The 526,710-nt window shown below is 40.5% G+C and overlaps 2 protein-coding genes and 1 pseudogene across 4 annotated transcripts; 1 reads left to right on the forward strand and 2 right to left on the reverse strand.

The window, feature by feature from the left end:
- Positions 1 to 65,906: 65,906 nt before the first annotated feature.
- On the forward strand, positions 65,907 to 377,262 carry CREB5 (cAMP responsive element binding protein 5; the record flags this gene model as incomplete). 2 transcript variants are annotated; one of them, XM_084230938.1, is made up of 10 exons in its annotated part: positions 65,907 to 65,975; positions 72,175 to 72,268; positions 83,367 to 83,488; positions 146,653 to 146,825; positions 284,906 to 285,032; positions 287,803 to 287,913; positions 363,696 to 364,019; positions 367,860 to 368,087; positions 376,021 to 376,129; positions 377,057 to 377,262. In XM_084230938.1, the coding sequence occupies 10 exons, from the start codon at positions 65,922 to 65,924 to the stop codon at positions 377,218 to 377,220; spliced, it is 1,506 nt and encodes a 501-aa protein (XP_084087064.1). In that variant the 3' UTR covers positions 377,221 to 377,262. The 2 variants fall into 2 exon arrangements, with proteins under 2 accessions (XP_084087064.1, XP_084087063.1); XM_084230937.1 differs by lacking the exons at positions 65,907 to 65,975; positions 72,175 to 72,268; positions 83,367 to 83,488; positions 146,653 to 146,825 and adding an exon at positions 257,331 to 257,377.
- A 59,604-nt stretch (positions 377,263 to 436,866) lies between these two features.
- Positions 436,867 to 437,291, reverse strand: LOC311168442 (nucleoside diphosphate kinase A 1-like; annotated as a pseudogene). The gene has a single exon. The product of its transcript is annotated as a nucleoside diphosphate kinase A 1-like (transcript).
- A 48,947-nt stretch (positions 437,292 to 486,238) lies between these two features.
- On the reverse strand, positions 486,239 to 488,827 carry TRIL (TLR4 interactor with leucine rich repeats; the record flags this gene model as incomplete). The annotated part of the gene is made up of 1 exon (XM_084229573.1): positions 486,239 to 488,827. Exon 1 carries the CDS (start codon positions 488,669 to 488,671, stop codon positions 486,239 to 486,241), a length of 2,433 nt encoding a protein of 810 aa, XP_084085699.1. The 5' UTR covers positions 488,672 to 488,827.
- Positions 488,828 to 526,710: the final 37,883 nt, after the last annotated feature.

Here is a 526,710-nt window from a genome sequence, read left to right on the forward strand (position 1 = left end):
AAAAAAGAGAATAAGGTTTGCTTGTGTCCATTCCCCAGATGGAGAAACAAAATTCAGAGACTTCTTGTTCAAAGCTAGGTGTCTTGACTTTGGTGTTTTAACAGGAGGAGCCAAAATCTGTAGTTCAGGCCAATGCAGAGAGACGAGGGTGTGTGATATGGTTCTCAAGCATAAGATAGTCCAGGGAAGACCAGCGAGGTGCACAGAACTGAATGCCTCTTTTCTGGGAACTTGCTTGGATCTAATGGGTCCTGTGTGTAGAAAGCTATATCATTTACTTTGGGGGGGAAAAAAAACTTGGCACAATTTGAACACTTCTATTTGTGTTGACTTGATTGCCTTCTTTGTGCATGGATATGCTCAATTGAGATCAATGAAAAAAACAGAATCTGGTAGTTTATGTAAGGGAATATAAATCCACACTGTACAGGGACACTGAGCAATGGTGTGGTTGTCTAGAGGGAAAAATTCTGAGAGTTAAAAGTTCTGGCAGCAGGTATTCCCTCCATCCCTGTCTTTCCTCCCTCCTTTTTCTCTCCCTCCATTCATCAATATTTCCTGAGCACCTATTGTCTGCCTGAATCTGGCGCTACTTGATCAAAACAGACACAGTCCCTCTGCTCATAGAACTTACTGGTAGGAGAGATACCAAATAAGTCATTGCAAAAGAGTGCAATGGGAAGTGGGTGAGAGAGAGCATGTCTGAAGACAGAGACCCCAGTGGGGGGAGGGGGGCTCATGTGGTTGTCCAGACAAGAGGTGATGGTGACATGGGCTATGATGGCGCCAGCTTCAAAAGGGGGCAGGGAGATGGCATTATACATTCTAAGGAAAAAGAGAGCCAGGATAAGCCTGACACAATAAAGCAGGGCAGTGATGTCTGGACTGTCCTTTGTAGTGGTGGAAGAGGAGAGGAGTGCTGACCCAGTGTCCTATGGGTTTGTGTCTGAGGCCTTGGAAGAGAACAGAAAATCATGGAGCAAAAAACTCAGAGAGCAACTGTAACTGAAAACTGTAGAGCACTTGTTTGGTTCCAAGTCAGTGCAGTTTTGGTCATTTCTGTCAGAGAGTAGCACCCACAGGGAGCGAGGCCCTTGTCCACTCCCCTATAGGCAGTCAGAGAACCAGCACTCAGGGAGCCCAGGTGTGGCTAGGTGTGTTCATTTCCTAGGGCTACTGTAACAAACTACCACAACTTGGGTGGCTTAAACCACAGATGTCCTGCCTCTCTCACAGTTCTGGAGGCTAATAGTCCAAAGTCAAGAATTCAGAGGATAGGTTCCTTCTGAGGCCTATGAATCTGTTTGAAGTCTCTCTCTTTGGCTTATAGATGGCTGCTTTCTCCTTGTGTCTCTTCATTTTGTCTTCCTTCTGTGTCCAAACTTCCCCTCTCTATAAGGACAACAGTCAGATTAGAGCCCACCCTAAAGCCTCTTTTAAACTTGACTACTTCTACAAAAACTCTGTCTCTAAATAAATCCACATTCTGAGGTCCTGGAGGTGTGGGGAGACACAATCCAAACCATAATAGTAGGTTTGCCCATCAAGAAGGCAGCACCCAAGGCAATATGGGACCTCACAGGAGCTGGCGGATTTGGAGTGAGGTGGATATATTCAGACTTTTTTTTTTTAACGTATGTTAAAAGTAAACTTTTGATGGGTTCCCAGAAAAACTTGGACCAGGTCTTCGGCACTAGGGGCCTTCATATTACTAGGTTTGGATGGACAAAGCCAGCAAAATAAAGATATACTTTAAAATAGGCGCAAACATATTGTGCTAATTAATGGATGAGTTAATGTGGGCATTGACCTTGCTTTGGCCTTGAATTTTTCTCCAGGGTTTGTGAAAGAGCAATGCCTAAAGGACAAGACCAACTTTTAACCTTGAGAACAAAGAATTAAATACAACTGTAGTTTGTCACCCTGCCAGGCTTAACAATCATTGTTTTGATGTGCTAATATTTACTGACAAGCACAAAAGCCACCAGTTCCCATAAACAACACATACCCCCTGAGTTGAACATAGATGTTTCAAGCAGGGGGAAATTCTAATTTTCTAGTTGTTGATAGACATTTTCTGTCTATTTGCTAACTCTGTTTTGTACAATGAAAACACAAAAGACAACATTCTCTGTCATAAAAATATATGATAAAAAAACAATTAAAAATAGGTAAGGGATTTGAATAGAGTTATCTAAAAAAGATAGGCAAATGGTCAATAAACCCATGAAAAAATATTCAAATTGCTTACTATTAAGGAAATGCAAATCAAAACCATGGTGAGATACCACTTTATATACACTAGGATTACTATAATACAAAAGACACAAAAAACAAACAAAGATAGACAATACAAGTGTTGCTGAAGATGTGGAGAAAATAGAGCCCTCATATATTGCTGGTGGAATTGTCAGCTGCTTTGGAAACAGTTTGACAGTTTGCTAAAAAGTTGAACAAACTGTTGACCCAGATATTTTACTCATAGGTGTACAGTCAAGAGAAATTAAAGCATATCCCTGCACAAAAACTTGCATATGAGTGTTCATAGCAGTATTGATAACAGCTAGAATATGGAAACAATTCTAAGTTCATCAACTGATAGATGAATAAATAAAATGTGGTATATCCACATATTGGAATATTATTTGGTCATAAAAAAGAAAGGTAGTACTGATGTATGCCATAACTTGCAGGAACTTTGAGAACATAATGCTATGAAAAAGAAGCCAGACACAAAGGACCACATATTGTATGATCCCATTTGCATGAAATGTCCAAAATAGGCAAATCTGCAGAGACAAAAGGTAGATTAGTAGTTACCAAAAACTGAAGTGGGACTGGGCACTTGAGGGGAGGGTTGATCATTAAGGGATGTATGGTTTCTTCTTAGGGTGGTGAAAATGTTCTGAACTTGTGATGGTTGCACAAATCTGTGGCTATTCCAAGGCTATTGAATTTTATACTTTGAATGTGTGAATTGTGTGGTATGTGAATTATATTTCAGTAAAACTGTTAAAAAAGATAACACATCATGGAGGACATACAAGATGCTAAATTGAGTTAGAATGCATGACAATAAGGTATTTTTATTCAGTAGCTTTACATATTTAGGATGAGTATATCAAGATGAGCACTAGAGAAAGGTTGATGGAAGCATTGCAGACCTTGGTAATAGAAATGATCAGCTATTTCAAATCTTATAGTATAAGTCATGTGTCTCCAGCCCATACCTCTCTTCCTGGTTATAAACTGGAACCTAGGTGGTCTGTTGCTGTTATGTAATTTTTCAATTATTCAAGCATAAACTAACCCTCATCCCATTTCTCCTTCCAACATGTCCATTTCAGTGGGGGCCACCATCGTGTCCCCAGCTTGAATCTGTGTGGTCGCCATTGCTTCTGCCTTTCCCCTTGGCCATTATGAGCATGCCATTGTCAAATCCCCTAGAGGCCACTTGAGCAATGTCTGTGATTTTGTTCTTCTGCTTCTTCTTCAACCATTTTCCTTCTATGAATTTAATATTGAGAGGGAACAGAATTATTTATTGAAGGGCCTCCCCTGGTGGCTGCGAAGCTGCCCGCAGCCTCTGCAGCGCCAGTTCTATCCCCTGCTCCCCCCGACCCCCCCAGCCTCTGCAGCGCCGGTTCGATCCCTGGCCCCCAGCTAGGGTCCCACATGGCACGCAGACCTCTTCTGCCACCCGCTGCTCCCCTCAGCAGTGTATTTCTTCGTCAGTCTGCCTGCTCTGCTTCCCACTCTGGCTCTGGTGAATTCTCTCACCTTCCTGTGCTCTGACTGTACCCAGTGCTTGTATAAATAAATAATAATAAAAAAAAATCTGTAAAAAAAAAAGAATTATTTATTGATTATTGTGTCCGCTGTCTTCATTTACCATGTCAACCTTCATAACAAGGCTACCAAAGGTGTAGTATTAACTCTATTTATGTATAAAGAAAAAGAGGTCCAGGGGTTAAAGGAAAAATAAATGTGACAATGAATATGGCAAAACCAGTAAATGGAAAATTTGGGGTTTGGAACAAACTTTGATCTGATTCCTAATCTCAGACTCTTTATTCAGGATACTAAATTAATCTCTTTGCTCTATGGCTCTGAACATTTCAAAAGTCTTCACGAGCATTCTGTTTTAAGTGCCCCAGTCCAACTCCAGCCAGCATCGCTGTAGTTATATTCCACATTCAAACTAAACTCATAATAAACTCTTGTTTGTGTTGAGAGCTTCTCACCATTTTTATTTTCTCCTTTCCAGAACATCTGCTGTCCTCTTCCAACACACCCTTCCCATTACCCCTCATTTTTTATCTCTGGAAATACTCATTTCCTGATCTCCCAAGCTAAAAACTGAATGTAAAATTAATTCCTTAGTGCTTTGCTGATACTCTTTTTCTTATGATTTAAAAATATTGTCTTGTATTGTGGTTATTTTGTGTTTGTCATAAATTCCTTATCTTGGATTACAAACTCCATAACAGCAAGAACCACTCTTGCTCAGTTTCCATTTTCCTTAAGAACCAAGTTTATAGTTCCTTGTAGAGTAGATGGAATTAGCCTTGAGTGAATTGATTAAAAGGATACTTGGACATTGTTCTTTGTCTTGAATTTCCTATTACCAATATGAGTTATTTGATGTCTGGTGAGTGTTCCTGGAAGGATCAGCTTAGTAGATTCTTTACATATATGTTGATGGATGTCTCCATAAATTAAAAACAATTACAATAACATTTTAGAAATCCCCAAATTGGGTGGGATCAGTAAATCATAGAGAATCTCACAATTTTAAGGATGCATCGATTTTTTCCATTTCCTTCCATATCTTGTCTAGAAGTGAATATATTTGTAAAAATCATTTTAATTAGAACACAGACATATTTTAAAATTCTGCTTCCTTCACTTAAAAGTATACCCCAGGCTTAATTTTCCTGTTGTTACATTGTTTTCAGAACTATAATTATGCATCTTGCTGTGGACTTTTTGATGATTACAAAAAACTCACATGACCATGATTTTTGGTTAGAGAAATATGTACTCTGAAGAGTACCCCTTATGGTGGTTGGCAAAAAGCCTTCCTTTAAGGGTTGAGCTTAGGCAAAATTGTGAGAGAGACCAAATTTGTCTTGATTTCTGTTTCTCCAGCTCAGGACTGCCTTTCTCCCCTAGACTCTGACCTGTCTACCATAAACCCTACTCTGTTTTTCCCTCCTCCCTTAAACTTCTTTTTTCTCTTACTTCTCCAGAGCCACAGTCTTAGATATTAAACTATCTATCAGTATTTCCTGGGAGCTTGTAATGTATTACAAAGGACTTTTGGAATTGGCAGTGTGATCACACAATGAAGTGCAGCATTAAAGGTGAGCCTTTGCTCTCTCTGGCTAGAACTTTTCTAGGTTCTAAGCATATGGTGGTGAACGACCAGCAAAATCTCTGTGTGCATAGAGAAATATAGAATGCATTATAGAGTAATAAGTGCTAAAAAGAAAGGTGGGTGCAATGTGTTCTTTTCTCTTTCAGGTGAAGTAGTAGAATAGAGTAGTGTAATCAAGAAGAGAGGGAGCTAAGGCTGTGGGATCATTAAGAAAGAGCTTCCCGGCAAAGGAAGCTGCTAGTTCAACAGTGTTTGAGGAGCTGCAAGGGAGCAGTGAGGAAAGAGCAGGTGGTGGTGGGTGGTCAGATCATGTAGGGGCTTGCAGACCCTGCTGTGAACTTTGGACATTAATTTCAGCAATAAGGAAACCACTGAATATTTGAAGAAGAGAATCCATCCTGTCTAAAGGCTCCCTTGTTGCAGTTGAGAAGAGAGTGTATAGGGGCCCGCGTGTAGCAGGGGGACCTGTTAGGAGGGAAGTGACTGAGGAAATGGTGAGGAGGAGGGTGGCTTATGTTGAAGGTAAAGCTGAAATGGCTTGCTGACAGATGGGATGTGGGAGTAAGCAAGAAGAAATCCTAAGGCTTTTGACCTGAGACCCTGGAAGGATGGAGTTGCCAGCAACCTAGAGGGGGAAGGCGGCAGGTGGCACAGGTTTGGTGGGGGAGACCAGGGACTCCATTTGGGGCCTGTCATGTGTAAGGAGACCGTCCCGTAGTCAGTGGGTTGCTGATATTCAGGGAAGGGGTTTGGGCCACAGGTAAAAACAGAGTCAAAAATAAGATAATCAGGGCCTCCCCGGTGGCGCAGCAGTTGAGCGCTGGGTTGCAAAGCTGCCCGCAGCCTCTGCAGTGCCTGTTCGATCCCGGCTGCTCCCCGGCCACCGGAGGAGCGTCCCACATCACGCGCAGACCTCTCCTGCCGCCCGCTGCTCCCCTCAGCAGTGTACTTCGGTCCTCTGCCTGCTCTGCTCCCTGCTCTGGGCTCTGATGAATTCTCTCACCCTCCCGCGCTTCTGACTGTACCCAGTGCTTGTATAAATAAATAAATAAATAAATAAATAAATGTATAGATGTATAAATAAATAAATAAAGATAATCATATTAAAAATAAGTCCGGCATCAGATAAGTCAGACTCATAACACATATCCCCTTACTCAGTGGGCTCCACCGCAAGGAATTTCAGGTGCTTGAAAGCCCTAAGCCCATCTCAGCTGCAGGTCCTTTGCGTGAACTGTCCCTTCCCCCCAGACCATCCCTGCTTTTCCCTGGCTCCCTAATCTCAATTCAATTCCCCTATTAAAAACTCCTGCTACCCAGGGGCCTCCCCTGGTGGTGCAGCTGTTGAGCACTGGTCTGAGAATGCCCGCAGGCCCTGCAGTGCAGGCTTGATCCCCGGCCCCGGCTAGGGTCCCACATGGCGCACAGACAAAAACTCCTGCTACTCTGAACTTTTCCTTCATATCACTTATCAGTTTTCAAATTTATATTCCTTTAAATGAATTTTAATTTTTTTAAAATTTAAAAACCATATGACTCACTAGACCCTAACTTCTGAAATGTCAGATATCATGCATGCTTGGTTCATCACCTTCCCCCAGACATCTAATGCTGGCACACTGCAGACACTTCTTCACCACTTGCCAAATGAATGGATGACTGTTATTTATCATTTTATACTGAAATGCTGGAGTTCCTCCATTTATTTTCATAGAAGCTTTATTCTTTTTTCAAGATAGAATTTTTTTTATTGTGAACTTTCCCTGATTTAATGTGGCATGCCATCTTTTACTGTGTCACTGAGTCCTATGCAAAGATTTGGGACAAATATTTCTAACTAGTCAAGTTTTTATGACTATCTAGGCTGATTTTTTCCCCCTCCAGCTATCTTTTTCCCCCAGTTTTTACATTTTTATTTTCCTGCCTTCTTTCGCCTACCACCACCTCATACCCCTTTGGCCCTTTCTCCCGCCTCACTCCCTCTTACTCTCACAAACCTCACTCTGTGTATTAATTTTTTTTCTTTTTTTTAATTAAGATGAAGTCTTTTTTTTTTAAAAGATTTATTTATTTATACAAGCACTGGGTACAGAAGCGCAGGAGGATGAGAGGAATCACCAGAGCCAGAGCGGGGAGCAGAGCAGGCGGAAGGACCGAAGTACACTGCTGAGGGGAGCAGCGGGCTGCAGGAGAGGTCTGCGCACCATGTGGGACCCTCGCCAGAGGCCTGGGATCAAACTGGTGCTGCAGAGGCTGCGGGCAGTTTCGCAGCCCAGCGCTCAACTGCTGCGCCACCACGGGAGGCCCCTGTGTATTAATTTTTACAAGTACTTTGCTTTTACAAATTGTCTACTATGTATTCTGACTTGCTCTACTACACATAATTCCATCAAACTCATTCTGTTTTGCTGTAAAGGGCCACATTTCACCTTTCCTTATGGCTGAATAGTACCCCACTGTGTGACTACACCACATCTTCTTGATCCACTCCTCTGTGGGTGAGCACTTTTGTTGTCTCAATGGCCTAGCTATTGTAAATAATGCTGCAATAAGCACTGTAGAGCAAATACATTTTGAGTTGATGGTTTCATGTTCTTTGGATAGATGCCTGAGTAGGATTGCTGTGGCACTTCCATTTTCTGCTTTTCAAGGTAAATTCAGATCTCTTTCCAAAGTGACTGTACTAGTTCATATCCCTCCCCCTCCTCACCCCCAGACAATGTACTAAGCTGCCTCTTTCTTTTCATTCTCTCTCCAGCACTTGTTGTTGGGGGTCTTTCTAATGTGTGCCATTCCCATGGGTATGAGATGATCACATCTCATTGTGGGCTTTGTCTTGCACCTCTCTTTATTAAAAGCAATGAACATTTTTTCCACATATCTCCTGGCCTTCTGGATATCTTCTTTAGTGAATTTTCTATTAAAACCTGCTGCCCATTTATCAGTTGGGTTGTTTATTTTTTATTGTTAGATTGAAACAATTTTTGCATTAACATCTTGTTGGTTAAATAATGTGTGAATATTTTTTCCCATTTAGGAGGAGATTTTTTTAAATTTACTTAATATTTTGTTTTGCTGTGCACAGCTTTATAATTTGAGATAATTGCAATTGTTTATTTTTGCTTCCCTTTGCCACAGGGATAGTCTCCAAAAACATCTTTATCAATGATGTTGTGAAATGTATCATCAATGTTTTCTTTTATATATTTTCTTGTTTTATTATGTATTGCTATGTATGTATTTTATTATTATATATTTAGGTCTTTAGTCATTTAGAGTTAATTTTTTGGATGGAGTTAGAGAGTGATCCAACGTCCTAATCAAGACCTCTTGGACATGTTTCCTTGTCAGTAGTTCTGTTGCATTTCTGTGGATGCCTCTAGCTAACATTGCCAGTGGTTACTTTATAGTGACACTTGACAAAGTCTATTATTTCTTGTATGCCATGTTTATCAGGAGGAAATAGGTTAAAAGGAGCAGGGAAGAAATGGGAGCACTTGAGGGATAAAGGTTCTGAACTGGCTGATGACCTCCTTTGGTGGCTCTTAGAAAAGTCTGTTGTCACCAGCCTCATCCTGGGAAATGATAGGAAATGATATGTGGAGGAAGGTCTTTGATTTAGCAAGAAAGGACTATTAATTCATAAAAGAATATTAGGTCTCTCTGTCTTTGTGTAGAATCATGAAAACAGGACCAGATAAGAGAATGATCTCTATTGTCTTTAAAGCTAGAGTGAGCTCTCACAGGGGCAGTGTTGTTTGGGAAACACATATACTGGTTCTATGAATACATATTGTTGCATCACACAGGTATTTAGAAAGGTTGAGTGATAGATGGGTATGCCAGTTGGAGAAATTTCATGAAAAAAGCCACCATCTTTCATAGGTAACATCTTTGTGGTAAGGATCCACTCAACAAAATGTGTTGAACATTTACAGTGCTAGATGTGGAGTTAGGCATTGGGGAAGAGTGGTGAATAAAAGAGAAAAAGTCCTTGTCTTCATGGAAGTTATGAAATCTACTAAATCTCAGTCCCTTTATCTGTAAGATGGAGATAGTGATACACTTCATAGCCATTTAAGAGGAGTAAATGATCATGACTATGAAAAAAAAAAAGACTTTGAAATGACACATATAAATTATGAATGACTTTATAATTGATGGACTAAAATTGTTATTATTCCCTCAGGGGATAAGTTCTGATCAATTATTTTTAGTCTTGAATATATTCCATACTACAAACTAAAATTTTATCTATTTTATCTATATAAAATTTTATCTAAAATTTTATCTATATAATTGAGGTAACTGAAATTTCACTTTGCTACAATACTTATAAAAGGAAAAGAAAATATCAAGGGTGTGGTTTGGGTTGTAACCATTGTATTAGTTAGCTATTGCTGTGTAACAAATTACCCACTGCCCAACATATGCTCATTAATTCAGAGTTTCTTTGAGTCAGAAATGTGTGGCTTTGCTGGGTTCTCAAAAGCAGGTTCTCTCACAAGGCTATAATAGAGATGTTGGACAAGGGAGGATTTACCTCCAAACTCCCATGACTATTGCGTGTCTCAGTAGACCCATGTCCAAGTTTATTTATGTGGTTGTTGACAGGATGCGAGTAAGCAAAATTTCCAAGAGGGAGAAAGTGAGAGAGAGTGAGGTGATAGTCTTTTTGGTAATCTAATCTCAGAAGCATTAACCCATCACATTAACCATATTCTGTTTGTTAGAAACAAGTCACTAGGTCCAGTCTGTACACAAGGGGAGCAGTTACACCAGAGGACTGGAGTCTTTAGGTGACATCTTAAAGACTGCCTGCTACAGCAGTACTTGTAAACAGTACTATGAATTAATTCTGTATCTATGAGAATAATGTTACCTTATTTGAAATAAAAAAGAAGGGAAATAAGTACCATCACTCCCCTAAGAGATGGTAGCTAGAACAGACAAAGGAAGGTGGTATTAGAAGCCTCTAGATTTTGAGTTGCACTCAATAAAGAATTCTACTTCATCCTTGTTTCTTGCCCTGACTTTTGCTTGGACATATATGACTATTTTTTTTTTTTTTCAGGAAAGCATTTGAAGGATAGCTTCCAAATACTGCTTTTTTAAGCAAAAGCAGCAAAAATACGTCAATTTGATTCACCATTTCACAGTATTTATATCTCATCTGTCCACTTGATAACTTTTGATCTGCCCCTAAAAACAAAGCAGATAAAGTAATTTGAAGATTTCAGGAAAGAACATTCTAGGTATCAAGGAGACTTGGTACTGTGGGAATGAGCTTGTTATGGGTTGAGCAAAAGGAAAAAGACCAATATGACAAGAATGTGGTAGGCAAGGGGGCAAGTGCTATGAGATAACTTTGGAGGTGAGGTGTGGTGAGTCAGATTATGGGTTTATCCAAGCTAAATGCCACAGACAGCGTAGCAGGGTTAGGGGTGACTGCAAACAGAGTTTCTTGGTGTGTGTGATTCTAATTGCATTAGCTATTGCATGGAGTTATTTTTGAAAGATTCTGAAGTCTATTAGGTAAAAGCCATGCTTGGGCAAAGATAAACAAGCACTGAAACTTTATAATAGGATGTTATAATTATGCAATATTTTTAACACAGTGTTGAAGAGCTGTGTGTTTCATCCAACCAATAACAAGGCAATGTGGTAGAGACATTTGGAATGAAGTCCTTGTATGAAACGGACTCCTAATACTATGTTAGATTCATGTGACAGAGCTTACAAGAAATTCATTCAGAAAAAACATTCATTCAGTGTAGGATTCTTTGGCATAATCTCTGCATATTTTCTCCAACAAGCAGCAATCAGTTTTCGTTGTGTCATTTATGGCTGTTGCCTTTACATAGGCTTGTGTCTTTTTCTTAACCCAGCAGGCACCCAGGCAACTTGGCAGTGCCACCTGGGATTTTAAAATGAGAACACACCATTTAAAATAGTGGTCTTGGTAATTTCTCTTTGCACAAACCCTTCCTGAAACTGACCTTGTGAGAAAAAATATCCTGAAGAGGAGGAGCAATGAGGCACCTATTTTTCCAAAAAGAGTAATTAAGAAAATTCCAAAATTGGGCCTCCCAATTTTGGTGCAAGGGGTTAAGCACCGCACTATGAAGCAATTTGCAGCCTCTGCAGCACAAGTTCGATCCCTGGCTGGACAGGGAACAACCCACATGGTGAGGCAGACCTTTCCTGTCTTGCCCGCTGCTCCCCTCAGCAGTGTATTTCGGTCCTTCTGCCTGTTCTGCTCCCTGCTCCATCTCTGGTAGATCCTCTCGCCCCCCTCCCCATCCCCACAACTCTGACCTGTACCCCAGCTCTTGTATGCATAAATAAATAAATCTTTTTTAAAATAAGAAAGGAAATTCTAAAATTTTAACACTGGAAATCAACCAGTCCTACTACTAAAATCTATTTATTGGTGTGTTTCTTGAATCAAGATGAATTTTGGTTGGAGAAATGATCAAAAAACAGTAACTATATCTCAAGGGGTCTCTTGTTTTCCTTAGTTTTTTTAAAGTTAAATTTATTGTTTTCAAGATATAGTAACAAAAAAGAAAAATTTATTTATTTATTTATTTATTTATTTTTAATAGAGGCATGTTTTATTTATTTATTTATTTTTTATTTGTTTGTTTGTTTTGTTTATACAAGCACTGGGTACAGTCAGAAGCGCGGGAGGGTGAGAGAATTCACCAGAGCCAGAGCGGGGAGCAGAGCAGGCAGAAGGACTGAAGTACACTGCTGAGGGGAGCAGCGGGCGGCAGGAGAGGTCTGCGCGCCATGTGGGACCCTCCTCCGGTGGCCAGGGAGCAGCCGGGGATCGAACTGGCGCTGCAGAGGCTGCGGGCAGCTTCGCAACCCAGCGCTCAACCGCTGCGCCACCGGGGAGGCCCCAAAAAAGAAAATTTTTAATCAAAGATCATTACTATTGAGGATTTTGATATATGTCCTTCATATAATCTGTCTTTCCATGCATATCATCTTGCTACATTTCATAGAGTATTTGCAGTTTTGTGTTTGGATGTTTTTCTACTTAACATTATTTTGTGAACATTTCCGCAAAGTCATGATTTATTTTTTTTAAAAACATAATTTCAATGACTATGTCATCTATTTTTTTTAAATACAATTTGCTTGCCCTTGTGTTTAGAGGCACAAATATAGTCATGTATTTTATTATATAAAGGTTTTTTTAAAAAATGCTGGTGGTTCTTAATTCCTGATGGAGTGCTTTATAGATGAGTCTGTAAACTTATAAACAGAATTTACTTTTAGAGTAATGCCACTTCTACTTATTAGAGGTGCTGTTATACTACTCTTCCTTATATATTTTCTGGCTGTTTCCCTCTTCCATCTATCTAATAAAAATTTTAAAAGGTCTATTCTTCTACTTATCTCACTTTATTCAACTACACGTTTAGGAGGCAGCCTGCCAAGGAAACCACAGGCTCCTATGATGGATGAAAGGAGTTAAGAGCACTAGTTGAGAGGAACAGACAGCTTCTCACTTATGTGATGTAAAGAATGAACTTCTAGCTGCCAGTTCAGAGTAAGGAAGAACAGTTAGGAAGGCCTTGGAGCTCAGGAATTTCAGGTATCTGACTGTCCGCTCCCTTCTGCCGGTGGCCAGAGGCAACTCATTCATCTCTGCTCCATCTCCTCTGCCTTGTTTTATAATGGTGATAATAATACCTCAAAGGTATGCTCTAATTAATTATTCTTAGAGACTCAGAAAATATAATTACTAATTATTATAACATTACATCATTAATTCCTTCATTCCTTTTATAGAATTTTAATCGATTGCCAAAATGCAACACCCAGATCCAGTTATTTATTATCTTTTTGATTTATCTTCATAATTTCTTTGTTTTATTTTATACTCAGTGAATGCCTTAAAATATTGAAATTTAAAAGTTTGCTGAAAATACTTGAAACTTTTGTGGTTTCAAGATGAGAGAATGCCAAAATGCATCATTAAATTTTTTTTTAATCTCTATTGATCATTGAAACTCTGTCATTAAACAGCTCAATATTTAAAACTTGATATTTAAAATACATTAACTTCTTTTTCCTTCGCTGTTAGTCATATAATCTGGTCACTGGTAAATAATTATACATAAGACTATTACAGTTTATCCAGATAGTTCACAGGAAAGTTATGTGGGCATAAGTAATTTAACACGTGGCATCTTCTAAATATTGGCCCTGGCCTTTATTGTGCTTTAAATTTGAAACTGTGTTAACTTATTAAGATTCTGTACATTTATAAAATTACAGTGGCTCTGAGGTGAAAAAAGTGTCTATTTAGCATTGGTGGTTGTTATTCAATATCATTGTTTAGCTTAATATGTGAACATCTTATTTTTCAATCAGATTGTAAGTTCCTTATGTGTAGAGACCATGTGTTGTAATTTCTCTAAAAGCAGAAGGGTTGAGTGAATGCTGGAATTACCAATGAGGCCCCCTGGCTATTTTTAACCCTGACTCAACCTATTACTGACTATGAGTGTTTGAACATTTAGATAACTGTATGCTGCCTCAGTTTTCCAATCTATAAATGGGAAAATAATACCATCTAATTTACAAGGCTGTTGTGAAATGTGAATGAAGGGAACCCAGGAGGGAGGTGATAGTTCAAAGCTTTGTGTGGACTAGTGAAAACTCAGTGTCACTTTGTTTTATTTCCAGAGGTATGATTATTGCAGGGGATATGTGTTTTAACCTTTTTCCCTCCATTTTTGCCTGGAAGATTTTCCATACCAATAAGAGCAGAGAGCTGATTTAGCAGAGTTATTATCAGATGTTTCTGTAGCTTCTAGCTTCTCCTGGGAAGGCCATATAGCAAGCTCTTTAAGTCTTAGTGGCATCATCTTCATCAGGAGAAAAATTTCAAACATTTATTTTCTTTGTAAAAGGCAAGTTTTAGTGGTGGAGTCAATTTATTTCTGAAACAATCTCATTTACCTGAATGAGGAGTGCATATTTATTTCAGGGTAAGTGGTGAGGTTGTATAATTCTCCTATGACAGATGAACCAAACACTCAGCTGTAAATTACATTTGGCTGGAAGAAGATGCTCTGGTCTGAGCCCACATTTCTGCCTTGCTTCTTTGCTCTTCTTGGCTTGGGGCTAAGAGCTGAAGATTGGTGATGCTTGAATTTTCCTAGAAAATGAAAAATATTCTTTAAAGAAACCAGAAAAGGGTGAGTAATACCATCTATGCGTATTTATATAAGAGAGGATTTAGGGATGTGACCTGCATCCAGTATTTCTTTAGCCATGAGACTTAAAGTGTCACAGAATATGTCAGAGTGGCTTATGGCATTACAGTCATTTGCAAAGGACTTTTGCTAACACAGTTAAGCCTTTCCTTTTGTTTTATTTTATAGTTGTTCTTCACTGGCTATATCAATGTGTCACAAAGTGGGCATTTTTTTTTTGTTGTTGTTGTTTCTGTGAACCTTCAGTCTCATAAAAATTAAATGTGTGCATTCCTGAAACCTGATCTGCCCTCTCCACTGAAAATCAATGCCTCTGCCCTTGCCGCTCGAGCTGCAGCGGTCTGGTTATGGAGCCTGGTCGTGGTGTGTGCGTGTGCAGATGGCCCTTTGCCACCCATGTTTTCTGATGTTTCTGAAATATATCAGCGACCTCAGCCCCACTACAAACAATCTGTTGGCTTGTGTTTAGCTTCTCGGTGTATTTGCTGGAAAACAGCAGAGGAGATTCCCTCATCCTCCCCCTATGTTTGCCCTGGGGAGTGGACACAGCACGGGCCAGATTATTACTTGTGTATATCGTGTATATAGTATTCCTTTGGTTAGGGAATAGCAAAAACATGTGAAGAAGCTGGATTTCTAGAGCGTTACACAATTTGAAACCATGTAGTTCCTTTTCAGACTGGATCATACTTTTTAAAGTATGTCAAGTTTAAAAATTCCATGACTTGTAATGGCAAATTATTTGCCTGTGCTTAGATGCAGTGATTTTTCTCAACCAAGGGGAATCCTCTGGGCAGTTTTCTTATATGTTACTGATTATTTTCTTTTAGGAAATAACCAAATGCTGAATTTGGGGATTAGGTTGCAAAGTAGACCAAAGAATCTCTAAAGTCTCTAAGAGTCTATTTGAATGAATCATACCTATGATATATGGAACCAGATCAACCTTTCGTAGTAATAATCGTGAGATTTAAAGATGTGTTACCAAGATGATGGGATTTGGGGAAACAAGCATTTGCTATGTTTGTTCTTCTCTAAAAATCCCCCTGAATGAACGGGTGTACTATGCTCTTGAAGTAACACAAACATTATGTTAGTGCAAATGTTGGACTGTCCTTCATGGTCCTTTCCCCAGTTTTAAAAGGAGATTGAGCATTTTGACTTGGTGTCATTTGGTTATGATTTTGTCTTCCTTTTGGCCTGAAGCTGCTGATTTAGTAGGACAGTATCCCACAGAGAGCTCAGCTTTTACTCACAAAATCTTACATCATGAACAGAAAGGACACTTCCAATCAGAAAACTCAGATAACACCTGTAAGAGAATATGGTTATAAACTTCATACTGTTGTCCATTCATGGAGACAAAATAGGTTCATCAATTAATTTGATTAATGCCATATATCCATATCTATATTTACTTGAAATACTTGAAAATACTTGCATTGTTTTATTGCATTGTTTTATTGCTACTTGAGGTATTTGCATTGTTTTATTTAGTAGGTGTTGTTCTGATGAGGAAATTGAAATTCAGGGAAGCTTAAGATTTTACCCAAAACCATGTAGCTATTAAGTGGTAGAGACAACATTCAATTCTTTGTCATGGGGGCCTCTTTTGTTTGTGTCTCACTGTTCTGTGTACATATTTGATAAGCTTGCTAAGAGAGGCCACCTTTCCATCATCTTCACAGGAAGCTATTTGTGTGGTGAAAATACCACTGGCTCTATAGGTCTTTCTTCTGTCACCTTCTACCAACACAAAATGCCCATTAGGTTCATATTTGCCAAATATTTTATTGAGTGCCTACAAATGATAATTCTTGTGAGTCTTTATATCAAGTAGTACAATAAAATCACAGCTCATTTCATCTAACAAAAGGAAAATTAAGGAGTATTTGGCACGATAACCTAATGGAAAGGAATTGCAAAAGCTATTGTTTTTAGTAGTCATATTATTAATATTTGTATTTAAAGATATAATCCTGTTAACTATAAGTAATGTAATATCATGAAATTCAGTAATGTCAGTAATGTCAAATTCAGTCACTCAAAATCATTGACATGTTCAATATTCTTTATATAGTTACTTTTATAGTTAAAGTCTTAAATCTGTCCTGGAACACACAAGAGAATAGACATTTGCAAAATTAGAATCTGATAACTTTCAGGTTCAGGGTGAATTTACAAAACACTGGCATTCATCCCTGTATGATATTTTCCAGTTATCCAAAAAGGCTTTTATTCAGGAACCATTTGTGGTTTGAATGCATTGTGATGCATCATTTATGCAGTGCCTTAAGTGTTTATTGGGTAGAGTGTGCAAGAGACAAAGCACAAGATCCTGCCTAAAGACCTTACTATCTAGAGACACATTTACTGATATGTAATAGAATTTCATCCAAGAGTAGATGTTGCTTAACTCATTCATTTCTTGAGAACTGAAGTTCAGGATTTCCTTTAATATTTTGATTTCTCCAAATACCCTGATTTGTATTTTCACTTCCAGTTAACATTCATCCTAAAGAGTACTTTAACACTGTGAAAATTGGCAGGGCAGTGGATAGAAATAAAGGTATTGACTCTGCCGGCAAGTTATAGTTGAAAGGGGTATTGGAAGAGGGCTGCCAATGAAGGACTGGAGATCACTAATTCCCAACTTTACACCATAAAGGGCTTCTTTGTTTTCCCTTACAGTTATATTTGAAAGATTCCTTCTACTTAATGAATAGGAATTAATTCATTTTCTTTTTAAATGAAAGGTATTACTTCATAATTGTCAATCAGAAGTTGTGATAAACATGAGATGGCTGATGTACCATACTGAAACTAAATAATTCCAGCCAACAGTAAAGAAAGTTGACATTTTACTTGGCATGTGAAAGCTTTTTTGGTTAATGACTAAATGCTTAAATTTATGTTAAACTTTTGGAAATGCTGAAAATAGAATGATCTCTGTTATTACTTTCACAGACTGCCTAGGAATCCAGAGACCCCCAAGCGGGGAGCAACTGGATTTAGCAATTGCTATAAATTCCCTTCTACTTCTAACATTCTGTGATTTGTGAACACTATTAAAATAAAACCAACCATCTAGAAAGGCACTCCCAATAGAGAGTTTTGAAATCTAGGTACTCCATTTTGTGGGGTGGGGGGAGAGGCAAATTTAGATATACCCAAGCTTGGAGAGCAGGATAAGGATGTGGGAAGAGTTATGCGTTGGGTATATCTCATAATTTTCATTGGTAAGCAAGCTAAAGTAGTGATGTGAACTTTGTCATCCTTGACCACAGACAGATCTACTTGTGATAAAAGAAAACAAAACCAAGAACCATGTGGTGCTTTGTCTCCACATCTGGAGTGGATCTCACATCACCTTCTAGCTAGGTTACATGTTGCAGGCAGAATCATCTGGGAACCCACGCTGGCTGTATTAAACCTCGCTTGGAGCTCAGCTGTTCATGGTTAAATATCTAACCTCCTTGGCTTGATATACAAAGTCTTTCACAATATGCTCCTATCTAAGCCTGACTTCTTGCCACATATATATTATAAATGCACTACACTGGAATTTTCATCAAACTTGAAACAATCAAATCTTCCAAAAAGCCTTGCCTTTACATATGCTATTCTTCTAACTGGCATATGCTTTTTGTTCAATTTTAGTTGGATAAATTCTTATAAAATCCAGCTCAGATTCTAGCTGGATTTTATGCCACAAACTCGTTCAGTCCTTATAATGAGGTATTTACCATTACCAGTCCCATTTTGTAGAGTTAATTGGTGCAGAAGTTAAGTTCCCAAAGTCACACAGCCAATAAGCAGGTAAGCCAGGATTTGAAACTATGCAGTGTGGGACCTCAGGATTGGCACTCTTCTTCTTTTTTTTTTTTAAGATTTATTTATTTATGCATACAAGAACTGGGGTACAGGCCAGAAGTGTGGGGGTTAAGAGGATTCACCAGAGACAGAGTGGGGAACAGAACAGGCAGATTGACTGAAATACACTGCTGAGGGGAGCAGTGGGCAAGTCAGGAGAGGTCTGCTGTGCCATGTGCGTAGCTCCTTGGCTGGGGATCGAACTCATGCTGCAGTGGCTGCGAATAGCTTCATAGGTTGCGTCTTAACCCCTTGTGTCACCGGGAGGCCCAGGATCTGCACTCTTAACTCCCATAGCGCACAACCCCACCCCTAACATGCCACCTCCTAAAGCAAAGGCTTTCCCAAATCCCTCAAGTAGAGTTTGTTCTTCAGTCCTTATGATTCCCAAAGTGCTTTCAACCATAGGTGTAGTAGAATTTTTGCATCATTATTTCTGTGTTTCCATGCCCGTGTGGATTGTGAGTAATCTGAAGTATCCTTCAGCTTCCTACAACCAAGGCCTAGCAAAATACCTGCTGCCAGGTAAACATTTAATAGATATTTTTTGAATGAGTGAGATGAATAAACACAGGAGCATCTGTCTGTGCTTAGATGGGTCAGGATCATCTTTTCTTCTATGACATACTTTTGGGATATCAGTTGAAAAATGCTTCCTTCCAGTAGACTTTACCTGTCTCAGGGGGGCAGAATGTTCCAACAGGAAAACTTAAGAGCTCTCAGTTGTTTGCTTCACATGACAGTAAATCATTTCCAAATCTTGCAAAGATGCCTAAGAATTCTGCTGAGTACCAATGTAGCACTGCAGTCCGACATCATTGATTTATTTAAGTACAGGTTTGGTGCTCTGCAAGAGCTCACCATCTGCTTAAGTTGTGTTTACTTTAAGTACCAGTCAGCGCTTTCCTGACAGGTTATAGAAAAATGGTAGTTCGACTTAATTTTTAAGTGAAGTCTGTTTAAGAATAATTTGTTAATTACTAGTTGGTTGATTTCGTTTCCTTAAATTAAGGGCTTCAGTTAATATCACATGCTTATTGCCAGCCTGCTGGAAGCTGCCGCAGTGCTGCCCACAGTGGCGTGGTATTTGTAGTCTTGTTCTTCTGTGCCAGCCCCTGCCCCATCCTTTAAATTTATCTTCAGCTAATTTTACAAGCCTGGAAAGTAACCTGATGGTTTATTAGCTTTAGGATTGTAAGTTGGAAGCTTAATTTAACAGCCACTTATAAAATCATTTAGGCAGAAATTGGTTATTAGGTCTTCCATAGGATGGGATGCACTGAGCCATTTGATCAAGGCTGATTCTTCGAAATACAGGGGCCTGGAAGTTAGCACCTTTTGAGGTGAGGTTGTTTCATGAACTGCACACAAGACAGGATCCAAACCTTGCTGTTGGGTGTCTTGGAGTGTAGTGATTTTTTTTGGCAGCCTGCTATTGGGAGGGCCAAGGAGGCTGGCCATGGCTGTCGGAAGAGAGCATGCTATGACTGGGGGAATTTGGATGTGGAATGGTTCTGTAAATGTTTTGGTTTCAATAAAATCCCAAATGAATTTTATCAATGCATTTTCCCCTTAATTTTTAGACCCTTGTGTATTTCAAGGGAAATTTTGTCCATATGTTTTTGATTCATTTATACTTAACTCATCACAATGTTGTTATTTGATGTCCAGGAAGACTTTAGAGCTTGATTTAAATAACTTCCAATGTTCTTTCTCCTCTGTCTCAAAAACAGAAAACCATCTACTCTTGGCAAAACCCAAATGTACACACACCAAAAGTTTGCATTTGGTGGGAAACTCCGAACCCATAGGGCCATTAATCTGGGCCAAATACATTCTCCAGCTCCTGGTTATGTGTGAGCTCACTTCTGCAAAAGCACAGGGAGATCTTTACCTTTGATAGTCTCTGGCGACTGTGCACATGGAACGAAACTCTGAAAAATAAAAAGTCTGCCATTAGCTAGATCTTTGATCCTGGGAAAGCCACTTAACCTCTGTTAGTTTTAGTTTTACTGTCTGTAAATTTAGGCTACTATTTGTTTTGCCTTCCTTCCAGAATTATTGAGAGGATTAATAGAGCCAATATGAAAGTACTTTGGAAAATGCACATAGCCCCACAAACAGCATTGCGTCTCTTTTCTTGAGGTTATTGTGTTTTTTTTTTAATAATACATGTTCAACCTTTAGTGAATGTTTAGTACCAGGCACTATGTTAGCATTTTACACATTATCATCTTCTTTAATTTACTTCATAGTACCTGGGGAAGGATTGATAATGTCAATTCCTATCTTTTGGAAGTTAAAACTCCTTTGCATGATTTGTCCAAGGTCTTCTAGTTCGGAGTGATTAGATTATCATGCAGCACTAAATTATAAATCTAGCTCTTTATGAGTTTATCCACTACATTGCATGGTGTATGGCTGAAGCCATATTAGTGACTATAATGTTGTGACTCAGTATCGAAGCTTGAGTCACCATTGAGTCCATATCATTAAGATCACTTACTCATGTTTTCTATCACATTTTCTTATTGAATAATTAGAATTTATATCTAAAATAATATGTTGCTTGAATATATACATATTAAAAGACTGGTTATTACATAGGACAGTAAATGAAGCTAATTTTCATTGAATACCTGCTGTGGACCAGACACCATAAGCACTTTATATGCTCATCTCATTTAATCCTTACAATGCTATGAGGGAGAGGCTGTTATTGTCAAGAACTGTCAAGATAGGGGATTCTACCCTACTTCCAAGCTAATAAATTAGCCTGCCAGTTTCATGGATACTGCTGGGAGATATGAGACTTTGGGGCTGGAAACAAAGTTCTTGATTACTCGTGGACAGCAAGTAGCATCAATTTTATCTTTATATCAGTTTCTCTTTTCCAGCTTTTATGAAAGTCATGTGCATGGCTCAGGTGGCTGCTGAACCTTCAGTGGGCTTGTGCCATGGCTGAGAAACTATGACCTTGGAAATTTTAATTACTTTTAATGTTACAGTAAGCAGCCTTCCCTGACCTTTGTTTTGGAGACAGACATTACTGGATAATAAGCAAATCTCTCCTCTGCTAAATTTTTTCTACTAAGATATTCACTGTGCAAACATAATGTTTGAAAAGATCCTGGAACAAAAACTATTAGTGCCCTTGCTTCTAAGACATACATAGCAGCAGGAGACTCATGGAGAATTGACTCCCAATAGTTTATCATCTCCATTTTACAGACAGAAAGCTGGATTTAGAGAGGTGAAGTCATTCATTTATTCCAAAAGTATTTATGGAAACCCTGTATGTGTTAAGGTCAAATAGCTAAAAAGTGGAGGAGATGAGAGTCAATGCAGGTTCTAAGTGATTGCCTCTTCCCCTTCCCTGCTCAACCCCTCACCTCCTGAGCCACTACCCATCTTGCCTCCCTGTCTAATGACCAATGATATAAAGTAGTGATTAACTTAAGATGATCATGACCTTTTGGGACATGTGCTTCTCCTGGCTCAGCCCTAATACCTACGGGCAAGTGTTGCCTCAGATATGGAGGTGGTATTGGCAGATTCTAAGAGGTCACAATGGTGTTTTAAGGTCATATTTAGTAATAATGGTGCTAGGTGATGTGAAAGACAGGCTAAATGGAAATAATTTCATTATGTAATAACAAAATTTGTTATGGGAATAATTTTGTCTCTGTATAAAATTGAGAAAGTTCTTTTTCCCTGTTGCCCCTCCAGCAAATAATCAGCAGCATTTTATGTTTGTGTAATGATACCGTCCGACTTGACGTTGGTTTGGTAGTGCCTAGGCTGGTTTGTGGGATTCTCCTTGCCATATGCCTGAAGCAATGTGTCAGAAAATGTTAAATGATTATGAAGTTGGAATCTGGGGAGAATAAAAAGATTTTGGCAACAATGCGACTGGGTGCATCTTTTCCAAAGAGGTCTCCACCACCCCACAGAAAAAGTCTCCCAGGCTGCAAATTCACTTTTCTCTCCACAAAGTCCACCTCCACCCACCACCCTTGAGGTAGCTAGTTAGCCAGTTTTCCTAGGAAAATAATAAAGATGGCCATGGATTGATGAAGAGGCTTGTTGTCTAGCTTTGAAATGCAGTAAGAAAACTAAGTGAAACTCAACCATTGCTCCTTCAACCAAGTGACTTCAGGGCAGACATACTTCACTGGCATTTCTCCGACGAGAAGATGTACCTTAAAGAAAAAAACTGAAATGAACAAGCCTGACTTGATGCTCCATTAGCCCTGCCACCGTGTTCATGGCTTAGCATGAGGCGGTGAGAATTTCTCTCTTGCTGGCCTTCTCCCCTTAGCACCTGAAGCTGTTGGCTCTGTTCCTGAGCTTATTTCAACTTCCTTTGATGCCAGAGAAAATCTACTTAGTGAAGAATCTGAAGGAAAGAATTTGAGAAAGAACTCTGCCACCCCCAAACCACAGCAAAGTGAGGACGTGACACTTCCTTGTGAGACCATCACTGTCAAGGGTTTCTTCTTAATCTTAAGTGTTAAACAAGGAAGAAAGTTTATACACACACTCTCTGTGATGGAGCCAGGTCTCTTCCAGAGCAAATGATTCTAGAGCCATTTATTTTGCAACAGGATTCTCTCTTCAGACAGGCTCTCTGGTCTGGTTCTAGACCAGGCTGAAGAAAGAGGAAATTACTTTGTATACCTTTACAGCGAAGTCAAGCAAAGGAAGAAAATATCTTTAGAGTGGGATGTTATTTAAGAATGAAAAGGGCATTGGTGCTTCATTTCTCCCAATATACTTAATCGACGGAGGGGATGGTTGCTACTTTGCTCAGACTATCCAAGGCCTATGACCAAATGACCTCAACAAACCAAACCAAACAAAAACCCAACAAACAATGTGTGAAGTCTTACTTTCATGGTTGTTGGGTTCTGCCCCTTTTCCCTGGAGGAAGCCTTCTGAGCAGCCAGGCACTTTTCCCTAAGTGAATGTGAGATACCCTGCAGACGCGTGTGGCTCCAGCACAGATCTTTTCCCCCCTCCCATTTTGTGCCTTTTGGTGGTTCTGCCCACAGTTTCCTTGTTGTTTTTGGTTGATCTGTTTGTTTTGGGTCCCCCCCCCCCAACCCCGCAGCTCCAGGAAGCTATACACACATTGGAGCAGGGTGTGCTTGGCAGGGTGATGCAGCTGCTTTCAGCTTCCAAAATATGATACCAGTGAAATATTTGAACCAAATGTTTCTTGTATGCAAGGGTGTGAAGTCTTGCTCATACCTTTGAGCACAGAGAGCACGAAGGAATTGGTTTAGGGGGGTCTTGGTTCTAGCGCTGTCTTTTAATAGTGGGTTGACACCTCTGAACCTAATTCCTTACCGCTAACATAGCAGTTGTCTGACCCACTTCCTAAGAGTCCCGCTGGGTTCCTAATATGCAGCTGGTAGCGTGTGCTGAAGTAGTCCTGAACTACAGCTGGAGTAGAGGCAAAACAATTTCTTATTCCCACCTGGGCAGCACTGGAGGATCTGGCTAGATGGGCTTGGATCTCAACTCTGTCTCTTGCTGTCCCTGGGACTCTGAGCAGTGACTTACCTCTCACCTGGCAAGTGGAGGTCACAACATAGAATTCTGGTGAGAAGGAAATGTTCCTCCTTGCAAATGTGACTTGCTCCATTTTGCTTTTAAAAAAGACCAATATTAGTACTTGTTTTCGTAACTGAAAGAACGCCAAAGAGGATTTTCACTTTTATGACAAAGCATAAAAAGCATAACTAGCCTTTAGCACTTGTTTTGCAGCAACAATTCTAGAAGCATCACATACTCTGAGCAGAGAGCAGCACCACCAAGCTCCTTCCCTGGGAACTGCTTTCTATAGTCTGTGCATTTATCATATAATTGGGCTTTTGTGTATGTTATTTTAAGTTTTATGTGTTATTTGGTAGGTTATTTTGGGGCCTGGGAATGCTCTAAAAATGTTCCTTATAAATTAATGGCATTTGCTTCTTCACTTTATGTCACTTTGGCACACAAAATGTTTCATAGGAACACTTTAGTCTTGGATAGTGGGGAAACCAGTAGATATAGCCCAGGACTGGAAGGCACACTGTGGACCTCAGCAATGGTTATTACTGTACTTATAAGCCCAGTGTCTGGCACGTCTTTATTTTTTTAAACTATGGTAAACTGAAATTCTCAACAAATGCTAGATCAATTTTCCATAATCCTTCTTTTACAAGTCTTTTTGTTTATGCCTGATAGGTTATAGAGGTGTGTCCCATTGGACCCGATCCCAAGAAAGGAAGATAAAGTTTCTAGAGGTCATTTAACGCAGAGGTTTCCCTTCACGCATGTTTGTTCTTTTGGCTGCTATAAACCTACAAAAGGAGAAATGTGGCCCCACTTACTCAGTGTCTTAGAGTATTCATCTCCTAATAGAGCCTTTGCTTCAGTTGAGCCCAAACCTTAATGAGTCTCAGCCATGTTTGTGGAGGCGAGAAAACCGTGTCAGAGAATGTTCACTCGGGATGTTACTGGAACATGACCCCCGACATGCACCCATGGAGGGAGAAGAGTGGACAGTGTTTGTGTGTGTGTAGTTGGGGGTGGGTGAGGGTGGTTGTGGTAGTGATGGATATCACTGCTGTGAGAGCAAGATAAAGAAATTGATGACTCAAGATTCTTTATTTTGCCTGGCATTTGGAAAAGGTGACTTCTGATTGCACAACTATTCCACATTCCTAGCTGACCTCAGGTACACCTCAGGTTTTCCCTTTTTCCCATTGGCTTGTTTCTTTGACTTGGAACAGATGTTTATAAAGATCAGAATGTACTAAAAAGTAGAGACAAGAAGCAGCAAGAAACCACTTTAGTGAGTAAACTAGTTTTTGGTGAGTATGTTTGTGTGGTTTCTTTGTGTTACATCCAACTTTTTTTTTTGAATTGGTTTTCCTTTGAGTTGGGCACCCCAATGTTGGTTGCTGCTGACAAGATCCTTGACCCCCAAGACCTTTGTTCTCCACTGGGTCCATGAACTCTCAGTGTTAGTGACAAGGAATTGGGATTTTGCCACCTTCTTCTTGTGTCCCCTGGAGGACTTCTCTCTTCTCTATGTAAATGGATCTTTAATATCCTAAATTTTTCATGTAGGTTATATTTAGGGGATGAATGCCCTAAGTGACAGATGGGTCACTGCCCCAGTTCTCAGTGATAGTAAGGACTAAAAGCCCCAAATCTTTTAGTCTTTAGAGGGCTGATTGAGTCAGAGAAGGGAGAAAATGATGACCCAGTAGGACTTATCATTGGGTTTGCACTCATATCCTGAAAGCCAGTTAAAAAAAATGTTACTTTGATAACACAGGATTTGGATGCAAACCCATGAACATGGATCCCAGAACCAGCCGGTGTTAGAGGTGATTTAGTCCAACCTCTTCATTTCACAAGTGTGGAAACTGAGACACAGAGGGGGGTGAGCAACATGCTCCTGATCACACTGTGAAGAGCAGAGCCATGGCTGGAATGCAGGCCATGCCTGCCTCACCAGAAATAATCTTTCTTAATGGATTGTTTTTGATTTTTTTCTGGAAGTTACCACCAAACTCTAAATAATATATTTATGTCCCTTTCTTTGTTGTCTTTTCACAACAGCCATTGAGTCTGTGCTTGGAAAGATGTGAATTTAGTTCAGTTACTCTGCTTCTTCTCTACTGCCACTTCCCCCCACCCCACTTCCCCTCACCCCAAGCCCACCCACCTTCTTTCAGTGTTTCTTTTCCCATGATTCCTTCTGTTTGTCTCTGCTCACACACCTATCTTTGGAGTAGCAATGAAACTCTGCCTTCTTAACCAATTCTTAACCTTTTTTTTTTTTTTTTGCAAGTTCCCTCTTTTATTAATTTATTTATGTCCTTTTGATAGATACATAGGAGTGGAATTGCTGGGTTGTGTGGCAGATCCATTTTTAATCTTTTTGGAATCTCCTTACTGTTTTCCTTGGTGACTGAACTTGTCTACATTCCCACCAACAGTGTAAGTGGGTTCCTTTTTCTCCACATGCTCACCAGTACTTTTTGTTTCTGGGCCGTTCTCCCTGGAGTAAGGTGGTTTCTTATTGTGGTCTTGATTTGTGTTTCTGGATGATAAATGATGATGAACATCTTTCATTTGCCTATTGTCCATCTGTATATCTTCTTTGAAGAAATGCCGATTCTGTTATTTCCTTTCTTTTTTTAAATAATAAATTTTATTTTTATATTCCCCCATACAATTGCAAACGCCCCATTCTGACCCCAATCCTTCCCCTCCCGCCCCCCACCCCCCAAAAAGTGTCTCTGGTTCATAGTTTTTTGTTGATTTTGATTTTCACTTTCTTATATTCATTTTCCTGGTCCCTTATTTAAGTTTTCTAGATTCCTGCTATGAGTGAGACCATCTGGTATTTTTCTTTTTCCTTTCTGGCTTATTTCACTGAGCATGATCCCTTCCAGCGCCATCCATGTTGCTGCAAATTGCATGTGTTTATCTTTTTTGAATGCTGAGTAATATTCCATAGTGTATATGTACCACATCTTCTTGATCCAGTCATCTATTTTTGGGCATTTGGGTTGTTTCCAAAGCTTAGCTATTGTAAACAGTGCTGCTATCCCTGACTCCCCATGCCTTTTTTTACAAAGACATTCTTTGGCTCTTTACCTTGGGCAAGTTTCTTCTCCTTCTTCCCTGATGTTCTTCCTTGTAATGAGTAGCATTTCTCTACAATGATCATGCAATTTTTTTTTGCTGCTTGGTCAAGTAATGTGCGCAAGAAAGCAAAGTAAATCAAATTCAGAAGAACATAAGTTAAAATCATTATTTTGATTTGGCCACTAACCAGCAATCATCTTTCCTAACGGATTGTTTTTGTTTTTTCATGGATGTTACTACCAAACTCTAAATAATATATTTATGTTCCTTTCTTTGTTGTCTTTTTACAACAGCTATTAAGTCTGTGCTTGGAAAGATGTGAATTTAGTTCAGTTGCTCTGCTTCTTCTCTGTTCCCACTCTCCCCCCCCAAGCCCACCCACCTTCTTTCAACGTGCAGTTATTATCCGGATTCCTTCTATTGTTGCCTGTGCCTTTAAACTATAACTTGTACCTTCATTTTGTTTTCCATTAGCTTTCAATCTAAGCCCTTTGAGACCCTTTCCTTAACCCACTCCCTCCCATGTTCCCTGTCGTTGGCCCGTGGTTGCTTCTCATTGCTCAGATGATATACTCCCCTCTCTGTCTTCCAACCAGAGCTATGTTTCCTGTACTTGGGTTAAAAACTCTAAAAGTTGAAATCCAATGAATAGCATTTCTATAGTATGATCAAGCAATTTTTGTTTGTTGCTTGGTCAAGTAATGTATTAGAGTCCTTCTCCAGGAGCCATAACGTAAGGGCCTTTCCAAGAGGAACATTCCTAAACAAGGTCATGATCAGTCTTTTTAATGTCTCATTGGTTGCTCAAAATCACTTAGCCAAGTTAGTAACTCTGTCAGTTTCTCCTAGGAAGATCACTGTGAATTTTTCCTCATCTTTTTTTCCCTACTACTTCTTTCTATCTTCCTTTCACACTTCACAATGAACTAGAGAAAAATATGGCTGATTTTTCTTAGACTTTGGAACTGTCAGAATTTAAAACTAGCCTGGGAGTGTACTCTATTCAGTTAAGGATGAGTGTGACTCTTTGGCCTTCCTTTAGACCCCAGGAATGAAATCATATGTGCCCTACAACAATAAGAGAAGCTGTTATTTTGGAGAATCAGTTGGTAATAGTGAGGTATTTAATTTTTTTGGTTTATTTATTTTTGGTCATTTCTTCCCAAAGGAGGTTGTCATTGTAATAGATGCTGTTTGTTTGATGGGTCCTGTTATGATCAATAATAATGATTCTGATGCTTTCTGTTGGACCTAGATAATAAAAAGCCCAAGGGTATTTATAATATGCCTAACTGGGTTTTAAGTCAATTAGTGGGTATCAAGGGCTTTATATAATGCCACTTGAAATAGCTACTTGAGTAAAAGCATGGAAAATCTAAAAAATTATCCCAGTTTGAAAATGTGATACCTGCTGTTCTCAACTGCCATTCTGATACTTGATTTGTATATTATGTCAAATATTGAAATAGATGATTTACCAAACTTGCAATTTCTCATGCTGAAGAAAAGATGCAATTAGGAAATGCCCAACATAGATTTAGAAAAGGGCATTTGTATAAACTCACATGATTGTTGTTAAACCATAATTTTCCCCAGATAATGAATTGCCACAGGAACTGAATCTGCTTGGCCACCTCGACTTAGTGTTGCACCCCCTTCTCTCTGCCTGTCTGTGGATCTTGGACAGGAGAAGAGAAATATGGAGTCACAGAAGATGAAAACAAACTCTACATTTCTCTCAAATTTTGGCTAAATGTTAGAAATGGGTTATAACTTATGTTCTCTGTGATTCTTAAGTCCTTTTGAAAACAGTCATTTTATTTTTGATATTACGGGGTGTTTGGAGTCATTGGTGATGAAGTAGCTACACTAGTGATGAAGTAGCTGATAGACCAGAGGGCAGAGGAGTCCCTGCTATGTGGCAAATATATAAGGAATCCCAGGCCCATAAGAAAGAAACAAGTTCTTTCTCTTTGCTTCCAGTCAAGGCAATTTGGGAAAACACAGGCCATTGATTCTTCTCATGTGCTTCACAAGAACCTTAGTACCAGTTTCCCAGCTATGATCTGGGAAACTTTATAGGGTTCTGTGGCCTGTGGACTTTGAGTGGACGTGGAGTGCTTAAAGGGAAGCAGCTGTAAGATTAGATTGGAAGGGCTCCTACTTGGGAATCCCTCCCCTGAAGGCATGCCTCCTTAGTTTGTGCATTCATTAAAATATCTTTGTCACAAAGTCCTTGTTGTATATTGTGGATGGTATCTAGCATTCCTCAGACCTAAAGTCACAACAGTTGTAGGAGTCCTTCTGTGGTTTGGAAATAAACAAGTAGGGCCCAAGCTATTCTGGTTTTTGACAATTAATTGAGATTCCAGTCACTCTTCTGGGATGTCATTCTGCCTTTTTGCCAAATATACATACATTTTTTCCCCTGGAAAACTAGTGTTCAGTAAATATGGTTGTGGAGGTGTATCTGGTTGTGGGGGGATGTGGATCTACCTAGAGGTTGCCTGGTGTGTGTACCAGCATGTGCTGTGGATGCAGTGAAGTGGGACAAAGGAGATCAGGGTGTGTGTGACAGAAACATAGGACTCCTGCAGTGCCATCCCCACTCAGATACCACTCTCTCTTGAGAGTACTACTACCCTGGTCTTTCTTCCCTGGGTCCTGAGAACTTGAAAGTAAATATGGGTTATGTTTATATACAGTTCACTTGCCTTCCTTAAAAAAAGCTGAAGGATTTTTCAAGGATTCTTGTGCTCACATTCTTCATTAACCTCCACAGAGTTCCCCAGACAGATTGTATATTTTAAGTGTATCCATAAATAAGCTACACATATTTATGGCAATTGCAAGCTGTATGTGGGTGTCTGAGCTGTCTTCTGGTGAGCTCAGCTCCTCTTGACAAGGAAGTAGATTCTTTCTCTGACCCTTTGCTTTTCCTGCATCATCTGAGCCACTCCAGCCCCTCAAGGACTGGTGATATTTTTCTATCATAGATGGAACCATCACCCCACAATCGCTCTTTGCTGCAGATACTCAGTTATGTTTCTTTCCTCATGCCATGTTTTCATTATCTCTAGTCCCAGCAGATCCAGATGACCTCTCTTTATGGCTATTGTTTTACAATAATTTTTTAGAATCTTGCCATGCATTTTATAAATAAAAAACTTACCCTAGACATGCAATTACCAAAAATGCCCTAATATAATACAATGAAGAAATAAAAGGAAATACAGTTTGAGCAAAATAATACGCATTTATATCTGTCAGGAAAGAGATGGCACAATACAAAATAATTGACTGAAAAGACTTGATTGAAAATGTTGGGCGAGTTAAGGAGACCAACCAAAGACAGAGACCCAGAGACCAGGGACAGCTGGCAGCTATTGCCACCCCTGGGCCTTCAGGAAGTCCATGACAGCTGAAGCTGAAAGAGAGAGGCTGCAGCATCCGGACTTTAGGAAGGAGGGTAATGGGCCTCATATCTCCTGCCACTGCCTCTTATAGGCTGAATCTGGAAGACAGAGAGTGGGGAATGCAGGCCATGGAGCTCAACTTCCTGATGCCGAAGTAGGACAAGAGAAAGGCAGAGGTGGGGGGGCGGGGAGGATATGGAGAAATCAGCACAGGATTTCGCACGCATGTACTACTTGCCGCTACACTAGATTACTCAATGATGGTTCCAGTCCTCTTATAGGCTGAATGTGGAAGACAGAGAGTGGGGAATGCAGGCCATGGAGCTCAACTTCCTGAAGCCGAAGTAGGACAAGAGAAAGGCAGAGGTGGGGGGGGCGGGGAGGATATGGAGAAATCAGCACAGGATTTCGCACGCATGTACTACTTGCCACTACACTAGATTACTCAATGATGGTTCCAGTCCTTACCCCTTGCTGAAGGATTTCCCCTGAGTATGGAAATGTGATAAATATGTTGCCCTGTGTTGGAATCTCTGGTGTTCTCAAATGGCGAATAAGTCTCATTCAAGTTCCAAATTAAATCCACTATAGTCTTCTCTTTCCAGATTGTATTTCTGAATTTCCAGATTGCACCTCTGGAAATTTCAGCATCTATTCAAGTCATTTAACTTATACAAGTTGAATTAAGTTGGATTTTCATGTAATTAAAATAAGTTTTTCTTCTATGGGAATGGCATTGGGAATTGGATGTTGGCTGCAAGGCAAATATCAGCCTTATCTTTATAGGACAATTGCCATTGCAGACCTCCACCCACAAAGAGCCCACAGCACCCTTCAATTATGGTAAAAACCAAAATGAAGTGCCCCACCCTTAGGAGGGCTGAAAGCCAAGCTCTAGCTGTTTGTGGTGCCATTTGCTATGTCATCACCCATGAAATTGCTGGAGTTGCCTGTTTGGTTCAGTGTAGTTGGGGTACAAGAAAAGAAAATCTCTGTAAGTTAAAATGCTGCCTTCTTTGCCTCCCTGGGGTAAAACAGGACTAAAGGGGTGCTGCAACTTCTGAGGACAGTGCCGGTAGAAGACAGGTCACGGTCTGTGGTTTTCACCTGTGTGCACAATTGCGAGACTACTCAGGCTCAGGGAACAACAACAATGGGGTTTATTTAACAAACAGGGGAAACAGAGTTTCTAAGGCCAGAGGTTGCCGGCTATCTCACCCCAGATAGTGTCCACAGTGTCCAAAAGTCCCAAAAGAGAAGTCACTTGTTCACGATGGTGCCACCCACCAACAATGACCTGGAGTGCATGGCACACTGGCCAACAGCGAGCTAGGATTCAACTCTCCGCAGCTGGAGATGCTCACAAGCAGGGCCACTGAGATGACACCACAGCAGCCCGCAGTGACAGTATGAAGGTCGGGATGGACAGCACCAGACAACTGGACCAGAGAGCAACGGAGGCAGCATCAGCACCGGGTGGTGGTGCTGGACAATACATCTTGTTAACACTGGCCAGTAGTGCTGGTCACCTTGACGCCAGAGGTGGTATTAGAAACAGCAGCATTACAGCTCTTTGTGAGTTGTTGGCCCACACCACCAACAAACAGCTCTTTGACACATCAGGCCCAGGGCCTTTGGTGCCCATTTCAGGCAGTGGCAGTGGCAGGTCGCCTCAAAGATCTTCAGCATTTCTCTTTGGAGGTCAGCTGCTGGCTGCTGCTTCTTTCTTCTTCTTTCTTTGGGGACCAAGAACAAAATGGGGATCTGGGAGTCCCAAGCTGGCTCCTCCCTGGCTTGTATCCTCTTACAGGGTCCTGCACTCTAGTCAATACCTGCCTGATTGGACTATTTTCAATTCTAATTGACCGATTGTACCATTTTAGGACCAATTGACACATCTGGCTCTGAATAATTGACTAATGAGCTGATGAACATGATTGGTTCATGTGGCTTTTACCTCATTAGTCCATTCTACTTTCCAGTGCCAAATATAAAAAGGTTAGAGCCTGCCCATCATCAAACCCTGCCGGACCTCCTTGTAGCTGTCCAGCAGCCTAACCGGAGGGCAGCCAGCAAGAAATGCCTACTTGGGCTCTTCTCAAATCCCAGCCTGCACCCAAGGGAGGGGCTGCCCACAGGAAGAAACTTCTGGCACAGGCAGGAGAGGAAAACCGCCATGGCTGCAAAGGCTCCTACCGCTGGTGGGAAAATGCCAATTTTGCCCTACAGTCCATGCTGTGACCCCAGTTTCAAAAGGAGTTTTATGGACCTTTTTGCTGGAAGAGGATTGAATACAGGCTAGTTGCTGTCTGAATAGTCACTCCTGGAATTCTTATTCATGTTAAACATTCTTCATCGCTTCTCTGCTAATGTATATCCAACTAGCAAGTCCTTCCCACAAAGCTATGGTAGTTGAGGCTAAGATGGCCCAAACATGTGTAGAAGGTCAGATTGGCCTGAAGGTGGGTTCCCAAGGCACCTTGGATGCCTCCCTGCTTCTCTGTCATCCTCTCAGAGTCCTGAGACTTCTCCCTACACATCTCTCTCCCAGTTTCCCTCCTCGTTTGTGTTGGCCATTCAGATGGCTCAGTCCTTCCCTTATTACCATGACATTCGCTGCTCAGTGTCCTGGTCCCAACACCCCAACCCCTACTGGATGAATACTATCGAGAGGCTATGTGTTGAGTACATATGATTCCTTTCTAAGGACTGAGAGAGGTAATGCATATTACAGTGTGAGAGCTGGGGCCCAGTTCAGCAGCACCGGCATTGCTTGGAGGACTTGACTTAGTGGGATGGAATGTGATTTGCCAAGGGGGCTGGTGAGCTGTGGAGTGCTGAGTATACTAGTACCAGCTTCCACATCCCTTCCTCTCATGGATGCTGAAGTGATGACTGTGGCTTCAGTGCACCTCCTCACTTGTCCAGGAACGGGGCTTCCTGTAATTGTGCACTGCCATCTGGCATGCATTAGAGTGTACTTCTGTGCATGCATTAGAGTGTACTTCTACCACCTCTGGCTCTTCAACTCAGATAATGAACAAACTTTCATGTACCATTTGACAAAAGAGGCAGAGTGAGAGGTATAGCTGCACGTGAAAACTATGTCAAGCCACCAGTTAATTACATGTATAGAGGCATTACAGTTGTGAACTTACTGGTAGGTATATGTGAACCTCCAGGACACATTTTGAAATATCTGCTCTGTGGAATGCTTTGGGTAAACTTCTGGGAGTTGTAGAGATGAGTAAGACTGAGAATGCTTAAGATCTGGGAGAATTAGGCCAACAAACAGTCAATATAACTTGGGAGTGGACAAGGTAGGTGACTAGGACAGATGTTTTCTTATGGGAGCATTTGAACCAAGCTTTGAAAGTAGAACAAGATTTTAAGATACATTGAAGGGAGAAAAGATGCTGCTGACTGGCATGAGAAAAATGCTATTTGTAAGTTAAATGCTAAAACTGTGCAGTAGACTCTAGTAGTGGCAAGATATTTAGAATGGCAGGTATGTGTGATTTCTGTGACTCAAGCCTACAGGGGGGTAAAAGTTGGGGTTGGACAGTGGGGTGCCTTGACTAAGAACCTTAGACTGTGCTTTGGGGCTTGGATGCTTCATGTCAGTGTTAAGGAGGGGACAAAATACAGTAAATCCAGGATTTGATTGCCCTGGGGCAATGTAAAGGAGGAACTTGGGAGGTGAGAAGATAGGAAGGAGACTGTTAACAGACTATTATGACAGCTCTGGCCAGAATGATATGGGCAAAAGGCCTGCGTGGGCTTGTCTCAGATACTGGTAAAGAACTGCTTGCATTTTACTTCTCACTAATGAAGGAGAATGCTGAGGCTTTTTTTTCCCCCCTTATTGTGAAAGAAGTGTTAATGCCGTGGTTGACTTATAACCTCCTCAGTCTCACTGAGACCAGACCAGAGAGGACAATCACATTTTCTCTGTATTCTCACTGGTGTTAAGGAAGAAAATGTGATATAATCTGTTAGTGTAAAATCACAAATGGAATTCAAATCATTCTCAGGCAGGCTGCTGAATTCATGATCCTAGGCAATAGTTAGTGTTTACATCCTCGTCTTAAGAATTGTGTTTTCCCTCTGAAATATGTACGAAAGAGAAAGGCTGAAGGGATTGATTTTTTTTTTTTTGTGAAGAATCCATAAATATTTACATAAGTGCAAGTTACAAATCTGTGGCTTTGAGATTATTGAATTTCACTGCTTTTACACTCACAGCATATAAATTTCCAGCAGGCAGTTGCTGGTTGTGAATGTTCAGTCTTTGGAGAATTGTCTCTTCGTTTATTTCCTTCACTCTTGGAAAACAAATCTCTGTGCTGTTTTAATGCTCTCACTTATGGTTATGGATTGGTCACTGGCAGGCCTATGATGATGGTCCTTGGCCAAGGGGCTTTGTTGTGATGGACTGCCTGCTAATGGGGGCACAACATCCTGAGCCAAGAGGCTGCTTTTAAAGACCTTTTTGGTAACACAATAATTCTTTCCAGAAGAGTCCTAGATGGTGCTGTCATTCAAAGTCTTTGTGGAATTCTTAGGTAAATGAGAAAACTCTTCAGAGATCAATTCCCTTGGGCAGAGATGGAGGCCAGCAGGTCTTCCTTAATAAGGGTGTTGTATCTACTGTTCTTCCCATGGACACTCCTCACCTCTTCTATTCTTGGCCTCTCTTTAGGCCAAGAATTGGGCCTCAGGCATGCTATCTTCTTGTTTGGCTACAGTTAGAGCAATAACTGCTGAGTAAAACTTTCACTAACATGCTGAATTGCTTGATTTTGGACTGGCCTACTAACCTCAGGGACCTAAATCTGTATATGTGGAATAGCAAATTGTTTCAATATGCAAAGGACAAGCTCCTCCTCTGTCCTGCATGTGGCAGTTAGTTAAGGCATCTTTGTGGAATTTTGTAGTAGTTGACTCAAAAGTTGTTCCTTTTTTTTTTTTTAAAGATTTATTTATTTATGCATATAAGAGCTGGGGTACAGGCCAAAAGTGGGTGGGGGGTGAGAAGATTCACCAGAGACAGAGTGGGGGACAGAACAGGCAGATTGACTGCTGAGGGGAGCAGCGGGCAAGTCAGGAGAGGTCTGCTGCATCATGTGGGTTGCTCCCTGGCTGGTGGGGAATCGAACTCATGCTGTAGTGGCTGCGGATTGCTTCATAGATTGCGTCTTAACACTTGCACCACCAGGGAGGCCCCCAAACAAAAGTAGTTCCTATTTGTCTTCTGTCAAATTAAGTTTAACATTTGTTTTTAAATATTTAATGGTACTACACAAAAAGCAAATAAATGTGTTAAAAATTCCTGACAATGAACATGCCAGGGATTCAATTTTATGTTGATATATTTGGGTATGTTCAATACATGCAGAAGAGCTTAAGTTTGTAGAAACATGTTTTCAGACATAAAGACATGTTTCCAGACATTTGTATCTTGTCCTCAGACTCAATCAGGCATTACCTGGTCACTTGGAAAGGTGGGAGGTGAGCTCAGAACTGGGCTTGCTCATGGCTTCAGAGCAGAATCTCTAGCCATCCTGAATGAGTGAAGGTCAAGTGCCAATTGCTATAATTTGTCATGGTCCTGGTGAAAGCTGTGCCATGGAACTCAACATGGAAGAGTGTGGTTTACCAACAAGGAGATGAGAAATGAAGAACCACAGAATGAATGGTGGCTGTTCTGTTAGATTTTGTATCACTTGGTGAGACTTCAGACCTGGAATGAAGAATTAGTGAGCACACACTCTCTAACCTAAGAGGAAGCTGTGCCACCAGTCAGATGATAGAACAGAGAGCCATGGTTTCTTCTAAAGAAGAAACCTGGTGCTGGAGTCCTGCTCTCTGGGCATGCAGAAACCCAGGTATTTTAAGTGGGAGGTAAGACTAGCACACATCAGCAGTGAGGCAGATGCGCCATGTCCTACACCCAGGTACCTCTCCTTACAAAGCCCTTATATTGGTCAGGCTTACTTTTGGATGTTGGGGCAAGGTCTGAGACCATGTCTTACATATTTTACATCTCCTAATGTCTAACAAGATGCCTTCCAACATGCCAAGTGGTGCTCACTAAGTAATGGGTTGTAATGTGAACGACATGGGTGGGGATTTGAAAATGTAAAAAAGCATTGAAAGCTTTGGTGCAGTTGGATTCAAATTTATAAGGATTTTTAAAAAAAAAATTTTCACTACATTAAGTTTTTATAAATCCCCAAATAGGCATTTAAGGAAGGGGTGTGTCAAGAGAGGGAGCCTGAATTTAACTCTACAGGCTGTGAAGTCTGGTGAAAAAAAGCATGGGCTGTGGTTTCACACAGACCTGAGTTTGAATCTCAACTCTGTGAGACACTAAGTGTGATCTGGCCAATGACTTCACCTCTCCGAGCCCAACTAAGTCACCAGGAAAATATGGACGCTATTGCGTTTCTGGAAAGGGTGTTGTGGAAATTAAATGAACTAATATAAATTAAGTGCTTAGACATAGGCACCACCTAAGTATTGCCATGGTAATGGCAATTCCCGTGGAGAGTCCTGAAAGAACTATCAAGAAGAGAGGCAAAAGGCTTTTCATGCCTTGCTGTGGGATTTGATGACCCTGGTGGGCCTGGTCCTCATGCTCCCTGAGTGATGTGATTCTTGCTGATGTAATGGGTTGGGTCAATGTCCTGCAGATCTGATGACAGGACACCCACACCCAGTCACTCTCTCTGCCAAAGTAGACTGTACTTGTTGGAGGCTCCACTCCCCTCGCTGACCACTCCACATGGATGCCCCAGTGGAATCGGGCTTTATTCACTTCCTCCTGTAAAAATCAGCGTGGATGCCTTTCAGTGGTCATGGTCTGTGGCAAAGAGCCCCTTTGCAGAGCTGCCAGCCAGCCACCTCTGCAAACCCTACCCCTCTTGTTCTTTGTCTCATCGTCCAGTTTTCCTGTTTTGATCAATCAGCATTTGAGTGCATGTTGACTGTCCTTTCTAGCGGTTTGGAGGTCTGGGGAAGCACTGAAAATGAGAATCAAGAAAAAGGGCCTTTCCCCCATATTTTTAAGACTCAAAAAAATGAGACTAGTTACTGTAGCACTTGTGTTTGTTAAGCCATATGTAAAGACAGCATCTGTGGGGGAATTCAGTCTTGAATCTTAAGATCATGGGTTGCATTAAATCCCCTCTTCTAGTCCCCTGCCTTCCCCTGCCCCCAGCCCTCTTTTTTTCTTCAAGGTGATGCATCAGGCATGTGGATTTACATTTATGTATGGGTTGACCAACTTGTTCTACTGAAACCATGGTGGGCTATGTTCAGGTGGAGAGGTGGGTTGCGTGGTGGAAAGTGAAAAGTCGGCCTTGGGTTTGTGCTGGCTTTGCTTTTGACCAGCTCAGTGACCCTGCTCTTGTCAATTCTTCTTGTCATTAACTAATATTTATGATGTATTTTGTATATTTCTGGCACTGAAGAGATGCTTCATACATTATCTTCCTTAATCCTCACCACAATCTGATAAAGTATGTGTCGTTATTGTCATCTTATAAATGGGAAAATGTGGCTCAGGGAAATAAAGTCAGTGGCCTAAATAGGATTTTGAAACCAAAGCCTTTCCTCCAGCTGCAGTTCCTGTCACTGCTATTGTGTCTTCTAGTGCTCTTTCTCCATTTCACCACTGCTAATTACAACTGTCACGCCATAATCATGTGATAGAGGATGACTTTTGATGTCTCTGTAAAATAATTTGCTCTGCCTATTTCACAGAATTGCTTTGAGGAAGAATTTTTTTTTGACTTGTATCACTTTTTATCGAGGTAATATTGGTTTACAATGTTACATGTATGATTAGAAGTACAGCTTCAGGGCCTCCCTTGGTGGCTTAGCGGTTGAGCACTGGGCTGCGAAGCTGCCCGCAGCCTCTGCAGCGCCTCTTCGTTTGATCCCCGGCTGCCGGCGGGGGGCCCACATGGTGCCAGACCTCTCCTGCCACCCCCTGCTCCCCTCAGCAGTCTATTTCTTTGTCAGTCTGCCTGTTCTGTTCCCCGCTCTGGCTCTGGTGAATTCTCGCACCCTCCCGCACTTCTGACTGTACCCAGTGCTTGTATAAATAAATAAATAAATCTTAAAAAAAAAAGAAGTACAGCTTCACATTTCTTCACATATATGTTACCACCCCCACCCCCAAAGCACCATAGCCCTTCATCACAGTGCATTGGGCCTCCTCTGGCCTTTACTTCCTACCCTTCTGCCTCTCTGGTAGCTTCGGGTTTGTTTGTTTTTTTTAAAGATCTATTTACTTATGCATATAAGAAGTGGGGTACAGGCCAGAGGTGTGGGGGGTGAGAGGATTCACCAGAGTGGGGAACAGAACAGGTGGATCAACTGAAACACACTGCCGAGGGGAGCAGCAGGCGAATCAGGAGAGGTCTTCTGCACCATGTGGGTATCTCCCCAGCTGAGGATCGAACTCGTGCTGCAGTGGCTGCAGGATAGCCTCATAGATTGCATCTCAACCCCCAGTGCCACCAGGGAGGCCCTTCTTTATAGTATCTATATGAGTGAAATCATCCAGTATTTGTCTTTCCTTCTGATTTATTTTGCTTAGCATAATTCCTTCCAGTTCGATCTGTTGTTGTCACAAAGGGCAAGAGTTCATCTTTATTTTTAATATCTATATAGTATTCTGTTGTGTAAATGTGCTACATCTTCTTAATCCACTAATCAATTGTTGGGCACTTAGGTTGTTGGCTCTTGTAAACAATGCTTTCATGATCATAGGAGTGCATATATCTCTTCAAATTAGTGTTTTTGTGTTATTTAGGTAAAAACCTAGGAGTGGAATTGGTGGATTATATGGTAGATATATTTTCAATATATATTTTAAAAGGTTTATTTATGTATACAAGAGGTGGGGTACAGGCCAGAGATGCAGGGGGTGAGAGGATCCACCAGAGATAGAGTGGGGAACAGAACAGGCAGACTGACAAAATACACTGCTGAGGGGAGCAGTGGGTGAGACAGGAGAGGTCTGCTGCGCCATTTGGGTTGCTCCCTGGCTGGCTGGGGAGCAAACTGATGCTGCAGAGGCTGCAAATTGCTTCATAATGTGGTGCTTAACTCCTTGTGCCACAGGAGACCCTATATTTTCAATATTTTGAGAAAGTTCTAACTGTTTTTCTTAAGGGCTTGACCAGTAAACATCCCCATCAAAGGATTCCTTTTTTATACACATTCTTATCAGCACATGTTTTTTTTATTTTTATTTTTTTGATATGGGTCTTTCTCACAGGTGCAAGATGGGTATCTCATTGTGGTTTTGCTTTGCATTTCCCTGATGATAAATGATGATTAGAATTTTTTCATATGCCTGTTTGCCCTCTGTATCTCTTCATTGGTGTTTGTTAAATGTTCATACTCTGAGTTTATTGTTGAAAATACATAAATTTATTTTCCTTTGTAAATACTTTTTGGTCACAATTTTGCATGAACTCATCTACTACAATCACATGTGTGGGCTTGAGCAGTGGAATATGTATATTTCATGTGGACTGATGAATGACTATATGAGGCCAAATCTCTAGGATTTTCTGTGACAGCTCTAGATTCATGTCATTGTAACACTTTTTCAACAGATGATTTGTAAAGTGGCTCATAGTGATTGAATGTGTGGACTTTTTCATTTAAATAAGTTCAAAAGTCAGAATGTGTCCTGATTTTGTTTCAGATGACATGGGCTTAGAGAGTTTAACTTGCAAATCCATTGCCATTTTTCAAGTGCAAAAGCTGTAATACGGGCCTCCCCAGTGGCGCAGCGGTTGAGCGCTGGGTTGCGAAGCTGCCCGCGGCGTCTGCAGTGCTGGTTCGATCCCCAGCTGCTCCCCAGCCACCGGAGGAGGGTCCCACATGGCGCGCAGACCTCTCCTGCAGCCTGCTGCTCCCATCAGCAGTGTACTTCGGTCTTTCTGCCTGCTCTGCTCCCTGCTCTGGCTCTGGTGAATTCTCTCACCCTCCCATGCTTCTGACTGTACCCAGTGCTTGTATAAATAAATAAATAAATAAATAAATCTTTAAAAAAAAAAGAAAAAGAAAAAAAAAGCTGGAGTAAATATAGTGAACAAACTTGTAGACTTTAAGGTATATATAAAACAGATTTATTGAGATTTAATTCACATGAATATTTTAATTAAACAATTTAGTACATTTAAAGTATATAATTCAGTGCTTTAAGTGTGTTCACAGAATTATGTAATCATCATCATTATCTAATTTTATTTTATTTATTTATTTTTAAAGGTTTATTTTTATTTATCTATGCATATAAGAACTGGGCTGTAGACCAGAGTTGCGGGAAGTTGAGGGGAGGGTGGTTAGAGGATTCGCAGAGACTGTGAGGAGCAGAAAAGGCCCATCTACTGAAATACACTGCTGAGGGGAGCAGCAGGTGAGACAGAAGAGGTCTGCTGTGCCATGTGGGTTAGCTCCCTGGCTGGGGATTGAACTCATGCCTCAGGGGCTAGTGGTAGCTTGATAGTGCTGAGACTTTAACCCCTACACCACCAGGGAGGCCATCACTATCTAATTTTAGAATATTTTAATCACCCCATAAAGAAACCCTATATCCATTAGCAGTTACTCCGTAGTCTTCCTTCTCCTCAGACCCAGGCAACTATGAATCCACTCTCTGTCTCCATGGATTTGTTTATTGTAGATATTTCATGTAAATGGGATCATATAGCATGTGCCATTTGTGTTGGCATGAATTGCTTCTTTCACATAGCATAATGTTTTCAAGTTTCATCCACGTTGTAGCGTATGTCAGTATTTCATTCTTTTTTATGGCTGAATAAGTTTTTAATGTAAGGATATACCACATTTTGTTTATCTATTCATTGGTTAATAGACATTTAGATTGTTTTCATTTTTCGGTAATTATGGATAATGCTGCTATAAACATTCATGTACATGTGTATACATTTTTGTGTGGACCTGTATTTTCATTTCTCTTAGTAGTTGACCCACAAGTAGAAATGTTGGATCATTTGGTAGTCTTGAAGGACTACCAAACTGTTTTCCAAAGTGGCTGCTCCATTTAGAAGCCCAACAGAACTGTCTGGGGCATTATAATTTCTTTCAATAAATTAAGTGTCTTTCAATAGTAGCCATTCTAATGGGTGTGAAGTGTATCTCACGGTACTTTTGATTTGTGTTTTTCTTTTTTTTCTTTTAAAGATTTATTAATTTATGCATGCAAGAACTGGGGCCCAGGTCAGAGATGCAGGGGTTGAGAGGATTCACCAGAGACAGAGTGGGGAACAGAATAGGCAGGTCGACCAAAGTACAGTGCTGAGGGAAGCAGGGGGCAAGTCAGGAGAGGTCTGCTGTGCCATGTTGGTTGCTCCCTGGCCGGGGATTGAACTCGTGCTGCAGAGCCTGCGAATTGCTTCATAGTGCGGTGCTTAACCCCTTGCGCCACCAGGGAGGCCCCCTGATTTGTGTTTTTCTATTGACAGATGATGTTGATTGTGCCTATTAACCATTTGTATATTTTCTTTAGAAAAATGTGTATTTAAATCATTTGTACTCTCTTTAACTGAATTATTTGCCTTTATATTTGAGTTATAAGAGTTTGTTATATATTCTAAGTACTAGATTCTTAGTAAAGGTATAATTTGTGAGTATTTTTCCTATTGTATGGGTAATATTTTTACTTTCTTTTTTTTTTTAAAGATTTATTTATTTATGCATACAAGAGCTGGGGTACAGGCCAGAGATGCAGGGGGTGAGAGGAGTCACCAGAGACAGAGTGGGGAACAGAACAGGCAGACTAACTGAAATACAATGCTGAGGGGAGCAGTGGGCGAGACAGGAGAGGTTTGCCTTGCCATGTGGGTTTCTCCCTGGCTGGCTAGGGATTGAACTGGTGCTGCAGAGGTTGTGGATTGCTTCATAGTGCAGTGCTTATCCCTTTGCGCCACCAGGGAGGCCCAATATTTTTACTTTCTTGATGGTGTTCTTTGAAACATGAAACTTTTAAATTTTGATGAAATCCAGTTTATCTATTTCTTTCTTCTTTTGCCTCTACTTTTGGTATCATATCTAAGAATCTATCACCAAATATAAGGTCATAAAGGCTTATGCCTATGATTTCTTCTAAGAGTTTTATGGTTTTAGCTCACATGTTGAGTTTTATGATCCATTTGAGACAATTTTTGTATATGGTGTAAGTTAGGTGTCCCACTGCTTTCTTTTGCAAGCAGATATCCAGTTATCCCAGCACCATTTTTTTTTTCACTGAATGATCTTGGCATCAAATAAGGAAATATAAGGGTTTATTTCTAGAATCTGAATTATATTCTATTGATCTATGTGTCTATACTTATGCCAGTATGTACTCTCTCAATTATTGCTTTGTAGTAGTTTTTGAAATTAAAATGTAAGAATCCTCAAACTTTGTTCCTCTTTTTCAAGATGGTTTTGGCTATATTGGGTCCTTTGTATTTCCATATGAATTTTAAGGTCAACTTAATTTGAAGGTAAATTTCTACAAAAAGGCATCTGGGGTTATAATTAGGAAGGTGTTGAATCTGTGGATCAACCTGAGAAATATTGCTACCTAACAATATTAGTCCTTGAAGTTCATAAACTTGGAATGCTTTTCTATATTTGTGTATTCTTTAATTTTTTATTTTTTATAAAGATTTATTTATTTATACAAGCACTGGGTACTGTCAGAAGTGCAGGAGGGTGAGAGAATTCATCAGAGCCAGAGCGGGAAAAGAACAGGCAGACTGATGAAATACACTGCTGAGGGGAGCAGCGGGCGTGGCAGGAGAGGTCTGCGCGCCATGATCCAACCTGCGCTGCAGAGGCTGCGGGCAGCTTCGCAGCCCAGCGCTCAACAGCTGCGCCACCAGGGGAGACCCCTTTAATTTTTTTTCAATAATATTTTATTGTTTATAATATACAAGTCTTGGGCTTATTTTGTTAAATTTGTTCCTAAACTTTTTATTATTTTAATGTAATTATAAGTAAAATTATTTTATTGCTTTCATTTCTGGTTATTCATTGCTATTGTGTAAAAATATAGGTGATTTTTATGTAGTTATGTGTCTCCTAAAAGCATCCTGAACATTTTTATTAGTTCTAATAGATTTTTTTAAATTGGTGAATTCTTTAACATTTTCTATGTACAAGATCATGTCATCCACAAATAGAGATATTTTATTTGTTCATTTTCAACTTGTTTGTCTTTTATTTATTTCTCTTGCCTACTTGAGCTGGCTAAAACCATTAATGAAGTAGAAATTTTGAGAGCTGGGATTCTCTTGTTCCCGATCTTAGAGGTAGCACATTCAATCTTTCTCTGTTTCATTTGATATTAGCAGTGGGGTGCTTTGTAGATTTCCTTTATGAGATTGAGGAAATTCCCTTCTATTCCTAGTGTTTTGAGAGTTTTATCATGAAAGGGAATTAGATTTTGTCAAATGCCTTTTCTGCTTTTATGGAAATGATTATGTGTTTTTTTCCTAATTATTCCATTAAATTGGCATAACATGTGGATTGATTTCCCAATATAAAACCGGTCTCGCATTCCTGGGATAAGTGCCACTTGATTATGTGGTATCATCCTTTTTAGTATATTGCTGGATTTGATTTGCTAGTTTTTGTTGAGGATTTTTGTAACTATATTTGTAAAAAATATTGGTGCACAGATTTAAAAAAATTTTCCTTGTGATGTCCTTTTCTGGTTTGGAAATCAGGTTAATAATGGCCTCATTGAAAGCTGGGAAGTGTTTGCTTCTTATTTTGGGGAAGAGTTAAAAAGGATTCAGTGTTAGTTCTTCTTTGAACATTCAATAGAATTTACCAGTGAAGTGAACTGGGCCTGAGGTTTTCTTTGTGGGAAGGTTTTTTTCTTTTTTCGAATGTCTAATTCAGCCTTTTAATTCAGATATTCTATTTTCTTTAAAATTTCTAATTCAGTTTCTTATTTGTTATAGGTTTGTTCACATTTTCTGTTATTTTCCTTGAGTTGTTTTGGAGGAATTCTGAGTCCATCTCTTTTCACAGAATGTCAGGAGGTCCTAAGAACGGGATGCTGCATGGAGAGATGTTAGGATTCCTGCAGCTTCAGGAGGAACCGAGGAACTATAAGACTGTAGTAGGTCCTATAGAGGTAGTAAGTTGTACTGCAGGCTATTTTGAACATTGCCAAATTATTCTCTAGAGGCTGTCTTAAACTTCATCTCGGGTGTATGGTAGGAGCTTAGGCATGGGGTATAGTACAGAGAGTTTGCTGCTTCACCTAGGGCAGCAGGTGCTGGAAAGGAGTTAATGCAATTTTTCCAGCCTTGAAGGTGAGAGGACAGCATGTTCCCCATCTCTGAAAACACCTCTGAAGGTCTAGAGCCTTCTAGAGCAATACTTAGGTATTTGTGTCATAAATATATTTTTAGGACTTACTGGCATGGAGATTAATTCTTCTCTGTGCCAAAACATCCCCCAAACCTTGACAAATCAGTTACTCTGCTCTGTTCTAAGGATATCTTAGTATTTAGGAGCAAAGGGCCCAAATTCTAGCTCAGTGTTTTCTAAGTTCTAGCTCTTTTTTTAATAGAGTGATCTCAGTCACATTAGTTCTCCTCACTAAATCTCAGATTCCTCATGTGCAAAATGAGAAAAAAATACATCCATCTCATAAATCAGTCTAAGAACCAAATTAAATTAATGTATGGAAAATGACTTTGTAAACTGTTAAATCTACAAAGGTAAACGAATGGCTCTTTCCCCCCATATGGAAAAAACCACGAATGAATAATCTTTTGCGAGAATGTCCATTTTTGTCAGCCTGCTGAGGTCATACGGTGTGGCTTTGAAGTGGAGAAAGTGTGACTGTCAGATTTTAAAAAGGAAGCAGAGAGACTGTGTTGCTTTTGCCTCTCTGCGATGTAGCAAGCACAGCTGCAAAGGCAATGATTTCACAGGACCCACAGCACCTCGCTAGATCAGAAGCAGTCAAAATAAGGACAACCTAGAAGCCAGACTCGGGCAAGTTGAAGAAATGAAATAAAAACAGACCGTAGGGGTATAATAGCCCCTTCATTTATAAAAAGCACGTTAAAATAGGTTCTTATGTTTCTTTTGTGGTCTTTCTAGTAAATTCCATCTAGTTATTACCTGATCACTTTTAACTTGAGTATATGACTGAAAAAAAAAAAGCTGCAATTTTTAGCTTGGTACTTTGTGAAAATTGAGAATGATGTTTCTCGAGATAATACCTGTCATTGGGCTATTAAGGAATTCTCATGGATTGTTTTGGAGAAGTTTCAATCAGTCTTGAAAGAAAAAAGTGGTAATGATTGTAGACGCACTGTAGGAATTGGGGTTGGCAGATGTGTGTTTGGTTTCTGGTTCTCACCTTTCTAGCTGGGTCCTTGAGGGAAGTTGTTTACTTCAAACTTTCTCCACTGTGACCTAGGGATAATAAAATACCTCTTCAAAAGGGTTGTGATGAAAACTAAATGAACAGTAATAAGTCTTATATGCCTTTCCTGCCTTCCTTCTGGTTAAGTTTTAGTTTTTCATATCATAAGACCAACATCACTTACTCAGGAAATACTTCCAAACAAGTCCTTCCAACCCCAAATATGCCCTGAATAGTCTGAATTTTCTTTGTCAGGAGCATCCAGATTCTGAAAGTTACCCTAATGGGGTGGTCAGATGACATTTATTTGGTTCATTCACTTCTTCAGAGAATTCTAAATTCCTCCCAGCTCCTTGGTCAAGGTTTTGCAAATCTGGGCTATAATCTAGGGGAATTAATAATCATAGTAGTTCTAGGCATATGAGCATGATTGAATATTCCTCAAATGCAGGCCACTATATTAATCAGGGTCCCCACAGGACAGATGGCGCCCTCAAAGGATTACATAATGAAAGTGACTACATCAGAGCTGTGAGCAAGCTAATTAGGGCCTAGCTGTAGCCAGAGGCCACCCCAGACCTGGAGGGGAAGTGGCCAGGGGTAGAACCTACTGGAAAGACTTAGCCATGGGACAGGAACTGCCTGCCATACTTAGAGACACACAGCCACTCCACCCAATCCCCAGCAGAGAGGCAGTGTAGGGAGCGGACACCTGATTTCTGTCCCTTTCCACTCCAGTCAAGGAACAGTATTATAAGCAGCCTCCTAGCATGGCAAGGGGATCAGAACATGAACATAGATGACTGGATCAAGAAGATGTGGTACATATACACCATGGAATATTACTCAGCATTCAAAAAAGATAAACACATGCAATTTGCAGCAACATGGATGGCGCTGGAAGGGATCATGCTCAGCGAAATAAGCCAGAAAGAAAAAGAAAAATACCGGATGGTCTCACTCATAGCAGGAATCTAGAAAACTTAAATAAGGGACCAGGAAAATGAATAACTATAAGAAAGAAAATATCAAAATCAACAAACAACTATGAACCAGAGACACTCTATGGGGGGTGGGGGGTGGAGAAAGGAGGGCTTGGGGTCAAAATAAGGGGGTTGTAATTGTATGGGGAATATAAAAATAAAAATAAAATTTAAATAAAAAAAAAAGAACATGAATCTGGAGAGACGAGAAAGCGCATAATCAGATCTGTCCTTTCTGTGAGGGAGGGTCATAAGAACTGACTGTGGCATATATAGGCATATATATATATATATATATATATATATATATATATCTCCAGCCCTTGGGGCCATAGGGTACAGGATTTAAACACCAACACATTCTTTCATTCCACCTCGTTTGCATCCTTTTGCATACCTAGAAAGGAAAAGATGTATCAATAATACTTCCACCTCTGCAGTGGATATTTTAGATATAGCCCTGAGAACAAGACACCGCTGAGGATTTATGAAAGTGGGTACTGCTCCTAGTGATGTTTGCAGTTTTTTTATTCTCCTCCTGTAGATAAATGAGGAGTTACCCTTAGAGGGTGATATGAAGTTGTGCAGAAGTCACCCGTGATCACATCAGTAGCCTACCCATTTGTCCGAGTATCCCACATTACTCACTTCTTAGGGTTACTGTGTTGAAGCTGCTATGCAAATGCTAATGGCTGCTAGGATCAGCAAAAAGAAAGCCATCCTCACCTCTATCAAGTTCACCAGGACACCATCCAAAGAAAGCTTGGGTTAATGAGAGCACATCCCAAGAGAAGCAGGAAAAGGAACCTGGAGGTGTTTGGGTCCAAGAGAAGTGGGGAGTGCCAGGCAGTTTTGAGTTCCTGCAGGTATTTTGCAACTCTGCCAAGTTAAAGCAAATTTTATTGCTTTAAGATTGCCCCTAGGAGGGCAACAAGAATAATGATTGCAAGTTATAGGGAAATAGGGCTTAATTACCTATGAGGAGGAAGTTCTTAAACAATGAAAACAAATGAGATGGGCTAAGCAGGAGAGCTTATCAGCAGAATAGAAATGAAGTCCCCAGACTGCTGTGTCAGACAGGCATGGGCATGAGGTGCTGGGGTCACTTCTGGAGTGGATTACCTGTCTCAGACTGATTCAAAGGCCTGTGCCAAGGCTGTCTGCTAATGCTACTAAGCATCTAAAGATGGTTCCCAGCTCCTCACAGGGGCAAGTTTACCACCACTCCAACCACCTCTGGATAGCATGTTCTTTAGGATATTGTTGAATGGACTCAAGCTTCAGATGTGTGGGTGAATAAAATAACTGACTCAGTATTCCAATCATTTGTCAGAATTCTCCACATTGCTTACTTCTCAGGATTTCCATGTAGCCTTTATTTGGTGAGGCTGAGAGCAAGCTTTCAATGGGTCTGGGATTGGGGAAAGTGGAACATTAGGTCTTATTTGTCTTGAGATCAGCTCAGGCCCGAATCACGGGCGATGGATGGGCAGGCATCTACCAGAGTGGGAAACAGAAAGTGCTAAGAATTTCTGTCTGACTCCTACAGGTTAATTGAGTCACTCTTCTGTGCTTTCATAGTCTTCCTTGAAACTTCATCTCACTTTTTACATAGATGTGTAGTCATCAACTTGTGTGTGCCTTCCTTGAAGACCAAATAGCAATAACTTATATTTGTTGACCACTTACCATGTGCAAAGTGAATCGCAAGAAGCTTTCTATTCAATTTTCACAACAAACTTATGAGGTAGTAGCAGTAGTTTCTGTTATTATTTACTCTTTCATATTTTGCAGGTGAGGGAACTGACATTCAGAGAAATTAGGTAGTGTGCCCTAGAAGACACAACTACTAGGGGTAGAGAACAGGGGGATAGGGTTGAGATCAAACTCAAGTCTCTGTTACTCCAAATTATCACCATGTTATCTATTCTCCAATTATCATTATGTTATCTCTTTGGGACTATATCTGCTTTTCATCTAAGTGTCCTCAGTACCTAGTGGGGTACATATTCTAACAAATGTGCTTATAGACTTACAGGATCCTACACTGAAAGAACAACGTAAAGACAAAATAATGGCATAGGAAATGCTCGTTGGAGAAATTAGCTCAGGCAATTAAGAGTTTACTGGGTAGTCCTGAAATTGAGCTTGTGTTAAAATATTAGGACACAAATAAAAATTAAGACTTGATTTTTTTTTTGCCACATAAACACAGCAAGTTCATACATGAATAAAAATGAGTGTCTCTGCCAACGAATAATACTAAAATACCATGCCATTCTTGCTTGTTATTTTTGTCACCATAAAATAAACCATATTTACATGATTATGTAACCATATGCTTTTCAGAAGTTTTATATTCAGATTTCATAATAGTAATAAGAGCTGGCAGTAACATAGCACTTACCATGTGCCAGGCACTGTTCTAAATTGTTTACATATGTTAGTTCTTTTAATCCTCATATACTCATAAACTTATGAAGTAAGTGGCACTATTATAAGATATGAGGAAACTGAGGCCCATAGAGGTTAGGTGATTTTTCCAAGGTCACACAGGTAATTAATGAAAGAACCAAAATTTGAACCCAGATACTTAAAGATTTCACATTACTGCAAAACTGTGATCTATTGAGTATTCTTTAATATCTCATTCAATCTTTACCATCAACCTGTGTGAAAAAGAACTGGTCCATTTCACAAATAAGGAAACTAAAATTCAAAAAGGTTTAGAAATTTTCTCAAGATAGAATAGAGGCTCACAGTATAAGGTAGGCTCACAGACTCTTGAAGTGTCCTTGCCATCATCACATGCTTCAGATAAATTTCTTTTATCTCATATTGAGGTTTTCATTTATTTTGTACATAATCAATGTTCATAATAAAAAATTTAAAATGTAGATATACAAAAAATGCATACTCTTATCACCCAGCTGTAACCATTGTTAATCTGTTAATATTTTGCCACATAATTTTCAAGATTTCCTTTATATATAGTCCTGTATGTATATTTCATGTATATAAAAATAATATTTACTTGAGCAAAAGCATGATTTGTCAATTACCCAGTTGTTTTTGACCAACTTTCAATGGATAAACTGTGTCTTTACATTTAAAATAATTACTCAGCTCTGTAAAAACCAAACCCAGCCAAAACAAATCTAGTCTACTGGGAGATGAAAATTATATTGACTCACTTTCTCTACTCCAATGAAATGTTCTTTTAACCACTAAACCCAAAATATGGCATTTACTAGTCAAAGCAAAAATAAAGTTGAAATTGTCCTAAATTTGGTTGTATGGAATTGAAAAGCCTTTACTCTCTTGTTTAAAAGGCAAATCAGCATCTCTTCGGATAGCAAAAAATTAATTAGTATAGTTATAGCTAATGTGGATTCACTATATACCAGAAATTATCCTTTATATATTCTATAGGTAATAAATTATTACATATTTATATCATATACATGAAAATATTTAAAAACTACTATGACTAGTATTATTTCCACTTATAGATTAGGAAGCATGCATAGACATGTTAAGTTACCTCCACAGGTCATTCAGCCAAGGTAGTGTGACCTCAAGCTGCAACTAAAATGGTTTTAGCTTGGTGCTAGCAGAGGTTACTTATTCTTTCTTGTTTTCTCTCTACTTCTCACTTTAGGACAACATTTTTACTTGGAGGGACAGCCTAAATATTTATTTAAGCTGAGGTGGGCTGTGTTGTTTAGTTTATGAGAAGGTAAGCATCTTCTCTGTGTGTTCCAGCTCCTTTCCTAACCTGGGACTCCTTTAACACACCCAAAAGTAAGTTGTTATAATCCTCATGTTCATATCAAGAATGAGGAGCAGAAAGGTTAATTGCTCCAAGTTTCTCTCTCTCTCTCTCCAGGTAGGAATTCTTCACTGCTTCTTTCTCTTCACTTCTAGAATAAATCCTATTCTTGGATGATTTGAGGCCTCTGTTGTTCTCAGTATCCCTGGGCCTCCCTCTCTCTCACCTGGCACCCTTCAGTTTTTTGTTTTTTGTTTTTTTTTTTTAAGATTTATTTATTTATTTATACAAGCACTGGGTAGGGAGTGTGACAGAATTCACCAGAGCCAGAGCGGAGAGTAGAACAGGCAGAAGGACCAAAGTACACTGCTGAGGGGAGCAGTGGGCAGCAGGAGAGGTCTGCACGCTATGTGGGACCCTCGCCTGGTGGCCGGGGAGCAGCTGGGGATCGAACCGGAGCTGCAGAGGCTGTGGAGAGTAGAACAGGCAGAAGGACCAAAGTACACTGCTGAGGGGAGCAGTGGGCGGCAGGAGAGGTCTGCACGCTATGTGGGACCCTCGCCTGGTGGCCGGGGAGCAGCTGGGGATCGAACCGGCGCTGCAGAGGCTGTGAGCAGCTTCGCAACCCAGCGCTCAACCGCTGCGCCACTGGGGAGGCCCCCCACCCTTCAGTTTTAAGGGTCTTTCAGTCCCTCAGGCACACCAAGTTCTATGCTGTTGTGGCCCCCTCTCCTGGAACTCCCTCTCTTTTCTCTTTGAACTGCTCATTTGCTTTCTTCAGGCTTCATTCTAACTCCTTTGTTCAGAGAGGTGTTCCTGCCCTTCCCCCCCCCAAACAAAATCCCCCTGCCCACCTTTCTCTCTATCACATCACCCTCTTTATCTTGTTCAGTGAACTTTCCAAAAAGTGCAGTTGTTTTTCTTGGTCACTTGATTTGTGTGCTTGTGGGGTTTTGCTTACTTTTTCTCTGTGAGAACAAGCACCTCATCTGTCTCCACCACTTTTTGTCCCACACACCTAATGAGATCCTCAGGAGACGTTTGCTGGAAGACTTTCAAGTGTTCTGGAAGAAGACACGGGAAATAAGGGAAGAGAATGGCCCTTCCAGCTGCCTTCAAACCCTAGCCCTGCCCTGGGCTTGAGTGAATGGGGTTTGTGCTCCGTGGTTTGTGCAAAGTGATGGAATCTGGGACATAGCTCTGTGGACAGCCAGAGAAGACAGAGGCCGCTGTCCACTGTCTTGAAGGGCCAGTGCCTGGCTTATTTGGCCAGATGTTCTTGGGAGTATCTCACTGTCACCTTTGTGTCCATGTCCATGACCCTGGCCCATGGCAGGGAGGCCTCCCTTGTATTGTACTTCGAAGTTGCCAGACAAGTGCTTTGGGGTGTGCCTTTAGTGGCTTGTGCACATGCTGGGATTTGGTTCCTGACAGCCTCATTTTTTTTTTTTTAAGGGACAGTCTGATGCCTGGTTTTGTTGTTTGTTCTTACTTTTTCTTACCTTAGCTCACTGACTCTTCTATTTCAGGAGACAGTTAGACATTCAGGTTGACTCATAGTCCAGCAATGACACTGAGCAAATTCTGTCATTCTGAGAGTCTGTTGGGTGCTGGGCCACTTGCAAGACGCTTCAGCAATTTACTGGGGAACGAGGACTTCTGTCTTCCACTACTCCTTCCAGAACTTTCTCTGAGTTTTGTTAGCAGGAGAGGCCTGGCAGGGATGGCTTGTGATGTGAGTTCTGGTCTGTGTGAGAAAACTCTAGAATAAATGAGCTTGGACTCCAGGGGGCATGCTGGTGAGTCCTGACCTCAGTTTCCGCGGGCGTTGACTGGTAACTATTGGTTTCCAATGAGAGATGGGAGTCTTAATCTCACCATGTGTGGGATGTGCCCCTTGGGGCTGTGTTTTGTAGGCAGTGAAGTTAAGGCTTGCCCAGAAAAATAACATGTTTTCCTTGCCTGGTGCTCGAGCTGTTTGCCCGGTGACTGGCTGATTGGCGGTTTGGGAAGAAAGGAGATGTTGGTAGACCGGGTCTGGAGGATTTGTGTGTGTGTTTGTGTAAGGGTTGTTTCTGTTTCTTTGGAAACCGTGGACAACAGATGAAGAAATAACAACAATACTTGTACTTTTGACTTTGCTCAAGGTCCTTGAAGCATCTTACAAACATTAACTTGTCACCATTAAAATAATCCCATCACTTCAAGGATACCAGAAATCCTTTGATGTAGACAGCACAAAGGTTGGTAGGAAAACTGCAGATTTTGGAAATAACTGGGAATTTTGCCCCCTGACTCATATTCTGACTGCCTTCCTCGGCTGTGTTCCCCTTAGAGGCATTTCATGGAGAAGATAAATCAGCTGTATCTAATCAAGGCTTTCTTTCAGTCTTGACAGAAGATGCTTTTCTAAGATTAAAAATGCTTGATATATAGGATATAGTGGTACATGGAAGAGATATTTTCATAAAATAAATTTTGACTTCTCCCAAGAATTAAAAAAAAAAAAAACAACCCTCAAAATCTGTTAGACTCTCTACACAGAAAGACCTTTCCCATTTTCAAGGACAGAGGTCTGGGTTATTTGTCTTGAACTCCTCAGTGCCCTGGTTAGGAAATTTTACTATTATTGAGATGTCATCTCTGCACTTTCCCAAGTGGCTGAAATGAACAGCTCTTTCATTGTACTATTACTTCCTTTTGAAAAACAGCTAACTTACTCTTCATGCCTTATTCACAGTATTTTTTTTTTTATTCAATACCACATGGGATATTTTGGGAATGAAAAAGAGAGGAAGAAAAGCAAAAAAGTAAAAAAGGAAGAATAAGTATTAAAATTATAAAGGAAAACATTTTGCTAAACATGCCAAAAGGAAGGTTTAATTTCTTGATAGCCCTAGTGGAGAATGGATGCAAAAAATATGTATCATCATCTGTGTCAGTCTCATTTCTAATGACTCCAGGTGAGCATAAAAAAACTTAGTGATAAGAAGGCACTGTGATGCTCAGCTTATCCCAGGACCCTTCCAAACTTTATCCCTCCCCACACCTTCAGCGTGGCTGGAGTCTGGACTATAAAGACAGCCCAGATAAGGGGATGAACTTGCCTACTGAAGGACTTTGCCTGCGTCTTTGTGCTCTGCAACAGTGCTCAAGAAAGCTTCCTCAACCTACTTAAGATAGAGCTTCCATATGATCTAGCAATTCCACCCCTAGTTATTTACCCAAAGGACACAGAAACATCAATTCCAAAGAGCACCTGCACCCCTATGTTTATAGCAGCACTATTTACAATAGCTAAGCTATGGAAACAACCCAAATGCCCAAAAATAGATAACTGGAAGATGTAGTACATATACACAATGGAATATTACTCAGCAATCAAAAAAGATAAATACAGCAATTTGCAGCAACATGGATGGAGCTGGAAGGGATCAGGCTCAGTGAAATAAGCCAGAAAGAAAAAGAAAAATACCGGATGGTCTCACTCATAGCAGGAATCTAGAAAACCTAAATAAGGGACCAGGAAAAAGAATAACTATAAGAAAGAAAAAATCAAAATCAACAAACAACTATGAACCAGAGACACACTATGGGGGGGGTGGGTCATGGAAAGGAGGGATTGGGGTCAAAATAAGGGGGTTACAGTTGTATGGAGAATATAAAAATAAAATTAAAAAAAAAGAAAGGTTAAACAAATTCATGTGTGAGGCTCCTCTGGCTCCCCCTGGCCCACAGCGAGGTGTCTGATACTCTTGGCTTGTTCTGCCTGCAGGCCAGATTTATCCCAGTGTCAAGTGACCCCTTGCCCAAGCTTATAGCTTCACTGGTATGTCACAGAGCTATGGGTTGAACTCATGCTGGACCCCAAAGTATTGGTGGATATTATATCTCAATGAAAAAACAAAGGAAAGAATTCTTCTTGGGAAATGAAGCCCCCAGACTGCTAGTCTGTTAGTCAAAAGCTAGTAGATAAGGTTTTGCTTCATAATTGCTAGATTATCAGAGAATCATGGAATGTCTAGATTACAACATCCTTTCATATCTTTCATCTCTCTACACCTGCTATCAAGTGTGGATATAACTCTTTGCACGGTCCAGCAGCTCCATGTGCTAACTGCAAGGTCACTGTCTAATAAAAACAGTAACCAACATTTTATAGTACTTTACAATTTATGAAGTGTTTTTCCAGAGATCATCCATCTGATCCTCCTAATACCCTGAGAGGCAGATAAAGCTGATATTGTCTATGTTTTCTTTTTATAGTGAGAAAAATACTGTTTCCTTGCCCAAGATCACAGCACTAGTGAGCAAGGGAGCTGAGATCTAATTATCGATTTTCTAACAAAATCTGGTCCCCTGGCCACAATGTTAGATTTACCATAAATAATGCAGTCTTGCTTCTCAGGATTAAAAGCAAATTTAAGCCTAAATTAAAATGAACAAAAACCCTTACTTTTAGTACATTTAAGAGATTGCTTCAAGATTGGTAAGTGTGTGTGAGTGCCTTGAATTCATATTTTATTGTAAGAAATATTTAACTGTGAGAGGAAATTTTATGGTATTTGATATAGTTAATGAAACAGCCTTGCTTTCTCGTGGTGTCTGAACTCTCATAGCACTTTACAAAAACTGGTTTATGGCCTTTAAAATTCTACCTTCTATCACAGACTTGTCTATAGGCCTCCCCTCCCTACTGGCCCTAGCATGGGGCCTGATGCCCTGTAGGTGCCCAGTGGCTGTACGAGGAAAGAATGAATGAATGAGAACAGTGTCCTCTGTTTCTGATCTTACCCCTGTGCATGCAGAAGCGGGAATCCCTTTTGAACAAGTTCTCTGTGACAGGTAATCAATCACTGTCCACAGGCCACTTTCCCCCAAGCAGCCTGTGAACAATGTCTTGTAAAGAGTCCTTGAATTCCCTCCGGCAGTTGCAATTCTACCCGTGTGGGTTTGGGTGCTCACCTCGTTCCTTCCCTACTCCTCAGCCTTCGGTGGAAGCGTCTGGGCCACATCCCTCAGAGCCCTGTGGCGCTGCCTGTCCCTTTCCTTTTCAGAAGAGTCTAGGTTCAGGGCTTCTTCCAGGACCTGCCCTGCCTTCTTGCTTAGGGAGGGGTCCTGGTTTGGGGAGAGCAGGGGCATTTAAAAAAGTTCACTTTCCCTTTCCATGCCAGTTTGGAGTAGCGACTGAAAATCGGTGCTGTCGCCTGGGGGCCGAGCCCTGGGGCCGAAGGAGCTGGCCTTCTGTTTGTTTGTGAATGGCCAGACCTTTGGATGAATCGGAGTCTGGTACAGTGTAACCTCTCGTGGGTGGTGGTTCAAGGAAAAGGCCTTTTCTTTCCATGTCCTTTTTCCAGTGTGTTTTAGTGGATTCGTAGGCTTCAGTGAGTGACTCTTTTGTTTCACAGGAAGTTGAGAAGGACATTAAAAACTTTTCTAGTCCATGGAAATGATTTAGTGATCTTCAACTAAAGTACAGTGAACTACAGCTTACTTCTGCGCTTTTAAAATACAAATTTAATGATCCTTAAAGTGGTGAACTTGTGTTGAGAAGCAGACCTGAATTTTCTTATTCTGTCTCCAGTGAGATCAGTCTCCTCTGTTACATTAGCCAACAACGAGGCATCAAGTTTTAATCTTCTGCCAACTGGTGGTGTTAAAATAATATCTGTGATGTGTTCTTTGTGTTTGTGTTTGTGTGTATACATATATTTAATATAGCTATTATATATTAAAATATATAAATATAAATGCATAAAAATATTATACAAATATATACACATAAACATCCCAACTTCTTAATAAGAAAGTTAACAAGTCAAAAGAGAGAAAAGTAAAATATTTGTGTGTGTGTCTTATTTTTTTTCCCTGTAAGTTTTCTTGCTGAGAAGTTGGTTAGGGGGCCAGTTCTTCCCTATTAAGTATTCTGAGAATTGATGGCTGACATCATTAAAACAGCAATGTTAAGACAGAATTTAGAAGCTTGTCATGTTCTCTACTGAAATTTAAAAAAGAAAAAGCCCAGATTCTTTGATGTATGCTTTTGATGGAGCAAAAATGTGAAATAAACAAAGCAATTATCAGGAGCGAAAAGGCATCTGAGCAAGAACGATATTTCCACCTTGGGCCAGTGCTTTATTTTGCGACTGTTGAGTCAACACTGCTCAAAGCAGTGTGGTAAGTTAACTGGAGAGTGGGGACTCTAAGGAGCCAAACTAGGATATTCACCTAAAAGAAACCCACCACATCACATACAAAACAACAGTCCAGCTAATACTAGCTCAGTTATCTGTATTCTCTTTGGGTTAAACCTAAAATGATATGCTTACGCTTAACGTTTTGGCAACGGACTCTAGCCTTCCTTCACACTGAGAAGGGATGATCATTTCACATACTTTTCTGAATATTCATAATTTTTTGTTGGCATTGAATCTGGTCTCATCCTAGAGCTTAATTTTGCCAATCTTTTCAGAGCTGTTCAGAAAGTATATAAAAGTAGGTTGACATTTACTCCTTTATCTTCATTTCCTCTGCTATATACTGACTTTCTTTGTATTGTCTTATTCTTACCCTTCTCATACTCTTCTTACTTTATCTTTTTACTTCTAAACCAGAGGCAGTGGGACTCATACTATTACTACTTTTGCAAAAGTTGTGCTATTGGCTATTGGGCCAGGAGACTTGAGTGTTGCATAGGGCTGCCCATTGCAGAATATTTCACACCCCGGCCCCCACCTATTAAATGCCAATAGTGACCCCCAGTAACAGTGGCAAATAAAAACTGGCTTCACATTTTTCAGTTCTCCTTACTAGGCTATGTGAGGAAATTATGCCTTCTTTAGGAAGGCAGATGAAAATTGTGCTAGTATTTAGAAATAGAACCTTACTAGAATGCTGGCAGAATTTTCACATGTCATAGATTTATGTCATAGATTTATAATGTGGCCTTTAAGTGACCTACCACTACTGTCAGATGTTCACATGCTTGACATTGGAAGCATAGCATGTTAGGAACCTGAAGCGAGTTTACGGGTGTAATTTCACCTCGTCTTCAGCAGACACTGTGGGATGTAGCAGGCTCCTAATACAACTGCTGAGTACTTCAGATGGGACTTAGGAGTGCCTGAACCTCTACTGGAGTTAATGGGAAAAAGCTCCCAGGTATTCAGTCATTTTCTAATGTCTTTTAATAGTAAGTCAGTAACAATAATCAAGATTTCATAGGAAGATGAAATAGAGTCTTATCAGGCCCTGAAGAAAACAGAGAGGTCTTGGCCTGATCACCACTGTGTTTAATGTATGCAGGTTCATGTTTTGTAACTCAGATTCATGCAAAAGAGAGAAAATTTCTTGGGTATTTTGATTAAGTAGTACTTTAGCCAACGTATTCGATGGATAAACTGGATGTTATTGCTGGAGATGCAAGGATATTTATATGAGACAAAGAGATAAAGAAAATTCAATAAAAATTGCTTGAATGTCTGAAAATAAAACCAAGACTAGAAATCTGTAACTAAAATTTCAGAATATTTGAAAATATTCATTTTTGCATAGAAACAGCTCAAAGACTGAATGCATCCAAAATATCTTAAAAATTATCCAAAGGCAAAGAAGTCCTATTTGGGAATGTATTTTTAATTCTAAGGAGGCAGACTTTGAAGACTAGGACGAGGAAGAAAATAAAGAAAGTGCTGTATTTTAGATTTTTTTCTCGATTTTCTAAAGACAAATTTTTTTAGACCAGTTGAAGAACATACCAAGTTTTACATTTAATCTTTGCTATCATAGTTTTTCCTTTTAGGATTTCATGGGACAATTATTTTAAATGGAAATGTAACACTTTCTGGGAAGGTAAAGACGACAATGTCGACTGAACCCCTGATCACCTCTTCTTCCAATTTTACTTTTTTCCCCCCTTTCTTTTCTCTTCATTTTGTTAATATCTGGAGCAGGTGAAAAGGAAGAATTTCTTGCTTTTCAGCATGTCTTCTGAGATTTCGTTCAGTCCCATTAGAAACAAGCCAAGTGATTGGGTTACATTCAATATTTCCTTTAAAATCTGAGAATCTTTACTGTAGTGTTTTGTTAACCACATGCATGTCAAATAAATTTTGCTAGCCCTACAAAAAATATATTATGCTTGATGGGAGCAAGAAGAGGCATCAGGACCAAACTGTACACACCTGATTCCAGGCAGGCGCACCACAGTGACCTACTCTGCCCCATGCCACTGATACCCAACTCTGGCGCTTTAGTTCAGTTCTGAAATATTGAACCTCTAAATAGGAAAGCTGTAAGACAGGAGCTTGCAAAACATAAGTAGAAATTAGTCAGTAACTTTGAAAAGAGGCCTCATAGCCCAAGAAACATATGGAAAAATTAAAATATAGAAAGAGGAATCTAACATGAAAACCCAATCCCACTGGAATGTTTTTTCATACACTGTGGAAACGCCACATAAATAAGACCACAAACCTCTGCAGCAGTGCATGAGAGGGGGCTCCTGCAAGGACCTGTTAGGGGAGTAAGGTCCCCGCCAATTGCCAGAGACAAAAGCTGTTGGAAAGGTTTCCTCCTGGGAACAGTGAGCCAGGTTGGGAGAGAATTTCAGACAGTACCTTAGCATGATGCTATGTGTGAACCAATCCTAAAGAGGGTTGCAGAACTCTGGACTTTTGGGATACTAGTGGATGGCAAGCTTCTTTTAAGCACGATGATTTTCTGGTTTTAATGCAATAGCAATATTGAATGGCAGTGTTACTGCACGTAAAGTTCAGGACTTCCGGGGAAGATTCTGGCTGTAAACTGCTCAGTAACACACCCTGTTCTCGCCAAGTTCTGGTGAAATTTTCACTTAGAAGGTACAGCCCCAACTTTTGGGCTTGTTCCCTGTGCAAATCTCTGGTTTGGAAACTTTGCAGCATTCAAGGCGTTTCAAGCTGGAGGGCTGAAATGTCACTTTTAAGGCAGGGTTAAAGAGGTCACACAGCTGCAAATAATAATAGCCCAATGAAATTCAGATTCTAGCTGCAGCCCACTTCAAGAATAACATGAAACAGGAAACAAGCCTACTAGATCTTTTACCAGTCAAGCTAGGAAGAACGAAAGTGATAAAATGAATGTGTGTGTGATCAAGAGACAGATAGACAGACAGACAGAGACATAAATAACAAAACAAAGACACACACAGAAAGAGACCTGCAAAGAGAGAGTCTTGGAGTTTTCAAAGAAAGACACAGAAAAACAAGGTCAAAAATACACGAACACAGAGACAGATACTAAGGCACACAAAATGATTGGCTTTCTTGGACTGAAATTCAAGGATGTTTATTTTTCTATTCAATATTCTGATTTGAAAGATAAAAATTTATTTGAAATAAAAGTGCTTTACTTTTCTTATTTTGAAGTTAGCATCCATTAATGATTTTTTCAACTATCTCCTTGATGGTCCTGTTTTACCAAAATTGTCCTATTTTACAGATGAGCAAAAGCAAAGAAAGAAAGAAAAGTATAATAGCCTTCCCAAAGAAAGAAAAGAAAGAACACCTTTGCTCCAAACTGAATATATAATTCCTTTCCAACAGCTAGCCATGTGTAGGAAAACCATCCTGCATCCTTGACTTTAAAATAGAATCAGACAGCTTAGAATCAAATAACTTACAGTGTGTTGTTGGTGGGTTTGTGTTGGCTTATTATTGTGTGCAGCCCTTTGCCTTTTTGGCCAATATGTTGAGAGAAATATTTGCTTTCTTTTAGAAACATGAAGTACAAATTGGCAATTCCCTTAACTAAGTTAATTAACAAACCACTTTTGTTCCCAGCAACAAAGGAGACTGATCTGGACTATCATACAGTATGGCTAACTCAGGATGCTCCTGTTTGTTAGCTGTCTTTGGCACTTGAAGGACTACTTTCCTCTTCTGCAATGCTTTCAGCCATCTAGTGAGCTCAGGGAGGTAGCCAGGTCTGTTTCATGTGAGTTCGGCCAAACAGCCGATCCCCATTCATAGCAGGGCAGTAAATGCTGGCAGGTGGTGTTAAGATGGAATTAAAAGTCAAGGCCCCCTTCAGATCTATAATGCATTCATATTTAAGATTAACCATACCAGTGCTGATGGGGCTGTATTGAATGTATCAGTATTCCTCTGGGTGTTCATTTGTATTTACAGTTTCAGTTTGCAACTTTAAAGTTTCCAAAATTTTTAGTATTGAAAAGAGTGTGGCCAGATATTCCGATTAAAACAAGGTTTTAAATTCCATATCACTGTATGAATCTACCTGCTGTTATTGGGGGGAAATTTGTGCCATTCCACTAATATTGAAGTTTGATGTTAATTAAGGATCAGTAATGGCTCCCTGTGATTTACATGGGATTACAGCAAACCAGATTAAAGGGGTATTTTTCCCTCTGAACTCAGTTGTTGCCCTTAAGTTTAAAAAATATATATTTATAATATTTGTGTACACTATCCACATTTTTAGTAACATTGTTTTGCGATGTTTGCCCCTCATGAAATGGTATTTCCAAGTACATCCCCAGATGCCTGGCAAAGCTTTTGAATGGCTTGCAACAACCATTGTGGAAGATTTCCCATTTTAGACCAGGAGGAATTTGTGGGGTCAAATAGTGAACAATGAAGAGATTCTTGCTCATTGGGCGGCCAGAGGCATCCAGTGGCAGTTGAGGGTTTGAATTGTAAATCAAGCCTGTCATCTCCTTGTCAACTACAAAAAACCTCTACTCATTTTATTAGGGTTTGTTATTAGGGTTTTGTGTTGTTTTCAAAAAATTTGAGGGCAAACTAAATTCACGAGGCATTCGTTCTAAGTGAACTTTGAAAGGAGCCACAAAAAATAGTACTATTTAGAAACTCTTAAATCATGACAGAGCCTACTACAATTATGACTGTATCTAATCAAAGTTAAGAGTCAATTAGTGTTTCTCAAAGGGTGCACTGTTGGGGTCATAAGCAGCCATATGTGGTTAATAGACTGTACTTTGGTAGTTTTAATGTCAATGGCAATTATTTAAGAGGCTGGCTTTGTAATGCATTAATATATTTACATGAGAAATTTAGTGAAAACTAGCTTTACCTTGTTTTTTTCACCAAAAGCAACTTTGACTTTTTCTTATTAAATCTGGTGAGACTTTTTTTCTGGCCATGATTGGGAACAGGTAGAAAGATAGCCTGTACAACCTTGTCTCACTGAAAACTTGGTTTTGGTCCAAATATTTTGAGAACCACTGCCTTAGAAGTAGAGAAAATGGGGCCTCCTTGGTGGCGCAGCGTTTGAACGCTGGGTTGCAAAGCTGCCCGCAGCCTCTGTAGCACCGGTTCAATCCCGGGCCGCTGGGTGAGGGTCCCACATGGCGCGCAGACCTCTCCTGCCGCCCTCTGCTCCCCTCAGCAGTGTATTTCGTCGGACTGCCTGTTCTGTTCCCTGCTCTGGCTCTGGTGAATTCTTTCACCCTCCCGCGCCTCTGACTGTACCCAGTGCTTGTATAAATAAATAAATAAATAAATAAATAAATAAATAAATAAATCTTTAAAAAAAAAGTAGAGAAAATGCAATCTGTTTGGGTTTCTTCTGATGATTCAGGATTCATCATCCATCCCACCAACATTTACAAAATGCCTACTATGTCAGCTCTAAACAATGGAGCCTGAGGATGGCAATTGCTGAGCAAAACTTGATTCATTAAAATATTCCAAGTAGTAAAACAATTGAATGGGAAATTTGAGGATAAGGTCTGACTGCTGAGGATCAAATGCAGAACAACCTGGCTAAAATCATGCCTGAGTAATTTGCCCTCACTTGATGGATGATAAAAGAATATACACAGGGCTTTAGTAGGAGTCTGCTTGAGAGAATAATTATTACAATATGTGCTAGAAAAGAACCATAACCATAGACCATAAAAACAGACCATGGCTCTTGACTGATCCATCAGACCAGATCGTACTAGTTGATAAAAGTAACGAAACCTGCGTGGTGGCTGGTGCCATTTAGTAAAACGATCAGAAACACCTACACAGAAAGGAATGAACAAGGGCATGCTGTTTGTAGAGGGCTAAATGTGGGAACTGCAGAGCATCAAAATAAAGCAGTTGAGGTTCACACGCTTATGTATACACACCCACTCATCCCAGAATTCATTAATCACTTAAAACTTATTTTAGTTTGGCAACTGCCATTTTAGCATTGGGCACTTACTCCAATATTATGTTACAAAATGTTTGGTTCATGGCATCCATAGCTTACAATGAATCAATACAGATTCATTTATGTTTAAAAGATAAAGTAATAAAATGACAGCAGCAACTCAGCTGAAAATATTGATGACTGAACTCTAAACTCTTTGAGGACAGGTTCCGTATTTCTGATTGACCATATTCCTCTACACATAACATCCATGTTATGAAGTGTCTATAAGACAGACAAATCTGTATGGTTGAACCTTGTCCTATCTCCAAGTACCAGCATCACAGATTAATTTTATGGTATTTGTTGTAACTCATGTACAGTTTGCAACCAATAATTCAAATATGGTAGTTAGTATTGATGTCAAGCAGGATTACTAAACTATTAACATCATGGACCTCAATTTATGGAGAGTCAACATTTTGGAGGATTTGTTTTGCAACAGAGTTGTAATTTTGTCTCTCCTCACACTTAGATGGCAGAGCTCCTTCCTCACTTTGCTTTATTAATGGCTCTCATAACAGTTACCAATAGCATTTGCAATCCTGGCCACTTTTATGAGTTGGGCATGAATCTGATCATTATCACCAGTGACTAGTGTTGGATGTAGGCTTTGGTGTATTCATGCAGAGCTCTCCCATTTCACTATCATGTCATCTTAATATTAGCTAGTAATATGATTGTTGATATTGCCATTCTTTCATTATTTTAGCAACTGCTCACAAAACTTCCTCCCACATCTAAACACACACATTAAATGTTCTATGATAAGTGATCAAACAAATGAGTTAGGAGAAGTTATTTTAATTACCTATGACTTTCTTCAGATAAGGAAAATGGAAAATGTCCAGATAATCTGTGTTTTTCTCTCCTTCTCATAGATTAAAAGAGTTTTAACAGTATGCCTGATACCCAAGAGCTGTCAAATGATGCTAAGTTACTTGTGTGGATAAGTGACCAGTGGAAAGTCATCCCAAGTAGAGAATGCAAAGGGCGTTGGTGAAAATTGTGTGATGAGCTGGAATAGTGTGAAGAGACTTTACAGTTTTTTTTTTTAAGATTTATTTATTTATACAAGCTCTGGGTATAGTCAGAAGCGCGGGAAGGTGAGAGAATTCACTAGAGCCAGAGGGGAGAGCAGAGCAGGCAGACTGACGAAATACACTGCTGAGGGGAGCAGTGGGCGTGGCAGGAGAGGTCTGTGCACCATGTGGGACCCTCGCCAGTGGCCGCCGGGGATCGAACCAGTGCTGCAGAGGCAGTGGGCAGCTTCGCAGCCCAGCGTTCAACCGTTGCGCCACCAGGGGAGGCCCAAGGCTTTTCAGTTTTGTTTTTTTTTTGAAAGATTTATTTTTATTTATTTATGCAAGCACTGGGTACAGCCAGAAGCGCGGTAGGGTGAAAGAATTCACCAGAGCCAGAGCAGGGAGCAGAGCAGGCAGAAGGACCTAAGTACACTGCTGAGGGGAGCAGCGGGCGGCAGGAGAGGTCTGCACGCCATGCAGGACCCTCCTCCGGGGCCGGGGAGCAGCCGGGGATCGAACCGGCTCTGCAGAGGCTGCGGGCAGCTTCGTAACCCAGCACTCAACCGCTGCGCCACCGGGGAGGCCCGGCTTTACAGTTTTTATTTGTTTTGTTTTTTAATATTTGTCACTGTGATGTTATTTAAAGCTTGTCTTTTCACTTTATGTCTTAGAAATGTGAAAGTATGCATTTATTTCCCAAAGGATATAGGTGAAATTCATCAATCTTGAGGGCAGGGTGTAATGACCTATAAAATAAAATTGTTTTTCTGCAAGACAGTGAAGGTTCCATGTAATAAGGGTGACTGACTATTCCATGAGTTGGATGGAGTAGAGTTCCCACTTTTAGGGGTGAAGGTGATTTGGGAGTCCTTTGGATTCATCTACAAGCAGCATTTTATGGAAGCAAATTACTTCCTGTGATCAGACACAAAGCAGTAGTTTTTAGTTTCCTGATAGAATCATGTCCCACCAGTAGCCCGTGTAACTTATATAAACTCAATTCTAGAACTGATTTAAAAAATGAGTTAAGTTGTAGCACTTAAATTTGCATAGTACTCCTTATGATATTTAATTTTTTAAATGTTACTGTATAAGGTTGGTAGCCACATAACCATATATACTGTACTTTTATCAGTTTGGGGAACAATTGCAATTTTGATTATGCTCAGTGTTTACCTAGCAAAGATTAGGAGCCAATGCAGACATATGGAAAGACCCCTCTATAATTTAACATATCTCTGCGATCCTAACATTAGGATTTCCCCTGCAAAGCTACTTATCTGGGGCAAAGGGCAGTGGTCTTAATCTAATAGTAATTTCAAGTCAGCCTGTAAAGCCAAATTTACAAAATGTCCACGGTAATGTGTTTTGCATTTTCTCATTTCTATTTGCCCCTCCATAACTGGGATCACTTTGGTCTTGCCTGTTGTGAAAGGGAGTTGAAAGCCATGGTTTGCCACCAGGGTCATTTCAAAGTCGGCTGTAGGCGGCTGTGTGCCCCATGCTCACTCTGAAGCTCCATAGGAGGATGGCAGGTGAATCGCTTGACCTGTCACTCAGGTCAGGGGTGGCCTTTACACTGACACAAAGCCGGTTCCTGACCTTCCTCCTGCTGTCCTAAATAGCTAGTCCCAAAGGACCAGTGTGAACTTAGTCTTGGAGTCTTCTTGCAACCACCCAGCAGGTGGATTTCTACAGTCAATATTTCTGCTAAAACAGCCCCATTTTCCTGCGAAGTACAATAAATGTGTGCTCAGGAAATCAGCAGCAAGGCGGGCCCTGTGTTCAGTGGCATGTTTTTCTCATCTATTTTGGGAATTAGCCTAGAAAGGGTGCTCCAAGTGATTGCCTTTCTCATGTTTCCCGGGCAGAAGAAGGAGATATTCATGAATTTCTGTTTTCCTTCCTCCCTCTCCCCCAACCCTTCAGCTTTATGAGGAATCCAAGATGAATTTGGAGCAGGAGAGGCCATTTGTCTGCAGTGCCCCAGGCTGCTCCCAGGTGAGTGTTGGAATACTCTGCTGGGACTTCCAGGGTTGGACCTTCTGACAGGGAAACAACTCTCACTTAGCAATCATGCCTTAGCAATCAAGACACTGTCAAAGTCCCCTCACCTTCTTTACCATCATCGCCATCATCATCGTTATTATTTTCCACATTCAACAGTTTGGACTACTTCTCTCATGGCCTCTGAAATACATCAGTGCTGGTCATTTCCACCCATAACTTTCCCTTGAAAGTAAGCCAGATGCATCCTTCTGACCAGATGTTCAGGACTGTTATATCAGAAAGAGGGTAGAAGGTGCCTGCTTTTACAATAGTCATTTGAGTGCTGAACCCTTAGATTGCCAGTGAGATAGCTCAACAACGGAGACAGAATTTTCTTTTGTTTTTCTCTTTGAGTACAATAAACTTCCTATAACTCATGTAGAATCCACAGTTTTTTCCATTTGTTTAATTATTAAAAGGGGAAATTGGTTTTTGTGCTGGATAAAACATCATTCAGCATCTGATGGCTTCCATCCAGTGGGATCCTTGTGGGTGCAGTGTTTAGTGTAGGGCCTGCACCCAGTAAGTGCTCAGTTCATGTCCACTGCTGTTACTGTTACTCTGCTGTGACTGCCACTGTCATAGTGGGCCAATCTCTTTGAAAGAAATTGGAACTGTCTATCACCTACAATCAAAGATAAAGATAATATGTTATCTTTGGAACTTGCTGGTGACATTTCTTCTATACTTGATCCTCTGGATACCTTCTCATTGTAGTCATTGGAAAATGAGCACATGTGGTGGGTCTCATGCCAAGATTTCCATTTTATGGGATGTGGGTGAAGCTTAGAACTCAGAGACAACATCTCTCCTACATGGGTTAGTGAAGCTCTCTTTCCCCAAACCACTCAGTGGTTTCAGGTGGAACTGAGTCCCAGCTCCTGCCTGTGTCTGCAGTGGGCTGTCAGTGTGGGTTAGGGCAGTGTCTAGGAGTCAATGCGAGGTGATGCCCCTGGAAAGCCCTTCCCACTACATCTCCCGAGGGAGTTTGTGGTGGGTTCTGGGAGTCTTCTGGAGGCAAGATGCCACAGGAGTAGGAGGCGTCATTGCTGGTGCTGCCTTGCCATGTTGCTGGTGACGTCAGCCACTGAGTGAGAAACTAGAGTCCTTTACTCAGGTTCTGGCAGGAGCTTTTGTGTAAGTGTTGATTTGTAACCTATAAATCAGAAAAGAAATAGAGAAAATTATTTGGAATTTCAACTATTTTCAGCAGGTCATTTTTGGAGGTTATTTTGAAGTGGTAAAGAATGGGAAAACACAGATTCATTAGTCACTGGGAAAAATTCTATGAGGGCAGGACTCTCATTGTGAATGTAGAAAATTGCCTTCTGTAATTAAGATAAAATGTCTACTTATTTTTCTTAAAGAGAAGTCCCAATAGCCAGAGGGAATCAGATAATTTGAGCAGTTGCTTTGTTTTGACTGTGAACATATGACTAATTCCATTCAATTTGAGTCACTCAACATGTTTTTGTAGAGTCTGCTTATGCGTGCAAGGCAGGCATCCTTGCCTTCACAGAGCTTCCCGTCTAGGCTGTGATGCATCAAATCTGTAACCACATGATGTTTGAATCAATTAATTAGTGAAGTGCAACTTTCCATTAAGGAAGAGCCCAGGTCACTTGAAAAGTATCATTAAGGGGTTTATCAGGGAGGAGAATAGGGGCTTCTCTAAATAAGGGAGTTTAAGAGGATGGGATTCTCAAGACACTAGCAAAAGCCAAGGAGGGTTCATACTAAGTCAGGGACCCAGCAGTGTCTAAAGCTGTGAATTACAGTAAAAGAAGTCCTTTTGAGTCACTCGTACTTAGATGAGTCAGAGTGAGGATGCAGCAGAGAATTCATTGAATTATATGGCAGAATATCCCAAACTTGGAACTATAGACATCTGGAGCAGAATGATTTTTGTTGGGGTGGAGGGGACTGTCCTGTACAATATAGGACATTTAGCAGCATTCATGGCCTGTACTTCCCAGATCTCAGTAGCACTCCCTAGTTGTCGCCACCCCAAAAATATCTCCAGGCATTGCTTAATGCATTTCCCTTGGTTTTAAACCAAATTGCCCCGGTTGTGAGCGATGGTCTGATGGTTTACATTTTGGCATTAGCCTCCCTTTTGGATCCCTTCACTTCTGGGAGGTCACCTACTTCTAATCGATGACCTCCCACTCTATTTCATGCCTTGCTCTCAGCCACACTTTCTCCTGTTTGGAATCAGGCAGAACATAAGTAAATAAATGCCACAGACATGTGGTCACTGGTGTCAGACTCTGCTAGAGCCAGGACAGTGAGAGTTCTGAGAAGAGGCTATTGGACTTGGCAGTTGGGTGCTTGCCTTCAACCTGTTGAGAGGAGTCCAGGCGGGGCCAAGTTGTAAGGGATTAATGAGTGAGCTAGTGGGTGGTGAGGAAGTGGAGGTGGCCAGCACAGAGGACTCTTTCAAGAGTGCTAGGGAGGGCCGGGAAGCATCGTGATATAATGGTAGCTTGAGAAGGAAGCAGCTTGAGAGAGTTTCTTTTTTAAATTAAAAGTTAGCCAGGATGGATTTAGTTCAGGGTAGGGAGCAATGAGCATGCTGGCTTGAAGGACCACCACTGATCACAGAACATTTGGGGGGTGTAGAGGAACTTGAGGAAGAGAGGGGGTGGATTATTTCACTGATACAGAATGGAATGGAAATAGAATTTATGAAGTTGTATGCAAATTCTGAGATAGAAATGGTAATAAAAGTGGCAGGGTGTGCATTGTGAATGACCTTGACCTTCTCACTCAAGGAGAGTAGGTCATTTCCTTCAGTACACTGAGTGGACAGAGAAGTTTGGGTAAACATGGGAACTGAGGATTTACATAGGTTTTTGGTTTTAAGTAAAGTTCCAAGCCTCTCCCCTTCCAGTCCCTGCCAAATTTAAATGTAAAGATGCATCAAAAATTCAACATCTATTTCATGTGAAGTGTTTCTTTTTTCTTGACAAGCTGTTATAAAACTGTGTGTCTTTCCACTGAAATAGTTTTGGAATTGAGAAAATATAGTAGTTGCCCAGTGATTCCAAGGTTCCCGTGGTTAGATTATAGGAAATCACATTCTAGTCCATTGTAGTTTGGACATTAATATGGCAACACTCTCTAGCATGGAACCCAAAATGAGAAGAAAGGATGGCAGGAACCAAAAAAAGGGATGTAAATATGACTGATCGGTACTTGTGCTGAATTGGAAATGGTGGGATGACTCCATTTTTCCTCATTGGAAGGAAGCTTTGTTGTAAAAACCTGGGAGGTTTTTTGTTTTTTTGGATTATAGCTCATTAGACATTAGTTTCATCCCAGAAATGAAGAGAAATAAGTTTCTTTTGTTCTTTCTAATCTCACAAGGCCAAATTAATTTCAGTATTCCTTTGCTCTCCTCATTAACCAAGTGACTTCTCTCAGATCTGTATCTGTTACATACTCTACATTTTGGTTATTTATATTTGCTGCTATTTTACTACCTAGTTAAAAAAATCACAGATGTCCTATAGTATCATTTTTGTGAAGCAATTATTTGATAAGACATGTATTATCATGTAATATAAAATGAGATGCTGTGCAAATTATTATAATTTAATAAGCATTTTGGTTAATATTCTATTTTAAGCTATTATTTTACAGAGCTAAGACGTGTTTTACAAATATGAAATAAAAGGTATCATCATGTTATTTATTTATCATATTGATTATATATACCACAGAAAAAATTGCAACAAGAATTTCTACAGAAGACTAGGACATTTAACACACTTCTCAAACCACCATGTTAGAGTGTATTTGATGCTGTTACTGTATGACATCAGCATCAAATACACTCTAACATGTTGGTTTGAGAAGTGTGTTAAATCACTGTATAATGTATAGAACTTTAAGAGAATAAATAAATCAGCAGCAAAAGCCCAAATGTCACTGTAAATCAGACTTCTATATATTCAGAAATTTGGCATAAGTACCATACATTGTGAATTCTATCCTGTCCAGTTTATATGATATAAATGACAAATGAGTGATGTTTATTTGAAGAACTGCCTCTAGAATATTCTATAGGATTTAGTCCAGTGCATTCCTCCATTTTTGTGGACATAAATCTATGCTATATATAGGGGAGATTTTTACAAGGATAACCGAAACTTATAATGACTATCCTGAGAAACAGGGAAACTGAAAGATTTTCTGAATGTCAAAGATTCAGAGATGTTCAGTAGAGTTTATTGCCTTTTGTTGTATTTTTGTTCGATTTTGATAAAGCAGATACTCTGTTTAGCTCAGCTATTAAGACATACCATTCATAGTCAGGATTGGTTAGGATCTGCAACCATACAATTTATCCTTCAAGTTTCAGTGGCTTAAAACAACAAAGACTTATTTCAGTTGCCCATTAGATTATTTCTGTTGTAAACTAACAGGACATTCTTTATAATACTTCATTGTTCAGAAATTACCTTTGTAATCCATTGGAAATTTAGGACTGTGAGGGGCCATTCTTTCTTTTTTTTTTTAGCATTTTTTTATTTATATATATATTTAAGATTTATTTTATTTATTGAAGAACTGGGGCACAGGTCAGAGGCGCAGGAGGGTGAGAGAATTCACCAGAGACAGAGCAGGGAGCAGAACAGGCAGAAGGACCAAAGACAGTGCTGAGGGGAACAGTAAGCGAGACAGAAGAGGTCTGTTTCGCCATGTGGGCTTCTCCCTGGCCATCCAGGAATCGAACTCGCACTGCAGAGACTGCGGGACAGCTTCACAGTTTGGCGCTCAACCCGCCGGGGAGGCCTGGGGCCGTTACTTCTAATGTTGTGAATTGACTTGTTAAAGAGGAAAGCCAGGAGGAAAGCTAGAAGGCCTTGCATCAGGAAGTAGATGCTGACATTCTGGGTGACATGTCATTTCTATTCATGACTCAATGGACAAATAGTCACATGGCCCCACCAACCAGAAGAGGGTCAGGCAATCCAGTCCTATTATGTGACCAGATGTCAGACAGCTGAAGAATTTTGGAAAAGCATTTTGACAACCATAATATCATTCTCTAGTAGTTAAAAACATAAAGTGATGGCTTACTTCACTGTAAGGAGTATATAATACTAAAACTAACATCATATTACTATAAATCATATGTATAACTATTGAAAAATCAAATGAGTGTGTGATTTCTTCATAAGGAGAAACATATAATACTGATGTCATGGTACACATTCATAGATACGTCTGTTACATGACATTTAACTCTTTCCAAAGTCTGACATGAATCAAAATTCTTTTCCTACTTTATTCATTTCACCTTTTTGTTAATCTATAGATAATGCCATAATGTAGAGCATGCTTAATTATGCCATAGACTTAATTTTACACTGTTAATGTAGGATAGTAGCTACTAGAGAAAAGTTCCAAATAGTTTTTCAAAACTCTATTGCTACTCAAGTGTAAACTCACTTTTCTTTTTTGGACATAGGTTCTCACAGGTTTCTCACAGGTATGGATAGAAAAGGGAGAATTTCACTTTTTGGATTTTTTGTGATCATAAATAGTCATTCATTCTAACGCTTTTATTCTAGAAATGTACAGCATATTTCCATTGTACATATTATTTTAATACTTTTTGTATTGCTCATTTACCTTTGTCTTTTTCATTCTTTAACTAATACAGAATTTAAAATCCACCCTCTGAAGCAAATCTTTACATAAGGAAATATATAGTTTACAGATGAATCATCACAGTTGGCTCTCTTTAAGCACTATGTGAGAAGTACAGACCTTTACAGGGAAGGAAAGTTTCCCAGGAAAGGTATGGAAATGCAGAAAAGGGGGAAAGACCTCCTGTGTCTTTGTGGTGTTCAGCCAGAGTTTCCTGCAACACAATTAAGCCCCTGGTAAACTATAACAGAAATAATGCCGCATATATTTGGATGGAACTCAAAGAAACATCCAAGAATATTTGTTCACATAAAATAATTTGTCATTTTACTTACTCATGCTTTCACACTTTTTTAGAGTTTTTTTTTTTTTTGGTTTGTTTTTCCTGTCATATTTGGATACTGAATAAATCTTTCCTCTATGATGGCAAATATGTATTACAAAACTGAATGGCTCCTCTCCCCTCTTTCTTTTTCTATTTGTCTGACAGCGCTTCCCAACAGAGGACCATCTGATGATTCACAGGCACAAGCATGAAATGACTTTGAAGTTCCCCTCAATAAAAACAGACAATATGTTATCAGGTAAGGAGCCATCAGGCAAAGAGGCTTTGGTGATCAGTTGAGCCATAAGCGAGAACCATCTTATATTATGATAGGATGATTTCCACAAATAAATTCTGTGCCTTGAAAATATAGACTTCTAAGGCATAGCAGAGACTCAAAATAATGATTAGTAAAGATGTTATCGTGAATGTAATATTCACTCAAATTATAGCATGACATTTCATTTTCTGGAATGTGAAACATTTTCTATGAAACTTCACTCCATACAAGTATTTTTTAAGTCACGTATTAATAATAACTTAAATAGCAAATACTAATTGAGCATCTGTGATGCACACAACACTTGTTCTGACTGCCATGGAGGTGCAAAGATTGATATGAGTTCTGTTCTTGGGGATCTCACAATATACTATGCGTGGGGAACTTAGCTAAAAGAGGCCTGTCTGTGATAGTATCAAAGTGTTTTGTAGGGAAGAGTGCTATACACTTTAGTAGTAGGAGCTTTCTTTCTGGACTGAAGTGCTCAGTAAAGATGACCTTAAGAAATAGAACCTGCCTCTTAAGTGGGAGACTAGTGAGAACCCACAGAAACATAGCAAGTGCTCAGCAAATGTGAGCCGAACGAAATCCCAGTGGTAATCAACTCATCAGTTAATTGCCATCCCTTCCCATTTTGAGAGGTCGTGAAGTACGTTAGAAAGAATGCAGGGCTGGCAGTGAGGAAACTTGAACTCTAGCCTGGGCTCTGCCTCCACCTGCTAGACGGCCCTGAGCAAGTTAGTGAAACTTCTGGGCCTCAGTTTCTTTGACCATAACAAGGGAATGATTTTATCTGCCCAACCCATTCCACAGTTTTATTGTGTAGATCCGTTGACAGAAATTAAGTGAAAGTGTTTCATAAACTGTAGCAGAATAATCAAAGCATTTCCAGTTATCCTTCTTAGGCTACAAATATTTTGCCAGAGCTACTTCTCTTTGGCATCATGGGAGAAGTAATATGCCCATGAATATGTTTTAAATGATATCAGAAGAAGGTGACTGCCCTGGCAGGCCTGGCTCATATAACTTAGCATTTCTATAGCACTTAAATTTTACAAGTATTTTATTATCTCTATTATTAGTAAATCCGTTTAGAGTTTTGTCAGACAGGTTATTATTACAACCCATATTTTACTGATAGAGCAGGAGGGGCATAGGGAGATGGGGCGGCTTTCCCAGGCTCACCAAGCAGGGCAAAGCTGAGGGCCCCTTCTCCTGCAGTTTTACTCCACTGAGGGGACCAGCTGCTGCCTTGTCAGGTGTCACAGGATTGCATGCATGATCAGACACCCCTGGGGCAAAGCCTTGTGCTCATCCTCACAAACCCACCAGTGCCTGGTTAACAGAGCAGGTGCTCTGGGTTGAAGACATTCTAGTTTCAGAGGCAGCCTCTTCCCTTCCCACTGGCCCCTGCACTGCCTCTCTCTCAGCCTCCGTTTGATTTTATTGAACGTACTGGCTCTTCAGAAACAGTTTCCTTTAGTCTAGAAATGAGACATAGAAACTTGAATTTTAAGAATTATAAAAACCTAGAAGGGTTAGAGAGGGTGGTCTTTTCTATTATTTTTATCATTTATTGTGGTCTTTATTTTTCCCAAGTAGGATCACGTAGATAGGATTTACCACTTTTATAGGTTGCCTATTGCGTAGGGGAGTGGGAGGTGAGTTTTAGGGATGTAATTACGTGAAGCTATTACCACCTTAGTGGTCAGCACCAGTGCACGTCTTTCAGGTTCTACCAGGAGCTCCATCTGAAGGTGTGAAAAACAGCAGTTGAAAATGTGTGACCATTTCTAAATATTGCCTGTAAACAGATTTCTGATTAAGTTTTTTGCAGCTTTTCAATTGTTCTTACCACATCCTTATTCATACTTCAGTAATTGGCAGTGACAGATTGAAAATTATTGAGAGATATGTCACTCTAAATTTTTATTATATGATAGTTGGAATGAGAAGATGAAGCATGCGATAAATATAAAGAAAATAGCATGAATAATGTATTAGCATATTTTCTTTTGCTTTGTCATGTTTTATATTGAATATGGTGTGAGGCCATTTCATGCTCTTAATGAAAATGAAGTTGAAATTTTAAACTTGCTACCCACTTTTGGTAGAATTTTCTTGCTGGGATGGAGTAGGGCACTATCTAGTCTAGCTCTATAACTTTGTATTTATGAGGTCTACTTTCTGCAATACAACAATGTTGTCCACACTGAATTATACTAAGTGATCTAGTGGGTATTAATCTTTGTTATTTTTTCCCCCAGAAAATACTTGAATGTGTGTTTATATCAGACTCCATTGTTTTAGCATATTAGATTGTGATTGCAAATATGACTGTTATACTTATCCATATTTTGATTTATTTAGGTTTGAATTTATCAAGTGCTTGGCAGTCAGCTTTCATTAAAAATACGTTCATTAAAATTTTATTTCTTAAAGTATCTGAAGCCTATTTTGTGGGCTATCATGAAGATCAGTGATTTCATACTATTTGAAATATAACAACAATAAAAAAATGTAAAAATCAAATGTTAAATTGGCAGATATCGTGAGGGCAAAAATCTTCAAGTCCCAAGAGGAACTTAAAGTAGTATTCAATTATTTTCAAGTAGTATTCAATCACACAAAATTTCATTTCTGATGAATTGGAGCTTGAGAAATATTAAGAAGATAAAATATGGTAGGTATGTTCATTATTAATTTCAGGATACCTGGTTAACCTATATTTTGAAATATCACTTTTTTTTAAAGATTTATTTGATTAATTTATTTATTTATACAAGCACTGGGTATAGTCAGAAGTGCGGGAGGGTGAGAGAATTCACCAGAGCCAGAGCGGGGAGCAGAGCAGGCAGAAGGACCAAAGCACACTGCTGAGGGGAGCAGCGGGCGGCAGGAGAGGTCTGCGCACCATGTGGGACCCTCCTCTGGTGGCCAGGGAGCAGCCGGGGATCGAACCAGCGCTGCAGAGGCTGTGGGCAGCTTTGCAACCCAGCGCTCAACAGCTGCGCCACCGGGGAGGCCCTGAAATATCACTTTTTCCTTCATTAATTGCAGGTATTATAGTTGGGGAATTTATTAAGAGGCCACAGATAAACTCTTCAAGCCTAAGTGTCCTATGTAGGAGCTGTATGATCTTTCCTAGCTTTGCCTTAAGGTCCATTTTATTTAGACCAGCTAGAATTTACTATCACAAATGCCTGTATATGATCTTTGGTTTGCCACAAGGCAGGGTAATCAAAGTGACAGACTTTTTAATGTTTATTAAGATAAGTCTGCTTTTATGAATAGAGAGTAAACATAACATCTCTCATTCTGAAGGTACAGTATTACTAGGGCATGAATGGAGGTGGTGGTATTGGAGTCTGAGAGCAAAGGCTTACAACCCCTCTTACTTTCGTCATCCCATCCTTATTTGACCGATATGGTATATCCCCAGGATCCTGATACAATCATGGACATGAGTCTTTCCCTCCAGCTGTTCTTCTTCTGATAGAAGATAATTTCATGGTAAGGGAAATTGGCATATCAAAGAATTTTAGTTGCCAAGTTCAAAATGAGAACCTGTTGAAGACCATATACTTCCACACACAGGTTTCAAAATTGCCAGCTATTATATGACACAAGATCTGTTTGGTTTGAAAAGTATCACATTTCTGTTTTAGAGGCAAAGAGCATGGTGCTAGGGTCTATATTATTTTCTTTCTTTTTTTTTTTTTTTTGAAATAGTAGAGAAGACAGATTATTTTGACTCAAAATAGCTTTTACTTGACTCTATGATATGTTCCAGAGGAAAATGCAATAAAAATGTCAAAATTAGGCCAGAGTTATAAGTTTGGGTCTATTTAATGGTATTATGGTTAGACATGCAGAAATTTCCAAATCTTGCCTTGTCAGATATCTCCAGGCCCACTTCTTTACACAGTTCCTAGATTCTGTATAGGAAAAAATAATGCTAATCAAAGTACAATGTACAACTTTATTGTTTAATATTTTGCAAGAACTCCGTGTGTGTGTGTGTGTGTGTGTGTGCTGGAGGAGTATGATGAAAATATTCACTAAAAGATGATAGATTTTCCTTCATGAGAGGGAAGCTGAAGTTCAAGTGTGTTACAGACCCTTTCTAATAGAGAAGACCCAATCAACATCTCAGGTGTGAATACTGGGCACATGAGACCATGAGGCCTTTAATGTCTAGTAATCCCACCTTAGATATGACAGCTCAATTAATTTTATTAGTAAATGTTGTGTGTTTGGAGGGACATTAGGACAGGCATCTGCTGAGGTGAGAGAAGAGTGGCTTAAATTGTGTCTCTTCCACCATTTATTCTTTCATTCAACAAATATTAATTGAGTGGCTGCAAGGATCCTATTGTGCTAGATAGAGCATTGCTATAATGAACAGAACATGAAGTCCTTCTTCTCATGGAACTTAGTGCACTCAACAGGGGGTGGGAAAAAAGAGACATAATAAAACACAACAACAAAAAACCATGTAGACAAGAAAATATCGGTTAGTGACAAGTGGTATAATGAAGAAAAAAATGACAATGTGACCCAACTGGCCATTAAGTCCCCTATGAGAGGTTAGACAAAGCTGCTGTGCATGGGTAATGTTTCATCCAAGACCTGATGTTCAGTATTGTAAGTTCAGGTGTTCTTTCCCTCTGACTGTTGAATATAGTGTGTCTGGAGGTGAAAATATCACAAGAGTAGATGTGGTACAGATGATTGGATCTTGCACTGACTCATGGAAGAGAGGCAAAAGAGACTGGCATCCTTAGTCTGTCTTCCTTAGCATCATTGTATTGGATTATCTAACATAAAGGACAATATGGCCCTCCAAAACCCCATTGTGTCTCTGGATTTGCCTCTAAAATTAAGGACAATCTCTAGTTCCAGGCTCTACACCTAATTTTCCACTATGGAGAAGCAAGAATGTTATTCAGTGAAGTAGAAAATTTGTCTTAAAAAAGATTATCACCAACCAGATAATCTCAGATTTCATGATGAATCCACTCTATCTTTAGAAAGACCTGGGATATTAAAAACACCAGTTGAGTAAATCTCTCTCTCTCTAGATACATACACACACACACACATATGTGTGTATATATATGTAAATCTCTCACACACAAAGTTCATATACTTCCTATTCTTGGCAATCCCATCAATGGTGACAGTGCCTAGTGACTTCCTACTATCTTAATTAATCAGATCTTTAGGGAACAGAGGGTGGTGAGATGAACTGCACCAGAGGACAGCGTGATAATGTCAATGATTGCCATTTATTGTCTTGCCTTATACCTATAATTATGCCCCTTAATTTACACATATCATTTAAACAGCCACTTTTTTATATGAGAAAATATGATCAAGACGATAATCAGTTTGTCCAGCCTCTCTGTATGTCTGTAATTTCCTCATTGGAACCTAGATTTAGTGAGCTACACATGCTAAGCACATGTTTTGATTTTAGATATATGTTTGGACATAAATTTATGAACTACTCTTTCCTATTATATATTATTGGCTTAGCTCTACAAGAGTCACCAAATGGAGAAAATAGTCAAAAGTTTTTAGAAGATTATACTAACTCATTAGTCTTTAGAGGTACAGAGAATTGTGTTTTCAAATTAGGTTTTCTAGTCTTTTGTGACAAATAGAATGTAAGTGGCTACTGACATTTATAGGAGTTGTCAGCTGTTCATCCTTGTTTCTAGCTGGTCAAGCAGATAGAATTTTGACTAATTCACTTGAACATCTCAGAGGCCTTGCTCTAAAGTTCTCTTTTGTAGATTAAAAAAAAAATCTGGCTTCCAGTCTATTCCATCTGGAAACCAGTCCCCCTTGACAAAGTATAGGAGAACACAGGCAATTAGGAACTAAGTAGAAACGTAAAACTTTAACTTCTGCTATTCAGGGCAGGTTTTCATAAGAAAACCACCTTGGATCCTTTAGTTTATTTGACCTGCAGGGACATGATCTCACTGTGTTAGTAACTTCTTTTTTTTTACTAGCTCAGCCCCTCTAAAGTGAATTAAATTATGGATTGATTGCTGTTGGAATATTTGGGGATGCCCATGGCTGAGAGTAAGTAGGTATAGACTATAGACTTGTTTAATTTAAATCTAAACCTATGGGGGGCCTCCCTGGTGGCTCAAGGGGTTAAGCACTGCACTATGAAGCTATCGCAGCCTCTGTAGCACGAGTTTGATGCCCAGCTGGCCAGGGAGATACCCACATGGTGCAGTAGACCTCTCCTGACTCGTGCTGCTCCCCTCAGCAGTGTTTTCAGTCGATTTGCCTGTTCTGCTTCCTACTCTGTCTCTGGTGGATCCTCTCACCCTCCATACCTCTGACCTATACTCCAGTTCTTGTATGCATAAATAAATAAATCTTTAAAAAAGTAGATAAATCTAAACCTATGGGCTCTAAGGGAAACCAAACAGCTTGAAGTGTATCTTATCCAACCATAGTCAGCTTCTAAGACTCCACAGCTGTTGTTCAAAAAATAAATTCTCCTTGGCTTCTCCCATGGTACCACTGCCTCTTGGGAGAATTACAGGGAAACTGTAATGTTAGTGTCACCTAGAGGACCCTCTTGCGCCTATTGTATGTTCACATTCAATGAAAGGCACATTTATTGCAAAGAAGTCTGTCTAAAATTCCAGCAGTTGTCACTGATTGTTACTCTTATAAAAGCTTATGTTTTATAAAATTCATTAATGTAAACTCTCCTAATTAAAAATTCGGATAGGAACTAAGCAAGAATATCCTAAGGAGAACATTTGCTGGAAAATTTATGGACTAAATATAACCATAAAAGGAACATTAAAAGGATCTAAGAAAATGTCTTTTCTGAGAATTCCAACTTTTACTGAAATAGATATGCTGATTCAAATACATTTCTCTATTGATTGAGTGACAATCTTGAGGAATTCCATTATGCACATTTTGTTGGCTGAATCTGAGTCATGCAAATATTAAAAGTATACTCCCTTTAAAAAAAAATACCCTATAATTAGAATGACCGCTAATTCAAACTGATCTTTCTTATGACTGGTCTGAATTAGTGAGACCTTTATAGTATTACTAGTCACAATCAATTTAATACAAAATGATGTAAAATTATATAGCCCTTTAGTAATACCATAGTTGGGAATATCAAACCGAAAGGAAAGAACATTTTGCTTAGGAAGTTCACATACTTCCCTTATGGTATATGATAGGAACTTTGCTTTTCCTTTTCCTTTTTTTTTTTTTTTTTAAAATCAATGACTAGTCACCTTGCCTTTTTTCAAGAACAGAAATGAAACATAGTCAACATATAACTTAAACCCAACTCTGAAACCGAATACATAGAGACCTATTGTTAAATGTAGAGCAGACTAAACACGTTGAAGAGAAGAATCAAGGTTGAGTCTTGAGCTTGGCGCTTTTCATTTAGACTTTGGAATATCATACCTGCTGGGGCTGAAGAACTTGCGACCAGGCAGACCATGGACTGACTGGGAGATGCTGAGAGATGCTGTTTTTCTTCTAGTAGTTTAGCCATTTACCTGATATCTTGCCCAGGTGTAACATAGCCAGAGTCCACTCTTGTTGACTGATGGGTGAATTTCTAAATCATGATGTCATTTTTGTGGCTCTCTTCCTGGAAGATATACAAGTAGTGTCTCTGCCCAGCAAGAGTCCTTTACCAAGCTGTTTAGGGAGGCAGTGATTCCTGACTTTTTCAAGAAGTAGACTCACCATTCCAGGAAGGGAACCAGAGACTGAAATATGACAAAACTACAGTATGACAATATTGCAAAAGCTGTTTTGGTCCCTTTTGGTGTCAATCTTTCCTGTCTAATAGGTAAAGAAACTCCCAGAACATGTGCAGTGAGTGAGAGAATCCTGTGACCTTTCTTACTTACTCTGGTGTCTGGGCGTCTAAGAACCTCCATGCTATTTGCAGACTCCACAGGAAGGTGATATACCAATGTTTACACAGCACCAACTTAGGTTTACAAATAACAAAATACTTTCAACTCAGGTGAAGTTTAAACTCAAGGGTACTCTAGTTTAATTTGAGATTTGGGGTTATCTCCTTCTCTCATGGAGATGGTCCTCAGTGCCGTGGAACTAGACAGAAAGGAGAGCAGAAGTTTTCATGATAGCTCTGACTTCTTTTGGAACTCTTACTATTGGGCACACGTTAGATATTATCACCAATAGGTAAAATTGTGGCACTGACTACTGTTCTCAGGATGTAGAAATTCCTGCTGCTTATGGATGCTTTTGGTTCTAAATAAGGGGTGGTTTATAAGAATTTTAATTTATGGTCATGCCTATTACCCACTAACTTCAGGTCTAACTTTAGCAGTAATAGTTATTTGACAAGATATTCATGTGGTTTAGAAACTCTGCCATCTCTGTTTAAGCTGCTGATAGTTTCGGCTCTCCCCCTTTTGAAGATTTGCACATTTCCTGGCTTACTTGGAACTGGTACCATGTGGGATCAAAGACAACTTGAGACCCTGTATTAATTCTAATAAATGTTAAAACGAAAGTTAAGCTCCATTTTCTGGTTCCCGTTGAAACTGGAAAGAATAGCTCATTCACAAAAGGAAAATAAATTAAAAATTAGGAACAGTGTGTCTTATCTGTTCCAAATGTGGATACAATCATTTGATTTGCTTTTTCCTCACTGTATCTTACAGCAAAGAAAATGGCATTTGGGGCCTTCTTTGCATCTTCTGCTCTGGGGAGGGGAGGGAACCATCTGTCTTTACTGCCTGTGGCTCTCCCTGTTCATCCCTTTTGTTGCCCTATTGCTGTGGAGAAGCCTGATGGACAGCATCATTGCAACCTCTGTGCCAAGCTTCTGCAGCCTCTTGTGCAGACATGTGTGGGTATGTGCTGGTATCTGGGAATAATTTTGCATCAGAGGAGACAGAAAATACCTCTCCACTATGCTTGGGGCTTTATGGACCATCTCGTGAGCTCATTTCAGAGTTCAGGAGTCTGATAGAGCCTGTTGGGATTACTGTTTTCTCTACCTGGTATCATGATCCTCAACTTGTAAATCTCCAACAAAGCAGCATAAAGAAATACAAGAAAAATTAAAACCCAGTGAACCAAATTCCTATTGAAGACAGGTGGCTAGTTTGATTAGGCGATGTTTCCTTAGGTTTTTAGTTATACAAATGTCCCTGCAAGATAGAAGAGAGTTAGTAAGACTGTTATGCAGTTCTATTAGATGGGAGATAAAATGATTCCAAGATATTTCCAAAAAGCAAGGATTGTTAGTATTATCAATTACCAATACAATGCATAATTGAATTGTGCATAATATGTGACTCAATTTCTAAATGGGACCTGGAATGAGTTTCACATTCCTCATTAGTAAAATAGGGAAAATAATTTTTATCTAATGTGGCTGATGTGAAAATAATGAGCTGTTTTATACAAAGCACTTGGCATTATGCCTGGCATGGTATAAGCACCCAATAAATGGTAGAATATGTACACACACACACCCACCCCACTTTATTTCCATTCTCCGACCTTGTCTATTTATATCTTCTATTCAGAAAACTCTTCTGTTGGTATATTGACCTCTCACCTCTGGCTTAATTTCCAGTTCTAACCAACTGCTACTAATGTTCCCATTTAGCTATCCCATAAATGGTCATATGTTTGTTAGACTTACTAATAGTGCCTTTTGCAGCTAGCCCATTGTTATGATCATTCTAGGTTTCAAAGACTCATGTAACTTCAGAATTCTATTTGACAGATGAAGTCTATGAGATCCCAAGAATGGAGGTAATTTCCCTCACATCACACCATTTTTTTTTTAAAGATTTATTTATTTATTTATGCAAGCACTGGGTACAGTCAGAGGTGTACCTAGGACCGAAGTACACTGCTGAGGGTAGCAGCGGGCGGCAGGAGAGGTCTGCGCACCACGTGGGATCCCCCTCCGGTGGCCGGAGAGCAGCCGGGGGTCGAACCTGCGCTGCAGAGGCCGCGGGCAGCTTCGCAACCCAGCGCTCAACCGCTGCGCCACCGGGGAGGCCCACATCACACCATTTTTAAATCTATATTCTGGGTAGTCAACATTGTCCTTCATACATACAGCAGTGTCCTTTGTACATGGCAGGAAAGTCAGGGCAAAGCATGGGATTTCAATTGAATTGTCTGAAAGTAAGAGAGGATATAATGGTGGTAAGATGGTCACAGTTTATGTGTCCTTGTATAAGGCTCTTATTTCTCCGCTTCTAAAATAATGTGCACCCTACTTACGTTATAGGATCTTATGAGATCTAGAGATCTAGAGATTCTAGAGAAAGTGTGTCAAAATACTTTGTAAACTGAAAATGCTGCATTGATATAACCACAGTGGCTTCATTTTCTCCAGTTTTCCAAATAATAAGCACTCTAAACTGTCAAGAATATGAAAGAAATCCTATTCCTTTTGAAGGGTATTCTCAGAACATTTTTGGCTATGGCAGAGGAAAATAAAATTAATAATTATATTTTTAGAGGGTGGAAGCTGAATGTGTTTGATTTGGAACCTCTCCTCATTCTTCTATGACTCTCAAAATGAGAGATAGTATTGGTAAGTTTTCCTTCTCTATTAATAAAAAGGAATGAACATGCTTGGTTCTTTTGTTTGATAGAAAATTTATGATTTTTTTTCCCTCCAGCTCTCTGAAATCAGGTTTACTATTGACTCAGTGGAGTTCTGGGCCTGATTTTAGCAAAACCTTTCTTCCCCTAATTTTTGAAAGGGAACCCCACACAGTGATGTGTATTCCAGTGGGACGGAGCCCAGAAAGTCAATGCTTGGCTCTCCTACAGCTGCTCAGGGAAAGCCTTCACATGTTGCAGCCTTGACATGTCGGATTTCCCCTTTAAGATTTGTGATTTTATTTTCTTCCTTATTCTCATAAGGGCTGGAAGATTATAGATGGCCAGTTGGCACCTTAATTAAGGCAAGGGGAGGTTTTTGTGAGTTTAGTTCACACCTGCCACTGGCTTTTGAGGCAAAGATCCCATGTTTGATCACTTGGTCTGTTTTCAGATCAGACTCCAACCCCAACGAGATTCCTGAAGAACTGTGAGGAAGTGGGACTCTTCAACGAGCTGGACTGTTCCCTGGAGCATGAGTTCAGGAAGGCTCAGGAGGAGGAGAGCAGCAAGAGGGTAGGTTTGCTTGGTTGTATGACTCCTGTCATATCTGCTAGAAAACTCCACGTGGAAAGGAGGTGGCTCTGCAGACCATGTTGATGTGCCCTAACCACTGCTTCACCCATTTGCAAGTGTGTGTCTGATGTTTCTGTAAAAAAAATGGATGAATCACTGATCACAATAGAATCCAAATGTGAAAAAAATCACGGGAAAAATAGGGATCTGAAATATGAAATTCAAGCAAAAGAAAAAAGAGTTGCTATTCTTGAACCTCAGATAAAGTTGCAGATTGGTTTTTATTCAAAACTAATTGTTTTATTTTGCTAAAACTTTAATAGGAAGTCTTACTTGGGTGTGAATACAGAGGATCAGAGTCAAAGTGTTAGACAAAAGGCAAATAATCATGGTGCTGGGAGAGGGGATTGCATCTGAACTTGGCCCAGTTTATCACTGTCTTTAGGAGACTCTTCACCGTAGAGCTCAATCACATTCAGTCACTTCCTACTCATATTATGGAACATCCATGATTGAGACACATAGGTTGACTCTAAATGTGAATTACTTGCTCTTAAAAATGTAGAAAATTCACTCCGGAATATATTCAGAATATATTCCTCCAGAATATATTTAGATTTTATTGTAATGTTGTACTAGCATTTTAAAATCATTTTACAAGACTAAGGGAAAGGAAAGGGGTTACAAGTAAATGTGATAATGTAGGTCTTTAATATTTTTTATTGTTATGATAGAGCATTATTGAATGACCACAATGTACTAAACAAGACTAGTCACATTCCATGAACAGAGATTAAATGTGAAAGATGGTTGAAAGAGAGGACCTGCCAGGTAGCTATGGATTCTGAAGTTCCAGCTGTTCTATCTTGTGAAAAATATTTAAAAGGTTCTGATGTTTCTCTTAGTGTTTCAAAATCTTTGAATCCTCATCTATGTAAAATTGCAATAATCCCACTCCACCAATTTTTCTTTTTTTTTTTTAATAAATTTTATTGTTATATTCCCCATACAATTGCAGCCCCCCCATTCTGACCCCAATCCCTCCCCTCCCACCCCCGCCCCCCTAAAAGTGTCTCTGGTTCATAGTTTTTTGTTGATTTTGATTTTCACTTTCTTATAGTTATTCATTTTCCTGGTCCCTTATTTAAGTTTTCTAGATTCCTGCTATGAGTGAGACCATCCGGTATTTTTCTTTTTCTTTTTGGCTTATTTCGCTGAGCATGATCCCTTCCAGCGCCATCCATGTTGCTGCAAATTGCATGTGTTTATCTTTTTTGAATGCTGAGTAATATTCCATGGTATATATGTACCACATCTTCTTGATCCAGTCATCTATTTTTGGGCATTTGGGTTGTTTCCAAAGCTTAGCTATTGTAAACAGTGCTGCTATAAACATAGGGGTGCAGGTGTTCTTTGGAATTGATGTTTCTGTGTCCTTTGGGTAAATACCTAGGAGTGGAATTGCTGGATCATATGGAAGCTCTATGTTTAGTAGGTCCAGAAATCTCCATACAGCTTTCCACAGTGGTTGGACCAGTTTGCACTCCCACCAACAGTGCAGAAGAGTTCCTTTTTCTCCACACCCTCGCCAACATTTGTTGTTGCTAGTTTTTTTAATATGTGCCATTCTCACTGGTGTAAGATGGTATCTCATGGTAGTTTTGATTTGCATTTCCCTGATGACAAGTGATGTTGAACATTTTTTCATATGCCTGTTGGCCATTTGCATTTCCTCTTCAGAGAAGTTTCTTTTAAGCTCTTCTGCCCATTTTTTGACTGGATTATTTTCTTTGTTGTTGTTGAGTCTCATCAGCTCTTTGCAGATTTTTGTGATCAGTCCTTTATCATTAGTGTTGGGTGCAAAAATGTTCTCCCAGTTGGTGGGGTTTCTCTTTGTTTTTGTTATTGTCTCTTTTGCTGTGCAAAAGCTCTTTAATTTGATGTAGTCCCAGCTGTTTATCTTTGCCTTCACTATCACTGCTTTGGGTGATGTGTCTGTAAAGATGTCTTTGATGTGCAAATCACGTAGTGTTTCGCCTATATTTCCTTCTATATATTTTATGGTTTCAGGTCTTATGTCTAGTTCTTTAATCCATTTTGAGTTGATTTTTGTGTATGGTGTGAGGTGGTGGTCAAGCTTCATTCTTTTGCATGTAGCGACCCAGTTTTCCCAGCACCATTTATTGAACAAACTTTCTTTGCTCCAATGCATATTCTTTGCTCCTTTGTCAAAGATTAGTTGACCATAAATCTGTGGGTTTATTTCTGGATTTTCTATTCGATTCCATTGGTCTGTATGTCTGTTCTTGTTCCAATACCATGCAGTTTTGATGATTATGGCTTTGTAGTATAGTTTGAAGTCTGGGAGTCTGATGCCTCCATTCCCTTCTTTTTTTTTCAGGAGAGCTTTGGCTATTTGGGGTTTTTGGTGATTCCATATGAATTTCATCAATAATTGTTCTATTTCTTTGAAGAATGACATTGAAATTTTGATTGGAATAGCATTGAATCTGTATATTGCTTTTGGTAGGATGGCCATTTTAATAATGTTTATTCTTCCAATCCATGAGCAGGGGATGTCTCTCCATTTCTTTGTGTCTTCTTCTATTTCTTTTAACAGTGTTTTATAGTTTTCTTTGTATAGGTCCTTTACCTCTTTTGTTAGATTTATTCCCAAATATTTGATTTTTTTTGTTTCAATAACAAAAGGGATGGTCTTTTTGATTTCTTCTTCTTCAGATTTATTGTTTGTGTATAGGAAGGCTACTGACTTTTGCGTGTTGATTTTGTATCCTGCCACTTTACTGAACTGATTGATGAGTTGAATTAGCTTTTCTGTGGAGTTTTTGGGGTTCTCTATGTATAATATCATATCGTCTGCAAATAGTGATAGTTTGACTTCTTCTTTTCCTATTTGGATTCCTTGGATGTCTTTCTCTTGTCTTATTGCCCTGGCTAGGACTTCCAGTATTATATTGAAAAGCAATGGTGAGAGTGGACATCCTTGTCTTGTTCCAGATCTTAATGGAATTGCTTTCAGCTTTTCACCATTGAGAATGATACTGGCTGTTGGCTTGTCATAGATGGCCTTTATGATGTTGAGGTATGTTCCTTGTATCCCCAGAATTTCAAGGGCTTTTATCATGAATGGGTGTTGCACTTTGTCGAAAGCTTTCTCAGCATCTATTGATATTATCATATGGTTTTTATATTTCTTTTTGTTGATGTGTTGGATAACGTTGATTGATTTTCGGATGTTAAACCATCCTTGTGCCCCTGGAATGAATCCAACTTGGTCGTGTCCACCAGATTTTTCATGTCACATTTTCCACTTCAAAACAGTCAAAGACTTTGGTCTGTACTGCTTTAGGAAAAGTCATGAATATAGGAGGAGGTTATAAGAGGGGTATAAAATCTCAGTCAGCTCATTTAACTTATTTATAGTTAATTTGTCATTTATACTTGATCCTTCATTCCTCCCACCCCCCAGTGACATGAAGACCCCCTTTTCCTTTTTTTAAACAAACACTTATATAGCATACATTTGCCAGATACTGCTTGGAGCGCTTACAAAAGTTAAGTAAAAAAAAAAAAAGAAGGTATATATTCCATGTTTCACTGCGATAGAAATATATTTTTTTAATATGAAAATAACATGGGAGAAGAAGACTCTAGTAAATTTCTTCTGATTGACTAATACATTTAACTCTCCTGGTAGACATGGCATATATAGAGATCTGAGTGATTAAGTTCTTTGGTTCCTCAGAATAGTCAAGTTTGGCTGAAATTAAACTGAACTATAAGAAAGCTGGTCCATATTGTCTTCATTTCTGATAGAATTATTGTAACCAAGTGTCAACCCTTGATTTTCTTAAAGACATTCACCAAGGGCAGTTTTAGGATGCCGTGGTCAGGGTGTGGTTTTAGATGGTCGCATTACATAGTACTCACGAGCTCCTATATGAAGCCCCTAGGGAGGAAATTCTTGCAGATCTGAATTCCAGGAAATAGTTTGCTTCCCCTGAGGAACCGAAATATTTTCTCCTCATGGCCATGAGAATCATGTAGCTGGTTCTGTTTCTCTTTTCGCTTTGACTGCTCGATTAACACAGAGCCAAGTTTACTGCTTAACTTTGAGAACTTTTTAGAAAACTGTGATGAGCATATTTTACTTCCCCTCTAGCCTAGACTTTCAGTTCTAGTTTATATTTCCTCTGGTCCTGGCTTTTAATTTAAAAAATATTTTTATGTTATTTCTTTTGTGAAAAGCTTTTGATTTCTTGGAGGCTAAAAAAGAATACAAATTATTAAACTTTACAAATGAAAATTATTAGGCAAGCAAAGTTGAGAAAGAGGACTATTGTAGTTGTAGAAATATATGTTTTTCTCTCTCTTGTCAAGTGTTGCTCTTTTTTTTTTAAGATTTTATTTTTTTATTTATTTATACAAGCACTGGGTACTGTCAGAAGCGCGGGAGGGTGAGAGAATTCACCAGAGCCAGAGCGGGAACAGAACAGACAGACCGATGAAATACACTGCTGAGGGGAGCAGCGGGCACGGCAGGAGAGGTCTGCGCGCCATGTGGGACCCTCGCCAGCAGCCGGGGATTGAACCGGTGCTACAGAGGCTGCGGGCAGCTTCGCAGCCCAGTGCTCAACCGCTGTGCCACCAGGGAGGTCCTCAAATGTTGCTCTTAGCGATGTGATGACCTGATGATGGATATATATGTTGGGGGTGGGGGTGGATTCTAAGCTATCTTCCCTGTGGTTTTGGAACAGACAGTCAGGAGACCACCATTTCATACCCCAATTTCACTTGCATGAACTGGAAGATAGACAGTATCCATTCAAACCAGAGAGGTCAAATTCAGCCTTGGTTGACCACAGCTACATGTAAGGATATCTTCTTGAGGTCTAATGCATGGTGACTCACCAAGCAGCCAGTTGGGCTGTGTTGATGACTTTGCTCTAGAATTTCTTTGGAAGCCAGTATGGAGGAGTGGGAGATGCTCTCTGCTAATATGCTTCTACCCATTCCTTTGACCACATGTGTCTAGCTACCAATATCCCTGGCACATGCCACCACAACTCCTTACTATTATTTATTGAGTGTCATCTTCCTTTTGCTCCATATTCAGATAATTATATCTTTTAAATTCTATATCTCTAGCTCTCTTCTAATTTCTTTCCCTTGGAGTCTTTTAATAAAAGACAGGCAAGTTTTAGTAAAGTAGAAAGTGGATTAATTTATCTGAAGAGTTTGGTTGCAAAGGCTCTTGCTTGAACTTTCCCAATCCTTCACACAAAAATATTGGAAAATTAGGCTGACCCTTTTCTCTAAATTTCTACTTGCAGTTTGGTCTAGAAAATTTGTTAAGGACCAAATAGAGACCTGATCCTTGCTTATTAGCCCATGTGATTGACCATTGGGGGAAATGATGTTCTATAGGCTCTTGGTAATCCTGATACCCTTTTCCAAAAGCATTCTGATGTGTGTATAGAATGAGGACACGTGAGGATCAGGTTATGACCAATGGAAAAAGTCCCAGTATTGTATTCATATCATATCGATCTATAGCAGACAGCACATCCAACAGTTACCTCAGGTTTCCACATTGGTTTAACTAGTAGGCATTATAAATCTCAGCTTTCTTTTGGCTTAGAAATCAGGTTATTCCAAACATTATTAAAATGACCATCCTACCAAAAGCAATATACAGATTCAATGCTATTCCAATCAAAATTTCAATGTCATTCTTCAAAGAAATAGAACAATTATTGATGAAATTCATATGGAATCACCAAAACCCCCAAATAGCCAAAGCTCTCCTGAAAAAAAAAAAGAAGGGAATGGAGGCATCAGACTCCCAGACTTCAAACTATACTACAAAGCCATAATCATCAAAACTGCATGGTATTGGAACAAGAACAGACACACAGACCAATGGAATCGAATAGAAAATCCAGAAATAAACCCACAGATTTATTGTCAATTAATCTTTGACAAAGGAGCAAAGACTATGCATTGGAGCAAAGAAAGTTTGTTCAATAAATGGTGCTGGGAAAACTGGGTCGCTACATGCAAAAGAATGAAGCTTGACTACTATCTAACACCATGCACAAAAACCAACTCAAAATGGATTAAAGAACTAGACATAAGACTTGAAACTATAAAATACATAGAAGGAAATATAGGCGAAACACTACGGGATATGCACATCAAAGACATCTTTACAGACATCACCCAAAGCAGTGATAGTGAAGACAAAGATAAACAGCTGGGACTACATCAAATTAAAGAGCTTCTGCACAGCAAAAGAGACAATAACAAAAACAAAGAGAAATCCCACCGACTGGGAGAACATTTTTGCACACAACACTAATGATAAAGGACTCATCACAAAAATCTACAAAGAGCTGATGAGACTCAACAAAAACAAAGAAAATAATCCAGTCAAAAAATGGGCAGAAGAGCTAAAAAGAAAGTTCTCTGAAGAGGAAATGCAAATGGCCATGAGATACCATCTTATACCAGTGAGAATGGCACATATTAAAAAAACTAGCAACAACAAATGTTGGCGAGGTTGTGGAGAAAAAGGAACTTTCCTGTACTGTTGGTGGGGGTGCAAACTGGTCCAACCACTATGGAGAGCTGTGTGGAGATTTCTGGACCTACTAAACATAGAGCTTCCATATGATCCAGCAATTCCACTCCTAGGTATTTACCCAAAGGACACAGAAACATCAATTCCAAAGAACACCCGTACCCCTATGTTTATAGCAGCGCTATTTACAATAGCTAAGCTTTGGAAACAACCCAAATGCCCAAAAATAGATGACTGGATCAAGAAGATGTGGTACATATACACCATGGAATATTACTCAGCATTCAAAAAAGTTAAACACATGCAATTTGCAGCAACATGGATGGCGCTGGAAGGGATCATGCTCAGCGAAATAAGCCAGAAAGAAAAAGAAAAATACCGCATGGTCTCACTCATATATTGTATGGGGAATATAAAAATAACATTTAAATAAATAAATAAATAAAAACTAACAACAACAAAAAAAGAAATCAGGTTATTCCATGTCCTGAATCAGATGAGAAACTTGTCCATTACTTACACATGTGAGAACTATTTTCGAGTGCCCACTGTGAGCTAGGTGCCTCTCCAAGGCACTGATGAATATTGCCCTGACCAAGGCTGGTTAAAAATAAATAAATAAATAAACCCCACCTTGATGTAGCTCACTTCTAGTGGGAAAGACAAATAAAAGTAAGTAAAGACAATGAACTGGATGGCATGTCACATGGTGGGAAGTGCCATGGAGAAAATTATAGCAGAGATGCAGCACAGGGAGCAGTGGGTGTGGCAGGGAGTGTTGTGCTGCTAAAAGGACATGCAGCAGAGACCTGAGGGAGAAGGCCCCAGGAGGTATGTGCAGGGGAGAAGATTGTTTCAAGTACAGAGAGCAATAATAGCAAAGTCCTGGGGATGGGCAATGCTCTGTGGGTTGGAGGAATTGCATAGAGCCAGTTTAACTAGAGGTGAGTATGTAATACGGTTAAAGAGTGGATGTGGAGGGAATATCCAGGAGGACTTTGTTGATTTCTGCTTTTGCTCTGAGTGAGATGAGGAACCATAGGGCAATTTTGAGCAGAGGAGTGAGAGGACCTGACTTATATATTAGAAAGATCACACACACACACACACACATGCACACACAATCAGGTGATCACTTTCATTGCCTAGTTGACTTCCAACAGCATGCTGCTGCAGAAAGACATTGGAAGATGCTAGATCAAAGATGATGCCAGATTGGCCCAAGAAGGAAAAGGAGGTTGCAGATCTATTTTAAAGGTTGAAACAACAGGATTTGCTTGTGGATTAGATCTGGAAAGTAATAGAAAAATGAAATCAGGATGAACTAGATGTTTGGCTTTAACAATTGGATTTATAGAATTGCCTGTGGGAAGAACAGGTTTGAGGGGAAAATTGAGGAGATTGTTTTTATATTTGGTAAGAGGAGATATTGAGTCACAGAAGGACATATGGGTCTGTAATTCAGGAGGAGATGGCCCATTTAGAGCCGTAAATTTGAGAGTCATTGGCCTATGGTCTCAATTTATTTATTTATTTATTTTAAAAAAGATTTATTTATTTATTCAAGCACTAGGTACAGTCAGAAGTGTGGGAGGGTGAGAGAATTCACCAGACCAGAGCGGGGAACAGAACAGGCAGACTGATGAAATATACTGCTGAGGGGAGCAGCGGGCGGCAGGAGAGGTCTGCGCGCCATGTGGGACCCTTGCCAGTGGCCAGCGATCGACTGGTGCTGCAGAGGCTGCGGGCAGCTTCGCAGCCCAGCGCTCAACTGCTGTGCCACCGGGAAGGCTCTATGTTCTCAATTTAAATGTGACACTCAAGGAATTCACCTGGGGTAGGAGGGAACTAAGAAGTAGAGAAGAGGTCTGAGCATTGAACATGGCAGAGTCCTTGAGAATCCTCCAACACATAGCATTCAGCTCTCCTTGGTGGCCAGAGATAACACAGGAGATGATGATGTATGAAGAACCAGGTCAAGCATGAGAACCCTAGCAGTTATGCTGAATGAACTTCAATAATTGGTAATTTGTTTGCTGGTTTGATGTTCCATGAGGGAAGAAACAAAAACAAAAAGATTAAAAATAGAAGAATGAAGAAGGAAGTGAGAGAGGGAGGGAGGGAGGAAAGATGGGGGTGAATTGACATTTTACATTTGATTTCCTTTTTAAAAAAGAGATGGAATAATGCACATCTAAGAAGCTGGAGCTAGCTTTATGATATGATAGCAGTTGTGTGTGTGTGTGTGTGTGTGTGTGTGTGTGTGTAGGAAAGGAAGGGGAATTGAAAGGACTAGAAGTGGACTCCTTTGTCTTGCTGAGAGAAATATAACATTACAGCCTAACATGGTTAAGGACCCTGCAGATGAAAAGCGTGGTGTAGAAGTGCTAAGTGTTGTTATTCTCCCATAGGACCTCAATCTGACTGATTATGCTGATGCAGCAATAGCAAATTAGGACATTTCCATGCTCTAGAATTCCTATCCAAATGATGAAAAGTGCAGTCTATTCCCAGAGGGTGTTGACTGTTAACACATGGGAACAAGGGACAAGCTACAATCGTAAGATCTTGGATCCCAGCTCCACAGGAGTCACGGAACAGGGCATAGCCAGGTCAGCCTGGCTCAGAAAAGTAGGTTGCTTAATCTGATTAAATTCTGTACCTGGAAATCTTGTTACCTGATACCACCAGTTACTTAGGGAGAGGGTGTGGAGAGGGAGGTGCTTCGCCTTCCCCACAGTCTGACCCTATCAGCCACTAGCTGGCATGGAGCTCTCTGGGGAAGAGCAGAGCAGCGCCACATGGAAATGAGAAAGTTACTGAGTTGAGCAAACTTGCAACAGCTGCATGTTTCCAGTTATGTTAACATATTGCTTCTAGGATATTTGTGTAAAACAATCCCTGTCTCCTCAAGAATTGTGGAGACAAAGGCCATTCTGAAGCATCAACTTGCTTTTTGCCATATTTTGAAAATGTCACTATCTTTACTAAATCCTAGTAGATGAGATGGTTTTTTTTATTATTTTTTTAATCAACATCACTGAAAGGAAACACCCACTGCCAATATTGTAAGAAATGACCACCTAATTCTCCCCAATCCCAATGACTGGACAACCTAACCCTATATTATAAGAATTATTTTGTCCCTCCCAGATCAACACACTGAAAATGTAAAACACTTTCAACTTGCTCCTTCTTGGTTTAAGTTATGCCCTCAGCTTAGATGGAATTTGATGCTGAAGAGAAGTTGGCTTGATCTTTGCATCCCACTCAGGGGAATGACTAAAACAGTGGATAAACTGAAAGCTATTTCATGTGTTTTAGTTCCCTGGGATTTAGGATTAATGAGTACAATCTTAACAGAGATTATTAAGAACTGGTATCCATTTCCACATATGTCAATGAATCATGATGTGATCTTAGGCTCTGTCTTAATTTTAAAATGAAGTGGGCAATAAAAAAAACTCTTAGGGCTGTTTTTTGTTTTATTTGGTGGAAAATCAGCATATTCTCAAAGCAGCAAAATGCACTGTCTCTGGCCTTGTAAAGAGTGAATACTTAATATTAAATACACTTGAGGTGGAAGACGAGGGAAGGCCTAGGACTCAGAGGCATACAGACTGAGACAAGCGCCAGGGGTTTATTCATCACCTGGGGATGAATATTTGGGTAAATTGGAACAAATCCAATTAATTTGGATAATTTAGTCTAAATTTGGACCATATTTGGATGAGTCCTCACAACATAACCTTCACACTAAAAAAAAAAAAAAAAAAAAATCTTACCTCTAGAGGCTGAGTATTTAACTTCTAGTTAGTTCTAAATCATTTGGCAGTTCTTGCCAGTGTTAAAAGCCACATCGAAGAGAGTAGTGGTGGTGGCAGTGTTGCAGATGAATATCTTTTAGGCTGTAGGTGGCTAGTTTACTTATTTTAGTAGATTGGTATTAGGCATTTAGGTTTTTTGTTGTAGGTTTTATTTGTATTTGCTCTCACACGACATTTGCTCTGGCAAGATAAAGGTCTCTGAGACCTTTTTGAGAACTGATAACAAGGCTTTTAGAGGCTAACGTTTGAATTAGAAAAGTTTTTGCATTCATTTTGTGCTATGACAGGTTTTTTATGTTTTTATTTTTAAAAAATTAAATTATTTATTTTTAACCGAAGTGATAATCGGGATACTCTCATCATGTGTTACTGCCATACTGCACCCACCACCAACTCACCCATATTTCATCACCATAGACCACCGTTCTTGTTTCTCTCTTTGTTTATACCTCTCTTCACCCCCTTCCCGTCTTGGTGCTTCAGTTCTATAGCCAGCTGTCAAGGGTTAGTTTTTCAGCTTGTCTTTATTAGTTTAGTTACTTTATATTTCCCACATAGTGACACCATCCAGTATTTATCTTTTTCCTTCTGACTTATTTCACTTATCATTTTGCCTTCCAGCTCCATCCATGTTGTCACAGATGGCATGAGTTTTGTCTTTTTTGATTGCTGAGTATGTTCTCAATGCGAGTGTAGGCCACTTGAAGTGACGGAGTAAGGAGATTGTGAAAAGGATTAGACCCTGCTTCAGATACAATATGAAGATTCCTTCTATTTATGTTGAAAAGACTGCAGAATAGAGTAAGAATTTCTTGCACCCATTTTCCTCCTCAGTCGTGAGTGGGTGTGGTAATGAGCTAAGTATCCATATATTCATGAACATGTATTTTGAATATATTTTCCATATATTTCTATATATTTTGAACATGTTCTTGGTGATAATTTGATTTTGGTCCCTTTAGTTATCAGGGAATAATTATAGGTGGTTATGTCAGCAAGCTTCTCCCATTTTAAACACAGAAATAAACTATGAAGGGAGACAAAAAGAATTGATAGGCCTCACTAAGGAGGACTAGTGTGAGGGTGACATGTTCTGACTTTTCTCCCACCTCTCTGACTGTTCTGTCTTTGCTGCATTGTTTTATCCACTTCTCTTTACACTTTGTCTTCAGAAAACTCATACATTCTTACAGCTTAATAAACTTCCCCTAGACAATTCCTTCATGTGTCGAAGCTGTAACTTTGTGCTTGAATCTCAGTCTCTAAGTTCCAGCGATTACTGACATTCCCCTCTGAATGTACCACTGCTCTTTCTAACTTGCTTTGCCCCAAACTATACTCAGGGTTTTCCTGTATAATTTACTGACTCCTCTGGTTCTGTGAGAGGCATCTTTATCACCCTGCCTCCACAGGAGACAGCTTTGCCCTCCTATACTCCTTTACCCCATTCTCTACTCCAAGCAACTATGGAAAGTGTCCTCAGGCCTTCCCTTTATTTCTTTTCACTCACCTTGATTCCGGACCATCACCCAGCTGGGTTATTGCTGTGAATTCCAAGCAAACTTTAACTTGTAATGCAACGTTAAAGGAATACCTAGTATTAAGTATTAACATATAGTTGAATGAATTTTTTTTTTTTAAAAATGAAACTTACAAAATGTAGAAGATTAAAAAAATCTTGAAGTTGTTGGCTTCTCACTTGTGGTTAAGTTACTATTGTCATTCAAAGGTAGAGGGGTGGCTGTGTGATGTCACAGGTATAAAAGGGAGTACGTTGGAAACTGTTAAACGTAATCTTGTTTGTAGGACATTCTATATATTGAATGTACCAAAAGGACCACAGCAGGGATGGAGGCTCACTCAAAGGAAAAGGCAAGGCAAAAACCCCAAAATAGCCCAAAACATGGGCCCTGAAGGTCTCCAGGCCCTAGGGTCAACCCAGAATAGGACCATGAGGACCACTTAATTGGCCTTCCCATCAGGCAGCCTCACAGGAGTTGAAGTTTAGCCCAATGGGATCATCAGACTGGGAGCATCCTCCCTAAGACAATTTCGAAGCTCCTCTTTAGGGGCCCAGAAAAGGGCAGATTTCCTAGCTGGAGACTTTCTCATGAGGGTGATTTTTTCTCATGAGGTAAGGTAGGGTTCCCAGTTAAAATCACTTCTTACCTGTGCAGAGGCAGGCAGTCAGGTTGGCATTTCAAAGTATTAACCCAAACGGAACCACAGCAGCGAATGGCGATGGCAATTCTCCGCTGAAGATACCGGTTTCCAGCTGTAAATAATTCAGGACTTTCAACAAGCCAGACAGGCACAAGCAGCCTTTCCATCTGCAGAGGAAGCTCATTCTGTCCACATCGAGGTCCTGCATTAATGCTCCCGAAGGCGAGCAGGAAAACAGAGCTGTTTTCTGGGCTGGATTAAAACAAAATGACTATAAAATGAAGCTTTCGTTCTAAGCAGAAAACAGCACTCACATTTGGAAAACTGAACCAAACATTAGAGTCCAGTAAGCATCTGCAGCTGACAATCACTTACCTGGGCCCCTCACAGAGACATGAGAAAAACTTGACATTGTAAAGGAGAGAAGGAAAATAATGTAATTGTTGCAAGAGTCTCTGCCTTCATCATCACATAAATTCAGGTAAACGTTTAGTATGTTTGGAACAGGTATGGGAGTGATTTACTCTGGGAACCCTGCTTTAGCATTTGTGGGTGGTTAAGTTATTTCCATATTGATAAGGCTGAGGCCAGGAACTGGGATGCCGAACATTCCTCCTGTCTGTATTTCCAACATGTTAGCTGTCAACTCAAGCCTGGGGTGTAATGACTGATGCTTAGTATCAGAATCCAGAGGGACATTTTCCTTGTGCTTCACCCAACTACCACCAAAGTCCAAAACCTGTGAAAGCTTATGAAATGGTAGATTGCCTCCCCTTAAATTACTTCTACCACATTCCTGCACTTTGGGCAACTAACTGTTCTGAAGACACAGAGTGGCTTGCAAGCTGGCTGGATTGGGCATGAGGTCAGGCTGGTCCCGTGGGTAGCCAGGTATCATGTCACCTGCTGCTCCTCATTATTTGACTGGGCTGGTCCTCAAATCCCAGGGGCAACAGGAAATGAATACAGTCTTCTCCGGGGCACTGCTGGGCTCCTCCCTGTGCTTTGCTTCCTGGCATATTAAAGGTTATTTTTAGCAAGTTTGAACCCAACTCTTGTGTGTGATGAGGTCAGGTCTCTCCTTTGGCTTTAGAGAAAAATGGAATGCCAAAAAGACTCTAACCTCAACATCTCCTCTAAGTATATATTTCTAATAAAACTTGTCCACTAACCATTGCCAAATTCAGTTCACTCTATGTGTTGATGGTATTTTGACCTTTGACACAAAAGTGAATGTGAGCCGTTTTATTTGACAGTTTTGGAACTAAAAGGAAGAAAGTCCCACCTGCAAGCTCTCCCTTCATTGTCCAGCACTGCGGGGTTTCCCCAGTCCTCTCTAGGAAGTGAGACGCACCCCACACTTTGCAGTGAGCATGGCTACAGCCACAGGCATCCCTGGGATCTGAGTTATGTGCATAGTACACTATCTGTTACATGAAAACTTTGAAAGTTGATCACATCGCTGACCAAATCCTGCCTGAATTGGTGCTGGTGTGGCCTCTTTCTGTGGCTTTATGTTTGGGTGGGGGCTTATTTGGGATCTGTAAGCAGTCATGTCCCCAAAGAAGAAACGCAGTTGTGTTCTGTGTGGAGGTTGGGTTGATTGACTACAGATGATGCAGCACTGGGCATTTTGAATCACAGTCTCTCTCAAAGAAGTCAGCCCATCCTGGTTTCTCCCAGTATGATTTGGTATGCACAGAGCTTAGAAACTTTCCCAAAGGATGTATGAATGGGAGGCTGTTGCTGGATTTGTTGGCAGGGTTGGCCCAGTCATTGCATTCCTACCCTTTCTGGGTGACCTGGAATCTGCAGAGCTCTAGAATGGGGAGTGTTTGTGAGCCTCACCCTTCTGGTCCCACTTGGTTGATTCCAAAGGGGCAGGAAGGAAACTAGGTGATCCAGAATTTTGGTGGTTCCTTATAGGGTGCGCTGTGCTACAGAGCTCCTCCCTATGCTGCTGTCCACCTGAAAATGGCCTCCCAACACTTTTCTAGTGCAATTTGCTACTGTCCAGTGTGGGCTGTGAAGTAACTTGGCATGTTGTCTGAATTCACCAAGAAATCCAGACTCTGTTCCATCTCTCTCTAAAAGTCATTCGTGGATTCATTTTCTCACTGGTGACCTGGACCTTTGCATTGCCTTAGTGTTATAAACATATATAGTGCAAATATGCTGAGATCTGGAGATCACAAAATAAAGCTCCTTCCTAGCTAGAGGGTGTTAGAGTTAGAGTCACATGTTACTACAGCATCTCACCTCAAATGTTTTTTCTGATGTTGATTAAAAGAAATTTCTGGAAAGGGGTTCTGGGGTAGGAATCCAAGTCCACATTTACAGAGATGGTAACACAGTTGAAACATGGCTGCCCGAGAAAAGGTCTTGGCCCCGCATGGCAGGAAGAGGGAAACAGTTGCCTGTTCCAGGTCTCTGCTACATTTCCCCCTTTGTTTGTAATAAAGCACATCTACACAAGGCCTTGTTTTAGGCAAAGGCAGCATTGACGTTTGTGAATGACTCCTTGTCATTCTAACTAATACCTAGAAATGTCTTAAATGTCCAATCCCACACCATGTTTAACAGACATCTGATGTCAAAGAACCGCTATCTGTTGCCCTCTGTGAACATGGCACAACTCTGTGCCCCTCTGCTGGTGTGAAGGAAGAGTTGACTTCCCACTAGTGGTGATGGATTTGCATGGACCCAAACACATATGCCCTGTCAGGACCCCCCTTGTGACCAGAGGTGCATATTCCAGACAGCTGTCCGGGGCCAGGGGTGCAGTCTGCGGTCACGGAGAGAGGTGCTGTTTTGACATCATTTATGCTGTTCTAACTGAGCACAACAGTCACAGCCCAGTGCTGCCGGTGCTGCTCTCCTGATACTATGGACAGGCGCCTTTTACAGGAAAAGCCCTGTGTGCTCGACACTGATGGAAGAGTAGAGCATTATTTTCTTTTCTGAGATTTTGCATCTTTCCCTTCCTAAAAGTTACTTCCTTTTGATGGCAGTGCATGATCACCACAGTGAGCCTGCCTATGTTTTGTAGCAATCGTTTGTTGTTGTAAAAGAGCATTGAGACCTCACGTTTGTGCTGCAGCCAAACTGAAAGTGCACGTGTAGAGAAAGAGCCGAGAAAACAGGATGGGGCACATATGCATCTCTGATCTTACAGATGGGTTGGTGTGAGAGGGGAGGGTATGAATGGATCTTTGTGTATGTGCTAGGAATGACTTGAAAAGAAGTCACCCACCAAAATGCTTTTTTCCTATGCTTTGTGGGATGGATTCAGCTCATCCTCCTGGACTTACCAGCTTTTTATTGAAGGGTAAATGCCACGCCAACAGAGCCTTGCCGGTGACTAGGAAATGATTGATTCGGTGCAGTCATCAAATATCCGCTTATGACTTACTGGGTTCCCACACTTTTGCCCAGTTCCTCCTCCTCCATTTCAAAGTTGGAGCACTTACTTCCTCATCCCCTGCCCAGGGTGTTTGTGAAGCTTTTTCTTTCAAGTTTGCTGCTGAGACCATTTGACATATTAGCCAGCTGGAGAATGAGATCTAAATAAGGATGATTAATATTAACATTCCCCTTTTCCTATCCATAGAAAAGAAGAAAGAGACCAAATATGATTTTTAAAGTGGTCCTCATTTTCTCCAACGCCCTGGCAGAGGTAACTGTTCCCAGTGCCAAATCCCTTTGCCAACAGCTGTTTGGTGATTCTGTGTCACTGGGCTCACTGTAAAATCAGGCATCGCCTTTTAATTACCTGTTCATATTTCAGCAACGCTGAGCTCTGTGGCACAGAGAGGGGGGATAAACCTTCATTGTAATGGATTTTTAGTAAGACTATCTCTGAGATAAGAGTCCTAAATCTTGGCAGTCTCTTTAGAGCACACACTTTGTGATTGCACACCAATTCCTGGCTCCCCAGAGCCGCGTTGTAAATGGAGTGCGCCAAACAGGGCTGGGTAATAAGATCCTGCAGATACATTTGAGAACAAGGTGCACTTTTGCTTTATTTATGAAGATAGACATGCCGGTTGAGGGCTTAATCACAGCTGATAAATCATTTTAAGAAAGCCTATTAGAACCATATGCTGATTTTTTGCATTAATACAGTGTGTCTGTTTCCAGTCTCGTAAGACAGAGTTTTCTCTCCTGCTCTCTGCGTCTCTCCAGTGTGGACTATTTATCTGTTTAAGTGGTATCACTTGTGTGGGAGCATTTATCTCTTTAAGAGGTATCATTAATAAAAGAAGGTGAAGGGAAAGGGGGGAGGAAAGATGAGGGAAGGGAAGGTGCCCGTTGCAGGGTGTGTTTGTGTGTGTGTGTGTGTGTGTTTATGCTATGACAAAGGAAGGAGTCCAAAGGCTGAGAATAGGAAACATCTCAATTAGAGTTTCTGAAGACCATGGATGGGGGTTCACTCAGCATAAGGTAGCCATTTTAGTCCAGGTGGTTATAATACTGTAGTAAATGATTATCTGATAGAGAGGGGTGTGTGTGTGTATGTGTGTGCGTGTGTACATGCACACACGCGCACACACTCTCACGCACACACTCTCAACGCACACACATTGACATTTTGGTTACCTCACTTTTTCCCAAGCTAGCAGAGGTCTGCCCCAGGAACAGGTCCCCAGGCTCTTTAATGAGAGCCATATTGGGGCTCAACTCCAGCCAAGTTCTGTTTATCACTAATTGCAGGGGTGCTCACAGATCTTTTCTATTATTTCCTGATTATACCCCTGCGCTTTTTATTATCTTGCCAAAATCCAAACAGTAATAATTGCATGATTTATTGTTTATTTATAACCCCTTCTACTGCTTCAATGGCTGTGTTTAATAGATTTTAAAACAGCAATAGCAGTTACTAAATGCTATTTTCTTTTACCTTCAAAAAAGTCATGGATTTGTGAATCTCACTTGGCATTCTTCAAAGCACTTCCCTCGTGCTCCTCCTCTAGAATTCTGTGTTTCTGACTACATACATAGGGACTATTTTTAGTGCACAAAGAAAGTTTGTGTACTAGGAAGATGTTTTAGGAACACTGGTAATTTATCCTTTAGGATTATATCTGGCTTGGGCTCTATGGCTTCTACATTACTTTTTGATTCATAGTTTCCATGATTCTCTGAAGATAAAGTTCAGAGACAGAAATGAAATTGTATACAATTTGTATACAAACTTAGATATAGTGGGGAAATACGACACCAAAATATTAGAAATTGATATTATAAACTAGTAATAATAAAATTTATCATCATTCATTGGGTACTTGTTGTCAGGCACTGTTCTAGATATTTTGTTTATATTTCCTGATCGCCACACCAGTCTTTGAGGTAGATGTTTTCACCTTCATTTTACATGATAAGAAGTTAAAACTTAGAATTGTAAATAATTTGCTGAAAGTCACAAAACTACGAAGTTGCAAGTCTAATACGTTTGCGCTTTCCACTACTTCAGATATATTTCTTTCTTTCTTTTTAAATTTCCTTATGGCACGTTTATATTTTTAAAGTACACATAGACTATACATTTTAAAAAACTGTCCAGTGGAAGCTTTGTAAAACATCAAGCTATGCTTGATCGCCACAGATACATGAAAAACTTCACCATACCAATTATATCCTGGCATTTAAAAATTCTCTAAGGCTTCTATCCCAGCTTTGGATTCTTCTGTGTTCTGTAACGGTGGCTGCAGACAATGTGGCTGGCCTTGATAAAAAGATAAAAAAGGTAACTTGCTCTCCATAATGAATTTCTCAGTGTCACCAAAGCATGCATTTCACCATGAACTGAAACACAGAATTTCAGTTCCAAACCATGCACGGGGCAGTCCTTTCATCTGTGGCATTTTTAAAGCTACATCTTCTTGCTATTGGTTATTTTCTTGCATGCTTTATATCTGCTGCTTTCCTAGAGCAAAACAAACATTTATCTAGTGGGGATGTATTTGGAGCTGACAGTAGATTTTAATAGAGTGGTATCTTCTGGGATGATTGTCTTGGAGGAGTATCTTCTTAGGAGAATCCTCCATGGATCTCTTAGAGCATTGAGCTGGAATTCAGGGGGTTGACACTATTATTTCTAGATGTCTTAGGATTCATGGCAGTTGGATAAAGAGTTGTTGCTTGTGTGCGGCTATGGTCAGTATTACGTTTCAATGTTGGATTTAAAGGAAAGCTTTGCCGTGCATTTTCCCTCTACTCCCAACTTCCACCATGGGAACTATTTCTACTATCTACTCCCAGTTGAATCAAACAAAGTTTCATTAAGGGCCTAAAATGTCCCAGGTACTCTGCTATGTGGGTCAGGTACCAGAACACTACATTTTTTGGGGGGCCTGGGAGGGCTGTAAGTCTTGAGGTATTGGGGAAAATTTTACTTTCTTGATGGGCCCTAAGCAACCCTGGGATTGTTTGAGGAGTAAAAATAGCAATAACTGGGACAACTCAATGTAGCTGCATAATCTTCATGATCTGACACTGATTTAATTTACCATTTTTCTCATTTATGGCATTTTTTCCCTCAGGAAAATGGAATTAATTCTTGTTTCTCTGAAACATCTATGGCTGCACTACCTCAGTGTACTTCTCCTTATAGTTATCCCTACCCAGAAGCTTTTCCCTTTCCCTTCATCTTTACCCAAATCTAACCCATCTTGAGAACCCATGTCAAATACCACCTCCATGAGGGCTTCTCCAATTCCCCCTTACCTAATGCAACCCTGACTTCCCTGGAATCCCCACAAAACCTTTCAAGCTCTTCTTATAGCACTTCTAACTTGTATTTTATTGTTTGCTATGTTGTTCTATTTCCTCCTTGGACTTGAGTCATGTTATTGCTGGTCTCAGCCAGTCCCCTTATGTTACTTTAAGCACCGTTATCTTACGCATGGAAGAAGCTCCAGAAGAATTATTGGAATGGGCGAGTGAACGAATATGAATGAGTGAATGAATGTCTTTACAAATCAAGGTTACACTGCCTGCTTTCTCTGAGGTGAGGAGGACTAAGTAACTTCGTTCCTTCTACTTGTGAGGAGCTGTGTCTCTTAAATAGTTTATGTCCATTTTCTTTTCAAGAAGTGCACATCCATGAAGGAGCTTGGGTGACTGAGGAGGAAAAATATCCAATAACATGATTATTGGTTAATTGCCATATTGTTTAGAGAATCTTGAATTAAAAGCAAGAAGGTTTTGAGTTGAAATTCAGAAGGCAGGATTTATAATTAAGTGTGGCAATATTTTGTTTTACAATATTATAAAAATGAAGTCAGGATTTCCTGACCGAGTGTGTGTGTGTGTGTGTAGGGGAGCGTGGTGGGTCTTGGTTAAGTAATTTAAGAGTATGAGCCATAGTCTACTCATTTGTAAAATGGTGATGATAGTTACTTATCTCATAGGGTGTTGATGATAAATGAAACTTCACATGTAAAGCACCATAATGTATATACAGTGATGCTTAATAATTCTGTTCTCTTCCCTTTTCCTATACATATTCACAAGAATCATGGCTGCTGAGACTTTAGTGCCAGGTCTGAAATGAAAAAATAAGCAAATACTGCACATCCATAATTTTCCTGGATTTTGGGTGGTAGTTGTAACTCAGAAGTCCCTCTCATCACTGCAATGGGCCAAGAAAGAGATTAAAACCTTCCAAAGGTTTTACTCAAAACTCAGAGGTGGGCTTAGTGTCTGTGATCCATCTACAGCGGGATATAATCTTTCTGTTGTTACAGGTGATTCTCATATAAATCAGAAGTCTCAGAGCTTTCCCAAGGTTTCCTCAGGTAGTGCAGTGTGCCCACTATTTATTTTAAGGAAGATTTGGCAGATGTTGGCTAGGCCAACTTCCAGGTCAGAAAAAAATGAGTAAGGATGATTTATTCAGAGTAATATAATAGAAGTGCCCATGGGACAAATAGAAATTAAACCTTAACAGCATAAAAAAACACTCACCTATTTCTCAATTACTTACCAAAAAAACCTGTTTATCCTGCCTATACCTTCTCACTTTGACTTCACTGGCATTTGAATATCTTCTCGGAAAGACATGTTTCTAAGCATTTGGATATTCAGGAGAGCAGAGTGTTGGTAACTACTGTGCATTATTGGAAAGAATCTACCTGTCTTGATCTACTACCAAGACTGAGTTCATGGTTTAAGCAAGATTGGCCTGAATGAAGAAAACACTCTGACAGCCACATGCCAGCCATACTAAGAGCCCACTTGCTTGTCCTGGTCTTTTGGTCACAGATGTTACAGACACAGTGAGACACTCTATTCTGTACTTGTGGTATCTAATTCTTCTGTACATTAATACTCCTTTGACAGTAGGTGCTTAAAACCAAGGCATGTAGGGCCTCCCCGGTGGCACAGCGGTTGAGCGCTGGGTTGTGAAGCTGCCCGCAGCCTCTACAGCGTCTGTTCGATCCCTGGCTGCTCCCCAGCCACCGGAGGAGGGTCCCGCATGGTGTGCAGACCTCTCCTGCTGCCCGCTGCTCCCCTCAGCAGTGTGCTTTGGTCCTTCGGCCTGCTCTTCTCCCTGCTCTGGCTCTGGCGAATTCTCTCACTCTCCCCGCGCTTCTGACTGTACCCAGTGCTTGTATAAATAAATAAATAAACAAATAAATCTTTAAAAAAAAAAAAAAAAAACAAGGCATGTATTCTTCACCCCTTATCTAAAATGGGAAGTTTGTGAAATATTCTGTCAGTGATGGAATCAGATTCTTGACTTTCCTACCTTGTATCAGAGGAGGGCAACGCATCAAAGAGTTAGAGCTGAGATACGTGCAATGGGCTGAGGTGCAATGGGCCCTGCACCCTGGCCCATTGTGCAAATCGATTAGTTGCTGTGAGGCCTGCCTAAGTGGGCTTTTCTAATTTCCAAGACCAAAACAACCACAATTACTGTCATCCCTTCCTAAGTAAAAGTTGAAAGACCAAATATTGGCTCTCGGAAGAGTAGAGACTCAGTACCATACAAGTACTTCTAGCTCAATATGTATCAAAATGCCTTCCTTGGAAAATCATTCCTGAGAAATATGCTGCTCCAGACTCACCAGCACCATCAGCATCCCCTGCGAAAAATAGAAATTCCTGGTTTACCAACAAAAGCTGGGTGTGACTCGTACTCAAGTGATGCTGCTGTTGCTGGTCTGGGGCCCACACTTTAAAAACCAGGTTTCTCAGAAAATGCTCCTCTAGGAATTCCCTCGTCAAATGTGTTCACTGTTTATGCTGTCCTCTTGGGAATTCACAATGTTCACTGGCATTTTAAAGGTTGAAAGAAATCCTCCATGGAAGGAACCTCGTTCAACCCAGATTTTTCTAAATTATTTGACCACAGAACTTTTACTTAGGAAGGGATGACAGTGATTGTGGTTGTGATGGTCCCTTTTGTCCTGTGTAATAGCCATTAGCATCCATGAAGCCATGTGCCCTGGAACCTATTCTGCATGACTGTCATGGGAAGATCTTAAACTCTCCAGAATTATTGGTTAGGTGGCCTGTCCAAGTCACTTGCCATTTTGAGGCCCCATTTGTATTCACATCATGCAAAATTATGGTGGGGTTTGGGCATAATTACATAAAAAGGGTGTGGTAGGTTTTCTTGTACATAGAATATACTTAACAAATGGAAATAAGTTCTGTTTAGTTCAAGTCAGAGCTTGCTGACACCCATTTTCTCTAGAAGATACCACCGCTTCAGAATATTTTCAGTGTGTCCAAGGATTTCTTGAAATTTGGGGCCCGTGGTTTTTGTCTATAAATGAGAAAATTTTGTTGATTTGGGCTATAATCGAATCAGTATCGATTGTTCTGTAGTTGTCAAGGGGAATACTTTTTTGTTCTGTAATTGTCAAGGGGAATATTTTTCATGGAGAAAAATTACCAGTAAGATAGATTTTTGAGGATGACATCAGAGTGCTTAGCATTTTGATTCTAAATCATGAGAAAGTGGTTTATAAGCTTTAATGTGCTATAAAATGAGTGATTATGATTATAATTATTATTGCCTTAACAAAATAGGTTAAAACACAAGACTTGCCATTTGTAGGATAAGTGTTTTTCTCTCACTTTTCAAGGAAGAATCTGGCATACCTTTCCCCTCTGTGACCATCTTCAAAACCTTATCCATCTCAGAATCTCTTTGGTGGCTTCCAAAACTTCAGGGCTGTTCTGGCCCTGTCATTTTTAGAGTAGACTCAGATAGGCACTGAGAGAGTAAGAAAATGTCTCTGTAATATCAGAAGTGGGGAAAGGCAATTTATGAGGAAAGGCAACAGATTCCTGGGTCTTCTATAGGAATAACTCCCAAATCATGGTGTGCAACACAGAGCTAATTCTTATAACATAATTGTGTGACAGGCTGGGTGGTTATGTCCATGAGTTCCCTGGACCACCTGGGCCCTGAGAGTAGGTGGGTTCCAGTTTTTCCACCCCAGAATGCAGAGAAGAGTTGGCTTGATCATGAAGTTCAGCTATCAACGGCTCAGGCAGGGCCTGAAGCCCAGGGAGTAGATGCAGAGGGCAGGAAGGGAGACTTGTCAGCCTGCCTGCAAGGGCCTTGGAGGCAGGCAGAAAAGGGTGGATCAGGAAAGTAGGAAAGGAGTGAGCAAGGGGGAGAAATCACAGATGTCCCAAGTTTCCACAATTTTATCAAAAAATTTTCCATGACTCATCTTATGACTTTCCCCCAAATTTAACATGATAAAACCACTGCCCGAAGTATAATTAAGCTGCAATTACTCAAGAGTGAGAGGGTGGTGCATTTTAATCAACCTCTCATTCCTTTAACCACCTAATCCAAAGTGGGAATATTAAAAAACAAAAATGATCCTCTTCCTTTCTCCCATACTGACTCCACGGTGCTCTGTGATCCTCTGAAGGAGAGCAAAACAGGAGACATTCCAGAATAATTTCCTCCCACTCAAAATTAGTGAAATAAAGTGCAAGTCAAATAGAGGGAGCTGGAGGACTATGGTTTTTTGCTTGTTGGTTTACTCAACCCAACTTCAAAATATGTTTGACTCTGACACACTTTGCATTACCTTCCTTGTGCTGTTCTGCCAGAAAAGTCTCCTGTTGGGGTATTTGGGACACTTGACAGATAATAACACTAGCTTACAGATGACTGAGCATGTACCATTACCAGGTGTCTTATACATAACTCTTATCCTGGCGAGAGGCAGGTTTTGTCACTTAGGATTTTACTGATAAGAAATGAAGCTGAGAAATTCAGCTACTTGCTCCCAGACACTGAGTAACAGAGCAGGGATTTAAAATCAAGACTGTCTAATTCCAAGTCCCCTCTGATGCTGGAAGGAGCAGTGGTAATGGTGACAGGAAGGAAAGCGGTTCTCCATTGCTGTGACTGCTTTTAATGCCAACAGACTGTCACTGGCTCCCAAGGATCTGGACCCTCATTTTCCTCACGGCATGCTGGGCCTGGAAGGTGCTGAAAGACCTGCTGCTGTGAGCAGCTTTTCAAAGGGGACAAGGTTCGCCATTATGGTGACCTGGGAAGGTGCTCAGGTCCTGCTGGCCTCCCTCTCTAGCCACTCAGGAGTGGCACCGGGTCCTGTCCTGAGTATACTCAACCATAGTCCATGCCCAGGGCGCCTAATGTCCAAGCAGGAAACTGTGACTGAAAAGCTGAAAAAACATATGATCCCATAAAAAGCCACCTCTAGGGAAACAAGCCATTAGTCAGCCTTATTTATTTATTTTTCCTTCTTGCTGCAAAGTTCAGTACATAAGAAGGAGCTGTGATTATCATATAAAAGGCTATGCAAAATTGCCCTCCCTGTGCGATACTGAAGCAAACTTTACCCTGGCCCAATGCCACAGTTAGCTTTGTTTGTGTTCTTCAGATTCTGAATCCTTTGACCACAGTTGTGATGGCCCAAGTCAGAGCAGAAGTGTGTCTCAAAATAAACAAGCAGAGTTGGAACTCTCCAGAGTCCCCTCTCATCTCCACCGCAACTTCTTCCTGTCTGATGGCGGAGGCTGGAGGAACGAGGTGGTGGTGGCCTTATGAAGACAAAACCTTCTGCAGGAAAAATGTGCTTAATGAGCTTAGGAAATACCTTGTGGTCTTGAAAGAGTAATAACATTTCCGCTTTCTTGGGCGAGATCAGGAAGTCTTGACTATCCACTCTGAGTTTTTGCCAGTTTGGGAAGTGCTTTTGGAAGGTCAAAAAAAATTATTTTTTGAAGGAATCCCCATGATCAATCCATGGATGCAAGATCATCATGCCTCCTGTCTTTTAGCGCTCTCTTGGTGCTAGAAATGTCTAGGTTTTCTCTCACAGTTCTGATGGCTGAAAGTCCAAGTTCAAGGTAATAACAGGATTGAATCCGTCTCAAAGCTACGAGGGAAATCTGTTCTATGCTTCTGTACTAGCTTTTGGTAGTTTGCTCCAGTCTTAGGGTGTTCCTTGGCCTGTGGACACCTCACCCTGATCTTTGCCTTCATATTCTTGCACTGTTCTCCTTTGGATAGAGATATCTAACCAAATTTTCCCTTTTTCTAAGAACTTACTCATATTGCATTAAGAGCCCACTCTTCCTCTGAACTAATTGTATCTGTAAGGATTTTATTTCCAATTAAGGTGACATTTTGAGATACTGGGACATGAATTTGAGGAGGGACACAATTCAAACCATAACACTATCATGCTTATCCAAGTGCTCTTTTGCCTAGAGATTCTGAAAGTAGGCCAATAGAGAAGGGTATAGAGATCCTATTTAAAAATGGAGATAAAACTTTATCAGGAGAAATTACCGGTTCAACGTGAGACTCTCATATTGGCTTGTGAAATGGGGTTTTATAGGATTTGGGGGAGCCAGTGCATGATTTTTGGACAATACTATGGAACTGTAGGCTCTTGCCTAAACAGCTATCCCAGTGATCCACCTTGAAAATAAATCTTCTAGTGCCAGTCAAACATTCAGATGAGATGGCAGCCCTGCAATGTTTTGACTGTGGTCTCAAGAGAGACCTCGAATCAGAACCACTCAGCTAATTTTCTAAATTCCTGACCTCAAGAAACTGAGGTTTTGTGTTTGTTGTTTTAAACCACCACATTTTGGGATAGTTCCTTATGTAGTAATAAAGGTCTACATAAACTCTTGCCCATCATCACCCTGGAAAAGCAAATCTGTATCTATTATACTTTGTGTAGATACTTCAACAAGGGGGATGAGTCCCAGAGAAACAGGACTCAGGGTCAAGGAGGCTTTCTGGTTTCTTTTCTTTTCTTTTCTTTTTTAAGGAAATTGGAGGAAATGTACTTCTAAAGTGATTGAAAATAAGTGCACTTTACTAATTTTGAGCATTTCAGATTAAAGTGGCAACTTTGTCCACCCGAGCATCAAGATAGTCTAATGGTAAAAAAAGAATTCTGAGCCAAACTGTCTATGTTGCAATCCATCCTTTACTGGCTTTGAATCCTGTGGAAGTCACTGCACCTCCCAGCCTCATTTTTCTCATGTGTGAGATGGGATGATAATGAGAGCATTTTATTTTTTAAGATTTATTTATTTATTTATTTATTTATTTATTTATTTATTTATTTATACAAGCCCTGGGTACAGTCAGAAGCGCGGGAGGGTAAGAGAATTCACCAGAGCCAGAGCGGGGAGCAGAGCAGGCAGTAGGACCGAAGTACACTGCTGAGGGGAGCAGCGGGCGGCAGGAGAGGTCTGCGCGCCATGTGGGACCCTCCTCCGGTGGCCGGGGAGCAGCTGGGGATCGAACCGGCGCTAAAGAGGCTGCAGGCAGCTTTGCAACCCAGCGCTCAACTGCTGCGCCATCGGGAAGGCCCGATAATGAGAGCATTTACTTCATAGAAAGGAGTAAATGTAAGCTGTGATTCAAACTGCGTTTCGTAAGTAGTGAGATAAATTCCCAATTTGTGAGCATTCAGGGGTGGGAAGATAATGCTTAGGGTGTGAAGTGTCCCGTAACTGAATTGGAATATATGTTGAAAGAGGTGACCTTCTGGAACTGGGAATTCAAAACTTGTATAATGAAAGTAAAATCATGCTTTTGTAACCTAGCTTCCTCAACCTTTATAAATACACAGATATGATAAATTTTAGGAGGAAATTAACAGTCCCTATTTAAAGAAGGGATTCCCCAGACAAGATAACTTGTTCAGGCTCATAAGATCCATAGAAGCCATGATTGCCGGCTTGGTCCCCGCAGACTGATTGTGCGTCTCTCTACTCCTTTATGTGGAGACGGTGACCTAAGTCACAGTGTCAAGAAGTCACATCAGAAGGTGCCAGGAGGATTTCCAGAAAGACATAGTGTTTTATACTCTACTTGATAAGAAGTTTCTTATTTGTAATTTTTGAAAGGCTAAAATACATTTTCATAGGATTTTGAATCCTGCATTGGACATGACATCTTCTCAGAAATCAGAGTGCTTAGGCTTGAAATGGGTAGAGATGACCTCCTCTTCTATTCTAAAGGAGCTTGAAATCCCTGTGTCTACTTTTATTTCTTATTATAATAACCAAACCTGAGCAAATTGTGGGGTGCCCATCCTAAGCCAAAGCCCCAAGACAGTCTCCTTGTCTTCTCCCTCCCCTTCCGTTTCCACTTGATCCCTCTCTTCCTCCTGCAGTACTTCCCCTTCCCTCTTTATCTGACTGCTAAATGGTGCATCATGGACAGGATTGATATCCCTTTCTGCAACAAACAAACAAAAAAACAAATGTAAACATTGATGAGTCCTACGACAGGTCAAATTTGGAACTCCAATATTTACTTTTGACACAGGGTTTTTTCAGTCACAGACCCAGATCCTGTCACTCATCCCAGGAAAAGCAAAGCTGCATCTATTTTGTGAACTGTATTATCCTGACAACTTCTGATGTAAACAGTCCCAGACCAACACTGCCTCAGGCCTCAGAGATAGGAATTTCCAGAAGTCCAAAAAAAAAAAAAAAAAAACCCTTCCTATTGTTGTCTCCCTGTCCAATTTGCGAGAGAATTTCCCACTGGCTCTTGGCTCATTCTCAAATTGGAGTGCAGTCTTTCAGAGATTACTCTGTGTGCTGAAAGACAAGGCACTCTTTATTAAGCAGAATGGGGAGGCCCTGGCTTCTAGGAAGGGCAGATGAATGTGCCTGCCCCACTGTCTGCCCCGCCCTGCTCTTCCCTCCCCTGGGCTCTCTTCCCTGGGCTCCTCTGTCTCCCAGTAGAGAAGGAAGGACTGTGTGGACCCCTTTATTTAGGGACTGCAGGAAGAACACTATTATAAGCTAAATAGCAGTGAGGTGACATTTCTAGCCCAGCATCTCAGAGTGTGGGGTGGATATTCCTTCTTGATCCACTTTTCTCCAGATATGATTTTAAGTCTGGGTTTTCAGATGCCATCTTCATTGTCATCACAACAAACACTTATGTAGTGCTTCCAAATTAATTCGCTTAGCCCTCACAACCTTGTGAGGCAAGTGCTGCTGCCTCCCCACTTTGGAGATCAGAAAACTAAGGCACAGAGAGATGAAGTGACTTTCCCAGGATCACACAGCTCCTAAGTTACAAAATCCAGATTTGAACCCAGCACTGCGACTCTAGGGTCTGAGTTGTCAACCCCCTTCATCATTTACCCTGCTACTTACTTCTTATTAGAAGTTCACTCTTTCCTCTCACTTGTTTCCTAACTAGGGGCTTATGTGCTGCAACTCCTATTTCAGGGTTCTCCTAGTCCCGATGAATCAAGTAGTGAGATAAGGGGAACCCTTTGCCAACAGCATGTTCCCCCATCTTTATCCTTGCCTTAAGCCCCAGAATAGTTACAGATCAGCCCTACTAGGAATAGGTCAGGCCTGGTCTGATGAGGGACTCCCAGCTTTCTGCAGGAACGCTTACACTTGTGGGCTAAACAGTGGAGGCTTTGTCCCCTGCTGGCTGTGGGTATCTAAGACCTTAATGGTTAAGCTATTTTCTTTAGGAAAAGTGGAGGGAGAGAGGAAGGGAGGGAGGGAGGTAGAAGAAACAGAAAGGAAAGAAAGAGGAAGAGAAAAAGGGAGGGAACTGATGGAAAAGAGAAAAGAAGGAAGAAAAGAATATTCATTGGCATGAAATCCACGAGTTTCTCAGGAAAGGAATTCATTCTTTCTGCTCTCCTGTGTCCAACCATCTCTGTAGCAAACCCTCTTTCCTCCTTGGTTGGGTCATACTGACTTTTATCCCATGAAGACTTTCATGTGGAAATCTGGTTATGTGCTTTAGATTTGCTATCTAAAAAGAAGGAATGGAAAAAATACGTGTTGCAACTTAATTAAAACACATCTGATCCAATCAGGGTTCTGGGGCCAGAGCTGTAAATGGGTTGGTTCCCCGGGGATCCTGAGACTCTCCTGAGTCTGCTGAAGCATATGTTGTCACAAGTCACTACTGGTATAGTGTCTTGATTTCTGGCCTCTGGAACATGCAGCTGCCTGAGAAACTAGTCGGCCAGTGTTGAAAAGGACTGGGGTCTGTGGGGCACAAAAGGGATTCTTTCTCGTTTCCTTTTTCCACTTCAAAAACAGAAAAGAGTTCAGGGGCATGGAGGGAATATCTTCAGACTTGCAGAGGTTTTACAACATGGTGCCTGTACTGCTCCGTCTCCTCTCAAGTTGTTAGGCCTCTCTTTGCTACTTCTCCACTCCTTGGAGAGGTGAGTCTCCCTGAATGATGTCTTTGCTACCTGCCTGCCAAGTACCGAATTCCCTTCCAGCTCTGAGGCTCAGTGATCTCTGATGGTGAAGATTCTGTGCCTGTTGCCAGGCCTGACCCAGCTCAGGCCTCACGTTCCTCTCACTAGGATTTGATGGCTCATGAGGCAGCCTGGGGTTAGCCCTATCAGCAGAGCTTATGGAATGTTGTGATGAGCTTATGGAATGTTGTGATGAGTTAGCAGTTAGACTGCTCTTTTGCAGTCCAGTCTTTAATTATTAACATTTAATAATACTGGTACCCTTACAAATAATACCTATCACTGGCCATTGAACATTCAACAGGTGCTGAGCATACACTAATGGCATGTGTACTAGTGTTAGTAGCATTCATGTGTACAATCTTATTTTGTTTCAATAAATCCTAATACAACCATAAAAAAAATAGCTATTTTATGCCCTTTTTACAGATGAGGAAACTGAAGCCCAGGGAAGTTAAGTTCACCCTACCAGTAAGTGGAGAAACCCAGAGTCTAACTAACCCTGGGTTTGTTTTTCTCCAATGCTAGCCCCATAACTCAGCCATACCATGTAGCTTCTAGGATAATAGTTAGCATGTGCTAAGCATGTACCAGGCACCGTAACTGTGCTGGGAAGCATAACATATTCAGTTTGGTTTAATCATTTGAATACATTAAAGAAAATCCTTATAATGTTCTTTCAAGATGGGAGCTCTAGTTACATTTTTCAGGTAAAGATACTGAGGTTTGGAGAGGGTGAATTGCACCAATCTGATATATTCACTGAAGTCTAGTAAATGTTTAAAGCAGCTTGAAACGTCCCCAAAGCACAGAAGAAGTTTCTATAACATGCATTTAAAGACTTTGTTTTTCAACAAGGCAGTGTCTGCATTTATTTTGAGTACATGGTCATTTCAAATTACACCCTGAGATAGCTCACCTGAAGGAAATGCCTGAGAGTGGACATGGAGATAGTAGAGAGAACAGGGATTGCAGAGGGGGGGGCCTGAAACAGTCTGTTTAGATGAGAATAGGAGGGCCTGATGGAGACAGAACTGGGGAGCAGCTTGATGCTTTGATCAATGAAAAAGAGATGGAAGGTTAGCAAGAGAAACATGAACTCGCAACAGAAGGGTTATGGTTACAATTCTTGAAAACTTGCAACAGGCAAAAAATAAGGACAGGAGTGTGTTGTGAGAATGAAAAACTGACCCTTCATTTCAAACCCTCCGCGTCTTACTCCACAAGGGCACATTGTTCTTTTTCTCATTCAGTCTTTGTTTCTAACTACATCTATTGGACATTATCCCCTTCTGTGGTATACAGGTAGGTTTAGACCTTTCACTAATAAATCTGTTTTTTTTTTAAAGATTTATTTATTTATGCATACAAGAACTGGAGTACAGGCAAGAGGTGTGGGGGGTGAGAGGGTTCAGAGACAGAGTGGGGAGCAGAGCAGGCAGACTGAGTGAAATACACTGCTGAGGGGAGCAGCGGGTGAGTCAGGAGAGGTCTGTTGCTCTATGTGGGTTGCAACCTGGCCCGGAATCGAACTCTTGCTGCAGAGGCTACGGATAGCTTCATAGGTTGCGTCTTAACCCCTTACACCACCAGGGAGGCCCCTAATAAATCTCTGTTAATGAATGTGACCAAGTTCAAGTGAAGTATTTTTAAAATGTCACTTGCAAAAATACTGGGGCAAAAATCGATATGTTGCCTTCATGGTTTCTTAACTCATTTCAACTAGGCACATGGACCCAGCCCTGTGCTGAAGTCTCCCACACTGCCATTTCCTGAAAGTATTTGTAGTGGAGCTAACATCATTTGCTCAGCTGTAAATCCTCTATTCTGGGCACTATGTAAGTATTCAGAAGGACATTTTGGTTCAAATGCCAATATTTTGCTTTAAAGAACAGTGAGCAAAAATAGACTTTGGTTTTTAAAATTTAAAGCCAAGATAAAGTTAGAGGTGATGATGGATTAGAAGAAGAAAGAGACCTGACAGGTATATCTTATTTTTATAGAATGCTTAACTATGTGGCCGATACTGTTCTTGTGTGTTTGTGTGTTTCTTCTCAAAAAAAAAAAAAAAAAAGCAATTTATAATCTAAAAATAAATCTTTAAAATATATATATATAAAATCTAAAAATGAACAGCTATACGACTACCATCTCCATTTTACAGATAAGGAAACTAAGGGAGGGAAAAATTAAACAGCAAGCTCAAAGTCACATAGTTGGGCACTGGTAGAGCTGGGATTTGAACTAAGAAGAGCCTAACTCCAGACTAGACACTGAATTCATATGATATTGTAAAGGAAATAAAGCCCCTTACTGAAGAAAAGTTTGTTTTGTAAGAAGCCCATAGAAAATAAATTCTGAGAACCAACTTTCTATAACCCCAGCTGATCCACTGCTATGCTACCATCTATAGGGACTGAGAGAAAAGGATATATCTACTCCCTCATAATTTTGAGGCCTTGGAATTTAAGATTAAAGGGACCTAGATAATTTGAAGGATTAGATATTTTTGTAAGGTTCACTCTGAGGAATGAACTTAAAACTTTTAGACTCATTGAAACTAAGGAAAAAAATTGACTTTGGATTTTCATTTCCTTCTAGGTAGAATCCTAGTATTTAAAATTAGGAGATTTTGCCACAGACAGTGGCACTGAAAGCGTTCTTGCCCCTGCAATTACTTCAAATAATGATTTTATAATACTATTTTAGTAGTAGTCAAAGTATATTTTTACCCCTCCATCATGAAACAGAATTTCAAAACATGGGGAAGAATATCTTCTCGCTCCAACTATCAAGATGTTCAAGTTCTTTTGGTATCAACTTTATAAATTGGGATTGTCCAGGATATTTATCTCTTTATGTAAATTTTCAAACTTATTGGCATAAAGCTTTAGAAAATATTCCATATCTTTTTGTTGTCTGTGGCATATATAGCAATGTCTTTTTTAAAATTTCTGTTATAATTTATGCCTGCTTTCCTGTTTTCCTTATTAATCACACTAGGGGTCCTAGGGGTTGATCAATTTTATTATCAGTATTCTCTAAGAATCAAGCTATGGCTTTGTCAGTTTCCCTTTTTGTATATTTGCTATAGTTATTTCACTGTCTTCTTTTAATTCTCATAATTTCCTTCTACTTCCTTTGGGTATAATATGCTCTTCTTTTTGTAACTTCTTGAGATGGATATTTACACCATTGATTTTCAGTTGTTCTTCCTTTCTCTTCACTTAAAGCTATATATTTTTTCCTATCTACAGTTTTCATTCTATCCCATAAGTTTTAATCTGTTTTGAGTATCATTAAATTAAAAATATTACCTTATTTTCACTGTGATTTCATCTTTAATCCATGAGTTACTTAGAAGCATATTGTTTCAATTCTAAACATTTGGGAATTTTCTAGTTGTCTTTCTGCTATTGATTCTAGCTGAACTTCATAGTGATTAGAGAAATATTCAGTATGATTCATTTTTTGAAATTTGCTGTGACTTGTTTTATGACTTGAAACTAACCTGTGATTGCATTTTACTTTAACAGTTTAACTCTGCCGTCTTTCAGTACCCCTACTGCAAAGTTTTTTGTATCTGTCACTGACAAGTTGTTTAACCTCTCTGCACCTCAGTTTATTTGTCTATAAAATATAGATAATAATAGTGTATTCCTCAAAGAGGTCTTATGAGCATTGGATTTGGTAATATAGGTTTTTAGAATAGTATCTGGCACATAGTCACTACTCAGAAAATGTCAGTATTATCATTACTATTATTGGTTATTGTGTTGGCTCATCCTTTGCCCATCACTAGCCTACCTTGACTGTCCTCTTCGTTGCTAAATTGCAAGGCATGTGTCTTAAATATCACTTAAGTCTCACAGCATTCCCAAGAGGTAGGTACTGTTATTATCTGTATTTCACAGTAAGGGGATTAAGACTTGAATAGAAGGCTATTTCTCAAAATATTACCAACATCCTGTTCTTGAGTTCACATGTGAATTCCTAGCTCATGTGCTATTTCATACAAATAAAGAAGTGATACTTTTGCAATTAAGTGTTTTTGTGGTTGCTATCTCTTTGGGTGTTCCCTGTGGACTTCTATATACTTCAGGTCAGGGGAAGGTCTGTCTCCTAGCTGGTAGGTAGATCTCACCTCAACCAGTTTCAGTCTGAATAGGGCAAAATCCCTGGGAGCTGAAAATAAGTTGTTTCCCAGCCCTCTACATCCTCCAAAAGCAAAATCCACCGTCATCACCTTGTGGGAACTCAAGGTGGTTGATGATCCGTCATGGTAGCAGTTCTGAAAATAAGCACAGACATTTTTGGTTACCAGTCCACCATCACCCAAGTCATAAAGCAAGTGAAATCAACATTCTTTCCCATTCACTGGGCATAAATTGTTATGGCTGTTTCCAAGGATGCATGGTACACGTGAAATGTGGGGGTCTTTCAGGAAAATTTGACATCAAAACTAGAGTCTTGAGAGACCAGTTTGTATTTTCAAGGAACATTGAAGACTATAACATATTTTACAAAGGACATTTCCAAAGCCATATTGGTGCTGGTTTCTCAACCTATTTCGTATTACAGACCACCTGGCCTCCTACTGCGTGTGGTTTCAAAGGGGCTGGTATAATTTAGAAGTATCCTAAATCTCCTTGGATGCTTGTAATTCTATAATTTGAACTTTATTCCTTTAGCGTGTCACCTTGATACTTTATTGGTACTAATAATCAATCCCTTGGAAAAGATGTTATTAATTATTCATACTGTGTATGGATGAGTCTATAGGTTGGTTGCTAAGAGAAGGTTTTGGTTTTGACTGGGAAAAGGCAGGGGGATGAGGAGAATATATGTACAGTAAATTTTCACTTAAGGTCATTAAAAGGTTCTTGAAAACTGTAACTAAGTGAAATGTCTTAGAATGAAAGCAGGTCCTTGAATAACATCATTTCCTTCAAAGTAGGCTGGGATATTTTTTCCTCATCAACGTTATAAGGAAACTATGTTGAAGGAAAGACGTCATTGAAAACCTGCGGGGTCGTGGACAGCTAGGCTTGGAAGTGCTGGCTAAAAGAGCCCTGGAGACCGAGGGTGGGGTAGTGAGAGCGGAGGAGCTTCATGTTTGCCTGGAGCTGCCTTTGCCCACGTCCTCTTGCCCCACGTCCAATGTCATTAGATCTTAGTGTGGAGCCTTAGTAGGAACACCATTGCTGTCATGTCACAGCATTCTGTGTTTATGCTAAAAATTACTTTTTTTCTGGTTCTTTGGAGTATATTTGTATTCCTTCCTGATCTTGGATTGCTTTTAGGGTTATATCTGGTGATGGCAAAGAAATGTTGAGAGCAAGAAAGGAAGGTAGGAATGTCAGTGGGAACTGTTACAGTGGATAATGCCAAGGACTCTTTCTACCCAGTTGCCTCACTCTGCTGTGGTGTCAAAGTGCATGAGGGAACTTCTCTTCAAGGACCTCTATCAAGGCTGGTTAATGCTGTTCATCATTCTCCCATTAATACAAATCTGCTGATGCCCATGACACCTTGAATGTTCAAAACTCTCAGTTGATTAGTGTGCTTATCAAATGTCATTTGTGTTTATTTACAAACTGTCGATCCCTCTTGTAGCTGCTATTATATCTTCTTCATTGAATTAGATAATGCATAAAATATAAGCATGAAAGGAAAGACCTCATTTTAATGTTTACAAAGACTTAACATGGGAATCTCATAGAAATACTACCAAATTAAGCATGGGCAAGAACTGTAAAAGATTGTGAATATTTATGTGCAAATACACACAGGTTCTGCACTCACATTGCTTCTTGATGGTCTTCCAGTTCTTGTACGACTGTTACAAATCTAAAACTAGAAATCATTAACTATACATTAAGGCTGTGGTTATGCAAGAAAAACTTGCAGAATGCAATCAGTAAGTGTACACTCAGAAAAGACAAAAAACGTTGGTCCGATACAGAAGAGCCTCAATGTGTATGCATTTATACCTTTACATTAGCAATATGTTTAAAGGATACACCTATCATTTTTTATGGTTCTTTTCCCTTTATTCAGCTTTCTAATAAAATAACTGTTTTGTCTCAATGGCTTCTACTGTAGTTAAACAGGCCCCTGTGGTACTTTTGATGTTGGACTTGAAGGCCAGTGTTATCCTAGCCATTCTTTCTAGTTTTTCCTTAGAGTATGGTTGTAGATCCATGCTTTTTAATTTTATAAGTGTCATTCTTAAGACTATAATTTTAGCCTATATTATAAAATATGCTTATTTATTACTAAATGAGAATAATAATGCTACCACCACAGTAATAGCATTAATGCTTGATTAGGGCTTACTTTGTATCTAAACCCTGTACTAAAACATCTCACTGATATTATTTGCTTTAATCCTCCCAACAACAAAAAGAGTAGGTTCCATTATTATTTCCATTGCAAAAGACAATTGAGGCACAGAAAGGGGCTGGAGGTTGCCCAAAGAAAGTAAGTGGATGGTAGAAAAGGGATTCTAACCCAAACTTTGATTCCAGACCCTGAATCCATAGCCATTGTGCTATTAATTTTTAAATATCTTAAGTAGTTTTTCTTGCTTATTATGTTTATGGCTCCTTTGAGGGGACAGGCGTGTTAGGATGCAAAGATTGACAACCTGCTAATGTTTATTTATGCCCAGAAGGTGATAAAATACTGGTTGTGTCAGGCACTGTGTTGTCTGTGAACAATTCTGTGAAAACAATTCTGTGCAAGAGGCAAGTGTAGAAAATGCAGCACTTTGCACCTCAGACCAATAATCACTAATGCAGACGTGTGTGTGTGTGTGTGTGTGTGTGTGTGTGTCCTCTCCCTGCTGCTCACTAATGAGGAACTGGTATTTTAGTGCCCTTTTGTGCCACTGTGCTTTTAACTGCTGTTAAGATAAGAAGTAATGTCCCTCCAGCTGTACATAATAGTGTTGTAATTCCATCAAGGGGCTTTGATAACTTCATAAACCCTGACAGAAAAGCTTGAGTGGATTTTCATGTCACCATAACACCAAGATGGAATTACAGCCTTAATTTACTGGGTGTACATTTTGGGGGGTACATTACTTAATGTTAAATCCTGTTAAAAAGAAATCAGCTGATGCCATCTGGCTATTTCCATTTCAGAGTGGCCTCGCGGCCTCCTCACAATTTTGGATCTTCATTTTCTCTCCCTCTTCTTCTGATTACTCTTCTCTTCGTCATCATAATTAGCCTGGTTATCATCATGACTGACGAATACCTTGTATCCACACAGTAACTCCTTTTCAGTCCGCAGAGAGCTCTCTCAGATAACATCCTGTTAGCCTCATAAGAACCTCAGTATTTATCTTTTTCCTCTCCACTGAAACATCTGAAATGTAGTTATTTGTGTTTTGTGGAATAAATGTCGGTCAGTGATTTCTTTTTAAGAATAAGGGTAATGTGCATATTGAAAACTTTCGTTTTCAGGTGCAGGAAGGTATAAAAGGAAAAGTAACATTTCCTTTCCTTCTGCTTTCCTAGTGTGCCTCTCCCCACAGGTGATCCCTGTCCTTAGCTTCTTTTACATCATTCCAAAAAGCTATTCATATCCATCATCTATAGCATCTCAGAAAAAATGCTATACATTTGTTTGCCCATCTATCCATTAATCTACCCATCTCTCCTCTATCCAAAATGAGATTATCTTCCTGTGCCATTTTGTAAATACTTAATTATATATACTAGGCATCTTTTCATATTATTACAGGTAGCTTTCCATCATAACAATGTCAGTCATTTAAATTTTTTTTTTTCCAAATAGCATTTCAAGTTACAAAATATGTGTATAAAGAATATCTCAGGTTGAAGATAGGCTAACATTACCAGATGCTGTCAGGACACACCTCAATCCATTTCATTGGTGGCAAAAAGGAAATTGATTTTTTGTTTGTTTCGAAAATGATTTCCGATATTCTGTGTTTAATATAAAATGTTATGAAATTCCTTACTCCTATGTGGCTGGTAGGAGTTGAGACAGGGAATGAGCATGGTGTTGAGGGAATTCTTTGTCTGGAGATCAGTTATATAACCTCAAACCTTTCTAGGTTGCCATTTTGTTTTTTGGGGTATGATATGCTGAGGCCTCAGTTTTTCCATCTGCAAAACAGGGCAGTTTGGTCAGTTTAATGGAGACTGAATGAAGGTTGACAGAATGGGCTCATTTCAAAATCCAGCTGATTCACAATGTTGGGTAGGTTAATAAGTTAGCTCAATTTTCTTACCTGCAAAATGGGATTAGTCATATCTACCTCTTATGAGTGCTGTGGTCATTAAATGAGGTGATTATTTTTATTCTGATAAATGGTGTGTTTTATGAGTATTCTAAAGCTGCTTCACAGCTGATGAAGTAACTTTCCTTGGAGGAGGCTGGATTTTTAACGGCTTTTATTTTTCCATAACTTAGCATTTATTATGGTCCTATAGATGGCAAGCTTCTAAGGTAATGAAATTGACTTTGAAATGTGACCCACAAGAGTTGGTCTCATTGTTTTAAGCAACATATTGTTTGTTGTTTTCTCTGCCAGCCTGGCACAAGATGGAAACTTAGTAGTGCTACCTGATCCATCTGTGAGCTTTGGAAGTTGTTTTGGGGTGCTGGCTATGTGAAAATTTCAATGAATTCCTGACTTGGGGAGAAAGGTCTACGCTCTCAGATGTGTATTCCACCCATCTTCCAAAGCTCATGTACTTTCTCTTTTTAACAGAATAATTGTCTAGTGTCAATTTTCTGGTATGCATAACTTTCTAATTTAACTTTTACACTGAAGACTTGCTGGGGGGTGATGTGTACTCCATGAATCACAGACACTTCAACACCTGACACACTTGCCTAGTACTTTGCAACATGCTGAAAAAAAAAAAAAGGCAGCAGTGTATTTCCTTAGGAAAACAAGTTTCTACAGAAGACAGGTCTCCTAGGATAAACAGCCCATTCTGGGGAGACACACCAACCGATAATGCCCAGGCTCGCCTCTGCACACAGCCTTGGGCCTCCAGAGCTGTCATTTGGAAAGCCTGCTGTTGTCTCCTGCATTTGAGTTGCAAGCAGAGAAGGGCATGGGGGTGGGGCGTGGGGGCCTGAAAGGTCCATTAACCCAGTTGGTGTGCAGAGACAGCAAGAGACAATATAAATCTGGGAACTGCTCTGCTGGTGAATGCCTCTGTAGGAGTTAAAGGAGCAGACAAATTAGCATAATGTAATTGGTTGGCAGGGTCAGCCCCTCTCCCTGAGCATTAGCCATGGGGAAGGTAGGGAGAAGCGGATAAAGGATGAAGGAGTAGCATTTGCCTGTCACAGTGAAGGAGGAGTTTTTATCTCAGCACTGCAGAGATCAATATTATAGTTGTAGAGCCAGTCTTCTTCAAGTTGGTAAAGTTTCTGTTTTGAAAATTCCTTCCTTAAAAACAAAATCTAAAAAATCCACTTTACTCTCTCTGCCCCTGCCAAAGCCCAAACCAAGACAAGATAAGTAAAAATAATACGAGGCTTTCAGTTTTCTCTACCCATCCACTCTCTCCACTGACTTTTGGAAGCTCTTGCTGGAGCGCTGAGCACTGCATGCTTTCCTTTGATGAGTTTGGCTCTGGGTGATTAATTTGTTTAAATGACTTCATTCATTGCCTACCTATCCTTTCCAAGGGAAGCCAAGATTGACTTCTTTTCTTCTGACCTAAGCATTACATGAGCCTATGCAGAAGAGGATGCAGAAACACTTCCTTGCTCCAACAGCTGTATTAGACCTGGGTCATTTCATTACTCACTTATTTTCAGAAACTTCCAAAAACTTAGGAGAAGAATACCCTATGTAACCATGATATATTTTAATTTTTTTCTTTCATTTTCCTTATCTTTCTGTAGTCTTCTCTCAAACTTTAGGTGCTGAGTTGACTTATTCAACATTATTAACTCATTTCTCAGGTTAGAATATATTATCATCACTGGGCTGGAAAATTCCCACTCACTTCACCTGTTTCTCTCCTCTATTTTCAGTTCTCACTTTCATTCTTTTCTCTTCCATGATCACCCACATCAATATATTAATGACATGTTCTGAAATCTGCTTGTATCCTTATATAAAAATAGTTTTGTGTGTATATCTCTCACTGTGTGTTAATTGAATGACATTGTGCTATAAATCTATTACTTTTTTTCAAGCAATACTGTTTTAAAGATCTGTTTTTATTGTACACTTCATTGCTTCTAATTGCTATATGAAACTTTCTATCATCTGAAGCTACCCGTTTCATTTATCCATTACCACAATCAATTTTTTAAAAGATTTATATATTTATTTTTGCATAGAATAACTGGGGTATAGGCCAGAGGTGTGGGGTGTTAGAGGATTCACCAGAGACAGAGTAGGGAATAGAAAAGATGGATTTTACTGAAATACACTGCTGAGGGGAGCAGTGGGTGAGACAGGAGAGGTCTGCTGTCCATATGTGGGTTAGCTCCTTGTCCAGGGATTGAACTGAGGCCTTTGTGGTGACAGCACTGAGACTTCACCCCTAGGCAACCAGGGAGGCCCACTTCACAATCAATTTTTGAACATTTTCATCATCCCAGAAAGAAACCCCATGCCCATTATCCATCACTGCCCATCACCCACTCTCCCCAGTTCAGACAACCATAATTTACCTTCTATCTCTATGGAGTGATCTATTCTAGACATTTCATATACATAGAATTATATAATATGTGGTCTTTTTTGATAAACGTTCAATGATAATAATGTTTTCAAGGGATTCCTATTTTTGTCCCATGTATTAGTAGTTATCTGTGGCTAAATAAGATTCCATTGTATAAATATACCACATTTTGTTTCTTCATTCATTTCCAGACTCCCATATCAACACCAACACCAGTAATAATTCACCACTCTATTTTGTGCTATTCTTATTTTAATTTGCATTTATCTAATTTCTAGCACATTTGAATATCTCTCCACATTCCTATTGGACACTTGGTCTGTGATCATATGTAGACTAATGGCGTCCCTGGCCTTGTCTTCTTGTGACATTTCTGAGTGTATATGTTTTGTCTTGCCAACTCCTTGAAGACAAAGATCCTGTCTTACATGTCTTATGGGTTCCCTGGGGTACCTAGTGAGGAGCTGCACATGTTGTGCTTAATAAGCTGTTATTAAAAATAAACACATAGATGTAGCCTTTTGAAGATAATTCAAAGTAAATATGTGAAGTTAAAAATTGAACTGTGGCATTTTATTTCTCATTATTTTTACTCCCTCGTTACAAACCAAAAGACTGATGAATTCTTCAGGCAGTTTTTGTTTGGAGTTTTTGTTTGGAGTTTTTGTTGGGTCAATATTGTGAACAGGCATCTGTTCCCCACTCTGTCTCTGGTGAATCTACTCACTCTCCGCACCTCTGGCCTGTACCCCAGTTCTTATGTGCATAAATAAATAAATCTTTTAAAAAAGTACTGTGAACAGGCAAACATTACTCTGGTATCAAATCAAGATTAAACTCTGAAACTATGAATTTGATGCTGTTCTCTTGGGCTTCTCCACACCGAAGTACCTGGCTATTGGTAGTATTCTGTGTCTTGAGGGTTCATTTGCTACATGCAGCTCTGACTTCTGTAGCCCCATTTATCTTCCCATTCCATATTCTTGACTAGTATGCCCCCATAATTTTGGGGTGCTGTATTCCAACTTTGTTGAACTTAAATAGACCCACATTCTGGTTTTGTTAGATATCATCGAACTGTCTCCTAAGATGTGTTCAACCATCTCAGGCTTATGCAATAGAAGGACTATTGTCAATGACAGTTGACATTCAGGGCACCTCCCTAAAAGCAAAGAATAATTATAGTAAGATAATTGAACTCCAGGGCATTGGTGGGGCCAAATAAATATGGAGAAAGTTAAATACTCTAGTTCTTATATGTGTTGGGAACTTTCCAAAACTAAGCCTAGAAATCCCCATCATGCTAGCTAGCTCAGTTGATAATGTTTCCAGAACATCTAAATCTCTACTGCCCTTTGGAAAACATACAAATTCTGCTTTTACCCACTGACCAGATGTCCAGAGAGCTAATTAACACAAATTATGTTTTTTTCTAATTACTTCTTTGCTAAATATCACCACACATTAACTTCTCTATTAGTTTTCCCTAGACCAGAAGCCCCCAAGCTTTTCAGTGGTAGACGCTTTCAGTAATTTTTTCACAGCATGCCTTGGCCAAAAGAAATACCACATCATTGTGTTTATTAAGTAATTAAGTCCAAACAACTTAATAAGTATACAGCCATCTCAGTAGTTATTTGAAATATACAATACACAGATATTGAAAGAAAAAATGGACTACTTTTCTTTCATTCTTAAATAACCACAATTACTTATTAGTGAGTTGTATGTACCTGTTAAATTCTTCACCGGTCCCTCATTAGAGTCAGATTGGAAACCATCGCCCTTGTTTTCTGTTTGACATTTGTTTTTTGCATGATTGCTTTTTATCACAGCAACCGCCAAAAGTAGTTTTGCAAAGATGTGATGTAATCAGAAGGAATGTAGTGCTATCTCATGTTGAAATGCTGACAACCTAGAGTTTGTGCGGTGTCCGACCTATTTCAAGTATGGCTGATTCCCTCCAACTTTAAAAGACCCTGCAGTACTCCTGTGGGTTCAGTGCATCACCCCAGGACACCTTGGCACACAGTTTGGGAAATGCAACCTTAGACATTAAATGTGAATTTTTAATTCAAACTCTAAAATCTGTCAAATCCAGGAGAAATGGAAATTTCTGATCTGCACTTCAGACTGAACATTCTCTTCAAGGGATCATGTTCTGAGATTTACACTGATACACGTACCTGTTCTTCACTGACCTAGGAAACTACCTGTTTATGCTCAGGAGAGCCATTCCCCTTTTTTTCATTCTCCATCTTTTGAAATGCAATCGCTTCCTGGCCTTTTGGCTAAGATCACACATAGTATTTGTTCTTATCAGTTTAATGAAATACATACAACCTGCTGTTTCCCCCTCCCTCGTTCCTGTCAACAATTGTATTAGCCAAGACAGCCTGGTGAACAATGTTTATTTCACTGGATGCTTCTTGTATTTTCACTGTCAACTTCCTGTTTTATTTTGGCTATTAATTATGATGAAGTATGCTGAACAGGAGAACCTAGTGGAACTCAAATATGGGGAAAGAGAAGAAGCTTTTCTCTCAGAGGTTACAGACCGCGGTGCTTGTCATTTCTGATGGTTTGCTTCACATCCTCAGCCACTTGTGTGCCAGTAGATGTCACATGAACTAAGACCCCAGTGCACATCAGCCACTTGGTGCGTTTCACATGCCTGTTCTCTAGCCTTTTCAGTGGATTTTAATACCTTAACCTTTGGCTGCTATTCTGAAGAAGTCTCATGACATCATTAAAGTTCAGGCTCAATGATATTTTAGCCTTACTTTATGTCTGTCTTTATTCTAATAGTTTTTGCTCCTGCTGCTTCTGCTGTTATTGTCGCTACTGTTATCTCTCCCCTTTCTTTTTTTTCTCTTCATCTTTCTCCCTTCTCTACCACCTTAACTTCCTTCTTTTTTTTAAATTAATATGTTCACTCTTCTTCTTGTAGTACCTTAGTCCCAAAGAGCTAAACACTAAGCTCCTTGGACAAATGGCTCTAGCAGCTGCAGATCAAGGCTGCCTCCCACAACCCTGGATACAGAACATTTTCCCAACAGAAAGGGAGGTTGGAAGTAGGACCACTGCCTGGTTGTGGAGGTGGCTTAAATGGAAGTTGCAATCAAAGTGGCCCTCTTTGGCTTTTTTTTTTTTTCAGTTTAATAAATGACTCCATCAGAGCCTGACCTTGCTGCCCTCAGTCCCTTTAGCTTTTCTTAAGACCTAATCCCCCCCATCACTCCCTTGTGTGTCCCTCGTCAGTCCTTTACTGCCACCCTTTTTCCACTTGGTTTTGCATTCCACCTTTGACTCCAGCCTGTAAAATGTGCTTGTCCATGTCCCCCGTCAGGTGGACGCTGCCTAACTCCTGCGTGATAGCAATAACCCACGCTAGTGAAGCCAATGAGGTCATTTTCCCTGAAGCTCTAGATAGAGTTTAACAAGTCAAACACTGTAACATTGTGGTGAATGCGCTATTAAGGGACTGTAAATTGCTTACATGGCATCAATAAACACGGTGCCCTAAAGCAAGGGACTGTTAGGACTTTATAATCTAAAGCAGCACTTGGAGTATTACCCCGAGGCCTTAGCTTCATGTCAGATAAAAACAAAGCGGCTGAAGTGTTTAGCTCATGCGAAATGTACCTAGGAACACAACAAGCTTTAATAAGGGGTCATTACTCTTTGAGTGCTTGATGTGGATTTGCTGAGAAACACATCTGTTATCAAATTTGTCAATGATTAATTTGATTCTTCCATTTCTGCAGAAAATGGGGGAGGTAAAGCTGATGGCTACAAGTGCCAAATAGTCAGTCGATGCCCCCACAGATTCATACTGTGTCATTTCCTTGGGATTAGAAGGGAAGATTCGGTGTACTCTCTTCTCATACCTTGAATTATACCCAATAGGACAATGTGTATAGAAAAAACTTTGGTGTGATGAAATGATCTTTGGTTTTCTTGAAAAGGGTGCACAGTTTCAAAAGTTAATGTTCTTGTTTGGAAGCAAAATTATTCCTGCTTCAGATTTTGCAAGCCCTAAAGCGTCTTTCTCCATCTTTCTTCTGCTTCTGAGCTCCACCCTCCCCTCGGCAAATGCTTTCACAAAACACACCCCTTCTGCAGTTGCTTCCCAGGTTTCTTTCCTCAGCCAACTGGTGACTAACTCTTTTTGTGTTTTAACTATTATCCAGAGTATTTGGTCTAAAGTATTTGCATTTGCGTTCTGGAAAGCTCTTAGCATTTTACAAATGATACCTCATTAATCACCACAACCATCAGACTGACAGTGTTTGCCTTATATTAAAAGTGGTGGAAAAAAGAAAGCTCTAGGTGGCTCGGAGGCCTGACCAAGATTGCGTGGCGAGTCTGGAGTGAGCGGAGAGAACGCCCTCTCAAGCACTCCTCCGTCCCTCAGACTCACACCCTTCACCATGAACACCATGAAAACCCTCAGAGGTTGGTCCTTCAAATCTGAAGGATCTCAGAGTCACCTTTGGGATTTCCGAGTATTTTGTTCTTTATTTCTAGCTAGCTGGTCGAGTTACTTGTTAAATCTATAGAACCTGCCTGAGTGAGATAAGAGTTTCTTTTTCTTTTGTTATCATCAGGGTCATCCTAGAGTTTGGAGACTTTCCACCTTATGCCTCTAGGCTCTGGTGTGCAAAAATCCATCCCCTGATGATGCAGATGACAGTGTGAGAGCAAAGAGCAAGAAAAATACCCTCTGTTGATGAGTTACCCTCAGCAGGCGCCGCTTGGCTCTCAACTGGGCAATTATGACGCTGCCCTAGGCAGCCTCTTCCTCCCAGGTGCTGATCATGTTGTGGTGGGTCTCTGCTCATGCTGCCTGGGTTCATAAGCAGAGAAGAATTAGGAGGATGGTTGAAGGAGGGAGACGATTTGGGATTTTTACTGCGTGTCCCATCCACTAGAGATGGCATTGGTTCTGGGGCTGATTGAAATTCATTCTATGTGGTGAAGGATGAAGTTGGCAAGATCCAGGAGATGCCTCTTACCCATTAGGTTACTAAAACTGCTTCCAGCTGGTCTAGACATCTCTGCTGGGAAATGGGCCACTCTCCAAATGTTTCCATTGATGCTGCCGGTAGCCAGGCTTGCAATACAAACATCCATGAGCAAGGCGGCATGGTTCAGTTTTCTCTCCCAGCTTTCTTCATGCCAGTAGGATACATTCAAAGTGGGCTACTTATGTCTTGATGATAAAGTCTAAAAACACTAAGATCAAAAATTTTTTAAACAAAAAACAGCTTCATCTTACTTGAGTGTCTTCAGTTTATTTCCACATTCTGTAGCGTTGCAGAACTCCCCCCTTCTCACCATCCCTAATTTATTTCTTAAAACACAATCCAAATCTATCATGGGAGATGCATCATAACTTTCTTCTCTTTCAAGTAATGCATTTTTGTGTAAACATGATGTTTATGAAAGAACCTTTTATGGATGCTTTGTGTTGCCTTTGCTCAAGAAAATACATTTTAAAAGAATTCTCCCCAGCCTGGCATGTAATGTTTCATTAGCCAACATAACCTTGTTTATTTGCTTTTTAAAATTTTATTTGGGAAAGGAAATCAATTTGCACCCCTGACATGCTGCCAGGTTCCTGTTTATAAGCACACAATAGGCAGCTTGGAGGGGGCAAAAATATATAGTTTATGATTTCAGCATTAAGTATGACACAATCTGTATATGAAACCATAGAGGCAATAGTGCTTTCCTGTCCCTGCAGCCACACTTTGCAGTTTAAGCTTTTTATCAGCACATTACCCCAGCATGCATGGAATAAATGGCCTTAATTGTGCTGGGCATTTTAAGTGTGAGGAAGAATTGTCAGAACAAAAGGAGCTCTTTGCTGGTTTTTATTTTGTTTTAAAAATACCTTAAGCAAATGACAGGGGCTCAGCTGTATAACTGTGCTATGCTTTGGGAAGGTTTGAAGTGTCCCCCATCCCCCAAATGTAATTAAATGTGTTCTTAGGATGTCTGCTTTCAGAGATTCTGATGGCTGATGGGATACTGGCAGGACCTGAAGGCCTGTCGATCATCACAGAGAAGTCCTTTCTCTGCACTCTAGTGCCCAATTGTAATGCTGAGGAGACTGTCACCCTCTGGATTTGACCCTAACTCTTGTCTCCTTTGAGTGCCCATTGGCTTTAGTCATCCCAAGATGAAATAATTACCTCATCAGTCCAACATATTGAAGTCCAGTGTGTGAACATGAGGTAAAGCCTCTCTTTACACAGAAATAAAACATTCATAAAAATAAAAATCATCCATCATAGCAGAAAGAGCACTGAATCAGGAGTCAGGACATCTAAATTATTGTCCTGTTCCTACCTCCACTTAGGTCCTCCAGTAGACCTCTGGTCTGGTCACATATCCTGCCCCCGACCCCCAATTTCTTCTCTGTAAAGCCAGAGTTGGATCAAGCCTCTCTAGGGTATCTGTCAACTCTGCAAGTTCTGAGAGCAAGTACTTATCAGTTTCATCAACAATCTTGAAATTTCCTCAAGCTGGATCTCCTCTTTTGGATTTATCCATTGCTGTCTTGTCCATTCTCGATGAGGTAGAGATCATCTTCCTTTTCCTGTTCACTGCCCCAGATACCCCTGTTTCAGTCATTATTTTAATTTTATGGATCTGTCTTTTCTTTGTTCCTTTTTATTTTCCTAAATCACCAAAACCTCACAAGGAAATCTTGCACATTAAAGATCTCATAACCCTACTGGTCAGCATCTCTTTGGTTGCAGACACTCTGCGTGGAGGTAGAATAGGGTCCATTTCCACCCCAGCCTGCCATTCACAGGCCCAGTCTGTAGCCACAGCCTCTTATTGATGGCTCACAGGGCTTTTCTAGTCTTTTCAGTGACTTTTAATTTGGCCGAGCAAGCCACAGCTCAAGGTAAGCTCTGTATGAGAATCTAGAATGTTCACACAGTGAGCCGAGAAGGGAAGCCCTACTTGGGGGGAGCCCGAATACAAGGGGAATCTTTCATTATTCATCCTCGCTAGTAATTAGAGGGCACTATTGAATAGAGATAATTGGATCATGTCACAAAAATTAAGATAAAAGACCATAGGCACTTTACCCTCTTCCTTCCACTCCTGGTTGAGCATTTCCTTCCCACTCCTTGGTTTCCATTTGAATTGTGTTCAGCAGTGCTAGGGCTCAGCACACTGGAATTGTCTTAAAAAACTTAAGTGGCCCTGTGTGTGCGTGTGTGTTAAACTTCCCCAAATATGCTCACCATGTGTTCGGAAGATAGGTTTTCTGAATTCCTTCTAAACGAAAATATAAACTAGGGATCAAATAGGTTTTTTTTTTTTTTTTTTTTTTTTTTTGCTGCTGCTGAGACAGGTCTAAGAAAACCTAAAGAAGAAGAGTTTCTGATCCTTTTCATCCCAGTGCATGGAGGGGAAGAGGAGGAAGGGGGTGAAGTTCATTTCACCCTTGTTAGCAGTTTCAGACCTTGGAACTGTAACCTGTATCAATGTGGAGTTCTGAAAGGATGTGAGAATAAATGGAGCAACATAACAACAAGCTGTTCATGAGGGCCCTGAGGCTTTGAGGAGGGCCTCTTCCAATGTCAGCCAAGGGGAGAGCAGCTTTTATTCCTAGACATTGTATGATTTCATTAAAAGCAGCATGGAAAGGATGGACAGTTAGTTAGCTGCCCAGAGAAATCAGTACTAAGTATAAATGCAGAATTCACTTTAGGCAACACTGTTTCACCAGGGAGAAGATAAAACAAGAAGGTCAAATACTTTGTGCTTCATCTTTTGCCTTTAACTTGTCTTTTACTAATGCTCATAGACCTTTAAAGTGGCTTTTCATGTTGAGATTTGATTTGAATTTTAAGGGAAGATTTAAATTTCTGAATTCATCTGTGGGAGTTTGAAACTGTTTCAAACGGTGATCGACAAATGATAGTGGTGAAAAGACATTTGAAAAACATTTCTTTATACACAGACCTACAATTGTGTTTCCTTAAAGTAAGCAGACAACATTCAAACATTAAAAACAAGCAAACAAAATACATATCTGTGGAGTAGCAAAGAAACACACAGACATATATCATCAGCTTAATGGACATGAGTGTGCAAAGACTCACTTATTAAAAATCTGGCAATATGGATGTGGTTCTTACATGGGTACCCCACCCCTCTGAGGGTTCACCTTTAGTCTAGGTGATAGTATTCTTCAGTCTAGCAAATAATCAGTACATTTGTTCCACCTTGAAGTTGTTGGTAAAGCAGTGGTGCAAGAAGATACAAATGAACTCAAGGTGGAAAATTATAAGATGTTCAAGTTGCCAAAACTTGCAGATATACAGACTTGGTTTCATAACATAAGAGTAAGAGGTTGTGGAGGAGATGGTCTAAATAAAAATATCTCATTGGCATTAGTGTTTTTACTTAGCAAGCCAACCCATAAATCTGGTAGAAAAATGCAGCTTCTAAATGTACTCACTTTCCTGCCATGTAGTCACTTTGGAGAAAAGAATTGAGCTCAGCAGTGTTAAGGCTTTATGGGACACAGACACCGGTGCCAGAATTTTTTTCTAAACCTGATTGTTTCTCCAGGAGGAATGTAGACTAGTCGGAAGCCATGGCCTAAAAGTGAGACCTTATTTTCAGGGTGTGTAACTGGGTTCAGAGGAGCCAAGCTTGTCCGGGCTCATCTTTGTGGGGTGGAGCTGGGTTACTTGGGCACACCGTGGGATGGGCATGACTTAGCTCTGCCTTCGATTGTTTTTATCAGTCCAATCAGGATTTATTAAGCACATGGGTAAATGCAGAGCAAGTTTAGTTTGTGACAGTCCTGCCTTTAGACAGTTTAAATTGTAGCGAAAGAATATAAAGATAAAGAAAGTATTAATTTTTAGTCAAAGGAAGTGGAGTAAAGTAAAAAACTGTATCCTCGTTTCCCAAAGTGGAGCTCTGACCTTTTGGGGCCCCTTGCCTGGCATAATGTACTTATATATACGGTACTTACTGTTTGTGTGTGTATGTGTGTGTGTGTGTGTGTGCTTTGCAGAAAATATTTGAAGAGATAGTGAGATGTTATTTTTTTCTGCATTTTAAGATGATAGATGATTTTGTCCCTTCCCATTTGTTCTTCTCTTGTCTGAAGTTTCCCTAATGAACAAATATATTACCCAGACATTGCTTGTAAAATAACACAAGTTTAATCAAAGCAGAATTGTATAGCTATTTTCTGATTGTCCCAGGTTCATCCTTCCCCTTTTCTACCCTGCTTTCTGCCCTGCCAGGATCAATTACATGCACCACATTGATGAGCACATTTAACCTATGTTTTCTCATTGCATTTGTGCCACTGACCATGGGGCACTACAGCAGGTTCCAGAGAGAAAGGAAAAGGTACCCAAGCTTGTGCTCTCCCAGCTCCCTCCTTCAGTTGCCTCCTTGGGCCATATGTCACAGCTCCAGCCAGGTGGCCTCTCCACACAGCTCTCTCCCCCACCTGGCCCTGCCTGCCAGTCTGTCTCCTGAGTCCTCTCCCTTCTCATGTCTGTTGGCCTCTGAGGCTAGCAGCACCCTGCTGACACTGGGCCCTGGGTACTGCACCGTGACTGCCGCTTGCTTGCACCCTGCCCATACCTCTGCAAATAGTTCCATTATTAACCACTCATCTACTGCCACAATTCGAGTGTCTTTTTTCCTACTGGAGCCCCAAGTGATCTAGTAGTCAACTTCTCTCATGAAGGTTGTATGTTTATCTGTCATAAGTCTGCACAGACTAAAGCATTAACGTCTTTCTCTTTGATTGGAATTTCACCAACATTGTGAAACAGGTGTCTGTCTGATGGTAAATTGGTGCGAAATGAGAATTGAGAAGTTAAGGAATGTGAAAGCTTCAAAAGGCAAGTAATTGTATAGGAAAATGAATTCATGACTTTCAAAGAAGTGTTTCAAAAACGTGGGACCCAAGAGAGAAAACATAAATGACATCCTTGATTTAAAAAAAAAAAAAAAATGAGCCATTGATTTTTTTGGTGTATTTTTCTTTTCTCAAACTCTTGTTTTAAGAATCAGAAATGAGGGCCTCCCTGGTGGCGCAGTGGTTGAGCGCTGGGCTACAAAGCAGCCCGCAGCCTCTGCAGCGCCAGTTCAATCCCCGGCCACCGGTGAGGGTCCCACATGGCACGCAGACCTCTCCTGCTGCCCGCTGCTCCCCTCAACAGTGCACTTCAGTCCTTCTACCTGTTCTGCTCCCCGCTCTGGCTCTGTGAATTCTCTCACCCTCCCGCGCTTCTGACTGTACCCAGTGCTTGGATAAATAAATAAATCTTTAAAAAAAAAAAAGAATCAGAAATGATTTGATGGTCTTGGATTGGGATAAGTGAGGGAGAAATAGATGTTATGAATGGGAAAATATGGGTTAAGTAAAGCAGAAACGGAATCAAGGAGAAATGAATTCAAGCAAGCAGAGTTGTAATTTAACACAGTCGCCAGGCCGCATGGGGTGGTAACATTTGAGCAAGCACTTGGGACAGGTGTGGGAAGAGATGGGAGGATAATAGGAAGAAGTCTTCAGGTCTGGGAGCAGCTAGTGCCCAGGTTCCCATGTGTTAGCAGAATATCCAGGAAGATAGTATGAGTCTGGGAGAGAATAAATAAGGTAAATAAGGAGTAATAGGAACTGCGGTGGCAGAGGTAATAAGCAATATCATATATGTTTGGGGGTGTACCTTGTATGTACTGTAATCATAGAAACTATCTCATCCATCCTTATTTCACTTTTCTGGACTCCTAAAGATCCAGCAAGCCCAATTTACTTCTAAAAGAAAAATTTAAAATTTGTTCTTAATACACAGAATTTCTAGATGCTTCTTCAGGGACTGTCATGTATACTTGTGGCTGCCACACCTATGCTACATGACAGGTGCTGTTTGATGTGCTACAATCAAGAGAAACACGTTAGTTCTATATATTTGGATTTTATTGAATAAAATCTCCAATTGTTTCTGTTACATCTATAATTTGTTTTTTGCTCTAAGACATAACAAATACTGGCAGGTATGATTCAGTTTGTTTGGAAGCTATGATGACTTAAGGGTACTTGTGCTCCATTAAAACGGCCACTTCCCAGGATAGAAATGTGCTGCTTAATTAATATCGATCATTAGGACAGCATAGCAGTCACTTCTGTTTGTGAAGCACTAAACAATTTACACAGCAGGCCTTTCAGAGAGAGTGGCCTGACTGGTTCCACCAGAAGTGAAATGAAGAGCAAGTGATCCCATTCTCTATTGTTCAAGGAGGAAGTGTATCTTGTAGCACTTTTTCCTTCCCACTGAAGATCACATTTCTATTTTATGTTAAGAGCATAATGTTGCCAAATATGCAGGAATGCATATTCCCAACCAATGCTTCAGGCAGGGGAGTTTTCAACTTCATTTTAGTGGGCAGCCCTACCCTCCAGCAATTTTGGCCTGGAAGGAAGAGCTGAGGAAGGGGGACTTGGGAAAGAGAAAGGCAGAGGAGAGTTTCTTCTCAGATTTATAGTATATCATTAGCAGCTTTCAAGAGAGTGCTACGTTTATATTTCTGTTCATTAAGTATTTGATTCCCTTTGAAATGCTGAAGAAATAGACCCTCAGCAACCTGTGTGGTAGATTTACACAGGCTTTTGTTTTTAGTAGCTTTACATTTTCTGGCAAGGAAAAGAGAGAAATTAGTTTAGTAATTCTAGAATGGGCCATTTGCCTCTTGCATAGCTAAACAAGGTGCTCAGTGCCCCTTCATGATATGAAAGACCCTTTCCATCTCACACAAAAGTGTGAGCCTGGTACTGTTATGGGTGCTACCCACTGACCTTTCCCATACCTGCCTTGGGACCCCTGTCCTTCCTTGTTTGTTAACACTTTGTTTAGGCTTTTTCTGTCAAATTTCAGTTCCTTAGGAAGGCCTGTCTGGCCTCGTGGCAACTACAGACTCTGGTTTGTGTTGACCAACCACCTGGCACTTTGAAGAGACTGTTGAGCTGTGTTCTGGCCTCTGTGTGTCAATGTGACTTAAGAGGACTCGAATCAGCACTGTTATCTCTTTCCATCTCAGGCTTAAGATGAGCATGTGCCCAACCAACTTAAACAGGAGGAAATTGTATATCGATTGCTCTTTATCCCCATACCATCACCTCAGAAACAATAATTCACTTATCTATTCAATCAGTGGTTGTTTAGTTCCATGTCAGGTACCCGAGTAGGCTCATGCCCTGCAAGTAAAACAAGTGACAGCTACACATAGTGAAATGTGCTAGGAAGGAGAAGACGGAGGGGAGTGGCTGAGGTAATAAATGATGAAGGGAGAGATCTTTAGTGAAGCTGGTGACAATGAAAAGGTGATTTTTTTTAAGGTTTATTTATTTATACAAGAACTGGGATACAGGTCAGAGGCGCGGGAGGGTGAGAGAATTCACCAGAGACAGAGCGGGGAGCAGAACAGGCAGACGGACCGAAAACACTGCTGAGGGGAGCAGCGGATGAGACAAGAGAGAGCTGCTGCACCATGTGAGTCTCTCCCTGGCCGGCTGGGAATCGAACCCACACTGCAGAGGCCCACGGACAGCCTCACAGAGCTGTGCCACCGGGGAGGCCCTGAAAAGGTGATGTTTAAGATGAACTTCCCATGGTGAAAAGAAGGCAGTCTTTCCAAGAATAGGGAGGTGTTGGAGGGGAAAACAGCTAGCTAGTTGGATAATTATTAAATCTCTTTTCAAGCCATAACTTATCTTACCTTTAGAGGTTTCAAGAAGCAAGGATGTACTATATTTTGTACTTGAGCAAAAACCGCACATTTATTGCCAGAGGATGGGATTTATCAAGGTAGAGTAGAGAAGAGGGAATTTCAGGCCTGGGGAATGCGAAGGTGAGAATTTGAACTCCATAGCTGTGTAGCGAGCAGAGAAGTGAGAGCAGTATGGAGGATTTGGATTGGGGACAGGGGTAGATGGTGCTAGAAACATAGGACCTTGAAAGCGAGGCTAAACATGGGCTTTGGAATGGCAATTAATGAGGGGCTCTGGGAGTTTTTAGAGTTGAGAAGTAGCATTAGGAAAGTTCTGATTTATACCGGTGAATTGGACGATGGGTTCCAGAGTGTTCTCGAAGAGATCCAAGGGGATTGACAGCCAGCAGAAGAGTAGGAAGCTATTGTGTGGTCAAGATAAGTGTGACAAGGCTCTGGAGTTAGTGGGAGAGCAGAGAAAGACAGATGTGGGAGTCCTTACTTAGATAAAATCAATAGGTGAAGAGGTTAAGCAAGACGGTGTGCTCAGTGGCAGGGCTACTATGAAAACACAGACCTGCTGACTAGCCCTTTGCCCTTCAGGGTTAGTCTAATCAGCTCCCAGGACCTGCCTCCCTCTCTTTCTGTTGTGTAAAGGTGTTTTTCAGATTAATTTTTTTTATCCCCTACTTTCCCTAAATGTCCATGTCCCCTCTATGTTGTTGGCCTTCTAAGAGTGCTTTTTCTTTTTTCTCTCTCCCAGCATTAGTTATGCTTACTAAATAGTCAGTCATTGAACATCTGTATGGCAGGGTTAGTTTTAAGCCCTCGGGACAAGGATATGAAATAAGGCCCTGTCTCTGTGGTTAAAGTAGCCCACAGCTAGAGAGGAAGACTGGCCTTAGAAATTAGTAACTACTCAGTGTATTCTAGGATATTTGAAAGAAGCATGTATGGTTAAGGGGGACATCGAAGTGGTTAATTGATTATAGCTCGTGAAGAATTGGTGCTTTCATTGGTGATAATCTTGGTAACAGGAACGGCAGTTATAATAATGGCTACTTACATTAATTGGACATTTAATGTGTCAAATGTCTCGTGAAGCTCTGTATTTATATCACCTAATATGATCTTTATAAAAAATCTTACAAGGCAGGGTTGCTCCTATTTAACAAATGAGAAAAGTGAAGCAAAGGAAAGCTGTAAACTTGGTCAGGATCACACATCATTTATTCGCTGAACAATTGAATTTATTGTATATCAATGACATGCATGTCACAGAGCAGACGCAGCATATTCTCAAATGAACATAGTCCCTGCCCCGAGTTAGCTGGAGGAAGCACTTATGGAAATAAACCCATTTCCCTAACAGAGATGTGGCAAGTGTGGTGGGTGCGCAGAGCAGGGAGAAGTAGCTGGCCAGAGGAGGGGGAAGGCTCTCTGCAGGGAGGCAACATTGGAGTTGGATCTTAACAGTAAATTAATTGACAGTCAAGAGGAAATATGTGCAAAGGTGCAGGAGAGACATGAAATGTGTGGAAGACTGAGAAACATCATGGTCTGTGTGTGTGAGGGCTAGGGAGGTTAGGGAGGACAGATGCCAGGAGGTGACGTGGGAGAGACTGAGGGGGACAGACTGTAAAATGCTCAAGTGTGGGAGGTAACTGATGGCCACACAGGTGTTTAAGTAGGTTGGTGGCATGATGAAATGTACAGCTTTCTGGAAGAAGATTTCTGAGAAATGAGGGACCTCACCTGGAAGCAGTGGAAGCTGTATCATTTTCAGTGGTGTTAGGTTAGTTTCTAACTTCCAGGATATCTGTGGGTCATCAACCGCATACACATGCTCAGCTGTAATTCTAGTAACCTGAATGAAGTGGAGGCATTTCCTCCTTTTCACCCATGTGATTATATTTAACAGGAGCAACCAAGACAATTAAGTGAGAGATGAGAGCCCAGACATGGACTGGCCAAGGCATTGAGAATCTGAACCAGAAGGATTGGGATCTTTGAGAGACACCTAAAAACTGTTTCTCACAGTCAAGGGTGGCACCCGAGAAGACATTTATTGTCTTGTGCATTTTACTACAGTATTAAATGAATAGCAATAAAATGCTTACAGGAATGGTTTAGGGCTTCATTGCCTCAAACCCAGAATTAGAAAGGATGACAGAGGTCTGGGCTTGGAGGACAGAGTAGAATAGTCGGATGGATCTTGCAGCTCTGAACCCTGCAGACTCTCCTAGACTCCCATTTAGGGGGGGCTGTCTGCTTGCTGGAAACAGGTAAGAGCACATAGGTGGGCTACTGCCTTTCTATCCATTGCAAGGGAAGTTGCCTTGAAAGTTTAACTTGATTTAAACATCAAAGAAATGATCTTTTCAGGTTTTCCCTGAGTTTGGGACCTCTTGAAGAAGGTGAAATATATACCATCAAAAAGTGAGTGACTGAGGGTTGCTTTTTTTTTTTTTTTTTATTTTGTAGTTTGATACAAGTGATGTTCAGTACTTTTTGAACTACAGTTTTTCCTCCCTGATTCTAATCTACTCTGTTCATTGTAAACCAATTTAGATTGTTTTGCTAGTGCAGGTAATATGACCTTAAGATAAGGGTCACTATCACTTACTATGAATGAATTCATGGGATATTCCCAGACTTTTCTGGGTGTGAATATAGTAGTGAAGACATTGATCTGAACTAGTGTGGTGACAGATATGCTGAAATTCTCAGGATCACAAACATTAATAACTTATTTTAATGTTCTTGGAAATGTCATTGGGTATGCTTTATTTTTTTTTTCCAAATCACTTTCCACTAAAAAATGCTTTCACAGTCTATAAAGGCAATGTTACTTGGTGATTAAGAGCCTGACTGAGACCAGACTGCCTGGATCTGAGCTCCTCCATTTATCTGCAATGTTACTTTGAGGAAGTCAATTTATCTATCTCTGCCTCAGTTTCCTCATCTGTAAAGTGGGGATAATAATCACACCTAGACTCATGATAAAGGTTAATTGAGTTTTCTGACATTGGATAGTGTAATAAAAGTGTTGGCTCTTACTATTTCTATTAATATCATTGGGAGTAGCCACACAGAATGAACTTTCCCTTTGTGGGCTTCATATATTGAACTTTACTAAAAGGAATGAAATACATATTTGCTCTTAGGCATTGTGCTCTTAGGTATCTGTCATCTCCTGTGTTCCTCACTACCATCCTGTTCATCAGATATTACTTCCTATTTAAAGATGAGAAAGGTTTGGTTCAGAGAACTTAAATAAGTCATCTTATTATTAACTTGAATAAGTTAAATAATATGCACCAGATGATATAGAGCTGAAGTGAACTTGAACCCAGGTCTGACTTATTCCATTGCTCATGTTTTCCTTCTGTACCATTATTCCTCTGTGTATTCTCCAGGAATGAGTAGCAAACTCTGAAAAAGCACAACTTAAATGTGCCTACCAAGAATGGAGTGCTTACGATGCCCTGTGCTCTTCTCTCCCATCCCTTTCTGCAGCAATTGCCAGTGATGGTTTCTTCTGTTGCATCCATCTTGTGCTGTGCACCTCAGCCAAGGAAATGCTGTAGAGAGGGAGGCAGTCTGTGTCACCTCTAACACCTCACTGTCCCCTCTGGTCAGGAGCATCCCACCCTCTTAGTAAAAGTCAAAATACCCGTACTCCAATTCTCAAGAGCACCAGGAAGAAGAATCCTTCCTATACCTTTAGAGACCCTAGTGTCTTCCAGAAGGCTAGAACCTTTGTTATTTTGTGAATGACTCGGACATCGTTTGGATGCAGTTCATGGATGTTTACATCGGGGAAGTTCTAAAAGTCTTCCTAACTGCCCGGGCATCATTAAGATGCAGACAATTCCAAGATTGCACAACTCAACTTGTAAATGCATGTCAGGATGACCCTGGCTCTTTATAGAGAAACCCATAAACTCTCCACACCTTGGCAGTTGGATGGCATATAGATTTGAAGATAACATTTTGGGACCTTATGGGAATCAACATCATTTTACCTGTGTGCTATAGCCTTCACTTTCATTTGTGGCCCAATTCCCTTCATCCTTCATTACCACACCCTGAAATTATAGTTATTTATAAGAACAGGGATATATATTCAGATACATTGGGTTGTTTTCTGCATATTCTATTCCAAGCCCATGCATGCAGAAAGACAATTACCATTCTACCTCAAGCTCTCTGTGTATGCAATCAAGACTTATTATTCCCCTGGTTCTCATTCCATTCACACCCTGTATGTCTTAAAACAATGAATGGAGAGCAAAGTATGAGAGGACATGAAGGGAGGAAGAAATCCAAGGACACGTGGAGGAAACTGAACCAAAGAGCGAAAAATTTAGGGGAAAGCAGTTTTCCTGTGGTGCTTTCATCTTTGATGTCTGAGAAATTTTACTTTTTGTAAGATCCATTTCTTGAATCATGATCCCTTGGGTCTGGCAGAAAGCTATAATTTTCAGAAGGCTCATTATGCAAAAGCTTAAGGTTAGAGAGAAAAACCAACATTTGTAGGCCCATGAATCAGAGTCTAAAAAGTCTGTTTGGATATTTAGTGTCTCATAAAATGTAATATAGGAAGAGCTGGAAAAGATCATAGAGACTGGGTTATGTGGCTACAATGAGAGGCAGAGAGACTGCATTAGAAGAAACCTCTGAAATTCTAAGTCAGTAGAGTTTCAACAGTATCACACATTACTAATCATTTGGAAGCATTTGAGCCAAATTTGCAAACCTTGTATCATAAATGAGAGACTATTAGTAATAGGAGAGATCTTGGAGTTCATCTGGTGCCATCTCCTTCTTGGTGCAAGATCCTCTTGGTGACAGTCTTAAGAGATTACCGCTAGTCACTGCTGCTTAACTTTAATGCCAGGAAGTTCAATACTATACAAGGCAGTTACTTTTGTCTTCAGGTATCTCTACATATTGGTAAATTTATCCCAACGAAGGGTCAAATTTGCACCTTTAAAGCATCAGTGCAGAAGGAGTAAGGATGTCCAGAGGTGAATGCGATGGTATTAGTGATGGTGAGGAATTTTACTTTTTTTTCTCATCTTAAAATCAGGCTAATGCCTATGTTGTAGGGTCATTGTGAGACTGTGAGGTGTGGTTTGTAAAGTATCTCCCATAGTGACTGCTTCAAACTAGATACTCAAATTGTAATAATTATTGACTTTTATCATCATGATCCCATTGTTTGAAACTTTGCCGGCTGGAGCAACATAGACTATGTCTAATCCTGCAAATATTTGAAGGCAGTTAGCATGAGCCTCTAACTCTTCTCTTCTTCAGACTAAATATTCCCTGCTTCTTCTACTGTTCTTCTTGTGATGTGTTTTGGATACCTTCATTGCTTTCATTCCCTCCTATTTGTCAATTTCCCCCTTAAAATGTGGTGGCCAAATGTGGTCAGTCCAACGTGCTCTACAGTGGAATAATTACTTCCCTTGATCTGGATGTTGCACTTCTTCTACAACAAACCTAGATTTATGTTAGCATTTTTGGAGGCCAGATCACACAGTTGGCTCAAGTAAAACCTGATTCTACTCTCCAGAACATTAGCTATGCTTCCCAACATTGTGTCAACCGCAGATTTGACAAGCATGATTTTTACATCTTCATCCAAGCTGTTGATAAAAATGTTGAAAGGGGTCAAAGGCTGATCTTGGAGGAGCACCTCCAAGCCTCCCTGCGAACTGATGTCCCTCCACTAGTTGGTGACATTGTTTCACCAGCTCCAAATCTACCTACCTATCTTAGCAAAACTAACTTGGCAAGAGTCACGCTTTGTGTTTTTGAAATTGGATATTGAATTTATCAGGAGGTAAAATGTCATTCTCTTATCAATGAAGGCAGGTTTTGAACCCGTAATTGGGAAAATGTGAGCTCAGAAAATAATTTCATGTTTGAGTTACTATGTAATGCTTAAAGAAAAAAGTCATCTTCTCTTAACATGAAATGACAATGCTTGCCTACTTGTTTATTTTTTTTTAATGTTTTGAAATTACTCTGGATCTGGGAGGAATTTGCAGGTTTCATGTATGGGGGAGAAAAGGGGTTATTGAAGAAATAGAATATAACTTTAATGAAACTTTTCTGTCTCTGTTGGAGATCACAGAGGTGAAGAGATGTCTTAAAAGTGTTAGTGGGGGAGGGTGTGAGGTATAGACTAGATGGTCTTTTTCAGTCTTTGTCATGATTGTCAGTGTAAATCCCTAAACTTTTTTTTTCGTAAGGGAGTGGGTTCTTAATTTCTTCATACAACATGCTTTACTCTGAAGAATTCAAACCCATTTCTTTGTACTGCAGCATAAATCAGTTTTTCTTAGTTTTCATGGTGGAGATAACAAGTGGTTGTCACCATCATTTGAGCCAAAGTGTTCAGAGACTTGTAGCTCTCTACTTGGCATATTTCTCCAAGATCTCATTTAATATTTTCTTGAAGACTTTGCTTTCTAATCTTCATACCATTTGTTTGTGGCTGCCTTCTTCTTCCTGATCCTCTATTTCTCTAGCCTATAATTTAACAAGTACCTCTACATGAAAAATTCTATTAATTGCGAGCATACCTTCAGATTTCAAGGTGAATGTACAAAAAGTTAGTACTTTCAACAATGATTCTGGAATAGAAGATACATTTTATCATATTGAATGGCTTAGAAATGTTATCTTATAATTTATTCATTCACTCAGCATTTACTGAGCTCCTATTTTATGCCAGACCTTGACCTAGACACTGGAGATAGAGTAGGCATTAGAGTCAGACTAGGTCTCTTCTCTCACTGTGCAGAGGAAGTCCAGATAGGAATTAAATAATAAGAAGCAATTATAAACTTGTGAGAAGTACTATGAAGGAGAGGGAGACAGTGCCCATCTTTGGGGAGGTCAAAGCAAGCTTCGTCACAAGATGCTTTATTTGGGATTTGAAGGTGGAGTCAGGGACAGGGCACTGGTAGCAGAAAACAATCTATTCCAAGGTGCTGCACTAAAACGGAACCTCATCAGCTATGAGAGCAGGAAGATTCCAGAAATGTAGAGTGAGTCACAGAATAAAAGTGAAGGTGGTATGAGGTGAACTGGGAGGTAGGAAATGTTCTTCATGGCATCATAAAAGATGCTGTTAGGATCTTTGAATCTTGGACCTTGAACCTCGGGCCACCACCCAGAAAACCTGGGGGACTGCAGGTAGCAATGTAGTAGGAATTGTGTGTGGTGTGACCAGTTTTGCTTTTTTTTTTTTAAGATTTATTTGTTTATGCATACAAGAGCTGGGGTACAGGCCAGAGATGCAGGGGATGAGAGGATTCAAAAGAGACAGAATGGGGAACAGAACAGGCAGACTGACTGAAATACACTGCTGAGGGGAACAGCGGGCGAGACAGGAGAGGTCTGCTGCGCCATGTGGATTTCTCTCTGGCCTAGGATCGAACTTGTGCTGCAGAGGCTGCAGATTGCTTCATAGTGCCGTGCTTAACCCCTTACGCCACCAGGGAGGCCCCAGTTTTGCTTTTTGAAATGATCACTGTGGCCATAGTATGAGAAAGAGGAGGAAGGGAGATGTTGATGGTTGGGTGCAGGTTAGTAGAAGGAGAGTTGGAAAGACAGAAAGAGATAAAAGAATGCGCAGGTTAAATTTGTAGTACTTGACAATTACATGTAGGAGTGATAGAAAGAAGGTAGGAAGGGTGACTCCAGAAGGTTTTGTACATTTGATATTCTTGTATGTGATTGCAAAGATTCTTATTTAAAAATTAAATTGTACAGCTTTGGTGGAATCATAAATTAGTCAAGCCGTTATGAAAAACTGTGTGGAGGTTTTTCAAAACACTACAAATGGATCTGTCACATGACTTAGCTATTCCAATGCTAGGAATCTACCTAAAGGACACAAAAACATTAGTTGAAAAGGAAACCTGTACTCCTTTATTTATTTCAGCAATATTTACAATAGCTAAGACATGGAAAAAAACCTAAATGTCCCAAAACAGACAAATGGATCAAGAAGATATGGTTTATATATACAATGGAATACTAGTCAGTGATCAAAATATATAAGTTCTTGCCATTTTTGGCAACAAGGATGGAGCTAGAAGGGTTGATGCTAAATGAAATAAATCATAAGGAAAAAGATAAATATCAGATGGTTTCACTTATATGTGTGATACAGAAAAACCAAACCAAGGGTCAAAGACAAACTTTGAAAACTGACTCTAGATATGAGGTATCCTTGAGGGGAAGAGGAGGACACAGGTAGGGAAGAGAGAGGTAAAAACAGGGGTGGGGAAGAGCACAGGGGTATATGGTGATGGGCTGTGGGTGCTTTGGTGGTAGGAGAAATATGGGGAGCACACCTTAGGGGAGAAATCATGTATTGTCCAAAAATTAAATTTAAAAATCAATTAATAAACATAAAACAAATTAAATCATATAGTTTTATTGATAACTTTTGCTAGCACAGCAATGCAGAAAAAATTCTTAAAGGAAAGTCAGAAATCTTTTCTGTGCCTTGCATCTATTACTGATAAAGTAGGTAGCTGTGAGCAATATGAAAAATTTTGTTATCTTTGAGGAGCCAGACAATTGAAAACATAATGCTTGTAAGTGTTAACTTCATCAGCCCTTATTAAGACCTGAGGAAAAAAGCTTGTTAAGGTTCACTTTCAAAAGAAATAACAGGATTAGGTTTATTTTCAGTTTGAGTCTCTAAATTCCTAGATCCTATAAAAAGAACTCAAGTATATACATTTGCTGCTGCCCTAACACAAATCACCATTTCCTTTCATCTTTCTTTAACCAACACAGTATTTTCCCTCATCAGAAAGGCCTTCCAGTATATAGGAGGAGCCTTAGACCCGTGTATATGAGACTATACAAGCCTTTGGGGTCCCACAGCTATACTCACAGTCTGAGCCAGGTGCCCAGTTTCCATCTGGTCTCCTGTCAAACTGTGTGGTCAGGATTTAGAAATCAGAAACCTGGGAAAGGTGCAATGTGATGGACACAACCACCCCAAATACCATATATGTTATCACCATCATGTAACACATAGTGTGGGAAATCCTGTTCTTTGCAGAAGAACTTCAAAGACCCACTTCTGGTTCTCCTGGGCAACATTTATTTTTTTCTTTGCTAACCCCAAAGCGCAGGCAGATATATATTCTTTTCTCTAGTAAATTGCTAGTGATACTCCATTTATTTGTTTCCTTCCATCCTTAGCCCAATGTCCAACTGACCTCTCAAATTGCCCTACCCTACCAGACTGGAGAGCTGTACCTGACTGTTTATAAAGGCCCACTTACTTCCTGTCTTTGCCCTGCACTTTCTTTTTCTTTTCTAGGGTCTGAAATTCATTCTCACATTTCAGCCACATTGTGTGAACCAGCCCTGTTCTGCCTCAGTGTGATTCATCTCTTGTCCCGGTGATTTTCTTTTCTAGGAGAAAACAGCCTTTAAGTCAGCCTTATTTTGCACTTCTTACCTTACTTTTGAATGTTAGACGAAGAAACCTTCATTGAAGTCATCTGAAATAAATCATGATATTTGATCACTTAAGTGACACAGCTGGGTCATTTGTTTCTTCAGTAACTTATTTATGCAACATATGATAACTGAATACCTAGTATACACCACGTGCCGTGGGACAAAATTGTGAACACACTTTATATTCTAGAAGAACCAGCAATGAACAAGTCAAGGGACAAGCCATCATTGTTCTATATTCCATAAAATTGTTAGATGCTGATTTTTTGCAGTGCTTGGTCTCCTGTCTTTGGACCTCAGACACCCCACCATTTATCCCAGTTGTCCATCTTCATCCCCCAGGTCGTTTATCCCTTATGGCTTCATCCATGCTTCATTCCCCATGGTTCATCCCCTATGGCTGCTCAGATTATGATCTGGAAAAGTAGTCATTTCCTGAAAAAATACAGGTCGTTGGACACTCTTTTAGGACTGAAAAAGAAAAACAACCCAGTGTGTTTGTCATTCAAAGCAGGATTCACTATATCAAATATTGTGCACTTACCACAAAAATCATTTCCAGATGTAGTAGATATCACAGCAAGTCAGAAGAGATACTCGCTAAATGCCCCTTGTGTGAACTTCACATCAGGATGGCGACAGAATGCTTAGTGAACTTCAAGGTATTTACCACTTAGTGTGGATAGTTATTTTTCATCTCCCTGTTGCTGTAAGTTGTAACAAGATGAATGGACTCATGACTTGCCAGAGACCATCACTCCCTGTTTAGTTGACAGACTAGATTCTAATTTTGGCCTTTGAGAGCTTGAGAGTAGGAAAAAACACTGACTTTCTTCTGATCTTTCCCCTCTGTCTTCTTGGGCAGACTATCTCCATGCATAGCACAGTTGGTGGGGCCATGGCGGGGCCCGGAGCTCACCAGCTTGGCAGCACCCGGATGCCCAGCCATGACACCAGCGTGGTGATTCAGCAAGCCATGCCGTCACCCCAGTCCAGCTCTGTCATCACACAGGCACCTTCTACCAACCGCCAGATCGGGTAAGAGACCTCCTCGGCTGCCTCTGGGTCCTGGCTGGAGCTCAGGGAATGTTCCGAATTTTCTTCATGTTTTGGTGCTCAGATTGTATGAGAGAGAAGTTGCTTTCCCTGGCTGGCACAATATTGCCTAGAGCTCAGAGTGATGCTTTTGATGGGAGAAAAAAGAGGGAGTATCAGTTTGGTGGGAACTATAGGCTCTGAACTTTGTGAAGAAGAGCAAAGTTCCTTGTTTTTATTTCTTCAAACAAGATTTATGAACTTGAAGATGACAGTGGGAAATGCTGTGGGTGTTACAGAGACCAGAGCATGGTTCTCGAGACAAATGTTCAAGGATGGTGGAGAAAGGTTTCAGCAGCCCAGCCCCCTCCCCTGTCCTAGGAGTGGCTAGGCCCATCATCTATCTCTTTTCTGTGTTTCTGAGGTCCACCTTCACTCTGCTTATTTGTCCCTGCTTTCTTCTTTGTTAAAATAATATCTCCTTGTTAATTCTCCCTTCCTTCTGCATTGGTCCATACTCATTCTGGTGTAAACAAAATAAAGAAAGCAGGTCCTCTTCCTTCATTTATGTGAAAAAGAAAATACTAAGGAATTGCGAAAATTGATAGAAACAAGTTGTCACAATCGCAGACACTCTGTATAATGGATGGAAAGAACTCTCACTGTGGAGTATCATGTAATGACTCTGGTGACTCAGAGTGTGGTCTGAGGACCAGAGGCAGGGGCATTACTCAGGAACTTCTTAGAAGAGCGGAATCTCTGACCCAGCTTCCCTATCTCCAGAATGAGGATGGTGTCTTTTCTCCCACATTTAGAGCAAAGTGAAGCGGAAATAAAAGATTTAAGAGCACTTAAGTTCTTAGGAAGAAAAAGTAATAACTTAAGTCAGAGTGTGATGATAAATTAATATTGTTGGATGCTGAGAATGGGTTTTTCTATGTTCCCAGAATTCTCTGTGTAAATATGAAAGGGAGCTTGCTGTGCTTGGTATATGAATCAGAATTTATATTGAATGTTGAGCTGAATATGGATATGGTAATTTCTTTTAAGAAATTAATAACTGTCCCAGAATTTTTCAGTGTCTTTCCCCCCTTGTTCTAGACTAAGAATGAGCTCTAAAGATGGCACTGAAATATTCCTTTTTAGAATGCTGTCAAAGGGGTACTGTGTCTTTCACATTTTTCAATTTATCAGGATGGATCATGACGTGCAAAGACTCATTTTAATAAATTAGAGCTGGTCACAACAACTCTTGTGAGTTGCCAGTGGGGACATTTTGGTTTCGCTTTCAGAAACAGAAAATTAATCTGGTTATTTGAATGCTTGCCTTTGTGCAAGAAGCTAAGGCTAAATTAGCAAGTGTCTCTGTTAAAGATTTCTTTTCTTTGCAAATGAGTATGGGAGCAAATGTTGCCGCCATTGCAAGCAAGAACCTATAATATACTAAGAGGGTGGGGTGGATCCTAAAAGACAGCATCGAAATCTCAAGGGACTCCTTCATTCTATTGGTTTGGCGTTGGGCAGACAATTCACAGTTAGGCCAGCTAGTTATAATTATTTTTTTTCAAGGGGAAAAACATAAAATGTGCTAGAGTTTACTAGCAGTTTTACAGCATTCCTTTCCCCCTGGAGTTCAGCCTTCCCTGCCCCCATCCCTCCTTACCAACTAACTACCCTCTTGGAGGCCCTTAGTCTTTGGCCATTGTTAGTACAATGCTGGGTTTTGTGAAACAATCTTTTTAGGGTTAGCACTACATTTTCAGATGGGTGTTGACTCTGTCAATAACTCACCCAGCCAGCCCAGGCCTGTGCATTTGGGAGACATTGCTGGGCTGGGTCTCTGCTGGGGTGGGTGGGGATGTTTCTCTGGTGTATGTGACCTCCCGACCCACCCTGTCTTCCCATTTATTCACAATCCTGGGGTGTTGTATGTCTCTCCTGGTGTGTTCTAGGAGATAATTGTCACTTTAGGACTCTGTCTCATTGCCAAGCTTGAGGGAGGCCCTTTCCTTTCTTCAGCTCCTTCCCTGTTGTGCTTACCATGTTGATTCCAACCCACACATCCTGTCATTTCCATTTTCTCCATGTGACCCATCCAAAACCTTGTCCGGATGATCGTGGGGCTCAGCAAGCAGCAACCCAACCCATCTCACCAGTGGATTCAGAATGAAACTCTAGGTGGTAACATTTGGGGATGGTTGACTCTTTTATTTCTCTCGGCAAAGAGGAAATGAGTACTTATTTTAAAACATGAGTTCCCTCTGGAGACTGTGTCTTTAAATGAGCATTTGAAATTGCAGATAGTTTTTTTTTTTTTTTTTGAGGCTGCACAGAACCATATTGTAGTAATATTCTGATTTTTATCACAACCTCAAATATTTAAGTGTCAAAATCTGGCCAAGCCACCTGCAAATGTTTGCCATGGCTACTGGCCAACAAAAACAGCAAACAGCAATGAAAGTCTTCATTCAGGCTCAGCGCTTAAGCTGCATCCAGCCGGAGAGGCTGGGACCCACCTGTGCCCACGCACAGTGCTCTTTTGCTGCAGCCAGTGGGTGTGGTCATGACTGGAACTTTGTGGGTGAGGGGGTCCTCTGTCTCCTGCTCCCCTCTTTTCCTTCCCTTCAACCAGTGCTCCAGTTCTGCTGCCAACCCCTCTTTTGCTCGCTTTTCTAACCCCTTATTTTCATGTTGTATTTGCATGTAGAGGCCTGAATATGCTGGGATTGGTATCGACGTGAGGGACTGAGAAATGGGAATAGTGCTGGTTCCCGGGGAAGATTTGGGGGACAAAGTATATACATTCTCATGAACATTTGATTTTCAGACTTTTTTGAGCAGGGACTGAGCCAAAGCAGACCAAAATAGTTGGATATGCACAACTCCCCAGCAATAGGGTTAAAAGTAGGCAGATAAGTAACAGGGTTACATCTAGTCCACCCCATGTGAACCCCTACCATGGCTTATGCCTCGGTCTGTCCGAGTGGTGCTGTTATCCCAATAGAAACTAGAGGTGAGTATAAATATCCTAAATTGCACTTGTGTGGTTAGGCAGGCTAGAAAAACACACGGCACTGGAGTGTGGGAGGCATCCCCAAACTAGTGACTACTTGTGCTTAGTCAAGCTGGCAGACGCTCTGTCGGGAAGAGTGTCTTTGGCTGATTGATGGTAGCATTTTAGGAGATAAGTTTTCCAGATGGAAAAAGAGGGTGAACCACGAGCTGTGCAGGAGACAAGTGAGACAGAAAACAAGCATGTGTTAAATATATATGAAATCAGTTCAGCCTTGGACCAAATATGTGGGTGATTACAAGCAGTATCTCTACTCCAGTCATTTTTTTTTATTAGATATCATGTAACAGACTCATTAATTCAGGATCAAATCAGCAAAGCCTTTGGCAAATAGTGAATGAGCAGGTAGTGATGGTATAAATTTTCTTTCTTTGTATTTTTAGTCTGTCTTTCTCATTGTCTGTATCTCTCTTCTCATGTGAGACATTTTTGTAGAAGCTAAAAATCAGATGAATAGGTGACTATAATCTCAACAGAGTCTAGCTTTCCTAAAGAATCCTATTTCTCTTTTTTGGAGTAAATGTTTGAAGGTAATTCATGCTTGCTAATTCTTCAGTAGAACAACACAGATAATAAAAATTGTGGAGTTCTATATGAGTGGATATTGACGAGGAGTTTGTAGCAGGTGATGGGAGGCACTGCCAAATGAGTTTTCAAATTTTCTTCCTATATTCAAAATGTCCAGCAAATTTAATTTTCCCTAGGAATTGGGCAAATATATAAGCACATTAGATTGTTAGAGAAACTTATTTGATAGTTAATTATTTACAATGAAGTTGTGATTTGTCTAACTTTAGAAAATACAAATATTCCTGCCAAAGCTGATATTTGGACATGGGAGTTTGGCCCATTGTGAAATGTTATAATTAAGATATCAGGAAACTTGAAAAGATATTCAATAGCATGCGTACATGAAGCCATTTATATGTGAAACTCTTCCTTGATTTCACAGCAGTTTTAATTCTGGTAAACACACGTCTATGGGATGTGTAGCTACTTTTAGCTCTTTGGCCAGGAACTCTGCCTGCATGGGGCTGTAGCTAGATATTATAGGTTGAATATGTAGCTAGAAATTCATAAAATATTACAAAATCAGGTCTTGTTTTATGTAAAAATTAAAAGATGTCAATATTCATCATGAACTGTGTCTTTTCTCATTCTTTCTGTGCTTCTTTCTCTCTTTTTCTCTTTGAAATCCCTCGTACTCTGGGTCATGGGGCCTATGAGGGATATCTCAAAGGATATGACCATGGAAAATAATAATAATAATAACAACAACAACAACAACAATAAATGAATTGGTGGTGCTGCTTGAGGTGTTCATGAAACAAGAATGATAATTGATTTGAGGATTTTTGTGTCAGTGTTGCTCTGGGAAAAAAAGAAGACAGTTCTGCAAAAGACAGAAAGGTACAATTTAAAGAAGATTTAAATAGCAAAGCAATTTTCAGTTTAAGAATGTGTTTGCTTTGTAAATGCATATGCATAGAAATTCATTATTAAGTGTGCCCGTACGCTGCACAAACCAACAAACAGGATGGCGCTGTGGCTGCCCACCACAGGCTAGTGCCCCTGCCACCAGCTCGGCCTCTTCCCACTGGAGGCCGCAAGCCAGCAGATAGTGGGTTGTCACTGGCCACAGTCCTTTGTCAGGACAGCGTGAAGCCCTCTTTGAGTAATTCAGACAGAAGCCATTATTTCCTGCTTTGTGTTTTGCTGCATATCACGGCTATGAACATTGCTTTATTGTTAGAAAGTTGCTGGATCTCTCACAGTCCCGAGAACATTTACGAGGGCCCTTCAGGGGGATGCTTTCTGGGAGGGTTGATGGACTTAACCATATGGCTCCCGTTAAATCCTGTGCAGAGCCCTGAGAAATTACCTCTGACAAGGGGGCCAGAAGCCTTCTACTCACAGAGTTTTATGTGTGGAACGAAACATTAAGTACTGATACTGGAGGAAATATAAGGTTTCTTAACATTCGAAGTTGTAACTCCACATGGTATTGTGTCCATATGAAGGGGACAGAGCCAAAAGCCAGAGCACGTGGCTATGGAGCTGAGGAAGCAGAAAGGACCCTGCTCTCATCCCCAGAGCTGGCTCTTATTTCTGATTCCTCAGGCAAACACTGTGTATCTTAGTGTCTCAGCATATCACCCGGAGCACAGCAAGACCTGTGTGTTGGTCACCTTGGGCTGCTATGATAAAATGCCAAAGATCTGGTGGCTTGAAGAGCAGAAATTTATTTTTTACAGCTTTGGAGGTTGGAATGTCCAAGATCAGGGTGCTGGCAAGGTCTGTTCTTTGTGATGTCCCTTTGCCTGCCCTTGTGACAGCTCACAATCTCACTGAGGTCACCTGACCTCTGTGCATGAAGAAAGGGCAGGCTTGAGAAAGCTCCGGTGTCTTTTCCTTTTCTTACAAAGACACTCAATTCATTATGGTGATCCACTCATAACCTCATCTAAACCTAATTGCCTCTCACAGGCCCCACTTAATATCATCACATGAGGGACTTCACATAAGAATTTGAGGAATACAAATATTTAGTCCATAACAGCTAGTCTATTAAGAGAGAAAATTGGAGTTCACTTCTCAATGATTCAAATTTTTTGTTGGAAAAGTCCTTGATTAACAGGCCAATACTGAAGACAAGAAAGAATGCTAACATTTATCAAACATCTACTATGTTCCAGGCATGGACCTAGCTTTGCAAGTTGTCTCCTACAATTCTCCAATAGTTCAGAGAGGTTGGCATTAGTTACCAGTTTTATTGCTCAAGAAAGAGAAGCAACTCGTCCAAAGTCACCCAGTCTGTGAGATGGGTGGGACTGTTAACAGGGGGCTATTGGACCCCAAAGCACGTGGCTTCTCTGTGCGCCTGCCCATGGATCCCCATGCTGTGGAGGATGCAGTGTGACCAGCTGGGTGAATCATCTACCCATGGGAGTTGACTAATATTCAGAATATCTGGTTACAGTGTGAAGAGCTCCTGTGCTTTCATATACCTGTGGGACAGTCAAGGGCAAAAGTGGTCACACTGAGTGGTCAGCAGCTGCACCAGTCTTTTAGGAGAAATGTGCAGGACATCCCTCGCCCTTAAAGAAGGGAGATAAGGAAGGGGCTGTGTTGAGCATAGAGAGGCAGACATTGTGCCTATGCCTGGGAGGTCTCCTGGCCAAATACCTTATTTATAAGAAAGCAAAAGTCACCGCAAAGAGGTGACTGCCCTTCCTGCAGCCACTTGATTGTTCCACATTTGACTTCTTGGTTTGCAAGAAGACTGCAATCCTGTGCTCACATGAAGACTTGTTTTGATTCTTTCTGTGAATAGGTGACTTTGTCTGTCACTTCCTCTTGGAGGATTTCCTCTCTGGATCTTAGGAGAAAAATCCCTGCTCGCAAAGCTCCAGAAGTTCTATATAAGTGTCTATGTGCATTCCCCCCCCTATTTTTAGAAGAAATAGGTACAGATGAGGGTCTACTTCTAGAACAAATTGCCTGGGATCAGTCTGTTTACTGAAATTCTTAGACACTTATTATTTTGTGCAACATATTGAAAAAATATTCCCAGAAAATAGGAGCTTGCTCAGAGTCAAGCCATCTCAGGGTGAGGGGAATGATAAAAAAGTCTTGCTCACGGGTTCAAAGGTGATGGGTTTAGGATGGTCCAAGCTCTGCCTCTGGACAAGGTTTATGGCCTTGGTCAAGTGTCCAGCTACTGTTCCTTCATCTGTATGTGAAAAGCTTAATAGCTATATACAAAGTCAGTCCCAGTGACAAAATCCTCTTTCAGTGTTTCTTTTCTATCTCACATGTATTTTCTTTTTGAATTTTTGTTTCCACCAGAGGTTGGATTTGGTAGCCCAATAGTTTATCTGAGAACCAGGATGTATTTATGTACTACAAGAAATGAGAACAGAACAGGACTTGGGGATGTTGGGAAGAGGAGGACAGTGTGGCCAACAAGGAGGATCCTAACATGAATTTAGAGAGACCTGACTTTGAGGATAAAGTTCTAGGTGAATAACAACAAATTCATGATTCTTATATAGGGATGAACATGCCCATTTCACAGTTCAGCAAAGCAAGGTGACATTGATAATGGCAAAAACCAGACCTAGACTCAGACTTCCTATACCACACTGTCCCATGGAGCCAAATGAACTTGATGGCCCCAAGTTTTGGTTTCCTTACCTGTAAAATGTGAAGTTACCACTAGAAAATCCTCATAGTCTTACCCATCACTAACAATGAGTCATTCTCATTGTGAGTTTAATTTCGAAAACAACCTGGCAATGTAAATTCTTTGAGGGCTCACAGCGGCATGTGTGGCTATGTATAGTTTCCTGCTTGCACTAATCTCATCAAGAAATTGTTCTGTTATTCTCATTTTGCTAAAAGTGTCTTATTTTTCCATATCTAACTAGAAAACCCTTAAAATAACAGCACCATAGTAAAAGACATAAAGCAAGTTCGATGCAAGAAGCCTGAACAATGATCTTGTCAGACACAACTCTATGGGAAAAGACAGTCCACTGTCTTCTTTTTCAGTATTATTAATTGGGGGTTACTTTGTGGCAGACCTGAAATAAAGGGCTTTGCCTTACATTGATATTTAGTTTCTTTCTATGAGTAAGCTTTGGATAAGGTGCCAAATAATTAAACATTGACGTTTCAGAGTACATATTCCCATAATATAAAGTGCGGTATTAAACTGCACCTTTTTGTTCTCTTCATAGTTCCTCCTTGGGCATTGGTTCACTGGTTCAGTGTTTCCTATTTCCAGGGCCAGAAGTATGGACCTTAGCTGGTTCACTGCTGTAGGGTTAGAGAAAGCACCAGGACTAAGTGTAACCATACCTTGAAGACTGCCAAAATGGTTATGAACTCAGGAAAATGATTAATGTGTCCAGTGGTCTCTAAGGTGAACACACTAGGAAACACGAACCTGTTAAAGCAGAGCTTGTATCCTTTGAAGACTGAGCATATGTTCAAGGAACATGGCTGTGTCCAGTAAGCACTCTGATTGCAGCTTTCATATTCCAAAATACTGTGTCTTTCATAAAGCATAGAGACCTCTTATCTGAACAGATTGATAGATTCTGAGTTAAGAAAGAGAAGGGCTTTTCTCTGAATTATTTACAGATAGTCCACAGTACCCATTGTATATGCCATCTATTCATATAACTGGAAATTTGGGGACTCAAAAGGTGTATTAGACCAAATGGATTTTCTCTACCATCACTATTTATATCCTTTCTAATGAGGATTTAAAGATTATCCAAACTCTGGGCCTCCCCGGTGGTGCAGCGGTTGAGCGCTGGGTTGCGAAGCTGCCCACAGCCTCTGCAGCGCCGGTTCAATCCCCGGCTGCTCCCCGGCCACCAGAAGAGGGTCCCACATGGCACGCAGACCTCTCCTGCCGCCCGCTGCTCCCCTCAGCAGTGTACTTCGGTCCTTCTGCCTGCTCTGCTCCCCCCTCTGGCTCTGGTGGATTCTCTCACCCTCCTGCACTTCTGACTGTACCCAGTGCTTGTATAAATAAACAAATAAAAATAAAATCTTTAAAAAAAAAAAATAAAGATTATCCAAACTCTAAGGATGTTTTCCCTTTGGATGGATGATAACAACATATAAACGTCCCATTTGGTTTTGAATTTTGCATGCCAAGGGAATTGTTGTTATTAAACTTTATGTATAGGTAACACTCTGTTTCAATGGTCAGTGCAGAGCCTGCTCAAGTTCATAGCCTGCTCGAGTTGGCAGTTCCAACTCAACCTCTCATGGGCTTTGGAACTTTGAGCAAGTCCCTTGACCTCTCAGAGTCCTACTTTCCCATCTTATAAAAAAGAAAGACTAAAACTAAACTAAACAGTCTAATGAGTGTTCTCTACCTCTTAAAAACAAATTTGCTTATTTATCATACTTTATGTTCTACCATAGCACTGTCTGGCTGATATGGATGGGGAAGAAGAAATTGCACAAAACAGATATATTCACATTTATCAGGCAACCTACTTGCCAAGTATGTTGTACTTTTGGTAAATATCAACAGAAAATTCCTGTAGAGTAATAAACATTCTTAATGGTACCAGACACATTTAAAAGAACTTGGAGTTTTATAGTTTTCTCCCCTTTGGCAAATTGCATTTTGGCTGGTGAATAGGCTGGTAAAGTCTGTAAAATGAGAGGATCCCTGTGAGTTGGAGGGAGAGAATGTGTTTGGAATGTGTTTAGGTTGTTCTTGCAGGGTTGCAGCTCTTTGCAGAGAACAGATGGCCCTAGTCATCTTTGAAATGCCAGCAAAGACGTCCTGAATAGCCATTTACCTATCATTTGTTGGTTCAGATGTGGTAATTCACAAGTCAACTGCACAGCACTCTGCAGATGATCTCCAATCTATTACTTTCAGTGCATAGAACTCATAAACATTTTCTGAATGAATAATCGTAATGATAACTCCAACAACAAACACCTGTCCCATAGTCACCAAGCCAGTGAACATTATCAAATGCACAATGTAGTTGTCAGAATCTGTGAGGGGCTGGAGGTTATGCATTTGGCGTACATTCAGGGATCACTGCTGGCATGACATTTCCCGACACTTCACCCAACATTTTGCTCAATTTTTTTTTTATCTGAAGAGATAAGCAGTAAAGTGCTAGATGAAAGAGAAATAGAGGCTGCTCATGCTTCAACACTGGTGCATGAGTGGAGTCATATTGATGAACCTGTAAATGGTGAAAATGAAGTCTATTTCTGAAGTCTTTCTGAAGAATTTATAGTTGCATATACCAACTCAAAGCTTCTCTAAGACATTGAGAAAATAAATTTAAAAATAATTCAAATTAAACTCTTCAACTGCCAAAGAACACTAAGAAATTTTAGTGTCTGATTGCATTCATGTAAAAATTATCTGTATATATATGTGGTGTTTGCATAAATGTCATAAAGTTTTGCTTTACTAGAGCATAGTTCAGGGCATTTGATAAGTATATATTCCTATTCAAAACCATTGAATTTTACCAGGTCCTGTCTATAGTTCATATTTAATGGGTTTTTCTAATGTCCTGAATGTCCCTTACAACCTCCCTCTGGCATGACAAGAAACTACACCTCACGTTGGAACCACTTGTAAAGAATTGTCACAGTGATGGACAAGCCTAAGATTAAAAAAGAAAAAAAAGCTCCTATGTGATTCACATTGGTTCCTTCGCCTAATTTTCAGAAGATTGAACCAATTCTTTATTATCTAGAAAATGACCCTTTGGTTGATGGATTGTTTTCAGGGGGAGTTATTTTCTATTTCTCTGACACCTTGACATCATTGGCATGTGGGTGAGATACTTAAGTGCTAATGCTGACTACCCTGGAAGGTGGTGACAGCACAATCCTAGAATGGGGAGTGTCAGCTCAGGTGGTGGTTCCCCTCACTGTAAGAAGAGAAGTGAATATTTCATAGAAATTTGACTGTGGCCCTAATCATGGGTTTGGGACTTAACAAATGAAGGCTTTGCTCTACCAGAAGACTCTGATTTACAGCTGGGGTGGAATGGGACAGTCATGTAGAACCCTGACTTGTCTCCTCCCTCCCTCCTTTCTTCTCATCTGGCTTAGAGATAAATTACATCACATTATTTGTTTCTGCCCTTTGGCCATGGTTCTGGTTAAAAAGTATGAAATGGGAGAAAGTTTAAATGGGAGAAAGTTTAACTGAAAGGAAAATGAGGGGTGTGTGGGGTGTGTGTGAGTGTGTGTGTGTGTGTTTATTACCAGATGTGTGTCAATCCCCCCCTCATTGTGTGGATAGCTACCGTTTATTTGATACAGCTCCGTAGTCAAGCACTACCTTCAAGAAACCAGAGGAGTCAGTCTGTCCAGATCTCATTTGTTAAATGTGTCTGTGTATGTGTGCCTTTGTGTGTGTGGAGAGAGAGACAGAGAGAGAGACAGAGATAGAGACAGAGATTTATAAAAAGAGTGTGTGAAACTGTGCTGCCCCACCGAAGCCACAGACACCCTCCCTTACGTTGGGTCCACCGCATTCCATAATTATTATTGCCATTAGGAATAATTATTATTTGCTTCATTGAGTTGGCAGTTTGGAGCCTGCCTGAGACAGCAGCTTCTCACAGGAGCCCTAGAACACAAAGGACCAAACAATCACCCACAAGTGCTTCAACATGTTTGGACGACATCCTCTTGGTTCCCTTCATTGGGTTTCATGCACATTGAGCTTCAAATTGAATGAAAATTCATCAGATACAAAATCAGCATGAATGAATGCTAACACACAGAAAGCATTTCTGATCAGATGCCGAGTTTTTGGCTTTTCTTGGGTCTGGAGATGAGAGTTCTTTTCATCCTACTTGTTTCTTTAATTAAACAGAAAAATAAATAATATGACAGGTCTTCAGTTACAGGGTAGACCTGAAATATGCAAGAGTGGGAGCAATGCTCAGTGCAAAGGCATCAAGCTTATTAGGAGGCAGAATAGCTACAACTTTAATTGTAGTTTTCCTAATTTGTTTTGCCTCCTTGTACACAAATTCTCCAGAGTACAGATTCACTTCTCTTTGCGTTGCCATTTTGAAATAACTATCTCATAGGTGTCTCACTCTGCTTGGGGAACTCAGGGAGAATGTGGCCAGGCATTTTTGAGCCAGTGGAGTGTTCTCCACAGAAGTTGTGCCTGGTGAAAAGGCCACCGAAATAATAAAGAAGAAAGAACATGACAAATGTTCTTCCAGACATTACTTTTTCCATAAGACATCACCGGTCTCTTGCCCAGGTCTGTACCAGCCTTAGACATGCAGGTGCTTAAAGAGAATCGCACATGTCCGCAAGCATGAGATGTCTGTCCTGTTCCAGAAGTGGGTTGCTGTAGCCAAAGCTGCTCAATCAGGCCCCTACAGAGGCTCCTGAATCTGAATTCTGAAGGGGGGAAAAAAACCAGTTCATTCCACATGTGCGTGCAACACACTGAGTGAGCTTATCTCCACAGTCACTAAATAATCTGTTCTCCATCCTAAAGTCAACTGTGACTCCTAGACAGAGCAAGAAAGACCAGGGTAACCTTTTGGAACACATTGGAGGTGCTATATTTATGCAATAAATATCTTGTGCTGGATTAGGAGTGGAGACAACTGTCTACACACCTTCTTCAGGTGTGTTACCTGGATGGGCTGAGATGCAAGTATCCTGTATCCTGTCCCAGGCCTTAGAAAGGTACTTATTTAATTATTATACTTTGCTAAATGGGTTTCTTGGATGCTTGTCCCTGTACATATAAGAAGCAAATGAGAGTTCCATTGTAGTGATTTTTAGGGATTTGTGGTCCTGGTTGTTATGTATGTAGGAAAATTATACAGAGGAAAAATATTAAAAAAGGAGCATTCCTGCCTTGGTTTTCATAAAAGATGGCAAAATAGTGCTGTGAAGAAAGAGAAATCGAGCACTTGCTTGGTAGTATGAAAATTAAAGGCTGTCCTCAGATGAGAGTTCTTGGGAGTTTAGAAGTGCTGCTTTTCCATTTTTCAATTGTTCTAGGGATTTAAGGTGGGGAAAGGCCAAGAAATAGTCTTCTGCATAGAGTTTAATAAAGATGAAACATTATTTTTTTCATTTTCAATACTAACCTTCTCAAGGAACCACATTTTTACAAAATTGTGTGGACTGCATTGCTGGTGTCAGTCCATTGACAAGTTCCATTTTCAACATTTTTATTCAAAGACCTTTTGTACCAAATCCCCTTTTAGTCTTATGATAAGAAATGATTGCTTTTGAGTTGTTTCCATACAAAGCACCCTTCATGATTTCATAATGATTTCTCTGAAAATCTGGGAGTTTGCTGATGTATCATTATCTTACTGGTTTTGATTATGAGGGTTAGAATTTTCTCCTATTAAATGTTGTCTTTCTATTAATTGAGCATAATTTTAGCTGCTTTTCTATAGTTAAGCCATGAGAAAATCTTGCAAATTTTGTTAATTGTTCCAGAATGATGTATATAGTTAGTTTTATGGAAGCTTCCAAGAAGAACTGGGAACTTTCAGAGCCTACCAGGGTAGTAGATGTCAGACCCTAAGGGAGAGGAGGAAGCTTCATAATCAGGCATAATTGTCCATATGACAACACTGGGGAAATGCTTGTTTTCTCAGTTACACAGACATTTTTTCATTTAAAAAAAAAAGGGCATGTCTGGTATAAGAGATGGACAGATTGACCCCAGCACACTATAGTGTGACATCTGTGGGCATGTTATAAAGATGAATTGGTAGAAGACGGACAACTAGAATCCATTAAACTGGGCTCTGAAGAGCCTGTTCAAGGGCTGCCAAAGATGAGGGATGTAGCAGTCGGTCAGGTGAGCAGGGCACCCCATCTCTCAGGGACTCTCTCATCCCAAGTGGCTCCACATATGTTACCTTAGTTAAGTCTCTATATAAGCATTTATTTGAATAAAGCAAAAAGTTTGCAAATTAGATAATTAGGAACTAGGAAACTGATACATCGTGTCTACACATGATTGTGGACCTATTGTCTCTGCCTATATAAAAGTATGATTAGAAAAATATCTATCACTCCCTTCTCCTTTTATTTAACTGTAACGATGTGGGTATAAAAACATGAAGCTCAAAAAGCTAACTGAAAATAAAAATTGAACAATTCTGGAGAACAGGTATCTTACAGTTGGGACCTGTTTGGTGGGCTTCTTCCAATTCTTGATGTGTGTGGAGAGGGAGCAAAGAGAGCTCCTTCTAGATCAAACAGATCCACCATTAATACCTTCTGAGCAAAAATATTATTAGCGATGCATCTTACTTAGGCTTCAAACCTATACTGCCACAAAAATCCACTTTGGGATATAAGCAGGGGTGAGTGTGGTCTTTCTTTAGCTGTGTGTGCTCGGTTACCTGCTGGATTTGGAGGTGCAAACTTTCTGTTGATGAAGCTGTCTACCCTGTAATTTGCCGAGAATGGAAGATCAGCACTGCACGTAGGTGTGGGGTTGTTCCCCTCAGTCTTTCAGAAGTTTTTTAGCTTCTTAATTATACTTCCTAAACACTGAAGGCAAGAGCTCCAGTCACTGGCTCAAGGAAGGCCAGCCAGGGTGCTGGTGGGTTTTGTTTTCATGTGTGTGCGTGCGTGCGTGCATGCGTGTGTGTGTGTGTATAGCGTGTTTCCTCAGACACTGCGTTTAATCACCAAGACATTTCTTCTAGGTGGTGCCTAATTCCTTTCAGCCTCTCAGCCTGCGGGCTGGGGCTCATTTTCATGACTGATCAGGGTTTTAGCTGCTGCTCTCCTAATACATATTTTTGAAAAAGGAAGTAGCTTATGTGGCAGCACTGTTCTTTGATCTGTTAACTTTTCTTAATTCTTTTTGAAGCATCCTTCTGCCTCCTTCTCTGACTCTGAGTGATTTAAAGGAAAAGTCCTTGATTTTTTTATACTCCAAGAAACCTAATGCTCCAAGAAATCCAATAAAGCCCACCGCCAGAATGATGTTGGGAGGTGAGGGGATATGAGATGACCACCCAGTATGAACGCTTTACCGGGAGGGTGTTAAAAGCAAATAGACATATACCTGGGAAAGGCTCATGGAGTAAGGGGTGCTTGCTGTAGCTTCCTGGGAAGTACAGACTAGATTCACACTTGTGAGAACATTAGAAAATGTTCTGTGTTCAATCAGGTATTTGTTCACTCCTCGGCATAACAGATAGGAAGGATTCTCTTTTCCCTTTTCCCGCTCTTATCTTAGGATCTCATACCTTAGGATCTTTGCATTTTTTGGATGCAGAATGATTCTGAGTTCTCTTTTCCTTAATGGTTTCATCAAATCTCTATGTCACCTTGAGTCCCTTATTATTTTTAATAAACTGGAAAATTGAGGTAACTGCTGTGGTCAAACTGCTGAATTGTTGTGATTTGATGCTTCCAAAGCTCATGCTGTTGGCGGTCTTCATCCTTATTGTTCAAAACTCTAGTTGGGTATGTTCCAAACATGTTTCACTTGAGGATTGAGGAAAGCCCCAGAGTGAACATGGCAGCTGCTCTGGCAGGTGGAGAAGGGGAAGAAGGTCCTTGCAGCAGCTTAGAATTCTGGGAGGGGCCCGGGATGTTCTTTTAATCCTCATAGAATAATAACTGTGAAGAAACTCTGTAGTTAAAGCACAGTAACTGCAATAGGGTGCTTGTCCCCTCCAGCCCCCTGACAGCCCATTGCCTGCCCCAGCTGGGGTCTAATGCTGAACTCTTCACATGGCTTACTGTACCCTCTCAAAGCTTTATAACTTCCAGAAGTAGGGGAGACTTATAAGGGTGAAGGAAGGAGGTCAGGATAATTTAATCACTTTCACCAGCAAGCATTTTTCTTTGGTGGGATAAAGAGAAGTAGAGAACCATCAAGGATCTTAGACTTTGAAATGATGTAATAATTTCCAGCTAAATACAAAACAAGCTTTAATTTAATGATTCTTCTTATAAGTGGTTTATAAACACACTTTGGTAATAATCACATTCTGGCTGGTAGCAACACGTGGGGAGAAACAGGACATCCCAGCGTGGCCTCGGGGTGTGTTTGTCCATCCCACTAAACTGCCTCCTGGCTTGGCATCACTTTACCTACCTGGCAACTGCCTGGCTCAGAGGACTGCCACCTGCAGTGCCCTGCACACCCACTGGCCTTTCTGTGGGCAAAAAGCCAGAGCTGAGGTGGAGAGAGTGGTCTAGCCTGTGCTTCTGGCAGCCAGCCTCTTGCTGTGTGACTGGCCACAATAACGTGAGATCACCTCCAAAGTTACTGTCAAAGGTGGATGATTAAGTCCATGGGATTCTAAATACTTCGGTTACTTTGGCTTCCTTCCAAAAACATACTCGAGGGGACTTAGAGAAAGTATAATGCAAAAAGGTTAAAAATGAAAGGAATAGCTACAGAAGAACAGCAAAGCAGAGTGAGAAGATTCTAAATGAGATTGAAACAGCAGAGATGGTTTGCTGCTAAGGACTTTGGCAATAATTGCTCTCACCTTTTAAGTGAAATGCTGTCTGAGTGTGCCTGTACAGAGCACTTCCGAAAGGAGTCACAGACACTTAGGGGAGAGCTGAAGCTTGTCTTTGGTCCTGCAGGGGATTTTTTGGACACACGGTCAGCATCGCCTAACCACTGATGCTGTGCGTCACTAGCATACTGTTTTGGAACATGTGTTAATGAGCACTGAAAGAGCAGGCCAAAAGTAGCAGGATTCTTTAGGAGTTAACAAAATAAGTTTTGTAAAACTAAGCCATTGTGGAGGTGGACTAGGGGGTGGGGAGTAGGGCAGACTCATATTAAAATCCTGATATAAAGTTCTAAGCAACGAATAAGAGGCTTAAATACATAAAGAGTGAGGCTAAATTTGGACCAATTTCCTGTGAAATCTCTTGTGTAATATTTTCAATTTGTGCTTGTTTAATGTGGTTTATTTTCCTAAGGTTCACGCTATAGGTTTTAAATTCAGCCTTGACTACACACATGTGTCTAGAGGTTATAAAATGAGAGCCAGCTCGGACCAGTCTCCAACTGGATGCCCTTTGGTGGAAAACATTACCTCCTTTCCAATACCTCAAATTTCTTTGCGGGCACTGACTACTTTCCCACTAACTGACTTCCCCAGTAATGTTTAGTTATGTTAGTCAGTGCACCTAAGGATGCTACAAAATCTCTTCACTCCAGATCGGGACTCCAGGGCTATTTTGGGCCAGCCTCCTGACCAAGGATAATTCTATCCTTCTGGTTAAAATAGAGAAATCACCTCGGGGCCGCTAGAGGGCTCTGATTTGCATCACAAAGTTTTAGTTTTGGCCTCCCCTGTCTGGATCACACCTTCTATAGAGTGGGGCCATTTATAGATGGCAGTAATACTGACTTGAATGCAATATATAGGGTTTCTATTGTAAGTCAGCCTGAACAAATTCTGTGGTTCATGACACCTGTATTGTAGCTGCCCAGTGTTTGTCTCTCCTTCTAGACTTCCAATTGTTAAGACAAAGGTTGTGTTTTATTAATTTCTGTATCTCCTACAGCACCCAACACGTTATCTAATCTAGAGAACTGTATCATTAGAGGTGGAGATATATATATATATATATATATATATATATATATATATATATATATGGGTCTAACGGGTGGAAAAGAGACACCATATATATGTGACAGTCCTTTAATTTAAACAGTCACTCTCACATATACATGTTGTGAGGAGACATTATTAGTTGCATGAGTATTTTTATTTCCTTCACCACCTTTAGAGAACGTAGTCATCATTCATTCAGCAAACATTTATCATTATCTGTATTTTTCTAAGAATACACTAGGTTTCCAGGTCTAGGTTGCAAAGCTAAAAAGGATTCTTTACAATTCTAGCTTTCTTTTCCAGCTCTGCTTTTTGGTACAATGTGCCTTCATGTGAAGTCCACATCTTCTCCTTGCTTTGGTTATATTTTCTTGCCTATTCCTTTGACTTTTCTCTCGGCATAAGAAACTTTCTCAAGACTGTGGATATGAGGTAGAAATGGTCAAGGAGTTGTTCTCCAAGTGGCTGTTTTATCTGGAAGGGCAAACATAATTATTGGCTAATGCTGGCTTTCTTCCTAGGGATGTAGTTTTGCTCTTCTTACTTGTCTGCACAGCTTTTTAAATAAGTCAAGTGCATTGTCAGGAAACTTGCAGCCTAGAATTGTGAGACTGACTTTATGGTCATTTGCTCCAAGATTCTATCATGAAAATCTTGAAACATATGGAAAAACTGAAAGAGTTATATGTTCACCATGTCATTTCTACAGTGAACTTTTTGCTATACTGGCTTTGTCATATATTTATATATCTACCCATCCCTCTATTTATTCATCAATCTGTCTTTTTCAATGCAGTTTAAAGTGACAGATTATCTTTACCTCTAACCTCTTCTGCATCTGTATCATTAAATAGAATTTTGAGTTTGCTTATGGTTCTTTTTTTGTTGTTGAAGTTCACAAAGTGTGAAATACACAAATCTTGAGTATGTTTATGGCCACATATAATGTAGGATATCATTTTCCTTTCTAGCCTTTCTCATCAATAACTAATTATGAAGATGAAAAAGAACCTGTAATACTCTAGGATAGCATAGTTAGGTGGTGAGTATTCTCATTACTTTTTTCTCTGCCTGGTGATATCTTTTCTGGTCAGGAAGGAGCCAGGAACAAGAAAAGGAGTGAATGAAGCTTGCCTGTTCAGATCTTCACTTTGCATACAGACTGTAACAACTCCTTCTCCCATCACTGTGTTTACCTCCTTTGTCTTGTTTGGAGTCCCTTATTGGTGCAATGATAGGAGAGGCAGTCTATGTGGTGATAACCGGCACAAGTTTTATCATCGTTGAGCCTAAATTCAAACCCAGTAACATTGACCTTAGACAAGTTCTATTTAATCACTCAATATCTGTGTTTCCTGGTAAAATGAGTGTAATATCATCATTGAAGGTGATGATGATTCAATAGGATAATGATCGAAATTTCCCCGCACAAAGTGAGGACCTAGTAACATTAACTATTGTTATCACCTAAATACTAGCTCTGTGTGCAGTTAAAGGTAAATGTGTATGTGTCTTTTGTTAATTTAGAAAGATTTCAACATTTTTCAGAAGGCCAAAGTGAACCTGTTGTGTGACTTGATGAACTTTTGAGGAAATACTGAAAATGTATCTTCTCCCCTGTTTTGATAGAAATGAACACTGTTTAGTCTCAACTGAGGGGTCTACTTTTAGTCTAGGTATGATAATCATTGAGTTTTCCTCAGATGTCTCTGTCTTGCATCTGAGAGTCAGGCCCTAGAAAGGAAGAACAATGGACAAAGGACCATGCGATTTCTATTCTTTGTTCCCATTGCTTCCTTTGAAGCTTGAAGTCACAAAATAGTTTTTTTTTTCTTTTTTAGATTTATTTATTATGCATACAAGTGCTGGGGTATAGGCCAGAGATGCGGGGGATGGGGGGGTGGGGGTGAGAGGATTCACCAGAGACAGAGTAGGGAACAGAACAGGCAGATTGACTGAAACACATTGCTGAGGGGAGTAGCGGGTGAGACAGGAGAGGTCTGCCTTGCCATGTGGGTTTCTCCCTGGCCAGCCAGGGATTGAACTCATGCTGCAGAGGCTTCAGATTGCTTCATAGTGCAGTGCTTAACCCCTTGCACCACCAGGGAGTCCCCAAAATAGTTTTCTTTTTGCTCAAACACAATGCCATTTCTTCAAGCAGCCAGGCTTAAAACTCAGGAGTCTGCTCTGGTGTTTCCTCTGCATTGTCCTCCCTCTTAGATCTGCCATAAGTGGAATGGATTTTCTTTTTCCCTCCCAAGCCCTCAGGTTGAATGGTGACTTGTGTGGTACTTGCTTGGAATACTCAGAAAATATTTGTAGATTTGCTTATATCATGTGACTATTTCTTAGAAACCTAATGCGGGAAGTTCAGCTCTTGCTTGGAACTAAACCACAGTTACTTGTTGCTTCCACCTGCTTTCATAAATCATAAAAAGAGACTGGTTTAGGAAAAGTTAGACACCATGGAAGCTGTTCCGCAAGGTGGAGGACCCAAGAGATACTGGCTGCAAAGGGTTGTCAGAAGACCAGAAAAGGGACAACCTGAGTTGAAAGCTTTTTTCTACTGAGTTAGAAAAGGAAGGGTATTAGGCAGTGCTGACTGTGGAGTGTAAAGAGAAAAGGAAAGTGGCAACTATGACATGTGGCTAATACTATGTCAGCAATTTCCCAGCACTTTGGGACTAGTGTCCCAGACACTTGCTAGAACAGCAAGTGAAGAAGCCCTGAGGGCATTTGCTGTGATTTGCAACCGAATTGAGTTTGGATGCTCATAAATGGGATGGAGCTACAGTGTGGTCAACATTGGTTCAGAAACTAGAATTGAGGTAATTGGGATCCCTTAGCCCCTTTAAGTTCATCTTATCAGATCAGGCCATCATGGAGCAGATAGACAGGTAAGTCTCCGAGACCTCTGAACCCAATTAAAGTTATACCACAAAGAAATCAAACTCATGTGGTTTGCATTTCAGAAAGCTACATTTGGTGGGCTGTTCCTGTTTTAATTCGGTAACCTAATGCAGACCATGTGAACATTTGAAACGCTTTTAACAGTTAAACCAGCTCAAATAACACAAAACCAGAACAGCAATAAAGAATGAATTAAAACTGATTGCAACTGTGGCCAACATAGTATTTTTTTTTCTTGCAAAGAACTTGGGGGGAATAGAATGCAGGACCAGTGGGGGAAGAGACTGGTATCTCCATTTTCAACTTTGAGTAAAGCAGCAGGCACTTTGACTTCTTTTATTTCTTAAGCAAATGTTTGAAACAGATTAACTTAGAAGGTGTACTTAAATCTTGAAGGGGTTTTGGATGCGGGAGCCAAGGGGCCTTCCATCCTTCAGAACTGAAAGCTTGATAGTTAGTAGTCCTGCATTTCTACTGCTGTCCAAGATGGTAAGCTCAGTGGGCCAGTGCATGCTGGTGGTAAGCCTGTGGAGGTCGAGAGTTCAGTCATGTATGGGTCAGTTAGCCTGATACTGGAAGAGGCGGGCAAACAAAAGCTGTTTGCAGCCCATTGCCTGTGCTTCCCAAATGTCTAGAAAGCATCACACAGGAATGGGAAGTTGAGATGCATCAACTGATGTTCTATTCTGGGTGCACTCAGTGATGCCAGTTATCTAATGTAGTCACTGAATCCCTCTGTGGCTCAGTTTTCTTATCTGTAAAATGGGATACAATAGCATCCCTATTTTACAGATGAGGAGAAGTTAAGTAACTCTCCCAAGATCATATTAATAACACAAGACAGGATCGGGATGCAAACCTGGCTAATTTTCTATGAAAAGCTTCAGCACAAACACAGTATGTCATTCTAGCAAGTTAAATATCTCTGTGATAAATCCAATTGCTGGTATTGCGATCAAATGGCCTAAGCTTCAACCTGACTTATGAACTCTCGTCTAGAGAGAACTGTTAAGATGATAACCACACTCAGACTTACCACATGAGCAGTGTGTGCTCCACAATCATTGCTCCAGTTGTATTGGTGAATTGAATTTGTAGACACAGAGAAGATGCCTCCAGAAGAATGGCTGGCATTCCTGGATTTCCATGGATCCATGTGTGGATGGAGACATTTCTACAAATAAAATCTGCAAGAGATGGTGAATGTGCATTTATTACCTTGTAATCTGGATACTTGAGAGATCCATGGGGTGTGATGATGGCAGCTTGGGCCCAGCCCTGTGCAATGTGCCATAGGTGATAACTAACTGTCTGCCACATTTCCCAGAATGTGCTATCTTTGTCAGAGATCCAAGGGAGTAAGGGAGAGAGGACCCATTAATTTCAGATCCATTAGCGACGTGAAGTGTGCCAAGTGGGAAGAATCAAAGTACAGGAAGAAACTTTATTTGCAAATTCCCGAGAGGTTATCACCAGCAGCAGGGAGCCAAGTAACCACTAGTGGACACAGAGTCTCTGTTGAGCCCCTGGATACAGGTTCCTTCTGGAGCAGTGGAGCACTGGCTTGTCAGTCTCTCCTGCAGGCAATGCCAAGTTCATCTGCCTGGCTTTTACAAACACCCCCCAGAGGGCGAGAAATCTGCCTCCTTTTTGAATCTGGTGGTCATGTTGCCTGGCAGATACCCTGAACAAAACTTAGAATTACTAAGTATAAATAAAACATTAGAGCTTGTCTCTGGTTTCTTTTTCATAACCTCATCCATGAAGTCAAATATTTAATTAAAGTATCTTAGACAGGTAACTGTTCTCACAGCCCCTGATCTATTATTGTGGGGGAGGAGTCTTGATTCAGACACTTGATGAATGTTATGTCTGTTTAAGTTGACAATGGGAGGAATCTAGTTACCTCCTACAAATCTTGGTTTCGAGGATTATAGCCCACTTAACTCTCTTTCAGGCCTGGATAAAATTGGTTGCCTACTCTCCTAAAAATTCCTCAGGTTATTAGTCTAGTTACAATTAACTTTCTAGAAAAGTTTTCAAATCCTCACTCCTCTGTCCTCTTTCTGTGGTCTGCCTGGGTGACTATTAGCATGTCACTCTCCCTGCTAGACTGGGCACACAGTGTGCCCGGAGCCCATAGACCCTATATAAATCATTATTGAAGAGTGTATGGTGAATGGGGCGAGATGGAATAGGACCTTGGTCAACACTAAGGATAAAAACCCATTTTTCTCTCTAGTAAGTGTTTTTCATATTAAACTCTTATCTGGGCAACTGCTTTAAGACAGCCCAACTTGTGCTAGGGCCCCTCACACACATGAAGCTTAGGTAACTAAACCCATTGATTTCTAAAGAGTTTTCACATCATTCTTCCTTTTCATTTCATTTTCTCCACTAGAATTAAAAATTTCTGTTCAGCAGCCTCTGCAAGCCACTCCAACTGCATAAAGGCACATTTTCTGAACTTCATATGAAGGTCCAGGAACATGAATTGCCAAATATCACCATACACCCAACTTGGTCCTTGACCAGTTCAGGTGTTTTTTTAGCTTGAGATATGTAATGAATACTTCCTGAGAGTGCCCACCTTCCAGTCCCCCTAACCCAATGTCTATGCTTTTAGTCTATGTCTATCAACTGGTAATTCAATACCATCTATAAAATAACAGTGAGCCTAATATGGTATGATGATGTGCCCCAACTTTCAAAATTTGTCAGTGGCCTATGGGTGCTTTAGTGGTAGGTGTGCTATGGTATCTATACCCGGGGGTGGGGGTGGGGGTGGGGTTCTGTACTTACAAAACACCAACCACAATGTAAATCAGATACCTCAATTTAAAAAAAAGAAAGAAAGAAAAAGGAAAATTTGCCTTGACCTTCCTAACAAAGTTAAACCCCTTCTGCTAAATATTTTCTTAGTAATGCACCTTTGTCTTTTACAGGCTTACTTTATAGGTATTTGTATAAAGATTCAATTAATATCCATCACTATATGTTTCATAATTATTTGATTTTTTTTCCTCTCCACTATTTCACAGAACCCAACATAGTGCTTGGCACATAATTTTGAAATGTATTGTATTTGTACATAAATGTACATGTTTAATGACCAACAATCAATTTGAAATAAGTATTCAATAGACCAATGTTTCTCCCTTCTTCTACCTCAAGTCCCATAGTGTACTTACTTCCTTTAGGTTCTATTTTTGTCTCATACTTTATACAGTCAGCACCCAACTATGCAAAAAAGGATAAATCACATTTAACTTTAGCCAAGGTCTGAACAAAAAGAGTCCTTCTCTTCCTACTTCCCAACCCTTCCTACCAACAGTCTTAATTTCAAAGTGGGCGATAAGACTAAACCTGGTAAAGGGCCTGACTTATGACTCTTTCTTTTGGCACCAGTGACCTTGAAAATAATTTAGAGATCACATTTCAGACTCATTTTGTACACCATCAAAGCAAAGGGCCTAGGAACTCATGCTTTTGAAATTGGAGGGGCCAGGCCAGTTTTCATGTTACTCCAGTTGAAGTTCTCTGGCGTCACACACTTAGCAGATGTATATCTTACTCCTACCTCTGGTATGATGTTCTGGGTCCTTGGGAAACATGATCCTTGTTCTCACTTTCATCAGGCCTACCACAGAGATTTAGGCCAAGGCCTCCTAAATCACAGCGTCATGCACCACCCTCTATCAAGTGTACCTACTTTTGGAATTTCAAGACCTTCCAGAGGAACCATTTTTCTGATCAGAAGATTCTTCTCAGAGATGATATGATACAATTTTTATGATTTTTGGGGGGGTGTGCAGGAGCTTCATAACATACAATGAGTGAATATTTCCCCAAATAAGCCATGATGAGTATAATGAGTGAATACTCTTCCATATTGCTTTTACTAATATTTGGGCAGCCAGACCTGTACGTGGGGGGAAGCGGGGGGGGTGAGTAAAGGGAGAACCAAGATAAAGGTGATCACTTCAAAGTCAGAGATGATCTAAATAAAAAAAAAAAAAAAAACCCTGAAATTTTACTCTTCTCCAAAGGGCAAAGAAAGGAGCCAGCCACTCTGACTATCTCAGAACTGAATTTCTTGCATTGCATATATTAGAAGAAAAGTATGATCTATACTGCAACTTATTTCCATAACAGCACTCTGGGATCCAAAAGGAGTGAGTCACAGATGCTTTGAAGCATCTCAATTGCTCTCTTTGCACAGTTCATATTAAATTATTAAAAGGAAAATGCACAAGTATTGTCTCTTCATATTTTCCTATCCAAATAAAACAAGTTCCTTTTGCCATATAGGAAATCTTTTGAATGGGTTAAGAACATGAACCTTTATAGCCACATAGACCTGGGTCCAGGCCCTGGTCCAGTCAATTAACTGCTAGGTGACCTTGGACAAGCTTACCATCTCTATGCCTCAGTTACATCATCCCTAAAGTGTGGATAATAACAATCAACTCACATTGCTGTCATCAGAAATAAATTACATAATATATATGTCAAATACTCATCATTGTGTTCATTATAAGGACATGGAAGCATTAGCTGTTATAATCATTGCTATTGTTATTAGCACATGACAGCAATTTTCAAGAGTGAGAAGGATCCCAGATTGTCAATGAGGCCAAGATAGCACCTTATGATGTTGGTCCCAACACACTCACTGTTGAAATTTGCACTGGAACCAAGCCCATGATTTAGTGTGAAACCAGAAATGCATGATGTTCTATCCTGAGCTCAAGAATGTGGCTAATGGATAGTTAAAGCTTCCTCAGGCAAACTCAGAAATTTCTGTATCCATTATCTCCTTGGCAGGATGAGCAGTGAGGCTCTTTTCCCTTCCCAGCTACAAAATACATGTTGACAGGACAATCATGGGACCTAAGGAATGGAGACCTAAGGAATGGAGAATGAGTTGCATGAGGTTTTCCATTTGATCCTCTGTTACTTCTTTCTGATGAAGCATGGACATTTGGCCACCAGGAGCAGGCATTCTCTCAGGAGCAATGTAAGAGAAGAGCTCACTTCTTTGTGAATGGAAAGCTGATCTGGTCCTGCTTACTCTACTACGAGAGTGTTCAGCTTTCCACTGGGGACTACCAGTGATAAGTCATCTCCAGCATACTCTCCACCAATAAAATATGAGAACAGTAAGCCTTAGGAATGTTTGGAAAGACTTGATTCCAGATCAGGAAAGATAAATCAGTGCACATGGAGGGTCTGGCCTATATGTAAATAGTCCATGGTAGGGCCAGTTTGCCTGTTTCTTTTAATTAGGTTCTGAACTGGACTGAGGGGAGAGACTAACAATGCATAGTTTCCTCTGAGAACCACATCAACCCCTACCTCCACTCTAAAGTCTTCCTCTGTGTCCCGACTTTGGGCCCTTTCTGGACCACAGCTTAGCTGAGTCTTCCTCAGTTAAGAGAAAGTTTTTCCAACCTGTGGGAGAGATAGCATGGTTCCGGAAAACTAATGTTGATTTTCCTCTGAAAGAAAAGGTAGGAAATGGAGTTAGAACTAAGATTTATTTATTTATGAACTTAACACTTTAATAAGTTATTCATTTAAGAGAAAATGTGTGAAAAGAATGGGTGACCATTCTGTGGCCTAAAAGCATTTGTGGAACATTTTTAAAAGTTACCATTGAGCATCACTGGACTCTTTGTCTGTAAATTATTCCTGTCTTTGTTCAAATTAATTTGAAGAATTATAATAACTTCTCATGATGCATTTGACCATTCCTTGAGTCCTAGGTTAATTAGCACTGGCAAGTCCATTAAGCTAGTATAATATCACTCACCCCTAACCCAGAACTAGTGATTGAGCATCTTGTGGGCCAAGCTCCTTCTTTACCTCACTCTATCTGTCATTACTTTATCTATATTGCTCCTGGTGTTGAATTGGTCTTGCACAATTTGTGTTCTGTGGCGTGACCTGACAGTGTTAAGAAACTCAATGTAGGTAGACTGGTGAGTTTTCCCAACAAAATTTAAAGGGGAGGTCTTGGTTTAAGTTGGGAAGAATTATTTTTATGCTCTAGGTAGTATTTTAATGCAAAGAGCTTTCACTTTTTTTTTTATAACCTAGGGATACCTCACTTTTTTTTTGATATCTTAAGTGACTTAGAAAAGAAAAAGTGATAGCATAGCTTTCCTGGCTCTGTATGTTCTGATACAGAACCTGAACTGCCTCCTATTTTGTTGAATGACCGGATTTTCTGTAGGAAAGAAATGCTTGCTTTTGTACAGTAAATTGCATAAGATTTGAAACATTCTCTTTTCTTTACATTGTGTTAGCAATTTGATCTTTTGGAGGTGATTGAAGACCGAGCTTTGAACTAAATTATTACAGGTTAAATCTCTCTCTTAAGGTTTCATTTTAAGTTCACTTGAAATATATACAGGAAATGAAAGAGAGGAGATTAAAATAAATATGCTATATTGTTTCAGATTTTATTTAACATTTCTTTTTTAAAAAATGCTAAGGATAAAAGTTGTGAAATAAGGTCAAAATACCTATCCTTGGATCTTACCTACACACTAATTAAAACTCAATCTATGAGAATGTCTGGAAATATTAAAATCATTTTACAAGATGGTATTTGCAAGCATTTTAGTGTGATATTAACCTGAGATTGTATATTGGGGAGAGGGGCCATCTATCCATAAGGTCATTTACAAACACTTCAACTAGCCAAAGAAGTTACCCCATTTCACAGTATAGCCCCTGGAAATGATAAACCCGTAAGTATATAATGAAAGATGTTTGTAGCCATGCATTATTGCAAATTAGGAAAATTACAAAATATATTTCTATCCAATGAAGGAGAAATTTAGGTTCTTAAAGTTCCAGGGCAGACCCAGGTTTGTTTTTAATTGTTTTCACTAGAACAATCATCATATTGTCCTGGTAAGCTGTCTAACAGGTCAGGAATATTTAGCTAATCCCTAGATGTGAGAACTGTTACACAATGCTCTTGGAGACACCTATTGTCCTTCCTTTTGCCACATGACCCCTTCTCTAGAATGCAACCTCTGATTTAATTTCCATACTTGTGAAGTTCACAAGGAATCAAGTTTTCAGTTATCTGAAGGAATCATGTCATGTTGAGGGAAATGTGGGAGCAAGGTGTTTGTGGTGAAGAGTTGGAGTGCACGAGCGGGGCGGGGGGGGGGGGGGCGGTGTGTAGGCAGCATTTACAGTGGAGTGCCTCCTCCCTTCACTTCCTTTCTTCCCACCTCCAATTCCCTGCCCCCATTCTAGATGTTTCTTTCTCAGGGGGCTGTTATCCTCTCTTCATTAACACTCACCCTCCCTGAGTTCCCTAATGTGCCTTGGTGGTTTGGAAAGAAAATGTTATTTTCCTGGAAATTGCAACCCTGAGAATTGCTGAACAGGAAGTCGAGAAGCAGTGCAAAGCTGTCTTGACATCTCCTCGGCAAGTCTGGCCAAACACCCGGGTACAAGTCCTGACATCCATCAGAGCAGCTGAGTGAAGATCAGATGGGGCCTCCTGAGTAATTTCATATATGCAAGGCCTTTTGAGCGTGGTTTTCCTGAGAATGCCTTCTGTGATAAAATTCACTGTAGCAGGCAAACGCCTGTGTTTGCTTAATTTAATTATGAAAACCAAGGGTGCTATGGAAGGCCTGGAAAGGAGGGGGAGCTGGCTAATGCACATTTTATGTGAGAGAGAAAAGTTTTTCAGGCCAGAAAGTCTTTCGAAGTATTTTGTTTGCTTCAAGATTCAATGTGAAGTAAAAGTGAACGACTCAGATTATAGTCTACTAAATGAAAGGTAAGATGTAATAGCATTGTACAATCAGCACCGCTCATATTTAAATTTTTTTTTCAATATTTTTATTTTGTGTAGAAGAACTGGGTGTAGGCCAGAGGTGCAAGGGAGGGCGGATTCACCAGAGACAAAGTGGGGAACAGGATAGGAGGATCTGCTAAAATACACTGCTGAGGGGAGCAGCTGTCAAGACAGGAGAGGTCTACTGGGCTGTATTGTGGCTTAGCCGCCTGGCCAGGGATGGAACTCAGGTCTTAGCAGTGACAGCACAGAGACTTAACCCCTAGGTCACCAGGGAGACCTAACACTGCTATCTTGTATATGAGTTAAGAGTGTGAGGGACAGGAATGGGAGCTGTTGAAAAAATATTTTCAATATGTATCCTAGAGCTTTCAAGTATGTGTTCTCTCTTCTTAGAAAAGTGGTGAGACAGGAAAACAATGACGAAAAATAACTAACTCAACCTAAAGGAACATATTTCAGCTAAGAGTTTTAACAGCCTCTTGGCCTTTCCTCTCCAACCCTATTGGAGTTTCTGCAGGGGGCACATTTCAGTCACTACTAGTTTAATGCTCTTCCCTTTTCCTCTGTCTACTTTTAAAAATAGTATTTTTTTATTTATTTTTCCCCACAATTCTGAATAAAATTTATTAAATAATATGTACAGAAAATATAATTCAGCACATCTATTTATCAAATCAATCCACTCTAATAAAGAAAAATAGATACACAAAAAAATCTGGGTCTGCCCAGTGCATGCTCTCAGTGTATAATTTAAATGGCAATGCTTTTAATTAATTGGTTACATATAATGTCAGTTGTTTTTATTTCAGAATACAATCCTTTTTTTTATGGTCACCACCTATTCAAGCAATAGGGTTTAACGCTACTGCATAAAAATGGGACTGCAAAAAATGAATAAGAACAAGATTAAAAAAAAAAAACTGTAACTGAGATAACAGTTACCTTCTTTCCCAGAAAGAGTGATTATTTAAAAATGTAACACTTTACAGTGGCTATTTTTGAACTGAAAGTCTGCAGAATCTCTGCATAAAAAATAAAATTTGAAAAACTTCATGACTTCCTTATTTTAGTCCTTCCGTTCAAATTAGGTATAGTCAATTCTAGATGAGGAAATCAAAAGAACAGAAAAAAAAAAAAAAGGAACATATGTAATCCCCAAAGACTATCTCCCTTCAAATTATCACTATTCTGATGTTTATCTTGGGAAATCCTCAAACCTTCCTGCCCCTCACCTTTCTTTCTGCAGGGGCGGAGGTGATGACTGGCTACTTTGTAAGACAGTTGACACTTCCTATTTTACTGTATGGGAGGCTGGGGTATAAATGGGAACTGTTCTAGAAACATAAATGATAATAGTCAGAAAAATAACATGAAAGTGGGAACTATGATAGACAAAAATGCAAAGGGCAGTTGGCAGACAGGAAAGTAGGGTTGCAGTTCTTGAAGACAGCAGCATAGAGGTAACACAGCATTAAAGACATGGGCACTAGAACCAGGCTTCTGAATTTGAAGTTTGAATATACCACTTGTTAGATGTTTGACCAGGGGAAAGTTACCTCTACCCTCTGGACCTCAATTTCCTCATCTGTGAAATGGGAACAATAGAAGCAATTCAAAAGATATTTGTATTGTGTAGAGGACTTAAGCTACAAACATAGGACACATGGCAGAGTTCATCTGTTATTTGCTATTGTGGCATCTAAGGGCTTAAAATGACAGAAAGGAGAGACAACTCTAGGCCAGATGTGTCTAGTTGCAGTGAGACTGTGTCAGTGTACAGATGACTGAAAGTAGCATATCAAAACCACTCATCAGTTTTAGAGATTAATTCAGTTTTTCTGTCTGGAATAAATAGGTATCTCTTAAAATTCTGCTTCAGTGGAGGCAATTAAAAAATGACTATCATTAAATCATCTCGACTTTTTGCCCTAAAAGTCTAGGACAAAGAGGTATGTTTTTGCTAGTGATTACGGTACAGCATATTTTTCTACTGTAAGAGAATTTTTTCATATTACTAATGTGATCTGTGCCAGAATTTAAATTTGGCTATTTTAAAGGAAGAGTGTGCGTCCAAAGATCTTTCAATGGGTAAGTCACTCACTGAACTGTGATATATCCATGTTGTGGAATATTCTTCTGCAATAAAAGGTAAGGAATTCCTTGGTACATACAATACCATGCAATTGTATGGACTTCAGGGGAATTAAACTAAATAGAAAAAGCTAATCTCAAAAGATGACATACTGTATGATCCCATTAATATACTATTTTTGAAATGACAAAATTATAGGGATGAACATTTTATTAGTGGCCAGGAGTTAGGGCTGAGGGAGGGGCTGGAGGTGGCTGTCAATTGGTATCATGAGGAATCCTTGTGATGTTCAGACTGTTCTGTGTTCTGATTGCAGTGGTGATTACACTACTCTACATGTGTGATCTATTTCACAGAACTAAACACACCTGTGCATACACACATACACATATATCACACACACAGTGAGTACATGGGAAAGTGGTGAAATAAGCTCTGTAAATTCTACCAATGTCAATATCAACATCAGAAAACTGACACAGTACTATAATTATACAAGATGTCACCATGGGCGGAAATTGGGTGAAGGGTGCAGAGGAGATCCCTGTAACATTCTTAGGCAACTTCCTGTGAGTCTATAATTATTTTGAAATAAAAAATTGAGAAAATGAAGGATGTTTGTTTCTAATTTGATTTCAATCTTGTTGATGTCCACATCTAACCATGACCAGATAAGGTCATTTCTTTTCAGGCACCTACTGTAATCACTTGGAAGTTAGACAAACTGAGCGTCTTAGGGTCAACAACTCGATCCTACCCCAAAGTTTATAAATTCACTGTACTCTGTTGCTACCCAAAGAAGACTCAATGACAGAAACTTTCATGTGTAGTTAGATGGATTCTTTTCTTCCCCCTACACTTTTCTATTTTTGCGTAGAAGAACTGGGGTGTAGGCCAGAGGTGTGGGGTGTGAGAGGATTCACCAGAGACAGAGTGGGGAACAGAACAGGCAGATTGACTGAAATACATTGCTGAGGGGAGCAGCTGGTGAGATAGGAGAGGTCTGCTCCGCCACATGGGTTAGCTCCTCGATTGGGGTTCGAACTCAGACTGTAGCAGTGGTAGTGCAGAGACTTAACCCCTAGGCCACCAAGGAGGCTCCTTTAATTAGATGGATTTTTAAAAAGAAATCACAGGATAATTTTTCCACAGTCTTTGAGAATTTACCTAATATGATCCAATAGACTTGTTTTGATCAGTTACTCTGTTGAGGGCTTTTGCTCACATTTAAGGAAGAATCAGGTAATCACTCATCTGAATCCTTGTTCCACATAGTACCAGCTCCCCTATCACTGTTTCTGTACAACCTTTCTATCTCAACCAGATGGCAAAACAGGGAGGAGTTGCATTGGCATACAGTGGACTCTTTAGAATGCGGGTAGAAATTGTCTCAAAAAAAAAAAAAAAAAACTTTGTTGGCAGTGGCCACTAATGAGCAAAACTGTGATCTGATTTTGTGTGACATCCTTGTGTGGGAGTTGGCAGTTAGCCTAAGATCTTCCAAGGACTGTGATAGTTTTAGGAAGAACTGATTTGCCCAGGGACCTTTTCTGCCCATACTTTGAATGTGAATTTCAACTTTTTTTTCATTCTGGCTCAAAAATTGGTAAGCTTGGGCCTCCCCAGTGGCACAGCGGTGGAGCGCTGGGTTGCGAAGCTGCCCTCGGCCTCTGTGGCGCCTGTTCGATCCCCGGCTGCTCCCCGGCCACCAGAGGAGGGTCCCACATGGCGTGCAGACCTCTCCTGCAGCCCGCTGCTCCCCTCAGCAGTGTACTTCGGTCCTCCTGCCTGCTCTGCTCCCCGCTCTGGCTCTGGTGAATTCTCTCACCCTCCCGCGCTTCTGACTGTACCCAGTGCATGTATAAAACAAAAAACAAACAAACAAATAAATAAATAAAAACATGCCTCTAAAAAAAAAAAATTGGTAAGCTTGCAGAAATGCTGCTTTATGTGCCTATGCTTTGATTAGTGACTTGGTTAGTTGATTAGTTGGTTGGTAAGTTATAGTCAGCTTCTTTTAGTTTAGAAAATGGAGTGTGGGAGGTTTTGCTGTGAATTTAGAATTCTTTAGGTAATTTGGAAATGGACTCAGAGAAGTCTGACCATTGCTGCTGTAAGGAAGAATGTGTCCTCAGGAGATCTGTGGCTGAGAGCTGGACTATTTCACAAGTTTAAAGGCAGAGCTTACGTAAGAATACGTGCAGCATACAGTATTTAGAGAGATGGTGAGAACAACAGGATGGTGTGCCTCTGTGTTGCGTGGCTTTTGAAAGTTTTCAACCCATTTCATGTGAACCTTTTTGTTTTCCACACTCCAGGGAAGGCAGGCATGACACATTTTTCTTTTAAACAAAGAAGGGCAAAAGAAGACTAGAGGGGTCTTAATTTATTAGACAATGTAGGAAATAAGGAATCAGGAACTAATACAACACACACACACTCACATGCACACATTTATTTTGGTCCTCTTTCACTACATTCCATTGTCTCTTACACATCCTTGATGCCAAAGAAATATGATAAATTCCTTTCCTCCTTCACATTGGTTTTAGATATTTGAAATAATCTGTGCTTATGGTGAGATCTGGGTATATGTCTGTCATCAGAGGCTTATGTGGGTGAGACATTTTCCTTGAGAAATAACAAACAAGATAATCATTATTATGTTTCAAATATGTTTATAAAAGAGTTTATAAACTTTTTTTCCCTTGAAGAACTGTTTAGTATAAGACAAGACTGCCTACCAAGCAGTGTCCAATGCTGATTTGCCATTCAGAGAAATCAAAACTTTCTTTTAAATATTCACCTCTATTTTAGTGGTTTGGTCATCCTGTCTTTGGCTCTCTTATTAGCCAGATAATCTATCCTATGACAGAACTGCTCTGGCTAAGGCAAGGAACCAACAAATACTTTCCCATTAAATGGTAAAATACTAAATGCCAAATAAGTAAGCAATAAAATAAAAGAATACAACAATAAAAGTCACAGGCACAGCCCTCTCTGTATTTCTTCCCAACACACATCATGTTAGTTGTTCCCTATTTTGTGCCTTAGTTTTTTTCCATCTATGACAATACCATAGATTAAAATAATACTATCACTGAGACCCAAATTACTTCATTTGAAGTAGAAAGAGTCTTAATGACAAACATTACTCTTGAATAAATAATTTTAACTAATTTACCCTTTTGCTTTGTTTCAAAAAATGATGTAAATTGATGTATTACTTGCATTATACCCCAGGGCCATGGAAGAATTCATATATTCTCTTCTAATCATTATGTGACAGCAACTTGAGGGAAAATAGAACCCAGGAGCTAATATTTATGTAAAGACTTAGGACACAGACCAATTGATGTCTTTTTTCATTCAAAAAAAAAAAAACAGTTGAGTCATAATAAGAAGCTTGTGAAGGACATCAGGAAATAGACTAGCCTAAGAATTTTAGTAATTTGGGTTCTTCTAACACTGAATGGCTTCTATAGAGAGTGTCAGATCTATAAGGAACTGGATATCATACCTAACCACAAGAGCTCTTGCCTGGTTCTACCAGGAAAAAGAAAATATTCATGTTTGGTAGTTAAGTGATAAGTTTTTGTGTATAAACTCAGGAAAATTTTACTTTAAGTGAAAAGAATATTTTTAGATTCAGAAATAAGTAATCCATCATTGCTTTGTATTTTTATATTTTGCCTGAATTCTTCTAGATATTGTGAGAAATCTTTCTTCTCCTGATTTCCACATCCAGCATTTATCTTGTATCTGTGTCATTAAAGACATAACCCTTCAAGGCATGTGTCAGGAGTGTCCAAAGGGTCGTCTTTTCTATTTTTGGCTTCATGCTTGGAATTCCCTTATTCCAAAAATATCTTTTGGGGAAACCCAAACAATGTGCTAAAATTACTACCCCAAAAAGGAAATGAACTGGAATTGACCTTTGCTGCTTCCTGCTCCTAGTTTCCTGCTATTTTGGCGACTTTCTCAAAAATGGCACTCGTCCATCTCTGCTCTTGTTATCAGAGTCAAAGCTGATTTCCTGCCCATGAGAAGCAGGAGAAGGGGCATGGGTCTCTGACAGAATGTTGGGTTTCTCAAATTTAGATTAGAGATACCCTTCTCAAAAGAGTGCATTGGATATGATTCTCTTTCCATGAAGTTCAAGACAAGAACAGGCAAAATGCTCTGCAGAGACAGTAAGCGTCTACCCGGAAGGGGACTAGTGGTAAAGGGTCATGTACGAACTCTCTTTGAATGATGGAAATGTCTTATATCTTGACTGTGCTGGTGGTATATACAATACGTGCACACAGTCTATATCCTTGCCAAAGCTCAATGACTATTCTTGAGAAGGATACATTTTATTGTATGTAATTTATATCTCAATAAAGTTGATTTTTTAAAAAATTGTGATTAGGATAAGATTTGGAATTCATTACTGCCTCTGTTTGTCCTTTCATCTCATTCTCAGTACAGAGGAAATGGTTGGAATAATATTTGGATAGCAACCACCACTTTTTACTTTTCATAAGATTAAAATGTCCATGTAATACCCGTGAAAGATAATTTATCTCATGAAGCAGGATTGTTTTGCTTAACAAGAGATGTTTACATTCTGTTCTTTAAGATATCCCATGCTGTATGTAGAACTGTTATTTTTGACTTAAAAAAATATTTACATGTTAATTTCTTTGTTGCCCTGTTATGACAGAGTGAATAATTACCTAGTGAGTTACCCCTGAGTCCCCTTGATTTCAGTCATATACCTTTGTATGGTCTTTCTGAAGACACATTTGGTGTATCTCCGGGCTTCCATGTGAAAACATCCACTAACCCCTAGGGAAGGGGTGACTAGTAATGGATCGTATTCATTTGTCCTCTGTTTCTCAAATCTTCCTAATCACAAGTGTTTCCTGTTAAACCTTTATAAAATCTGTTACATGCAAAATGACTTTTCCTTTTCTGTCTTCCCTTTTATCTCTTTTCAATTGTCTCAGGAATTCTAGCTCATGTTACTCATATAAGGTAATCAGAAATGGAGATTTATCTGGTGACACTTTTTTTTTAATATTTTTTAAAATTAAGGTAACATTGGTTTTCATTGTTATTCTAGAGGTAAAGGGTCTCCCCATTCAGGTGTCATTACTACACCACACCCAGCAGCACATCACCCATAGTCCACCACAATAGTTCATGATGCTCCCACTAGTTCTTGCTGCCCTCCTCCAGCCCCTGCCACCTGCTTTTCTGGTAGCCTCCGTTTTACCTTCAGTTTTTTATTATTAGTTTGTCTTTATCTGATCCTTTGTTTTGTTTGTCCATATCCCTCATATAAATAACACCAATATATGGCATTTGTCTTTCCACTTCAGATTTATTTCAATTAGCATAATCCTCTCCGGTTCCACCCATGTTGTCACAAATGGCAAGAGTTTATTGTTTTTAATGGTTGAAGAGTATTCCACATTTTCCTGATATACTCATCTGTTTTGGGCATGAGGTAGTTTCCATATTTTGGCTATTGACATCAGTGCTGCAATGAACAGAAGAGTGTATATTTCCTTCTGAATTAGTGTTTTTGCATTCTTTGGTAGTTACCTAGGTCTTTGCTGGATCATATGGTAAATGCCTTTTTAATCTCTGCAGAAACCTCTATGCAGTTTTCCACAGGAGATGGACTGGTCTACATTTATTTCCACCAACAGTGTATTAGGGTCCTTTTTCTCCACATGATCACCAGTACTCATTGTTCTTGGTCTTTTTGATGAAGGCCATTCTCACATTGCAAGGTGAGAGCTCCTTGTGATTTTGATTGCCTGAAGCTTATGTTGTGGAAAGTTCTGCCTATGTTTTCTTCTATGTAGTCAAAGTTTTGGGTTTTATGTCCAAGTCTTTTATCCATTTTGAGTTGATTTTTGTGTATCATATGAGATAGTGGTCTATTTCATACTTTTGCATGTGGTTTTCTAGTTTTCCTAGCACCATTTATTGAAGAGACGTCCTTTTTCCAGTATATATTCTTGGCTTCTTTGTGGTGACAAATTTGATGATCCTTTTGAAAGATTAGATTATGGGTTTTCGAGTTAGACTTTAGATGCAAATATAAAAGTTGTGATTTACTGGTTATCTTGTTGGATAACCAGAGGGATTCTAGCTAAGTGGTAACATTTTTGCTAATATTTAAAATATCTGAGCTCCAAAGAGATACATGTACCCCCATTTTCTTTGTAACATAACTTACAAACATCAGGACATGGAAACAACCTGTGTCCATTGATGAGTGAATGGATAAAGAGAAGATTCAGAGATACAGATCTAAAAAGACAATGTAATATTATTTAGCCATTAAAAAAGTGAAATCATTTTTTAAAAGTTACATTAAGGTAACATTAGTTTATAACATGTGTGATTCAGAGGTATAGGATCATGACTTTTCATATGTATGTTACTATGCTACACCCACCTCCAGGCACCTGTAATCCCCACCATAGTCTACCAGGCCCTTCCACACTCTACTCTTCCCTCTATCTCACAGCCCTTATTCTAAAGACAGATTTCTAGGGTTTGTTATTGGTTTGGTTTTGTCTGACCCTTTGATGAAATAAAGGTGATATCTTGCCTTTTGCAACAACTCAGATGGACCTCAAAGGCATTATATGAAGTGGAATAAGTTATAAGTCAAGACAGAGAAAGACATGTATTAGATCTATCTTATATGTGGCATTTTAAACACCCCCAAAATAAGTCTGTGGCTATAAAGTACAGATTGGTGGTTGCCAGAGCTAGGGGTGGGGTTGAGAAAAATAGATGAAGGTGGTCAAAGGTCAAAGATAAAAAGAAACAAAAAGGAAGGTAAGAAGAAGACCTTGTGCAGTGAGTCTTTTGAGTGGGAGGAGAGGCACGTGTGCGTTCATGTGCTGGGAGCATGTGAGGCCTGCAAATGTGTCTCTAACAGTCTCTGACAGGCATTTCCAATCCACAATAATAGACTGGATTCATTTTGCCACCATATTAGAAAATTATTCCCATTCTAATGCTGCCTTCTGCATTTGACAAACTCAAATTAGGTAGGCTGTCAGAATTCAAACAAACTACATGACTCTGAGTTCATTATAGTACCAAATTCTGGAAGTATGATGCAGTGGAAGGGAAGTGGTTTTATGCCTTTTTATTTGTAAAAGTACAAAATGATAAAGGCCACTTATTGACCCAAAGGAAGGTAAGTGCCTCATAGGTTTTTCTTTATCATGTGCATACTAAGAAAGATATTCTCCTAACAAAATATAAAAGACAGACCTGGGATTTGGCTTGCCCTAGAGCTCACATCAGCCCAATAAACTGAATTTCTCTTCCTCCCTCTGGCTTCCTTTGTTTTCCTCCAGACTTTGCCCTTTGAAACAAACACTGAACAGCACAGGACATGGTATTTCCTGGGTAATGTCATTGGCTGTGAGTTTTGTTTATTAATCATGACATTAGGGCCGTAAGAGATCTTATATGGCTTCCTCTTGTACCATACAGATTTCACACACACACACACACACACACACATAGACACAGTCTCCTTTTGCCCTTTGTTTTGGTTTGTGTCTTCCTTTACTCTTTAGGAAAAGGCAAGACAAGGAATGTCTTTCCCATTTGTGTGTGTTCAGAGCTTTTGTATTTTTTTAAAAATGTTTTCTTCTCTTTTGGTTATGAGTTTGATGGGATAGAGGTGGAGAGGAAATGAAAAGAGGTCAGAAAAATTCTGGCAATAATATAAAAATTACATTATTGTTATTTAAAAACTGAGTGGGGAAACATGAATTGTTAGAGGGGAGGCAGTATGTAATTGAAACTGTTCCCTAGCCTGTAGTCAGAATTAATGAATCAATGGCAGTATTTGGTTGTTAAAGACACTGCTCTAAACTTGCTATTCTGTCACTCCCAGCCTTTCCCTTTTCTCTGCAGCACAGCACACTGACCAGGCTAAAATACAAGGTGTAAGAACTTAGATCAATGACCCAAAAATAATTTTGGAAAGTCAGATTTTATTGTTCATTCCCTCAAAAATTATTCCTTAAAACCAGGGCCCTGAGATTCCTTGGGTAAGGAGCAACTTGACAATTTGTAATGTGTTGCTGTATGGTGACCTTACAGTAATGGGGATTGTGGGTTATAAAAAACAGTATTTCCTGGCTCAAATATGAGAACAGGATTTCTACATTTTTTCTTAAATTATCTTAATTTAAAATGGGGGAGTTTATAATGGCTGACATAAATGTCGATCAACACTAACTAGTTAACAGTAGTCATTCACAATCTCTGACCTAGTTGAATATCATCCTCTATCTATGGGTATAATAAAAAAAGTCAAATGACTCCTCCCAGAGCTTGCCATCTAAAGCAGAATGTCAGAAGTGCAACTCTAAATAGCCTCACAGATACATTATTCTAAAAATGTAGACCTGAGAGGGTTTTGCAGCCACTGTCAGTGGTAAGCAATAATCATTTGAATGGGCACAGGAGCTCTTCAGTAGTAAGCTGTGTGTTTAATTTTTTAGAAATGTGTGCTCTTCTGACTGGTGCACTTCGGATGTTCAAGGCTTTGTGTCTTTTAGGTCCTAGTTCTCTTAAACAATCTGTCTTCTGCTTTGAAGTCACTTATGTTCTGCTGCCTTAGTTTTCATCTTGTTGAATTTCTTTTTATTGAAGTGACATTGAATTATAACATTATATAAATTTCAGGTGTGCATCACTGAAAATCAACATGTGTTGATTTAGTTCACTGTTAGAATTTCTAAGTCCTGACCTCACCTGCTTTTGGTTTCCTTATCTCCAGGAGCACATTTCCATCAGAATTTGTTCTAGGATTTTGGTTAGATTGAAAGTGCTTTTTCTGTCCTTTATGTAGCATATGGAATGGACTTATTCATGAAAGGGGCCTTGCTACTATTGTTATATTTAGCAAGTGTTCATTTAGAATAATATTTATTGAATGAATACAATGCTCGGGATGGATAGGAAATATTTTGCTATTCCATAGCCTAATTAAAAAATTTAAATAGAACAATCTACTTGCACAAATTTTGATTTTGATTTGGCTCCATCTTTAAGTTATGGAGAATTGTATGGCAGAAATCTTTCTCTTCTCCCACTGCATCTCCCTTCAGTGACCTCATCTTCTCCTTTTGTTTCAAATCTGTTGGATACTGAATCCAACTTTTGAGCCTGATGCATTAAGTGGCATGGTGAAAATTTTGGTCTCCTGCAGACAACAGTGGTTGCTGAGTTGTGAAGGCTGCATGCGTGTTGACCAACATTCATTAGCTATTGTCCCTGGCCTGTGGTTGATGAGGCTCTGGCACAAGTACCCAGGAGGGTAATGGCAGAGAAGTGGGCAGGTGGGGTCAGAGGAAGAAGGCATAGAGGTCAGCTGAGGGACCACAGATTGTCTGAGGTTACCGTTGTGAGGAGGACCTTGGATGGTGTCAGGCCATGTTGATTCCAGTGACTAAATGTTAACATTGTTTTCAGCCAAGAGTTGGAAGCCTTCCAAGGGTGTCTTAGAGAACCTTTGTATTTTTCCTTTCCTTGAGCGGCTCCTTCCTACTGGCCTTCCAAATTTATAACTCGTGCTGTCAGCTCTTCAGTTCTGTCCTTTCCTGCCTGCAGTCCATCTTTTATGGTCCTGTTAAAAGGTTCTCCCTGTGTCTCCTTTTCATTTGTGCCAGGTTCCTTTCTGGGTCCCACTCTGCCAGCTGGGTGAATGTGGCGAGGTGGCAGGGAGGGGAAGGGGCTAGAGGCAAGGTGGTGAAAGGCATGCTCAAAGGTATCTGGCTTTGGGTTTTTACAGAAGTTGATAGCATTCGGCTTAGTGACCACAATTCAATTATAAGCACCACATAGCCATCCTGAGTGACTAGCTTCTAGCCAAAAACTGCTGTGTAAAGGCGGCTGCATTTTTGTTAGCTTTGCCTGATGGATTTTTAAGTATATTAACCACATACATTCACACAAAGGGGGAAATTTACTGCCTAAACAGAGGGGCCGAAATCCCCCAGGCGAAATAAACCTAATGAAAACACAAGAACTGCATTTATAGGCCTCCCGAAGATAAGAATTCAACTTTTAAAAAGGTTCCTTCAAATGAAAAATGGATGGTTGGGTTGCTAATGGCCCAGGAACCCAAGAATTTAACTCTTCCCTGATGTGCAGGGACCCCGAATCAGTTCCAGCTTCTCAGAATGAAGGATTATCATCCCAGGCTCCTGCACAGTTTTGGGTCTGGAAGGTTCAGTTGTGGTCTTGGAGATTCAAAGGCCATCACAAAGGACAGACTGTCTTGGCAGTTTTGTGTTGTCTCTGTTTCTTATGTGAGTGTGTATGCATGCATGTGTGTGTGTGTGTGTGTGTGTGAGAGAGAGAGAGAGAGAGAGACAGAGACAGAGAATTGTATATGTATGTGAGTCTGTGGGGAGGGTCAGAGCTAAAGTAGGGGACAGTATGTGTGTACCCCAGCTTTTCCTATTAGAATTTGGTAAAGGTGAGAGACTGGAGCCTTCTCCTGTACTTAAAGAGAACTATGTCTTCCCCTAAACTTAGAGGAAGAGGTAGAAGACTTTACCTAGTGGAGTGACTCCTGCCTATGCTTCCTGTGTGGAACTAGGTTGTACAGTTGGGCAATGGGAGGTGATCCGTCTCTCCCCAGCATGTTCTCAGTCTTCTTATGGGCTTGAAGTTAATTCCCTGAAGCTCATCCCCAGTAAATCCTGCCATTATATTAAGGACGAGTCTGCAGGTGAGTTCATGTGCCTGTTGTAAATCATCTAGATATTATTTTTAAATAAATATGGTGGTAAGGACTAACTACAAAGGGAGCAAGGGAAACTTTTGAGGTGATGGAACTGTCCAATACCTTGGTTGCAGTGGTACTTATATAACTATTCATTTGTCAGATCTCAAAGAACTACATAAAAAATGGTCAGTTTTACTATATGTAAATTTCAATTCAACAAACCCAACCCTCTGAGATTACAAATGAATAAATAATGAATAAATGAACTAGTGGACAGATGAATCTTCCTTTCATTTTTACCCCTTGCTGCTTTGCCATCCAAAGAGCCATTTAAATGATGCCTCCCCTCTCAAAGGAAGTCACTCCCCATGTGGTTAACTCAGCCTTTGAGCTCAAGTCAGTAAGGCTGATCCAGAAAGAAAAGAGATGGTGTGTGTTTCCTTTTGAGGCAGATGACTAAAACGCTCAGGTAGCAATGCCCTTGTATGGTTAGGACAGGTAGGGAAATACCTAGCTCTATGCTGACTCACCAGGGGAAAAAAAAATCATTTCTCTGAATGAGTCAGAATCACAAATATGTTCTGAACAGTCTCAGGCGTCCTCCATTGTGAAAGGCTGAAAGTACCAATCAGGGACATGCTTGCTGGTCTCCCTGGCCCTATTTGGATAACATCCCCAAGCTGCACATTTCTCACTTCCCAGCATAATCATGTTAAATTCAAGCCCTCTAGTTCACTCAACATATCCAGTTAGGTACAGGAGGAACTTATGTAAATGCACGGTCTGCTAATGTTGTTTATTCCATCTCAGGTAAAGCAAATAATAGTAGAATAAAAATGCTTCAATGTGAAGTTTATTTCTGGTCATTGGAAGGGGAGGATTTTCTATATGTGTGTGTGTGTGTGAGAGAGAGGGAGAGAGAAAGAGAGAGAAACATTGAGAGAGATTGAGAGATCGAGAGAGATTGAGAGATTGAGAGAATATACAAGGACAGAGTTAAAACAGACGTGGGCAATGTAAAATACCACAGAAAGTGGGGGTTTCCAAGGAAAACATGGGGAAACGCTGTATGAAAATCTAATGTATGCTATAGCTTTTAAAAGGAAACATTAATAGTGAAACATGCCCTCAAAGGGCAAGCACATAATAAATTTCATGTCAGAAATTACCTGTCAGTAGGATTATGTTAAATAATGTTGAATTGTTATTAGTTGGAGGGCAAAGAAAAGAGTCACTTTTTAAAAAATGTTCAAAGCGTGTAATGTTTCACACACAAATCCCATTATTGTTTAACTGGATTTTTGTGCTTAACCTTTCTCAAAGATGTATTGAAAATTTTGGTCATTTTAGTTCATTCCCAAATGCATTCATTAGAGGGAAAGAAGTCAAACTCCATGCAGGAAATGAGAATTAGCCAGAGGACCAGTGTATCTCATTTGCCATCCATGGTGGAGCATCTTGATTGATAAGTGCGTATCTGTTCGCTGGAGCAATCAAGGAAAACATCTTCATTTCTCAGTCTCATCAAAGCAGTAATGAAATTGTGGGGCATTTTGCTTGCTTTGGACTAAGCACTAAAAATATATTTTCCCCCTTGGAAAAAATTCTCACTGCAAATGTGTGAGCATCTGAGAATTTTGAAAATTCATTGTAATATTTTGGGTCTGAACCTGGTGGTTCCCCCCGAGACAGGGCCCAGCACCCTGTCCTAGATGTAGTAAGGATAGAAGGATGACTGGGAACAGAAAATGAAATACAACTGAGACTTAAATGTGACCCAAGTATTGCCGAGGGACCCTTCACAAAGGGTCACTTATGACTCATAGGTGTCAAATCATCAAGCCATTACTCTCAGAATGGAAGATCAATTCTACTTTATGTGAACTGAATAAAGAACAATCGCTGCCTTGGGTTTGGGTGTTTGAAGGACAGTGTTAGAGTTAAGCTCCAGGACCCCTTCCCGAGCTTTGATTTGATTCATCAATAACTGGTCATTACCTGCCCTGAGTCTTTTAAGGAAATTGTACTATTTTACATTTCATGAGTTAGAACTCTATCTTGCCAGTGAGTATCTGAAAAGTGCACTAGGCTTTTGTGGAAATCTCTTTCTTCAGATTGTCAAATTTCAGTTTTAGTCAATGACCTCAACCATAAATAAGAAGTGGGCTCATGATGACTTACAGTCATAGATGCTCTTTTTAAAGTACAAGAAGTGCATCCTGCAGGTATCCCTGGAAAAGTGCAGAGACCTCTTGGTAGCCTGGAGCATTTTGACCTGCTTCCCAAATGCTATGACTTGGGGGCAAATTTATAATACAACAGTATTATTATGCTTGCTCCAATAGCTATCACTTGGGATTGGGACATGTGATTGTGGAATGATTGTTTAATTATATTGTAAAATATATGGTTTTACATTGTCCTTTTATGAGTTAGTTAAAACACATGGTGGCTAGGCTGTGTTGTCACCCACAAGGACAGTGAGGCAGAGACTAAGTTGATGAGACCAGGCAGTTCCCATGAGCCATCACCTTCTCCACCAGCAGTTCCCCTGTCCTGTCTAGTCTAGCTTCAGTAAAAGCAGATTGGATATTTAGTTAATCACTTCTGAGACAGTCCTCCTGCCCCTATCATAATGAAAGCCCCCTGCATTTCAAAAAAATTCCTACTTTCATGTGAAAATCCTTTCTGACTTTTCAGCTTATTTTTAACAACTAAAAAAAAGACATCTTTTATTATAATTGTGAATAAAACTTTAAAAATTTTTTATTATCAAAAATTTCAAATAAATGCCAGAACTACAAAGATAAAGATACTGACAGGGCCAGTCACCTTTTTTAGACAATTATAAACACACGACCAGTCATGTTTGATCTGCGTTCTTACCTACTTTCAGCCTCTTTCAAGATTATTTGAGGCATATCCCAGATATCATACTGTTTCAACCATAAATATTTCCACATGTTAGTGGAAAAGATAAGTATTCTTTAAATTTATATTTTCGCACCTAAAAATTATGCATCGTCCCTTCAAACTTTAAGATAACTTTGAAATTTTATCAATTGTCTCATAGGTTTTTAGTCCTTTATTTTTTAATTAATTAATTAACTCTACGTTTTTGTGTGAAAGAAACATAAATTATGTAATCTTACCATTTTGACAATATAGATTGAACTAGAGGAGATTATGCTAAGTGAAATAATTCAGAAGGAGAAAAAAAAAAGAAATACTGGATATGTTCACTCATGTAAAGAAACAAAACAAAGGAGCTGACAAAACTAAACCAAAACAAATCCTAGAAGTCTGACTGTAGCATTGAAGAGGGGGGACTATGGTGGAGGACTAGGGGTGTCTTGGTGGAGGGTGTGGCATGGTGACATGCCTCTGAAGGGGTATGAACCTATACTTCTGAATCAGATATAGTGCTAGAAATTTGACAACATGTATTGAATGTTACCTCGATAAAAAAAAACCAATATTAACTCATTAAAAAAATCAATTAAAACAAAAAGAGAGAGAACCTACCTTATTAACTATGTGGATACCCTGGAGTCCATCTCAATCCTTCTTAAAGCCTGAGATTCATTTATTTCAGTTCCAGACAGATAAGTACCTGAAAACAAGTATGGGAAGTAAAACCCCACAAACCTCCACCCATAAAAAGAGGAATTATGTAGCAGACAATCAGTCAGGGTGTTCTATCTGTGAGATATTGGAAAAATCAGGGAATTTCTCAAAGCTGTTTCTCTCCTAGCTTCTATCTACTGTGTCAGAGAGGCAGTCTTTTCTAATTTCACTTTAATACAAGACCATAACTTTAAAAATGTGAATGTAAAGAGTCTAGCACTAAGATCTTTTTCAGCTATTATATTTTATGATTAAAAATATTATATCAGGACATTTAAGAATGTGATTACCAAAAAGAGCCAAATATTATTGCTTAAGGATACATTATTTCATTTATTTATCAATTAATTCAGTAGTTAACATATTTTTTCATTCTTTAAACAAGCATTTATATTATCTAAAATCCAGTGAAGCCATAGCTTAGGAGTGGGAACTGTGAGCAATGACCTGTTTTTGAGATTCTGTGAAGTCCTATTCCTGAAGCTAGAACCTGAAAGTTAAAGATATGAGGAAAGGATGCTGGGATTCTTGGACATCATTATTGAAATTATCCATAAAAATGATTCTATGCAGGGCCTCTCTGGTGGAGCAAGGGTTAAAGTCTCAGCGCTATCAAGCTATTGGCAGCCACTATGGCATGAGTGCAATCCCCAGCCACAGACCTAACCACATGGCACAGCAGACCTCTCCTATCTCACCTGCTGCTCCCCTCAGCAATGTATATCAGTAGATCCACCTGTTCTGCTTCCCACTCTGTCTCTTTCTCACCCCCCACACCTCTGGCCTACCCTCCAGTTCCTGTATGCATAAATACATACAATTTTTTTTTTAAAAAGAATGATTCCATGTATTTGAAGCTAAATTTGGGGTCTTCTTGACAGAAAGTCTCTTTGCCAACATAGCCAATATTTAATTACATCCCTGAGAGGAAAAAGCCGTTTAGAAGACCATCTGGAGAACTCCCATTAATTGTTTATATGACAAAGAAAGTTAATTTCAAACTGTAGAGGAAAAATATGATCAATAGTCTTATCTCCAAATGCCCCTTCCTCCACCTCCTCCTCAAATCTCTCTGACCCACAAAATTAACGAACAAACACATGTTAGAAGCATGAAGTGTAGTTTTGGGATAGTCCCAGTTTCCAAATGAGGAAAGTAGACTCTTCTTTCTTGTTAATGTACCTTGTTTATTTTGCTCTGGGTACATGTATTTGAAGGGGTTCAAGTTGAGAGGATAAGTAAGGGAAGGGAAAAAGAAAATGCCATTCCACAATCTACCATTCAAATAGCACTGACTTGTGACAAAAGAAGCATGAAAATAAAGTCAACAGTTCTTGCCTCTGAAACTTGGAGCAAATGGGAGCTTCCCTTCACAAACTTCCACCTAGTACTTACACATAGCAGGCACTGCTGCTCGCCTGGCTCTTTATAATTTAAAAATAAGAGCAGTTCCTGGCAGGAGATGTTATGAAACAACCTTAAGAGTAATGGGGGGAGAAAAGAGCAATGCTCCATTTAAAAAAAATTCACAACCTTTCTTGGAGGCCATGAAGTTCCAGTTCAATTTAATTATCACCAATAAGTATTTATTTATTCACTCGATGAATATGTATTCAGTGGCTCCTTTGAGCAGCATGTGGTGTAGGTGTCACAGCAACACAGAGATGATAAGAAAGGGTTCCCCATAACTAGGAGGGCAGAGACAGTTCACACAACTTGTTAGGAAACAAGGCAAACCATATTCAAATGAAAGCTTTATAAGAATATGATAGGAAGAGATTAGTTCAGTGTGGAGAACTGAGAGGCAGCCTGGTAAAGGAGATGGCACTGAAGCTGAACATGGAAAACTGGGTAGAACTTCACCTGGAGAAGCCTACAGGGAGAGGGCTGTCAGGGCAGAGCAGACACAGTGAACAGGGAATGGCTGTGGGGAATAGCTCTGCCCACTTGACACCCCTGTTTTCTTGAACACATAGAGATTAGGGTCTGTTTGTGCCACTGAGTGAGCCCATGATGCTAAAGAAAAAGGAGTTATTTTTAAAGTTTCCCACCTTTTGTATCAACTGCACTGCCACTGATCTTGTCAGAAATTACATGTCATCTCAAACTCTGGAAAAATCGGTTTCATCCTATTTCTTTCCCTGAGTCAACACATCTGCTTCTCTATCAGATGCAAATCTGATTTCAGGACTCATGTCGCCCTAGGCTCCCTTGAGTAGCCACCCACACAGTAAGCAGCTGTTCCACATTTCAGGGCTCCAGGCAGCCTGTGGCTCTGCCCAGGTAATCCTCCAGGACAGGTAAGGACTCTCCTGATTCTAGATGTATACACTGATAAAGCCACATACAGCTGGGATGGGCCTCCCATTCCAGTGAGCACTATGTCCCCGAGTCTCTCCTGGGAGTTGGGGTCCACAGACCGTGGGTGATCACCCACTTTTGTTGGACAATACCTCCAACCCCTAGAGTCCTGCGGAACAGCCAATGGGGGTAGTCTAGACATCAGAATATAAATCACTCTCTTTCTCCATTTGAAGAGAAGAGGGAATTTCCTTGCCAGGGGAAGGTGGGTATCTGTAGACATTGTTTCAAGATAACAGTCATTCTCTAGATGCCCAGAGAATTTTAAGATTTATAAAGAACTTTCAAAGACAGAATCTAGCATTATTCTTATTACAGAGTTTTTCATTATTCTCACTTTATAGATAAAGAAATCAAGGGGTTCATTTGTTGAAACAATAAAAATAACTGCTCTCATTGGGCATATTGCCAAGCACTTTACATTAAACTCATTTAAATCCCTAAACTCGCCTATTAAGTAGATCGTTGTTGTTGCCGTTTTGCTGCCAAAGCGAGACAGATGTATAATTTGCTAACAAGCCCGTAGCTAGTAAATAGTAGGGATGAGGTTTTCAGCCAGTGTGGCTGCAAGATTGTGCTAGATGATTCTGGACTTCAGTCTGGAGGAGGGTCATCTGCATGTGCTATTCACCCAGCCAAGAGGATGCCTGGATATCACAGGGAGTGTTCCCAGTGGCCACTGCTTTTGCTGGACATATATCTTCTCCTTCACTGACCTCCTGTTGGGATGGGTTTTGAGAGAGCTAGTGAGGACAAAATTTATTTTCCCTATCTTTCTACATTGAAAGAGACACCATTATCTTCAGTGAGAAAAACTACACATCGAAACCTGCCCATGTTTCTCTAAGATGGCAGTGAAGCAAACCTTAAGACAGTGCTTCCAAGATTTTGGGAATCCCAGGTTCACAGGGCAAAAGCACTGAATATGGTTCTAGCAAACTGGGTGGTGGTCGTGGGCTAAAGGTGTGGTCTTGGGTGAGTTGTTCTACTTCTTGAGTCTCAACTCTATTAAAATAATGACTATTCTGACTATCTCAAGTTAAAAAGAAATTATAGAAGTTATTGTCAAATCTGTAACTCACCATGCAAAGGTGTTGTCCTTTATAGTTTCTAGCCAATGGTAAACTTCCTCATCCTTATACCTCAATGCAAGAGACTTTAAAAGATAAAACTTGATACCAACTTGTAAATGTCTGCATAATTTTGGCATTGTTATAATAAAATGTACATGATTTAGTGGAGAGTCTCAGACCAATGACTTTTAAGTTGGCCCAATAATTCATTCACCCTTACAGTTTAACCAGAGATATATTTAACTGGAATAGATGAAAGAAACAACTTTGGCAATCTTCTCATAAGACAATTTAGAACAAGTTAACCTTTAGATCTTTTTTAGACTTGAAGATATTTGCATTTGAAGAGATTGAATCTTGATGAATGGAAACCTATTGTGTAGGAGTAAAGATGGGCCTCAGAGACAAGCCAAAATTTTTTGCAGTCAGAAGAAGGGGCTGGCTCTAACACTCACTGCTGAGACCCGAGGAAAGTGATTAAGCCATTTTTGACCCTGTATCCTCACCTGAAAAAAGGATGCATAATAGTAATTTACAGTTGATTATGAGGATTAGTGAAGTAATGCATGTGAAGAATTTCACACGGTAAATGCTCAAAAATAATTAACTCTTTCTGAGAAGAAAAATGGTTCTGTTTTTGTATATTGCGGAATTCCTTCTTTTTAATGGCTATATGGTTGCCATATATATATATATATATATATATATATATATACACATTAGCTCTCTCAAAACCCACCTATAAGAGGTGTGTGTGTACATTTTCATTAACCATTCATCTGTCAATAGACATTTAGATTGTTTCCATATCTTGGTTACTGTGATTTGAGCCATAATAGATATGATATTAATATTTCTTCAAGATCTTGATTTCCATTCTTTCAGATAAATACTCAGAAGTGGTACTTCTGAATCAGATCGTATTTCGATGACTTATCTTTGGAGGAACTTCAATATTGTTTTCTATAGTAGCAGTAACATTTTGTATTCCCACTAACAGTGTGAAAGTGTCTTGCCAGCATTTGTTGTGTCTATATATATATATATATATATATATATATATATATATATATATCATCAAGGCATTCTGTTCAGTGGAATAAGTTAGTCATAGAAAGACAAATTCTGCTTGCTCCCACTTGTAAGTTATCTAAAATGTTGAATTCATGGAACCAAAGAATGGAATGGTGATTGTAAGGGTCTCGAAGAAAGGCAGAAGAATTTGGAGTTTCAGATAAACAAGATGAGTAAGTTCTTAGCTCTCTGTTCAACAGTGAACCTATAGTATATAGTAATAAAGTATGATAACATATAATCATGCATAATAAAATTGATAAATACCTTAAAATTTAAGAGGATAGATCTCATGTTGAGTGTTTTATAACAAATAAAATTTTTTTAAATCCTTCTGAAAATTGAGAAGACCTGACTCTGATTCTAAATGTAGGGGGAAAATCTGTTCCAATATGACTATTCAGCCCCTCCTTCCAGAACTCATCAGTTTTTAAAACTCATATAACATAAACCTAATAGTACCTTTTGGACTGGATACAGCAAAATTGTATGATTTAAGCAATAAAGTTACTTCCATCACACACAACTTGGAACCACCAGTGAAAAACTCAAAAATTAACAGTGCAGCGGAGTAGTCAATGGCAGGTGTCAAGTTTATTTTCTGTAACTGAGGTAGCAGAAATAGAAGGAAACTATTCCTTGGAAATGCCAAAAATAACTACTCCAGAGCCCTTTGTGTTGATATTGTTGAAGTGTTGAATCTGATCAGAAAAACTGCCTTGTATGAAATTCCTTTTATTTCTTCAATTATTAAATCCAGTCGGGAAGAGGTGACCCCTTTTAAACCAAATGAATAATTCTAAGGGAAATTCTATTATTAATGGGAGTATTTTAGAGTCCACTTTTCCTGTAAAATCACATCCACCAAGGCCATATCTTGGCATCTCTAGATCTCATACAAACCTGGTGCCTAATAAAAAATCATCATTGTCTGTGAAAGGAACTATATGTGACCCTATGAAATCCGAAGAACCATATACCCAGGAAATGCCTATGGGTTCACTTCTTCGAGTCTGTTCCCAGGCTCCTCCCATTTTGACTCTCTTATGGCATCTAAAGCCATCGTGGTCTGGCAAGCAGGTCATAGATTGACCTGAGTTTATGAGTAAACCTATCCAATCAACAGAATCAGGAGGTGTCACTACTGATTGCTATGTCCTGTGCCAAAAAAAAAAAAAAATGCTGCTACCAAAGGAAGAATCATTGGGAAAAGGGACACAGTCTGTAATCCAGTCGGTGTCGAAGATGAAAGAATGCTTGTAGGCATTAACATTTTACGAAACCAATGGGAAGTCTCTAACATGAATTCCACCTAAACATAAGCCCAAATTTGGAAATGAATGCTAATCAAAAAAGTTATGTTATATCTCTACTTCCAAAATAATTTTGGAATGATGTGGACATTTCATGTGCCTAATATGGCACCATCTCCCAGGGGCATCAGAGCTGAATGGCCTTGGAATTGTGCAGTGAGGCTAGGGCAGCCCCTGGAGAAGTCCAGACTAGGAGCAGTGACAAAGTCCAATCTAGTCTTGACTGGCCCTGGGGACTCAGGGGTCACAGAAAGTCCTGCATCTGTTAAATTAATGTAAGCCAGGTCAGGTGGTATGTAAAAAATCATTGGCATGCAGGGTTACTGAAAAATGTTAAGAGCCAGAAAGTTTGGGTTATGATAGTTATGAACAAAGGAAAGTATTTACAATATCCCCTCTGCCCCAAAATAGATTTTAAACACTATACAACCACAATGGAATGTGTCCATTCACTTCTAAATGGTTTGTCTCCTACCCTCATGTTTAGATCATAGCTATTTCTAGACTTTCATGTGACAAGACTTCACACCAGATTCAGGAGTGTCACCTTCTGAACAAAGTGGCTGCCTGTGCAGTGGCGTTCTTTTGTTTGTTTTGCCTTGTTTTGTTTTATACTAGCCTCCTGATCAAGGTCAGTGGATTGAATTTAACCCCATACATTTTAAAGAGTGATAAATTCATGCCAGCACCATGATCTCACCCCACTGAGTAGCAGAATGTGTCTGTGCCGTGAAGTCGACCTCCAGACGCAAGTGTTGTATGTGACCCTGAAGCCACACCTGAAAGGCAGGATGGTGTTGTCATGCTAGCTTGCAGCCTGACCGCAACTTAAAGTAGTAAGGATGACATGTATCCAGAGGTGAAATGAAAACTTAATGGCTGATTTATTGTTTGAATTGAGGGAGGGCCTATAATCTGAATAAACTTTATCAATGAAATAGACTCATCCAAACACTTTGGTGGAATTTTCTAATACCTGCTGCCAATTTGCTTTCGAGTAGATGGTCAGGATGTCTCAGGTGGATTTTAATTGTACCAGGGCCAAGAAAAGATCTTATGACCAGGGCGGAGGTCAGTGATGAACTCTGGGATACGAAGTCCTAATCCCCACTGTGCAGCTCTCTGCAGCGTGCCAGGATTAAGATTGTGTGCAGGCAATGTTGATATGTTTGTGTGTGAGTGATAACTGAGTGAGGAGGGTGGCAATTCCTCTTGTCCCTCTGTGAATTCTTATACACAAATGAGCTCTCCTCTCTCTCTCTCTCTCTCACACACACACAGAGCATGCATGCATCCTCCTTTTCCCCTCCAATCATAAATCCCCTTAAAAATGTTCATTAATTACATCAGCCATCAAGAGCAGAAAGAAAAGTTTTATCTTTTCCAACCTGTAGCCCTCACACTTGCTCCTTACAGTAGCTAGTGACAAGACATGCTCTAGCAGTGAAGGGACTCCCAAAGACATGGAAACGGCACCATCCTGTAAGTGCCAGGGCTGCAGAGAACAGAACTGTAGCTGACATTAAGACTTTATTGTGTGTGCGGAGTGCTTTGGATGCCTTATCTTACTTCATCTTTCACATCAACCTCCTGAAGTAAGGAGTGCATTTAGTTCCATTTCACAGATAAAGAAACCGAGGCTCAGAGATGTTAAGTGATATTTTTATGGTCACGCAAATCCATTCTAATTCACTATGGAATACAATAAATACTTCTATCTTCTTTATAGGAGAAATGGAATGACAACTTACACTCTACTCCCAGTACTGTCTCCACTGACAAGTTTGGGCCTGAGTGTGCACTCATGAGTGTGCACTTGCACACTGTCACTCCTTGTCTCGTACCAAATGTCTTGACCTTCTGGTTGCTTGTAGCCATATTCTGGTATTTTTAGCTAGAGAATCCTAAAGGAATCTTTATATTTTTTTTCAAAATAGCTTTACAGATCAAAGGCTGTACCATCTGCAATGCCCCCTTCCTGTTTGCTGAGGGTTAAATGGTTGTCTCAGGCCAGTGTTCAGTTCACAATCTATAAATGGCTCTTACTCCTTCATCTGACTCACTGTATGTATTACAGCAAAGTCACTTACAGATTAATTTATTTTTAGAATCTTAAAGAAACAGATTCTACAGAGAGTATTTCTGACCACAGGCTAACGTGAATGGATACATAACTTGGTGAGGAACTTTCTTTCCATTTGATTCCTCTGCCCATAGCTCTCTCTGTTAGTGATTGTTGTCTGCATGTTGTGTTAAAAAGTTATGAATTATTTAAATACAGAATGGGAGAAGTTTATGCCAGCATCTTACATAGTAGAAGAGCTTTGTGGTGTGGAAGAGAGTCTTTATGATTTTAACAAATTAATGTTAGAAAAAAATGAACATAATTAATATCCATTAGGGGAGAAAGAGAGTACACGGTTGCCTCCCTTGCAACTTTGCAATAGAAATTATCCCTAAGGTCAAAATTCAGGAATATGGTAAGAACAGCAATGATGGTGAAGGTCATAATGATGATGAAAACCACATCACCATTAGTAGGTAGAGACTCTGGATCCTTCCATTAAATAAATATGGCATGCTGCCCTCTACAGGTATGCAATCTAAACCAGGTTATATTGAATTCATACAAATAGATAAAGCATTCTCATATGCACAAACCCATGTATACATGAAATCTGAATACTGAGACCAATTTAATACATAAAACCCTTTTTCTCTGCAGGTCTAATTGTGTGAATTCTGAAGTCATAAAAGAAGTAGGCATTTAGCAATTTATTTATTTTCATTTTCTCTCCTAAATTTTTGGGTATGTATATTTGAAGCCAGTTGTTAGAATCAGGGAAAAACAACTAAGAATTTGTGGACCACTATTCTATTTACACTTTTAATAGCTAATTCTTTTTTGGTTTGGCTGAGACATTTGCTTTTTGAAAACATCTATTTAATGAGCAATTAATAAATAATAAATAAATCTGTATTTGGAAATCTCAAATTTGTTTGCAATTCTAAAAGTTTGGATTTTATACCACTTCAGACCAACATTTTTAGGTACTAAACTAACAGGCTTTGTACAAAATAGCAGTTGCTTCTTTACCACTACCCCTGTGGCTTACCCCTCCCCTCCCCCCACAGTCTTGATATTTTAGTGTCTAAGTTCAACATTTTTCTCTATTTTCCATGTCTTCCTTGCTGGAGATGTGCACCATTAGAGGGAAACCCCCTGGGCAGAGAGCTGAAGAATTGCTTTCCATACCCATCTTCCACCTTCGAGTTTAGTTCAAGTCAGTTTGGCCTCATCTCTAAAAATGTTCAATGTATTACCCCCTTGTAAAAGGAAGGGCTCATTCAAATGGTCTGAGAGTCCATGAATCCTAACTTTCTGGGACTTTGCCATATGGGACAGTGAGTGCAGAGAGCTGTGGTGAACAGCTCTGCCTATCGAGCCGGCCAGTCCTGCTGAGTGATTGTGGGCCAATTTAATGACATCTCTGAATCTCAGCTTCTCATCAGCAAAATAAGTACAGTAGTATCCACCTCATAGGACTTGTGTGAGGCTTTAAAAATACAGTACAGTCACCATATTGATTAATTCTCAGGGCAACATTAGAAGGTACAGACTATTATTTCCCTATTTTACATATGAGGAATGAAACATATGGACACTGAGCAATGGAATCCAAGTTGCAGGCCTACTCAGTGTGGAGCTGGACTTGAGCCCAGTCCCAGGCCACACTCAGGACCACCGTTCCATCCTATCTGTTATCTTTATTCATTGTCCCCACACACTTGACAGGACAGTGGAAAGGATGAGTTTCATTCCACTCTTAAAGAGAGCCCCCTCCCAATGATTCTGATTTCTTGCCACACTTTGGTACCTCCACGAAAAGAGGCACAGAGGACAGGACAGTCTCTCTCTCCTCTTGACACTCTCAGTGCTTGGTAACATGAAAGTAACTGCAAAAAAAAAAAAAAAAAAAAAATTATTCTACCCTGTGGCTCTCAAAGTTGACTTATATAGTCAAAAAGAAGGGGATCCGTGTTAGTGGCTGAAGTTAAAATCCCCAAGCACAGTCAGCCAAAACCTCATCCAGATGTGAGTGTGTGGTCACTGGCGGTGCATTGCTGTTTGTTGAATTCCACACAGCCGAGGCAACTGCCTTGCCTCGCTGGAGATCCACAGGGGAAAAAAGTTATGTGCACTAGTACGAGAAAACATGCGAGCGGAGTTCTCCCTCATCATCAGGAATGTTTGATCCAGCAATGTTTATTCCATGGCCTCCATCCATGGAAAATGCGCCATTAGTGCTCATGTGGGGAAACCGACCCGGGGCTTCCTCATTGGCTGTTCAGTTCATTCAAATGACGTCACATCATAGAGGGTAATCTGTTTCAATCAAAACAATTTTGTGAAATTATAAAAGTGCATGCATTTTCGTGAAATAACTACTGTCAGTCTTTTGGCTGTTGTCGGACCAAAAATGTACATAAGTTGTCATTAATTATCGTACACTCTTTTTCCTCACCCAATTTCTTACATCCTCTGGGGAAAGTTTACCACAACGACATCCAAATAAATGATTGCCTTTCTTCTTTTTAGTATAGTCACCGTTTTATTAGTTCATTCTTTGGGGAAATGCTATTTTCTATTTTAAAAGATGAATTAACCCTTTAATGGTGATATAATTTATTATTTTCTATCTACTTGTATTACAGGTCACTAGAATAAGTGATCTTTATTTGTGTGTGAGAAATGACATCTTTTTTCTGCCTTAAATTACCACTTCCTGTGAAACACTTCACTGGCTTTATCATTCCTACTATTGGAGCTGTCTGACTTTTAATATAAATAGTTGGAATGGTTGAGGTATGAAAGGGTTCAGATTTCAAACAAACATCTCATGGTAGTCTCTTGAATAACAGCACTAGCTAATACTCATTGATCACTTACTAGAACCAGGCTCTGTTCCAAGCTTTATATGTGTTAACATGTTAACACACCAATTCTCACAACCATCCTTAAGGTTGGTTATTATCCTCATTTTCTGTTATTATCCTCATTTTCCAAACAAGAAAACAGAAATCTGAGGGGTTAAGTAATGGTGACACATGACTAAGTGCTATTTCTGGGATTCAAACCCAGGGAGTCAGACCAGTCTCTGCTCTCTTAACCCTTCCCTTTTGGTGCCACTTCAAATGGTTAGTGATTAAAAAAAGAATCCATGTTATTGCTTTTAAAGGTTGTTTACTGACTCTTTTTAGTGACAGCAAATAGATTATCTTTAGCCAGAGAGAGAAGGAAGAGTCTGTTCAAGAAGGCATCGAAACAATAATTTGTTCTTTCTCCTGCTCTATGGAAAGACCTGGTGAGTGATGCTGAATATGTCTTACTCCCCCTGGTGTTCAGAAAGGGAGCCTGTTGGGGGCCCTTAATCAGATTTGGGGAGTGGAGCCCCAGGAAGACTTCATTTCCTTTCTGTTACCAAGCTTGAGAAATGAAAAGCAGCCAGAATGTGATTCAGGACTTTCTTTCCTCATCTGTTTTTGCTCTCAAGACTTGCAATAAGTTAGAAACAATTCAACATCCAATTGCAGCCCTTGACGGTCGAAGTTATTAAAATTTCTAATTTCCTAAAATTTCTCTTGTCCCCCACCCCTATCCGTCCTGCCACACCCCTGGCCTTTTGCCAGGATGTCTGGTTTTTCATAATTACCATGGTGGTTCACGTAATCTTTCTTCCCCTGTCTTCTGCCCTGACTGCAGGGCATTTGTTCCAAAATCTCTATCTCCTTCGCCTTGTTATTTTGGGCTTGGACTTTCTGATAGACCAGATCCAGTGGTGGAAAATGTAAAATCACCTTGATTTTTCAAATCAGCTTGAGTTTCACTTTTTTGTATTGGATAAAAGTGTGCCCATACCAATAAAGAGTGGTTGTGTCCTGGCTACCTGTGACTCTCATTTAGGGAGATTTAAAAAAAATACCTAAACTTGCGCCCACTCCCAGAAAATTTGAATCATTTCTTCTGGGGTGGAGCCCAGGCATCAGCAATTTTTTAATGTGAGGTCATGGTTAAGAAACACTGGGCTAAATTAATCTTTTGGCTTAAATCTGAATACCAAGACCCTGAAAAGCCTTGGCTCAGAAATATATAAAATTCATTTAAATGGCTAATTGTCGTTCCCATGACCTGTCTCGTGAAACGTGAAAATGGATTTTTCCTACACTATTATGGTCATTCCCAGATTAAAGGGGAAGGATGAAATCCATGGTGCTTTAGAAGTGACCCTGCCCCCAGACCTCCTCTGGCCATATCCTTATAAGAGGCCAAAGTGCTTCATGATCGAGATGTTCCAGCTTGACTTCAACCTGAGACAAACCAAGACGATGGCAGGAACTCATTTTCATGACAGTACCTGACACAGACTGGGTGTTGAAGAAGTAAAAATTTGCATGTGGCATAGTACAAAGTAACTCAGGGACTACAGTTGTTATACGAGTGTGGAGATGTCGGGGTCGCTGTATTGAAAATCAGCACCCAGAAAACAGAACTGGGGCAGAGGAAAGTGAGCTCAGAGAATCTCGGTTCCTGCAGGAGGAGGGATGGGTAGTTTGGAGATCCGGGGAAACTGGTGGTCAAGGTATAGACTCAGGGAGTGAAAAAGCAGCATCTGAAAAATGAGAAATGTCTTAATGTAGTGCTTTGAATGTAATATTTCCCTGGCTTTTCTAGGAAAGTCCTGTTCGGCAGGACAGTTTTGCTAACAGGATCCTACTAGACATTTCCTCTGTTGTGTTCATTCATTCAGCAACATTGACCTAAGTCCCTCTCTCATGGCAAGGCACTGTAGAAACAGTTGAGAAGCAGGAGGATCACCCTGAGTGACAGAGAGTTCAGGAGGAAAGATAATTACATAGGCCTTGAATATTGATAGATTTAACTACATTAAAAACAAATAGAAAATCATAAGTTAAATCTCCAAAGCCTTCTTTGCGCGTGTCCCCTTTTCTACCCAACGACTTGGTAGCAATTTAGAGTCCACATATTTAAATCGGGCTACCTATTTAAATGGTGGATAAACCACTTGGTTCCTGTGTGATCTTGAACAAAATGGTATCTGAGTTTAGATTTCTGAAAATCGACATTATAAAAAATACTCATAGATAGTTCAGCGATTAAATGATTTAATACATGTATAGCCCATAGAGAAGTTTTTAGCACACAGTCAGCATTCAAAAAAAGGCTAGAATACTAGTATTAAGCCATCAGAGTATGTTAAGAAAGAGAGACTGGGGTTGGACACACAGAGACAAGCCCTGTAGGGAAATCTAAATGACTAATTTATTGCTCCATCCTCTTTTTACCTCCTCCCTTCCCTTGGAGAGTTGTTCTGGAATCACGCACCCGGAGTACAGGTCAGCCAAGCTGTTCAGCTGCTGCTGGTTCCTGACCTCTTCTTTCTGGTCTCTATAGGCAGAGCAGAGAGGCCGTGGAGTAGCCAACAAACAACTCTGTTCACACGTGAGCAGGCGGCTGGCCAGGAGGGAGTTTCTTTCCTACAAAAGATAGCTGGATAGTCAGGGACTGAACAGTCTGTGTTGCTTTCAGAAAACTCATCGGATTTCTAGAGTAAGGAGGCACCCCTTCAACACAGGGCTACCACACTGTCCTTCTGGAAACATTGGTTTCTTAGGCTCACCAGTCTTCTCAAAGTTTTGACTCTTCCTGATTCCACTGTTTTGACTAGTTGTCTCACCTTTGTATAAGGGAAAGTGTCTAAATAATGACAATGGTTAACCTTTCTTTATCAGAGGCCTCATAAACATCTAGAGGTTCTTTTGCTGCATTGAGTTTCCACCATCAATCAAAGATGCTTCTGATCCATAGAAGTATTATTTGTGCTTCTATAAACATAGAACTTTCACCAATGATGGACCAAGGAACTTCAAATTGGAAGGGTAGATATGAGCCATCCAAAACCACGGTGTTTTGAGGATAGAAGCTCCCTCACAGGCCTCCCCAGGCAAACTTCCTGTCCAATGGAAAACTTCCAAACATCCCTGAGAGGTGACGGGCTGCTTCGACCCCACTTTGGTGGTACCATGCACTCCCCAGCTCCTACATCATCTTGCTTCTGGGATGACTGATTGGATAGTTTGGCTTGTTGGAAAGTACATTTCTATGCAGCTAATTATGTTTTTCTGTCCTGTTCATTTGACATAACCCACTTGTCCCTTCTGTCAAATGATAGCTATTTTAATTCTCTTGAATTTTATCTTTCTCAGGCCAAACACACCAATCTGATAAAGGATTTTAATTTGTCATGATTGTCCAGTACCACCCAACCCATGAAAATAACAAACATCTCTCACTTATGAAACCAGCTGATTAATTCCCTATTCCCAAAGCAATGACAAGGGGGAAACCTACATTTTAACTTAGTTTATTTAAAACTCATATTCTCAAATCTGTGTCTTTTGGAGACCCAAGAATGCTTGGAACCAAGTGCTGAAAAAAACATGTGTTTTTCATTTTCACCTGACATATTGCATCTCAAGTCCTCATGTTGGGTGTGCAGCAGCAGAAAAAAGTTTGAAAAAAAATGTAGCCATTCACAAGTATATTGATGCAGGGACACATGGTAAAGCAAAATGGCAATGCATAACGTAATTTGGTCTACAGCTTGGGGATACAACCATTTTGAATAAATAAATCACCCTATCCAAGGACAATAGCATGGTTAAAGCACCCCCCAAAATTGCAAATGTATTTGTAACCTTTTTTTTAAATCTTCATTACCACCCTGAGAGCTAGGAGGGAGTTTTTTGCACATAGAAGAGATCATGCTTAGAGGTTCCTTCAGTATTGCTTCAATTTGTTAAGTATGTCCCTTATGATCTAGGCAGAATGTGTAATGGTATCAACACTATGAGGTTTATATAACTATCTTCCCCATCATAAAGATGAAGAAAACAGGTGCAAACATTAATGACTTACCCCAAATTATAGGGCTAGTTAGTGGTTGCACTGGATTCTGCACCAGAGATCTAACCTCAAAGCACAGGTTTCAGCAGCATTCCTGTACCAGCAGTGGAGCTCAGAGATGTGTGGGAGCCTTTTAATCTTGGGTGTTTCTTGGGCAGTGCTTCTTGGCTTTTCTCTGTGGTATACAGTTCAGGGACACTGGCTCTGAAGCATCATCTGCTTTAATCTGCTCTCTATTGGGATACCTGGAAATCCCAATTTCTTTGGTGTCCTTATTAACCATTAAGGAGCAGCCTTCTATGTGGTGTGTAGTAGAAAGAGCCCCAAAACTAAATGCCAGAAGCCCTGAGTTAGAGAATCAAACTCCACCACCAGATATATGCAGTGTGACTCTGGGCAAGGTGCTTAGTCCTTTGAGACTCATTTCTTCATTTGTAACAATGTCCACCTTCTAGATTTGTGGTGTGGACTCTTCCAATCAACAAAAATTGAGCATCTATGTGTCAAACACTCAGTGAAGCTCTAGGTAGGCATTGGGAGCTAAAATAGACATAGGGGCTGACTTTTTTTGCAGACCCTGCAGTCAGGGGGAAAGCCAGACAAGAGGAAGCAAGCAAATGCCTGTGTAATGACATCCTGGGGAGTGCCCAGTAGAAATGAAAGGTCTAAGCCTTGAGCAGTGAAGTGATGGGAGTCCCTGCTTCCTAAGGTGGCCAGGAATGGGCTCTCCGAGGAGAATATGTCTGAGAGATGAGAAAGCATCTTTCAAGAGAAGAGCAGGGAGAGTTTTCGGACTAAGAGTGACATCTTTCAAGGCTCTGAGTTGGGAAACAGGAGTAAGCGAAAATGTATCATATAAAGTAAATAATGATATTTTGTAAATGAAAATAGCCCAATTCATGCACAAAATTTCTATTGCCAGTGAAACATAGCAGTGGCCACTTGCAAAATACAGCTCGTGTTCTTCCCATAGGAGTCAAGCTAACATTCCAACCCAGTGAAGTTTGTTCCATTTCCACAAGATAACAGCCTTTATTCCCCCCACATCAAAATTTTTAGGTGCTTGGACTGAACAAACACAAGCAGTAATGTTTTCCTTGATTTCCATCATTTCCCAAGGAGCAGAACTTCCTCCCTCTCTCGCTTTTCCATTTCCTCCACCTCCTGTCCTTGTAGATTGGGAAATAGTTTCTAAAAATTTCCTGACATTGACTGATGACAGGACATGGGTGTCTGGAGTCTGAACCGTCTGACCAGGATGAGAGTTGGAAAGGGTCCCTCTTGGATTCGTGGTGCCCTCTCTCCTGTGGTTGCCTTGATTTGGGGGTGACTGTGTGTAGGGTGGAGTCACTTTTTTTTTTAAATGTTTTGTGCACCATCTTAAACATGTCCATGGTATTAAATAGTATTCATAATGCCAAAGCAGAAATTGCATTGAGAATTTGAATTAAGAAAGTGTATTGAGATCCTTAAGGCTGCCATGGGCTGCTTCTGCAGAGTGTCTTACACAGGCAATGTAACAGGTCTCAGCAACAGTGCCCCTGAGAGAGGGCTTTCTGCCCACCCATCTGAAGGCTAGTCCATTTACCACTGTGGCATCACCCTTTGTCGTTTTCCTGGAAAAATTGGTCATTCTCTGAAATGAAGTTTTATGTATGTTTTTGTTTTATGTATGTTTTACCCACCCCTCCCCCCACACACACTACAATGTAAGCATGATAAGCTCAATATCCTGCTGTATACTGTTCCTTTCTGTGTCCCTAGTTTTTAGGATATTATCTGTCACATATTAGGCATTCAATGGCTGAATGATAAAGATGCCAATCAGTCAAATTATAGTAAGAGTGTATGTGCTGACAGCTCTCATTAAGTTCTAGACTTCTCCAAGAACCTTAAACAGATCAGTTCACATAATCCTTTTGATAAATGGAGAGGTGGGAATTTGTGTTATTCCTGTCTGCAGAGGAATAAATGAAGACACAGAGAAATGAAGTGACTTCCCCAAGGTCATATAAACACTAAATGCCATAACTATAACTGAAACTCACACTGTGTGGCTGTAGAACCTACACCTTTATCCATTGCACTCATTCTGTAGAACCTGATGCAATGCCAAAAGAGAGATGGATACACCATAACAAAACAAAGCTTCTTACAACAAAAATTAGTTCTGCAAATGAGAAGTTTAATTGGTTTAACCAAAGAATTCAATTGTGTGTGTCTGTATTGTGTGTGTGAAGAAAAGAAATGTAGAAAATATGGCACTGTGAATATGCTTTTAGGCAGAACTCCTGGATTATCAGGAATTACTATTGCTTCTATATGTATCTCCCACCTAGAAAAATATTTTTGAGAACACCTGAAGAGAAAGTAAGGAAAGGGTCCTTTCTGTCAATAAATATCGTTTCTATGTCCTTCGGATAAATACCTAGGAGTGGAATTGCTGGATCATATGGAAGCTCTATCTTTAGTAGGTTGAAACATTAATTCCAAAGAGCACCTGCACCCCTATGTTTATAGCAGCACTATTTACAACAGCTAAGCTTTGGAAACAACCCAAATGCCCCAAAATAGATGACTGGATCAAGAAGATGTGATACATATATACCATGGAATATTACTCAGCAATCAAAAAAGAGAAACACATGCAATTTGCAGCAACATGGATGGCACTGGAAGGGCTCATGCTCGGCAAAATAAGCCAGAAAGAAAAAGAAAAATACCGGATGGCCTCACTCATAGCAGGAATCTAGAAAACCTAAATAAGGGACCAGGAAAAAGAATAACTATAAGAAAGAAAAAAATCAAAATCAACAAACAACTATGAACCAGAGACACACTGGGGGGGGGCAGTTGGGGAAAGGAGAGATTGGGGTCAAAATAAATGGGTTGCAATTGTATGGGGAATATAAAAATAATTTAAAAAAAAATATCGCTTCTACCCTGGGCAAGGTGCTGGGCAGCTCAATGGGCAGGTTGACCAAAGAATGATGGCTCAAGGAGAGTTTGGATTTTCTGGACACTTGAGTCTCACAGTGATGAGAGCAATGGTGGTGGGAGCTCACAGCAGGGGGCAGGAAAGGAGGAATCTGGATGTGTGGGCTTCACGAATAAAGATGCCTATGTATGGGCTCCGTGAGTTTGTCCAAAGAAATACTGAGGTGCTGCCTCTCTCCCTGGATTTCCTTGATCATGAATCTTCAGATCTATAAGATAAACATCTAGCCTGTCTCCAGTTATTAGGAAGCACAAATTCTGTGCTGCCTATAAAATGAGACCATATCTCTAAATCACTGTTATCTGAAGCCAGGAGTCTGTCTCTTAAACAAAAGAGTGAAAAGAAAATCGATGAGTCTGAATTTTATCCTGTCTTCTTGGCTATCTGATCAGTTTAGATTCTCAGAATAAAAAATAAAATGAAGATAATGGATAACAATTTTAAGCCTCTTTTTTCTTGCAGAGGTTGGTGGTATTTTGTAAGTGTGATTTGGGTATTACAATCATAAAAATGGCAGCCAGATTTCCATGTGAATTTCAATCTACCTTTCCAACCTGTCCCTGAATAGTGATTGGCATCTCTTGGCTACCGAAGGAGTGTCTTTTCAAAAATTATTTTTACCCAAAACTTTAATCATACCATTCTTTCAGACAAGTTGAACAGATAAATGCATATTAAATTAAATTGATATTTTATAATGGGAAGGGCAAAAATGATGTCTGAATATCACCATCATATGTTTCATTCTCTCTTTAAGGAAAAATATTTTAGGGCCTCCCTGGTGGCACAGCAGGGTGGAGCGCAGCTCTGTGAAGTTGTCTGCAGCCTCTGCAGCACGGGTTTGATTCCCAGCCAGCCAGGGAGATTCCCACATGGCTCCACAGACCTCTCCTGTTGCACCCGCTACTCCCCTCAGCAGTGTCTTCGGTCCTTCTGCCTATTCTGCTCCCCGCTCTGTCTCTGGTGAATTCTCTCGCCCTCCCGTGCCTCTGGCCTGTACCCCAGCTCTTGTATAAATAAATAAATATTTTAAAAAAGGAAAAATATTTTAAAGTATATCAAATATATCATCCTTTTGCATATGTAAAGTATTACATCAATTTGACAATTTTTATTTGAAAATTACTTTGAGCTAGGCATCATGAAACTCCATTTTTATCATACCACTCACTGCATTATAACCTTAGATTACCCCCATTTCCCATGGCATTACCTTTAAGGACCTGGAAAGCTCTTCTCTGTATAACTTGCTTTGTTGTCTAGTTCTCAAGCTACTTCTTCTCCATGACTCTTCCCTAGACCTTCAATGATGTGATTCTTCTTTCTTTCAATATCCTTCAAGCTCTGCCACCTTCCCTCATTTTCTATCCCTGATCCATCTTCCTTTCTGAACTGTTAGAGGAATTTAGTCTGTATTTCTGAAATCCTCCTTTAATTTCATATTTTCATTTTTTTCATGTTTCATATGTACTATGATTATCTTTTCAAGGACAGAAACAACTTAAAGGGTAGAGCATTATATTAGTTAGTAAAACATTTGCCTGCAAATAAGAATAATAAACAAAAATATTTATTGTTCACCTAGAACAAGAAATATTTAACAGGCACATAAATCATTCTTGAAAGAGCTTTCAGTCTTTTTGTCATCAGGAAAAGATTACTAGAATATTTGGCTCAGCTGAAAACAGAGGTTAACTATTTTATAAATAAATTTCCCAGTTTGTCAACAATTTCTTTATATTTCTGTTCCACCTTTGCCCCCCTCCTGGGTCTCTCTCCCTACACACACTCCCATCATCATCATCATCATCATCATCATCATCATCATCATCATCTATCTGTATTTATTTTGGTTTGGGGTGGCTTACATTTATACTTAGTCCAGTTTTCTACTTCATTGGACCTCAGTATTTCCTGATAACCCAATAGCTGATTTTTTTTATTCATTCATTCATAATGGTTTTTGGACTCAGTCACAATCCAGAATGGCATGTGCCAGATGACATGGTGTCTCTGAAACCCTTGGCAGTCCACCTGAGGATTCAGAATTGCTCCCAGCCCATCCATTGTTGCATGTAGTTCAGACCTGTGTGCCAAACCTTCTGAAGAGGTGAACAAAGTATGTCCAGCCTGTCATCAACAAAGCATGCCAAAGGAATCAAATAAAATCAGCAGCTAGTTATTGAGCAACAAAAACATAAAATTGCAGAGCTGGATGAAACCTTAGAGATCATCTGTTCTAATTTCCTTCTTTTCAAAACAGTTAAATATGCTGTTTTTCATTTTCGTATTTTAATCTTTTTAAATAAGTAAATGACTTCATGCAATACCCTTCATTTGGCAAAAGTGTTATTGAAGGGCAAGATTACACAGCTCATGGCCAGAAGTCATGTTTGTGCTTCTAGATTATGCCCTGTGCTGTTTTGAGGGACCATGTCTGAGGGGTTCCACTGGGAGGAGATGAGAGAGACAGAGGAGTAATAGTAATAACATTTGTGGATGTGTTTAGAGCATTTGCACATGTGATCATCACATACAAGAGAACTGGCAAATTTGTTCCTCCTTCTGCATTCCCCCTACCTCACTGAAGACAGTATCATACCCCTAGTTACTTTTCTTCCTGTGTAGCACTTATTTCTGCTATGATAAAATAATTTATTGCTTGTATGTATGTATTATTAAACATCCCTTTCCCTAGACTGTAACCTCCATGATAACAGGTATTATGCCTTCCTGCTATGTCCCTAACTATTTGTTGAATGAATAACTCACCATAGTCATCCTAACATCTTCCCTTTCAGTGATAACCTACAATCTTGGCAGTTTATGTTCGTTGTATTATTTACCTACTTTGAAAAGCTCATATTTGTCCTTTCTTCTTTGTTATTACCATCGCTGTCTTATTTTAGCCCCTCACCACCCTTTCTCCAGTCTCCTAAATGATCTCTTCCATCCGTTTTCCATTTCCCTACAGTTAAGTGTTACTTTTCTCAAAGGCACATTTGACCACAGGATGTTTACTATCTTAGAATATCTCCAGCATCAGCATCTATAATTTTCACTCATTCATTCATTTATTCACCCATTCACTGACTCATTCCTGAAATGGTCCTTAAGATGCTAACATTTGCTAGGCTTTGGATGTAGAGTTTGAAATAATTGTTTGCTCTCAAGGAGCTTACAGACTAGTAAGGAAGGCTGATATAAAGTGCTTAAATATAGTTAAAATTTATGATGACATACAAAGGAAATAGGTGGGGAGCTAAAATAAACTCTATCGTAGGCAAAAGAAGAGAAAGAGAGAGAGAGAGAGAGAGAGAGAGAGAGAGAGAGAGAGAGAGAGAGAGAGAGAGGATTGGGATGGATTGAGTAGGAAACACTTATCTGAAAAGTGATTTTTTAGATGAGACCCCAAGGATCAGAAAGATCTATCCATGTGAACACACAGAAAGCAAAATATTTGCATAGAAAGTACAATGGATGAAGTCCCTTTGCTGGGAGAAAATTTTCATGTTCAGTGTGTGTATTTAAGATGTTGCTACAGTTGATATCTGAGTTCCTGCAGTTCTGTAAGTTGATCAATTAAGAACTTATACGAAGTATTTGGTGATTTATAATTTCTATGTTATTTTTGCTGTCACTGTGTTTTCCTAACAATGTTAGCAAATAGTTTGACCAAGATAGACTAGCAGATACTAGGTTTGGAATGAAAAAAAAAATTCAAACCACGTAGTCTTACCAAATTGTATCAAGACACATCATTTTTAAAAAATTTTCATTGTTAGCCTCATTAACTACAGAATTGCCTTCCTCAAGTATAAACATGGATTTACAACATTTAGTTAAGCCTTCCTGAATTTTTCCATGTTTCTCAAATTTCTGAGCTTGGCTATGCTGGATGCAGGGGTTCTGTGAGATCAGCAAAGATAAGGACTAAGTATCTATAATATGTAATGATCTCTACAGTGTTGCTCAAGAAATTCTTGGTCCAGTCTTCATTCAACTTACTATATTAAAGACGGAGACCAACTATATTTAATGTGGCACAGATGTGCGATATCTATACAGAGCCAGTTTTTAGGGGACATACATATTTTTCTCTCGAATCTTGAGATCATACACTAATGCAGCTCAAGCATTATTACTTCTACTAAAAATAATGTATTTCACAAAAACTGTGACTGAAGATCTACATATGATTTTCTTCAGCTAATAATAGATTTTTTCAACTAATATATATTTTTTCAACTAATTTTTTCAGTTAATCAGAAGATAAAACCTAGACATTTTATCTCTTTTGAGAAAGAGATTAGATAATAAGTAAAGAATATTTTGCATATTCCTTCCCAAATTCCAGTGAGATGAAATGGCTCTCTCTTTTTTTGTCCTGATTAAGTAGTGTGTAGAAGAAAATGAACAATCCACTTATCTGAAATTCTTTTTAGCTATACTTTATGAAAAAAATTGAAAATGAAATAGATTGAACTGGGAACATGTAATGCCTCCACTCCGTCCAGTATTTTTTATGCCACACTCTCTGAATGCATTCATAGCATTTGTTCCTCTGGACCAATTGAAAAATTATGATTCCAGATAATGATTCCAGTTTCTCCTGATACTCACCCGAGGTTCTGATGAATTTCGTGGCCTTGGTCTTATCTCTGTTTGACCTTTAGTGTGTTTTAAAATAAATTCAACTTTCTGATGCAAGCTTGGGTGTCCTTTTAAAACAAGTCCGAATACACCCAAGCAAGATTGCTCAAACCAATGTGCTCCATTCTAAAATACTGACTTACATTTAACTCTAGAAAAGGTAGTAAATATTTTGGTAGCCTTAATGTTTGTGTCCCAAGAAATATGAACTAAGAAAACAAATGTGGGGCCTCTCCCGTGGCGTAGCGGTTGAGTGCTGGCCTGCGAAGCTGCCCGCAGTCTCTGCAGCGCTGGATTGATCCCCGGCTGCCGGGTGAGGGTCCCACATGGCACGCAGATCTCTCCTGCTGCCCGCTGCCCGCCTCAGCAATGTACTGCCCTCCGCTCTGTCTCTGGTGAATTCTCTCACCCTCCCGCAGTTCTGACTATACCCAGTGCTTGTATAAATAAATAAACAAACAAACAAATAAATAAATCTTTAAAAAAAAAAGAAAGAAAACAAACGTGAACTTCTGTTGCATTTATTACAGTCTGCCTCAACTATATAGTCCCCCAAAAATGTTCCAAGAACATATATACAAATTCAATGGAAGGAATTCATATTTCAGTTTTTCATAGTATGTGAATAAAAAATTGAAAACAAAGCTTTCTTTTTTAAAAATATTTATTTATTTATTTATACATGCACTGGGTACAGTCAGAGGCACGGGAGGGTGAGAGAATTCACCAGAGCCAGAGAGGGACCAGAACAGCAGACTGACGAAATACACTCCTGAGGGAGCAGCGGGCACAGCAGGAGAGGTCTGCGTGCCATGTGGGACCCTTGCTGGTGGCCAGGGATCGAACCAGCACTGCGGAGGTTGTGGGCAGCTTCTCAGCCCAGCGCTCAACTGCTGTGCCACCAGGGAGCCATGAAAACAAAGCTTTCATCCTTCCTTATTGCACACTTCTCACTGGAACTTGAATAATGCAGACTGGCATTAAACATGGACTCAAAGGTCCCACAAAGCCTTATCTAAGGCTCACCAAGGACAGACAACAAGGAATCCTGATGTTTTGTTTTACCTGTTATGTAGAAGAACCTAGTTCTCCACTAAGTTTGTACTGAGCAAGAATTTGTTATGAGTACTTTTGACACTTAGCAGTATTTCAACTCTGAAGCCAGCAGTGGTGCTGTAGAGTCAAAATAGACCTCTCAATCCTGCCTGGACCCCAAGCATCCACTATTACAAAAACTTAAGAGCACACACATCCTTGTGTGATTGCACATGCACACACATACACTTACACATGAATCAGTTGCACATGAAAGAGGAATATAATCCCCCTGTATTTTACATTCCTCTCCACTCTGGATAAGACCTGTGCTACACAGTCTCAGGTCTGGAAAGAATTTGGTTGAAAATATTAGCCTCAGTGATGACTGGCGCTAGTGCATGGTGAACTCATGAGCACAAAGCCCTGTTCTCTGCTCAGCCCCTATCAGTGCTGTTTTGGGTAGCAAATCAAGAGCCTGAGCTGGAGAGCCCAATCCTTCACCCAGCCTGCTCACAGCATCAAAATGTGCTAAGCAACCTTTCCCCAGCTAACACTACTTAAAGGTTCCCATTTTTACCACCTGAACTCAATGAAAACACCTCTGGGGTATTTTTATTTTGATCACAGACAGGCTTACAAAATACCCCTAACACTATCATGCTGGAGAAAAGTTTACTAAACATCTTTCAAAATAGTTACAACGCACAAATAACTTCAACAACTACCCCAAATTATAGGCATTTGGTAGTTCATTTTATCACTTCGAAAAAATGCATCTTTTATATTATTTCAATCAAATGAATACTGGTAACAAGATTGAATTAAAAAGATCAATTGAGAACATTTTTGTATTTTATGGTGATTGTATGGTAGAACCATGGACGTAACTTTCCCCTGGTAAACTCCATAATTAGAAGAGATTACAAAACCTAAACTGGCCACATGCTCAAAGAAAATGAGCCTTGCAATTGGGAATGTGACAGAAGAGCATTTTAAAATAATATACCTCCTGAAAATGTATGAAATGCATGTCTCCCCTTCTTCAAGCTGATGATTCCCATCTCTACCCAGAGCCAGACCCCCTTCCCTGGTATACAGAGAAAAAATCATTTTCTTACCTTCAGTTCATCAGTCATTGTAGCAGAATAGCTCCTCAGAGAAGGAATTTTAAAATCTAGTTCTGTTTCCGCTCAGAGCCTCATTGATAATACTTCATAATTCAATCAAGGCTCAAACATGTTTTGCTGCTTGTTCAGATTCAAAATCTTTGGCGTAGTTGGGGTTTATTTTCTTCTGTGAACTTTCTCCAATGGTTGATGAGTATCACCCCGAAAGACGTCACCTAAAGCTACCTCTTCACTTCCACATTGTCAGAAACCTCGATTCTATTATTATGGGAGGCTTGTTCTGGCCTGTAAACATCCCTAGTGGAAATGCAGTGTTGCTAGAGTTGACAACCTTGGCATGAGGTTCGTTACCCTGCAGAAGATTCTTTTGTTCCAGGTGATTCCCTTGGAACTCAGAGCTGATGGTTAGTAAGTCCTAAGGGAGCAATTTAGAACTGGGTTTGAAGGGTCATTACCCCCATCATGTGGCAGCTGGAGGGACCATCTCTGGGTTAAGGAAGATGGGGCTAAAATGTGAAGGTAAGAAAGCATGGCATCAAGAAATACCGATGACTTAGAAAGTCCATTGTCCAGATAAAAAATTGGACTCAAGGGATTTTAAGGATTTGCCAAAATCTACATAGTAGCTTCTTGGTGGGAAACAGGCACTTTTTTTTTTTTAAGATTTATTTATTTATACACACAAGAGCTGGGGTACATGCCAGAGATGCGGGGTGGGGGATTAGAGGATTCACCAGAGACAGTGGGGAACAGAACAGATTGACTGAAGTACACTGCTGAGGGGAGCAGTGGGCAACACAGGAAGGGTCTGCCGTGCCATGTGGGTTGCTCCCTGGCCGGCCAGGGATTGAACTTGTGCTGCAGAGCCCGCGGATTGCTTCATGGTGTGGTGCTTAACCCCTTGCGCCACTAGGGAGGTCCCAGGCAAGTGATTCTCGGGACTTCCATCATGTATTCTTTTCACTCTACCAGAAGGGGCTTACACCTAGGCATAGCAAACGAGGAGGAATTTAAACATTTACTTCTGGAAGAGCTATTGTATTTTGTTCTTTCACATTTCTAGTTACCTCATGTTCTCTAGGAAAAGGAAATGGTGAGTTGGAATAAACTAAGAAAAGACTTTATACATTCACCTCTGCAAGGAGTATCACCATCTTGGTCTTGTCCCAGATAAAGCATCCTAATTCCTTTGGGATTTCTCTTTTGTTCTTTACTTTCTGCTTCCTTATCTTCTAGTCCTTATCCCATTCGTTTTTTTAAAGGATTGTGAAAACCAGAAATTCACACACAGCAAACGCTGGGCAAAAAGAAAAGCATGTGTGTACATGTGCATAGATGTGTTCGTGTGTGCACGCCATAACGTGAAGCAAGTTTGAGAGGAACACGAAAATTAATGAGTTCTCCCACAAATAGCTGGGAGCGAGATGGCCTTTATTCAACCCAACAATTGTACTGGAACCCCAAATTAGAGTCTTCATTGTTCTTTGTTGCCTTTGTTTCAAGCTCAACACCAACTTTTTTTTTTTTTTGCTATAAAAAAATAAATCTGAAAACAATAAGTCTTGTTCATTGACATAAACCGGCTGTCGGTTCCTTGTGGGACCTATGCTGATAAAAACCAGGGAAAAACTATTTTATTTGCAATGTAAAGAATTTTAGCCTGTGGAGATTTTTTAGTTCAACAGCAGTAAAGGTAGGGACAGCAACCAAATAAGCTGTTAAAATCTGTATCCCCCGCCCTCACCCTCTCGCAGTCCCAAGAGACATAATTAAAACTCCAGAAAGTGAGAAGCTGTTACTAATACTAACATAACTATTTAGTGCAACAGAATCATGCATTTACCAACTTCATTTTACTTTATTTTTTTAAATAGTTCAAGCTGAACTTTATTTTGCTATTTCACATACAAAGACCTTTTCTCCACCTAAGTGTTTTAACATGATTTGCCAATCACCCTGTTAATATTTGTCAAGGAGTAGCTGGCCAACAATGGGAATTACTTGTTAGGACTACTATGTACACATCAGATGTGAACTTCACTCCTCCTGAAAAATGTTCTAATGATGGCTTGTGTATTAGCCTCATCCCAACTCTGTTAAGAAAGAGATTTATAGTTCTCACTCACTAAACTGTCCTTTGTGAGTTTTGTTTGCAGTCAGAATAGAACTAGGAGCAGATGGAAATGTGCATATATAATAACTAGCATTTTTGTTGAAGTGGATAAAAACAAAAGCATGTCTGAACCTTGGCACAGAGTATTACAGATCTTGTTCGAAATTTACCAGAAACAGACAGGAAGGGGAGTCTATTTTAACCCTTATTTTTCATGGTGGTGTACTATTGTTGAAGAGTTAATGACTTCCACCTTCTTACAAATACACACACACACACACACATACACACACACACACACCCTGGTCTACTTGGTCCCCAAGTTTCTAGACATCTTATGAGACAGCCTGTTTTCTCAGGATTAAATTCTCAATGGTCAGGTTCTAAAAGTTTGCAGCAGCAATTGCATTGAACTTTGGACTTTATGAAAATTTCCTCTCATCCAACTAAGGTAGTAATATGAGTTCTGCTAAGGAACCAGAAGAGTCATAGTTTTGTCTCGAGGACCAGCCTTCCTTGGATTTTCTAAAATACACTTGCAAATCCCTAAAGGGAATCTTCCAGCTAATTTTAGAAGTCGCTGAAACGTCAACAGTATGTAGACACTATGAATTTCTAAGTGTCCTCGTGCATTTGACACTTCTATTCCATTCCAGGATGACTAGAGAGGCATTCCATTCTCCATTCACCATAGTATCAACCTGATTCCTACAGTGAACTGCAGCCACAACCCCCTGCCCCAACACACATACCACAGACAGACACATAGACAGACGTCCTCTCTAAATTGAATGATTGAGCTATAATGGTCTTAGGAAGCTTCAGTCTTATTTATCTTTGTTTATCTGTAATGGGGGGGAGGAGACAACAAAAATAGCTACTTTTATAGGAGTTGTGAGACTAAATGACATAATACATATAATGAGGAAAGAAAGTGCCCAGCACATAGTAAGATTCAAGAAGTATCAGCTGTTACCATCATCATCATCACCACCACTACCACCATCATCATCACCACTTTTAGCTAGAGGCAAATCTCTATAAGAAAGCAGTCCATGTAAGGCAGCACACTGTTTTGGGATAAAAATGCTGGTGGTAGACATGCTTCACACACAGTCTGGGGATGAATAATAACTGATCATATTGCATCCAAAATGGAAGTCTTTCCAGAATAGCACCAGAGACAGGGTCTCCTGCTTCCCAATGGGAATTTCAGATTATTTAGCTGTGAACCCATTTTGAGGGGCCTGCCTTTATCAATGAAATTGATTATCCTTATGGCAAAAAATAAAATAATGTGAAACTCTGTGTAGAAACCCAATCCTTTATTGGGCAGACTCCTAACATCCCTCCTGCTGCAACTAGGAAACACAGGAGACCATATGTGAATGAACCCAATGAGGGGCTAAAGGATTCAAAATTATGATCCAGTTTGAAATTTTATCAGCAAATATTACTGATGGCCAAAAAGAAAAGACAACTAAAGAATTGAAAGATCCACTGCACCTATATGTATGTAAATTGGTTTGTTGGTTAAGATTAAGAGTGCTTACTGACCCTCATCACTAGACTTTTTATTTCCAAAAAGCTAGTTTTTTGGTTCCACCAATACCACTAAGTATCAGTTTTTCCAGTTTGCTCCTTCTTGTGAGTGATGAATAGTTACAACCAGCATGCAAATCCAGTGAGTATTAATGTTTGCAGAGTGCAGTCAAAGGGAGAGACCGTGGGTGAAAACTCTCCCAGCAGTCTATGGCCAATTCTTTATTTTCAGATGGAAGATCTCCTGTGCAATTTTCAAAATGGAAATATCCAGATGAGTTCTGCCTCTATCCCTATTGCTGTCCCTTTTGGGTTATGTAACTAGGTTTTAGCCCAACTGTCAGGTAAGTAATAGAATAGGCCTAGGAGTTGAAGCCATGGAAAGATGGCTAATAACATTTGAATTGCCATATGGGAGAAGGTTTCACATTGAAAGTGCTCTCACTGAATTCTAGCTTAAAGTTATAGTTGCTCTGTTGATAATGATTTTGCCTCATGTCTGGGACACCTTGTGAAGTATTGAATTTGCTTGTTGGTTTTGAACAGAGCTGGTTGATCGTGTGATATGATACTATGTCCAATCAGGGTGAATTTCTGATTCCAGAATCTGTGTCATACATATATAGTATGCTTATAACTGCCCGAGCTGCTTCTATAGATTATAAAATAGAGAGAGAGGGAGAGAGAAAGAGAGAGAGAAAGAGACATGTCTGACTCAATTCACAAATAAGAACACTGGTATTGGGAGAATGAGCAAACCATATTGTCCTCAAAGCTGGACTTCTGATATGTTAGAATAATAAGCTGACTGGTATCCAGGAGGTGTGCAGGAAGCCCGTGGTGCTTTCCCTAGAAGGCATAGATTCGCTGTCTTCACATATGTGGCCAAAGGTGAGTTTTACACAAAGCAGGTAGTTGAAGCCTCTGTGATTGCTGGTCACCCACAAGATTTTTCCTGGGACAGGAAGCCACCAAAATGCCTCCCTTCAACCTAAGACAGAAGTTAGTTAACTACAACCCCTGGGCCAAATTTAGCCTCCAGTTCTTTTTTGTATGACTCACAAGCTGAGAACAATTTTTACATAGCTAAATAATTGGAAATAGAAGAAGAATATTTTGTGACATGTAAAACATACATGAAATTCAAACATTAGTGTCCATACAAATAAGATTTTATTGGAACACAGCCACACCTATTTGTCTAAGACTACAGAGTAGAGCAGTTACAATAAAGACCATGTGCCTATGTGACCTGCAAAAATGACACTTTACAGAAGATTTTCTTCTAACTCCTGACCTGGGAAATGACCCACTCAGAGATGGGTCATCCTCCAAGTCACCGGAGAGTATTCAACCCCCTTGGAACACATCCATTCCACATCAAAAAGGGTAGTTTTGCCTTCTCCTTTGAGATTTTTATTCACCACTCTCCCAATAAGCTATGATATTTTTTGAAGAATAGACAATATCTTGTAATTGTTTATATTTTCTGTAGTGACTTACAAATAAAAGAAAATCAATAGTTATTTGATGAATGAATGATTAAATGAATAAATAAGTAAACAGATAAATGGGTAAATAGATGATAGATAAGACAGACACACAGAATTTTGAAGCAAATTACTTAACTTTTTAGTTTTAACATATAAAATATCAGAATTATAATACCTTCTTGAAGTAATGAGTTAATTAACCAGGTAATTACTAGAAAACAGAGGGTAATATGGAGAATAGTAAAGTAAATCAGAAGAAGCTTCTTAATTGAAAACCATCTGACCACTTAAAACATGCTGACTGGTGTCCATGCACCACACAAGATGCAAAGCCAGCATGTAACTTTCTTTGGCTTCCCTTTCATCCCACCCGTAGAACTGTATATATACAAAAGTCCCACTATCTTATATCTTTATGGGGGTTTTATCTGTTGCTGAAAATGTATAGTCCAATTAAATGCTTGAAAAATTTCATGACCAGAAGAAAGTGGAAAAAAATAATATCGGTTAACTGCTTTCTCTAAACCAAATGTTGACTTTGGCATGCCACATCTACCTAGAAAACCCAGAATCTCTGGAACAGGACTTTCTTTTGCACACATTCATTGTTGATTGTATCTACTCACAGTCACTGAGTGCAACCATAGAGTAGCTCATCTCTCATTTTTTGCTGCCTAAAAGCAGTATTGATTGCCTTGGTCAAATCAATTGTGTGGCCATTTCCATTTACACATCATTTAGCTGCCTGGACCGATTGCTTCTGCCAGGCCTCAGTTAAGCCATTTCGATCATGTAGATCCAGGTAGTCTCAAATCCTTCAAGTGGAATGCTAATACGTCAAAGCACCAGGCTTTGAAGAATTAACCTAGCATATTTTTTTCATAGGAAATTAATGTTGAGATTAGTAGGAAATAAATCATCATAAGGTTATATTATCCAATAATGCAAAATACGTCAGACATTTCTGGAGCACATACTTCTTAATAACAAAGACAATGAATATCACCAACTGTTTTTCATTTAAGTATGCATTCACCTAGGCTGGTAAATACCTTTGGTAGCAGATAGTTCTTTAGATCTCAAATTCAATTATATATATATTTTAAAGATTTATTTTATTTATTTATACATATAAGAACTGGAGTATAAACCAGTGGTGCGGGGAGTGAGAGGATTCACCAGAGACAGAGTGGGGAGCAGAACAGGTGGATTTATTGAACTACACTGCTGAGGGGAGCAGCAGGAGAGACAGGAGAAGTCTGCTGCACCATGTGGGTTAGTTCCCTGGCTGGGGATCTGATCCAACTCAGGCTGCAGCGCCTGGTTATAGCTTGATAGTGCTGAGGCTTAACCCCTTGCTCCACCAGGGAGGCCCCCAGATTCAATTATGTTTTCTTGAAGAGAAAGCAAATGGTGATTGTAATCACCGTTGATTTCTGGCTGCTGGCATATCCACTGAAGTTTTCTGATGTGTTTACTTGGTTCACATCAAGATGGCAAGGGTCGGTGGCCTAGAAAAGCAAAGCAACAGGCTGAATAGGAACAAAACCCCTTTTACAGGTTATTTTTAGTAGTGGCAACTATCCAGAGTTGGCAGCAGTGGTAAAGGGAGGATGGGGATATAAAGACAATTCACTGCTAGAGGACATGATTTTGTTTTGGTTTGTTTTTTTTTTCCAATTAGTAGAAAAAGCAGGTTTGCATCTTCCAGCAAATGAACCTATAAACAATGTGTCTTTTAACAGATAAACTTTATCGTCGACCATGTAAATTTCATTGAAAGTCACAGTAGGGACTAGAAACCCATAAAGAAGGATAGCTCATTCCTGTCTTGTTAGAATGTGGTGGAAGTCTCCAAAAAACAACACAAAAGTCTGGAATTGCATTCTTGGGAGAAGGGCAAATGGAGAAAAAGAGTGTTTCCCAGTGAGCATATTTAAAAAATGGCCTCCAGTGCCTGGATAATGTAATGGCAGCAACATATAGAATAGGCTCTGAAGGAACTTGAAACACAAGTTTAGGAAGAGTTCTGGACTGTTCTATTTCTGTGTCAACTTTTTCTGCTTCTCTTTCATCCACCAGACTACTCAATACCAGCCTGTGCCAGATCTAAGATGCTGCTTAACTTTCTTTCCTTTTTCAAAACTTACCTATTTAACGTGCTGTTTGCAATATGAGCTATGCAGGTTACATTTTGAACTGGGATTATTTATTCTTTGATCAGAAGGTTCACACCTGTCTCTTGTGCTTTGTATATTTTAAATGTTCATGTTCACTGTTCTGCATGGTATAGTAGAGAAAGCACTAGGGGGATTCCAATCTTGGCTCAGCTCCTTTATACCTGTCTGAGTCTCAATTCCTCACTTATAACAGGACAAATGACATTTGACCTACTTGATTTTTGTGGTTAAAAGTGAAAGGCAAATTCATTGTACATCTTTCCAGAGAAGTGTTTCCTTCAAGGTGAAAAAACTATGTGGCTGGGAAAATAAGGCTTACCTTCCCCATTAATATTCCTTGGGCCCTTTTGGTTTTTTGTACCATTTAAATTACTCAGTCAAAAATTCTATAAATGATCAAGTATAAATTATGAATTTCTCAGATTCATCTTTGAGAAATAAACCCTGGTACATAGTAGACATTAATAAAGGTTTGTTTATTAAATTAAAAAAGGTGAAAGACATTGATATTATTATATGCCAGTTGGTAAAAAAAAATCACCAAATTATGTGATAATCTCTTGCTTTCCAAAATAACTAATACATAAGTTTATTTTAAAGGTAAACTTACAGAAAACCATATTTCAAATTTTATATTAACTTCTTCTATCAAATATTTTAAATATTGACTCCTCTACTCTCTATAGTTATTACAGTTAAACTATCAGGACAGCATTTCATCATTCACAATTTCATTCCTAAGTGAAAGCTCAGTTTTCATATTGCTTTAAAGCTGTAATGGAAATGTTTTCACATTATGGGTAGAAAGAAATTTATGCTAGTAACTTAAATTCTTAATGGTTGTAATTCTATAAATTTTTGAAACACAACTCTTTATTGAAAGCAGATGCGGAAGGCACAATGTTATTCTGTGGTCCAGGTAAGATAGCATTGTGTTGACACAGGTGGTACAATGGAGAGTGGCTAGTGGAAGGAGTCTAAATTCTGTCTTCTATACTTTCTTTATGGTCCATCTACTTTCCTTGAGCCCCTTCTAAAAAATGGGAATAATAATATTGCAGGAATATTGTAAGGGCTAGAGAGAATATATACCAGGTACCTTGTCCACAGATTAGATGCTCAATAAACTTGTCACATAACTATCCACACACATCCATCTGGGAATGAACTCTTAGACTTGGGTGCCTATTGCTGATGGGATGATCGTAATGAATTCATCTGGTGCTATCATCCAAGTATGAGGTTTCATTGCAGGCTGTCATGTAAGTGCAGGACAAATCTGATTCAATAAAGGATGTTTGGTGTCTGGTCATCTTTGCATACATTACCCCAGAAGTGAAAAATGTGGTGATGAATATTCAAAATTCAATCTTGTTTCTTCTGTGAAAATCTTGTTTAACGGGACTTAAAATTGCATTGAGATCTGTACCCCCAGACATTAAGGAAACTAAAATTAAGAAAATAAGTAACCCAACGTGTTTGATTTGGCAAAGAGTTGAAGTAATTACCTTGGATAATTTCCATGCAAAATGTTAACATTGAATAGAAAATATTTCCTTTAATCAAAAGATGTAAAGGTTTCACTTTAGCAGCAACTCTAATTCTGGAAGAGCCATCCATGGATAATTAAAGTAGAGCCACCATTTGGAAAGTAGAACTGGCATTTTCACTAAATGCCTATGAATATGTGCTGTTTTCCCTTTGAGGTGCTTTGGGATGATGGAATTTTGATTTTCCTGGGAACAGAAGTAATTCTGTGACTTGTCAGTGTGTTGACATGGCATGCCCTTTCAGATTTCCAGCATGAAGGCAAGTAGTGTTTTATTAAGCCTGACTGAATGTGGGTGAAAACATTCATTATACATTTATTTTATTTCTTTAGAAGTAGCTATTTCCATGATAGCCATTTCCTGTTTTACACTTTGGGAAAATATGAGTTTCCCACTCATCCAGGAAAATGTGGTAGATATCACTTCCCATTATTTGTTTTCCATAACAACTATCTGTGAATGAAGCCATGAGCCTATTCAAAGACTTCAGAATCCTGTAAAAATTAGATTGAAGGGCAACTCCACCTCTCAAAGGAGGTGTAGAAGCAGTGTGGGCTGGTAAACCAGTTTCCTGCGGGGAAGCTCCTGACTTGAAGGGTTTAGCAATTTCCATGCCCCTACCATGGTCCATTTCAACTTACCAACAGTTTGAGGACCTGCTTACTGGATTCCAGAATATTTTTAATTAATTATTAATATTATTATTATTATTTTAATTTTATATTTTTTTACATCATTTTTCATTTTTGCACAATGTATGCATTTTCATCTTGGTTATAGTCCCCATATAATTCCCACCCCCCCTGTTTTGATCCTACTCCCTCCTATTCCCCCCCACCCCCCATTGTGTGTCTCTGGTTTATTGTTACCTGTTGATTTTGATTTTCACTTTATTATAATTAGTCTTTTTCCTGGTCCCTTATTTAGCTTTTCTCAATTCCTGCTATGAGTGAGACCATCTGGTATTTTTCTTTTTCTTTCTGGCTTATTTCACTGAGCATGATCCCTTCTAGCTCCATCCATGTTGCTGCAAATTGCATGTGTTTATCTTTTTTGGTTGCTGAGTAATATTCCATTATGTATATGTAACACATCTTCTTGATCCAGTCATCTATTTTTAGGCATTTGGTTGTTTCTATAGCTTAGCTATTGTGAATAGTGCTGCTATAAACATAGGGGTACAGGTGCCCTTTTGAATGGACTACGGAATATTTAATGAGTGATTCTCACAAAGCTAATACAACTGGCACCATAGCTTTAGAGCGAATCTTAAAATCTCAGGTCCTGACCATTTGAATTTCTTTTTATTCCAAAGGCATTTTAATGAAATTGACAGACTCCAGTCACTGGAGGCTGCATGCGGCAGTGTGTGGCTTTACCACGTGCTTGCCTTGACTGCATCGTCTAAAGCTGGCCTTCATTTCCAGAAGCCACTACACATGACACCTGTGAAGTCTCAGACACAACAGACATCCAATGAAAACATTGACTGTACAAGTAAAAGACTCTCTCTCTATCCAAACAGTTAAAAATCTAAGATATACACATATTCCCACAGCCATTAGTTAAGGCTCGCTGCTTTTACAGAAGTCAATGAAGCTCGTTCTCCTCTTCAGTTCTCAGCTTGCCATGGAGTTCTGCTGACACCACTGGAATAGCCAGGCCTCCTAACTGCTGCCTGCCTGTCAGTGGCTGGTGAAGTGATTTGATTCCTTTATGTATGTGATACAGCAAAGTGCTTGGAGGCTTGCAAATGGCACTGTTTAAATCAATACATAGTGATTTATTACATATTGTGGAGCACTTATAAATATATTATGAAGCAGGAGAGCACAGCGGCATCCTAGGCTGTGGGCAGCATGGGTGGGAGCCTCCATGCTGCTTTCTCTATTCTGCCACGAGATTCCTTGCGACCCTGGATAATTATTTTGCCTGCCCAATACTTCATTTTAGAAAATGGGCTGACTAGTGATATGATTGAAAATGGTTTGAGACATAGGGTGGAATATGGACAAAATTCTTTCAAACTAAAAATTACTATATTTGAGTATCTCCCACATAATCAAGCTGCGCAGGGATACTAACTAGGCATCTGAATGAAAATTAAAAGTTGAAGAGTATGTAAATATATAGTAATAGTTCAAAGGCAGGAACCATCATCACAAAATGCAAGACCCGTGACCTCTGAAGCTAGAGGAGAGGCTGGACTAGGACCCAGGAGAGTTACAGGTGAAAACCCAATCCTATTTGTAACATTTTATTTCTTAGCTTGAGGGTGGGTGCTTATGTTTTTATTATATCACTCTTTAAACTTTTGCCTGTCTAAACAGTTATACCAAAAAGTCTTTTTATGAAGCAAAATGTAACAGGTTTCTGTTAGTCATGACATGTGTGAGTTTCATTCTCATAATGATGCCTTATTTACCAATGGGAAAATAGCAATTTTTGCTTGTGTCTTTGTTTTCTAAGACAAAGTTTAGGGAGCTCTAAATATTCTGAGCCTGATGAATTTGCTGCAAACAGCCCAACACCAGTGAAAGCCAGGCTTTAATGAATCCCATGGAAGCCAACAATTTTTTAACACTTTCTAATATCAATAGTTTTTAAACAGGGGAAATTGGGCCTATTGAATATTTCTACTGATTAAAAGAGAAAATAAATGGAGACATGTTTTGGTACTTGTCTAAATTTTAACCAAGCTGTGCACCTCCAAGGATTAGTTACATATTAATATCATAATAATTACCAATTACAATAACCAGTTGAGGAAACTAAACTCTCATTAAATACATGTATCTTTTAAAAGTTAGTTCAGAAAATATTTTATGAAGATGAGGGTAGGAGATCACTTTTTTTGAGATTCTCATTATGCCTAAAAGAATTAAATGTACCCTTGGTGGCATAGCCTTCTCATTCCCAGTCACCTAGTGCTGTGGTGCTGAGTCCCTGAGGATGGCACTCTGTGCAGGATTCTGATGAACAACCAAAACATATGACTCTCACTTATTTGCACCTGCTAGTTTCTTCCTTTGCTACTATAAAAGCAATATTCTGAGTTACAGTGAGATAATTTTTACTGTAGCATGGCATGTAAATGATCCAAACTCTGGATCCAGAGTTTCAAGTAGAGAATTGTAATGTTCCAACTAGGCCAACCGGGCATAGCCTTGGGTTTGTACTACAAATAACTTCAAGAATTGTCAGTACAAGTCCCTCTCCTTCTCTACCTGGAAGAAGGGGTCAAGGGGCTAATAAATAGGAGAGACCTTTCTAAGAAGTAACATCTCTGCTCAGCACTTCCACTCGTCCTGGGTTTTTACAGGGAGGTTATTGCCATCTTGCTCCAGGGTACTTTGTACTACATTCCTTCTTGATTATAACAAATCAATTTTCTGACATTTTTCATATGCATTTAAGATTTTAACTTTTCAGTGTCCTTTTTTTGAAAAATATTTTAGACCAGTCATATTTTAAGACAATACATGATAGTTTATTCTGTTTGGGGTGAGTGGGAAGCAAAGTAAGGGAAAAGGAGATCTTCAAGAGACTTACTAATGATGGGGATACATGGAACATATTTCCATGCAGACACCATCCTGAGCACAATTGAAAACACACCTGTCCCTCTGGAAGTCACCAACCCACTCCATACACCTGCCATATTTACAAAGGGTGTTAAGTGTGTGCTGGATGTGGCTGTAAAGAATTTTTCATGTCATCTATAACAGAAATAGATGACCAACTCAAAGTTCCAAGGGGAGCCTCTGGACAATTGGTTTCCAAATACCACCTGTCAGGTCAGGAGGAATTAAGGAACCAAGCTTGAGCTTCTTTTGACAAATCTTTCTGGTCGTAGGAGACTGAGTTGATCCTCAGTCCCCCTTTTTTTTTTTCTGCAATTCTACTCCTTACCAGTTCCCACCCCACCCCTTAGTATACACTTTAAAAAAAAAATCACCAAAGCTCTCTATTCTAGTCATTGTGTCTCCTCGTAAAGCAGTGGAACCAATCAGCTATCCTAAACCAGCTGCTTAGATACATGCCACATGGTTCATCAGAGCACAGTCATAAACTCATTCATAGAAATATCCTGAAGGATGTTTTTATTGCTTTATTGTGTGTGTAAATCTCTTTGTTTGCACAGAGAGAGCAGTGAATGGAACAAAATAATGAACTGCTCGTTCTATTTCTCATCTGCTCACTGAACAGGCATGTTATAGTCTTAGTTGCTCTTGCATAAACAGTTTGTTAGTGACCGTGAGCATCATTCACTCCACACCTTTGTCCTCCTTAATGCAGAGCATGCAGTCTAAATAAATGCACTGATAAGAGTAGAGCATGGCATGCACAGCAGGGATAATTATGGCTCCAGACAAATGATAGGATGAGTTTTTAATTGCCTTTGGAGTCATTTCTCCTGCACGTGCCCTAGACTTTTATTTTCTCAAGAATAGATGTAAAGTTTCCAAAGTCAAGAAGTAAAATTCATTATTACCTCGCTGGTTGTATGAACCTAGAAATAAACAGAATTATGGTGAAAACAATAACTCTTATCTACCTCTGCCCATGAACTGATTTGAGTGTTTATTTTGTTTTAGAGGTTTCTTTTGTTAAATTGACTTTTTTTTTTTTTTTGGCGTTTCACACAGGTTAGAGATACCTAACACTGGTGGAGGAGGTAAGGGTTTCTGTTCTGTGCATGCAGTAATTATCTTCATTGCAAAAGAAGTCAGTCCTTGCAGCTGCACTGGGGAGCTCAGGCATCCTTGAACAAAGCACGTCTGCGCTCAGGCACAGAAACGTGAGAGACACTATCAAATAGACAGCTTGCTGAGGTCTGGCCAAGTGGCCCACCAGCAGTTTGTGGTGTTCCCAGGAGAATGCAGCCTGGTTTTCTCAGACTCCAAGCTGATTAAAGCAAGGGGTGATGGGAAGGCCATGTTGAGTCTCTAGCTTGGGGTGGGGGATAAGAAAAGAGCTGACAGCTGCTGCACAACTGGAAACAAACATGGGCAAAGATAGCAGGCTCCTGGTGCAGGAAAGAAAAAAAAAAAAAAACAGCACATAGATATGATATAGACAATTCACAATAAATAGTTCCTCTATTGACTAAGTCTCTAGTGTTTAAGTCACTGCACTAAATATATCATATATCATATCTGTAGATACATACATGTACGTATATGTATAATTTATAATATCATGCATGCATTTTAATTTATAATTAGTTTTTACATTGAGGGATGAACATTTTATTTGCTCCTGTGTCTCAGAACATTGACCTACTGACTCATTCCTTTCACAAATGTGTAAGGGTCAACGTTTTAAACAACCTACTCAATGAAGTGTACTGGGCGGATGGGATTTTTCCTGTTTATTAGGCATGCATGAGTAAAACCTTTGCAGGCGATTATCTAGTATCTGGAAAATCCCCTTAGCAGCTGGAATCTGTTCCTGTGGCACTTTAGAAGATGAAATTGTATTAGAGCTAGCTGCCTGATAGGATGTTGGATATTTTAAATAAAAGAGAGCAAACCAAGCTCTGAAAGAGGCAACAAGGCACTTTTCTCTAAGGAGGATGTTTAAGGTGTCAACCGTAAAGCATGCTTACTGAAACCATTTGGAAACTTTTTTATTCAAAGGCTATGACTACCCTATAACTTATAACTATGCTATAAACCTAAAATCTTTGACCAAAATTTTGCTGTTAATCCTTTAGGAATCTTCTGGAGAAGGGCGCTAGAAACCAAGTTACAAAAGTACACATTACTTTGTGACAATATTTTGAAATTATTTTTAATTTTTAAGCTCCTTCTAATTTACACATACAAGAAACCTATTTTAGTATGGATTGGATTAAGTTGAATTAAATTTCAGTGTGAATTTGATAGCTCTAATAAATGATGAGTTTTAAATACAGAAATGAAATACAGATACAGTAGTTCAAGATGGCAAGCCAAGTGCATTTATATATATATACACAGCTACATAATACACACATGCACACACACATACATACATACATACATACAGCACTGGGGAATAAGAAAAATGTCATTTTTGAATCAGACATTTTGAGATTTATCTAGAAGTTATGATCAGATCAGAGAAGAAAAAATAGGGGAAATTGCTACCCAAGATCCTTGAGCCTTGCTTCAAATTTTAAGTCAGCAATTCTGAAGAGCAGGAGTGACCTTAGGACAAAAACTCACTAAAAAAAAAAAAAATCTGCATTAAAATTAATGAGATTATTGTAGCTTTTACATCTCCTTTGTCAGTGATGTTTTTTGTTCTCATGATAATATTAAAGTGGGTTAAATATAGAAGAAAATGATAATTATGTCTTATAGCTCTTCTAAAAAAATTAGAGAAAATTCTATAAGGTTTTAGGGAAAGATAAAAAGCCTGGTTATCAATAAAATTATAGGATTCAGAACAGCCTCAAATTTCTCACCAACACTAGTTATTAGGGGAAAAAAATTGCCCCTGAAAAACACAAGAGAAAATTATTTTGAACTTAGAATTCTATACCCAACCAAACTATCGCTTACTCATGCAACAATTTTTTGAACACCTACTATATATTTGATGTTTTCTTATTCACAGGAGATATAATAGTAAACAAAAAGAGAGTTCATTCTTACCCTTCTCCAACTGATAATCTATTTGGGGAAGTAAATCTAAATAATTGCTCAAACATATGCATAATTACAAATAGGTATAAGTCTCACCATTTGGCACTGTCCACACTAAATTGGAGATAAAACATTATTTTATCAAAAGCTGAGGCATTCTAATTCTAATTCTAATTCTTAAGTTAATATTCTACAGTACTCATGTTCCCCACAGCACTCTGGGAAGTGTTGGATTCCAGAGAAAAATAAGCTATCCTTATTGACACTGCCTACAAAGCTTTTTCAGTTTGACTACAGCTTACTTTCCCCACTTTGTTCTCCCCACAAACCTAGTCCTCAGCCACTCTCCATTGTTTGCCAGGTCTTAAATGTGTCAGCCACATCAACAACTCCTTGTTTTCTTGAATGCTGTTTTCTCTGTTTGAATGACTTTCAACACTCACTCAATGAGTGCAATAGATTGAACCTGGGGAGGTAGAGGAGCTGGATGTGTGGAAGATGAAAACACAAAACTTTCTTATTGTATCCTGTTTCTGTTGGTTTTCCCTCTAGTTCCAAACTCCAGTTTAGATGTTATCTCCTCAGTAAAACCTACTTTAATTACTTCCTTCCTCCTGAACTCCATTCCCGGTGGCCCTTTCTCTGACACATAATGTGTTGTTCACATAGCATTAGATCATAATGTTTGACTTATGTGTATCACCCTTGCTGAATGCTCAATGTTTCTGAATTAATATACTGAATTGAGATAAATATTTTCCCATAAATATTCTCTTTTCTACATCTTCTGGCTTCTATGGGACCCAGACTCCAAAACTATTGGAAAGTATTTGTTCTTCTTTCATGAAATTGAAATATTCATTCATTATCACTTTTCTCTTAACTATTTCTATACCTGCTAGAATAAATTAATCACTAGGTTTGAAGATACTAAGCTTCATGAATAAAACACCTTATTTTTATGGAAACAGAATATTTTAAAGCTCCTATATTTTCTGAATTATATTTTTCTCTTAAAGAAGCAACAGTTGATTCATTTTTCAAGTTCATTCTGACTCTTCCTAGTTTTGAGTCACACTCATTCTCTTATCTTTGTAGCCAGAATTCTGCTTGGGTCACTACCCTTCCTCTGCGTTTATAGAAAGCTTGAAATCTAATACATTATTTCTGGAGAGAAGATCATGAGCACTTAATATTTAAGTTGCAGACAAATTATTAATGTTATAAATGGCCACTGCTTTTCTTATAACAATAGGCAAACACGCCAGCTGTGAAGGAAACTGACAGGCTGTGCTTGGGCAGAAACATCATGTAATAGGGAAGCAGAGTTCTTTGTTTGGATCCGTTTCCTATGAGTGTGTTTCATATTAGAGCTGTGCCTGCCAGTCCCTTGGGACAAGGCGGTTGCCCCTTAGTGAACAGTAGGAAAATATGATGCTCTTTCAGCTGCACAGATCTCCTGGTCATCTAGAATGTGATAAAATCCCTGCACCAAGTGAAAAAGGGGAAAGCCCGGTTGTTGCACTTATAGCCTAGGAAGTTGAAATGGTGCCTTTTTGTTGTGGGTCAACCACCAGCTTTGACTGAAAAGGTGAGAAAAAAATAGAAAAAAAAAAACCCAAGATGGTTTGAACAAGATATTCAAGGGGCCTGGGTTTTTATGAAACAGAGACCTCATAAATACCTAAGAAAAGCTCTAATGGTAAGTGATTTCACCAAGTGGCTTCACTGCAGCTCAGTGTTTCATGCTGCCATGGAGAAGAGTTCCAAACACGATGTGGGTTAAGTGTGCTCTCGTGCTGCCTTGGCAGGAAATGTCGGTGGTTAAACTTGGCCCACTGCAACTTGTGCAGTGCAGGCTTGTTGATTTCTGCTCCCCACAGTAAGTCTTTGGGGACCAAACCATAAAGTTGACTTGTCATCTCTCTCTGAAGTTTAATTTAAGCACTTACCTGCAAATGATGACTCCTCTGCACCTACATATGCACACCCAACTCACCTCTCTCTCTCTCTCACACACACACACACATACTCACACATGTGCATGCGTGCACATAGGCACACACACCCTGATGAACTGACCTGTGGTTTTGCTGTGAGATGTGTAAGGAAGCTTTTCTGGAGTCTTACACCCTGGACAAATTCTGTGTCTGATTGTCTCAGGAAGGATAAAGAAGGGGTGTGAGAGGCTCATTTATGAGTTAACCCTTGTCTACCTATTTTGCTTACTTGCCAGCTTTACTGTTCAATACTAATGGACACTGCTGCAGAGGAGGAATATGTGGAGTATCAATATAGTGGAAAGATCACAATTTCCCATATTACTAAAATAGACTTCTTGTGTGTCAATAGAGTAGATATGATATTACCCGGGGAGAAATATCTCATCTTGTATGTAAAGTCTAAAGAGTCTCTAAGGCAAGATGGGAGCATAAATCTCTGGTTTAAGATTCCATTTTTATATTTTCTAGTTTAAGACATTTCTGGTTTCCAGACCCAGGTATCAGAGACTAGAGGCCTGTTCTCATATGGAGATCTGATTTTCCCCCCATGTGTTTTTGGTATTTGTTTTAATTCTAGGAATTTAATAGTTCTAATCTTTTGTGTTTGTGAGTGTGTGTTCATTTATTCTACCTGCTCTCACTTGCTCATAATAAATGTGTATTTTCTACTCCTTGCCATCTTTCTTACACTTAGGTTTACAGATATTTCATCGCATGAGATCTTGGACACTGCTCTTCTTTCTCAAGTGCAGGCTAAAAATTTTGAGAGAAGAATGTTTTTCAAATTTAGTTTGCAGAATAAATTACCTGGCAGAAAACTACATAGATTCCTGGGCCCCACAGGTCCGCAGAGACTCCGATTTGCAGTTCTGGAGTGAGGCCCAGGAATCTGCATTTCTAACATTTCCCTTAGGTGATGCTGATCCTGCTAGTCCCAGCACCTCTGTCAGGAGCTGACTACCTTAGGAAACCATCACCCAGATTTTTTTTTGCTTGCTTGGCTACTAATATCTTTCCTTCTGAGAGTTATCAACTTAATCATGAAAAACAAGCTGAACCAGTCATCCTGTTGATAGAGGTGGAATTAACATTCTCGTCTCCCAGCTTTGTATCATCAAATCAGGGAGCTCTAAGCTAATTCAGAGTTTCAAGTACAACCCAATGTTTCAGATTCCAATTTTTTTCTAGTTTCAATTCCTTATGGATTTTTGAAGTCATTTTTTTGTCTACGGAAAGATGAAAAATACTACCATTGCATTTCCTACCCTTCTTTCCTCTTTCTTCTCCCTATCTCCCTCTGAAAATACGATGAGAGTTTAAAGAAGTGAATTTTTCTACTTCATACTTTTGATTTCTCTGGTGTCTGCTATTTTTGTACAGGGAAAAGCTAGGAATTGAGTTAGAAGATATGATGCCTATCCTATATGTATTTAACATTTTCTCAAATGTCATAATTGGTAATTTTCCTAAGGCTTGTCACAGAAGACTATTTCAGCATGTTGTTTGCTTTTATATTCCAGAAATTCATTCACCAAGAGTCATAAAAGATTAGGAAGGAACTCCAGTAATCTGCATTAATCTTTGCATAACAAAACACACAGCCCTTTTTAGGTGGATGGGTGGGCAGTGGGAATGATTAATCTATGGAAGAACCAAAAAAGGAAAGAAAAGAGTTTTCAAAATAGTATATTCTCAACATAACATGAACAAATAATGAGGATTCTGAAAGAAAGAGAGACCTGGCTGAGTATAACATCAGGAAGTGCGTGATCTCAGGCTCTTAAATATTATCCAGTTCTTTGTGGCTGTCATAATTCAAAACTGCAGAGACATGAGGTAGCCGCAAGTGGTAATCTTGTCTTTGACAAAAGACTAAGAAGACAAAAGCTGGGGGAGATCAGAGAGCATATTGGGTTGAGATAAGGAGGTTATCTCATTTTCTATGGAAGCTTCATGAAATACTCAGATTGACCTTTGATGCTGAATAATGAATTTCAGTGAAGGAAAATGGGGAAGGAGTGAGAAGACGAGTGGGGGAGGGGTAAGTTAATGGGGTAGGAGAGAATGGGGGACCTATCAGCAACATTTCCTGGATCTCCTGGAACCCAGCTAAAAGGACCAGGCAGGGTCACATTAAACCTGATTGGAAAACTCTGCTTAATACATTAAAGAAACAACTTGCAGAAACATCTACCTCCCTTCCTTCCTCCCCCAAACAGTAATGAGTCCAAATTGCTAATAAAACATAAAAACTCAAAGATGTTGTGCATGGGCCATTTTTCTGAGCTGGTTATTTTTTATGTCAGTTTTCCCACAGCTGTGAGCATGCTATAACTATCAACTTACCAAATGCCCCAGTTTAAATGAAACTTAAAAGAATGTAAGAAACTTACATGAAGGTAGGGGCAAAAACAGTCAAGAAAATGCCATCAATTTTTTTCTTTTGGTAAGAAAGAGAAATTTGGGGGGAATGGCATTCAGCCTGAATAGAAGGCAATACAGAGGTGGTTGGTAGAATCTCATGTGTGCCACTGTGGGTCTGACCTAACTTCTGAGCTTCACTTACCCACATAGAATCAAGAAGTAAGTCAAAGGCACAAGGAAGAACAAAGACTGTTTCTTACACCTAAAACATACACCATTGGAAGACCATTGGAACAACATCCCATTGGAAGACCATTCCATCCGTGATGAATCAATTGTCTAAACTGTCTAAGGAATGCTACTTTTTGCTGGCTTTTTCCATTTCCATCCAAAAAATAGTAAACATTCTTGTTTGGAAATGTGTGAACATTGAGTTACAAGGATGATTGCCAAAACTTTAGAAAATAAAAAGAAATGCATGTTGTGAAGATGAAACTTGCATGTTATACCCAGAATTAGAAATTGAACTCAGTCACTCTGCGGCTCAACAGCTCCAAAACACCTTGGGGATATTTAATGTTCTGTGCCCACCCCTTATAAATGTATATGACTCAATATCCCCAATGAGTAATATGGCTGGCAGCCATACCACCTTTAGCTAAGCTCTCATAAGCCGAACAGGGCTGGGTTAGGTTGGTGCTCTTATGAGAGACCTTTAGAGAAACCCCAGAGGTGTCAGTGATGATTCAATGGCTAGTTCCCTGCCTTGAGTCAGTTCCAAATATCGTTCTTTTTCTCGTGTTAGCAGGTCCTTTACAAATGCAAGTACAGATTTTTGATCCAAAGACTATTTGCTTTAAAAAAATTAAAAAAAAAATTAAAACGAAAATCCCAAAGAAAAGACACATAACAGGAGCAGCAGAAGTGATCCATCATAGGCCATATCCCATTTAGGGAAATTCAGATGACACCCTTTGTTATTTGACCATATTAGGGTATGGTTATCACACATTTTGCTTGGATCAAGTGGGTTATCAGAGACAAAACTTGGAGACTGGCCTTGAGGCAGAAAATGAAACAAGGATTGATGTTCTTGGGGTAATGTGCATAGTTCTGACTTGCCCCTGAAAGACCTGCTCTAAACACATCCAGATTTGCAAGACCCCCTCAGAGAGTTCTCAGATGCGCAGTGTCACTGGTGAGGCTGTTCACTCTCAGAATGAGCCTCACAACACCAGCCAGAGCCATCAGGGACACTTAGCCTTCGTCTGTGTTCTTATAGACACTTACCCTGCCTATCTAGCTGCTTGAAATTGCCATCAAGTTTTGTTGTTGGCAAGTAAAATGTTCCTGTGCTTCCCTCTAGAAGCTGCTGTTTTGAGGGTGCTTACATTCTTAAGGATATAGAATATTTTGAGGTGAAAGGGTAAAAAGGATGTGCCAACTAACATGTGAGAGGAACTGGATATATTTCCTTTCTTCAATGAAATATGCTCAGGCTACTTCTATCCCTATTATACCAAGGCTATGAATAAATCTGCCTAAATATTTTCTTTGGGATAAGAACCATTACTAAATAAATCCTATTGGATGATGTAAAAAAACAATGAAAAAAAGAGAAAAGATGAAACAGAAAGAAAAAAATCCTTCTCAGTGTTACATAAGAGAATTTGTTCTGTTTATTTGTAAACTTGAAAAATATTTCTAAGTTTGCAAATAAAATAAACATTTTTCCTCCCCACTGTTTTTGAAGTCACATCCAGCCTGTCTCCCTAAAATGACAAAGCCCAGGAAACAAAAATAAATATCTATTCAATGGATTTGAAATTAGTTCTCATTTATGTTTGGATTTAAAGGATGTGTTAGGCCTTTAAAAACTGCAAGTGGTAAATATTCGGTTATTATTAATAGATTTTTCTAAACTTTTACACTACCTTTAAAGAGAAGAACAGTTACAGTGTAGAAGATAATTAAAGGTTTAAAAATTGCATGTCTGCCTTTTAGTCATATTGAGTTAATCATATGTCTTCTTGCATAATTTCCCCAGCCTTGAATATTGCATAGTCATAGACAAAAACCAACCTTTTTCTTAAAATGCTCTATAGTTAGATTATATCACATTTTAATCTTGATTGAACTCTACTTGTTTTAGAATTCATTGTGAGGATCTGTAAAGGAAATTCATTCCTTTCTTAGGTCTAGTGCATGATCTCACTTTATACTGTTCAGTTTTTATTAAATTTCTTTGCTAAGTTAATGCTAAAAGATATATAAGAATACTAATAAAAAGCATATCACATCTTTTCATTTGCAGAAAAAAAAATCATTGTTCTGAATTCCAACATGAGGGTCACATCATACATTCCTTTCCATTGTCTGGGTTTTGAAAACATCTCTGCATCTGTCAAACTTCATTTAAGTTTTAGTAATCATTTTTATTATATATCTATAACTATACAAGCTTTTATTATAATTATGCAAATGTGAACATAGAATTATAGAAGTACAGAACAATTGGTATAGTTAGTGATACATATGTTTCTCCCTGAAGTGTGACTATGAAAGAAAAAATTACTTATTATAATCTTTAGTATAGTAAGAAAAGGAGGGCAAAGATTTAATATTTCTCTACACAGAATTTGTGTATAAACAGCTTTTATTTCAGTTAAAGTAATGGAATGTTACAGGTTGGAAATAATCTGCTCCTGTGATATTAGTTTTGTGTATGATTTCAATCTATATCAAAATCAAATTGTATTGTTAAGCCTCATGCATTCTATGGCATTGGATTTTACTAGTGAGTGAGAGTGTGAAGTTTCTTTTCCAATTTACTGCAATGCCAACATACAGGAGCATCCATCACCTCCTTCCTTTAGGGCTCAGAGCCTGCTTCCTCATCCCTAGTGCTCAGGTCTTGCCCTTTCACTCTGCTCTGCCCTGGTGTCCCATGTGGTAATACCACAAGTGCAATACAAGAATACACCAGCACCACACCCCAACATTCTTGGACAATATAGAACACATCTGACTGGAGGAAGCAGAGCTACTTTCTCGAAGTTGAAGTAGAAATCACTTGATTTACATCATACAGAGAGGGGAGAATCATGAGTCCTGGAAAATATTTCAAATAAAGGGAACAGCAAAGTTGTAGATATAGAAAGATCAGGAGACACAGAGACAGCGAACAGCTCCAGGGTGACCTTAACCAGTCTAGGTTACTAGGATACATGTTAGTGGATAGTGGCAGATGATTCTCTTTTTTTTTACTTTTTTTTTTTTTTGAGATTTATTTATTTACACAAGAGGTGTGGGGTATAGGCCAGAGGCACGGGAGGGTGAGAGAATTCACCAGAAACAGAGTGGGGAGCAGAACAGGCAGATGGACCGAAAATGCTGCTGAGGGGAGCAGCAGGCAAGACAGGAGAGGTCTGCCATGTGGGTATCTTCCTGGATGGCCGGGAATTGAACCATCACGCTGCAGAGGCTGCGAACAGCTTTACAGGACTGCGTTCAACCCGCCGCTCTACCGGGGAGGCCCAATAGTGGCAGATATTTCTAAAGTACAGGATACAAACGAATAACTGAAGAACCTTTATTTTGACTAGCAACTGAGAAATTATTTTTTGAGCAAGGGAATGCAATTATGAAAGTGCTATTATGGTGGCATCCTGAAACAGAAAAGAAATTGATGAAAAAAAATACATGAAATCTGGGCTAGTTTTCTGTTGGGTTGCCTTGTGTTGGTTTGTACTCTCTGATGAAATCTGTTAATAGTATCCAGTTTAGTAGATAGTATCACACCAGTGTTAATTTTTTGGATTTGATAATTGTGCCAGGGTTAAATAAGATGTGAACATTAGGGAAAGCTGGGTGAAGCCTCTCTACTATGTTTGCAACTTTTCTGAAAATTGGGAATTATTTTAAAATAAAAAAAGAACAACAGCAAAGCAACATCTATGGAACTTTATCTGCAACACAGGACACTCACATCAGGAGTACCAGGGATGGTTTAATTGTGGCTATAAGCCAAGCTCCTAGGACAGATATAAATCATTTGTGGTTTGGCTGTAAGCTCTGGAAGTCTGTTTCCTGTGTGAAGAAATTTTATTTCACTTGCTTGTAGGGGCCTCTTCTTGTAGGGGCTGCCTCTTCCTGTGCCTGGCATAAAGGTGCACCTCTCAATTAGAAGCCCAGGGCTGTGCTATGGACCCAAGCTCCAGGCACAAAACAGAGATCCTGGGATGTCTTTTCTTGCTTCCTGTTCCAGTCTTTCCCACCATCCTTTTCTTTTCTTTTCTTTTCTTTTCTTTTCTTTTCTTTTCTTTTCTTTTCTTTTCTTTTCTTTTCTTTTCTTTTCTTTTCTTTTCTTTTCTTTTCTTTTCTTTTCTTTTCTTTTCCTTTCTTTTCTTTTCTTTTCCTTTCTTCTCTTCTCTTCTCTTCTCTTCTCTTCTCTTCTCTTCTCTTCTCTTCTCTTCTCTTCTCTTCTCTTTTCTTTTCTTTTCTTTTCTTTAAGATTTATTCATTCAAGAACTGGGGTACAGGCCAGAGATGTGGGAGGGGGAGAGAATTCACCAGGGACAGAGCAGGACGCAGAACAGGCAGACTGACCAAAAACAATGCTGAGGGGAGCAGCAGGTGGGACAGGAGAGGTCTGTTGCGTCATGTGGGTATCTCCCTGGCCATCTGATAATTGAACCCGCACTGCAGAGGCTGTGGACAGCTTCACAGCTGCTGTGCTCAACTTGCTGCACCACCGGGGAGGCCCCATCCTTTTCCTTCTTGATGTCATTCTGAATGCTCTTTGCCACACATGATAGAAAGTAAAACATCTTTAAGATCAGCAGTCACATAATTTGAAAAGTGTTTATTTCAGTTCACTGTCTTTTAATAATGTAAAGTATATTTCTCCAGTAAGAACATTTTTACCCAGTTGGAAAGAGTAGGGGCTGCTGTGTTTTCCTCATTGGAAATATTTTCTATAGTCATTAGTACAGACTAAGGGAAGCTGTCCGTTTATTCAAAAATAGTATAACCATATTTCATCCATGGATGCTTGTATACAAAGGTCAGGACAAAAGGAAATACATAACTTATAGGAGATAATTGTTTAGTGTTTTTCTAATTCCACATGTCTCTCATGTACCCTCCAATACTCATCCAAGCAACAAAAGTTCATGAATACAGAAATATACAGGGGTGTCTATGTTTGACAGGCACATGTGTCCTTTCCACCAGTCTGTAGCAGCTTGCCTTGTTGATCAAGTTATAATACATTATCTATAACAGTTATCCAGAAGTGCTTACTGGATTGGTGGAATTCTTTAGTTACAATTATTGCTAAACAAATTCAGACACTTCCTATTTAGAAATATGTTTCTTGCTTTCCATGATCTCATCTCAAAAGGTGTAGGCTCTCTTGTGATTCGAATTAGCATAAGCATCTTGTGATTTGAGTTAGTGTAAGACTGGTACGCTCGACCAGTCTGAGATGGTGTTAGCTTCAACTAGAAAAGAACGATCCACATTTTCTGGATTGGCACAGCGAAGGAAGAAACCTTTGGCCTTTTTCCCTGTGTCAAGTACCTCTTCTCAAATTCTGGTAGGACTTGGATTACTCAAGCCATGTACCCAATCAACATGTGAGGGTTAAAGCCAGACTGAGAAGCGAAGTAAGAATAATTGAGTCTTTCAGTTCTTCTTTGTTGTGTTTTTTTTTAAGATTTATTTATTTGTTTGTTTGTTTGTTTGTTTGTTTGTTTATACATGTGCTGGGTACAGTCAGAAGCACGGGAGGGTGAGAGAATTCACCAGAGCCAGAGCGGGGAACAGAACAGACAGATCAACGAAATACACTGCTGAGGGGAGCAGTGGGCATGGCAGGAGAGGTCTGCGTGCCATGTGGGACCCTCACCAGTGGCCGGGGATCTAACCAGCACTGCAGAGGCTGCAGGCAGCTTCGCAGCCCAGCGCTCAACTGCTGCACCACCAGTGGAGGCCCTTCTTTGTTTTGTTTAACAGAGTCCCCAAAGAAAAAGCTACAGGTGCAGTGGATTAGAGCTGAATGCATGCATCAGTCAACTGAGTTTAGGACTTGACTCTGCCACATGTTGGCTGTGTGACCTTGGGCAAGTTATTTAACCTCTCTGAGCTTTTGTTTCCTCATATATAAAAGAAGGTTATGAATCCAGCCAGTTCTACTTTTAGAATTTAGTGAGATATTGCAGATTAATTCTCAGTACATTGCTTGGCATTACTACGGATTTACTAAACATTAGCTTTCATTTTTATAATAATTATTTTTATAATAATTATCATTAATGTTCTTATTCTTTCCTACCTCAAAAGTTCAGCCATGTACCTCAGGTCACTGAACTGTACACTTAAATTAAAATCATATGAATAAAGTGTTCCAACCTCATTCAACCAGACAACACTCACTCTCCAAAATTAAATACCACACACCCAGGAAATGAGACAAGAAGAAAAATTATGGAAAAAACACTGAACTAAATGACAAAAGACTTGGGATTTAGTTAATAACCCCTGTATGTTCAATCAAGTCATGACACCTTTTTGATTCTCTCAGTTTGTGCTATAACACATATAAAAGAGCATTGTTGCAGCCAGAGTCCTTACTGCTTTTTATCAACTTCTAAGACAGATCCAGGATATTGTGGAGAAGTGCAGGAAAACTGTCCTGTTCATAATGCATTTATTTGGTTACAAAAACATCAGAGCATTTAATAATGTACTATGAAATAGGCTCTGACAAATTCTGATTGACAGAGACTGCCTGTCTTGACTCAGTTAAGGGGAAATGCCCTGGCCCCAGCTGTCGTTTCATGGCCATTTCCAATGCCCCTCGGCTGATATCTTGTTTAGGACACAACTCCCAAGAGTTCAAGGCCAAGAAGGAAATCAAGGAATCACTGAATGAGACTGTCCCCACAATCCAGAGATACGCACTTCCCAGGGGTGTGATAGAATGGGTTCTGAGATAGGCACAAGGGGACCTTCAGTGGTTCTGAAGTGTCTTGATGTCTCAGTACTTCAGTTTTCTCAATTGCAAAATAAGGAAAGTTGAACTTAAAACCTTCATGATCTAACACTCTGTGAAGCTGTGTCAATAAGGCCTTTGAATTTTAGGATATTGTTCTGCTTTTCTCCCCAAATATAAAATAACCATTGTCACACATGGCCTTATCAATTGTCTTGGCTCCTTGTACCCCAACATCCACCCACTCCCATAATTTCCATTTCCTTTTTAAGTCAATATAGGCCATCTTCAGGGGAAGGGCATATTTTTTTCGACCCAATGTCACTGCTGTTTAGGACAATTTTGATTTGTCTAGACTAACATAAGGATTTTCATAAAAATACATACAAATTAGCTTTCAAATTTTAAAATGTACCATCTGGTTTTGAAATTAGAGGGAGAGTGACGAATTTCTCAAGTCTCTCCATTTGTTTCTTTACCCAGGATCTAGTAGATCCCATGTATAATAGAATGGCTATGCGGGAACATTCCAAAAGGATCTCCCTATTTCAAAACCTGCCCCAGGAAACATATTTTCTCAACAAATGTCTCCTGAAAAGCAACTTTTAGATCTAAAAGTTCCTGTTGGGAAGCCTGCATTTCCACACCAAAGTGGGACCATCTTAAAATGAAAAATACCCTAAAGCTATTAAAATCACTTACATTAGTCAAGTTTACTATTTAAAAATGTATTTTAGGGTTTTCTTGTTAATCTGACTCTCTGACAAAAGAAATTTTCCATCGAATACCCATGAATAATTACAATTTTATCATTTCTGCTAAGTCTCAAAGTGGTAATGAATAAAGCAGAAGCCCTTGTTGACATGAAGCTTATCTCCTGCTATTAAGAACTATATGTATTTATCTCGGAGTTAGAGCTGTGTTTTAACTCCCGCAGGAACAGCCATTCTAAAAGGCAAAGCGACTCAGGCAAAAGGTATCTGAAAGCTTTGGCCACAGGTAGAATTTTTTTAAGTTCCTAATCTTTTCTTGCTTGCCAATAAACTTTTCAAATTTTCTGCATTACAAGAATTTCTTGCTATTTACAACCATGGGAGAAAGGGGTGGAGTGTTTCAGGAGGCTGGTGGGAGGGGAAGTGGGTATAGTCTCCTGTAGCTGCTTCCCCTTTGCCTTCTCAGCTTTTCTTAGGTAGAACAGTCACAGGAGGGACTGAATAGGTGAATTTTAACCAATTCATTCTTCCTGGGCATCAGAAGTAACTGTAGTACTTACACTGACTTCCTGTGCTCTCCCCTGTCCCTTCTTGTTTTTCCCCTCCTGCTAGGCCAATCCTCCTCTGTCTACCTCTTACCTTCACTGTCCTGCATGGCTGGGTGCTGAGGCTCACCCTTGTCTGTGGCTTTAAAGTCACTCAGAATCCATAAGAAGTGAATGTCTTCGGCCCTGACTAACGATGCTAAGCTCAGGATTCGTACCTCTCTGCCTTCCTTACTTTTCCAATTTTAGTATATGTGCTGCCGAAGCGAGCACCTTCCTTACTTTTCTATCTGTTAGGTCTAATAGACATCTCAGATTTAACTTGTCCAGAGTAAAGCCTTTGACTCTCTCCATATCATCTGCAATACCAAGTTACTTCTTCACAGTCATCAGTCATAGCATTCACCCACTTGATGGGGGTCAAAATTGGAGTCATCTTCAGCTCCTTCTTTCCCTTGCTGCTTTGCCCAGCTCTGGTGGTGTTGCTGGCTCTACCTCCAGTCTGTCCTGACACTGTGCTCTTCTCACCCCATGCCTTCTGCTACCAGCCTTGTGCAAGCCTCCACACCACTCTTCTACTGCAAAATCTCTTAATCATTCCCCAAACTTGAATTCTTACTCTCTGACAAGCCATTCCCAATAGAGCAGTTAATGCAATTTCATTCAAACAAAAATCGGAGTAAACTTGTTCCTTCTTTGGATTTTCCACTGGCTTCTCTCTGCTTCAGAATAAATTAGAAACTCTTTATCATGACCATTATGACTCCCTAGCCACCTTTTTCAGCTTATCTTTCTCTTCTCTCATTTTCCTTCTCTCACAGCCTTCTTTCCATGCAGGGAACACTCTGAGTCCCTTCCTGCACTGAGACTTTCATCCAGGTGGTTCTCTGCACAGCTCTTCCTCCATGTCTATACATGGGTGCTTTTCATTATATAGTTTCCTGGGTAAAATATAATTTCTTTGAGAGGATGCCCCTTGACACCTATCTAAATGACTTCACCACACCTAACATTCCATCTCAGCATCATGTTACTTCCTTTGCAGCAATTGTCACTCTCTACAAATGTTTATTTGCTTCCTTATTGTTATCTCTTCACTCATTAGGATGATGGCTCCCTGTGTTCTGAGACCTTGCTTGTTCTGTTTTGGGCTATTTCTCTGAAACCTATGGTTCAGCAGCATCCTTACACCAAAACACTTCCCGCCCATCTTCTGCCCTGCTGTTTCCAACGCCACCATAAGATCTTAGGACACTGGGTTTCCTTGAGTTCCCAGCATATACACTTGAAAAGTTGCCTTTATCCGCTAAAATCTTTAGTGAGATTATTTGGAACTAAGAACAAAAGGGCTTCAAGAAATGTAGAGCAAGAGCAACATATTGAAAGGGAAAGAGAGAGAGAGAGACAAAAGAATCTCAATTTTTGCTAAGATTTGGCTAACTAAGAGATATCAGGTAACACCAAGTAGTCTTTGTTAAAATAACAGTGACTTTGTCAAATTAAGACAAAGCATCCCCAGACTGAGTGTGGGGCTTTCTAGGCTCAAAGCCATCTAGCCTTGCAAAGTGTGCTATCTTATCTTATGTAACTGTGCATTCTGGGTACTGTTCCGGTAGGGATAAGTTGCATGTGTGCTCACACACACACCAGCAACTCAGAGACCGAGAATGTTCTGGGTTTGACTTTGATAAGTCAGCAAGAAGGACAAATTTTCACCAAATGGAATAGGTGATCTACTGACAATTAAAGATTATTCATTTCTGAAAGTATCCAGAACATGAAAAAGAATTGCTACCTCCAAACTGTTTCAGTCAAAAATTAGTGTCATTAATAATGATCAGTATCTCTGCATTCTCAAATCTTGGATGTGCTTCTCTTTTGCCTATAGAAAGCTTCTCTGAACAAATAGGCAAAAAGCTTCAAGGAGTCTCAGAATGAAAGGGGCATGACTTCCCCAGGCTAGAAGGAAGTAAGTGACCAAGAAATGCATAAAAGACCTCCCTGCTTTTGTCATGGTCATTCTTATTTTTGTCTTTACTGCCCTTTATTTCATAGAGCACAGCTACTTCCTATTGCCACATTATTTTCCCAGACATTTATCACCTACCAATTTTTTTTTCTATTGTCTGTTCCCTGGGCTTGTATGTGTGATGTGTTTCAATAGTTGTTTCAGGACTACCCTAACAGTATTAATATGACAGAGAGTTGGTCAAACAGAAATTATCCAAGGACTAGATTGTAATTCAGAAACTTAATTCCCTGTGAGCAGTAGCTGCATCCTTTGCTGACTCACAGGTCATGGTCCGAATTCTCTCTCATCAGTCCTTTTTGTTTTTGGGTTTGTGGATGGACTGACTGGCACTTTCTCCTCTCCAGCGCTTGTGCCACTTTACAAGGTTAAAATAAAAGACTTCTGGAAGTGTGTATGAAATGAGTGGAAGAAATAATGATAAAGAACCCAGGAGAAAGGGACCTTGTACAGAATTTTATAGTATATGGTACCAAGACCATTGTTGATGTTCAACTCAAGTTCAAGAAAATAAACAAATTAGCAATATACTCTTCAGTCACCACTAATATTCCTTTCCTTCCCCAAAGCACCCTTCCTGAGATTGTGACATTAGGAGACTGGGAATATTGCAAAGCAAACATCTGGAAGCATTGATAGTAAACATAGGAGAGAAATGCCTTGCAAAACCAGCCACAGGTCAGGAAACGCTAATCTTATCAGGAGACCTGGAGACTATAATGCCGTAGACCATTTAGATGGTGTTATGTTACTGTGAACACATGTTTATTTCCATCCATCATAGGCATCCTGTTTTGGAAAAGGCACTGGAATTTTAAAGGTATGATCATTTTAGGACCATTTACTACGTGTCTTACCTTAAAAATTAGAAGGTAGAAGAAAATCATAGCACCTTCAGAGCCTGAACAGCAGGAAAAATACACATGTATTCATATTTGTTTCACTTTTTTATTTATACAATTTTCATGACCGTTCAATGACCACCCAAACTCAGCTTTTCATGAAGTGTGGTCTATGGATTGTTATCAATAAAAATCTCTAAGGAATTTTGCTTAAAAATACATGAATTTTGGCTCTAAGTAAACTTTTATTTAGGCTCCAATCATGAGATAGTAGCTGGAAATCTGCATTTTGACATGTTTCCCAAACATTCTCAGGCACACCAAATATGAGAACCACTGAGCTAGAAGATCTAGGTATGCTGGTTATAGTGACAGGTGACATCAGCTCCCAAGGCATTGAGATTCATCTGTGCCAACCTGTTGTTCTGTGCTTGGAAAAGAGCTTAACTTGAGTTTTAACACAAAGACAACATGCTGTTTTTCTTGGGGTTTTAACCTGGGGTCCATAGTTAAAAGGCAATTCACAATTCTCATTAGATTCTCATGGAAGGATTGTATCTCAGGAAAGGTGTGTTCTAGCACAGTTTAAAAGATGATTTCCAGCTCAGGTAGATGCTAAAAGGAAAGGATAAAGTACTCAGATCAACCCAGATAGTTTTTGAATCTCATTTTCCTTCCCATTTCTGTGAATATCAGTGGAATTTTAAACTTTGTGAAGAAAGGGCAATTCAGGATCTTTTACTCCCAAATATAAGACCCCTTGGACATCATGATATGTATTTTCTCTCTTATAGGAATGGAGAAGATAAGACTAATTATTTGTCAATCATTCAGAACTCTACTTCTAGAAAGACAGAATCAGAGCCCAATACATATGAATGGGTCACTCTAGAGCCCAATTTCAGCATAAGGCAGGATGAACTGCACTTTTCAATGCAGGATTCTGGTGTAAATACAGACACCACAGTCATGTACAGGCCTGAGAGGGACAGTAAAATGTGGAAGTGGATTTGGAAACCAAAATATTATGTCAGCAGTTTTCTCTTTCATTTATTCTCTCTTATCAAAACCAACTTTTAAACTCAGGGGCCCTGTTAATAAAAACATAGATAATTTCATTTGGAAAAACCCAAGAGCTTCATGTTCAGGGTTTTTTTTTTTAAAAAAAATTCCTCTCATCCCCTCCAGGCAAAAAAGTGTTGGGCGGCTAATTCTCCTTGCAGAGCCCCATGGATAAATCAGAGCTGGTGAACTTCTCTGCTCAGAGTGAAGGAAGGTCAGTTATTAAATACACACAGAGCCCTGCAGCTGGGATCTCTGCAAAAAGAAGTGAAACCTCAAATACAACCCCCAAGTTTAAGTCTTCCTTTTCATTTGTAACACCCTCAAAATCTCTTGAAACTCACTCTTATTTTCATAGGCATTTTTTTTCATGAGAAGTGTTTAACAATGAAAATGATCAATAAAGTTATTTTTTCAGGACTATTATCCAAACAAGCATTCTTCTTCAGAAAGCCTTATTTTTGTGTAAAGTATTTGGAGGCGAATATTTAGAAAAACAATACTCCAATGCTTTGAATTTATAAGATACAAAATAATCAGTTTTCACTGCACTGCTTTTCCATCCGCAGGGGATGGGCAGGTTCTGACAGGCACACATTTCCCTCCACATGGAATGGGTAAACCCACCAAGAAAGAAGGAGTCTCTGAATCAACGGTGTGAAGGCCCCAGGAGAGCTGCATTGTTAGCTCAGGTGTGGCCCCTGACTAGTTTTAGGTGTGAAGGGGCACTGTTGAGGACCAGGTGAGTAGTGTGAGGCAGGCACCACCACTGTCACCCAGAGAGGCGACCTCTACCCTTTCTAGGTTTTTGATGTTATGCCATAAAAAGGTGCCACCCTCCCATCATCTTCCTTGGAATATTCGCTCTGATCAAATTGTGCAGTTCTTGAAGTCCGCATTTGCCATCCTGATTGCCAGGGTCCAAAACACTTCTTGTTTCTGGATGCATGCACATTCACCCAGGTCACCAGGAACATCTGGGTTAGGGAAGGCATTAGTGGATTGATACAAAGCAGTGGGGTATCCTGGCACCTCGCTGACTCTGGTGTTGACAGCTTATAGTCCAATCTCAGTTCTACTATGGCATTCCCTGAGTCAGTTTCTTCTTCCATACAATGGGTTAATAATGGAACCGCCTACCTCATAGTACTGCGGAAAGATGAAAAGAATGACTGTGGGACACCCAACACCATTTAAGGCACAGAACATGGGCTCAATAAATGTTGGCTAATGATGAATATACATATCTTGCCACATGCACATGTATATGTATATATTCCTATATGTATGTATTGCATTTTTGGAAAAGTCATGGCATATTTTTGACTTTTCTAAAAACCCAATTTATGTATGTGTGTGTATATATATATATATACATATATATTCATGTGTGTATATTTGCATAAGTGGATGTGGGTAAAAAATAGATAATACCATGAAATATCAACTTCCACGAATTCTAGGAAAGGATAGAGAAGACCATAATCTTGATGTTTCATACAAACAACAAATATAATGGAAAAAAGCAGAATGGCCAGCTCAAGGACGTAAAATTGAGAAGAAGGAAAGATTGGTGAGAAGTGATACTTCCAAGGAAAAGTCCTGTCCAATGTAGGCATCACCCTATCCCGCAACTGATGGGATTGACCTGGAGCTATCCCAGCGCCTAAAGAGTAGTAAGTCCTCACACACCCCCACCTAGGGTCTGAATTAGGAGAAAGAAATGGAAACACTGACAGCTCCACATTTAAGGAAGCGCTGACTCTTGAGGTTGTGTGATTGTCACCCTGCACTTGCCAGTCCCAGAGAAAAAGAGCCTTCTTAAATTTTATGCCTCAGGCACCCAGTTTGCTTTAGCCTGTATTCAGTCACCACATTTTTTCCTAAAGAAACAGTGGGAATTTGGTAGATTACTCCCTTGAGCCAGGTTGCCTATGGAGCCTATGGGAGAGGTCTCTTTCTCTCTCTTCACCAGTGGCTCACCTTTCCCCAGCATGACTGCCCCTCGCCCTGTCTGGATGGGCTAGTAGGCCATGTTCTGGCTCCACTCTACACCAGATGTGCATTCACTGCATCCTGGCCATACCATTAGGCTTACATGCATACTTCTACCTAGATTGCTTGAGCCTTCTGTGCTCCATCAGTTTTTGTTCTGTCTTCCTATAGTCCTAGTCCTGAGTTGGTTAGAACTGTCACTGTGATGAAAAGTCCTGGTGGTAGTGTCCCTTTTCTTAGGGTGCCTCAGCTACTATGCAAGAAGTACCCCAAACAACAGAATGTCAAGTCTGCTCACCTCAACTTTCAATTCCCCTGGATCCTACATAAGGAAACCTGCAAAAACAGTCTAGGGTTAACTGCTCTGATAAGAACCTCAGGGCGCTCATTTGGGCATTGCTGGTGTGTGGATCCAGGAAAAGGAGATTAAGAAGAATCTAAGGTACTTTAAGGAGAAGCAAGAAGCGGTAGAGATCAGGGACAGATGTTAATCAGATTTCCTAGGACTTTTCTTATTATTCTAGGTTTTCTGGATGTTCCAGATCTTATTTTTAAAAAATTTTGTGACCTTTTAAAAAATTACGTCATTTTCTATTGAGATGTTAGTTTGCAGCCCTGCATATGATTTAGGGGTATAGACTCATACCTTTTAAGATGTATGTATATCACCACACCACACTCACCCACTCTTGTAGCCTTAATTCTACCCTCATATTTCTAGGGGTTGTTTCAGTTTAGTTTTACCTGTTTCTTTGTTTTTTTCCCCTATATATTTCATATGAGTAAAATCATCCTGTATTTGTCTTTCTCCTTCTGACTTATTTCACTTTAGCATAATTCCTTCCAGTTCCATCCATGTTATCAAAAACAGTGAGAGGTCATCTTTTTTCTTGCTGTGTAGTACTCCATTGTGTATATATACCACATCTTCCTAATCTACTCATCTGTCCTTGGGAACTTAGATTGTTCCCATAACTTGGCTACTGTAAAAAGTACTGTAGTGAACGTAGGAGTGCACATATCCTTTCAAATTAGTGTTTTTGCACTCTTTGGGTAGATACCTAGGTGTGGAATTGCTGGATCATTGGTAGATCTATTTTTAATATTTTGAGAAACTTCCATACTGATACTATTTTCCTTACAGGATGAACTGTTCTACATTCTCTACGCCAACAGTGTAAGAGAGTTTCTTCTTCTCCATATCCTGAGCAATACTTGTTGTTTCTGGTCTTTTGCATATGGGCCATTCTCATGGGTATGAGGTGGTACCTCATTCCTTTTTTTTTCATTTGTGCTTCCGTGATGATAAGAGATGATGCATATTTTTTTTCATGTGCCTGTTGGCCACCCTTGTCTTCTGTGGAGAAGAGTCCCTTTAACTCTTCTGCCCATTTTTTATTGGGCTATTTATTTTCTTTTTGTTGAATTGTATGTGTTTTTTGTAGGTCTTTGATATTAGCCATCGTTAGATATACAATGTACAGGTATCTTCCCCCATTTGGTAGGGTGTCTTTTCATTTTACTAATATTTTCTATTGCTGTGGATGCTAAAGATTTTAAGAACAGAAAGAAAAAAGGGCATTTGTGGAAGAAAAATGCTTAGAGAAGACAACCGCTTGTGCAGCCACCAGCCCAGGTTCAGTCACGCTTCTTAAGCACCTATGTGAATCAGGGGCTTGCTGTGAGCTAGACATGCCAAGATAGATAAGCCCAGGGCCTCCCTGGTGTTGTAGAGGTTAATGTCTCAGTGCTATCAAGCTATCACCAGCCACTGCCACGTAAGTTCGATCCCTGGCTATGGGAGCTACCCACATGGTGCAGCAATCCTCTCCTGTGTTGCCCACTGCTCCCCTCAGCAGTGTATTACAGTAGATCCTACCTGTTCTGCTCCCCACTCTGATTCTGGTGCTCTCATCCTCACCTCACCTGCTGTGCCTCTGACCTACATTCCAGTCCTTGTATGCATAAATAAATAAAAGTAATTTTTTTAAAAAAAAAAGATAGATAAGCCTAGTCTCTACTCTGAAAAAGTGAACAACTTATGAGAAAGACAGGCTTGTAAATAGATACATTCCAGAACTGTTTTCTTGCTTGGACAGAATCTGCTCCAGAATGCCACAGGAGCCCAGAGAAAGGGACACTCCTATCTCTGCATACTAGACCAGCAAGGCTTCACAGAAAAGATAGTGCCTGAGTTGAGGATTGTATTCATTCACTAACTCATTCATTTATCCAACAAATGTGCATTGAGTGTCAACAGCTTTTCAGACTCTGTGATAGGCTTGAGTAGTTCAGTGACATACACTCTTTAAAGATGAAGTCAAAATTAGAAAAAGGAAATCCTATGAGTAGGCACAGCTGATAATAATTTTTAGGGGTGATCAAATGGCTCATATGAACTCCCAATTCCTACCGTGAGGCGTTCAAATGCTTCCATTATTAGAAAGCCATTCCTTTGTCTGAATCACATTCAGTGTCACCACTTCAGAACATTAGAAATAGATTTTGACACAGGAAGGGCCAGCAAGGGCCAGCCTGAGAGTTCTTGGTGTGAGACTGGGATATAGGAGTTGCAGGAAGTACAAAACGGTAGTAATCAAGGGTTGACCATTCTTTTGCTCTCTTCCTGGGAGTGCTTGGAGTTGACTTTAGCAGGCCATCTAAACCAGCTTATCCTGCTTGTGCACAGTTTAGATATATGCTGCATAGTTTCATACAGACATAACCCCCAACCCCCGCTGCTGTCCACCATGAAAACATGGGACACCCAAGTTGAAGGGAATGCTGAATGACAGACACCACGTGGGTATGCAGTGGTCTGTGACCGGAAGGTTCACTGGAAGCAATTTGCAAAGGAGGCCTTAGAAAACCACCTGGATGGTTATTGTAAATTAAAAAAGGAAGAGATGCCACTTTTTTCTGAATAATTTTTAATACTAGGTTTATGGCTGGGTACATGTGATAGTCATTACAGCTTATTTAACTCTGAAATTATCTGGCCCCTCAAATTCCACTGGGACCGTAGGAATCATGGGTTAAATTTTGAAAACAATGTATGAAAGAAGATGTTTTTCCTTGAGAAGAATAAATTCAAACCTTAGGGGGAAAAAAGAAAACCAGGTCTCTGTAGGAAGGATGGTTATTGTTTCTTCTATCTGCTGTGTTTTCCATGTTTGAATCAGAAATTTACCCAGTCACACAAAGGTTACTTCTGTTGGCTGGCGTGCCCCTGGGTCCCACACTCCAAGTTGTGCCTTTTCTGGTGGGCTGTTTTGGAGGGAATCCAAAAGCATTCTGAACTCTGAGCTCTAATCTCTGAGGTTTCCACTTCTTTGGAGCCGAACATTTCATCAGGAGCTGGGAGTAAGTGAGTGAGTTACACCGAACAGCTGCGCGGTACCCACCGCCCTCTCCCCAAGGATGACAGGTTCTGAAAGGAGGGTGTTGCAAGCATTCCTGAGCAAGCCAGCTAATCTGGAGGCCTAGCCTGTTGGCTGGGGGCTACTTCTAAGAAGGCTCCCACTGGAATTACAGCATCTCACGACTCCTATCTGCAAAGCCCCCCTTCTTCAGAAAAGCAGCTATGACATGGAAGGGGCTGGTGGGGGGTGGGGGGGAGAGGCGTGAGAGAGCCAAATGGGTGAAAAAGGAAGCTCTTAAGTTGGAAGGGAATTTCCTTTAGGGAACAGGATATTCTCTATCATTAGCTGCTCACAGGAAGGGAAAGGGGAAAGCAGGGCTTCTTTTCAAGTGGGGAGAAACCAAGCAGCCAGTGAAAATGCCTGATTTGGAATGGCAGGGGGGAGACTTCTGTTGGGACTAGCAAGTGCAAATGTAAATGCTCAGACCCCTTTGAACTCTGGAATTGATTTCAACTCAGACCAGCAAGCCAAAGACATTTTATGGGAATTTTAACATGTCCAGGCACATAATTGGCATGGTGGCATCATCACCAGGTACAGGGCCCTCAGATTTGGCTGGGTTCTAGAAGCCTCTTTCTCCTGGCAGGAGCAAGGATGCTGGTATGTCTCTCCATGTCTGTGCCTGGCTTTGGTCAAAATTTTGTTCCAAAGAGGCACAGGAAAGTGACCTTAACATAATCTTTATCTACAGCACAGAGTCCCTTTTAGACACTTGCTGGAGGAAAAAAAGCAGGGGTAAGACTGTAGCAGCTGAACCCAGTGCTTGTGTGTGACTGGTCTAAGAAAAATCTACAAAGCATTTTCCCATCGAGGTTACAGGAAGATGTCAATTTGGAAATCTCCACCACATGTCCATTTTACCTGCCTAAAATAATAGCATAAAGAAAGCATTTACATTTGAAAACTAAGGTGACGATGGAGGACATGTTGGGGAGAGTGGAGAAGGGAAAATCCTCTGCTTCATCCTAGCCAATGTGGTCAATGACTTATAAAAAGGAGACAGTAATTTATAGAAAATCTTGTCAACCTGCCTGGAAGTGGAAAGGCTTTGTAGGAGCTATTGTTTTATTTATTCCCTGCATCAGAAGAAAAATCAATAACTGCCTGGCAAGTCAGACGTAAGTGAGTTATACAGGCCACTGACATGGTGGACCAAACTTTATAACAACCACATTTGCTGCTGTCAGGCCACGGGCTTCAGTGGCGCCAGCTGTAATTACGGCCGATCACCTCTAATTCAGAGCTGCCTGCCTTGATAAAGGTGTCACTCGGGCAACTATGGCATCAGCGTCAATTGAGGATGTCATGCTCCAGGGCAGACTGCTGGAGAAAGCCTTTCCTGGCCCAGCCCCCTGGGTCAGGGAGACTGTTGAGCCAAACTGGCCCTTTTTTTTTTTTTTAATGTTATTATCAGATCTTTAATTTGGTTATTTCAAGACTTTTAACATTTGCAGTAATTGCTTCTGGAGAGATTAACATGAAAAAAATTTAGACAATGTTTTAAGACCCATGCTGGTTGATAGAACTCAAGATTGAGAGCTTTCTACTCAGGGCTAAGTGGACTATTGAAGATGAACATATTTTAATGTTTTGTTTGCCGTGATCGTGGTTTTTTTTTTTTTTTTATGTTTTAGTGGGAATTTTTTCATCCTTTTTTTTTTTTTTTGGATGTACTGCTAGTTTACATAGTTGTTTGTATTTGGGGAGTACAGGACCCTTCTTCCAGCCCCCTCCTCAAGTATTGTAGCCATAATGCACCCATCACCAAAGCCCCCTGGTTTACCACTTTAGTCCATTATGCTTCTTTCCACCTCGTTCTCACCCCTCTTCTCCCTCCCCTCTCTGAGTTGAACCTTGCTTTTTCTTTTTTATTTTAAATATTTCTTTTACTCCATCCTTTATTTCTTCCCCAAGTGATATTACAATTACGTATGTTATGCCTTTTGAAATTGTCCACAATTTTTCATCTTTTAATTTTTTTATTTTCAGTTTTTTCTCCTCTTTGCATTTTATTTGGGTCTTTCTCTTTCTTTCTTTTTTTTTTTTTTTAAGATTTATTTATTTTTATACAAGAGTTGGGTACAGGCCGAGGCGCGGAAGAGTGAGAGGATTCACCAGAGACAGAGTGGAGAGCAGAACAGGCAGATGACCAAAATACACTGCTGAAGGGAGCAGCAGGTGCGACAGGAGAGGTCTGTCACGCCATGTGGGTATCTCCCTGCCCGGCCGGGAATCGAACCCGCATTGCAGAGGCTGCGGACAGCTTCACTGCTCTGCGCTCAACCCGCTGCACCACCGTGGAGGCCCTCAACCTTGCTTTTTAACTGCTCTGAGTGACTTGCTGTGATATTCCCTGAAGCTGATGACAGCCCTGTCCCCTAGTAGCAGATATATTTAAGAAATCAAGAGATTTCTTTAAAATGTAGTTTTTGGTGTTGTCTGCTTGGGAAATGTGAAGAGACAAATGTTTATGTCACCTGCTCCAACCACTGGTTACAAAAGCCATTGGAGGCAAGACATTATCAAAAACCTATGACTATTTTGGAGAAAAAAATTGCCAACCCACGCCTTTCTTCTGCTTTTGTGGTATTTGAAAAAAAAAAATTAGTGCACTTCCCATTTTTTTAAATTGCGTTTTTTTTTTTTTTTCTTTTGGAAGGAGGCCTAAGGGGTGAGGGGGAAAGAAAAGCGAGAGACAATACAGTTTAAAAGTCCTGCTAACAAAGCAGCTGAGTGTCTGTGCTGTTCTTGGTAAAATCCTGAGCAGGAAAGAAGTGAAGTGAGGATAGAATTTGGCAATTAAAAGGGCTTCACTGTCATTTGTGAATGATCCTGTTTGACTCCCCCTCCCCCCTGCTCCAGGCTGTTTTTCCTCACTCTGTAATTAAAAAAGAGACACACTTACTGTTTGTTCTTCTGTATCCTTTTAAACTCACAGACAGCCCCACCCGCACCAGCACCGCCCCCCCCCACCTCCCCAACAGTAAAGGAAGGGATATACCTTGCTTTCATTTTGGGGGTGAACATGTTTCAATTCCTGCTCCTTGGGACACCTCACCTGAGAGGGGAGGGGGTGCTGATCTCGGAAAGGAAAGATGATCCTTGTGTTTTGCAACTTGGTTCCTTTCCCCGTGCGCATTTCAAAGAGCGACCACTACGGGCCATCGGAGAGAGAACTGTCAACCCCCAGATCCTGCTGCCTCCAGACGCGGGCGTGCGTTTGGACCAGAAGTGGTTTTGCCCTTGCTGACAGGGAGGTCAGATGCGAGAAATCTCTGGAGGGGTGGTGGTTGGCATTCAGCAACAGAAACTCCCATCCAGCTCCAGGGGAAAAAAAAAAAGGGGCCCTGGGCGATGGAAACCGTGTCACCTGGTTCCAGCAGAAGCCCGGGCTGGTAACCTGTCCTGCTTATTCATGCTCAGTCCTTCCAACCTGTTCCCGTCTCCTCTCCCTTTGCCCCCCACCGTGTCTCCATCTCTACAAGTGTCTCCATTGTTATTTCCCTTTCCCCAAACACCAGGGCATTTTCTTTCAGCCAGCGATGTTTTTTCCCCCCTCCTCGGAACCCGTGGACCCCTGCCCAAAAAACTCGCAGCCCCTCTCTGCGCTCCCAGGCGGCACTGTTTCCCCCTCTGTTTACTGGTTTCCAAGGGCAATTGCACCCGTAAGGCTCCCTGAGTCTGGAACTCAGCCTGGGGCTGTTTTGGTTACATTGAAGTTTTTGCTTCAGTTCTGCCAGATTTAAATGGTGACTTCACCAGCACTGAGCTAAAAGGAGAAGGGGGAGGAGGCCGAGCCCAGGAGAAAGAGAGCGAGCGAGCCGGAGGGAGAGCTTAGAGCCAGGCGCAAGAGAAGGGCCAGCGCATTACATCATCGCTTGGCCTGGAATCAAATGGGAAGGATATGACTCACTCAGGCTAGTTAAGCTTTGGCTCAAATTCTACACACACTCATTCCAGAGCTCTCATGTTCTGCACCTCAGGAGGGAATTCAGCCTCAGTGATGTCCATGAGGTTTGTTTTTAATTTTATTTTCTTTTTTCTGATTTTATAGAATTTTTTGCCCCTGCCACCTTCTTTTCTCAAGTCTGGGTCGCCCTCCTGCTCTTCATTTTCTCCCCGTGTTTCCTTTCTCCCCGGCTTTGTTCCGCCTCTTCTTCCTTCTTCCCTTTCCCCAGCCTCTCCGCTTCTCCTCTTGTCCCAAAGAGGCATTTCTTTCCACTTTGATAAGAGTTTTGTTCCTGTACAGCGACCTGAGTGAGTTGAACAGCGGCAGGGCTGGGCGGGAAAGGAAAAAAAAAAAAAAAAAAAGAGCAAACCAAAGCGACCGGAGCTAAAGGGCCACAGATATAAAGCGAAGCGAGAAAGAGCAAACTTGGGCGAAGTTTCTTTGCTGCGGTGTCGTTCCTAATCGGAGGAGACGGGAGAGAGTTAAAATGCAGGAACCAATCGCTTGAATGGTGATGTAATGCAAGAACCGCAGGGTAGTTAAGTAATGTGAGAGCTAGGGGGTCAGGGTTGCAAAGCATTTACCTGCTCTCAAGGGGTTTTCAGTTTATTATCAATTGCAGTGACTGTAACTGGCTTCAGACTGCTATCTCTAATTATTCGCAGACGCCCCTTTTTTATCTTTTATTATTAAAAGTAAAATTGTATTATGGTATTTTAAAAAAACATGATATTATCACAGCTGGGTATTATTTTCCACCAGGATTCTCTCTGTCTCTCTCTTTTTTGAAATAGCTCAACATGGTTATCTTTTCATAAAAGGTCAAAGTAGTGGTGGTGGCAGCCGGGAGGCTTTTTGAGTGTAACTGGTGAATTGTAAATGCATGGAAAACTATTTGGTGGGTTGTCTGAGTATGATAGCTCCGCCTTTGCGTTTACTACTCAATACACTGTAGTTTTTTAAAGCAGGTGACATCTGATGATATCTTTCCTCCCTATTAGTTCACCTAATGATAACAGCCATTGTGCATTTCTTTGAGAAGCTTAGCTTTCTGTTGTTTCCCATGACAATTAACTTAGTCCAATGCTATCTTTTAAGACTTGTATGATCTTCAAGTGCTTTTAATATGAGATGCTGGAGTTATAGGAGTGATGATGATGAAAATTTCGGGATTGATCCGTCTAGAAACGCCTAGTTAATATTTGCAGGTAAGGAATTAACACGAAATAAATGCAGAGGGTCCAAATAATCGTGTTCTTAAGGCCTTCAGGATCTCGTGTACCCAGAGAGAGAGACTTTTGTGTTTGGAAAGTTATTACCACACATTTGTATGTTTCATAAAATATATTTAGTGCTGCGGTGCACTGCCTGTGTTCGTGCTTTCAGTGTTATTAAACAGTTACACACTGAAGCCCTCTGCAACTCAAGTGCCAGCCCAATGAGAGAGCAAGTCCTGTCCCTTAGCTACTCCAGTCGTCTTGGGCTCATTTAGTCCCTAGTCATCGTACAATCAGCTGTATATTGAGGTATAGAGTACATGCCAGGAAGGTGTTTATGTTTATTTAATGCATGTTTTGGATATAATTGATCATAACTTTTCATGGACATCTCTCCTTTTTTGGGCAGAGATGAAAGGGAAGGAGAAGGGTAGGTCATTTTTGGAAGAAACATCACAGTGTAGTAGAGGCCAGAAGCCTGAGTGCTAATCCTGACAACCCAGAGCAAGACCCTGTAGCCCTCTGGCTTTACTGCAAAATGATGAATCAGACAAGGTGGCCAGTAACCCCTCCCTCACAAGTGGTGCCAACCTGAGGGGATCTCTGGTGTTGCTTGGAAACTGGAAAGTTCTGTGTCCCATGTCCATGTGCTATAAAAGTTTTGCTGAAAGGTAATTGGCAGAACTTTTCAGAGAAAAGTGTGTTTGAATTAAGATGAATGAGTGCCTTAAAAGAACTGAATGGGGGAGGGTGAGAAGTAGCATATGTTCCCCCACTTGGAAGATTGGTTTTTGTTTTTGTTTTTGCTTTTTGTTTTGTTTGTTCATGGGGTGAAATTTTTAGTTTTCAAACACTACCAGCAGTCCTCAGTGAGAGGTAATTGGTTAGGTGAGTCAATCCAAAGAGTAGCAGAATAGACAAGAGAGAATTTACCTACCCAGTGAACTTTTCTAAAAGATCCCACATGTCCCTTAAATGCAAAAAATGGTGCTACAATAAGGGAGACGTTCTTGCTTCACTTATGCATACAATGCAGAACAGTATTTGTAATGAATCCCCCCTCTCTCCAGGCCTGCCTGACTACTTGCAGGTTTCTGTAAATTTCTGTAATTGTAGCATAAATTCAAGTTTTTAGATGAGATTGAAGACTACATTGTAAAACCTGCAACAAACATGAAAGATGCTTGTTAGAAAGATAATTCTAACAATATCCTATTCCTGAGCCAAAGTTCGTGGTAGTAGGCTTCTTGTAAAGTGTGTATAGGCCCAGCTTAATTGTGCATAGGGAAGGACCACACTATACTTATCTGGGGGAAAAATTACCCAGAGCTGAAACAAAACCAGTGATGAAGGTTATTAGTCATTGTGCAAGGTTTGATAAGTGCCAAGTATGTGCCTGGAACTCCAGGAATAAAGATGGCATGATTTCTTTTTTCAGAGCACTACCATTTAAACTGACTTGGCTCCAAGTTGTTCACCCATAATCAGAAATGTCCTGCTCGTGATGGACAGACAGACAAGGCAAAAAGCCCAGCAGTGATCCTGGGTCAGACTTAAATTACTTTATCTTATATTACTTATCTGTACTTATATTTACTTAGATTACTTAATTTATATTACTTTATCACAGTGACGCTGAGCGTAAAAATCATTGGCTTGCCTGTTTGGTGACTGTTTTGCTTATTATTGTTGTTGTTTACAGGAAACATTTATTGAGTTAATTGCAGACTCATATGCAGTTGTAGGAAATAATAGAGAGATCCTGCGTACCCTTTTCCCCCCAATGGTAAAATCTTTCAAAACAATAGTGCCATGTCACAACCAGGATGTTGCCTTTGATACCATCCACTACTTTATTCAGCTTTTCTGAGTCTTGCTTGTACTTATTTGTGTGTGTGTTGTTTTCAGCCATGTGAAAACTGAGCATAGGATTTGCCATAGTTCACCCAGGCTAACCCCCTGAACCCAATCCTCTCTAGCTTGCTGTCACTGACAAACTTTCCAGTACCATCTCCTGACTTGATAAAGGAAGGGGCTATGCTGGTCAATTGAGAATCCTGGTGATGTTGTCATGTTTTATGTGCCCTTGAGACATTACCTGAGTCATAGTTTTGTCCTCCAGAAGAGTCTCTAGGGAGGTACCTCAGATGTTGGCAGGTGAAGGTGGAGACAAGCCTTTTATGGGACAACAGAAAAAGCACAAATCTATCCCCTCTGTATGCCAGGCACAAAGCAGAAGAATGCCAAATGTTCATGTCTGCATTTAACCATAAGCAGTGCTGAAATCAGCCATCTTCCTCTCGCCCTCCCTCTTTGCCCTGGTAGCATATGAAGAAAGAGGCTGACACAGGGGAAGCAGCCTCTGTTGATCAGAGAAGCAGTATGTGTGTGAGTGGGTGTGTGGAGGGGTGTCGCCAGAAAGAGCATGGCCTTTGGAGTCAAAATGCCTGGGTTCCTCTTATCTGCTGTGTGACTTTGGCAAGCCTCTTAACCTCTCTGTGCCCTAGTTTTTATCCCTTTTGTAAGGTGGAATTGTGAAACTAGGAGATCCCTTCTTAGTCCGTGGCACACAGTATGACTGCAGGGCAGCCTGAGTGGCTGCAGCACAGGTCCTCCTGGTGGACTTCCTAGTGGAAGTCTCTGGACTGCAGGTCGCTGACTCCTCAGACCCACTGGTTACCTTGTTCTCAGGGTCGTTCAGGCTGCTTCCTCCTCCAGACTCTCGTCTCTTAGCTTTCTTATTCAGAAAATCACACAGGTGTGAGCTCATGTTAGGTACTAGAACCAGAGAAATAAAAGCACCATTCTGATTAAAGTGAGGTGAGGACTAACGAGTACTGATAACACCTGCCTCATTATCAGTGACCTGAGTGGAGAGAGAGACATGCACAATGCCAGTCTGAAAAAGACCTTAGTGTCTCCATCCATACTCAGTTGTGGCTTTGTGAACGGGAAAATGAAGTGAAATGGAGAGGAACAACCAGTTGTGAGAACCAGATTCCACTTTGCCTCAACCAAGAGGAGTTTGTATTTGCAGGTGTCTATAACGAACCTGCAGTTGGGTGAGACCAGTTTTCAGCTTACTCCCTCCCTCTCACATATTTTTTTTCTGGTGGTAAAATGGTGTTTCAGAGATTTAATAGAGGGGACTTCCAAGGTGGCAAGTGGAAAAGTGTTATGTTGGTGAAGTTGGTGGAATTATAAAACTTTGATGGGGCCCATTCTGGGCTCCCTGCATCTGTGCTGGAATGGTCTTAGGCTGTGGTAACATTGCGTGGTCACATTGCATGGTAAAAAATATTGTCTTGTATTTTACTTAGTAAGCACTGGGCAAGAAGGCCAGGTGAACAGTAAGAAGCAGTCATTAGTTTGGACTTGAGAACCAACACTGTGTGGGCCTGACAGAAAGCAAGTAGGCAAATCTGGAACTGGGATTAAAGAGGGGAGAAGCGGTAAATTGAATCCTGGTTCTTCTTTCTGCTCCCTTGGGTTTCATTTTCATGTGCCTCTGACTGTCGAAGGGACTCCTTTTGCGCTGCATGGTGGAATGCCAAGTGAGGGACATGGAGAGTAGCCAAAAAGAGGAAGGAAAATGGAGGAGGAAGGATACATGTGGACCAGGTCAATAAAATTTCTTCAGTACAGATCTAACCTTGTGATTTCTAAACAGACTGCTGCTCTGATTAAAATATACGCTGTAAGGCTTGGCACTTTCACAGGCGTGTATTTCACGACTTACATCCTTGAATACTGACATTGACTTGACTTAGCATTCCAGAGTCCATTGCGTACAGCGCAAACATTGGATCCCAGGCCCATACATCTTTCCTTCCTGGACCTACACTGGCAGGAGAGTTTATTTAATGATTGATACAGCAATGTTGTACCCAAGAAGAATCAATCAATAGCTTGCAATCATTGTGGAGAGCATGACAGTGGTTGTGTATTAGCCAAGACCCGACCAGCTATCAGCAAAGTCTTCCTTTCCTATGTGATATCAAGATTTGAATTCTTGCTTATCATTTTTTTTTCTTTGCCATCTGAATGACTGAATGAGGGCTGGATGTGTTCAAAAAAGCAAAGCCTAGAAAAAACAAACAAACAGTAGCTCTAAATGACTGCGAAGGTATCTATCAATGCATTGACTCACTTACTCATCTTAATGGAAAAAGGGGCCAGAAAGCTGTACTGGATAAGCCAGAATGCCTAACGTGAGGTTCTGTGTAGTAGGGGCCTATGAATGTATTTTTTTTTAAATCAGTGATCCTTAACAAGTTGACACATATGCTGATATGGCAAAGAGGCGACCTGGCCTTGTAGCTTGTGGGCCTGGCTGTCTTCTTGGCTCTGCCCCTCCACCCTCAGTTGGGCCCAGCTCATGGTTAAAGGAAGGAGACTGCAAAGGTAGAGACTGTTTGTTTACTAGAGATCAGTGTGGTCCGGCATGATTGTGCCCTGTGCAATGGTCTGGAGTCAGACAGTTCTGTGTTTAGACTCTGGCCTGGCCACTTGCTGTGTGATTTTTCACAATTTATTGAAACTTTGGAGATTCAGTTGCTTTATCCTCAAATTGGAATTTAGGTGCTATTGACGGTAATAATAGTTAACATAGTAAGTGCTCATTAAATGTTAGTTATTTAAAATGTACCAGTTGACTTTCTGAAGACTGGAAAATAGTACATTTGGGGCATTGAAAATGTAGTGAGAACTACTGTCATTTACCAGGTCCTTCTCAGAAAGTTAACTGAGTCACAGACCGTGAGGTTGTGTGTGCTGGAAAGGAGAGAATCGTTAACATTGGCATTGTTCTACCAGACTGTCTCTTCATTGGCCAGAAAGTGAGGTTTAAGATCTTACTTTAAAGCAATTTATCTCAACATCAAGAAGAGCCACATCTTTTTTTTTTAAATAATAGTTAACTTCTCTTTTACATGGCATCAAGCAATTTTTCTTTTATGTCTACCTCTTCTTGACCTTCTTATTTATCATACTTCAGTCAGCTTAGCAACACTCTGCCATAAAGGGCTGATCCTCTTTAATTCCTCTGGAATTAATCATAATAACAGCAATTATAATAAACCCATTTAATATAAATGTAGATGTAAATTACTCATGCTTTGCATTTCCACCAGCATCCTCCCTAATATGGACTACACAGTCGGTAGAGTCAGTGGCCTCTGTTTGTCTTAGTACAGACCTGGCCCCAACTGCTTTTTGCTCTTTCCTTCCACTGAGGGTAACACATCAAAAGGAACATCATTTGATTTGGCTTCCTTCTCTCACCTGGACCTTCCTTAGCAGTAGAATAAGAATCCTATAATTCCAAATGCATCAATAGGCAGGAACCTTAGAAATCATTTAGTCCAGGAATTCCATATTCTCACTCAAACTTGTGCTTTTTAGCCCTCTTTCGTGTCTGGCTCCTGGGGTTGGTGGCATGCGGGAAATGCACAGAAAGACTTAGCTGTGCGGGACACAGTGGAGTGACCAGCAGACTCCAGGAAACCACCAGGAATCACTCAGGCACCTGACTATGCAGACTCCACCCTCTAGTCTGGAGGGAGGTGAACAAATAACTTGCTTTCTGCCTCCAGCCAAAAGCTCCCTGGTGTCTAGTTAGTGGGTGGGATGTGCTGTCCCTGTGCCATAAATGAGGGGGGCAAACATCCCGGAGTCCAGCGCTCTGCTTCCCACCACTCTCTCTCCATTCCTCCCTCTCCCTGCACCAGCCCTGGCTACACTGAGTGCATGTCCGATGAGGACAGAGCTTGGAAGCCGCCCCAGAACCAGCACCCACCCACCTGCAGGATGTGACCTCCGGGCTCTGAAACACGCTGCTTCCTCCCTCTTCCTCCCCACCTAGGGAACCATTTTAGACCACAATTCCCAACACAGCCCACTTTGCACTTTAATCCCAAAGAGACCCAGGCACTTTGTGGCCACAGAAAACTTGTCACTTGATTACGATTCTGAAAAAAAAGAGAGCAAAGGGTAATTCATAGTGTTTTAATGACTTCGCATCCTTTCCCACGGAGGCAGCGTTCAGCTGCTAGGCACAAAGAACTCCTGCCGCCTCTGACATCTAACCATGTGATGGGGCAGCATTTTTCATCATGCTTTATCACAAGATTCTTCACAGCCAGTTAACCCAATTAATCTTCCCACAGTAATTATCCAGGTGCTGCACTATTCGGCTTCCAGAAGTCTCCAAAGCTCCGTTGTGTAGAGATGAACTATTGTGTCTCCCGACCTTGAAAAGATGTTTCTAACTAATTAATGATTGTTAAGTGCTTGGAAAATGCGCTTTGGAAATACGCCGGTGCTAATATGTCTGGATTTTCCACTGTGCCGTTGCACTGCATACAAGTCAGAAATCATTCTTGCCGTTTGTAAATCATAGTGAGATGAATATGACCCTTTTTTTACTCAGCTAGGTATCTGCCTCCTCTCCCTCCCCTGCCACACATTTTTTCTTTGTCCATTTCTCCTGATTTGTGTATTAAACCACCTTTGGTGGAAGAGGCCAGTGTTTCATAGAATTTCTTCCATGAGGTGAGGTCCTATAGAGTCTTAACAGCCTTGTGGTCTTTAATGAGACAAATTGAAAACCGCTCTCTGCTGAACTGACTGAATTACCAGTAAATGAAAGGTGGCTTTCTGTCTGGTAAAGTGATTCTGAAAGTGTTTTTAGGTGAACAATAGTCATAAATATATTTTATATTGCAGCCCTTTGTCCACACTCACATGTGTACGTTGGCATGTGTATAATTTGACAAAATAATACTTATCTTCCCTGTGTATAATGTTCATGGGTATCTTATATTCTATTCAGTTTTCTAATGTTAGTCACTTCAGTAAGCAGATTTCACTAATTTCTCACTAAAGGACCCACCAGTGAACGCACCCACGGTTTGAATCACAGGGACATATTTAAAAGGGCCCTGGAACGCTGGACAACTCCAAAGTTCCTTCTAGATCTCAGTGCCCTCATATAAAATTAAGGTGTTTGTCTTTAAACTGAATTTACCCTCAAAGTATTTTTTTTTAAATCCTCCTAGATGGAGACCCAAACTGATTCAAAAGCTGCCCCCCTAACTCACAACCCCACCCCACCCAACAGTTCTCAGAACACAGCCTGAATATTACCGGACTAGAAATTTCATAAGCCCCTTCTAGTTCTGGCATTTGATGATTATTTCATTTCCTAGGTAACAGAATTACCTAATGAAACATACCACATTTTACTTCCATTGATTCTGAGCTAAAATTCTCAATTGGGACTCTCCAGAATTTGAAGAATCTGCAACAATGGGAAATTTCGCTCCAGGACTTTAGTTCTTTGCTGCTTCAGTTTTATAGCTTGTTCTTAGGCCCCATGGGATGGGCTTCTTCAGGGAAAGAACAAGTTTGAAAGGCCTCTGGTCGATGTGTGAGCAAGCAGCCATGTGAGGACGCTTATTTATGTCACAGTGGCTGCAATTTTCTTGCCTCCTAAATCCAGCAGGTTCTTGATTTTTAATACAGCTCAACTCATTTGGCCTGCAGCTGGTAAAATACAATTTTCTGGGTCTCAGAAAGAAAGACTTTGCAGACTTATAAAAAGAGAAGCTCGTAAGACTTCTTGAACATCAAATGGCTCTTACAAAACACCATTTTGATGAGTTAAGTGTAAATGAATCAGAAACATACGGATTAAATTTCCCTTGAAAGACACATGGGTTTAAGAATTAAGGGGGGAAAGTGCTTGGCAAGATGGATTTCAGGTTTTTGCCAAACCTCAAAATGTTTGAAAAATGGTTTGAGACATTTTTACTGAACGCAAAATGCCGCGGAGTTCACCCATCCCAGACATAATAGCGAATCTTTTGACAACAACTTTATGACAAGAAAAAAGTCCTCAGGGGCTGAGCCATTTTCTCAGCTCTCCTTCAGTCAACCCCTGATCCCTCCACTCCCTCCCCCCCAGCAATTGATAGGGCTAAAAGAACTGTCTGATTGACAAACTAAAGTTTCAAGCCAGGCAATTACCAGAAAATAACCCCACAACTCAAAAATACTACCCCAAGTCAATTATACCATTTTCTAAGTGGAATAATACACTCTCGGGATATACAGTATTTGATATATTTTATTCATTGGGCAATGCATGGTTATCCTAGTCATTTGTCTGACATTGTAATGCCAGCTTCTTTGGTATAGCGGGGGAAAAGTCCACTAAAAGCAAACATATTGGAGGGAAATATCTGCCTGTTTGATTATAACAGCTGCAGTGTGGAAAGGCATGTTGAGATTTTCAGGTTGCTGAGAATGGCGTTAGAAACTTGAATTCTGTCATAGCTCTTTCACTTAATAAGCGATATTAGAACTTTTCCACACTTCAAAATTCTCATAGCATGTGGAAACACAGGAGTAACATTTTCAGGACCCGTGGACTGATTATCTTATGAGAGTTGTGCATCTTAGGTATTAAATGCCTTCCAATTATTTTTTACTAGCTATTCCTGACAAAAGCAGGCTGACACTTTTACAGCCTCATTTTTCATATGCTAAAGCACAGAAGGAGTGGATTTTTGAGCAAGTTGAATGCAGCAAGTGAGGGGAAATACTCTAAATGAAAGACTTGGGCTGTGTTGTTTGCTCTTTGAAGCTACCTTGTCCCATGCTCTTGTTTCATTTTCATATTTAAGCCGGGATGGCCAAGGTTTGCTTGCCTGCTTCCTTCCTGCCTTCCTGCCTTCCTTCCTTTCTTCTTTCTTTCTTTTCCTTTGAAAGAAAGGGTGTATTCAGTGACTGCCAATATCGATTTAGAAACTAGGGGACAAAAATGTACTTTTCAAAAGATTTTAAGTCAATGTAGACCAAAAAAAAAAAAAAAAAGAAAGAAAGAAAGAAAAGAAAAAGAAAAAGCTATCTTTCAATGTACATGTTTTAACTCTGTGCTCAAAAAATGGGAAAATCTAGCTACTATCTTGCTCATGCTGCCTCTCACACAGTTCTTTGAGGTAGGACCTACTTCTCCAGGAAACAAAAATCATTTATTCTAACAGGTATACCCAAAAGGGAGAGTAACAGGCACAGAAAACACAGAAAATGACTTTCAGTACCTTCACTAAAAATACTATGTAACAGTGATTGTTAAAATATATCTCTTCCCCTATATTTCATGCCTATTTGTATTTATCAAGCTCAAAATAAGACATAAATGCAAACTAGAAATACTAGAGTGAAAACAGCTTTACCAACTTTCTGTTTTGGAAAAAGCTTTAGAATCAGAAAAAGTAGGGTCAGATTCTAGCTCGACTTTTACCTTCCCCAAAGCAGCTGACTATAGGATAAAAGGGCCGAGAGGGCTGCTTTGATTCTGAAAAGCGCTAAGCCTTTGCCCAGAGCTCCCAAGACTCCCTCCCACTTAGCCCAAACTTATCTCTCCCTTTTATGCCCTTGACCTCTAATTCAAAAAGCACCACATTCGTGCAGTACAGTCTATCAGATTGTTTTCTGAGTTTGTAACTCAACCACCTGTATGAAATAATGGAAAAATCAGCTTAGAAAACTCAAAATGTGTATGGTTCCCAATTTGGCATCTATAAAGTGATGGTGTGAAAGAGACCTGTCACCCAGCATGTATTTCTATATAGGGGTCGTTATCAACTAAAGCCATTATTTTCAACTCGTGTTAAGCAAGGGGCAACAGTAATGTTTAAATATATATATTCAACCTGTGTTGACATAATTTTACACTTTAACAACCTACCTTGCACAGCTGGTTAATTCAGCTACTGCCAATGCCTCAGACTCTCTCTCTCTCTCTCTCTCTCTCTGATACACACACAAACACACACAAATGTGTACACATGCATGCCTGCCTAACTTCTCATCTTTCCTGGGGCAATTCATGTGTCTCCTCTTGCAGAACCCCTCCCTGAACCCCCCAGAGTATTAGATGTCAGGGGGTGGGGTGGGGGTGTGGGGGTGGAGAGGGAGTTCTCCCATTACACCCTGCGCTGACTTCCAGGCCTTGTCTGTTTCCCTTCAGAGATGATGAATTTCTTGAGGGTAAGGATTGCGGGATGATCTCTATTCACTCTGGGCTCTCAGCACAGTTCCTGAAACATAGCAGGAGCTGAGTAAATGTTTTTTAAAAATAAGCTTAAAAAATAATTTTACTTGTGTTTCTGTTGGATTGAATTTGTACTAAAGGCACAAAAAGTAGGTGGGACTGCTATCGCTTGTCCACAGCCCTCCTGGTTCTTAGTCCTTGTAGAAAACGTGAGGAGTAAAATGCAGTAAAATTTTTGCTCGGATGATGAGCTCCTTGCTTGATTTCAACGTTCTCCCCTAACCATCTTTCTGGTCTTATTTATATCTGTTTTCTTTTGATAAAAACAGAAGCTCAAAAAAGTGAATTTACTGCACAAGGATGATGCTTTTGACTCAGGTTGAGTTCACAGATAGAGTTAAGATGCTGCCCTGTGTGTGGATAGATGCCCATTTTCTGAGTCATCTAACTTCTGAGTTTTCACTTTTTTAAGAGTATAATTAAGATAGGTTCCCAGGGATTAAAAAAAAAAATCCCTATGAGTAAAGCAGACAGTCCATATGTTGAGACCCATATAAGGAGATGTGTGGGCACCTGCCCAAATTGAGAGAAGCATTAAAGCTATTCAAAACCTACTGAAATGTCAACACACTTTTGAAAAGGGTCCATTAGAGATGCAAATGTGTGGTTCCCTGATTATGATAAGCACTGGAAAGAAAACAGTGAAACCCATTAGGAGGTTTTGAGAACTTAGTTTTGAAGAGTGGGGCAGGCAACCTGGTTTCTGCTAAGGGCTGGGCTTCATTTCCTTAACCTTCCCTGCATTCTGAACCAACAATTCTAATGATTTACATGGTCCTAGAAATTCCTCCATTTTTGGATAAAGCCAATTAACTCATCTGTGATTGGGCCAACTTTGAAATTCCATATATGTCAGATAAAATTTATTTTAATAAGATCCATTCTTTGGATTACAAACTGTAACTTGCTTGTATAAAGGATCTACTCTTAGAAGGCTCACTTCAAGCTTTTGATGTGTTTTGATTTGGTCTTGCGGGGGGTTTACTTATAGCAGGATGAACTGTAATTTAAAATCTAGAATTCTTACTACATAGTTTCTAGAAATCATTTCACATGAGGGGTATATTTCTACCTAAAAATCCTTAAGGACCTTCCTGTGAAAATAACTGATTCATCTAATCAGAAGGACACCTTTAATTCTGACTGAATTGTTCACATGACGTCAAATGATATTCATAGTAATGGATAAATTGGGGCATAATTTTTGTGTAATCCCTCTCGACATTAAAAAAAAATATAATTGATTTTTCCATCTTTCTTGATCTGGAAGGAATTGTATCAATTTCCAGGACGTCATAAAACAAAATATTTAAAGTATGTTTCAAATAATAAAAAAAAGAACTACTTAACTTAATAAAGATGTGGAATTCATTTATGAAGAAAAACACTGGCTGTGGACCAATAGGCCAAAGAGCTTGCCAGAAGTCTGCTGTAGACATCATTCTTGTGTGTCCACACTGCCCTATCACTCCTGAGCCCAGTCCATATTAAGAAAACGGATTCTCCCAGCCACATTGGACTTTGAAATCATTGATTTTGTTTACCTAGCTTTTGAGTAAAAAAAATAAGATATTTATTCAGTTTTCTTCCTTACAAGGAAAACAGTCCAAGCCACTTTTAACTAATGTTCTTCATGCCCTATTTTAATGAAAGAGGTTTGCTTGGTGTATATATGTATTTGCTGCTTGGAGATTTTACATAAAAATTAGGGTCTTGACCCTCCTGGAGAGCTTCAACAATTGAAACCGTTGGCAAAAATGGAAAACAAAACTAAGAACAGTTGAAGGCGTAGGCATTAACCTAAAAAAAAATAATTGTAAGTCCTGGAATGAATATTTCCATTTGGCATTTTTGCTTTTGTGCTTGTCAAGAGAAATAGCCTCAGGCTTCAGAAAGGCAGAAAGATCTATTACTAATAGCGTGTGCACTGATACCCTGGTACTCACTAATGTTGGATCAATCCTCTTAACTTCTAGAGTCCTTTCCAGCTATGTAATGGTATTCTCCTTTCTCCTTCTCCATCCAAATCAAGTAGAATATTCCAGAAAGTAAGCACATATTTTCCTAATGGTCAAAAGAAATCAGAATGACTTTATCTCTGGTCGTGGAAAGATATGTAGTCTCATCAGGGAGGTATGTGTCTAATGGCAGAGATTGACACTAAATAAATAATCATACTATTAACAGATTATTACAAAAGGCTTGAAGAAAAATAAATACAACTACATGACTCTCTAAATTAGAAGCACCTCTAATTTGGTGTTCAGAGAAAACTTTAAGAAAGCGATATTAAACTGAGACAAAAAAGATGGGTAAGACTTGGTTAACAAAAGAGCAGATGGCTAAGCAGTCCAGGCAAAGGCAATAGGATGTGTTAAAGCCCTGAGATAGGAAAGAGTTTGGCAAGTTCTGGAAAAGGAATGAAAGCCAAGGTGGTTGAAATATACCCTATCAGAGGGGAAAGTAGTACTACAGGCATCAAAGAAGTAGAATATTTAAGGGATAATTTGATTAAACCCTCAATGCAAAGGAAAGTTATAGAATAATGCTGAGTGGGAAAATGTCATGATTAGGTCATCATTCTATGAAGCTCATTCTCATGACAATGCAAAGGTGAGACTGGAGAAGAGCAAAAGTGGAGTAGAAACTGCTGGAAGGATTATATGGGAGAAGATAATGTTATGGACTTAGATCTTGGCATTGGGAATAGGCCAAGTGGGTGGATTCCAGACTGTTCCAGAGGGTGGAATGGATAGAGCTGGGTAAATGGTTGGAAGAAGAGCATGAAAGATGTTGAAGTTAATGCCTAGATTCCACTAGTAGTCTACAATCACATATATTTAAAGATACATAGAACACTTTCTAGGGAAAGGATCTAAAGATGAGACACTGTGTTAGTCAAGGGTCACCTGAGAAACAGAACCAATATGACATGATTATGTATCACAATCTCATCATAATAAGATTTATTATAAGGAGATGGCTCACACCAGTTACGGAGGCTGAGATGTCCCACAATCTGCTAGAGACCTAGGAAAACTAGAGGTGCAAATTTCAGTTCAAGTGCAGACCTGAGACCAGGAACACAGATGTAAAATCCCATCTAGAAGCAGGAAAAACTGATATCTCAATTCAACCAGTCAGGCAAGAGAGAAAGAGAAAATTCAACCTTCTTCCCCCTTTTGTTCAATTTGGGCCCTCAACAAGTAGATGATGCCCCCTCCCTTCGCCCCCCCCCTCCCTGGGGAGACAATCTGCTTTACTCAGTTCACCAACTCAATGCTAATCTCTTCCAGAAACACCTTCTCACAGATACACCCAGAAATAATGTTTAATCAGGTATCTGGGAATCCCATGCCTCAGTCAAGTTGACACATGGCATTAACCATTCTAGGCACTACAGGCAGAATCATCCGCAGGCCTCAAAGCAGAAGCCTAGGGAGCATAACTTTAGCTTTTTAGCAAGTAGCATTTACTACTCAGTAATGAAAACGTTTCTCCTAGCAATTCATAGACTTGTGGAATTATTGTCATTCTCAAAATGCCCAGGTTAGACACAGCCCCAGCGGACCTGATGACACCACACACTGAAAAAATAGAATGCTCATTGGAAATCTGACCTACCTTCTCCAAAGGATGTTACTGTGTTTAATAATAAGTGACTTGCTCTAGTGCTCACAAGAGTGAAACCTTCATTCTTGCCTATTAGTAGAATCATTGTTTTATGGGAAAAGAAACTACCCACTTTCTTATCTCTCAGGAATCCTGGTTCTTGCCCCATTTTGCTAAGTATTACTTGCACTCAGGGATGTTTGGAACCTGTCTTTTGTTTGAGAAATGGAATATTCAAGGGAGGACAGGGATGAGTTACCCATTTGTCCCCAGCTTTGACTCACAATTAAAATGCTGCTTCCCCAAATAAGTAGTTCTGGACCTGTCTATCAGTCAGGTTAACATGTTGATCTTATCTCAACATATAACTCATTAGCTGAAAATGTCCTTGAACATCATTGGCTGAGCCTCTTCATTTTACACGTGAGAAACAGAAATTCAGAGGTCTTGCGGACACAGCCCAAGATTGCCAGGCTGATCAGTAGCCGAGGTGGCCTTGCAGGGTATTCTGATTCAAACCCACAGTGTGAGGGGCTCAGTTCATTTGCTGTATCTTTTTATGATCTTCAGATTGACTCATCCAAAGAAAGTACACTCTGCCTTCTGTTCTGGTGAGTGACTGATTTCCAGGGGCCTCCGGAGAAACCAAACTGTCATCACAGGCCAGTGAAGGGATTTCTTGAGCCAACAGTCAACTCCTGTGAGCAAGCGTAATGTGGTGCCTGTCCTTTAAATGTACTGTCAGTCATTTTCCATTCCTATTTCTAGTAGAGACTATTGTCAATAGCTAAAATTGACATTTATTGTGCCCATAACCCTACCACAAATTAAAATCAGATCCCAAGTCCCACTGTGGAAGATGTTTATTAAGCTGTAGGAAGACATCTGAAATGATACCAAATTACATTCTAAACTTGAAACCCCAAATACCACATTTGTTTGGGAGTAGGAACAGGACTGCCTAGGGAATAATATGGGAAACTGAGCAAGTTGCTCGCTGGCAAAATGCAGGGCCACCATGGAAGGGAAAAGAGCCTGAAAAGAGATACGTTATATATAACCCCCAGGATGGCTTTTAACTAATCATTTAAGCCTAAACAAAATATCTCTCAGTATGAACTTAAAGGAAAAAGAAGTCCTTTAAAGTGTCAGGCCTTTAATGAACAGACGCAGATGTTCCAATTGTACTTATAAATATACCAAGAAGGGGCTTGAAAGAAATAGAATAAAACAGTCTATCAAAATGCAAGCTTGAATTCTAAGATTCGAGTCCATAACCATAATACAGATGAGAGTATACTTGGGGCCCAGAATCTTTGCATTACGTCTGCCTTTTAGCATGTGCATGCCTCTGGGTGTCTGTGTGGAGGGGGTTATGTTTATGTATCGTTGCAATCTCCGTCTCTGAAGCTAACCATAGAACTCATCCAGTCCAGAGGGAAGCTTTACTGTGTGGCTTCTCTTTGCTTGTGTGTACAGCCCAAGAATAGCTTTGAAAACAGCAAAACCTGGTTGAAAAGCCCTTTCAGATCCTTGGATACAAGTGCAAAGTAAATGTTAAATATCATTATTATGAACTTTATTGCTATTATTTTATTAAGTGTTTCAGATTAATATCAGTCTAGCTTCATAAGTGCTCCTGAAAGTGGGAGAACTTGAAAAGTAGCTCAGGGAAGGTTGCACAAAGCAGGCACACAAGTTTCCTAGAAACTCTACCCCTTCCCCCATACTCGTGCCCCAGCCACCATAAGTTGATTGTCCCTTCAGAATAGTATTTTAAGTTATTGTGGATGTTAAAATGAGGATTGTCAGGGGTATTGTCACCAGGAAATGAGAGACTATGTCCTGTGAGATAAACTCTTTAAGTTATTCAACAAACGTCCATGATGCTATCGTTGTGTGCCAAACTTGGTGCTCTATGGTATTCTTCCTCCAGTCAGCAGGAGAGACTGATCTGTGCTCCGAGAGTACATGACAGTGACCAGCCTGGCCTGAAGATGTCAGAACACCCAAGAGGATGATCAGTGTACCAAATACAGCAGGGCTCACAGTGATGGAAATGTTACCCCAATCCCTTAGAGAAAATGGATATTTCAGGGTCTCTACTTCACCCAATATACAATATACCTTTATTTCATGTTTTAAAATGACGCTAACAATCAACTTGTTTTCTAACGCAGATTAATCTTTTCTTTGAAAGATTATTGATCATCCTCTAAGGACCAAGCACACACATACAATGTTATCTTATATATGATTATAAAATCATCTTTCCACCATGCCTATCAAGTGGGTATTATAACTCTGGTTTTTTTTTTTTTTATGAGAAAACAGAAGTTAAATGTCTTGGGCAGATCATACCCTTGTGGTCCCAGGCAAAGCCAGCAGGCAGCCCAAAGCCCCTGTATGCCTTGTCAGCCGCACAAGACTCTTTATTCAATTAGGTGGTTAATGATGGCGGCCAGCATTATCTCTGTAATTTCTGTCAGCCACTCTGACTAGAATAAGTGAGAATAATAGACCTAATTTAGGACTCCGAAAGGTCTGCCAGTTCCTCCTCCTCCTCCCTAGAAACCATGCCAGATGGGGACGAAACTTTTTTTTTTTTTGAGGTAACATTAATTTACAACATGGAACAATCTACTTTTTAAGAGGCTGGCAAGAGGAAATCCCCAAACTTCAGAAAGGCATTTAATTGTTTTACACTATTCATTCTTGGGAGATTTTTTTTTCTAACTTAAATCCCATGTGCTACTGTTTTATTATTGCTATCATTCTGCTTCAGTTGAGTTTAAAAGTAACTGGTCACCATTCTCTTAAAATAGGAATTTGGAAACTTGAAGATGATTATTATCACCTCTCTATTGTCTCTTCCACGGACTAAAGAATTCTTGTTAGGTTTACTTTTCCACTTAGGTCTTGCCTTCTGACCTTTTAGTATTTTCTGTGAGTCTTAGAATCTTCTCCAAGTTCTCCATTCTTTGCCTCCTCCCTCCCTTCATGATGTTCACCCCTTGCCTGGCAAGGATTTCTTCATTCTCCCACACCCCACCCTATGGCTTTCAGTTATCTGATTCCAGGGGTGGTTTAGAGCTTGTGCCTCTCTGCTGGGATGTAACCTAGTGAGGAGTTTGTTAAGCCTTGAGTCATGATTCTTTCCTTTCCTTATAGACAAGTTACCCTCTCAGCACTTGTGTTACTTTTATCATTAAGAAAAGAGCTTGAGAAATCAGGCTTTTGGCAGGCTAAGGTTACCTAGTCCAGGCAGGTAGTCATGCATGGCCTAAACCACTCCTGCATCATTGACACATCCCCTCTCCTGCTGGTGTGGATCATGTCTGACACCCCCCTCCTAAAGAGCTGAAATAATCCTAGCAAGTGGGTGGGTGGAGAGAGTCATAAATTTGGTCTCCCAGGAGAGGTATTTGAAAATTGCCTGAGAGACTGTGTTGAGATTCAGAGGGGGATGAAGGCAGTAATGATGGTGACCTAGTGGGGAGCCTGCAGAATGTACAGATGAGTAAAGGATGCTGGGGTGATATTTTTCAAGAGCTTTTCTACTTTCGTTGAAATCTTTTGCAGTAGGAGATACTGCCATTGAGCTGCAAAATACATAATTATTGAGAGATCCTGAGACGTATGGGTGTGGATTCCACCACAAATGACGCCTTAAAACATAACTGACAAGCTAAAGTCCAGGAGAAACCAAAGCTGACTTAGACTGGGAGTGGGGGCTGGGAGTGGGGGATGATGTGTCTGGAAGCTCAGGGAACTAGCTCTGTCTCTCCAGAACATCCAGGCTAGTGTGTTCATGTTTTCATGAATTATTCATTTATGGTGAATGAATGCAAGCAGCAATCACATGTAAATGACAAGGCTCATAATCAGAGGGCTACTTATTTGTCCTTATGAAGCAAGGAGGAAGCTTATTAACTCACAAACAGGAAGAAATTTTACTTAAAGATTTGTCCTTATAAATAATTTTTTCCTATTCACCAGATGTGTATCATTTATCTGAGCTTGCATCCCAAATCGTCTTTTATTATGTGTCTCTTGATCTACATTTACTTGCCCTTTTAAAGTATAATGTTATGAATAATGCAATGGAGAAGTTATTGGCTAATTGAAAAGACATCTCTTCATGTCCTTCAATCTGACCCATGGCTAAAGTCAAATTGTTCAGGCATTTTTCATTTAGGGTCTTTTGTAAAGGGTCTTTACCATGAGCCCTAGATTTTTTACAGGGAAAAAAATAACAGGTTTTGAAAATAATTTTTTTCAACAAAACATCAGAAGCCAATCCAGCTATATTTTTGGTTAACTTAAATGAACCAGGCTGACTGCATGACTAAATCAGATTAATGGTGCAAAAATTAGTCATTAAAAAGAAAAAAGGATGGAATTAATAGTCTCAGTACAATGGCCATAAACTCGCATGTCCCCTCCTATTCCTGCTTTCTCTGTTTAAAACACTTGAAAGCATTGATAAACATCTCCTCCACCAGAGTAGATGCAATGTATATACCATAAAACCCAGCAAAGCCTCTAGCGGGATGTAGCTCTGTTGGCTGTATTACATTTTATTACTATCACTGACTTTTTTGCAGTCAGACTTTCATTTATAAAAAAGATGTTATCAGATACTACATCTACAAAATAAAGGCATCAATAGTACAAACTTGTTTTTTTTTCCTTAAAAAAGAAAAGAGGTTCAAATTTATCTTTCATGGTACATTTGATTTCTGACACCCTTGGTGGTAATGATTCCAAAAGTGTTCTTGTCATTATCAGTAAGTGAGAGCGAAGCAGAAGTTTAGTTGACCAGGGTGTGGGTGTAATTGGTACCTCCGAGCCTAGAGTTCTAAACCTAGAACATTATACAGTGCAACTTTAGTGCAGTGCAGACATTCAATTTTTTAAATGTTGTGTGGATTGGAGACAGATGACTGTTTCTGAATTATTCTTGACTTTGTCTTATGGACTGCCTAAAATGTAATTTCAGATGGAAATGAACTTAATTGATCCAAAAACAAATGGGTCAAGAACTCATCCGAAAGTGTGTACTTAATCTCAGGGGTACTGAGAAAAAGTACAGATTACCTTGGGGGTGCTTTTCAAGAATAGAAATGGATTGTATTAGGCTGTTAACATAAATTGTAGTTTCATTATGACTTGTAAATCAGTTAAGTTCTTCTCATTAGCAAAAATAATTTATTGAACACTGTTCTTGCATGTTCATTGCTAGTTAGAGAGAACCTATATATCTTGTGTCTTTGTTAATTCAAGAATTATTTATTAAACATGTAGTAGGTAGTATGCACTTCCTTAACTTTCAGAAGCATCTGTATTTGTAGACAAAACAGTTACAATCTCTGGATTATGAAGTTTATTTTCTAGTAGGGAGGACAGACATTTTAAAAAATCACTCAAATCATTGATGAGTTACAATTGGGAAACTGAGGTGGTAAACTGCAAGATATTGTAACTGATCATACCTGGCACAAGACCATGAAACACATCTAATTTGTTTATCATCATTTGTCACCAATTGGAAATTTGGTGGTCTAGCCAGTTTTCCACTTTGAAATGTGAGTATATAGTATACGAAGCCTGACACACATTGGGTGCTTAATGGGTGATTGATTGGTTGATTCGTTGATTAAATAAATGGTGGTCAGTATTAGGAAAAGTACCAGGTTACACAAAGAACACACTGAAAAACAGCCCTATCTGGTGTGGTTGCCCGGAGAAGGTGGTGAGGATCACTTCTGTTAAGGTTGCATGGCAGGAAGGAAGGTGGCAGAAAGTCCCATGGTACGTGCATGAGGAGCTGGTTTTCCTGGGACTTCTGATGAGGTGGAGCATTTGCTGTTTTGCTAGCTTTTAGGGACAGGTTGGAAGTTTGAGGTGAAGCAGAGAATACAATATATACTAAGGCAAAATTCTCATCCTGTCTGTGTCGCCAAAGGACAAGCATAAGGTGGACAGTCCTTGTGGGAAGACTCCTCTTTGACAGAGGTCTTGCTTTGAGCCTAAGAAACCCATGAAAGGGAAAATGCACATTTTAATAGAATTCTACTGATATTTGGGTGTCTTTTCACAGGCTAATTATTTCTACTTCTTTGTCTGAAATCCCTCATTTATTAAAAGGGGAAATACTGTATTTGCTATCCAACTTCTTGAGCTTGGCAGTGAGACTTGGTGCAGAATATGAGCTCATTCAAAAAAAGGACATAGATTAGATGATGTCTTTTAAAAGATGAACCAGATAACTCTTGTTTTCCCACTTATTGCTTCTCTTGGCCTTTTGTCATTGTTTTCAGGAAAAACAAGATACTGAGGACTGCCCTCTTGGGAAATAGTTTGATTTCATTTTGAAGAAATATTTCCAAGGGTCCTTTCTGAGAAATAATGACATCATTTGAAATTTTTGTCAAATTGTGATGAGAGGAGTCCATTTGTCTCTATAGAAGGGTTTGGAAATCTAAAAGTTGTTGTGTTTTAAAAGAAATATATATGCAAGGATTTGGGGGCATCTTTATATTCATTAGATTGTAGTTCTTTTTTTTAAAGTGGAAATTTATTTTTTTTAAAGATTTATTTATGTATATAAGAACTGGGGTACAGTCAGAGGCGCGGGAGGGTAAGAGAATTCACCAGAGACAGAGCGGAGAGCAGAACAGGCAGACAGACCGAAGACACTGCTAAGGGCAGCAGCGGGCAAGGCAGGAGAGGTCTGTGGCGCCATGTGGATTTCTCCCTGGCCGGCTGGGACATCCTCACAGCGTGGCGCTCCACCTGCTGTGCCACCAAGGAGGCCCAGTTCTTTAATTAAAGCTAAGAGTTGGTATTGCTTAAGATTCCAGTCTTAAACCACAGGTTGTTGGGAGAAATACAGTGATTAATCTATCATTATTCTATTACTTGATCAGCATTCCATAATAATAGTAATAATGATAAGAAGCTAATTTTATGGAAAATAATATATCCAATATTTAGGAACTTATTAATATTTAATGCAGTGAGGAAAACATTTCCATTATCACCATTTTGCAGTTGAGGAAACAGAGGCACAGAACAATTAAGCAACTTGCCCAAGGTCACACAGCTAGGAAATAGTTGAGCCAGGATTCCAACCTAGGCACACCTGTTCTTGAGCCCATGCTTGTCACTACCCTATTTTACAATATAATGATCTATGGAAGAAATTAACCATATTGTCTTTCCATTTCACATTCTACTTGATTGTCCTGACAGTTGTCTTTCTTTATAAAGATAGGATTTTTAAAATTCTACTTAGAATTATATTTAAACTAAGCATTTTTCATTACTGTCTTCTCTTAAGATTTAAGAGTTTGATTGTATTTCCTCTTTAGCTCTTTAGTCTTCCCATTCTAGTGAAAAACTAATTTGCCAAGTTAGGTCACAACACTTCACTTATAAAAGTCTAAAGAAAACACATGTTTCTTTTCATAAGCAAATACTTTGATAGTGGGCAATGCTTTTTCATAGTCTGCAAATATGCAGATAAATGAGCAAGAAGTATGGGTCCCATAGAATGCATCAAGTTCTTTTTTAGTCCCTTCTCTTACTTCTTAAAGATGCCTTCTATTTGTAGTTCATTCGTGTAGTCTTGACATAGAACTTAGTGGTACAGTGTCTCAATTCCATTTAATGACCACCTACTGTGTGCCAGCTGCTGGGTTAAGCACTGTGGATAGTCCCATGAGCAGTTGAAGAACACATTTATTACCATCATAGAAGGTGTAGTCTTGCTAGATTAGGAACATATCATTTTCATTCCAAGGCCTAGAATGTGAATTTTAGAGTTTCACATGATTTCAAAATGGCTTATAGTCTGATCCATTCATTAAACAGATGATGAAATGGAGAACACAAAAGTTAAGGAAACATATTCCCCAGAGACCATTCCTCTCAACTAGCAATGGTGTCTGCCCACTATTCCTGCCATTTATTGCTTTAAAGCTTTTTTATCCTGCCCACCCCCCAATGTCCTTTTGTTGTTGTGTTTTATCTGCTTAAGATTTCTTCGCTGTCTATGGTCTGATTTGATATTAAGATCAATCTTCTGATTTAATGTAATTTCTTTATCATTTTGCCTCTTCCCTTTGTTCCCTATGACAGCATACCTGGCAGATGTCCTGTCCTTAGAGTTTGATAGACAATCCCAAGGTGCCATAGACCTTTTGAAGACCTGGGAAAAGAGAACAGTCTGCAGTGATCTTTCTCAATCTTCCATAGAAAAGCACTGACCCTTAGCTCCTTCAAGCTACTTGGGTTTGTCCAAGGCCGAGGCAGAGTGGCAGACACGGCTGCTGGTTTTCAGATACCTTGAGACTGGAAAACATCCTTTGGGGCGGGGGGAGAAATGAGGACATGAAATCGCTTGCTATAGTACCTATCATTCTGTTAAGGACAGTGAAAACACAGTCTGTCATCCTTGACATTTTAATTGAAAGAAAAGCTTACATAGATTTCAGCCGTAAGCAGTATGTTTATACAAGTGTATAAAGAGGAATAATCTGTCAAGTTGGAAAACTCTTAATGCTATGGGACTCCGTTTAGTAATTGAACAATCCAACATGAGCTCACACATCTTACCTTGTTCCATGCCTCAATAATTTTTAGTAGAAATACTTTACCTAGAGGCATATGGTTATTAAAAAGGAGGCTCGGCTTGCTCAAAGTCTGGAATTATTAGCTCATGGCAACAAGCCTGCACTGGAGAAAGACTGTTGGGTCTTTGTTTTCACAACTTTACTGCAATTTGCCATCTTATTTTCAGAGCCTAACTGATGTGTTGTTGGGGAAGTTTGTATTTGTTACTGTTTTTTTTAAGTAAGAAAACATAATTTCACATGGGTGAGTGACTTCTCATGTTAACAATATTACAGAATTTTACTGTCTCATGGTAAGTTCAGAGAGCAATGTGAATAGCAAAAGAAAATGGACCATGAATTTGTTTTAGCCTAGAAAATCAATAACTTTGTTAGGGGAGCCATCAAGGTGTGATGGGGGAAGCCCTACGTACTGCAACTTGAGTCCAGGTCCTGCTTCTTTTCATGACCCAAGTGACCTTGGGTAAACTAAAGTGTTTCTGAATTCAGCTTAATCCTGAGTAAAGTGGGAGTAGAATGACCTGCCTATCTCTTTGCATTATTTCATGTTACACAAACCTGAAAATACTTTGGAAAAATAGGAAGTGTGCAAGTGCATTATAAAAAGTTTTATGCAAGTGCAATGAATTAAATAATAATTATATTTATAGACACAAAGGAATTAGACAATTAATGCAGTCATCTCGATACCACCGATGCTTCAGTGATCTGAATGTTCCGGACAAATGATTATTTCTTGGGCCAAGTGACATAATCACCAGTCTAGCCCTTTGTGTCCCTGGTGATCAGGAAGCACAGATTTATTTTTTCTTTTACTCTCTGTGGTTTTAGAAGCCCGAGCAAGAAGTTTAAACAACTTCATCTCTAACTAGTTTTATAGATGGGATTGGGTTAATTATTTACAGAATTTGTATAAAATAATTCCAATTATTTAGAATTCAAAGATACAGGTCCTTAAATAACCATTTTTCTCCCTCAGCATTCATTGCTAATTGTTCTGATTGGTATCATTAGGTAATTATTTTTATAATCTCAAGAGAATCCAGTACCCTGAAAGCCTTTCTTAATTAATGAGGGAACACTTGATATTTTAAAATCTGGTAAATCATTCCATGATGTGGAAATAACTGACCTACTAGGAACATTGTATTAAATGAAACAAACCATTCCCCAATTATTCAATGCAACTGGGAGTTCTTCTGAGTTTGGGGAAGAATGAAAACTTATTTTAAATTTAATTTAATTTAATTACTTTTGTGTCTCCATTCAGATCATCATTAAATTGTTTGATTGCTTTTTTAAAAAGAACACATCAATAAAAATGAATAAGCAAGATTAGTATCTCAGGTTGGAAACAAATAATATCATGTTTTTGTTTGTGGGGATGATATTGCAAATCAACACAATAAGAAGTAACATTTTCAGTTTCTTATACGAGTCTGCTTGTCCCTGTCTGTAATAGAAGGATTCTCCCTATGACTAGGTAAACGGACAATCCGCAGAAAGCTGTGTGTGTGTATGTGTGTGTGTGAGTGTGTGTGAATGTAAATGTATGCATTTGTATGTCCAGGTGCATATGGATATATATGTATGTACATCTATCTGGGTAGATGAACAGATGAATGAAAGGATGGACGAGTGGATGATTGATTAGCTGGCTGTGAGATGCTCTTAGTGAATCTTCCTCATTATGAAACTAAAGAGTTCAGACTATTAATCTTCTTAGAGGCACTGACCATTATTAAACATGAAATGCTTTGATATACGGCTGTTTTCTTTTCATTGAAAGTTCCAAATAAAATACTAAGACTACAGAATATGAATCAAATGTTATCTATGGACTGATTCACATTTTATGCTGATCTGACAGGAACTATCCACCTCTGAATAAGACTTAAAAAAAATCAGTGAAATTACAATCTACTATAGAATTTTGGAACAATTGAGGCCAGCAGTTTCCTAAAACTGTAAAAGCTACCAATTTTTATAGTTACCCCTTACTCCAGAGATTCCAAGGGTTCAAATCAAGAAATACCCATCAACCTTACTTTCCTAAAAACACTCATTCCATCATTACAAACAACATACATTAGCTTATCTACATAACGTTTCAGGCATACATCCTATTAATAAAACTAATTTGTTTACCTCTATATAAACTCTGTATAAAGATTTTATGCTCTTTTATGTTTTCATAAATACAAACTTCCTAACCATGCAAATATGGACCAGTGTATGACTAATCATTCCATATATGTGACTGTGATGTGTATCATATAGTTAGTATATAATATATACTCCACATGTAATTTATATATATACTTATGTACATATGAATGTGTAGGTATATATACATGCATGTGTATTCCAGAGGACTGCTCAGGCACAAAGAGTGGAAGACCTATTCTTCTGTGGAATTAGAATAGCATGCAAAAACATGTTGGCATCCTTTCCCCCATTCTATCCCCCACGTTTCCATGAGTCACCCATCAAAGGCAATGAACACCAAAGAAGGGGCTCCTCTTTTTTTTTTTTTTTAAATAATAAATTTTATTTTTATATTCCCCATACAATTGCAGCCCCCCCATTCTGACCCCAATCCCTCCCCTCCCGCCCCCGCCCCCCAAAAAGTGTCTCTGGTTCATAGTTTTTTGTTGATTTTGATTTTCACTTTCTTATAGTTATTCATTTTCCTGGTCCCTTATTTAAGTTTTCTAGATTCCTGCTATGAGTGAGACCATCCGGTATTTCTCTTTTTCTTTTTGGCTTATTTCGGAAGGGGCGCCTCTTGATGCTCTGATGACGCTCTGGACTGGGATGTCCTTCCAGGAAGCCCCTTGAGGTCATGGTTTTCAGAAACATCTCTGTCTACAACTAAAACCCAGCAGTTAGCATAAAGGGACCTTTTTTTGCCCCCTAAAGAAAATATATTAATTTTGGAAGCACTAGTTTTTCTCATGTCATCCAGGATCAGGTTATTTAACATGGAAGATTCAGAGGTCATGAGGGATTTTTATTTATTTGTTTGTTTTGTTTTGTTTGTTGTTAAGTCTTTAATTTAACGGTTTGATATTTATATAGCTCCCCCAAGGCAAAAGCATCAGGAGATTGAGAATTTAGCTGAAGAGGTCACTTGTTTGCTATTTTTAATAAACACAAGTAATTCCCTTTTCCCCTCAGCCCCACATTCCCTAGCTCATTAAATCAATTTAAGGCCCTTAAAAAAATTTTCTGGCAAATTGAAGCAAAAGCTCAAACTATGTACTCCCTGGAGGAATGCTTACCCAATTCCTACAGGTCAGGCCAAGATCAGTTTCTGTCAAACAGCCTAACACCTCGAGTTATTATGAAATGAGGGATTGGTAATTGGGGGCTGGGCTCTGGACTCGACCGAGAGGCTGTAGTGCCTTGAATCACGATCCAGCTGCTTTGGTTTGTGACCTGGCTTTGGTTTTTTTCCACTCACAAGTGGAGAACTATGAAAAAGTCAGGATGGATTTCTATTGGGAATTCATGAATGAAGTTGGCTGCACAAATGCAGATAGTGAAAGTGTATCAGAGTAAAACCAGGAGGGCTTCCAGGTAGAGGTGTGGTGGAATGTGGAGAAAAGAAATGTATACAGATCTCAGCCTCTGAGACCTGCTAGAGGGCAGAGACTTCTAAGTAAACACAATTTTGCCATCAAGTCCCTTTCCTAAGATTCAGGGCTTGTGGGAGATTTACCAGCTTGTTGTCTATTGAACATCAGTTAGGTAACAGAGATCAGGAAATGAAGTGGAATTTGATGTATTAACTAGGAAGCAGCAAAGGAAGCCAGCCTTGTGTTTTATTTGTTATTATTTCCCTAATATCCTCAATTACATGGTTCCCATCAGTGGGTCTGATCTGCTGCTCTTGTAATGGTGGTGTTCCTGCCGGTTCTGGACACAGGGAAGTAGGCAGTGAATCCCTTCCCAGGACATCAGGAATAATGTTTGCTTTTTTTTTCTTCTTCTTCATTCCAGGCCTGTTCCAGGCTCTCTATCTTCTCTGCTACATCTCCACAACAGACAGAGACAGCCCATGCCAGCCTCCATGCCCGGGACCCTGCCTAACCCCACGATGCCGGGATCCTCTGCTGTCTTGATGCCAGTAAGTACTCATCCCTTCCAATAAGTCTTGCTCCTTTTGAAAAAAGAAGGGAAAGGGCTGAGATCTAAGCTGACTGGGAATATAGTGGCTTCTTCTGGAGAGTTGAACTGTCTGCTGGTTTGTTTAGAGGGCCCAGCTGTCTGTCCCTAGCAATTTCACTGGCTTTGTTACCCTGCTATGCTTCCCTAGAGAGGCAGGGTCCCATGTGGCCACTGCTGGCTGACAGTGAGCTTGCCACACTCAGGGTCTGGAATTTGTTCAGAAACACAGTATATCGTAACTACTCTGATGTCTATAGCTTGGGCTATAAGACAAAGTGTGTTTAAAATTGCGGGGGAGTCATCTGACCAGGACTCAGTAATTTTTATAATAATGGCAAGAATAATGATGGCACATATTAGCTACTGACATGTATTTGTGTTTGCATATCTTGTTCTATAAATCATGCTAGCAGCATTTATTGAGTGCTTTCCACAAGCCAGTCACTCTCTGAACACTTTATCAACATATGTAACAACCCTATGAAATAGATACCGTTGCCAGCCCCATGTTTTGAGGGAGGAAAATAAGGTAAGTTACTCCCTGAGCTGAGATGCAAAGCAGCTGAGTTTTGAATTTAGGAATTCTGGCTTTCTGGCCACCCTCTCAGTCATTGTAAGATGTATACATTTGCTCTTTTCTTGACAAACTTTTGAGTTCTATTATATTATTACCCCATTTTACAGACATGAAACTGAGGCACAAGAAGCTGAGCAATGAGGCTGAGGTCACCTTTTAGGTGATGGAGTCAGGATTTCAATCTAGGTGGCTGACTCCAGGTCAACACTCAATCACTGTATTGTACTGCCCCCTCCCCGACCCCCTGAAAACAACCAATTAACAAAGGAGGGAGATACAGACTACACGCAAAACCTCCTCTCCTTCCATTGGATCCCCTCCTGTACTTGCTCTTCCTCTCTCTGGCATTGTGCTCTGGTGAACATGGCCAAGGAGTTCTCCCCAGTCCCAGAGATGGTACGACAATTCAATTAAAACTCACCCACAACAATGTCCGCAATGCCTTGCCTAACATTTTAGCATGCTAAGGAATTGTCTGCACTTAGGATTTCATTTTGTTCTCACAGCAATCCTGTGGAAATCTGGTAGCAATAATGACGATAAACTCATTTTATACATAAAAACTGAAGAGTAAGCAGTTGAAGGTGGTTGTCTAATGTCACCCAGCTTGTGAGTGAAGGTTTGTGACTAGAACCTACAGCTCAACTTACACTAAGCAACTCAAATCACCCCAGGTTGAGCAATTTGCTAATTTATTTTAGTGGCGACAAGGGTATGAGGAAGGGCTCCATGACCCTAATTCTAGAAATGGACCTGTCCCCTACAAATAGCCAGTATCCACCCTGGAAATGGTCTTTGCAAAACTGGGCTAGAAGGACAGATGCCATACCAACATAATTTACTGCGTAGAGCCTTCTACCACAAGCTATCTTCATTTAGGTTCCTATATTCCTCTTGTCCAAAAATTTCAAAGACTCCACTTCAGTGACCTTATTTTTTTCATTTGACTAAACTGTGTATCATTCCCAGGAACAAAAGTTGGACCCTTGGACTGAAAAGTTCCAAAGCAAAATTGCTTGGTGTTGGTTTCTACCATATCACCTCACTGTACAATTTGACCTCTGGTTGATGCTTCAGAATGGAAGGAAAGAATAAGGTGTATGGTCAAGGAGCAGTGTAGACAAAAAGTCATGGATTTCACCCCCAGGAGGCCCCAAACTGTTCAGTGATATGCACTGATGCCATGATAAGGTGTCGTGTAGATCAGTGATTGTCAACCGGGAATGGTTTGGTTCCCCGGGGAAACATTTAATAATACCTAGAGATACTATTGGTTGTCACAACTTGCAGGGAGGAGTATAATTGGCATCTTGTGGGTAAAAGCCAGGGGTGCTGTTAGGTATCCTATGATGTGCAGGACAGCCTCCATCACAAGGGATTATTTGACCCAAAATATCTGTCGTGCTGAGGATGAAAAACCCTGGTCTAAATGACACTGATATAATGAATGGATGATGTTAATTCTAGACATGATGATAGGACGATGTGGGAGCAGTGGGTCGCGTGTCATCTGGCACTCTCAGCTGGTTTCTTCATCTGCCCAAAGACCTAGCCCTGCTGTGAGACATAAAATTGCACCTCTCATACCTGTGCTGGGTCATTAGGATTGTGTTCATGAGTTAGAATGACAAGAAAAGTCCCCATATTGGAGTGCATTACTTTTAAAATTAATTTTCTTTTTCTTGGTGCTAAACTGTTTCTGTATAAAGTTTAAGAAGAATAAAAAGTTAAATAACCATTTGGTATGTTTATATATGTGATATATCTCACACGGGTGTGTGTATATGTGTGTAGCCTTGCAGAACTTTTTAATGCATATGTTATTCTTTACAGCTATAAAAATAAGTGTGATTAGTGGTAGTTGCTGGAATGTTTGCAAAAGTGGAAATATCCCATACTTTTGTTTGAAAATGACTGAGGACTGCAACTTCATTCTCTTTGGCTTGGGAGCATCTTCTATGAAAGGGGCAGCTTTTGATGAGCCTTTGATGTGCTTGGGGTCAAGGCTCAGGAGTGTGTTGTTCGCCCTTCCCCAGACCACAGAGTTATTCAAAGAAATTCTAACTGATCCATTGGAAGAGAAAAGCAGCTTTGTCTATGACCTAGGTTGCTTCTCTCAGACTTCTGATTCTATTACTTTCCCTGCTCTTAGATGGAGAGACAAATGTCAGTGAACTCCAACCTCCTGGGAATGCAAGGTCCAAATCTCAGCAACCCCTGTGCTTCACCTCAAGTCCAGCCAATGCATTCAGAAGCCAAAATGGTGAGTAGTGGTTATAATCACCTTTGTTATTTCATGATTTCTTCTTTTGATTTCTATTCTCACTTCCAAATTTCAGTTAAGTCAGATAGATGGCTCCATCTTTGTTTCAGTGAATAGGTTGTTTATGGAAAAGCAGTGAGCGCTTGGCTCTGTCTTTGAAGATATTTTTCAGCAAACGTCAGGGTCAGACGGCCATGTAACAAACATTGGGTCGTCATGTGGCCTTAATAAATGGGATATAGGAGTTGATGTGGAGTGCACCCAAGTATGTGTATATTTGCTCATAATGTGAAGGTAAAAAAATAACCCAGAGTTTCTCTACTTCCAGGAGGTCATAGTTTCAATGTCACTATTCCTGTCTCCATATTCATTAAAACAGACATGTGATTTTTAAGCACATGCTATTATGGAAATATTTGTGGTTTTTGTTATGGTTGTCAGATGTGGCATTGATTTGAAGGATCAGATCCTTGTTTTCTTGCAGGGCAGCTGCAGCCCTTACAGAAATACTTGATTTCAGGTGACGCCCTTCAGTGACTTTTAACATATGAGATTTCTGAGCTGTAAGATCAGTCTGCCCAATCATAGTGACAGATTCATGCATTTGTGTTCTATTAGGTATTAATAATGGCAGTGCATGTCCATTTTTGCAATCTAAAGTAAATTTGCTGCTTTTATTTAGTGGAGTTACTTGGAATGCATCCTTCAGTGATTTGTGTAGCTAAATTCTACCACAATTAGTAAGGTATCAGATAATAACAAAATACACTGAAGTAGTTTTTCTAGTAACTGATACTGATCCAATATCATAAAGGATAACTTTTGTTAGAAGTTTGAGATTTATTTGGTTTGCTGACAAACAGCATTGGGAATCACGTCGTTTGGTTGGTGTGAGGATGTTATTGGTGGTTCTGGAAATTAGTCATCAAAACCCAGTGACTTCGTTTTCAATGGCAGCAAGTTTTTTGATGCCTGCTTTGGTTACTTTCTTTTGGAAACTTCACTCATTTGACTTGCAGTTTCTTGACCCAAGGAATCAACCGAACTCCCAGTGCTGGCTACCTTGGGCAAATAAAATCTGTGGTCAAGAGAGTTCTTCTTGCTGTGCCACAGTCCCTATGATGTGCCAAATGGCACAGGCATCTTCAGCAAAGCTTGTTAAATCTTTTTGGAATCGGCAAATATTTTTTCAACTCAAGCCCTACAGAGCCAAACCAAATACTTGTTGGCAGAGTAAAGTTCAAACTGGCATCTGTTTTGGAGACCAAAGTCATGCCATTTACTTTTTTTTTTCAAAGGAAAATAAAAAGTGAACTGTGAAGGTACTTAAGAAAAAAACAAAATTAAATTATTCATGTGTGTGAATAAGTGTTCTGGGTCTGAGCATCAGATGCTACCCATCGCCCCAACTGGATTATTTATGAATCATCTTGTTTGGTTCAGGGTCTGTATCCTTTCTGAGGGACCTCCCAGAGAAAGTTGAGGTGGATTTGAAAACACAGTCCCACAGCAATTTTCTCTGCCAGTTGATTTTCACTGGATTTTATGCCACCACTTGACTCAGAAGTATCCCCTCTTCTTGCTGGCAAAGAAGAAAAGTTCTTTCAAAGGGATCACAGGTTTATAATTATTTGTATGTATGAAATAAAAACATGGTATGGCAAGTTAATAGTGAATATCAGCTGGAGACAAAAGGTATTTGGTCTGTTCTTATAAAAACAGTGTTGCCCCACAAATGTTTGTCAAGTTCAATTTACTAAGCGAATACACTGTGCTGCTGATTCATGTTCTAAGTGAATGAATATTTCCAGATCTGTGATGTCTGTCTGGGTTAATGAACTCAATCATGGAGCTGGGCTCAGGGAGCACAGTTATTCTCCATGCTGCAGAAACCCCCCTCCACCTCCTCGTTAATTGCTGATACATTAACCTAAAGGGAAAAACTGTAGATTGGCCACTTATATTTTGGAAGAATACTCATTTACTTAGCATCTTGGAAAAGTATTAAGTAAGTGACTTTTAGTACATTACTTCACACCTATTCTTATTCTGCTTTCTTTATTCACTAGAGAAACCAGTGATTGCCATCTAGTAACTGCACAGTATTTTCTAGCAACTTTGGGTTGCTCAGATGAAAAGCTTTTATGAAATTTAAAGTAGTGAAGAAAAAAAATCTTCCATGATTTTAATGTCAGCCAGAGCCTCCCCAGGTTTCTCTGAACTATGGGCTTTGTTGTTCTATGCCTAATTTTCTTCCTGTGTAAGACTGGAATGGATTCCAGATTTCAACTAAGACTCTTGTTTCACTGTTTTCAAGGACTTTTCCAAAGGTCACACATGGGCTATTGTGATGAATGCACTCGGTGGGGTGAGTTCTCCGAGCACATAGAAACCAGAGAGCTGCAAGTGAGGTGGTGCCCACGACACGGTACTGCAGACCTGTCCTCACGGGCACAGCGGTGTCAGAGTGTCCATTTCTCACTCTCTGCTAGCCACAGACAAACTTCTGTCTATGAAACCCAAGGGTCCTGGTGGTAGACAGGCACTTAAGACAGGATCTCTTTAAATCTACAACTTTGTTAAAAGTTCCCTTACTGGTGATGGTTCCATGGAATGTGTCCATTTTCCTTGATTCTAATTGGTCATTTCTATTGTGTCTGAGAACAAAACATGTGTCTCCAGTAAGCTTTACATTGTGGTGATCTGGGTCATCCAAAATTAAGAAACACACATGTTCCCTTTTAATTTAGTGTACATGAGTATCAAACAGTGCACTTCTATGTACTGTAGCCACATCTGCCCAAACTGGTTTATCATAATTCTGGAAGATTAGATTTTAGTTTTATGGATTCTTTTTCTGAAGATTTAAGGCAACAGACATATGGTTTCATAATTATGTAAGTGAATACATGCGTGGGTCTTATTTGGGGTCACAGCATATGCAGAACCGTGAGAGCCTCTCACCTTTCTAACCACACAAAACAATAGGTTCTTCCTCTGAGACTCCTGGGGTCATTGGGTAACCCCCATGAAAATGCGGTCTGTGAAAAGTGAAAGTCACTGGATGCCGGGTGGGCATTTTTCACATTCAAAGGGGAAAGGGAAGACGAGAAGGGGATAAGCAGAGAGAAGTGGAAAGGGGAAGAAAGAAGCAAGGGAGGGGAAGTGTAAACTAGACCAGAATACATTCCCAGCCCCTGCCGGTCCATGCATTTCTGTAATGATGTGGATTTGGTGTTCTCAGAGTGATGTAGATTTGTGTTCATTTCTTCTTGTGAGAATTAGACCAATTCTCTCTAGCTTTGAAAGGATCTCCCTTTTCTTTTGAGAAACCAATAATAAAGTTGGACACTAAATAAGGGGTGGTAGAAATTTGTCTGTATGTCATTATTGTGTCTCACTAGTGATGAGGTGACTCCTAAGGTATTGAAACAGACTAAGAGAACTGAATCCTCTTCTGGCCACTCTGCTGAGATTTCAGCCTGCTTGAACCTAGTTAATGAACCTGGAGAGTATTGATACAAGGGAGAAAGTATGTATGTCTGTGGCCTGATCTTGTCCTTTGATAGCACCATTTTAGTGCTGTTGTTCCCATTTTACACCTAGCGCAACTGAGTTGCCAAGAGATTAAAAAACTGGTTCCATAGACACATCAGTCTGCAAAGGCTGATCTTTCAAACTCCAATAAGTCTTTTCATCATACCTTGATCCTTCAGTAAAAATGTCATATCATGTAGTTGCCAGATATTGGTAACCAAATTTTGGTAAATCAAATTTTGTGAGATTAATCTATATTTACATACAAATGGAGACAAGAATGGCAAGGATAGGGCCTCCCTGGTTGCGCAAGGGGTTAAGACACAACCTATGATGCTATACGCAGGCACTGCCGGACAAGTTTGATCCCTGGCCAGGGGGCAACCCACACGGTGCAGCAGACCTCTCCTGGCTCACCCATTGCTCCCCTCAGCAGTGTATTTTGGTTGATCTGCCTGTTCTGTTCCCCACTCTTGTCTCTGGTGAATCCTCTTAACCCCCACCCTCTGGCCTGTACCCTAGATCTTATAAGCATAAATAAATAAATCTTAAAAAAAAAAAAAAGAATGGCAAGAACAGTTTAAACCTCCAGATACCCAGGAAAAAGATACAGGGTTTTGCATAGTATTGAACTGTCCCCCAACCCATTGGTTTAGCCAGAGTTCTGTGGCCTCTAGATTGACTAAGTCAGCTTCATTCCCTCTTTACCCAAACACATTGCTATCTTGGCATTTAATATTTTACTTGTCCCCCTCCACTTGATTGTTTGGAAGCTCCTTGAAGATAATCCTTGTACCATTTAAGCTCCTTGTGCTGAGAAAAGGTCTGTGAATGAGAACTGAATTGAATTGAGTTGAATTAAAATTATGGAATTGAATTATGGAATTAAGGAATTGAATCCTAGCTTAGGAAATGGGGATGGGATGGATGCAAGAGTGGGGGTGAGAGGAGAGGGTAAAACTAGATGTTAAGTAATCCGCTTGGACAGTAGCTGACCATATTTGATTTCTTTCAAAGATGTCTAGCAATAATCCTGTCATATTTTTTCCTTGAAGAAAAGCAGTATATCTGTTCCTTCAAAAACCAAAGTTGGATTATTATTGGTCACCTACAAATTGAGATGGATCAAAACTAAATGCTGTTTCTTCCACTGTGGTGAACTGGTCAAGCTGTGTTCTGGTCATGGGCTATCCATATGTCATCCACAGTTAGATTTGCCATGTATTGACTAGATCATAAATATATGCATTAATGAATGAATAAAAAAAAAAAACTGGAGAGTTCACCTGGGAGATGCAGTTTGCCAAATTTCTCATTTCACAAGTGAGGACCCAAAACCCAGTCAAGACTTAGAAAGATCAAATCATGTAGACATAAAGCTTAGCCCCTAACTCAGGCCTTCATCATTCTTCCATCTGTGCTGCTGATAAATTACTAACAGCACTTCTTTTCTTGGCTCATAGTTTCCTCCTGGCAGATTGGCAGGCAGAACTAGGGTGGTATAGTGAGCAATCCATGGTTAAATCTCCACTTTGTTTTGAATGTCAACCTGGGTGTGTTTGTGTTTGCTTTTCCCCTCCCTAATTATCGAGCTGGATAGCTGTTTGCCTACGGTGCCCCTTGGCCACCCACTGTCCAACAGATAAATCACAGGAAAGCCTGACTCCATATGGAGTTGCCTGGAAAGTTTATACACAAGAAATGACAGTCTCCAGGTAACATCTCTCTGGCACTTTTAAGAAATGCAGTTCTTCGATTTGCCTGTTTGCTTTAATCACCCCCAGCTTTATTTCCTAAAAGTCTATAATAAAAAAGAGTGATGAATGAATAGGCTGTCTGCTTTTCAGAAGCTTTGTGGCAAGGGAGGAAACACTTGTGACTTTAAAGATGCTCTCATTAAATTTTGAGTCTTTCCAGCAGCTCTGTGCCCTTGTAACCGGTGATCAAAACATGATGGTGGACTGAACCAAAATGACCACTTTGTTCAGAATACTTCCTCCTCAGTTCTGAGAAAAAAAAAAAAGAAAACACTGTTTAATATGCAGATGAATAGGAATGATGTCATACTCCATGACAACAACAAAAAAATCCACTCCTACTAATATGGATGATGTCTCATTTTGAAGGGAAATTGCCTTCTTTAGACACCATGGCAAAACAGTAATTATTCACGTTAATTAAGCACTTGTGTATGTGGCAGAAACTGTGTTATAAAGCACCTCGCAACTTATCATCTCATTTAATCCTCCTAGCAATTGGATGGGATATACTATTAGTTTCATTTTATCAATGAATAAACTAAGAAATTCGGTACCTTGTGGATGAACACTCTGGGAGGTGAACCAGGCATTGGGCCCATAATGTTTTGCCAGAGGTGTCTGAGAGCATGATGATCCTGTGTTATTAATAGAAAATAACAATGCATTTCCACATATGTTGTCTCAAGGATCCTCTGAGCAGTCCTGTGGGGTCAGTAGGGATGTGTCGTTCCTCACTTTATAGACACAGAGGAGTCAAGTGACTTTTCCAGCATTGTCTAGTGGCAAAACCAGACCCTGATCCCAAGTCTTCTTTGATTTTTATCATGCTGTTCCTAGTGTCCCCATGGTAACTTATTCTCAAGAAAAGGAGACTCGTGAGAATAAAACTCAGTGGAATAAAGTAGGATGAGGCTTAGACATAGCCACCTATTAGTTTATGTCTATGAGATTCTGTAGTCTTCATTTGAAGGCTGGAGAGAGGCTGATCCATGTTTTTGTTTGGCCAAGATATGTGTTGAATTTGAGTTTGCTAGCTGTTATTAAAGGACTGAATTTGAGCTCAGCTGGTATTATTAATGGACTGAAAGCTGCAAAACATCTCTCAAAGCTAACAGAAACCCCAGCTCCTCTGTGTTGACTGCAGGTGCACCTTGCACATGCCATTGCCACTTTGCCCATATAAACTGTATGGGGGGCTATCCCTTTCATGCCGTTTTTTGGTAAAAATATAAGTGATTAGATTATAAGATCATGGATATGAACAACCATTTATTTATATTTCTACACAATCAGAATTTCTGGTCAGAACATAAAATCCCACAGAATTTACATTCCATAGGCCGATGAGTATCCCCAACATAGGATTATACATTTGATGGTATTTGTTTCAAAGATGAGAATTTAAGAGATTATCAATTACTTATGAATCACCAAATTCAAAAGCAAGAAAGGAGCTCAAGGCTTATTTTAGCAAAACCCTCTCCTTTGAGAAACAAAGGCCTGAAGTTCAAGTTAATAACTTGTCTGGGGTCACATAGTTGCAGAAGAAGGGAAATTATAACCCAGAGTCCCGGTGTTCAAGTTTATGCAGCTTCATGTGCTGTTCAGGAACTGGCAGGGAACGCTCTCGCTGGAGCTGTGAAGGAGATGTGGTAGAGGGTAGGCCAGTGGGGGTGTTTCCTAAAGCCTTTCCTGCAGTTTGGTTATGGAGACCCAGTACCTGAATAGAAGAGGGTCAGGCTGTTTTCCCTTTTATGTTACTTGGGAACTGAAGCTAGCCGTCAGACTGCAAGAAGGAATGGGCCAGTTCGCTGTAATTCTTTCTGAGATTTGGGGGTCTTGACATGAGAGCACTAAGCTATTCGGAAATGTGGATACTCCCTGAGTATTTAATCTCTCAACACTTGGAGCGAACTGCCACCCATCAAAATGAAACTTCCCAGTTCTCATCCCTGCCTTCTTTGGGGCTGCGTGGATTTCTTTGGGCTTTAGGAGATCTACGTTGTGCTGGAGTAAAACAGGGAAGGAGTTCACTGCTCATGGATCATGAAGTAGTACTGACATGCCCATCCGAGGACTCTCTTCTCATGGCTCTCCTGCTCCACCCTCACTGGCGGCTCTGCGTGCACTCATGCAGAGATTCTCCTAGGACTTCGTTGTCTTCCTAGTTTTCTTTCTTTCTCTCTGCACCAGTATCCACCCTGTGTTGGTAACCATGGCAATAGGTGAAATACAATCCCAATATTTGCTCGATGCCTCTGTCATCCAGCCCAGCACGCGCATTGCCGTGTCTTGTTTTTGTGTTTGTTTAATGTTCCCAAGTCAGATGCATCTGGGCAAGGACACTCACTACACGTGATCTGGGTTGAAACACCCCTCCAGACATTTTTCAGGCACATCTTCTTTGTGTGTTTGTGGATGTGTGCGTGCGTGTGTGTCCCTGTCTGCTTTGGAACATTGTGCAAATAAGTTCAGCTTGTGTCAGAAAAGCCAGAGGGGAGAAAAGGAATTTTACAAATCTTGTTACAAGGAAGTTGTGCTTTGCAGAGATGTATTTCAGTCTTTTTCTTAGAATTTATGTGGCTTTCACTTTCCAAGATTTTTGCCAGCACAACTAATAGCGAAAGTTTGCTTTGCTCTTTGGGACAATGGCTCTGTATTGATTTTTTTTTTTATATTGGGGACTGAGGGGTGCCATAAAATGTGTATCTTCAGAACAATGCAAAGAGGAACATCTGGGCAGAGGAGGCAAAGTTGTCCTAAAGTTTGGGGATTTTTCTTTTCTTATAAAATAGAAGGGAGAATCCAGTCTTCAAATCCAAAATAATAAAGAACATATTTTCCCTATTGGTATCCTTTTAAAACTTTCTCTTTATCATCCCCTATTAGTTTGAAAAGCTACTGGGATAGCACTATATGATTGTTGTATTTGCTTTAAATGAGTATGATGAATCATTAAGTTCTCAGCATAAAGTTCTAAACAATAAAATTATACATCAAGTGTTTCTATTTGGAAACTTTATTTGTAATCACTAAAACAGAAGATGTGTTTAAGGAGGATGAGATTTTCACCCAAATGTGCCCTTAGGTTTGGAGATTTAAAGTGCAACCAGAGAGGCAAGCGGTAACCTGACTTCCAAGAACAAACCAGGTTCTGAAGTGTGAGGGAGAGCAGGGGCACAGGGGTAGAATTTCAAAGTTGGCAAATGTTTCATGTGCACCCTTTCCTGGAACGTCTGTCTCCCTTTTGGCATGTCTGCATGGGAATGTGTCTTTGTTTCCATGGCGTGAGGGGCCTCCGTCCCTCAGTCCCTCAATCCCTCAGTCTGGTCCTGTGTCAACTCTACTCAGCTCTGCACTCTGTGGGCACTCTCAGAAAGCCCCTCCCAGGAGCCTGGCATTCTCCTGAGACCTTCTTGCTCTCTGCCTGCCTTGTCTAGCTGATTCTATTTTCTTTACCTCTGCAAATTCTATTCCTTTTTCTTAAGACTCAACTCTAATGTATCTTTCCAGTGAAATCTTCTCAACTTCTATGGTTAGATAGGAACCATGCCTTCTGCTAGAGGAGGCTCCGTTGGTACCTTGTTTACCTCTTCCTTGCAGAGCTTTATTACATGTCCTTGTCTGTGACCCACCTCACCACCAGTCCGTGAACCCCTTAAGAATGGAAATCAATTTGATTCACCTCTGTTTTCCCAGGTTGGTTTCTCTCCTGAGCATTCTAGGTGATCAGTAAATGTTTATTGATGGAATGAAGAAAGGAAAGTCTGATAAACTAATTTCCATAGAGATGTTACTATGATTTAATGTCAACTGCCTCTGTGAATTTTTTTTTTTTAAGTTCCAGGGATAAAGTAGGATTTAACTTAGAAGACTCATGCGCACAGGCTAGGATTCCAGGGCCTATATGACAAGTGGGTGGAGGGAAGATATACCAGTAGATCAGAATAGTTCTCACAGTGTCCCATATCTCTGCATCAGTATGTAGGGGTCCTACCAGCCTCTGTCAAGGGCAGCTCTGAGAGGCTGTGCTAAGGCCCCTGCTGTGACAGCACCTTCAGGTGGGGTAGCTTTTTCTACTTCAGTGTGCTTTGATACTTCAGTATTGAAATTCCCTTTTTGCAAGCCCAAGATTTTACTGCTTTTTTTTAATATATAAATTCATGGATTCCAATGTAGTACTAGTCATAATTAATATATAGCAGAAAATTTTTTAGAATATGCTAAAAAATATTTTGTCTTTTTCTCCCATTCATTCATATATATATATGGGGAGAGAGAGAGAGTGAGATATGCTATTATAACTAGGTTTATGCTGAACATAGTTTATATCCTTCCTTAAAATAATTTCACAAGACATTATGTGCATTTTCCCATATTGCTGTAAACATGTTAATATTGTATAATTGTATAATTTATCCCATGGTTATCCTATTCCCTTATTTCTCTTTCTGGACACTTAGCGTTTCTCTACTAAAAATGACCTTTTGATTATAAAAATTAATCAAACAAGAAACCTGATATGAAATTATTTAATTACATTTTTTTATTCTTTCCTTGGGATAGATTCCCAGACCTAGGATTATTGGTTCAAAGGGAAAAACATTTTAAAGACCTTAGGTATACACTGCCAAATTTCTTAAAATTTATACTAATTTTTATTCTTGACTATAATATGTCATCTTACAGCATTTTCAAAAGTATTGAGCATTGTCATTTTTCAGCAAATTCAAGGCAAATTTTTGTTTATATTTCTTATTTTATGGGTAGTGTTGACATCTTTTTCTGTATTAACTGGCCACTTGATTTTCTCCTTTGATACATTCCTGTTTGTGAGTATAATTTTTTTTAATTGGGGTTAGCATTAGAATGCAGAAAACAAATAATAGAGCTGGCTGTCCTCCCTCTGCTGCATTTTTAAATTTGTTTTAATTAGTTGTGCTAAGACTAATAGCATACCTTAAAATATATGTAGTTCTGTGGTTCACATGTGGTTTTGTTTTGTTCACATCACTTTTTTTGTTTGGCAACACAGTGTTTTGAGGGTTTTAAAAAACTAAGTTTTCTGATTTTTATAGTTATTCAACTTATTTTTGCAAGAGTAAAACTATTGACTTCCTTAGGAATACACTATATATGCAACCCTTCTACATTTTCTGTTTACCTAGCTAAGCCTTTGCTTATATAAATATATATCTAAATAAAAGCTAAAGATCTCTTTGTGTATTCCATAATTACATAAGGCAAAATTATAGGAATCCTGCTCTTATTCCATTTATGAGAAATCAATCTTTGACCATTTTTGTTTCATGAGTCACTATGTAAGTAGTGGATTTATATGATTAAGCATAATCATCGTTCCTGGATGGTTAAATATCACTGAATGCATCCTCAAGCAAGAAAGTTAAACAGAAAATATAAAATAGTTAAAAGCCCATGGTGATATTAATGGAATCTATTTAATGAATAAATATGAGTAATTAATTAAATAATAATAGAAAACCTGCATCGAGTGCTGATCATGGTCCATGTTACTATGTATGGTCCATGTTACTATGTGTTGTCCATGTACTAAAGACTCAGGGAGGAACTACATATAGAACACTGAAACTAGACATTTACATGTATTGCCTTACTTAATCATCACAGCTATCCTTTAAGGTAGGTATTCCCATTGTTACAGGCAAATGAAATAATGTACAGAGGACAGTTTCCAAGATCATTCAGTTAGCAAATCGCAGCCTCAGGATACAAATTGAACTCTGAGCTCTGACTCTTCCATGCTGTGTCTTTGATTTGGTGACCTAAAATCAGCATGGAATTCCAGTAGGGATCAAAGGATATAAGCAATGACAATTAGTTGGCAATTTATAATCAGTGTCAATTATGTACTTGTTCTCTTTTTTTTCTTTTTTAACAGTGGGTCCTTGAGATCCCCGAGTGTTTTGTCTGACATTATTGTGAATCCCCAAACCAATACATGCAGTACCTTATTTTCCTGCCTCCAGAGCAATAAGCAGAGAAAAAATCTGAATTGCAATCCTGACCCTGGATGGACAGCTAGATTGACTGTATTCTCTCCCAGAGTTGAGTAGCAAATGCAATTCAAATCTGTCTCCAACAGGAGTTCAAACTACTCTAGGTGATGGAATTTGAAGGTTCTTTTTGAATATTTGACATCTTGAAGATTATATTGGAATATATCAAGTGTTGTGTTTTTAGCAATAGTCTCATGATGTTGGCTCATACATATTTTAAGAAATGCAAAATATTTTCGTACCTTTTATGTAGATTATCAGGTTAACCTCACAGCTCTCAATTGGAAGCAAGAATAAGATGGCTTTCTTGTGTTTTTGTTTGTTTGTTCTGTTTTCTCTTTGAGAAGCAGGATGAAGCTTTGGTTGAGAACAAAGACCTTGGATTCAGATTTCTTGGCTTCAAATCCTAGATGTATTTTTTTGCCTAGTTGTCTAATCTCTCTATTCCTCATTTCCTCATCTATAAAGTAGGGATAATGAATGGTAGGGCCTTAGAGTTATTCTGAGAATTGACTGAGGTAATACAGGGAAATCTTTAGCTACAGAATCTGGAATTAGTAATTTCTTTCTTTTTTTTTTTTTTTTTTTTTTTTTGTGGGACCCTTGCTGGCGGCCGGAGAACGAACCAGCGCTGCAGAGGCTGCGGGCAGATACATATGCAGATATAGATTTTTTTTATATAATATATATTTCCTTTTGTTTCTTGGTTCCAGGGTAACTTTTCTTTCTTTTATTGGCTTAATTAATCATGTTTAAAATATACTTATAAAATGTCCATAGTCTCATAGAAGAAAAAACTGAGACTAAGAGATTAAGTAACTTACCTTTGATCATTGCACAAAGTTGAATTCAATTCTAGAATGCAACTCTTAGTTTTGATTAATGAACTAAATTACTGATCTTCATATATAGACACCCATGGGAATTATATAGCAGTTGCTTTGAATTCACCAATTAATTGAAATACGTAAAAATAAAGATGACTCTTCATAAGTTTTTTCCAAGTAGTTAAAAACTTATTTTAGAAAACAGTTCAGAGCAGCATTTTAAAAAATTTCAAGCATATGTTATTGTTTTATGGTTTGCTAGTTCATGAACATAAATATGAAAACATTTTATAATATTAAATATTTTAGTGTAAAAATATTAGGGCTAAAATTACACAGAAGACCAAAGGCTCACCAAGAAATATATATTAAATTCCATTGCTTAAAATAGAGCTTTACTATGTCTGTACAAATTACTTTAAATTATACAAATATTTGGAATATGTCTAGCCATGAGACTCAACTATGTACCCTAAAATGAAATGAGCAGTTGCTATGCCAACTTTTAGCATTTGTTTTTTTTCCAAAACACCTAGAATCATTATTGGTTTGAATGAGAGCTTCCCTTATGCTCTGCAAGTGAATTTGGTAGAAATTCTCATGGAGGAGATAGAGCCCCCCAGCTCATTGAATGGGGGTGGTTGAGTCTCTGGGACATGGTTAAGAAGGCTCTTTGCCAACATACCCTTTGGAACAACCATATCCATGATAACAGAGTGTGAAGATTATTTTCAAATCTGATGAATGAGTCCAGCTGTTCTGTTGACCAGTACGGGATGTGTGAGAACATGGGATCACAGCAAAAACATCTTTATCTCACTCCATCACTGTAGTGAATTTTATCTCCTGGGAATTTTCTTAAAGAACTAGTCTGGACAGAGTCGGGGTTTAATGACCAGGGGCTCTCTAAATGAGTCTTCCCTAAGTTCCAGTTATGCAGAAGACAAGGTCCACATTTGTGAGGAAAGATAAGCTAAAGAGTCATGCGTGTTCCTTAGACAAAGATACTTTGTCATGGCAACACTATTAATCTCTTAATTCCCAGTTCACTTGGTTCTAAGAGATCTGTTTTGTGGACTTAATACCTTTGAAGAAATGTCTCTACTAGTCCACCCGAGGAATCAGTCCATTTATTCATCATTTCATTCAAAAAATTTTTATCAAGCACTTCCAAAATGACATTATACACTTGGTTTGGGGGATAAGACTGTAAATGAAATGCAATTCAAGCCCAATGGCGAAATCAGTAAATAAATAGACAACTAAATATGTTTTGATAAATGTTATGAGTGTCAAGTACAAAGTTTAAGTGCCTGATCCACCTTCTTGGTGACAGTGCTGTGACTTCCAGAGAAGCTCTACAAGACATTCTCTTGGGTTAATCTAGCACATATGCTCTCTAGTACACTTGAAAATTGTCTTAAAAATATAATTATATAGGTATGTGTATATTTATTCAAAAAGCATTTATTGTTTGTGCTATAGCTGTGGATTTTGCAAAGATGTGTAAAACACGGTGTCATCCTTTAGATAACTAACATATGTATGAGCAAAGTAGGGGTCATACAAAATTTAAAACAACCGTATTTTGAATTTGAAGGAAGACTAATTATTGAGTGTAGGGAAGGAAAATTGGAGGGTCAGGCTAGTCTTTAGTTCTCATAAAATTGATTCTTTTGTTCTGGGTTTCAAAGAGCTACTGGGAATCAGACAAGGAGCTAGAGTTAAATTCCTTACCTTGCTTAAAAATACATTTCAATTTCACAAAGTTCTTCCAGCATAAGGGTGCAGCACGTAACTGAGAAGCTGAGGGCTCTCCTCACTGGCATATTCATTAATGTCTTTCTATTAAGACTGCCCTTTATACAATGGGGAGCTTATTCGTCTGTGCCAACTTACAAGGAATAGTCTCCCTTCTAAATGGTGTTAGCATGGATTAGTTTAGGGAAGCTTGAGCCAGATCTTGTTTGTATTAGGTGACTGAAGAAAGGATTGGGGGTGGGGGGGGAGTGTATTAAGGATTATGCAAATCACTGGCTGATATGTAGGCTGGAAACTGGAGACTTCTAAAAGCAGTATTTTATATGCCAATAGGTGAAGAAACTTGGAAGCAGTTCTAGGTATGTTATGGGACAGATGATGTAGGCGGAGCCAATGAAATTATCAGTAAACAATGATATACATGTATAAATTTTGTTTTCTGCATTGTTCAGTCAATCTCATAAAACTCACCCCTGGCAGTTTATTCACTGGAGTTGTGGACAGTGACTACTTGTTTTTCTATTTGTTTTTTATTCTACACTAAGAGTGTCTGTGAAATGCAGTTGTGCTATTGCTTATCACAAGAGCCACTTGATCTTCCTTTTCTAGGCTAATGATGTACCTTATTGTTGGGAGAGAACAGTCACTAAAATCTAACTGGAAGAAGGAATTCTTCCAGTCATCCAGAAGGTGACGGATTTGGGGAAGGAACAGAGAAAAGTCTCCCTAACAAAAACGATTGTAAAATGTGCTGAACTCAGGTTGAAATCAGGGCTTTAGAAATCGTGTAAATAGTGAGTGAAATAAAGGGAAAAACTGTTTCTATAAATCACTATTTTATATCTCCTTTTCCAGTAGAAAATCCTGCAAAACTCTGTGAAAAGCAAAATGGCAATTAGAAAGATGGCGTGAATGGTTTGGGAGAAAAAGGAAATATTTTTCCATTGTTGCTTGGTGTGTGATTTCTGAAATTTGGTTAAATGTAGTTTGATAATTATTCAGGAAAAGAAATTCAAAAAGACAGTGTTCAATCTGGATTTTATGCTTCAAACTTCTCAAGAACACATTTTGAGCATCTAGCCTCACCACACTGGGTTTCCTACCACACCTGTTAAGTTAACTGATTTCTGTTTGACTCAAGATTGCTGAGTAACCAAAGTGCTGTGGGGCTGAGCACATTTCAAACATTTATACTATTGCCTTTGGAACTCCAACGTGGATCTTCTGCAAACAGCTCTATTACAGGCAGCCCCCAGTTCTCACACAAGAGTTCCCAAAGTGTTCCCAAAGTGTGTTTAAAAGTCAGTCATTCAGAACTCAAAACACACTTTTCCTGTCAGAGATGTCACAGTGTCAGAGATGGTTACTTTCCCAGGGCGGTCTACAAAAGCCTTTTATTTCAGAATGTATCTGGAAGAGTCCCTCTAATGTGGTGAGAGATGTGTAGGACCAGGTCCCCCATCCCTGGGGACGATGCTTGTTATTTACTGTGGAGGCAGCCACTGGGTCTTCAGAGAGAAGGAAAGACATTTCTGAGGAGAGCATATTCCTGAAATTAACCCAGCATAGACATTTGCAGAGTGAACCTTTAACAGTCAAGCTGTGCGGCTCTCCTAGACGATAGCTCAGTCTCTGTAGTTAAATGTATTTCAAACTTTCCTTTTATCACTGTGAACTGGGCTGCGGCTATTCCACACCACTACTGGACATAGAAGCCAGACAAATGCCGACCACATGATCATAGAAAGCAGCGTCCCTGGGATTCGTCATTAGCAAAGGCAGACACATCTCCCAGCTTAACATATTGACGTTTTCATAGCTCTTAAAAATAACCGCATTGTGCTATTCTCACATTCAATTGATATATTGTGACTTTTTCATGTTGAAGCAATTGATTGATTGATTCTTTTTAGCTTTGAAACTAGACACAGGAGTGATGGAGATAACCTAGAGAAAGATTTAAATTCCTGCTTGTGAGGGCAGAACTCATTGGAGCAATTTCTGTACACTTACTTTATCTCCGGGAGCAAGCCCTTCAGCTCCTCATTATTAATAACCCCAACATTTTCAATTTTTTTGTCTACCTGGACATTATATCTTTGATTCCTGACACTATAATTTTCTGTCCCTCAAAATCCTCATTTGACTGTAATGGGCTACTTGGGAAACAGTCAACCTTTATCACAGACTTTTGCTTTTTTTCTTGCTTTGTTTTGTTTTTTTTTTTTTTTAAAGATTTATTTATTTATTTATTCATACAAGCACTGGGTACAGTCAGAAGCGCGGGAGGGCAAGATAATTCACCAGAGCCAGAGGGGAGAGCAGAGCAGGCAGACTGAAGAAGTACACTGCTGAGGGGAGCAGCAGGCATGGCAGGAGAGGTCTGCACACCATGTGGGACCCTCGCCCGGGGGCTGGGAATCGAAACGGCACTGCAGAGGCTGCGGGCAGCTTCTCGCAGCCCAGCACTCAACTGCTGCACCTCTGGGGAGGCCCTCTTGCTTTGTTTTCATAGAGAGTTGAGATTTGGATGATGGCATTGATTGCTGAGATGGCCTGAGATGCTATGATTCCTTGTACATAGTCATCAGGGCTATTTTTTTTAAATAGAAGAAACATCAGAGAAATTGACAGTAGAAAACTCAGAAAACATTCTGTATTGATTTGTTAGCATTGCCCTAACAAAGTCATAGACCAGGTGGCTAAAGCAACAGAAGGTGTAGCAGGGGTGATTTCCTTCGGGAAGGTTTTGATGCAGACTCTGTCCTTGGCTTGCAGATGGCCACCTTCTCTGTGTGTCTGTGTTCCAATCTCCTGTTCTTATAAGGACAATAGTCATATTGAATTAGAGCTCACCCATATGAGTTTATTTTACCTTAATTACCCTTTTGAAGGTAATTCTGAGGTACTGGGGAATAGGACTTCACCATATATACTGAGGGTGCGGGTCACATAATTTATCCCAGTTTCACAAGTTTCTTAGAGTAATCTGAAGATTACAGTAATCTGATGAGTAATCTTAAAATTGGCTATTAAACAATGCAGGGGTGCCAAGAGCCCCCAGCAACCCAAAATCCATGTATAACTTTTTCTCCCTCCAAACTTGACTACAGTCATCCCTTGGTATCCCTTGGGGATTGGTTTCAGAGCCCACCCCTCCCTCCTCTCCCTGAAACCCCTCCTCTCACCTCCCAACCCCACACACAGACATCAAAATCCATGCATGCTCAATTCCCATATCATTGACTATCTGTTTCTGTGGGTTCTGTATCCAGGGATTCAACTGACATTTGAACTTGTTGAATTTGTGAATGCAGAGCTCTTGGATATGAAGACAATTGTATTTATTGAAAAAAAAAAATCTGCATCTCAGTGGAATCCAGCAGTTCAGATTTAAGAAAGCACTCTTCCTCAGGGTTGTACAAATGATGGCTTTGCACATGATGCATTCCCACGACTCTGAGAGTGCATGCCTCCTTAAATCTTATGCCTGGGCCACCTCTCTTACCTTACCCTAGGCTCAGCAGTTCTTCAGAGGTAGGCAAAAGCTGTTTCCATATGTCATAGTTGTGGCGTTCTTTCAACCACATGCTGGCAAGCACCTACAATTTAAGAGTTCTCAGAAGTAGACTGAAGCTGTGGTTTTTAACAGGGATGAGGGGGAGAAGGGGGTCCTGAATCCGTACCTTGTTGGTGACAGTCACTGAACTAGGAATAGATTCTGAGATCCCTGCCATATCTCTACATTCATAACTCATTGGAATGCTTAGCTGTAGTCTCAGCTTATTCTAGATGACCTAAAAAGCAGGAAGGAATTTGGGAAACAGGTTGATGCCTTTCTGTGTACACCTATGCCCAAGGCTCAAAATATGCTTAGGTCTCTGGTATTTGCTTAGTGGCATGACCCAACTCAATGGGCCCCTCTGTATTCTCAGAGCTGGAAAGGACGGGCCCACCCTCATCTCTGCTGGTGGCTGTGGCAATCGCAATGAACTTGTAAAAGCCATTTCTGCCATAACAGAGCAGAGCCCCTCAGCCAAGAACAATGTGTCCCCACCACCAGTGCAAGCTGCTGCTGGAACAGTTGGCTTGGGGCTGTCTAGACAGGAGCAAGATTCCCTCTTACCCCCTGCAAGGATCTGACCGCTGAAGCAATACTGATGTTTTTCTTCCAGAAGGGACATGATGAGCGAGGTAATAAACATTGCTGTTTTCTAAGACACCAGCAAGCATAGCCTTGGTTTTCAGGATTAACATGTCATGCCATACAGGACACTTTGGCTTCCTCCATTTAGACTAAGATGTGCTTCATCTGAGTCTGCACGAGGGATCCCATAGGATGTCCAGCTACGTGCTGGCTCATGTGAATTTGTACAGTCTGTCTGAATACTTCCTTCTTCTGAGGGGAAAATAAAAGTTATCTCTCCCTGTCCATCTGACTATTCAAAATGTGCTGTAGATTTCCTTTAGAAGTTGATCTCTAAGAATAAATGAAGCTAATTTTAGAATGCCCCCCCCATTTTTTGTGTTACATGAAAGCTTCACCATTAATATTAGCAGAAATAAATTCTCCAGTGACGTGAGGAGAAAGAAATTTTGGGTATAAGGGCATTCTGTCTGTGACTTTCTCATTCTCTCACGCCATGTAGAGCAACAGGAAAAATTATATTCAATGTGACATCAGTCTCTAGCAGCTCATTTTAGCCCCACAAGGGCTCCTTGAATTGTATCTTATGATTAAACTATTTAATTGGAGAGCTTGTTGCTCAAAGTGGGTTTCCTGAAGCCACAGCATCAGCACCAGCTAGGAATGTGCAGGAGATGCACTATCTCGAGCTTCACCTCAGATGCACTCAATGCAACGCTGCATTTTAACAAGGTCCTCAGGTGGTCCTTGGGCAGTTGCACCTCAGGAGCAGTGACACAGGAGCTCCTGAGCCTGCAGCGGTTCTGCCCAAGATAGGAATATTTGAATTATCCATTCTACCTGAAAACTGCTAATTAACTTTAGTAGTTGTGTGTCAAAAGATGGTTTCTTCTTGTCAAATCCTTCTGTAGTAGTCCCCTGAGTTAGCCAACCTTTTTTAAGACCCCTTCAGCTTCTAATGAAGCTTAATTGATTAGCTCTTTTTGAGAAAAGCTCAGGCCCTAGTAAGTACACATTCCCACTGGGTACACAACTAAATAGTTTATGAGGTAATTCGTATTTTAATGTCTTTCCTAATGAGCCCTTTCAGTAATGAAATCTCCAGAGAATACATTATTGGTTCACAGACATTTGTTAGGATACTAGACAGGGAGGTTGATGGAGGCGGAAGCTATAGGTTCCAGTGTAGAAAACAGTTTCAGTTCAAAATGAGTCTGACTTAGTTTTTTTCTAAAAAAATTTCAAATAAATTTTTTTCTAAAAAAATTTATAAGAAAGTGAAAATCAAAATCAACAAAAAACTATGAACCAGAGACACTCTACGGGGGGTAGGGGGTGGGGAGGGGAGGGATTGGGGTCAAAATAAGGGGGTTGCAGTTGTATGGGGAATATAAAAATAAAATTTATTAAAAAAAAAAAAGAAAAAAATCTATTTTTCTAAACCCCTGTCTTCTCAATCATTTTCCGTATTAGAAATCAGACTTCCTTTCCTGAAGCAGCTCTGAAATTCCTTGCCTCTGTTCTCAGTAAATAATATGCAGATGGCCAATGTGTGTAATCTTTATGGACAAGACGGAAAAATGGAGAGGAGATAAAGGGAGGGATACATGAGCACACATGCACACGCGCGCACACACACACACATATACACAATGTGTGCACACATTGTAGGTGACTCGATGGTCTTTCTCGTTCTATATTTTAAATATCCTCAGCAGCTTCACTTTCATAATAGATGATGAATACATCAATCACTCCTCATTAAGGCTAAAGCCAAAACAAATCCCATAATGAGAAAGAAGCATTTAGAACTGCAAAGTGGCTGAGCAACAAGACAGTTATCTGCAGCGTGGCAGAATTCTTTCCAAAGGGTGTTGCAGTCAATTCCCTTTAAGTGAGGGAGGAAGCTATGTCATGGGTTTTCTGGCACTGTCTAGAACCTGTAATGATGAAAGATTCCCTTTTCTACTTCCACGATCCAGCAGAGAAAAGACACACACATTCTTGAACCCTAACTTCAAGCTGGACCAGGAAAGAACCAGTTTAGGCTTATTTTCCCCCAGTTTCTTCTGCTGATGAGAATTCAGACCCTGGTCTGGGCTGACATGAAGCTTGCGCATGATGGGGAGGCATATCATGACCCTACTTTGCATGGCACAAAGATCAAAGGCTTGTAGCATGTAATGAATGATGAAAAACAGCCTTTGTTTACCAGTTTTGCCCTTTAATTTGTTAATAGTGCCCCTCCTCTGAAGGAACACTCTTTCTCAGCTGGATTCTGGAGATGAAGCAGATCCTGAAAGGTGTCTGGGAAGGCCTCTCTATAAACTTTGCTCACTGTGATGTCTGTTTCAGTAGGAGAAAAGTCAGAACAACATGACAGGGTCCATAAATGTGTTTTGTTGATCCTGTGGCCTTATGACTGAATTCAGATTAAGATTTGTTACCTGATGGTGTTGGATAAGCAGGATAAAAATAATGACCTCATGGACATTGAGCTCTGTTAGCATGTCTGTAGGTCACTTGGAACAAGGACAGTGAAGAGCCCAAGTATATTATGTTGTTTTCCCTACAGGCAAGACCTGGTTGCTTCAGGATAGTCCGTGCAAGTCGAAATGCATACAACCCAAAATTTAGTGCTAAATCCCTACATTTCTGGGCATCATCAAATTTTATGAATGAGGCAAGTGATTAGATTTTTAGGACTCCTTTGAAATTCAAGTTCTAATTCTAGTTGTCATTGTGAGAATGAATAATGTGTGGGTGGGGAAATCTCTTTATTCAAAGCCAGAGTCAGACCTTGGAGGCAGAGATTGCATTCTGAGTGTGAGCCTCTGAAACTAGAGAGACTCCATCCGGCCAAGGAGGATGACTTATAGAGCTCAACGTTGTAAAACAAGAGGCATCTCAGAAGTCTGGAGAAGAGTGTGCAAATGTCCTGAATTTTGTTCTTGAGAATTGAGACTTCTTTATACATGAAACACATGAGTTAGAACTTGGCATTGAAGCATATTTCTGGCCTCGGAAGCCTTTTTTAAAAGTTAACTTGAGTTACTACCATATGCTAGGTAGTAGCCCCAACATGTGACTAGGATTTTAGAATGGTCTGTAGGTCTTGGACCCCCCAGACAGTGAATCTGTGTGTCCCTGCGATGTTCTGTCTGGAAAGTTGCTGAATGAATGAAGGAAAGAAGATCTCAGGGCATTTTCCTTCCAATATCACAGCTGTTTTTTGTGCAGGGACTAAGACAAACACCAAAGAGCAGAGGGCTGTGATTTTTCGATTTCATTATTTGATTTAACAATCAATGAGCATTTGATGGTCTTGAAAGTCTAATAATCAATGAGCATTTGATGGTCTAACAAAGCTTCCTTGAATCAGTGGTAACTATCCTTGAGGAAGAAAATTGGAATAGAGGATTTATAAATAGAACCCAGGCTTGGCCTTATAAGGCATGTGCTCTTGCCCCTATTCTGAGTGTTTAGGTATCTGTAGAAGCCAATAATACAGTGGTGATTTCAGCAACTACTCTTAACATTCTGGGTGAGACAAGTCATCTTCTTCCCATTTACTGATGAGTTAATTGCCACTTAAACTCAAGTCTCCAGGCCAGTTATTTATTTTAATAATATGTTAGCCCCATGGCAGGCCCATGACTTCATGACTGCAGTAGTGGAGAAAGGACACATTGCCCCAGTGGATGTCTTGGTGCTGCATGTGGCTGACTTACAAGGTGCCCTTTTGATTTCAGTCACTCTTATCTCTTCTGCTTTGGGCCCCTTTGAGAAGTTAACCTACTGTTGGAGGACCCACATGCTTAAAGAAACAGTTAAAAGAAGTGGGTTGAACACAACTAATGTGGTGAAAAGTATTCTCCAACAAGAAATCATTTGATATTGAAAATTGTGGGGCAGTTTGTACATTGACCAAATCTGATCCATTTCCATAAGCATGTTGCATGCTGCTTTTGTTAAAACAAAATTCCATAGATGCTGTATGAAATAAGATTTTGACTTATTGTTTTACATTTTATCAAATGTCATCTGCATTTTATAGGTCTCATAACAATGTCCATAGTGATAGAGTCAGCTGGCTTTGGGGGGCAATCTTGAAGGTTATTTTGTGTTTATTAGGTTGCTAGGGGTATCTAATACATTAGTATGAATAGAAGTGTTTAATGCAGTTGCCAGATTTTTGTGCAAGATAAATAGTTTTACATGTCTCAGAAGTAGAATCCAGTTGGCCAAGAAGTTGGCCAAGAGCTGAACTTTGACATCATTCTTAGCAACTAATATTTTTTAATGTACACAGTATTAAAAAGTACACTATATCTTTGGCTAGATATTAGATCCAAAATATAACTTTGAATAGTAAATCTATATGTGCAAGTGATCAAGTATATTTTCTAATTGTTGGTCATAGCCATAGACAGCATTTCAAATAGAAATGCACATTTTCCTTTTTTTCCCTCGATATTTCCAACATGAGAATATATGTTGTATACCTGTATGTTATAAAGCACAAAGATATGACAAATGTCTGTGAACCCACCACCCAACAGCAGTAATAGATCACCATTCATTCTAACTACCTGTGTATCCTTGATGTTCCATCTTCCTACTCGGGTTACCACTATTCTGAAATTTGTACTCATTATTCCTTGGCAAATAGCTTTATTATGCATACATGAGTTGAACAGCATCCCATTTAATGTTCGTTTTTAAGCTTCATGCAAAATATTATCTGATATGAAATTGTCCAGATTTGTTTTTTCACCCAACATTACAAATTTCTGATGAGAAAACTCCTGCATTTCATTATAAAGAAGAGCGTGGCAGTAGGTTAGTAATTTTTAACCTGTGTCGCCAGTATCTGATACACAAGAAATATGTGAAATTCACTTTGAACCTTATATGAGATATGTTAATTCTTTCTTATTAAAGTTAGATGCTTACAGTTTCCATAGTTATTATATCTTAATTAGTAAAAGATGATTAATATATATGAATTAGGTCTTATTTTGCTGTTTCTGCAATGTGGTAATTAAACCCAGAGAAGATACATTTTCCATGATACATCTACACCTAATTAGCTTGTAATAATTATCAAGTTAAATGCTCATTTTAAATATGTAATTGAAGTGTCATGAGTTGAAATCTAATTTTTATGGAAAAAATTTATCAGGTAATGAAATTTCAGGTTTCCATCAGCTTTCAGGACTGTGCTAAACATAGGTCTAATTATCCCTATGGAATCTTTCAATTATCCATCTGGTTAAGAACAGATTCTGAACATTTTTAAGGGCAGAAATGGAAAATTTGATATCTCATCAAGAATTAAGTGACCTATTGCTGACTAAAAGGTTTGATTTAGATTCTGTAAGTTTCTCACAAATAGCAAGACAGTGTTTCCCTTCTTCTTTAGTCAACAGAGGAAGCAATTTGATTGTCTATGGCTGAGCATGAACTGACCAGTGGGATATATTTATTGACTAAGATGCCATTCTCAGCATTTTAAAAAAGCCTCTATTTGTGCTTGATGGGATGGCCATTATTATCATTTTGTTAGGAAAGAGAAGCTGACATAATTGGAATTTACTGGTTTACCATGTGATAATACAATGGGTTTTGTGTATAACATGTCCTCCAATTTCAGTAGACAGATTATATTATCATTTCTGAACTGACAGCACTTTTCTACTTGTGGTTTGCAAATATTCTAGAGAACGCAGCACCTTCCACATGGGACTTGCTTCCTTATGTGAATTGTCTGCACCTTATAGGTGCATCTTATATTTTTCTCTTTGTTATTGACATTCTGATTTTTTTTATTTTGAAATAATTTTAGATTTACTGGAAAGTTGCAAAAGTAGTACAGAGTGTTCCCATCTACTCTTCACCAAGTTTCCCCCAATGCTAATATCTCATGTAACTTATAGTGTAATTATCAAAGCTAGGAAATTAACATTGGATAAACTACAGACTTCATGCAGATTTCCTCTGCACCCAACTGCCTTTAGTTGTCATGTCTCCCTCCTCCAATTTGAGTTAGTTTCTTGATCTTTCTTCAGTCCTTTATGATCTTGACCTTTTTAAGAGTCAGTTATTTTTATAGAATATCCCCCAATTTGTGTTTGTTTGCTGTTTCTTATGATTATTGGGCCTGTGCGTGTTTTGGAAGAGTACCCAAATGGGGAGGTTGTAGCCTTTTTTGGTGTATCTTGTCAGGAATCCATGGTGATGATAAATCTTAGTATGGGTGATATTAACCTTGATCACTCAGTTAAGGTGATGTCTGTCTGGTTTCTCTACTGTAAAGTTGCTATCTTTCTCTTAGTAATTCAAAAACATCTCAGGAGAATAATTTGAGACTAAGGTAAATCCTTGTTAAAGAAAAATCTTCACATAGAAATCTGAACGTATGAAAAAATGCTGATATAATTTCCTTCAGTGACAAAGGAATTCTTCCAAAGGATTCATCCCAGGCTGAGTTTTAGTACATTCAAAATATAGTATGTCTCATAAACACTGACAGTTACATAACTTTTTTCAGGCAATGTCTACTACAATGTTCTAGGAATAACAAATGTCTTCAAATAATGTATGAATATATTATCATCCCAAATATAATTAGAAAAATAAGTAGAAGTTCTCTTACCTGGCAGGTTATCGAAATAAGAAACCACAGCTTATCTTTCACTTTTTGTCCTTTTTTATTTTTTAAAAAGATTTATCTATTTATGCATAAAAGAGCTGGGGTACAGAACAGAGGTGGGGAGTGAGAGGATTCACCAGAGACAGAGTGGGGAACAGAACAGGCAGATTGACCAAAGTACACTGCTGAGGGGAGCAGTGAGTTAGACAGGAGAGGTCTGCTGCGCCATGTGGATTGTTTCTTGGCCGGCTGGGGGATTGAACTCGCACTGCAGTGGCTGCAGACAGCTTCATAGGTTGTATCTTTTTTTTTTTTTTTTTTTTTGTGGGACCCTCACCAGTGGCTGGGCATCGAACTGGTGCTGCGGAGGCTGTGGGCAGCCTCGCAATCCAGCGCTCAACCACTGCGCCACCAGGGGAGGCCCTCATAGGTTGTATCTTAACCCCTTCCACCACCAGGGAGTCCCCATTTTGTCCTTTTTTCAAAGGAAAGTTTTTATTTTATTGAAATAGGAGGTTAGGGGAAAATGTACATATCTAAGTGGAAAATGTTTTAAAAGTCCTGTTCTGTAACATACTTAATACCAAAGTAGATGAGATAAGAGGATGTCAATTACATGCCATATGATTCCACTTTCTGGAAAATAATTTGGCAAGATATAGTGGGTCCTTTGAGTGTGCTAGCCTTGAGGATGTCTGTATCCTCCAGTTCACCTAAAAGGATCAGTACTGAGAAAATAATTGCAGACCTAGCCAGAGATTTATGTTCAAGGATATTCATTACAGTGTTATTATTAAGCATTAAGGAAGTAATTTGGGAAATTGGAAATAATGTAAATGCCCAAGAATAAGGAAATAGAGGAATGTTGTACAAGAATGAAAATCAAGTTTAAAAAAAAAACAATGTGAGTAAATACTCAGGTGGCAACAATAGTATCATATGTGGAAAGAATAGAAATTACATTGTGTATACAGTATGTTCTCTCTCCTACACACACACACACACTCATACACAATTTGTAAGGATACCTAATATAGTTATATTTCAGTGTTAGAATCATGAGTGATGCATATTTTCCTTTTTATACATATTTACTTTTCAACTTTAGGCTTCTTTTATTAACAAAAAAAGAGAGATTTTTGAGAAAATTAAAATTAACAATAATCCCACAGGTGCCCTTTGGGGAAATGAACTCTTTGAAATCTCTTTCCAACCTTATGTGGATTGTGACTTTAAAAAAACTAAATGGCATGCTACTTTCTGAGTTTATTCTAAATTTGTATGTACAGATATGCACACATATTCAGAGATTATGATGAACTCCTTGGTTAAATACAGTGAATACAATTTTAAAAAGTTATATTTGTAATGTGAGAAAAAGAGTCAATGTCTAGATTTTTTAATGGTAAATAGAATGTCTGTGGGATCTAAGAACTGCGATGCTACTAGAAAGGATGAGAGAAGGTTAATCTTGCCAGGGAATACAATTTTTCAGGGAAAAAAAGAGGATATTTTTCCTATTATTTTTTAAGGTTAGTCTTTAAAATTAAACTTATTTTTTAGAGAAACCTCCTTCAATCCCATCAAATTGCAGAAAACCAAATATCTAGCTTTCATTTTTAATCAAACAGGCTAAATATTCATGTTTATGTGACTAAATGAAACTTTTGTATGCGGTGTCCCACTCCATCTGCATGAATAGTAGCATTGTGACAGGGTGAGGTCACTGCAGAAGGGAAAGTGAGGTAAGAACACAGCTGAATCTACAGCTTTTCTGCTGCAGGGTGCACCAGCTCTTTCTTAAAGCCACAGAACTGCCATTCTCACACCAAAGGGTCTACGTTTATTTGTGCCCGGCTGCAGCTCCACTGGCCTGTGTGTGGTGCTGCACTGTGTGTCGTGAATAATTCAGCTGTTCCGAGAGAGCCAGGGTGCACAGAGCAGCGTTCGTGCACAGTTTCTGCTCCTTTGAGCATCCACCGTGGCACCTGCTCTCAAATGAAGGAATGGCCTTCTCCATTCCCACTGCTCAGCCCCAGGCCCAGGAGGAATCGTGTGGCAGTGATGCATCCACCACGCTGTGTCTTCCCTACCACACAGTGGCAAGCTGACACCCCAGAGCCAAGTCACCAAAAGATTGATTAAAGATGCATGTCAATTCATATTTTACCTACAGTTCCTTCTAATTTAGAGGATTAAGCCGGTTGCCAAGAGCACGCTGGCGAGTAGCCCCAGCCAACACATATTTAGTAGAGTTGTGAGAATGTGAAAAACCACTCCTTTTTTCCCCCAAAAGCTCTCCAAGTTTTTTTTTTTTTTTTTTTTTTTTTTTACCATGGAGAGGGAGACTACTCTCCACTCAGTATCAAGCAGCATCCAGTTCCAATAATAAGACTTTTTTTCTTTTCTTTAGTTTTAATAGACTCAATTAAAGTACCCTTATCTCTCTATCTTTAAAAAATAATTGTCTTTCTTTCTTCAACATCATCTTTAGAAACAATTTCCAGCTGTCAATCACAGTATTTACAGAGCATAAATAATAAGATTTTTTAAGGACACGGATACCATGTCTTTGCTTGTGCCTACCTCCATAGGTGCCCCAATACCACAAATAGCAGCTGCTTTTCAAAAGTGCTCCAGACAGACTGTCTCACCTGAGGTCTGAGCTTATGAAAGCCCATTTCATAAGAGGGTAGCCCTCCCTGAACCATAACATAAGAATGGGTAAGGTTGGCTGTTCTTTAAAATTACCAGGTCCCGTAGACTACATTTCAGGAATAAATACTAGGTATAAACAAAAGCTAAAGGTGGGTTAGGTTAGGTATCCTGGGGGCTGTGTGATCGATCCACGCCTTTGAAAAGTTTTTAAGCCTGTTGAAGTGGGGGAGCAGGAAGTTCATGAATGCAAAACAGTTTATGAGCAATGTGCCATAAGGAGGAAATACTATAGAAATTCAGAGAAGGACAATGTGCTTCTGGAGGGGTGGGCCTGGAGAGATCTCAGGGTAAAGGAAGAAGGAAAGGAACAGGTTGTTGCAGGAACAGGCTTGAGCGCCTCCAATTGAGGAAAATGGTGTGAAGAGGGAGGTGGTGATGCCTTATTTATCATAGCCGCTCAAGATACAAACTCTAGAAAAGATGAATCGACTGACCAGATGACCACTCTGGGAGATGGGCGTGGTGAGTTGAGAGACAGCGTGAAGGAGACAGGAGGACCAATTGGCAAGGCACACTGGGCTTTTGCCAGACCATGGAGCTCTGGAATGCCACTCTAAGGAAATGGTCATTATCTTTTAGGCAATAATGAGTCACTGAGGATTATGAGTAGGGAGGGACACAATGAAATCAGTTTTCTGGGAGATGCATCTGGCAATGCTGTGCAAGAAGCACGTATCAGCTAATAACAAGGAAAAAAAAAAAGCTAAGTTAGGAATAATCATAAGTCCCACTTTGAGCAGTATTAAACAGTGATTAAATGGCAAATGCTTTCGCTGCTCATTTCTGCTGATGCTGTCGAAAATACGTCCTAAAGGCTGCTCACCAAGGAGTGTGAAATGAAGGTTTCCAGGCTAGGATCTAACGATGACTCAGGTCATCTCTCAAACTATACATCTCAGAGGCTAAACTGCGTTTTTGAAATGTGTCAGAGTCTCAAGTCCATTCATTCATCCATTTGTTTAGCAGACATTTGTGCAAGCCTACTATGTGCTGGACACTAATTAGCCTAAGGGTATCCAAGGAAATACATGTTATTTTCTCAAACTTACATGTGATTGTTCTAGGGTTTTTGTACAGAACATAGAAAGCCCAGAGTTGATAGCATATCTCTTACCTCTGTAATCCACATTCAGCATTTGCTGGTCTTACAGAGGGTCACTTACTTTAGGATCCTGGATGGGAGAGAAAAATGTAATGGAAGGCAAATTACAGTGGGAGGAAGGGTCTGCCAGATCCCTTTCTCACTCATGAAAAGTAAATTGTCTAGCCCTTGCATTTCAGTAGTATGGAGACATGCTTAGTTTGCTTTCGGAAAGAAATCTTTTCCAGAAATTTTAGTTAAGAACCTGAAGCTTCCCTGACCAGCACAACCACCACTGGTGTTCTCCAGAGTGACACTTCTTTAATTCTTCACTGGGTATTAGTATCAGCCACAATCACATGCTTCCAACTATATAACTAATGTTCAGAAACACTGGTTGGGGGTTGACAGCAGTTTTCAGGGAGAGCGAGCAAGGTCATCTGGTTATCCTTGCATCATGTTTAAATTACTGGTTACAATAATTCAATAATTTTATGGATAATTGGTTCAGGCACTCACCTTTCTAAGAGTGTATAATCAACCATTAGTAAATGAATTTTGACAGTCTGCAATATGTTGTTTATAGCTACCAAGTTTAAATGTTAATTCCCATCATCTTGCATTATGCCCATTTATCAATTACCCATGCTCATTTTTTTAAGCATACTGTTATATGGTATTTTCCCTAAGCCAGCACTGTTCTAAATGCTTTATAAATATTAGCACACTGAATCCTTTTAACAATCCTAGGAAAGATACTACTGCCATCCTTATTTTACAGAGAAGGAAATGGAAGCACAAAAAAGGTTAGTTTAGTTTCCTGAAAGTTACAGAGCTAGTCAGTAGCAGAACCAATATTCAAACTCAGGAGTTTCACTCCTAGAGTTCATGCCTTTCACTCTGCACCCCCATAACAATAGGCAACAAAGTGAGGAAAAGAATATATACTCACAGTACTAATAGTGGGAGTGAGTGGTAGTGGTAGTACAAGTGCAGCACTGACAATAGCATCACAGTAGTAGCACCACAGTAGCGACATTACAGCAGTCACATTATAGTAGAAGTGTTATAGTAGTAGCATTGCAGTAGTAACATTACAATAGTAGCATTACAGCAGTAATATCACAGGAGTAGCATTGCAGTAGTAATATCACAGGAGTAGCATTGCAGTAGTAGCATTGCAATAATAACATCACAGTAACATTACAGTAATAACATCACAGTAGCAACGTCACAGTAGTAACATCACAGTAGTAGCACTGTAGTAGTAGTGTTACAGCGGCGCCATGCAGTAGCAGCTCTTGAGCAGCAGTGGTAATGGTGGCACTCCTGCAGTAGTACAGTAGCAGTGACAGCAGCAGTGGTATTGTAGCCACAGCAGTGACTAGCCGCAGCAGTAGTTGTAGTAGCAGTATTGATGGTGGTGGAATGGGAGCAGCACCTTGTAGCAGTGTGGCCACTGCAGGTGACCTAGTAGTAGCAGTGCAGCTGTGTATCAGCCAGTGGAATCGTGGCCGCAGCAGCAGTAGTTAAGCGAGGGTGGTGCTGTAGCAGGCAGCACAGTAGCCCTGGAAGAGCAGCAACAATCACTAGAAAAGTGGCAGCGGTGGGGGTTATGATGGAGTAGGAATGGAATTAGCTGGGCGGCGGGTGGGGGGGGGCGGTGGTGGTGGTGGCAGCTGTCATCTCTGTCATCCTTTCCTTGTCTTCTCCATTCAGACATGAGCTACTGATGCTTAGAAAGGCTGAATGATGGGTAAGAACAGTGGCAGAACTGGATGTGTGACCCCGCATGTCTCAGGTCCTTGCTATCTCTCAGGATGAGCACAGAAGAAGAGAATAGCTGTTTCTGCAGCTTGTAGGAATCACTGCTCACATGTGTGAATGCTGATTCCAGCACGGCCATTGGTTTGGTGATGCTGCCCCAACTGAGTGGTCCATGGATGGCTCTGTGTGGCTGTTGTCCTTGGTCACATCTGTGTCATGTTCCAGCTACCAGTTTGTTGCGGGCAGCTGGGAAGCCTGAGGGCTGGCTTTGAACAGATGGGGGTCCATTGGGAAAAGTCAGTCAAATAGTTGTCAGTTCAGTGAGACAGACAAGCCAGTAGCCTCCTGCAGACACCCTGGGGTCTGGCCAGCAGTCTGTAGGTCACTGAGTCAGGCCCCTGTAAAATGCTCCGCCACTTAGAGCAGTAAAGACTGACTAAACATGTTTATATGTAATTTGAAAATGGTTCTTTCAGGAAACGTGTGGTTCTTTCAAGTCACTTTAAAACCTGAGATTTTACTTTAGTTTATTTATATTCTAGCCAAAAAGAGCCCAAAGTCGAGCACAAAGTCCCATGATGTATGGAGTCCTCCAGGAGAATTGTCAGAGCTGTTTTATATATTTTGACTCGATCAATATAGCCTTTCACAGTTCCTAATTAGTTTCGTTAGTTGACTTACAGAAAAGTGTATTTAAAGTGAAACGTCAGTAATTCCACCAAGGGAACAGCATTAATGAAAAGCACACACTGTCCCGAGGCCCGTGGAAGAGCAAAAGGCTCAGTCCTGAGCACCCTAATTTGTACAGAGGATGATAAACGCAACTATTTTCCTGGTTAGAAAACACTTCAGTGGAAACCTCAGAGATTTTTCAGGCATGGATATGTGTGTTTGTGTGTTGCATGCACGGGCACACTCACATGCAAACACACACATTTTTTTTTTCCTTAAGCAAAACAAGAAAGATTAACTGAGCTTCTGCAATACCTACCCACGGCACTTCTGGAAACATATATGCCATAGAGATTGTATTGGAAATGCAACAGAGTTTGGGCTAAGGTACTGTGTATCTTGCCAAGTAGAAAGGAAATAGTTCCAAAATAAAGAGAAGGAGCAATAAAATATAAATTTACCCAATTTTGACATTTACTTTTGCCAGATATGTGCAGTCTGACTTCAGTTATTTATACTTACATGGGATTTCTTAGAATAATGTATTTGAAGAATGCTGTCTCAGAATTTCAATAGCCAGAGCAGATGTGTAGTGTACTTTTGTGGTTTTTACAGTAGATATGTGCAGTCTACCAGAAATTATCACTGCACAATTAGATTTTTACAATGTACACATTCATGCAGATGAAACCATGTTCCTTAAATGAGGGCTTAGTTTTCTTTATTTCCTGCTGAGTTTACCAAGTGCAGCGTTGGCTGCCAGCATTTCTAACTAAGTAAGTTTGCTGCAAAACCACTTCCATTCATTTGTGTTCGGGGCAGGATGGAGGGTCACTTGCCTTTGTATAGAGAATGCTAAATAGGAGTGTCATGAGCGTTCACTCTAGCCTGTCTACTCCCGCATCTCACAGTGTACAGATCACGCAACTTTTCAGAAGGGGTGATGTGCTTAAGTTTGTGTTTGTCTGTGGTATATGCCATGGTTGTTTATTATGTGGAAGTAATGGAAGCATGCCAATCCACATCACTAATGCAAGTCTGACTAATGACATCAGCAGTAAACTAGAATTTAGCTTCTAACCACACACAAATGGGTCTCAGGCTGTTGGTTATGCCATGATGTCAACCTGATGCCCCCTTCATTAGCTGATGTGCTTTTAAAGGTAGATGCCAAGAGAAAGGAATTTGGTTTTGTTTTCCTAATGCACAAAACAGGTTTTGAACAATAGAAATACTTCTCTCTCAACAGTTTTCTGGCTTGTTGATTTCCCAACTCTGTTAATTACACCCTCTGAGTCTGTATTTCCAGGTCTTTATTAGAACACAATATTACCTACAGGAGAGTTGATTTCTAAATAAGATTGGGTTTCCACACACACCTCTCTCTCCTCTCCCTGGAGACTCTGTTGGGTATCTACATGTGGCAGCAAAACCAGACTAACCAAATTATTCTGCACTTCTGATGCATCACGGCAGGTTAAGACAGTAGCCCGACCAGTGGGGAAAGATGTTTACAAGGTGCTACTGATGATACCACCTTGAAGATCCCAAGGAATGATTCAGACCGCCAAGGTTTTAGCTTCAGCCAATGCTGCCTCTGCATGTTTGTGTTCATCTGATGGGCAGTCTTGCCATGACTTATGTGGGGCATATATTATCATTTGTGGCTGTCTCTTTATGAATCAGCATTTGCCTTTTGGTAGACTGTTTTGTCATGCACGATGAAACTATTTATTAAAAAGTATTTCACTCTAAAATATAGCACTGGCTTGTGAACATGTGCCCATTCAGGGCAGATCTGTGTTTAGAGACAAGTAATAAAATAATAGAATTAAAAAAAAGGAAGATGAAAGAGGCAAACCCTACATACAGCTTTCATATTAATGCCTCTATGAACCTACACAGCCATTTTCTTGGCACAGAAATAAATACAAATGAAATTGTTGCTGAATATATGAGAGAAATTTAATTAGGTGTAATAATAGCACTTTTCATTATCAAAGCACTTTACAAATGCTAACTAATTAATCTTCCATAATACTACCAAGTGACAGGAATGTATATTCTACTTGTGCTGAGATTAGCACATATAGGGTGCTCGCCTCATAGGAAGATGGGAGGCCCACATCCGCTTCCTCCTGCTTCCCACACATTAAACCAAAGCGAATTTCATCAGGTGGGGAAGACAGAACAGTGTAAGACTGACAGGGCTAGGAAGACACAGCAAGTGGATTCTAATACTGTTCAGAAATTCTAGATAAATCAGCAGCTGCATGATGATTGCAAGTTCAAGAAGACAAATACTGAGGTGAAAGGATATGTATTTTTTCTTTTTCTTTTTCTTTTTTTTTTCACTTAGAGATGAGATGTGTTGGTTAAGCAGGGGGGAAGCTCGGATGAGACCAGAAAAGGGAGTCTGTACCTGTTGTTACCCAGTGTGAACCATATATGGCAAGTTATTAACTACTCTGAACTTAAGGTTTCCTCCTCTATAAAATTGTGTCAGATTAGCCCTTTAAGATCCCTTTTGTTCTAAAATTCGTGGGTCTCTGCTCATAGAGCAGACATGTCTCCATTCTTCAGAAGGGTCCGGGCAGAGTGTTTTCTACGTGAGTACCTCTTCATCTGGTGCGCAGGGACACAGTATAAATCTCCACACAGGTCATTTATTTAATTAAATTTAAACTCAAGTCCTAATTGAAGAGTTCTCTGCATGGCACTGTACCAATATCACAAATGCAAATAGGATAGGTGCTTTTTCATCTGGAGAAAGTCATATAGCTAACATTTTGTATGACTGGGAGAGAGTCCAAATTTTTTCCTACATGTAGTCACTTTTAATGTGTGAGGTGTCTAACGTATGTGTCTATGTATCTATTTATATTTTCTTTTATGGAAATGTTTATGTGAGGAGTAAAAGTAATAACTCAGCAAAATAAACCAATTATATATGCCAGGATTTGAGAACTTTTCAGAGTCCTTCAATGTTTCAAATAGTTTTAAAATTGTTTTAAATATTGTCATATAATATTGTATTGAAACCCTGGTTGTCCTTGCTAGCAGGATGATTTTTAGAAATGAATTTTTATCATAAAGATAGTGTGCAACACCTTAATCTAAACTACACTTAACTGGCTGAGGATAAAACTAGCCTGATTATCCAATTTCTTGAGGAAGAAAGTTTGTAGTGAGGGGAGGTATATTTGCCAGCCGAGTCAGCTAAATGAAAGCTTTCTACTCCCCCTTCATGCTGATATCCAGGTAGTTTTGATGGCCATTATGCAACCCACATTTATTTGTTTTTGAAATTTGGCTATCACATTTGGCATAAAATATTCTTTTGCTTGTTCATCTGGGTCAGCTAACTTAAACTAAAATAAATTAATCTAAGATAAAATAAATAATTTTTACAAAACCAATTTTATTCAAAAAGAATTTCACAGTTCTAGGTGTGGAAATGATGTGCTCACATTTTCAGGTCACATAGTTTAGATTATTTTTAACTTTGTTTGTTTTGAATGATATTTTTTATTGAGGTACCATTGGGTTACAACACATGTATGATTCTGAGGTATAGATTCATACCTCTTCAGATGCATGTTACCATATCAAATTTGCAATACATTGTATTTGGTGATTTGAATGTTCTGGTAAACGTTTATTTACTATTTTATTTGTTTTTATTGTAATTTTAACAAGGACTTGTATTTTGTGCCAATACATTTTAGTGATCTTTTTGTACTTACTTGCATTTCCATATCACTGTGTACCCAGAATTGAGATCTTTCTATTTCTTAAACCCTCTTTCCTACTTAAGACAAAAGAAAACAAAACCTTCATAAGCCCATTTTTCATTCCTCCAGCAAAATAGTTATCTGTTCTAAAAGTAACTCTTAGCCTTTTTGTTTGTTTGTTTTTGAAACTCATGGATGACCTGTAGACAGTATGAAACTGAAAGACGATCTATTTTTTTTAACTTACTTATTTTTTTAAAGATTTATTTATTTTTATACAAGAGCTGGGGTACAGGCCAGAGGCACGGGAAGGTGAGAGGATTCACCAGAGACAGAGCGGGGAGCAGAACAGGCAGACGACCGAAATACACAGCTGAGGGGGGCAACCGGCGCGACAGGAGAGGTCTGCCACTCCATGTGGCAATCTCCCTGGAAGGCAGGGAATCGAACCTGCTCTGCAGAAGCTGCAGAGCTCCTCTATAAAATTGTGTCAGATTAGCCCTTTAAGATAAGGACAGCTTCACAGCGCTGCGTTCAACCTGCTGCGCCACCAGGGAGGCCCTAACTTATTTACTTTTTAATTTTTTCATTTCCTTATTTAAAAAATCAAGTTGTGAAAATAAATTAATTAAAAACTACATTCTCATCTATGTCCTTACACATCTTGTCTAATTTTGCTTTAAAACTGAGAGACATAAAAATTCCATTTAGAGATTCTTGGCTCTAATCATTAATTAGCATAAATACCGAATCCCAGAGGATCTTATTTACACAAGTGTTCAACTTAAATGTGGGGTTTGTTTCTTACCTTCATGGACATCACCCAGAGACCATATAGATTATCAGGAGCTTTTAAAAAATAGTGGCAATTACAATAGATTAGAGACCTCCAGAACTTAAAGAGGGTAATCAGATCAGAAGTTCTTTTGTTTTTCCAGTGCACTTTTCCTAATGATCTATTCTGCTCCTTAATGTAAAAACACATTTGCTCTCACAATCATGAAATTCACCTATTGTGGATATCTTTATCCATTATTAACAGGTATTCAAGGTTTGTGGTGTGTATGTAAAGATATCTATCTCCTTTATGGAATGCCGTGCTATTTCAAAGGGAGTCCTCTTTTTTTCCCCACAGTATGCTGCTCAAGAGATGTCCCTATTTCTTAGGGTTTTGAATGGGGACAAAAGCTTAGTCTTCAGGAACACAAAAACCTTGAATTTGTTGCTTCAATATTGTCTGGGAGTCTGTGGTGTCCCCCATGCGGTTATACACCTCCTACCCGAACCCTCCATTATCCTACCACATTTCAGTCTTGAAAAGCTAGTGCTGCTACAAGCCACCATTTTCTCTCTGTGCCTAACAAAATTACAGCATCAACCTGAAAAAAGGACCCTTGGGTATGTTTACAGTGGCTTTTCAATATTCCTGTAAACTAGCTTGTTCTTATACTGGAGTTTGGTAACAAGCAAATGTATTTCCCTTAAAAATCTTTCCTGAATTTTTTTTTAATTCATAGGTTTTGAAAGCACAATATAATCACGGAGCATGGAGATTATTTTACTTGTTTGAGGGTAGTATAGAAATGCATTCACGGGGCTGGAGAAATTTCCTTCAGTGACTACTCGGTGGATATAGAAACCATTTTTCTAGTGACCTGAACTCACCCCTCAGTCTCAGCATTTCTTATGTCATTCTTTATTTTTAAAAAATTCAACCAAAACATAAGTGATATAATGTTAACATTATAATAAATTACCCAGTGTTACAGACAAGCCAGAGCTGAAATGCATGGAAGGTCCCGATTCTCTTCTAAGCCGACTAACCTAGAAGTTTACACTTTTAGTCTACCGTTAGCCGTTTGGGTTTTGGATGGCAAACACAACACTTTGCCAAGCTGTAAAATTCATGATGTTTAAGAGAAAGATCAAAACTAAAACGAGAGGGTTTATATGTACAAATATTTGCTTAGTGCAAATATTCCTGTTGGATAGTCTCAGGCCATTTGATTCTGGTGGGTTAAAAGAAGTTCTGGACTGTAATTTATTTGTTTTCTATTTTCATAGTATGCTTTTCCACGTTTTAAACCTCTTTGCAAACATTACTGATTTGTAAAACTGCTATCTTCCTGTGAAAAGTAAATATCCCTCTCTGTGAACTATTAGTTTTTTAAACTAACGTCTGTTTTACATAGTTTAAGAAGTGAGAGGTTCTTTCACATTTCGAAGGGTCACTTACATTCTGTTGGTGTCCGCTGATCATCTCTAGTCACTTCAGTATCTTATCTGACCAAATAAAATGCTGTTTCATGGATGTATGTGTTACAGTCATATCTGTTCTTTGTTTACACGGCCATGAAATATCTAACATATTGGTCGTCAAAATGGTGACAAAGATAAGCTAGTTATCTCATTGTTAATTAGATGAGTGATGTTTCTATTATTTTGAATTAAAAATATTTGAAAGTAACCCAAAGCAGAGTGTATTATGAATTAGCCTTTGGATATTTCATCCACTATAGTCCCTGTGTCATTATAGAAGATGTCAAAAGCAGAGGCAGGGTTGGACATGTTTACATTGCCTTTCTGGTCTCATTTTCTTGAGTACGATCTGAGTGTTTTTGTTAAGGGTTAAGAACATAGGAGTCTGTATTTCCTAGATGTTTTACCTTTGTACAAATTCAGTACTTTAAAATGTGAAAATATTTGTTCAAGAATCTTTATCAGCATTTCATTCCAGAAATAGGAAGGCAGTTTAGGTGTGCAGTTAAATATATAGCTGTCATTTTTTCCTTTGGCATTCCTCTCTCTAGTTGAGTAAATGCCATATTTGCCTTATCAGTATCTTTGCCCATATATCTATTTTTATATTCCTTTGCGAGCCATAATGTAAGTGGATAAAAAAGGAGAAGGAAAGAAAAAAGAACACAAAAATGATCAGCATTACAAAAAAGAGTAAAATAGTTGTCAAGACATGAATGGCTGAAGAGAAGGAATTTTGCCTATGCCCATTGATATTTCCAGCTGAAAATCTGTTCCTCACACATTACCAGATCTCAAACCCAGCAGGATTTATGGTGGTCACATAGTAATGTGCTCAGAGAGCAAGTGGGGAGGTGGGGGAGCAGATAGAGCATGTTTCCAAATATGGCCAGCACCTGCTTCAGATCCCGACTCCCTACTCAGCGGTGGCAGAGCCAAAACTTGGGATGTTTACAGGCCACTTTGCGAATTTGTTCCAAATCTGACTCTAATCTCAGGAGTCTTCTCTGGGTGGTAGAGCAAGTTAAAACAAGGGCTTTGATATTAGAATAACATGAGTTTAACACCTTGCATGAGTTATTTAGATCTCTTGGGGCTACAATTTTCTAGAGTCGAAACCAGAAGTCCTAATACACACCAAATGAAAAAATGAGATAATTCTTGTTTGTTCCTTGGCACATGCTTTGTGCATAATAAGAAGTCAATATTACTGATTTAGCCATAGTGCTCATTTTATTTGTTATATACCATCTCTTAAAATTACTTAAGAATCTTTTAGCTAAACAAATGAGAAATATAACACATTCTAATGAAAAAGGAGAAAAGGTGATGCTTCCCAGCTCAGGATTTTTGTTCCCTGCTTACTTCTCCATAAGAGATTTAAACAGACCTCTCCAGCCCTATCTAATTGCCGTCTAGCTTTCTCCAGAAAGTACTAGGAAAATTGCATTGGTTGGTCACAGTCAGCATATAACATTCCAGGGCCCGGGAGTGGGAATATCAATATTTCAGCTGTAAGACTGAAGACTGTCCATCAGACTGTGGCTGTTGAGATGGAAACCTGAGTATGTCTTTCATCGGTAGCTAAGCCTTAAATCATGACCCTCTCTCAGGCTCCAAGTCAGTCAGACCTGAGTACACCTCTTAGACTTTGGGGTCCCCTCAGCTACTAGCCTCCATTGCCGTGCCTCCTCAGCAATGAAAAGTTTAATTTACAAAATAACACTTGGGAGTGGTGACAACTTGCCTTGAACCTCTATACGGTGTGAAGTAAGTCTGTGCTTGTCACGGGTGCACCAGTTCAAACACAGCCTGGACGTTTTTTCTATGCCAATGTTTGGTTCTGATTCTTTTGTTTGTGTGTTTATTTTAAAAAGAGGAATACACACTTGATTTTAAACTGCCTACTGGGAGAAAAATTCTGGAAGAAGAATTACCCGAGACCCTATGTTTTATCTTTATGTCATGACTCAATTTTTCTTTTTTTTTTAAAGATTTATTTATTCATGCATAGAAGAACTGGGGTGCAGGCCAGGTACGTGGGAGGGTGAGAGGATTCACCAGAGACAGAGAGGGGAACAGAACAGGCAAACTAATTGAAATACACTGCAGAGGGGAGCAGCAGGCGAGTCAGGAGAAGTCTGCCGCGCCATATGGGCATCTCCGCAGCCAACCGGGATCGAACCCGCGCTGCAGAGGCTGTGGACAGCTTCACAGCACTGCACTCAACCGCCTGTGCCACAAAGGGAGGCCCATGACTCAATTTTTATAAACGCAAAATGACTTCATTCAGGTTTATGTGCCCAACTAACATAGCTCATTTTTAAATTGTTATATCATGTACAAATATATATGTTTTTTATTTGCATCATGATTATGTACACCAGGCTTAACGGCAGGCATTGTGCCACTGGCAAGTCAGAAAAGTATATGAGAAAGAGAGAATGGAAATTCTGAGATGGGTCAGCCGGGCTCTCTCGGGCTGCAATGTTCACAGCATTGTTTTCTTTGTTTGAGCTTTGCACTATCCTTTCAGGAATCTTCCTATTAGTAAATATCTTAACAAACCTGGGTTCATTTTGAACTTGGCAGTGGTTCTGATTAGAGATGTTGCAAAATAACCGTTTAGCCCAACATGGCCCTGAAGACTCAGACTTTCCAAGATGAATCAGGACAGACGTGGCACAGACTGATGAGCATTTTTAACCTTTAACCTGGGGGTAGGGGGAGGAGAGGCACACTACAAATTGGCAAAAACTCTACCGCCCTAATTATATTTCTGTGGCTTTTTCCATGTGAAGGAAGGTTACTTTCAAAATTATGAAGAGCACTGTATCTATCCAGCCTTGCTTCAAAGCTCCCAACCAAGGGGCAGAAACAGCCCCTTTGCCTAAAGCCTCTGTAACCTAACAGCAATTCCTTAAGCATCACTTCTTTCAGAGCCATCAAAATTTCATCCTGCTTAAAGACATTTGCATCCATTCAGGTGGCCTACAGATACATTAAAAATCAATTTCACTGTAAGAAGAAAAAAATTAAAATTTGGAGAGAGGATCTTGAGAAAAATTCTCCAGCTGTCCTTAAGCATTTGAAAGTTGGTCAATTAAAAAAGATCCGCTTAAGGTTAGAAAACATTTATGAAATCTTGGGATTTTTACCTATTGGACTCATTTGTTAAAAATGCAGAATTAAGTGTGAGTTGGCTGTATCCTGAAAGAGAGAAGTGAGGGTAGAAACAAGAGTCCAAGGGGTAGTTCCAGGAGTGTGGGGGTCGTGAAGTGCCCTTTTGGAAGGAAGCCACTGTCTATCCTTTCTCAGAAGGGAGAGACGAAAGGTTTATGAAGAAGACTCTTGAGGGAAGTGGGAGGGTGTGGACACGAGACATTTCAAGGAAGTGACCAATAGCAGCTGCAGGCTCTTGCCAAGCTTCAGTCTTCCATGCATTTAAGAGTGAGGAGAAGCTTTGGGATAGCTTTAACTTCATTGACATGAGAATCTGAAAACCAGGCTGCATAAAGAAGGGATGAAGAAACCCCAATATTTAATCTGAGATATAACAGTTATCCTTATATTTGAAAAATCTTGGTTTCAGAAAGACAGATCTCTTAGTGTGAAATAAGAGGCTTTATAGTCAATGAGTCTTTTCTTTCTGGATCAACGGATAAAATGACAACCTTGTGAGGAGTCTGCATATGTGTTGGGAGAAAAGGGACTCCTGTGTGGTCTCTCCTAGTTCCAGTTCTTCTATTGAGATTTAAGGGGTTAAGCACTCACTTTGGGACAAGGACTAAGCAAGTCCTATACACAATGAAATTGGGTCTTGAGCGCCAATCTTGTCCATTCATGATGCCTAGAGAAATGCCTTCTACCCAAACGAGTCAACCATGGTGGCCATCCTCCCAGAAGGAGACCGTTTCAACCAGTTGATAAATCAGAGCAGAGCAGCTTGCCCTGAGGAGAGTCTTCAGTCCCTCTCAGCCCTTTCACTCTCAGACAGCCTCCTGGGCAAAGCAAGACTTTTATCCTCCTTCCAGACTGTGCAGAAGACCCTTCCCTGTGAATGGATAAGTGTGTTCACCTCTAGTCATAAGTACTGGGTGTAAATTTAGTCCCCTGGAACTCTAAAGAAAACACATATCTTGTCTGAATGATGAAACATTAACATGCAGAGAATTAGGGAGGTAGTGAATAAATGGATTTTTTTTTCTTTCTTTCTTTTTGCTTTCATGACTCTCAATCAGAGCAATTAGTCTGTTTTGACCAGGCCTGCGGTTGTAAGCTCATTCAGTGGGGACCCGTCTGCTTATGGACCTCACTAAAGGACATGGGGGCTCAACATGCATATCCTGGTGCAGCCATGAAACAATAAAGACATTTTCAAGTGGGTGCAAGTAGACCTCAAAGTGAATTTTTTATGAAGAAGGACTGGGGAAGTCTCTTTGGGTACCTGGCTGAAGTGTAATTCACTGGGACCAAGAGACCAGTTAGAGTGTGACAATGGCTAAAGTGAAGACATCCATTATTTGCTTTACTAGGACAATCCAGGAAGCTGGGAATTGGAATCAGATTTAAAAGATGAATCGGATCATTGGAACATTTTCTCAGCTTCAAAATCAACACGGGTGGGGAGGAGGGCGGGGGCGGGGTGGTATTGCCAGTAGTGAAATTAGGCCAGTCATTGGCGGTAGGGCCCATAGTTCTGCACAACTGCCCCCGGCGGGAGGTACTGCTGGCCAGTGAGGACAGGAAACTGAGCTCAGGCTGGAGCAGGACCTTCACAACTTCTCCCAACAGCCTCATTCTTGCCTCAGATGGAAAATTTTGTATAGGAAGTGAGAGTTTTGAAAAAGTGAGCTGTGAGGAAGGGGAGGGAAGAGTAGAGTGAACACGTTGGGGCTTCAGCCAAAACTCAGGCTGTTATCCTGCCTAGAAGAGCAGAACTGTGACTACTCTGAGGCATGAACTGGCTCCAAGCCGTGGGCGTCCATGGAAGCTCTTTGCCTCGTGTGTTGCAGCATCTGCTTCTAGTTGCTCGTAAGCTGGTTCCTCCACCAAAGCTAGGAATAGGGAGAGAAACAACAAAACCAGAGCATTTAGATGTTCTTTTACTGCCGTGCCCCAGAGCATCTCTGTTAATCAACCTTCTGGAATACAGCACAAAAAGGAAAAAGAATGGAGCATTGTTTGTTTAATATGAGGAGGTACATTTCAGATTTTTCATCATAGTCTGTTTTTTTCAATCATTAGTCCACTTGCTATTTTGGTTTTCATAAACAGAAAAATAACTAAGAAAAATGAGAGAAGACTCAACTATGGTAAAGACATGAGTTGATAATCTATGTATGGTTTTTGCCAGTAAACAAAATGTGGGTGGTCCTTAAATTCTGAGTCACAACATAAGCAGTACTTTTTTTACTCTCTTTCTCTCTCACTAACCAAGGTGTTCTCTCAATGCTGAGGAAACATGGATTAATAGCAGTGCCCCGAAGAAGAAGTTGGCTGCTAGCTGGCTTCTGTCTGAATTAGTCATCTACAGCTCTGTGCCTCAGTTCCTTTCTTTATTCTGATGATGAATTGATCTCTAAGACCTCAGTAGTTCTGTAAGCAGAAAAAAAAAATCTGTTTCTTTAAAGAAGGAAGATGAGACTTAGAATTCCATGGTCACAATCCCCAGGATTTTTCAAGGAAAAAATTCAGAGTTAATGTTCCTATTTTTTTCAGGGGAATCATCTGAAAACAGGGAGAGTCTAATCACAAATGAGTCTGGGCAAGTTCTTCCTCCTATGAGAGCCCTGCTTCATCTTTACTAGGAAGATAATGACACCCACCTTAGAGAGAATTGTGTGAATGAATGCTTGAAACGATTCTTATTAGGCTCTTTGCACACATTAGAAGCAGGATGTTTCTTGTATCATTCTCTCTCTGTGTGGGCATTTCATCTATAGCCCTAGCCTTTCCAGAAATTTCCAAGTGTATTTTTAAAGGACAAGTACCTAAAACAAAAACAAGAATCTGTATTGAGGCCCAGACCTGGCACTGCATAATGTTTAAAACATTGCCTGCCAATTTACTGTGCCAGTAATATGTGATTTACAGTTCCCTATAGGTGGGTGGGTGGGTGGGTGGGTGGCAGGGTGGGGCCCAATCTCTCAAGAGAAGACTATTTTTCTCACTTGTAACTTTTTTCTTTGGTCATTTTAAAAACAGTTTGAGTGTGCTTCATGAAGTCAGAGAACACCCCAGCCTTGCTCTGCATGCTTGTTGTGTGAGTTTTTGCTTTCCCCTGGCAATGAAGTTCTCATGAGGGGCAGGTCGCCTTTTTCTCATGAGGGGCAGGTTCTCATGAGGGGCAGGTCGCCTTTATCCTGGTCAGATAAAAATTAGACAGCAAAGGACGGTTCTCATCCTGAAACTCACCCACTTTCTTGGGCAGTCACCTGCTTTGGCTGCCCAACCTAGATTTTCAGTGGCCTGGGATAGTTTCACTTATATAATTCACTTCCCCAGAGAGCAGATGTTGGTGGAGTTTCCTGAATGTTTCAAACAGCTAGAAACTGGATGCTCAGGTTAATAGCCAAGAGGTGCTGGAAGCTGAGGCAAAAGGGCGTGATGGTAGCAGTGTGGTCAGAGAGACTGAAGGGGGCAACTGCTGGGAGCAGACTGGCGTGAGGTTCAGGCTGCCCGTGAGGCACCAGGGGAATGTGACACTAAACCTACCAAGAAAATCTGTGAGCTCAGGACCCGCGACCCTTGCCTCCTTGGGGATAGCGGGAAGTAAAGCGTGTTGAAGGCAATGTGGGCGCCATACAACTTACCCCATATGACCACCAATTCATCTCACCAAACACCTAAGAAGAAAGCAACAAGAGTTGTTATGAACAAAGGAAACAGAGAAAGTAAATTCTCTTTGAAAGACCCCTTCCATGTACAGTGAGTGAAATTCTCAGTTACAGGTTTTGTGGAGCACAGCAGCACAGGCTTTGTAAAACATGTCATTCCTAAAAAATAAATTAACTGATATCCAGGGAGATTAAGACTTTTCCAAGATTAGTCAAGTTTAAGACAAGAACACTCAGTTTTCCTAAGTTAGCCTTTCTCTTATGGATTTGGAGGTGAACAATTGTGACCCAGCTCTGGTCTACCATTTTGCTCCATTTTGAATGTTTATAAGCCACTTCCTTAATCCCATTGATCTCAATTTCTTCACTGTGAAATGGCCTGTATAATAGCCAATGTTATACATAGTATATAATGTAAAGATTAATTTGTAATTTGTTTGTTACAAGGCAAAGTTTTAAGGAGTTTTAGAAATTGCCACCATTATTTGCAAGTATGTAATTTTGCCTTTAAACCTATAGGCTAGCAACACTTTTTAAATACCTTAATATTTTCTTAAGTAGCTCGGTTTTCAAAAGCAAGCATCTCAAGGCTAATTTGTTGAACTTTATCTACCTTTTCTCTTCTGTCAAGCTCTTTTGTGAAGAGCAAAAAAAAAGTTAGGGATCTAATTTCAAATGTTATAGTCTAGTTTAATATATATTTACTCTTTATTAGGAAAGTAAAATAAGCAAAAACATAAAAATGGCCATAGGGAAATTACTTTGTGCTCTAAAGCGTAAATACCTAAAGGTTGTATGCAGTTGTAGAGCTATTCTTTTAAATTATTACTCTAAAAAGTTTTTAACAACTGAAGCTATTCCAGACTGTGGTGAACTAAAGCAGAAGTAGACATACAAAAGGTCAGAGAATCAATATTTTGGCTTTGTGGGCCATATGGGTTCTGTAGCAATTACCCACATCGACCATTACACCCCAAAATATCCATGGCAATCCTGAGTGAATGGGCATGGCTGTGTTCCAATAAAACTTTTGAAAAATCAGATAGCTTGCAAGAGGACCAGAGTTTGCAGACCCCTGTCTTAAATAAACCCTTTCCTTTCCCTAATTTATCTCTTTAAAATAATAATTTTGATTGACACCACTGTCCCCTAGAGCTCATACAATTTCACCTAGTATGGTTCCACCCAGGTTAGTGGCTTGAGAGACTTAGGGCACACTTAAATTCAGGGCTAATTTTTAATGAAGGGAGTCAGCCTGTAAAGGCCTTAGTCACCTAATCTTATTCTAGCCTCTTTCACTTCAGTTCACATGCCAGAGCTGTACAATATAGAGGTGGATGGAGAGTTATTTTCCAACATGAAGATTCAAGCTGGAAGATCGCCCAAGTCATTTCTTTCATATTTCCCTCTACTTAGAGGTTGTTCATTAACTGATTGACAGGGGAGAAGTTCACAGTCTTAACTTCTGAGGCATTCTTTCATTCTTTCATCTTTCCTTCTTTTATAAACTGAAAGAGCTACAATATAAGGGTTTTTGGTTTTTGTTTTTGTCTTTTAAATGCTAACTTAGTTTCCAGTTAATAGTTGCTGTCAGGTATTTCTGTTTTCTATCAAAAAGTTGCTTTCACACTTTTAGAATTTTGACTTGTAGGTAAAAACCAATGGCTGCTGCAGGTAGTAGTTGGAACTGAAGTGGGACAGTGAATAACATGAGTTTTGTCCATTTTTTAACATTCATTTTGTCAGGGACATGTCGCTCCATTCACACGGGCCTTCATTTCCTGGGCTATTAACAACACTATCCAAAGCCAAGTATCATTCACAAAGTTGTCTCTGGGTCCTTTTGAAAGACAACCTTTCCTTAGCTTCTCTTCAAAGACCTTGCATTTTTCCCAGAATGCTCCATTTACAGTATGGACATTTGTTATTCTGAGACTTACTCTTGCCATAAGGTATTACATAATTATTTTCCCTTTAGGTATAATTACAGAATTGCCAACCCTGTGACTCTGTTTTGCATTATTTCACACGTATTTTCTAGTTTTGATTTAGGTCTCTGCGTGGTAGGCTATAAATCAGTAGAGTGGGGGTGGGTAGTGAAAGGACATCAAAACACAGCCCCCACTGCTATAGAATGTTCCTCAAGTGACACTCCATAATTCAAATACTGCAAACCACGGGGTAGCCAAAGCAGGGCAATGCGACAGTATGAGTTGTTTTTGTTAATAGAGATGAAATTATGGGTGTAACTAGCTGGCAGTCCTCAAACAGACTTCAGCAAACTGTTTACTCAGCTGTCCTCAGGCAACAACTTAATACTTGTGGATAAAATTATTCTCCCACCATCTCCCAAGTGGTATATTCCAGGGATCCCAATTTGTTCTCACTATTAGAAAGAAAGAACAAGTTTGCAACCCTCCAAACACAGTTTGAGATTCTGTTACATTTTGTTTTTCATGTATCAGCTTTTCTGCATCATGATTCATAAAAATCTCCTTGTCCTTTGTGTTGTGTGGCTCAAAAATACTTGAGGAACTGAAATCTAAGGTGCATTTCTGGCTTTATGAAACCTTGTTGTCACCAACTCTAAAACCTTATTATGTTTTTCTTTGCTTGCACTATTCCTTTCACCTGCAATGCCTTCCCTTTCTTTCTATACGTCAAAATCATACATCTTTTTAAGTCCAGGTCAGGTCCACCTTTCTAGAAATCTTTCCTTATGTCCCAAACTCACTCAACAGAGGTTGACCTATGAATTTTTCTCTAAACCAATTTTTAAAAAGTACCATGCAGTATTGAAGCTATACAAAATCATATGAGAAATAATACAATAATCACCCATTTACTCACCACCTATAGAGCAGAAGGACCCTGAGTACTAGTAGAGCTATTATCTAATTTGGGTATATTTTACTCCCACGGGTACCCTCACATAAAAAATATATATTATATATAAAAATATATTTATAAAATTAGATGTACTAGAAAAATACACTGTATAATGTATATAACATATTAAGGAATAGCAATATTAGGTGATACACGTAAAGTATTTATCATATTCAGTATTTGAATATATCTTAAGCTTTAAGAAATGTTTTTATGCTATATGTATTCTTCTAGAATTTGGTTATTTTTGGAGGGGCTTTTTTATCTTTATCAGATCTATCATGTTGATTTTCACAGTTCATTCATTTCTACAACTATATGGTATTCTTCATCAAAATGTCTTTATCCTTCGTTGGTGTAAATTTAAGGTGTTTTCATTTGAGCCCCTGAAATGTTTTAAGTCACATTATTACACTACTAATGTAACTTACGATCACTAATAACTCAAAATTTCCCTAAATATTTTGCCCTCTGTTCAAGTAATTTCTTGAGGGCAAAGGTCAGATGTTGCTCATCTTTCTGTTTGCCACAATGCCTGTTATTATGTCCAATAGGTGATCCATATGTTTGTTCTTTTGAAATAAGTCTCCACAAGATAGCTAGCTAGGTATTATCACCTTTTTACAAATGAGAGTACTAACACTATGTCTTTGTCCCATAATTCCACTTTAGAAGTTAGATTTTCTGGTTCCTTTGGCTGGGAAGTTAAGCAATGCATCCAGATTATTTTTAATCTTTAGGTTCTTCTTTCTATGTAAAATGTATTCATAAACCCCTGAAAATTTTAGTCCAGAACTTGAGACTTATTTGAAAAAAAAGAGCAATCATATTACCTCTGCTTTTCATTTAGGAGAACTGCATCTCACAGTGAGAACGCCAGTGGTAGAATTTTTTTTTAAATTTAAACTGAGATATAATTTATATAAATAAAGTTTTCCTTTCATAAAGATACATAATTCAGTTGGTTTTGTACTTACAGAGTTGTGCAACCATCAACATGATCTAATTTCAGAACATTTTCATCACCCCCCCCAAAAGAAATTCCTTACCCATTAACAGTATCTCTCTTTCCCCCTTTTTAGCTCCAGGCAACCATCAATCTATGTTCTGTCTCTAAGAAGTTGCCTGTTTGGGATATTTAATATCAAAAAGATCACATAATCATACTGTACCAGGTCTTTTGTGACTGACTTCTTTCACTTACATTATGTTTTCAAGGTTCATCCACTTAATTCATGCCTTCCCTCACGAAATCCACTGACAAATATAGGGATTATTTCCATAAACATATAGGTAATAGGGAATGTGGGTATAAAATGAATTTACATTATATTTACTATTATCATTTTTACTATTATCATTTTATCATATATCAGTGCTTCATTCCTTTTTACTGTCAAATAATATTGCACTGTATTGCTATCCCTCACTTATTCATCTGTCTGCAAATGATGGACAGTTGACTTGCTGACTTTTTGGCTACTATAAAAAAATGCTGCTATGAACCTTCAAACACAAGTTTTTGTGTAGACATATGTTTTGCATTCTCTTGAATATATACTGATGTATAGAATTGCTGTTTCATGCTTTGAGGAACTATGAAAATTGTTTTGCAAAGCAATGGTACCATTTTACATAATAGAGTCTTATAAAGAGCTCAATAGTCTAATGAGAATTCTATCTTCATTGTTATCTTTGTAGTACCCAATTTAATGTTTTTAAAAAAGTGTCTGAACCAACTGTATTGTGATGTGTCACTCTACTTAAAATTTCCCCAAAATTTCATCCTTGACCTTCCATTTGTGAATGGAATAATTTTACTCTAAGTTACATTATGTATTAATCTCAATTTGATGTCGTTTCCATACAGAAAAATTCTTGTAGTAATTTCCCTCCCAAGCTTATTTATCTGTACCAAATTTGAATGACTTTGGTATAAAAAGATTAGTAGAAATATATCACCTGTCTTAAAAATAGAACTTTTCATGTAGCTACATTACAGTAACAATGTAGGTGATTCATATTTAAATGAAAAGAAAAAAATAGACAGTGGGAAGTATCAAGTTCTGCAAACACCACCACGGAACAATCAGAACAAGAACAAATTAATCTGCTCTCCAGATGTTTGCCCATTGAAAGTTCTGGGACTTGTGATTCATCCCTGGGAGATTTTTCTTTTTTCCACAATGTTTTTTTTTTTTTTATTTCTTAATGCTTGGTGAATTTTTAAATATTATTTCTTTCTTTCTGATTGAACAATAAATGTGAATTGCAAACACAATTTTTAGGGAATACAGAAAATGTAGAAGAAATTAAAATAAATAAAAGTAAGTAAAATGCCATGCACTCACTCAAAGATGACTGCTGTCAATAGAATATTTTCTTTTGGTCTTTTGTCTCTACATAATTATTCTTTGAAAACATGATTTCTCTGGTTGAATGATATTTCTTATATGAATGTAGTTTGATTTATGGGACCATTCCTCTGATGGAGCACTGTTTATTGATCTTTTCTATGTTTGTTGATGTTTTCATACCGAATAGTGAATACCTTTAATGTGTTTTCACATAATGGTGGGAAAGATGGCCCAGCCATATAGACTCTACCTACCCTTCCCACGGAAAAGAAAGTATTATGAAAAAATACTCAGAACTTGCAGGAACTTGAAAAAATCTTCATGTAAACAGAGCTGTCTAGTCATACTTTATAATTTAATGTGCAATTAATAAAATGTTGGGCAATATTTTAGTCCAATAGTGTAAAGGCAATAGCAGAAGATTATGATTATTGTGCATAAAAAGAAGCCTGATGACACTTTAAGGACTTTTGGAATAGTAAATATGTAGGGCTAAGAAATCACCATATCCTCTCCCCTCCTTTTAAGATTTGACTATCAGTTGTCACTGGCACCAATTTTTATTATAAATCTGTGATTCTTGGTTATGTCAGTGATATGACACTACTTAGACTTAATTCATGCCTTCCCTCACAAATTTTACTTACAAATATAGGGATTATTTCCATACACATATAGGTGATAAGGAATATGGGTATGAAATGAATTTAAATTATATTTACTATTATCATTTTTGCAAGCCCTGTAAGGAAACAGAAAAAGTCAAAAAACAACACAAAAAGTGACTGGGAATGTAGTGTAAGATCGCCACTATAATTAATTAATGTGATCCAGAATAATAAGCATTATTTGGATAATTAAATCAGACTGAAAAAGAAAGTTAACAAAATAAACTTATTTCAAAATAGTGATAATTCTTTCCCCCAAATTCTTCCTTATGAGACAGACATATCAAATATATTTTGATGTTATGTTAGTATTTCATTACATATTTTTATAGATTTTTAAACATCTCATTCATTCTAAACAGAGGAAACCAATCATTTTTCCCAGTGTTGTGAAATACCAGCCAGATTTCTTCCCTCTCAATGCATTCGCAATCTTATAAAGAGCTCTGGTGAGTCAGAAAACCCCATGCATCAATTTTCCAAATTGGATTTTATGTGATTAAAAATAAATTTAAATCAAACAGAGACTTTGGTGTGCTTCTGAGAATTCCCATGTCAGGAGTTGGCAAGCATCACCCATGTGTAGGTGTATGTGTGCTCACTAATACTGTATGAGCATTTAGTACCTTATTTGAAAAGTTCTTTCCTGGAAGAAGAGTAAAGGGTACATTTTTGGAACTCGGCCTGCCACATCCAGCTCTGCTTCAGAGGTAAAGAAAAGGGAGTGGGGAGACACAAAGAAAGTCCACAGTTTAAAAATTAAAGAAATGGGCTCAGTGGATTTGTGATCCTGGTGTATTTATTAACTGGAGTTTTCTTTTCTGCATAGCCTTTCATAGATGAAGGAGAAGGGAGGAAAATGAGTATTCTTATAACACAAAAGTGCTTTTCTCCCAATTATATGGACTATCTAGTCCAAGTCTTCTTATATTGACTACCATCAATTAGTGGCAGTGACTTTTTTTTTTTTTAACAGAAAAAATTGACCAATCAAATGCATACCCTGCTTTTGGTTAGTGAAAGAGAAAGGCTGACCTGGAGAGATAATAAACATCTGGAATCACTTTAAGTAAATAATGATTCTTGGTGGTGAACAGAGGAACCGAAAAGGGAGATGTTTTCCACGAAACCCATATTGTTATCTAGATGAGGTCTCTAAGCCTTGTTGGGAACTTGGAATTTGTCCCCCTCAAAACATCCTGTAAGATCCTGCTGAAAACTGCCTGGTGGTGACACCTTTCTGGTCACTCCGGATGCTGCCAGGTTATTTCCTCTGACCCTCAATTTTTTTTCTTCCACTAATTTACACTCATAGCTGTTCAGCTTGGGTGTGTGTACACTATTTCTCCAACTAGACAGTAAGTTTCCTGAGGGTAGGAACAAAGTCTCCTCTCTACCAGCCATCTCCCACACCCTGTCAGCCTATTTGATTAGTTATTGTGTTTGGGCAAGGAAATGGCCATCTGTAGCATAACCCCTATGCCTTTATTTATTTATTTTTTTAATAAATTTTATTTTTATATTCCTCATACAATTGCAACCCCCTTATTTTGACCCCAATCCCTCCCCTCCCCACCCCCCAACCCCCAAAGAGTGTCTCTGGTTCATAGTTTTTTGTTGATTTTGATTTTCACTTTCTTATAGTTATTCATTTTCCTGGTCCCTTATTTAAGTTTTCTAGATTCCTGCTATGAGTGAGACCATCCGGTATTTTTCTTTTTCTTTTTGGCTTATTTCGCTGAGCATGATCCCTTCCAGCACCATCCATGTTGCTGCAAATTGCATGTGTTTATCTTTTTTGAATGCTGAGTAATATTCCATGGTGTATATGTACCACATCTTCTTGATCCAGTCATCTATTTTTGGGCATTTGGGTTGTTTCCAAACTTAGCTATTGTAAACAGTGCTGCTATAAACATAGGGGTGCAGGTGCTCTTTGGAATCGATGTTTCGGTGTCCTTTGGGTAAAAAGCTAGGAGTGGAATTGCTGGATCATATGGTAGCTCTATATTTAGTAGGTCCAGAAATCTCCACACAGCTCTCCATAGTGGTTGGACCAGTTTGCACTCCCACCACAGTGCAGGAGAGTTCCTTTTTCTCTACATCCTCGCCAACACCCCTATGTCTTTAGATTAAGGAGGTGAAGAAAATGAATGTCAAGTGAATGTTCAAAGCAACAATCTCCTGGCGAAGTTGGTGTGCCCACACCACAGAAAACTCAACTTTCCCAGGCTAAAGGAAAGAAATAGTCTTTCCCTAATAAAAAAGGCATTCCATAACTCAAAACAAAATTAATGCTGTATTTAAATGATTCTAAATCAATTTAGATCATCTGTACTTTGACTATAGTGGTTCTTTCAATATACTGGTGGTTCTTTGAAATATACTAACTATATATCCAACATACATGCTTTTTTTTCTTTTGACCTTTAATAGTTGCAGCCTATGTTTTCCTCTTCAACTCTGAGGTTTATATTTACGACAGAGTAGTAAAATTTATTTAAGCCATCACTGCCCAAAAAAAGTCATGACTGTTTAATAATGGTTTGCTCACTAATGGGCCACATTTATGAAGGTGTCCCAATAGGCTATACGATCTAGCCTAGGTGTGCAGGAGTCCAGATCACCCAGGTTTGCGTAATTACACTCTATGCCATTCACCCAGTGAAGATATTGCCTACTAATGCATTTCTCAGAACATGTCACCATCATTAAGTTCTCCATGGTTGTAGTGCCAGATTTGGAATGCATATTTAATTAGAATTTGAGGAATAGATTTGTGTTATTTCTGTAACATTGACATCTAAAAGGAGAAGTATTCATTTCTGTCAGTGCCTCTCCCCACATTTTGCATTCTAATGGTGGAGTGCGTCGGTTGTGGGTTTTGTGTGGAAGACATGTAGCTGGGATGACCTTCTGTGGGGCAGATGCCCCGGAAGACCCAGGCACAGTAATGAATGAAGCCATTTGGAGAGATCAGTGCCCTTTGATTATCCTGCCTGCAGCAAAGCAAATGGATACCCATTCTCTACGGAAAAGAGAAATCCTAAAAAATCCCTAATTTGCCTGTTTCGTATGGAAAAAAAATCTGTCTTACTTGCAATCAATAGGCTAAAGGGGGAAATCTAAGAACTTCTAAAATGTCTATAGATGGTCTTTTTTTTTTTTTTTAGAGGCATGTTTTATTTATTTATTTGTTTGTTTGTTTTTGTTTATACATGCACTGGGTACAGTCAGAAGTGCGGGAGGGTGAGAGAATTCACCAGAGCCAGAGTGGGGAGCAGAGCAGGCAGAAGGACTGAAGTACACTGCTGAGGGGAGCAGCGGGCGGCAGGAGAGGTCTGCGCGCCATGTGGGACCCTCCTCAGGTGGCCGGGGAGCAGCTGGGGATCGAACCGGCGCTGCAGAGGTCGCCGGCAGCTTCGCAACCCAGTGCTCAACCACTGCGCCACCGGGGAGGCCCTATAGATGGTCTTAATGAATCATCATGAATGATATTATCTGGCAGTGTTTGTATTTCCAAAGGAATAAGGTTGCAAATATAAAATGTGTGTCCCATTAGAAGAACCTCTGGAAGCAAACTCCAAAAGTCAATCTGATAAGTACTTTTGTGGAAGATCAAGAAATACTCAGGGAGGGCCTCCCTTGGTGGTGCAGGCGATTGAGCACAGCACTGTGAAGCTGTCCGCAGCCTCTGCAGTGCCGGTTCTATCCCGGTTGGCCGGCGAGGGTCCCATGTGGTGCGCAGAGCTCTCCTGTTGCGCCGGCTGCTCCCCTCAGCAGTGTATTTCATCAGTCTGCCTGTTCTGTTCCCCTCTCTGTCTCTGGTGAATCCTCTCATCCTCCCGTGCATCTGACCTGTACCCCAATTCTTGTATAAATAAATAAATCTTTAAAAAAAAGAGAAAAAGAAATACTCAGGGAGAAATTACCCATAGCCTTTCCTTCCACACCACGGTAACTTCCATACAAAAGTGAGGATATTTCCCTCACTTGTAAGATATTTCTCACACTTTAAAAGTATAATTTATCACTTGAAATAAATTGAGACAAGATAGTTACAAAGAAGAGTCATGAATTCTTCCAGTGAAATGTCCTGTCAGTCAAATTGTCTGTTGTTTTATGGAAAGAATTGATTTTTGCTGGAAAACCTTATTTAGACTGCCGGGACAGAAGACTTGCATGGTTTTTTCTATTATTAAAAAAACTGAAAATAAACTTTAGAAGTCCATCTTTTACTGGAGATGTTGCTTTAATTTAAAAATACATCATTTTATTAATGTGAAAACTTTAATTGAGGGACTTTTCTTACCTGTGAATAAACAACCAAAACTAGATGAATATGCATATGCATAAATCTCTGTTCTTTTGGTGGAAATAGCAGTAAGAATGTATTTGACCCAGCCTTTATAAAGGCAATTTTTAAGGGCTTACAAGGCATATTTTAAGATACAAAAAATTAATTAATGCTAGGATAGTTATTATGTTGACCTTGCCATGTCCAGATATAAATGTCACACAGATTTGTCAAGCCCCATGTTGATACACTGTCAGCAGGAGAAACTGAAACAGCACCCTTTACTAGAAAACTTGAATGCCTAAGAAAAATAGATTCAAAGTGAGGCAAAATATACCAGTTTTTTTAAAAAAATATATCAATATATCAACAAAATTATTTTATTTTACTTAAGTTGATCTGAAAATAGAAAAGAAGAAATGAAAGAAATACTAGTACATAGCCACATGAAACTTCCTTCCCATTTTTGAAAGCAGAAACTCCCAACCAGTCAAAACTGATGAGGCAAAAGATGTTAGTAGAAAGATGAGATATATTTTCACTTGATTTTATACAAATCAATAGTCTTTTTTGTGTTATTAGAAGGCACATGTTGGATATACTATGAGGAGCTTACATTAAGAATTTGGTTTGGGTTGCATTTCAGAAATTAGCAAATTGTTAAGGGAGAAGGGAAGTTCAAAGTCAAAGACTGAACAAACCAATGGTGAAGGGGAGAGGGACAGTATAAGCTCCTTCACAGGCTATGCAGAGCAGGCAGGCTCAAGGTGCCCCAGCGCAAGATGGCTCTGCTACCACACACTTTTACCAGCACACCTGAGGATTTGTTTGTTTCAGTCACATACTGCATGCATGGAAGGGAGGAAAAATGGAAAGAAGGGAGGAACAAAAGATAACCTGATCTGACATTTCCAGAAGTTGGGGAGAAATCCTTGCCCCTACGTAATCAGTGATTCATATGGAACAATAAAGAGGTTCTAACTCTGGGAAGCTAGCAGTGCACACCTCCAGAATACTAACATTCAATTGAATACTCGAGGGTCTCACATCTCACCTTAGAGGAGGCTTTGGTCTAGGCTCACAAATCACATTTTCCTTAATATGCAATGTCCCCACTAAAGTGACTGCCTTGGCCTTAGTAACATCCTCTTCAGTCATATTTGCTCCTTGATTGTCCAGAATATTTGTCACACTCATATCATGATTTCTCTCTTCTCATTTTTTTATCTGTAATATCATTTGTCCCAAATTACATATGAAAATTTGTATACTTGCATGTTGGTCCAAAAGTCATCTTCTTCCAAGTTTATAACACACTTTATTTGCAAAGCTAATGAAGAAAATTATTATATTCTGCATGAGAACATGCACCGAAATGTATACATTATAATCATTGCTTATGATCAGATTATCTTAAAATAAAACATTAAGTTGTAGGCATCCCATTTTTTCCCCTTTCTTCTCTGCATGCTGCCACAGGATTAGCAGAAAATGTGTGGTTTGGGTCATCGAGTGGACATGTGGCTTAGAGCAGCCAAGAGCAAAGTCAGACAGACAGCTGCAGTGAAAGGAGGAGGGCCTTGAGGGACACCTGTTTTCAGAGCTTTGGGGGAGATCTTGAGTGAATCAATTAAAATCTCTATCTTAACTGGCTCATGGCAAAAAAGGGCACCAATCTTAGGCACCTAAGGATCGACATAACCAGTAATATCAGTAAAAGCATTGCAAGCAGATCTTGGCACAAATTAGACTGTTAATAAACCCTTCATGGATTTCCTTTAGTAAGTCATTTGCTGAATGAATGATTTCTCAGATCCTGGGTAAAGCTGACCTGGACAAACTGCTGATATGCTGACAGCCTTGTTTATAAATAATCACCAATGAATGAGAAAAAAAACACAAGTGACAACCAAGATGGGTCCAGAAAGTACTCCATATTGTGTCTAAAAGTGGCCACTGAATGGGTGATAAACACTAATGACCGTCATTACTCAGATGACTTTGTCCTGTCCTGAGCATCTTCCCACCCTAGTATTTCATTTCAATTGATGGGCTTTCTTGTCTCACACCAAGCGTCTGGGGTAGACATGGCCAGCGCGGCACCTCAAGTCTTGGGGGGTAAGAATGCATGTCTCCACTTGCTTGCAGGGCCTGCGAGAGACAGCTTGACACGGGCATCCTTTGGCCTTCTCACCGCCCCTGCTAACCCAGCCCTGATAAATAAGCCAGCTAATTGAATTAATAAACAACTTTCTTATTTTTTTATAGCCAGCTGGCATGCAATCAAAATGTGTGATAAATTATCTGTCACTGCTTTAACCACAGCAGGAGGAAAGTGGAAAAATTAGCCACTTCAACCCTTTCTCACTGCTCTCAACCCTCTTGCTCGCTTTGCTTAACTATAGGATTTTTCCCCCTGCCTGGTCTTCTCACTTTGGCAGAGGTCCAAGACCAAGTCGCTATGGGTGGAGAAATGTATTTGGCTGCCCTGATGATGGATCCTTAAGCCCAGGCACTGTGGTGGGATGCTAAAATTCCACACCAGCCTGTGGGAAAGCAAGACTTGTCTGCTGTCCTGGCAAGGAAGGTTTGGTTATGAGCCTGTGGTTTAAGCTCACAAGATTCTCGTTAAGGGAGGGGGTGTGATGTGGTTCAGGAGTGAAGTGTTGTGATGTCTGCTTTTTCTTACTCCACCTCTAATGCCAAACAGCTTTTGGGCCTTCTGGAGTGAGTGTGAAGGACTCACCAGAGTCCCAGGGAAAACAAGCGATGGCCTGATGCACCGTGGTGCTTTTCACCCACTTTTGCATGTTGGCAGTTTTTTTTTTTTTTTCCCCAGTTTCTCCTTCTGCCATTTTTACTTTGCATACTAAAGTCTGATTTTAAGTCACTGTTTCTAAAGGAATTGATTTTTTTAAGCGGCTCTTCAAGATTGTTCTCCAGACTTGTGCAGCCTATAAAAGCTTCGGGACAATTTAAGGAGACTCCTTTATTCATTTTTCTGCTGATCCCTGGTGCAATTTCTCAAAGTCAGAAAAATAAGCAGTCGCTGCCAGGTGAAATCCATGTGTGAACATCATTAGGCTTTTCTGTGTCTTCTCATCCTGCCTTGGGGAGACCTCCTGAGAGTCATCCATGTTGGGAAGCATCTGGATTGTATGTCCCAGAGTAGCACTGTGATTTTCTTAGAGGTGCTTTCATTTTAGGATGTTGCCTTGAGTAATAATATACAAATCTTCCACAAGAAATGATCTGGAACTGGCAGTAGAGTTAGGTTGGGTGAATGCAGGGATTCTTAGGCTTCCAGTCACTTACACCTCCCAGGACCGTTTTTCCAGTGCACATGTGCTTCACTGTCTGTGGGGAGCAAGACCTTCATCCACTACCTTTAAACAGGACCATGTGGAGATGGGATTAAGTGAAGAGATTTTTTTTTTTTGTCTTTTAGGAAAACAGAGCTCTTGGGTGCAAATCACGCCATTGCTAAAGTCAGACCTTGGCCATTATCAGGCAAAGATGGGAAAATGAAGGCCATGCTCTTTGTTACTATTTGATCATTTTCTTGAATTGGAATGTTTATTAGAAGTTTCTTTTTATGTTTTCATTGGCATTTTCAGACCAGATTGTGCTGTGCCTGTCTGTGGATCCAGCAGCTTCTTAATGGGATGGGGGTGGGGTTGTAGAAAGAGGAATTAAAGTAATTCTGAACCAACAATGTGAAGTATTGTGCTTGTGAAACTCCAGGACATTCACACCTCTGTGGAACAGTAACTGGCTGCCCTGAAGAATGCACTTGAACTCCATGGGACAGAATCCAAAAATTCCAACAAGGATCCTGTTTAAAGGGCCATAGGAAAACCTCAGAGCAGACTTCTGCATTATTTCTGAGACCTAGTCATGTGACACTGAACCTTCCCCTTCCCTTACCCACTTCATCATCCTGCACACACACGCACACAAACACACACACACTCTACTTTGTTCCATTTCCTTGGATGAAGGACAGATCTGATGGTGTTGGGAGGCAGATGGAGACAGTGGAAAGGATATTATCAGTGATAGTGTGCGAAGACTGAGGAAGGCAATTGCCAACTTAAATGAAGTTTCAGGACTGCCCATTTTACACACCTTTCGCCCCAACCCTTACAAAGAAAATGCACAACATAAAACAGAAAAAATTCAGACTTAAATTTTGTTTTGGTATACTCTGTATTTATTTACAAACTATCTGAAAAGAGAGTGGAAGTTAGGGGAAGTCATGTGGATACTTTGATTTCCATACTTCCAGGGCCCTTTTGAAATTCTTTATGCAGAGAAGTTAGGGTGGAATGTGAAGAAGTCCCCTGTCCTACCTCTAGTGAATAAATAAATGTTAAGTCTATCTACTAACAAGATATATGAGGACATTTACTAGATCTCTGGATTGGGGTTCATTATTTGTAATGAAGTATTAAAGAGAGAGTAGAAGTATTAAATTCACTCCTAGTGCAGAACCCACTCTCAGCACTTATCTGCAGACAAGTGGAGTATCCTCTTCTCTCACCGTATGGAATAATTCCATGTGGGCAAATAATATATTACTGAGATGAGAATGTCAGGGCTGAAGATTTTAGTAATCCCCTTTAAAGACTTTCACAGGGCTAGAATTATTTGAATAATGATGGATTGCAATCCAATAACCATTCTAGGAAACCAGGAAAAAATGGAGAGAAGTATCCTAGCTACCATTGGCAGAGGGTGGTTATGACATAGAGGATTATGCCCCCAAAGGTTGTGGGATCTGCCCTTGCCTCCTAGGATGGCAGATCTGAGGAGAGCACCCCGGTGAGGAGAAGCAGATGCTATAGGTTTAACAAACTCTGCCCCTCTGCCCTTTATGGCATAGGGGCTAATGCTGTCACTGACTCTTGACAAGAAGTAGCCCAGACTCAGAACACATTGACTCAATGCCATGGAAAATACACAGCACATGGGCTGTTAGCATTTTCAGATGTCATATCTGTTTCTTATTTAATGTTCAAGTTGCAACTGAGTCCCAGATTAAACTGCAGGGTAACAGAGGAAGGATTGGCAGTCTAGAGGCATGGGTTCTAATTTGTCTTCAGCCTTGAACTTGTCTTGTGATCCTTATGACTTTCAATCTCATACTGTCTCTTTGTTTTTGAATCTGTGAAACAAATCTTAATAAATAAATTTTAATATTTTGGTCCAGGTTGGGTCTTAGATTTTTCCGGTTATTAGTCAGTTGTTATAGAAAACTAAATTCCGTGTCATCTCCATTGCCATTCATAAGCCAGAGTGCACTGATGTGTTTTACCAAGGACAGAAAGGACATGTCACACAGAAAATATTTTGTAATTTTCTTGGATTTTTATACCAGCCATTTTAATATCCATATCACAATAGTCTTATGGTATCCCTTTCAAAGTAATAAAATGAATAACTGATTGGTAAATGCCATTTAGTCATGGTTTAGTTAACCTGGCAGTCAAGTTAAGGCAGGGTTTCTCAACCTTGACATTATTGACATTTCTTTGTGCCTTGTAGGATGTTTAGCAGCCTACCTAGCCTCTGTTCCCTAGATCCCATTGTTCCCCTTTCCAAGTTATGACAATAAAAAATGTCTCCAGATACTACCAGCTGTCCTCCTGGGGGCAAAATCACTCTCCATTAAGAACCACTGGGTTAAACCATGACTCAAAGCCCCAGTCTAGGCCAGAATTAATTACGCCTGTTTGATACGCTGCAATCAAAAAATGCTGGTTTGCTCCACTACACCATGCAATATATGTCTATTTAATTCAGGTCAGATCTAACTAACCTTGGTCTAAAATCTCACTAGAAATAACCCATTTTATCAATAATTTCCCAACACCTCATGAAATGGAAACTACTAGGTTTCAAGCTTTTCGAAATGGGCAAAATCATCTTTGTATTTCTTAATGTGCTCCATGTAAATGTCATTAATGTATGTTGAAGGAATAAATGGTGCCCCCCAAAAACACCAGGGTTGTACAGAATGAGGAGCTGCTGTGCTCAGTTACTCTGGGTGATCTTTATTCTACGGGAGGAAATGAAGCAATTCTTTGCCAGTTGGAAGGGAAGAAGGAATCTTTGGGAGGGAGACTGCCATTACCCCAGCTGAAGTGGAGCCAGGTTAAAACCCTCTTCTTCTAAAAAAAAAATGTCATGGAACATTTAATGACCAGCATTAGTGCATCAGAGCCCAAGCTGTGTATATTACCCATATTCCCCTAGAGCACATAAGAGTGAAAGACTCAGTTACTTTAAGTCTTCTGTATTCTGAAATTGGCATATATTTTGGCAACGCGGGGTGTTGAAATCCGAGATGTGCATCTGACATGTTAATCTCCCTAAAATAGTTGCCTCCCTGTTTTTCCTAATGTACTTAAAAAGTATGACTTTAAATTGCATTTTAAATGTCTTACTCAGTTGTCCTGACAACCTCCTTTTCTCAGAATAAACAGAATCACCTATATCTATCACTAGAGTCCTAAGTACTGCATTGAGTTTGTATCACATTTGATGTTTTATTGGTCCTCATTGAACCAACCTTGAAACTCAAAACAATATTAAATCTAAATTCACAAATATTTTAATGCAATTGTTATGTCTGAATCATGAGATTTGTGAATTCCACCTGGTAGTATTTTGTAACCTTTAAGTTCCATAAAAAATCACAATTGGGGCCTCCCCAGTGGCGCAGTGGTTGAGCACTGGGTTGCGAAGCTCCCCGCAGCCTCTGTAGCACCGGTTCGATCCCCGGCTGCTCCCCGGCCACCGGAGGAGGGTCCCACATGGTGCGCAGACCTCTCCTGCCACCCACTGCTCCCCTCAGCAGTATACTTTGGTCCTTCTGCCTGTTTTGCTTCCTGCTCTGCTCTGGCTCGGTGAATTCTCTCACCCTCCCACGCTTCTGACTGTACCCCCCCCAGTGCTTGTATAAATAAATAAATAAATAAATAAATAAATAAATAAATAAATAAATAAATAAATAGAAATAAAATAAATCTTTAAAAAAAAAATCACAATTGACTTGAGGATGCTTGCCTCTTACCTGGGTAGCTATTGTTATCTAAGCAAATGAATCAGGTTGATGCAGCCCCAACCCTGCACTTCTCTGGGGGTTTCTCCAGTTTAAAATAGTCCAGTCTTCCCAACAGATCTGTTCATTGGGTTCAAATGGCAGGTGCTTTCAAAGCACCGCACTTTGTTAGCATGGGTATAAGATTCTCTGTTTTGCTCCTCTTGATAATGTACTTAATTAATTGACAAGTGCTGTTACAGAGATCTGAATTCTATCTAAAATAAAAACTAAACAAAGAGCAGAGCAATGGACAAGAGTGAGCTCTCAGGGGCTTCCATCTCTGCAAATGAAACCAAGACCCCAAATTAACATTCAAAAGAAATGTAGCTGTTATTTCAGAAGGTGGATTAATATAGTAATAATGAGCATGGATCATGAATACACACTCCGAACATCCCCTAATTTTATCCTGTGGCACACACTATCTTTAAATGAGAAACAGACTAGTCAAACATTTTAAACCTGGAATGCTAGAAGTAAGAGACTTAAAAGAATGAGGACACGCCCATTTTCCACTTGCCCCCCCATGCATGTCTCCCCAGACTTCCATCCAAGAACACCAAGGAAAACAATGTTATTTACCTAGTTCAACTTAAGACTGAATTGAAGGCTTTGAAATTAATACTTTTAACAAAACCAAACTTAGTGTATTTTCTCATCTTGGAATCTTTTTGAATGATTTTTTCCACCAAAGGGGGAATTAGTTAGGGTTAGTTGCAAAAGAGAATATTTGCTTTTTGTTTGTTTACAATTGATTTCTAGTATATATGCCTCTCACTTCCAGAAGAGATTTTGAGCAACTACTACAAATCAATTCAGTTCATTTAAAAATAATAGTCCTACACTAAATCGCAAATCTCACCCTACCTAATAAGTTGAGTGTGTGATTACTGACAGTTGTCCTCTTTGGCAAAGCATACTATGTGAGGTGTTCTACCAAGGAAGCTTAATAATGATGTAATTCCCTTAATAAATGGGATTACTAAGGAAGGAAATCAAAGGGTACTTTTGAGCAGAAGAAAGAAAGGAACAGGATAGCAGACCCTGAAATGGTACCAAGAAAAGCAATCCCTCTCCCTCTTGAACAAAGATTCCCACTGAGTGGGCTTTGTCTCATCAGTTAGTCAGACCCGAACCCAATGGTGAGCTCACTTAATGTGGACACATTGGAGAAAACGCCTCAACCCATGCCTGAAGCTAATGTAATCTGCCTTGCGGAAGCCATTTGCAAATTCAGATGGCCCCTCTGCTCAGCTGGGTTTTTTCACCCAAGTATTGATGGTCTTTAAATGTGACGTTATGCTGAAAATCAGGCTGGCAGCTGGTGAAATGTGTCACAGAAAATGGGAGAACAGGGCTCCATTGCTAGAACTTCCATCACTATTTCCACTTGGCTTAGCGGCTAACACATTTGGTTAACCATTCTGTTAGCCTCTGGTTAACCACGCATGGTTTGAAAACCTTGCAGAAGTCGGAAAAGTTCGCTCCATCATTATTCATATAAAACACTACCCTACAGGATGCAATTTATTCCTAATCTGCCACACCAAATTCCAACTCTCGCTGGCATATGATGAAAGGAAGCCACATCTTGATAATACCATTTGGTGATTAATCTATCTGGAAATTTGGGAGAAGTGAATAATGCTCAAAAATAAAAAGGGGAATAGAGCTTGCTTTGAGTTTGGAATACTTTGACTCAATCCCGTATCTACTTCTCTTTTATACTGATTCTACCTTCTCGTTATAATAAATGCATTCAAGAACTCTTGGGCAGAAAATGTTTTCCACTTCCAGCTTGAGCTAACTTCATTTCTCTCCTGTATGTCTTCTTTCTTCCCCCTGCCTTTTGCCCCTCTCTTTCCTTCCTGCCTTCTCCACCAGGCCCTCTGTCATCCACTATCTTTATTCTCGCCAGGTCAGCTAGCAGGCTGCAGCACAATGAACATCAGGTTTAAATCCTTTCTCTGCTCTGACTCCCAAGCAGGTAGTTTAACATTTCTTCACAGGAGTTCCCTGCATCTCGAAAAGCTGGAGAATGATCTTTGTCACCAACTTTAGAGTCTTAATAACTGCAAAGAGCTTTGCTCTCTCTAGAAGGAAGGTATTGATTTAGGGTAAGCAACTAAATTATTGTCAGTCCCTGGTGAGCAGTTGCTTAAGAGAAATTTGGAGTCAGAAAAGAAATCACTTGAGCTGGAAAAGAAGACAGATCATGAAAATGATATCTTAAGCTTGTTAGAAGATAAATTCTTAGACAGACCATTTTCAAATAATAAATCAACCAGAAAGCTTTCTATTTAGCATTTTTAGAATGGTACTCAGTTGTGACAATGTGATTTAAAGAGCTGGTTCCACATTCCCCACCCCATCACCCCTATTACTGGTGTTGTAGGCAGTAAAATAGTAGATTTAGATCTCTGGTTCATTGACTTGAACACCATGGAGACAATAGAAGTGGAGAGATAAAAAGATATTTTAGCAAGGGCCTGTAATTCCACTCTCAAAAATGTGCCAAACAGTTCATGTATTCTGTTTGTCACACCTCCTGAAAGAAAACCTAAATACTTCAGTGAAAATCCAGAAACTAGAAAAGAACATAGAAAAAAATTGATATGCTTTAATACCTGATTATTAATGATTTTTTTTTAATGGGGGTGAGAACCAATGTAATTTGGGCATATGTCTGCTTAGAAAGAAGTTGATCTTTTTTTTTTTTCTGGTTGAAAATGCTCTCCCCTATCACTTTCTGGGGCATAATTCAAAAGCTTTCCTTAAGCACAACTTTCTATACACACACAAGTCACCAGACTTTTCATAAATTATAAATGACTTCTCTTGCAAAATGACTTAAATGTAGACATACAGGGGATAAAAAAGATTTTGTATTTTGCTTTGGCTTCCTCCAGCATAGTTTTGTTCTTCCTGGTGTGGTTTGCTTAAAATATCGAAGACTGTGCTGTGATAGTTTTTATTAATGATGATGCTCCTTCATCCTGAGTTTTCTTCTGGTCCTCCCTGCTCAACAAGGCACTCTTGCTCTCTCTCTCTCTCTCTCTCTCTCTCTCTCTCTCTCTCTCACTCTCTCTTTCTCTCTCTCCCCCCTCCCTCCTCCCTTCCTTCTTTCCTCCTTCTCTTCCCTCTCCCCTGTCTTTCTTCTGCCCCCCACTCTCCTCTCATATCAGTGTTGAGACACTTAAGGGAACTCAGACAGGGGCAAAGGAACGCATAGAGAACCAGCCTACCGTTACCATATTACCAAGGAGGAAAACAGAACCAGACATACATAGAGCATTCCAAAAAGACTTGGCTATGATACCAGGCGTAAGGACAACTTATACTTCAATACAATCTACTGCCCACAATTACAGAGAAACATCTGGAGCCTTCTCCTTACCATAATAACTATAAGGTTGCTTTGGCCAGACCCCTAATGTCTCTAACAGGGTCCCAATGGCACACATCTTGTCATCTCCCAGCAGCTGGAATCAAGCCTTCATGAAGATGGCAGTGTATAACAACTGTGTTCACAAGTTTCCTTAGAAACAGGCAGACAGATATCCGGGAAAGCTCATTCTGAAGCTCCTGAGGCTCTGAGTTAATGAGAGATGTCCTGTGGGGATAGAGCATGGGTTAGGGGCAGTGCCCTTGGAAGGGCATGGGGAAGGCTCCCTTGGAGGACCCGGCCATGTGGTGGTGACTGGGCCTCCACCCCAGCACACACCACACAGTCCTGGAGTCCACCTCAGGTGTTCCAGTGGGCTAGTCATGATGCCCACCAAACATCTACCCCAGGGCTACATTTTGCAAAAGGTCCAATTTATGTAACATACGTTGCCCTGTGTCCATCTTGCTTGGGATAATGGGAAGTGTGGCAGTGAAGTGAAATCCTTTCCATCACTATTAGTTGGGTGATTCATCCCCTTTCTTGCCATTGTTAGGTCACCGCACTCAAGAAGGTCCTGGAATACACATGATCAGTGGTGTGCTGTGGGAACTTGAACTCTGAATTTCCTGACTTCTGTGCAATTAAAATCCCAAATTGAATGTTGCATTAGCATGGATTTTCCATAGTGAGCTATAAATGCAGAGTTCTATGTTTCATATGTATTTTTCTAACATATGTTACTGCCTATGTTTCTGATTAAAAGCTTGTCCAAAATAAAATAACAAAGGATTACTTTTTTCCAATAGAACTTTCTGCATCTATAAAAGTTGGAAATAAGCCCTCACCTAAAATTACCCAGTCTTGCAGGTGCTGGGATTTGGGAGGTGAGTAGTGTTTGCAAGTAAAACAAAGGGCATTATTCTCCCTTCAACCACCACCAAAAGGTGTTGTTTCTGTGGAGAAAATTATAGGCCAGCTTGTCAAAATCATTCCATGGTTAGGTACTACTCCTGGAGACTTGCAGGCGGCAGGCAGGCAGGCAGTCAACAAATAGGTATTCCAAGTCAGCTGTGTATTCAACACTTGTCAGGGAAACCAGCCAGAAGGACATAATATCTTCTTGCTTCAAATTAGTACCCAAGGTCATCTCCTCGTATTTAAGGAGTTCAATAATCTAAAAGGAACAAGAAAAACCTAAAATTATAATGTGGCACTATTTTACCTGGTACTGGGAATGGTAATAGAAGCTGATATGTGACAAGAAACCCTTTAGGTTTCCCTTAATACACCCACACCCTATTCTTTACATACACACACACTCACACACACACACACACACACACACTACCACCACCATCACTATCACCTCTACCCAGAAATTGAACCCAAAGCAATGGATCAATTTATCAGATTTTTTTTTCAATGATGAACACCTTTTAGAAATAATCAGATGGGTCCTCCCTGGTGGAACAAGGGCTTAAATCTTAGCACTGTGAAGCTATCTGCAGCCACTGAAGCATGAGTTCGATCCCTGGCCAGGGAGCTGACCCACAGCAGACCTCTCCTGATTTGCCCGCTGCTTCCCTCAGCAGTGCATTTCATTCAATCGCCTGTTCTGTTCCCCATTCTGTCTCTGGTGAATCCTCTTACCCCCCACACCTCTGACCTGTATCCCAGTTCTTATATCCATAAATAAATCTTTTAAAAAAAAAAAGAAAGAATCAGACAAAATTGCCATGCTATGTGAGTATAAGGATGTTCATCACAGTGTGTTATGATAGAGGGAAAAGTTGGGGACAGTATACGTGTTAACCAACTGAGAATTGGGATACTCCCCCAGAGAAAAATCCATAACTATTAGATGGGATGTGAAGTCTTTGGTGGACAGAGGGGAGCAGAACTTTCACTGTTGCATTAAGTTCTCTGATTTAGTTTCACTGATGCAGCTGAACAATCACATCAGCTGTTTTCAAGTGTACCTCACATAGTGGTGCTTTATAAAATCATCTCATCCTCTGTGATATATGTAATTGTCAGGATACATCTTCCCTTTGTGGCCTTTGGGCAGAACTGGGTGTTTCATGCTCTGTTTTTGCTAATTGAGCATAAGATATTACACTGATCCCCATTCAGTTCCTCTTACTGGGTTTCTTTATGGTAGTCTGCCATGATCTTTGGGGATGCTGCTTTTTCATCCAGTGTATTTGACACTCTTCACTGGCTTTATATCATACATGATTGGCTCTAGCTTCTACACTTTCTCTTGATTTCTAAGCCAGCTAGCCGAGGTAGAAAAAAGAGGGTGCCACTGTCTAGGAGCCCAGTTCCCTGAGACACATGTTAAAGACCTGGCATTGACTGTAGCTGTCATAGGATGAAATATCGCTTTCTGTCTTTATTTTTCAAATACGGAGTTTTGGTTAAAATGACATCCTGATGAATATGAGTAATTCTCAGATGAAGTCAAGAGTTTCTATCAGCATCCTATTAAAAGATAAGAGAAAATGGGCCTCCCCGGTGGCGCAGCTGTTCAGCGCTGGGTTGCGAAGCTGCCCGCAGCCTCTGCACTACTGGTTCGATCCCCGGCTGCTCCCCGGCCACCGGAGGAGGGTCCCACATGGCGCGCAGACCTCTCCTGCCGCCCGCTGCTCCCCTCAGCAGTGTACTTCGGTCCTTCTGCCTGGTCTGCTCCCCGCTCTGGCTCTGGTGAATTCTCTCACCCTCCCGTGCTTCTGACTGTACCCAGTGCTTGTATGTATGTATGTATGTATGTATGTATGAAGAAAGAAAGAAAGAAAGAAAGAAAGGAAGGAAGGAAGGAAGGAAGGAAGGAAGGAAGGAAGGAAGGAAGGAAGGAAGGAAGGAAGGAAGGAAGGAAGGAAGGAAGGAAGGAAGGAAGGAAGGAAGGAAGGAAGGAAGGAAGGAAGGAAGGAAGGAAGGAAGGAAGGAAGGAAGGAAAGAAAGAAAGAAAGAAAGAAAGAAAGAAAGAAAGAAAGAAAGAAAGAAAGAAAGAAAGAAAGAAAGAAAGAAAGAAAGAAAGAAAGAAAGAAAGAAAGAAAGAAAAGAGATTATGGGCCTCCCCTCGTGGCGCAGGTGGTTGAGTGCAGCGCTGTGAAGCTGTCTGCAGCCTCTGCAGCGTGGGTTTGATCCCAGCTGGCCATGGAGATGCCCACATGGCACAGCAGACCTCTCCTGTCTCGCCCGCTGCTCCCCTCAGTCAGTCTGTCTGTTCTGTTCCCCGCTCTGTCTCTGTTGAATCCTCTCACCCTCCTGCGCATCTGGCCTGTACCCCAGTTCTTGTATGCATGAATAAATAAATCTTTAAAAATAAATAGAGATAAGAGATTCTTATTATGCTTTGTTTTTAAAATATTTTTAAATGATGTAAAATTTATATAACATGAAATTAACCCATTTGAAGAGTACATTTCATGGCATGCAAACTTTAGCGCCATCATGCAACCATCACCATTATTTTGCTCCAAAATAGTTTCACCACCCCAAGAGGAAATACTGTGCCCTTAGAGGGACCCTCTGCCCGTTCTCACCTCCCATCTCCTGACTACCACTAACCCACTTCCTATTTCTATAGATTTGCCTGTTCTCGATGTTTCATATAAATGGAAACATATAATATGTGACCTTCTGTGCCTGGCTTCTTGCTTTTAATGTAATGTTTTGAGATTCATCCATGTGGTAGCAGATGTCAGTAGGGACTTCATTGCTTTTTATGGATTAGTAATATTCCATTGTGCTCCATCCCAAATTTTAAAAGTCTAACATATAACAAATATATTTTAACTCTAAGAAAAAGCTTTTTAAATATTTCACTTTCTTTTTTTTTAATCAAAAAAGGAGGTTGCAGTTAACCACCCATCAATGAACTCCTCCACACCGCCCCATAAACTTTGTATATCCTTATGATTTATACAACTTCTTATCCCATTGTTCATCTCCATTTCTAAGGAGAAGCATTTGAAGTTCAGGGTGGAACATACAAAGTTCTGGAGCCAGACTTAAAAACCAAGACTTCTCACTTCAACTCTTCAGTTCTTCTGTAGTTCCCCACACAATTATTTCTTTTTTTTTTTTTTTTCTTTTCGATATTCAGACAGCTCAGTTATCTGGTATATCCCTACCTCTCAGCAAACATCAAATCATATTCTTTCTCTGATGGAATCGGGAGCTCAGGATCCTACCCTCATTTATTAGGTAGGTTAAAGTCATAGAGCCAAATGGTTTCCTTATCTAAGGACCTAAGCTATGTTATAACAGAAGTAAGACTAATTCCTGCTCTCAGAATAGCAGTTTGTTCTGAAATTCACTAAAATGAACACTCTCTTAAAATGCTCACCATTCAGCTGGAACATAAAGGAGAGCCACTGAGTCAAAAAGATGCAGGGAAATATGTCAAATAAAATAATTCTATAAAAGTACAATCATTAATATAGTCACTTAACAGGAATAAATTGAACGCTCACTCTTGCAGAACTGTAAAATTAATGTATGGCTAGATATTGATATGAAAAAGCCTGGCAGGAAAATTGCTAAGATTTGTCTCTGTGGTTTGTTTGGCTTTTTCATCATCGAAATGTAATGTATCATCTAGCACTTAGTTCTGCTTCACCTCACTTTAGAAGTTATGCCCACGAGTGAACAATGGGAGAGTAAAATTAAACACCAAATTCTATTCTTTGCTTATATTAAAAACTGCTGAAGTTCTGCTTTTCTGAGGTATAGCCCATATTAGTGATTTCCTTGCATCATTTTCCAATGAACTAGAGTATTAATTTATAAAAGTTTTTTTTTTACTAATTACATCATTTCTAATATCTTCAGAGTTAAGTCTTTTTAATGACAACATGACAAAGAGTATGGATATTTTTCCTTTTAGATTTCATTGCATCAACCTCCTCCCAGGTAATTTCTCCATCCAACCTGGTAGCCTTTTTTTTAGTTTTATTACCGAGTCAAAATCTAAAGCAAAAGATTACTTAGATGGTGAAACCTTTGGGGCTGAGTTATATTGTGAAAGTTTTGAGTGATTAAGCCAGGTATGATTTAGTTAATTATCTTAATGATGATCCTGAAATAAATGTGAAGTTTAAGCTCCATTATGCTATCAGAATTTTGCAATAATTCTCAATGGACATCCTGAGGCTCAGAGATAAATCTAGGCATTGAACCTATTTCTACATTGGCAAAATGAAGCTCCAAGTTATGTAACTCACATGGAACTCTGTGAGATCTCTCTTTCTAACTGTCCTTATCTCTCCACCAATTTTGGGATCATTTCAAGATCCAAACTTGAAATGATAGTGTCATGAAATTCAGGATGTACATTCAGTTATTTGTTAGTAATTCAGGCTGAATTTCAGAAATCCTTGATACTGAAAGCAAGTCTGTAATCATTAACATAGCAGTCATATCTCCAGTCAAGGCTGCAATCTCATGCCATTGACCATGAAGACCATACAGAAGCTTGCTTTGACCACCTCAGCTGAGCAACTACATCTGGGGAGCAAGAGAGAAATATGAAATTCCATTTACAGCAACACCTTGGGGAGGCTACTGAGGCAATTATTTTGTATGAATATGGATTTCATCTAATTTCTATACAGGCAGCCTCTTATTTGTGGTCAACTCAGCAACACTGTTTTGATATTATCACATTCTTTTCTTGAGCTAAACTCACCAGCTGTTTTTAATTAAAACCTTTCTAGAATGAGCCAACCTTCCCCACCCCCACCCAACTGAATTGCAAATAATATTTAATTCGACTTGGCTTATAGAGTCTATAAAACATAAGCAATAAGCCTGCACTGAAGATGGAGAAGAAATATTTTTACAGTTCCACAAGTGTTTCTAATTGGCAAAAGCGAGTTGTTAATGGGAGATAAATTGCCTGGGGTGTGTGTGTTGTGTGTGTGTGTTGTGTGTGTGGTGTATATGTGTGTGTATGCTCACACAGGTCCACACACATGCACACATGTGTCAATAAAGACGTGAACATGTACCTGGGCTTCACAAGATGAGCTGTAGTGCAAAACTGTGCCGAGCTAGAGATTAAAGAGGCTGGGGCTGCTTTGTGAGCACTCAACAAGGCTGGTAACCCATTCCTTACCCGGACTTAGATTCCAGGCAGCGGGCCCACCCTCCATCAGGAACCGTGGGCAAGGACCTTGTAAAATCTACAGACCTTATGAAAATGACCCCTATTGACTGCAACCAGCTGGGTCAGGCTTCTTGCTGTCTCTCCTGAATTGCTCTTTCAAATAAACGGATGTGGCAGAGGACATTAGAAAGTAAACAGAATCATTTTTTCTTTCTTACAGTCATACCTCAGTAATAGCCCTCAGTAATAGCCCTGGTTTTTACAGCTGAAAAATATATGTTTACTCGCTCATTAATTTCCCTCTCTTTCCCTTGCCTTTTCTTGGCATTGTGTAGAATGTTACTTAAAACAAGACCCAGTTCAGCTTCAAAAGGAAAAAAAACATTCTACAAAATACAGCTTGGACTCATTTACTGCTCATTTATCATCTCTGAGAGAGTGGGGTACTAGGGTACCAATATCTGTATTTGATATATTTTAATGATGCACAGTGTGTGGTTTGTGTTGCCATCAAGATACAGGGAAGCAGCATCCTTTCAGACTCTGAGAAGTGCCTCAAGCTGTTTGACGTGACGTGGAGAATATTAAATGTGGCATATACATAGCAGCTCCATGATAACCTATCTTCACTGCTTTCCTTCAAAGATGGCATAGCTGGTGCTCGAAGGGTGGACTTACCCCAGGCCTGAAATAATCTAAGGGATGGTTGAGAGTCTTCATTTCCACACTTAAATGAGTTTTTTTTTCTCTCTTGAGCTTTGAAAAAGCCTTGGTTTTAGTTGTTTCCCATTTCCTTTGGGTAAGTGGGCAAATAATGATACTCCTAACTCAGTCCCTGGCACATACTAGAAACCCAATAAATATTTGTTGAATGAATAAATAGTTACACGGAATGTTATATTCCTTAATGGTATTATTCTCTTGGTGTGAAACATGCAAGAATAGACTTGAGGCAATCAAGTAATTTCCCTTAACAGTACAAGCTAATTATTTGAGAGATGACGATCTGCTGCATAGTATTTGTCAGGCTCCATTTGCTCCTAATTAAAGATGGAAAAGTTGTTTGTAGCACTGAAGGAATAATATCGCGGCCCACTCCTAAACAGCTTGTCAACTTTCCATGATACTTTTTCAGGAAAAATATATCAAGATGAAGTTAGTGTGTACGCCTTAGGTTCATTTATGTTTTCTTTCTTCTGTTACCATTTTTTGGAGGGCATACAGGGTGTGGAGCAGGGAGCTCTTCAGATGGCCCTTTTATAGCCCGTCAGTCTGCATGATTTCTACCATCGATTCTTAGTTGACTCTAGTTATTCTCCCATACAAATGCAAGCTTCAGTAATCCAAGATGAAAATGCAGCATCCTCCTCATAAGCCTCAGAAAGCATCATGTATTCATTTATTCATGCATATGTATATATATTCCAAAAATAAGAATTCGATGTCCACTTATGTACCAGGCTGTTTGCTAGAGCTTGACTCTAACACTGAGCAACATCTAACATGATTCCTACTCTGATCAAGCTTACAGTCTGGAAAGGTTAGAATATTAATTGAATTCTAGCTACACAGTGAATTTTAAAAAGAAGAATATGGTAACTACAGGAGTTGAGTTAGAGCAGGAGACCAGGGAGAGTTTTACTGAGGAGTACCTGGAGCTCAGAGCTGTAGAATGTCTGAAAAAAGGGAAGGAATATTCCTGGCAAGAAGTGTTTCACACACACGGCCTGTGTGGCCTGGTTGGGGCGAGCAAGGACTGACGGGAAGGCAGGGCCACGCTCAGAAATGCCTGTGCATAAGCCATAATAAGACTTTGACTTTCATCCCCTGAATAAGCAGAAAAACCTAAAAGTGTCACATATGCATGGAAGTAGCGGCAGAGAGAAGAGATAGGTGGGCCTCTTCAGACCTCTGTGTTGTGGGAATGTAAGTAACCATTCTTTGCATATACAAGGGAAGTGATCGTATTCAGTCCTGGATAATCTATTGCTGCAGTGGAGCTTCCTGGAAATTCTTACCATCCACCCTTCCCTCTGCCAAGTTTCAGAAAAAGTGTTTTTGGCTTTCCACTTGTGTGCCGAGTGACACACACACAGGCCGCTGCCGGATTGCACAGCCCTGGCCTCGTACTTGTCAACTTTTCTAGGCTCTCTCTCCTTTCTGCTCTTTCCTTTCAATGATGGGAGGTGACAGAACACCTTTTTTTTTTTGCAAAGTGTGCACAGCATACCTTCCCACTCCCTCTCACCCCTTCTCAAAGGGGTTATGGAGGCAGCATGTGGGGTCGTGTGGCGTAGCCTCTTTCTGGCCCTACAGGATTGCTCTGAAGATTAGGTGAGTCTATACTTTTGAAGCCTGAAATGAAGACTGGCACATGGTGACTATTCAATCATGCCGGCCATTATTATTTGCTGTTTTTGTCAATACAGGAAACTGTCCAAGTACATTGTTACAGTGAAAAAAACAAACCCAAGGCTTAAAACTGTGGACCTTCATGGGGTCTGCACAAATGTTTTCTCATAAATGCATAGAGAATGTCTGAGAACACAAGGGGTTCTATTTGAGAAGTGGTACTGAGAGACGGAAGAGAGGCAGGTGACTTTCACTTTTACACCTAAGAACTGAGTTCTCATCATAGTTGATTTTTTTTTTTACTCTGCATCTATATATTTTTATAATAATAAAATTATAAACAATGGTTTAGAAAATCCATTGATCCTATCTAGCATACCTATTTTAAAGAACATAATGATTTCTGCATACTATTTTTCATAATTTTCTTCACTTTGAGTTTGGAGATAGCATATAGAAATTTTCTTGGGGTAAATAAACATATCTGCAATTCATTTGATTTTCACTTCTTTTGTTTATGTTATGTACAAAATAAAAGTTTTGAAACCACATGCTATTAGGATGCCAGTGTAATAAAATTACTCCACTCTGTGTGTATATGTGGGGAGTTGTCTGGAATGCTGTTTACCCATCAAATATAAACAACGCATTTGGTTCATTTGTTGCTGACTTCATTGTACCTTTAAGCAGTGCTTAAATTTTTTATAATGAGCATTTTTTATAAAAACAATTAAATCATTTTTACGATTTGAAGATGAGAGTATTGGTTCACTTTTCTAATTAGTAGTAAACAAAATACCTAGCCAATTTTCCCAGGGATTCAGGAAGTCTTACCATGATGAAGGTCAGTGGCTGTTTGCAGTGGTCTCTATCCATGAAAAAGGAGGCAAGTGCACTCAGTGGTGACTGAATCAGGATATAAGAAATGTTTTCAATGATTATAATCATTGGATATAATATAATCTGCCAAGGCCCCTCCTTTTTTTTTTTTTTTTTACAAGTAGAGGTTCTTTGTTTAACTAAAAGATTTTGATTGGGTTAGTAGTTATCAAGTTTAAACAGCTGAAAATACTAAGTTCAGTACAAAGTAGACCATGAATGCTTTGATCATCATTTAAATACAATTCTTTCCTTTTTGCAGTGATTACACACCACTATCATTGATAAGATAAGAACACAAATCAGGAGAGAGAACTTTGAGTCCCCTAGTAAATACTTCATGAAGCCACGTGAGCATGCCAACTAGACTCTCACCTGCAGGAAAGACACATTTCCAAGGAGTAACTGTATTTTGCAATAGTGAGCACATCAAGCCCCTCAGGATATAATGATAATTGTCTTTGTACAAGAAAAAACAATTTTGAAGAAACCGGGACTAAACTGATTATTGACAGAGTCTTGACATCAGGAATGACAAACAGTGGCCCATGGGTCGAATCTGGCCTTCTGCCTAATTTTGCACATGACCAAGGAATATTTTTGACAATCTTTAATAATTTTAAAAAATTGAAAGTAAAGTAGCACCTCATGTGAAAAGGACATGATAATCAAATGTCCTATCCCTAAGTAAAGTTGTATGGAACACTGCATGCCATCCCATGTACATATTGTCTACTGCCAGTTTTACACTAAAAGGACAAAGTCAAGGAGTTGTCGAGGAGCTGTGACAGAGACCCTGAAGCACATGGTGATCAAACAATGTACTATTTGATTCTCTATAGAAAAAGTTTGCTGCCCCTGCCTGACACTCAGAGAGCACTTATTTGTGTGCATGTCTCTTTGCTTGTTAATGGATAATGCTTTTGTGTTAGAAATATACCTGGCAATAGATATATACCTGTTCAGTATGATTCGAAGAAATGCACTGCTCCATAGTCTTCTACTTTCCTTACTCCCTTTCATTTTAAAGATTTATTTATTAATGCATACAAGAACTGGAGTATGGGCCAGAGGTATGGGGGGTGAGAGGATTCACTAGAGACAGAGTGGGGAACAGAATAGGCAGATCTACTGAAATACACTGCTGAGGGAAGCAGCAGGCAAGACAGGAGAGGTCTTCTGCGCCATGTGGGGAGCTCCATGGCCAGCCGGGGATCAAACTTGTGCTGCAGAAGCTGTGGATAGCTTTACAATGCTGTGCTTAATGCCTTGTGCCACCAGGGAGGCCCATTTTACTCCCTTTTTGAAATCAAGAAACTCGTTATGTGAGAAAAATTAGACTTGGGTGGGACCACGAGAGATATCATGATAATAAGATGGAAAGGATCTTAACATTACCTCCAGAAGTTAAAGATGACTAACCTAATTTACAGCCCTAAAATAACAGTGCTGCTCTTGTATTCTAAGATTTAAATTATTTGTATTCAAAAAATCTTTGCAAGGAAAGCGTTTTGTTTTGTATTTTCACGTGACCTTTATACAACACAGTGCCAGATCAGATGGGCCATTTGTTGAGTGCCCCATCATGTTGAGCAGTTCTAATTGGTTTAAACTTGCATTTGACTGTCAATAGAATATGAACAATTGAACAGTAGGAAATACCTTTTAGTAGAGTGTCCAAATCTTGAATGGATCGCCCACTCATCTGCTCTGACAGTTGGATTAATTAATATTTGTGGCTAACATTGGTTCTCTTATTGCTACAATATATATGAAAATATGAAATTAATATAAATGCCATATTGCTACCAGTAAAAAAAAAATGTTAACAATAATACCATAAAGTTTTAGAACTGAATACGAGTTGTTTTGATTTAAAACCCCTGTTGTATATATGACTTCAGCTGTCACCCTCCTGTTTTGTTCTGTTTCAGAGGTTGAAGGCCGCCTTGACTCATCACCCCGCTGCCATGTCAAATGGGAATATGAACACCATGGGACACATGATGGACATGATGGGCTCCCGGCAGGACCAGACACCACACCATCACATGCACTCGCACCCGCATCAGCACCAGACACTGCCAGCCCATCACCCCTACCCGCACCAGCACCAGCACCCAGCGCACCATCCTCATCCGCAGCCCCATCACCAGCAGAACCACCCACATCATCACTCCCACTCCCACCTTCATGCACACCCAGCACATCACCAGACCTCGCCACACCCACCCCTGCACTCCGGCAACCAAGCACAGGTACACCTTTTCATGATCTCCTTCCCACTTCTTGTTAATAGAGCAAATTCTTACTTGGGAGTAGAAGGGAGGGGTGTCGCTGACAACAATCTGGGAAACTGTGTTCATTTCCCAGGAGGTAACGGCTACCCATAGGACCCTAGCAGATCTTAGTTTCCATAAAGATGGTAAATTTCAAGCCTCATCTCAAAGGATATATATAACCTTCAAGTTCTCTGAAATCTATTTTTGCAATGTGTTACAAACTTAGCCCTAATAAAGCAGTAAAAAGAGTAGGATTAGAAAAAATTTAAGCATGTGAAGAAAGAAGTGAATAAAGAATGAGAAAAACAAGTTAATTCTAATCGTGGCTCTAGCTATGGTGCTTTTTAACATCATAGAGACTATTTTGGTCACCTGTAAAATGGAAGTTAAATACAATGGGCAATCGTCTGAGTAACAGAAGTTAAGAATCTAAACGGTAACAATTCTAGGCAGACAAAGAAGCTCGGTAATGAATGCGAGGGCCTAAGGTGCTGTGTAAATGGTGAAGAAAGGTGACTCATCCCACCCAATGTGAAATGCGTTGGAGGAGCAGACAGAGAGCCAAGTTCTGTAGATGATCAGTTCAAGAGAAAGGCCAAATCCCAGGGGTGGAGAGTCACCAGGAGTGGCTAGAAAGAAAGCCCGTATTTAGACTCAACAGAAAGAGGGTTGGGGGACCAGGCAGACGTTATGTCACCCAGGCCAAGAGAGGCGGGTCCGTGTACCCGAGTTTGCTTTAGTAAGTGGATAAAGGGCATGTCTAGGAGCATGGCTGGCCCTTGGATCTTCATGCAGGATGACCTCCATCAGTCCCCTCCGCCCATCCCATGCTGCCAGGTTCCATCCAGCTGGGTCAGGATGGTGTCTGAAATGTGGGCCCGCCAAATAACACTTATTCACTGTCTCCTGTATCATGTTCCTCTGGGTGTCACTCCAAACAGCTTTCAAGCTCTTGAACCCTCTCTCTTAACACATACCAAACCCAGATAGCCACCCATAAATGGGTCACTCACAAGCAACTCTCTAATCTATTCAGTAGATAAGCTAATTCTTTAGATGAGTTTACTTTTGCCAAGCTTCTTAGAAGTGTTCTGTATAGGAAATAAAAGTGCAGGCTTCGGAGTCAGAAAACTCTAATTTCCCCCCCCCTTCCTTGCCCTGTGGTCACTCTATTAACTCTATTAACTGTGGTCACTCTATTAACTTTCCTCAGTATTCCCATCTGCCAGATGGGATAATGAAAGACTCATAGACTTTGATGAGTATTAAATAAGAGACTATAAAGCACAGTTTTCAATACTTGTTAGCCATGATCAATTCCAAATAGGTATAATAGAAGTTTAGCAAGTAGTTTAGCAATAAAATGTTTCCCAAAGCACCTTTGTAGCCATCTGCTATAGTAGTAGGACATGAATTTAGAAGAAACTACAAATGATAGGCAAATATATTGACATGTGTACATATTTTTTAAGGAAAGGGATAGTATCAAATTTTGGTTGCCTTTTGGGCAAGTTACTTCACAGTCAAGTTTAACAGTTCATTGACTATAAAAGCTATTCATTAGGTAATTACCAATTAGCCAAATGCCCTCCATTTCAAGTCAGTAAGTGGCCAATTGTATATGCAATTAGTTAATTGCTATTATAATTAGCGGTACAAACAATTGCTTTTTTATCCTATATCAAAAAGGAAAAAAGTCCAGGTGGGTCTTGTTAATATTTGAACAAGATCGTTTAGACAGTATGCAAAATGTTGCTCTTATACCGTATTAACTTGGTTGGTTACTGAGATAGTGTCATGTTGCTTAAGTGTATGATCATCCGTAGAGTAGGAATAGAGGTTTATTTTAGGTCTTTTCAACTCTGAGATTCTAAGGTGACTTGGCATAAATTATGTATTTTTGAAATCACAATTAGTTATTTTGGATCATAATTTTCAGTGTATCTATGTCCACAGAATTTCATTTTAAAAATAAAACTGTAAGTAACAATAAACACCAAGAACACCAATTATGATCTTAGGGTTGCATTTGAATTTCTCCTGACTTTTTGTGATTCTCTTGCATATAAGTATGTGATTTCAGAGTCCTGGTGTCACTTCCTGGTCACCAGGAATTTCTCTTAAACAAATCAAATCTCGAATCCTGAATCTGGACTGAATGTGAAACCATGACATCATTTACCTCCTTGGGTGAAGGCACAGAAAAGCTTCAGGGAAAAAGGTTGGTTGAAGTTAAGGGAAGAGGCTTTAGGTTGAAGTTAAAGGAAGAGGCTTTAGTGTGGAGATAGAGATTTAGCCTCCTGAAGAGTCCTGTAGAAAGCTGGATATAAGAAATCACTAATTCACACACACAAAAAAAAAAAGAAAGGCAGAAAGAACCAAGTTAGCACATTCCCTCCTAATGCTCTGCTTTATAGCAGTTAGCTCAGGGGTTAGCATCTGAAATGACAAGTGTTAAATCCTTTGCCAGTAACAAGGATTACATCTTCCACAGTCCCTCTGGTGAATAAGAACTTAGACAATTAATTTTGTTATCCCTGTGTGATTGGGAGGAAAGGAATCAGCAATAAACAGTTTTTAAAAATGTCTTTACTTTAAATAAAATTACTGAGATACATTCCAACCTCAGTTCTGAGCTGATTCTTTTACAGTTAGTCATATAAAGTTTGGTAGAGTTTAGAATTAAAGTATATCACTATCAGTTAGCTCATGTCAAACAGTAGTCATTATTAGTGCAATTACAGTCATTCTGATTGATTTCAAGCAGAGGGTTGAAATGTTGTAGAAAGGTTGCTGGGTTTTTCATTTTAAAAACTTTTTGCCTGTTATTTCTGCAGGTTAAATGTCTCTTGTAAAACAGCTTTATAGGTATTACAGCCATAAGCCTGAGTGACTGAGAAATGGAAGGGGAAAAAACACCCTTTATTGAGAATGAAGAAGGAGAAGGTGTACAGTGCATTAGGGAAAGCATTAGTGTCCAGACACATAAAGAGTTGGTTGTAGAAATTTGACTAGGTGCTGTGTGTCTGCCTCATGAAGGGAAATAAAGCTGTATGTGTGGGAGTCTCCAAAACCTTCGATGTTCTGAGCCCCAAGCAGACCTGACAAGGAATCCATAAGCATAGTAAAACATTTTAATAAAGTGCTTTGCCACTCCTAGGATTTCCTTATAATGTGTGGTTTACAAGGATGCCCCACCGTCCTTCCCCAGCACAGAGCTCTGAGGAGCAGGTAGACCCATCTGGAATTTGCGGGTCAAGCCAGTCTTTTGTGCTAAGAACTGGGAAATAGTGAAAACAGGATGTCCCTTTCTGGGTGTCTCAGGGCTCTTTGACAGACGCACAGTGGCAGCTTGTCCCTGAGGTGTGTTCTAGAAACATGCTTTGAAGCCGTAAGAATGAAAGGCACTCACAACCCGCCCAGGAAATTTCTGCAAGTGACGGCAGTCTCATCAATATTGTTACAATAACATTGACCTGTCTTTTTTCACCTATTGCTATCCATTGGCAGTTCACATTTTTTAAATGCATCTTAAGGGGGGGAAAAGTATTTCCTCTCATGATTCAGTCAAGCCCCTCTGTCAGGGAAAAATCTACTTGACTCTCATTTCACAAGTCGCTCCTATATCCTGCTAAAACATCATAGAATATAGCTGAGTGCCACTTTATTTTCCCCCCAGGAGTGTGATTTCACTGTTTACTTCATTCTTAGAAAACAGGGTTGATAAGCACTCTAGGGCAATGACTCTCCGCATTGAGTTTCAGCACTTGCCTGGGTTTCTTCCCTCTCCCCTCACCATTCCCTCTTTTGCAGCAGGTTTCACCAGCCACACAACAGATGCAGCCAACCCAGACAATACAGCCACCCCAGCCCACAGGGGGGCGTCGGCGGAGGGTGGTGGATGAGGATCCTGACGAGAGGCGGAGGAAATTTCTGGAACGGAACCGGGCAGCTGCCACTCGCTGCAGACAGAAGAGGAAGGTCTGGGTGATGTCACTGGAAAAGAAAGCAGAAGAACTCACCCAGACAAACATGCAACTTCAGGTGCAGGCCACTGTCTCTTTCCCGGGACTCAAAGGCCCTGTGTACAGCTGGCATTTCCTGCCCCGGCAAACACTTGTTGACCTAAGCCTTAATACCACATGGTATAGCCCACGGGGCAACTGCAGGCCTCCTCAAGCTTGGCTACTGCCAGGACATCTACAAACAAAACAAACCACTCAGTGTTAAATCAGTCTGTCTACCAAGCTCTGAGGAGGGAGAACCTGCCCAGCTAAGTCTCAGGGCTGGGAGCACAGGCTTTGTTCTGAGGCTCAAACCCTGGCTCAGCAATTACCTCTGTGTTTAACCTTTCCTGCTCTCAGTTTCCTCATCCACAGAATGGGAGCAATAACCTCACAGAGTTGTTGGGAGGAGTAAGTGAACTAATGTGTACAAAACAGTTTGCACAGTGCCTGGCACATAATGAATCTTCAATTAAAAAGCTGTTCTTTATATTCACCAGGTGAGGGGGCTGTTCCGGATTACACTGGATTCACTGTTGTTGAGTGGAGGAAAGAAAGATTTCTGGTTATTATTTTGCTCTATAAGAAAAGGCAGCTTCCATCTCATTTTCAAAATCGACAAGATTTGCATCTTTTATCAAGACTTTCATTTTTCATAGGCAGTTCATTCAGGGACATTTTATAACAAGGCCACTTCTGGGAGTGAGAGAAGGGGAGGAAACGCCAGTCTCGTGGGCCTCTCCACAGACTTCATGCCATACAAATGATGCAGTTGAAGGCACTTGTTCTAACACAAAAAGGAATCCACAGCTTGCCAGCAGAAAAAAAGGCAACTAGATGGATCTGTGACAAGCACTGGGGCTGGTTGGGGGCGCGGGGCTGGGGAGTGGGTAGCAGTAAGCATTGTGGGTTATAAGCGAGAGCTTCCTGGAGCAGAGAGAATGGCTAAAAAGTGGAGGGTCAGAAGGGAAGATTGCCCCAAGTGGGAGGATCTGCTCCATGATATTTCATAGGTCACCTTCCCCTTCCCCTACCTGGTTCTCTGCACATCCTTAAAAAGAAGCAATTAAGATGCCAGCCCCCAAAATCTGTGTATGTTCAATTCCCTGCAATAGAAATGATCTTGGGGCATGCAGTGTTAAGTTAAATGTATCCAAGGAAAGTTTGGGGTATACATGGGCTGAGCTTTATAATTTAGGGAAGTGCACTTTTTCCTCTAAAGATATAGAGGAAATAAGATAACATGCTCCCATTACCATTTATGCTGTAGGAAGGTGGGAGGTGTCTTATTACCCTCTGCCCCACCACCTGCCCCCCATTTCTAATATGTGTCTGGCATGGTGAGCTCCTTGTCCACACTCACTATGTGTTTGTTGAGAAACAGGGGAGCTCCCATCTCAAGTGTCCAAGAACTGGCTTCCTGACCAAGTGGCAAGGAAGCAACTGGGCAAGTCAATCCATCAGGGGATGGCTGGACTCAGCACCTCGACAACATGCCAACTTGAAAGTCTGTCATTCTAGAACCTGGCAGGCACAGTAGTATGCAAGAAATTCTCAGATAGAACATGGATAAGTGCTTTGAATATTAATAATCCTAATTTTTATTTTATGTGTGTTGAAAACTGCAGTTAGAACATCAAACCTTCCAGTTTCATAGATATCATTGGTAAGGATATGTCTAAATGATTAAAAATGAGTTAATTTGTACAAATAGATTAAGTAAATACAAATTCTGGTGTGTATGGACCTGGCAAATATTATAGTAGTAGGTCTATAATGAGCAAAGTGTGGGGATCCCTGGAACTTGCTACCGGTTCTGAGGTCTATAAGATAAACTTGAAAATGTGCAGTTTTCTCAATCTTGGCACTATTGATTTAGGGGCTTAACAATTCTTTGTGGTATCCCATGCATTGTAAGCTATTGAGCACTATCCTTGACCTCTACCCACTCAATGTGAGCAGTATCCCAAGCCTACTCCCCAGTTGTGACAGCTGAAGTCTCTGGACTGTAGTCGCCAACTGACATGTCCCTGGGGAGGAGGGAAAGCTCGGGGGACAGAATCATCCCTGGTTTAGAACCACTGCCTTAAATGAAGGAGCCAGGAAAGACCAGCTGATATACATCCAATGCCAACAAATTATCGTAAAATCAGTTTTAACTAAAATGAGTCCTTGCAGAATTACTCCTGGGCATTGACCATGGTTCTAAAAAATAGAAATGAGGAGGGGGTCATTGCAAAGAGCCAGCAAAAGCGTAGATGCCACTGACTTTGAGGTCAGCTGCATGTCATGGTTCATCATGTAATAAAAAATAGGCTTACTTATTACCACTTTTATGAAATACAGAAGGCAAATTTGTCCTTTACTCGATCTTCATTAGTTAATTTTCACTTCTCTTTAGAGCCAAAATGGCTAAGGCAAAGAAATACCAGAACCCTTGCTCCTGAAAACCTAAAAAAATTCTGTAGGGGCTATACAACAGATACCAAGATTTTTGGTTGGTAAAGTAGTGCTCAAGGAAGGAACTGTTTCTGAAAAGACTGAATTGTTAATATTTTCCAACCTCTGCTTGGCCTCAGAGGGACAGAAGCCACAACCACTCGGTGTGTTCTGGGATGCTCAGCACTTCGCATCATACCTGGTGATGCTGAATAGGTGTTACCTCTGATTCTGCTACCTCTGAATGACCCTTTCCCTCTCACTGGACCCTTGTCAAAAGAAAAAGGTGTCTCTCTTGAGGCTGGCCCAGTGAGCCAAATTTTAAGTCAACAGAAATAGAAGGTGCTAAGCAAACAAACTCCAGCCAAACGGAATACCCAGGGTCTGGATGGCCAGCTGCCACTTTTGAGTTGTTTTCCAGCATAGACCCTTCTAGCTGGGCTTTAGAGTTCCAGATTGGAAAAACCAGACCTAAGAAAACAAAATCAAACCCCCAGACTTCATTTCCTCGTCTCACAACAAATCTCTACCCAAGAGGTCAACACAGGTATAGGAATTAAGGGAAATGTGAAAAACCACCCAATCTGATTTTTTACACTGAAGTCCGGGGACTTGAGGGAGTCTTCCCCAAAGACACACAACCCACAAGTGTCAGGATGAGGACCCACACAATTCCTTTGTCCGAACCCATGCTCTGTGACCTTCATTCTCGAAAGTTCTTCAACTAAAGGAATTCACATTCTTTTTCTGACAGAGTGGCTAGGAAAGCTCTAAATCCATCCACGGCTGATGTAGTGCTCAGTGGATCATTTGTGTTCCATAGATGATATGGAAATCATCTGGTCACTCATGGAAATAATTGCTTTTCTTTTTGAGTGCAAAGACACATGGCCTAAGTCGCTGCTGAAATTTTAGACACACGAGTCCAGGTTTGGGACTTGGCAAGAGAAAAGGCCAGATGGGAACTGTTGTTTGACAAATTGAAAGTTCTTTGTTTTAGAATGAACCAAACCTGGCCTCAGCTAATCTACACACATGCACAGAAGTGTGTGTGGTGGGGGAGGGACTCTGTATTGCAGGACCCATTTTGATAATTATTTTTTTGGCAGAGACTATTGCTTACATCGAAAAACATTCTGGGTTTATCATATAACAAAATGACATCTCCAAAGCCAAAAACTGCAAATGTGGCTATTAGGGACTTCTTGGAGTGTTTGTTTAAAGTATGTTATTGTAGTATTGAATGTCTCTACAGAGGTGCTGCCTCAGCCCAAGGCAACCTTGTGAGCTTAAGAACAGATCCATCTAACTACATCCATTCTCTCACAATCCCTGTTGAAATGGCTAACTACTTCAGAGTAGCAAACCCAAACTAGTTTGGAAAAACAAAAAGACTAAGGGTTGATCCAGTAACAGAATCAATACTGATTATTAAAAGTTTGCTTTTATAAAGTGCTTTTATATGAGGGCCTAGAACTATTATTATAACATACCCACGGGAGTTAGAAAAATTGTGATTTGCTTCAATTCATAAAACAAGGTAATTCAGAGTAAGAAAATGCCTCTAGAAGTCCTGGTTTTTATTTCCCTACTAGAGCTGCAGGCCACATTTGATTTCTTTCAAGCATTTTGAAACATTTGCTATCTGGTTGTTCTCTTCCAAAATGAATTCAAGGTGATTCTACTTATGTTACCTTGAAAAGGATTTTTATTTAAAATATAGTCTTGTGTTTGTGTGTTTCCTACATCAATCAGCTTATCAATATGGAATCTTTAAGATGATTATGCATGTGCACAGCACATGATTTATTCCTCTCTCTCTAAGGCAGATTCTTAACCTCTCCTAAGCCAAAGGCTCCCTTATAGACTGATGAAGACTCTCTCAACAGTATGGAAACAAAAATTGTGCTAAAATGAAATGATACATATTGCTTTGGAATCTGCCTTGATAAGATTTCTTAGTACAGAAAGGGCTAAAACTGGCTCCCTTATATAAAATATAAAACTTGAAATAAAAGCATCTTTGAGAATACCAAAAATGTTAACTAATGCATAAAAATTAAGATTGAGTCCTTCCTTAGAGAAGTACATTATTCTACAAATTAGTTTTCTCAATAGAAGGTAGCACAGAAATAGTCATAGCATTAAAGAAAAAAAGTATTTTGGTGGAAAGAACTTAGAAAACTAGTCTAACCCTCGTTTTACAATTGTTTGGGTGACAAGTTGGAAACCCAACCCTATTTTCTCCATTTCCACTTTCAAGTTCCTTTTTCTGCTGGAGGCAGAATTTCCTGTGAATTTCTGTTGCATTTGTGCCTATCAGACTTTTATTTCATCCTTATCAGCATCATAGTTACGTGTACATGATTTAAAAAAGAGGCTGATTATTTATGTCCATGGAGGATCTGATTTGGTATTCAGTGTTCAGTCATAACATAGCTAAATTACATAATTATTAACACATTAAGAAATATATCCATATTCACAATATCTTTAAAATGATGGTCAGTTGTCACATTTCTACATTTTTTAAAATTTATTTTTAATTTATTTTCTTGCATCATTGTTCTCCCCTCAAATGTAGTCCTCATATTTCTCCCACTACCATATCATCCATGAACCATCACCATAGTCCCTTGTGCTCATCCCTTTCCTCTTCTGACCCTCTCCTGCCCCCTCCCTTGCTGTTTGCCTCAAGTCTATGGTCAGCTTGCAAGTTTTGCCTTTTTTTCCTGACCCTTTGTTCAGTTTTCCTATGCTCCACTTATAAGTGAAACCATTCAATATTTTCTTCCTCCTTCTGGCTTATTTTGCTGAGCATGATCTCTTCCAGCTCCATCCATGTTGCTGCAAATGGCCCGAGTTTCTTTTTTGATTGCTGAGTAGTATTCCATTGTGTATACATACCATATCTCTGAGACCCCGCCAGCCCCAGCCCAGTCTGGTGAGAAGTGGGACATACCCCTGTGGAAGAACATAGTTTCTATGTAGAAACTATGCAGAAAAGGTGGCTACATTAAAATTTTTTACCTATCCTTACAAGACTCAGAGCCTCAGTTTCTAAACTGGTATATTAAGAAAACACTTTGCTAGCCACAAAGGCCACTGATATTATTACTTTGTGTCAAACTTTTGTTCTAGCACCACACATGCTACTCATCCTGATAATTGATGCTATTTTATTTTGGCCTCTCATTCAAGCAACAGGTTTATTATGAAATGATTTAGGGTGTGCCAAGAACTATAGGCAGTTAGCTCCTGTAGAAACCCAGAGAATATATTCCAAGTGTTTCTTAAGGAAGGGGCAGTGAACCTTTTGTGCCTGGGAATCAAACACTGCCTAGAAAAGAGTGACTGTTTCAGGACCAAATGGGGCAAGAAACGCAGACTAAACTCTCCAAGATGGCCCCCAAACAGGATTTTTTTTTCCTCCAGAACTAAAAAATAGCAAATTTTGTTTTAAATACTTACCTTGTTTGTTATTTCCTAGGTCAAAGTAGAAAAAGGTGGGTAGATTAAAAATTGGAACTTGACTCCATTTTTTAAGACTCATTTTCTGCATTATCTGCAGCTGAGAGTATCTCCTTAGGCTGCTGATGCCTCACAGTTGTGATTTAGGAAGGGTGTTATTTCTATAGTCCAAATGCAAATAAAATGATAATATGGTATTTCATCCTGAAACAACAACAAAAAAAACTCACAATCCTTTTTTGTTTTGTTTTTGTTTGTTTTGCTTTTAACAGGGATTGCCTTTTATATTATGGTCTAAAAGTGACTTTCTTTTAAACATGCTATTTTAAGCAGCTAGGGAGCTGGGGAAAGCAAGGAAGGCAATCTGAAATGGGCATAAAATCAGAAAGGAAAGAGTATTTAAGGCTAAATAAATTATCCTATAAATAAAGTTATCCCACTGAGCTCGAATTGACAACGGTGACTTTTAGCTTTGACAGAATCCCTTATCAATCATAGTTATTTGAAGGCAGAAAGTGTGATGCTCTTTCCTAAATGTTCTCAGATTTAAGTGCAATTTTCCTCTGCAATTAAGTGATTTATTCATCATTAGTGCTAATTTCTCAGATAGGCATTTTTATTTTGTATTTTTTTCATATGGAGGAGAAAAAGAAAACATTTTGCACGTGATATTTTAATTATGTTGTATGTAATCCAGCATGCAGTTCCTTATAATCTATTTTTCAAATGAATTTGAAAATGAGAAGTATTTATTCTGTGAAACAGGTTTCAAAAAAAAAAAGACTTTTCAAATTAACTTCTAGAATCCCAAACTTACTTTCCTAGGTGATAAATACATTCCTGAAAGACCAAGTTCATATAGAAAGTGTAGCTACACTTAATGACAGCAATGTTTAAAACGTCCTTTTCTATATGTTAGCTTTTTAAAAGTCTCCAACTTGTGGAATATAATGCCTGGCAGCCACAAATGAACACTAACCAGAGAAAGGGTGTTTTTCAAACAACTGCAAAATGGCTTATTTGAGATCATTCTAGGTTTACAGTTTACTTTTATCAAGTGGATGCACCTGAAGCCAACCATCTAATCTCCATTTACACTGGTAAACAAGGGGTGCCAAGTACTTTTTTTTTACAAAACTATGAACCTGTTTGTGAATTACTACAGAAAGTGGATATTCAGGGCATTTTCCTAAGTCAACAGGAAAAAAATACACACAAAATCCACAACACTCTGATAGTTGGAGAGGAAAGAGTTTATAAACTGAATTTAGCCTATCTAGTTAATGAATCAATAAAATTAATTCAGTCTGCCCAAAACTTCATTGTCCCTTGTCTCCCTGGACTGACTCATCCCACCTGGTGAGGATTAATAATTGTTACACAGGTTTCCATGCCTCCTGCTAAATGGACATCACGCAGTGAAAAGTGCTCTGCTGAGTTATAGCTCACTTAGCACTTGTTTGGGGGAAATCTGATGGTAGATTAGTCATTTCATTAGCAGCCGCTAATCCTACCACACAAGTCTTCCCAATACATGCCTCACATAATTCATCTTCTCTTCTTACTGAATGTCAACTGAGCTTGTAAGACAGTGCAGGTGATCACTATGGTAGCTAAATTTATTGAGTGTTTAATATGTGTTAGGCATTGGTCTAAGAGTTTTCATTTAATCCTCACAACAACCGAAGAACTTTGCACTCTTTATCCTCATGAATAAGGTTACTGATGCTCTGCTGGGTTGCGGTAGCTGTTTGGGAGCACAGTAACTGTAGAGTGGGGTTCCCACCCAAGTAACCCAGCTCTAGAGTCCAACTCAAGGGTGTGATCTGCCCTTATGGTAGGATTCAGCTTTTGAGTTAAAATCTGGTCTCTTCAGAAAGCTCCTGGTAAATGTGAGGGCCAAACCGAGAGCCCATTGCAAATGTTCAAGTGAACCTGACTAAATAATATTCTTAATGTCATTCGGACATAACACAAAAGAGAAGTTTGTTCCTGTCATTGTTCACAGTGTCTGGGACTGTGGGTTGGTCTTCTCAACATGACCTTGGTATGTCTCTTTCCAGAATGAAGTGTCTATGTTGAAAAACGAGGTGGCACAGCTGAAACAATTGTTGTTAACGCATAAAGACTGTCCAATAACAGCCATGCAGAAAGAATCACAAGGATATCTAAGTAAGTCACTGACTTTTTGCTTTTTTAGCGTCCAATTTTTTGCCACTAATTTTGCATTGGATTTTATTGAAAGGGCAGAAGTACAGATTGCACACCTAGGCAGCTATCATACTAGAATTCTTGAGTGGCTGCCAGACTGTTGTACCAGGAGGAATATTTCCTTTCTGACCCCTGCCCACCACCATCCCACCATTACCTCCTGATAAGATTCTGGCTAGTCTTTCCCTGGCATTCCACATTGTAAAATCCTACTATATTCCAATTCTGCAGCTAGTGGGAAAATGGACGGCTGGAGCCCAATTACCAGTGGGGTAGCAGTCTTCTAGAGAAATCCATGGGCTGGGCAACAGGCATTGGGATTCACTCCAATGGGAATCCCACCCAATGCCTCAGGATATGCTGCATGTGATTCACTGGGCTGGAGAGCTAGTAATCTTGTCTTGGTTTACCAGTATGTAAAGTAGATCCCTTTTGTAGATTCCCATTTCTGTAGCCAAAATATCAATAGGTTAAATGCTAGTTGAGTAGGGGGTGGTGGGAGGAGCAGGGATTCACGGCTGAAGGTCAATTTATTTTCAAATAATTTTTTAGATTGAGCAACCCAGATTCTCCCACCACATGTGAGTATTTTTCCACATTTGATATATGGATGGTTATTTGACAATACAAGATGGGGACATTCACATACCAAGACTACAACACAGCAAATCATTTTGCTGATATAGAAAGCATGGCTTTGCTTGTAGCTATAAAGTGGGAAGGCATAGCTTTGTGACAACAGTTTAAAACATTTTGAAATTAACCTCCAGGAGGAAATGTGTGAGACTCTTCTATTTCTAGTAAATGCCTAGGAATATTTTTCTGAGCGGTTCACGGGTCCACCCAAGAAAGCTATATTGGTGTGTGTGTATGTGTGTTTTTTCCTAGGTCCAGAGAGTAGCCCGCCTGCGAGCCCCGTCCCTGCTTGCTCTCAGCAGCAAGTCATCCAACATAACACCATCACTACTTCCTCGGCAGTCAGCGAGGTGGTAGGAAGCTCCACCCTCAGTCAGCTCACCACCCACAGAACAGACCTGAATCCGATTCTTTAAAATCCACGGGTCAGACCTTGCCTCCAAGAAGAGCTGTCGCGTACCATGCGTCCTTTCTTTTAAGGGCATTTTTAGAATTAACTCAGATCTGGAAGACTCCTCAGCCCTTCAAAGACTGGCTTTCATTTTTATAGTTATTATGGAAATGTTGTCTTTTATACTTGGTTATATAAGAAAAAAGGGAGTTATGCAATTAATAGCTATCAGCTTGGGAAATGCTTTGGTGCTTTTCTCCAATTTTCTGGTACCACTTACGTGTTTATAAACTGAACTTTCTGTATATAGTCATGGTTTCATTCTTATCAGTCCAACCCTTTGCCTGAAACATTGACTCTTGTTAAACCGCAGCTTTTAGCCAAAATGAGGCATACCTAGATGTCAAGTAAACAGATCCAAGGTAACTGGGTGAGAAATTGAAGGCATCATAACACGCGTTGAGTGTGTGCTGTGATGTCACCAGAATCCCAGATAATCACAGAGCCTTTTCCCCTCTTATTATAAAAGATTATAAGATCCACTGATGTCCAAATAGAACCACCAAACATCTCACCACCTCTCCTCCTCCTCTCCGGCCACCTTCTCCATGTCCAGTTCCACTCTCCATTTCCTCTTTTTCTTGGACTCCCTGTTTACTCTTCAGTAGAACTTTCCTTTGTCTTATTTTACCCCATTAGCATTGCAGATCAAGAAGAAAATAATGTTTAGTGGGAAAAAAAGCAAACCTGAAAAATGTGGACCTAACCATTGCTTCCCTTGCCTGTGACCCACAGCTGGAGTTCATTCAACTCTTGCTTTTTATAAAATAGTAACCAGGAGATGCTTAATGTGCCTGATTTAATGTTTTTAATATCAGAGCAAATAAAAGGTGGCTTAGACATAGGTGAAGCGTTGTTGAATGCCAGCTGTCGGGATACTAGGGAAGAGAGCTTTGTAAGCCTCAATTGTGAAATCCCAAATTATGATTCGGGGGGCTCTAACATCACACCCTCAAATTACAACTGGTTTTATATGGCCTGTCTGTAATGTTGAAAATCCATGCACTATATAATAATTCAGAAGTCCTCTATTCACTACACAGATTACATTGTTCAATCATCAGCTGCTAATAGCCTAAGATTTACTGGTATTTTTTTTTTTTCTTAAGCCTATGGAACCAGCTTTGCTGTTCTGGTGGGTGAAAGCAGACTAGAGGAACAAAGAGAAGAAAACCTAATGCTTCCATAGGGTTGCTTTTCAGGCCTCCCACAGCAGTTAAAGCACTCTGGCTGCTGAAAGAAACCCGTGGACACGGCTACCCCTCACTTCTGAATAATTCTGATTTATATTTTCAACAACTGATGTGGACTTGCCCATTGTAAAAATCAGAGACCCAAACCACAGTTGTGCCTCCTTGAAACAAGCCATCCTACTGTGCTAATGTTTGAATATTGCATCTCACAATACCAGGAGCTCCTTTCTTGCTCGCAGTCTAGACAGGTGCTGGTGTTTCATCTCCATTCCAATGCCTGACCTCCTAAGTGCACGTGTTTGTGTGTGTGTGTGTTCAGGAGATTTAAAAGAATAGTATTTTACAAAGGTGTGGCTTTTTATAAAAGTTGAAAAAGGGAAAGATGGAAAGATGGTTTTTTTTTTTCTTCTCACAATAGTGTAAGAATCTATTTTGGAGAGAAAAAAAAAGAAAATATGGTCATGAAGCCTGATTTTTATTATTAGGTTTCTATCTAATAACTTACTTTGTAAATCAATATTCATCAACAATTTTTCCACCTGTGCAGTACTCTGAAAAGAAGGTTTGACGTGTCCAGTGAAACTCATGACAGGATATATCCTGTAAAGATCAAAACAAAAGCAAAAGAAAAAAAAAGAGAAAAGAGAAAAAAGAAAAAAAAATGCAAATGAAAAGGATTTTCTATTATATTTTAGGCAAACATATCATTTTTAAGTATTTTAAATACTGAATTCATAGTTTTTTTTTTTAATCCTAGCCGTAAACAGCTGTTTTAACCTGTCTTCCTAAGAAATGTTTAAGACTGCACTAAAAAAGACATTAACATCATCTCTATTTTGAAATAAAATATAATTTTTTCAAAATTCCTTTTAGGACTATGTGTCCCCCTACAAAAAGGAAAAAAGAGCTCTTTGAAATGTTTGTTTGGTTGGATTTTTGAATATTTTTATTCTTATTTTTATTTTTGCTTTGTTTCAAGTAAACAAAAACTTTTCTTTTTTTACTGCATGCATAGCACTTAATGATATGGATTTTTAAAAAATCCACTGATAATATCAGAATGTCCAGGGAGTAGGCTGTCACTAAAATGATGGTTTACTTCTGATCCACCTCTTGATTGAAATATTTAGTTGTTAAACTGAAAGCCTTTGCAGTTAAGAACTTGCCTGAGTTTTAATTCAGCAACTTGACAGTTTGACTGATGTGCATTATATATAGCTCAATTATGTCTGTTTTTTATGCTAAGTAGGCAAACCAACCACACATGCACGATAGCAAACGGGCCTCAACGTATAATTAGAATAAACTGTCTTCTTGTTATACTCAGGGCCTTTAGGTATGTTCATTAGCAGTGTGGAAATACAGTCAGTGAAAGATGCCAACGAGCCTTAGTGCTTCTAGAAATCCCGAAGAAAAACTCATTGGTCAAATCCAACACTGGGCTTATCAATATGAAGCATTTCACTGGCAGGCCCAGCCTTTGCCAAACAATAAGGTGAATTAATCAGTCAACCCGAAAACGCTGCCTTCTTGCTCTACACTTTTTGCCAATCTGGGAAAACATCTCCTTGTCACCCCATTCTCCTCTCTCCCTCCGTGACTGGGCCGTCGATCCCCATTTGCACGAATCTGTTCTAATGGCCTCAGAGCACCCGTCCCAGGAGGAATGGTCCCTTCCCTGCCGGCACTGCCTCTCCTTACTCGCATGGGGTGTTGTATCAGCAGCATCTGCCTCTGAAGTCACTGCCAGCCCATCTGGAAACTTCCACCGTGCCTCCTCTGCCTAGGTACCTGAGTCAATAACTAGATAAGTGCACCTGATAGTGTTTCTAATCCTCACCTCAGTGGAGGCATCCTCATCTTGATCGTTTCTCGTAAAGATATTTCTCATAAAGATATTTCTCAATATAGGCTGCCAGGGCGGGAATAGTGAAATCCTAACTAAGCATGAATGTGCTCATTTTAGAACCCAATGTTAAGACCAGTGTTTCCCGTTCACACTCTCACTCACCCCTGTCCTACCTCCATGTCAGTGTATGCAAGTCACAGTCTTAACAGGGCCTGTGGGGGCGAGGCAGTCTGTGTGCCATCACTTGTATGATTATTAGGGTGGCTTTCTGGGAGCACATGCTCTTTGGAGCCTACTAGAGCAAAGAAATCAAAGACTGCCCGTCTTCTGCCCAGAGGCGTGTCGGTGGTGAAGTTCAGGTGGTTGGTGCCTGTGAGTGAAATCAATTTTGTGTGTTAGTTGAGTTTGTCATTAAAATTATAAACCAGCTGAGGTAAAAGATCAGCCTTGACTGGGGGGTTTTAAGCATCAGTAACTGCTATAAACCTAGCCATCCAGTGAGCACAGAATGTGCTTCTTTCTGGTTAATAAAAACCATCTAAGAAAATATATATGTATGTGTGTGTGTATACAGTGAAATTTCAAGGACCAAAGCAAAATTTGAACAGGAATCTATTAATTTAGAATTTTATAAGATATTTATTAATAAATGTTATTTTTAAACATTCCATTTGAACAGTATTCTTCTGTAGGATCTACTTGTTTTCTAAAGTATTAGTTCATAATAAACTGCTCTAGTTGTGTGTATCTTCCTTTTTCAGGGTTTCAAATGGCTATTCTCCATCATGTGGTGGAAATGTTTGCTTAGATCTCTGTGCATAGAAATTTTAAGGATTTTTATTGCTCTGTGAGTTATCTTTGTAATCTCTGTTCCAAACAGGTTTTTTTTTTTTAACATTTCTTTTTTTTTTTTTTTTTTTCATTTTGAAAGTAACGTCTTAACCTTTTAGGAAGCAGAGTTTTGCTAAAGGGAATCAGTAACTTTAACTGGAACAGCTTTCTTGAAAAAGTGTAAAAACTTCATCTCTGCTTCTCTCTACCCCACCCCAATTTCCTAGGTTGCCTTGCACTAATCAGCCTCCTTAGTGCCCTTTTTTGTCCCTTCCCGAACAATGTGCAGTAGCTTTAAGCCATTCAAGCTCCATTATGCAGTATATCTGAGAAGGGGAAGGAAACAACCCATTTAAATTTGAATAAAACCGTGCCTATGCCAACAGTAGCAACTTTAGAAACTTTAGAATCTCTTTTCTGCGTTTAAAGTAATTTATATTTTAAAATTGCACTTTAGCTTTTTTGATCCCTTTCCATTTCTCTTGTTCTCTCTGGAACCTCCTCCCTGTCCTCAAACTTGCCTTCGCTCTGGACCTTCTCCAATCCCCCTGAACCCCTAAGGCTCTGCGCTGCATCTTAAAAATACTTTCACCGAATATTCGCACCAGGTACTTTTGCGTGCGTTCATTAGTAGCATAGTGAAGACGTGTTTTTCACATCAGCCTAGGTGAAGCCTGCTACGAGAATGCCAAGAAGAGCCAGTTTATACTCTTTATCCCTGTATTCATAGCATGTTTTTTAAAATGTTATATATTATGCAACAGATGTGAGGCAGCAGCTAAGCTACATTTAAGAATTTTCTATCTCATCTTCCAAACCAAAGTGTCCTGATTGAGCCAGGAGACTTCTTTCGTGCATCGTGGTGCACTCGGACTATTGTCCTAGCCATCGTCTCTCTGAGGCTGCTGAAGTAACAGCGGCCCTATCTATTTCATTCCTGGGTCTCAAAAATACAATGTTGCCTTGTAAGGTTATTAGGGACAGCACCTCTATTGTACAATTATAATCTAACGACAAAAAGACACAGAAGCAATAAACTTACAAATAAAATCCAATACCAAAACAAAGAAATGAAAAGAAAAAAAAATTCTAACTCATCATGTGAAAATGAAAAAATGTCCATTCAAAATATTTTACTATTCCTTGTGGAATTTTTCTGTGATGTAATGCTTGTAACCAAATTGCTTAAAGAGTGTTTATATATTTTTTTCCTTATAAATTGTCTATTTTTTAAGAAAAAAAAAAAACAAAACTATTTAACCGCAAGCTGAAGAGGAGAGTAAGTCCAAATTGCCAGCATTTGTTAGAAGATTAATATTCTCAAGTGGCACACTATACCTTTCTAAGCTTATCATTGGAAGAGAATCAGCAATTATCAACTGTTATATTTAGACCACATTTACAATATCTAATTCATTGGAAGTCAAGATTTAGAAAGCTCTTCTTAAGCCATTTAAGATTTTCTTACATTGCAGTAGAACTTTATAGGATTTTTTTTTAACAGTCATTTTTAGCCTCTGAACTGAGAATGTGGACTCTGAATAAATTAGCATTAAAACCATCATTAAAATTGTATGCACAATAAACTCATTAGATTCTGGCTTGCTTTTAGAATACCAATGCTATAGACTAGAGAAGATAATGAAAGGTATTATCAGTGCTCAACTGGAGGGGGTTTCAGAGAAAGAGCCCTTCCCAACCAGCCAGTATAAAAGAAGACCTACTCACCCTCTTTCCTTCTAAGTTCTGCTAAATCACCTCTGCCTCATTGAGAGAGGAGTTCTGCCTTTAAGGATTGTCTTGGAGAAAAGATAAGCTTGAAATGTTCTCCCTGGAGAGGACATGGGGTTTGGGATCTTATGAAAAGACCCAGAAAAAAAAAAATGACTCTATTCAAACACAATGTTCTAGGACAATTGGAATATAAAGATTGTCCAAAAATAGAATTAAAAGAAAAAAGTTTAGCACTGTGCAAAGTGTTAATTAAGAAGTCCCCCAAAAAGGTGCTGTCACTTTAAGTTCTGGACTTGGGTGGGAGGGGGGATTGTTTGTAATTGTAAACAGCAAAGCATTTGTGTTTGTTTGTCTATTTGTAAAGCAACCACCTTCCTATTGGAAGGAGAAAAAAATTGGGGTACATACATGTAAATACTTGCTGCAGCATTTAATATGTTTAATTTTATGTTAAGCTTTTCATTGCGTCGTGAACACATTTATTGTTACCAATGGACAAAGCGTTCATTAAGACTGTTCAACTAGGTCAGATTTTTACATCTCTTTCTAGCAAGAAGAGACAAGATTTTGTGCATTTGTACAAATGTTAATAATATCACTGCAATTCCAATATAATAAAGCACTCAAATGCAAATAATATACGAACCCTTTGTATGATGAATTATGGGTTTGGTGCTAACCATATCTATTCTGTACACAGTCCCAGTCATGCCTTGTAAGCCAAGGTTTACTCTTTTAGGGCACCATTATCTAGAAACAAAAGGAGGTAAGATGTTCTGCTTCCCAGTCCATCACTTCCACTGCTGCATTTATCTTCTGCCCTGAGGCCACTAATCTAACACAATCACAGTGGTTTGGTCACACAGCTCAGTTGCACTTTGGGGTTAGTTGATTTTAACAATCAAGAAATGGCAGCTGGGGCCTCCCCTATGGTGCAGAGGGTTGAGCACCATGCTGTGGAGCTGTCTGCAGCCTCTGCAGTGCGGGTTCTATCCCAGCCAGCCGGCGAGAATCCCCTATGGCTCAGCAGACCTCTCCTGTTGCACCCGCTGCTCCCCTCAGCAGTGTATTTCTGTAGTCTGCCTGTTCTGCTCCCTGCTCTGCCTCTGGTGAATCCTCTCACCCTCCCATGCCTCTGGCCTATACCCCAGCTCTTGTATAAAAATAAAATCTTTAAAGATAAAAAAAAAGAAATGCAGCCAGCATAAATCTGCATTCCAGTTTTGCATAACCAAGAATCACATGCAGACTACTCAGGTAGTCAGGTCCTGGAGTTCTTTGCTTTACCTCCAGAGAAGTCCTACGGGCAGTCTTAGATGTACTTTTCTAGATCTCTTCCTGTTTCCTCTTTATTTGTTTATTATTTTCTTAGTCATTCTTCTTGCTTACACTCAATGTCTAATTCAGCAACAAGACCAGAATCCAACCACAATTTATCACTAATTTTACCATTGTAGCTCTATCCAAACTACGTATCTCACCTGGACTACTGCAATACTCTTCTTTTTTTTTTTTTATTTATACAAGAGCCGGGGTACAGGCCAGACGCATGGGAGGGTGAGAGGATTCACCAGAGACAGAGGGGGGAACAGAACAGGCAGACTGACAAAACATTCTGCTGAGGGGAGCAGCAAGCGAGACAGGAGAGGTCTGCTCGCCATGTGGGTTGCTCCGAGGCTGGTAGGGATCGAACTGGCGCTGCAGAGACTGCGGACAGCTTCACAGCGCTGCGCTCAACTGCCTGCACCACCAGGGGAGGCCCTACTGCAATACTCTTCTAACTGATAGCCAGAGGGAATCTTTGAAAATGGAAGTCAGACCCTGTTCCTCCACTGCCCAAAATCCTACAAGGACTGCTTACCTCATCAGAGCAAAAGTCAAATTCTTTACTACTAAGTACTAAAAGACATAATATGGCCAATCCTCCCCAAACCCTGTTAATTTCCTGAGCTCACCTCCTACCATTTTCCTTCCTCCTCACACCTATCCAGCTCCATTGTTTTCTCTAAGGTTCCTCAAACACCCCATGTACCATCTACCACAAAGCCTTTCCACAATGGCTTTTATTCCTTCTGCCCAGTATATGCTTCCCCCCAAACAAAGCATAACTCACTTCCTGTCCCTAAAGCCTTTTCTGACCTTCCTACCCAAAATTAAATCACCCTCCTGCTTCATTTGCATCTGCCCTGCCCAAGCCATATTTTTTCTATAGCACTTACCACCATCTACCATAATTGATATTTAGTTGTTGTATTTTCTTATCTCCCACAAGTAAAATGTAAGCTTTATAAGATCAAGCGCATTTTCTGTTTTGTTTACTCTCATGACCTAACATCTAGAGCAGTGGACATACAAGGGCACACAAGAGACAGTGGTGAAATAGATGAATCTCCATTTCCTCTCTTCCCATCATCTGGTGGCCACATGGTCATATTTTAAAACCAAGTACAGGACATGTCATCTGAAACAGCCTTACAGTGGGACAGGGTGCTTGAAATTGGGACAGGAACAATTTGGGTGAGGGAGAGTGAATGCTATTCTAATGGTAATCCCATCTGTTACATTTATATTTATACCACTCCATACACTCATAATTCCCAAAAAAGTGTTTCTAATACCCATTTCACACTCAAAATTTCAGAAGCTATTACTATTGGATAAAAAAATTGTTATGATCCCATATTTATACTTTGAATATAAACAACTCTGATTTCCACCCTACCTTCATCGCCGGTGTCCCTGGAGCTTCCTAATGTCCTTTTATTGTATACTTGCTACTGTGGTTGGTTGTTGGTTGGTTCCTGGATCACAGTTTAACTTTGCATTACATTTTTCTTGTCGAACAAAAATAATTGTATATCAAGACATCCCACCTTGCGGTTTGGGACCTAACTATCTTTATTATGAAATCAGAAACTTTAGGAGCACAGTGGACCACTTTTTAAAACAAATGTAAACAAGATATTTTGTGAAACCTATTCCCAGGGTAGTAATGCTGATTTGTCAAGACAAGCTTGACTGCAAAAGGGGTAAATAGTAATTATTAATATACAGTGTGGGTTTACATTTCCCAGCTCTGGTCAGCCTTCACTCCACCAGAAAGGGCTGTCCATGTGCACTTGCTGGTCCACTCAGGGAACATTCAAACTGTACCTTCCCGCAGGCTGATATGAGTTCTGCAAATCAGAGCTTCACCAGGATATTTAGATATTTAGTTTGACTTGATTTGAAATGTAGTCACACAATCATGTAAAACAATAATATTATGGCAATCAAAGAAATGTCAGATTTTTTAAAGTTCATTGCAACTACCATAAATTTTGAATGATGGTAGATATGGTTCTTAATTATTTTTGGAGGGAGGGGGTCAGTGATTTGTATGAGCAGTGTTGCCATGACTATCAGGAACTGAAGAGATCATTCTAAAAAAGCTGGAAGATAAATTATATTTAAGCATTTCAAACCTAAAGCCTGATATATTGATATTAGGTTTATTAAAGCAAGTTTGTGTCTCTCACTTTAAAAAATAGAGATATTTTATTTGTAAATTTAATCCAAATTGAATGATTCATATATTTTAAAACATTTCCTTATTTTTTTCAAATATTAAGCAATATAAAGAGAAAGAAATAGCTTTTTTCCCTTTAAGCTCCGAACCCCCTCCAGGTTAGCACAGAATGTGCAAACATAATCGTTTTCTATGTGTCAAGTCATGAAACATGTTTGGATGAGCATGCCATTGTTACAAACACATTGACATTCTTTTTTGCTAAGATATGAGAATAAATGTCCACTGGGCCAACAAATATGCCAAGCTGGGTACAAGTATCTAGTGTACTACATGCAAGGCACTGAGCAATTGTGTGTGCTAATTTCCTTAGTTATCTAAGGAACTCAGGCCTCTGCAGTGGACCTTCACTATGGTAGCCTTGAGACTTAGCCCCTAGGACAACAGAGAGATCCATGGAGGAACCCTCCCTCCAGTCAGGTACTTGCGTTCAGGGTAATGAACAAGGTGGGCTCTCATGTCAAACTGCCTGGATTTGCATCTAGGAGCCACTGCTTTCTACCTGCCTGGACTTCGACAAGTTCTTTAACTGCTTTGTGCCTCAGTTTTCTAATATGAAAAATGTGAATAATAATAGCATCTATGTCATGAGTTGCTATAGAAATTAAATGAAAAAATAAATATATGAAAAATAAATGATTACATATAACTCGGAGAATGATGTTTGGCATATAAATTCTCAAACAATTTATTTATAATTGCCTTGTGTTTTTTTTTTTTTTTGAAGATTTATTTATTTATACAAGCACTGGGTGCAGTCAGAAGCGCAGGAGGGTGAGAGAATTCACCAGAGCCAGAAAGAGGAGCAGAACAGGCAGACTGATGAAGTACACTGCTGAAGGGAGCAGTGGGCGGCAGGAGAGGTCTGCGCGCCATGTGGGACCCTCGCCCGGTGGCTGGGGATCGAACCGGCGCTGCAGAGGCTGCGGGCAGCTTCGCAACCAGCGCTCAACCGCTGCGCCACCGGGGAGGCTCGTGATGTTATTTTTAATGTCAGAATTAATAAATGTTCTACACATATACATGTTTTGCACACACACACACGCACACACACATGCACACATAGTTGCCCCCAATAGCATTTAGATCCATACGAAGAGAATAATCTGTCATGTCCAAGTGTCAGTGACAGCGCTTGGCTTAGTAACCACCCTATAAGTATTTGAGCTGTGGCTGAGACAATGCTATGCATTCCCCAAATCTCTTCATCTTCCTCCTGGGCAGTCACAGAGGACCACCTTTCCCGGACCCACTCCCCTGGGCATGACTGTGTGACATACTGTGGCCAGGGAATGTGCCTGGACGCTGAAGACTCTGAGACTCTCTAGACTCAGTCTTCACTTCCTCAATGAGGTCCTTGCAGAAGATTCTGAGGCCCTAGAGGGTGAGCATCGCCGGCTGGAAGGCTCCAAGGTATCATGTAAAAGAGAGGTGCCAGAGAGATGACTGACAGAGCACTTTGGAGTTTGCAGAGCAAGAAGAAATCTATTTCTGTTGTGTTCAGAGTTATTGTTATTATTATTTATTATTATTATTATTTTTATAGCAGATAACTAGTTTGACTAGTACAGAAGGAAGGGAGGGAGGGATGGAGGAAGGAAGAGAAAAAGGTGAGGGAGGAAGGGACAGTTACTTTCTTTGCCTAATGGAAATAAGCAATAATACAAAGTTGGACTTAGAACTGGGAGAAACTTTCAGAAAGCAGCTACTTTAACTTTCTCATTCTGCAGTAAGGATTCAGAGGTCAACGTAGTTAAATGACTTCAAGCTTAGAGGTCACACAACTGAAACTAGATGCCAGATCTCCTGATTTCTAGGACCAATGTTTTATTTTGTTTTTCCATGGGGCCCTGTTAGTTTCCTATTTTGTTTTTCCTTAGAATTGAAAATATTATTGTCCTCCAAATTGAGTTCTTAAAAGTAATATAATAAGAAAATTATTTTTAAAAATAAAATAGGGGTCCTCCCTGGTGGCGCAAGGGGTTAAGCACAGCACTATGACACAATCCGCAGCCTCTGCAGCATGAGTTCTATCCCAGGCCGTCCAGGGAGCAACCCACATGGCACAGCAGACCTCTCCTGTCTCGCCCGCTGCTCCCCTCAGCAGTGTACTTTGGTCAATCTGCCTGTTCTATTCCCCACTGTCTCTGGTGAATCCTCTAACCCCCTACATCTCTGGCCTGCACCCCAGCTCTTGTATGCATAAATAAATAAATCTTTAAAAAAAATAAAATGAAATAGGAAAGGGAGGATAACATTTAGCTCAATGGTAAAGGTAAATTGAAACTGATTACACATTAATTTTTTTAGTTCTTTCAAGCAAAAACTGACATTGTCCCAGTTAGCTTGCCTAATTTGTGTGTCTGCGTACACAGCCTGCTTCTAAAGCCCCAGGTCCTCTGGACCCAGTTATCCTGTTACTACCACAATATCCTCTGAATTCAAATACTGTGCATTAAACATTAATGATGGGGTGATGATACTTATTTATGCTTGGGTCACTCCTTGACTAAATCAAAATAGCATTAACTAATTATAGATTAAAATAGCTAGATACAAAGGAGGGTTTCCAAAACCAATTCCCAAAGTTGCTTAGTTTTATTTATTTATTTTTTTAATGGTTTTAAAATTCTTCTGAACAGTAGAGAGTAAATTCATCAAGGGTAATAAAATAAAAATTGCAAATGAACAGGGCATTCAGGAATATTTTCTTAATTCACAAATCTCACAAGTCAGCATTTCCAGGCCCAAATGTTGTTTCTGACCTTGACTGTTTAACCTGGCAAATAAACCTCTCGGTTGCTGCATCTGAAACATCAGGACAGCAGTGTATGACTTGTGAGGCATCTAGGAGACATTATATGATGACCAGCACAGTCTTAGGTAGTGTGAGTATTTCAAAAGTGGCAAAAAGCCTTCAGACGAAGAAATGTGAACTTCCCCTGAACTAGCTACACAACATAATCCATGAAAAGTACATAAGAGTTTCTAATTCCATAGAAATAGCCAAATACTTTGTTTAACATAGAAATTGAAAATCTGAGAATTGTGGGGATCTGGAAGGATCAGGAAAGAGGAAGACCCCGTATTGACAGTCCTGAGTCTTTTAGAGCCATTGTCATCACATCCACAATTTGCTTGCAAGCTCGCTGCTCAATAGACTATTTCAGTCTTCACTGAAAGTAAATTCTCCTTCCATAACTATCCTGAGAACCCAGGATGGCTTCCTCATTAGGGTCCCAAATACCTACAGTACTCAATAAAAAATACATTAAACTGTTTGGGGTTGGAAAGGATTGTGACTGATTGAAAAGAATTGAAAATACAGAAACTGTGAAAATACAGTGTAGGGTAAGGTAAAAAAGTATCAGGCTTTTCTGCCCTCCCGCCATTAGGATTGGTGATGGATCTGTGGTCCTGAATGCATGCGTGATGGCGGACACCTGGAGTAGGGTGTGGGCATATGTAGACGGGATTCACCTGGGCTGAGACTGGGCTTATAAGGGCGGCGTCACGGGGACGCCAGTGGAACAGCAGAAACACCAGGAGGAGAACAGAACTGACATTGAAGCAGAGGCCACGAGAGAACGCTGGAGAGCCCAGAAAGAGTGAATATTCACTGGGGGCTAGGAGGCTTGCCCGCCTGCCTGCCATGTACCTGGTAAATCCCCATAAAAATCGTGTAAAAGCCACTAAAGGCTCCAGGACTCCTCCTCCTTCACCTGTCTTCACGAATCTAGAAATCCTGCTCTGTCCCAACCTGCCACTACATACAGAAAGATGAAAGTCTTTCTGCAGAAGGATAGAGTCAAAAGAATCACAGGGTATAGCTCCTTCCCAAGGTTGGGGGCCACTAGTGATTTAAACTTTATTATTTTTTTGTTAGTGATTTAACTTTAAATCAGACAGCATGGGCATAATTGCCTATTTTGTCCTATTTCACCTTTCTGGCCCAGAAGCAAGGGGAAGGTCCAGAAAACCAGAGTCGATCGAGTCGATCTCTAAACTCAAAAACCTTGTTAAGGAGATTAATCTGAAAAAAATGAATAAAACCAATGTTTTAGCACAGGGCAAAAAACACACACAGACCCAAACAAACAAAAAATCCCTGTGTTAGAGAGACATTTGAAAACCAGCAATGGAGAGCATTTGCAAAACAATCTCCAGATAAAAGCTAGACAGGATCAGATCACTTAAACAAAGGGAGAGAAACCTGATTCCCCTGGCTCTGTGTGACAGCAGTTGTGCAAGTTAAGGAACACTTGATGGCGTTGCTTTAAGAGGACAAATCAGAAGAAAGCAATGAGAAGCTCCAGGGCCTCCCCACAAGGCTTCACTGGTGATCTCAGGCCAGCCAAGTCGGCATTGCCTGGGGGCAGAAGAAATGCAGAAGTTCAGGCTCTGCCTTAGGCCCAGTGAACCAGAGTCTGTATTTTACTTTTTTTTTAAAAGATTTATTTATTTATCTATCTATCTATCTATCTATCTATCTATCTATCTATCTATCTATCTATCTATTTATTTATTTTATTTATTTATTGATTGATTGATTCATTTATTTATTTATTTATTTATTTATTTATTTATTTATTTATTTATTTATTTATACAAGCACTGGGTACAGTCAGAAGCGCGGGAGGGTGAGAGAATTCACCAGAGCCAGAGCGGGGAGCAGAGCAGGCAGAAGGACCGAAGTACACGGCTGAGGGGAGCAGCGGGCGGCAGGAGAGGTCTGCGCGCCATGTGGGACCCTCCTCCGGTGTTCGGGGAGCAGGTGGGGAGGCCGTGGGAAGCTTCACAACCCAGCGCTGGGGAGGCCATGGGCAGCTTCACAACCCAGCGCTCAACCGCTGCGCCACTGGGGAGGCCCTTTATTGCTAATTTTTTTTTTTTTTTTTTTTGAGCTAGCATTGGTTGACAACCAGAATATCTTCGGGGTATAGGTTTACACCTCTTCAAGGTATATTAACCACACCACAGTCACCATCAGGGCACCCATAGTCCTCCCCCACAGTAATATTGAGTCCCCTCCTCCCTTTGCTCCCAAGCTTCTCCCCTCCCCTTCTGATAGCCTCAATTTTTAATAAGAACCCCAGGTCACTGAGAAACAGTTAAGGTTTGAAAACAAGTCCTTTTAGATGCCCAAAACTTGGAGAACTTGGTCATACTGTAACAGGGTGGTCCCCAGGAAAGGGGGAGGTTCCAGGTTTCCTGCCCCACCCAAGGGAGTGTGCAGTTGAGCAGGGAGAGAAGAAGCTGCAGAGGAGGCTGAGGAAGGAATGAAGCAGGATGGAGAGCCAGAAGGAGACCTGGAGGAGGCACATGGGGCCAAGAGACGCATGAAGAAACTACACTTGCCTTTTGGTCGTGGACGGGGTGACACAGATGTGGGTGAGAGACACGTGGGGAGGTGACAATGGCGGTTTTTGTCTTGATTTTGATTTTGCTCTTTTCCTTACAGGCTTGTCTGGTTGTTTTGATCCTTTTCTATGGGTCTCCCCTGGAAGATGCTTTAGACTTGTGGGAGGATTTGGGGCCTTGCTCTGGGCCAATCCTGCTTGGGTGAAGGGGACAGGTAACTTTGGGTGCTTAATTTAGAAACAAATTCTTTGCCTTTCCTGTATTGTTTACTAATTGTATTAAATTTCCTTCCCATTAAAGTCTCATGTTTTGTGTTGATGCGGTGGATGGCAGAACCCATTTAGAGTAAGCAGGTTTGCAGGGTCTGGGGTGCCCCTCTCCCTGCCCTGTAACAGATTTGGTGCCCAACGTGATTTAGGACAGAGCTATCCATGGTTAGTGAGCCCCATGGGGAAATTGGGCTTCCCTGTGGCACTGGCTACTATAAGCGCAAATGTGATTTTTATAGTGTGTTTGTTTCATATGTCGATTTGCTGTGAACCCATTTAGAGTAGGCAGGTTTGCGGGGTCTGGGCTGCCCCTCTCGCTGCCCTGTAACAACATTACTACTTACTGTACATAAATGCACAAATACACACCAGCACAAAAGTCAGTTTTATGGTAGGGATGATATTGTTTTCTGATTATTAGAAATCCGAAAATGTTTCGTTATTTTGAGTTGCTCAGTTATTATGAAAGAAAAATCTCCATTAAGTCCATCAGATGGTCAGACCCTTTAAAGGTTCTTAGAAACCACTGAATTTTATGGCCAGGGGCCAGCAGCAGAGCTGGGAACCTGCATGAAATAGAAAATCTCAGGATTTGCCTCAAGCTTTTTAGACCTGAAACCGGGAGTGAGAGGCCCAATGATCTATGACTTAACAAGCCCTCCAGGTGATTCTGACACCCTGATTTAATTGCAGAACAGATTGACCCACCAGAAAGTGAGGTCGGGCAGGGGCCCAGATTTCTCAGAGAAACAAACCAAAACTTAGTTATGACACGTGTTTCCTAGGATCACAGTACTCACTGGAGAACCAGTTTAGCCAAAGGCAAAACGTGAGTAACTTCATTATTTCTTAGAAGGATTTTACATGGTGGGAAACAGTGAAATATTTATTGTATAAGAGTATTCCATGAGAACGTATTTTCAAAGAAGACACTGTATTATAATCTGCTAGCAGGCTAGAAAAGAGAGAAAAGAATGCTGGCAATTTGTCTGGTATTGTTGCTTCTGTCCTTTTAAGGTTCAATAAATGTTCTGCGTCCAGGTCACTTCATTTTATTCTTGTTAACTTACAGTTTCAGATTACAAACACTTAATAATCAAATAGAGTAGCTTTTGTGCATCCTATAGTGTTTTCAGCTCTTTGTGCTAATGGATAAATTTCTACTCTCTTTCCAAGTGTTCACTTATCATAAGAAGCATTTGAACTCCATTTTGGTATGCAAACAGCCAAATCATGCATTCAGCCTGCATCTAGTTCTCTAGAACCAGAAAGCCGCACAGAGACAGGTCAGGCCTATGTGATTTTTATGTTCAGGAGTCAATTATACCAGCTCAGAGAGATGCACTTAAGTAAAGTGCAATCTTCTTTAATAGCTGTCTTTATGATACAGGGAAAGCCAGCATCTTAATACCTGCAGTCTTATTATCAAGTTAATCAAATTTTTAATATCAGAATACGTATTAAAGTTATATCACTTAGTATAGGCCAAGACTCTTCCTCCCCTTCCTAGTCCATTCTGCAGGCCACACAATGCCATGTTATGAAAACGATCCTTCAAGCCTGATAAAATATTTAAGACATGTGTCCTGATAGTGTTATGTAAGCAAATACCAGGAAAAGTTCAACCATTAGTGAACCTGATCAGGCCAATCTCCAAGGACAGGGAAAGCAATCTAGCAGTAGTGACAGGACTGGTGTGCAAACAGAGATCCCAAAAGTGTGGGCTCCTGCCAGCTTGGAACCCAAATACCCCAGTACACTTCTCAAAAAGCCATCCACTAGTGGGGCCTCCTTGGTGGCGCAGCGGTTGAGCGCTGGGTTGCGAAGCCGCCCGCAGCCTCTGCAGCGCCGGTTCGATCCCGGCTGCCAGACGAGGGTCCCACATGGCGTGACAGACCTCTCCTGCCGCCCACTGCTCCCCTCAGCAGTGTACTTCAGTTCTGCTCCCTGCTCTGGCTCTGGTGAATTCTCTCACCCGCCCCCCTGCGCTTCTGACTGTACCTAGTGCTTGCATAAATAAATAAATAAATCTTTAAAAAATAAAAGCCATCCATTAGTTTAATTGTTGCATCATTACCCAGGTTCATTAGACACCAAATCTAGGTGATGTTACATAGAAAAGATTAAATGTTTGTGCCTTGAACACTGAAATCATAGGAAAAGGCAATGAACAGATGATCTTGAATGCAGGGCAAAGATCACAGATGATAAATAGATACATACATACATATATACATAAACACACATTTACATGTATGCTGGTGCTTACTCTTGAATTTCTAGCTATTGAGAAGTCTGAAGCAATGGTTCTTTTTCTTAGTGATCTTCTCAGCAAAAGAACTATAAGTCACACTGAATGAAACTTTAAGATTGGAAGATCCAATAATTTTATGAGACCTTATAACTGATGAATTTCTTCCTTGATGAGTCATTCAGCCTCCTGGATGCATCAGTCTTTTAAAATCACAACTCCCAAGCCTATAACTTAGAACCTAATTGCTATCATGATTTCCTCATTCAAATTCCCCAGTGCCATTGGAGCTCCAGGTCTGTCTTTGCAATTGTATTCTGGTCCCCAGTTCGGTGTCTGTACATACTCAATGACAATTTGTGGTATACATTAATAAATGCATACAAGGACAAGCAAACTTGTTCCTTCTCATTCGCCCTCTCAGGCCAGCTTGTTGCCAAAAAGCCCTAGTACATATTTCCCACACTCTCACTCCTATCTCTAAGCCCCAGTTCAATTTCTACCTTCACAATAAAACGTGCATCTGCCTCCTTTTTCCATTACCACTTCCTTTAGAGTCTCATTATCTCTGAGCTGGGTTACTGCAATGCCCTGCTAACTGGCCTCCCCTGCTTCCATCCATGTCCTTGACTCTCCCAAACTGCCAACCCAGTTCCTTTTTAAAGTACAGATCTCCCCCACTTCTCTCTCCCTCCCTTTCTTCCTCCTGCCTTGTTCTCCCACTCTCCTCCCTTTCTCATGCACACAGACGCATGTGCACAAATACAAGGACGTACACACACATATACACACTCAAGCATATGCACAATTCTACCCCAGCTCATACACCTCCAATGACTCTTTCCTGTGTACCAAGCAAAGTTCAGAGTTAGCAACTTAATGCAACACAGAATCACTCCCTACATCTCTCTACGTCCTCTATATCCTGGCGCCCACCCTCACTCTATGCCCCCACTAGCCCATTGATGCCTTTCCCCACACAAGGTTGCACCTTCTCCCTATGTGACAGACTGACCATATTGTTCCCTCTGCCAGGAATCCTTCCACTGATCCCTCCACCATGAGGGACACTGCCGAGCTCACTCATCCTCCAAGCACAGACCCGCTGCTTGCTCTTCCCCAAAGCTTTTCCAAGATGCTGCCAATTAAAACATCTCCATCTCCTCTATTCTCATAGTGCTTTCATCATATTCTTACTATAGCACATACACATCTCAAGATGCTTCATATCAATATTTACATGTGTTTGTCTCTCTCCTTCTAAATTATGGCAACTACAGAATCAGGGTGTAACTTACTCATTCCCATAATCCCATATGGCATCTAGCACAGAGCTGAGCATGAGAGAGCCAGTGCTCAGAGTGTGTTTGAATATATGCCATTAACTTCTATCATAATTCAAAGATATATTCTCTCTCTCTCTCTCTCTTTCTCTCTCTCTCTCTCTCTCACTCATACACACACACACACACACACATGCACACACACCTGCTGGCCCCAACTCTAAATAAAAATCTACCCAACCCCTGAAACTCACATGCACAAACATTTAGTCCAACAATGAACAGGCCATGGCCTTCGCATTGCTCTTGTAACCCTTCAGGCCATTAGCAAACTCCTCGTGCGATGTGCCGGTCCTTGCAAGCTCCTGAACAGCACAGGTACATTAGGAGTCACTGCCCAGCTCCTGGCCACCCCCCAGGGATTTGCACAGCCCGAGCTGGGAAAGCCTCCTCCAGAAACCAGCAGAACCCTGGAGCCTGAAAGCATAAAGAGGTGCTCCTTCAGGCATTTAAGCCAGGCTCGTGGGTGGCATTCTAGATAGTAGGCAAATCTCAAAGGTGATAAACTGTAGAAAAAAGTTAACACACAAAATATTAAATTAAAATGATAGTTTAGAGGGAAAAATAGACACTGGAGATGAGAGTTTGGAATTTTAAAATGGTTATGAGATAAAAATTATTTATTTTTATCTCTACTCTTTTTTGAGGTGGAGAAAATTATTTTTTTTTCCAGATCATTCCCTCCTGAGAGATTATACTTGGCAGCCAGAGCAGTTATAATTCCTTGATTGGCAAGAGCTGTTAAAGATAATGTCTAATTAAATCTTCTCTTCTGAAAATAAATAGGCTAGCTAGCTGCTATTCACTGCTCTTCTACTTCTCCCTTATCAGTGGTTATTATCAGTTCAAGAAAATTTGGGCTTGGCTTATCCCCAATTGCAAGTAGGAAAACATCTTCCTGTCCTTACTCTTCAGTTTTTCTTTTACTGCTAAAATGTGTTTGAAAAGAATTTATAAGCAAAAATCCTCTCTAACATGACCTATATATTAAGTGTTAGAATAATTCTACTCTTTAGCTTCCTCTGCAACAAAGTTGTAATGTTTTATTATTGATATTATCAAAGTCATGTGATAAGCAGCTTCTCCCTCCCTCCTTCTTCTTGCTCTCCCTTCCCTCCATATACACAGTATCATTAAACTTTCATCTCTTAAGCAGAAGAGCAAAAGCAGAAAATGTTTAATCTAGATCATGTCAGGAGGGTTTGGGGAGCTACACATGTCAGTAGTTTGAATCATAGAAGAGACCAATTTGGGCCCATCCTGAACTGCAGCCACCTTCACGTAGGAGCTTTCACCAAGGAGCCAAGGCAGTGAGAACAGCGGTGAAGACTCTGCTGGAGCTCAGCTAGCTGCCTCGCTTTCATGGCCTCTTCCCTCCCTTCTGCATCTGCAAATATGAGTTCTCCAAGCCTATCCTACAGCACCAACCAACACGAATAAACCCTTATGGGGCCAAGTTCCTGGAATCAAGTGGCATGTACAGTCGTGCCCCATCCCCAGAGCCCTGTCAGGAAGGCGTGTTCACCAGGACAAGGCTGCCTGGCACCACGGGCAGAACTGAGTCCTATACATGCCCTGCCTTTTCCTACACACACCCCCCAATGATAAAGCTTAATTTATAAATTAAGCACTGTAAGAGTTTAAAAACAACTAATAAAACAGAATAATTTTAACAATATTCTGTACTGAGAGTCATATGAAGCCTCTCTCTCTCTCTCTCTCTCTCTCTCTCTCTCTCTCTCTCTCTCCTCCTGCCCCTCTCTCTCCCTCTCTCTCTCTCTCAAAATATCATACATAATATTTTTGGCCATGATTGACCTTGAGTGACTGAAACCACAAAAAGTGAAACCACAAATAAGGGGTGACCAGTATATTCATTTATTCAATCAATCAACGTAATTCAACTAAGCTAAAAAAACACTCAACTAAAAATTATAAAAGTCGGTAAGACTCACCTCCTGCCCGGACTCAGAGTCCATCAGTGAGGATGGACAGGCAGTGCTGGAACAGGCTGACGGGTGGTGTTAAAAAGGGGATCCAGTGCTGGAGGCCTCCAGGAGGCCTGGTGGACTTCACAGAAGAGGGGAGCCTGAGAAGAGGTGACCTGCATGGACCCTCCCTATGGGCACAGCTTCCAAGAGGCAGGATTTAGGACAGAGAAGCAGCCGTTGCTATCAGAGTGGAAAATGCAGGTTGTATTTTAACAGAAACAACATAAGTAAACTCTTAAGCCCAACGTTTAGGTTTTTGTTTCTCACTGTGGCAGACTGAAGTTTCTGAAATTGACGACAGTATCTCCCATCTTCCCCTTCTGCAATGTGGCCTTGGCCATTCCCCATTGGGAGGAGGAGACTAAGTCTACAGTCCTTGAATGTGGGTGGACCCTGTGATGGTTTTTATCAGTAGAGTTCAGTGAAAGAAACACTGGGGTTGTGTTTCAGGCTGAGACCTTCAATGGCCTGGCTGCTGCAACTTCCTGTCTCTTGGAAGCCAGTCCTCATGTGAGGAGTGTGCCAACCCCGAGTCCACCATGCTGTGAAAAGGTCAAAGCCACATGGAGTGGGCTTCAAGGATGAGAGAGAGAGAGAGAGAGAGAGAGAGAGAGAGAGAGAGAGATACAGACAGATAGATACACAGATAGATAGACAGACAGATAGATATAGGGAGGGAGGGAGGGAGAGAGGGAGGAAGGCTAGAAAAAGGAGTTGGAGAGGAGGAAATGGAGGAGTCACACTGAAGTACCAGACATGTGAATGATAAAGCCATCTTGGAAAGAAACTTCCAGCGGCCCCTGCTGACTCCACTTTGAGCAGAAATAGTCTGCACAGTGAATCCCTTCCTGAAACCTGACCTGAAAATTAAATGGTTGGTTTGAGCCACTAAGTTCCTGGATAGCTTGTACAGTGAAACACATACCAAAACATAGAGGTCCTAAGATGGGTATGTGATACCAACCGGTGTCATCTTGTTAGTGCAAAAATATGGGGCTGTCAAGGAAGCCCAAGTCCCTCCCTGTTGTCCTCTGTTTGGTGTGTCCTTCATCCCCTTCTGGGACTGATCATCTCCCTTTATGTGAGGTCAAAGGCAAACAATACAGCAATTCATAATATTCCTTCTGATGCCTTAAAGACCTTTTTGTGAAAGCTGTAAGAGGCTACCGGGGCATGGTCTTCTGAGCTCCACCTCTAAGTAAGGAGCTGTTCAAGTGACAGCCAGTCAAATAATGAAGAAAACACCTTTTGTCTATTTTTCATCCTTGCTACAATCTCCAAAGGTGTTCTCACGCACAGATTAACAAAGACTTAGGTCTTCATCACTCATATGACCTCAAGAGCATGATTGCCAGCTCTGAAGGCTTTCAAAATCTTCCAGAGAACAATGCAATATTACACTGAAGTGCAGGGAAAGACTCAAGTTTTTATGCGTGGTTAATAAAGGGGGAAAAATCTGCTAAGGGCATTGAATTTTACATTAAGGGGGGAATATTGTAGTCTTAGAAATAACAGCATAGGTCAGAATCACTTGCTTTGGGACTGTGGGTGCCCACTTTCCACTGAAACTGAAGTGCCCCCCAAATTCACCAAATGAGCGAACACACCCAGAACATGAGGTAATGCATGAAGAGCCATCAAAGAGTTCAGCCTCATTTCTTCTTTCCCTGCCCCCACCCATCCCAGCCCCAGTTCTGAGCCCGGGATTCATGGATTCAGATTTCATTCCACTTGGAAATGAGCACATATGGCAAGACTGACCAAAACACTTGTCATCAGGCAGGACCTTTGTGAAATGGCTTTCAAATTGGCCATTTCATATTTTTGTTATTCCTTTTGCGATTCATGTTAAAAATATGTTCCATGGATGCCAGCTTGCTAAGATGCAAGGAGCCCTTGTCATTCAGCAGTAATTCCATGAAAAAAGAAATAACGGCATCCACAGCCCTGGCCACCCGCATCAGTCCTTCCCCACACACACCCAAGGCCCTGTGGCCAGTCACTATGTTCTGCAGGGGGCACCGGGTGGTCACCACAAACAGGAGAGCCATAGCGTTCTCCCAGGAGCCTTCTCCCTGCAAAGAGAGATGAATTTGTCCCCGTGTCTCCTGTCTGAAGTCACCCAAGGACTGGGTGTAAAAGGCTGCCTTCGTTAATACACTGTTATCACAAGCAGCCTATCTCTTGAGTGAAATTTCACGAATGGAGGTTCCTAAGGGAAAGATGCCATTTCAAACCCTCCGCCAGATCAGCTGGAACTGGGAGGCAACGGCTGACATCTGTGGAACAGCTTGGACCAGGACCTTATGTTCTGTCAGCTTTTAGGTGGGGTCCACTGAAAGGCTCTTGCCAAGATTTTAGCCGGGCCCTAGCCCCACCCTGGCCCACATTAATCGTCCTTACTGAGCATCTCAGGAAAGAAACAGTAACTTCCCCTAAGCGGCTCACCCTTCCTCAAGTGTGTTAGAAAAACAGTAGGGAACTATCAAAATACGACAGAGGAAGATGTTGTTCAGGCAACCTTGGGCTATCGTCATAATGCTCATGATAGTGAGCCCAAAGTGTCCGTGTATGCCAGGCGGTTTGTCAGCAGATGTCAAGGCGCTAGAAGACAGGAAGGCCCAGAGAGCTCAGCCTCCCTTCCTACCCCGCACAGGGCTGGCTTCGGGAACCCAGCCCTGGCTATGACTGGGGATGTCAATGACAGAAGAAAATTCTATAGCAGCATTAGAATCTATATCCACTCAGGGACACTCAGAAGCATTTCTGTTGTATCTAGAACCTTCTGTACATAACCAACAGAGCTTGAACTAGAAATTTTTTTTTCAGGGTGGGGCAGGGGGGGTACCCTCTTTAGTACACAATTCCCAGGGAGTGGAACTTGAATGCTTTTCACTTCATGGACTTCTAGATAATTACAGTTTCTTGCTCTAGAGGCCATAGTTGAGTAGCAATGAATCTGACACCAAAAAATCCCATCTCCAGTGAAAGAGAAGGAGAAAAGGTGGAGTCAGCAAGGCAGTTCCATCCTCCTTCAAGGCCCCAGGGGTGAGATACAGAATAAAGACAGCCAGTGAGACCATCTGGTATTTTTCTTTTTCTTTCTGGCTTATTTCGCTGAGCATGATCCCTTCCAACTCCATCCATGTTGCTGCAAATTGCACTCATAGCAGGAATTTAGAAAATCTAAATAAGGGACCAGGAAAAAGACTAATTATAATAAAGGAAAAATCAAAATCAACAAGCAAATATAATCCAGAGACACACTACATGGGGAGGGGGGAGGAGCAGGGAGGAGGATCAAAACAAGGGGGGTGGGAATTGTATGGGGAATATAACCAAGATGAAAAGGCATACATTGTGCAAAAATGAAAAATGATGTAAAAAATATATACAATTTTAAAAAATGGGGGAAAAAAAGGCAGCCAGTGAAATGGTCTAAATGTTTGCTTTTCTTACTGCCTTCTTTATTTTTTAAAGAGTTAATTTCATGATTTAGATGCCTATAAAGAATCAATCCATTGTAAAAGGATGTCAGTCAGGTATCATTTCTAAAGAACGGATTTTTCTTAACTTTTCTGAAATATGGTCATTACTGCCTCTGTTACAAGGGGATGATAGGAAAAGATTTTGCACATAGAAATAAGAGATTTCAAGGAAACCTTAAGCTGTCGGTGCTCTCTGATCGTTGGGCAAGTTTGCTGAACGCGAGGCTTTCTACACAGCGAGAGTCTGCTCCACACTTAAGGAATGCAAACAGGCCCACACATTCCATGATGTCTTTTCCTAACATCCAAACAGGAAAACAGTGGAATTTGCTTCAGAATTGTACTTCTTCTCGGGGAGAAGACCCTTAGAGCAACTCAGGAAAGCAGAATATTCATGTGACAAATGGTCTCTTGGTGGTTTGCATGGAGTTTTTTTAAAACTGACCCTTTCTGGGGAGAGGTGAAGCCCAAAGTCACTATTTTTATTTAATTATTTTTTAATCGAAGTACCACTGGTGTGTTGAAAGTGTGGGATCCGCCCCCTCAGGTGTTATCACTGTAGGGCAACCCTCAGGAGCACCCACGGTCCTCCCCCTCAGTCCCTCAGTCACTGCTGTTCCATTGTGATTTTGTACCCCAAAAAGTCCTAAAAAGCTGGAAATAACATTAATTATAAAACGTTGATTAAATTAAGTTTTGATAGATTTATTTGGTATGATGCTTTCAAGTCTTTTAAATGGTAACAAAATTCTTCATTTTCCACATCAATAACATGTTCATGAGACATTATGTGAGACATAAGTTAGACTGTAGAGTATAACTGCATATATTGGTTTTTAAAAGATGCACATGACCCATAAAAAACATCTGGAGAGGGCCTCCCCGGTGGCTCAGCGGTTGAGTGCTGGGTTGCAAAGCTGCCCGCAGCCTCTGCAGCGACGGTTCAATCCCCGGCTGCTCCCCGGCCACCAGAGGAGGGTCCCACATGGCGCGCAGACCTCTCCTGCCCCCCGCTGCTCCCCTGAGCAGTGTACTTCGGTCCTTCTGCCTGCTCTGCTCCCCGCTCTGGCTCTGGTGAATTCTCTCACCCTCCCGCGCTTCTGACTGTACCCAGTGCATGTATAAACAAACAAACAAATAAATAAATGCCTCTATAAAAAAAATAAATAAAAAAAAAACATCTGGAGAAACATATCAAAATCACATATATGTCAAAATGGTAACAGCATTTATCATGGAAAGCTTGGGAAGTATTATAAAGGGAATTTTCTTCACATTTTTTATGGTGTGATTATATTTTAATTTAAATATCTACTATGTTGCATTAAAATAATGATATTTCTCATTCAACTCTCTTTTCCTTAAAATGGGTGCTTTCAGCACATTTCTGAAATGGGTTAAATACAGACTTTCATTCAATACTAAAGATCCTGGGATGGGTAGGAATGTCTCTGTGCTCAAAGACACATTTTTGTTGTTGCTTATGTTATTTATTTTAACAAAATACCATTGCTTTACATCCTTGTTAATATTTTGACAGTGTGGGAGTTCTCCCCTAGGGGTGTGGTCACCTCCCACCACCAAAGCACCCAAATCATCAACGACAGTCCATTGTGCTCTTTCTCCCGCTTTCACTCCCCTTCTAGATGCCTCAAATCGGGAGGTCAGCCTTCCAAGGTGAGTTTTAAAGTTTGTCTTTGTCTGACCCTTTGTTTGGTTTCTTTATATTCCACATATAAGTGACACCATCTGGTATTCATCTTTCTCCTTCTGGCTTCTGTCACTGAGCATAATTCCTTCCAGTTCCATCCATGTTGCTGCAAATCGCATGAGTTTATCTTTTTTGATTATTGAGTAGTATTCCATTGTGTACATGTACCACATCTTATTGATCCAGTCATCTGTTTTGGGGCAATTAGGTCGTTTCCATATCTTAGCTATTGTAAGTAGTGCTGCAATAAAAATAAGTTTCCCTTTCAAATTAGTGTTTTCTGGGGTAGATACCTAGGAGTGGAATTGCTGGGTTGTAAGGCAGATCCATTTTTTAGTCTCTTGAATACATTTTTACCAAAAAGGACAATGCCCCCCAAAATGATAAAAGTGTTAAAGACATGTTCAAGATCTAGAAGGCAATGAAGAGTAAACAGATCACATATCCAGGGTATTTTAAAATTCTCGACCTAGATAGGTTTTGGAAGTGCTATAGACACATTTTATTCATTTAGGCCCTAGAAATGCAGAATACGTAAAAGGTCTTTTGGAACTGAGTGGCAGTTATCTTTGGAAAGGTATGTGTTAAGAAATATTTATTAAACAGCAAGTAAACAGGATTACATGGAGACTTGTTTCATCTTTCTGAGAGAGCCTTGGGGCTGAGCCTTCTCCTTCCATGTATAAGCCCACCTCTGCGGAGACAGATGTAAGGGGAGGATCCTGCAGCTATCATCACTGAATGACACGGTGGTGTAAGGCTTACATGCCAGTAGGCTGTGCCGTACAAATGGGAGTTATCAACAGTCATTCAGTCCAACCCAGAAATGGGTTTTATACCAAAAAGTAACACAGCTGCATTCTCTTCAAGCTTCCCACTATTTTTTTCCTTGTTAACCTACAGGATTAGCAGATTATATAACTTTAGATTCCTTTAATAGAATTTAAACTGATAGTAGAATGTAAAATAAATAGTAATCAAATACATTTCATCTGAAAATTGAGATGCTTTACATATTTTTCTTCTTTTGATAGTTCACTATTTATTCGGATTCATTAACATTTTCTTTTCACCATAATCAAATCAAATGATACTAACATGAAATGCCATTTTTCTGCAAAATGTCTTATGATCAAAACATTCTTTCTGTAGGTAGTCTTGTAGCCAGTATTGTTTGTTGTTGTCCTTGCATCACATTCACTATATAGAGGCATCCGTTTTGCAAAGAAAGAACATTGGAATGCAACTAAAAATGAAATTTTGCTCAAATTTCCCTTGTCAGCCAACCATGATGATAGTCACAGAGAAAGAAAAGTTATCTGTACACAAATTTCTCAGTTAACGTTTTCAGCTTCCCAACTGTGAGTCTGTATCACGCACACAGGGCAAGTCATGGAATAGAAAAAGGAAAGAAAACAACCAGGCAGAGCACAGCAAAAATGATTCTCAGATGCTGTGAAAAATAATACTGGTTACCAGAAGTGCTGAGGGAGGAGGCAATGGGGTAGGAAGGGGGTAGCACATGGCACTGGAGCTTTGGTGGGGGGTGAGTGAGGCATGTGCACACACGCAGGTACAAAAATGTACCTCCCAAATTGTATCCCTAGGTAAATGACTGACAACTTAATAAAATTTGAGAAAAAGGGTAGAAACATCCTATCTGAATGATAATGTAACTTAATAGACTCCAGCAATGGTGACTAATTTTGAAAAAGAAAAGATTTCCTTCCCCAACTAATACTCTTTTTAAAATTCATTGTGAATAAGATAGAAACAGAGAACATGTAATCTCACAGAGCAGGATTTCTCCAGCCCTGATTCTGCCTCTCTCCTTTCTCTGCTGCTCTGTCTTCTTGTGCCCTCCCCAACTTTCTGAATAGTAAAACACAAGCGCGCATGCGCGCACACACACACACACACACACACACACACACACACACACACAACATTTATACTAGCCAGGAATTTACCAAACCATAACAATAGTAATAAACATGAGAACATTTTCTCCTCTTAACTGTAAGAATAGGTGGAAATTATGTACTAGATAAGTCTGCATTCAGACCTCTGGCTTCAAAACAGGGGGGCTTCTCCACACCACTTCTTGGCACGAAGTCCTAAGTCCATGAAACTCAGAACACTGACTTGTTACTTAGGGAAATGAGAGGGGAAGGCTAATAACTACTCCCGTCTTGATTCCAGAATTAAACCTAGAATTGAAGAAAAATGTAGCCCTTATTAACTTGGAAAATCACACACGGCAAAGGAAACAAAAATTCCCTTTAAAATCTGCACCTTACTTTTTACCTTTATTGTTAACCAATAAAGTCCAAAGTGAAAGCTAAACATTGATTAAAGACTAATTCAAAAATCTGAGAATTCAAGGTTTTAATTTTGTTTAAACGCAGTCCTAGGCTTTTTTCCTTTCGTTTCTTTCTCTTATTTAGCTTTAAATTTTTACTACAGTCAAGTCAAAGAATTCCAGCAGAAACAGCCATCTTCCTGAAACGTCTCATTAGGGTAAAATACCCCTTCTTTGTATCTGAGTTCCCCTTTTTGGGTGGGGGAAGAAAGGGTAAGATTCTGACCTAAGAGAACCATGGGGCTTCCCAGCAGATGCTTGCCGCCACGCTCTAGGGCAGTCTGCTTTACAATGTATGTGGGAGAAGTTTTCTAGACTCTACCTTTCCACACCTCATAACTCACCCTACAAGCTTCCATGCTCAAACTTATCAAGGTTGGGAGTGGGGTGTTGTTTTTTTTTTTTTCGATTATTTAAAAGTCTTCATTGCAGTTACTTCCTCTAAAACAGACCACCTCTTTCATTAGGAATATTTATGGGAAATAATATATTTGTACAGTTGAAAGCATCACCTGTTTTGCTAAGTCAGTTCTTGTCTGAATGCAAATAGACTGTGAGAGGGTTTACTCAACAACACTTGCTAATGGAAAGTACTAATCAAAACTTTTCTACAGCAGTAAATTTTTATATTTTTTAACCACTGGATTCCAATTAAATGTATTCAATATAGCAGGCTTTGATTAAAAAATTTAAAAAAGAGATTATGTATACAGCACTGTGGAAAACAAGGCAGGTTAGGTATGCAGGCACTTGTACATTCTTAATAGAAGTTTTTACCTTAATGTAAAACCCAATAAAGTGTGCTCTATAATGTGCTGTGGACTCTATGTTGATTTACCTGTGTTACACCGTCAGCAGAAATCAACTTTACCAGGTACACACTATGCTTATATATTTAGTGCATATAAAAATGCATATAAAAGATCCTTTTTTCTTTTTATAAAGAAGTGCTAAATTTCATTAGGGCACATTTTTTCTTTAAAAACATTATTTGTTAACCATGGATAGACTGATTGCAAATAAAGGAAGTTACAGCACTGAGCTGATGTTTATAAAGGGAGGGAAAAACCTTAATTTGAGCCTATGATTTCAATGAAAAAAAAAAACCAGCATAAATACAAGGTTTGGTCTTACTTTCATATACATTAGCAACATCTTTCAAAGAATCTCCTTGCCTTCACAGATACATAAATATTTTCCTAAATGACTCAAAAAAAGATGTTATTTAATTGAAGTCTATGAGGAGAGGTCTGGTTATGGATGGCTGAAAATCAATTGGGTCTTTTTTGGGGGGGATCCCAATTTTTCTTCATCTGATGATATTTAAACACAACATATTTGCACATTTCCTGTAAAAATTTCACAGACCTTCCATATGTAGGATTTTCCCCTCATATTTAAGTTTCAGGATTAGTTGCAGTCTTAAAAAAATATTTAAGACTGTGCTTTGTGACAAGGCTTGATGAATCTAGGTTGAGTTTCTTTGGGAAATATAAGAAGCTTCTTGACAACTGAGAAGTGTCCCAGACACTCATTCCTGTCAGAGTTCTCCAAAAACCACACATAAGCTGAGGCCAGGAGGAGCCTACATCACACAAGAAAAGACGAACACGGCTTCCCTCCCTGACCTGGGTTATGTTTGAGTGAGAAATGTGTTTATTGCTTAGTCTCGTTGAGTGTTTAAATGTCCCTCTTGTGCAAATTATGAGTACTGTGAGTGCAAATTATGAGTGCAGCCATTCTTTGTAATTTCCACTGTCTGATCTACTTGACTTGTCCTTGCTCACCACCCACCTTTGAGAACTGCAAGAAGTCATGCCCATTATTAATTTTAATATTTCCATTGCATTAAATCTTTGGTTGAAGACTGGTGGTGATTTTTCTTTCCCTCAAAATCTATATTGCTTTCAAAAGCATTTCATTTAGACTCTGCTTTTTTTAAGGAGGCAAGAGAAAGGAGAACTGTGGAAGATATAATTTCTACTCTCAAGACTGAAAAACAAACGACAGACCAAAAAAAAAACCTGCCTCTTTGCCTTGGGTCCTTAAGTCTAGCTCATATGAGAAGGGTGGTTAAATGGGGACGAGCTGCCCATCCAGGCTGCAAACTCGGCAACAGTCAGGATGTGGAGTTTAGGAAGCAGCACCCCTCTGCGCCCCGGCTTGTTCAGTGCAACCCACCGGTTGTGGGGGGCCGTGATGGAGGGGGGCTCAGAGAACAGCCACCAGTAGGGAGGGGCTAAGGCAGGTTGCCTCTTCCTGGGCCAGCAGGCCTTCTTATACCCTGCCAGAGCACGGAGACACGTTGCTCACGGGTTTCAAGAGTAGAAGGTGGGGACCCACAGTTTGACAAGCAAGGCAGGAGAGCTACCCCAGGTTTCTCCTCCCCTGTTCTGAGGCTTCCACTTCCCATCATGACAAACGCCCCCTCCCATGCCTTCGGGGTAAGGAAGGAAGTGGAGCCACTAACTCTGTGCTTTCCAGGAGTCCTGTCTGCTCATCCCTAAAACATGCAGGTCAGGTAGCAGACTTGGGAGGTGACCTGGGGAAAGAGCACCCCTGACTGACAGGGGGGCCCTGGTATAGCAGCACCTGCTCCAGTCTGGCCGCGTTTTCCTCAGCTCGCGCGCCCTCTTGCGTCTATATGGAGAAATGCACTTAGAAACCTTGGAGGAAAACGCGGCGCATGGCCCAGCGGGGTTTTTTGAGCCTTGAAGGAAGCAAGGTGGACCGCTGCTTCTGATGGCCAGTCACCTGTCTAAAACATTCAACTGGGCTGTTCCTCAGCGTGTCAAAGTTACAGAACCTCGGGCCATAGTTTCTCTGGGCAATATGTTAGACACCAGTGATCTTCCCCAGACAGACATTTGTGAGACCCCAGATTCAAGGGGCAGCATAAGGAGAGGTCCTGTGACCTTACAATTCTCTCTCTCTCTCTCTCTCTCTCTCTCTCTCTCACACACACACACACACACACATACACACACACCACACCCCTTGGAAATTTTGGACTTTTTATACCTGGACCAGAAGCTAGCTGTATTAATGGCCTGCTGTGGGTAGCGGTGGCATGCTTGCAGCTATGCAGAAATATAGCAGGAGGAGGACACCAATGAAGAGAACCAGACAGCAGTTTTGCCTTGAGGGCCCTCAATCTATCACCACTAAAGGTAAAACACTCATTTATCCCATTGCCAAACATCCTGAATCATCCGCCCCCACAGTACATTTTCTTTGCACTCCCTGTTTCTATATATGGCAAAGGGGTGACACTTACTGATAGTAGATGAGAGCTGGAGAATGTTGGCAAGAGCAAACTCAATCAGGCCAGGAAAAGGGAGTCTCCTCTCTAGATTATCAGCTGAACCACTGGTGCTTGGCCAAATCGAGAAGCCCAATAAAAAAATCTCGTTCCTTCTCTAACATTTCTACCCTTGAATCAAGGCTTGAGGCCTGTTCCATGGTAGCAATAGACAAGCACATTTTTATTTTTTTTTAAGATTTATTTATTCATTCATATAAGAACTGAGGTACAGGGCAGATGTGCAAGGGGCTGAGAGGATTCACCAGAGACAGAGTGGGGAGCAGATCAGGCAGATCTACTGAAATACACCGCTAAGAGGAGCAGCGGGTGAGACAGGAGAGGTCTGCCACACCATGCCCACATGCCGGCCAGGATCGAACCCGCACTGCAGAGGCTGCGGATTGCTTCACAGTGCTGCGCTCAACCGCCTGTGCCACCACTAGACTAGCACGTTTTAATCCAAAACCTTGATGAACACCTTCCAAGCTGCAAGTCTGCCCTCTGCCATCTGGCATCCTAAAATAGCTTTTATAACCACCACTGGCCTGCAAATGAATTGCTGTATTCAGTGATAACTTCCAAGGGATTCTACTGACTTCTCCATGGTCTTTACCTTTCAGGTTATTTTCTCCTTGATAGTCATATCTTCCTTGGGCTTAGTCAATTCTTTCCTGATTTTACCTCTGGTTAGTCTGTTTGTTTCATCTCTCCCTTAGAATGATTTTCTTCTCACCCTGATCTTTATAATTATAGAGCAAGTATGTCCAAGAGTTCTGCACTGATCACCTCAATATGCAAATCTATTCACTCTCCCCAAGAGATGAACTGCACAGAGGTGACTGACTGTCTCTGGCATGGGCCTTTCTGCTGAGTACCTGTATTCTGCTGCTGTGGACACTTAGGTGTAGCACGAGGACCACTTCACCAAAGAACCCCTCGCCATCTTTCCATCACTTCTAATGTGTTTCTCATGTCAAAATCCTAGCTGAATTAATGGTACCCGAAATTGTGGCAATCCAAGAGCCCACATGGGGAACTCAAAAGACATTTTAGATTTTCCCCAATTTACATTGCACATCCAATTAGCACCTGAGATTTATCAACTCATTGCAGATTATCTCTCTCTGGTCTCTACTCCTCCCTAGCTGCACTGTGGGTGCCTCAGTCTGGGCCCACCTCCAGGGTGAATGATCTTCTGATGCCCTCTTCCATTCATCTTTCTAAAATGCAAATCTCCGGTGACACCTTCCTATTTCGGAAATGTCCAGGGTTTCTTGAAAGCTTTTCTTGACCTTTCCCCCACCTTCCCACTCCCTCTCTGGGCTAATAGACAAGTGGTCCTTCTCTGTGGCCTCTGCAACCTACATATTTAACACTTAGTACCATGTAATATTCCTTCAAGCATAGAGAAAAGTGCAAAAAATAATATAATAAATACATACTTATCACCCAGTTGAACAAATCTTTGATTGCATTAATTGCATGATGAAAATAACTGAGATCCTTTTGTGATGCATCTTTTACTCAAGTCACCGCTGTTCAAATTTGGGGTTGCTTTTCTTGCTTAGACTTGACTACCAGTGCCCAAGAATAGTTTTCTCTGTTGTTCATCTCTGAATCCCCAGCACTTGCTCAAGTAAATAAAGGACTGAGTAAAAGTTGACTGGATTGATCTATATTTCCCCTCCTGTGGACTGCTCTTCATCACATTAGAATGCAATCTCTTAAAATGTAACAGATTAAGTACAGTGCTTTTAGAGTTATTTGATTCTAATAAGTTATTCCTATTCACTAGAAGTGTTATAATTTAACCAGTTCTTTTCTACATTGATGGCACATTTGAATCAGCTGAGGAGATTAACAACAGAACCACTTTCTGGATTTCGGCCCTAGCAATTCTGATGTATATGTGAGGTGCCTCCTTGGCATGGAGTTATTGAAAACTCCTGGGGGCTATAATGTACACGAGGCTGAGAGCCTTTAGTGCTACCTATGTGGCATCAGTGTCGCTGTCATTAGCAGCACAATAGAATGGTGAGGCCAAACTAGCTGCTTTTTATGTGTGTTCTCCAATTTAGTATATTATCCTTATTTTTTTTTAAGATTTATTTATTTATTTATACAAGCACTGGGTACAGTCAGAAGCACGGGAGGGTGAGAGAACTCACCAGAGCCAGAGCGGGGAACAGAACAGGCGGACCGATGAAATACACTGCTGAGGGGAGCAGCGGGCACGGCAGGAGGCGTCTGTTGCGCCATGTGGGACCCTCGCCAGCGGCCGAGGATAGAACTGGTGTTGCAGAGGCTGCGGGCAGCTTTGCAGCCCAGCGCTCAACCGCTGCGCCACCAGGAGAGGCCCTATTATCCTTACTTTTCAAATGAAGAAAGCGACACTCAGAAGGCTCACTTGCCCCAAGTCCAACAAGCCCATACCCTGCTGTTGTCACTGCCCCAGCCTCCTCTCCATGACCATAGTTCCAGGCCTGGGCTGTGGCTCTGACAGAGCCTAGGATTGAGAGAATTTCAAACACCCTTAAACAGAGTTAAGCAGGGCCTCCGTGGTAGTGCAGGGGTTAAGTCTCAGCACTATCAAGCTATCTGCAGCCGCTGCGGCACGAGTTCAATCCCTGACCAGGGAGCTACCCACATGGCACAGCAGACCTCTCCTGTCTCTCCCCCTGCTCCCCTCAGCAGCATATTTTAGTCAATCCACCTGTTCTGCTTCCCACTCTGTCTCTGGTGAATCCTCTCACCCCTGCACCAAAAGAGAGAGGGCCTCCCCTGGTGGCGCAGGCAGTTGAGCGCCACGCTGTGAAGCCTCTGGTTCGATCCCGGCCAGCCGGCGAGGGTCCCACATGGTGCAGCAGACCTCTTCTGTCTCGCCTACTGCTCCCCTCAGCAGTGTATTTCAGTCAGTCTGCCTGTTCCGTTCCTTGCTCTGTCTCTGGTGAATCCTCTCACCCTCCCGCGCATCTGGACTGTACCACGGTTCTTGTATAAAATAAATAAATAAATCTTTTTAAAAAAAAAAAACAAAAACCCATATTTAAAAAAGAGAGAGAGAGAGAGAGTGTCAAGCAAGCCCAGGGCTGCAGTGCTCTCTAGGACCCTGCGCAGTACTGCTAACGCTGCTTCTTTCTTGCGTAATTTGCTAAAACTTGCCATAAACTCCTTGCCTGAGCGGCTGCCAGAGACTCAAAAAGGTGGAGTCCCTCTTGCTTTGCCCACCACACCCTATATGACTATAGGAATTATTCCTCTCAATTACATTATTTAGCCCTCTGTTCCTCCCACCCCTCTCAGGCTGGACTGCTATTTCCATTGCTCTCTGTCTCCTTTTCTCCTGTTACTGGTTTGACATGGTACCATTACACCAAAAATGTGCCTGACTTACAGCTTGAGATCACACTGCTCCTGCTTTTTTATTCTCCTGCTCTAGGTTTTAAAACAAATATAGAAGGCGAATATCTCTATATGTTGATTTCTTTATAGCTGCAATGCATACTCATTCAACAAGAGCGTCTAGCAAGAGGCAGTCACTCTAGAAAGAAACTAGATTTGTTCTCTTGGAGTCATAGAGTATTACAGTTTGCAGGGATCTCGCAAATCTAGTCCGGAGTCGGGGGAGGTTGCAGAATAGAACTTAGAATTGAAATATGTGGTGCTGGTTCAGCAGCTAGGCAGTGGGCAGCGAGGGGACAAAGGTCGAATTTTGGGACAGTGTACTCTGGAGTCTCTTGCCTGCAATCACTTAGGAGACCACAGTGTAGTTGAATCACTGGGTAGTGAGCCTAGTGTCCTTGGGAAGGGGTCATACAGATTGTGGGGGTTGTTCAGGTGCAGATGAGCTGAAGAAGGAACCAGCAGTTTTATAAGAACAGAAATATATTCCACATATTTAAGATCTGACAAATTAGTTAGGAGTCATTTCTTTTTTGTTTTTTAATTAAATATTTTATTTTGAGACAATTGATAAATCGCATGCAATGGTAAGGAACAACGCAAAGAGATACCAACCACATTCTGCTCTGAACTGCCCTGTGATAACAGCTCCAAAAACTAGTGTACAGGGGCCTCCCTGTTGGTGCAAAGGGTTGGGCACCATACTATGAAGCAATCCGCAGCCTCTGCAGCATGAGTTCAGTCCCTGGCCAGGGAGCAACCCACATGGCTCAGCAGACCTATCTCTCCCGTTGCTCCCCTCAGCAGTGTACTTCAGTCAGTCTGCCTGTTCTGTTCCCCACTCTGCCTCTGGTGAATCCTCTCACCCCCCGCACCTCTGGCCTGTACCCAAGGTCTTGTATGCATAAATAAATAAATATTTTTTTAAAAAAAAGAAAACTAGTGTACAAAGGGAGGAGATTTAAGGCAGTGCTTAAAGAGTGGGTGCAACTATTGCACAGTACTGGGATTTAACATTGATTCAAGGCACTGATTTGTTTGTGTATCCCGGTTTTACTTGTGTTTGCGTTTTTAATCCTAGGCAAGCTGATCCCCTGGGTAGATTCATGTAGTCATCACCGCAAAGATGATACAGAACAGTTGCATCACTACATAGATCCCTCTTGTTGTTCTCTTACACCTACACCCATACTCCCAACACTTTTCACTCTTTTGCATGTTTTTAAAAAATGAGTTTTGAAATTTTTTTATTGAAGGAACACTGCATCCTACACTCCATGTTTCAGGTGTGCATCATTCTAGATCTACATCTCTATATTTCTTGATTCCTAGCAGCACTGAGAAAACATTCAAGCAGCAAAGTTCCCAAGCAACTCGGGAAGAAAATCAGATGAAAGGTGTGGCGCTCAATAAAATTTTTTCTGTTGAGTAAAAAAACTCAGGGCAAAATCTTATGAGGGGAGTAGCTTCCCCACCAAAACTGGCAGCACTGTGAAGTTGAGACATGGAGGGCAAGAAGGTAAGAAGGCAAGGAAGTAAAGATGACATCATTTCTCTAAAAGAACTCTGGGTGTGGTTGCTGTCTCACAGAATTGACTGGAAGCAGATAGATGAGAAAACTGCGAGTGGTTTGAAAATGACTCTCTGAGACTTAATGCTTTGCAAGCAAGAAATGGGCTGCGAAAGCCATGCAGGTCTCTAGGGGACATACTCCCCAAGACCCACATCAGATGTAACCAAGGAAGCTAATGCAAAAGGTAAAAACTTCCAGGGGTGGAAATGAAAGCCATGGAGAACCCCAGCTGCTATTATTGACCGGAGATTGTTGTTGCCTCATAATCTCCTCTTGTCCTAAAGGGAGCGCATTTTGTTGTTGCCAATGCCTGTACCACTATTATTTCTAGGAGGGAGGCCATCCTCACCTGATGAAGGGTACATCTGGACATCCTGGACTTTGAGCAGCGTGCAATGACTAGGTGGGACTTTAGCTCATCCCCTTGGAGACATGTAAATTGCTTTACGTGTGTTTATGAGTAGACTATTGCTGAGACATTTTCCATTCACTAAATGTTTATTTATTCTCCCATATTCAAGCCCCCTGCAATTAGTCAGGGTCTTGTAGGCAGTTCTGGCTAATGGGCTGTGACCAGAAATAGTGTTTGCAACTTCTAAGCCAAAGCACTTAGAAGTTGGTGTTGAAATAAATGACTCTCTTTACTTAGTTCGAGACCAGAAACCATTCATTGTCATGGCAGCACCATAATACCAAACCAGTCCACATTGCTGAATTGTCACATGGAGAAGAGATGACCAGAGAGTGAGCCAGACACACTGGAGTTTGTGTCAGTAAAATGTGGTGTGATATTGAGTCACTGAGGTCTTGAGGGCATTTGTTACTGCAGCTTCACCTTGCCTTGCCTAATACCATGGATCTAACTTCTGGGGTGTCATTCTGTTCAGATTCCATGACTCTGAAACCCAATTAGCCACAACTGAACATTTTATTAATCTCCCCAGGGATATAAACCCAATCATAGGCTCACCGTGGCGTATTACTCAGAAAATCACTAAGCAGGTGTAGGGTAAGGAAAAATGTCAGGCTTTTCTGCCCTCTCACCATCAGGATAGATGATGGATCCTTGTGGTCCTGAATGCATGCCTGATGGTGGGCACCTGGAATAGGGTGTGGGCATAGGTAGATGGGATTCACCTGAGCTAAGACTGGGCTTTTATGGGTGGCGTCACGGGGAATACTAGTAGAAGCCTAAAGAGAAGCCAAGAAGCAGCAGAACAAACAGAAGAGCAGAGAAGCAAAGAGAACACCAGAGAGCCCAGATAGAGTGAGGATTTGCTGGGGGCTGGGAGGCCTGCCAGCCTCCCGGCCCCCCAGCACCCCTGCCTGCCATATGCCTGGTAAACCCCAATAAAAGCCTGCAAAAAGCCACTGAGGATTCTGACTCCTCCTTTACCCGGTCTGCCGGATCATGGAAAACCTGCTCTGTGTCCTGTCCTGCCCTCTACAGCAGGCAATGGGAATGGATTTCATTACCGAGACCTTATCAGATAAATATTGGCATGCAAGCCTTTTCTCATTCACTCAGTCAGTAATATTTGTTGAACTTCTACTATGGACCAAACATTCACATGCCCTGGAGATATGGTATGCAAGAAAAATAAGATCTCTTGTCTTACGGAGCTGACAGTCTTGTTGGAAATTACTAAGGGTGCATAAAAGAACAAATAAGGTCATTTCAGATAATGGATAAGTACGACTAAAAAAAAATAATCTGGACAATAAGGTAGAGAGCAAGATGAAGTCAGGGAAGATTTCTTTGAAGAGATGATAGTTAAGTAGAGACCCTAAAAGCAAGAGCTAGCCCTGAAAAGACCTCCCAGGCAGAGGGAACAGGGGGTGCAAAGCCCTATGGTGGGTGAATTCTGATTTGGTGGGTTTGACTTTTCAGCTACATAGACATTTGTTTGGCTAGCATGACATGAGTAACACTAAAGAGTATAGTGTCAGAGAAATCTATAGGTGAGTTGGATTTTACTGTAAGGCAATGGGAAGCTCTTAGATGATTCTAAAGAGGGATGTTGTAGGGTAAATAAATGACTTTCAGGCTTTTCTGACCTATAGCCATTAGGATTGCATGCCTGATGCAGCACCTGCATCTTGTTACGTTGTTATAAGTTGTATTATTTACTTCTGTGGGCCATGGCTGCAGTGTTGATACATTCGCCAGGAGAAGCAGAGGCAAGGAGAGAGAAAGGCAGGAGAGAGGGAATGCCAGAGAGCCCAGAGCGAAGACTTGCAGGGGCTTGGAGGCTTCCGGGCCTCCTGAACCCTGGGAACCCCTGCCTGCCATGTACCTGGTTGTGCACTACATGTGAAAGCTCAATAAAATCCTGAGAAGGCCCCCGAGGGCTCCAGGGCTCTCCTTCTTTAACCTGTCTGCATAGGATCTTAGAAAACCTGCTCTGTGCTCATCCTGCCCCAACAATTGGCGTAAGTTGGCAGGATGGTGTGGAGCCCTCCGAAGACCTCAGGTGGGACTGAGGAATAGCAGACTGAGCCTGTGACAATGCTGTACGTGCCATGGCAGCACAGGTGGGGACCAGAGCCCAGGAGCTGCGGGAAGAGCTAAAGATGCTGCAGTAGCACAGGAGGTGGACAAGGTCTGGGAGCTGTGGGATGAGACCTCTAGTGGAGGAGGAGACAGCCCGCGAGGACCAGCCCACAACCCCTGAGGCAGCACAATCGTCAGGGAAGAAGGACCATGATTCAGAGCTTGCCAGCTGACACAAGGAACAACGGATGGACTTGAACTGACAATCTCGCCAGAAGGCAGAGGAACTTTGGCAGGGTAATGTTATATTTTGGGGACCCTGGGGGAGGATGGTACTGATTGTACACCCCGGGAGATGGGAATCTGGGGGTGACCAGTGGCCTCAGTGTTTAAAAGCAGCCTGTGCCCTGCGCAGCAATCCTAGGGCCACAGCCTGGAGAGGAAGTGGCCAGAGTAGAGGAAGGGGCAGGCATGAGAAGAGCCCAAGAGGCTGAGAGAGGAAGCCCTTGCCAAGTTCTCTGCAGCTGTGCAGAAAAGCCACCTTAGAAAGGCAAAAGCTGGTGTGAGATTGGGAAGTCCTGAGTGGCTGTTAAGCAGCCTAAGTATGCTAAAGTAGGCCCTTCAGTATCTTCAAATCACGTGTGGGTGATGCCCTGCTCATTGTTGAGTTGAGAGTGAGTTGCTGAGGAACCGGTCCTTGGGGGATGGGTGGGGAACATGGCTTGTGGCGCCCAGCGCTGAAGAGGGGACCCAAGAGAGGCCCCATGTGGAGCTTGTATCCATGGATCCACGACCCATGTGCATATGCAACGGGTTGGCCTGAGTGCAGGGGTCTGCGTATCACATTGGTGGCTATGAAAGCCCAGTGTTGGAGTGAATGCCGGCAGAAAATCCTGAGGATTCGACGATTACCCCTAAAGAGTACAAAATCGTCAATCCAAGAGCTAGTGCATCCTGGGGGTGGATGCGGTGTGTGGCTTGTGGCGGAGATCACAGCCAGAGAAGGCCAGGAAGCCTGACGGCTCCTGGCGTGTGACTGCAGATGCCTTGTATGAGCAGTGCCTTCAGCAGAATTAAGTGGTGGATCATCTGCTGGTGCCAATAATGGTCTTTTGCCCCTTGGTTGGTGCCCTGCCTGGAATTATTTGTATTCTGTTGTATTTTGTTGCTATATGCATTTGTATTCTATTTTCTTTTGTGGGCCATGGCTGTTTGTTTGCTAAGGGAAAACTGTATATAACTTATATGTAGACTGTATGGAAGAAAACCTTGAGAGTGGATTATAGGGAAAATGATTTTCAGGCTTTTCTGCCCTCTGCCCTTAGGATTGCATGCCTCATGGTGGGCACCTGCATCTTGTTATATTGTTATAAGTTGTTTACTTCTGTGGGCCATGGCTGCAGTATTGATACATTCACCAAGAGAAGCAGAGGCAGGAGAGACAAGGGAAGAAAGAACACCAGGGAGCCCAGAGTGAAGACTTGGGGGTGGGAGGGCTTGCCTGCCCCTCCCTATCCCCCGCCTGCAGTGTACCTGGTTGCTGCATGTAAAAGCTCAATAAAAGCCTGAGAAAGCCACCGAGGGCTCCAGGATGCTCCTCCTTTACCCGGTTTGCATAGGATCGTAGAGAACCTGCTCTGGGCCATCCTGCCCCTACAGATGTTAATTGGACATTGGTTCACAGGGAGCTGTGGCCACAGTCTCAGTGGAAAGGATGGGGCTTCGAAGGTGGATGATGAGAAATAGTCCTTGTAGTCACAAGTACAAAGAGAGAAAGCAATCAAGAACAGCCTCTTGGTATTCAACTTGAGTGGTTGGGTGGAAGTGGTGCTATTTATAGACATGGGCAGACTTGCCAGAAGGCTGGTGGGGGTATTGGGGAGTGTGCAATATCAAGGATTCTACCTTTGAGATGCCATTAGACATTGGCATGACGATGGGAGGGAGGCAGGTGGAGTTTCAGGGCAAAGTTCCGCCTGGAGACATAAATTTGGGGCTCATCAGTTTATAAATGTTATTTAAAGCCAAGGAACTGAATGAGATCACTTACGGAGAGAGTGTAAATACAGAAGAGGTCCCAAGACTGGGGTCTGGGACCCAACATCCATCTGCAGGTCAGGGAGGGGAGAAGCCATTCCTCCAGAAGAGTGAGACCTTTTCTACTCCAAAGGGCTATTTGCTTTTTAAAAGATGTCCTAAGACATATAGATTTTTCCACATATCTTAGTAATAAATGTTACATAAGTCTCCTGTGAGTTTTAAGTCACACATGTGACTTCCTGTGGGGTTAGGGGGGGCAGCTGTGGTAGAGTAGAAATGTGTGCTGCTATCATCAGAAAAGTCTGGAAGCTTTTGACCACTTAGCCACTGACTAGTGATGTTGGCCCCACTGTCCTCCTCCTGAAATTGGAAGTAATAGCAGCCTCTCATTGGTGATTGTCAGCATTAAAGAAGGCAGTGAACACAAACACATCTTACATACTTTTCAGCCATGCTCTTCCTCACAGCTAACTCCACTAGTCACAAGTGGCCATGAAAATGAAATCAAGTTAAACATTCAGTTCTTTCAGATGTAGCAGGCACAGTTTGGGCCTCCCTGGTGGCGCAAGGGTTAAGACACAACCTATGAAGCTGTCCGCAGCCACTGTAGCATGAGTTCGATTCCTGGCCTGCCAGGGAGCAACCCACATGGCGCAGCAGACCTCTCCTGACTTCCCTCAACAGTGTACTTTGGTCTATCTGCCTTTTTTGTTCCTCGCTCTTTCTCTGGTGAATCCTCTCACCACCCCGCATCTCTGGCCTGTACTCCAGCTCTTATATGCATAAATAAATCTTAAAAAAAAAAAAAGAAAAGATGAAACAGGCACAATGAATAAATATAATGTGGACTCCTGGTTGAGACCTGGAACAGAGAAAGACAGTAGTGGAAGAACAGGTAAAATCTGAAGAAAGTCTGTAGGTGGTTGGTTGACAGTATTGGACCAAAGTTGAGTTCCTGTTTGACAAATGAAATGGGAGTATGTAAGTTGTTAACACAGGAGAAGCTGTGGGAAGGGTGTACAGGAACTCTGTAATTGCACAATAATTCTTTAAAATTCTGTTTTTCAGTCACAATAACCATATTCCTACTGTCAGTCATATGATAGTTCTGCTCTGGACCATTTCTATCATGGCAGGAAGCTCTGTGGGAAGGTGTTAACCTGCATTGTAGTAGGTAATCCCACCGTACTGCAGAATAATTTCTGTGGGGGAAATTCAGTAGTTTCAATGGAAGGCTAAGTCATGTCTAGACTTAGCCTCAGGCTATAGTGTAGTAAAGGAGCCATGGCTGATAATAGATGGGAAATTGCTGCTCGACACCAGCTGCCAAGAGGTGTGAGAGATGCATGTCCTTCACTGGGGACTGAGGAGCTCAGGGAGCTCAGAGGAGACTTCAGGGGCCTGAGAGGCTTGGCAGGGTCAAGAAAGGTGACAGGCCAGTGCTTGCAGTAGGTAGGAGCAGATCATGCATGACTGGAAATAGACACTGAGAACACTAGCCATTTTCCTGACATCTGAAGGGCCATGAATATCCACTAAAGGATTTTAATGACTAAGTGGAGCGGGAGAAGCAGAGGGTGTGAGAGAGAAACATGGTCACACTGGGTAGAAATTAAGGTGGGGGCCTCTCTGGTGGTGCAAGGAGGTAAGATATAGCCTATGATGCAGCGTGAGTTTGATCCCTGGCCAGGGAGCAGCCTACATGGTGCAGCAGACCTCTCCTGGCTCACCCGCTGCTCCCCTCAGCAGTGTGTTTCAGTGGATCTGCCTGTTCTATTCCCCACTGTGTCTCTGGTGAATCCTCTCGGCCCCAGCTTCTCTGTCCTGTGCCCCAGTTCTTGTATGCATAAATAAATAAATCTTTAAAAAAAGAAAGAAAGCCAGATGGGTCCAGTTTAGACAGTAGGAATATGATCTTATAAAGATGCTTGGGGTTTGTTATTAATCAGTCGGTTATATAAAATAAATGATCCCTGCTCTTGAGACCTTAAACCCAAGATGCTCACTTGCTAGATAAAATTATGTAACATATATAACATAATTATAAATATAAATATAAAATATGTAAATGATAAATGTAATTATAAATATAAAAGTAAATTATATAACTTCAACAAATGATTCCTGGACCAAGGCTCCAAAAGATTAAGTTCATTCACAAACAGCCTTCCTGAGCTTTCTGATTGCTGTCAGTCCATCCCGGAATATACTGAGCCAACCTTCTGGACCCTACGACTCTCAAATAATAAGGAAACATTTCCTTCAAGCACTGAAATTTAAATTTTCTGTTATTCTAACATGGCAGATAGGGAAAAAACTAACCTGCCACTTGCCCCTTGCTGGTGTCAGCTTGGCCTCAGGAGGGTTATCGTGGAAGACTGGGATTGGTTGATCAGGACAAGTCTACTGGCCAAGTTCAGTGCCAGCATTCACAATAATAAGTGAAACCATCAATTTAACTCACAGAAGTACAACAGTGCTTGGAGCCTCCTTTGTGAGGGATACTATCTCTCTGAAATAGCTTGGGAAAATAAAAACTGTTATTTTATGTCAGACTCATTTAATGTATATTTATTTGTTTGACTTTAAAGCTATCTCAGGGATAAAGGGCTTATCCTGAAGTTTCCTCCAGCACTGGTGGAACATTACTTAAATAAATCTGAACGAGATCATAGGCTGGAAGAAAAGGAAGCAGAATTAAGAAGTAGAAAAAAAAGGGAAGTGCCCTAATAACATTAGTTATTAGTTCCTTAATACTGTTTTAGATGCTCTTAGGCTTTATGCGCCTATCACTTTATTTCTCCTGAGAGGGTGAGGAGGGGAGGCTGAGAATGGAGTTGTGGAAGTGTGGGGGCAGGAAGATAATGCATGCTCTCCTTTTTCAGGGGGTGTCTCTCCCTGATGAAATCCTTTATCCCAATACAAACAACATGAAAACCTTAGGCCTACCATTGCCACAGTGCTGTGTGTTTCCTGTGATGTCTGACATTATTTTAGTCAGGACTAAGTATTTTCTTAATCTGGATGGCCTTTCATCTGACATTCTAGAACATTTTTTTGTATCTTCTTTATTATTTCCTTCCTCACTAATGATGTTTCTATAACCAAAGTATGCTTTTGGAATGGGTCTTCTTCATTAACAGAGGGAGTGCAGGGTTTGATTTATTTGCAAAACTCCTGGGACAACTTTTGGGTTTAGATGTCAGAGAAATTCTTCATTTCTTTCTAAACCATTAGTTTTATCATTATGGAAATAACTTCCATAATTGATAAAACACTGTCAACTGATTTTGACAGACTATTAAAACACTTTTGAAGATGTGTAATCTCAAGTTCCTGTCTCCTGGGACTTGCTTGGAACATGCACACCCACATTTATATTCTCTCTTAAATGTCAATGGAAAAAATATCTTTCGTGATAAGGTCATTGTAATGCACAAAGACAGTGATCAAGAATCATTTTCCTCCAGTCTTGCCCGAGTCATGTTATTATTAATAAAACAGGGTAAGCCATTCATCTTTTCCACCAGCTGAGAAAGTTGAAGCTTTGCCATAGATAGAAAGAGGACCACCCGGTAAAAGGCAGAGCATGTTGTGAAGTATGGAATATCTATTTTTTAACTAAACTTTTTCACTTTGAGGTAATTATAGATTCACATGCAGTTGCAAGAAATAACAGAGCACCCACATGCTCTGTGCCCAATTGCCTGGAAAGGTAACATCTTGCAAAAGCTAAGGAATGTTGATATTATTCAGATTTTACCTGATTAACTTGTACTCATTTGTGTGTGTGTGTGTGTGTGTGTGTGTGTGTGAATTCCATGCAGTTTTATCCCATGTGCATGTTTGTGTATCCATCATTGTGGTCCAGATACAGAACAGTTCCAACCCCTGGAGGGTCCCTGGTCTTGCTCTTTTATGACCATACCCAGCTCCCACCTTCTCCCCTGTAGATAGCTATTTTCCTTCAAGGTGCTTTTTTTAAACTTTGATGCATAATGAAGAGAAATCAAATTATGAAAAGTATTTGCCTTCAATGAAAGCATTTGAGCTTTTAGAAAAAGGTGTCCTCTTTTGTGGAATGATTTGATTTCTAAGATTAGGTTTCAGTCCCTCACTCATCTATCTGGCCAAACACCTTTAACTGGGCTCCCATCTGCATAAACGTGTGCTGTGGTTTTGTTCTCAAGGCAACAACCATGATAAGAAAAGAAAAAAAAATATGTGTTACTATGCTTCATTTTTGGGCAAAATTCCATTTATAATATTCCTTTGAAATGATATATTGTCAGATAAATCAAGAAGTTGCTTCCAATCCTAGGGGTTTCTTGGATAGTCTAGAGTGACAGTATCCAAGATGATGATTAACTTCGCATTGGGACTAGCATACTAGCACTCTCTGGAATAACCGATTTGCTACTTAATTGAATATGGACCATGAGGATGTCCAATTTTTTTTAAGTCAGCATCAGCTTCTATCCTTATTGCAAGCTGAGATTTTATGTGTACGTGCACACACACACACACACATATGTATAAACTCAGCTAACTCTCCTCCTCTGCTACTGTAGACATTTTTACTCATCTGATAGAAAATGCCAGTGAGCAAGTGCTCAAGCCAGCCCAATGGTTCAATAAAATACGTCCTTCTTGTCACCCGTAGTGCTTAAATCATTTGTTGTCAAACTGGGTGGTTTCAGAGCTGACATTTACTGCCGTTTGCTACAAAAGAGACTGTAGCTTCAAGGAGAGGGCCAGAAATGTCATTAGTACTGCCAACAATGAGAACAAGGACTTGGTTATCCTATTGCAATCCTGTAGTTCTTAAGATAGATGGTTTGTAAGTGATGGACTCTCAACAAGAGATACTCATGGAGTGTTTATCCAGTGGCCTCATGCATATGCAGACACTCAAACTCATACAATGAAACCTTAAAAGATCCTTTATCTTCCCTTTCTTGGACCCCCATCTTTCACCTCTTTTATTCAGTTCTTTTTCCAAAGCTTCCATGTTCAATCCTGCAGAAATAGGAATGAATTTAGAGTCACTTTCAGAGATTCAGTTCAACAAAGTTTATCAAATGCTTATATATGTTTATGGCACCATGATAATTGCTTTGGTGCATACCAAAATACGTTTCTTCCCTCTAAAGGAAAGCAAGTCATATTCCAAGCACTTACATGAGTCAAATATTTGGATTTGTCATTTCAGGCTAGTCCCTTGATTCCTCCATGGTACTGTGAATTTCTGCATCAGGAAACAGGAGCAGGGTCAGATTTGGAAGTTTGGCCACACAGCTAGTAAAAAGCCAAGCTGATATTCAAGCTGGGTATATCTGACTCTAAAGTCTAGTTCTTTCCAAGCCATTTCTTTTAACTGGAGAGAATGGGATAAATGAAGTACAGGAATGGCGAAATGCAGCTGGACACAAAATTGCAATACAAAGCAGGCTGTAGTAAGTTGTGTGAGAAATGTTGAGTTGAAGAATTAGAAAGAAATTCAATATAAAATTTATAGTCCCCTCTCAATGAAAAGCTCCCAGTTGCCTGAGTGATGGGTGTTATACAATCAACCATCAGCTGTCAGCCCTGTCCCATCTGCAAGATTCACCTTGCACAGTCCCACCCATTCCTGAGAAGCCCTCATCCACTGAACCGACCAATATGGAAGAAAAAGTTTGGCCTGCTTGGCTGAACTTGGGACATCTGGTAAGAACCATTATGGCTCCAGAGCTCCCCATGTGTTAGCTGAATCTATCACTGAGCCTTCATTGCAGCTTCTTGCTGCCACAAGTTTGGACCTTAAGTGCACCCCTTTATAAACATCCCGCATGCTAAACTCTAGCTAAAAATTTGCTTCCCAGAAGAAAGCTATCTATTACAGTTGGGTAGATGCAAAATTTGTACACAGCAAACTTGCCACATGAAGTGAGCCTTAGAATGATTTCATAACTCTGTAGGCAATTGGAAAGGCAATGATGGATTGCTGTGGGAAGTCTCAAGGACTAGATAAGGAGTCAGTGCCTTGTTGAGAAGTAGGGAGCCTTTGAATAGAGACATGGCACGAAGCAGACTCATTTAGAAAAATGAAGCGATCATACACACACACACACACACACACACACACACACACACTTGCATACCTGTAAATCCCTAGACAAATCCAAGTTTTAGCGATGGAGAGAAAGAAGATTAACCCAGAGTAGGAATTAGTTGTCCTGTTTTTGTAAAGTGTTATTGGACCACAGTTGTGACCATTACTTTAGATGTTGTCTATAGCTGTCTTCAAGCTATAGTGGCAGAAAAGAGTAGTTACCTACAACATCTAAGACATCTTCTAGGTATTGGCACACCTGACCCTGCGTATCAGAAGTAAGGAAAGGGTGACCAAAGAAAAGGACAGGATAGGGGTAGTGTCTGCAAGACCCAGCCACAGGTTGGATTGAGATAGAGAAAGTGAGCAAGAGAAGTCCCAATATATCTGATAATTCTAGCCCAGGTCCCAGTGAAAGTGGTGTTATCATCCATGAAAATGAAGAAATTAGGGAAGAATAGTTTCACTTGATGGCTGGTTTAATCCTGGCTACTTTGAGTTTCAGAGGTTCGCAAAAATGTTCAGCAGGTGGATGAAAATGTAAACCTGGTACTTTGGCAAGGGCTCAGAGATGGTTTTCACTTTACAAATATGTGTACAGACAAAAAGTGAAGGAAAGCTGATGATTCTGTATAATTTTGCCTTTAATCTTTCACTTTTAAATGAATTGAGCTCTGTCTCATATTTGAGGGGGTATTCAAAGAGTTAATACTTAAAATCAGAGAGTTAAAGTCCGACTTTGCTGATCATTAATATATTAAGCAGAAAATGAGAAAAGGGCAGTAAAGTTTTATTGCACTAGAGAGGAAATATTTTAGAACCAGGCAAGGACCCTGAATGGAAGCCATTTGACCTTGTTACTGGCCCCTAGGCAACACTCGAAAACGGTCCCTTGTTCCCATTGATACCTGCGTTGTGAGATAGTAAATGGTTTTCTGCAAATGAAAGAATTTCATCGTTAGACAACTTTGGAGAAAACCACATTTTAGAAAATTAAAGCTTTCTTTATTGTAGAATTTTCCAGAGCTTGTAATATGTTAATAAATGCTGGAAATCCCCGGGAGGTAGACACATAAGTAGATAAGAAAACCAGGGCTTAATGCAGTGACTTGCCCAGGATTACACAGCTATTAAGAAACAGAGCCAGGAATCAGTCAGGAACTGCTTCAGAGCTTGTGGCAATTATGCTTTCCTAAGAATGATAATCACAAAGCATGATGATGGTGGCAATGGGGAAAAGTATCTCTGCCAAGATGTCCCTTGAGAGACAGTAGCAATACTTAGACCAATATATCGGCCACCTGGTGACCAAACAGTGCTGTGTCAGCTGCTAAAATTCAGGGGCACCTGTTCATAAATACTTACTTACCCTATCGCACGAATTCTCTGGTTGGCTTCTGTAGCCTTGCTGATCTCATTTGATTCAGCTCTAGCCTGTGGCGACTTCAGATTGGTTCTAGTCCACAGAGTCCTCAGCTATCTGGGATGCAGGTTACCACTAGCACAGGCCTCTTACTGTAGGGGAGGGTGAAGAAATTGAGCCGATTATTCAATCTCTTGTGACCCGTGTGTAAAATTCAGCTTGGGAGCATGTCATAAAAAAAGTCAGTATGGGGCCTCCCCGGTGGTGCAGCGGTTGAGTGCTGGGTTGTGAAGCTGCCGGCAACCTCTGCAATGCCGGTTCCATCCCCGGCTGCTCCCCGGCCACCGGAGGAGGGTCCCACATGGCGCGCAGACCTCTCCTGCCGCCCGCTGCTCCCCTCAGCAGTGTACTTCGGTCCTTCTGCCTGCTCTGCTCCCCGCTCTGGCTCTGGTGAATTCTCTCACCCTCCCGCGCTTCTGACTGTACCCAGTGCTTGTATAAATAAATAAATAAATCTTAAAAAATAAAAAAGTCAGTATGCTTTGTTTCTGTAATTTACAAATCCTGGCCCCAGAAATTCAAGTTTTGCCAATGCAGAATGTGACAGTAAACTTGTATTAATCTTTCACCTATCGGTTTAAAATGTGCCCAACTTTGATTAAGATATATTCTTAGAAAATACTCCAGGAGTTTACTAAATAAATTAGTAAGTTGTCTACAAGCCCCTTCATTCCCTTTACATGAGAATGTGCCCTGGGGCTCTCTGCTAATGTGTCTCTGGATCTTGCCTTGCTAGGGGTCTGCAATCCAACTGCCGCACCCAAGCCAATGGGATTGGGGTGTAAAACTAAGGCTGGGGACTTCGGAGAACTGGGTATGACCAGCATGCATGTTTTTGAGTACCCCAAGCCTGCAAGGACTGCCTGGGCTAAGAGTATAAGGGGGTGGTCAGAAAGAGGGGTGAGTTGCAGAAAACTGGCAAAATTAAGGGATGAATAAAAGAGGTCTAAAGATGAAACTTCTGAGAAAATAAATGGAAGGAAGGAGGGTGAGCTTTTGTGAGGGTTTGGGCCTAGTTCCTAATAAATCCGAGATGCTATTCTAAAATTTCCTCATGTTCGATTATGATGATGAAGAAGAAACAATTGATAATAAAAGAGAAGTAACAATCATAAAATGACGCGTGACCTCACCACTCAAATTATAAGCCAGTCTAGTATAGCATCAACCTGTAACCTCTATCTCCTTCCTAGAGGAAACCACAGTTGGAATTTTGCGCTTAGTACTCCGTTGCCTTTAAAATGCAATTGTTACAGCCTATATATGCGATCTTAAACATGCAGGATACAGTGCCTAATCCTCCTAGTATCTGAGTTTTCTAAAAATGGTATCATGTTACATACAGCCTCCTATCCTTGCCACCATTTCATTCCTGAAATTCTTTTGTGGTTTAGAGTCACAGCAGTTCATTCATTTTCATTGTTCCACAATGCACTTTGTTAGAAATACACTACAGTTATTTATCCATTCTCCTGTTCATAAACATTTAGGCTGCTTCATTTTTGCTCTGACGAACAATTCTATTTTGAATGAATCTGTATGTGTCTCCAGGGACACGTGCTCAAAAGTTCTCTAGAAGATGTGATTCAGAGTGGAATTTCTGGCTTATAAGGTTATCAGCTGTGGTTTACAAGTTTATTCCAAGGCGGTTTTATCAGTTCATAAGCCACTAGCAGGTTATGAGAGTTCCCTGAAATTTTTGAACCATATTTTCACCAACACTGTGTTTTGTCATAGAACACAAATCCCATTATAGTTTTCTTTAAAGATTTATTTATATATGCATCCAAGAATTGGGGTACAGGCCAGAGGTGTGGGGGGTGAGAGGATTCACCAGAGACAGAGTGGGGAGCAGAACAGGCAGACTGACTGAAATATACTGCTGAGGGGAGCAGCGGGTGAGACAGGAGAGGTCTGCTGCACCATGTGGTTGCTCCCTGCCGGGCTGGGGATCAAATTCGTGCTGCAGAGGCTGCGATAGCTTCATAGGTTGTGTCCTAACCCTTGCGCCACCAGGGAGGCCCAGTTTCAAATTTTTTTTTTTTTAATAGAGGCATTTATTTATTTATTTGTTTGTTTGTTTGTTTGTTTTTTGTTTATACATGCACTGGGTACAGTCAGAAGCGCGGGAGGGTGAGAGAATTCACCAGAGCCAGAGCGGGGAGCAGAGCAGGCAGAAGGACCGAAGTACACTGCTGAGGGGAGCAGCGGGCAGCAGGAGAGGTCTGCGCGCCATGTGGGACCCTCCTCCGGTGGCCGGGGAGCAGCCGGGGATCCAGCCAGCGCCGCAGAGGTCGCCGGCAGCTTCGCAACCCAGCGCTCAACCGCTGCGCCACCGGGGAGGCCCCAGTTTCAAATATTTTAATGAACAGAATAAGAGAAAAGATGTTGAGGATTTTAATTCAGTGTTTATTTAAAAATAATAGCTGTTATCTAGCTTCTGCTCCTTAAAGCTAGTCCAGGTTGTTATTATTAGAAATGCATATTAGTTATTCTAACTGTTCTATTCTACCTGTATGTACTCCATTTTCAGGTAGGGAAGTAGCACTTTCAATACAAATAATTCTGACTTCTGAGTTATTCAGATGAAAGTGGTTCAATTTGACTTTATTTTTCTATTTTTGTTGTGATGTGTAAGACATCAGCTGAGACATGCTACAAAAATGATCAACCCTTTGTGTCCCTTAGAAAATAAAGTCACATTAAAATGTTGCTTTTGAGTTTAGCCTGAAGTAGCTGTAATGACAAGTCTTTATATTTCTCCAGTATTATTTATGCAGGCCTCCACATTTATAAGCCAAGACGAGGTGACTGGATGAACTCAAAGTTTTCGTGGGGTGAGGAGGGGTGCTTCCGGACTGCTACAAATGCTCTTTCCTTTCTATGGGCCACACATTTTATAACTCATTTATATAAACAGCACAAATCTTCTGAGCATTTTCCATCCAGTGAATGTTGAATAAATTCTTTTCAATGGTGACATTGACTGCTTCGGCTGTTTATTTGGACTTCCTCGCCAGAGATATAGTCATACAAATTGAACAACCTTTTAAATGTTGTGCCCAGGATGCATTGTAAGTCATGTTTATGAATGGAGTTTTATATTCTCTATGAAGTCACAGAGAGAGAGCGTAGCACACACAGCACTTTCAGTACAGCCAGACACATGACAACGCATAAAATGTAGCCTGGACTTGTTAAATGCATGCCTTTCCAGATGGATATTTTAAAGGAATTTGCAAATTGGTTTCCAAAGAATTGGCAATATACATTCAAATAACTCCTGTTAGTGAGAACAAGTTCACAAGCTGGAATCCATAGCTTAGTAAGAAGTAAAATGAATAGATATTTTAAAAGTAATGACAGGTAATACAGTTGGGGAAGAGATATAATGTCATGAAAAGAAAGCCAAATTGAAACCTATAATCAAGAAGCATCTTCCATAACAAATACAGTGTTATGTGTTATGTTGATCAGAGAGGTAATTTTGCATGATTTGGGGCAGGCAAATAGCCTGTCTTGTATGGATTTGCGTATTTGGTATGTGCTGATGTGATGCAGTCACAGTGAATGAGCTTCGGTAGGAAGACAGTTAAACGGTTAGGTTTTTGCTATGATTACTAATTAAGTGTCGGTCAGAAGTTGTCTTCTAAAGCTTATGTTGAGTGTTCTGAGTTTCCCACCTTTCTCTCTTCTGACCTCACAGTTTCTGGATTTTTTTAAAAATTCCCCTTTCTCTCCACTTTTAAAACCTCCTTCCAGATCACATGTCTCTTGGTGCCCTGTTACTCAGGAAAATTTCTTTACATGGCAGGGTATTAACACAAGCTATATTTAGAGGCATATTGGCCACAGTAAATTAGAAGAAAATTCTATCACATCTTAACAACTTTTTCAAAATAAATATGTTACATCTTTTACATCTATATTTATGTATCCCAAGATGCAAATGAATACTGTCATGGATAAATGAGGATAAATGATAACAATAAAATACAGATTCCTCCAAGTTATTTATAATTCTTTTATTAATAGGATGTTAAGATTTAGCAAATAAAAATACAAGCTGCTCAGTTAAATAAATTGCATATTAAGAGCTAATACTTCTTTTAGTATAAGTTTGTTCCAGGCAATATTCAGGACATACTAATAATTTTAGCAATCATTTGTTGTTTATCTAGAATGCAAATTTAACTGTATCCTATGTTTTATTTGACCCTAATCACAGCATCTTCTATAAGTAATTTAAATAAAACTAGGCATTTTTTTTGCCATCTCCCCAAAAAATAATCCAAAAGCACTGAAAATAATATATTACAGGTCTTCACTGGCATTCTCTTTCTAAAAATCCCCTTTACCTACCTCTCCCTGCAGACTCTCCTCTTCTTGGCTGCCTGCCACTCTGTCTCCTGTACTGTGACCAAAAAGAAAACAGCCTCCTGGCTTCCCTTTCACACATTCCCAGGTTCTCTGCCTTGCTCTCTTCCAACCACTTTGTTTTTTCCCTCCCCCACCCCCAGGTGGAGCATTGTCTTCAAAACATGCAAATCCAGCCCTTTCTACTCTTAGCTCTCCTCTAAGCTCTGTGAAGCACAATTAAGGTCTGGAAACCCAGCAGAACAAATGCAAATATTTCTTAGAAATCAGTGAAGGATAAATACTGTGAATAATTATACTTTGATATCTTCATGCTTTTCACAGTTAGGTCCTTCTGGGAGGTTCCCAGCTCTCTGAAAGAAACTCTTAGCATCTCTTTCCTGACCATTCCGTAGGGCCCTGGGGCTTCCTGTCCATCCCAGATACTGTCAGAGATGTGACAAGACTCCCCAGGCCTGCCAGCTCAACCTGGCAGAGACCACAGATACCTCTGGGAATTCCACTGGGATTACCCCCTGAAAGTGCTAGCTCTTTTCTTGGGGTCTCTACCTGAGCACCTTGGGCTCCAAGGTGCTTCATTGTTGCACCTCCCAGTGCAAGGGCTAATAGAAGCAGTGACAGAAAATGGCTCATCTCCTTTGTGATCTTACAGAAAAGTTTTCAATGTTTCCACACTAACTTGGAGGTTGGTTTATTTTTTGGAAATATTCTCCAAAAATTTTGATAAAATTTTAGAGTTCCCTTCAATTCCTAATATTTTGTTGGCAGTTTTTAAAATCTGTTTATGAGAGATGAGTCTAAAATTATCTTTCCTTGTGTTCTTCTCAGGTTTTGTTCTCAAGGTTTGCTAACATAAAATGAACTGGCAATTATTCCTGCTCTTTTAATTCTCTGAAAGAATTATGTAAAATCAGTATTATTTCTTTCTTAAATGTTTAAGATTTATTTATAGCAATGTCTCTACTCTGTTCTTGATTTTGGCAATGTCGTACTTCTCTTGGTTCTTTGAACAGAATTGATGTGGGTTTACGTATAAAATGGATTGGTCTTTTTATTTTATTTATTTATTTATTTATTTATTTATTTATTTATTTATTTTTGTGGGACCCTCGCCGGTGGCCAGGGATGGACCTGGCACTGCAGAGGCAGCGGCCAACCTCGCATCCCAGCGCTCAACCACTGCGCCACCAGGGGAGAACCGGGATTGGTCTTTTTAAAAAACAACTTTTGGCTTTGTCGATTTCTCGCTACTATATATTTAACTTTTATTACATTGATCTGCTTTTATTTTTATTATTTCCTTCCATTTTGTTTGTAATTAATTTGCTGTTCTTTAACTAGTTGAATGTTTAGAGGGTTCGTTTTCAATCTTCTTTTCTAATAGTACACAGATAATTAACTACATATGTAGCTTAATCTGTATCCCCTAGATTTTCCTATGTCATGTTTTCATTATCATTTAATATAATTTATTATTTTCAACTTTCTCATTATAATAGTCTTTACCCATGGTTATTCAGACATGTGTTAATTAATCTCTAATGACCTGGGAATTTTCACATAATGGTCCTTTATTATTTTTGACTTCAAGTCTAATTCCATTATAGTCAGACAACATTCTATACGTTGTCCATCCTGTGAGATTTGTTACCTTCTTTATAGGGACTATCATGGTCTCTTTTGTTAAGCTTGCTGTGTGCATTGGAAAAGAATATTTATTCTACTAACCAGATGCTGGTGGAGAGTTCTTTATAAGTAAATTTGGTAAAGTTAGTGCTGTCTTTTGAACCGCCTGTGTGTTTTCTTAACTTTTGTCTTTTTATTCTATCAGTTACTGAAAGGGATTTGTTTAAAACTACAACTCTGTGCATATGACTATTTCTAGATTCTGTTCTCTCAGCTTTTGCTTCATGCAGTGTTAGATACTGTGCACAAATTTGCAATTGTTATATCTTTTATTTTTATAAAATACCTTATTTACCTAATTTATTTAGTAATTTTTACTTAGTAAAATAACTACATTAACTTTCATTATCTTAATATGTGCATTTTGTATCCTTTTGTATCCTTTGGTTTTCATTATTTCTGTGCTCTGTATATTCTCTTATATGTAACATATACTTGGACTTTGTTGTATTTTTCATTAACAAATAACAAGGTTCATTTTCTCATATAATTGCTTGGTTTAATTTTTAATTATTTCATTCTACCCCTTCGAATAACTCATACATAATATGTTATTTTACTATCTTTGATGGTCCTCTTAACAAATTCTCAGTCTGCTAAGGAATATTTAAATATATCCCTTTAACATTTTATTAATGATGCTTTTAAAAGGACTAAGTCACCAACACCCTTAAATGATTCATGCGAGAAAACATTCAGCTGTGAAATATAAGTGTAGACATCAGAGAGAAAAAAAGTCCTTTCAGTAAATGTTGGCCTATCGAGGTTTACGTTCTTTTTGCTGGACAATCAGTATAAATTAGTGCAAATACATAATTAAGAATTATTGTAGCTAAAAGGTCCAAGACCCCAGAACTGGTATTGGGCTTCACTGACTAAAGATATCTGGGGGGAGGGGGGGCAGCAGTGGGGAGGGGAGGTGGAGAACTAAAGAAAAGTTCTATAAATAGTGAAATGACTTAAGTTTTCCAGGAAGAAGAGAGAACAGTAAAGAGGGGCTTACTAGGAAACAGGACAACATCTGGACACTGTTGAAATCCTGATCCCCCATGGTTTACCCCAGGGTAGACTCCAGGCCTGCTCTTTCATTGGAGAGATACATGGACATCCCTGTCCACATCCTGCTTTCCTTAATGGACTAAGAAGTAATGCTGCTTTGGGAGTAGCTGTCCCTAGGTTTAACCACCATGAGTACAAATGGTGACTTGGCAAGTGCACCAATAGAAAATATGAATCCCCTAGGGAAGTTAGGCCTTGAAGCCAAGACGCTTCTCTGTTGCCTCTGTCTCTTTTTCCTATTTGTGCAAGGGAGGTGCTGCTAAAGAGACGAAAATCTGCCTAAGTGTAAAGTTCACAGAAAGCCTTGCCAGAAGTTGGAAGGGCTTTGAGATGAGGTGTGAGGCTCCTGTCACGGAGGCCCTGCACGAACTTCCTCTGGGCGTGTCGCACATCTGGAGCGCGAGGCCCAGAGGAAAGCTTTACGACCTCTAAGGGAGGAACATGAACTCACCTATCTACACTTTGTGTGGCTTTTCTTCTCCATACATCTCTCCTTCTCTCTTCCCTCCTTCCTCCCTTCTTTCCCTTCCCACCTTGTCTCTCATTCTCATCCTTTCATTCCCTTATTCTTCACCTGGGTTTTTTTTTGTTTGTTTGTTTGGACCTTTGTTTTGTTTTATTTTTCGCTGAATTAAATCTCTTTAGTCTTTCAAACCAAGCCCCATCTTGGCTCATGGCACATATAGGATAAACATGATTTTTCCCTTGGACAGTTCTCATGTTCTGACACTTTAGAATGTCAACAATCCTCCGGAGCCTGTTAGCCTCTCCAGGTGGGTGTGGTTCTCATTATCTTCTGGCCAGGTGTCTTCCCCTTTTTATTCCCCTGATGGGGCAGTTTCTCTCCCCCTCCTCCCAACTTTGTTCATCCAGAGAATGGAGAAGAATATATTTAGTGTCACCCAGCTGGTTATTTCATTAAATTCTCAGGGCTTGTGTAAGAAAAGTAATAGCATTTTGTAGCTAGATTACAAGCTAGTATAAATAGCAATATATTGGTTACAGAATGAAATTTCCAATGGAAAGAGATTCTAATTGGTGATCATAAAGCATGATGAAAAACATTTTAGTGGTGCCATTTATATTTTAATTTATTCATTGATGCTTGGTTTGTTACTGATGCATTCTCTGTCCCCTGCTCTGAAATTCTGTTGATGAGAACTTCAAATTGTCTTTAGAAAAGCATGAGTAACATCTATCTGAAATAAGTGGTATATTCGAGTAGTAAAGGCTAAAAGCCGCTGTAACAAAAAAAGATGTCTCCCCCAATCCCAATTACAGTGACTTAACTAAGATTGAATTTTATTTTTCTTTCACATAAACAGACATTGGGACAGCTCTACTCTACACCACCACTGAGGCTCTTAGGTATCTTTCATCTTGCTTCTGCGCCAAACTTAAAACGCTGTCATTGTGTAAATGATCAAAGCTGGGTGATTGCTTTGTCTGGTTTAAACCCAGGGGAAAGGGACAAATAGGACATATGAGCCAAACAATTTTCTTTCAGGCAAAGAGGTGGGAATTGTTTTTCTAACCGAAGCTTACATTTTTCATTGGCAAAAAGAAAAAAACCAAAAAACCCCGCAGCTATTCCTGAATGCAAAGGAGGTTGAAAAATGTAGTCTCTGATTGGGAAGCCATGTCTCCAGGAAGAAGGAGAGAAGATGAATTTGAAGAAACAGTGATCTGTAACATAGTCTGAGGTATCACACCTGAAGCCAGTTACCATCCACTCTGGAAGGCTCAGTATTAGTAGGGTTAACACTCTAGCTCTGAAGACAAAAAGTCATGAGTTCTAGTGTGGGCTTTTCCACTTAAAAGTTTTCTGGCCATCAGCAATTTACTTAACTTCTTTAGAACCTCCATTTCCTCAAATGTAAAATGGGAAACATAACAGAACCTGTCTTAAAGATTATGGGAGCTAGGTGTCTTCCCCCTACCACTTTCCACTTTCCCTGCAGCGTGGAGGGCCATGCTGGTGAAGGATAGTAACTACCCTGACTTCCAGGGATTTGTCGAAACCTTGGAAGTGAGACCTTCTGGCCAGACATCGGGGATTTCGTATTATTGGAGTATTTGTTGTATCCCTGAGAGTTGCAGCTTTCTATAATTTTGTTGTGACTGAGCCAAGAAAGAAGGCATGCACAGATTTCTGCAGAAATGATGATTTCATGAAAGATGCTGAGGAGATGAGGAAGGCTGGGATCTTTCAGGGAGCAAAGTGATCTTGAAACATAAAGGCTTGACTTTCTATGGCTTGACATCCATGGGAGTTTGTCACTGACTTGTGTTCCCGAACCATGAAACCTGAATATTTGAACTGGGGAATAATACTTTCTCTTCGTAAATAAACAATTAAAATTGTGAAAAAACTAAATGAAATAAATATGTATGTATGTGTATATGTATACATATATAGGTCACATTGTACACTTTAAATATAATGTTGTCAATTATACCTCAGTAAAGTTGGTTGTAAAGATTACATAAAATATACAAGTGTTCATATAATAAATGTTTAATAAATATTACTTTAGTTTCATGAAGGGAGGAATTGATCTCTTAATAATAATAAAACTTTTAGGCCATTGAGAGGTCATCCCATAAAGTGCTTCTTTGTTTCAGAAAATTTATTTAACAAGAGCCTCTTTTATAGAAGCATTTAGATAGTAGCTTTTAATTTATCAGATAGTTTTACACTTGAAAGACAAGGCTGTAACAATAGTTCTTTACTCGAAAATATCAAAATCAACAAACAACTATGAACCAGAGACACTCTATGGGGGTGGGGGGCGGGGAAAGGAGGGATAGGGGTCAAAATAAGGGGGCTGTAATTGTATGGGGAATATAAAAATAAAATTTAAATTAAAAAAAAAACTTCAAATGTTAAAACCTCAAAAAAAAAAAAAAAGAGAATACGTGTCAGTCTTCTTTCTCTCGGAAGAAAGGTTCATCCATGTTGTATGTATCAGTAATTCATTGCTCTTCTTTTATGAGTCATAATCTCTGTCACTGAACTGTTATGTGTCAGTTCTTCTGTAGATGAACATTGATATTGCCAGTTTTTGTTTATTAAAAAAGCTGCTGTGGAAAAAAAAACCCAAAAAACAGTAGTTCTTTTCTCATTGAATTTGGAGGGATAAGTGAGACAGTGGTTTTCAGAAGCTAAATTCACTCTCTCACATATAATAAACACTCAATGTGTGTTAACGCAGTCTTATATAAGGTAAATGCTAAGTGTTGCTACAATCAATGCTATGGAAATATGAAGAAAGAAAATATAATTCAGACTTTCAGAAATAAGGAATAGGAGGTGATTGCACCTCAACTGGGTTTATAAAAATGAGTAGGATTTCAAAATTTTGTAATTTTTTTTATTTTTTCATTTTCAAAACATATCATAAGGTGAGTCTATTTAATCACACTCAGCTCATACAGCAAATGGGGGAGGGGCTAACAATTCATGCTATAGCATGTTCAATGAACTGGTGACAGAAGATTGGTAAAAGGAAGGGATAGGAACTTGGTTATGTAAGACTTAGAACCAAGGGGCTCCATAGTCATCTGGCATCTGCTCAGTGTTGTATCTGATTAGAAATGGACATGATGGGAACCCTGGGAATCTCTGTAACATTGTGCTGAGTTGCTAAGCAGTCCTCCCTAGGTTCCTGTGTGTGTGCATGGTAATCCTGCAAGTCTTGGATCCTTGGTGATCCCAAGAGCCACTCTATACTTCTGTTCCAACTTCTCAACTTCAGTGATGCCACAGTTAAGTAGGGGATACACTTGTTACATAGCCGATCACTGGCTGTGCAATGTCCAATTTGGCTTTAATGGAAAAAGTGGCTTTAATGGAAAAAGAAAATCAAGCAGAATGTATAAGGTGGGTCAGCTGTATGTTATATTGGAAGAATAAGCAGGAAGCGTGTTGGGTTACTTCTCTGTCCTCGAGTGCACTGAGATCTTTCTTTTCTTTTTTTTTGGGTGGGGAGGGGATGAACCATTTTAATCTGGTGGTAGCACATAACACTGTACAGGGAGCACCACTCCACCACTCCTTTTTCCTCCGGGTTATAAGGAAGTTCTCAAATAACTAGATTTGCTATAGCCTGGTCCCCTGCTCAGAGAGAGGGAATGGAGTGGGGGAAGCACTGGGGTCTGCTTTCAGGTCAGTCGTAGATCCAGTTCTGAGCTCAGCTCTTGTAATCTACCAGTTTTTCAGGGTGAAACCACAAGCCAGTCAGTCTCCTTCTCGGCACTCTCCACGGAATCGCTACCATGAACGATGTTCCTGCCAACTTGGATGCAAAAGTCCCCATGAATGGTCCCAGGCTTGGAGTCTGCCGGGTTGGTCTCCCCAAGCATCACTTGGCCCGTCCTCACAACATTCAGGCCCTCCCAGACCATGGCAACCACTGGCCCTGAGTGCATGTATTTCACCAGGCCAGCAAAGAACTGACAGTCCTTTAGGTCAATGTAGTGCTCTTTGAGAAGGTCTTCAGAAGCCTGTATGAATTTCATTGCAACAAGGCGGAATCCCTTCTCCTCAAAATGCTTAATGATTTCCCCTACAAGGCCCCGCTGGACCCCCGTCAGGTTTTAGGGCAATGAAGGTGCGCTCACTGTTGGCCATGGTCCCCTCCAGCTGCTAGGGCTCGAACTCAGCCTGCTGCTACCGGCACCGGAAGCCCTCTTTCTTTTCTTTTGTTTTTGGGTCTAATCTACCCTTTTCTTTAAACCTCTGATCTCTGAGACTAAGCATTCGCTTCTTGGTCACATACCTCCTTGTTTTCTTTTGCTACCCCAAGTTCATGCCACATGCCTGTTTCCTTCAGCTAAAGTTTTGAAAAGATTTTAAAAGGGTGTTTTCATCAGAGAAAATAACATGAGGAAAAGATGAAGGTGAGTTATCTTGCAGCAATTTCAAAGACAGGATGACCTGATCAGAGTTTCAGGAAATAAGAGTAGAAAGGTTGTGGAGGGGAGTATGTGAGGTCGGATAATGGCAGGTGTACCTGGGAGTTTGGGCTTCACTTCAGAGGCAGAGGAGAGGTTCCTCAGACTGTCACACCCTGAACCGTGTATTAAGGTGACCGTCTCCAGCAGTAGCACACAGGCTAGATTAGAGGGGAGCAGGGGGAGAGAAACTGCCCCATTAGGGGAATAAAAGGCGGAAGACACCTGGCCAGAAGATAATGAGAACCACACCTGCCTGGAGAGGCTAACAGGCTCCAGAGGATTGTTGAAATTCTGAAGTGTCAGAACATGAGAACTGTCCAAGGGAAAAATTATGTTTATCCTATATGTGCCATGAGCCAAGGTAGGGCTGGGTTTAAAAGACTTAAAAGGTGGGAAGGGAAAGAAGGGAGCAAGGAGGGAAGAGGGGCGGAGAGGAGATGTATGGAGAAGAAGAAGCCACACAAACTCTAGAAATAGGTGAGTGCACATTCCTCCCTTAGCAGTCATAACCCAGACAGTGACTACTGCGACAGTCCAGGAGGAGGACAGCAGGGCCTGATTCTGGACATTGTCATTGAGAATGGAAAGGATAGAAAACATAAAGAGATCGATACAGAGATAAACTCAATAGGTTTTAAAAATGACCCAAAGGAGAGTAGAAAGTTCAAAATACCTAAGATTACTAAAGTAATTATTATAACCACGTGAAGATATATCATACCTTCAAACTGGGAGCTGCTGAGAAAAAAATCTATGAAGACATAAAATTTCCAGTGTAGATGACTTGTGGCAATGGTATGTCTTGTGTGAATATCTAGGGGGAAAAAAAGCACAAATCTCCAATGAGAGTCCCTAACTATCTTCAAAATTTGTACTGGCTGGGTCTTCAGAATTCACCAGTCACATTTACTTTAAGAAAGATGAGCTGGGGGCCTCCCTGGTGATGCAAGGGGTTAAGATACAACCTATGAAGCTATCAACAGGCACTGCAGCACGAATTCGATCCCTGGCCAGGGAGCTACCCACATGGTGCTATGACCTCTCCTGCCACGCCCGCTGCTCCCCTCAGCAGTGTATTTCAGTCAATCTGCCTGTTCTGTTCCCCACTCTGCCTCTGGTGAATCCTCTCACCCCCCCACACCTCTGACCTGTACCCCAGTTTTTGTATGAGTAAATAAATCTTTAAAAGATGACTGAAGATGATTTCTGGGTCTAGTTTAATGAGTACTTGGTATCAGACTATCCCTCTTGCTGAGAATAAACATCAAAGTTGGATAAAACACAAAGAAAAAGTTCCAGCGGCTTCAAGCTATTAGGGTATCCAAACACTAGAATCTGGGAATAGAAAAGATTTTTTTAAAAGTCTTTTTTTTTTTTAGATTTATTTATTTATTTATACAAGCACTGGGTACAGTCAGAAGTGCGGGAGGGTGAGAGAATTCACCAGATCCAGAGCAGGGAGCAGAACAGGCAGACTGATGAAATACACTGCTGAGGGGAGTAGCGGGCGAGACAGGAGAGTTCTGTCACACTATGTGGGTTTCTCCCCAGCCACCTGGGAATAGAACCCATGCTGCAGAGGCTGCGGACAGCTTCGCAGCCCAGCGCTCAACTGCTGCACCATCGGGGAGGCCCAAGAAAAGATTTTAAAAGGATGTTTAAAACCCAAAACTCTGTATTATCTTCCCCCCAAGTTCTGAAAGACAAAAATAAATTTCAACAAATGGAAAGACATCTGTCCTTGAACAGGATGGCTCAACTTGATAAGGTTATAAATTTTCCCTAAGATAGTTTACACATACAATGCAATTCCAATAAAAATACCAATGAGCTATTTTATGAAATTAAGTTGATACCAAAGTTTATATGGAAAAATAAACATATAAGCAAGTCAGAAAATAGGGGAAAAAATTATGTAGGGGAACTAGCCCACCCTAAAACATACCATAATGCCTCTATACTTAAAACAATGTAGTGCTCAATATAAATAAATAAAACATTAAAAAAAATCATGGTACTCATATAAGGGCAGTAGAATAGAATACAAAATTCAGAAATAGGCTCAAATACATATGAAAATTTAGTGGACGATAAGGGTGACTTTTGACAGCACTGGAGTAAAGCTGGACTTTTAAAATAAAATAGTTGGACAACTGAGAACCATTGTATGAAGAAACTAACAAGCCTGCTTTTTTTTTCTTACATCATTGTTAATTTTTGGACAGTATTTGATTTCTCCCCTCAGGTGTAATCCCTGTATTTCTCCCACCACCATATCAGCTGTGATCTATCACCACAGTCCCTTGTGCTCATTCCCTCCCCAACCCTCCCACCCCCGTTTTTGACCCCTCTCACTCCCCCTCCCCCTGCTGTATGCCTCAGATCTATGGTCAGCTTGCAAGGTTTGTCTTTTTCGTGACCTTTTGTTCGGTTTCTCTATATTCCATATATAAGTGAAACCATCTGATATTTATCTTTTTTTTTTACTTTACAGTTACTTATCCTTGCACATACATCTTTGTGCACATATGACATATGTAAGTATTTCTCTAGACTAAATTACTGGAAGAGGACTCCAAATTCTTCATCAATATCTTTTTCTCCTTATTTGCCAATCCTTGACTTAAATCCTTTCTCTTTTTACCAGTGATAGGTGAAATTTGATATTTCATTGTTTTACTGCATTACTAATGAAGCTTCGAGCTCTTGTCTATTGGCCATCTAGAGAACTTTTGATGACTTACCTGTTTATTTCCTGTGTGCATTATTCGGATGGTTTTTTGATCACTTCTTGTTGATTAATAGACTTGTTTATTGGTTTTGAATATAAATTTTTGTGAGATATGACTATTTCTTCTGAGGTTGTTGCATGATCTTTAATTTTATTTATTATATCACCCAGACATTTTTTTGTTTCACTTTAATTAGAGATCTAAGTTTTATATCTTGTTTATTTAGGCCTCCCTGCCTTAAGATTATAGTGAAAAATATTCCCTACATTTCCTGTAGTTCCTTGGGTTTTTAAAAAAATATTTAACATTTTAAGCCATCTGGAATCTATTTAGCTTCATGGTGTCAAGTGGAAGTCTAGCTTTATTGTTCTGCAAATGGCAAGTCAATTATCCCAACACCATTTATTAAATAGACATGCTTTCTCTATTCATGTAAAAGACTATAAATTCAGAAATCCCTGTATATACATGCATGCTTCCTATTCTGCTTCTTCAATCTAGTGCTAAAAAATGACTATTAGTTTAATTATTATAGTTTTGCAGTATATTGATAGATAATAGGAAAATATTACACCTTTAATTTTTCAAAAATTATTCACTAATTCCTTCTTATTTCCTCTCTTAAATATTTAGAATCTCCCAACTAAGTCTATAAAAAAAAATCTTGATGGAAATTTCATTGGGAATGTACTGAATTTTTAGATTAATTTAAGGACAGACTTGTCATTTTTACAATTGGTATTTCCTAGTCAGGAAATGGTACATTTTTGTTTGATTAAACCTTTTTAACATCTTTCAGTAAAATTTTACAGTTTTCTTTTTTAAAATCTTGCATACTTTGGGTTGCAGTTATATCTAGGGATTTATTTTATGTTTCAAGTTGGTATTATTGAATGGGATCACCTTTTTTTCCCCTCAATACAATATGACAGTATATAGAAGCGCAATTGATTTTATACAGTGATCTTGAATCTGAGCACTTTATTGATGTTTTTGACTCATTAACATTTTTAAGACGATATATGTATTAGCTTACTAGGTCTGCCATAACAAATACCATGGACTGGGTGGTTTAAACAAAAGGGATTTGATTTCTCACAGTTCTGGAGGTTGTGAGTCTGAGATCAAGCTGTCATATGCTCCTTTGTCTCTGAGGCCTCTCTTCTGGGCTTGCAGACAGTCATCTTCTCTCACTGTCCTCACATGGTCTCACATGCATGTTTCTGGTGTCTCTTTCTGTCCAAATTTCCTGATCTTATAGAATATTAATCTTATTGGAGCCCACCCTATAAACTTTTATTTTGACTGAGCACTTTAACCACTTTATCTCCAAATATGATTATATTCGGGGGGTTAGGACTTCAACTTACACATTTTAAGAGGTACAGTTCAGGGCCTCCCTGTGGTGCAGGGATTAAAGTGTCAGTGCTATCAAGCTATCGCCAGCCACTGCAGCAAGAGTTTGATCCGGATCCGGCCAGGTTGCTAACCTGCTTGGTGCAGCAGACCTCTCCTGTTTTGCCTACTGTTCCCCTCAGCAGTGTATTTCAGTCAATCTGCCTGTTCTGCTCTCCATTCTGTCTCTGGTGAAGCCTCTCACCTACCCCACACCCCTGACCTACACCCCAGTTTTTGTATGCATAAACAAAAATAAATCTTTAAAGAAGCAGCTACAATTCAGCCCTAATGACAATCATTTCTGCAAATATTGACAGTCATGTTTCTTCCTCTTCTTTTAATCTCTACTTTGAACTTCTTTTTCTCGTCTTTTTGTATTAGTGAACTAATAAAGTATTAAATTATATGGTGGTAAAGGACAACCCTTTCTTTCTTCCAATTTGAAAGGGAATACTTCTAAATTTCCACCACTCCTTAGGATGTTGACTCTTGTTTTCTGATTGGTCATCTTTATTAGGTTGAACAGCTTCTTTTTCTTATAGCTTTTGAAAGGTCTTCAGTTCCTGTTGTTTCTTTTGTTATTTTAAAGTTGGTTTATAGAGCTGGTATTTGATTCTAGTTGAATATGACTTTTTCCCACTTGCTCACCCTGATTTCAATTAAGTTTTTTAAAAGTTTTTAAAGACCAATAGGAGGTTTGTGGAAGAGAGATTTGGGATGGCTATAAAGTCTCTTTTCAATCAGACAATTTTTTTTCCAGATTTATTTATTTATGCATACAAGAACTGGGGTACAGGCCAGAGATGGGGGGGGTGAGAAGATTCACCAGAGACAGAGCGGGGCACAGAACAGGCAGACTGACTGAAATACACTGCTGAGGGGAGCAGCGGGCAAGACAGGAGAGGTCTGCTGTGCCATGTGGGTTGCTCCCTGGCCGGCTGGGATTGAACTGGCACTGGAGAGGCTATGGATTGCTTTATAGTGCGGCACTTAACCCCTTGCACCACCAGGGAGGCCCAATTCTTGTTCTTTTTTCCAACCATCAGCAAATGATTATATTTATGGATGACATGAACTTTTTTCCAAAGATGTGTTTTGTAAGTGCAATGTTTTATACAACATGAAAGGTTAATTATAATGAGGATTCAGTGATGATTCAGAACTTAAGTGCTTTTTAACCCATGGAATAGAAAACATTCCTTTAGACCCTCACTGCCTTAATCTTCATCATCCCCATCCTTGTCACCCTTTGTCTTTGTCTTCTTTAAAAGGCACATAGAGGGCCTCCCCGGTGGCGCAACAGTTGTGAAGCTGCTCATAGTCTCTGCAGCTGCTCATAGTCTCTGCAGCTCCGGTTCTATCCCCGGCTGCTCCCCGGCCACCGGAGGAGGGTCCCACATGACACACAGACCTCTTTAAAAAAATAAATAAATAAAATAAAAGGCACATAGAAAGTCCTGCATTTAATGTAAGTTTACACTTTATCACACAGGAGTGGGAAAGCCCAAAGAGAAAACAATGCTATTCAACCCTATTCAACAGCCATCAATGAATATCCAGGGGTAGAGCTAAGAGTTGCCCCTCTTTGGTGCCTTCCCATCCTGGTGTTGTTGAGCATGCCGGGGAATTAGAAGCGACTAAAACACAAGGAACTTATAGACCAGTTTTTGAATCAATCTACTAAAGCAGATTTGTTATATTTTTTTTTTCCTTCGGGTTCTGTTTAATTTGTTGGCAGTGCTTGGGTCAATGCAGATAGCACTTAATTGCAAATAATTCTGGAACTTCTTGGCAATGCGGAACTAGCTGAAATGAGAGAAAAGCAAGTATTCTTATATGATGAATAATATTAGGGCCCAGGGGGCATTTAGAAGATGGAAAAAAGGAGTGGGTTAATTTTGAACCATTTTCAATTTCCATACCAGTCATTACCCACATTAGTGGATTTATTATGCTCTTTTTCTTTCTCTAATAGGAGCCTTGTAAAATTCAGCGTATCATCAGACAACCTAATAATTACTGTATTTAGGGGCAAATGTTAGATCCTAGACAGAGACCATTTATTATATCCCATTCCCTAAAGTTTGACTGAATGGTCATTTTTCTGCTTCCTCATTAATAATCATAATAAGTAAACTGCAAGAAAGGGGAGGAAAAACTCAGCAAATCAAAACTTAGAAAACTGGGAAGGTCAGAGCAATAAAGCATCCTGCCATTACTCACAGACTGTGTGAGATATTAGAATTATGATTCTTAATTTTCATGACCAAAATTCTAAAGGGAATGAAAATGGCACCAAATGAATCCATTCAATTAATGTGAAAGTCCAGATGGAAAAAAAGAAAAACAAATAATTCCCTGAATCTGCCTTTTATCAACTCAAGTCCAAAATTGTAGGCCTCCCTGGAGTCTAAGAATCACAAAACAAAAGCTTAATGTGACCAGTAATTTAAGTATTTGCTAACCTTTTGTCCTTAAAGCTCTGTGCAACAACCTGAAAAACATTACGTGATGAAGCTGCCTTGGTTGGATGAGCACTGGGTAATGGCATCAATCTTCGAATATTCCCAATCCAGGATTTGAGAGACAGAAACAACTCCACCCCAAAGATTTTTTTTAGAAAGCTCTTTTGTTTTTGGATTGTACTCAAAGATATTTTTTGCTGAATTTCCAAAAGCAAATTACTCAGTACTAAGCATACCCCTTGCTTCATCACAAAATATGTTCTAAATACCCAAACTCTAACACAGTACAATTTCACGTCAAGGAGATATTTTTGAACTACCAAATAATTTTTTGGTTACCCATCACTTGGCTTTTAATTTGAAAATGCCTCCTGCGCCAATCAACGTAAATGTCTGTTCTGAAAGATTGTGCATTTTTAACTTTATCCTTGCCTTTCTGTTCTCTTATGCAAACATGAAACCAGTAGCTTTGTTCCCATTATGGTTTTCTTCCCTGCCCCTAAAATCTGAGCATTTAGAGTGGGTGTTTAAAGACACCTTCTCCAAGTATTTCCTAAGGCTAATGAAACAAGAACACACTCTCTGTTTTTGAAAAGTTAGATCAGTTGGAAACTTTTGAACAACCACTTAATGCCAATGCGGCCCTTGATCTTCCTCTTTACAGTACATGGGGTTTACACTTTGTGAGCCAGATCGGATCCCAGTAGACTTCTGCTGAAGAACACAGGAAGAAATCCCCTCTCTTGTCTGCAGGGAGTATGTTCCAGCCAGAATGCATAAACCATTGAGAATATTTCCCATGGAGTCTGCTGAGAGGGCAGTGATTCATTGCCCCCCAGGCATCTGGTTGGGTAGGAAGGACTGGGGAGCACTGCCTCACCCCCCACCCTCCCCCACCTCACTGTGATGCTAATGGGAGTTACATTTGAAAACCTCCCAAAAGCCAAATCCTGGAATACTGTTCTTTCTCCCCACAGGTTTGCATTTCTCAGAAAGCAACATAAGGAGACATAAAGAACCAGAATGTAAATCATGCCCTTGAAGAAAATCTATAAATCAAAAGAATGGATAAATATATTCTATTTACTCAGCCTCTTTGAAAAGACGCATTAGCTAGATCAAGACAAACCCATGTGCCCCAGTTTCATAAAACCTTCCCACAATGACCAAATAAAATCAACCTCTCCTAGTGACCCTCAACTTTAACACTTCAAAGGGAAGCACACGATTGCTTTTATTATTACTAGGGTATTTGACAGCAATCCAGAGAAAGCCCATGAAAACTGGGATCAGATAGAGTTAATGCCTTCATGGAAACAGAATGCCACTCCCTAGGGCTGAGCTCCTGCACATCGTTAAGGGAAAGATGGAAGGGAAGCCATCTTAAGAACTGACATTAAAAATTGAAATCCATTCTGTAAAATACAGGCTTTGTGTAAGTTTTATAGCCCTAAGTCATCGCAGCTAAAGGGTAGTAAAAATTGCATGTAAGAATGGTACAGTGATTAAATTGTCCCTAAGAACTCTTGATCCAGGATTAGGCATATAGCTATATAAACTTGCATTGTATTCATACAAAAACTCCACCCAAAGCAAGCAGAAGTTTCCAAATTTCGGTGGAGGAAACCAACAGTCCAACAGAAAAATGGGCACATAATAGAAAAACATATGTTCACAGAAAATGAAATGGAAGGGAATGCAAATACGTGAAAGCCCAACTGGTCAGAATTTTTTTTTTATTTTTTTTTTTTTTTATTTTTTTTTTAAATTTTATTTATTTATTTATTTATTTTTTAGAGGCATGTTTTATTTTATTTATTTATTTGTTTGTTTGTTTTGTTTATACATGCACTGGGTACAGTCAGAAGCGCGGGAGGGTGAGAGAATTCACCAGAGCCAGAGCGGGGAGCAGAGCAGGCAGAAGGACCGAAGTACACTGCTGAGGGGAGCAGCGGGCGGCAGGAGAGGTCTGCGCACCATGTGGGACCCTCCTCTGGCGGCCGGGGAGCAGCCGGGAATCGAACCGGTGCTGCAGAGGCTGCGCACAGCTTCGCAACCCAGCGCTCAACCGCTGCGCCACCGGGGAGGCCCAGAGAATTTTTTTTTTTTTTTTTTTTTTTTTTTTTTTTAAAAGGAGTGCTTTTTTTTAAGATTTATTTTTTTAATTTATACAATAGCTGGGGTACAGGCCAGAGGTGTGGGAGAGTGAGAGGATTCACCAGAGACAGAGTGGGGAGCAGTACAGGCAGACGGACCAAAAGCACTGCTGAGGGGAGCAGCAGGCGCAACAGGAGAGGTCTGCCATGCCATGTGGGAATGTCCCTGGCGGGCTGGGAATGGAACCCGCGCTTCAGAGGCTGTGTGATAGGTTCACAGCACAGTGCTCACCCCGCTGCGCCACCGGGGAGGCCCCTGGTCGGCCCCTGGTCAGATTTTTTTTAAGATTAAAATCTTATTGATGAAAATTAACTGAACTCTCTCCTGATACCACTCTACATGGTACAGAAAACAAACCCATTCTCTGTTACTTACCTGAAACAAATTGTAGCTGGGAAAACCTATTGTAGTATACTTTAAGTCTTATTTACTCTATGTAGGAGGTGAGCTTCTAAGATTGCCCCAGGGATCCCCAATTCCTGGTATATTTGTGCCCCTATTTAATCCTCAAGTGACTTGTGTACAACCAGTAGGATATAAGAAAGGTAATGAAGGTCATTTTGTGATTGGGTCACAAAGAATTGTGACTTCCATTTTGTTAGTAACTTACTACCTCTTGGGCCTCCGTGGTGGCATAAGGGGTTAAGTGTCAGCACTATGAAGCTATCCTCAGGCACTGCAGCACGAGTTTGATCCCCAGCCAGCCAGGGAGCAATCCACATGGTGCAGCAGACCTCTCCTATCTCGCCTTCTGCTCCCCTCAGCAGTGTATTTCAGTCAGTCTGCCTGTTCTGCTCCCTGCTCTGTCTCTGGTGAATCCTCCACCCCCCACACCTCTGACCTGTACCCCAGTTCATGTATACCTAAGTAAATAAATCTTTAATTAAAAAAAAACTTGCTAGCTCTTGACTTTGATGAAGCAAACTATATTTGAAAAGGTAGATGTGACAAGGGACTAGGAATATCCTCCAGCCTATAGCCAGTGGGAAACTGAAGCCCTGAACAACAAGCAAGAGTCTTAATTCTGTCAGCAGCAGCAGTGATGACCTGGAAAGGGGACTCTTCCTCAGGAAAGCGTGTGGATGAGACTGTCCATCAGGCTGCTGCCTTTCATAAAGCCTGTAGGCAGCCCTGAAGCTAAGACTATGTCAGATTCCTAATGGACAGAAATTGTCATGTAACAAATTGGTCTCTGCTGCAAGACTTTAGGGTAATTTGTGGCCTACATAAACAACTATCAGGTTTTCTATGATATTGCAAAAACCACTTAACTTTTCTAGGCCTGAGTTTTTTCCTCTACCCGGCACACAGGACCACTTAATAAATGTTGATGGCTAAGTGAATGTGTCACAGAGAAGTTGAACTAGATAATTGCTAAGATTCCTCCTAATGCAAAAACTGGACAATGTTTTATTTAGAAGTAACAACTCTCATGGACAGATTTTTAATACAAGTTGTATTTTTCCTTTGATAATGGTTTTTTTTTTTTTGCTATTTTTTTAAACTGTCTTACATTTTTGATTTGCCTTAAGAAAAAACTCAAAACAGAAGCCTCTTGTTTGAGACCATTCCTCACCAACTTTTCTTGTTTTAAAAATAGTCTGACCTGTGGGTGTCTGCACAACCTGGCAGAGGATCGCTGTGAACCCCAACACCGCCTTTGATGTAGTCATGTGCCCTCAACCTTCCAGTAGATCTGTGCATGTTTTATGATCACCTTCTCACCTGCTTCCAGAGCAACACGTGCCTTTCATTTAAGATGCAAGGCTCCCGCGGCCTGGCCTGAGTGTTGGACACATTTCTTTTCGCCTCCCTCTGAATTCACTGGTGGAACCATTTTATAAATCTTCCAGGTCATTTCCAAGAAGCTCTGGTACTAAAATACCATAGGTCTGTGCTGCTTTCGTAGGGATTAAATTTTGCTTCATTGTGGGTAAAAATGGTGTTTTATAGGCTGGAAACAATGTCTTTGATGCTAAAATCATTCCCATGGTGGACTCTAAAAACCTTTTGGAGCAACACTTTAAAATCTTTACCAGAACTTCTTTTAACATTTGAAACAACTATGTCATTGTCTATAGAGTTATTGCAACAGCGAGGGAAATGTGCAACCCACGGGGTCCCATCTCACACCCACCACGGGTTAGCACCCAGCTCTGACCTGTCAAATAGAGAGAAAAACCAGTTATGCAGCACAGAGATTAATATTCAGAAGAGGCTTTTATTTTCTGTTATTCAGATCTGGATATTTTTGTTTTCCATGACGATTCATCAACTTGCCAAATTGTTCTTATAACGGCATTCTATCAAAGACAATGATTTGAGTTTCAATAAGCAAACAAAAACATTACATTGAAGTGTCTCTCTTTTCAGGTAGAATGCTGGGAAAAATAATATAAAATGTATGTACATGAAGGAGGCAGTAGATCATAACTTCATGTTTTCTAGAATGAGAGCTGTCTCTTAGTTTTTCAAGGGATTCAAAGGCTCCTCTTACGCTCACCATGGGCCTTGCTTGTCTTTAAAGTGCAGCTTGTGATGACTCCACACAGAACTTGGGGGAAGCTTGTCAGGTGGCAATTTCAAATAAATACTTGTCTAATAAATACTTGTACCTAGTGTTTCTACATTAGCTCGACCATCCAAACCAATGAAAAGCAGCAGAGTAGATCTGCTCAGGTTAGGAACTGGCATGTCCCGGCTACAATGCTGATATTTGGGCGGCAAAGATCAAAGAAAGAAGTCGTTAGGAAGGAAAGGTAACTAGTACCAAGCACTGTGGTTTCTGCAAACTGATTTTCTGTTTTGTGGCCACATTTAGTGTCATTTAAAAAATAAGCAGAGCTCCATGGCATTTCACCGAAGCACAGGATTTCATGTTGAAAGGGATCTTGGTGCTCAGCTTAATCCAGTCACTTCATTGTCTGGGTTGAGTAAACTGAGATCATCAGAGTTGAGTGACTCGCCCAAGACCATCCACCTAGTGGAAGATGCAAGGCTCTGCCTCACAAAGAGGCTGTAACAGGAGTGAGTGAATGGCATTGAAGACTTTCAGAATTAATGATGTTCTATGGTTGAAAGATGGCTGAAGCATGAATGCTCTAAGTTAATAATTTTTATTAATATTTTAAAATATATATTGGAGAAGCACACCAGAAAGACATCTCCATACTGAGCTACAGGGAGAGGCATCCTGGCTGTCAGCAACTGAGGCTCTCTCAGTGCTTACTAGCATCCATTCTCCTTACGGATAGCGTGAATACCCACAGCAGCTAAAGCAAAGTCTCTTTATTGCCCTATCAGAGAAGATTTTTTCATTAACTCATGAAGATTATGAAGCTGGACTAAAAACACAGACTGCTAGAGCCCAGAGAACATGCTGGCACACAGAACCAACCTGGCCCTCGAAAAGTAGAAATAGGTCTTGTTACCTGCCTGTGGCCTGACTTCTGGCCGGGAGGCTGAGGGACACACCAGAACATTGGAAAACTAGAATTACAATGACACAAACAAACAGTAAAATGGTCAAGGGTAAATATGCAGCTTTAGGGCCACAAGTCAGTGAGGCAGAGAAATGCCTTGGAGGGTGGGGGAAGGAGACATGATGAAGCCACTGAGCGGGACAGGGAGGGAGACATGAATGAGATGAATGTGTAAAGCACAGGGACTCAGGCAGCTGCCTCAGAGTTGTTACCCAACATGACTGGGAAGAAGTTAATAGTTGCAAGTACACGATTTTAATGGCCACATGGGCACCCCTCACTTTGTCCTGCTTTGCCCTGCTGTGCTTCACAGATACTGTGTTTTCACAAACCCAAGAGTGTGGCACAGCCCGCCTCAAACCCGAGCCTGCTTTCACTTCGTCTCTATGAGATGAATGCCGTGGCGCACCTGCTAGACTGCAGAGGAGTGTAGATGTGACTTTTACCTGCATTGGGAAACCAGAAATTCCATGTGACTCACTGTATTACAGTATATTTTATCTACTCTGTACATTCCCAATTATTAACATGTGCATAATAATATGATGGCAAGGGCAGAAGTTACAACTAATGCCATCCTTTTTATCAGAAAACCTGCAACTTCATATATATTGACTGTCCGTCATGAGGACTAACCAGCTATTTAATGGCAGGTCCACTGCCTGGATGGGCTCCAGAGGAGGAGGAGCAACTTGTCCTCACAAGGGGATAAGAGACGCCATGAAATGCACCAAAGTGGGATGGGATTTCTGGGCTACGGGCATCTCTGATTCCTCCCCAGCCCCATCACTGATCTTGGTCCATGTGTGCACACTTTGCCAAGATTGTTGCTTTTACACATTGATCATCTATTCATGACCAGAAATCACTCGGTGGATGCTGGTCCTGAGGAGAGAATGTCAGGCCAGTGAACTGATACCATGAAAATTTGACATCGCTTAGTGCGTGATACCTGAAAGCTGGGCCCCACTTTTCTGTCTTCTGTATAGGAACAGCACACAGAACCAAATAAGGCCAGTGCCTGCATTTTCATGAGCATTTACCTTCACTTTCTTGTGCTGTCTGGGAAGGGAAATCTGGAGAGTTCCACCTATACAAACTCACAACTTGGTTTATCTTCTTTTCAAGTCTTCTTCTGAGGCCAAGATATTGGTGAGATGAATAGTCCATTTATTGCCCGGAATTGGGACATCACAGTCTGTCATTTCGAGATGTGTTTTTTATTGTGAACTTGGATACTAAGTGAGCACTTAAAGTGGCGGGGGAGGGGGCAAGGACCGGGTGAGCTGGGAATAGCCAGTAGGAGTGAATGGACTCATCTGAAGACTGATTTAAGGGATGATGGGGTCACAGTAACCCCAACTTGAATATTATTTGGGCCACGGCTGTAAGAAAATAAACAATTCTGGAATAAAATATGTGGAAGGGAGCACCCAGGATACAATCAATAAAGCTGACATCATTTAGTGAGTTAGGGTTTGCTTGTGATCCCCACTGCCAAAAGGGAATTTGTAGATAAGGCAAAGAGCCAGAGATGCTCTTTGTCACCCCATGAAATAGAACCATTGGTACAAAGATGCATGATGGTGCCCACCTGCCCAACAGCTTTTCTGAGAGAACAAAAAATGTGATGCAAATGCCTGAGGTGGAAAGGGGGCACAGCTGGATTAGTCATCACTTACACATGGATCAGAAAGCATCTTAGAGCTACTGCTGTGGGTACGGTTTGACCAGGGAGAAATGGAGAACACCCCAGAGCCCAGCAAGGAGAGCTTGGGGCTCGGGTGGAGAACTGGGCAGAGAGAAAATGGCGACCACTAGAAATGGAGAATGAAAACTTCTAAGGGGTTAGAACTTGACTGACAGTAGCTGCCTTGCCCCCATTTCAAGATTAAGGCATGCTCCCCCAGCCTGAGCATCGCACCTCCTTCCTGCCGGTTTTCACTCACGACAGATCAAAACACCTTAAGTTGATCTAAAGGCCAGTCAAGCAGGGACGCTTTTTCTCGTCTTGATGGCCCAGTAGCTGTTGTTTCTCCTCAACTACTGAGCAGTTTGTTTCTTGTGAACCTGCAACTCCTGGAACTACACATGTGTCTTCTTTGTTTCAATAGCAAGCAAACTCCAGACCAATCTTACCTACCCTTGCCAGAGCCCCAGTGGTTCATGCTCGTTACTGTGCATGTTGACTCACTTCAAGCCTGGTTCCAGTTCATGACCTTGGATTCTTTTTCTTATTCCTTGCCCCTATTTCTATTTCTGTTATGTTGCATTCTATACAGATTTTAAAACCACCTTAAATATTTTTGACTCAAAGGCCTGGTCTGAATAAATGGGGCCAGCATTGCTTTTAGAATTTGTGGTCTATAATATACTGCTCACCCTTCCCCATCTGGGCCTAGTGAATGATTCCCCCAAAGAAAGGGAGCACGAGGAAGGGCCATTCTGCCATCCACAAGGGCATTCACAAGATCTTGTATGGAATGGGCTTTGGAAGCATGGTCCTCACACTCAGACCCAGAAATCTGCCATGAAGGAGGGGGACTCCAGATGTGCACCCTGACGCCAGGCTCAACCAAACCATCGGAGCCAAAGGAATAAGGCATGTCCCGCTGCATCCTGTGTGCTTACCCAGAAAACTTCATGTCTACTTTTGGTGCCTAGATATTAGAACTTCTAAACTGAGAGATGAATTCTGTGTATAGATTTCACAACTGATTGAGAAAAAAGGTCAAATAGGAAATGCAGAGCTTAAAAGTAAACAGCTCTTGGGCCTCCCTGGTGGTGCAAGTGTTAAGATGCAACCTATGAAACTATTCGCCGCAGCCACTGCAGCAAGAGTTTGATCCTAGGCCAGCCAGGCAGCAGCCCACATGGCACAGCAGACCTCTCCTGACTCGCCCCACTGCTCCCCTCAGCAGTGTACTTGGGTCAATCTGCCTGTTCTGTTCCCCACTCTGTCTCTGGTGAACCCTGTCACTGCCCCCACACCTCTGGCCTGTACCCCAGCTCTTGTATGCATAAATAAATAAATCTTTTTTTTTTTAAAGTAAACAGCTCTTAGTCTAGGATTGGTGTGATGCACACACATGCCTTTGAAGAGAAAATATTATGGATGTAATGGTCAAATCTAGCCTAAAACCTGGGTCACCAACATGCTGTATATAGTGGCTACCTATGTATCAGTCACCACCTTCAAAAAGCTACGGTCATGGTGGATGAGAACTAAGCACTGATAGTAAAATAACGTTTAAAACCAGAAAAAAATAAAATGAAATACTATTTCCCTTGTTGTGATGTCTTTGTAAAAAATGCCTTTTTAGAATAAGATCAACACACAGGAAAATAGTGAAATTGGAACTTGGAAGAAGGATTCCAAATTTCTTGTTCTAATTGCTGGTTCACACACGTCAGCAAGCAATGAAAATACTTTAGATCTGTAATCAAGTAAGCTCCTCCATTTTATCTTAACAAGGAAAAGAAAAGGGTACCTATATAAATTCAACTGCAACTTTCTGTGTGTTCCATTTTATTTTTTATTTTTTAAAGGCACAAATCATTAATATGAAGTTTTTTTAAGAGCTGGGGTACAGGCCAGAGGTGTAGGGGGTGAGAGGACTCACCAGAGACAGAGTGGGGAACAGAACAGACAGACTAAGTGAAATACACTGCTGAGGGGAGCAGCGGGTGAGTCAGGAGAGGTCTGCTGCAACACGTGGGTCACCTCCCTGGCCCCGGATCAAACTCATGCTGCAGCGGTTGTGGATAGCTTTATAGCGCTGCATCTTAACCCCTTGCGCCACCAGGGTGACCCACTGTGTGTTCCATTTTAGATGATGGTTGACACCATCATTTTGTAGGCTGCAGTCACACTTTCCATATTAATCCTAGTACATCAGTACATCTGAATTCACTTACTGACAGTCTCTTTCATTTACAGGAGGAATTTAATGAGAACCAAGGTAGCTGTACTTCACTGGTCAGATACCAGTGATTTGGGGTTTCCTGGCCTCTGCATTTGCCAGGGGACATCCTGGTGCTTGTATTCATTGCTATGTAAAATGTTAAATTTGCAAATTCCCGTTAACAGCCACCAGAGGGCGATAGCCACTCATAGTATTCAAAGCACCCAGGCAGATGCTCGGCGCGTAGTGTTTCTTTCCTTCTTTTTTAAAAATTTTAATTCCATTATAATTTTTTAAGGGGTCATGACTGAACCTCCTTTCAAATGATTGAATGCATCAATGCAGGTAGAGTGCTTTACTGCATAAACATTTAGTAAGCTATTATTATTGCTACTCAGACCTTGCTGGGAAATAAAAAGTAGAGAACTACTTTGCTGTGCTAATTCCACCTAACATTCAAAAACAGTCCAGTGCAGGGTTATACATATCAGGGCTACTGAATTGCTTGATTTACTCAACTATAGATACGTGGCTCTATCGAAATACACTGAATTGTTTGGTTCTTATTTTTTGTTAATATGTATTTTCTTTTCCCCCACCCGCCATAAAATGGATTTTGTGAAATATATACATTGCACATACCTTTTCATTAGGGAACTGGGGGTGAGATCATGAAAATATTATATTTGTTCAGTTACCACCACCACAAAGGCAGAATTAGGGTCAAGACAAGGCGTGTTGCCGCTCACAAAGGAGCGGTGGGTAGTTTCTCCAACAAGCGCTTCATTAATGCAGCTAAGGGAGGCGCTAATGAATTTCCCTAAATTTGTTAGTTCCGTGTCTTAAGGGTAGATATAAACAAATATATTTTTATATGAACAGAAAACAGACTTTCTGATGTTTACTTACTAATATTCCCAATTTAAAATTTAAAGCCAGTGAGTCGTGACGGTCAGTTAGGTCGTAGCGCCACACGGTGGCGCTATTTCATCGAGATGAGAGATGAGAGATGCTAGAACAACCTGCTGGTGACAGTCCTGCTGAAAACAGACTAGATTATGAGATCCGTCCAGTTCGAATGACATATTGAAGTCGAGTTTAACATTTACAAATAATTTTTACAAGCTTTCTAAACAATAAACCAGGCTTTACCAAAATTCAAATGTGAGAAGTATGAGGAGCAAATGCTGAAGTATGGGCTGTTGCAGAAATTTCACATAGAGGCTTCATAATGTTAACTTGTGCTATTGCTTTTCATAGGAGTATTTTGTAGCTCTCCTTGGGTGTGCAAGGTATTTTCACTTTCATTATGACATTTCGTTCTCCAGACCACCCAATAGAAGCTGTAATTCCATTTTACAGGTAAGGAAACCTAGACACTAGGAAGTTAGTTACATGGCCGGTTCGGGCATCCAAAGATTGCCAGAGAATAATGAGAATGTTTGGAGTCCTAACACCTTACTGATGCCCGTGAGGAAGTGTAAATCCCATGGGCACCACACCTGAGCCCCCTTGGCTCCCTGGCTTCTGAATGCGCCTGACACCCTACCCAGGAGGAAATGGTTAGCTCCTAAGGTTCCTATTCTTTCCCATTGACCAGCACAGACTAACCTGCCTAGTGCTGAGCCTGAAATGAAGCTCACGCTTCCACAGTCCCAGAATCTCACAGGACCGGCGTCCATTCCAGAAATGTGAGATGATTTATTACCTGCACCTTCCCTTCATCTGGGGAGCTGAAATCTGCATCCTGTATCTAGTCTCTCACATAGGGGACAGCAGAAAACAAAATACCATCCCCTCATTTCTTATTCATAGAGATGGCAATGTATAATATGATTACATATGTGATGGATTGGATCCGACAGATAGCATAAAAAGAAGCCAGAGAACATTAACTAGGGAATGGATTTTTCCCTGATATTCAATGTCTCCTGCAGTCAACAGTGAGGGGAGGTGGAGGGTCGAGGGGGGCAAGTGCAAAGAGACACACAAACAACTTCCAGCACCAAACTCTCAAATAAATTACTCTGTCAGGCAAGTGCTCACTACTCTGTGCCAGGTGCTTGGCTATGTGCTTCATTGCTCTCGTTCTAATTATCTTTGTTTTACAGACACAAAAAAGAGGTCCGGAGCAGTGAAGGTCACCAACAGGACTTAGAAACCATGTCATCCAGCACACCCACTCATTCCGACTGAGGGCACTGCCGCCCCCTCTAGGCTGCTGTTCACGACCTCCCTGCAGGCCACCAGCTGCTGACCCCTCAAGAAATGCAGAAAGTAAGAAGTAAATGAAGCTGGAGCCTCAAACTCTTTTGGCACGGTTCACTGCGAGCTCTAGAAGAAGGCCTGTAGGGCTCTAGGGGAGGAGAGGAGGCCAGATTGCACTGAGAAAGTCTTTCTAATTAAGCATTTTTGGTACACTGCCTAAAGAGATCTTCAGGAGAAAGAACCTAACCCTTCACGTTTCCAGTAATTGTTGTGACTTACTTTTCATCCTCAGTAAATAGTCAATGTCATGCCTAATTTTGTATTTGTAATGGTAGAGCGCCCCCCCCCCCAAATTGTATAAGCTTCAAGCTTTTCTAAGCCAGGACCTGCTGTGCCTTTCTTGTAAATATTTTGCCTCTCGCCTCCTGAAAGCCTACAGCAATTTCTCATAAATCTTCAGATTGTCATCCTCACCATAGAGCCTGAATGTGAGGAGAGGCAGAGAAGAAGGGAAGAAGAGAGAAAATGGGCAGGAGGATATTTAGTTATAAGTTTAGTCTGTGGAGGGAGAGTCAGGATCTATTACTAAAGTATTAGGGTTCTTTGTAAAAGAAAAGGTTATGAGCACCTCTTTTTTTTTTTTAAAGCAAACTTCTAATTATACTAAATCTCTTACCATAGTTCTACTTAAGATGGCTTCCATGGGCTTTCCAACAATAAGACTATAACAGAGTGGTTCTCAGGAAAGGGGGAGGTTCCAGGTTTCCTGCCCCACCCAGGGGAGCGTGGAGCTGAGCAGGGAGAGAAAAAGCTGCAGAGGAGACTGAGGAAGGAAGGAAGCAGGATGGAGAGTAGGAGGAGCCCTGGAGGAGGCACATGGAGCCGAGAAACACGTGAAGAAACTACACTTACCATTTGGTCGTGGACTGGGTGACACAGATGAGGGTGAGAGACCCGTGGGGAGATGATAATGGCGGTTTTTGTCTTGATTTTGATTTTGCTCTTTTCCTTCCAGACTTGTCTGGTTGTTTCTGATCCTTTTCTGTGGGTCCCCACTGGAAGGTGCTTTAGACTTGTGGCAGGCTTTGGGGCCTTGCGCTGGGCCAATCCTGCTTGGGTGGACTTTTACCCATGAGGGGACAGGTAACTTTGGGTGCTTGATTTAGAAACTAGATTCTTTGCCTTTCCTGTATTGTTTCCTAATTGTATTAAAGTTCCTTCCCAGTAAAGTCTCGTATGTTTTGTGTTGATGCGGTGGATGGCAGAACCTATTTAGAGCAGGCAGGTTTGAGGGGCCTGGGCTGCCCCTCTCCCTGCATTGTAACAAGCCCAATGGCCCTATCACCAGGGATGCTGTAAGGTAAGAGAGAAGATGTAGACTTTGTCCAGGCAATTTCTGGACATTTTGTTACCGAGAACCACATGGCTTTATTAACCAATGATGATCAATCGTGTATTCCTTTGTCCTCTTCCTGCTCTTCCAGTTGGAGGTTTCGAAATTCCTTAAACAGTTCTAGCACATGGTAAGAAGTTTGCAGCCTCTCCTGTCTCCTTTGTCCAGAGTCGCTGGCACTCCTCCATCTTGGTGCTGTGTCTGCAGAGCTCTAAGTGTGGCTTAGATTCTTGGATCTGGGGAAGAGTAATTGAGCTGTCATGCCAGCATTTTTGGCCCAAACTAACTGGACTCGCCATTTATACTCATCATAAATAAGCTTCAGAAATATAAACAAAAACATAGTCAAGTTCTGTCCTTTCATTTCTTGATATAACACATCTATGCATTTTTAATGATTATAGAGCACAGCTGCCGCTTAACATTGACATTGAGAGATGATGGAAAAAAGGGGAAATGATTTTTAATTGGGAAAGGGCAAAGGGATAGAGGAGTTTCCTCATTTTTTATGCTCATATGAAGCAGGATAAAGTGCCTGTTTATCCCAGTAAGCCTGTAAATCTCAAGGAAACCCAGTAGCTGCCCACCCACAAGGTCCCTGCAAATTTCCTGTTCACAAAGGTTGACCTTCCAGACTCTTTGTTCTTGGTTGTCCCTCATTAATATGACCTGACACCAGAACTGCTCTGATAGCTCTTGTGGAGAGTCAAACATTTTGTTCTTTTGTCTTCCCTAATTGCTAGAAGGAATTCTGGCTCCCATAGCCTTCAATAAAATTTAGTTTTTGGAAACAGGAAAGAGCCTTTACAAAAAAGTAAATATCTATCATGACCTCACCATTCAAGCTTGGGTGGCTTGATGTTTACACATTATATTTTGAGATAGTCAAATTGTAATTGAAGCCCACAGTTAGATGTAATACAGTTTTTAAAATGTCCTCCTTGAAGACAAGATTTAACTCCCTAGGGTAGCTTTCTTTGTCTCCATTTCTCTGTTTCCACCTTTTAAAAGGCTATCCTCAAAAGGTTTTATAGGATTACTATAAAAGGTTATGTATTGACAAGCAAGGTTATGTATTGACAAAAGGTTATGTATATACAAAAGGTTATGTATTGACAAGCAAGCTATTAGAACAGACTCTGGTTATCTGAAGTTTAAGTCGGCTTTCCAAAGTGCCTAAGGTGACAAATGCATTCTTTTGTACGGCTACTCCTTTCCTGGCGGGGTTAACTAAGTGGCCTGGTAGTGTGTGAGAATAAAGGGCCACTTGCAAAGGCTCACCACTTCCGAGCACAGAACCCCCTCAGGAATTTTTTGAGGTCCAGCTTAGAAACAACAACAGCAGCAAATCATCTATATTTTGCAACTGAATCATGCCTATTTTTCATATAGCAACTCTTTTCAGAGCATTCATAAAACACTTCTCACATTTCTATCCATTGTAGGCATTTCTATTTAAAATAGAAGCAGTTCTGAATTCTCTCCACAATGAAGGAGCAAGGGATGAGCAGGAGTGGGGTCGCAGGAATACCGGGTGGGCTGCGGAGCGGAGGGGTGGGGCTCAGTGGAGACCCGGGCCTTCACACCTCGGCTAGGTCAGAAGCTACAGCGCTTCCTTGAACCCCGCCCACTTCCCCTGCACGTCCCCAATTCAGTTTCTCTATTGAAAAAGCAATTTTAGCAGCCCACAAAGTGCTACAAGGTGAGGTGACCGCTAGGGGGGCAATATGGTGCCAGGCAAGAACTTGGCCCCCATATGAAGGTAAAATAACAGACATATACTGTCCATAAATAAGATAGAGTCACTATAAAGACGTGTGCTGAGCAGGCTTCCCAACCCCTCTTCTCCATAGCCATACACTCCCCCAAATATAGAAAAGTAGCCGAGTGATGAAATACTGTGTATGGTAATCCAACATTTTTTTCTTAGTTTCTGAGGTTTGGTTTGGAAGGAATTTTAGAGTACCTGAACTCCTCAACATTGGAACAAGTCAATTTCTGGAAGCTTCCTCTTCCCATAGCCCCAAATATAATGTCAGAGAAATGTCTCAACCAGGAGGATTTTGCATACCAAAAAATCGCTAGTACAGGGATTGAGGAACCCTGGTTCAGAGGACACAGCTGGTGGATGCATTTCCAGGAGACAAGGCAGTAATCCAATCCCGTTAAACCACTTTCTTGCTGTGGACATGTACCCCCTGTGCGCTGTGGATATGTACCCCCTTCGCGCTGTGTCTCTTTTCCCCAAGTCAGTCTGATTGCAATGTGGAGGCAGATACACCAGTTTTCCAGAGCCCGACTTGCTTGGGAGAATCCACTGAAGTCATCTGCCCCTAGGGTACCTGGACCGGAGCACTCTTCTTTTTCCCAAACAAAGCTCTTCCCTCACCACGTGGGGACTCCCCAATCCAGCTGACATGGATACAAATGTCCCCCGAAACCCCACCCATGCAGTGGTCAGGAGCGCCAACTCTGCCTCCAGGCAATAAGTGCTGGGAGCTGCCTTCACCACTTGGCTGCTGTGTGACCTGAAACAAGTCACTTAGACTGTTCTAAACTTGGATTGACAACAGTACCCACCTCCTAAGGGTGTGTGAGGCATCAACAATCTAAAAATAGTCATGTGCAGTCTGGTAGGTCCATCAATGAGAGAGGCATTCCTCTTTCAGGGCAAGATTCATTCTAATAAGACCTCATTCAAGTGCACATGCAACTTCTGTCACTGGGTCATCACTTTTAGCTTTATGAAAAAGCCTCTGCCTGAGTCGTCATTACATGCCTCCACTTTTTAGCACTTTGAGCCATTTTGCCCAGAGATAGTGCAGACTAGTGGCTGCAAACTCCAGATGTAGACTCCCTGAGCCTGAAGCCTGCTCTGCCTCTCCCAAGATCTCAACCAGCTTACTTAACCACATGCCTCAGTTTTCTCATCTCTAAAATGGGTATGATAATAGCACCTATCACTATAACGATTACATAAATTAATACTGCTAAAGCACTTAGAGCAGTGCCTGGCACATGCTAAGAACTAAGTAAGAGAAGTAAATAAAAACAATAGTAATGAGGTTAATACTCTTCTCAACATGTAAAAAAAAAAAAAGAAAGAAAGAAAGAAAACCCAAATGCCCAGACTGACAAATGATGGAATGGTGAAATGGCTAAATTTAAGGCACAAGAATTCCAAGGTCATTTCTGCGCAGCAGGTGGGCTTGAGGGGCCGGCTTCCCTGCATGGGGGACATTCATCTTCCAGGCACTGAGCATTGGGTCTCATCCACAAACTTTACCAAGTATCTTGAGTACCCAGGGAGTGCATGATACCCAAGGAGGAGTCAGACTCGGGGAGACCCACAGCTTGTCCGCCTCCACTCAGAGAGTTCAATCAATAACTGCGGTATTGATCAGACATTGTTATTAACCTTCTCCACAACTTGCAATCCAGCTTCCCCACATCCTGAAACAGCGTGGCTTTTTTCATTGCATGGCCCTCTGAGAAGGGTTGCTGTCTCAGGAGACACTACATTTGAACTTCCTATAAAACATAAGCTATGGATTTTTCCTTCTAAGGTGGTGTTCACCTTGGAATAGAACACCATTCAGGCAGTTAAAAGCAAAACCAAAGGGAAATAAACACAAGTAAGACATTACAGACTTTTTCTTAAAAACTATCCTTCAAGGGTCACCCCAAAAGACACCTGTATCTCCCAAATGAAACACTTACACTATATTGTAACTATTGGCTCATTTCTCTGTCTCTCCATTTTATGAAATCTTAAGGAGAGTAAAGTCATTGTTCACTCTGTGCCCGCCGCAGCCCCGGCGTAGCACCCGGCACCCAGCAGACCTCAGAAATGCTGGCTGCTCCTTGGCTGTGACTGGCCCAGACCCATGAAGGGCACCGTGCCCATCAGAAGATAGAAGGTAGAGTGAGAGATGATTGTAGGTAGGGCATGGACCACTATCAAGTAACATTGAATCATAGGACAAAAATAGCTATTTCTCTTTCAATTATCCTTCAATCTTTTTGATTACTTCAGGGAGAAAGTCTCCATTCAGTTGTAAGATGTCTTCTCTCTCTCTCTCTCTCTCTCTCTCTCTCTCTCTCTCTCTCTCTCTCTCTGTGAACATCTTCTGGGGAAATCCAAGGATCAGAATATTTACTGGGCAAAGATGTCTACTTACAATGCAATCATTGTTCTCATTACATCCACTTATGTTTTATTTCTCTCACTCACACAGATGATACCATCAGTTTTCCACTTTCCATCCTGCTGCAGCCACAGTTGTACTCAGCTAATACCCCAGGTGCTCTCATCCACTTCCAGCACCTTTGCACTTAGGAGGGACCACAGGACTCATCTTTGGTAAAATGTGAGAGGAAACGACCTATATCACTTCTGGCCTGAGACTCATTAGCCAGGGAGCTCAGGAAAGACTTTGCCCTACCCTCGGAGGTTCCATAGCTGGGTTTATGGAATAAACTGACAACAAACAGATTAACAGAAGGAAAGGGACACATATTTATTAACTTTATACATTGCATGGGGGCACCACGGGTGTAGGGTGAGTAAAAGTATCAGGTTTTTCTGCCCTCCCACCATTGGGATTGATGATGGATCTGCGGTCCTGAATGCATGCCTGATGGCGGGCACCTGGAGTAGGGTGTGGGCATGCTTAGGTGGGTACACCTGGGCCAAGAGACTGGGCATATAAGGCCAGGGCAGCAGAGGATGGTGTGGTGTGGAGCAGCATGGTTTGGAGTACCGAGCAGTGTGGCGGAGTGCAGCGCGAATAGCGGAGAACATGAAGACACCAACAGGTAGGCTTGAACCAGTGATGAACCTACCCGGTATGGGATGGTTGCATTACAACAGGAAAAAAACATCAATGCCCACAAAAATCAGTAAGATTTGAGAATTTATATTGTGTATGATGTTGCGGGGGGGGGTGTGGAAGAAGACAATTAGGGGGAAGTACATGAGTTTTAGGAAAGATGAATGGACCCTCAGAATGACAGATGGGAATTTGTAACAAAGTTTGTCTGGATGAGCGCCTGTTCCTAGCCTCCTATCCTGTGAGAAGCGTCAATCTTCTCTGGTTGGCAAACTCCCAGTTAGGGGCTATGTGTCTATTGCTTTCCTTTTGGAGAATTGGTTTTCAGGTAGATAAGGAGAGTCAGAGAAAGCTTCTCTCTGAATTTATTGTTTTTCAAGTAACTTTCACTTGAAATAATCAATATACCAAAGCAGCACATTTGGGGGTAGCCTGTCCTGAACTCCCTCACCGCATTTTAAGATGGCATTATCATAAAATGGAGGAAGGCAAGATGCAGGAGTCCCCTTCCAAAAGTCATCTTCAAGAAAAACTGGAAAGTCATCTGACTTGCACTGGATTTTGCACAAATGCAAAATGCACCTTAGCGAGGTTGAGCCGCTGAACTGTCAGGCTGATTTGTTACTGCAACAAAGCCCACCCTATCCCGACTAACAAAGGGTATTGTAAGATGTGAGTGGATTTAATGAAATAGCAATAATATTGCAAAATATACCAAAAAAATAGGAAAGTGGTACTCATAGGATTACATAGGGCTTAGAGGAGGTCCTCTGGAAGTACTGGCCAGCCCACCCGCGCCATTCCCCCTGCAAAACCAGGACCTGGCTACAGGCTGCAGCGTGAGTGAAACAGAACAAAGGGAAGAAGTAGCTTTAGGCATCAAATCTGAGCCTCTGTGTCCTTGGAGACCAGCTGAATTAGCCAACTCTAAAAAGTAGAAGCAATATAATTAGAATCATTAGGAGCTTGGATGAAAAGACTTAAAATTATCTACTTTTCCTTGGGTGGCATGATGTATACTCACTACCTTTTTTTTTTTTTTTTTTTAAGAAATTCAGCTTCTTACAGCCCTGTCACCTCTTTGGACTGCAGGCATAATTCAATACCACGTACTTCAAGGCCAAGGTTTCCTTTTCCAGTCCTCATGTTCTGATTTAGATTGAAGTCCAAGTTATTTATTCATTCTCATTACACCAGACAGGGAATGGGTAAACACATATTTCCATCTTGGAGCTGATTTAATATGATTAAAAACAATAGTATTTTAAAGTGGGAAACAAGGCCCGTGAAGTCGATTGCTTTCAAATAAATTCCCCAAAGAAGGGTCTATGTGGGATGGAAGGTGAGATTTAAAGATCTCTGGGGCATGGAAATAAAATAACAAAACGGAAAAACGCAAAGCAAGTCATTAGGGGATCTGACTGTAACTCCAGTTAAGCTGTTTGTCTTTGAACAAGTTGCTTTACCTCTCTGTGCCAGCGTTCTCCACCCCCAAAATGGGAGTATTAACAGTAACCTCAACCAGGTAAGCAACACCGATGTGAAAGCAGATGATAGATATGATGGTATTGTGCAAATTATATTACTATCAGCTAACATACCTTGAGATCTTATACATAATAGGTGCTTCACGAGGCTGCACACTTGAGCTCATTTAATCCTTAATTAAATGAGCAGAGGATTAACTGAGGATTAAATGAGTAGAGCCCACTGTGTTATTATCCTCTTTTGGGGTTGGGGGGGAGGTTCTAAGAAGGGTCTAAATTATTAAGTGGTGGGGCCAGAACTGTGTGACCACAGAGCCTCAGGGGTGGGCTCCCCAGCCTCCGGGAAAGAACACCAGGGGTGCTGGGGAGCACACGCGTGGGTTGTTCTCCACTCGGAGATGTGGGGGCTCGTACTGTCCAGCCCCAGACTTATTAACTACATCCGGCCACATGGGGTTAATCTGAATCAGGTGGGAGTGGACAGGCAGCCAAGCACAGCCGGAGTGTGCCTCGCTGCTTAGCAACAGAGAAAACAAGCAAAGCTCTTGAAGGAAGGGAAATGAGCCTGGGTGGGTGGGAGGAAGCGAGGAGCAGAAGGAGGCGTGGGTCCTGCTCAAGCTGAAGAGCAGTGACCAGCAGGCACCCAGGCCTGCTGGCGTTTGCCCTCGGAAGCGGCAAGAGGGTTTTGTTGGTGCTGTGGAAGTATAGGATTTGCCCCTCAGGTGTGATCTCCACTGCGCCCCACCCTGGTCTCCCCTCCCCCCCGCTCCCTGGATGCCTCAGATCTATAGTCAGCTTTCAAGGATTGGTTTTAAAGTTTGCCTTTGTCTGATCCTTTGTTTGGTTTTTCTATATTCCACAAAAAGTGACACTATCCGGTGTTTATCTTTCTCCTTCTGGCTTATTTCGCTTCTTGTGAGGAAGACACGGCCATGACCTAGTGCTTTCTTTCCCCCGCTTCCCCCTCTTATTTAAGTTGAGGTAACATTAGTTTACAAAATTGTATTTGATTTAGAGGTATAGGATCCTCCTCTTCAGAGTTACGTCACCACACAGCACCCACCTCCAAGGCACCCACAGCTCTCCACTGTAGTCCATTGTGCCCCCTCCCTACTTTGCTCTCGATTTCCCTCCCTTTCTAGTAGCCTCAGTTCTGCAGTCAGATTTCTGGAATATGTTTTTGGACTGGGTTTGCCTGACTCTTTGTTTTATCTATATTCCATATGTTAGTGACTGCAGGGTAAATGAATTAGTCACACTTTTTATACCACTAGTTTCTGTAGCTATTACCTGTGGCCTTGATTGCATTGATGCAGAAGGCGCGTGGGTGCAGGGCACGGGTGTCTAACTGTGGAGACCTGGAGTATGGGTGCAAAGATTTGCAAGGGGCTGGGAGGCTGTTGCCATCACCCCCAGCCAGGCCCAAGCCTACTTCCTTGTGTGCCGGCTTCCCTGTCAGGTATGCCTGTGTACCTGGTTCCCTGAGACCACTAAAGCCTGAAAAATCCACTGGAGACTCCAGGATTTTCCTTTATCTGTCCGAATCAATAGTGAACCTTCCCTGTTCTTGCTGGCACTACAGTGACACCATCCAGTATTTGTCTTTGTCCTTCTCGCTTATTTCACTTAGCATAATTTCCTCATAGTTTCATCCATGTTGCTAAAAATGACAAGAGTTGGTTGGTCTTTTTTTATACAACTGAGTAGCATTGTGCATATGTACCATAATATCTTCCTAATCTACTCATCTGTTGTGATTGGGCATGAAATTTCTTTCCATAGCTTGGCTATTATAAATAGTGCTTTAATGAACATGGGAATGCATATATCTCTTCAAATTAGTGTTTTTGCATTCTCCAAGCATTCCTGGGAGTGAAATTGCTGGGTCACATGGTAGATCTATTTTCAATCATTTGAGATGCCCCCATGCTGTCCCCCAGCGCCTGTACCAGTCTGCATTTCCACCAAGTGTATGCAGCTTCCTTCTTCTCTATACCCTGGTCTTTTTGATGCAGCCATTCTCACAATGTGAGGTGGTATCTCACTGTGGTTTTGATTTGCATTTCCCTGATGATAAATGATGATGAGCACTTTGTTTTCATATGCTTGCTGGTCATGGTATGCTTTCCTGGAAGAAGAGTCTCATAACTCAATAAAAAGAAAATACATAGGTCAATCCAAAAACAGGCAGAAGAGCTAAAGAGACACTTAGCTGAGTGATTTCTTGTAAGGCTCTGCCAGGCATTTTGACACGCAGACCAGGACTTGGTGTCTGTTTGGTGCTCTCTTTCCCCACTCTGTGGCTGGTGTGGTGCTATCAGGAGTTTGGAAGTTTGAACCTGGATGTCAGTCACTTAGCTAATCTGAATGTCTTCTCTATTATTACCTGATGGCTCTGCCAATGAAGTGCCAGGGCCAAAAGTGAAGACCATGAATATGCTTCTCCTCCAAGTTCAGCCTTTACCTTGGCATCCAGGCTGTCTGGCAATGGATGGCCAAGGCGCCAGTGGTCAAAATGCCTGTTCTGGGTGAGACAGGCCTGGTGATTGGCCCCAGAGAGAACACAGCTTTCAGAAAACAACGTCTACTGAGATCCCAAGAGGAGAAGATTCCATATTAATAAGAAAACCCCATGGAGGTCCCACCCATCCAGGGAGGAAACTCAGGAGCCTCCTGGCTGTCCTCTGCATTATGTAAGGAGGCAAAAAAATGGATCTCTGTCCTTGGAGGACATTACTTCTGTTATACAATTAGAAGGGTAGGGAGGAGCTGTGCCCCAAATACTTCCATGAAGAGTTTACTGAGCCCCCAAGGAATTACTATTAAATTATTAATAAAAATGCTGTGGTTATGATTTTTTTAAAAAGAGCCATTTTGAATTAGGATGAAAGAAGATGGTATCTGGCATATGCATTAAAATAATTCGACAAAGAAAAAGAAATATTGCAAATCATTGATAATCATTCTTCTGGGTAATGAATCTTTGAGGCCTACAGTATTTCTACTATCACACTATTCCCATTTTTATGTGTATTTGAAATTTTTCTAGGAAAAGAAAATATATCCATGGAACAGAAACTGAAAAACTTACAAATGTGCCCAGGATATATTCCTTTGATTTAAATAACTTGAAAACATCTGCAAATCCCAGCAAAGTCTTCATGCCTAACATCTTTGTGTGTTTCATCAGCCACTTGGTGAATTAATCAGATAGCATTGTGATTAGTGCAGGGAATCTGTAAATAACAAATGAAGGAAAGGTTTGTTTTGGGGAAAAAAGAGTAACAGGTGTGTAGCAGGGAGCTGGCATACATGGAAATGAGAAGATATTGTGAGTGTCAGAGAGGTACTTAAGAATAACTTCTCAAATGAGTTCTCTGATAGGAAGAACAAGTAAAGCACCATGGATGGATAGTCAGAGAATCTGGGTACTAGTCTGGCTCTTGCCACTAACGGATGCTTGTCAGGGGGGCATGTCATTTCTGTATCACTCATCAGGTTTCTAGAGCACCAAAGTGGGGTGAAAGACACCACTGGCACTGTCTGGAACCTCGATTTTGGGCGGCTGAGTGTCTCTTGGGGGAGGATGCTGACTAGGCAAGCTCCATTTAGCATGGTTTGGCATGGAGTGTGCACTCTGGGAAGGCATTAGGGAGCTGGTAAGTCTTCAGCAGAATACAGAAGGCTGAAGATGAACTGGGTGTATATAAAGAGGGGAGACCGGTATCACAGGAGGAAGGAATTGTAAGCACAAATTTGTTGGAGATGTGATACAGCTCCCCAGGGACCTAGTGGGGCTGGAGCACAAGTTTTTGTTGTTGCTGTTTTTTAAAGATTATTTATTTGTGCATACAAGAACTGGGATATAGGCCAAGGTGTAGGGGGGTGAGAGTGGGGAGTAGAACAGGAGGATTGACTGAAATACACTGCTGAGGGGAGCAGCGGGTGAGTCAGGAGAGGCCTGCTGCGTCATGTGGGTAGCTCCCTGGCTGGCCCAGCATTGAACTTGTGCTGCAGTGGCTGTGGATAGCTTCATAGGCTGTGTCTTAACCCCTTGTGCCACCAGGGAGGCCCTGGAGCACATTTTTAGGGATGTGGCAACTGGAGAAGTAGGTTAGGCTCAGTCCATTTGATAATTCATCATCAATTATCGAGCCCCTACTCTGCGAGACAGTGTGCTGAGGGACCAGGATACAGTAGAGAACAAGTTAGAGGATAATACCTGCCTTGGCAAAAACCACAATGGTACAGGTACCCTAAGGTGAAGGTGAATAAAAGACAATGAAAAAGACAAATGAAGATCGAATATATGACCTGACAAGTTGACAAGTGCTAAAGGTAAAATCCATTCATGGGAGGGGAATAAGAAATGTTGGGGGGTTCAGCTTGGATATTGGAATCATGTTCTGAAGGAAGAGAAGAATGTGCTTGCTGACTGCTGAGGGGAGAACATTCTAGAAAGAGCTTATAAACCCTGGAATCCCAAGGAGAAAGTTTTATCCTTTATGGAGCTGATGAATTTTAATCCAGGGATCCAAACCATCAAACTTCATTTTTCAGAAGACTCTTCGTTGTTTTATATAGCAGGCAAGTAGACAGATTAGGAGGCCAGTTGGGAAGTGCTTTCAGATTCCAAAGACACCGTCAAGTTCTACATGAGAAGGATGCATGTAGGTTGGTGAGGTCTAGGGAACCAGAGAGACAGAAAAGTAGGAGTTGTGTGGGGCTGGCTGGGGAGGAGGAAGCAGAGGCTGCAGTGCCTGCCATGTCCTGATTTCCGGAGGGAACATCATTGGGGGATGCTTGAGATGGCTTCCTACTAACTAGGTGCCATCTTGGTCATGTGTCTTCTCACCATGTGCCACAGTTGTCCCCAGGACACGATGGGTGATCCCACAGCCCCTCACCCCTGCACATGAAAAGCTGCTCCTCATGCTGGGGGCCAGCATTATCTCTTTCCATCACGTCAAGTCACAGCAGGATGGCCTCACCCCATGGAGTGGATGGTCCTCCTCCAGCTGGAAATCCTTATCTTTTGATTAGTTGGGGGGTGTATTATTTTTTACTGAAGTAACATTGGTTTACAAAATTGCATATGATTTCTAGAATAAGTTCACTCCTCTTCACATGTATGTCTGGTCACCACACCCACCACCAACACACCCATAATCGTCATCATAGTCCATGGCTCTCCCCTCCCTCTGCTGAGCTCCATCTGCCACCTTCCCCCTTTAGTAACCTCAATTAAACTGGCAGGTTTTTAGGGTTTTGGTTAGTTTTGTCGGTTCCTTTGTTTTTCTATGTTCCGCATATGATTGAAATCATCTGGGCTTTGTCTTTTTCCTTCTGACTTAGTTCGCTTAGTGATTAATCCCCTCCAGTTCCATCCATGTTGTCATAAATGGCAAGAGTTCATCTTTTGTTATTATTTTTTTGTTGTTACATAAGTGAGCAGCACTCCACTGCTCCAGTATAGCACTTCTCCTTAATCCACTCCTAACCTGATTATTGAATTATAGTCACTCTCAGCTTATTTTAAATGGTGCACCCACTCTTAAGGGGCACATAGCACTGATAATTTCAGAGTGGAGGGGAATACCACCGTGTCTATTCATTAGCCAAAGAGCTGCATTTTATTTCTAGTGCAGGTTGACTGTACAGCCTTTGTATCTGTTCTACTCCATTAGGCTAATTCGTTTTCAAATATAAATTAAAGCTGCTTTTCCAATCCTACCTTTCTGTCTTTTTACAGAAACACCCCACTCTACCTTTAATGAGTTGGCAGTTTTTTTAAATGCAGAAGGCATTTCTTTGATGTTTTGACACATAACCTCACACTTGGCTGTGTAAGATGTTAACATCAAGGGGAAATTGGTGAGAGGAAGCATATGGGAACTCTCAGTATTATCTTGGCAACATATAAGTAAACCTAAAATTCTTCCAAAATAAAAAAAAAAAAAAGAGGAAAGACTCTCTTAGCATATACCTCACCAAGAATTACTGTTTTTTTTTTTTTTTAAGGCATTAAAGACCTTATAGCATTATTTATCTAGCTGCCTGTAAGATTCACCTGGACTCAATTTCGGTTCCCGTTTCTAGGGGAGGCTAGAAATTTGTTAGATCAGCAGTGGGGTCCAGGGTGTGATTTTTAACAAGCATTTACCCTGGTGAGTTTTACCAGGCAAGTTTGAGAAATACTGCATTAGAGTTCAGTGGGATGAATATAGCTTTCAGAAGCAGGTAAACTTGGGGTTACATTCCAGCTGTGCGACCTCTTTTATGAACCAGCTGTTTACTTACCAGCTGTGTGACCTTTTAAGCCACTTAATTTCTTAGAGAATTTGTACTAATATGGTCCTACATCAGAACGCAGTGACATTAAATGAGGCACGGGGCTTAGCATGCACGGGTTTGTGTTATTATTGACCAAAACACTTTATGTTCTAGTTTTTCTAAGGAAAGCATAAGAAGTTAGTAAACTGTGACCCCTGTTTTTGAACAGCTACACAAAGAGCCATGTCCTTTTTCCAGAAGATAACTAATGCTAAGGGGGTAGGAAATAGAAGCTCCTCTCCAAGTCTCCCTTTATTTACTCCCTTTATTTAGGGATTGTGCTTGCTCCTTCATTTTCTCACAGATGGGCAGAGATTTTTGTCCTTCATTGTGTCAAATGAGGAGAGAGTCAGCCTGGACATTTCCTAGGAGGGAAGGTCTCTTGATGGTCTGCAGAGACCCCCAGACAAGGCTAGCATGTGAGCAAAGCCCTTCTATGAGTCTCCCCTTCCCAGACAGCCACCCCAATGCAGGCCCTAGAACAGCTGGGACACCAGTGCACCCTCTCCTTTGGCAGAGGACAGGAAGCAGTGTGGGTCCTGCAGGAACGTGGGTTAGCATTGTCTTTCATGGGAAATAAAGGGACAGTAAAGTCCTTTGTTTTTTGTTTCATTGACGGTAAAAATCACCCCTGATTTTGACAAGTCCTAAGCTATAGTACTAAAAAAACACTAGCTCCTTTAACCCTGAAATAATACATTAAATTTTCATCATCTGTATTCACAGCTTAGAAAAAAATCTTTTCAAGGTGCTGCAAAGATGAATAGGTAACAAGCACTGTGAGAGGTAGATTAGACATGAGCTAGTTAAGGGGAAGCCTTGAGTTAGAGCATAGGTGCCAAGGCCTTATAGAGAGGACACAGGCAAGAGTGGGAGAAATCCAAAGAAAAATGAGGGGGGTAACCCTCCACAGCAAGGCCACTCCAACCAACCATTCACCATGGATGGAATGGGGTGGTCATCTTCAAAGCCTCTTGCTACAGCCATCTGTGGTGCTGTTCTCAACAGCCATCCGTGCCCAAGAACACTGAACATTACATGGTAAAGTGGGAGGCTCTTTGACTTGTTTAAAATACACACACACTATGGGGACCAACCAAAGCCAAAAGGGAGACTTTATTGGGAGAAGCTGAAGATGCACCATGACAAGCAGGGAGGCTTCACTGGGGTCAAAGAGTTGGACATGACAGTCACTCAGAACCAAGGCAGTAACTTGTCCAGCTTTCTAGGGTGGACAGTCTCTGGTCTCTGCTTCTATTGACATCTCTGATTCATGGCAAAACTACCCCATCCCCTCACCTTCCACCTCTCTATGCACGTGACTGGAATCAGTGACCCCAAATGGCAGAGCCCTCCCATCTCCAAACTCCAGCACAACCCAACTCCAGTTGGGATTCAGGTCACTGGAGAAAGGTTCTGTTGTGGGTTAGAAGTTAGCCCCCTTGGGCCTCCCCAGTGGCGCAGCGGTTGAGCGCTGGGTTGCAAAGCTGCCTGCAGCCTCTACAGTGCCGGTTCGATCCCCGGCCACTGGGCTAGGGTCCCACATGGCACGCAGACCTCTCCTGCCGCCAGCTGCTCCCCTCAGCAGTGTATTTCATCAGTCTGCCTGCTCTGCTCCCCATCCCGCGCTTCTGACTGTACCCAGTGCTTGTATAAATAAATAAATAAATCTTAAAAAAAAAAAAAAAGTTAGCCCCCTTGTGGGATCAGACAAAATAAGCCTGACCCAGCCTTAGTCATTCACATGGTTGGGGGAGAGGGGAGCAATTCTGTTAAGAAAGGGGCTGGTCTCAGATGTTGCCCTTCCCACCCCCCAAATTTACTAGAAGCGAAAAATGCTAATTCAGGAAAGTTTCAGCACATTTGTTACCTTTTCCATCTCTCTTCTCTTCATGGTCTGTATTATACATTGAATGTTGGGGATCTGGATGAAAAACAAAAGAGAGGTAAGGAAGGTAGTAAAGACAAATCAATTTAGCTTAAAGATTATCCAGGAAATGGGGCCTCCCTGGTGGTGCAGGCAGTGAAGCACAGTGCTGTGAAGCTGTCCGGAGCCTCTGCAGCACGGGTTCGATCCCTGCTGGCCGCAGAGCAACCCACATGGTGCAGCAGACCTCTCCTGTCTCACCTGCTGCTCCCCTCAGCAGTGTATTTCGGTCAATCTGCCTGTTCTGTTCCCCGCTCTGTCTCTGGTGAATCCTCTCCCTCCCACACATCTGGCCTGTGCCCCAGCTCTTACATAAATAACTCTTAAAAAAAATTTTTTTCCAGGAATAGACACAGAGACTGCAGACCTATCCAGCCTGTCTACATGTTTTTTCTTCCTTCACATCAGAAAAGAAACATCACCTAATTCTGCACGTTCACTTAGGGCCTGGAGGAGAGTGAAGGCCCCCCTGCCCTAGAGGGGCCTTCCTGCGCACAACAGGCAGGGCAGGCGGAAGGCACAAACAGGAGAAGCTATAAACTGCCACACAAAGGAAGAAGCCAGGGTAGAAAGGTTAGGAATGAAAACGGATCTGATAGCAGGAAAGCTGGTTCGAATTAATGAGACAATGCAAGCCTTGACATTCTTGATGGATGTCAGTAGTTAAGTGCTAGCTGGACCTTCTGAGGTTACAACCTCCATTCAAACCCCAGCCCTGGAAAGCAACCTGAAACCCAAGGCCTTGGGCAGCCGGCATCTGTGAGCACGGCCTGGATTAGTCCTGTGGCCTTAGGAGGCCCTTGCAGGCGGCGTTTGCTTCCTCCCTGTGTACCCGTCAACCCAAAGCCAGGTGTGCTCTGGAGGCCACAACAATACCAAGTAATTAAGAGAAAATGTTCTTGGCTGTGTCAAAGTCATACTCTTTTATGACAAGACAAAGGGTTAGTTGATGAACTAATTTTTGGTGGGGAAAACCACAGGCTCTGTTATTAAATGAATGCTTAGGGTCTTTGTTTGTTTGTTTTCAATAGCCCCATTATAATTTCAGTTCAGATCCTCCAACGCTCATGTTTCCTAATTTATTATCGCTTGCTACGGTCCTCTGGGATACCGTAATTGAATTTTACTGGCATCATTACCATATCCACAAACAAGTGAGCCTTCGTGAACTAAATCATTCAAAGCCTGTTCGCTGGCCCACAGGAGAGTGCTCAGAGCGGAAGTCTGTCCTAGCACAGAGAGGCGGGTGTGTGTCCCTGGCAGGAGACTGACCACTCAGGGGGCAGCGGAGGCTGTGTGGGGTAGCTTGAACATCTGCGAAGCAGCAACTGGGCAGGAGTACCGGAAGGAGGGAAAGGGAAGATAGGAGGCTCAGCGAGACTGCCCTCTAATGCCAGATTGTAATTCCATTGCAGTCAAAAACAGAGAAGCTTCCAAGAGATGGGGGATCAACATATTTGGTGGAGAACCAGGAAATTCCACAAGGAGATGTGAAATTCCATTTAAAAAAAAAAGGCAAATCAACATCCTACATCCATCCTCTCCTTATATGCAATACAGGAAAATAAGTCTTTATTCTAGGGCAACACAGACACACGGAAGTAATCTAAATCCCTCTCCTCCTTGTACAACAGAGGTTCAGAGGGGTAAATGAATTTTTATCTCTATGTGATGTTTAAGATTAAAAAAAAAATCCACATCCTCCACAATTCCAGATTATCCCCAAATATTGGGCAGCAGAGAGGCAGAGTGTAAAGAATATGGGTGCAGAGAAATCAGCAGGTGTTCGGCTCCTGGGAGTCCCTAGGCAAGTGCATGAGCTCTGAGCCTTGGCTGCTTCATCCGGAAAATGGGAATAAAAATACTGTTGGCTTTTGTGAAGATGTGAAAAGGCTACAGGTAGCTGAGAAAGCAGCTGGTACTGGTCTCAGCTGAATCTTATTATACCTTGGCATTTAAGGAAACAGCACTTCTTTAGGAAGTGCGATTAGGAAGACAAGTGGCTGAGATGATGGGACTCGTCCAAGGAACTGATTCTTCCCAAACACAGGAAGGAGGAAGGCCCCAGGATAAGCACATCCAAATTTCTGAAGGCGTAAGAGCAAGGACTTTGGTAATTTTTCCTGGGCAGTTAAAATCCCACATATCACTAGGAGTGTGCCCAGGCTTTGCTGATTTGTGTCCTCTTTGACCTGGAGATCACATTTCAGTGCAGATACTGCTAGTGACCAGAAGACCTTTCTGATGAAAATTGAAGGCATCCTGCTGCTTCATCTCACAGGCCTCACTCCCCCACATAAGATTCTTTGTCAGAAAAAAATTAGCTACTCCACCATTTCCTCCCCTGACTTCATCTCCTTCATGGTTCCTTTAAATACTCCTAATGGCATGAACCATCAACAGATTACTTCTGGCCTGACTTGGAAATAACACATTTTTGAGGCAACCCATTTCTATGGTTGGAACTCCCTAGTTCTTAGTACTTGGCTCTAGCAGACCTAGAAAATTAATGGCAACCACTTCTTTCTGGAAACAGAGCCTCTCATCTCCTTAACCTCATGCTAGTACTTCTGTGGCATGAGAGCTCACACCACTCCCTGCTGCAGCCCCTTCCCCAGGACAGCTTCCTGGGTCTCTGCTCCACCTATCCCCTAAGCTGGCTTGGTGCTGTTTGTGAACTTAGGTCTCAAGTTTGCCTCTAAACTCCAGGCCCGAAAGCAATTAGTATTGTGCTGGGGAGGGGGAGGGAAGCCCGTTAGCACAAGCCTCATCCAAGGTCATATCCCTCACCTCTGGCCTCCCCTAACAGCCTGAGAGATGATAACACAGATTATGTGTGTTTTGCAGCCTTATTCTGCTCCTTATAAGGAAAAACTATGCCCCTTGAAGTCTTACAGACCCGAGTAGCTATTAAGAATCTAAGCTTGCAGATGAGAGACTGATGTCACTTTCCCTTTTTAGTAAAAAGAGAAAAAAGCCAAAAGAGAAAAGAAAATGTAAGAAGCTACACAATCTTTCGGTCTCTAGCACACTCTCACTACACACACAAATTCTTTTCTACAGGATTGTTCAGCCTTCTATGGATGTGTATTCACAAGAAGAGAGCTATTGGTTTCTGTCCCCTGGGGTAATGATGATGAATATGCCAAGGTCAGCAGCTTCATCAACCATTGAGACTGTTCACTCTGGCAACTGCAGATATTCATTTACCTGGTGGGCCTAGTTGCCTACACTTTAATTCATGCCTCACTGTGTCGCTGAAATGTCCCTTATCTCAGAAAAACACTTGTCTTATTGTGCTTTTCTGGTGCAGAAAAATTCATAAATTATTGCTATACCTGGGTCTTTTTTTTTTTAAGTCTCAGGCATGATGTCATGGGGGAAGAATTTACTAAAAGAATGAGGACTAAGGGGAAAATAAAGCCACCAGAGTGTATGTACCTATATTTTGTTCTATGTCCTAGAAAGCAAAAAAAAAAAAATCAGACTTTGGTAGATCCAAAAATTCTTTGATGAAAAATATTTCTTACCATAACTCTTTTCCTGATAGGAGTAAATTTTACATTTAAAAGATTTTACTAGCATCTATTGAGAACCTACTGTGTGAAATGCACAAAGTTAGATGACAGGAATACCAATATAAAAGAAGACATAATCCCAGATGTATTCTAAACTACACAAAATCTAGAAATAGTACACAGAGGGGGAAATGTGTATTTAATTTTCCATTTGTTGGATTTTTAAGAAGTATGTTTCTATATTAAAGAGAGAAAATAGAATCATATTGTACCCCAGTCAAATATAGCATCTTACAGCATCTATCAGTCTTCAGCTGTTGCTATATAGATGCTAAATATATTGGGTGGAATTGCAGCTATTAATTGACTTGCCCCAACACATGCATGCATGCAGCTTACATGAACATGTGTGGGCTCTGTTGGTGAAGTGAAGCTTGAATAGCTGCCTTGAGGCACCATCAATAAGCAGGTAGTCAGGAACTCTAGCCGGGTCTGTAGAGACACAAAGATAAACACAAGATGGGATTCTTGGCCTAAGGGAGCTTATAAAGCAAGAGAAAGAACTAACCCCACAACACACAACAGTGAAGCATTTGTGGCTGTGGATGAGCTGCCTATCATTAAGTATTTAAGGATCAATAATGTAACAGTGGGTATTACTTTTTTTTTTTTAAGATTTATTTATACCTACAAGAGCTGGGTACAGGCCAGAGATATGGGGCAGGGGTGGGGGTGTGTGAGAGGATTCACCAGACAGAGCGGGGAACAGAACAGGCAGACTGACAAAGTACACTGCTGAGGGGAGCAGTGGGCAAGACAGGAGAGGTCTGTTTCGCCATGTGGGTTGCTCTCTGGCCCACTGGGGATCGAACTCGTGCTGCAGAGGCTGTGGATTGCTTCATAGTGCGGTGCTTAACCCCTTGTGCCATCAGGGAGGCCCCAGTGGGTATTACTTTTAACATATTAAACAGATTGAGAAAACTAGGCAGAAAATTAAGACCAAACTACTTAGAATTGAATGGTAAATGGTTGAATTGGGGGAAAATAATGTTCTTGGTGAATTTGACCAACAAACCCATGATGCTTTATCAGTTGTCATGTCTACAAGAGGTGGTAGAGTGCTAGGGCCATAGCGAGGCCAGTTTGCCTTCACATCTAGATTCCAACACACTCATGTACCTTTGTCAAAATACATAATTTCTCTGTGCCTCAGTTCCCTCATCTTTAATGTGAGAATAGTAATGGTAGCTAACTCAGTGGTTTATGAGGACTGAATGAGTCAGTATCAGGAAAACTCTTAAAATATTGCCTAACACAAAAAACATAAGTCTTAGATATTTATATCCCCAAATAGGAAATTGCCATTTTATATAATATACATTTTATGTTTTTACATATGTGAAATAATAAACATGTAAAATCAAAATAATTCTCAAATGGAGCTTGTCCTTTCTACATGAAGTTTTATCTTGCCATTTAATAATTCCTTTTCTCTAGGCATTATTAAAATTAACACATCTTATTTCCCTGTGATAATGAGATATTTTTTTGTCTACCTAAAATTTTGAGATTTGGTAATTATTGCACAGTATTGGGTTTGCATAATCCTTGCCAGAAGAGTGCCATCTGTGGATTATTTTACAAATCAAGAATCCCACTGTATCTATTGATAATTGCTTGTGTTCCTCTTCCACTAATATTATTTCAGCTTGAAATTTGTTTAAAAGCTCATTGTGCACAAGAGAAAGTCATTCCCTTTATACGACAGGGGTCCTTTCTAACAAAATGTAGTATATAGAAATATGTCTGAAAATTCATGGCACCATGATGATGAAATTCTCAAGTTAACACTAAAAACCCCAACCATACATTCTAGAAAGTATACAATTCTTTACTTTCCTTGATTTGAATTCTTTCAGATGTTAAATAAATGTAATCTAATTCATAGAGCTGTTGATACAAAAAGGAATTGTAAATTAATTTTATTTGAAAAGGTGTACCCACATTTAATATAATGTTGGGGGAAAGAAATAAAAGAAAACATATTCATTATTGCTAATTTGCACACACATTAGCATAAACTATTACACATATTTAACTTAAGAATATCTGTTATGTGAGCTGGGACTACATCAAATTAAAGAGCTTCTGTACAGCAAAAGAGTAACCAAAACAAAGAGAAACCCCACCGACTGGGAGAAAATTTTTGCACACAACACTAATGGAGGACTGATCACAAAAATCTACAAAAAGCTGATGAGACTCAACAAAAACAAAGAAAATAATCCTGTCAAAAAATGGGCAGAAGAGCTAAAAAAAAAATTCTCCAAAGAGGAAATGCAAATGGCCAACAGGCACATGAAAAAATGTTCAACATCACTTGTAATCAGGGAAATGCAAATCAAAACCACAATGAGATATCATCTTACAAGAGTGAGAATGGCACATATTAAAAAGACTAGCAACCACAAACGTTGCGGAGGATGTGGAGAAGGAACTCTCCTGCACTGCTGGTGGGAGTGCAAACTGGCCCACCTGTTACAGGGCAAGGAGAGGGGTACCCCAGACCCCTCAAACCTGCCTGCTCTAAATGGGTTCTGCCATCCACCACATTAACACAAAACATGAGACTTTAATGGGAAGGAACTTTAATACAATTTGGAAACAATACAGGAAAGGCAAAGAATCTAGTTTCTAAATCAAGCACCCAAAGTTACCCGTCCCCTCGTGGGTAAAACTCCATCCAAATGGGACTGGCCCAGATCAAGGCCCCAAAGCCTGCCACAAGTCTAAAGCATCTTCCAGTGGGGATCCACAGAAAAGGGTCAGAAACAACCAGACAAGCCCGGAAGGAAAAGAGCAAAATTAAAATCAAGATAAAAGCTGCCATTGTCACCTCCCCACGGGTCTCACCCACATTTGTGTCACCCAGTCCACGACCAAAAGACAAGTGCAGTTTCTTCACATGTCTCTAGGCTCCATGAGCCTCCTCCAGGTCTCCTTCTGGCTGCATCCTGCTTCCTTCCTTCCTCAGTCTCCTCTGCAGCTTCTTCTCTTCCTGCTCAGCTCCACCCTCCCTTGGGTGGGGCAGGGAACCTCCCCCTTTCCCGGGGACCACCCTGTTATACAACCACTATGGAGAGCTCTGTGGAGATTCCTCAATCTGCTGAAGATGGAGCTTCCATATGATCCAGCAATCCCACTCCTGGGTATTTACTCAAAGGACACAAAAACATTAATTCAAAAGGATACCTGCGTCCCTATGTTTATAGCAGCACTATTTACAATAGCTAAGCCATGGAAACAACCCAAATGCCCAAAAATAGATGACTGGATCAAGCAGATGTGGTACATACACACATTGGAATATTACTCAGCAATCAAAAAAATATATTCATGCAATTTGCAGCAACATGGATGGAACTGGAAGGGATTATGCTCAACGAAATAAGCCAGAGAGAACAAGAAAAATACCGGATGGCCTCACTCATAGCAGGAATTTAGAAAACCTAAATAAGGGACCAGGAAAAAGACTAATATAATAAAGTTAAAATCAAAATCAACAAGCAACTATAAACCAGGGACACACTATAGGGGGGAGGAGAGAGTAGGATGAAAACAAGGGGGGGGTGGGAATTGTATGGGGAGTATAACCATGATGAAAATGCATACATTGTACAAAAAAGAAAAATGATGTAAAAAATATATATAAAATAAAATTTAAAAAATAAAAAAAATCCATTATGTGAGCAAAATCTCCAAAAGCACAGTCTGTCAATTCAAGAAAATTTGTTATTTACTGAACATAATAAATGCTTGAAGACTAAGCCTTAATTTTAAAATTAAAGCTATGAACATGCTTTAATATCACAAAAGATATCTGCATATGACTGAAGATATTTGAAGTCTGTATAGCAACAACAAAATCCAAGCCCAGCTTAAGTATTACTAATTAATTGAGTTAATTTTCACAGTGTAACCTGACAGAAGAGTTATACCAACTTCAGGGCATAAATACTATTCTCAGTTTTGGGTGTTGTCTAGCGCCAATTAAAACTTACAAGACTTACATAAATTATAGAACAAAAAAAGAATGAAAAGCAACCTATTTAAAGATAAAGTGATCAATAAAACTATAAGATGATCTGAATGTCAAAACTATTGAGAATTTAATTAAGTTTCTTATATTAAAATAGTCATATTAACAGATCTAGTTGAAAGTTACATAACATTCATAAACAGATATGGAATTTGACAGATAGAACATTTTTTTAAAGAAACAAAAAGAAATGCTGGGATAGAGGAGGAGGGAAATTCAGTGAATTCCTTAAAGGTCTAATTAGCACACTGGATCCTGTTGGAAAAAGATCAGTAACTTAAAGGTAGGTCAATAGAAATTTTCAAGCTGAATTACAAAGGTTTTGACTTTGTACAAAATAACAGAATATCCAAGAGCTGTGTGGAACAATATTAAATGGTGTAATAGATAATTGGATTTCCAGATGGAGAAGAGAAAGAAGGCATCACATATTTCTTCCTAAAATTAAAGACAATCACAGATTCAAGAAGCTCAGAGAGACCTATGTGGTTAAAACAATGTTTAACAAACAAAAACATATCATTTAAGTTGCTGAAGCCCAACTTAAAGAGAAAAATTTTGAAAGCAGCCAGAACAAATAGACATTATATATATATATATATATATATATATATATATATAAAATAAATGTTAGAATTAGAGTAGGCTCCTTGTCAAATGTTGAGCCAGCTAGGAGACAATGAAGAAACATCTTTAAATTATTGAAAGAAAGAAAAAAATCAGCGAAGAATACTCAAGAAAAATCTTACAAAATAAAACATTGTCTGATGAGTAAAAAGTCAAGACAGTTCATTGCAAAGAGGACATCACTATAAGAAATGTTAAAAGAAGCTCTTCAGGTACAGGAGGATATAATATGCAAATTGAGATTTACATAAAACAAAAGACAGCAGAATTTTTTTTTAAGATGAGGATTTCACCAGGAGAAATCTGGTGAAGTAGCTTTACATTGATCAAAGATAAAGAGGTACATAATAGTAAAGGGTTGACTAGAAAATAAGATAACAATCCAAAACAGAGCTTCAAAATACATACAGCAATTGAGATAACTGAAAGAGAAATAGACAAATCCACACCCCTCTCTCAGTGAACAGAACAAGCAGGCAACAAATATCTGTAAGGAAATAAAAGAGCTGAACATTACTGTCAAGCAGCCTTACTTATTGACGTAAGGCACCCCCCAAGAAAATAGCAGAGTTCACATTCTTTTAATGTGTACATGTCTATGTGCACATGACCAATACAGAAAATATTCTGGCCCATGAAAGAAGCCATAACAGTTTAAAAGCTTTGGAGTCTCTGACCACAAAGAAGTCAAAGTACAAATCAACAACACTTTCTGGAAAATTTGTAAATATTTGGAAATTCAACAACATAATTCTAAATAATTCAGGCAGGCAATTCAGGAAAAAAATCACAATGGAAATGAGAAAATATTTTTAATTTGATTAAAACTGGAATACAGTATATCAAAATGTATGGGGAAATTGATAGCCTTTGTCATCAAATGATCATATTAGAGAAGGCCTCAAATTAATAACCTAAGTTTTTACATTAAAAAAAAACAGAAGAAGGGTTATAGCCAAACTAAGGAGAAGGTAGAGAATGATAGTAAGAGCGTAAATCAATGGAATTGAAAGATAAAAACATTAAAATCGATGACATCTAAAGCACACTGCATTACTCTGAAGGCCATTTGCGGACTTGTGCAGAGCACTGGAGTCTTCGAGTTGTCCATGCTTATTCCCAGCAGAAGCTGAACAAAGCAAAGCAATTACCCTTCTTTCAGGATTCAGTCCATAACAAATGTCCTTTTAGTCTATTTAGTGCCACATTTTTTGTGTTTCTGTGCTTTTTCTCAGTGATTTAGCTATTTCAAAGGACCCCAAAGCATAGGACTGAAGCACTGGCTAGTGTTTTTAAGTGCGGGAAGGCTGTGACATGTCTTAGGGGGAAGATATATTTTAGATAAACTTCATTCAGGCATGTGTCATAGTGTTGTTGACTCTGAGTTCAATTATATAGTTGGTTCATTAACATTATATACATATATATATATATTAAACAAGGTGCTTTAAAACAGAAACACATCAAAAAAAAGGTGATACATGTCAGGGATCTAACCCTGTATCTCCCGTAGGAGCAATGTTTCAATATTCCTTAAAACAGTGGTCTTGGCAACTTTATAGAGCATAATTAACTTCAAATAACAAGAATCAACTGTTAAGAAGGAAATACATTCAACTCATGGTGGTAGTTGGCTACGAAGACAGTATATGGGAAGGATATTGGGAGGTTTGTTAATAAGAACTAAAGCTGAAGACAAACCACTTGTTGGCTGCTGCTGAACAGTGCTAATATGGGTGTTTGTTATTATTTATAATTACTTTAGTTCCCTAAAGTTAAAAATCTTTAGATGAACACCACAATTGGAAGAAAGCGAATAGAGCATGGGTACCATGAAAGGTATGTTGCTGCACGCTACCACATGTTATAACAAAGTTACATGTAAATCAGCTGTAGTATAAGTATGACTTAATTAAAAACCGTAACTTGGATAGGTGAATAACTTTTACAAGGCCAGGGTAAGGCTTACTATGATGGTGCTGTCCTGTTAATGCAAAGCTAGCATTCATTTTATATGTTTAAAGGAAATGTTATTAGGGATTTCATTGTCAGAGGCTGTTGCTTAAAATGTTGCTGCATGACAGTTTATTTCTACCTAGCATTTGATATCATTTTGCTGCCAAATTATAAAGCCACTTTTCTATGTCAATAAGGGATCAACACTGGTAGCTTAAAATCTCTCAAACAGAAGCAATGGGATATTTGGATATTCTGCCCCAAGATAAAATATCAGGAAGCTACATTTTCCAGTATTTCAGTAATGAATATAGCTAAGGATTATCTCCAAATACCTATCTCCCACACAAAATAAAAAGACTACTATTTGCTACATGATTAAGAAGGATGAAGTGACCCAAAATCTCTAGCAGAAAAAGCATCTATGCATGCAAAGAATCCTTTTAAGTGAACTAAGTAAAAGGACACTTGGAGATACCATCAAAGTTAATGGGAAGTAGGGACACCCTAGAAACAAGACCATTTACAAATCCTTAGTTCAAGGATGAATTAACCAAGAGTTGAATAAACTTACACCAAGAGTTGAATAAACAGAAATGTTTGTTCAAATAACAATATAGTCACCTTATAAAAAAGAAGAAATTCATGAGTTCTCCTTCCACACTAAATTAAAGTCTCAACTAACCAGAACAAGGGGGCGGGGGGGCGGTTTGCTGTGATCTCATTATCTGAATTCTCTGCTTAGTTAGGGTTTAAACAGAAATGCCTTGTCCATGAAATTACTAAAAGTGTATCACACAACTTTCTGCCTTGTGCCCAGAATACTGTTACTAATAATACATCTAATATTTATTGAACACCTGTCATGTAACTGGTGCTGTCAAACATTCCTTACTCCCCAAAATAGGCAGGATCCAGGACCCCCATTTTCACAATACAGAAGCCGAGGTACAAAGAGATAAGGTAAACAGAATGAGGACTGAGTGCAGTCTCAGATAAGTAGGAATCTTTCATCACTTCCTTCAAATCTTTCTGAACTTCAGGGATGCTGTAATTCTATGGTGAAGGTATAAGACTGACTAGGATTCTGTTTGGGTTCTGGTTCACAGCTGCAACTTTGAATGGTGTATTTTTGGCATTAGGAAGCTTCAGTGTCACTTACATTCATGTGCTAGGAGCAGAGTGGGAGTGGTTTTCTACAAACATCAGGTAGGCCAGTGTCTATTTGATCATTTCCTAATAATTAGCAGCTGCCCATGTTGCTGCACTTCTGGTGAAGACCAGTGCATGACCAGAGTGAAGATGTTCTGATCATATGCAAATTATTATCCGGCAGCATTGCAGAATTATCTGCCGTATGAAAGCAACCATCTATTGGCCACCCTAAGGGTGTGGCCACATCCAGACTGCCTCAAGGGCTCGTTAATTGAACACTCCTAATTCATTTTATTTTTTTCTTTGGGAATTTTATCTTTTCATAAACTTTGTAAAGGCAAAATGATCTTCAGTTCAATAACTCCTTATTGACCATAAGCATCACCAGAATAATTCAGCTTCCTTCAAACACCGGGTGCCTGAGACCTGGTTATCTTGCTGTCACTGTATTTTCACACCATTCTGATGTCTACTCTTAGACCCATCTCATTGTTTCTTTGGGCATAATGTCACACAACCACGTCTTTAAAATTAGGTCTCTGCTCTTCTGAGGGAATAGAAATCAAAAAACATTGAAAGAGGACAGAAAGCTTATGTTTCGTTTTCATTAATGAAAAACTGTAGAAAAGTGCAGGCCATGGTAATCAAACTATGTAAAATATTTGGAAACTGCAACAATAAGACATCTCTATTAGTCAGTGGGTTTATTGGCATGACTGAACATAACAATGTATAACATTTATTCATTTCTCACTTTCCAGTGAAATGGTTTTTACATAGATCCAGGAATTAAGCATTTTCAGTGATGTTCTGCACTTGAAAGGGTAGGAAAAACCAAGGTCTTTTTTCAGACTTTCAGTGGGACTCACTATTAAGCTGCTATGCAAGAACAACAGCAAATGGATGGGATCTGAGTGCATAAAGCTAGGGGGCAAGAAAGGTGAAAGGCAGCTCAAAGGTTGAAAATAAGAGCAAACGACTACATCTCTCCCACATACCAAGATGCTCTGAATCTAGAGCAGGGCCTGGCAGCAAACTGAGAATGACAGTCTATTTCCTGTGGCTTATTAAGTTTTGGCCCCACAGATAAGACTGCCAGAAAAGCAGCTGTATTTTAAGTGGTCTGGACTTTACTCATCTGAACATAAACAAAAATCAGCTCATTTAGATCCCTGGGTTCCTACTCGGCTGTTGGGGCAAGGGCCGGACTGGCCCAGTCAAGGCCACGGAGAGAAGGAGTGGACTGGGGTTGAAGGACCCCTGGGCTGAGATAGATTCCTGAGTCACGAAGATCCTCAGGGGTTTAAGGCCCTAACAGATGTTTCACTGAGGGCCTTAGCACCATTGTGGTGGCCTCCACAGCACCCAGATGCCATCATAAACACAACCACAGTGAATAACCACTGTGACACCCTCTAGGGACTGCATTTCTAGACCACACACAATTATTCATGTAAACCAAAGCACTATATTTAGTGATAAACATGTACTTCATAAATATCAGGGAACTAAAGTATACCAAATAGTTGAAAACAACTGAGCAAATAAGAGTCTAACCCTAAGTTCAACACCAAAACATTTAAAAGAAATACTGCAATTATTAACTAAAAGATAAGATTTAATAACACAATAAAACACTGGGTAGTGGAGAGATTAATTTGTAAAATATATCATTATTTCACAGTGAGGTTTAAGTACTCATAACAATCTTTTGGTTTTAATAGAAACAAACACCCATTGATATACTTTTTTTGTCCACATTCTTTCCCAATCATTTTTTCCCTTCTACTTTTCCATGTAGAGTAAGACATTAAAGTGGCCAGACTTGAGGGTATCAATTGACAATCACCTTTTGCTCCCCCTCCAATAGGAAATGACCTTTATCACTTAACTGTGCAATTTGAGAGAAGTGAGGCTCAATGTGTCAATGAAAATAGGAGAAGCACCACATCCTGTTTATTCCAATCTGGACACATTATCAGAAATGTGCACTTTAACTACAATGCTGGTGTTCCCCACGGGGCCATCACTTTGTCATATTACATTCTTTGATCAAGTCTGCCATTGAAATGTCCATATACAGAGTTAAAAAAAAATAAAGTGAAAAAGCCACAGGAGCAACCCTGACCGAGACGTCTTGCATGCAAACTCCTTCTAGAATGTACGTAATCCTGGTTAACCCCACCTTCAGCAAACGTTCGTGGGGTGTTAATGCTAGTAATTTTAAGATAGTTAAACCACCGGCTCAACTAAAGTAGTCCTTGAGTTTATTAGTCAGTTTGTTAAATGTTAGAGCTCTTCACATTGTTGAAAAAAAAAAATAGCGTCTCTAATTATTTAAACATTAAGTTTTCCTGAATGTTCTATTAACCAAGATGAAAGAGTTCCTTGGCGAGTGTGTTAAACTTTACCACCTGTTTACAACATCACCCTTCTTGGCAGAGACCACGAGGTCGGTGGAGCCAGTTGCCAAGGCTTCTTTGTAATGGTAATAAGTTCCTTTTTCCTGAAACAGAAAGAAAACCCTTCTGTTTGACACTGAACAAACAAAAAGCAATGCACCCAAACCTCTTTCTGGCCCTGTTTGGGGCACAAGCACCCTTTTCGACCCCACAGGGGGCCAGGCTATGGCACTGTAATGCCACCAATGCCATTCTTATAACTGCACAAGGTCTCCACATAAAGAAAACCTCTCATCTCTGGACCCCACCATCCATTAGTCCCCTCATCTTGGCCTTGACCACCAGATACCATCCATTTACTTCATGAATGACACCTGGGAACTGGGGTGATGGTGGCGAACGAATGGGTCGTCTGTCCCCTCTGGCCTCTAAGGCAAGTGCACAAAATGGGGAGAGGAGGTCTGATTAAGTGAGATCTTCCCCTCAGGCGGGTTGAGGGGTCCCCTGAGCGGTGGTGGTCTCCACCCCCTCTGGGGGCTCTGGACCTAGTCGGCAAATCGCTGCAGGAGATGGTCGTCCCGTCTCAAGCTGCCGCCCGCACCACCACCCGAGCTGTCCATAAAGCGGTCGCAGGGGAACTCGATGAGGTCGGCCTCGCTGAGCGCGCACACCGTGGTGCGCGGCCGGTGGGACTGGAACCCCGAGAAGTCGGCAGACACGCCGGTGCCCATGGAGCGCAAAGGCCTGCGGGTGGAGTACATGTGGCGAACGTGCACCGGGGCCCCGCCCTTCCGCCTGGCCCTCAGCTTCCTGCGCAGCCAGCGTGACGCCCAGGCCGCCAAGGCCAGGAGCACCAGCAGCGCGTTGACAGCCAGCAGGGCCAAGGTCAGCAGCTGGTAGTCAACGCTGCCTCGGCTCCCGGGCTCCGGGAGGGTGACCAGCCCGGCGCAGTGGTCCCTGGGGGCCACGGGGCAGACGCGGCCCCCGAGCACGCCCTCCACGCACACCAGGTACGGGGTGTCTCCGCGCAGCTCGCGCAGCGTGGCCGAGTCGCTGCGCTCCGGCAGGTAGACGAAGCGGTGGAACTTGGGCTGCTGCCCAAAGCGGTCGAAGAGCAGGCGGAAGCGCGCGCCGCCCTGTGGCCGGGGGCTGCGGTGTTCGCGCACGGCCCAGCGCACGGAGGCGCTGTCTGCGCTCACCGCCTCCACGGTCAAGTTGCACAGTATGAACTTGTTGAAGTCGCACGGGTCTGACACCAGAGGCGGCAGGCTGACCCCGCCGTCGGAGTGGGCGGCGCTCTCTTGCTGCTTTGCAGACAGGCGCTGCTTAGCCGCGCGCTGCCAGGGGTCGCCCGCGGGTGGTGATGCAGCGCTGGGCGCGGCCGTCTGGGTGGGCCCCGCGTGGGCAGGATCGGCCGGAGTTGGACGGCCCCTCTCGGGTTTCTCCAGAAGGTCCAGAGGGTGTGGCGCTGGGTCCACGGCAGCAGCGGAGGGGCTAGGCTGCTGGGCACCCGGGCCCCGCCGGCTCAGTCTCAGGGCGCTGCGGTTGCCCATGAGCTCCCTGGCGGCCCCATCCCTGGCCAACCCAGGCAAAAATCGCCCCCGCTGGTGTGGCTGAGGCTGCGGCGGCAGCTCGACGGCAAGGCCACCTGCAGGGGGCGCCATCTCCCGTGTAGCTGTGGGTAGGGGCCACCGACTCTCCCCGGCGGTGGGGGAGGCTGAGGGAGAGGGATCTGTGCAAGATCCGTTCTGCAGCTGCTGGTCATCCAGGTAATCCAGGTACTTGCCCCGCAGGGCCGGAGGGTGGCGACACTGCACGAAGACAGTGAGGAGCCTGCCCTGCGAGTGCCAGTCTCCCATCCAGCGCTTCAGACCTCGTAGCCGGCAGTCGCAGGTCCAGCCGTTGCCGTCTAGATCCAGCCGGTAGAGCGCGGGACTGGCGGCGAAGATGTCTCCGGAGAGGACGCTGAGGGCATTGTCGCGCAAGCTGAGCTCCCGCAGCCGACCCAGGTGGCCAAAAACAGAGGGGTGCAGAGCAGACAGCTCGTTGCCGCTCAGATCTAGCGCCTCCAGGCTGTGCAGGGGCTCCAGCAGCGCCTCGGGCAGCTGGCTCAGCCTGTTGCCCTCCAGGCGCAACTCGCGCAGGGCCTCCAACCCCCAAAAGGCCTCCGGTGCGAGGTGCGTGAGCTGGTTTCCCTTGAGAGACAGTAGGCCGAGACGTGGCAGGTGTTGGAAGACTCGCGGCCCGAGGTGTTGCAGGCTGTTGGCCGAGAGGATGAGGGTGGAGAGGGAGCGCAGCGGTGCGAAGGTGGCCGCGTGGCGCAGGGAGGGCTGTAACTCGTTGGCAGAAAGGTTGAGGAAGCGCAGCTTGCTCAGCTGGGTGAAGGAATTCTTGCCCAGAAAGCGGATCCGGTTGGATTCCAGATGTAGGTAGAGCAAATTGCCCAACGGGGCGAAGACCAGGTCCGGCAGCGCCCCCAGGGCATTTCCGTCCAGCCGCAGCTTGACCAGACTCTCCAGGCCCTCGAAGGAGCCTCGGCTTAAGCGGCTGATCTCGTTCCCATTGGCGTATAGAATGCGCAGCTTGCGCAGAGGGGCCAGAGTGCCTGGGGCGAGTGCCTGCAGGAGGTTGTTTCCCAGGTAGAGTTCCTCCAGGCGCAGCAGCTTCTCGAAGGTCTTGGGGTGCAGAGAGCGGATTTGGTTGTACTGTAGGTCCAGCCGTCTAAGCTGCCCCAGGCGGTGGAAGTCGAAAGCTGTGATGTTGGTTATGAAGTTGCCCCCGAGACTGTAGGTGAGCACGTCCTGGGGACTCGGCAGCGAGCTGGTCTTGGGCACGGCGCGGAGACCCCTGTTAGTGCACAGGAGGTGCTGGGGGTGCTGGCAGTCGCAGCGTTCCGGGCATACAGACTCGGCCCTCGGCCGGAGCGCCAGGCAGCCGCACACCACGAGCAGGAAGCGCACAGCACGGGCAGCCTCCATCGCCGCCCGCCCAGCGTGCTGCGGCCGGATCGTCCTTTTGGCCCGCCCGCACCGTGTCTCCTCTGCATTCCCCTTGGCCTCCCCAGAGTCGCTAAATGGCCTCTTTCGGACTGCTGCGCCGTCCAGCCCCTCCTCCGCCCTTTGTCCGGTGGCTGGCCGGGGTCTCCGCGGGCGGCCTTTGCACAGTCAAGTCAGGCTGCGCCGGGCGCACTGCAAGCTCCGGGTGCTACTTGTTGCATTTCTGCAGAAAACTGTTTCTCCGGGTGCGCCTCGGGAGGCGGAGGGAGGGAGCAAGTCCTGGCGCTTTTTGTTTGCAGCTTGAGTCCGGAGAGCTGGATTCCCTGGCACGGATTCTCCCCGCCGAGCGGATTCCCCAGCTGCGGGCGGGAGCCTTTCCAAGAGCTCCTCGGGGCGCGGCTTGGCTGCTGCGCCCCAGCAACTCGGCCCCCGCAGCCCGCGCCCCCGTGCTCTGGGTCGGGCGGCGAAGCGCGGCCTCGGTGGCTCACCGCCGGAGGAGCCGGGGCGCGCAGGCTGTGTCCGGAAGGGACCCAAGTTGGCGAGTGGCTAGCAAACCAGGCGGAAATTCATTCTTCCCACACTCTACCCCCCGGGGACGCAGGCGGAGAAAGAGGAGACCGCGGAGAGAGGACAGACCCCGGCTGGGGGAGGAGGAAACGCTAAGTGGCTCCACGTCTGGTCAGCCCGAGTTTGGGACGCCAAGTGAGAAAAGTAGGGATTAAAAACAGCTGTATAGGTCGGACAGGCAGGGCTGGGGGCGGGGGTGGATTACCGGGCGAGCAAAGGGGATTTGCAGACAGAGACCTTTTTCTTTTAGGAGTACACCAGTCACTCCTGAGCTATGGGAGTGCGCCTCTTCTTAGTTTTTAAGTCTCTTGCTTTTCCAGGTGCCACCCTGCGAGAAGATTGGGCAGCACTCGAGTCCACCAGCATTCTTTTTGGGGAGCAAGGTTGTCTGCAAAGAGCTGTTAGGGCTTTACTGTCAGAAGAAGCTAGGTCAACCCATTCTGACTGCTGAACATTTGGGGTTTTGGGATTTATACTAGTAGCCCAGGAGAGGCACCTCCCACTTTTAGGAATCTGAATTAAGTATTTGCTTGGAGCATGGGGAAAACGCAAAACTGGTTGTACCATGAAAGGGTCTTTGCCAGATTTTGATCATTTAGTGCCATTAATTCTCCTCCAATCTGATACACACACGTATATAACACCGGTAACTGCTACCTGCCAAATGGCTGAGCTAGCAGTGATGATCTTCAAAGTCTTTAGGCCCCAAGTTCTCGGACCTGACTTGGTCAAGAAAGCACTATCACTGATGGTCAGCAGGGAATGAGCTTTGTGATTCCTTTGAGGGTTGCCCATGCAGAGAATGAGAATGGGTGAGGAATAGCTGTTAATTACTATTTGTTCATGCAGACTCCCTTGCTAAATAGTACTGCTTCTGCTCCTCCCCGCCCCCTGATGTTCAGAAAATGTAATTTTAAGGACTTACTCTGAAGAAAATTAAAGGAAAGAGACATGTCCTCACCTCAAGAGACTGGCATTCTCGGGGAAATTTAAGTCATTTGAGAAAGCTGCTGGGGTGGAGGTGATTTTTAATGATTCCAGTGTTGGGCAGTGAAGAATTGCCTCATTTGGCAATTAAAATAGGCAAATGAGAGAGCCCAGTTCTGAATTTAAAGATGAGATCATGGCGTCATGGTCAGTGAAGACTTGTGGATGAGTGAGGACCTGAGTTCCAGGGAAGTGAGTGTTGGAGAACTACAGGTAGTAGGTAGCCAGATGTCCATTCAGGGCACTGGAAGCACTGCTATGATTTGTTTGTGATGGGCTTTGAGTTTCCCAGTAAAGGGGAAACATGGGAAACCAAGTGTCTTTCTTAACAAGAGGAAAGATGAAGTTACCTGAGTAGTTTGGTCTTGACTCCAGTCCTCTTTATAAAGGTATGGCTGCCCAAGAGGGGAGACCCATGGATAACACAAGTTCTCCTGATATGAGCCCCTGAAGTTGTTAGGAGGACTTCCAGTTCTTGCTGGGAACAGAAATAATCTTAATGTTTCAGAGGAAAGAATGAGGAGTTGCTGGTTTTCAGATGGGCCATTGGGTCTACCTAGAGTGGAACTGTGGCTACATCTGCTTTAAGCCCACGTCTTTAGGACACACCGGCTGCTCTCTGAGCTGGGAAGAGGTTGAAAACTGAGAGAGATGCAGAAATCAGAGGCTACACCTTTACAGGAGCTTCATGGCCTCCAGACATTTCCCAGAAAACTGCAGCGAGCAGGGGCAGCAGGCAGTCTCCTCTCAGAGGGCCAGCAGAGTCTGGACTAGTCACTCTACCGGCACTGTCTTTTCTTTATAGATGGCTCTAAGTGAGCCTCCCAAAGTTATCAAACTCCTGCAGAGGTTCAGAATTTTTTTAATGCCTTGAATGTCTTTGGTATTATTGTCCAGTGTTTAATATTTCTACCAGTAGTCCTGGATTGCAAGTAGAAATAACATCATATGTGGCTTTATCAAAAGACAATTGCTTTTCCATAAATTCCATTTTCTTGAAGTAGTCCATGTGTCACACATAGTTAACCTTGAAAATGGATCTAGTGTGCCATATTTCACATAAGTATAAACAGTTCCTTCTAGGTGTCACTGGCACCCTCAACCCAGTTTCAATAAAAAGCAAGATTTTGAGCTCTGCAGATAAGGTAGCAACAGAGACAATTTCTGAATTGCTTCTGAAAAGGTGTGACTATCACCGTTTTAATAAATACATCCATCCCTTGTTAAAGGCATATAACCTGGCTTTACAAATGAATGTCCTTTAAATACTTCCCAGTAAATGTATGTGATATTCCTCACGTGCGCCCAGTGCTCTCCATTACTACACACATTCAGGTGTTTGATGTATCTTCAGTCCCTCTCTCATTCAGAAATTAAAAAGGTGTTTTGTTTGAATTTGGTAGTACTTAGAGCCCCCTGATAGTGAAGAACTATGAAAGCAACCCCAAAACTGCATTTGCTTGTTCTTATTGCTGCTGGTTTCAGACAGGAAACATTTAGTGAGACCTTAGCATGTTTCAAATCCCAAGCTAAGCATGGGAATGCCTTGGCTGAGTAGATGCAGCTGCAGGCCTCACTGAGCAACAGCTTAGTGAGAAGGCTGATGAGCAAGGTGCTATTGCACACCAGATTGTAAGAGCGGTGGTGGGGCGAAGCCTTAGGTACCCTGACAGGGCACCTCCTGGACTGGGCTCAAGGAAGGTTTCCAGAAGACAGGCAGCCTTTCAGAGAAGGGGAAACCTGTGCTGAACTAAATGGCAGTGAGCATGGCGCTGATGGAGAGGAGAATGATTTAGGACCCTCCAGATTTTCTTTCTGAATCTTTGGAGTACCATTCATTTGTGAAGCCAGGTTATTTGCCTTTGACAAGGCATACAGATAAGGTAGCAGCAGAGACAATGGAGAATTATCTCTGCCTAAATAAACATAGTAGGTGCTAGACAAAGAATGTTATCTAGCTTTTTCCTGCCTTCTACAGCCTTGAAATATGTCCCAGTGATGTGTGTGGGTCAGTATTCATAGGACATCCCCACCAAGGTATTCACATATGGAACACACAGAGTATGGTGTGGACACTCTATATAGCACTGTCTTGGGCTAGCACAGTGTGGCCCACTTCCTGGGGCCTGTACTTGAAAGCACCATGTGGCAGTCCTTCTCTGGCTGCTTCCCTTCCCATAAGAGCAGAATTTCAGACTTCCAGAGGAATGTGCCATATGCACACCCCCACTCCTGCTCAGGGTTCCTAGGACCTTGGAATTCCCTGCCCAGCTGCTTAAGTCTGTGTAGGCCATTTTCCCATCTCTCCTCTGGGGTCAATCAAATCACAAGTGTATGTGCTCTTAGGGCCAAGGGAAGGAAATTGTACAGAAGAATCCAGAGGTGTGGGCTGGAATTTCCACTGGGAGTTCTAGGAGATCTCTGGGAGACTCCTCGTAATGCAGGAACCTGACTGGGAGGGAGCCATGGACAAAATACATTCTCTGACACTCTAACCCTAGTTTCACCAACTATTGGAGACTGGCCTGTCCATCTGTTAGGGGGAGAAAGTACATGTACTTTAATTTAGAAAGAACAAGAAAAAAAATTATAGGAGTTTGAAGGAAAGCATTATTTTAAAAAGTAAATTCTACTGTATTATAACACTGACTATGCCTAATTTTATATAAAAAGCAATAATTTTTAGTAAAAGCAAGGACATAGTTGTCTCTGTTTAAATGTCTGTCTGTAATTATGCAGTGTCTTTGTTTATGGGTGTGTCCAGGCTTGATCAGGTTCCAGGACAGTCAAGTATTGATTTTGCTTAAATGTGTAATTTGCATCATCACCAGTGGGGAAGGGGTGGTGGTGGGGGAGTTGGAATGCTGTTTGTAAGAGAAGCAAAAAATGGTGTCAGCTCACTTTTGGAAAGCTGGCCCTTTAAGTCTCAAGTGTCCTGGAAGGTAGTTTCAGAGGTCAGAAGCATAAACAAGTCAGGGCTGGTCCCATGACACATGTATGTGGTGCAAGGGCTCTCGGGTATTCTTGCCCAGGCATGGAATCTTCTTGGGCCTGCCAGGGATGTACTCTGCTTTCTTCCCAAGCATGCTATAATCCCCATGAACTCCAGCTCTAGAGGCATGCAGGATTCTAGGCCATGTCTTCCGCTGTCCCTGGAGCCGGACTGCTTTGACCCGGGCACTGCTCTGGTGTAGCACTGGTTAGGAGGAAGAGGACTCGGGCTAAGTTCCTTTCTGCAGGGAATGATAGAGCCTCTGAAGCGGCATCCAGGGCAGCTTACTCAGGGCAGCCTGCAGAGACAGCAGCTGTTTCCTCACCCTGTGTGAGCTGATACCATGCAGGCAGAGTGGCCCTGAAACCATTGATGATGGAAGCCCAGAGACCTCAATGATCCCTTGGCATATTATTAAACAGCCCCCCAAACTCCCATTCACTTTCTAAATGTGTCTCAACTCACCCTGTTTAAGAGATGCATTTCAAAGAAGCTTGTTTCATTGCCTTGAGGATTAGAAATGTGAGTAAGAGGACCCTTGGTTTACCATATATCTGCTGAGTCTCTGTTTTTCCCCTTAAGGGAATATGACAGATCCCTGTCTTGGTATCAGTCAGAGTCTCTGAAAGTAAAGCCCCAGTACCTACATTTCTAAGTCATCAGCTGATTTTTTTTTTTTACTATTTTGTTTATTTATATTTAACATAATTACTAATTTATTCAGATTTAAAGCCCATCTAATAAAATATTTTCATCTGCCCCTTTTTTTGGTTTTTGTTTTTATTTTCCTTTTTTTAAGTGCTTGAATATTTTATTTCTCCCTCTATTACCTTGGAACTTGAATACTTTTTTTTACTATCCTTTTAGAGGTTATCATAGAGATTACAATATATATCTTTGATTTATCACAGTCTAATATTACTTGTTATATTTATCTTCTTCTAGAGTAATACTGGGGCTGTAGTTTATTTTCATTCCATTTACCCCTTTATATATATACTTGTTCCATATTTAAATCCTTTTAACTCCCGGACATTGCTTTCTTGCGCAGTCTTTTTTTTTTTTTAATTAATAAATTTTATTTTTATATTCCCCATACAATTGCAATCCCCCCATTCTGACCCCAATCCCTCCCCTCCCGCCCCCCACCCCCCAAAAAGTGTCTCTGGTTCATAGTTTTTGTTGATTTTGATTTTCACTTTCTTATAGTTATTCATTTTCCTGGTCCCTTATTTAAGTTTTCTAGATCCCTGCTATGAGTGAGACCATCCGGTATTTTTCTTTTTCTTTTTGGCTTATTTCACTGAGCATGATCCCTTCCAGCGTCATCCATGTTGCTGCAAATTGCATGTGTTTATCTTTTTTGAATGCTCATCAGCTGATTTTTATGCACATTTAAGTTTGAGAAAACAATAGATAATATTCCCACACACCTGTTCGTGATTGGCTGATCATATTATAGTAACAGCGATACTAATAACTGGCTCTTGTGTAGTTTTGAGTGCCAGGGAGTGTCTCAGCACTTGCATAGTTACTCATTTACTTCCACATAGAAACTGTTGTTATCCCCATTTTACAGAGGAGGAGACTGAGGAGCTTCTAGCAAATCCAGGACCCTAAGCCTAATCCCAGAGACTCTGGCTTAGAACCTCTGGAATAGCATTCTGGGATCTTTATTTAGCATGTCTGAAGGCATTGCCTTCGGTATTGTCACTGAATGAGAATTCTTGAGGACCTATTCAGTCATTTCCATGTTTCTTTCCTTTGCTAGAAGTGTAGGGGTAGAAAGAGGAATGAGACAAGACCCACGTTTTATAAGAGCTCAGCATGGATGGGGACTTGGATGTATGTAGGTGCTAACTAGGAGGTTAGTGCCAACATCACAAATAAGCACCACTCATAGTAATACCAATTATCTTGTGAAAAGAAAATGATAAAGAAGTAGAACCTTTGTAGAGGGTTTTGAGAAAAGTTTTTCGAAGGCTTTTGTAGGAAACATCAGCCCACATAACACTGTATGTGTTTAAGGCCATTTACAATGTGACTGCTTCTGATACAATGGATTTCATGTTCAAGGAAAATCCTTATCCATCTGTTCAAAGATGCCTGGCTATTTGAAACCAGCATGTATAAACAGATTGCATATCTCCAACAACCACAGCGAACCATAGGCACTTCTGGCAAGCCAAAAAAGGAAAAGCAGTTGTTGACCAAACATAATGACTTAGGAAATAAGGCAAATCCACAAGCTGTTTATGGTTACAATACAGTTTGTTTTTATGTAACAAGATTTATAGCCATAATGTAATGATGTCCTCCTTTAGAGTGGAATTGAGTCAGTAGCCTAAGGACATGCTCTAGGTATAAAAGTGTCTCTTATTCTTAAATGCTAAAATATTTGTCATTACTCTAGAAACCAGGCCTATAATTGTATTTTATGGTACAATTTTCCACTATTCTTTTCTGAATTTTTTCATACTGCAGTAATAACATTTATTTGGCCATTTATTTCCCCACCCAGCTGGAAGGGCCATAGTCTTGTTTTATTTCATTTTTGTGGTACTCTGCAGCTGTTGTTGAATTGTCAAAGGATTTTCATAAAAAGCTACATGAAAACAACAACCAAATAGTTCAGAGTTGTCTTTATGTTGTGAGAAAATGAATGACTGTTTGCATTCTACTTTTCAGCATTTTCTAAAGGATGTACAGTTACTGTGTATTTCCTTGAAAACAAATTAAAGAACAAATCCTTTTATATCTAAGATCTAGTTTTTAATCTCAACATATGTCTTGTGAGGTAATTAGGTGAGGGTTTATTAATGTCCCCAGTGTGGCGGAGAGGATGCTAAGAACTAAAGAAGTTAGCTAACTTCTGGAATGATCCATCGCTATAAAGATCCAGTTCAGACCACAATCTACACCATTGGCTCCAGACCACAGACTTTTAGTAGTTGGGCATAGATAGGCTCCCCCTTGATACATGTCTGTGTGGACAATGAATGACCTAGTTTGGGGTGATATTCAAAATGTTTGATAACTGGTACAGCCAGAGCATCGGCAGGTCAGGTTAGCACCGTCCAGCCGGGACAGCCGTGAGCAGCCAGCCTGGCCAGGCCAGTGCCTAACAGCTGCAAGTGAACTTACCTGCGCTTGATTAAACTTTTTGAATGCTGCTTTAGACATCTGCCTTATTTTTGTTCTTAATAATGACACTATTTAAAAACAATTTGTTGAAGGAATGGGCACAATAATGAGTAACCATGAGAACTTCCTGGTTCAAGTTCTTCCAAATTACAAACTTTGGTTAATCAAACTTAACAACAGAGCTTTGGTAAGATGGCCAAGGTGATCTCCTTTGACAAAACACCAGTTTTGTTTTCAATTGATCATGCAGAAATTACCTACTGTCTTTTCAGGAGCTCACAATGTTTGAAGGGAATTTAATTCTTAAAAATATTACTATTTTTCTTCCAACTTGAATTGTTATATTAATGGTCTAAAAACATTTGTAGGAGTCTGCGTCTTTTTGAAGAGTATTGACTTAAAAGATTAGCAGTTTATTCTGTAAAATTTCAGTAACTCATTATCAAAACCAGGAGGTACATGTGTCAGGACCCCTTGCCCCAGAACTACAGATGTCCCCTTGTCCTAATGTCACTGTATAGAGCTAAAATAAGGGAGTCAATTTTATACCTGTGCCATTGAAAAACTGTCACTCTATCCAGGCAAGAAACATTCTGTCAATCTCAGTAATGGAAATAATCTTGGACAAACAAATAATTGACTAAAACAGTGTAAATAACCTCAAAGTGTTTGCAGATTTCATCAAAAGGCCAAATGTTTTATACTTAAGACCAGAACATGGCAGGAAAGGAAATTAGAGGAAGGAAGCATCCATCCTTTTTTCAGAGTCTCTGTAATTTTCTATAAAGATTTGTACTTTGATTATGATTAGTAGCACCATATGCTGCAGGGGGCTGGGGGCACCCAAGATCAAAGGCTTCAGTCAGGGCACTAGAGCCTTCCTGTGGGTAGTAGCAAATATTTCTCTTGGTAGACTGCTAATGGACATTTCTCCTGGGCCCTCCACCCACCCTACCCACCCCCCACACTACTATTTAATTTCCAAATTATAATTGATATACCTTAAACCTGAATGCTTTTTAATCATCTTTTTCATTGTCTGCTATAACACATTGTAGAGCAGGAAAAAAAGGTTGTTGCTAAAGATATTTAATGCTAAAGAATTAGCAAATTATAAATTGTCAAGTTTTTAATATGTATGGCCTTAAAAATTAGGAGAGTTAATGGGCTGCTGAACATGCTTTTCTTTGGTTAGTGAGAGAGCAAAATTTTATTTTTTTTTCTAATTTTCTCTACCAGCAAAACTTTTCACAATGAACCTTTGGTTTTGTTAGAAACCTTTGGTAAAAATGTGTGATAGTGTATTAGCTCTTACATTCCCCTTTGCCCTGCCATGCCCTCCTTTCCTGGTTACAAATGTTTTTTCTTCTAAACTGTCTTTAAAAATCAATCTTGGTGGTAGAAATAATCTTGCATAAACTATTTACTGTAAAAGTGTAAATAACCTCAGAGTCTCTGCAGATGTCGTCAAAAAGTCAATCATTCGTCATCAATCTGGGTTGATGGGAAAATGGTAGCCACGTTGCTGGCAATCCACATCACAATCTCTGATTAATGGCTCAACCTTTTCTATAAAAAGGAACAAATCACCTATGTCCAGTGGAAGAGTTTGAGGAAATATATGTGAAGATGCTTAGAAACTATAGGTGTTAATGGAACTAGATGTTACTAACATTTTAACTTCAAATGTGTTTCCTGAATGAGAATCTGAGGTCCTTCAGGGCAGAACCTAGGCTTATACACAGCCATTTGGTGTCCTCTGTAACACCTGACTCAGGGTCTTGTCTTCAATTGTAGTACTTTAGTAAATGGTAGGTTGGGCAAAAGAGGAAAGCCGGTTCTCAGGTGAAGGGGTTCTTCTGCCTTTCCTTGATATTCTGTTTCCATCTTTTCATTGTTTTCTTACTCTTCAGCAGGCTGCAGGGCCTGAGCTCTATCTTCAGCTCATATGCTCTCTCTCTGGATAGCTGTCTGGACAGGTCTAGAGGCCAAGCCAGCTCTGTGATCATTTCTGTGATCATTTAGTTTACATGGTGAATCATTGGACTACTCTGGACATCGTGTTTCATGAGTACTGTGGTTCTGATCATTATTGTTTTCCTGAGGGGTTTTATCATCAGTAGTGGCCCTTATGAAGTCAAAAGATTATAAGAGCAAAAAGGGAGGTTTTGTGATTTGTTTGAGCCACATACTATGTTTCCCTCTTTTTAAAAAAAGATTTATTTATTTATACAAGAACTGGGTACAGGCCAGATGTGAGGGAGGGTGAGAGGATTCTCCAGAGACAGAGTGGGGAACAGCACAGGCAGACTGACTGAAATACACTGCTGAGGGGAGCAGTGGGCGAGGCAGGAGAGGTCTGCTGCGCCATGTGGGACCCTCGCTGGCCGACCGGGATTGAACTCGTGCTACAGAGGACGTGGACAGCTTCACAGTGCAGCACTCAACCGCCTGCACCACAAGGGAGACCCGCATGTCTCCCTCTTGAAAAGTCACAGTGCATGAGTGCCCACTGAAGGCTGTGAGAAAGTCACAGTGGGAGTGGGTGTGGCAGGTAGGACTGTTAACCTAGTTGTGAAACACTGTAATCAATGCACATTCAGATCTCTTCCAGCTTCAAACATTAAGGATTCTATTACATTTCTTCAAGATCATTGGGATTTATGAAAAAGTGATTAAAATGTGTTGCTTCATGCTCTGCCTGAGTGATCTCAACAACTCATAGAATCTGATTGGTTTAATAATAATCCACAATGAGCAGGATATGATAGACTGAAGTTGCCTCTAGTTTCTCACAGTCCCAGAAAACTTTCCTTTACCACCAACCTGCCAAACTAGAAAATTACTAGGCTTCTCTTCCCACCAGGACACAATAGTGTCAGAGCCCCGCGATTGTGAGCACCATCGGGCATATTGATGATTCTGGGCTAAATAACCGTTGGCTCTTTAAAAGTATTATTTAGTCACTATGCTAGTACTTGATGGGGTGTTTCCTGGGAACCTAACCATTTGGGAACTTTTCCAGTGGTGAAGCCCTCAGGCTCATTAGTCCGATATCCTTGGGTGTCAGCACCTCACTTGATAATCACTGCACGACTCTCATGATTCTCTGGGGTGATGGAGTAGAAATTCCAGTTTAACTAAAATTCCAGGGTGGTTTTCTTTCTGAAACAGGTGGTAGCTACAAACACCTGCCAAAAAAATAACCATTAATGATGAGCATTTACAGAATGTCATGTGCCAGGCACAATTCTAAGCCTTCTGCAAGTATTCAGTCACGTAACTCTCACAGCACCCCATGAAGGAAATGCAGTGGTTTGTCGCATGTTACAGAAAACACAATGGAAGTATAAAGGTCAAATAGCTGCCTCAAGGTCACACAGTGAACAGTTAACAGAGTTAGGACTCGAACTCAGATTTTATGAAAATTTCAGTCACACTTCTCACATGAATCTTCCATCATGGTGTCCTTGTCATCACTGGAGTTATTTTTTCTTGTATAGCATTTTCCAGGAGATATCATCTGCTGGAACTAAACCTTTTTTTGATATGATTCTGCCCATGGAAATTTCCCAAGCCACCAATACTTATTAACAGATAATTAGATCATTGGTTTTCTTTATTCCTGCTATACGTGTTTATTCATGATCGCCACAATATTTACACTTAAGTTATTGCTTCCTCCCCCATCACTAATTTTTTATTTTTATTTTTTTAAAGATTTATTTATTTATGCATATAAGAGCTGGGGCACAGGCCAGAGATGGGGGGGCGGTGAGAGGATTTACCAGAGACAGAGTGGGGAACAGAACAGGCAGACTAACTGAAATACACTGCTGAGGGGAGCAGCAGGCGAGTCAGGAGACATCTGCTGCGCCATCCCTGGCCGGCCGTGGATCGAACTTGCGCTGCAGAGACTGAGGCTTGCTTCATAGGGCGGTGCTTAACCCCTTGCGCCACCAGGGAGGCCCTTATACTTATTTATTTTTTTTTAACAGAATTTTTTATTTTATTAATTTTTTTTAAGATTTATTTATTTATTTATATAAGCACTGGGTACAGTCAGAAGCGCGGGAGGGTGAGAGAATTCACCAGAGCCAGAGCAGGGAACAGAACAGGTAGAAGGACCTAAGTACACTGCTGAGGGGAGCAGCGGGCGGCAGGAGAGGTCTGAGCGCCATGTGGGACTTTCACTGGCGGCCAGAGAACGAACTGGCGCTGCAGAGGCTGCGGGCAGCTTCGCAACCCAGCTCAACCACTGTGCCACCTGGGAGGCCCGCTTATACTTATGTTTTAAAAAAGACTAGCCTTTTGTTATTACAGAGCCAGTATATATGCATGTAAAAAGCCAGAAAATGCAGGCATGCAGCAATAAGAACAGCATATTTCCACTGCATAGACTAGATAATGGAAATATCTGTGTCCTCATCTCCATGTTAGGTTGCATGGCAAAGGTTGTAGGTGGAATTAGGTTGCTAATCAGATAAACTTGAGATGTGAGAGTCACAGGAATTATCCAGGTGTTCCCAAAGGAATCACTGGATTCCTAGAAAATGTAAATTATATCGCCAATTTGGAAAAAAAAAAGCCATTCTTAGGACTTTTTCAACGTGACAGCTCTCTTCCCTGGCTGCTTTGCCAGTCAGTCTGGTTCTGAATTTCTTATTGCACCTTACCTCTTGGGCCCAGTCTTACACTTGACTGCTTATGCCTTTTATAGGCCCAAGTCTTAGCTCCCCACATAAGTTGTTAAGTGTCCTAAAACAGTGATGATTGTGCCACCTAGGTGCTCTTTACAGCAATGATTGTTGGTGTTGGCTACAGGCTACGGGTCTTAAACAAAAGAGATTTATTTTCTCACAATTATAGTGACTGGAAGTCCTAAATTGGGGTGTCAGCAAAGTGGTTCCAGTGAGCCCTGTCTTTCCTAGCTTGTGTATTGCTGCCTTCTTGCTGTGTTTCACATGGGGGCAAAGGGAGGGGGGAGAGAGAGAGGGAGAGAGAGGAGCACGCATACAAGCTCTTTTCTTATAAGGACACTTATCCCATCATGAGCCCCCACCACCATGACGTCACCTAAATCTATTTAGTTCCAAAGGCTCTGTCTCCAAATACCACCTCATTGAGGGACTGGGGGCTGGTGCTTCAATATATGAATTTTGGGGTGGGAGACCCATTAAGTCCATAGACTTGTACTTGGGGTACAAGAAAAAAAAATAGCAATGTTTGAATCTCATTCCCAGAGATTCTGATTCAGTTGATCTGAAGTGGGACATGAACATCTATATTTATTTTCATTTCCCCCCAAAACCCTGTAGCCAGAGTTGAGGAGTGCTGCTGTATACTGTCCTGTTCAAGGGGAGGGCTGTGGCCCAGCAGCAGCAGCAGCACCTGGCAGTTTGTCAGAACTGCAGTCTCTGGTCCCCCCAGTCCTGTGAATCTGACTGTGTTGTAACAAAATCCCCAGATGATTCGTAAGCACCATAAAGTTAGAAAAATCCTGGTCTACAGCATCTTGCATGGACTTGCATACAGGTATGAGACTGCTCCATCAATCAATTCCTGTTTGAATTCAAACAGGTTTAGATTTTTTTAGCAAATGAAGTTTCAGCCTTTCTTGTTTTTGGAAGCCTGTCAAGGTGTGGATCTGGTCTACAAATAATTGCATTTTACTGTGAAGATTTTATATGTTGCCTATATATCATTGTCTTTCAGCAAACAAAAAAGCAGCAGATGTACCTAATATTCAAAATAAAATCCTAATGTTATTGAAAATATTCTACCACTCTAGCAATTCCATCACAATGAATGATTGCTTTCTTAGCTTCAGGTGAGCTTTAAAGCTGATAATGAAATAGAATATGTACTTGTGCTCCAGCTGGAAAAAAGGGAAAGAAGTGGCACTTAGTGCAGAGTATGAATGCTATGTAACTAATCAATAATTCAGTCAACTAAGGAAAGAAAACACATGCATGCTTAAATAAATAGTAGAGTCCCTAATGCTTAAATTATCCCTATATGTGGGAAATGAGAGAGATGTTATATAAAATGCTATTGTGTAGCATAAATGTTCTAGTTTTCAAAAGATTTTAATAAAATAAGCATGTTTAACACTAAAATCATTAAAAGGAGTGGTCTTCCTTGAAGGCTGTTCAGGGTCTTGTCTTCCATCAAGGTCACTGCTGTGGTCTTCAGTGTGGATGCAGCTCAATAAAGTACTGAACGGGAGAGTCTAAACAGACACTGAAAATAATGAATTTCCACTTTCCCTTTTCAGAAGAGTTCTAGATATTTTTTAAAACTGCTAATTCAAGAAACTTTCGTGTTTTAAATATCCTCCTAATTACTATAGGTGCGTTTTAAAATTCTAGCCTCAGGCATAATTTCTGCATCTGGAAATTGTCTTCCTCATTTTTCTTTCCATCTGCAACTGATAAGTCCTCATTTGTTAATGATGTGATTAAATGGCTTGTTCGATTGTGTCAAAATGACTTTTTGGTTTAGTTCATAGCAACCTTATGTTCTGTCCACCAAACTAAACATAAAAAAAGATGCTAATGTATGTTAAATATGCATACATGTATACACACAGGCAAAGGCAGCTTTAAAAGAAAGGAATCTTGATTGTATTTTGTATTTAAATTCCATTTTCCCAAGTGCTCAGGGTTGACATTTATCTAATTAGCAACCTATTTCAACCCAGCAAGTTTTTATTGGATATCTGTTGTCTGTCCAACAAAAATACTCTCTGAAACTAAAGATCTTTTACATTGGGTATACATAATTATAATTTGTATTCCAATTTTGTAAATCATTGATAAATGAATTACTACTTCATTAAAATCACTTCTAAAGGATTTATTATTTTTTTCTCATTACCTTCCAAAATAATGCTGGAAGATAATGGTATTTCTCCCTTAAACATCATGTATAACATTTTCTTTACACTATAAAATAATGTGCAGACAGAATTGTTAAATTTGCTGTTTGCTTTTTTAGCAAAGTTTTTCTTTTTATTATTTAATGAAAAATAACAGATACACCTCTTAAAATATAATTGAAACATTAGAAATGAATATCCAATGGAAAGCAAATCCCCATTTTTCAGAAATGTTCTGTGTACATATACACAAATATGCTTTGTATATAACTATCTTTATGTGTCATCTTATTCTTTGATTATTTTCCACAGGTGAAAGCATACCATACAATCTTCTATATCTTGGTATTTTTCATGTAAGTAATTTTGGAGAGATTTCCAGAACAGAACATGTAGCTCAACCTCATTTTTAATGCTGCAACCATGTTACAGATATGTAACAGATATGTAACAGATGCGCAGGATTATGTAAAATAGGATCTGAGAATCTTGGAAATAAAACTGTTGTGTCCAACAATAAGCACATCTATAATTTTGATATGTAAAGTTAAATTTCCTCTTAAAAGACTTGAACCAGTAGACAGTTTCTCCAGCAGTGTTTGAGAGTGTCTGTTCACCTGGATAGGCAGCCACACATCACTTTAGCAATCTTTCCTCCTTTCTCTTTTACATCATCAGGGTCTCCCCTTCGCAACTGGACCACTTCAGTCAGAATACAAACATGCTGTTATTCCAAGGATCTTAAAAGAAAGATCTATTTATGACCCCATTTGCTCTTTCCACGGCTACCCCATTTTTCTGTTCCCTTTTGCAATGGAATTTTTAGAAAAATGATATCTACACTACCCATTTTGATTCATTTTCTTCTGAAATCTTAGGGTTGTTTTACACCCCAGGGTTATGTGGACACATTAGCAGAGTCTCTGGACCAATCAGATGTGAAGGAGGGCCAGCAAGGCTTAGGTGCCAGGAGCACACTTCTACGCCATGGTGGAATCCTTATTGCTCATATAGTCCCAGCCATGGCTGCATAACTCAGTGGTTCCTTGGGCACCTGGGAAGATGTGGCTGTGTCTGGGAGTCCACTGTTTTTCCTCCTGCCTCCCGATGGAGATATAACCATCTCTGTGTGTTTCCACATCATTTGCCATTATAGCCAGTATATTGAACAAATGAGTCTCAGAGGATTCAATTACAAAGCAAGCTTATTTGTATTTCTCAGTAACTTTAAAAATTCATTGCATGGGATATTTCTTTACCATCACCTGTGTGGAAACTCAGGTGGACCCCATGAGTTTTCTAGTCACTCTTAAGTAATACAAATGGATCTCTAGTCACTTCAAATCACAAAACACACTCTTATTTTAGAAAGTACATTCTCCATGTGATAATCAAAACCTTACTTAGCAGATTAACCCAAGCCAGTGAGCAGCCTGCAGTAGGGGTGAGGCTACTATCAGTTTCTTCTTTCTTTTCCCACTCAGTGCTTCTACTCTTACTACCCTGTCATGATAATCACAGTATCTGGCCCCTCCAAGAGGGGACTTTGGAGAGGTAGAATGGTAATGAGAATGGAAAAGGTCTTTCTTGAATGCTCTTATTGCGGTCAGGCTTCTTCAAGCTTGGCATATTGTAGGGACAGGATGGACACCGTGCAGGTTTTCTTTTCCAGCAGACCGGGTAAAGAAGGAGTCCTAGAGAGTCCTCGGTGCGTTTTGCAGGATTTTTATTTTATTTACCAGGCATACGGCATGCAGGGGTGCTGGGGGGCCAGGAGGCTGGCAGGCCTCCCAGCCCCCAGCAAATCCTCACTCTATCTGGGCTCTCTGGCGTTCTTTCTGCTTCTCTTCTTTTTCTCTCAGCTTCTCTGCTCCTACTGGCGTCCCCGTGATGCCATCCTTAAAAGCCCAGTCTTAGCCCAGGTGAATCCCATCTACATATACCCACACCCTACTCCAGGTGCCCGCCATCAGGCATGCATTCAGGACCGCAGGGTTCCGTCATCTATCCTAATGGCGGGAGGGCAGAAAAACCTGACACATTTTACCTTACCCTACACATATCTTTCAAGCTAACACTCTTATTTGGGGGTTCTTCAGAGACCTAACAATAGTAGAAGATGCCGTCACTGAATAAATTTCTTGATTTCAATGGGTACTGGGGTCTGGAGGGACAGAGCCAAGTGGCAGTGCTTACCAGCCAGGAGCATTTTCATTCTTCAACCACACCTATGTCCTTTTGGTATTGACAGTTGACAGAGGAAGAAAATGCTTGGCGCAGGTTTGCAGATGATTCCTTGCAAGTTGAATGGCACCAGGTGAGTGGGGGTAGCTGAAACCCTTCAGCCCAAGTCAGAAATGTGGTAAGGGAAGTTCTCTCAAAGCTGAGCACTGACAGGAGACATGGACAGAAGTAGGGGTGTATAAATTCATGGCTGACTAGTGGCTAGATTGGCATATGGAGGATAAAGGAGTCCGAGGAGGCAGTTTGCAGCTGGATCTCTCCGTGTGGACACTGTCCTTTGTGAATGCTTGTTGTAAGCCTTCCACAACCAACAAGCTCTCAGTCATCAATTGGATGGTACCGCCTGTTCTGTGGATGCTGTTTCCTCCTTCGCAGCCACTCTGTGGCTTGCTCGATAGACTCATGTAGAATGTGGCTGTTGTGGCAGAACTGGAAGGCACATGTTGGCTTGACAAGATGAACTTACCGTAGCTGATCTGGCTCCTGTCACTGCCTCACCTGCTGACAACAGAGGCCAGTGCCAAGCCCTGACATGGCATCATTCCTCAGGGGAAGCATTCATTACCTGGTAGTAAGTTTATTACATTGAAATCCTGCCATGATGGGAGAAGTTATTGGAATTGTACTGCAACCTGCAAGACTACTAAAGACTTGGACCCTTCAGAAATGAAGGTTTAAGTCTTACTCCTGGTTTAGGTCTTACTCCTGGTTTAGGTCTTACTCCAAGCAACTGAAGTGTTTTGGTTAAAGGTACAGGGAACACGGCATGAATAGTGGAAGAAGCTCATTATCAACAATTATGCAACTGTTATCATTACCAACCCGCTAGTCTTGTTACCAGTTATAAAAACAAGAACTTTTGTGGCTCTGCATATTTTCTTCTTTGCTTGTTTATAGAACACTAAGTGTTAGTAGTTAACTTTACAATTTAGTTATGGAATATCCAAAGTGCAATGGTAACTAAAAGAGAAGAGAGATTGGCCTTACCCCAGAGTGAATACAGTAGCTAAGGCTGCCTCCTGACAGTGGTCCCACTGTGCACCCTGCCTTTTGCGGAGCCTGCATTCGTCTGTATGAGGCATGTAGATGCATTTTGTTAGATGGAGTACAATGGAATATGTGGTTCTGAATATCAGAGGGTGGATGTATCAGATTGTGTCTTTTGGTAGGTCCAAGTTCATCCTTCTAGATACCTTCCAACCCCTTTCCCAGACTCACTCATTGACTAATTTCACAATAGGTTCTTCCAGTGGGAGGCACTGGCATAGGTTCCAGAGTGGGAGGAAGAGAACACCATTGCCCCCACTACTGGCGGCAGCAGGGACATGCAGGGGCAAGACTGTTCTACTAGGGCCTCCAGCAGCCTGGAGGTGGTTTCAGCACATCTGCAGGCAGCGTCCACTCAGAGGCTCCAGCAGATGGGCAGTGGCGGCTTCCAATCTTTAGGTGAGAGCTCCATTCTTTGCTCCTCAACCCTTCCAGCCGTTGTGCTTTTTAAAAGACCAGCTCCCTCTATGACACACTTTTCTGCTTGAAATATACAGTGATTTCCCTTTTCCTGTTTGGGCACCAAGTGGTACAGAATCTTTCCATATCCACACAAAATGAACTTCCTCATTCCCTAGTTTTTAAAAAATGCATCATGTTTATATAAGACCTAAATAATGGGTACTTAATTTGCTCTTCTCTTTCAGTCAGTAAGAGCAGCATGGTATACCCATCTTAGGAAAGTATTGTCAAGTCATATATCTGGCAACGTTTGTCTTCTCCATTTGGAATTATACCCACCAAAGTTCTTAGGTGAGGATATAAATGACTGAAACGGCATTAAGCTAGGCTCTGGAATCTAGAGAATGTCTAGTTATTTATTGCTTGATGTTTATTGCTAGTTATTTATTGCTTGATATTTATTCCCAGTTATTTATTGCTTGATAAGTATTCTAAAATATCATACGTGAATATCCTGGCCTTATCTATATCTTTCATGAATTGCATGCATCTCGAGCCTTGTTTTATATCACCTCTTGAATATGTAAATGTGATGTGTGCAGGTGGGGTAGTGCCTTTCCCATCTGTGATTATCGTCATCTGAATGTGTCAGAGTGGCACTCAGACGAGCCCTCTACCTTCATGTGAAAGGGTTCTGTTTTTCTCCTGAGGAAGAAACTGATGACACAGCCAATGCTGCACATAAGGTAGTGACTCAAATCGAGGTCTAGTTTGTTTTATTATTGGTCTAATTCCAAATCCCTTTCATGCAGCAGTGCTCCTTAGAGGCCATTTTTTCCTTAATTATGAAATAGTTTAAATGATTTGTGGGCAGCACTCTGTCAGTCAGTGCCCGGGTCCACCTTGGGGCTGGAGTACTGCCCAGTCCAGCACAATGTCATTGGCCCCAAGAGGCTGCCCTTTTCCCTGTCTTGGCCATCTGCTCTTCTGCTTCTGCTAGACAAAAGAGTGAAGCTTTCTTCAGCTCTTTGCTAATACCATCCCATAATTCTGTTTTCTGATTTATCTTCTTTAATTAAACAGCACTTTTGCTGTCTTCTCGTATTTTAGGTATTCACATCATTCTAGCATTCTGTTTTCAATTCTTAGACTTGTTTGAATTTTCTAAAATGCAAGCAATTGGGTCCTGTTTACAGTTGCCATGGCAACTTCCCATCAGCCTTTTACTTGGGAGGCTTTTTCTTCAGCAGCTCTCCACTTTGACAGCAACTTAGAGTGTGACAGGAATCCTCAAACATTCACAAGCATGTTGGCCAGCAGGGAGATGGGTTTGCATTCCTAAGGTGAATATCCAGCCTTGTTTCATATCGTTCCACTCCTGTAAGCTTCAATATAATCCCTTTAAAGCATGAATCCCTGGCAAATCCAAGCCGCTGTGGTGTGCAAATTCTAATTAAGGACAAAAACCAAAGCTGCTTTTGGTCATAATGCTGTTATACTGTCAACCTCATTGTCAGCCAAATTAACAAAATATATTTCTAGTAACCCAGCTCATGGTGCTAAGAGATCAATAGCCAAATCCACTTAACTCTCAGAAGCTTAAATGTCATTGAATCACATTTCCTGTTTGTGGCACTGAATCCTGGAAGATATGCATAGAATACATGCAAATACTTAAAAAAAAATGAGAAGACAGGAAATGATTTTATGTTACTTCTTATGTTTTAGTAATATGATCACATCTAATGCAGTTAACAAAAGTTTATACTCCTAACACTTAATATTAAGCAGCAATTATTTAATAAAACTGGTACATTGATTTGCTCATGTTTTTAGACAGCCAGATCAACAAGTTAAGTCCCCAACTGGATCATGCACACATTTCATGGCAATTCGCTTTAAAACTATCAAAACAGGTGGAACATGGAATTTCCATCCCCAGACCTTCAATAGCACATTAGAGATCTCACTGCATATGCTTTTATTTTTACAAGAATTCCGCATACAAGCAGAAGAAGGCACTATTAGAAGCTCCAGGTCTGACCTCCTTACAAATTAGTTTTACCTCCTGGTGGTACATATTCCCTAAGCTCAAAGTCAAAGTAAACTCCTAGGTCTCCATCTGCATTTCAGTCAAAGCATTCAGTTCTGTCTTTCATCCTAGTTTTACTGTTGGGAGTACCACTGGCTTTCTCCTCAGCTGTCAACACATTTGGAACAGACTTTTCTCTCTGAAAAAAGATTGTACAGCAGTCTGGATTTTCATTCATTGTAAATGAGAGAGACTTTAAAAAAAATTGTTTAAGAGTCACTGCACAGCTTCAAGTGGGATTTGGCCAACAGTTGGAGTTCTATTAAATCAGCTCAACCTCTGGCTTAAGTAGCCAAGAATAATTAAGACTACAACGATATGGAATATTTTCATAATTATCCATTCATGTTTGCTTTGGTCACCCACAGATGAAGAGAATTGAGAAAATTTTTCTTAGTATATCTAATATGAATTTCATTCCTTCTATTAGAGTTCAGAATCCCCTATTCAGGCATAATGGAAGAGGACAATCTGTTTGCTATTGCTGACAGGCCTTAGCTCTTGTAACTGACAAAGGAGTTCTGATATGACACTTTGCAGAATTTTTATTTGTAATGAAAGAGAGGGCTGAATTACTAAATGCATAGTGTTCGTTTTCATATTTAAAGTTAAGTTAGATAAAAATTGATTTTAAGAGTTTCATTGCTTCCTGAGAGTGAAACTAGGTCAGATTTTCCATTGTTAACTCCAAGATAGACCAACAGTTGTGTTTCATACAAAACACCACAAAATCCAAAAGATGGCCAAATTCTGAATTTCCCATTAGAAAGTACCTCAGTTCATTCAACGACAAATGTTAACGAACACTGATGAAGTGCCAGGTATACTACAAGGAGCTGGGAACGTAGAGTCAAACACAATAGAGCAAAGTCCTTGTATTTATAGAGCTGATGTAGTTTCTCTTGAGGGCTTCTGGAATAAATTGAAACATTAACAAAGTGTTGGATTGGTGAGCAAACTGGTGTTTTGCACTAAATGGGTGAAGTCACAATTATAATAAAAGCTATAATTAAAAATACACACAAAGAACTTCTGTGACTTTCTTTTCCTTTATGCAGCTTCAAAATCCCTAAATTTCTTCACTGTTGTGCTGATTATAATGAATAAAATTTTTATATGCATTTTCCCTATGGAAAGGGCTGCTTTCTGGAAACTGTCTTGCCAAGAAATATACATCTTTTCTGGGGAGATTCAGACATGGAGCTGTAAATGATTCTGGCAGGATGAGTACTAAAGGGAGAGGATATTAGCAATTGGAAAATAGCTTTGTTGCCACAGGCTACATGTGATGGCATTAGAAGCCACATGATAGAATTAGACTGAGGATATGTGAGGTCTGGTTTAACTCAAAACATCCAACAGCCCACCATGAATTGATTGTCGGACAGCCAGAGAGGCAGTAGAACATACCTTTTATTATCTCTGGGATGGGGATCTTATTTTGAAATGTAGAGGCTTGGGAGAATGATGAGAAATCATCATTATTCTCCTAGATGCTTTGCTCTGTTCCACCCCCCTCGCTTTCTAGTCTTGGTCTGGAAGAGTTATAAACTGCACCATCCCTATTGCTACAAGAAAAGAGAAAAAAGAAGAAGCAGGAGATAGAGGAGGAGAAGCTGGGGGAAGGAGATGTTTTTCTGCATTGCAAGTGACTTGAAGGTTTTGGACTGTGCTGGCTAAGGTGTAGCTGCTGCCACATGGGCCCCGCCCACCTGGGCACCTGGTCCCTTCTCCAGTTGCCTCTAATCATTTCAGCCAAACTGAGGGTTATTTAATGTTGTCGATGGTAGGTTTCCTTTCCTCTTCAATTTCTTATTTTGTCCTGCCTTTGGTTTGTTTTCCTTTGAGTAGCCCAAGTTGTAAATAAATTCATTCGTTGCTATGGGCAAAAGCAGCTTCAACAACCACCCAAAAACACCTGCAGGACACAAAGGTGGTTCACTTGTAAAATATGCAGTTACACCAAAATGCTCAAATGAGTCTTCTCTTTTGGCCATAAACATGCCCCTCTTCTTCTTCGGCATAGGCCCCACAGCTCTTCCAGAACGAACCATCCCCAAAGCAGATGGAAGGCCACATCAGAGAAGAACTTAGGTTTTTTGGCCTGATTTCTATTAAGTCTTCTCTGTATTTTTTTATAAACATGAACACATGTTTATTTTCATACTTAAAGAGGTTTATAATCCTGGACATTGAAAATAAATAAACTTTATATTTCCTAATTGATGGTTCTGTCGTAGGTGGTTTTACTTGATTTGAGCTATGTTTCATTGTGTTACAAAATGATTGGGCTCCTTTAAGAAGCCACAAGTTCTAGACACTGAATTGGGCAAAATTAGTCACCAGAGAGAGAATTAGGAACAGCTTGGGGCAGCTAATAGTGGTAAAATCAGAGACCCAAGAGGAGCCAAATGCCTCTCTAGGAACTACTCCAATGCCTCAAGCCCACATGGAATGGGAGAACTTCATAGGCACCATCTTGGTAATGATGATGAAGCCTTGGATTCTGTGAAGCAAGGATGTTCCATAGTGTTAAATAGCTGACTTTGACCTCCTGCCCGGGAGGGATAGGAGGGGATTCAGGTGCAAGCACATAGTGTCTTTGTCTCAGTTTACAGGGTTTGGTGGTCCATGGGTCCCCTAATCATAAAATTCAATGACTGTTGAGCACCTCGTGTGGCCCTTGAAGGAGTCAGTGGCTTTATGATCACTTTCCCCAAGTTGCTGAAATCAGTTCAAGATGCACTGGATCTCAGTTAGTTAATGGATATTATTAAAAAATGCAGTATGAGTAAATGAGGAAAATAGGACATAGTATTGTTTCAAATGCGAATAATGTATAATCTATAAATGATAAGAGGGGAGGACTAAATTGAAAGTTTAAAAGAGACCATATCTGGCTTATGCACCTACAGATATTTCTATGTTCTGCATATTTATGGAACTGAAATTAAGTGTTTAAAATGCACCCAGTCCCAAAAGCACACACTCAAAAAAAACCTTATCTAATTCTCCCTTTGATATTTGCTTTCATGCACACACCAGAGCCTGCACCTTATTTACAATGATACAATCCTAGCACACACCGAAGTGACTAACCTTTAGCTAAACTCCAGACTGGCTGGAGCTGAGAGATCACAAATGCAGAGTAGAGGCACTAGCCTGAGGTGAAGGTCCCACCAACAGAAATTAGAACGCCAGTAATCTGAGAGAACCCTCCTCATTCTTATTCATGCCTTGTAACTCACCAGTGTACTACAGCTAAGAACACATTCTTTACTCAGAGCCCTCTCCGAAGCCAATAGTATTTAACTCCTTTTTTTTTAAAGATTTTTTTTTATTTATTTATACAAGCACTGGGTACAGTCAGAAGCACAGGAGGGTGAGAGAATTCACCAGAGCCAGAGCGGGGTGCAGAGCAGGCAGAAGGACCGAAGCACACTGCTGAGGGAGCAGCGGGCGGCAGGAGAGGTCTGCGCGCCATGTGGGACCCTCCTCCGGTGGCCGGGGAGCAGCTGAGGATTGAACTGGCGCTGCAGAGGCTGCAGGCAGCTTCGCAACCCAGCGCTCAACTGCTGCGCCACCGGGAGGCCCAGCATTTAACTCCTTTATTCTTAACCCTGGCCCCCTAACTTTTATAACCTTATTCCCTTTCTTTTTTTTTTTTTTTTGAACTTACCTTTAATTCTTTTATTTTTTTTAATTTAAATATTTTATTTTATATAATTCTTACATCTTTTTTCATCTTTGCACAATGTATGCATTTTCATTTTGGTTATATTCCCCATACAATTGCACCCCCACCCCTTATTTTGACTCTAGTCCTTCCTTTCCCCACTCCTCCCTCCACCCCCCGCTCCCACAGTGTGTCTCTGGTTTATAGTTGCTTGTTGATTTTGATTTTTACTTTGCATTGATAGACTTTTTCCTGGTCTCTTATTTAGGTTTTCTAAATTCCTGCCATGAGTGAGACCATCCGGTACTTTTCTTTTTCTTTCTGACTTATTTCGCTGAGCATGATCCCTTCTAGCTCCATCCATGTTGCTGCAAACTGCATGTGTTTATCTTTTTTGATTGCTGAGTAATATTCCATTGTGTATATATACCACATCTTCTTGATCTAGTCATGTATTTTTGGGCATTTGGGTTGTTTCCATAGCTTAGCTATTGTGTTAAACAGTGCTGCTATAAACATAGGGATGAGGTGCCCTTTGGAATTACTGTTTCTGTGTCATTTAGGTAAATATCTAGGAGTGGAATGGCTGAATCATATGGAAGCTCTGTGTTTAGTAGGTCCAGAAATCTCCACACAGCTCTCCATAGTGGTTGGGCCAATTTGCACTCCCACCAGCAGTGCAGGAGAGTTCCTTTTTCTCCATATCCTCACCAACATTTGTTGTTGCTAATTTTTTTAATATGTGCCAATCTCACTGGTGTAAGATGGTATCTCATGATAGTTTTGATTTGCATTTCCCTGATTACAAGTGATGTTGAACATTTTTTCATATGCCTGTTGGCCATTTACATTTCTTCTTCAGAGAAGTTTCTTTTTAGGTCTTTTGCCCACTTTTTTTTTTTTTAAGATTCATTTATTTATTTATTTATTTATTTATACACGCACTGGGTACAGTCAGAAGCGCGGGAGGGTGAGAGAATTCACCAGAGCCAGAGCGGGGAGCAGAGCAGGCAGAAGGTCCGAAGTACACTGCTGAGGGGAGCAGCGGGCGGCAGGAGAGGTCTGCGCGCCATGTGGGACCCTTCTCCGGTGGCCGGGAGCAGCCGGGGATCGAACCAGCGCCGCAGAGGCCGCGGGCAGCTTCGCAAGCCAGCACTCAACCGCTGTGCCACCGGGGAGGCCCATCTTCTGCCCACTTTTTGACTGGATTATTTTCTTTGTTTTTGTTGAGTTTCATCAGCTCTTTGTAGATTTTTGTGATCAGTCCTTTATCATTAGTGTTGTGTGCAAAAATGTTCTCCCAGTCAGTGGGGTTTCTCTTTGTTTTGGTTATTGTCTCTTTTGCTGTGCAGAAGCTCTTTAATTTGATGTAGTCCCAGCTGTTTATCTTTGCCTTCACTATCACTGCTTTGGGTGATGTGTCTGTAAAGATGTCTTTGATGTGCATGTCATGTAGTGTTTTGCCTACATTTCCTTCTATGTATTTTATGGTTTCAGGTTTTATGTCTAGTTCTTTAATCCATTTTGAGTTGGTTTTTGTGCATGGTGTGAGGTAGTGGTCAAGCTTCATTCTTTTGCATGTAGTGACCCAGTTTTCCCAGCACCATTTATTGAACAAACTTTCTTTGCTCCAGTGCATGTTCTTTGCTCCTTTGTCAAATATTAGTTGACCATAAATCTGTGGGTTTATTTCTGGATTTTCTATTTGATTCCATTGGTCAGTGTGTCTGTACTTGTTCCAATAGCATGCAGTTTTGATTATTATGGCTTTGTAGTATAGTTTGAAGACTGGGAGTGTGATGCCTCCATTCCCTTCTTTTTTTTTTTTCAGAAGAGTTTTGGCTATTCAGGGTTTTTGGTGATTCCATATGAATTTCATAATTTCAATTGTTGTCTTGCCTCCTTGTTAATTGAATTGTAATACAAACTGTCATTTCTTAAAATCTGGTGTCCTAGTAATGGGTTTTTATGCATATTGGACAGCAAACCCATTGCTCAGTAACATTTGTTTTATATGTCATCTAATTTCTCAGTGTGATGTAAATAATCATAGTTGATTCATCCTTTATTCAATTAATAATTGCACATATTGTATGCTTGGCACCCTGTGGGGGGAACCAAGATGAGCAATTGCCAGGTCTTTACCTTGATCTGTTTCTTCCCCTGTCTCTGACATCACCAACTCCTCATGAGTTGCTGAACCTTTAGTCTCTTTTTAGGGAGCCGGCCCTGCAGTGTCAGAGTTGCTGAACCTTTAGTCTCTTTTTAGGGAGCCGGCCCTTCCCAATACAAGTGGGGCTCCTTCCTGCACTTACTTCAGGCCCTGCTCAGATGTCAGCATGTTCAGAAGGCTACCTAGTGTGATCACACATGGTTCCATTTATTCTGATTTATTTGTAACATTTATCATGCTGTATCTCTATAGCATTTCATTGAATACTGACCTCCTACCCAAATGTAATGTCTTTAAGGAGGGATCATCGGAATCATTTATTGCCACATCTCTAACAATTAGAACAGTACCTGATACACAGTAGGCACAGTAAAAATTGTTTTGAAATGAAGTCAAATTTTCTTCTTCAAGTGAAAAGTTTTGTTGTGTGTGTGTGTGTGTGTGTGTGTGTGTGTGTGTGTGTGTAGGGGCAGGATGTGCCACTGAGCAGGTTTTCTGAGATCCCATGCAGACAGGGTAAAGGAGGAAAGAGTCCTGGAGCCCTCAGTGGCTTTTTGCAGGTCTTTTATTTAGATTTACCAAGCATCTGGCAGGCAGGGGTGCTGGAGGACCGGGAGGCTGGCAGTCCTCCTGTTAGGGGGAAAAGGATGTCTGTCCTAGGCTATTTCCATACAGGCTTTGTGGACTCCACTCCCACTCCAGACCAAAGCCATCACGACATTGGGAAAGACAAATCCCATCACCACCAGTGGGAAGGTTGCTGGAATCTGAGGGTGGAGTTAAGCAGCCAGGTTTGGTATAAAACCAGACATGTGGGTCTTGGAGGGGGCTTTTTGGCTTCAAGGCTCTTGGCTCACAGCCAGCTCTCAGAGCGCCATTGGGTTCCCAGGTCTGCGGAATGGGTACGACGCATTTAAGACTTTATTTCCCTATTTTCTCCTGAGTTGTACATTTCCTCATTTGCCCTTCCCTTTAAATAAACCTTCTGTTAACCTTTTGTGTGTGCCTGCAGTGGAGTATTAATAAGTCCCTTTTAAGCGCGCGGGTGAGGACCCACAGCCAGGCAACCCGTTTTATATCTGGGCTGCCCTGTAACACTCCCAGCCCCCAGCAAATCTTCACTCTGTCTGGGCTCTCTAGTGATCTTTGCTGCTCTCTTCTTCTGTTCTCTCGGCTTCCGTTCATTCTTGGCTTCTGCTGGCATCCCCGTGACGCCGCCCTTATAAACTCAGTCTCTCAGCCCAGGTGTACCCATTCCAGGTGCCCGCCATCAGGCATGCATTCTGGACCACAGGGTTCCCTCATCTATCCTAATGGCAGGAGGGCAGAAAAGCCTGATAATTTTTCCTTACCCCACAGTGTGTATATATACATATATACATATAATATATATCAAGAATTAATATCAGTCCACAGGCTTAAGTGATAAGAAATGCAGTGTCTCTTTATTTTCTATAAAAATAATTTAAGTTTCCATCCCATCCTGCTGAACTAGTGGGAAATTTCTTCTCAGTTATTGTTCTGCTCTCCTCCCCCACCGATTCCTGGGGGTCGTGTCAAGGCTCCAAGAATCTTATGCAGTGACAAGGACTTTGGCAAAGGTTTCCTCTCTGCTGATCAGGCCATCACATCATGTCTGTCTCTGTGGTCCCTTCATGCCTGGTAGCCATCTGCTGCCTCTGGGCAAGGCTGAAAACCCCGATGCCTATGCCTTCCACTCCATAGATGATCCACCCCAAAATTCTTCCCCTCTGGGATCTTGCTCCAACCTGGCCCCTGCCAAGAAGCAGAACCCATTGAACTTGCTCCTCCCTCCTTTAATCTGCTGGTTCTCACCTGTTTTTCTAAACTACTCAGCTTTTCTCAAACCCTGTCTCCCCTTGGGCGTCTGGCTCTTAGAAACCAAAGGCCAGAATTCTTCTGCTTCTCATCCTGCCACTTGCCTCACCAAAGCAACAGACATGAGTCTGCTACATGCTCAAATGGTGGATGAAAAAGGAAAACTTCAAACTATTCTGACACAAGGCAGAAATGCGCATTACAGGAGAGAGGCAGATAATCCAGAGAACAAATGGAAAGAAATAAACCAGGTGAAAGGAAGACTTAAAGCATCTTACATTTTCTTTTTTTTTTTTTAAAGATTTATTTATTTATACAAGAACCGGGGTATAGGCCAGATGCGTGGCAAGTTGAGAAGATTCACCAGAGACAGAGCATGGAACAGAACAAGCAGACTGATTGAAATACACTGCTGAGGGGAGCAGGGTGTGAGACAGGAGAGATCTGCCTCACCATGTGGGAATCTCACCAGCCAGCGGGGACCAAACTGGCACTGCAGTGGCTGTGGATAGCTTCACAGCACTGTGCTCAACCGCCTGCGCCACCAGGGAGGCCCAGCATCTTACATTTTCGACTGAGCTTTAAAAACTGGGCAGCATTTCACTTTGTAGAGCATGATGGGCAGAAAGAGAGACCCAAACAAACAGTAAATAGAAATGGTATGCAATTGAGGGTACTCAGTCCTCACTTGACTAGATGTATTTGATCAGGTAAAATAAGTCAAAAGGTAGATTGGAGCCACTTTGCACTGTACCTTCAAAGTCATGGTGCTCTGATGTTAACTTAAAGATACAAGGTGGTCACAGGGCCATGGGAGAGTAGGTTAGAGTTGTGCATTATAAAATGAAATAGTAACACTGTCTATATGGATTCATGGTTGGGGATGATGACGGCAAGGCTAGAAGCAGGTAGGACTTTCAATAGGCTATGCAATAGCCTGGAAAATAGAAGGAAAAAAAGAAGAGAGATGCAAAAGATAGTGCTGACATAGAACAAACAGGATTTGATCACTGATTGAAAACAAGCAAAGGGCAAGAGAATGATTGCAAGAATGGCGACGTGCTCAGCAGAAAAAGCAAGACCAAGAGAGCTGCTGGTCTCGAGAGAAAAATGATCTGTATGGTCATGCTGAATCTGAGCTTCCATCAGGAAAGTTGGAGCTGTGCGTGGGGAGCTCAGAAGAGAGGTCATGACCTTCCCGTGATAGGAAGGGGATGTGGGTAAGCATGGCTGCAGCAGGATGTTATGGTTAAGGGGGAAACTGAGGTATACAGTGTTGGATTGCTTTGATCTTCTCAGCGAAGTAGGAGGCAAGACTACTTGCTGAGAGAAAGAGGAGCATATTGTGTGTCATCTTGGAGCTTGAGATTGGACACAGTTTGAAACAGCTGCACTGGCAGACAGGAACAGTCAATTCCAGTGGAACAAAAGAACAGACCCATGCAACCTCGAGTTTTCTCTCCAATGAATACAGAATCCTTTTATGGTGGTTTTATGAAATCTCTCCAGGCAGATGTGAGAAGACGTGCTCTTAAATTATATTTCTAGAAATTGTCTTTATTTCTCCGTGTAATCACATCATTAATTTTATCATTCACTCTGATTTCTGCTAAACAATGCTCTCTTCCTTATAGGTTGTGATGTGATTCATTATGACTTTGTTTTTTAGAAATTTATTAAGTGCTAGGATCCCTCAATTTGGTAAAAATGGAGAGGCAGCAATTATTTGTTGCCAACATTCCCAACTCCCATCTTCTTTCCCATTGTTGAACTGCTGGCCCCAGGGAAGTTCACCATCACTTGCTCTCTACTCCTAAAGCCAAGTTGCTTCCTTTACTCAGTGGCTTCAGGCAGAGAGAGGGAAACAACTCATCACCAGAATGGCAACACTTGGGGCTTGAAGGCTTCTGTGCATTTATACTTGGGGCTGGGGAAAAGTCAGGAGGGGCAAGTCAGGAGTCATCCCCTTCTTCGGGGTAGGCATACAAGCTGCCCCTTGGTAGTGCAGGAGCCTGTTTTTATTTGGTCTTTTCCAGGGTTTGCACCCCACACTTCCCTTGCCTCTCTAGATTTGATTATTTGTTTTCATTTAATGGTACCATTCCCTAACTGTTGGGAATTTAGGGATTTGTGTGAAGTGGAAAGTAAGAAAAAAATAACATAACCCCTCTGCATCCTTAGCCTTACCAATTTTGTTTTTGCTAAAGAGAATTCCACGGGAATTTTTGGCACTAGGTTTTATTTTTTTAAGACACCTGATTTTAGTTTTTGTAACTGCATGTAGCCTAGTAACACAGGGTTATTGAATTCTTTTTCTCATCCTTGTAACATTTCCAACTTGAATGTGTGACTATCAATTCTTTTCATTTCTGCACAAGGAAAAATAGTTACATAGAAGAATTGGAAATCACAGAAAATTTGGAAATGGATTGCTCAGAATTGCCTGCTCCCTGGACTGGTACATCTTTCTCGTCTCTCTGCATCTAGCACTTCTACTTTCTACCAAGTGGGAGGAAAGAATTTGATTTAGAAGCAAAGCTACCTAGAGCTTGGTTTATTTATGAGGCCCAAAGAGAATTTCCATAGCTTAATATATAAGAAACTAGATCACTTACGGACCTGATCTTAGGCTCTATCCTAACACATGTTAAGATTTTTCAGGGACAGAAGGAGCTTATTTGAGGGAGCCATGACTTATTAGAGATCCTTTTTCCTCTGTCCCTCCCAGCCCTCCCAAGAAAAATTCATTCTGGTGAAATCTCTTCGCTGAACAAACTACATCATTTGACGAAACAAAATCCCTCTCCATTCTTCCATCCATCCTGTCTAAGATCAGCTTCAATTTTCCAGAGTAACATACACTCCAAACTTTCTTTTTTGATAGAATCAACATGTTTTTTCACTTTTGTTTATTTTCCCCCCAAAGCCTTTGGCATTTCCCTCCAGTGAGTCATACTATGGTACCATCTCAAAATGACCTCCTTAAAGGATGTTTTTCTTCCCAGGGGAGATGGGAAATTGGTAAATGACAGCCTGGCCCAATATGTTACTGAACAGCATGTGGGGATTTTAATAAAGAAATGCCATTTCACATGCCGCTAACGCCATTTGATGGATAGACTTAAAGGGAGAGAGCCTGCTAGATCTTTCTCTGACTCTACAGAGATAAGATGGGAAAACTAAAGTCTAGTTGTTAGGGGCTTATTCAAATTATGGACCTCAGTCCTTTTACCCTCTCCATTTTCATTTGACAACTCAGATTTTGCAACAAAATAAACTGTCAGAGATGGAAGGATTAAAAATAAGAGAGAAGACAGACACCATTTTTCCTAACACACTTATGCTTCAGGCCATGGTTAGTGCCTCTCTGACTCTGGAAGTCTCTACTATCCTTCCCAGTCCTGGTGTGGAAAAGTCCTTCCTGGGAATAATTAGGCACTCCCTTTTCTCTGTTCTCAAGTGTGGTACTTTCTGGTATAAAAACACTTACATCCTGGGATTCTAGTTGTTAGTACAGTGGTCACCCACCTTCTGTTCACATGCCTCCTCCCCCCACTTAGTGGGTCTGACGCTGGAGAGTGGGCCAAATTTGTCTAGGTGCCTTTAGCACCCAGAATAGGTCCCTTTGCATACGAAGTTGAATATGGCACACTGAGTCTAGGCTGTCAAACTGGGGTATTTCTGTTCCTAATGCTGATAGGGGTATCTGGATTTTCTTACTTTCTTCATGAAACAACCCTGCCTCAATTCTCTCAGGTACCTACATTCATATAAGAAAATGTAAAGTATCTGTAAAATTTACTAGAGGTACACTTGAGTTTTATACCTTTGTACTTGCAAATATTCACTGGGAAATTAGGAAGATTACCAGGGTATATTCTCACTGCAAGTCAAAATATGGAGGCTTTAATCTTTTACTGAGCTGTGACTTCTGCATGTGGTGGACATTTTTGGGCTCTTAATTGCCTTACAAGCAGGCCTCTTTTTCCTGGTAACAATATTCTGTTGTGTGTGTGTATGTGGTGGTGGCGGTTGGGTGAGGGTTGTGGGGGATTGTTTTCCCCTTCATGTTGGGTGCAGTCTTGGTGGCTCTGAGTTTAAGGTTGCCCACCCTCCCTTAATCTGGGATGAGTTTTCCGTGGTTACCATTGGGTATGTTATGGAATTGCACAGGGGATGTTTTTACTTCTTATTTTTTTAATGAACAATTTGAAAATTAAAGATTTAAGGAAAAGATTAATATTTACCCCAAAGATCTGGCTCAATGCAACGAATTTTCTTGCTAAATCTGTTTGAACAGTAACCACAGGTCTGGCCTCTTCTACTCTAATGCACAGAGCCTGGGGGAATGCAGACAGACCCACGTCAAACTCCTGAAGCTGCCAAAAATCCCTTTAAAATGATTGAACAGATGTCTTTCCTTGGGGTCCAGTGGATATAAATCACAACAGCCTGCTTTCAATTCCTGGGCTCTGTGTCTTAGGGGCAACAAAATCAATCATTTTCAGGTTTGTTTTCTGAATGTTTTTTAAATCTTCAGCATTCTAATGGCAATAACTACTACAGTATGCAAGAAAATGTAAATACATCTGTTCAGGTAGCTGCATTTCTTCCCTGGACACAAGACTTCTTGTGTGATGGTGGAACTGAACAGACCTTCTGAAACTGGTCTTCTTTGTAGCTAGGCACCACCAAGGTCTGCTCTGCAAAGGCTCAGGAGGAGAAATGAAATGGTTCCTGACCCTTAGAACCAGAGGCTCGAATGGCATAATGACTGACACAGACAAGGCCCACCTAGAGCAGCAGGAAGACCGGGATGTTGTCATTCTCTGCACGAAAGGAAGGGAACTCTGGACATTCCAAAGTCAATCAGGGCTCGAGTCAAACAGTTTGTCACAGGAGCTCAGTCCTTGGTTTCTGGTCTTCTCTGTCATGTTTTTGGAGACTTGAGAAGAGAACTTCCCATGAATAAATAATTAAATGAAAGCTCTTAGCATTTTCAAGGGAACCACAATTCTAATTTAAATTAATTCCTGTTGGGTGGATACTACATCTAACAGTTTCCAAGAATCTGGTTTACACAACTTACAAAAAAAAGTGCATTTTGAATAATGCTACACACCCCAGCCCCTGATGGAGTTACTGACATTTACCCATTGATTGATGTCATCAGGTGGGGAAGCGCTTGGGGATCAGGAGGCAGCGCTCCTCCTAGGTGTAAAGAGGATGGGGTTTCAGGGGTGACACCAGGTTTGAATCTGGACTAACTCTGCCATTGGCTGTCAAGGCTCTTTATATCTGTGAAATTCCATGACCTCGTCCGTGACCTGGGAAAGCTAACCACCTCATGGTGTCTTGGTGAACATCTGGTGGATTTTAGGGTCCTAAAAAGGATAGCTGCTGTTATCCAGATTCTGATTCACAGAATCTGCAGCTGAAATGAACCTGGAGGCCTAATAATTCCCTCAGTGGGAACAGCCTCTCAGTGGTCAAGGTTGGAATTTCAGGCCAACTCCATGCCCTCTCAATAGGCAGCCCCACTACAACCTACCTGCTTTTCTGCCTCTTTATAATTGTACCCAAGATCCCATTTGCCTTTCCCACCAACACCCCCCCCACACTCCCCCACACCCCCCCACACCACACACACACACACACACACACACACAGCATCATGCAACAGCATTCAGCAAGCTTCCTCTGCTCTGCTTTCTCCTCATAGGAGTAGGGAAACAGGTGCTAATGTTACTAATTTCAGATTCTGCAGAACCCCAGATTTCTCTGTCCCAGCCAGCATGTGGCCAGACTCTCCCTCTTCTACCTCCTCTAATCCTTCCTTTCCTCAAGTGTTTGGCACCCTTGCATCTTCACTGTCAGGCCTAGGGAACCCAATGCTCTCCTTGGGGTATTCTGCTGAGCACATTTAGTCTCTACAACATGACCCAAAGGGCAATTCCTTAAGATTCTAGATCCAGATGTGTGTGTATAAACTCACAATATACTCCAAAATTTAAGTCTCCCTCTCAACCCCCAGTCCCTTCTTCCCCTACTGTTAATAGTTTATTATCGTTCAGAGACACTGTTATTTACAAAACTTTTGTGTCTCCTTCCTTTCTTGTTTTTAATCATTTTTTCTCTTTCCTCACTTTCTTCTTTTTTCTTATTAATAAAAACATATTACATTGTTAGATGCCTTGCCTTTTTTTTAACTCAACAAAATTGGTATGAAGTTTAAGGCTACTTTTTTTTTTTTTTTAAAGATTTATTTATTTATTTATACAAGCACTGGGTACAGTCAGAAGCGCAGGAGGGTGAGAGAATTCACCAGAGCCAGAGCAGGGAGCAGAGCAGGCAGAAGGACTGAAGTACACTGCTGAGGGGAGCAGCGGGCGGCTGGAGAGGTCTGCGTGCCATGTGGGACCCTCCTCCAGTAGCCGGGGAGCAGCCAGGGATGGAACCGGCGCTGCAGAGGCTGTAGGCAGCTTTGCAACCCAGCGCTCAACCGCTGCGCCACTGGGGAGGCCCCATTTAAGCCTACTTTTAAAGTTAGACTTTTCTGTCCTTTGAACAGTGGTCTCCAAATCTTTATGCTATTGTCATTCCTATCATTAGAAAATTATGGAAGGCATACCAAAAATATAATCTTCCATTCATTTCTGAAGTATAACCATGATACTATATACTATTTTCAAGAAACTTTAAAAAGATACAATAAAGGTAAAATTTTAAAAGTTAATTTTTAAAATTGTTTTATTTTTAGTGGTATGAAATCTTTTTGCATCCTGAAATATTACTGTTAATATTTTTAATAAGATCAATTTGTTGGCGATGCTTTGTCATTTCTGAAAAATTTTTTGTGATACAGCAAATCAAATATCTACTTATTTGTTCAGCTTATTTTGACTTGGTTTCAAAGGCCATCTGAACTGAAAAAGGTATTTCACCAAGATATGCATATCCAAATGGCAGAAAGCCTTCATTAGATAACCTTTATCAACTCCCCCCAAACTCATTTTTCAATCCAATCTATCTTTTATGCAAAGATGTTTGTTGAAAATTTCCCTGATTCAAGGGTTTTGGATTTTTCCCCCTGTAATATATGCACAATGCATGGAAACTCATCCAAACATCTGTTTTCAAAATACTCTTGCCATAGACTGAGCTTCTTTAGAAAAGAAATTACATTCTTACGATTGTTAAAGTATCACTTCTATCTTGAAAGGACAGATTGTGTTTACTTTTTAAAAAGTATCTGCTAGATGACATTAACAATAGGCACTTGCCAGGACAGAAAATAACACCTCGTTTTAAGATTTGTCATTTTGTCTAAGAAAGAATGCATGACTTGTTCTCAGATTCAACAATTCTTTTGAATTATGGATTTTAAGTGGAGCACATTCCAAATCACATGGCAAAGCGTTACAAAGATATTGATATTTGAAGGTTTTCTTTTTATTAAATTAATCATATTAGTAGCATCCTATCAGCATGTAAGTTGCAGTACTTGGCAATATGTCAAATCCCAAACCATGAGAAGATGTCTCACTTCTCTTTTCCACAACCCCACCCCTGTGAAAGCTGTCTGCTGACAGTAATGAAAGTCACAGGAGACATGCCCCATGTCTGGACTTGGGAGGGCACAGTGACCATTTGGCATTAAATATTAGTTAAACTTAATCTCATTTGGAATGAAACAAACACAGGTTGTCTACTCTTTTCTCCCTAGACCTCATAGATTGTCTAGAGCATCTCATGTTTATCCCACTTGGAAATTCTTTTTGTTTAAGGATTTATTTATTTATACATACAAGAACTAGGGTATAGGCCAAAGGTGTCAGGGGTGAGGATTCACCAGAGACAGAGTGGGGAACAGAACAGACGGATTGACCAAAAGATACTGCTGAGGGGAGCACTGGGCGAGCCAGGAGAGGTCTGCAGTGCCATGTGGATATCTCCTTGGCCAGGGATCAAACTCATGCTGCAGTGGCTGTGGGTAGCCTCACAGTTTGCGTCTTAACCCCTTGCACCACCAGGGAGGCCCCTCCCACTTGGAAATTCTGAAAGGACAAAGGATTTTCTCAAATTAAATCCAAAAACTTGTTTTCCTTTAGTCTCTGAACTACCTTCTTTTAAAGTAAGAGACCTTCCATAGTCAGTATCCATAGCACTCTAGGGGGGGTTCGAGGGAGTTGGGAAGGTTTGGTCTGGGAAGGCTTGGCAAGTTGCCCCCCTCCCAATATGTCCCAGTATCCTAATGCCTGGGACAGAGAGGTAATAAAAAGGACATCATCTACCATTTCCATTTATTGAGTTATTAGTGTTATTCCCTATGCTAAGTGTTCTACAGACATGGTTCTCTTTGTTAGCTGTAGTTATTTTCTCTTACCTCACTGGAAACACTGAATTAGAGAATTCTGTCCTGTTGCTCCTAAGGGAAAGAAAGGATTTGATTCCTACTGGCCATTGGTCACATTTTTGTCAACCAATCAATACCTAACCTTGTTTTGTGTGTTTCTGTTTAAAGGCCACTTATTTAATATTTATTGTTGGTTTGTTAACGTTGAATTCATGGGACAGCACTAGAGCTCATGCCTGAATAAAGCCTGCCTGACACACACATTTCCCTCTAAGACATGTGACAGCTGTCTTGCTCATAGAAATACTAGACAGCACTTTGGCATCCTACTTAGAAGCCCTGTTAAGCAGAAAACCACCAACAAAAAGCAGCAAATAAAACAGTTATATGTTTGCAGCATGAGGTTGAAATAAGAAGGCAGAGCAGAGCCTTGTTTACTCAGCTGAGAACATGCACATTTGGCCACTCAAATTTTTCATCACTGCATGTTCAAGAATGACTGCAAAAGTGAGAATTGGCATCAGGGTTTCAAGTAAATTTTCAGTGAGTAGGTGAATACAAATACTGACGCCATGGATAATGATGATTGATTTGTGTCATCTCCTGTGCCTTACTAATTAAGTACTATCACAAATGATATGTGAACTGGAAGGAACCTCAGAAATCTCCTCTTCTGGCTATTTTTGACACTTTGGGAGGCTAGCACAGTGAAGTGACTTATCCAGAAACATTCAGGCATGTGTCACCCACATGGAACTAACTCCCCTGTTTCACAGCCACAGTTGATGCCCTTTCCAATACATATTTATTGGACCAAATGTGATTACTTTAACTTGCAGATGGCGCTGTATGAAGATTTTTGCATACTCCGACCATTTTATTCTCTGCAATGATTAAAATATACTTTCGAACCAGAATGTTTGAATTAAAGACTTATAGTATATAAGCACAATGAAAAATATGCATACAACACAAAGGGAAGAAAACCTGAATGAAATCAGATACAAAATGAGAAATTAGTAAAATATTTGCAGCAAGAACAAGCTTTGACTTTTTAAATTGAGTTATCCAGTGAGCCAATTCTTAGATGGGTAATATGAGAGGGAAATGATGTGGAAAAGCCAAATGTGCTAGAGAATTTGAGAGATATGAACACATGATACATAAATAGAAAAGATGTGCCAAGATGTGATATTTTAGTTGGAAAATTACTAATGTATGCATATTTATAAATGAATGTGTTTTGATGCCAGATTATCTCAAATTTTTGTTACTAGTCACACAATTATACAAAATTAGGTTATTTTTTATTTGGCTTAAAGAAGTACAGAATTTAAAACCCAAATTAAAAATGGCTCATAACTAATGTGGCCTGCAGGCTATTAGATGAATGTGTATATTTCAAATGAACCAACAAACTCAAAAAAAAAAAGGAGAAAAAGCAAATTCAGTATATTCTCTGGATAAGATCCTCTGCTTGTTATCAATTCATACAGCATCTGAATGTATAGCATCTAGTTCTAAAAATTCCAAGCTACCTTTCATGGTAGACTTTCTACATACCCAAGGCTGGCCCCTACCACTATTATAACTCACTCAGTACTGTTTTTATCCAATAACAT

The sequence above is a fragment of the Talpa europaea genome, assembly GCF_964194135.1.
Source record: "Talpa europaea genome assembly, chromosome: 3".
NCBI lineage: Eukaryota > Metazoa > Chordata > Mammalia > Eulipotyphla > Talpidae > Talpa > Talpa europaea.